This window comes from Lemur catta, chromosome 19 (genome assembly GCF_020740605.2).
Source record: "Lemur catta isolate mLemCat1 chromosome 19, mLemCat1.pri, whole genome shotgun sequence".
NCBI classification, from domain to species: domain Eukaryota; kingdom Metazoa; phylum Chordata; class Mammalia; order Primates; family Lemuridae; genus Lemur; species Lemur catta.
Genome location: NC_059146.1, coordinates 25854629 through 26407090, shown reverse-complemented (window position 1 = coordinate 26407090; position 552462 = coordinate 25854629). Strand labels below are relative to the sequence as shown.

Genomic DNA, 552462 nt, shown 5'->3' with positions numbered 1-552462 from the left:
GCCTCCCTGCACACCCCAGGCAGGGCGCCACCTCCTCCACCCCGCGGAGCCGCTCCCCACCTTGAAGGGGGGTCGCCCCAAGCCCGAGCGTTCTTGCTTTTCCTACCCCCACCCCCGGGCAGGCGCACCTGGTAAGGTTCATCCTGCATCCGGCGCAGTGCCAGGGCCTGAGCGCCCAGCGTGCCCACGATGCCATCCAGGGCCTCCGGGCTGCTCAGCCACTTCCGGCGCATCAGCTTGTTGAAGTGCGGCTGATGGGACAGAGCAGGGGGTCGTGGTTCTCCTCCCCCCACCCTCCCTCTTCACTTAGGAATAGGTTCCCAGAACTCTGCTCCATGCCGAACCAGGGCTGTGTGGTGCCAGGGACACATCAGGGATGACACAGCCCAGGCCCTGCCCTCCTGGAGCTCACAGTCCAGAGAGGGAGAGAGACCCGTCCCCAGGCAGTGATGACCCACAGCTGGCAGGGCTGGGACAGAGGAGCTTAGGGGTTTAGGAAGCCCAGAGGGGATTTCTGACTCAGCACAGAGAGTCAGGAGGGCTTCCTGGAGGAGGGGACACCAGAGCTGGGGCCCCGGTGATGACTGTCCTTAGGCAGGTGAGCAGTGGGGCAAAGTGTGGCTCAATGGGAGGGAAGAAGCAGTGTGAAGAAGGCTGAGTTTAGATCACAGGCTGGGCCAGTGGCTCACGCCTGTAATCCTACACTCTGGGAGGCTGAGGCGGGAGGATCGCTTGAGGTCAGGAGTTTAAGACCAGCCTGAGCAAGAACCAGACCCCGTCTCTACTAAAAATAGGAAAAATTAGCCAGGCGTGGTGTGCACCCATGGCTGAGGCAGAAGGATCACTTGAGCCCAGGAGCTAGTCTGATGGCACGTAGCCCAGAGGACAGAGTGAGATTCTGCCTCAAAAAAAAAAAAAAAAAAAAAAATCAGCATGCATGGAGGATTAGAGAAAAGGTCAGTGTGGCTGCCAAGGCTGTCTGTAATTTTCAGGGCCCAGTGCAAAATGAAAACGGGCGACCCGCATTCAAAAACTAACAACTTTAAGACATGTTTTTTTAATTCATTACCCAGCGGACAGCCCTTAAGCGGAGGACAGACTGATTCCACACTCCTCTTTCTGGATCTAGTCTAGGAAACACGTTTCCCATCTATGCTCTTAGGAAGGAGCATCGCCAGTGCCTCGCTTAATTGCACACTCCTTTTTGAAACGGGCCTTCTCTCCCCACCCTTGAGATCAGTACGTGAAGGAACTCGTGACCCTGTCTTGGTCCTCCTCTTTTCCCGGATGCACTACATATGTGACAGCGACTTTCAAGGAAATTTGTCTGCCTTTTGCTGACTTTGGGGGAAATTAATTTCTAACTTCTTTTACTGATAAATGAAAAGTATTGGACTTTTGAAATACACCAAATGGTGTATTTGCTTATAATTAAAAAAAATTTTTTCCCTATCCAAAGAAAAACTTTAAGACAGCTTTAAGGCCGGGCGCGGTGGCTCACACCTGTAATCCTAGCACTCTGGGAGGCTGAGGCAGGTGGATTGCTTGAAGTCAGGAGTTTGAGACCAGCCTGAGCAAGAGCGAGACCCCCTCTCTACTAAAAAAATAGAAATAAATTAGCTGTACAGCTAAAAATATATATATAAAAAATTAGCTGGGCATGGTGGCGTGTGCCTGTAGTCCCAGCTACTTGGGAGGCTGAGGCAGGAGGATTGCTTGAGCCCAGGAGTGAGGTTGCTGTGAGCTAGGCTGACGCCACAGCACTCTAGCCCGGGCAACAGACTGAGACTCTGTCTCAAAAAACAAAAAAAAAACAGCTTAAGAAAGCAACAGCAGAGCATTAAACTAAACTTGGGCCTTTCTAAGAGTGTGGCGGGGGAGGCCTGTGCTTGGCCTACTCCAGGCATGTGATGGGCAGTGGGGGGGACGGGGCTGCCCACGTGGGCAGGGCTGGGCTGTGTGAGAAGCCCCAGCTTTCTCCTGAGGGCGCTGGGAGCCAAGGTGGGTTTTGAGCATGGGAGGGAGAGGACCGAGTTTACCAAGATGGATGGGAGGAGGCCAGAAGGAGGGGAAAGTGGGGGCGAGAGGGTGTAGGGAGAAGCCAGGAGGGAAGATGGGTGAGAGACCCCCTGTCAGGGAGGGGAGGGAGGCGGGGGGGCAGTGGGTCTGTCCTCGAGATGGAGTCTGGAGGGGTGGGTGGGGCAATGCAGTCTGGGTGGACACAGGGAATGTGAGGTGCTGAGATGTCCAGGCTTGGTGTCCCTGGGGGCCTAAAGCAAGTCCCTGTTCCACTTGGCCCCAGCACCCACTTCCTGCTCTCTCATCCTGACAGCAGCCCAGTTTTCCGAACCTCCAAAAATGGGGCCTGTGGTCTTCTCTTGAACAGCAGGGCACAGCGAGTGCTTGGGACGTGTTTGCTATTGCTACTAAGCTTGTACATCTACAAAGACAGCCATGGCCAATGCCTGCAGGCTGGGCCCTGAGTTAAGCACTTTATGGCCAAAATCCCGTTGTTTCTTCAGAGCCATCTGCGAAGCTGGGAATTCCTGTGCCCATTTTCCAGATGTATAAACAGAGGCCCCAAGAGGACAAGCAAGTTGCCCAAGGTCTCTCTTACTTGGAGTTGTGCAGCCAAGCCCAGAAAAAAGGCTGCACCCTCTTCCCCCATTTACTCACTTTCTCTACATATTTATTCATTTAGTCACTCAAGAACCACTCTCTGAGCCCTTCCTGTGGGCCTGGGTAGATCACTAGGGACCCACTAGAAAATGCTAGGGACATAGCAGAGAATGAGACAAAGAAAACTCCATGCACAAGATAATCACCAGCCAGTCAGAGGACTCTGAATACTGGTCTGATATCTGACGATATTAAGGAATTATTGTTCCATTTGTTGGGTATGAAAATGACACTGTTGTCATATTTGTTTAAAAGGATTCCTCAGCTACTGGAGACACAGGCTGAAGTGCTGATGGCCGAAATAAGAGGATGTTGGGGATCTTTACAAGAATTCAGAGGTGGGTGGGGGACAAAATAGAATTGGCCAGAAGTTGACATTTGCTGGAGTTCAAGATGAGTCCAGAAGGGGTCATTCTGTCACGCTGCCTACTTGTGGGTCTGTATGTTTAAAATCTTCCGTAATAAAAAGTTATTTTAGAAACATTCCAATGAATTCCTGCCCTTGAGAAGCTACCGTTTCAGTGGGAGGAGGCAGGTAAAACAAAAAAACAAACAAACACAAAAGCAAAGGATAGGGCAGGTGGCAGCAAGTGCTTTGGAGACAAATACAGCAGGGAGTCAGGAGGGGGGTCTCCGGGCTTCACTGAGAAGGTGACATTTGAGTCAAGACTTGAAAAAAGTGAGAGAGGGAGCTATGTGGCTATCAGAGGGAGAGCATTCCAGGCAGAGGGAATTGCAAGTGCAAAGGCCCTGAGGCAGGAACGTGCCTGTTGTGTTAAGGGACAGCAGGGGGCTGGTGGCTGGAGTGGAGTAAGCAGGGGGAAAGTGGCCGGAGATGAGGTCTGGGAGGGAAGGGGCAGCCCGTGCAGCCCCGGGGGGCCACAATGAGGATTTGGGCTTTTGCTCTACGTGAGCTGGGAGCTATGGGAGGACTCTGAGCAGAGAAGGGACATGTGGACCACATGGGTTGAGCAACCCATGGGACACCAGGGACACACACCTGTCTCAGCCTCACTCTCAGTACCCCTGCTGCCCTCCCCACATTCTCTCACCCACCTTTGAACCTGGTGCCCTCAGGGTATGCACAGGGGCCCAGAGACGGGTGTATGGGCTCTGGGTTCTAGGATAGCCTGGGCAGGGGTTTGGGGGACCTCAGTGGGAAGGGGCTCCACCCAAACCCCAAGCCCCCTCCTGCTGGTGGCGCTGTTCTCTCCTTGGCCACATCCTCCCACCTCTTCCTTCCTGTACCCCGCTCTGCCCTCCCAAACACCCCTGGCATGGCCATAGCCCCCCACCCCTGCCTGCTTCCCCAAAACTGAGTCACGGGTTGAAGGAAACTGCGGGACAGGTGGTGGGGGAGGGTTCTTCCCTGTCCTGGCGTGGGCCCTGCCCAGCCCCCCGCCTCACTCACCTGCAGTTCCTGGAACAGCAGGTCGGCCAGGACACGATGGCAGAGCCGGGTCACGCGGTCCAGAGCGCTGGCCGAAGCTTCCCGGGCCGGCTCACTTTCAGGGGGCCCCACCCTGGCCAGGCGCTCGGCTAGAGCCCTTTGGGGATCAGTGGAACCGAAAGTCAAGGACCCCAACGTCTCAGCCCAACTGCCTAGACCTGTCTCCCCCACATCATGGGGTGGACCCCATTTTGTCAGGCACAGGGGATGGCCAGGGGCCCTGGGGTGGACCTGGGGGCTGAGGAATGTCAGGGGATGCTGAGGGGCTGGGGTGTCTGGGGCTGGGCGTGTCAGGGAGGATGTAAAATGTCTCAGGAATGGGGATGTTCAGGGACTCAGGGGTGTGTAGGGGGCTGGGGATGTCTGGGGGCTGGTGGATGCTGGGGTGAGGCTGGGGTATTTGAGGGAGCTGGAGTTGTCTGGGGAACTGAGGGGGTTGGGGTTGGGGGATGCCTGGAGGCTAAGAGATGTCTGGGGGTGTCTAGGGCATACAGGGGGGAGGGATGTGTCTCCCTGGGTCTCAGTTTCTCTTGGTGCTTTCTGGGTAAGACTGGGGAGACCTCTATTCTGAAAGTCTGTGAAATGTCTACGATTCTGAAATTCTACCCTTCTCACTGTCACCGTAGCAGTCCATGTTCCTTCACCGCTGAGGGGAAAGTGACCTGTTCGCAGACACTGGGCCTTGTGCCAGGGGACCCTTTCTAGGAAGGCACTGCTTAGAGGGTCTCATGGGAGATGACAGGTGTACAAGGTTCCTCCCTGGAAAAGCGGAACCACCGACCTTCCATGGGAGAACAATTAAACAAATGATGGGACAGCCAGGCAGTGGGACGTGGTCAGACATGAGCTCCTCACGCCCTAACAGGAGGCCTCCAGGCTGTCATGGGGGAAAGGGCAGAAGTGGGTACGATATTCTGCCATTTATTTGTACTTTTTTAAAAAAGGAAAGAGTATATACATGCAGAGTTAAATATAGTTACTTGTATTTGTATAAAATACGTACATGTGTTCATCTGCACATATACACTTACTTACACCCATTTCCTGGCAAGTGTATCCTGCAAGGACATGGAAGACACTAGCAATACTGGCTGCCCCAGAGCGAGGGGAGGATGTGGCAGGAATGAGACTTTTCACTGTATGCCCTTTTATCTTTTGAATTTAGAGTTCTATAATTCTAACACTCCGATTTTCCGATGACTCTAATTCCGATGCTCGGTGATGCTACGGTTGTTTCTGGAACTCCCAGATTTCGTGCTTCTAAGGTCCCATGCACATGTCCCCCGCCCCCAGGGGTCAGTTCTGTGATCTCCACCCACGGACCAGGCACCCCAGGCCAGCTGTCACCTGGGACTGGCCCTCCCATCCTCCCCCAACACACTGTGGGTTCTCTCACCTCAGGGGGGGCCCACAGTTGACCAGGGCGATGGTCCTGCTGATATAGGTGTCGGGTGGCAGCTCCCGGACTCCTGGGTTCTCGTGGAATCGCTCCACACGTTGCTGGAAGCTGGTGGCAGGAGAGGGGAGGGCGGTGGCAGAGAGAGGGGGCACCGCTGGGCTGGGTCAGAGCCCCTCGCTGGGCACTGAACCTACCAAGCCACCATCCCTGCTGCGGCACCCTGCCCGTCCTGTCCTTACTGACCCCATTTCATCTCTCCTCTCTCTGTTGGATCCCAGGTCCTGATGCCTCACCAGAGCTGCCCCCCACCCCTGGCCCCCGTACCTCTGCAGGAACTCGGCCAGCCCCCCCAGGCAGCAGTGGGCCATCCGCTCCCCGAACTCCTGGCTGATGCGGGGCGCTCGCTCTGTGTGCTCTTCCAGCAGCTGCGGGGGCTCAGGATGAGAAGAGGTGCAGGGGCCAGGTCCGGCCGATCCCTCGATCCGCCTGCATTGTCCCGCCCAACCCCCTGCCCCCTCCCTGCCTACCTCGCACACGTCCTGGGCCAGGCTGCTGGGCTGCTCCTCTGTGCTTCCCCAGCACTCCTCGTCCTCCTGCAGCACTCGGAGAAGGGCTGCCCGGGTCTGAGCCTGCAGTGGGGAGACGGAGACAGGCAGCAGTGGGGGCCGGGGTCTGCCTCGCTCCCTCTTTCTCTGCCAGGACCCCCTCGCCCTCAGCCCCAGCAGTTTTCGATTCTACCCTCAGCCTTGCCCAGGTGATGCTGGACAGAGAGGCTGAACCAGCAAACCTCCTCAGCCCTGCCATCCTGCTACGTCTATGGCTTAGAGCTTTATGTTACATTACAGAGTCTGTGGTTGTGAGCTTTCTCCATCTAATAGCCAACGGGCTTAAGGGTCTGTTTTTCATCGTTTGATGGCTGAAAGACTCTGCTCTCAGGTTCTGCCAAACAATTAGTTCGAGATCCTCAGATTCTGTGATTCAAGAATTCCAAAGTTCTGGGATCGAAGATAATTTACCCATCTGTGATTCTCTGGCCGAATGTGTTGTCTTCAATGGATCTAGACATGCTCGGTTCTATGATTCTAGCCCTCGGGTCACAAGGATTCTGATTGCTTTGCCTGGGAGAACTGGCACTGGGACAGCAAACACCATCGTGGCCAGGCAGGGCGTTCATGGCTGGGGCAGTCATTAACCTATTAACCGTTTACTGTCAGCCCTGCTTATGTGCAAAGATGCTTGGAGGCTGGACTTCTGTGAGTCCCTGGGCCCGTGAGCTGAGGTTCTGGGATTAAACTTTCTCTTGCCCTAAGATTTGAAGTATCTGAATGTACTGATTCTTCACCGAGTGTCTCTATGCTTGGCGGCTGGTGCTTGAACAAAGACGAAACGGTCAGTGTGGGTGTGTATGTCGATGGCTTATGGACAGAACTCAGAAGTTCACAGAGGGAAACGGGAGATGGACATAGTGAAAGGGGGAGGGGAGAGGGTCCCCAAAGCCACGGTGACCCCTCCCTCTCTGCAAAGCACCTCCCACTCCCAAATTGCCAAGTTCCAGGTACCTTAACATCTGTGACACATTCATCCTCCAAAACCCGCAGGGTGCCAGGGGACAGAAGGGGCCCCAGCTCCCCGTTCTCCAGGGCGACCATGTCCACCAGCCCTAGGACCTCTCTGGAGTTGGGGGAGAGAGACAGGGAGGTCTGTGAGAGGTGGGGCCAGGCAATCAGACCTGCCCCCCACTCACTGCATTTGTGACCCTGGGCCACTCCCTTCCTCTCTCTGAGCCAGCTCTGCTCATCCCTCAGAGGAAGTCTTTGGAACTGTTGCTCCCCTGGCTCCAGCTCTGAGTCAGCTCCCTGATAGATGATGTCCGGGCAAGATTTGCAGGGTCAAGTTCAGGCTTGGTGATCTGACATGCAAGGCCTCACCCATGATCACCTTCAGCCAACAGAAGCTCCCTTCCTCCTTTGCTCCTGGCCTTGGCAGCTTCCCCATCCAGCCTTCATTCCCCTCTTTCTACTCCCTTCCATGCCTCAAACTGTGCGTCCCTCCCACCTCCCCTCCCCACCACCCATACACACACCAGGCTCATGGCTTCCTCTCCATCAGAGAGACCATCTCCCTACAAATTGGACCCAACCCATGTCCCCCCACTCCAGGAAGCTTCCAGACTCCCTATCCTGCCTCCATGTCTCACAGGTGGCATGACAGCATCATTCACATGTATTCCCAAGTGAGATCATGTGGTTGATGTTGGTAACTGTTGCCTTCCCATTCTTCTGGTGACAGCATCCTGATTTTGTTGGATAACCAGCCACCCCTTTCACCCTCCAATGTGTGGCTGGGTGTGGCAAACTCCCTCTTCCCTGGAGTGGACAGGAGACCCAGTTGTAGCTATTCAAAAGATTTCATTCTCCAGCCACAAGAATGGGTACGTTTTAGGATTCAAAGTCTCAACAGTCATAAGATTCTAGGACCTGGGGGTGGGGGTCAAGGGTCTGGAGGTTCAGGATGTTACAATTATAGAACTGAAGGGGCCAACAGCACTCAAGTCCTAAAACTGGAAGGATAAACAGTGTCAGGGTTCTAAGATCCAAACGGGGTTGAGGCTAAGGTTTAGGATTGGAAGGCTCATTGGTGCTAAGGTTCTAAAGTCGAAAGAGTCATAAACCTAAAGTTTCAAGATTGGGAGAGTCAATGCCCTGGGATCTAAAGAGAGCAGTGTAAGATTTCTAGAATCAGCTGGGCGCGGTGGCTCACACCTGTAATCCTAGCACTCTGGGAGGCTGAGGCGGGAGGATCACTTGAGGTCAGGAGTTCGAGACCAGCCTGAGCAAGAGCGAGACCCCATCTCTACTAAAAATAGAAAGAAATGATTTGGACAGCTAAATATATATAGAAAAAAATTAGCCGGGCATGGTAGCGCATGCCTGTAGTCCCAGCTACTCTGGAGGCTGAGGCAGTAGGATCGCTTGAGCCCAGGAGTTTGAGGTTGCTGTGAGCTAGGCTGACGCAACGGTACTCTGGCCCGGGCAACAGAGTGAGACTCTGCCTCAAAAAAAAAAAAAAAAAAAAAAGAAGACTTCTAGAATCCTAAGAGTCAAGTGTGCTCAAGTTAAGCGTGGGTAGGGCTAAGGTTCTAGGACAGGAATGGTCGACAGTGCTGAAATTCTGGGACTGGGACGGTGGACAGTTGAGATCCTAGTAGTGTCAGTGTCAGTGATGCTGAGGTTCTTGGACGGGTGGGTCCACAGCTGAGCTCCTAGGACTGAAATGGTCAATGGTGCTAAGAAGTCAGAACTGGAAGAGTCGATGGTGCCAACAGGTTCCAGGCCTGAAAGGGCGGGCAGTCCTACGATTTTAAGGCCGGAAGGGTCAACGTCACTAAGACTCTGGGAGTGTAACTATAGATGACCGAAGGTTCTAGGTCCAGAAGGCTTAATGGTGGAAGGGTGGACAGTGCTGTGATCCCGGGTGTTAAGTGTTCACAGTGCTAAGGTTCTTGCACCAGAACAGCGCTGAGGCTCACGGTGCTGAGGTGCTGGGGCGGCAAGAGTGGACAGCACCGAGATTCTAGGATTGTAAATGTCACCAGTGCTGAGGGCTGGAAGGGGCAATGGTGTTAGGGTTAGAGGACGGAGGGGTGGGCTGTTCCAAGGTCTTTGGGATCGCAAGAGGCCAGTGCTGGGGGTGGGGCCGGGGTTCTGTGCGACTTTGGGGCAGCCTGAGCCGGTCCAGCTCACCTGGGGTACACCTGGTTGTGCCAGTGCAGCAGCGCGTAGCGGTCGGCCAGCGGCAACCTGCGGCGGGCGGAGGTCCCCAGCCACTCGGCCAGCGCGCAGTGGTAGCCGCGCAGGTAGACGCCAAAGGCGCCCAGGCCGGCGGGGTAGGCAGGCGCCAGGCGGCCCCGCACGACGGCCATGTCCTCCAGCAGCCGCGCCCGCAGCGCCTCCAGCTGCCCCGCCAGGCCCCCAGGCGCCCCGGGTGCCGCCGCCTCCAGGCGCTCCCGCGCCGCGCGCGCCACCGCCTCGGCCCAGCGGGCGCGCAGCTTGCGGGCCGCCCCGGGCCCCCGGCGCCCGTCGGCCGCCTCCTCCTGCACCAGCACCTGGCCCAGCTGCGCCACGGCGCCCGCCCCGGCGCCCGCGCCCGGCCCGGGGCCCGCCAGCGTCTCGCGCACCAGCGCCCACAGCTCGCGCTGCAGGGCCTCGTACAGCAGCGCCACGTCCCGCGCCCGGCGGCCCCCGGCTGCGCCCTCGGCCTTGGGCGGCCCCGGGGCGCCCCCCGACGACGCCAGCTCCTCGGCCTCCAGCTCCAGGATGTGCTCGTCGGCTCGCGCGAGCTCGCGCTGCTGGATCAGGCTCAGGATCTCCAGCACTGCGGGGGCAAGGCGGGGGGCAGGGCGCTGGGACGGGTGCCAGGCGAGGACAAGAGGGTTGGGGGGGGTGGGCGCTGAGAGAGGGGTCAGGGATGGGTCCTGAGGAGGGGAGGAGAGAAGGGCGTCAGGTGAGGGGAGTAGGGAGGGCGGGGAGTGGGGAGAGGTGGGAGCCAGGCGTGGAAGAGGAGGTCCAGGGAGGGGGCTGGAAAGAGTGGAGGGAGGGGGAAGGGGAGAGTGGAGTGAGGGGAGAGACGATGGGGGTGAGCGAGCGGGCCAGGCCTGGGGGCGGGGGCAGCAGGAGGTTGGGAAGGAAAGAGGATCTCTGGTGGAGGGGGGATCTGGATATGGGGTGGGGGCAGAAAAGCTAGAAGGCGCATGCGCGGAGATGGGGGAGAGGGTCTGTGGGGGAGGGAGAGGAATCAGGAAGTGAGGGGTGTGGGTGCGGGTGGGGGTTACAGTAGAGGGAAGGAGTTAGGGGCAGGAGTAAGGGGTCAGGGCAGTGGGTTAGGGAGGGGAGAGGGGTCAGGAAAGCTGAGGGGTTAGGGTAGGAAAAGTGCATGGGGCTGGAGGAAGGGACCAGAGGAAGTGGGTGGGGTAAGAAATGGAGGAGGAGGAGGAGGAGGAGGGGGCAGGACGGCAGAGCCTGGTACGCGGGACAGGGATGGAGACAGCCTGGAGGGCGGAGGACCGGGGCTTGGAGATGGGGAGAGGGTATGCGACCAGAGATGGGGTCTTTTGGGGAAGGCTGTGGGGGTGATCTGGCGCTCTGGTAAGTTCAGACTGTCCCGAGAGGGGGCGAGCCCGTTGGAAGCCCTGTGAGTGGCATAGGGAGGGTCCCAGCGGCCCAGGGTTCCCCTCAACACCTCCACTCCCCCCTCGGCTTCCTCCCTGGCAGAGAAACTATTTCCTGGCCAGAGCTATTTCTGCCCATCCGTTTCCAGAAGGCGGGGCTCCAGTCACCCCCTCCAGTCACCCCCTCCTCACCTCCCTGCAGTGCCCTCCCGGTCCCCTGGGAGCTGGGGCTGAAATAGCCTCTGCCCAGAGGTGGAGGGCATCAGAGGACAGAAAGGGCTCCTGGGGGCTCCATGGCCCGAGGGGGGCCCAAAAGCCTGGCTCCAGGAGTGGAGGGGAAGATGGGAGGGGGTATGGGGAGGGAGACATTAAGATGGAGTTGGGACAGGTTTGGGGATGGCACTGGGGATGAGGATGGCGTGCAGGTGGGGTCTGGAAGAGGGAGTTTGGGATTAGGATGAGGTTCTTGCTGGCTCTGCAGAGGGAATGGGAAAGGGACTCAGAATGTCACTGGGGCTTGGGTAGGGGTGCGGTGGGAGGTGTGGGGGGAGATGGGTTTAGAAGGAAGTTGAGGATGGAGGAAGGTGGAGACTGAGTCTGAAAATGAAGTCTGGCTGTGAGTTGGGACAGGGTAGGAGTGTGGGTGGAGGTGAAGATGGAGGCTGGGGAGGGGTCGGAATTGGGATGGGGGTGGGTTTGATGATGAAGAGGAGGTTGAGTCTGGGGCTGGGGTTGGAGTCTGGGGCTGGGAGGGACTGGGAATGGGACCGAATAAGGGGGTTGGGGAGGGGCGTGGGGTTGGAGGTGGCTGCTGAGAGGGGCTGGGGTTGGGCTTAGGAGTGAGACGGAAGAGGGGAAAGGGCCGAAACATGTTCAAACACGGGATGGGACTGGGGACGGGATGGGAGGAATGGGACACAAAATGGGGCCAGACCAGTTGGGGGCCGTCAGGTGTTGGGCGTGGAGATGAGGCTAAAAGATGGCGCTTGGAGAAAGCTATGGGTTGGGGACAAGCACAGGGATGTGTCTCAAGACAGAGATTGATGACAGGGTTGGAATAATTTGGAACAGAAAAGGCATGAATGGGACAGTGGGGGTGGGAATGGGGTTGAGGATGGAGATGGGTGGTGGTATGAGTTGAATTGTGTCCCTGTAAAAACAGTATGTGAAGTCCTAACCCCCAGTACCTCAGAATGTGACATTTGGAAATAGGGTCTTTACAGAGGTGATCAAGTTACGATGAAGTCTTTAGGGTGGGCTCCAGTCCAATATGACTGATGTCCTTAGAGAAGGGAAATTGGGACACAGAGACAGACACACACAGAGTGAATGTCTTCACACCGTGCGGAGGTGAAGATGGGATAGATGCTTTTCTGCTCAAGGCACGCCAGGGATCGCCAGCAACCCACTGGGAAGAGGCAAGGACGGCTTCCCCTGCAGGCTCCCAAGGGAGCATGGCCCTGCTGACACCCTGACCTCCTACTTTAGAACCATGATACAACACAGTTCTGTTGTCCTAAGCCGCCCAGTTCGTGGTACTTTGTCAAGGCAGCCCTGGGAAAGGAAGACAGGTGGTGACAGATTGAGGGGAGGCAGGTGGGGGTGAGGCGGAGGCTGGGCCTGGGGGTGAGTTAGAAGATAAAGTTTGCATGTGAGTTGAGATAGGGGTGAAGTTGACCGTGGAGGTTGGGTTGGGGGGTTTGGGATTAGGCTGGAGTTAGGGTTCGGGTTCAGCATGGGATGGAAAAGGAAAAGGGATTGGGGGTGGGGGAGGAGGGGCCAGGCTGGGGTGGGCATGGGGAGGGGTGGAGACTGGAGGTCAAGGGGCCATAAGGTTGAAAGTGGATGAGGTTGAGTTCAAGGTTGGGGGGAAGGGGGTTGACATTGGGAGTAGGGAGGAGATTGGAGGAGTTAGGACCAAAGTTGGAGCGATGGACTTAGAGGTGAGATTGAAGATGGCAGGTGGGGGGAAGGCTAGATTGGGGGTGGGTGGGAGGCTGGGATGGGTTTAAGAATGAAGACCAGGGCAACCAGGTTGGGGATGGAAACAGGCACCGTGGTTCTCCCCGGTCCAGGTCAGGGCTCCCGACTCACCTGACAATGGCTCCTTCATCTTTGGGGGCTCCGGGACCTTGGGTGGGGGTTCAGGAGCTGCCTCACCCGCAGGCACCACTCTCTCAGCCAGGGACACACGCCGGGGCTTGGGCCCGCGCCCCAGTCTCAGGAAGGCCAGTCTCCGGGCTGCCTCCCCGGCCGTCTCCTGGTCGCCATGGGCTCGGGTCCCCTGAAGCCGGGCCAGGAGGCCAAAGTCTGCTGAGCTCCTGCGTATCCCGGGTGGCAGCACTCGGCCCAAGAAAGAGCGGGGCTGCCCATCCCCAGGGCTGCCTGCCCGCCTGCCCGGGGCCCAGCCCAGCCGGAAGGGGGCCAGGCCTGCCAGCTTCTCCAGGGTGGCACGGCGACGGCAAGATGTTCCGTTGGGCAGGGTCCCCAGCTCCCCAGCCTCTTCTTCTTCCAGCCCTGAAACTTCTTCAAAGGGGTTCTGAGAGGACCTCAGGGGCAGGGTCCCCGCCCGGGGCACCTTAGGGTCTGCCACCCCTAGACTCTTCAGGATAGGCATTTTGACAGGTGGGGACCTGGAGGAAAAACAATGACCATCGATGGTGTTGGTGACAGTGGTGGTGCTGATGACAATGCCTCTGTGTATGGAGCACTTGCGGGTGTGTGTACCAGGCACTGATCTGAGCACTTAATAATTCCTTGAATCTGCACAATCCTATGAGATGGTGACTGTTATTATCCCCATTTTGCAGACGAGGAAATCGGGGCTCAGATGGGCAAAGGCGCTTGCCTAAGGTCCCACATGGACTTCAGGGACAGAGCCGGGATTTGCACCCGGGCCTATCTGACTGCAGAGCTCAGGTTCCCTCCCCTGAGCACCAACGTTCAGACCCTTTCCCTGCCTCTCTCTGGTCAGTCCTCCTGCTCCGCGAAGAAACAGGCTCAGAGCCAGGAAGGCTGTCTCCCAAGGCGGCACAGCCCGCCAAGGGCAGAGGCTGCATGAGGACCTAGGCTCACCGTCTCCCCAGACATCCGGGCCAGACTCCCAGGCACCTCCCTCAACCCTTCATCCCCTCATGTCCCCTGTCCGGTTAGGACCCCTGTCATCTCTGCCTCATTCATTCCTTCAGCAAAAACTTACTGGAAAACAGCTAGAATAGGCAAATCCTTAGAGACAGAGAGGAGAGTCGTGATGCCTAGGGCGGGGAGTGGCTGCTAATGGGGACAGGTTTCCTTCTGGGGTGACAAAGATGTTCTGGAACTAGACAGAGGTGATGGTTGCACAACGTTGTGAGTGTACTAAATGCCACTGAATTGTACACTTTAAAATGGCTTAAAAGGGCTGTGCGCAGTGGCTCATGCCTGTAAGCTTAGCACTTTGGGAGGCTGAGGTGGGAGGATCGCTTCAGGTGAGGAGTTCAAGACCAGCCTGAGCAACATAGCGAGATCTCATCTCTAAAAAAAAAAAAAAAATGGAAAAATTAGCCAGGTGTGGTGGTGCACACCTGTAGTCCCAGCTACTTGGGAGGCTGAGGCAGGAGGCTAGATTGAGCCCAGGAGTTTGAGGTCGCAGTGAGCTATGGTGGCGTCACTGCGCTCCAGCCTGGGCAACAGAGTGAGACCCTGCCTCCAAAAAATAAATAAATAAAATGGTTTAAAAGGGTGAGTTTTATGTTATGTGTATTTTACCACAATTAAAACAAAAAAACCCTTAAGTATTTATTTGCCATGGGCCCAGCCCCGTGCAGGCACTGGGAGCACAGCAGTGGCCAAAGCAGACCCAGTCCCTGCCAGGCAGGGCTCACGGCTTCCTGAGTCCTGCCCATCCCATCTTCTAAATCTCCTTCTCCAGTCCGTGGTCCCTCCTCTCACTCCCTTCCCACTGCCCACGTCCCCACCCCAGCCTCCTCCCTGGTCTCCAGCCTCTAGTCTTGCCAACTCCAGTCCACCTTTGAGGACCTTGATAAGTCACAAACCTGCCCCTCCCCTTCTCCTAACCCTTCCATGGCTCCCCAGTGCCCATGGGACAAAGCTCAGGCCCCTCACCAAAGCCTGCGTGGCCCAGCAGCTGCCCACGCCCTAGCGGAGCCCCATGTCCTCTCCTACTCCAAGCCCCCCTGGGTTCAGCGTCTGCTTCTCCTCCTCCATGGAAGCCTGTTCACCGAGTTCCATTCATGCTTCAGGACTCAGTCTCAACGTCCCCTCCCCCAGGAAGCCCTCCCTGATCCCCAGGCTCCCCTAGCCCGTGGGCTCCCTCATCCCACCCCTGCCTGTTCCGAGTCATCACTGTCTGGGGACAGATCTGTGTCCCCCCACTGGACTGTGAGCCCCAGGAGGGCAGGGCTGGGGGTGGGTGTCTCAGTCACCACTGTGTATGTTCCCAGCTCCCAGCACAGGACAGGCACTCGGGGAATGGGTGCTACACAGGAAACGAAGGAAGGAAGGAGGCAAGACAGTTCGTTCCTTGGGTAGGAAGGACGCGCGGTGAGTCGACCTGGGAGAGGTCAGGAGGGAGTTGGCCACACAGGGCCTTGAATGCCGTGACAAGGGATCTCGTCTTTCCCCCATGGGCCCTGGGGAGCCATGGAAGGGCGATTTTTAAAATGGTGAAACAATCCAAACATTCAGAAACGTACCGAAAACAAACTTAATATACACCCCTGTGCTTGCAATCTTAGCTACATCTAATGCAAACATTTGCTGTATTGGTTTGGGTTTGTTTTTTTTGAGACAGAGTCTCACTTTGTTGCCCAGGCTAGAGTGAGTGCCGTGGCATCAGCCTAGCTCACAGCAACCTCAAACTCCTGGGCTCAAGTGATCCTCCTGCCTCAGCCTCCCGAGTAGCTCGGACTACAGGCATGCGCCACCATGCCCAGCTAATTTTTTTCTCTCTATATTTTTAGTTGGCCAGATAATTTCTTTCTATTTTTAGTAGAGACAGGGTCTCGCGCAGGCTGGTCTTGAACTCCTAACCTCCAGCGATCCACCCACCGAGGCCTCCCAGAGGGCTAGGATTGCAGGCGTGAGCCACTGCGCCTGGCCTTCGGTTTGGGTTTTTTAGAGGAAAAATGCACTGCAGCCTCCCGCCATCTCTCATGGCCACACTCACTAGAGCCTTCTCCCAGGGAAACCAGCATTCGGAATGTGCTGTCCGTTGGTCCAAGCAGATTTTTATCCCATGCTACATAGACTTGTATCCAGAAATAACATATTGTTTTACATGGTTCCCAACTCTCTATAAATGGTGTCATACTATTTGGGTCCTGCCACGTGGTTTTATACATTGTTTTGCTCACATCATGAACTCATGAGCTTGATCCCTGTCTAGCCACATGGCTCTAGTTCATTTATTTTAAGTGCTACATAATATTCCACTGTATGACTAGGACAAAGTTGTGCAAAGAAAGTGCCAGATGTTCACTCTGAGCTTTTGCTTCTCAACCCTCCTGTTCCTGGAAACACCGTCCCCAACCTCCCTCCAGCCTCCATGTGTCCCTACCCCCAGGGAGGCAGCCCCCGTGGCTGCGTGCGATCAAAACCCCCCACGCACGCACACTGTCCCCACACTGATACCTCTGACTTTCACCTTCCAAACTGGCTGCCACGTGCCTCTTCCCAGAATGGCTCCATCATCTCCCCAAAACTGTCTCCACCTCCACCCCAAATTTGCAGGTTTCAATTTCCCTCCAACTGAAGACAACCTTGTCCAAACTCGGTCTGAGATGCTCCCACCTGCTCCAACATCCCCCCACCACTAAATTGGATCCAATACCCCCGAACTATTTCCAACACCCCCAAACCTGGCGACAACATTTTCCCAAAACTGGCCCCGACGTCTTTCCTCTTCCTGGCTACAACACCCCCTCTGCAAACTGGCTCTGACATCCTGCCCCTCCAACCCCTCGTCTGCCTCCCGGTGCCCGGCCCCTGACTCACTTCCGAGGCATCCCTCAAGCCCCCAGCCTCCCGCCCTGCAGGATGTCTTGGCCACCAGAGCTTCCCTCCTCCGGCCCCTCCTCCTCTTCCTCGCTGCCAGCCTTTCCCCAAAGCCCCAAACCCTCTGCGCAGAGGCCCTGATCTCTGTTTGCAGAATCTGTCACCTCCAGTCCCCACCAACTGCATTAGAGAACCATCCTTACACATTGTATGTCCCCAAGCCCAACCCCAACTGATACAAGCCCAGTCCAGTCCTCGCCCCCAGACACCATCCTGTCATGGTCCTGTCAGCGTGCCAGCCCCCTGCAAGCCCATCCACATCTCCGGTTCCAGCCTGTCCTGTCTTCCCACTGGGTCTCCAACCCAGCTCCTGCCACCGTCTCCCATGTCCGGGACCCCACCTCTTGGGATGGATTGGAGTAAGCACTCAATGCCTTCCTGGCCTCGGTCTTCCCACCTGCACTCAGAGGGCATCGGACCCAATGTCGTCTCATCTCCCTTCTCCCTTGGTGGTTCCAAGCTCTCCAAGGCTCCCTCAAGCCTCTCTGGGGTCCCAGTGTCCCCGGGGTCTGCCCTGCACCGTCCTCCTGCTCCAGCTCCTTTCTGTCCTCTCGCCGGCACCCTCCTGGGGTCAGACCCCGATTCTCTCTTTGCCCCCAGCCCCTCCTGGGTTCAAGACCCAGGTTCTCCTGAACTCCGGGCCAGTCCGACCCCGGGCAGCGTCTCTTCCCCAGAGGGACTCTCGGGGGTGTGAATCCTTCCCCAGCCCCCAGCACACTCACCTCTGTCCTTCGTGCCTGTCCCTGTGGCCCTGCTGCTGTCCTGTCTCCAGGCTACTTCTGCCAGGACTGCTGAGCGCTTGGATCTGAAGGTGGGGGGGCTCGGAGGAGGACAATTTCCTGTCAGGAAACCCCTCCCTCTCGGGGGCCAGGGGCGGGAAGGCCTCATTATCTGTCTGCCCTTTCAGGCCAGGCTGCGGTTGGGCTGGGGAGGACAAAGCCCATGGCCCCCCACCCCGCCTGCTCTTCACACCTCCCAACGTGACAACACCATCCTGGGCACCCCAGGAGACTCGCTGTGCTGGACTGGAGCCCAAAGCTGCTGTCCAGCCTGTGAGCCCTGGGGCCTTTGGACGAGAGGAGGGTGGGAGGGGCGTACCTGCTACGTGTGCCCCGAAGACCTTAAGGAAAGTTCTCCTGGGCCCAAAGGCTGGGGTTGGGGCCAGATGGGGGTGGCACCGGAACAGCTCTGGAATTCTAGTTCTCTTTGCCTCAAAGCCCCTGCCCCAGGTCTCTGCATGGTTCCCTCCTGATGTCTCAGCTCTGTCCCCCCTTCCTCGGCTCCCCTGGGTCCCCTGTCTCCCAGGGATGTCACTCTGATATGCCAATTCCTTTGTAGCCCCTTCCACAATCTGAAGCTATCAGAGGCATCTGTCTCCCTTGCAGATTCTCGGACTGTCCCTCCCACTGCAATGTAAATTCAGCAAGGGGACTTTGTGTCGCATCCTTAACTGCCTGCCTGGCCCACAGCAGGTGCAAAGTCGAGATTTGTGAAAGGATTGTTATCAGCGGGGACTGAGTGGTGGCGCTGAGGACAGGAGGTGGGTCTGGGGTCGGCTTTTGCTACAGTGTAAGTCCACACGGCAGGTGTAGTTGGGGCTGGGGCTGGGTCAGGCCTTGTGTGCGGTTGGATGTGGGAGTTAGGGTTACTTTTATTTAATTAATTAATTTATTTATTTTGAGACAGAGTCTCACTCTGTTGCCCGGGCTAGAGTGCCGTGGCATCAGCCTAGCTCACAGCAGCCTCAAACTCCTGGGCTCAAGCAGTCATTCTGCCTCAGCCTCCTGAGTAGCTGGGACTACAGGCATGTGCCACCATGCCTGGCTAATTTTTTCTATATATATTTTTAGCTGTCCAGCTAATTTCTTTCTATTTTTAGTAGAGACGGGGTCTAACTCTTGCTCAGGCTGGTCTCGAACTCCTGACCTAGAGTGATCCTCCCGCCTCAGCCTCCCAGAGTGCTAGGATTACAGGCGTGCACCACCATGCCCAGCCTAGGGTTACTTTTAAAGGCTGGGTTTTGGGTTTAGGCACAACCTGAGAGGGAGGAGGGATCACCGGCCTAGGCAAAGTTGGGGCTGGGGTCCAGTTGGGGCTGGGGTCCGCATTAGGATCACAGCTCCTCCACCAATCCCAGCAGCTGGGGAAGTGACCCAGGTTTAAGATTCAAAGGGCTGAAGGCCTCAGTTCAAGACTGAGTTCCCCAGATAATAGGCTGTGGGGGAGGGGCTGGTTAGGTGGCCAATAGGGGAGGGGGAGGAAGAGGCCTTGCCCCCCCATTTCCCTGTCTCCCCTCAACAGCCTTTGCAGCTTGGACCCGTGATCATCAGTGGCCTGTCACAGGCCGTGATGCATGTCAGACCTCCCCCCTTTTTTAATTTTTTTTTTAAGATGTAATTCACATGCCATAAAATTCACTCTTTGCAACCATACAGTCCAGTGGGTTTTAATATATTCATAAAGTTGTGGCGAGCATTGCCACTACCTAATTCCCAAACATTTTCATCACCCCAAAAAGAAACCCCCACACCATTAGCAGTCACTCCCCACTACTCCCCGCCCCCAGGCCCTGCAACCACTCGTCCCCTTCCTGTCTCTGTGGACCTGCCTGTTCTGGACGTTTCATGTAAATGGGATCATACACTCTGTGGCCTTTTGTGACTGGCTCCTATCACTTATAGCACAATGTTTTCAAGGTTCATCCATTTATAGCCACCCCCTCTGTAAGCCGCAGTCCCCTCATCTGGGAAATAGGGTGGGGACAGTGCTGGGGACAGGGGAGCAAGGGTGGGCCCCAAAGAGTGCCCTGTGTGGGGAACGTGCAGACGTGTGCAGGGAGGTGATCTGCTGCCCCCGTGTGACGCAGGGGGAACTGCAGGTCTCAGTGCTAAGGCTGGGACATGGTTGGAGGGTCTCAGCCCCTCCATCCCATCCCTCACCCTGCAGGGCCCCTGGGTGCTTCTAGAAAATTATTCCGAACTCCTCCTTCTCTGCTTCCATCCCTGAGACTCCTCAGGCCCCATTTGCTGTCCCTACATAGGAAGTTCTAATCTGACCCCCTGGGAAGTGCTTTACTTACATTTTCATTGATTGTCACAACCTGAGGTTGCTACTATTATTATTCAGGGACAAGAAACCACGGTGGTTAAAAGTCCAAGTTCTGGAGTTTGGGGGCACTTGGAGTTCAAATCCCAGCCCTGCCACTCACTAGCTGTGTGACCTTCAGGTGTGACTTTCCTTCCTTGGGCCTCATCTGCAAATGGAGTTGATAACGATGTGCCCCACCTTATGGGGTGGCAGGAAGGATAAAGTGCTCAGAGCCTGGCATCGGGGAAGCCTCCATCACTCTATGTAGGTGATAGTGTCAACCAGTTAACGTTTAACAACCAGCTCTCTGCGGGTGGGGGTTGGAGAGCCTTGATTTGCAGCTTTTGCCAATTTCCATGGTGTATATATTCCCATCATGGCTAATTCCAGGCTACCAAGGTGATGTCACTCAAAGCGTTTTTGGAGGAGAGATGCACAGTAGCTGACCATTATAAGGTAGTTTCACTATGCAGGTAAAATACATGTAAATAACCTCACAATCATAGATAATAGTAAATGTAGTCAAATAATTTGGACACGATGAGTATGTATTACCTGTACTATTAATACAATTTATTTAATTGTATGTTTGCATAATTTAATTTCTAATAATGGCTGTGGTTAACAACCAGTTCCAAAATTCCTGAGACTGTAACAATCAGCTTATTTGACAATCAGCTCGCCTGAGCCAGCGCCAGCGCACTCCTGTTACCAACACACCCATGCTTTAGAAAGGGAAACTGAGGCCCAAGAAGGTGGTCAGAGAGACCAGGGTGAGGGTGGGGCAGGGCACAGACCCCATCCCAGGACTGTATGATTCGGGGCCAGGACTACACAAGGCCCCTTTCTTTCATCCCACCCTGGTCTAGAGAACATGGGTGGTCCCCACAGCACCGTGTGGCTTCCGCGAGGTCTGTGTGCCCATCTGGAGAGCGGCTGTGTCCTGCAGGTGATACCCGCACAGGGTTCCTTTGCCCCTGCACCAGCCCTGCCGGGGAGTCCCATGGGGGTCCTTCTCCTCATTTTACAAACTGGAAAAGCGAGGCCCAGAAAGGGCAAGTTCCTGCCCCCAGGTGCCACAGCTGGACAGAGAGGGTTCTCAGACCCCAGCTGGGGTGCAGCGGAAGGGACACTGCAGCCCCGACCCTGGGGTCTGGGGCTCTGGGGCTGAGGCAGCATCACTAGGGAGGCCAGTCGGTCCCTGCAGTGGCCAGGCCCTCCGCTTCGCCCGGCCACCCCTCCGCACCCTTAGGCCTCCGTGCAGAGCTTCGTGGGCCCCACGACTGGGGAGAGGGTGGGCCGGGAGTGAGGGTGCGCGGCGCCTGGGTCCTGCCCCACAGATCTCTGCGTCTCTGTGTGTATCTCTTTGTCTCTTTCTGTCTCAGTCTTTGTTTGTCTCTGTCTCTGTATCTCTCGGTCTCTCTGCACCTCCCACACTCTGTCTTTTGCTCCCTGCATTTCCCTCTTTCTGTCCTTCGACTCTGTTCATCCTGCTGAGTCTCTGCCCTTCCCTCCGTCTCTCTCCGAGTCTCTCTGTCCCTTTGTATCCCGGTCTGTCTCTTTCTGTATGTGTCTCTCTCTCTCTACATCTCTCACTACTTTCTCTGCGTCTCTGGCGCTCTGCCCCGGCGTTGCTCTCCCCTTCTCTCTTCTCCGGTGAGTCGCCACCGTCCTGTGGGAACACGCTCCCCACCAGCGCGCCCGGACCTGCCTCCGCCCCCAGAGCCCGCGGCCAGCCCGGGCCTGCGCCTTTAAGGGCCGGCGGCGGGGGGCGGGGTCTCGGCGGCCCCGCCCTGGCCACCCCTCCCCCTGACGTCCCTTCCTCCCGGGCCCCTCCGCCGCCTCCCTCCGCCACCGCCCGGGCCGGCTCCGCGCCCCCTCCGCGGCCCCCACCAGCCCGCCAGCCCGACTGCCCGCCGCCCCCCATGGCGTCCGGGGCCCCAGCTGCGCGGGGCCACTAGGACCCTCGGCGTCCCCTCCCCTCCCCCGCCCTGCCCCCTCTCCCGCGGCGCGGATTCGGGCGTTCACGGCGCCCAGCTTTTGAGCTCGCGTCCCCAGGCCGGCGGGGGGGGGGGAGGGGAAGAGAGGGGACCCCAGGATCCCCGCCCCCCCCACCCGGCCGCCCCTGCCCCCCGGGACCCGGAGAAGATGTCTTCGCGGACGGCCCTGGCCCCGGGCAACGATCGGAACTCGGACACGGTGAGTGGGGCCCGGCCCCTTGGGGAGCCCTGGCTGGGTCCGGCCGCCAAACCCCTCGCCCCGCCGTGTCCCTCACCCCGCGAGCCCCTACTCGTGTTTCCCGGGCTCGACCCGGCTCGCCACCCCCCGACCCCCTCCCGGACTTCCGTGCCTCTCGGCCCTCCCCACCTCCTCAGCCCAGCCCGACCCCTGGGGGCGCCCCTCTCTCGGGACCCCTCTCGCGTCCCTGTGCAGACCGCTTCCGCCCGGGACGCTTCCCTCCAGGAAGCCCCCTCCCCTGCTTCCAGGAGCCCCTCCCTTCTCTGGCGTGTTCCGAGCCCTTTCTCCTCCAGGCCGTCTGCTTCCGACAACTCGCCTCCTCCCGGCTTTGCAGGGCCCCTGACCCCCCAAGGCCCAGCCCCGGCCCTCTCCCCGCAAGGCCTGGCCCAGTCCTGCCTCCGGCTCGGGCCTTCCTCGTCTGAGCCCGGGAGCCGGCCCCCCAGCACCCCCCTCCTCTGACTGCCAGCCCTCTGCCCCTCCAGGACCCACCCGACCCCTGTGGGCACCCTCCCAGGAACCTGGTTTCCACCTTTCCTGGGCCCAGGGCCTTTTCTGGCTTCTTCACGGTCTCTCCATTCCCAGGCCTGGTCCCCATCTTCCAAGCAGCCTTGTCCTCGGATCCCAGCACCCTGGGGTCCCCAGATGCCACCTGGACCCTCTCTGGTCTCTTCCTCTCCCAGGAAGCCTTGGCCTCCAACCTCCAGGCCCCCACCCAGCCCAGGCTCGGATTGCTAGGCCCTGGACCAGTCTGACTCCGGGCCTCATCCTCCCTGTGTCAACTCCTCAGCCTCAGGCAAGCCCCCTCCCCAAACCCCAACCTCCTGACCACCTTCCTAGGCTGAACCCAGGCCCCTTCCTCTTAGGCTGCCATCCTTTCTCCTGCCCCAGGGCCTCCCCCTTCCTTGCTGGGGGTCTGGCCTCCTGAGGAAGCCCCCTCCTCAGCTTCAGAGCCCTTCCTCAGCTCACAGGGCCTGGCCCCCACATCCTTCTTCCAGAAGACTCCTGGACTTGAAGTCTGTGGTCTTGCCCTGGCTTTAAGCCTCTTCTCTTGGGGTCAGTTTGTTGGAAGCCTTCTCCCCAAATTTCTAGACCTCTTGACTTCCCGTAAGGCTCAGCCCTTATTCCTTTAGGCTGCTCCTTGCCTAGGAAGCCCCTTCCCCCATGGTGCAGGCCCCCAGCCCCTTTTCTGGTTTTAAGGACTGCTCCCAGGATACCCTTCTCTGACTTCTAGGAGATTCCCCCCAAGTCCCAGGAATTCCTGGCCTCTGATTTCCACTGTCCCCTATGGCTTTGTCACTTCTACCATTCCTGGGCTCCCCTGCCCCTACACTGCAATCCGGACAATCCCAGGGAGACCCCCCTGCCCCCACGTCCCATGTTTCTGATCACTCTAAGTGCATCTAAAGACCTGCCCCCCAGCCATGCCCAGCCTCCTCTGCAGTGGAGGTTTTTGTCCCTTTTGCCCAGGCCTTCTGCCAGGTCCCTATCCCCTCCCCTGCCCCAGGTCCCCACCAGAGAGATTTATCTTTGCCCCTTCCTCATCTCACAAGACCCTCTCCCCCCATCACTGCTATGGGCCAGACTCCAGTTCGGAGTGTGGTGAAATGCCCACCCGCCTCCCTTCCCTGGTCACTACTGGAAGGTGTCAGGGAGTCCACAGTCCTGGGTTCAAATGCTGGCACTGCCGGCTGGTTTGCGTGTGTCCTCAGACAACTGGTTCTTCCTTTCCGAGCCTCAGTTTCCTGCTCTGGAAACTAGGGGTGAGCACTGGAGTTCCTCGGATGGTTACTCAGTTTGGGGGAAACCTGGCACATAGGAAGTGCTCCACATGGTCGCTGCTGTTGGGACTGTGGATATGAGTCACATGGCCCGTGGATTCGCAAGCCAGGGCTGTCATTAGTTGTTGAGTGAACTTGCAGATTCCCTCCCAGCTTGGAGCCTCAGTTTCCTTATCTCTAAGTGGGGTCGATGATGGCACCTCCCTGGCAGGGGTGTGTTCGGGAGCCAGCAGGATGATGTCAGTAAGGTGCACTGGGCCAGCATGTTGTAGCTGCTATTGTTGTCATTACTATTAGTCTAATTATTCAGGTGAACTTGGGTGAAGCCCAGTTTCTGTCTCTCCCTAGCTGTGTGACCTCAGGCAAGTGACCTCACCTCTCTGAGCCTTGGCTTCCTTGTCTGTAAAATGGGGCTCACATGGAGACTCGCTGTCCCTTTTTTGTTAAGAAGTGTGCCGGGAGGGGATTTGAGGATGGCTAATCCCTTCTCTGTCCTCCAACTCTAGTCAGGAAGACATGCTTGTCAGTCCTGGCAGGGTGTCGCCTGTCTGCCTCTGGAATCTGAGGTTGTAACCCCTACCCCTGCTGCCTGGTTCCTGTGGCCACAGCCACTTGGGGTCATGCTCCCCCACCCCAGGTTCCAGGGCCCCCCACCAGGGGGCCAGCCTCCCTAGGTTCCCTAGCAACAGGCCCCAGTGTTGGGGCGCCAGCCGGGCGGGAGGGAGCCAGGCCAGCTGGTGGTGCTGGCCAATTTTAGCTCCCGCCCCCAGCCCCTGGGGCCTTTGTCACCCACTGCCCCAGCTGCCCCTCGCAGGGGTCCAGCAGCCATGCTGCCTTCCGTGGACTGCCCTCCCATCTGTAGTTGGCTTCCCTGCTGCCACCTGACGGGGATTCTTCTCCAAGCCCTTATCTCGGGGATGGGGGGCCTTGTGCCCTGATCTCCACCCCCCCCAGCCTCCCCTGGGAGGAAGCCTGGGGTGCGCTGCCCGCCCGGTGGGATGTGGGAAAGAGCTCAGCGCTCAGGAGTAGTCGGCAGGCCCAGGTTCGAATCCCGGCACTCTGCTCCATCCTCCATCTGCCCTGTGACCTTGGCCAAGGTACTCCCCCTGCCTGAGCCCTGGGGTCCCTGTCCGGAGAGTGGGGATCATAGCTGGACCCACACTGGAGACCGTGGGCCGCGGGCGCGTGGTTGGAGCCCCAGCAGTGGTGCTTGGTACTGCCCAGCCGTCGGGGGATTGTCTTTCTGCCCCTTGGGAATGAGCTGTGTGACCTTCACAAGCCACCTTCTCTCTGAGGCTCGGTTTCTCTTCTTGGAGCTCGGAGGAGCAGGTTCCTCCGTCAGTGGGGATTGGATGTGGGGTGAGTTGGTCATCGCACAGGGCGTGGCCCTTAGCACGGGCTGCTTCACAGAAATGGATCGGGCACGTGCAGCATATAGCGGGGGAAAGTGAAGAGCTTCAACTCCGGGACAGACTGTCTGGGTTCAGATCCCGGCTCTGGGCCTCAGTTTCCCCCCCCGTATAATGGGAGTGATAATGTGGTATGTGGCATCATATTGCATAAGTGACCAACACTCATTAAATGTTGGTTGTCATCGCTGTTAAGTGGCCTGGCAGAGACTTCCTGCAAGGACCAGAGCCAGGCCCACTGGCCACCTGGCCTTCTTTCTTCCTGGGTTCCCTTTGTCCACGTGTTTCCCGCCCAGCCCTGGGATGGGCACGAGGGCAGCGCAGGCTCTGCGCAGAGCTGTCTTGTCTGGGGCCTCTGGCACCCTGGGCCCCAGCCCTGAAAGGGAGGCACAGTCCCTGGGGCTCGCAATCAGGCCAGGGCAGCTCGGAGCAGGCAGGTGACCTGCGGGGGAGAGAGGCCCGGGAGGGACAGGACAGCAGGAACAGAACGTCGGGGACAGGGACAGAGAGGAGCGATGGTGTGGGAGACAGCAGGTCAGGGCGGGGATCATGGGGCGGTGGAAGCAACAGTGTTTTTCACGGAAGGAAGGTAACAATGACTCAACCAGGACTTTAGGGCAAAATGAAAGACTTGCTTGCAATGTTTGGAGCCCAATCTGGGGCGACAATGATTGAAATAAAATGTTAGGGACAGTAAACCGGGAATAAAATGTTGACCTTTGGGTTTGGAGTGGAACTGGGGCTGGAGCAGAGACAGTGACCGATAAATAGAATGGCTGGCCCAGTGCTGGCGGTGGTGGAGCATTGATTAGGGTTGAAGGCTGCAGCATTCAGAATAAACTACTGTGGCGATGCCGGAGGCCCCCCGGGCAGGCGTACCGCCCTCACTTCGTTGCACGTCGCAGATAGTGCATTTTTTTACAGATCGAAGGTTTATGGCAACCCTCCCTCAAGCAAGTCTGTCGGCACCATTGTGCACCGCCATGTGCTCACTGTGTCCCTGTGTCACATCTTGGTAATTCTCACAATATTTCAAACTTTTTCGTTATCATTACGCTATGGTGATCTGTGACCAGTGATCTTTGATTATGACTCACTAAAAGTGCAGGTGATCGTTAGCATTTTTTAGCAATACAGTATTTTTTAATGAAGGTATGCTTGTTTTTTTTTTTAGACATAATGCTATTGCACACTCAAGAGACTACAGCATAGTGTAAACATAACTTACATGTGCACTAGGAAACCAAAAAAGTTCGTGTGGCTTGCTTTATTGCGATGCGATACTTTGTTGTGGTGGTCTGGAAGTGAACCTGCAGTGTCTCCGAGGTAGGCCTGTCACTAAAAAAGGAAGTTGGAGGTAGACAGTCTGCAGCGAGGGGTGAAGAAGAGGCCTGATGTCTGGGGACCCTGGGGCTTTTGTTCTCAGAGGCATCTTTTTGTAGAGAGAGGTGGAATATCCAAAGGCATCGTGGTTCTCTATGGCCTGAGTTTGAAAAGGGCCACAGAGGGGCTCGTGACCAGGGCTAGAGTTCGTTGCCCCAGCCCACGGGTGCCAGTGAAGGCAGGATTGGACAGCTCACACTCCGTCTCCCCCGCCCAGCATGGCACCTTGGGCAGTGGCCGCTCCTCAGACAAAGGACCGTCCTGGTCCAGCCGCTCCCTGGGGGCCCGCTGCCGGAACTCCATCGCCTCCTGTCCCGAGGAGCAGCCCCACGTGGGCAACTACCGCCTGCTGAGGACCATTGGGAAGGGCAACTTTGCCAAAGTCAAGCTGGCTCGGCACATCCTCACCGGTCGAGAGGTGAGTACGGGGATGGGGCAGGCTCAGGGCACGACCCCACAGGGCCAGAGCCTCGGGGGAGGTTGGTAGAGATCAGGGTTGACCCTCATTTGCTGGGACAGGTTATAATATCTCAGATTTTCCCAGGACAACCCCAGTGGGAAAAAGAGAAACAAATTTCAGGCACCCCTCAAATTATCTGTAGCACAGTCAGAGCCACGTGTTACATTTCTAAGGATGCACATGGCTTTTGTGCATAAACCTGGGGCTGTCTCGTGGTTTTAATGGTGGTTCCTTGAAATCTTCCAGTGATCTTGAGAACACACCAGGTTTATTCCTGTTGTGTTTCAGTTATACACAGCCTCACTCTCCCCACCTTCCCTTCCAGAGTGGGCATCTGTGCTGAGTATGGCAATACTATTGCAGAAAGGGCCCACCCAGACCTCGTAACCTAGATATGAAGCCTCTACCTCACACTGAAATGAAAAAAAAAGATGGTGGGTGGTTTCATGATTTCCTCTGCACTCCCCTTCAACTTTAGAGAAATGACTGGAGCAATTTTTTCTGCCCTGGATGGACTCTCCCCTGCCCTCATGCTGTTTCCACCATACGCACAAAAGACACCAGGCCCCGAGGGTTTTATGGGCAAATTCTAGCAAACATTCAAATGTTATGCCAATTTTTCCAGAGTCTAAAGAAAGAGGTTCCACTGCCCAGCTGATTTTTATATGGTAGCTTGGCCGTAAAAGCAAAAACAGACAAGAAACAAAATTACAGGCCAGTCTTACTCTCGAACAGAGATACAAATATCTTAAAATATTAACTAGAGTCTGGCAAATCAGTAAAAGAAAGCTGTGTGATGACAAAGCTGGGTTTATCTCAGGAATGCAAAGTTCTTTTTCATTTGACAATTTATTCATGTACTTCACCACATTCACAGACTAAAGGAGAGAAACCATATGATCGTCTCAATACTGGCATAAAAAGTGTTTGACAAATTTTTTAAAAACCCATTCGTGAGAATATGAGGGAAGCTGGGGACCCTCTCCCCCACACAGACTCAGCATTCTCCATATGTGGATCTCGCACAGGACTCCAGGGGTTTCTGAGAGCACCAGCTTCTGAGGGAACAAGGCCTCCCAGGGGAAGAGTTCTTTAATCCAGTAGATCTGGGGGGTTTGGGGACGTGGCCCCAAAAACCCTTTGGGCAAACTATATAGACCCAGGGCTAAATTAAGACTTTTGAAGGTCGTTCACTACTGAAAAACTTACAATGGTCTACCCCAATGTGTAATTCAAAGTAAAAACTTAACCAATAACATTCTGATTTTTTCCCCCGTGCTAGCTGAAAGCTCTTTGAAAATATATACATATTTTAAAATTTTAAGTGTTTAAGAGGTAGATTTTATCAGACCGCATAAGTTCAAATCCAGCCCACAACTTACTAGCCATGTAAACCTTGGCAAAGTGACTGAACCACTCTGTGCCTCAGTTTCCCCACTTATAAAATGGGAATAATCCTAGTGCTCATAGGGTTGTCCTGAGGGATTAAAAGAGTTCTCATTGATAAAGCATGTAGACCACATAGTGAGTGCTCAGTAAATGTTAGCTGGTTGGTTGTTACTCCACAGTTCATGTGTTCAGAACAAAGATATGATGGATAAATGATCTGAGATGCCCTAACAAAGGGATCCCTTCAAAATCTTGGTCACCCTAACACAGGCCTCTGGAGTAGCCTTGTCCCAGCCCTACAATGGAATAGGGGATATTTCGCCACAGAAGTAAGGGTAGCATTGGAGACGGTGGGAAGAGCATGTGCAAAAGCCCTGAGGCCCATGTACCCCCATCAACCAGGAATGGCCCAGATTGAGGGCTCTGGGAGAGAGGGCAAAAGAATGGTATCCCAGGGTGATCTGAGTTGGAGAACCTCCCCCACATCAAGGGCCCCTGTACCTTGACCTTCCCCTCTTCTTTCCTCCACTTCTAGGTTGCCATCAAGATCATTGACAAAACCCAGCTGAACCCCAGCAGCCTGCAGAAGGTGAGGCCCAGGGAGAGGCAGCAGAGTAGGGGCCAGGTTCTGGGGACAGCTGGGTGACCTGCCCAACCCCTCCCGCTTCGGCCTGGCAGGGGAGAGAATCCCCAAAACCACCTGCCCTCACTCTTCTCTGTCTTCCTTTCCGGCCGTGCCCAGCTGTTCCGAGAAGTCCGCATCATGAAGGGCTTAAACCACCCCAACATCGGTGAGGAGGGAAGGGAGCGGGATCAGAGGCAGGCCACCACCCAGAGCACTAGGGAAAGGACAGAATCGGGGTAGGGGGCCGTGGGCAGTGATTATAAAATAGTTAGAGAGACCTAGTTTCTCATAGTAGCATCACTGCTGTGTGATCTTGAGCAAGTCACTTAACCTCTCTGAGCCTCTCTTTCTCTTGCTGGAGTGGGGGTGATAAGAGGGCTTATTACAAGGTCACTGTGAGAACCGGATAAGATCGTGCATTGAAATGCTTAGTTCAGGCCTGAGCTACGGGAGCTGGTCTGGGCATTTTCATCAGTAGTGGCATTGTCATCACTGTCATCAGTCGGGGGGGGGGTCTTCACTGAGCGGAGCAGAGTTAAGCTGACGTGGCCGCGGCATTCGTTCATTCATTCATTGACCTCGGTAAATACTGGCCGAGCGGCTGCTGTGTGCCGGGCACGGGGCCCAAATCCCTGGCCTCGAGCTGGTGTTCTTGTGGGAGACCAAGTGGAAAAGGTGGCAGAGTGAGGCTGAGGAGTTTGGGAAATCTGGCCATCAGTAGGGAGCCATTGAGGGTTCCTGAGTAGGGGTAATATGGTTGGCCCATCCCGGTAGTTACTGAGTATAGGTGGGGGGGTCTCTTCCCTCCTAACCCCCCACTCCACCCCGCCTGTTGCAGTGAAGCTCTTCGAGGTGATCGAGACTGAGAAGACACTGTACCTGGTGATGGAATACGCAAGTGCCGGTGAGACCCCACCTCCCCTGCCTCCCTCCTCCCTTGACCACCGCACCCCTTCCCTGACCCTACCTGCCTCTGCCCCGCAGGAGAAGTGTTTGACTACCTCGTGTCGCACGGCCGCATGAAGGAGAAGGAAGCCCGAGCCAAGTTCCGACAGGTCAGGGGCAGGGCTGAGGCTGGGGGGGCGGTGGGGGTCCCTGGGGAGAGGGTCTGAGAGCTGGGTGTGGCCTGGGCTGGCCAGGGACCTGACGATGGGGCTTAAATCTGGGTGTCGCAGCCGCCCAGGTGTGGGGATGTGCAGGTGTAGGTGTGCGGGTGCCCAGCTGGGTGAGTGACAGGATGTTCAGGTGTGAAGGCACCTGGGTGTGCAGGTATTGCCTGTGTGGGCCTGAGGGTGTTCGCAGTGCGTGGGTGTGTGGCAAGACGATACGCAGGCGCCAGGGTGCCAGGTGTGTGGTCAGAGTGTGGATCAGATGATGCATGGGAAATAGTTATGCGGGTGCCCAGGAATGTAGGTGTGTGGGTAAGCGGGTGTGTGGCAGGCTGGGTAGATGGGGAAGTGGGGGCCCAGGTGGGGGTGTATAAGTTTGTAAGTAAGCAAAGGAGCATGCAGGTATGGGGGTTCCCAGGTGTGTGGGTAAGAGGATATGCAGGTGTGGGGGTTCCCAGGTGTTTGATGTGAGGGTGCCCAGGTGTGTGGGTGTTAGGGTGTCAGTTTGAGGCTAGGCAGCTGCCCTGACGCAGCTGTCCTGGGTATGAGGGCCTTGAGCCCTGGTGAGTCGGGGCCGCGTGTCCCCCTACAGGTGTATGATGTTCTCATGGGAGTTTCCAGGTGTGGAAGGCAGGAGGGGCTCATCCCCATGTCTTGGTTCTGATGTCTCTGGGTGTCCGGCTGTCCTGGTGGAGGTGTGTGTCTGTACAGGCTCCATGAGCACCTCTCCCTGTGACCAGCCGGGGGTGTGGGGCCCCAGGGTCTCAGCCTGTGCCTCAGAGCAGCCTGGGGTCCAGGGCCTCGGTTGTAAGTGGCTTCACAGGGCCACTGAGGGAGGCTGAGGGCGATGGGGGCCGCAAGTGACTGACCTTCCCCCCCTCCAGATTGTATCGGCTGTGCACTATTGTCACCAGAAAAACATTGTACACAGGGACCTGAAGGTAAGCCCCCCACCCCACGGTGACCTCAGGGACCCCAGATCAGCCCACAGGTACCCCCACTTCTCCCTGCCTCCATCCCCTGCATGGTTCCCCTGTACCCTCCCACAAATCCCCCACCCTCTTCTCCTCACACCCTCCCCCGGCACGTGGAGCCCCTCCACTCTTTCCCAGGCTTCTGCGGCAACAGGGGGACAGGAGGGGCAGGAGGAGTGAACCAGGGGGAAGAAACAAAGTGTCCCCGGACAGTCACGTGGGTGTGGGACAAGGACACTGCGATGCGATAAAGAGTTCATCACTCTCAGCGCCTTTGGGGCCTTGACATCTCTCAGACCTTAGAGCATTCTGGAATCCTCGAGAATGCAGACTGTAGAGCTCCAGAGTCACGCTGCCCGAGGGGCCTCACAATCACGGGAGATCTGAGGGCTTGAGAAGGGCCTTTGAGAGAGAAGTGGGGACTCGGAGGGGCAATGCCAGCCACCTGTCAGCTGAGCAGGGCAGCCCCCTCGTGTAGCTCCTTGTCCCCAGGGTCCCTGTCCCCTACCTGCCATGCTCGTCTGAGGACTTCTCCACTAAGACCAGATAGCTGAACATTTGTCTGGCTCGAATTGATTTGTCGTGAGCTGTCATGCTGAAGGCACCTACTGTGTGCTAAGTCGTGTGCTTGGTGCTTCCCAAATTCTCTGTGAGGAAGGACCAGGTTTGTTTTGTTGTTTTAAAAAACTTTCAAACTTCCACTTTTGTAAAATAGGATAAAAATGAATTGCAGTAAAAGTGAGGGGAAAAAAAAGATGTCAAAATGTAAGCCCCATTTTTAAAACTATTCTTAGATTCAAAAGACATAAATTTCCACGGTCAAATTGCTATAGAGGTTTCCGCGCTCTGAGTTTGCCCCGCAGGGTGCGATAGACGGTGACAAGTAAACTGGCGGTTGCGCGCCCCCTGGTGGAAGGTTGTGGAAATGCCTAAAATGAACTTCAGGGTCCTGTTAGCGAACCAGGGGTACCAACCGCTGGAACCGACCCAGATGTGGGGTTGGGTCTGGATCATGGAGCCTCGAATGCCAGGAAAGGAAGTGTAACCGTTAAACAAGGCAGATGCTGTTAGATCCAGGTTTGGGGCAGAGTTCTGTGACACATCTTTGTGGGCTTTGTCCCTTTGCTGGGGCAGGAGGTGACGCAGAAATAAACCAGGAGGTATGGGGGTCCAGTGGTGCTGGTGGCCAGCTGGCCTTGCCTGGATTCCAGCTCCACTGCTTTCTTGCTCTGGGCATGAGGTGTGGCCTCCTGAGCCTCAGTTTCCCCACCTGTGAAATGGCAATTATAAGACTACATGCCACAGAAAAGAGACAAAATTCTGTAACAATACAAAGCATTTATTCGGTGCTGACTGCATTCCAAATGGTGCTGTGTGAGCACTTTACGCTTAACCCCATAACCGCCTGTGAGGCGGGGGCTGTGATTACCTTCAGTTCACGCTCAGGGAAACTGAGGCACAGAGACTTTTGGTAACCCACCCAGAGTCACACAGTAGTGGGTGGTGGAGCTAGGATTTGAAGCTGGAATTCTCCAAGACTCTGTAGTCTTAACCCCACAGTAAGCAGCCACTCTTATAAATGACAGTCCACAAAGCCCGGCGCATAGTAAGCACGCAGCAAGCATTAGATTAAATTATTGTTCTCATTTGTATCGGTCTTGAGCAGTCAGGCCTCATGTTTCTTCTCCTGGGTAAACTGAAGCTTAGAGAGGGGGAGGAGATTGCCTGAAGACCCCTAGCTGTGCAGACCACGTGGGGTGGTAGCAACGTTACATAGCGCTCGCTGGGTATGAAATACTGGCCTTTTACATGGATTAGCTCATTTTCAAACTACCCTATATGGGGTCGTGACTATGATTATTCCCATTGTATGGATGAGGAGACTGAGGCCCAGAGATGTAAAGATGCTGTCCAGGGTCAGTCCCGAGGGTCAGTCCCGGGGAGCCGGCTCCAGAACCTGTGCTCTCGTTTGCCCCTCAGGGCTTTGGCCGCGAGTCCCACCCCCTGCCCTGTCCTCTCCTCCCAGGCGGAGAACCTCCTGCTGGATGCCGAGGCCAACATCAAGATCGCCGACTTCGGCTTCAGCAACGAGTTCACGCTGGGCTCGAAGCTGGACACGTTCTGCGGGAGCCCCCCGTACGCCGCCCCGGAGCTGTTCCAGGGCAAGAAGTATGACGGGCCGGAAGTGGACATCTGGAGCCTCGGCGTCATCCTGTACACCCTCGTCAGCGGCTCCCTGCCCTTCGACGGGCACAACCTCAAGGTGCCGGGGGCGGGGGGCTGGGCGCCTGGGCTCCTGCGCCCCACAGTTAGGACCCTGTCCCTTGTATATTTCCTCTGCAGAGGGCCAGAGTGGGGTGCTGGCCTGAGGTCACATGGCAAGACAGGAGGCAGGCAGGACTGAAGTCCCCATGGCCACGAGGCCACCCTAAGTTGCTGTGTTGGGGTTCAGGGCATGAGCTTTCAGCTGACAGGTTTGAGTTCAAATCCTGGCCCATCCACTTCCTCAGCAGCTATTTTTTGCCCACGTGTCAAAGTCAGCCTCTGTTTTAGGCTTTGCAAATATGACGTGAACCAGAGAAACAAAAACCGCTGCCCTTGTGCATGCCACACCATGGGAGAGCCTTGAAAACTGCGATAGGGGATAAAGCCAGTCACAAAAGGCCACAGAGTGTGTCCGTTTATACGAAATGTCCAGAACAGGCAGGTCCGTAGAGACAGAAAGTGGACTAGCGGTTGCCCGAGGCTGGGAGAGGGAGGCACTGGGGGCCGATTGCTAAAGGGTAAAGGCTACGGGATTTCTTCTGAGGTGATGGAAAATGTTCTAAAATTGATTGTGGTTAAATGAAGATTGTGCAACTCAGCGAAGATACTAGAAACCATTGAATTGTACACTTCAAACGAAAAAAACAAATTCCTGTCTTTGTGAACTAACATTCCAACAGCAGAGCCAGGCAGAAACAAAATCAATAGGCAACATAGATATCATATCAGATGCTGGCCGCTGCGGGGAGGGAAAATTCTGGAAGGGAGTGGGGAGTGTGGGCTGAGTTGTGGTTTGGTGGGGTTTTTTTTTCCCCCTTTGAACTTTTTAGTTTGAAACGTTGCCAATCTACAGAAAAGTTGCAAGAATAGAACAAAGAACACATGGTACCTTTCGGGAGGTTCACAATTGCTGGCATTTGGCCACATTTGCTATATCTGCACATGATGATGTTGCTGTCATCATCATTATTGATGGGCCATTGGACAATTAGTTGCAGACACTGTGTCCCTTTATCCCCAAAGGCTACAGCGGCTTATCTCCTGAGACCAGGGGTGTTTTCCTGCCGACAGTCACACACAGGAAACACGGCCTCGGTACAGTCCAGGCCTCTCCTGCGCGGTCCATACTCACGTATAATTTTGCTGAGCTGCAAGCGTGACGTTAAGAGACCTTTTCAAAGGGCAAGACCAGTGAATCACCTGCCCCAGGCCTCTGTCACTTCCTGCCGTCCTGGTTTCCCCAGCAGGTACCCCAGGCCTTGCTGGGCAAAGGAGGCACATAGCCAGGGACGGGTTCCAGCTCTGTCATTTCCTTTCTGAGTAACCTTGGATACGTCCGTTTCTGAACCTCAGTTTCCCCACCTGTAAGATGGGGACGTTAAGAATATCTACTTGGAGCCCGCCTGCGTATACAAAGCCCTTCTCTAGGGGTTGGTGTCTAGACACAGCGTCACCCTTGGGAGCCACTCTGGTGGTGGTAGCGGTGGCCCAGTACCGTCTCACCGTCACGTGACAGAGGCAATGGGGTGCAGTGTTCACAAGCACAGGTTCCAGGGCCCCACTGCCTGGGTTCGAACCCAGGCCCAGGGCAAGTGACCAGACCTCTCTATGAGCCTCAGTTTCCTCATCTGGAAAATGAATGTCATAACCACACTTTGTAGTGTTGCAAAAATAGATTTAATTTGCATAAAGAGCTTAGAAAACACTGCCTGGTGTGGGGTGAGTGCTCTGAAAGTGATCCGATCTGTATTAAATACCCACAACCCTTGGGGCTCTAATGACCTGCAGATCCAGGAAGCCCCCAGGCACATGGATCTTCCAGCCCTTTGAGAATGGACCCGCAGGCAGCTCCAACTCAGTCCCTGGCAGGGGGCTCCACCCCAAGGGACTCTGGTTCACACACCCCCATTCCCGCCCATTTTCTGCCTCCCCCCAGTTCTTTATTCAGATGGAAGGGATTTCCCCTGGTCCGCCAGGCCCTGGAGCCTCAAATGTATCTTATTTTTCACAGCCTTGGGAGGGCCCCTGGTGAAAGACCCTTAAACGTAAGCCGGGATGTGAATCCACGAACGTCCTTGGAGAATTGCAGCTCTGTGGAAAGCAGGCGTGGCTGGGGGTGCGGAGACGGGTCTGGACAGAGGAAGGCAGGGGTGGGAGGCAGCATCTCCCCTCCCCTTTAGTGAACCTAATATTTACATAGCGCTCTCCGGCTGGCGTGTGTTAAGCATTTCGAGGGTATTAATACCCTGGCAGCAGGCCTGCGAGGGCAGGTGAGGAGACAGGCCCCAGAGGCTGACTCACTCGCTCGTCTCCCTCTTATCTGGCTTGGAGAATTCACTTTCTCTGGAATATTTCTTCTGAATGAAAAGTTATTTAGCTTTTGAAAAAAGTTTTTAATTGCTGCATCCGTACAATGTTCCCATTTTGCAGATGGGAAACTGAGGTCAAGAGAGAGGAGTGAGGTTTTGCCCACCCTCTCCTGGCTGGGACTCGGAGCTTCTGTCACTTCCATCAGAGGGGTTGGGACAAAGATGAGAGTGTGTGTAACAGGTGGGGAATCGGGGCGGACCCCTCCCCCAGTAATCCCATCCCCCCAGGAGCTGCGAGAGCGTGTCCTCAGAGGGAAGTACCGGGTCCCTTTCTACATGTCAACAGACTGTGAGAGCATTCTGCGGAGATTTTTGGTGCTGAACCCAGCTAAACGCTGCACTCTCGAGGTGAGCCCCACAGACACTGGGCCCCCCTCCCGTCTCCTGACTTCCCCAAACGCTGCCTGCCCCCAACAGCCTCTGGCCACACTTTCCCTTCCTGTGCCCACCTGCCTGAGGGTCACTGCTGGCGGGTGGGGGTACACAGGCCAGGCAAAGGCTCACAGACCCGTCCTGACGCCACCCCCCAGCAGCCTCACCCACTCCCCGCCTTGCCAGTAATTAGCTAATGAGCTCCTAGGATGATTACAGGGTGCCAGGGGCCCAGATGATGCGGAGGAGGGTGAGTGGCGTCAGGAGGCTCTGGCAGAGGATGGGGTGGGGGAGGGGGAGCGGGTGCTAGCTCTTAGGGAGCCCGAGATCCTGGGTGTTAAGCATTGGGGGTTTGGGGCAGGTCAGGGAGCCCCACTTGGGGGCCCACCTAGGAGGTGGAAAAAGCTGAATTACTCCTGGTTCCTTCTGACACCCGTCTGCCCCACTCCTGTTCCCTGCAGCAAATCATGAAAGACAAGTGGATTAACATCGGCTATGAGGGTGAGGAGTTGAAGCCATACACAGAGCCCGAGGAGGACTTCGGGGACGCCAAGCGAATCGGTGAGGGTCAGGGAGAGCAGGTGCCCAGAGCCACAGAGCCAGGGCAGGAGCCCGCAAGCACCTGTCGCGTTGGTTAGTGCATCAGAGAAACGTGCAAGGCTCTCAGGGAGAGCGGTGAGGAGTCTGGGCTCCAGTCCCTACACTGCCACCTTCTAGCTGTGTGACCCTAGGCAAGCACCCCTCTCTGTGCTTCTGTTTCCTCATCTGCAAATGGGAATAATCACAGCACCTATCTCATAGAGTTATGAATATCAAATGAGGTAATCTGCATACAGCTCTTACATTAGTGCCTAGCGTGTGATAAGTGCACATGCATGTTAGCTTTGAGTATTAAGACACAAATCACAGACCACTTCTAGAAAGGTTTGAGCACAAGTCATTAGTGATCTGCATGTTTGGGGACAACCCCCACCTTGGCACATATCTCGTCTGCCACCCTTCTGTCCTGATCCCTCTAGCCTAGAATCTTAGAACTCTTGAACCCTAAACCATTAGCTCTGGAAGAACGCCTTAGAAACCATCCAGAACCCTCCATTCTACAGCCGAGGAAACTGAGGCCACCATCAGAGCCTGGCTGTATTAATCAGGACTTTCATGGTTGCAAGTAACAGAAATCCCAAGTCAATCTGGCTTAAACCAGATAATAATAACAACAGGTTGAACCAAAAAAAAAAAAAGTTTGAACCATATGAAATTGCCATTCTATAGGTCAAAAATGTCTATACTGGCAATTTTGTATGATCTAACCTAATAGTGATAATTTATTCATTCACATAACTGAAAAGGCCAGAGTAGGCAGCCTTCAGGCACAGTTGGATCCAGGTGCTCAGAGACAGTTGAGAATCTTCACCTTGGTAGCTTCTTTCCCAGGCAGCTCTCATGACACGGAGGCAAGCTGGTAACAGCATACCCTAGTAGCCTGGACACCCTATCAGGAAGAGAAGCTGCTTTCCTAATGTTCCAATAAAAATCCCTGGCTGGTGCCCATAGGCTATCCCTGAACCAATCAATGTGGCCTTGGAGATAGCGCACTCTAATTGGCCAGACTTGGGCCACGTGCCTGTCCTAAACCAATCAGTATAGCCTTAGGAATGGAACGCTCTGATTGGCCAGACCTGGGCCACAAGCCTGAACCAATCAGTGTGGCTTTGGGGATAGAACACTCTGATTGGCCAGACCTGGGTTTATGTGCCTGTGGGGGGGGGGGGGGGTGGAGCAGTCAGGAGTCAGCCCGATGATTGGAGAGAGGAAAGAATGTTCTTTCAAGGAAAATCAGGGTGACGCTGGCAGAAGAGAGAATGGACATGGGAAAGGTCAAAGAGCAGACATCGCTGAGTGGCACAGAGATGGGTGGAAGGATCGGGTCTGGGGAGACTGAACCTTTTCTCCACCCCCTTTCCCAGAGGTGATGGTGGGTATGGGCTACACACGGGAAGAAATCAAAGAGGCCTTGACCAGCCAGAAGTACAACGAAGTGACCGCCACCTACCTCCTGCTGGGCAGGAAGACTGAGGTCAGAGGGGGCCAGGGGCCCTCAGCAACGTGCAGTGCCTGGGGTGGAGGGACCTGGAGGGCAGGTGGGGCAGGGGCTGAGGCACCTCGTCTGTGTTTCTCTCTCAGGAGGGTGGGGACCGGGGTGCCCCAGGGCTGGCCCTGGCACGGGTGCGGGCGCCCAGCGACACCACCAATGGAACGAGCTCCAGCAAAGGCACCAGCCACAGCAAAGGGCAGCGGAGTTCCTCCTCCACCTACCACCGCCAGCGCAGGCATAGTGACTTCTGTGAGTATCGGCCCCCACACTCAGGTGCCATCTCCCAGCCCAAGGCTCAGACCTGCGCTGTGTCAGGGGTCTCCGACTGGCAAGCAGTCGAGACCCGCTGGACCCCACTGCAGCCATGGGAGGAATAGCTCAGAAAGATGCAGGGGCAGCCAGGCTCAGGAAGGGACTGAAACTGGAAAAGCGGCCAGACCCAGAGCAGACACTCTGTGTCTTGCTTCCTCTTGGCTTATCTATTTTTCTCCTTTGTCTCTTATCTCACCTTATCTTTTTCCTGATCTCTCAGCTCCTGAATTTCTTACATCTCAGTTTTAGGGACCAGCCCAAATAGTAGCTGGTATCTCTTTGGTCCACTAATCAGAGACGGAGCTCTGATATCAGAGTCCAGTTGGGATTAATCTACTGTGACTGAAGCACAGGAGGACATGTGGTACAAAGTGGCTGCTGAGAGCCTGCCCTCTCCTCCACACTGAAGTGAGGGAGGCCCTTCCTAGTGGAAGCGGGCTGGGCAGCCACCTGATTGTACCCCACATTCTGCAACTGACAGACATCTCATCTGCTGCAGAAAATGAATAGACACCACCACCACTTAGGCATGGAAACTTCTGAGGGGTCTCTTACCCAGACCCTCATCTAATGTTAATCCTTTGACTGTCTCATGAAGATAAAATTCACATAGCATACAACTTACCCATTTAAAGTGTACAATTTAGTAGCTTTAATATATTTACAGAGTTGTACATTCATCACCACAACCAATTTTAGAACATTGTCATTGCCCCGAAATGAAACTCCCCAAACCTTAACCATCAACTTACAACCCTCTATCCACCCCCACCCCCATCACACCTCCAGCCTCTAGCAACTATCAGTCTAATTTTATATCTATGGATTTGCCTATTCTAGACATTTCCGATAACTGGAATGATACAACATGTGGTCTTCTGTGACTGGTGTCTTTGATTTAGCATAATGTGTTCAAGGTCCATCCCTGAGGCGTGTATTGGTCCTTCATTCCTTTCTGTTGCTGAATGATGTTCCGTTGACAGACGTCCCACATTTTGTTTCTCCCTCCACCCGCTGATGAACACGCGGGTTGCTTCCCCTTTCTGGCTGTTGCGAGTGCTGCTGCTGGGAGCTTTCGTGGACGCGTTTCTGTGTGGATGTGCTGCCTTTGTTTTTTGTGGGCGCGTATGCAGGAGTGGAATTGCTGGGTCATCTTGTAGCTCTATGTTTAACAGCTTAGTATTCCCCAAGGTGTTATTTTTACAGCCCTACTTGTGTGCGGGGTGAAGTTCTTTACTGTGGGACAGACACTAGGGTGAGGAGGCGAGTGTCAGGGCAGCTCAGCGGGAGGCCCGAGCAGGAGATGCCGGTTCTGCCCAAGCTCCACCATTGCTAGGTGGTCAAACCGCTCCCCTTTCCCTGTCTATAAAATAACAAGATTGGCCCAGAAGGTCCCCAAGGAGCTTGCGACTCTGATATCATATGGTTAGAACATGGTAAACTTCAAAAATCCCCACACTGACACGTGGGTTGCAAGGATTGTTAGGGTGAAGGATTGCAATTGCTGATGGGTGCCCAGTGTCTGTCGTTGTTGGAGGGCTCCCGGCTTGTGGGTCTGGGACTTTGCACGTTAACGTTCTTGAGGATGTAACGTGTAGACGTTCTAACTTTCTGAAGCTTGTGAGCACTTGTCACCCCCTGGTTCTAAAACAGAGTCCTAAGATGTCCCAAGGGACCAGATTGGTTTTGCTTTGTTTTTGAAATAGTTAATACGGTCACATCCTCCAAAATTGTTGGTGCAAGAAACGTAGACGATGAAAAAGTCTTTGTCCAACCACATCCCCCAGCCCCCAGTTTCTCTTCTTAAAGGCAGCCATTGCAACTGCTTTTTGTATGAATTCTTCTGGGGGGATTTTAGTCCTATTCAAATATATAAAGAGAGATGGGAAGAGAGAGGAAAGAAGGAAGAAAAGGATATATAAAAACAAATATATTCTCCCCCTTAATACAAAGGATAGTCTTTTGGAGATATTCATACACAACACTTTTTTATCCAAATGATGGCACGCTGTAGACCCATCCGTTGCCTTCCTTTTCTATTCTACAGTCTGTCTTGAAGATCGTTCTATATTGGTATATAAAGTGCTTCCTCATTCTTTTTTATACCTGCTCAGTATTCCGTGGTGTGGAAATACCTTGATTTATTTAGTCATTCCCCTGTTAAGGGGCATTTAGGCTGCTCCCAGTCTTAAAAAAAAAATAAAACTGCTGCAATGAATGAGCTATATTTACATCATGTCATTTACTTGGAGTTTCGGGGTCGATTCTGGGTTTTCCCGGTGATGCCAGCTCTAACTGATGCCCCCTCCCCCAGGTGGCCCGTCCCCAGCACCCCTGCACCCCAAGCGCAGCCCGACGAGCACGGGGGAGACGGAGCTGAAGGAGGAGCGGCTGCCGGGCCGGAAGGCGAGCTGCAGCGCCGCGGGGAGCGGGAGCCGGGGGCTGCCCCCCTCCAGCCCCATGGTCAGCAGCGCCCACAACCCCAACAAGGCAGAGATCCCAGAGCGGCGGAAGGACAGCACTAGCACCCCTGTGAGTGGCCAGGGCTGGAGGGCAGGGCCGGGGGTGCTGCTACCTGTGGGCCAGCCGCACACACCACCGAGGTCACCTTCTGCATCCCATTCCCAGACCACCACACGGGACTCCTTTGTAAATCCGGTCATTCATTCATTCGGCCAACATTTACTGAGTGTTCCTTGCCTGAGCTAATGCTTGATGCTAGTGCATGAATTAACGGGTGGTGTCAGAAACAGAAAGAAGTGCGGTATGTGCTTTCGGCAGGAAGGATTTAACATGGGGAATTAAGTACTTTGAAAATCTAGAAGCAGAAGCTGCCTTCCCTGCCCCTTAGCTCACCTTGGGTCCGTCACGATCCCGGCCCCTCTGCTCTGAGCATGCACAGGAGCTGCCCGGTGTGGTCGTGCCCTTGACCGGTGGGTCATGTTTGGTTCCTGCCCCACACCGGTGCTGGTCTGAACTGGTTGTGGGCGTAAGCTTTTAAAAGCATGGGTCACCGCCCACACGGACACAAAATGCTTCTAGGGTTTTTTTGGGTTTTAGATGGGGTCTTGCTCTGTTGCCCAGGCTAGAGTGCAGGGGGTGATTATAGCTCACTACAACCTCACACTCCTGGGCTCAAGCAATGCTTGCCTCAGCCTCCCAAAGTGCTAGGATTACAGGCATGAGCCACTGCAGCCGGCCTAGTTGTTTCATTTTTAGCATAAGGTTTTGCTCTTTAACAAAGAAGTTATAAGAATTAAGTTTTTAAATACTAATCCTTCTTGTACATAGTTAGCAACATTCGTCATTTTAAATTTTTCCTAGTACCCTTGGTGCCACTGGTCACTTTGGGTTTATTTTGGTTCTAAAGACCCAAGGCAAAGCAAGGATGTGTGGCTGTTTGCTGGGTGGAGGTGTTTCTGCAGAGGTACCAGCCATCAGGAGGTACCCAGCCCAGCAGTGGTGACTGGCGGTGTCCAGCTTTGCCTGGTCTTGACTGGTAGTGACCCAATGACCAACAGTGTCCAGCCATTACTGGTCATGACTGGTGGTGACCTGCAGTGTCTGTCCATGACTGGCTTTGACTGACTGTGACCAGCTTTGACAGGCTCTGGCTGGCTTTGACCAGCCTTCATTGGCTTTGACCGGCCATGGCTGGCCTTAACTGGCAGTGAATGGCCATGATCAGCTTTGACCGGCTATGACCAGCCATGACTGGTGTGACTGGTGGTAACCTGTAGCAACAGGCGGTGGCCGGCCATGACTGGTGGTGTCAGGCAGGGACCCTGCAGCCACCTTTCAGGACTGACCACTTGCCCAGGTTCTGGGCCCAGGACTCCAGAGCTGTGCGGAGCTGGGGGACAGCAGGGGGAGAAGCCCCACGGGGAGTCGGGAGAAGGTGCCCCTGGGGACAGCTCCCTGGCCGACGTACACCAGAAGGGCCTTAGGGAAACAGGACGTGGATACTTGGTGATCTATAATCCAGAAAAAGGGTGGGAGTGGCAGGGCCAGAGAAGGAGAGAACAAAGTGGGAGTGTAGTATTAAAACAAAAGATGTTTCTTATGGCATAATGTTAGGGTGGGAAGAAAAGGAAAATGAAAACAAAATCAAATCCTAGGAAGGATCGGAGGAACAGACCACAGGCTGAACCTACAGGGACAACACTCACAGCCACACAGCAGAACTGACCCACCAAGGGAGCTGCCGCCTCTGAGGCTGCCCCAGCACTGGTGGATTCCGGAACACACGGTCATGACTGTCATCCAAGACTCAAAAGCCCTGTCCTCCACCAGAAGAGCCTCTTGACACCCAGCAGGCTGGACAGCAGCCACTGGGGCCTGCTGAAGCAAAGACCATCTTGTCACCCTTGCCTGTGTGAGCTGAAGTCAGAGGGGGCAGGAAAGCAGCTGCCATCCCATTTCCACCTTCCAGATCTTCATGAGTGCAAAGATTGGCAGAACCCAATTTATATCCAGAACCTGTGCTGCAAAGGGGTCTGGGAAATGTAGTATTTGGGGTTCCTGCGTCTGAGTTCGCTAGAACGGTATCGTGCAGGTCAAACGAACCAAATATCCTCAGCATAGGAATAAAAGAGTGGAGGCAACTGGGCGTGGTGGCGTGCACCTGTAGTCTCAGCTACTTGGGAGGTTGAGGCAGGAGGATCGCTTGAGCCAGGAGTTTGAGGCCAGCCTGGGCAACATAGCAAGACCCTGTCTCTAAAAGTATAGAGGCAGGTTGGGAAAGTGGTGGGGACTCCGAACCCACACAGACTAGCGTTGGAATTACAGCGATGAGCCGTGTGACCTTGGGCAGATGACTTCTCTCTGAACTTCAGTATTCCACTGTGTGAAATGGGCTCATTGAGGAACCTGGGTTGTTGCAAGGATGTTGTAAGATCTTATGCATCAAGCGCTTCACACAGCATCTGGCACAGGAAGCACCCGGTGAATGAGAGCTGTTGTTATTGTCAAACTAAACCTACATCTTGAGAAGCTAGAAAGGGAACAGCAAATTAACCCCAAAGAAAATAGAAGGGAGGAAGTATTAAAGACAAGAAAAGAAACCAGTGAAGGAGAAAGCAGAGATATGCTAGAGCAAATCAGCAAACCAAAAGTTGGTTCTTTGAATAGATTAATAAAATCAATGGACCACTAGCAGGACTAAGGAAAAAAAGACAGTCAACATGAATTACTAATATCCAACGTGAAAAGAAGAACTTTGTTCTAACGTGAAAAGATAGTAAGATGATTGCTGGGCACAGTGGGTACACACCTGTAGTCCCAGCTACTTGGGAGGCTGAGGCAGCAGGATTGTTTGAGCCCAGGAGTTCAAGGCAGCAGTGCACGATGATGGAGCCTGTGAATAGCCACTGCACTCCAGCCTGGGCAACACAGTGAGACCCCATCTCTAAAAAAGAAAAAGAAGATAGGCCAGGCACAGTGGCTTATGCCTGTAATCCTAGCACTCTGGGAGGCCAAGGCGGGAGGATCACTTGAGCTCAGGAGTTTGAGACCAGCCTGAGGAAGAGTGAAACCCCATCTCTACTAAAAATAGAAAAAAAATTAGCCAGACAATTAAAAATAGAAAACATTAGCCGGGCATGATGGCACATGCCTGTAGTCCCAGCTACTCGGGAGGCTGAGGCAGGAGGATTGCTTAAGCCAGGAGTTTGAGGTGGCTGTGAGCTAGGCTGACGCCACAGCACTCTAGCCTGGGCAACAGTGAGACTCCATCCCAAAAAAAAAAAAAAAAAAAATAGTGAAGTGATATTTTAGGAACTACTTTATGCCAGTAAATTTGAGACCACTTAGATGAAATGGGCTCTTTCCTAAAAAAAAATCACAACTTATCAAAACTGATACAAGAAGAAATAGAAAATTCTAACAATCTTAGATTTGTATTAAAGAAATTGAATCCGTAATTTAAAACCTTCTCCATAAAGAAATTTCTAGGCTCAGATGGCTCCCACTAGTGGAATTCTTCCAAACATTTAAAGAAGAAATAACACCAATCTTAGACAAACTTGCAGAGAATGGGAAAGGAGGGGTCTCTTCCCAACTCGTCTGCGAGGGAGGCGGCGGGGTCCTGATACTCCCAGAGCTCACAGTCCAGTGTGGGCTGGGGACACATGCGGGAGCAGATGTTGACAACACAGTGATGGGGGCCGCAGTGGGGAGCCCAAAGGAAGCACCTGACCCAGCCCGGGGGTGGGGGTGGGGTGTGTTGTGAACTGGCACCTGAACAACATGTAGGAGTGAGCTGGGGAAGAGGTAGGAGGAATGTTCTAACAGGTGAGGCAGCCAGTGAGTACAAAGGAGGGGAGACAAAGTGTGGCGTGAGCAAGTATGTTAACAAAAAGTTTGGTGCCTGCCAAGGGTGGGTATTGTTGGAGGAGGTGGGGGGGGGACAAGGATGCCCCCTGGGAACCTGCCCTGCCCTGCCCTGCCCTCCCTCAGTGTCCCCCTCTCCTGCTCGATCCAGTGGACTTGGCCTAGATGGCTGGGTTCACCTGTGAACATTTCATGTCTTGGGGACCTTTCAACCGTCTCCTGCTCACTCTCATTTCCCCCATGGGCCCCTGACTCATTCCTCGCGAGGGAGGGCAGAGACGGTGGGGCAGGGGCTGGGGGTCTCTTTACCTCCTCACCCACTTCCTGGCCGTGTCTCCCGCAGAACAACCTCCCTCCCAGCATGATGGCCCGCAGGAACACCTACGTGTGCACAGAGCGCCCGGGGGCTGAGCGCCCGTCACTGTTGCCAAATGGCAAAGAAAACAGGTATGGGGGGGCAGCAGCAGGCTGGTGGCGGGGGTGTGGGGAGGCGAGCAGGGCCCCCCCACATCCAAGGTGGTAGACGTTGAGGGTGGGGGCCGTGGGGCTGGAGGGTGTGTGTGTCTGCCCTTCCCTTGGCACAGTGACCCCGGTACCCCACCAAAACCGTCCCCACTTAATTAATTAGTCATCAGCAGCAGGAAAGCGGTCTGCCCTGCCTCTGCCCACGATCCCTGGGAACCTGAGTTGATTTTTTTGAATGATCCATTTTTAGAACTTGAGAGAAGCCCCAGAATGTCACAGCTTCAACATCATCTGGTTGGCTGGTTCTCAAACTCCTTATTTGCCTGAGTCTGTGAGGTCCCTTCCAGCTGGCAAGCGAGGGACCCAACCCGGGCTGGCTGGAGCATAAAAAGGGAATGAGCTGGTTCACACCACGGTTCAAGTCCAGAATGGGGCTGGCTTCAGGACAAGGACACTGCCGCCCACCAGGACCGTAGGGCACGTTAACGGCCGCCTCGGGTGTTCTTGTTTGCCATGGGCGGGGTGATGGAGCGGTCGTCGGCAGTCGTGATTCTGTGACTACTCAGTTCTGAGTTCTAATCTTGGCCTCTGCACTCACAGGGCTGGCAGGAAGGCTTTCGGCAAATCTCTGAGCCTCTGTTTCCTCCTCTGTAAAATGGGACTGATGCTGTCTGCCTCCAGGCCCCACTAGAGGGCTCCAGGAAAGACCACGTGTGTCGTGTACCTGGCACTGGGTCTGACACATAGTAGGCATTCAGGGACTGAGAGCTTGGGGGGTGGAGTTGTTAAATAAAAATAATAATAGTGAATATTAATCAAGCAGCAGCCTATGCCAGGCCTCCATGTATATCAGCTGGCTAATGCCCCTAACAGATCTGAGAGTTAGATCCTGGTATATCTCCATTTTACAGCTTGAGGAAATGAGGCACAGAGAGGTTAAGTAACTCGTCCAAAGCCACACAGCTATTAAGTCAAGGCATAAAGATTCCAGACTGACTCCAGAATCTGAATTTGTAACCACTTAAGAATACATGGCGTTCCAGTTCTGGTCAAGAGACAGTGGATCAGTCAGATTATAGACTCAGAGCTCCCAAGTTATAGCAGCCTCACTGAGATGGAGGTTTAGTCCTCTGTGATGTGACCATCCAGACCCCGGTCGATTCTGCCAGTCTCAGTGTGAAGCTCCAGCTTTGAGGCTGAGGCCACCGCACCAGCTGCTGCGATTTCCCAACCACGGAGAAGTGGGGGAAGAGAGTAGAGGGCAACCAGCGTTCTTTTTAAAGGCCTGACCCAGAAATGGTACAGAACACTCTGCTTACGTCCCATTGGCTGGAGCATAGTCATATAACTATCCTAGCTGCAAAGGGGTCTGGGAAATGTAGTCTCTGCCTGGGCGGCCATGTGCAGTGCTCAAATCAGGGGTTTGGTTACCAAGAGCAAAACAGGAAGATGGACTCTGCCACAATCAGGGTTTCCTCTCTGAGATCCAGGCTGGACCGGGGGTCCCTGGGAGGGTAAAAATTGGAGGTCTGGCCCTTCTGTCAGGACTAGGAGGGTCAGAGGGGCTGGAGGAGGGTCCCGGGATAGTGGGACCCACACAGCATTTTGAGAGAGTTAGAGAGAGGGTCCCTTCCTCTTTATTTTCATGTTTCAAAAAATTGTTATAATGAATGTGGTTATCCTTGATGGTTATATCTATTAATATTCGTTTCCCAAGTTTGGGTGATGGGAGTTCAGCTAGCAGAGTGTCTGCGGAGTTAATTTGGTTCCTGAGGTTTGGATGGCAGATAGCAAGGGAGGCATCCAAAAATTCATGTGAATCATCCAGTTGCTGAGTTTGTAGAAAGAACAGTTGGGATAGGGGACAGTTTGGTGAGAATAGAGTTTGAAAAAGGAACAGTTTGAAGGAGTGGTAACTTAGGAGGGGAGAGAGTCAGTAAAACAATGCTAGGGTTGTATAGTACACAACCTGCACAACTGTACATGGCAACCCTGTCTCTGAGCTCTGGGCTAGTTAGGATTTCTGATCTCAGGATAGGACAATGAAGAATCAGAGGGACTGGGGCCCTGGCCTGCCTTGGGGCCCTACCTTAACTTGTCCTTCTCTGTCCACAGCTCAGGCACCCCACGGGTGCCCCCCGCTTCCCCCTCCAGTCACAGCCTGGCTCCCCCATCAGGGGAGCGGAGCCGTCTGGCACGAGGCTCCACCATCCGCAGCACCTTCCATGGTGGCCAGGTCCGGGACCGACGGGCAGGGGGCGGGGGTGGCGGGGGTGTGCAGAATGGGCCACCTGCCTCTCCCACACTGGCCCACGAGGCCGCACCCCTGCCCGCTGGGCGGCCCCGCCCCACCACCAACCTCTTCACCAAGCTGACCTCCAAACTGACCCGAAGGTGAGCTCCACGGGATGGATGGCAGGGTGGGGCAGGGTGGGGACCGGTGGGGCCTAACCTGTCTTCTCTCTGCTCTGCCTCCTGCACCCTGATGTTTCTTTCTCCTCCTCTTCCTTCTCCTCCCCTGTCACCCCTCACCACCCTCCTCACGCTGCAGGGTTACCCTCGATCCCTCTAAACGGCAGAACTCTAACCGCTGTGTTTCGGGCGCCTCTCTGCCCCAGGGATCCAAGATCAGTAAGTCCTGTCCGTGCTCTGTTCTCTCTGGCCCTGCCTCCCTGACTGCATGTCTGACCTGTGTGTGCGGGCATCGGGGAGGGGGCCCTGTGGATGTGAGCCGGGTATGGGGTCTGGATGTGGGGTCTGATTGTTCATTTACTCACAGAGCCACGGCCTCTCGAGGTCCAGATCCCAGCTCTGCTGAGTGACCTCGAACAAGTCACTCAACCTCTCTGGGCCTCACTTTCCTCTTCTGTAAAATGGGGATAACAGTACCATCCCCTAGGGTTGTCGTGAGGACTAAACGAGGTGCTATATAGACTGAGCTTAGAATGTTGCCTTGGAAAATGCTTTACAAATGTATTATAAATAATTTGGTATTTTTATTAATTGCTGGTATTATTCATGGAGCACCTACTAGGTGCCTGGCACCACCCTGGGCCCTGAAGTAGAGAGTAAACAAAATGTATAAAGTCCTTGCCCTGGCAGAGCCGACATGCTACTAGGGGACCCAGACACTAATATATAGACTGTGAGGTAGCGACAAGTACTAGGAAGAATAATACAGAAGGGGTGGGGCCGGGGCTGTGGGGAAGGGAAGGGTGCAGCTTTCCGTGGGGCAAGTCTGACGAGGGAGGGTGTCATGAGAGCAAAGTCACAACGTGCATCTGAGTGAGTGTGTCTGTCCCTCTGTCTGCCCACTCTCCTCTCTTTCATTTTCCACATTCCTCAGTATCTGTCCTATAACCTCACTAACCATTTCAAAACAAGCACCTCAAATCCTGATTCCCGGCCCTCCCCAGCCCAGCTCCAGCCAGCAGGAGAGACTGAGGCTGAGGCAGTGGCTGCCGGGAGTCCCAGAGGCAGTGGGTTGGGGGAGGAGGGCTCCCCATGTCCAGATTAGACACTCTGTCCTCCTCCCCTCCACTAGGGTCGCAGACGAACCTGAGAGAATCGGGGGACCTGAGGTCACAAGGTGAGTGCGTGGGCCTACCTCTGACTGCCACACTGCCCCCCTCTATTTACCTCCTCAGACCACCCCCGCACTCCCCCCAGGGCCTTAGATGGACCGGGAGTGTCCCCGTGGCCCCTGTCCCCTCTGCCAGCCCCTCTTACCCCTGCTATGATTCCTCTCATTTCCACCCCATCTCTGAGCACCTTCCCTTGACCTTGAACTTCAGCCTCCTCCCATGTACAACCCAGCTCCTCTGCCTGCCAGCACCCCACCTCCTCTCACCTCTCATCCAGTAATGGCAGAGCGGTTGCCGGCAGCTCTGGGCCAGCAGGTGGCTAAAATTATCTGTACAGGCCCAGCTAGTCAGTATTTTAGGCTTTGAGAGCCAGGCAGTCTCTGTCACACCTGTTCCGTTCTGCTATTGTAGCACAAAAGCAGCCACGTTTAATACAAAACAATAGATGTGGCTGTGTTCCAACAAAACTTGTTTACAAATGCAGGCAACACTGTTGTTTGCCGAGCGCTGCTTTGGCTTGACAATCTGCCAGTTTACAGACCGCCCCTAGAAACAAGAGCCTTCCCAGTAGTTCCAACAGAATCCCAGGACTGACTCCGATTGGCTGGGACTCGGTCACATGGCCATGCCTAAACCAATGCCTGTGGCCTGAGGGGTAGAATACTCTGATTGGTCAGATCTGGTCATATGCCCATCCTTTAACCCAATCACAGTGTCCAGGAAGGTAGAGTGCTCTCATTGGCCAGAACTGAGTCATGTGCTCATCCTTGGCGCTGAGGGGCAGTCAGCCCCACCGGAAGCACAACTAGACTGGGCATGCTCCTGAGGAGGAACAGAGGGTGCTTTAGGCAGGATGTTTCTTTGTCATGCAGGGCCCTCTCGCACATTGTAGAACGTTTGTCATCCCTGACCCTTCCCTGCCCCCAACTTGATAAACACCAGCAGTACTCCCATTGTAAGACACGGTGACAATCAAGAAGCCCCCAGAAATTTCCCGATACCCCTCTGCATAGACAGACAGTGCTGCTTCTGGTTAAGAATCCTGGCCTACAGTGAGGGAGGTCGGTTCCCCCGGGGGAAAAGTGGTCGTCATTACCAGGGGGATGCGTTAGAAACGTGCTCAGCTGCTGTAACAAAGAGATCCCGAAGTACAGATGGAAATAAATTTCTGTCTTACACAAACCATGTGGCCAAGCCAGGCTGCTAGGGCCACCCTGTTCCGTGAGGTCATTCAGGTCCCCAGTTTCTTCCGTCCCCATGCTTTAGAGCCCTGTTGTCATCTTCACCATCGAGCCTTCACGATGCTGCTGAGCCCGGCTGGCAGGGGTGGGGTGGGAGAGCCCTGGATGTGGGTCTCCTTTCATGGAGGAGGTGATGTGGCCCCACACACCTCACTTCCACTCTCGTGCCACAGCTGAGAGACGGGGCATCCCTGGGAGTGAGGGAGGCTGGGAAATGAGGTCCCCAGCTGGACAGCTATATGCCCAGCTGAAACTCTTTTCCCTGGGGTAAAAGGCGGAGAATGGTTTTCGAGGGGATAGCTAGGAGTCTGTCCCAAAGTGGGAAGATCTGTCCCCTCAGTCCTCCACCCACCTTCCTCTTCTCCCCCATCTCTGACCTCTGATATCCTCCCACCTCAGTTGCCATCTACCTTGGGATCAAACGGAAACCGCCCCCCCGGCTGCTCCGATTCCCCTGGAGTGTGAAGCTGACCAGCTCGCGCCCTCCCGAGGCCCTGATGGCAGCTCTCCGCCAGGCCACGGCGGCCGCCCGCTGCCGCTGCCGCCAGCCACAGCCGTTCCTGCTGGCCTGCCTGCACGGGGGTGCGGGCGGGCCCGAGCCCCTGTCTCACTTCGAAGTGGAGGTCTGCCAGCTGCCCCGGCCGGGCCTGCGCGGAGTTCTCTTCCGCCGTGTGGCGGGCACCGCCCTGGCCTTCCGCACCCTCGTCACCCGCATCTCCAATGACCTCGAGCTCTGAGCCACCACGGCCTGGGTCCCTTCCTCTTCTCTCCCTTGTCCCCTTCACTTCTACAGGAGGGGAAAGGGGGCAGGGAGGGGATTCTCCCTTTGTCATCACCTCAGTTTCCCGGAATTAGATTTGGGGGGGCAGCGATTGTCCCGTCTGCTGTTTTTTGGAGCTGCTGGGCACTGGAGAAGGATAAGGAGACTTAGCAGGGGGAGCTGACACCTTCCTGGAGCCTCCAGCCAGTCCTGTCCCCCCTCACCCTGCCATGGGGGCACCTGAGGAGACTTTGGGGGCAGGGCAGGTGCAGGAAGAGAAACTGAGAAAATTCTTCCATTCCTCCCAACAGCTCAAGGATGAGGCCTTGGGCAGGGACAGGGAGAGCTGCTGAGCCTACGGACTGGAGAACTGGGGGGGCTGGGGTGGGGGTCAGAGAGGCAGATTCCTTCCCCTCCCCTCCCCTCATGCTCGAACCCCCTTCCTGCCCCAGGCTGGCGCGGGGCACTTTGTACAAATCCTTGTATATACCCCCACACCCTCCCCCATGCAGAGGTCTCTTGAGGAGCTGTCACCTCCGGTTTTTAAGTTATTACACCCCACCCTCCTGTCAGCCCCTCACCTGCAGCCTATTGCCCAATAAACTTAGGAGAGTCCCCCCACGCTGACCCTGGGGTTTTCCTTCCCTGCCCTCACCTGCAAGTGAGTTGAAGAGGAGGTGTGTGACTTTGGGCCAGTGGTTTCTCCTTTTTGAGCCTCATTTTTCCCATCCGCAGAATGGGAGTAGTGGGGGTGTGTGGGTCAAGGATGGTCGTGGCAGAGGGCGGGACAGAACTCGGCCTCATCCATTCCCGCCCGCCATGTTACACTGGACTCTAAACCACTTCTTACTCCAATAGTACCTTATTCAATAAACAGTCATTGACCAGTGCCTACTCTGCGCCAAGCCCAGTGCTGGACACGGAGACACGAGGAGCCCTGTCTGGGGGATGGGTTCTGACACAAACACTAGAGAAACCATTGTCTTGGGGAGCCTGGAAGGAAAAATGGGGGTGGGGGTGGGGAAGATGCTCCAGAGGAACTAATGCTGGAGTTGGGCTTTGAAGGATGAATAGGAGTTGACTAGGTATTGGGTATACCCTGGGGGGGGGGGGAAGCCCAGAAGTGGGAGTGCCTGCTATATCTTCAGAGAACTGTGGGTGATTTCACTGTGGCTGCTGTGTTGGGCATGTGTGGAGAATTAGCAAGAGAAATGCTGTATTAGGACTAAAAGCAAAAATATTTGTTGGTTTATATTCATAGCCCACTAGTGCCTGACTTCGGGTATGGTTGGAGCCAGGCATTAGGCCACCTCTTCTCTCTTTCAGTGTAAATTTAATTCCAGTAGTTTTATCTAGTAGGCACTCTTCTTGATGGCAAAGGGATCCCCAGCAGTTACAAGTGTCCCTCCAGCTTCGTTCCTGCAGCAGGAAGATCCTCATTGCTAACTTCCCAGTAAAAGTCCGAAGGCAGACTCTCATTGGCCCAGATAAGTCATGTGGTCACCGCTGAACCAATCACTGTAACTCTAGAGTGGCCAGGCTCATACCTAGAGTTGGAGGTAGATGGGTTTTCCCAGAGGAAAGTCAGGTGTCATGAGCAAGAGAAGGGACACAGGAGCTCAGCAGATGTAAGTGGTTGAAGGCTGTGCAGTTCAGAAGGGCAGGGCTTCTTCACATAGGGCCTTCAGGGCCAAGATGAGCAATCTGGGCTTTCCCCTAAGGTACTGGGGAGCCATAGAGGGTTTTGTGCAGGAAAGAAATCCCTGAGGGTGTCCTCTGTACTGGGAACTAGGTAGGAACCAAAACACCCACAGCCCACATGAAGCCCACGGTACAGTGGAGGAGGCAGAGCCGTCCTCAGAGACAATCCAGAGTGGGCAGGGCTGGAATAGGGAAGTCCAGAGGGCTACCTGCTCCAGCCAGGAAGGGCTTGCATGCAACAGCTGGAAAGCGAGAGGGAGTACAGGTCCTTCAGCAAATGGCATGTGGTTGAGGGTGAGTCACCGCGAGTGATGAGGCTACACATGTTGGCAGGACCTTGAAGATTATGGAGAGGGGCTTGGACTTCTGAGGACACTGGGGAGCCATGGTGAGGTTGTGAGCAGAGGAGAGAAAGAGGCAGACTTGTGCTGTGTGCAGGGTGGGTGGGAGGCAGGGAGGGCAGGTGACAGGTTAGGGAGGAGGTCGGAGAGGCACAGGTAGGTTGAGAAGGGATGCATTTAAGAGTCTTATGAGGCCAAATGGGCAGGATGTGGCAACTGACAGGTGCCTGGGCTGCTAATCCGGCTGGCTCAGACTGTCTCCACTGGAGTGTTTGCGGTCGGTGTGGCCTCTGGGTGTGAAGCTGGGATTATTGATGGCATCTCCAGTTGGGGCCAGGATTGTAAAGGGCATCCCAGCGTCTCACAGGTCCTGCATGCCTTGATCTGTGGGGTCTCTTGTAATCTTCCTGTTTTAGTAATCTCCCTGGGAACTCTTGGAGACATCTCTGGGCCTCAGTTTCCCCTCCTTAAAGCAGAGGGTGGTTCCGTTGAACTCTAAGGGCCCTCTTGAGATTTGAGAAGGTGCCTCTTCCAGGTTCCTGAGGGCTCTGTCTGCCATTTGCTCTGCCTCACAGTTTTTTCTGAACCCTTTGCCGCCTTTTGGGCCACTCACTATGTCCTTGCCAATGGGGACCTCGGCCTGTTTGGCTGAGTGGAGGTGATTGATGTGCCCAGCCCCCAACACGTGTTCAGATGTTTCTTGGCTTCTGTCACCTACTCCTCTCCCTCCCCCAGTTGCTCTCCCATGTCCCTTTCCTGTTCCTTGCTGGGACCAAGTTCTCCAACAGGCCTATCCCTAAAGACCATGGGGATGCTCTGACCCAGGCCCCAGACTGGAGAAGGAGACAGCTTGGGCAGACATTGAGGAGGGAATTGGAGGGTGTAAGCAGCCAAAAAAAAGTCAGAGAAGTGATGGAGAGAACTGGAAAGATGAACCTTCAGCAAATGGTATGTATTTCACTGTGACCTTGAAGAATCACAAACAATAGGATTTATTGCAATTAATTGCCCCAAGGAGATATGGGGAGCCATAGCAGGTTCTTGAGCAAAGTAAGGGAAGTTTGAAAGACTGGTGGCAGCTATAGAGGGATGAAGTGAGGCTGGACAGGAGGCCAGTGAGAAGCATAACAGAGGCAGATGTGATGTGATGCATGGGAGGTCTCAAACTGGAGGCCCGTGGGCTAAATTCAAGCCTCATTTTATTTGCCTTGCGCTTCTCTCCAGGGTGGACCCTGTTTGAGATCTGAGCATGACTGATGGGAACGGAGTTGGAAAGGAAGGGCCCCCGTGCTTGGCTATGTGACACTGGGCCACACTTCTTTGCGTCTCAGATTCCCTATAGAGCTTTAAAATTTTTGGATTAGACCCTGTCCCTTAACGTTGCCTCATTTTAGAGATGGTATAAAACATACTTAGTACATGCCCAGATAGGGCGAACCACTTCGAGGCCACACGGTGGCCAATTGCAAAAGCCCCTCCTCCTTTTCCCTCAGTAACTATCAGACACAAGGCTAAGGCCACCATTGCTTTTATTTATTGCTTTGCGCTGAGACAAAGCAGGAGCCCCGGGTGTTCTGGGAGCTCTCCGTCAGCCAGAGTTCCTGGTGGTGGCTGGAGCTCTGGAACCAGTAGGGGACCTTGTCAGGGAGGCTTTTCATTGGCCAGAACCCAGAGGGTGGAGTCCGTCGGAACTCTGGTCGCAACTGGAACTCCGAGAGGGGTGGATAGAACCCCCAGGTGACACAGCCATTATAGGTGGGACTCCGAGCAAAGGGGCGAGGCCAGAGGTGAAGGGGCAGCCTCCGGTGGGCGGGGTCCTCCCACTGGCTGCGGCTGCAGCAGTCGGTGGCGGGCGGGCAGCGCGCCTACTTCTGGGCGGGGATCATGTCGTCGATGGACTGGCCTTTCTCCAGCTTCTTCTCCATCTCCACCATGAGCTTCACACCGTCCACCACCAGCTGCACCTGCTCTACCTCGGATGAGCCCAGCCGGTCGGCGTTGGACACGTCGAACACGGAGCCCACGGCAGCTGTGTCCACACCGCCTGCGGGAGCAGGGGACAGGGGCGTGAGGAAAGAGCAGAGGCGCAGCGGCCTGGTCCCCGTGCCAAATGCAACAGCTGCATGTACTGAGCGCCTACTGTGTAACAGGTTACCTGCACACAGAGCTTCGTGGGCTCACGTCTCCGGCTTTAGGTACGGTACCTCACCCCCTCAACCATCCAACATGAAAATACAGCATAGTGGGCAAGAGAGCAGGCTCCGGAGCAGCGCTTCCTAGGGCCCAATCCTGACCACCCCCACTCTTCAAATGGGGAAACTGAGGCCCCGGGGGACTTCCGGGGGCATATGCAATGCATGTTATATAATCATGAAGATGTCAGACTGACTCCTATGAGATAGATGAGCTGACGCCCATTTTACAGAGGAAGAAACTGAGGCTCACGGAGGGGCAGTCCTTGCCGACCCCCAGAACTCACGGGGATGCCCCACCTCCCTTCCGCCGCCGTAAAGGGTCGGCCCCAGACGCCGCGGGGCAGGGGAGGGATGTGGGAGCCGCACCTGTGCCCCGCTTCTGCAGGCGCAGACGGGTGAGAATCTCCTCGAACTTGGGGTGCTTGCTCAGGTGCGCCAGCTTCACGTGCACGCCTCCGCGCAACCCAGTGCCCAGGTTGGACGGGCAGGTGAGCACGTAGCCCAGGTGCTCGTTCCACATGAAGGGGTGGCCGGCTTTCTTAAAGATCTCCTCGATCTGAAGTCAGGGGAAGAGGACCAGGGGTCAGCGCCAGCAGGTACCCCCAAATACACCTGGACAGGGCTCAAAGAGATAAAGCTCGGAGAGACAGGGCATGAGGACGTGAGTGGAGGCAGGGGTCCGAGGGGGCGGGGCTTGGGTGTAGAGGTGGAGCCGGGCCCAGGGCGGGGCCTTGGGAAGTGGGTGGGGCGGGCTCTGGGGGGCGGGGCTTGAGTGGGGAAGGGGCGGGGCGTTCAGCGTGGAGTCCAAAGCCAACAGCTAGGGGCAGACACCCACCTTCTGCAGCCCCACGCAGAAGCGGCGGAAAACCTCCTTCATGTTGCCCCCCTTCTCCATAGAGATGACCCGGAGGTGATCCTCCTCGTTCACCCACACCAGGAAGCTCTTGTTGTCGTTGTGCCTAGGGTGGGGTGCAGCAAAAGAGGCCAAAGTCAGCTCTGGGGGAACCCCACCCCTCCCCTCCCAAACACGTACCCCCCGCTGGGGGGAGGCGGCCTGAGGGGCGGGAGGTGGGTGGCATCTGCTTTCTCAAAACGCGGCGGCTTAAATCTGTAGACTGTAACGTCACAGGATCTGTTAAACCTCGAATCCTGGGATCAAAGACTTTCAGGGACTTAAGTCTTTGAACAACATTAAATTGTAGACTTTTGGAATCTCAGAATCTTTGCCAACCAGAAGCCTGGATAAATCTAGGAAATCCTACATCTGGTCTCCAGACCAGAGAATCTTCCCATCGCATTGGGATATCTCCCAATTCTAGCATCTCAGAAATAGGGTATTAAGACCATAACACATTAAGATCTGGAAATGTTTGAAATCATGGAGTCACAGAATTTGAAACTAGCAGAATTTTAAAACCTAAAAATGTTTAAAATGTTGAAATCTTACAATTATCCAACCTGTAGATCTTAGAACCCAAACTCCTCTAATCGTTTGAAACCTAAGTTCTCTAAACCTTTTGAAATCTTTTTCAGAATCAGGATTCAAAGATTCATAGCAAGTCTAACTAACAATAATAGTTTGTAATGAAGATAATGCTAATAGTCAAGATGTACCGAGCACTTACTGAATGCCAGGCGCTGCTTCATAAATTAGCTCATTTAATCCTCACAAGAACTCCAAGAGCTACAAATTATTGTGCCCCTCATCTTACAGATGGAGAAAAATTAAATAATTTGCCCAAGGTCACAAAGCTAGTCTATGGCAGAGCTGGAATTTGAACCCAGGGAGTAGAGTTCAAGTCTAAGTTCTTAGCTGCCACTTCTCTGGTCCAAGTTTCCCAAAATAGGACACGCAGAACACAGGATAGGCAGGGGTGGCGGCAAGATTACTTTCTGTGGCACCTGGAAGACCATAATTATTCTTATGGTCTTGACTTTGTTGGAGGCGTGAGGAAGGTCACGGGGGCCCTGGGGGAGGCTGGGGGAAGGGGAAGCCAAGGAGCAGGAGGGGCCTCACCAGATACCACGGGCATCAGGCCAGTCACGGGCCATGCCTGAGGCCAGCAGCAGCGGGGACACGGGCTTGTCGAACAGGAAGTGGTCATCGATGAGCTGTTGCTGCTCCTTCTCTGTCATGCTCTTCAGAGGGTAGTATTTCCCCTTGAACTCGCCTGTCAAGCTGTTGAGAGCTATGAGACCGCATGAAAGGGTAGTCAGCAGCCTGCCCCGCTTCAACCAGCGTTTGACGGCCCAGGGACCCCACACTGCTGGCCCTAACAGGCCTGGGCCTTGGCCCCCATGGATGGCCTCAAGGCACCTAAACACTGTGCCTAAACCCAAATTCATGACCCCTCCCCAAAATCTGTTCCTCCGCTGTCTGCCCAGGCCCCCAGGAACTGCCATACCACGAGCTCAAGCCAGAAAACAGACTCTCCCCTTCCCCTGAGGCACCCACACATCCAGTGCACCTGCAGGCCACAGTGCACTGGGACCCGCTCCCACTGGCTGGAAGCCAGCCAGCCAAAGTCTCAGGAACTGGGGGAGCTGTCAGGAGAAATTATGAAATAGCAGGTATGTTATCTGTATATATTCATATGTCTAAAAATGTGTGTATAATGAATATGTTTACATATATGTGATAAATATATATGATACATTCATTTATATACTTCACACATTATATATTTTATACATTATCTATATAATATAAAGGCATACTTCATTTTGTTGTACTTTGCAGATACTGCATTTTTTACAAATTGAGGGTCTGTGGAACCCGGTGTCCAGCACGTCTGTTGGTGCCATTTTTCCAAAAGCATGTGCTCGCTTCATGCCTCTGTGTCACATTTTGGTAATCCTCACAATATATCCAACTTTTTATTATTATTATATCTGTTATGGTGATCTGGGATCAGTGATCCTATTGTAATTCTTTTGGGGAACCCCAGACCACACTTGTGTAAGGTGGTGAACTATTTTTTTTTTTTTGAGCAGAGTCTCGCTCTGTTGCCCGGGCTAGAGTGCCGTGGCGTTAGCCTAGCTCACAGCAACCTCAAACTCCTGGGCTCAAGCGATCCTCCTGCCTCAGCCTCCCGAGTAGCTGGGACTACAGGCATGCGCCACCATACCCGGCTAATTTTATACATATATATTTTTTTTTCAGTTGTCCAGCTAATTTCTTTCTATTTTCTTAGTAGAGACGGGGGGCAGGGGGCGGTCCTCACTGTTGCTTAGGCTGGTCTCAAACTCCTGAGCTCAAACGATCTGCCCGCCTTGGCCTCCCAGAGAGCTAGGATTACAGGTGTGAGCCACCGCGCCCGGCCAGGTGGTGAACTTAGTTGATAAATGCTGTGTGTGTGTTCTGACAGCTCCACCAACCAGCAGCTCCCCGTCTCTCTCCCCACCCCCGCTTCCCTATTCCCTGAGACACAGCAGTATTGAAACTAGGCCAGTGAATAAGCCTACAGTGGCCTCTAAGTGTCCCAGTGAAAGGAAGAGTCACGCATCTCTCACTTTAAATCGAAAGCTAGAGATGATTAAGCTTAGCGAGGAAGGCATGTTGAAAGCAGAGACAGGCCCAAAGCTAGGCCTCTTCTGCCAAACAGCCAAGCTGTGAATGCAAAGGGAAAGTTCTTGAAGGACATTAAAAGTCTACTCCAGTGAACACACGAATGATATGAAAATGAAACAGCCTTATTGCTGATATGGAGAAAGTTACAGTGGTCTGGATAGAAGATTAAACCAGCCACAACGTTCCCTTGAGCCAAAGCCTAATCCAGAGCAAGGCCCTCACTCTTTTCAATTCCATGAAGGCTGAGAGAGGAGAGGGAGCTGCAGAAGAGAAGTTTGAAGCTAGCAGAGGGTGGTTCATGAGGTTTAAGGAAAGAAGCCGTCTCTGTAACATCAAAGTGCGAGGTGAAGCAGCAAGTGCTGATGGAGAAGCGGCAGCAAGTTATCCAGAAGATCTAGCTTAGACAGTTGATGAAGGTGGCCACACTAAGCAACAGATTTTCATTGCAAACCAAACAGCCTTCTATTGGAAAAAGATGCCATCTAGGACTTTGATAGAGAGAAAAAGACAATCCCTGGCTTCAAAGCATCAAAGGACAGGCTGACTCTCTTTTTAGGGGCTAATGTAGCTGGTGACTTTCAGTTGAAGCCAATGCCCATTTAACATTCTGAAAATCCTAGGGCCCTAAAGAATTATGCTAAATCAGCCAGGTGTGGTGGCTTACGCCTGTAATTCCAGCATTTTGGGAGGCCAAAGCGAAAGGATCACTTGAGGCCAGGAGTTCAAGACCAGCCTGGGCAACACAGCAAGACCCTGTCTCTACAAAAAATTTTAAAATGAGTTGGGTAGGGTGGTATGTGCCTGTAGTCCTAGCTATTCAGGAAGCTGAGGCAGGAGCATGACTTGAGCCCAAGAGGCTGCAGTGAGGTATGATCATGCCAGGCCACTGCACTCCAGCCTCAGCGACAGAGTGATACCCTGTCTTTTAAAAAAAAAGACAGGAAGAAAAAGGAATGAAAGAGAAGAAAAGAATGAATTATGCTAAATCTACTCTGCCACAGTAAATCCGTTTACAGCATGGTTTACTGAATATTTTAAGGCCATTGTTGAGACCTACTGCTCAGAAAAAAAGATCCCTTTCAAAACATTACTGCTCATTGACAATGCACCTGGTCACCCAAGAGCTCTGATGGAGGTGTACAAGGAATTATGTTGTTTTCATGCCTGCTAACACAACATCCACTCTGCAGCCCATGGATCAAGGAGAAATTTTGACTTTCAAGTCTTACTATTTAAGAAATACATTTCAAGCCAGGTGTGGTGGCACATGCCTGTAGTCCCAGCTACTCAGGAGGCTGAGGCAGGAGGATCGCTTGAGCCCAGGAGTTCAAGGCTGTAGTGTGCTATGATCACACCTGTGAATAGCCACTGCACCGCAGCCTGGGCAACATAGCGAGAACTTGTCTCAAAAACAAAACAAAACATAATTTTTTTAATTTAAAAAGAAATACCTTCTGTAAGACTACAACTGCCATTGATAGTGATTCCTCTGATAGATTTGGACAAAATTAATCGAAAACCTGCAATGGATTCACCATTCTAGATGCCAAGAGGAACATTCATGATTCATGGGAGGAGGTAAAAATATAAACATTAACAGGAGTTTGGAAGTTGATTCAAACCCTCATGGATAACTTTGAGGAGTTCAAGACTTCAGTGGAGGAAGGAACTGCAGAGGTGGTGGAAACCACAAGAGAACTAGGATTAAGAGTGGAGCCTGAAGAGGTGACTGAATTGCTGCAATCTCATGATCAAACTGAATGGATGAGCAAAGAAAGTGGTTTCTTGAGATGGAAACTACTCCTGGTGAGGATGCCGTGGACACTGTTGAAACGACAACAAAGGATTTAGAGTATTATATAAACTTAGTTGGTAGCGCAACAGCAGGGTGTGAGAGGATTGACTCCAATTTTAAAAGAAGTTCTACTGTGGTTAAAATGCTATGAAACAGCATTGCATTCTGCAGAGAAATCTTTCATGAAAAGAGAGTTGATGGACTCAGCAAATGTCACTGTTGTCTTATTTTAAGAAATTGCCACAGCCACCCCAACTTGCCACCACCACCACCCTGATCAATATCAAGACAAGACCCTCCACCAGCAAAAAGACTACAACTCACTGAAGACTCAGATGATCATTAGCATTTGTTAGCAATAAGATATATTTTAATTAAGGTATGTAACTGGTTCTTTAGACAGTGCTATTACATACTTAATAGACTACAGTATAGTGCAAACATAACTGTTATGTGCACTACAAAACCGAAAAGTTTGTGTCACTCATTTTATTGTGATAGTCGCTTTATTGTAGTGGTCTAGAATCAAACCCACAATATCTCCAAGGTATGCCTGTAATATGCTATACTATATTATGTATCATATACTACATCACGTATTGTTAAAATTAAATTATGCAAACTTACAATTAAATACATTATATTTAAAACAAAGATAATAAGTACTCAACTCGCTTCCTAATTATTTTACTGCATTTACTGTTATCTATGTTCTTGAAGTTATTTGCATGTATTGTATCTGTGTGGTGGAAATGCTACATAATGAGGTGCTTTCCCTTCTCCATGTGATGTCACATTGAGAGCTTAAAATTGGCCACGGGAGGAGAATTTACACCCTGGAAATTGGCAGTAGATGCAAATCAGGGCTTTTTTTTTTTTTTTTTTCCTGAGAGCCAGTTGTTAAACACTTACCAGCAGAACACCCTGCCTGAAAGCCCCGGCTGTTCTACCTGCAGAAGCTCCCCGCTTGATGTCCCATCCCGCTGCCTGTTCTTTGCCCCTCACTTGACTCATTTTGGTTGTCCCCTCATGGCCCCTCTGCTCCCACTTTTGCCTGCATGCTGCCCCCCCACACCTGTTCCCCACTCAGCAGCCGGAAAGAGCCACTTAAGCCTGGACCTTTGCCTCCTCTGCTCACCTCCCTCCCACGGAGTCAAAGCCAAGGCCCTGTATCCCACAAGCCTGCACAGTCAGGCCACCCTCACCTCTCCAACTTCCGCTACCCCTCTCTCCCTTGGCCACGCTGCTGCAGCCACACTGGTCTCACTATTCCTCCGACACTATTCCCCCTGCCTCAGGGCCTTTGCACCTGCTGTTCCAGCTGCCTGGAATCCTTCCCAGTCAGGTCTCAGCTCCCCCTTGCTAAGGTGACCCCCTCCCCCGGTCATTCTCTGCTACTCTTCTTGTTGCCGGCCTCATGGAATGACCTTGAGCATTTGTGGGCTTCTGTGTTCCCTCCCTTCCCCCACCAGGCTGAGAGCTCCGTGAGAGCAGTGACTTTGCCCACCTCATTCATCGTGGGACCCCAGCTCCCCGCGCGGGCCAAGAACAAGCAGAAATGTTTTCTGGGTGCTTGGATGACAGCAGCTGGGGCAGCCAGGTGTCTGCGTGGGTGTCCTCAGGGCCCCCCAGCCTTGACAGCCCCCCAAGACCCCCGACTCAAGTAAGGCAGATAGCCACCACCCGCCAAGCCCCTACGATTTACCAAGCTCCTCTCGTGTTTTGCAAAATGGGGGCCCAGGAGGGCCGGGGACCTGCCCGTGGAGGAGCAGAGCCAGAGCGGGTGACCCCAGCGGAGGGTGGGGTGGGGACACTCACCTTCCACAGAGAGCTTCTCCACGGCCCGGCGCTCGCCGCGGGAGCAGTGGGGGGGCAGGCTGTAGCCCTTGATGCTGCGGCCAGTGCGGACGCGGCTGCTGAGCACGTAGTTGGGGTCCAGGTCATCTCCACCCTGGAGGACAGCTTGGGGGGTCAGGACCCGATGGACACGCCCGGGGCACCGCCCCAGCCGCCCCTCTCCCTGGGTCTCCACCGCTCCCTTTGCCCCTCTGTCCCCTGGCTGGAGCTGAGCCTCCCTCGCCACAGACCCCACCCAGCTCCGTCTCTCCCATCTCTGTCCCATTGTCCCCAGCCCTGTCTCCCCCATCTCCTCACCGGCCCCTGTGTTCTCCACACCCCCCTCCCCACCTTTGCCCGCCATTGCTGTCGCTCTTCCTCCATCTGTCTCTGTGCCTTCCTCCTCGCGCTCCTCTGTCTCCTTGACTATCTCTGTCCCTCTCCATCTCTGTCCCTCTCCATCTGTCCCTCTCCATCTCTGTCCCCCTCCATCTCTGTCTCTCCCCATCTCTGTCCCCCTCCATCTCTGTCTCTCCCCATCTCTGTCCCCCTCCATCTGTGTCCCTCTCCATCTCTGTCCCTCTCCATCTGTCCCTCTCCATCTCTGTCCCTCTCCTCTCTCCCCATCCCCTCTCTGACCTCTCTCCTCCCCACCCCTCAGCCCTCCCCTCCCCTGGGGGCAGCCGACCTTGAGGTTCTCGTGGTTGAGGTCGGTCTTGTGCTTGTCGGTGGGCTTGTAGCCCCCATGACGATCATGGATGACGGGGTCGAAGAGCTCCTTGAAAACCTGGTAGGACTCCTCGTCACCGGCCACGCAGCCCACGGTCATGATGAAGGGGTGACCTGGGGGCGGGGGGTCAGGGTGAGGTGAGGTCAGAGGTGCTCATCCCCAGCCAGCAAGGCCTGGGCCCGTGGGCCCAGTGGGGACTGCACATGTGTGTGTATATGTGCATGTGTGTGCACATGTGTGCACATGTACATGTGTGTGCGTTTGCACGCATATGTGCATTATGTGTGTATACATGTGTGTGCATTCATGTGTATGTGTGTGCGTGTGCACGCATGTGTGCATTATGTGCATGCATGTGCATGTACGTGTGTCCGTGGGGGTACATTCAAGACCCCTAGGTCAGAAGTGAGAAGACTGAGCATTCGTGGGAACGGGGAGGGAAGGCTGGGAGAGGTCAAGGTGGCATTGGGGGTGAGGAAGGGATGCTAGGGGCAGGTGCAAAGGAGAAAGGGGAGCCTCAGGGGGCCAGGTATGAGGAACTAAAAACATAAGCACCTCAGAGTCCCCAAATCGTGGAATCTTGCTCTAAAATTTTTTTTAGAATCTCATACTATCAGCTTCCACAGAGGATCAGGATGATAAGAAACTTGAAAAACCCTCTTATTTCCCAGGTGGGAAAACAGGGGCCTGGAGGGAGAGGGCCCGACCCTCCACCGCATGATGAGTTGGGTGTTGGGTGAGACTAGCACCTCTGACACATGTTTCCACGACACGCGTGCCCATTTTTCAGGTGAGGAGACTGAGGTTCAGGGAGGTAAACTGACCTCCTGAGGGGTCTCGAACTGTAATTATGCACGTTTATGGAGCAGTTGCCCATGTGCCCGGCACTGTCCCAAGCCCTGTCCCAAGCCCTTCGCATGTAGTAACTCACTTGTTTCTCGCAACAGCCATGTAAGTATGGTCCCCATTTTGCAGATGAGAAAACCAAGGCCCCCTCAGGGGAGGTGGGACTGGGACCTGGCAGGCAGCCTCCAGAGCCCCCCACCAGTCGCTGTGGTGCTCCATCGGGGAGGCTCACCTGGGTTGTCCACACCTGTCTGGATGACGTCGTCCAGGGTGAAGCCAGATGGAGTCTCCTTGTCCCTCAGCTTCTTGTAGATGTCAAGGGTCAGCACCTTGGCCATGTGGTTGTTGTGCTTGGTGAGGTCGGGGTATTCCTCCTCACCCTTGTAGTTCAGCTTGAACTTGTTGTGGGTGTTGCCGAACGGCATGGTGGCGGCGTGGGGACCTGGCCAGCAGCGGAGCAGGGAGGGTTAGCTCGTGTCCAGCAGAGAGCAGCAAGGGAAGCGCGCGGGACTTTGCGTTCATTCAGGCAGGATTTGATACCAGAAGCATCAGGAGTCTTGAGTCAGGGTCCCAGCTTTGCCATGTCGTGGCCGAATGACCCTGAACTAGTACACTGGCTGGAGACTCAGTTTCTCCAGCTGGAAAATGGAGGGGGGACTCCCAGGCTGGAGAAGTATGGTGGCACGGTAAGAACGTAGGTTCTGGAATCAGCCTGGGTTTGAATCCCAGCTCTGCTACTTACAGCTAGCTGTGTGACTTTGGGCAAGTTGCTTGACCTCTCTGTGCCTCAGTTTACTCATCTTAAAATGAGGATCTTAACAGCACCCACCACATGAGAGGGTTCAAAGGATTAAACAGGTTAATGCATATCCAGCACTGGGAACAGTGCCTGGCACCCAATAAGCATTGTTTTACTTAGCTATTATTATTATTGTTGTTGTTGTTGTTGTTATTTTAAAGGTCCATGAGAGGAGCTGGTGACAAGGTGGAGGTGAGGGTGTTGCTGGGAATGATCATGTGCCCAGAGAAGGGACATTCTCTCCACGAAGGTTCTTGGATGTTCAATCAAAGCATGAGGGGCGGGGGGGAGGGGCGGCTGCCCCCACCTCTGCCTGCTGACAGCTCCCCCCCAGGCTCAGCTGGGAAGAAAAGCTCAGCCTCTGGGATTGACAGAGCTGGGTTCAAATCCCACCTATGCCACTTCCGTGCTGTGTGACCCCAGGCCAGTCACCAGGCCTCTCTGAGTCTCCATCTCCTGTGAACTGAGCCTTCCCCCTGGGTTGCCAGGAGGACTCTGAGCTCGGGCATGTAGCCAGCTGAGCACAGGCCCTGGCACGTAGTTAGGGCCTGGAAGCTTGGTGGCTGCTGTTACTGTTATTAGCACTTTTGTTGACTACAGCCAGAAAGGAGGAGGGACCCTCCAGCGGTGGGGGTGGGGGTGGGGGTGGGACGCTGGTGCCCAGCTCAGGGCAGGGAAGCAGGCAGGCGGGATTATGGGAGGGGAATCTACCGTGGTGAGCTGAGGGCTGGGGGAGGGGGAGAGGGGATCCGCCAAAAACTTTTGGAGCTGCTGTCCAGGGTGGTTATTTTTAGAATCTGGCAGCCGCCTGCTCCCCTGCCCCCACATTCCGGGGCTCGGCTTGCACCCTGTCAGCAGGCCCGAGACAGGTGGGCTGGGGTGGCCGGGAGGACATTCGTCCAGGCCCTGGGGCTCAAGGACATCCTAGGCTTCCAACCCGGGCCTCCTCCCTTCTGAGCGTGTCCCCGATCCCTGCCATAGACATCCCAGGAGAGAGCACCGAGGCAAGGAAGATGGCCCCAAGGGACACATCAGAAAGAGCCCCAGAGCCACACACCTACATCACCGCAGACTCCCCCAACCACACTGTAAACTGAGTCTCACGATCACACTTCCAAGCTCAGGGACATACCCAGGATAGAGGCCCTCATGTGGGTGCCACGGCAAATCAGACACCAGGTCACAGGGGCCCACCAGACAGCAAACACAGACCCCATAACACCCGCTCTTGCAGCCCCTGACAGGTGACACACAGACACCCTTCCCGCTGCTTGGGGCGCCCAGGTCTGGTAACAGACTGTAATGAACACAGGCCCGACACAACCGCCCCTTGCAGGGTGACAGTTGGCAGCTGTCAAGACCCGTTTTGTCTCTGGGATTTCCCCCCACGACCCAAGACTCATGCTGCAGAAATAACAAGTCACAACGGGGGTTCGGCGGGCTCACAGGTGGAGGAGACCCCGGATGCACAAGGTCAACCTGCCCACACGCTGAGCCGCCTTGTGTGCAGGAAGATGTGGGGAGTCGACAAGGCCCCTCCAGAGTCAGGTCAGCCTGAGACATCCATGGAGACCCCCCACTCTGGACCCCACCCAGATTCCCACCACGGGCAGTACCTGGCCGGGCTGTGCTGAAGGGGCTGTCTGGATCCTGGAGGCGACACTGACCCAAAGGAAGGGCCTGCAGCCCTGGCCTTATATAGGGGGACCTAGGCTGTGCCATTGGCTGGGAGGGGCTGTCCCCAGGGAGGAGGCCTGCAGGGCAGCTGAGCCTCTCACCTCGCCACCCAGGCACCGTGCCCACCCCGAACCCAGGCATGCCTTGCACCCAGCCCATGGCCTTGTATGGGCCGCCCCAGGGGCTGGGCCCAGCCCCCCCACCGAGCTGATACCCTGACCAAGTGCTGAGTCGAGCTGGCGGTGGGGACAGCTGGCCCCCCGCCGGGAACACGAGACAGTGGCTGGGAATGTCCAGGCACGTAGAAGCCACCCTCCCCTGGCCCCTGAGACTGCTCCAGCCACCAGCTCCCTCCTGTGACCCTCGTCCCCTCCTCAGTCCCCAACAGCCTTGACCGCAGCAGGTCATGGGCCCCCACCACTTGCTGAACACCAGCACCTGGGGACGCTCGCAATGACCCCTGGAGGGCCAGGTACCCAGTCAGCCAGAGGAGGAAATACAGGCCCAGAGAGGCTGTGTGACTTGCCTGCTGCCACCCAGCCATAGGGAGAAAATGACCAAAGCCCGGGCTGGAACCTAGAGCAGTCTAAACCCAGAACCCTGCCATTGGACCCTCCTTCCTCCTTGGGACTGAGTGGGAGGGAAACTGAGGCAGGCTGAGTTGGGAAGATTCAAATTCAGGGCTGGGGTTGGAGGCCGTGGTCGCCCTCCCTCCACACCCCGCCCCCAGCCCACCCCGTGCCACTGGGAGATTTCCGCCGTGGAGGGGACAGGGAGGGTCTCCGCAGCCAAGAAGAGTTATTTTTAGAGGACGCCTCGCTCTGTGAAGGCCGAGACCGGAGGCGCTGGGTATGGGGTGGGGGGTGTCGGGGGGCAGGTGCTCAGGGGAGGTGGGAAGTCGCCACGTGTCCGAGTTAATTATAACCAGGCATCTCGGGTGTCCCCAGGCCTCGCCTCCTTACAAGGGCAGCCGCAGGCCCTGGGAGGCCGCGCCCACGCCCGGGGGAAGGGGGCTGGGCAGCGACGTGGGCGGAGCTCGGGCGCCAGACTCGCTGCGGATCGCGGCCTGGGAGGAGCTCTCGGTGCCTCGGCTGTGACCAGGGACGTCAAGGTCTGAGAGGGGGATTCTGTGGAAGGAGGACGGCATACAGGAAGCTGCTTTCCTGGGAGGCGCCAAGATTGCGGACCCGTCGTGGCGCCTCCTCCAGGGAGCTCCCAGGATTGCACCGAAGAAGAGACAGTTCCTTCCCTCCGGGTTCCTCCCTCCTCCCGGGGTCGCCGCCTTTTCTGGCGTCTCCGTGGTCTCCCCCTGTTTCTTCCCAGGCAGGTGAGGATAGGCTTAGGGAAAGGGGAGCCCCTCTGCCTCTCCCGAGACCCCTGATCTGGGGCGAGGGAGTTGCTTAAAACACTTTTCCTTGGGGCCCAACCCCTTCCCGGCAAGGTCATGGTTAGGGAAACTGAGGCCCAGAGAACTAAAAGGAACTGGTCTAGAAACAATTGTCTATTGAGCACTTACTGAGGATACGGCAAAAAACAACCAAAATCCCTGACCTCATGGAGGTGACATTTCAATGAGAGTTTTGAAGGAGCATGAAAAAGGGTAACAGATGAGGGCGGTGGCACAGCAGGGGAAGCAGAGGAAGGCCTCTCTGGGGAGGTGACATCTGAGCAGAGACTTGAGAGGAGGAGGGAGCCAGCCATGTGGGGGGGTCTCAGGGGAAGAGCAGGTGCAGAGGCGCTGAGGTGGGCGTGGCTGGGCACATCTCAGGTGGGCGTGGCTAGCACTTAAGAGGTGGGCGTGACCGACACATCTCGGGTGGGCGTGGCTGGCACATCTCAGGTGGGCGTGGCCGGGCACATCTGAGCACAGGCGAGAGGCCAGGAGGCCGGAGCAGATGGGGTCAAGTAGAGAGTGGGAGGAAGAAGATGAGGTTGGGGCTTGGGGGGAGACAGGAGCAAACCCACAGGTCCTTCGGGCAGTGGGACGAGTTTCAATCCCTCTCTGAGTTGGGTGAGCGCCACTGAGGGTTATGAGCAGGGAAGAGGCAGCATCCCTGTCACACACCTGGCGGGTGGCACAGCTAAGCCACCCCTCATGGGAGCATTTGACATTCTTTTTAGCCACACGGTGCCGGAAGCCCTTTCTATGGGGAATTCCCACCCTAAGCCTTCCTACTTTGGCGATGCCAAAAATGCCAGAAACTCAGTTTCCCAGAATCCCTTGCAGCAATGGTCCAGTCATGTGACTTGGGCTGAGCCAATCAAATGCCCCAGCAGGACCTTGTGCCTTGAGCTCTACCAGCTTTATCTTGAGTCTCATAGAAACAATTGGCCTTGGGGAGCATTGTAATCCCCCATCATATATAATATCTTCATCCCACCCCTGCCTGAGCCCGTGGGTCTCCAAGGCCTATCCATCCCTCCTCCCCCTCCCCACTGCCCACCTAGCTCAAGACTCCCCCCACTGTCTCTCCTGCTCCAGCTTCCTCCCTGGACTCCTGTCCCAGCCTTTCCCACTCCCACCTACCCCCCTCCTGCTGACCTCCCCTGCTCAGAACTTGCCATGGCTCCCCAGTACCCTCAAGATAAATGAATATGTGTTGACTAACTAAATAATAGTAGGCATATCAGTAAATTGCAGGCGGCAGACACCACTCTACCCAGCTCAAACAGAAAGGATTTTGCTACCAGATATTAGACACTTACAAAAATCGTTGGAAAAGCTGAAGGAACACCTCTAGGGCCCCAGGACCACTTTCCCTCTGGAAAATCTAGTTTTTAGCTTTCTAGCCTCTTCACTGACAGAATGAGAGAGAAGGAGGTTAGCATGGATATTGAACGGCCACTCCACAGTCTCTACCCTGACAGTTCCGGTAACTTCTTGAGCACTTCTTTTGCTTTTTTGCCCGGGCTAGAGTGAGTGCCGTGGCATCAGCCTAGCTCACAACAACCTCAAACTCCTGGGCTTAAGCGATCCTACTGCCTCAGCCTCCCGAGTAGCTGGCACTACAGGCATGTGCCACCATGCCCAGCTAATTTTTTTCTCTCTATACATATACTTTTTTTAGTTGGCCAGATAATTTCTTTCTATTTTTAGTAGAGACAGGGGTCTCACTCTTGCTCAGGCTGGTCTCGAACTCCTGACCTCGAGCGATCCACCCACCTCGGCATCCCAGAGTGCTAGGATTACAGGCGTGAGCCACCGCGCCCAGCCCAACTTCTTGAGCACTTCTATAGTGAAGCACTGTGCTAAGTGTTTTACGTATATTAACTCATTTAACACTCACAACAAGAAGGCTCAGAGAGGTTAAGCGACTTGCCCAAGGTCACACAGCTGGGAAACGGCAGAACTGGGAATCAAATGGGCACAGGGCTGCCAAGAATGGGTTTAGGCTTTGGTGAGGATAATGTCCAGAACTCTCAGCAAGGTCAGACTATATTTTCAGCCAAGGGTCTCTTTCTAGGACATCAGGGCCTGATAATTTGTACCCAATTTCCCATCCCTCCAACACCACCCCAGCAGCCTGGCTTCAGGGTTCAAGCACTAGAGTGCTGGCCACGGTGGCTCACACCTGTAATCCTAGCACTCTGGGAGGCTGAGGCGGGAGGATCACTTGAGGCCAGGATTTCAAGACGAACCTGAGCAGGAGCAAGACCGCGTCTCTACTAAAAATAGAAAAATTAGCTGGTCGTGGTGGCTGGTCATGGTGGCACATGCCTGTAGTCACAGCTACTCGGGAGGCTGAGGCAGAAGGATCACTTGAGCCCAGGAGCTTGAGGTTGCTGTGAGCTATGACAATACCACTGCATTCTACGTAGGGTGACAGAGCAATACTCTGTCTTAAAAAAAAAAAAAAAGATAAGAACTATTTCCAGCACCCCAGAAAGGTCTCTCATGCCCCCTCCCAGTCAATGTCGCCTGTCTTCTCCAAGGGAACCACTATCCTGCTTTTTAACACCATGGATTAGCTTTGGCTGTTGTTGAACTTCATGTAAATAAAATCACACAGGATGTTCTCTTCTGTTGATTTCTTTTGCTCAACACTCTTTGAGATCCACCCCTATCATCTCATGCAGCAATAGATTGTTCTTTAGTGGGTTTTGTTACATGGTAGTTTGATTATCAGTCATGTCTAAATATTTTCTAATTACTGTTATGATTTCTTTGCCTTATGAATGTTTTTTAAAATATCTTTTTATTAGTAGATAAAAGATGAGACATCACCTCATGGAATACTCTGCAGCTGTTAAAAAGAACAAAGCTAACTTTTATACACTGCTTTGGAACAATTGCCAAGACAGATTGCTCAGTAGAAAACAAATAATAAAGATATACCTATCGTCACAAAAATGCATGAAACACACTTCCCCCAAATGCAATAGCTTTAAAATGGATGTGGGGTGGGCCGAGGGTTGGGGGATCCCAGCTAGGTTCAGCTGGGAAGCTGTGCTCACTATGTGGACATAGTGGGGTGCAGGCTGAAGGGGAGGAACCGCTCAGGGGAAGCCCCTCGATGCTGGGATGCGACAGGAAATGTGCAAGATCTCTTAAGGTCTAAGGTCAGAACTGGCACAACTGTCCCTGATGCCCCTCTGCCATTGGCCGAAGCAAGTCACATGGCCACGCCCACAGTTAAGACCAACCATTCTGTCTACCTCCACAGCTAAAGATTATTTCATTTGTGTTTTTCTTTAAATGGGCACACGTGCTGGTACATCCACACACGATCGACAGCCACAGAAAATCTCTGGAAGGATGTTGGAAACTGGTAATCATGGCTGTCCGTGGGAAGGGTGTCTGGGGATTGAGGAAGACAAGACCTACTTTTCACTCTGTAGTCTTTTATTCTCTGTCAACGTTTTTCTGACAGTGTGTTACTTTTTAAATTAAAAAACTGGCCAAGAGGTGAAACAAGCAAAGTTCCCAACCTATGCACCCATTTTCATGACATGGCAAACTGGGGCCTTAAGGAATAAGAGGGGATATTTGTTGAGTGCCTTCTTGGTTGTGGTCTTGGGCAAGCAATTTCTCCTCTCTGAGCCTCAATTTTCTCATCTTTACAATGGGCTGGTAATAGTGCCTACCTCAGGGGGCAGCTGTAAGGATTCAAGGTCTCTGCTACTCCTTGACTGTGTGACCTTGGACTACTCACGCAACCTCTCTGTGCCTCCTATTTTTCACCTGTAGAAAACTATAGTGGTGAGGATTAACCGAGTTAATCTGCATATAGGACTTGGCACAGGGCCTGTCCCAGGTAAGAACTCAGAAATGCCAGCCCTTGTGGGGTTGTGCGAAAGTGTTTGGAACGGGGCCAACCTAAAGAAATGTTTAGCTTAGCTAACAAGTTCTTCTTTCAATCTTTATCTCATTTGATCCTCATCACAATGATGTGTGGCGAGTGTGATCACCCCTGTTTTACAGAAGAGGAAACAGAGGCTTAGCAAGAGATCATTGTTGCCCCTGGTTACATGGAAAGAAAATGGCAAGACCAGGATTTAAACCCCGATCTGCATGGCGCCCAACCCCACCCCCTGCCCCTCCCCCCCAACACACACAGCATTTACCTTGTGCTACCCTGTCCTAAGCCTTTTATGGGGATTACTCATTAATCCTGACAACAGCCTCACAAAGTAGGGTACCCTGTGAGGCTCATTCTACAGACCAGCAGCCTCTGGGTCTATAACCCAGAGAGGTTACTTCCTGGCTCTGGGTCACACAGCGAGTACATGACCGAGCTGGGATGTGTACCTGGCCGCCCGGCTCCAGTCCTCACACTGCCTCACGGCAAGCGTGTGGCAGATCCAGAACCAACGTCCAGTGTCCCGAGGCCAAAACAACGCAGGGGAAGGGCTTGGCCACCCCCTTCAATCCTGTTCCCTAGAAATAGCTGGGGAAGTTAGAATGGGAGTTTGAGTTTTCTTCTCCATGATTCAATCAACACTCATTCTCCCAAGTGCCTTCTCTGTGTTGGGCCTGTGCTGAGTGGCACTGCGGACACAGTAGTGACTGGCATGACCCTGGCCCTGACCCTGTCCTTCCCTCCTGGGGCTCACAGTCCAGTGTGGGAGATAGATGCGTTCCCTGACAGTGATGATTCAGAGTTGACAGCGCTAGAATGCAGGAGCCCAAGAGACTGCCAGCCTGGTGGGGGGAGTCAGAGAGGGCTTCCTGGAGGAGGAAGTATCTGCACCAGGGCTCGGAGAACAGGGACCAGAAGGCAGGTTAGTGGCGTCTCTGAGTTGGGATGCAGAGCTACGCTGGAGTCCGGGGCCTGGTCCACGGGCCGGCAGCGCCCTCTGCTGGAAGCATCCCATAGTGCAGTGGCCGTGGTGCAGCCGGAGTTTGAAATAGCTCGAGTTGCACCAAGTTCTATTAAATATAATGCTAGAATTGTGTGCGCCCAGCTTTGGCCATCTTACGATTCTAGGACTTGGACTCATTAATTCAGTCACCCAACAGATATTTACTGAGCATCTACTTTGCGCCAGACTCTGTTCTAGTGCTAAAGATACAGTGCTGAAGGTTCAGAGCCCTGCCCTCAGAGCTGTCATTCTAGAAGAGGGGAAAAAGGAACCAATAACATAATATTATACAATCATTAGCTAACATTTACTAAGTGCTTTCTACGCACCAGGCCCTGATAAAAGTACTGTCCATATATTAATCATTCAACCCTGAAAGCCTTTTACTATTAGGAAACTGAGGCACAGAGAGGTTAAGTTACTTGCCCAAGGCCTACACAGCCATAAATGCTGGAATCACATTTGAACCCAGAGCCCAGTTCTTAGCCATTGAATTCCCTCGCCAATAATATAATATATGTTATATAATATAACACAGTGGTGAGAGACGATATGTTATGTAAAATAATTCTAGGCTCTGAAAAGTTTTGTGAACAAAATCAAGACGGGAAATGTGGTAATGTTTTGGTGGGAGGGTGCTATTTAGAAGGGGTAATCAGGGCCAGCTGGGTGGCTCATGACAGCAATCCCAGCACTTTGAGAGGCCCAGGCGGGAGGATCACTTGAGCCCAGGTGTTGGAGGTTGCAGTGAGTTATGATGACGCCACGTCACTCTGGCCCAGGCAACAGAGTGAAACCCTCTCTCAAAAAAAAAAAAAAAAAAAAAGACGAAGAAGAAGTGGCCAAGGAAGGTTCGTCGGAGGAGGCGGTCTTTGAAAAGAGACCTGACCAACGGCACGACCAAGGCAAAGGCTTCGCGACAGGCACCGCAGCAAAGCCATGGCTCTGGGATCCAAAGTTTCCGAGATTCCAAGTTCCAAGACTTTAGCTTCGTCAAGGCCGCCGTTTACGGGCCTCCAGCGCGCTGGAATCATCCTCAGGTTCGCCGTGTTCTAGAGGTTACGGGCTCCACGTGCGAGGTGCTGCGAGTCCCGCGGGGCGGGGGCCGCTGGGCTACACTGCCCGCGTGCGGTGGGCGGGGCCGGCTCACCTGCGGGGGCGTGGCTCCGGGCCGCCCCGCCCCTCGTAGGAGCCGCCCGCGGCCCGAGACCCGGGCGCGGCCGGGAGCGGCGAGGCTTTCCCGGCGTGCGGGACGCGACGGTGCGCAGCGCGGCGAAGCGGGTCCCGGAGTCGTCCGCGGCCAGGTGGGCGCCGGGAGTGGGGCGCGGGAGTCCCGGGGAGCCGCGAGGATGGGGGCAGGGGCGGGGGGTGAGGACCGGGCCCGGCGCGCCCCTGGGCGCCCTCGCCTGGCGCCCGGGACGGGCCTTGGGGCCCCTGGACGGCCCCTGCTCCTTCCTGGGGCTCCCCGGCGTCCGGAGGCCCCGCAGGGGCCGCGCCCCCTCCCCCGGGCGCAGGTAAACAGGAGCGAGGACGGGGCGGGGCCTAGGGGGAGGGAGGGGGCCCTTGTGACGGCTGGGAAACCCGGGTGCACCCGGCCGGGCTGGCCGGCCTGGGGTAAGGTGTGCGGTTTGTGGGTCTAGGCCGTGTGTGCGTGAGTGATAGTGTGTGAGGCTGTGGGGTGGGGGTGAAAGAGAGTCCGCCGTGTAACCCTGTGATGGGACGTAGAGCCTGTGCGAATGATGTGGGACCGTTTCAGTGATGCGAAAATGTGAGCCACCTGTGATTGTGTGTCTGTAACGCTGTGCGTGTGTTGAGAATCGGATTGTTTATAGTCCTTCGTGTATGTGACCGGGAGATTGTGTGACTGTGGTCAGCTTTCTGCCTGTGGCCGATATGTGTGTGCGGCTGTGTGGATGGCAGGGAGTTGGAAGTGTTCGGAGGACCAGGTGTGAGCGTTGACCAAGAGATTGTGTGGCTGTGGCCGTCCTTCTGTCTGTAGGATGGGGTATGTGTGTTTGTATGGCAGGGAAGTGGGCAGCGCGTGGGACTGGGTCGGTGACACGTGACAGTGGCTGACTTTGTGGGTGTGTGTCACTGCTGGTGCAGGGGGGCTGTGTGTGACTGTGTCCCGAAGCTGGGCTGCTTCGTGGGACGGCGTGTGTGGAACCATGGAGTTGGATGAGAGGCGTGGAGGGGTGTGAGGCTGTGCGTGAGGAGGGGGAGCGGGGGGAGTGGTCCACGTGGCTGCGGAGGGCTGGCCGTGGGGCTGTGTAAGAGTGGGACATGGGGGCGGGGAAGGGGGCGACTAAGGAACGTGTGGTTGGGTGACAGGGTGGAAGAGGGGTCTGCGTTGGGACCCATGTGTAGGCTGTGACTGATCATCGTTCTGTCAGCTGTGTGGTTGTGCACACGGGGCTCCGAGTGTGGGGGCCGGTGTGTCCGGGAGACACCCCAAGCGATGGATGACCGTGGTTGAGCTGTGACTGTTGCTGTGATTGTCATTCGGGCTGTGCGGTGGCGCATGTGAGGCTGTGTCTGAGACTGCGGTGGGACAAGACGTCGTTACTTTGGCAAAACTGTGTGAATATGGTTGTGGTTGTCAGGATGGCTCCTTCTTAATTTTTTGTGTCATCCTCGCGCAGGGGCCATGCTAATCTCTGTGTCGCTCCAGTTTTAGTTCACATGCTGCTGACGTGAGCACAAGGGTGGCTCTTGGTGAGGTGGTGTGGTTGTGAGTTTGGCCATTTACGTGGCCTGTGCATGAGGTGTGAGGCTTAGTATGGTGTGACACACACACATATGTGGAGAAACACTGATGTGTACACAAACACAAATACATACTTATATGTGGCGACGAGCATCTGTGGTGTGTAAAATGCACAGGTGCCCTTGCTGAAGGTGACTAGGAGCGTGCAAGCAGGTGCACAAACCGCTGGGCTGCACGTGGTGGACGCAGCATAATGCGTCCTGCAAGGGCGTGTGTGGGAACTGGAGCTCCCTCTGCGTGTGGCCACAGCTGTCTGTCCCCTGGGCACCCACTGCCGACAGCATAACCGGTCCGAGTTCAGGGGCCCTCTGCCCATGCGTGTTTGCGGATCTCTGTATCCACATGTGTGCGGTGTGGAGGCGCCTGAGTCCCTGCGGGCCAGGCCAGAAGGTGGAGGGGGTTGGAGGAAGTGGGGGAGCTGGGGGTGGCCCACAGTGAATCCCGGGAGCGTGCGGATTTTGAGGGGTGCTGGGCATGGAATGGGGAGGTGGCTGCTTGGGAGGCCATAGGAGAGAGCAAGTGTCATAGATAAGTGCAAGGGGACAGTCTGAGTGTGATCTGGAGGGTGGGAGAGACAGGGCAGAGTGTTTGCATATGTTGGCTTTTGTTTCTGTGTATTGGGTTGGATTTCCGAGGGGGGGTGTACACGTGATGTTTCTGAGAGAAGAGTGTGTGTTCGCGCCTGAGTTCGTCGTGTGTTGCATTTGGTTGTATTTCTGAAAGGAAGATGTAGGTGTGTGTGAGTGTGTATTGAGTTCTGTTTTTTTTTTTTTTTTTGAGACAGAGTCTCACTCTGTTGCCCAGGCTAGAGTGAGTGCCCAGGCGTCAGCCTAGCTCACAGCAACCTCAAACTCCTGGGCTTAAGCGATCCTCCTGCCTCAGCCTCCCGAGTAGCTGGGACTACAGGCATGTGCCACCATGCCGGGCTAATTTTTTCTATATATGTTTTTTTAGCTGTCTGTATAATTTCTTTCTATTTTTAGTAGAGACGGGGTCTCGCTCTTGCTCAGGCTGGTCTCGAACTCCTGACCTCCAAGCAATCCACCTGCCTCGGCCTCCCAGAGTGCTAGGATTACAGGCGTGAGCCACCGTGCCTGGCCTGAGTTCTGTTTTTAAGAGGAGAATGTGTGCGTGTGTTTTGTATTTCTAAGAGGAGAATGTGTATTAAGTTATGTTTCTAATGAGCGAATGTGCACGTGTCGAGCTGTATTTCTGAATGTGTCGTGTTGGATTTCAAAGAAGGGAGTGTGCAAGTGTATGTTGAATTGTATTTCTAAGAGAATGTGTGTGTTGCATCATAGTTTTAAGAAGGGAGTGTGTTTGTGTCTGTGTCTATGAGAACCCCAGAGACACAGCCAAGCGTCTGTGACCTTGTCACCCACATACAACCACATGAAGTCCCACACCATTATAAGCAGGGCTTCAGACTCTCAGCTGTCGCATGGCCAGTGTGACATCCATGGACCACTCCTGTCACACGTGTGTCCCAACAGGCCCTGGACTGGCTGAGCCTGTCTGTGATGCAGGGCGGAGCCCCTGTTCCCTCAGGGTCTGTCGGCCCAGGAACCAACACATGACCACCCTGCCCCCGTGGTCCCCCCCAACCTAGAGGCCTCGTCTGCTTCCAGGGCCCCAGCCCCTCAGCCCTCTCCTCCCGCCCCACCCCACCCCCAGTGGTCTGACTGGTTCCCAACAAAAACACCCTAAGAATGAGCTCATGGAGAGGCCGCCGCCTCCACATGCCCCGCCCCCCACGCCCAGCAGAGGAGGGCACCTCTGGTCCCAGGTCACACAGCCAACCAGGAGCTCTGGGCCAGGGTATCCAGGGTCCTTGGGGTGGGGAGGGCTGGCCAGGTGAGCTGAGGGCAGGTGGGGACCACAAGACCCAGCTGTTTGTCCTTTTGGTTAATTACATAGTAGGATTTTGGAGTTGTCCTTAGGGCGGAGCCCTGGGTCCTAGGACAGACAAAGGTAGACTAGAATGTTCCCAGATGAGGGCTGGCGGGATGGGTGGATAGGGAGATAGCCGGAATGGGGAGAGATTAGGGGGTCCTGCGGGCCAGGATGGGCGTGGAGGCTGGGGGCTGCGGTACTTGGCCCTGGTAATGATTCCCAAACCCCTGCCACCCCCAGGAGCAGCAATGTCTGTGCAGGTGGCAGCCCCCGGCAGCACAGGGCTGGGCCCAGAGCGCCTGAGCCCTGAGGAGCTGGTGCGGCAGACACGGCAGGTGGTGCAGGGGCTGGAGGCCCTGCGGGCGGAGCACCATGGCCTGGCCGGGCACCTGGCGGAGGCCCTGGCAGGACAGGGCCCTGTGGCCGGCTGGGAGCTGCTGGAAGAAAAGCAGCAGGTGGTGAGCCACTCGCTGGAGGCCATCGAGCTGGGGCTGGGCGAGGCCCAGGTATGAGGGGGCCGGCGGGAGCTTGGGGATGGGGCTCAGGTGCTGGGGGGCAGGCATGGGGTGCAGTTTACAGAGGGGGAGGTCCAGGGAAAGCAGGCCTTGGCGGGGAGGCTCCGGGCTAGAGAGGGGTCCCTGGGCAGTGTTAGGGTGTCTTTGTGTGTGACAAGGGTCCCTGAGCCAGATAGGGTCCTTCAGTAAGCCAGGGGTCCTGGGGAGACTTTGGGGGTTGCACAGGTGGAATATGAAGCGTCCCTGAGCACAATTTGTGCCTGGGTAAAATCACAGCAGCCCGTGGGAGCCTCTGAGAGTCACAGGAGCCACCGTGGCAGGGCCTCTGCGGAATCGGGGGTATCGTGGCTAGAAGGGGGCGCTCTGGCCTGACTGGAGGCCTGGGCTGGGTCAGGGGTATCTGGCTGGCAGGTAGGAACCAGCCCTCTGACTTGGGCCCCTGCCCGGGCAGGTGCTGCTGGCTCTGTCGGCGCACGTGGGCGCGCTGGAGGCCGAGAAGCAGCGGCTGCGAGCGCAGGCCCGGCGGCTGGCGCAGGAGAACGCGTGGCTGCGGGAGGAGCTGGAGGAGACACAGCGGCGGCTGCGGGCCAGCGAGGAGGCGGTGGCCCAGCTGGAGGAGGAGAAGAGCCACCTCGAGTTCCTGGGGCAGCTGCGGCAGTACGACCCGCCCACGGAGAGCCAGGTGCCGCGGGCCAGGGCGAGGCCGGGCCACTGGGCCCTTCACAGAACTCTGTCCCCCAGACCCTCTTAGAAGCCCACAGCCCTCCAGCCCTCTGTGGGGTCCCCCCAGCCCCAGACCCGCTGGAACTTCTGCAAAAGCCTCCCAGCGGCTCCACAGAGCTCCCCGATCCTCCCGAATCCCCCAGGAAGCCCCTGAAGCTCCTGGTCACCCTTCCCTCAAACCCTGAGATAGGCTCAGGGCCCTCGTCTGCGAAACAAGCCTCCAGCCCCCATGACTGCCACTCTCCTGTCCTCCCCACAGCAGCCCGAGTCGCCCCCTCGCCGAGACAGCCTGGCCTCCCTGTTCCCCAGCGAGGAGGAGAGAAGAGGTAGGTTTGGGGGCACAGCCACAGAGGGTGGAGGACGGCAGGCCCATGCTGGGGAAGGGACTTTGATCTACCGGACCCCAGGGTCTCTGAGCGGAGGATGGGGAAGTCAGGAAGATGAAGCAGGTGGCAGGCAGGCAGGCCGGCCACCATGGCCACAGCCCGGTGAGCCAGGCGGGCAGCCATGTTCATGTCCCCAGGCCAGAACTCGTCACACCAGCCAATTAGATGCCCAATCCCAATCTCGGAAGTCAGTGCAGGGGCCCACAGTTCCAGGGGCCAGCTGGGCAGCGTGGCTGGAGGGCCAGGAGGCCCACGGTGACCCGGAGCCCGCCTGCCCAGGTCCCGAGGCGGCAGGAGCGGCAGCGGCTCAGCAGGGCGGCTACGAGATCCCAGCCCGCCTTCGGACCCTGCACAACCTCGTGATCCAGTACGCGGGGCAGGGCCGCTACGAGGTTGCTGTGCCTCTGTGCCGGCAGGCCTTAGAGGACCTGGAGCGGAGCTCAGGCCACTGCCACCCTGACGTGGCCACCATGCTCAACATCCTGGCGCTGGTGTACCGGTGAGGGGGCAGGAAGGGCAGGGACCTGTTTTGGATGCACGTGGGAGGACCCTGGTGCCCCCTCTGCCAACATGGAGCACCGGGGTGGGGAGGGCCCACAACGGGAGAGGGAGGGAGGGTTCCTCCTGTGAGAGGACGGGAAACAGGGAGGGAGCAAGGGGGACAGAGATCGGGGAGGTCGCTGAGACCCAGGCAAAGAGGAATCAGAGCACGGGCACGAGAGACCCCGACAGAGTAGGATGAGAGGCTTGGCAGAGGTCTGGGGGTGCAGTGACCCAATGCTAATCTTGGGAGGGGTGGGGAGACCCAAAAAGTGCCCCTAAAGGGTGCCACCCATGCTTGGTTCACCCAGGCCCCTGGGCCTGCTGGGATCAGCCCAGCCCCTGTGGCCTCAGCTGTCCCAACCTCTCCAACCCCCTCCATCCCTGTGGCCACCCAACAGGGACCAAAACAAGTACAAAGAGGCCACGGACCTTCTCCACGATGCCCTGCAGATCCGGGAGCAGACGCTGGGCCCGGAGCACCCTGCGGTGAGTGGCCCCCAGGGAGGAAGGAGGCACCGTGGGGCTGTGCCTGCCTGTCCCTAACCCGGGGCCTCAATACCCCTGCAGGTGGCTGCCACCCTCAACAACCTGGCGGTCCTCTACGGGAAGCGTGGACGCTACCGGGAGGCAGAGCCCTTGTGCCAGCGCGCCCTGGAGATCCGTGAGAAGGTCCTGTCCCCCCTCCAAGCCCCCTTGTCCTGTGTGGCCCTTCCCATTGATCCTGGAGCACCTGCACTGCGACCCTGAGTCTCTGGTGCCCCTTGCACTTGATATTTTGACCCCCCAGTTTGAGTCTAGGTCACCAATCCCGTGACCCACCACCCTTGACCTTCTGTGAGCTCCCAGACTGATCCTGACTTGCCTCTTCTCTCATATGCCCCCCAACCCCACAAGGCCACCAGTGCGGTCCCCAAGCTTGATCTGGAGTCCTCACTTGACCCCATACCCCATGTTTCTGAACCATCATGACCTCTGACCCTGGTAACCCCCAGTCTGAGTATGCACTTTGTGCCCCCCAGCCCTCGGCCTCATGTAACCATTTCGACCCTCTAATCCCTAACTTGAGACACCCATCATGGCAGTGATGTCATGTGGCCCACCAATCCCGTATGACCTTGCTGACTTGTGACCCCTGACCCCCAGGTCCTGGGCGCTGACCACCCGGATGTGGCCAAGCAGCTCAACAACCTGGCCCTGCTCTGCCAGAACCAGGGCAAGTTCGAGGACGTGGAGCGGCACTACGCCCGGGCCCTGAGCATTTACGAGGCCCTGGGTGGGCCCCACGACCCCAACGTGGCCAAGACCAAGAACAACCTGGTGAGGCCCCCTGGGGCTGAGGGAGGGCTGACGGGGTCCTGGCCTGGGGAGGGTGTCCCATCATATGCCGCCTCCCGGCTGGGCCCTGGTTGAGGTCACTCAGCACAGAGGACGTGGAAGCACAAGTCAGTGGCGGCCAGATGGCAGCGTCAGCTATTTATTGAGCTCACGATGGCCGAGGCCCCACTTAGCCTTGTCCTGGGTCACCTACTTCTTACAACGACCCTGTGAGGTAGGAGCTACTGTCACCCCATTTTGCACAAGAAGAGACTGAGGCACAAAGAGGTTGTGTCACTGGCCCAAGGTAGAACAGGAAACAGGCTCAGGGCCAGGAAGTCAGAAGTGGGGCTGGGCTCCAAACCTACTCTGCTCCAGGGCAAGGTGTCACACAGGGAAGGGACTGTCAGCTGTGCACTTTAGAAAGGGGGACTAAGGGAACTCAGGGTCCTGAGAAGTTCCCAGCCTAGGGCCAAGGTCACCCAAGACGTGCCCTCCCCGCAGGCCTCGGCCTACCTGAAGCAGAACAAGTACCAGCAGGCGGAGGAGCTGTACAAAGAAATCCTCAGCAGGGAGGCCCTGCCCGCCCCTCTAGGTGAGCCCTGGCCCCTGCCCTCCCTCCTCGGTGGCTCCTCGGGGTCCCCACCTCACTGTCCCCCATTTGTTCTCCTAGGAGCCCCCAACAGAGCTGGTGATGCACAACAGCAGGTGACGATGGGCTTTGCCTCAGCTCCTGGGGTGGGGATGGGGACTGGACGGGCTCCTGAGGGACTGACCAGTGTCCCCGGCCCCCCTCCCCAGCCCCTTCGTCGTAGCAGCTCCTTCTCCAAGCTCCGTGAGTCTATCCGGCGTGGAAGTGAAAAGCTGGTCTCCCGTCTCCGAGGCGAAGGAGTGGCGGGCGCAGCCGGGTGAGTGTCGGATCCGGTCCGCAAAGAACCCTGACACCGGCAGGTTCCATAGCCCACCGCTCCCTGCCTTGGTCAAGAACCTTCCATGGCTCCCATCTCCCATGACACATACAGATCACACCCAGTGCTGGAAAGGTCCTTCCCAAAGTGGGAGCCTGACATTCCTGGGCTTCATTCCCCTCCTGCCACCCTCTTTTGCAGAATGAAGAGAGCCATGTCACTCAACATGCTGAACATGGATGGCCCAAGGGCTGCTGGGACTCAGGTGAGAGGGACACCTGGGGCGAGGATGGAGTGGGGGCCGTGTAGGCAGGCCCCGATATAAGAGAAAGGCAAGGTAGGCTGGAATATGGACCCCAGGACAGGATAACGGGTGGGTTTTACTTGGGGTAGAGGCAGGGGGATGACGTAGGGGGTGGTACCTGGGTCAGAGCTGTGTCTGCTCCTCACCTACCCGCCAACCCTCCCCAGTTTCCCAGCCAGCACCTGGGCGAGGCCCCGCGGACTCTCAGCACCAGCACCCAGGACCTGAGCCCCCACTAAAGCCGACTGGACCGGGCAGGCCACAGCTTCTCAGGAAGAGGAGGGGAGGGGCGGCCGGGGGGTGGGGGGGGTTCTCCTCTCCTTGACCCCCCTACCTCTGGGGGCACCCAGTGGAGTGGGCTTCCCGCCACCCTCTCCTGTGATTAAAGGCTGTAAGTTTGACGAGGAAGAACTGCCTGAGGTTTCCTGCGAAGACCCTCACAGGCCTTAGGTACCCTCCAAACCCCTGGGACCCAGAGCCAGGCACAACTCGGGAGTCACCAGGAACACTGTTTATGACCCTGCCTACCCCACGCTCACAGCTGCTGAGCGATCTGCTCTATCCTCCGCAGCGTCTCCTCCGACTGCAGCTGCTCCAGGCTGAGCAGGGACAGGCCCAGCTGATCCTCCTGGAGGGGACAGAGATAGGAAGGAGTCACGCAGGGGTGGGGGACCCAAGACAGCTGCTGTACTTTCCCTGGTGTTCCTGATGGGGACTCGAGGACCACGGGACAGGATGTTTCAATCTGGAAACGTCCATGTGATCCAGAGTGTGCTGTCCTTGTAAGGGGAAGACAAGTCTGAGGAGGGGAAGGAGCCAGAGTTGGGTCCAAGAAGGATTGGCTTTCCCAGGGCCAGCACAAGCCTCTCCAGCAAGTGCCCAATGCCTCCTCTGGGCCACCCAAGCAGCTATATGGTTAACTGGAGCCACCCAGCCCACTCCCAGAGCCTGGCTCATGGGTCCATAACGAACTTGCTGAGGACAGGCCGGGGAGGGGGGAGAAATCCCAGGGACCTTCCCCGAGGAGGACTGGGCCTGGGAGGGCAAGGGCGTGAGTGCGGGGCTCACCCGGTGGAATGGTTGTGCCATCTGCCGCAGGAAGTACTTGGCGACCTGGACCCCCTCATCGACAGTCAGGTTGAGATTGGCGTCCGTGAGGTGCTCCTGGATCCAGCGGGGCAGCTTCCCCCGCTTGTCCACGCGGGCAAAGCGCTTGGAGCAGAACAGGAGAGAGAGGGCGTTGGGACCCAGTCTGAGGGAGCCCGGGCTTCCCCCAACCCCTGCGACCCACCCCATCTGGGAAACAAACAGGTTAACAGCCTGGTTCTCAGAGGCTGGGGTGGGGGCCCAGGGAGCCCCTAAGCACACACCTTGTCAGCAAAGACCATAAGGCCGTAGTCCGTCTTGCCCCTGATGGCGCGACCCACGCACTGGGCCGCGTGGCGCATGGCGTCGAAGGTGAGGAAGTCATTCTCACGGATCTGGAACTGGTCCCGCAGGTATTCCAGCCGCGCCTGCAGGTGAGGGTCAGGGAGATGGGGGAGCCATCCTCTCCCTAGTGTGCCTGCCCCGTACCCCTCCGCGTTCTAGCGCCTTCCACAAACCATGCAAGCCCCAGCCCCCTAACTTCGCAGTCTGTTTCTGGGACTCTCCGTGAGCCAGGGCGCTGCTCACCTTGAGGATGCGGCTCTGCGTGTAGACGTAGGGGACACCAAACATGATGACGGCCCGCCCGTAGTGGTGCACTGGGTGGGCACAGCAGGGGGAGAGAGGGGTTACAAGCACGGCTGGTTGGAGTGGGAAGGCCGCTCATGCCCTAGGTCATGGACAGAGGGGAGGGGAAGCCCCTCTGCATGCCCAGGCTGTGGGTGGGTGGTCCCTGAGGGAGCGGACAGCATGGTGGGCAGCTGTTCCAGAGAGTTCCATGCAGGTGCTTGGGGAGGGGACAACCTGGTCCACTCACCAAAGTCGATTCCCTCGGACACTTTGCCCCGGGCCACTGAGAGCAGGATGGCCCCACGGCCGTTCTCACAGGCCTGGGGAGGGGAGGCCAAGACGTACACTGTGTCACTCAGAGCTGCCCCGTGAACCCCCTCCTCTCCGCGCTGGTCTCTCAGCAACCCCCACACCCACCTCCTGGTACTTCTCCAGGGCGACACTGGTCTCGGCCCCATCTTGGGTCTCGATAAAGAGCAGCTTGTTCCTCTGGATGTTTTCGAGGATGCCCTAGGGAAGGACCCGGGGAGATCAGGGTTAAGGGTAGGGCTGGCAGAAGGTAGATCCAGGGCATAACTGTCCTAGTTGCACAACTGTGCCGCAGACTCCTGCGTGACAGGAGTCACTCTCTAGGCCTCAGCTTGCCCTTCTGAGACCCGCAGGCCGGGGGGACTATTCAACCTCACTTCCTTTGGGAAACTTTGTGATCCAGGTGGTCATTGCCGGAAAAGTGGGGCAGGCATGTGGCCCAAGGTGGCCAATCAGGATATTCCATCCCCTGCCAGCGACGGGTGGAGGGGCTGACTGCCGGCAGGGACAGCCAGTCAGAGGCTGCCCTGAGATTTCACACGTGACAGTGAAACAGAAACAGTGTGGTACTGATATAAGGACAGACACACAGACCAGTGGGATAGAACGGAGGGTCCAGAAACACACCAGTCACCTGTGCAATTCAGTGGGGAGAGCTCTTTTCAATAAATGCTACTGGAGCAAGTAGATTTCCAAATGGGGAAGAAAAAAAAAAAAACAAACCTTGACCCCTACCTCACACTATGCACAAAGATGAATTTGAGGTACCTCGTAGACCTGAATGTGAAAACTAAAACCACAAACCTTCTAGAAAGAAACACGGGAACCTATCTTTGTGACCTTGGAGCAGGCAAGGGTTTCTTAAATAGGACATGCAAGGCACTCAGGACGTGAGGATCGGGTGGCCGGCAGCCATCTTTCCACCGTGTGGAGAAGGCCAATGTCTTGGCCGTGAGGGATGAGGTTCCCGCCCCCCACCCCACCATTCCCTGGTAACTTGGATTAGCCAAGTTCACTCATCTCTCCCCAGAGAAGTGCTGGCTTTAACCTGCCCCGGACAGAGAGCTGGGCTGTGCTCAGAAAGCACAGAGCAGACCCCTCTCCCACCCACATCCTACCGGTCACCCAGAGCCTGGCTGTGGCGAGCCCCATTTCCAGAATGCCCCATGACCTCTGCACCCACATCCCACAAGGGGCACCTGCAGACTCTTGAGGCTTTGCCCAGGTTCCAGTCCAGCCTTAATTCTCTAGAACCTTCCGCTAACAGCACAGCACCCAGCCAGAGTCACACCTGCTGCCCAGGGTCTCCCCACTGGTCCGTATGTGCTGCAGGGATACAGGGCTGGGGGAATAAGGAAGCCAGGAGGTGGGGGTGTGGTGATCTCTGCTGGGGGCACCTCCTTTGAGGGTGGGGCCCAGAGGCAGCCCATGTCTGAGTTCGTAACCTGATGTGGTGGGGACAGGGCACAGGGCTGCATGCTATTTATGCCACACGCTGCTCCGGTGTATTGGATACATTCTCCTGTCATGTGATACACGGCACCATTGCAAACACAGGAGGAATGAAGCCAACACACAGAGGTACCGTGCCAAGAGCTGAGAGGAAGCCTTTCGAGGGAGCGGGTGGCTGGGCGTACCTGCTCGTACCAGGAGGCCACGGTGCTCTCCATGTACTGGTAGCTGGTGAAGAAGGCCACGATGCCATCGGGGACCACTGCGGACATCTCCAGCAGGAGGTTTCCGTAGTTCCGGATCACAGCTGCACGGGGTCAGAGGTTGGACCCTCTCCTGCCCAGGTCCTCGTCCCCACTCCATCTTTAAGTTAGCGTTCCCAGAAAGCCCACTGAGGTCAGCTGGAGGACCGTTCACACATATCCCACCCTCTCCTCCGTCCCAGCCCGCGGGAGGACTGTCCCTCCCACCCCCCAAGGTCAGGCAAGGCGATGTGATTTGCTGTGGCCAATGGAATGAGTACAGAAGTGGCCATGGGCACAATTCACCACGATCTCTCCTGTCACGTCACGCTGCCTCTGATGTGCCAGTGGTGGAGGTGCCCAGAGTGAGGCCTCAACTCGCGATGGCCACGCACCGTGGGCAAGCAGTAACCTCTGGGTTAAGCCACTGAGATGTGGGATATTTGTGACGGCAGCACGACTTAGCATCTGACTCACAGGCCGCCCCCCTCGGAACCCATGGACACCAAGCCCACAGGCGGCATACCGATATCTTCCCGGCTCTCAAATTTGGAGCTGATGGCCACCTGGTCATTGCCACGGCCGATGATCTGAAGCAAGCAACAGGGGTCACAGTAAGCGTAACAAGCAAAGCAGCAGCAACGCTCCAACGCGTGAGTACCCATCACCTGCTAGTGCTGTTCTAAGCTTTTTATAGACACGGTGTCATTAACAAACCCTCCGCTACTCTGTTATCTGCGTTGCACGGACAAATGACCTAGGCTCAAAGGAGGTGAGTCGCCTGCCCAAGGTCACACAGCGAATCAACAGCAGAGAAGGACTTGAACCTGAGTCTGTCCGTACTTCTGACCAGCAGCTACACTCGGGCCCCAGCCTCCGGGCCAGTCAGTCGCAGGAGAACACCGCAACCCATGGCGGTGGCGCCCCCTGCAGCCCTCGCAAAACCACGTGCTCATTACCAGTCCACAACCTCCGAAGGGCATTTCCAAAAGCCAAAAAGCTCTGAAAGCTCCAAATTTCTTTTTTAGGTTTGGCACAAACTCATTAAGAAGCAAGACCTGCCCTGACCTGAGTCTACTCAAAGGCCTGACTTATCCCCTTGGTGTGACACTTTAAAACCTTTGGCTGCGGGCCGGGCGCGGTGGCTCACGCCTGTCATCCTAGCCCTCTGGGAGGCCAAGGCGGGTGGATCATTTGAGCTTAGGAGTTCGAGACCAGCCTGAGCAAGAGTGAGACCCCGTCTCTACTAAAAGTAGAAAGAAATTATATGGACAGCTAAAAATATATATAGAAAATATTAGCCGGGCATGGTGGCGCATGCCTGTAGTCCCTCCCAGCTACTTGGGAGGCTGAGGCAGAAGGATCCCTTGAGCCCAGGAGTTTGAGGTTGCTGTGAGCTAGGCTGATGCCACGGCACTCTAGCCTGGGCAATAGAGTGAGACTCTGTCTCAAAAAAAAAAAAAAACCTTTGGCTGCTGAAACAGAAGCAGTCTGCCTGCACAGAGCTGCCCAGATCCTGCGGGGGCTGCTAGACACCACGCAGCCTATGCCTCGTTTCTGAAGTCTGGAGAGTTCTGAATTCCAAAAACACATCAGCTCCAGGGCTTCAGGTTAAGGGACTGAGGCCCAGGTTAAGATGCCCATGTTAGAGAAGGGGATGGGCAGAGAGGAAGGCTCGCTACCCAGGTCACAGGCAGAAAATGTCCTGGGCACAGCACGGTGACTAAGTACCTACCTTGTGCCAGGCCCTGAGCTACGTAAGAGTTTTATATCTGTTATCTGTCGAAATCCGCCTCTAAACAGCCCTGGGAGATCAGGGAGGATCATTCTCATTTTGCAGATGAGAAAACTGAAGCTTGGGGAGTCATGCCCAGAACGCTGAACCCCAGCTCTTAGCTGTCAAGCCCTCCTGCCTGAGCAGGGGAGCAGGCGAGGGAGGGAGGGTGCCCCTACCACGCTGTCACTCACCATGGGGCAGAGGCAGACCCTGGCCAGCGTCATGGTGAAAGTTGCCATGGTGACGGGGTGGAAGTCCAGGATCTTGGGGTAGATGTCCAGTGGGGACAGTGTCTATAGCAGGGACAGCAGGAGGGACTTCAGCAGGCCTGAGCATGGACCAGGAGCCCAACGGCAGAGGGCTGGGGACTGGGAGGGGACGGGGAAGGGTCCTCACCCCCGACGTGATGATGACAGACTGGAAGCGCTCAAACACGGGTTTGATGGCCAGCGAGGCGTCCATGCAGCTGCCGAGGGAAGAGGGCAGTGAGGGCCGGGCAGGCTGGGGGCCCCGACCCGTGGTGTGTTCACCACCCCCCCCACCGGGGTAGGGTCCCACCTGAAGTGCAGGATGGGGTTGGCAATGGTCGGGGTCCTGTCGTCAAAGGGCTCAATGATGATGGTGAAGCCTATGGACACGGGGGTGGGCACAGGTGGTGAGAATCCCCCACCAGGCTCACACGGCAAGCACTCGGCTGTTCCCTCCCACCCCACAAGTGAATGGGACCAAAGATCAGCTGCTGGAGCCCAGAACCCTGGCATCCAAAACACACCCCAACTTGTCCACTTCTCCGCAGGGCCCACACTTGTGCAAACATTCACGGCGGATCCCAGGCAGAGAGCACCAAAGCTTCATCCCTCACACCCTCCCGGCGCCAAAGAGGCCCGCCCAGCACCCAGGACCACAGTCTCAAGCCTTCTCCGTGACGTTTCTCCCTAAGCCACCAGCAAGCCGGGCAGCTCTGCCTCTAAAGCCTACCTGCGATCTGACCACTTCACCCCACGGCTACCCGGGCCAGCCACCTCCTGCCTGGCCCCATGCCCTGCTCGCTGCACAGAATCCTGAGTCGGGTCACGTCCCTGCTGCTCAGAAGCCTCCTGAGGCCCCCGCTCCTCCCGGGGTCCCGAATCGCCTGTGGCACCAGTCTCCCAGACCCCACTTCCTCCCTGCTCAGTGGTCCCCCTGCCAGATCTCACTCCCCCAGGGCCTGTGCACTTGCTGGTCACATTGCCAGGAAAACTTCTGAAGGTGGCTCTATTTGGTCTTTTGAGACTTTGCTCAAAAGTCAGCACCTCAAAGGGACCTTCCCTGGCCACCTTTTCTACCAGTCACGTTCTAACACTGTAACATATTTTTTTCATGGTAACTATCCCTTTCTGGAATTATCTTCCTTGTTTGTTTGCACCTTTGGTACTGGTTTTCCCCCCAAGAACGTAAGCTGCAGCAGGTTAGGAACAAGGTCTTTTTTGGTTCCTGCTGTTTCCACAGTGCTGGGCCTAGCTTGTTTGTTGAACAAATAAATGAATGAATGATTTAATATATTCAGTTTCACTCAGGACAAAAAAATCAAGTCCTCTGTGCTGAGGACACAGTGGTGACCAAGACAGCCTGGTCCCTGCCCACATGGGCTCACAGTCCAGGAGAAACAGACCTGTCCCCAGACAGTGACGATTCAGAGTGGGCAGGGCTGGGACACAGAAGCCCAGAGGAGGGGCATGACCTAGCCTGGAGGTCAGGGAGGGCTTCCTGGAGGAGACATCTCTACTGAGCATAGAACTGAGGGCTGAGTGGGAGGTGGGGGGATAAGGAAGAAGAAGGAAGCTCCAGGTGAAAGAAGGGGAGGTGTTAGTAGACGGGGGAACTGGGAGGAGGGAGGGGTGATGGGACAGGACAGAGGGATGGACGCAGAAGCAGCACCCAGCAGGACTCGCTGCTCACCGGCCCTCGGGTGAGAGGGACCAGGGCTCTGTCCTGCCCAGGCCCAGCTGCAGGACATCAGGCCTGACCTGGTTTCCTGGCTAGAGCAGTAATCCCAGGGATCAGAAGAGCCCGGCCAGCTTAAGGCTGAGGAAGGGGCGGGACACCAACTGATAAAACCTCGGGAGCATGTCCCTCTCCCTGAGCTGGAAGCCTCAGTGCTGTCCCAGTTCCTCTCCCCCAGCACCACACTCCCCACATCCCAGCCTCCATCAAACCACCCCTTTCTCTGTCCCCACAGCCCTGCCTGGCCCAGGCTCCTCTCCTGCCCAGCTCCCTGACCCCTGCCTTGCCAGAAGCATCTTTCTTTCTTTTTTTTAATTTTTTGTAGAGATGGGTCTTGCTGTTGCCCAGGCTGGTCTCGAACTCCTGCCCTCAAGCGATCCTCCTGCCTCGGCCTCCCAAAGTGTTGGGATTGCAGGCGTGAGTCACCGCGGCTGGCCCAGCATCTTTCTAAAGCACAAACGTGACCTAGCACCTCCCTTGCTCAGAACCTGCCCTCCGAAAGCACAACAAGCAACTACTTACCATGCCCTGTCGCAGGAGCTGGCTCCACAGAACTTCTCCGGCCTCATCCCAGACCGCAACCCACCCCCATGTTCCCCACTCTGCAGCCAGAGGGAGCCTTTGAAGATACGAATCTGAGCACATGGCTCGCTCAGGAACTGTCTGCAGCTTGCTAGGGCCTTCAAAACAGAGCCCCAACGCCTCTGCCCAGCCTGTAAGTCCCTGCCCCCAGCCCTCCAGACTCTGCTGGGACCCTGATTCCGGCCGCCAGGGGGCCCAGCAGGGGCAGAAAGAGGTACACTTACCCTTGGCGTAGGTGCTGACAAGGGTGGCGAAGTTGGCCAGGAGGGTGAGGGGGGAGAAGTCGGCAAGGTCCGTGATCTCCAGGGTGTGCAGGAGGGAGCGCAGGCGCTCGGAGCAGAACCTGGCGGGGAGGAGAGGGGGTCAGGGGCAGCGGGAAGCACGAACAGGACCAGCAGCCCCTCCTCTGCCATCAGAGCATGCGGTCACACGTCTGCCCAGGTAAGCGGGTGCTCCCTGAGGGCACGGACTGGGTCTGCTTCCGAAACTTGTGTCCCCACATCGTATATGTGCACGTCACACAGAGCCACCACTGCATGATGGCACATACAGAGCAATAACCAAACACCCCACGGTCAAGTGGTCACTTGCACACACATCCTACAGTCTGACAGACACTGTGTCAGCGGCAGGCACGCACGTCAGGGCCACCCAGCCACAATCGTACACAGCCAGGCCTGAGGCTCTCACCCCTCAGGGACAGGGCCTGGAGCTTTGGAGCCAGGTGGGCAGCCAGACTGTAAAACCTGCCTCCCACGCATCGGTTCTTCTGGCCTGTCTTTAATGCCCAGGCTGGGACAGGTGCCCCTTTGGGGCTCCCTGGTCCCAGCCTGCCTACGCCGGGTCATTGCTATCTGGGGACGAGTCTGTCTCTTCCACTGGGCCATGGGCCCCAGGAGGGTAGCCCTGGGCTGTCTTGTGCACTTGTGTTGAGTGACTGAGTTCCTCTCTCTGCCCTCACAAGTCCCAAATGTGGGGGGAGATGGGCAAAGCCACCCCAAGGGCTACCCCACCCCTCAGAGGCAGAGCAGCCAGGGGTTTCAAGTCACAACCACCCGGCACTGTGCTGTGTGGCTCTGGGCAATGGCTTCCCCTCCTGGAGTCCCCATCTCCTCCTCTGCAGCTTCGGACACTATGCTGGGATGCAACTGAGGAATGGAACATAAAGGGCTTAGCTCTTCCTAAGCGCTCCGCTGCTTTCTAATTTAACCATCACAGAAACCTGTGACGTAAAGAAACAACTCCCTATGCATTTCACAAAGGAAGAAACTGTGGTTCAGAGAAGACCAATGACTTATCCAAAACAGCAATGGAAAAGTACAAGAAGCCCCACCGCCATGCCTAGGTCCATTCTCTGCCTACCTTGTGCCCCAGGAGACTGTACCCCCGCAAATGCACCCAGACTGCACCATGGGGACACCTCTGCCCTCAGGTGTGGACTGTGAGAAGCACAGGCAGAAGACATGTGGGGTGGGGCCAGCTCCCATCCTGCTCGGCCTGCGTCCTGGTCTCAGTTCCCCTGAGGAGCCTCTCTAGGCCATGCCCAGCCAACTCGCCACACCGCTCCCTTCTTGGCCCCTGTGGCCTGGGCTGGAAATAGTTGCAAGCTCTTCCCGTCCCCAGGGGCTCCCCACCCTCCTTGGCTCCTCGCCCAGCTTGCCCTCGCTGTAAACGGTCCCTCCACTGAACTCTCTCCAGGTAACGTCTGTGATCCAGCCCTGTGTGCCTGTCAGGCCCCTGCCCAGCACCTGGGCCCAGGACCGGCTCCAACCCGAGTCCCCCACCGTCTGGGGCCGCACCTGAGGGGCTTACGCTGGATGCACACGCGCTGGGCCAGGCCGCTCAGGAAGGCAGGGGGGCTCTCCTGCACCACGTGCTGCACACGCAGCCGCCACTTGACGTACTCCAGCAGCCGCCGCAGGAAGCCCAGGAAGTGCTCGGCAGTGCGGATGGAGCCGGGCACCGCCTCTGCGGAGAGAAGGGGTCAGCGGCCACGGGGAGGTGGGGCAGGGAGTGGGGGGCAGCCGGGGCAGCGGCTCACCCTTCAGCACCTCGTCGGGCAGCACGGGGTTGGCCAGGTGGGCGTCGGTCTCCCGGGCAACGCTGGCCTCCCGCAGTCCCTCCACCAGGCGCCGGTACTCCTCCCGCAGACGCTGCTCGTCTGTCTCCTTGATCCTGCGGGGAGGCCGGGTGGGGGCTGGGAGGGGGCTGGCATCCTGGGGGCAAGTCAGGCAGAGACCAGGGGCCCGGGAGAGGGACACGGCCAGCTGGGAGCAGGACAGGGACCAAGATCTACCAGCCGGCCCGCCCCCACCTGAGCACCGTCTTCTGCAGGGTCTCCAGGTTGCCCTGGCACCGGTCGAGGATCCGGCGGGTGAGGTTCACACTCATGGAGTCGATGCAGACGTTGTCTGGGGAAGAAGGGGGAGAGGGCCCGGCTGAGGCAGCCAGCGCGGGGGTCTGAGGGCTTGGTGTCCCTTTGGCGCCCTGGCTCCCTGCTCACCAATGTTGTGGGCCTCGTCGAAGACCACAACTGCCTTGCGGGCCAGCTCTTTGGACACCAGGTCCGCAATCTTGGGGTCCAGGAGGTAGTGGTAGCTGTACACCACCACGTTGGCGTGCAGGATCTAGGGGGTGAGGGGGGCAGGGTTACCCGGGCCCTGCCACCCCCAACCTGCCCCACACTGCCCCGCTGCCTCCTCACAGGCCCACAGAAGTGACAAAAGGACAGACAGACACAGGTAAGGTGCAAACATAAGCAAATGGACAGAGACTGGCAAACAGAGCTACTGGGCAGCAGGGAGATGCAGACAGACACCCAGCAGCAGCCAGCCCCGCCCAGGCGGGCAGAGACAGCAGGCAGCCCGTGCCCCTCCCTCACACCCCTCTGCCCGCCCCGCCTGCCTCCTCACCGAGTATCGGGCAAGAAAGTATGGGCACCAGCCCTGGCGTCGCCCCAGGGACTTCAGGTCATCCAGGTTGTAGATGCCAGCAGGGAGGGGCACTTGGCGCCCATGCGCATCAAATTCCTGGGGCGGGGAGACAGGTGCCAGGCAGTCAGGGAGGCTGGCTGCCCCAGGCGTCTCAGCCCTCCCTCCCTCGGCCCTGCATCCAAGGCACCTCATAGAAGCGGCAGTGGGGCAGGCTGGCATCCTGCTCATACTGTGCCCGCACGTAGGAGGCTGTGAGGCTGTGGCACTTCCCATCCACGTCCTTCCCAAAGCGCAGGGGTGTCACCTGAGGGGGCGGAGGGCATCATAGCACCAGGACAGGCTGGAAGCCTGACCACTCTTCAAACCTGGGCCTCCACACCTCACAGCTGGCTGGGATTTTTGGACAACGTGAACCTCAACTTGATTCATTAGCAGTTAAGATACCTGGGAACTCACTGCAGGGATGCAAGAGTGGTAAAATTATTACATTCTTAAACTATTAGTTTTAAAACTTTAAGCCTGGAAGGATCTTTAACATGTAGGTTGAGGATAACTACTTTAGCCTTTGAAATGCTAAAACAAATAGAACTATGGCACCATCTAAGAATCAGAAGAGGTTCTGATTGTACAATCTGAGAACCCAACTGCCCCTTGACGTGCTCTGTACCCTCTAAGGCTCCACTGGTGACACAGCCCAGGGCTGTCTTTCCAAAGAACAAAGTCTTTTCCTTCACCAGAGGGATGGATGGCTTCGAGGCTGCCTACGCTTCTCCCTTTCCCGTCTCATCCGTCGCCACGGCCTGTGCTACTTCTCTTTGTCATCATTATGTGTATTATTTCTTACATATTCTTTTTTTTTTGAGACAGAGTCTCACGGTCGCCCAGGCTAGAGTGCCGTGGCATCAGCCTGGCTCACAGCAACCTCAAACTCCTGGGTTCAAGCCATCCTCCTGCCTCAGCCTCCCGGGTAGCTGGGACTACAGGCATGCGTCGCCATGCCTGGCTAATTTTTCCTGTATATATTATTTTTAGCTGTCCATATAATTTCTTTCTATTTTTAGTAGAGATGCAGTCTCGCTCTTGCTCAGGCTGGTCTCGAACTCCTGAGCTCAAACTATCTGCCTGCCTCGGCCTCCCAGAGTGCTAGGATTACAGGCGTGAGCCACCGCGCGCAGCCTATTTCTTATATATTCTTACAGATAATGTGATATAATATATATTGAGTTACCAAATGTAAAGTGCTCGGAACAGTGCCTGGCACACAGCGAGCGCAATGGTTTTGTAATATAACTCAACAATGACAATTAATATCCTATGTGTTATATCTGTATAAATATCATGGTAATTTCTAATATTCTTTTAGCTCCTCATGCACGCTAGGGGCTTCAGCTGCATCATCTCACCCAATCTTATCATCAACAACCTCATGAGGCATGTGCTTAATTTTCCCCATTTTACGAAGGGAAGCCTGAGGCCCAGAAAACAGAAATCACCGGTCCAAAAGTACATAGCTTGTCAGTCTCAGAGCCAGGAAACCAGGTGTGCCAGATTCCAGGTGCTACCTTTTAAACTACCCCCAGGCCTGGGGAGAGTGGGAAGGCTCCCTGGAGGAGGTGTGCTTACCTGGGCCATGAAGGATGAATCAGAATTTGACAAGTGAGAAAAGAATTCTGTGTGTGGCCCCTGCATGCCTCTACAAGAGGTCTGGCCTCGGGATCTAAGACTCGTGGTTGGACAGAAGAGTTTCCTCAACCCTGGGGCTTAGGGCAAGGGGACAGGATGGGTACTCACCTCCGGGTGAATACACAGGTTTTTGCGGGAGCTCAGAGCCAGCCCCAAAAATGGCAGCTTCTCGCCCTCCTGCTTCTCGTAGAAGTTGAGCAATTTGCGAAGCTCTTCAATCACCTGCTCCAAAGTGGTGGGGTCGGGGTGAGGGGGAGCTTGTGCTCCTTGTTGGAAGCACAAGTCCCTGCCCTGCCAGGCCCCAGCCTCTCCCCCAGCTTCCTAAACATCCCCTAAGGCTGGTGAGGGTGATCACCAGTAGGACCAATGAGGCCTAGGGGAGAGTAGGGACGGAACACCAGGATCAGCCCCGCTCACCTTCTCGATCTCCGGCACAGTCCTCGAGCAGTAGATGAGTTTGGTCACCTCCAGCGGATACGCCTGCCAAGGACAAGGAGACTCAGCCCCTGTCCAACCCCTACTCGCTTTCCCCTTTATGGGCTCAGTGGGTCACTCACCCGCTGGTATGCTATGATCAAGGCCAACAGGGACACTGTCTTCCCAGTGCCTGAGGGCATCTCCAGGACTCCATGACCCTGCATGTTGGGGGCAGGAGGGACAAGACACAGGCTCTCAGAATCTTGGGAACACAAATTCTGGGGACTCCCTGCCCACACATGCCACCACCTGGGAAACAGTAGGACAACACAGCAGTTAATTCTGGGCCCCAGGAGCAGTGGGTTTGAATTCCACTTCTGCCACCTCCTTGCTGAGTGATCTTAGTCAAGTACCTTCAACTCTCTGGGCCACAGTATCCTCATCTCTACAGTGGTCCTAATAATAAGCCCTTCTCTATAACTAGGAGGACTAGTGAGAAATTGTGGGCTACACATTTAGCATAATATCTGGTATGTAGTGAACGCTTTTTAATTTAGCAAAAACTTTCACAGCACTTACGCTGTGCTTGGCAGTTTCTAAGTATTGTACATCAGGGTTTCTCATCCTCAGCTCTACTGATATTTGGGGCGGTTTGGTTGTGGGGGGCTGTCCTGTGTGCAGTAGGATGTTTTCCAGCAGCCCTGGCCTCTACCTACAAGATACCAGCAGCATCTCACCTCCACTGCTGTGACAACCAGGAATGTCTTCAGGCATTTCAACCCCCAAATGTCCTCTGGGGGTCGAAATTGTCCCCATTTGAGAACCACTGCCTTAAATGTATTAACTCATGTAACTCACACACGTATTAAGTAAGTACTATTACTGTTCCTATTTTATAGAGGCAGAAACTGTGGAACAGGGAGGCTAACTGATATGCCCAACGGCACACAGCTGGTAGCCTGTAGTTCAGGAGACCAACCCAGGTAGTAAACTCCAAAATCTATACATTCCTAATCACTGGGCAACTCAACCTTGCATAAATGTCAGCTGCTGCAATTATTAACTATTATTTGGGGAACAGAAGATTTTGGAGTCCTGGATTCCCAAGGACCTTGGATTTCTAAAATCTTGACGTCCCGCAACCTCAGTCTTACGCCCACGCGTGGCAGAAGGGGCAGCGGCGGGGCCGACCCGCCTACCCACCTTGGCGTCCAGCGTGCGTTTGAGCTCCCGCATGTAGGAGAACTGCTCCGGGTAGATGTAGTCGTACGGGAAGTACACCAGCAGCCCGTCCACGTTGAGCCTGGCGGCAGGGACGGCTGGGTCAGCGCCCCGTCCCCTCAGCCCCTCTCCAGCCTCCATGCTCCCGAGTCGGACCCAGAGGGGATACCCGCTGAGCACGGCCGGATATGCCCCAGGCCCCCAGGAGCCTCTGGGTCCCCTCTGTGTCTCCTCGTTACTATCCCCGTTACCGCCTCGCCGGTCCCCGCGGCTGTCCCCACCCCTTCCGCCACCTCTCGCCCCACAGGTCCTCCCATCTTCCAGACGCCTGCGTCCGCTCCCATGGAGCGACCCTAGACCCCCTTCTCACTTCATGGCGCCGGCCGCGGCGTGCAGCGGCGTCGACCCGCCTCCCTCATGAATATTCAGAGAGGCAAGGTCCTGGGCATCCTCAAGGGTCCGCTCCACCTTCGTCACAACACCATTGGCTAATCCCGCCCATCGCTCCGCAAGGGTGAAGCCAATCGGGATGCTGCGCGTGCGCATGGAGAAGCGAGGGCGGACTCCGGAGGGAGGCGGTGCTGAAGGCGTGGCTGAGGATCGCCGAGAGCCAACCGAGAACAAAACATGGAAGGAAGAAAGACGAGAGAATCGATCCCATTCATAAGGGCTCGGTCTTCTTACGTCTGCCCAGATTGTCTGAGCAGCGAATAGAGTCCAGCGGAGTGACAGGGAAAGTGGGGACACCTCCGGAGCCCACGAGTTAGGAATGGCCTCACCGCGCCAGACAAACATGCATTTATAAATTACCTGCTGTGTCCTAGAATTCTGTGGGATAAATAACTTATAAACAGCTCCTCCCATTTATTGAGCGCCTACTGTTTACCAGATACCGTGCTAGGCGTTTTAATCAGGAAGTAATGGAAAGGCAACTATGGTTCGGTGGCTAAAGTGTGAGCTCTGGAACCAGAATTCCTAGCCGCAAATCCTGGCTCCATTGTCTCTTAACTGTGTGATTTAACTTCTCTGGGGTTCCACTTTCTCATCTGCAAAGCAGTAACAATGAGACTATCTACAAGGTAGGTGACACTTTAAATTGACCCACACCAAAGCAATTAAAACTGCTTAGCACACACTAAGCACTCAATAAATGCCAGCTTTGTTGTTGTTGTTGTTGTTCAACAAATAGCTATGGGGCATCTACTATGTGCCTGACCCTGTAAACACAAAGGGGACCATCACAGTTCCAGTTCCTATCCTCAAAGAACAGATATTAAACAGACAAATAAAACTATGATTTCAAGTGTAACAAGTGCTGTGAAGGAAAATTCCAGGAAACCATACAGGCTTATAATAGGAAGCCTGCTGTCACGGTGGGATGTGAGTATCGGCCGAGTAGTCAGGTGAAGGCTTCCTGGAAGAAGCGAGGTTTGAGTAGAACTAGGAAGGATGAGAAGGAACTAGCCAGACAGAAGGGATGGATGAGAGAAGTGAGAAGGGCATTCCAGGGAGAGAGACCATTGTATGCGAAATCTCTAGGGCCAGAAGAAAGCTGAAGCCTGCAAGCTCTGAAAGGAAGCCTGTGTGGCTGGGGCTCAGAGCCCATGACAGAGAGTGGAGAGAGTGCAGCTGGAGGGGCAGGCAGGGCCAGATCCAAAATCTTTCTGGTGGCCAACAGAGTCCTCTCTAAATCGCTTGCCCGTTATCAGCCCCGGAGCCAACCCAACTTACCGCTCTCTGATCTCCTCCTCTCTCCCCCAGCTCATTCTGTGTCAGCCACACTGGCCTCCTTGCTGTTCCCCAAAACACCAGACACATCCCACCCCAGGGCCTTTGTACTTGCTGTTCCCTCTGCCCGGAATGTCTTTCCCCCGGTAGCTTTCTGGCTGCCTCACTAGCCTCCTTCAGGTCTTTGCTCAAATGTCACCTCAATAAGGCTTCCCTGACCAATGAATTAAACCAACCCCCCTAAACACACACACACACACACACACACACACACACACACACACACACACCATATCCTCCCACCTCAGCCTCCCAAGTAGCTAGGATTACAGGTGCACTTGCTAGACTCCATCTCACAAAAAGAAAAAAGAAAAAGAATTTGCATTTTGAGGTCTTAAGTCACTTAGGGTGCCCAGTGGTGCATGACTTGGAGGAACTAAGATGGACAAACAGAAGCCAGTTGGTAGCTAAGGCTAGGGTGGCAGAGAGAAGGATTATGTCTCTTAATCCTCATAACAGTCCTGTAAATTATATGTTTTAATTATGCCCATTTTACAGATGGAAAACATGCTCAAAACAATGAGGTAATTTGCCCAGAGCCCGTTTGACTCTAGCTCCTGTGCGTGCCTGTGTCTGTGTGCATGATGGTTTCTGGAGTTGATTTGGTCAGAGATGGAGGGTGGGGCTCTAATTCCTGTTTAGTAGGAGTTGGAGAAAAGAGCCTCCCTGATTCAACCACAGGGCTCAGCAGGAGTGACAGGAGGAAGGCAGGGGCAAGTGGGCCCCACCAAGGTGGTGGTTTCCATCATATCACCTCCCTTCATTCATTCATTTATTCATTCATTCATTTATTCATTCATTCATCATATACTTCCTGAACCCCTGCTCTGTGCCCTCCCTGTGCTGGATGGTAATGGGGACATAGTGGTGACTGAGACAGCCCCAGCCCTGCCTTTCTTGGAGGAGAGACTGTCCCATCCCCAGACTGTGAGGACCCAGAGGGGACACAACTGGGGGAGGGTGAGGGGAGCAGCCCCTGACCTAGCAGCAAGGTCTTGGGCAAGTTTATCTCTGAGATTCTGTTTCCTCGCCTTTAAGATGAGAATGATGCTACCTCTATTAACAAATGACCATTGATTATGCAATCACACAAATAAGACTATACTTCCCACATAAGATAGGGCCGGGGCGTGGTGGCTCATACCTGTAATCCCAGCACTTTGAAAGGCTGAGGTGTTAGGGTCACTTGAGGCCAGAAGTTCAAGACCAGCCTGGGCAACACAGCAAGACCTCATCTCTACAAAAATTTTAAAAAATTAGTGGGGTGTGGTGGCATGCACCTGTATTCCCAGCTGCTTGGGAGGCTGAGGCAGGAGGATCACCTGAGCCCAGGAGTTTGAGGCTGCGGTGAGCTATGATGGACACTCGGTGAGTAAAGCGACCTACACAGAGATGCTGCTCGTGGTAGCGTGTAGTACCAAGAGAACAAACTGGGAAGAACAAACACAGGTGATGTTGGCTGGCTCGGAGTAAGTCATGGTGACGCCTCCTGTTTCTAAGGAGTCTGTGCCCCCCATGCTTTATTCCAGGCCCAACAGATCACTTACTCCTCTGCCTCCTCCACTTCCTACTGGCCTCTAATGGTACCATCTTTGCCGGCAGCCTCCTCTCCCCAGCCCTGCCCTGCCTCCCTCCAACTCCCCCGCTTCAGCTCTCAAAGAGACACCCCCTCCTCCAGGAAGCCCTCTCTGATGCCCCAGGTGGGTCAGGCACCCTGTCTGGGCTCCCCTATCCCAGCCCTGGTTACTCTGCAGCAGAAAAGTAGGAGGACATCTTAAAACCGAGAATAAAATAGAATAAAATTGACTATGGTATTTACATGTGCCAGGCCCTGTGCTAGGCATCCTGTCACTCCCTGACATCGTCTTTCACTGTTCTCCCTCAAACCCACCCCTCCCAGCCACATGTAGCCTCCTCACTCTTCCATCTAGGCACCAGGCTGCATTAGTCGGCTATTTCTACGTAACAAATGATCCCCCCAAATGTAATGGTTAGAACAGCAGCATTTATTATCTCAGGGATCAGAACTCGGCTGCAGTCCTCTCAAGGCTCAACTAGGAAATGATCCACTGCCAAGCTCACCAGAGGGTTGCTGGCAGGATCCGGTTCCTCGCTGATCCCTGCCACGTGGGCCTCCGCGAGGGCAGCTGGCTTCATCTAAGCGACAAAGCAAGACGGAAGTTATTGTCTTTTATGATCTAATCTCAGAAGTAACAGTCCATTGCTTTTGCTGTTTTCTAGTTCTCAGAATATGTCACTACACGCAGCCCATGCTCAAGGGACAGGGATTACTCAGTTGCTTGAATACCAGCAGGCAGGGAGGCTTGGGAGCCACCTTGGAGTGGCTGACAACTGCCCACTCCTGGCCTTTGCGCTGGCTGTTCCCTCCGTCTGGAAGGCTCTTCCCTAGATTTTGGCCTGGCTCCCTCCCTCGCCTCCTTCAAGCCTTCCTCAAAAGTTGTCTTCTTAGAGAGGCCTTCCCAATGATGTGCCACACATCATTGGCACACCTCCGAAAAAGTAGTAATAATTGCTTGATACCATCAAAGGTCCAGATAGTGTTTGAATGTGAGAGCAGAGACTTCTGTCTCCTTGTCACTGCTGTGTCCCCAGTGCCCCATTCGGAGCCACCCTATTTAAATTGCAACACTCCCTGGGTAGGCTGAATCATCTTCTCCAAAGATATCTAGGTCCTGATCTCTGGAACCTCTGAACGTGACCTTATATGGCAAAGGGACTTTGCAGGGGTGATGAAGTTAAGGATCTTAAGATGGGAAGATTATCCTGGAGTTTCTGGGTGAGCCCTGAGTGTAATTACGAACGTTCTTGTAAGAAGGAGGTTGGACAGCAGGACAGAGATGGGAGCCATGTAACACTCAAGCAAGAGGCTGGGTCTGGGCTTTAAAGGTGGGGGAAGGGGCCAAGAGCCAAGGAATGCAAGGAATGCAAAGAATGTGGCTCTGGAAGCTGGAAAAGGCAAGAAATAATTCTCCCTCAGTCCTCCCCTGGGAGCACAGCCCTGCCAACACCTTGCTTTCAGCCCAGTGCCTCCGATTTCAGACTTCTGACCTTCAGAACTGTAAGGAAATAAACATGTGTTGTTTTGAGCCCCCGAGTTTGTGGTCATGTGTTAGAGCAGCCGCGGGAAACTCATACCCCTCCCAACCTGGCGGGACAGCACGGCCCTCCTGCTTTAGTCTTTTCTGTAACAGTGATCACCATGTGACATATTATGTATTTTGCTCATTATTTTGTTAATTGTCTGTCTCTTCCACTAGAATGTCAGCCCTGCAGAAGCAGTGACATTTTCCAACTGTGCATTATGGACAATTTCCAACAAACACAAACGTTGAGAGGAGAGTATAATGAAAGCACACATCCTCGTGCTAAATTTCACCAATTTTCAACTCGGGTTGATCTGGCTTTGTCTATGTCCCCCCCTTCCCCACCCCACCAACCACTTCCCTCCCACTAGTCAATTACGTTGAAGCATGCCCCAGATATCCTATCATTTCATCCAGAAGTATTTCAGCGTGTATCTCGAAAAGTAAAGACTCTTTGTGAAAACATAGCCACACATGGTTGGCACACATCAGAAAAAGTAGTGATAATTGCTTAATATCATCAAAGGTCCAGGTAGTGTTTGGATATGAGAGCAGAAACTTCTGTCTCCTTGTCACTGCTGTGTCCCCAGTGCCCCATTCAGAGCCTGGCACACAGTAGCTGCTCAACAAATAGGAATGAATGCAATACTCAGGGAAATTCATAAAATACTTTCCAGGAGCCATTTCTTTAAAACAGGGAAACTGAACCTGGAGAGCAGAGGACATTTCCTAAGATCCCCTAGTGGTAAATCTAGATCTTCTGCCACCCAGGGTAGAGTAGTGTCACCCAGAGACATGACAGGGTGCAGAGGTGGGGTTTAGCAGTTTGCTCAGGGTGGCTGCAGCCTCAGGCTGAGGGGCTGGTCGGGAAGTTGTAGCCAGACAGCCAGCCTGGTGGGGCTCAGTGCACATGGGGCCTTCTAGAAGTTTAAATATTCTCCTGAGAGCACTGGGGATGCAGAGATGCTTCTCACAAGAGTAAAGATCTACATTTTCGAAAGATGTTAGAGAAAAATGTACTTTGACTACACACAGTTTTCTCCTTGCCTGCTACTAACACGGCAATAAAGGAATAAACAGAGATTTTTTTTTTTTGAGACAGAGTCTCACTTTGTTGCCCAGGCTAGAGTGCTGTGGCATCAGCCTAGCTGACAGCAACCTCAAACTCCCAGGCTCAAGCAATCCTCCTGCCTCAGCCTCCCTAGTAGCTGGGACTACAGACATGCGCCACCATGCCCGGCTAATTTTTGCTATATATATTTTTAGTTGTCCAGATAATTTCTTTCTATTTTTAGTAGAGACGGGGGTCTCGTTCTTGCTCAGGCTGGTCTCGAACTCCTGACCTCAAGCAATCCTCCTGCCTCAGCCTTCCAGAGAGCTAGGATTACAGGCGTGAGCCACCACACCCGGCCTAAACAGAGAATTAAACCTACTTGGACAAAGAGAAAGAGGCAGCAGCGCTAGCAGAAGACAGCGTTCAGCAAATTGGTGGAAGACAAGAGGCAGGACAAGGGACGACTGTGCCACCTGTGGAAGGAGGGGGGAGGAGAGACTCCCCTGCAGGCAGCAGGTGCTGCAGAAGTGAGGCGAAGCGCTGCAAATGGGCTGTGTGGTTCAATACCCGAGCACCCCCCTCACCACCCCCTTCACTTCCATGGGAGACTAGAGGATCGTTCACTAGTCAAAATGAACGTTGGGAGGTCTGGCCTCTGGGCTCTGTGTGAAGCGTGGCCTGTGTTATGGGCTGAGTTGTGTCCCCAGAAAGACATGTTGAAGTCCTAACTCCCATTAGCTAAGAATGTGACATTACTTGCAAATAGTGTCTTTGCAGATTTTGCAGATGTCATCAAGTTAAGATGAGGTTCTACTGGAAAAGAGTGAGACCTTAATTCAGGAAGACTGGTGTCCCTTTTCTTTCTTTCTTCCTTTATTTTGTACAAAGGAGATCTTGCTATGTTGCTCAGGCTGGTTTTGAACTCCTGGCCTCAAGCCATCCTCCTGCTTTTGCCTCTCAAAGTGCTGGGCTTACAGGCATAAGCCACCATACCTGGCCAAGGTATTCCTTGGTTTTGGATCAATGTGACCCATTCAGATGTCTGACCTCCAGAACTGTAAGATAATACATTTGTATTGTTTAAGCCACCAAGTGTGTGACAATTTGTTAAAGCAGCAATGGGAAACTAACACAAACTTGGGTACTGGAAGCAGGGTGCTGCTGTAACAAATACCTAAAAAATGTGGAGGTGGAAGTGGATTTGGAATTGGGCAATGGGGCAGAAGCAGGAAGAATTTTAAGAAGATGATGGAAAAACTCAGATAGCCTTGAGCAGACTGTTAGTAGAAACAAAGATTTTAACAATTGCGCTAGTGAGGAGTCAGACTGAAGTAAAGAACAAGGTAGAGAAAATCCATGTCATCTTAAAGAATACCTAACTCATCATGAACAGACAGGTAGAAATGCTGGTAGACTCTAGAAACTGGAAAAGGCAAGGAAAAGGACTTTCCCATAGAGCCTCTAGAAGGAACATGGCCCTGACCTTGATTTTAGCCCAGTGAGACCCATTTCAGACTCCTTACCACCACCCCCAGAATTGTAAGATAATAAATTTGTGTTATTTAAGCCAGCAAGTTTGCAGTACTTTATTATAGCAGTAATAGGAAATGAGTATATCTTTGTTATGAAAATGGGAGATCAGACTAATATAAACACATACAAAATCAAAGAAACCCAGAAGAAGTAAATATAATACAGGAAACAGAAGAAAGACTCCAAACAAACACAAAAGTATCTATAACTAAAATGCTTTTTATGATACTTAGCAAGATAAGGGAAGATATCACATCTATAAAATAGGAACTGGAGATGATGAACAACAGATAATGAAAGAACAAGAAAAATTTCTTGGAGTTAAAAATATGAGATAAAATATAAATTTAGTAGAAAGATTAGAAGATAAAGTCAAGGAAATTTTCTATAAAGTAGGGGGAAATTGGCAATGGTATGGAAAATGGTAGTGAAAACATTAAAAAATTGAAGGACCAAACCAGAAGGTCCAACATCCAAATAATGCAACTTGCAGAAGAGAATGAGAAAATGTAGGGGAAGAAATTAACACAGAAATGTACAAGAAAATTTCCCAGAACCAAAGGACATGAGATTGAAAGGACAGCCCAAGGATCAGAACAATTAATGAATAAAGACCACAGTAAGGCATATTATCATGAAATTTCAGAACCAGAGAAAAAGATAAGATCTCAAAAGCTTCCAGGAAAAAAGCAAGTCAAACACAAGCTCAAAGGAAAGGGAGAAAGGAAACAATTCTGAGGAACCAGTGACAAGTATCCCTTGTTATCCAAACTTGCATTCCAACTCAGGAGGTGAATAGATTTGAATCACAAGGAATACTTAAATGTTCAAATTAGAATTTTATACCCAGCCAAACTGTCATAACATGGAGAGTAGAATGAAGATATATTTAGTTGGGCAAGCACTCAGAAATATTTACCTCCTGTTCATCCTTTTAAGGGAACAGCTAGAGGATGTCAACCAAGAAAGACAAAGACATAGGATTCAGGAAATACTATCCAACTCAGGAAAGTCCCAGAATAGCTTACAGGAGGCCTGGAGACCAAGTCCAGATAGTCCAGATGCAAGTAGAATACAGCACTTCAGGAAGGAGAAAAAAAAATCTTGAATGTACTATTAGGAGTATGGGAGATCCAATGGGACATTTAAACAATATTAAGTATATATGCACATAAAATTAAGCAAATGACAGAGGCAATTAACCATGCAAAAAATTGTATAGGAGAGAAAATTCTAGTAAATTACATGGCCGTGCAGTGAAAAATACTTAATCACAACATTATAAAAGCTATTGACTGAAAAAATATGATTTTGCTAAAAATAGTAACAGCAATAATGAGCATTTATTGAATTGGAATGGAATGAAAAGAGAAAAAAAGTCAATTTCTGTGCAAACTACCTTTATTTATAAAGAAAAATGTCCCCATTTTGTTATAAACATAAAACCAGCGCTGTGTGAAGGCACTTCATTGAGGAGAGGTGGGGCAGGGATCCTGGCAGAGACCAATGTGCCTTTTGTACCCCCAAGGCCGCTGGGAGGAGTGGGGTCAGAGGTGACTCCGAGGGAAATCAAGGGGGGATCACCAGTGGGTTGTGCTGCTGGGGCTGGGGGGAGTGGCACTAGGGGTGGGAGGCACTTTGGACGGGATCTGACGTGGCAAAAAGGAGGGGTGTCTCCTGCCCCAGTGATTCCCAGCCCCACCAGGACCTCCAAGGGCTAAGGCAGGTTCCTAAACTTAAGGCTGGGGTTCTCCTTCTGCCCTGGGCTTCGGGGAGAGCAGAGGACTGGTGGTAAGGGCTGCACCCCTGCAGGGCTGGGGGTGCAGGTAAAGGCAGCAGTAAATGGAGGAGGAGGTCTGGAGCCAAGGCAGGGCTGCCTGCTCCTGTCCCTCCGAAACATCCTTCTGTCCCGCTAGACTTTATTCCTCTGTGGCTTCACCCTAGGGAAGAGCTGAGGGGAGACAGATCTTCAGACACACGCCAGGAGCTCCCACCCTGTCATCCCACACTCAAATACATGGACGGTGTCCACCCTCCTCACCCCTTCCTAATGGGCTCTCTCAGCATCTCCCAAACTACCCCAGAATCCCTGAGTCCTGCGTCACCTCCAAGAACCTTTCCAATCAGAAGCCCCCATTGATGAAATGGGATATGGAGTCTCCCCATACTGCCTTCCAGCAGATGCCCACCTGTCTCTAACACCATGGCTGTTCACTTGGGTCCCACCTTCATCCACCCCCAAATTTAAAAAATCTTCTCTCCCAGGAATATAATGGAATCTTCCTGGTCTCCTGCCCCAGCCCTAGTAGAATCTTCCTCAGTTCTACTATAATTTTATTAACAGATTTTTCCTCACCCAGCCTCACGTGGTGTAATGAAAGCATCCTTTCCACCATGCCTGTAACGTACAATTCCTTAACTTCCCCCATCACTAAGATGAGACTCTTCATTGCTCCCTTGCTAAAATGGATTATTGTTATTATTATTATTTTTTTGAGACAGAGTCTCACTCTGTTGCCCGGGCTAGAGTGCTGTGGTTTCAGCCTAGCTCACAGCAACCTCAAACTCCTGGGCTCAAGCGATCCTCCTGCCTCAGCCTCCCGAGTAGCTGGGACTACAGGCATGCGCCACCATGCCTGGCTAATTTTTGCTATATATATTTTTAGTTGTCCATATAATTTCTTTCTATTTTTAGTAGAGACGGGGGTCACACTCTTGCTCAGGCTGGTCTCGAACTCCTGACCTCAAGTGATCCTCCCGCCTCGGCCTCCCAGAGTGTTAGGATTACAGGCTTGAGCCACTGCGCCCACCCCAATTGTTATTATTATTTTTTAGAGACAGGGGTCTCACTATGTTGCCCAGGCTGCTCTTAAACTCCTGGGCTCAAGTGACCCTCCCACTGCAGCCTCCCAAAGTGCTGGGATTACAGATGTGAGGCTGCCGGCGGCCTAAAATGGATTAGTCTTTAACCTCCCATCAATACAATCAGGGATGATGAAAATATTTGAGTATGAACCAAATAACCAGGAAGGCAGTACTGGAGAGCACCCCAAAAGTGGCAGCTCTGGAAAAGGCTCTTCCTCATCTACTCCCCCAACTATAAGGGACCCACCCTTCCCCCCTCTTCTGCAATGGACTTTTCCTTTAATGGTCTGTCCCTCTCACTCCCCCCCCCCTTGTTCCTGTGGAATCACCCTCTTCCCCAGACGAAGGTCAGGAGGTCCCCACGATATCTCCCCTGGGCTCACCCCGAAGTAGTTACGTGGCACGTAGCCCTCCTGGCCGTGCAGCGCAGCCCACCACCAGTCTGTCTCCTCCGGCCCGTCCCTCCGCAGCACGGTGACCGACTCGCCCTCGCGGAAGGACAGCTCGTCCCCGAACTCGGCGTTGTAGTCCCAGAGAGCGTACACCGCCCCGTTGTGCATCAGCCCCATACTCTGCTCCACGTCTGAAAAATGCCACGGCCAGGATCGTGAGAACCAAGCCCAGAGGGCCCAGGAACACAGGCTACGCTGGGGACAGGGACAGGGTCCCGGACTGGGCGCCTGCCCCAGCAGGAGGATGAGCCACCTGAAAAGTGTGCGCCCATGTCTGGGGGTGGGGGCCAGAGCTGGAGTCGGATGCCCGACTGGCAGTCTCTAACATTGGAGGACACGGGGACATCGAGTCGCTTACTCCCGAGGCAGGGTCAAAGGCCCCCATTCCCTACTTGTACATTGTTGAATCCCTGTTACCCCTAGAGGTGCAGCCTTACCCCCGCTGTGGGCCCCTGCTCCCCCTAAAGGCAGGCGTTACAGCCGGGTTCCTGTCACCCACGTTCTGCCAGCGGGGACACAGCCCGCCGTCGGGTAGCCTTTCAGATATGTAACCCTGCGTCCCACCTGCAGGTCCTAGGACGTGCCTCACTCCAACTGTGTGAGTTCCCTAACTCAAACCGAGGCCCAGCTTGCCGCTCCGGGTGCCTAGGAAAGACCCTATGTCCAATCCCCCTGGTACAGCCCGCCTTGCCCCTCCCTTCGGGGAACCAGGTGACGTAGCCTGCCCCCTGGAGAGACATCTACAGCCTCAAGTCTTATTGCAAGTGGAACAGTCCCCAAGCCCCTTCCCGGCAGCCGTGGCCGGCTCGCCTGCCAGGTGTGTACTAATGTCTCTCCCACAAGTGGCAAAACCACCTGCCCAGCCCTGCGCCAAGTAGATGGCATAGTTGGAAAGTCCAGCTCCCCACCCCACAGGTGAGGATGCAGATGGGCAGCACAGTCTCCACGACCACTGTCCTCCCCGAAGGTGTCTAGTTCGCAGGGCACATCCTCCATGTCCCTTCTCTCCCTCAAGGGGACACAGTCCCCCACCCCAGCTGGTGGCCCACCTCACGGCCCCCTCCTCCGCAATCCTGCCACGTGGTTGGTACAGCCCCCACGTCCTCCTCGCCCTGTTGGGGGGCAGTCTGCGCCCGCCCCCGCAACCCGCCCCGCCTGGGCACCCGGCAGGTGGGCGGTCCGATCCGCCCACCCAGATGTCGCAGCCCCACCTCGCACCTGCTAGGTAGGTGGCGCAGTCGGCATAACCCTCGCGGTAGGGGTCGCACTTCTCAATGGCCGTGGCGCCGTCACTGAGCGTGGTGGCGAAGATTGCGGCGCCGTGCTGCACCAGCGCCATGCAGATGGCCGTGTCGTTGCACGACGCTGCGCAGTGCAACGGGGTCCTAGGCGTGGGAGGGATGCGTGAGAGGCCGAGCGTGCGCTCCCGGGGGACCCAGCCCAACAGCGCCGTCGGGGGTCCGGTACCCGCACCGCGCCGGTCAGGGCTGGCGGGGTCAGGGCTCACCAGCCGTGGCTGTCGGGGGAGTTGACATTGGCGCCCGCGGCGATGAGGAAGTCCACGATGGGGTAGTTGGCGCCGCAGATGGCGTTGTGCAGGGCGGTGATGCCCTCCTCGTTGGGCTGGCTCGGGTCGTTCATCTGCGTGGGCCGGGGGAGGGGAAGACTCAGTCCCGCGGTCGTCCGGTCCCCTCCGCCCTGCCCACCTCGCGCTCAGCCGTCCTCACCTCCTTCACGGCCTGCTGCACCACCTCCAGCTCCCCGGTCAGGGCGGCGTCCAGCAGCAGCACAAGCGGGTTGAGGCGTGCACGGCGGGCCTTGCGCGGGGACCCCGCCTTCCGCAGCACCGAGCGCATTTCCTGGGGGACAAGGGGAGGATTTCAGCCACTTGGAGGGCTTGTTAGTATACCCATGACCCAGAGGGGGACAGCCCCCCTCACATCTAAACAGGGGTAGGGCTGGGATTCACACCCAGGGAGGTCAGAGACCCACCCAGTAGGAGGGGTGGGGACGCCTCAGTTCTCTAGAGCACCCCAGTTTCCTACAACCGTCAGGGAACCCTGTGATTTTGCAATCTTGGGCCCTAAAACCTGAGAGAAAGCTGAGAGGCCATTGAGTTGGTGGCAAAGTAATTCTATACCTGCAAGGCAATGATTATGGAAGCGACTTGTTCAATTCATACACAATCTCATTTCTTTTATAAAAAGCACACGTGACAAAATGTCACCAGGTGTTAATTCAGATGTTTGGAATCTGAATAGTTATCATTTATTCCTTGTGCTTTATTTTTAATTTTCCTCCTCCGAGATTCATCTATTCTGAGTGTGTGATTACACAGCATTTGTTATTCTGGTCTTTGCTGTCTCTGGAGTTTCAATGATTTCAAGATTTTGAAATTCAGAGATTCCCAAGAGCCACTGAATCCAGAACTCTCTCATGCTCAGTTATTTCAAGTTTCCGACATGCTGTGATTGCAGAAATGCTAAGTTGCACTATTTCAAATTGCTGAGGGCCCAGGAGATTCTATGACTGAGAAGTTTAATGTTTTATCATTAAAATTTCATTCCAAAAGACTAGAAGAACATACTCAAAATGTTAATCATGGTTCTCTATGAGTGCTGTGATCTCATCCCCTTCATTCTATTTTTATTTATTTTCCCCAAGTTTTCTACGGTGTTTGTGTATTCCTTTCATGTCAATTTAAAATATTATTCTGTATTATAAAATATTAGTGTACTAATTTGTGATTTTATAATTGAAATTATGAATGTCTTTAATTTTCAGCTTTGGTGACTTCAAGAATCAGTAATAATCAGAGTCCATGATACTAATTTTGTCATTCTAAGATCTTGTTCTTTAAACCTTTTGTGCTCTAGAATTTTAAAATTTTACTATTCTGACACTGTGATACCAGGGTTTAATTCTTGAATTCTGTGATTTTTTTTTTCCAAGTTTCTCTGTGGCCAGGACTTTGTAATTCTACAACAAGACAACTCTACCATTTCAAGATGTTGTCATTCTTCCTTTCTTGATTTCAAGACCCTGAGCCTCAACATTCTCTAGCTCTACCCGTAGAAGGGCCTAGAAATGGGCATTTAGGGTGTCCACTTGGCCCCCACTTCTCTGGAAATTGTTCTTCTTCCTCTGTCTACCCACACAGTGTTCACGACAGTTCCACGTGACTACAACCCTGCCCCCAGCCAAGATGCAGGGACCAAGATCAGCAGGTGACCATTCTCTGGTCCAATAATAACAACAATAAAATAGTTAACAGCTATGTGGCAGGCACTATTCTAAGCACTACATTAATACATTTCATCTTCACAGCAACCCTGTGAGGTGGGTACTGTTATTCTCACCCCCAGTTTATAGATGAGGAAACTCAGGCCCAGAGAGGCTAAGCGTCTTGCCCAGGGCTGCACAGCCGTTAAGTGGCAAGGAGCCGGGATTCGAACAAACCCGAGCAAGCCTAACTCTGCAGCGGGTACACTTAACCATGACACTCACAGCCTCAGGGCCCAGAGACTTGCTTTTTGTAAGAGAGAGGAAATCTCCAGAAAAAGCAGAAACAAGAGACTGCATGGGCTCCAGGTGGAGAGAGGGAGGGTGACTGCTTTGATTCAGGCAGGCTTTGCTGGTGCCAGAAAACACCCAGTGTTTTGCCAAGACTTAGCCATTTCCAGATGTAACACTGACATTGCTGAAGGAGCGAGGGGCGAGGCGCGGGCGCAGGTTATTGCAGAGAAGAGCAGAGAAAGTCTCCATGTGGCCACGACCCCTGGATGCCCCTCCATACACGCTGGCACACAGCTCTCCCTGGGTTAAAGACTACATTTCCCAGCCTCTCTTGCGGCTGGGCTCCTGGCTAGTGGGATGGGGCAAAGTGATGTGTGCAATCTCCAGGTTCTGTCCCCAAAGGGAAGCGGCACCTTCTCTTCCTCCTCCACTCCTGGCTGGAAGGCAGACTTGGTGAGAGCCACCTTGGACCGTGAGGGCAGGCCAAGCCCCAGTGGACGGCAGAGCCCCAGACAGAAGGAGATGGGTCCTGACTCCACCGAGCTGCCTACCAGCCCTGGACTGCTACTCGAAAGAGAAGGAAACGTCTATCTCATTTAAGCCACTGTATTTGGGGGCTCTCTGCCATATGCTAGCAAACAAACCCCACTTTCCTCCTCTGTTACTTACCATGCTCTGCAGCTGCTCTGGTGGGCTGCTCTGGGGCGGAGCCGGGGTTGGGATGGGAGCTGGTGGGGCAGGAGCAGGGGGCCCTGCCCTGGCCTCAGACCCCTCTGTGATGGGGCACAGCTCTGGTTCAGGGCCCCCAGGCCCCGGCCCGCCGTGACGATGGAAGAGGCGGCTGATGATCTGCTGGTACTGTTTCTTGTGGGTGGGGGGCAGGGCCACGGCGGGGCTCTGCTCCATGGAGCCCCTGCGTTTGAGGGGCCGAGGAATCTCCGCCAGCACCCGTGCCACCTCCTCCAGCTCGGGCACCGACTGCGCCTCAGGTGGCAGTGCAGGCTGCAGCCTTGTGGGGCTGAGGGGCCGGGTGACAGTGCCTTCATCTGTGTCGCCGGCCTCCAGCACTGGTGCCAGCAGCCCCTCTATCTCCGGTTCAGGCTCCAGCTCGGCAGGGGGTTTGGGGGTGCCTAACAGGAACAAGAGCCCCATCGGACGGTGGGTCCCCAAGAGACCCCCCAAGACACGCCTTCCCCATGACTTCCGGTACCTACAACCAGCACCTGATTTGCTGTGCGACCTCAGGGGAGTCCCTTGCCCTCTGTGGACTACACTGTCCCTGGGCTGGGAAGAACATGCAATTATGACACCTCCCATATGTGCAGGTAGCGTGTGCCTTTACATGCCTGTCGCACTGACTTCTCACCGCTGCCTTGTGAGGCAGATGGGCCACCACCTCTGTGCTATGGAAGAGGAATCTGAGTCTCAGAGAGGACAGGTCAGTCGCCCAAAGCCACATCGCTGGGCTCCGAACTCAGTTCTGACGCTAGAATCTGCACTCCTCCAAACCACGATGCTCGCGACTTCCTACAATCCTAAGAACGTCCTTCCCTAACATCTCACGCAGAAAACTCCCGCCAGGAGTAGAATCCTGGCGTTTAACGGTCGCGTCTCTCTGTCTGGCAGTGCTTCTAAAGCAGCTGACAATGATACAATCACACTATGCGTCATTTCATTGACTCCCCAGCACAGTCCTATAAGGGAGATGTTATTAATCTCCCATCACAGATGGGAAAACAGAGGCTCAGGCGGGTTAGGTAATTTATCCTCAGCTACACAGCAAGTCAGCAGCGCAGAGACGCTCAAGCCCACTCTGCTTAACTCCACTGATCTCCCATCAAAAAATATTAATAATTATGATAACTAATGTGATAGCTATTGAGAGTTCACTATGCATTAGGCCCTATTTTAAGGTCTTTCTGTGAATTCAATACCATATCCTAATAAGAAGATAGATTCTATCATTTGCTCAATGACACTGAGGCTCAGAGAGGTTAAGTGACTTGCCCAAGGTCACACAGTGTGAAACCAGGCAGTCCGGCTCCAGAGTCTATGCTTAACCACTGTGCTATCCCTGGCTCCGGGGCAAATTTCCAAGCTCAGCTGGCCTAGTTCTTGCAGGGACAATGCCTGGTCCCCTGCCATATGCGCTCCCTTCACCCAGCCTTCTGGGGTCCCCGCTGCTGACTCACCTTCATTCACAGGGGCCCATGTCTGTTGGGGAGGCTGGGGGGCTGGGGTAGGGGGTTGGGGTTGGGGCTGAGGGGGCAGCTGGGGCTGTGGTTGTGGCTGGGGCTGGGAGGGCGGCTGGGGCTGCGGGGGCAGCTGGGACTGGGGAGGCAGCTTAGGCGGGGGTGCTCGGGTGAAGATGGGGGACCCAGGGAACATGGCCCTGCTGGCCCCCTGCTCCCAGAAGGCATTCTGCAGCTTGAATATCATGCTGAGGGGGATGGGGCGCTGGCGCGGGGCGCTGCGGGGCTGGGGGCTGGAAGGAGGCATGGGGATACGGCTGACGGGCTGCCAGCTGCGGGGCAAGGTGCCTGACGGCCCCGCGGAGCCCAGCGAACGGCGGTAGCTGCCCACATCTGAACGCCTGTCGTTGGCCAGAGGGGAGACCTTGTAATTGCGCGGCAGGGTGGCGCTGGTGAGGTTGTCCTGGGAGGAGCGAAGGGAGAAGGGGCTCCAGTGGGAGAGGTAAAGGCGAAAGGTGGGAAGGGAGAGGAGGCGGCGAGGGAAGCCCAGGAAGAGAGGGAGAGGAAACGTCCAGGAAGGGGTGGAGTGCAGCATATTGAAGGAAGAGCGTGGGAAAGGCACGGAGACTGCGGGCACGGCCGGGGAGCGGGGTGAGACTGGCCCCGACCCCGCTCCCGACCTTGCCCAACCTCCCCCCACCGAGTCCTTGCCCCTCACCTTGCCAGTGGCTCCCAGCCCGTCCAGGCTGCTCTCCCTCCAGGGCAACAGCTGCAGGCCCGGAGAGGCAGGCCGCGCGAAGACGTCCAGGCCTGCGAGGCGGGAAATCATTAGGGTCTGGGGGGCGCCTGTCCTCCGGGTCCCCCACTCCCCTCCTTCCCTCCACCCCCCGGCTTCCAGCACTCACGTTCATAGCTCTGCGAAGACTTCTTCTCGTACGCCACGTCTAGGTCAGACTCATTCCAGGCTTTGGGGGGCCGCCGGCGCAGCGTCAGGTCGTCTGGGGAAACGTTTCCAGTGAAGATGGGAACGAGGGGGCCCCGCCCGCTTCTGCGCCCCGAGTTCCGGCCCCTGGTTCACCTTGTGCGCGCAGAGGCGGGGCAAAGGCGCTTCCGCCCGCGCCCAGCAGGGGGCTCCCAAACGCGGACTGCGCCTCGTAGGCGGAGGCAGGGGGGCGCGGCGAGGGCCCGCGCTCGGGGAAGAAGGCCTGGGGCCCCTCGGCCAGAGGGCTGCCACGCGGGGAGCCGGCGCGGCCCAGGAAGTCGAAGGGCGTGGGGGGACCCTGCTGGCGGAGCGGGCCTGGCCGCGGGGAGGGCGCGCGGCCGAGGGAGCCGCTTGCACCGTCGAAGGCGCGGGGCCGCGGCGAGGGTGCGCGCTCCAGGCTGCTGTAGGCGTCAGGCTGCAGGTAGAGCGGAGTGCGGGGAGACGACGGCCGGCCCTTGGGGGACAACGGGCTGTAGGGATGCAGGGCCGGGGCGCTCTCCGAGCGTGGGAATGACGTGTCCGTGCCGTCGGTGGCCGCCTTCCGGGGGGACCCTCGGCTGCCCATGGATTCCGGAACCGGGCTGGAGCTGTACCGGGACAGCTGTGGGGAAGCCAGGACGTTGAGGGGTCAAAGGAGACATTAAAGGAGGGATCGGTGGGGGCGGGGGCCGAGTCAAAAGAGGTAATTGAAGGTCAACCCAGAGAACTTGGACTAGCGGTGGAAATTCAGGCAGAGAGCCCAGGTGAGGAGTGTTGGGGAAAGACTCCTGAATTAGGAAGAGTCTAGCCCATTACTGTATGTCACTTTTGTGTGACTTAGGAAAGGCCCCTTTCCTTCCGAGGGTCCTGTTAGATGTACACCTCCACTGGTCCCTTCTTTGAGGTGACCTTGAATAGGCCACAACCTGCACAACCGTATGGGGCAACCTTGCCTGAAATCCAGGCCACTGGCCTGAGGTGTGGAGAAAAACTGGCTTTGGAGGTCAGGGTGGGGACCAGGCTCACCCTAGAAGGGGCTCCCGCCTGTGGGCCAGGAGGTGCCGGCGAGTCTGACCACAGCGACTCCAGCTGCTTGGTCAGTTCGTCCACCTTGGCTGCCGCCGTGTCCAGCTCCATCTGCTTCATGTGCTCCATGTGCTTCATGGCCAGCGCTGGGTGGGCGGGAGGGACAGTAAGGACCCAGGCTCCTGGCGGGGGCCCGCCTCTGCCCACCTCCTCGAGGGCCCGCCCCACCTGCCCCGCCCCCTACCCCAGCTCACACTGGAAGTTCAGGTCCAGAAGGTCCCGTGCATTCTGAAACGCCTCGCTGTCCATGGTGCCAGCTGGAGCGGGCGCCTGCGGGGTGAAGAGGGAGCCGTCTAAGACCCCGCCCCTCTAGACCCCGCCCTCAGGGAACGTGGGGCCCCGAGGAGCAGGACAGAGGAGCAGGACAGCGCCTTAACTCTGTTCCTTCCACTTCGCCAGCTGGGAAATCCCAACTCCTTCAAAGCCCAGTCCATACGCCACCTGGAAGTCCCAACCCGTTCTAGAAGGCTCCAGACAACTCACTCTCTTTATATGACTCCTTGTCCATCTCTTTGTCTCCACCCTAACAAGACTTGAATCATTCCCTCAACAACTGTCTATTGATCACCTACTAGGTACCAGTCAACATAGGATGAAATAATGTCTATCAACTACTGGATGCCTACTAGGGACCAGGAGGCACTGAGCTAGATGCCGGGGATATTTATTAAAAATAGTAATTGTGTTGCCTACTGAGAGCCAAAACCCATCCATGCCTATTGCTTGGGATGTAATGTAATAAAAACAATAACCATTAATTGAGGGGCCACTGCCTTCTAGAATTGTGCCAAGCACTGTGCACTCAATGCTTCATTCGATGGTAAAGCCCAGGCTAGCAGGTCAGACAGTACAGCTCAGAAACATTTGTTCAAGGTCATCCTCCAAGAAGTTGGTAGTACTGGGTTTCACACCCGGATCTAACTTGTCACTCTGGGTCATCTCCCCCAGACGGGAGGGATCCTAGAGGGCAGTGACTGCTCAGCTTCCTCTCCCAAGAGTCCCCATCCAGTGGAGGCCTGGCTCACACTAAGCCATTGTTAGCAGGAGGAACAGGGAGGTGGCCAGGGGCGGATGGGCAGCTGTGGTCACTGGCCCAGTGGGAGGGAACTAGGCTACCAGAAACCAGTCAGGCCAGCACTATCCCCAACCCCACGGTAGCCACCACGCCCGCCAGCTCTGCCACCTCCCTGTTGCACCAACCGCTTAGCTTTGGCGGCACAGGCGTGGGCGGTGGGGGCGGGCTGGGGCATGCTGGTACCAGCCTCTGTCTGGGAAGTAGAGGGAACAGAACTTGTTGAGACTGGTGGCTCATCTGGGTGTACTGGGAGTGTGTGACCTTGGTGGATGAGTCCCCTCCACTCCTTGAGCCTCAGTTTCCCCAGCGATGAAAGGAGAGGGCAAACCAGCTATTCCAAGAGGCCCGTTCAATCTCTGAGCCCTAGATTCTGATACTAGAAGGACCTTGAGACTGTAATTAAAGTTCTACAGAGTCTAAACCCCTCAGCTGGAGAGTCAAGTGTTGGAAAGTTCTGAGTCTGAGCTTCTATCTTTGGAACATTCTAGAATTCTCCAACTTGGCTAGCCCAGAATTCTGCCTTCCTGAACCAGGTTGTATCTATCCCAGGATTACACTGTCCTGGACGTCTAGACGGATGGTATAGTGGAGCCTGGTGGAGCTGATAAAAGCACAAGTAAGGAGGCCCACTCCAAGGATTTAAATCTGGCAGCACCACCCTGATGAGAGTGCCTCAGTTTCTTGATCTGTAAAATGGGGACAAATAACATTTCAGCTCACAGGACTACTGTGAAGATCCACCTAGTCAAAAGGTGCAGGAGGAATTCAGGGCTCTGAGAATTGAGGCCTGGGAAAATAGAGATGAGATGGCAGGAATGAAGCTCGGGGCTTTTAGAATCTGAGATACACAGGAAACACTTTGCAAGTGTCTGTTAAAGTATAAAAATGAACGAGTCTATGCAGCCTGCACTGCCAGCATTCCGGCAGTAAGCGGTTCTTGGGGATTTCATGATTCCCAGATTCCACGCTGACATCCTCGGCTCTAAGGAAATGCCAGCCCTGGGTGCGGGTGTCCCGGGGTCTGGTGCGGTCGGTGGGGGTGTCAGGGCCGCCAGGGGGCGCCCAGGTCACGGCCCGACCCCACCCGGGCGGGCGGACAGCGCCTGAGCTCAGGCCCCGGGAATGCGCGGCGGGCCCGGGCAGGTGCCACAACTCCCGCGGCAGGGGAGCCGGGCCGGGCGGGGTGCGAGGGCGGGGCGCGGGGGTGGCGCGGGCGGTGTCTGTGTTCCCAGGCCTCTGCCCTTGCCCTCCACCCCCGGGTCCTCTCCCCTGGGCTCCCCTCCAACCCCAGCTACTCCTCCCTGGGGCTCCCGTCCACTCCAGGTAACCTGCCCTGGGCTCATCTCCCCGCTCCACCCGAGCTCTCTTTCCCTGGCCGCCTCTGCACCCAGCCACGTTCTTTGGGGTTAAGGACGCCGCGGGCTTCCTGGAGGAGTCATCCTCAGTAGGAACCGGGTCAGAGCGCCAGGCTGGGCTGGGAACACCCAGGTTGGCATCCTACAGCCCTGTGGGGACAGACTGAGGCTAGGGGACGCTCCACCCTCTCTGGGACTTAGTTTCCTCCTCTGTGGAGGCAGGTGAAATGGGCTAGTGCCTTCCCCTGTCTAATCCTCTACCTTGGGCTAGTTATTTAGCTACTTGCGTCCCAATTTCCTCATGTGTACAAGGGGGAATTAACACCTTTGCCTCAAAGGGTGTGAGGATTGAGTAACAAAATTTATATGCAGTATTTAGAACACTGCAGTGCATGAAATAAAGTTCACATATACAGGATTCTTAAGTACCAGCCTTCCTTGCCTGTTCATTAAGATAAAACAGGATCTGGTGCAAAGGGAGGGCTCAAAACTTAAAGTAATTTTTACCCCCAAAAGGGCACCTTTCCACCCTTTCTGAGATTCTAAAAGCCCTGAGCTTTGATGTCCTGGGTCTCAACTTCCTGAGCCCTGGGATCTCAGAGCCCTAAATTCTCCCTGTACATTGATGAGTTCTGGCCAGTCCTCAGTGACTTAGGGACAGGTGCTCTGAGAACTCTGGGAGATTCCAGACAGAAGCTGGCAAAAGCCCAGGGTGTGGGTGGTGTCCACTCTCCAGCCTCAGTTTCCTCATTAGTAGGGAGAAGTCCTTACCTGGGTTCAGCAAATTTCATTCGGTGTGAGACCTCTGGGCAGTCGCCTGAGATTTCTCTAGACAATGGGAACTATCCTCTCTAATTGCCACGCCATGAGCCCTGTCGTCGCAATCTCGGGTATTATTTTTAATTTCATTTCAGGCTATCACCAAATGCCCTTCAAGCCCAGACATTAGGAAACACCCCTCTCTCATCAGATGCCCCTGCCTCCCCCATTCTGTTTTTAATCCTCCCGATGACACATGGGGGTGGGGAGAAGGGGGAGATAGGCAGAGGGAGGAGCCTGGCCCTGCCCTCCCCCAGCCTCAAGGACAGACACCTCCAGAATTAGCCTCTATCCCTCCCTTATCTCCCACAATACCTCAGGTCAGACTGATGACAGTGGAGGTGACATTTCTCACCTCAGGGTCAGGGCAGGGAGCCCTGGGAGGGAGAAGGTGAGTCAGAAAATCTGGTGGGAGTGGATGGAATCCCGTCCCCCACAGAGCTCCATAGGAAGGCGGAGGCCAAATCCTGACCCCCAGTCCTCCTGCCTGTGTGACCTCTTAGCCTCAGTTTACCTTTCCTCTCTGTGTAATGCGTACTTGCCCGGCAATGCAAGTCTCTCAGAATCCAACTCCGCGTTCTGGACTTCTGCCCTGGGTTCTAGAACGACCTCTGCAAACCCCATATATTTCCCACCCCCATGGGGCAATAGGAGGTCCCGCCTCCGCCAGGGGGCGCCCTGGGGCGGATGTCCCTTCTCTGGTTAGGCAGGTCTGACGCCCCGGTTAATGACATGTTGGGGTTCGCTCAGCGGCACAGAGGAGGTTGGAGAGCTGCCCCGGTTTTCTCTCCCCCCCCACCCCCATCCCAGAGCCGCAAAGTTGGGGGAGAGCCGGGACACAGCCTACGGAGGGACCTTGGGTACTTGTCCCGCTCCATTTCAGGGACCCAGCCTCCACTATCCCTGCCCCGCCCCTAATTCTGCTCCGAGACCTAGAGGTTCGGTCGAGAAGGCAGCTGGAGGGCCATAGGGGTGGTCACCCATTTCTAAGCCCCAGCAGTCTGAGCCTCCCACTTCTGCCCAGGACTCGAGGCTCCGAGACCCAAATACTACTCAATGATTCAGGCTTCCCAGAGCCCCCAGTTCGAGGGACTCAGGAATCCCAGCTACAACGTCTTCCCCGGACCAAGCCCTCCATTCCAAGAACTTTGGCACCCAAGCCCCCTTTCCTTCCGCCGAAAACTCAGGCATCCGAGTTCTCTCCTTCCAGGGGACCCAGGCGTCTGCGCACCCCAAATTCCCCCCTGGAACCAGGCGTTCAAGTCCCCTCCCAGTCCTCCCAGGAACGCGACTGTCGGGCTCTTCAAGGGCCTCTGGACCCCAGAAGGGTGGAACTCACGGATCCGGGGCAGATCCTGGCACCAGGGGGCTTCCTCCGGCTCCAGCTCCGGCTGCGGGGAGCGGGGGACGGGGCGGGGCAGGCGCCGGGAACAGGTTAGACGACGTGACTCGGGCTGGAGGGAGGCGGGTCCCGGAGGGGAGGGGGAGCCGAGGTCGCCTCGAGCACCTTGGGACTTGTAGTCCCGGAGGGCCAGGACGCAGCCCGAGATGTTCCCCTTCGGATTCACCCGGAGTCCATTTCACAGACAGGAAGGGCAAGGCCCAGAAGCCGAAAGCGACCTGGCCAGGCCAGGGAGATACAGAAAAGCTGACACGCCCACCGCGCTGCGGCCGCAAGACACGGACTTCTGAGCTCTTGCCCCACCCCTTCAGGCTCAGTTTCCCCTTTCCCGAGTGAACATTTGGACGTTACCAAAGGGGTAGAAGATTAGAGGCTGGGAAAGAGTCACATACCCAGCCCCTAAGGCGAGAAGAGAGCCCTGCTGAATCAGTATCCCCTCGGGTGTCTAAGCATCAGTGTCCCCGTCGGTAAAAAGGGGCGGGGGAGGGGGGCGGGTTGGATCTTTACAGCATTCTCAGCAAGAGCCTAAAGTTGGAGGCTGGACTACAATCTCCAGCAGCATCCGCGACCGATCGCTGGCACCTCCCCGCCTCGGGTCCTCTGGGAATTGTAGTCCTCGAGCCCGCAGGGGCGGCACCCGGGTGTCTCTCGCCCACGCGCGGGGAACAGTCTGGAGATCCCGGGCGGAGGAAATGTTTCCCCTTCCCTTTGACCCTCCCTGTGCTCTAGAAAGCCTCTCCCTCCTGGGGAAAAGGTGGGTGCCCCAATTCTGGAGTAAGATCCGAAATCTCGGCAGAGGGGGCGGGAAGCGGCGCTGACACACCGGCCAGGAATGCAGTCGGGTGACCCTGTCTAGCCGCCGTCCCGCGGCTCCAACTGCCGCCCCACGCGGTGCGGTCCCGGTGGGAAGAAACGTGGGCGCGTCTCCCAAATCTGCGTCCACGTGCCGCTGTTTACACGCGCCCTGGGGCAGGGAGGGGTTACCGATCAGGCCTTCTACCCCCTCTCCCTTCCTCAAAGCCATCGGGAATGTTTCCCACGCACTAGACTAAACCCTCGAAGGCATCTACAAGTCTCACTTAATCCGCACGCACCGCCCCGTAACCCGTACCGCCCCACGCGTGTGTCGCTCCGGGTTCGAGGCTCCGCCCCTGGATGCTCAGGCTCCTCCCCCTGTGTTTCCCGCTCCCTCGGAGTCCAGAAGCCCCGCCCCTGGCTGCTACTTCACGCCTTGGGGAGGGAATACCCCGATTCCTCCTTTTTCCCACCTCTCCCACTCAAGTTCTGAACTTCCAAGGCATCTGAGCCTCCCCAGAAGGGATTGTAACCCTGAAAGCACGGCCCTACTGTCCAGGATTCTTACCTGTCTCTTTAAGAATTTCAGACCAATCGACCTTCCTGTCTCTTTAAGAGTTAGGTCCTATCAGTGCCGCTGCCTCTTTAAGGCGGTGTTGGAACAAACCATGTCCCAGAGACTGTGGGGGAGACCTGTCGCGACCTGGCGAGGCTCTGGCTCCAACAAAACAGAGAATCGGCTGCTTTCCGGAGAAGATTTTCAGAAAAAGACCCCTCCTCTGTTGTCTGCTCTGCACAATGGAAATTTCCCCGAGTTCTGCCCGAAGAAAGAACAGCCGCCGAGCGGTGTCCCCCGCGCTCCCGGCCCCCTGGGCGCTCCCGGATGAGGTCCCACCCCTTGGGGTCCACGTGGTCTGCAGCGGCGTCCAAGTAGCCCCGGCTGATGGTGTGTGTGCGGCGCGGGGCCCGGGATGGAGGGGGCCCAGTCCAGCGGTGAGCGGGCGGATCGACGGGGTGCGGACGGTGAGCTGGTGGCCGGGGAAAGGGGCGTCCGGGAAAGTTTGGGCGGAAAAGGAAGCGGCCCTGGAGACCATATTTGCGGAGAGGGCGTATTTCCCAGTGGGGGGAATCGGAGATCCGACGGAGAGAGGGCATCTTTCAGGGGACTCCCGATCGAAAGGCGCCCCCAGGGGTTAGTTCGGTGGAGATGGGGACGCCCCAACAGTTGGGCAGAGAGGAGAGACCAGGAGAGGGCTTTGCACGAGGTTGGAACCAATGGACCGATAGGCGCCCTGGAAGATTGGACCGGCAGGGAAGTGTCAGTAGACCCCCTTTTCCTCTTCTCCCGCAGGTGCTGCTCGGTTCTCTTGTCCACTCAACTTTACCGTGACGCCCCCAGCCTCGGAGTCCCCTCGTTTCTCCTTGGAGGCTCTAACAGATCCAAATACGGAGCTGTGGCTTATCCAGGCCCCTGCAGACTTTGTCCCGGACTGGTGAGTGGTCCCATACCGTCCCCTGGGAATGCTCCCTACCCGAGAGGCTGAGCTTGAGGGAAATTTAGTGCGGCATTTCCGAGGAACCCCAAAATGCCACTTTTGACCTCCTTTCCCCTGTCCCACCAAAAGATCTAAGCTTCTGCCCTCCCACTTTCTCCCCTCAGCCTCAATGGGCGGCGCGTGCCTCTCTCTGGCTCCCAGATTGTGAAAGGCAAGTTGGCAGGCAAGCGGCACCGCTATCGGGTCCTCAGCAGCAGCAGCCCCCAGACTGGAGAAACAACCCTGCTGGCCCCCTCAGTGGAGGCGGGAGGTGGACTCACCTGTGCCCCAGTCCCCCAGGGCTGCCTAAGGATCATTGAGGGTCCCCAAGAATCCTTGTCCAGGGCCCCTCTGCAGCCCATTGCAGCAAGTCCCCCGCCACAGATCCCCCCTGGCCTGAAGCCTCGGTTCTGTGCCTTTGGAGGCAACCCACCGGTCACAGGGCCTGGGTCAGCCCTGGCACAGAACTCACCCACTTCGGGGAAGAGAAAAAAGAAGATGCAGATGCCAGAGGCTTCGGTCACTCGGGAGGCAGTGAATGGGCACGGGGCCCTGGAGGTGGACAAAGCTTTGGGGTCCCCAGAAACAGATGTGGAGAAGAAGAAGAAAAAGCAGCCGCTGAAAGAACCAGAGGTGACAGAGCCTGCGGTAACGGAGCCCACAGCTGAGACGCTCGAGGCTCTGGGAGTGCTGCTCCCGTCCACCACCAAGAAGAAGAAGAAGCACAAAGGGGCAGAATCATTGGAGCCAGATGAAAAGACAGTGGAGCTCAAACTCATTAAAACCGAACCTCTGGAAGAGACAGTCTTGTCCCCCACCAAGAAGAGAAAGAGGCCAAAGGAGACAAAAGGGATGGAGCCAGGGGAAGGGATGATAGTTGAGTCTCAGCTCCAGGTGAAGGTGGAGCCGCAGGAGGAAGCCATCTCACTGCCTCCCATGAAGAAAAGGAAAAAAGAGAAGTCACAGGACACAATGATAGAGCCAGGGACTGAGGCTGTGGAGCTGCAGGTGAAACCTCGGGAGCTCCCTGGGGACATGATGAAGCCGGAACTGCCAGATGACTCTGAGCCTCAGGTGGAGGCGGCTCTGGCTTCCAAAAAGAGGAAGAAAGAAAAGAGGCAAAATGCTGTGCCGGAGCCAGGGCCAGAGGTAGCAGAACCTGAGATGCCAGATGACCTTGAGCCTCAGGCAGATCTAGCATCTGCCAAGAGGAAGAAGAAGAAAGAGAGAGGTCACCAAATGACGGAGCCAAGGACTGAGATGATGGACCCACCAAGGGAGACGGTGGAGCCCGAGCTGCCGGGTGAGGGTGAGCCTGAGGTCCAGGCAGCTCCGGGATCCACCAAGAAGAGGAAGAAGCGGAGTCAGGAAGGCGGGGTGCCGGAGACGGCGTCCCCAGAGGACATGCCAGAGCCCCTGCCGAACCTACAGCCTGGGGAGGTGGCTCCCACAGAAGGACGGGAGAAGAAGCGGAAGAAGAAGCTGCAGCAGGATCTTGTGTAGTGTTCCTTGGGGAAACTGAGGCACTAATAAAAGCTGAAAGTGGGGACCCCTCCCCGGCGGCTGCACCAGCACACCCAACAGGACTGGAAAAATGCTTTTTTATTATGCCAGAGGTCTCCTTGGGTCACTGAGGCACTTTCAAGAAGGGCTCATGCAGGACATCAAACAGCCTCCGGGCCTAGTTGTGGGAGAGAAAAATGAGAAAGCAGTTATTAAAAGAGCCATTTGTTTGGTATATCTAGAGTGGGTTTTTGTTTCTTTTTCTCCCAGCTTGGAGGGGGGTCTGGGGGCTAGGAGAGAAATAGCCCCATGTGGATTTGATCCCAAACTAGGTGTGTGAGGTTGGACCGGTCCCTACGCTCTTATACCTCACTTTCCCCATCCGTAAGAGAGGCACTGTGAGCCTTCCAAACCTTAAAATTTTGGGATCTCAGGTCCTGTTCATTTGGAGCTCCCTCCTGCCCCTGACCCCTCAAGTTCATTCCCAGAGCGCTTACCTTCTGAGGGCCCAGGCCGGGGCACAAGGCCAGATCTTCCCTCGATGCAGCTATGAGCTGTTCCAGAGACTGAGGAACAGAAGTGAGGGCTCAGGGAGGTGAGCATAATAGCCTCCCTGCCCCAGCTGATGGGGGGCCTAAGATGTTCCTGGGGGGCGGTGGAGGCCTGTGAGAAGGCAGGAAGGGGCCAAGGGGTGGGCAGCGAGATGGAAGGAAAGGGGTAAGGGGCTTCCTAGAAGGGGGTGGAAATGCCTGGGGGGTAGGGGTTTCCTTACTCCAAAAGTAGCCAGGAGGGTCTGACTGTCTGTCTTGTTGACTGACTTCACGGTGGTCAGACATTCCGTCACCTGGAAGGGGAGGAGGCAGGAGTGTGTTAGGGGAGGAAAGGACAGCAAGACAGCCTGGGAGGGCAGTCCCAGACTGCCTCACAGGCAGGAGGCACTCAATAAATGCTTTTTAAAAAAACTGATTAAAAGCTCATCTCAGGCCGGGCGCGGTGGCTCACGCCTGTAATCCTAGCAGCCTGGGAGGCCGAGGCAGGAGGATCGCTCCAGGTCAGGAGTTTGAGACCAGCCTGAGCAAGAGTGAGACCCCCATCTCTACTAAAAATAGAAAGAAATTAGCTGAACAACTAAAAATATATAGAAAAAATTAGTTGGGCATGGTGGCGCATGCCTGTAGTCCCAGCTACTCGGGAGGCTGAGGCAGAAGGATCGCTTGAGCCCAGGAGTTTGAGGTTGCTGTGAGCTAGGCTGACGCCACGGCACTCTAGCCCGGGTAACAGAGTGAGACTCTGTCTCAAAAAAAAAAATTTAAAAAAAAGCTCATCTCAGAGCGATCGCCAACTAGCCGAGAGAGTACTGGTCATGTGATAACATAAATGCCTTTTTTTTTTTGAGATAGGGTCTCGCTCTATCACCCAGGCTAGAGTGCAGTGGCATCATCATAGTTCACTGCAACCTCACACTACTGGGCTGAAGGCGATTCTCCCACCGCAGCTTCCAGAGTAGCTGGGACTACAGGCACATGCCATCACGCCCGGCTAATTTTTCTATTTTTTGTGCAGACGGGGGTCTTGCTTGTTGCCCAGGCTATGTTCCTCTGGCAGGTTCCTCACCATGACTTGTTGGAACCCAGATTTGACAATTCATTCAGCAAACACTCTTTGAGTGCCCACCGAGTGCTGGGTGGTGCTGGAGACCAGCAGGCACCAGGACAGCTGCAGCCCTACCCTCCTTGGGCTCCCAGTCCAGTGGGGGGACAAGTCAGTTCCAGACAATGATGACCCAGATGGGTCTGGGATGGGATGGGGAGCCCAAAGGACTGTGGGAGGACGTGGTATCAGAGCTGAGAAGTGAAAGATGGAACGAGGCAGGTAATCAGGCAGAGGGAACAGAACGGGCAAGTGCTCTTTGGGAGGTGGAGGCAGGAGGATAGCTTGAGGCCAGAACTTGAGATCCCCCTGAGCAACATAGGGAGACCTCATCTCTACAAAAATTAGCTGGGCATGGTAGTGTGTGCCTGTAGTCCCAGCTACTCAGGAGGATCGCTTTAGCCCAGGAGTTTGAGGTTGCAGTGAGTTATGATTGCGCCACTGCATTCACTCTAGCCTGGGCAACAGAGCAAGATCCAGTATCAAAAAAAAAAAAAAAAAAAAGACTGGGCAGGTGGTCAGGGGAGGGAGCTAGTCCTGGGAGAAGTTCAGTAATGATGTAAGGGCAGTGCAGGGACAGGGTTGGGGAGCCAGATAGGGCCTTGCAGAGCATGGTGGGAAGGCTGGGCTTTTTCTCAGGGCACTGGGGAGCCATGGGAGGGTTTTGAGCTGGGGAAGGCAGGATCAGATTTGTGCTAAGGAAGACCCCTCTAGCTACAGTTTGGGCAGGAGGGGGTGGAGGAGAAGCGGGCAGGCGAGGGGAGGCCGGGAGAGGGATGGATGTGTCTTGAAATCAGAACCAAAGCTCAACCACCCAGGAGCTGGGGGGAGGCCCAGGCAGGGATGGGGGTATTGAGGAGAGAGGAGACGCAGCCTCACCCGGGAGACGAAGTCCTGCTCCAGCTTCTCCAGCAGGAGGTCTGCAGGCTTCTGCTCATAGGCCTTGTAGGTCTCCAGGTACCGCCCAGCTTCCTCGGGGCTGGGGTGACAGGACGCATGGGTCAGCCAGCAGGAGGGGTGCGAGGTTTTAGGTTTGCTTCGTGATGGTGGTAGTAATCACTGATGCTAATAATGAAAGTTCTCAGGGCCCCCTAAGTGACCCCTGGCAGTAACCCCTGCTGGGCACATGTTTACACATCTTTTCTGGCTAAGAGCCAGAGCTTGGGAGTCAGACCCCACTTCCCGCATGGGTGACCCTGGGCCAGTGATTTGATCTCCCTTGGGCTCGGTTTTACAATGCTCTGTAAGTGCTCAGAGCTGTGCCTGGCACTTAGAAGCCTGTTTAAGAAACATTAGCTATTTTGGAAGGGAAGTCGGCACATAGAGTTTACACTGCATTTTGGAGAAAGGAAAGAAAACCAGAAACACTGTTTATTTTCCCAACTGCAGCAGGAAGCCAACTTCATGAACTGTTCAGCTTCCCACCAAGAAAAATGGAGTTTTTGCTTTGTTTTGTTTTTGTTTTTTCTTTTTCTTTTCTATTTTTTTATGCCAAAAATGCCATTCAGAATTTTGTTTTGCTTTAGAGACAGGGTCTCACTCTGTCACCCAGGCTGGAGTGTGGTGGCACAATCGTAGCTCACTGCAGCTTTGAACTCCTGGGCTCAAGCGATCCTCCTGCCTCAGCCTCCCGAGTAGCTGGGACTACAGGCATGTGCCACCATGCCCAGCTAATTTTTTCTATATATATTTTTGGCTGTCCAAATAATTTCTTTCTATTTTTAGTAGAGACAGGGTCTCGCTCTTGCTCAGGCTGGTCTCGAACTCCTGACCTTGGGTGATCCACCCGCCTCAGCCTCCCAGAGTGTTAGGATTACAGGCGTGAGCCACCACGCCCGGCCTAACCACTGTTTTTTGACATGTAACTAACTGCTTAAAAAGCAGCTAAAACAAATGAGCATAATAAAGTAAGTCTATTAGCACCAGGAAATGCCAGCCTTTTTTCTCTTTGCAACTTAACTGTGAACTTGAGTGGAAGTGTTTGTCTTGAGGCATTTTCTTAGCCTTCAAAATATAGCTAGTAATCAATAGTTGTTGACTAAACATTGATTTATATTCTTGAAAGCAACATTCATCTTTCCAACTCTGTTTGACATTCTTTGTAGCTTTTCTCTCCCTGCAGAGAGTATTATTGTTACTGCTACTAATAATTTGGCACACACATAAGTTAGCACACTGTACATCTGGTTCTACAGTTTGCTTTTTTCCGTTCTACAATATAAGCAACACACCTTTCTATGTCACCAGACAGAACTTGATCTTGTCTATTTAATAGCTGCAGAAAATTCCATAGTTTGGATGTAAAGACATGGGGACTGTCCCTTCCCCATGTGGCACCTGACTGTGCCAGACACAGCACTAAGCCCTTTACGTTCAGAAGCTTCCAGACTCCCTGAGAGATCCTGTCAGGCAGTTATTCTTTTCAAACCATTACACAGGGGAAAACTGAGTCACTTGCCCAAGATTATACAGCTGTCCAGGAGGAGGGACAGTACCCGCAGCAGGTCTGTGACACACCCTAGGCTTTGAACATGATGTTGTGTTAATTCCCGTAATTTATGTTTGCTTTTTTAAAATGTAAAACTAATACATAAGTACATTTTGTCCAAATAGTCAAACTATATAGAGTTATACAGAGGGCACAGTGTTATTAATACATCTACCCTTTGGTCTAAAAACCCACTCCTGGGGTTCTGTCCTGCAGATATACGGGGCAGAAGTGGAAGTGTAGTTGGTAGCAAAAGATGAAACTACCCAAGTGTCCACCAATAGGGGGCTCTGACCAGTTCCACCTGCATGATAGAATACTACACACCTGTACAAAGGAACGTGGATCCGGACAATGAAATATTATTCAGCAGTAAAAGAAATGAGTTACTGAGTCATGAAAAGACACGGAGGAAGCTCAAATGCATATTGCTAAATGAAAGAAGCCAATCTGAAAAGGCTACGTACTCTATCATCCCAACGATAGGACATTCTGGAAAAGGCAGACTACTGAGACAGTAGAAAGATCAGTGGTTGCCAGGGGTTTGGTGGGAGGGAGGGAGGCATGAATAGGTAGAGCACAGGGATTTTTAGGGCACTGAACTTTATTCTGTCTGATGCAGTAAGGATGGATACATGTCATTATACCTTTGTCAAATCCCATAAAACGTACGACACAAACAATGAACATAGCCAGGTGCGGTGGCTCACACCTGTAATCCCAGCACTTTGGGAGGCCTAGGCAGGAGGATCACTTGAACCCGGGAGTTTGAGACCAGCCTGGGCAATAGATTGAGACCCTGTCTCTACAAAAAATAAAAAATTAGCTGGGTGTGGTGCCACATGCCTGTAGTCCCAGCTACATGGGAGGCTGAGGGAGAAGGATCACTTGAACCTGGGAGTTAGAGGCTACAAGAAGCTATGATCATGCCACCGCACTCCAGCCTGGGTGACAGAGTGAGACTCTGTCTCTTAAAAAAAAAAAAAAAAAAGAATGAATCCTAATATAGAATACAGACTTTAGGTAATAATGATGTATCCATATTGGTTTATCAGTTACAACAAACGTACCACACTAATTAACACAAGATGTATTAGTAGTGGAAACTGCAGGGGGAGAGGCAGGACATGGGCACACTCTGTACTTTGCAATCAGTTTTTCTGTAAGCCTAACACTAGTCTAAAAAAATAATTCCCTGCTCATGGGGTACAAGAAAAATAAATAAATATAAAAGTCTATTCATTTTTTAAAAAGAAAAATGTGGACACTCTATATGAGAATACTCCACAGCTATAAAAAAGGAATGAGGCTGCTGTCTAGAGTGAGCTAGAAAAGACCTCCAGATATTTAATTACATAAAAGCACAAGGCACAGAAGGGTGTAAGTACTATGCTTACTTCTGCCTAAGAAGGGAAGAAAACTAAGATGTATTGCCCTGTGCTTATATTTACATAAACACTGGAAGGAGGCCAGGTGTGGCGGCTCACGCCTGTAATCCTAGCACTTTGGAAGGCCGAGGTGGGAGGAGCGCTTGAGGCCAAGAGTTTGAGGTTGCAGTGAGCTATGGTGACACCACTGCCCTCTAGCCCAGGTGATGGAGCAAGACCCTGTCTCAAAAAAAAAAAAAAAAAAAAAACACCCCAAAACTCAAAAAACACTGGAAGGAAAAATCAGGACGCCAACCACGGTGGCAGTGAAACTGACACTCCCTAAGCTCCTACTGGGTGCCTGGCCAGTGCTGGCAGTACCAAGACCCAGCAGTGACTGAGACAGACCTGGCTCTGCCCCCTGGGGGTTCACAGTCTGATGATGGGGTGAGACACGTCCCCAGACAGTGAGGAAACGGGGTAGAAGGCAAGGGGTGGCAGACACTTCTCAGTATAAACAGTTTCTATATTGCTTTCGATTTTTTAACTATATGAACATGTTACCTGCTCTTTAACAAAAGAGAGTTTAACCATTAAATATTGCTACGAAAAATGAAAGTGCAGAAACTAAAAGTCCTCTCTCCTCACTGCCTGCTCCTTATACCTCCCCCGAGGTCATGACTGTCTAGGGTCTGGAGCCCCCACAGTCCCCTTTGGTTCACTGGCAGACACAGAGGTTCAGAAACAAGCTCAAGCTTCTTTCTTTTCTATATAAATAAAAATAAGACATTGTTTGGTTCTGCAGCTTCTCAACAGTTCTCACTGATGCTGCAGTGAAGGCCCGTGTAATTGTGGCTTTGCACACACAGACAACGATGAGCAAAGAGGGTAAATTCCAAGTAAAGGAATTTCCATGTTAAAAGACATGTCCCTTTTCTGCTTTTGTTTTGTTTTATTTTGTTTTGTTTGAAACAAGGTCTTGCTCTGTCTCCCTGGCTAGAGTGCAGAGACATCATCATAGCTCACTGCAACCTCAAACTCCTGGGCTCGAGCAATTGTCCTCCTGCCTTAGCCTCCCAAGTGGCTGGGACTACAGATGTGCGACATCATGACTGGCCACGCTTGGCTAACTTCTCATAGAGATGGGGTCTCATTCTTGCTCAGGCTGATCTCGAACTCCAGGCCTCAAGCCATCCTCCTGCCTTGGCCTCCCAAGGTGCTAGGATTACAGTTATAACACTTTTATTATAGTTTTTTTTAAGCTTAAAGCTATAATTTGTCAGGATTTAATTATGTTTATGGTGTGAGGAAGAGATGTCTTTTTTTCCCAAATGGAGAGCCAATCTAAATGGTCTTTAGAAACCTAGACATGGAATGAATTATTCACCCAGATTTTATATCTAACTCATAAGTGTCTAGCATAGTCCTGAGAATTTGATCTACATCACCTGTTTTCATGCCTACAATCCTACAAGAAAGATATTAAGACCCCATTTTACACATGAGGAAACTGAGGCCTAGAGAGAGGCAGTCCTGGGCAGGGTGGGATGGGGAGGGGAAACGAATCTCAGGATAGCACCTGAACCAGGCAGGGAGGAAGCTTCCATCTCACCTCCAGGCGAGGACCAGTGTGCAGTCGGCCAGGATGCACATCTTAGCCAGCTCCTTGAGGGCCTGCTGAGGATCTTTCTGGAAGAAAATCATCAGAATTAGAGACCTAGAAGAAAAGGAGGAATTATAGTCTGAAAGCACAATAGCTTAGGCTACCAAGAGCCTTTCAATCAGCTGACACTCTCTATGCTCCTACTGGGTGCCCCTCCTGTGCTGGGCAGTGCCAGAACCCAGCAGTGACAAAGACAGCCCCAGCTCTGCCTCCCAGGCTCAGTCTAACGAGTAGGAAAGACTTGTCCCCAGACAGTGATGACCTGGAATGGCCAGGACTGGGATAAGGAGTGCCTGAGCCTGCCTGGGGAGTCAGGGAGGGCTTCCTGGAGGAGGGGACATCTGAGCTAAGACTTGAAGGAGGATGAGGAGGAGTGAAGGCAGGAGAGCAGAAGAGGCAACTGCGGACACCGATAACAGCATGTGCAAAGGATGGGAGGGGAAAGAAGCCTGAGGAAGTGTAATCCACTCAGTATGGGAGGGAGGATGTGAAATGAAAGGGTGATTGCATGCAACTTACACATAAACCTGGAGAGCTGTGTGGAGGGCAAGTCAAGCAGGGCCTGATGGGCCATGGAAGGGAGCAGAAATTTCTCCCAGGGTACTGGGGAGCCATGGAGGAGTTTTGAGTAGGGGAGGGCTGCCATCAGATTTGTGCTTTTGGAATATCCATGTGGCCGCCATAAGGATAGGGAGGTTGAGACTGGAGGTCATGAGACCAGGAAGGAGGCTGGAGCAGGGACCCAGGCAGGAGAGAAGGGGACCTGGTGGGGCAGAAGCTGTGGGGACAGAAAGGCTGAAGCAGCTTCAAGAGATATTCAGACGGCAGAGGCTGGGACCAGTTGGAGGGGGGTCGGGGGAAGGAGGAGCCAGATAATTTGTCCTCCCTGCTCCTTGCCAACATAGGGTGCCTTCGTGACCCCTGCCAATCTCAGATGTGAAAACTGGTTCCTCAGTAAGGTTTTAACCTTCATTCTTCTCGGAAGGGATTCAACAGTTCAACGCACAACCTCCAGGCCCAACACTCCCCATTTCCCAGATGAGGACAGAGAGGCCAGCAGGGGAGTGACCCTGCTTACCACGTCCACCTGGATGAGCAGGACCCGCAGGGCGAAGTTCTTCCCCAGGCTCTGCAGCCGCTCATGGATGTAGTCCGGGTGGAGGTTGTGGTAGCGGAGGCTGGAGGGGGCGGAGAGATAAGGAGTCAGGAGGTCTCAGTGTCCTGGAGACCCAGGAATCCCTTCTGCATTTTCACTGGAATGTGGAGGGCTGGGGCGCCAGCAGCCACCACCACAGCACGGGCCGGGCGCCCTGCCTTGCCGGGAGCTGAGGCCCAAACAGGTTAAGTGACTTGCCCACAGTCATGCTTCCAAGGAGACATGCAGCGGGGACTGGCAGCGGGGACTGGCAGCGAGGGCTGCCTGGCTGTGGCTCCCCAAAGGTCGGGCCTCCGGCTTCTTCACGGAGGAAGGAACAGACTTGGGCTTCAGAGGGAGAACAGGGGCTGGGGGTCCTAGAGAGTGTGGCCCAGGGGATGCTGGTCATGGGAAACAGGATCCCTCCCCAGCCCCTCTGCTCTGGCCTCGGAGGGCACTGGCAGGGAGGGGACTGGGGGCCTCCTCCACCCGGGGACTGGGACCAGCTCTCACAGCCTGCAGGAGAGGACAGGAACTTAAAAGTTTCACTTCCTCTGTCTGGCCCTGTCTGCAGGGGGGAGTTCCTGGAGAGGAGGGAAAATTTGTTTAACTGCGGTGGAGGCTGGAGAAGTCCTGGCTCTTGCCAATTCAAGTCAGGGATGTCTGGGACATAAGTGACCCAGCCCCTCCTCCCCTAGACCCAGAGCTCCAGGCCCAGCCCATACTCCCTGAGACCCAGGGGTCCAGCCCCAGCCCCTCCTCCCTCAGACCCAGGGGTCCATGCCCAGCCCCCCCTCCCTCAGACCCGGTCTCCCAGCTCTTGTTGCTCTGGGCACCTCCAGGCCAAGACCCCTTCCTGCCCCACAGGGTCACACACAGGCCCAGCCAGAGCCAGCAGGGCTGTGCCCAGAGGTTTCCCATGGAATGGCCCAGAACCCGGCAACATGACCCTCCCAGGCCTCATGGGCCGCCCCTCCCGAAGGGTGAGGTAGCGCCCGGAGCTCACCTGAGGAAGAGGGCACAGGTGCTCTGGCCCAGCACGTAGTCAGGGATTACGTCGCCAAATTCCCAGGGCACATTGCGCACGAACTTCAGCACAGGGTTGCCCCTCTGGGGAGGGAGGAAGGGCACAAGCCATCAGCACGGATGACCCTTGGCCACCGCAGGGACCCCACACAAATACCTCTTCCCAACACCTCCCACCTCATGCCTGGGTCTCCTCCAGCTTCTCCTCCTCAGCTGGAACGTCCCTGGTGCTCTGACCCAGGCCCCTCCCCGCCTCCACGGCCAGGCCTTTCCCAATGGGTCCCAGGTCTGCCCCCGGCTCAGCCCTCGACCCCGGCCTCAACCTGTGTGTCCTGTGGTCCACGGGACACCTCCCCCTGGACGCGTCCACCTCACTGTGTCCAAACTGACCTCAGTATCGACCCCACCCCTGCTCCTCCTCCTGGCTCCGTCTCGGAGACAGCCCCACCGTCTGACGCAACTCTCCCTGTCCTCAGGTGGGACTTCACCTTCTAAATGTCCCTCAGAGATGTCTCCTGCCCCACTGCCACAGCCCCTGCCCGGGCCCCACTCGCTTCCTCCTGCACACCCTCCACACGGCAGCCACAGGGATCTTCCTACAGCACAAACCTGCCCTCGCTGCTCTAAGCCTTGCTGTGGCTACCCAGTGCCCTCAGCCTGCTCTGCCCAGCAGGCTCTTGTCTCTGAACCCCCCACACTCTACCCGGACAGGCTCTACAGCCTGAGACCGAAATCCTTTGAGGGAGGTAAGCAGCTCTAATCCCCTCAGTAAGTATTTATTGAGTACCTACTGTGTGTCTCAGTGCTGGGGATACAGCAGTGACCAAAGATCCTTTTGCTCACAGGGGACACAGACATTGTGATATTGTGTCAACATAAGAATTATATTTGGTTAGCCAGGCAGGGTGGTTCATACCTATAATCCCAGCACTTTGGGAAGCCGAGGATTGCTTGAGGCCAGGAGTTTAAGACCAGCCTGGGCAATATAGCAAGACCCCATCTCTTAAAAAAGAAAAAAAAAATTAGCCAGGCATGGTGGCATGCTCCTGTAGTCCCAGCTACTTGGGAGGCTGAGGCAGGAGAATTGCTTGAGCCCAGGAGTTGGAGGTTGCATTGAGCTATGATTGCACCACTGCACTCCAGCCTGGGCAACAAAGTGAGACCCTGTGTCTAACCAAAAAAAAAAAAAAAATCAGTCTCTGCCCCCAGTTCCTGACATAGGGCTTTTGAAACCCTTGGAGACAAGGGCGCTAGGAAAACTTTTTGTTCCAATAGTTGGTCTTTGACCTTGGGTTCCTGAGACAGAGCTTCTAGGCTTTGTCATTTCCTGAGTGATAACATCTGCCACAGAGCTCCCGAATCCCTTGGAATTTCCTGGGTGATAAGAGCTTGCCTTGTCTCATGAGGCAACTCTGGGGCTTCCGGACAGCCTCAGGACGGGGGCTGGTTGCCAGGGGAGCCAGCCACGTGATTAGAGGGTGGGACCGATCAGCCCCCACCACCTCACCCCCACCTCTGGGGAGGGCGGAGGGGCTCAAGGTTGAGTTATTTAATCACCAGTAGCCGGTGATGTAATCAGTCCTGCCTACGTCATGAAGTCCCAGAAAAACACAAAAGGACAGGGTGCAGAGAGCTTCCGGACAGCTGAACACTGGAGACTCCTGGAGGGTGGCACCTTGGAGAGGTCACGGAAGCTCCACGCCCCTTCCCCACTGGTCACCCTAGCATCTCTTCAACCGGCTGTTCATCTGTATCTTTTATCACACCCTTTATAATAAACCGGTAAACGTAAGCAAGCGTTTCTCCGAGCACTTTGAGCCACTCTAGCAAAGTAATCGAACTCGAGAATGGGGACATGGGAACCCCAACTGGCAGCCCATCAGCCAGAAGTATAGGTGACAACCTACTACTCCCAATTGGCATCTGAAGTGAGGGGCAGTCTTGTGGGACTGAGCCCGCAACCTACAGGACTTGACACCAATTCCGAGTAGCCAGTGTCATAACTGAATTGAATTAGAGGACACCCGGCTGGTGTCCGCTGGAGGACTGCATAGTGTGTGGGGAAAAATGCCCGCACATCTGGTGTCAGAAGCACCGTGTGCAGTGGTGTGTGAGAGTAGGAAACAAGTTTGTTTTCCCTTCAAAGACATTAAACAAAATAACCCCGAGATGAATGTATAGTTACTGAATCCCACAATTTCCCCAGTGACACTTAAACATCAGTCCTCTGAGTTCTCTCACTCCCAGACCCCTGCAGGAGCTCTGTTTTGCACAACTTCTGAAAAAGATGAATGAATGGAAAAGAGATGTACATCTCTCTTTCAAAATTGTTTTTTGAGAATCTGCTTTCACAGAGTTCCTGAGTAAACAGCAGAAGAACAAGCTACAGCCTCAACCATATCTTGAGGACAGAGTCACATCTCCTATGATAATTCTGTCTCCAAAGAAAGGCAGGAAACCAAGTCTCGGACTTTGGCATCCTTGCAGTTTTTGTTATCTACCTGCCGCCAAGAAGAAAGAAAGTAGCGGATGCAGCAGTTTCTCAACTATCCCCTGCCATTTTTATAACCCCCTTTCAAAAGCCCTGGGAGGCCGAGGCAGGAGGGCTGCTTGAGCTCAGGAGTTCGAGACCAGCCTGAGCAAGAGCGAGATCATCTCTACTAAAAATAGAAAATCAGCCAGGCGTGGTGGTGCACACCTGTAGTCGCAGCTACTTGGGAGGCTGAGGCAGGAGGATCGCTTGAGCCCAGGAGTTTGAGGTTGCTGTCAACTAGGCTGACGCCACAGCACTCCAGCCTGGGCGACAGAGCAAGACTCTTGTCTCAACAACAACAAAAAAAGCCTGGATAAATGATTTTCAGGGCCAGCATATTCTTCCTTTTTTCACTTCGTGCAGGTCCCTTTCTCTTCCCTCAGGGAAAAGTAAATAAACCTTTTCTTTCTGTCCTAATCTCTGTCTGGAGAAATCTTTCTCTAAACCCCTGTGTACAGGCATGGCCACCCTAATAGTTACCAAGTGAGGTGGAATTCAGTTCTGACAAGGGGGTGGGGAGTGGTAAGTGTAACGGAGGCAGGAAGAGTCTGCAGGGGACTGGAGTCCCACATGGCCCTGGGCCTTCTGACCTGAGGCTCCCAGGAGCCATGGAAGGGCTTCGAGCAAGGGAGGGGCAGGAACCAACTTTAACTTTTAAAGCATTACTTTCTCCACTCCACACTCACTAGAATGGCTAAAATCAAAAAGACAGACAATGGTAAGTGGTGAGCATATGGCAAGCTTGGAACCCTTATAACTGCTGCTGGAATGTAAAATGATACAGAATTTTGAAAAACAGTTTAGGAGTTCCTGAAAAAGTTAAACACAGAGTTACCATATAACACAAGCAAATTCACCCCTAGATATTTAGCCAAGAAACTTGAAAACACACATCCACACACAAACCTGTACACAAACGTTCCCAGCAGCGCTATTTATAATAACCGAAAAGTGGAACCAACTCAAATGTCCATCAACTGATGGATGGATAAAGTAGGCTACATCCGTACCAAGGACTCTTACTCTTCCATAAAAAGGAACGCAGCACTGGTACACGCTACAACATGGTGACCTTGAGGGCATTACTCTAAGTGAAAAGGGCCAGCCATCATCAGTCGACGGACATTTGGGATGTTTCCACTTTTTGGCTATTGTGAATTACTGCTGCTATGAATGACTGCGTACAGGTTTTTGAGTGGACATATATGTTTTCTCGTGAATATATACATGGAGGTGGAACTGCTGGGTCATATGGTCTCCAATTTTTGTTTGTTTGGTTGATTGGTTGGTTTTTTTGAGACAAGGTCTTGCTCTCTTGCTTGAGCTAGAGTGCAATGGCGCCATCATAGCTCACTGCAACCTCCAACTCCTGGGCTCAAGTGAACCTCCCACCTCAGCCTCCTGAGTAGCTAGGACTACAGGCGTGCACCACCCAGCCCAGCTAATTTTTCTACTTTTTGTACAGAGTCCCACTATCTTGCCCAGGCTGGTCTCAAATTCCTGGCTTCATGCAATCCTCCTGCCTCGGCCTCCCAAAGGGCTAGAATTCCAGGCGTGAGCCACCACACCGAGCCTCACTGCAGTTTTGATATGCACTTCTCTGATGGCTGACGATAAGCATTTTTCACATGCCTGGGTCCTATTATTTTTATTTAATTTAATTTATTACCATGCCCACCTAATATTTATTTTTGCTTTTTGTAGAGACAAGTTCTCACTATGCTGCCTAGGTTGGTCTTGAACTCCTGGTTTCAAGCGATCCTCCTGCCTCGGCCTCCCAAAGTGCAGGGATTACAAATGTGAGCCACGGTGCCCAACCCTGGGTTCAATTATTATCTTAGTATATTGCCATTCTCCCCCACTAGAATATTGGCTCTGTCAGTGGCAGAGACTTTATCTGCTTTCTTTCTGCCGTTCTGTCCCCAGAACCTAGAACAACATTTGGCACTATACATACATATTTGTGGACTAAATAAATAGATGAATCCCCATTTAAAGGCAAAAATGGGTTAAGTCACCTGCCCAAGATCACACAGCTACGGAGTGGCAGAACAGGGATTCAAACTCAGGCCCAAGTTCATTAAATACATTCTGAATAAACAAACAAACCTGGGATAGGGAAACAGGGCCACATGAACACAGTCACAGCCCTAGTAAGACAGAGCTGGGCACCCTCAACACACACACAGTTGTTGAATGAATGAATGAATGAATGAATGAACGAATGAATGGCACAGCCGAGGACAAAGCGGCTAGAACTCAGACGCCTTCTGCTACCCACCAGAGTCACCCCTGTGACAGTGTTTCCCACCAGAAACCCCAAAGCCCCACTTCTCTGTGTCCCTTCTCACCTGCCGGGGGCTCACAATGATGCTGTTGGATTTTGCCCCTGGTTTCGGGGCCTGGTTGGGGGTCTCTTCTGCCAGGGGCTCTGGCCCCCTGGGGCATGTGACTCCAGCACCTCCCAGAGGCCGTGAGATGGCATATTCGGCATAGGTTTGAGGGGCCACCTGGGCTGAAGTGTCCACGGTGGGAAGGCTCCGTGTGGACTTGAATAAGGGCTTGGCCTGTGGGGAGAAAGGAGCTGTGGAGGCGACCCCAAAGGGAACACATGAGCCCCTGTGAGTCTGTCCCCCATCCTCAGGTTGGCCCATACTCCTTCCTCCCGATGTCCCTTACAGAGGCAATGCCATAAGGGCTGGGAACTCTGAATCCAGCCCCTTCTCCCCACCTCTCGGCCTCCAACCCTGGTCTCAGCCACCATTCCCTCTCCCTTGGACCACTAAAGTCACCTCCTCACCAGCTCCCTGTCTACACCCTCGCCCCCCAACAGTCTGTGCCCTACACTGAGTCATCACATCCCTCCTCTACTCAGAGTCCTTGGGTAACTCCTGCCTCCAGGTAAAAGCCAAAGCTGTCACCACAGCCCATGAGGCTCTAGATTGGGCCCTGCCTCCTTGTCCCAGGGACCATGCCTCCTACCACTTCCCCTGCTGTCTCTACTCCCGCTCCACTGGCCTTCAAACTCATCAGCCCCTTTCTGATCGCAAGGCCTTTGCAGTCTGCTCCCTCTCCCTGCAGATGTCCGCAGGGCTCACTTCCTCACCTCTGTCACATCTTTGCCAAGATGTCACCCCCTTGGCAAGGCCTTCCCTTGACCCTCCTAAGGAAGCTCCTCTCCCTATGGCACTCTATATTCTTAGCCCACCTTCCTTTTCTTCACAGCACGTGGCAGCCAATACTCAGCACCAGTGGATTGTTTTTCTGTGGGAAGGAGATTTCAGTGTTGCCAGAACCTTCGATTTACCAAAAGATGTCAAAAGTGCAGACTTTTGTTTTTCTAACTGCAAAACCTTCCAATTCTTAAAGGTCAACAACAAATTCACGTCTTGAAAACTCAGAGTGCTGGACACATAAAACACATCTCGGGGCCACCCGTTGGTTGCCAGTTTGTGGCTCTTCCTTAGAAGGACGAGGCAGGTGATTCTTAGAACCACCCTCCCATTTTACAGACAGGGAAACAGACCTAGAGAGGACAAAGGGCGCTTTTCCCAAGGCGACTCTGACCCCAGCATGTCCTATTCCGCACTGTGGTCCCACAGGTTCCTTCCTGTCCCCTTACTCCCAACACCCCCAGCTCCTCCAGCTCCTCGTCCTACCCCTGCAGGAGGGACCTCATCCTCGTCCAGTGGTATGACAAATTTCTTCCTTGTGGGTGGCCCTGCAGGCTGCGGCACCCCCTCTCCGTCCTTCCCGGGGTCCATCAGGAGCCTGAGAAGAAAGACAGGGCGGCAGGAGCCAGTGAGACATCGGCATCTGCATTCCCATCCCCTCAGCAGCTACCCCCACTCACAGCCGTCCCCCCCCAAAATATGCCAGGGTTGCATGGCCTCAAGTCCCAAACACCCGGGCGCCTGAGGTTCTACAAAGCCCCGCCCCATTGAACCTCCACCTTCGGCTGGCCCCGCCCCTTGCTGGACCACACGCTCTTTCGCCCCGCCCCTCGCAGCCCCCAGGTGCTATTCGCTCCGCCCCCACCGATCCCCGCCTCCGGTTGTCCCGGCCCCCAAGGCTTGCACCTAGACGCCACCCCCACCCCCACGTCCCGGCTTGTCGGTAGCTCAGACACCGCAATGATTGGCTTCCCCGGCCGCCAATCGCCACTCTCCGCCTCCCACCCCTCTCGCCCGGGCCTCGCGGTCTCAGCACCGCGAAGACTCACCCGCTGGCCCTGACGCGACGAGGAAAAGACCGGAGGGGGAACGAGTCGTCCCACCCGCCAGCGCGGCCCCCAGGCTCGCCGCACTTCCGGCCTCTCTGGCTTTCGGGCCCGCCCTCACCGCTCCCTAGCGGGGTAGAGCATAGAGAGGGGCGGTCCACCCCAACCTCTCTATGGTCCTGGAGGACCGCGGAGGTTTCGGGAGGAGAGAGGCGTGGGCCCGAGTGCCCGGCTCCCAGGCGGCTCAGTTCCAAAGCCTTTATTGAGCCGCTGTGCGACCAAGCACGCGGCCCCGGCAGGGCTCAGTGAAGAGATGGCAGACGGTCAAACTCGTTCCCTCCTCTCAGTACGGAGAGACTTGGGGTTTGAATCCCACCTCTGCAATTGACCTGGCCTCAGTTTCCCCATTCATTCATTTATTCCACATCCATTGCCCAAGCGCCTCCTCTGTTCCTGGCACTGTGCCTGGCGGTGCTAGTGACACAGCAGTGACCAACGACAGCCCTGCGCTGTTCTCTCGGAGCTTACAGTCCAGTGAGAGAGACAGGCGCGTTCGCGTTTCCCAACAGTGACGACCCAGAACGGGCAGGGCTAGGATGGGAGACCTCGGAGGGCTGTGGGACTGGGGTCGGGGGAGCGCCTGACCCAGCTCAGGAGTCAGGAGGGGCTTCCTGGAGGAAGGGACATCTGAGCGGAGACCTGACTGATGAGTTAGTATTAGTCATTTCCTGAAGGGATAGTATCACGCTGTTCCAACTTGCAACTCTCTGATTACTAAGGAAATAGAACATTTTTTGTGAGTTTATTGGTTTTATATATTTTGTCTTCTGTGAATTGCTTATTCATATCCTTTGCCCATTTTTTAAATGGGTTCTATGCCTTTTTTAGTATTATTAATTTGTAGGGGTACTTTATGGATTCCAATTCTAGTTCTTAGTCAGTTACATACCAGTATGTTGCAAATACTTCCTCCTAATCTGTACTTCATGTTTTAACTCTAGTTATTTTGGTCACAGAAATGCTTAGTGTTTATTTGCACCTATTCCGTCCTGAGTTTTGCTTTTGGTGTGTTAAGAGCCCTGCTACAATGCAAGGTCATAAGTATATATTCTGTCATTTCTATTAATACTTTCTTAGTTTTGATTTTATGATCTGTCCTTAATCCGTGTAAGATTTATTTTTGAAAGTGCACCGAGGTAGGGATTTACGATGGATATAGCCAAGTGTCTCAAATAGACCTCCTATTTTGACATTCTAGCTCTATCGTGTACCAAATTCCCATATACACAGGTCTATTTCTGACATTTCTATCATCTTCAGTGATCTCTTTGTTCTCGCCTCCAGGTGGATGACCGTCTTCTCTGTCTCTTCACAACAGTCTTCCATCTGTGCATGTCTGTCGCTATGTCTAAATTTCCCCATTTTGGCCAGGCACGGTGGTTCATGCCTGTAATCCCACTCTGGGAGGCTGAGGTAGGAGGATCGCTTGAGGTCAGTTCAAGACCAGCCTGAGCAAGAGCGAGACCCCCTGTCTCTTACTAAAAAAATGGAAAAAAAGTTAGCCAGGCAACTAAAAATAGAAAAAATTAGCGGGGCATAGTTGCACACATCTGTAGTCCCAACTACTCAGGAGGCTGAGGCTGGAGGATCACGTGAGCCCAGGAGTTTGAGGTTGCAGAGAGCTAGGCTGACACCATAGGACTCTAGCCCAGGCAACAAAGCGAAACTGTCTCAAAAAAAATTTTTTTTTTAATTTCCCCATTTTATAAGGACGTCTGTCACACTGGGTTAGGGCCATCCTAATGACTTCACTTTAACTTGATTACATTTGTAAAGGCCCAATTTCCAAATGAAGTCACATTCTAAGATACCAGGATTAGGACTTCAATATCTCTTTGCAAGGGACATGATTCAACCCACAACAATTCTCTATTTGTTTTTACAGCCCTCTTCCTCCTGAATTCATTTTACTTCCTGCTGGAGTACCTTCTCCACTGATTCTGTGCGAGAACATCTGTGAATAGTAACTTTCTCAGTCTTGCTCATCTGAAAATGTCTTTTTTTTTTTTCACTCTCACTCACAATTGGAATCTGGAATTCTGGGTTCTTAGTTCTTTTTCTTGCAAAACCAGAAGATATTGCTCCTCTTTCTCCCTGATGACAAGTCTTTGGTCCACCTGATTCTTCCTCCTTCCCAGGCAGTCTGATCACTAGGTATAATTTTCCCCCAGGGTCACTTACTAAGCAGTGTGACCTTGAGCCAGCAACTTATTCTCTGTATGTGCCACTTTGCTCATCTCTAAAATGGGCGTAACAACAGTATAATTGTTAAGAGGATGAGTTAATATGTGTAAAGTACTTAGAAGTGTATTTGATACCCAGTAGAGGTACATCAGGGTTTGTCAAATAAATAAGTAGCCTTTGACCAAGTCCTGGGCAGGCAGGGGCTGGAGCTCTTGTGGCCACCACAGCATTACAGGGCCCCTGTTCACAGCCTGGCACCCAGAAGGGGCCACTGAACCATGTGTTGGGTGAATGAACAAAGAACAGGAGCTGAGCCCTAAGTCAAGCAACGTCACCACTGTGAGCCTCAGTTTCCCCATCTGCAACTGCAGAGGTCATGAGGATTCAATAAGACCTCAGACTCCTGTCTTGAGATGGACTCATTCACTCATTCCTTGAATAGCTAGCATATATTAAGCACCTACTATGTGCCAGGCTCTGTGCTAAGCGCTGGGGACATAGCTGTGAGCAAATGAGACCAGGTCCCTGCTCTGGGGAGCTGATCTCTTGGGAAAGAAAGACCATAAAGAAGGAAATACACAAATTAGAGTTTTGCAGCTGGGCACAGTGGCTCATTGTAATCCCAGTGACTTGGGAGGCTGAGGCAGGAGGATCACTTGAGGCCAGGAGTTCAAGACCAGCCTGGGCAACATAGCGAGACCCTTTCTCTAAAAAATTTAGTCTGCCGGAGTGGCACCAGTCTGTAGTCCCAGCTACTCCGCAGGCTGAGGCCAGGAGTTCAAGGCTGCAGGGAGCTATGATTGCACCACTGCACTCCAGCCTGGGGGACAGACGGAGAACCCGTCTCTAAAAAATATACACAGATAGCCATATATACTATGAAGAAGATAAAATACAGTGATGTGAAACAGGTGATGGGGGAGGGGAGCCACACAGTCACAGAAAGAGGGTCTATAAATAATACACCCATCAAACTCAAAATCGATTGCACACTCACTATTTCTAAGGCCTGGCAGTAACCCTCCACTTAGGTATCATTAGCCCATTTGACAGATGAGGGAACTGAGGCCCCAGCAAGGTAGAGAGGGACCATGGAAATATGTCTCTGCATCTAGGGGAAAAGAGCGCCTCTCCAGATAGAGGCCAACTGGGGTATAAGGGCGTGACTCAGTTCTCCCCTTGGGGAGTGGAATTGCCAGACTTAACCCTGCAACTCCTGCCTCTTCCGCCAGAGGGAGATGGTGCCCCACAAGAAGATTTGGAGGTGCGGGGGGCGCCGGGGCGCTCAGCCACAGTCCACACCCGGCAAGACCCCCGAGAAGGCGGCGGGCAGCCCCTTTCCCATCTCGGGACCCGTTTCCTCGCCGAAGAAGTGCGGAAAAGGGGCAGCTGTAACTGAGTCTGTCTAGTCATTAGTTAAGGGCGGGGGGAAAAGTTGCCCTCGGTCACTACATTATTTCCAAGTTTGATTTCTACGCTCACTTTCAAAATTGAACCTTTGAATCCCAGATTCGAATCTTCCCAGTTCCCAGAGTCGCGAGTTCGACTCCCGCTGTCCAAGCGCTCGGATGCCGCGTCTTTCTTCCAAACACCTCAAGTTCAAAATCCAGCCGTAACTCAAGTTGCCGGGTGACTCCTCGACTCCGGGCCCTGCTCCCGCCCCCAGCCTTCCCCTGATCCTAACTTCCAGCCAGTCTTTTCTGCGCCCCGGAATGGGTGCGGTGGGGATGGCGGATTTGGAGCCCCTGGCTGCTAATTCCGCCCGAGGGGCTCTGGGCGGAGGCGACGGAAAGTGGCCAGGGCGAAGGCTCTGGAAGCGGGGGCGCGGCCGGGGGGCGCAGTGACCAGGCTGGCGTCCCCACCCGCCTCTAAACTTAGCCGCGGTGACGCGCGGCCCGGCGATCGCGGCGGGGCCGGGGACGCAGGGGGGCCCGAATGGAGGGGGGCGGCTCGGCTTGGCGAACCTCTATTTATAGAGCCCGGAGACCGAAATAGAGCGGAGCGGAGCGGCCGGGATGACGCGGGAGCCGCCGGGGGCTGACTCACCCGGCCCCGAGCGGAGGCCCCCGGATGGGGGACAGTGGAGGCGCCTGGCCCGGACTCCGCGCCCTCCCGGCACCTCTTCTGCTGGGACATCCCAAGTCTCCACTGGTTTGGCCGTGGATAGGCAGCAAACGGGAAGGTCTGCAGCATGAGAGACTGAGGTTGGATCAGAGGTGGGACTTCCACCAAAGAGCCCAGAATGGAGGAACTCTTTATACAAAAAGAGTGGTTGGGAAAGAGGGGAGATGAACCAGACATACACACCTTTTTCTTACCAGCAACAAAACTGAGACGATTGGAGGCAGAGAAATGACCACAATGACGCAGGACAATTGCCATTCCAGCGCCTGTCCCCTTCTCCACTTGCCATGATTGCTTGCATGCTGTTCCCATTCCCTAGAATGCTCTTCCCTGCCTTCTCAGCCTCAAGAACTCTGTACCTTGGAGACGTGGTACCTAGCGCAAAACTCTGTGACCCAGTGAACTGGGAGCCCCAAGAGGGCACAGCCTGGGCCTTCTCAGTCATCACCACGTCCCCAGCACCGCTCAGCACTATACAGGCCTTAGGAGAGATTAATCGCATGAATAAAAGGTGTTGGTAATAAACTAAAATGATGTTTCCCAAATTACAATAGCAAATGTTTATTTTATGGTGTGTGCCAGGCATGATTCTGAGAGTTAGCTCCTATGGGACTTGCTACAGTTCCGCAAGGGATGTGCTTTTATTATTTTTATCATCATCACCCGTGTCAGAGATGAAGAAACCAAAGCTCAGAGAGGCTGTAAGTACTGATCTCGCTCTGCTTGTAGTCAGAGCTGTCTCAAACCTAGGTCACCCGGCTCCAAGGGTGTTCGCTTCCCAGCACACACACTGCTGGGCTCTATAGAACCCCAAACTAGGGAGTGATTCTCAAAGTGCAGCCCACAGAACCCTGGGGGACAGGCTCCCCGGCACCCTTGCAGGAGTCCTACAATGTCACAATTATTATTATAATAATATTAAGACACCCGCCTTTTTCACGTTCATTCTATCTCGAGGACACAGTGCAGCCGGCATGAACACAACAGACCCAACGCAGAAGCGGACCTGAGGACCCAGCTCGCTTCTGTTAAGCCCAGCATGAAGGCAATCTGCAAACATTAAAACAACTCCCCTCTTTCCACTACATTTTTGTTTTGGAGAATATGGTTATGGTTATTTTATATGATTTATGTTAGCACGAAATTGGTTATTTTATTTTTTATTTTTATTTTTTACATGTGTTGTTGTGTTGCCCAGGGTGGCCTCACACTCCTGGGCTCAAGTGATCCTCCACCCTCACCCTCACGAATAGCTGGGACTACAGGTGTGTGCCACTGCACCTGGCTACTTTTAATTTAATCAATAAACTTTTTTTTTTTTTTTTTTTTTTTTTTTTTGAGACAGAGTCTCACTCTGTTGTCTGGGCTAGAGTGCATTGGCGTCAGCCTAGCTCACAGCAACCTCAAACTCCTGGGCTTAAGCGATCCTCCTGCCTCAGCCTCCCAAGTAGCTGGGACTACAGGCATGCACCACCATGCCCGGCCAATTTTTTCCATATATATTTTTAGTTGTCCAGCTCATTTCTTTCTATTTTTAGTAGAGACGGGGGTCTCACTCTTGCTCAGGCTGGTCTCGAACTCCTGACCTTGAGCAATCCTCCCGCCTCAGCCTCCCAGAGTGCTAGGATTACAGGCGTGAGCCACCACGCCCGGCCAATAAACCTTTCTTAAATTTCTCAGTTGTGATTTTTTTGGGGTAAGGGCAGAGTCTTGCTCTGTCCCCCTGGCTAGAGTGCAGTAGTGTCATCGTAGATCACTGTGACCTCAAACTCTGGGGCTCAGGCGATCCTCTCCCCGCCAGCCTACCCAGTAGCTGGAACTACAGGTGCACGCCACTGCACCTGGCTAATTTTTTCTATTTTTAGTAGAGCCAGGGTCTTGCTCTTGCTTCATCTGGTCTTGAACTCCTGACCTCAAGCGATCCTCCTGCCTCGGCCTCCCAGAGTGTGAGGATTACAGGCGTGAGCCTGGCCAGTTTTGATTTCTAATACAGTAAATATCAATAGATATCTTCCACACCAACAAAAACTCTTTGGGGACCTCAAAAATTTTTAAGAGTGTAAGTGACCAAAAAGTTTAAGAATCACTGAACTAATAATCATACAAACCTGATAAGTACCATGAAGGACAAGAATTTGGGGACATCAGTTTAACTGTGGGGGGAAGAGGGGATGGGAGGACAGGAGGGGCTTCTCTGTCATAGGAGCATTTAGAAGACCTGGGGGCTGGGCACAGTGGTTCATGCCTGTAATCCCAGCAATTTGGGAGGCTGAGGCAGGAGGATCACTTGAGGCCAGGAATTCAAGACCAGCCTGGGCAACATAGCAAGATAAAATAAAAACAGAAAAAATTAGCCGGGCATGGTGGTTCATGCCTGTAGTCCCAGCTACCTGGGAGGCTGAGGCAGGAGGATTGCTTGAGCCCAGGAGTTTGAGGCTGCAGTGAGCTATGATTGTGCCACTGCACTGCAGCCTGAGTGACTGAGTGACACCTTGTCTCTTAAAAAAAAAAAAAAAAAAAAGACGATTGGGAATCTGCTAAGGGAAGGCAGGGAGAACTTTCAAGCAGGGGGAACAGCATATGCCAAGGCCCTGGGGCAGGAAATTGCTCGGTGAGTTTGAGAAACACAAAAAAGGTCCATGTGGCTGCAGCAGAGGGAGGGATAGGGTGGCAAGAAATGGACAATTAAGACACAGATCATGCAGGACCTTGAAGACTGGTGAGTATCTCGGATTTTATTCTGAAGGGAGAATGGACCATAGTCAGGGCAAGGTCGGAAGCAGGAAGCCCAGTGTGGAAGCCACTGGAGTCACCCAGGAGAGATTGGATGGTAGCCTGGACTAGAGTGGTGGGAAGTCAGGAAGAATTGCAGGTTCGAAGGTGGGGTGGAATGGCAAAAACATGCACCGGAAGAGCAGACTGCGGAGGAAGGGTGGGAATTCTCACTGAGCTTAGGGCTGGAGGAAACCTTGGGACAACCCGGTGGGAATGCCCAGTAGGCAGGAGGAGCTCCAGGCTCAAGACTGAAATCTGAGAGTCACAGGGTAGGTGCAGACGCTATTTTTCTGGTTTATTAACTCCTTTCTTTAGTATAATTTCTATCATAATCAGCGCTTAATAAATATTGTTGGTTGATCTCCTAACAGGCAACCTGGCCAGATCCTCATATTACAATAGTTTGTGGATTCTCTTACTTTTTCCCTGAAAATGATCCAAATGGTGGTTTTCTGCTTGCCTTCCAATCTTTCCAACTCGTTTTTTTCCCCTGTCTTATAGCATTTGCAAAGACTTCCAAGGACTGTGTTAAACAGTAAAGTGGATCGATTCTCAGTTACTCCACACCATGACCCTCTGAGCTGGCTTATCTCATCATTCCCATTTTATAGGGGGGAAAGCTGAGGCACAGAGAGGTTAGGCTCTTGTCCAAGATCACACAGCATGTAAGCAACCAAACCAGGACTCCAAGCAAAGCTGGTGTTCTCAACTCCTGCCTTGAAAGAAACTCAATAAACATTCTGTATTTTTTTCTTTTTTCTTTTTTGAGACAGAGTGTTACTTTGTTGCCCTGGCGTCAGCCTAGCTCACAGCAACCTCAAACTCCTGAGCTTAAGCAATCCTACTGCCTCAGCCTCCCGAGTAGCTGGGACTACAGGCATGCGCCACCATGCCCGGCTAATTTTTTCTATATATATTTTAGTTGGCCAGATAGTTTCTTTCTATTTTTAGTAGAGATGCGGTCTCGCTCTTGCTCAGGCTGGTCTCGAACTCCTGACCTCGAGCGATCCACCCGCCTCGGCCTCCCAGAGGGCTAGGATTACAGGCGTGAGCCACCGCGCCCGGCCTGTATTTTTTTCAAATAGGCAAAATACCCTGCAAGATTCCTCAGTGACCCCGGAGCTTAGATCAGGAGCTCCAAGCCTGAGGTCTGGTTCAGGCCCCGTCCTCTCTCTGAGCCTCAGTTTCCTTCTCTGTGAAGGAGGGTTGAAAGAAATGGTCCCTGAAAGCCACGGAAACTCTGCCTTTGGGGTGGAGAGGACAGGTCCCCAGATAGATTGTATTCAGTTCCTAACGGCTGCCATAAGAAATCCCCAACTTAGTGGTTTAAAACAACAGAAACTTATTCTTTCACAGTCCTGGAGGCTGAAAATCCAAGGTCAAGGTGTCAGCAGGTCACACTCCCTCCAAAGGTCCTGGGAGAGGATCCTTCCTTGCTTCTTCCAGCTCTGGTGGCTCTAGATGTTCCTTGGCTTATGGCTGCATCACGGGTCTCTGCCTCCCTGGCCACATGGCTTTCTCCTCTTCTGTCTCTTACAAGGACAGTCACTGCTGGATTTAAGACCCACCTAGATAATCCAAGATGACTCCATCTGAAATCCTTAACTTTTTTTTTTAATAGAGACAGGGTGTCACTCTTGCTCAGGCTGGTCTCGAACTCCTGAGCTCAAGGGATCCTCCTGCCTCGGCCTCCCAGAGTGCTGGGATTACAGGTGTGACCCACAGCGCTCCACTGAGATCCTTAACTTAATGACAGCTATGAAGACCCTTTTTGCCAATAACGTCACATTCACAAGCTCCAAGTGGACGTTGTTTGGTGGGGGTGGGGAGGGCAACATTCAACCCACTCCACAGATGAAAACAGAAACGTCAGGAAAATACGCAGCCAGGTTTGGACCAGGAGATGTGCAAACGTCTGTGATGGCCCAGCCCCGTGCCAGCCTGGGATGGCGGGGCATTTGTCCTTTAAAGGAGTGTCTCATTCTTCAACTGCTAATGTGAAGTCAAGAAATGTTCTCTCTCACTCCAAGTGATAATAAAACCTGACGCTCCTACAGCACTTAGTATGCACCAGGCCCTGTTCTAAGGGTTTAATATATATCAATTTATTTAATCCTCGAAAAACCCCTGTGAGGTATGTCTTGTTGGGTATCCCCTTTTATAAATGTGTAAACTGATGTGCAGAGAGGTTTGAAGTGGCTGCTTGTGAGTCAAACCCCCGAAGTCTAGCTCTGGAGCCTGTGGTCTTCACACTGCGTCCTGGCGGCACATTGTCACATGTTGTCACATCTGGACTTCAAGGAAGCCACACTGCAGATCCACGTTCAGGCCATTGCCCACTGCTGTGCTGTCGGAGATGGCAGCCACTGGCCACATGTGGCCCTTGAGCATTTGAAACATGGCTGGCCCAAAATGAGATGTGCCCGGAGTATAAAATCCACACTGGATTTCGAAGACTTACTGTGTTAAAGACTGTAAAATATTTCATTCATAACTGCTGCTGTTGAGTACACGTTGAAATAATACTGTGAATATATTCAGTTAAATACAATACATAAACAAAATCATTTCACCTGTCGCTTTATATATTTTTTAGCTTGTCTATTAGAACATTTAAAATTATACATGTGACAGTGGGCGTGCCTGTAGTCCCAGGCATTCAGGAAGCTGAAGCAGTAGGATCTCTTGAGATCGGTGGTTCGAAGCCAGCTGAGGAACATAGACTCTGTCTCTATAAAATAAAGCAAATAAATAATAAAAGTACACGTGTGGGTCCCGCGATCCCATTTCTTGGTATATACTCAAATGAATCGAAATCAGGATGCCAAAGAGATACCTGTACTCTCATGTTCACGGCAGCATTATTCAAAATAGACAAGATATGGAAGCAACCCAAGTGTTCATCAGGACACGAATCACTAAAGAAACCATGGCATATCTACATGATGGAATGCTACTCAGCCTTTAAATATACAGCCTTTGGGCTGGGCAAGTCAGCTCACGCCTGTAATCCTAGCACTTTGGGAGGCCGAGGCAGGAGGATCACTTGAAGTCCGCAGTTCGAGACCAGCCTGAGCAAGAGTGAGACCCGTCTCTACTAAAAACAGAAAAAATTAGCAGGGCGTGGTGACACATACCTGTAGTCCCAGCTACTCGGGAGGCTGAGGATCGCTTGAACCCAGGAGTTTGAGGTTGCTGTGAGCCAGGCTGATGCCACGGCACTCTCGCCCCAGCAACAGAGTAAGACTCTGTCTCAAAAAAAAAAAAAAAAAAAATTATTATTGGCCAGGCTCAATGGCTCACATGTGTGATCCCAGCACTTTGGGATGCTAAGGAGAGAGGAACACTAGAGGCCAGGAGTTCGAGACCAGCCTGGGCCATATAGCCAGAGGCTGTCTGTACAAAATAATTAAAAAATTCAGCTGGGCACAGTGGCACTGGCCTGTAGCCCTAGCTATTCAGGAGGTTCAGGAAAGAGGATGGCTTGAGCCCAGTGAGCTATGATCATGCTACTGCACTCCAGCCTGGGTGACAGAGCAAGATCTTGTCTCTAAAAAAAAGAAAAAAAGAAGTTATCGTTGACTATAGTCACCCTACAGTGCTGTAGAACACTAGACCTTATTCCTCTTGTCTAGCTGTAATTTTGTATACAGTAAACCCCCTCTCCTTACCTTCCCTGGCCTTCTTCCCCTTCTTAGCTTCTAGTAACCAGTTTTGCTAAAATAGATTTTTAACATTCTCACACACACAAAAAATGGCAAGATGGTGAGGTGATGGATATGTTAATGAGCTTGATTGCATAGTTCCATAATGTGTGCATAGATCAAACACTCACATTGTGCCCCATAAATATACACAATTATTATTTGTCAATAAAAATTTAAAAATAGGGCCAGGTACAGTGGCTCAGGCCTGTAATCCCAGTGCTTTGAGAGGCCAAGGTGGGAGGATCGCTTGAGGCCAGAAGTTCAAGGCTGTGGTGAGCTCTGATCATGCCACTGCACTCCAGGCTGGGCAACAAAGTGAGACTCTGTCCCTAAATAAATAAACAAATAAATTTTAAAAAGTGAAAAAATAGTTATACATATGGTTTGCATGTTATTTCTCGTGGACAGTGCTGGCTCGTGGAACTTACCTTCTTCATTTGGGCGGACATCGGGTGCTGGGGTGCCATTTTTTTCTGGGGCCATCGAACCTCATCGAGGTAACTCTACCAGCTAGGCTGCAGTGAGGTCCTGAATTCAAATCCTGTCTCTGGCCCCTCCCAGGCTATGATTCCTTCAATGAGTCACTTGCCCTCTCTGAGCCTCAGTTTCTTCATCCTGAAACTAGGAATGGTTGTTTCTGTCCCCTGGGGGTGTTAGGGGACAGAATGAGATCGTGCATGCAGAGGGCTTAGCACACTGCCCAGTGTGACTGGGGGAGTGACAGGGGCCCGGCCTAGGTGGAGGGAGTGATGGCAGGTTTCTCAGAGGAGGGGATGGTTGAGTTGGACCCTGAAGGACGGGCAGATGTTCACTAGGTGGGGAAGGGTATCCCGGGCAAAGGAAACAGAATATTTAAGGTTGGGAGGCATGGCAGGGCATACCCCCTTTGGGAAAAGGTGAGATGTCTGGGTGTTGTTCCAGAGTAGAGTGAATCTGTGTTTGGGGAAAGGCAGGGGGCAAGAGATGAGGTTGCAGAAGGCAGCTGTGTTCAGGCCACTCAGGGAAGCACTAGGGAGCCATGGCAGGCTTTGAGCAGGGGAGGGCCAGACCAAGGGGTGGGCTCGTGGTTTAGCAAGATCCCTCTGGAGGGAAGGGGGCAGGACTGGGGCAGGAGACAGAGAGGAGGCTGGAGCACTATGAATGGGGCTGGGGGGAACACATGAAATCTTTGAAAGACAGAATGGGGGGAAGCGATGGGCTGTGGGAGGGAGGAGGAGGAGGAAAGCACCTGGGACCGGCCCCGGCCTCTGATCCAGGTGACAGGGTTAACAGGCGGACGCTGTCTGCTCTGGGAACCCAGAGGGAGGAGGCATAGTTATGGCAGAACCTGAGTCTAGGTGCAGGACAATGGCGGGGCTGAGAGCGGGACGTCATCAGTGCTCAGACAGGGCCAGAATGGTGACAGCGGGAGAAGGCGGAGGGCATGGTTGGATAACTTCACTGCAATGGGCTAAAGTCATGTCCCCCCCGCAAAATCCATATGTAGAAATCCTAACCCCCAATGTGATGAGGACATGGCCCTCATTAATGGGATTAGTGCCCTTCTAAAAGGGACCATGGCAGTCTGCAATCCAGAGGAGAGCCCTTGCCATGCTGGCACCCCGATGAAGAGACTTCCTGCCTCCAGGACTGGCAGTGACATGATTCTGCTGTATCTGAGCCTCCCCGTCCCCGTAGTCTACGGTACTCCGTTACAGCACCCGAGTTAAGACCCTCACCAGCAGCCAGCAATGCCTGTGGAAAGGGCATCACCCAGGACAGCAGCCCCTGAGCCCAGGTTCTCTCTGGTTGTCATCTGGTCTATGCCTGGGGACACAGAGATAAGCAGGCCCAGAGCCCCCAGAGGCCAGCCAGCCCGAAGGGAGGGGGAGCTCGGAATCACACTGTAGGCGGCATGAAGAGTCCCCAGCAGCCCATTCCTCCCCAGGGTCACAGCATGTGACAAATGCAGTCCCCAGAGGACACAGTGATGTATCCCGAGGACTAGGAGCAGTGAGGAGCATCAGGATCAGTTCTTAGGTGGCTTGGAGAGAGACGGTAAATTAATCAGGAGTTTTTCAGCTTCACGTGCAAACTGGTTAAGGGAAATGTATTGGCTTACCAAAAAAGAAAAAAAAAAAAGCCAAGTGGTAATACCAGCTTAAGTCACAGCTTGATCCAAGGGCTCAACTGATGACATGATGTCTCTGTCCCATCTCTGGGTTCCATATTTCTTTTCTTTTTCTTTCTTTTTTTTTTTTTTGAGACAGAGTCTCACTCTGTTGCCCCGGCTAGAGTGAGTGTCATGGCATCATCCTAGCTCACAGCAACCTCAAAGTCCTGGACTCAAGCGATCCTCCTGCCTTAGCCTCCCGAGTAGCTGGGACTACAGGCATGCGCCACTATGCCCGGCTAATTTTTTCTATATATATTTTTAGCTGTCCATATAATTTCTTTCTATTTTTAGTACAGACGGGGTCTCGCTCTTGCTCAGGCTGGTCTCGAACTCCTGAGCTCAAACAATACACCTCCCTTGGCCTCCCAGAGCGCTAGGATTACAGGCCTGAGCCACCGCGCCCGGCCTGGGTTCCATATTTCTCTGTGATTTTTTTTCTTCAGGCAGACTCTTTTTGAGGTATCAAAGTTGGTCTCAGCAGTTCCAGGCTCACATGCCACCCTCTTAGCAATCCCCTAGGGAAGAAATGCTCCCTGCCTCATGGTTCCAGCAAAAATCCCAGGGCCACCATTCACTGGGTCACAAGCTCACCCCTGAACCAATCACTGTCATGAGAGGACAGAGGAACAGGAATGCTCTGATTGGCTGGGGCTGGGTCATGTGCTGTTCCCTGGAAGGGAAGGATGGGGTGAACCCCAAGACAAGCAGGTGAACTGAGATTTAGAAAGGGGTAGTTTCCCAAAGGACAAGCTAGATGTCATTGGCACAAGGCCAGCAAAGCCACAGATGCCCATGTGGCTGAGAGGTGGGAGGGGTGGGGAAACAGACTCCCTCATCTGTTACCGGGGGATGGTACTTTACCTCCTAGGGCTCGGGTGAGCATTCAGTGAAATAATGCAGGTGAGGCATTTAGCAGACTGCTTGGCAGAGAGTAGGTGCTGGATAAACGTTAGCTATTATTTTAAAAAGGGTAATCAATATTACTACTGCTAATGACCAGTGGTATCTATATGCTGGAAGGTAATGAGCTCCCAGGTCCAGGAAGCAACCAAGCTGGAGCTGAAAAATCACACAGTGGAAGCTCATGCTATCTACAATCTGCAAGCCCAGTCTCCAACCGGTTCCTCTTCAGGCTTCTGTCTCCAGATGTAGGAAATGGTTAAGGTGGTTGACTTAACCAAAGATATCATTCAGGTTGCAGTTAAGTGTCACTTCCTCAGAGAAAGTTCTTTCCTGATTACTCTTAGCAAAGCACCCCTTTTATTTTAATATGTCATCCTGTTTTATTTTCCTTACAGCGCTTACCACAATCTGAAATCATATTCATTCTCTGTCTCCTACATTAGAACATCAGCCCCATGAGGGCAGGGATCTCAGCTTGTTCACTGCTCTGTCCCCATTTGCCTAGCACAGTGCCTGGCACACAGCAGGTCCTTGATACATACGTAATGAATGACCAGAGAAATACTACTAATAAATACAAACAGTGCCCAGTTTTCTGAGAGGTAGTGAGTTTCCCATTAAGGGGGGTGTCCAAGCTGAAGCTGAACGATCTGTACTTTGCAATTGATGCTGCAAGGCCCCAGACTAGTTCCTCTCCGCACCTCGGTTTCCTCATTTACAAAATGAGTGTGGGTGACTCAAGAAGGTCAGATTTTTTAAAAAATGTAAAATAAATAAATACAACGGGCGTGGGGAGATGGACTCCTTGCCCCGCTCCCGCCTGCGACCCCCGCGGGGGCCACCAGGGGGCGCGGGGCCCCTGCCCAAAAGTCCGCGGTGGACGCGTCCCGATGTCCCCGGAACATCCTGCGTCCCGCCGGCTTCTGGGCGCTCGGGAACGCAGGAGGCGTGCGCGGACGCGGGGTGGCCAGGGCCGGCAGTCCGGGCGCCTCGCCGTGCGGGGGGCGGGAGGGAGGTGACTCAGACGCGCGCTCCCCGGCCCCCCAATTCTCGCGAGGGGGCGCGCACGGCCTCGGGAACCCGCGCGGCGCCGCGTCCATTTTTACCCGAGCGCGGCTAAAAATAGTCGCCGCGCTGGGAGCCGAGCCCGAAATAGCGGCCCCCAGATAAGGCAGGACGACTCAGCGCTTCCGGGGAGCGGAAGGCGGAGGGAGCCGGGGGGGGGGGGTGCTGGGCTCTGCCCGGCCGAGCGGGCTCCACCGTCCCCAGCGCACCCCACTCGGTCCTCGCCCCCAACTGCGACCCCATTCCTCATTCCCCCACCCTGCCACTAGCCTCGCTTCATCCCTGCGATCCCCCCGCCCCCCGCGTCCCCTACAGGGCAGCCTTCCTCTTGTCCCCCCCCCATCCTCAGCTTCACCTCCATCCCTCACCCCTGGCCATTCCCTGTCTTAATTTTCATTCCCAACCCTGCCCCCCAACTGTGTCCCAACTGGCATTCATCTTCATCCCCCAAACTGCCCCACTCCTGTCCCTAGTCTCCCTTCCCACCCATCCCAGCGATCTCCTGCCTTCATGAATCTGCCCCCTCGCACCGCCATCCTCCAGGCAACCTCTCTGGGGGCGGGGCGAGGTGGGGGGAGGTCACAGGAGCCAAGACCGCGAGCACAAGCCTGGGCCTGGGGGTCTGACTTTGGGGTTTGTTTCCGCAGTGGGCAGGGGTAGGTTTTGCTGGGTCTGGTGGGTGGTTGGGGGGACTAAGTCCGGGCTAGTCTCAGGACTGAGATGAGGCATGGCCGGCATCAGGGCTCATCCTGTGACCAGGGTCCAGATACAGATCCTCGGTCAGTCATCACGGTTGAAGTCACTGTGTCACCAGAGTCAGGGCCCAGCCTGGGACCCACTGCTTTGCTCACCCATCCGAACTCCACTAAGACTCCCTGGGAGTCAGTCATTGGACTGAACAGCTCCAGGCAGGGTCTGGAAACAGCCAGCCCCTGCGCTCCCTGGGTCTAGGTCTACCTCCCTTGCACTTGGATCTGCTATCCTGGGACTCTCGCAGTGCGTATTCCATTGATCTCGGGCCTCAAAGACCAACAATGCATTTTCTGGAGGTTCAAAGCCAACATTTGGCATCTTCCAGTCTCTGAAATATCACCGGGTAGAGGAACTGTTCTGTCCTGCATGGCCCCAGGGAGCAGGGTGTAGTAGACTTGTTGGTTCAGTGCAAATTTAGGCAGAACTGCTTGGCTGGGAATGGGAGGCAGCTTCAAGTGATGGTAAGGTCCTTGTCCCTGGAGGACACCAAACTCCAGCCAGGTGCCACTGATTTTGTTGTTTGGATGGCTGGGGAACTCAAGCACCAGCAAAGGGCTGGAGCTGGAGGATTGTTTAAGGCAAGAAGAATCCTATAGTTAGGATCAAGAGTTAGGAGGCTAGAAATGGCAGCAAGGACCCAACCAGGTAGGGCCTAGTGGGCCATGGTGAGGAGCCTGGACTTTTCCCCTAGGGCAGTGGGGAGCCATAGCAGGTTCTGGGCAGGGGGAGGGACTAGGGCATGTTTATGCTTTAGTAAGACCTTTCTGGCTACCTGTGTAGGTAGACTGAGGATGGGAGGGGGGATCAGAGGGGCCTGAACCTGGGGGGCTGGAGGGTGAAGAGAGAGGAGGAGGAGGAAGAAGAGAAGAGAGCAGATTTCAGAGACTGTCAGGAGGCAGGAAGGACCATATCTGGTGGCTGAGAGGCTGTGGGGGGAGGGAGACACCCTGGAATAAGGCCCAGGACCCCACCTAGGTGGCAGGGTGGATGGTGGTCATCCCTGACATGAGGCCTGGGAGGAGGAAGGAGCAGGTGTGAGATAAAGTTTCAGAGTCAGTGCAGAGATGGTAATTTTTGAGTAATTTCTAAAATATTTTGTAATCTTGAAAAATGGGTAAATACAAAAGGACGCACCATGAAAAAGTAAATTTCCCTCCTCCCTCTAATCCCCACTTCTCAATGTGAACTATTTCTTGGCCAGTAGGATTCATTGAGTGCTTGCCATATCCCATGTTAAGCCCATCATAGAAGAGAGCGAGCTCGAATCACTACCCAGTGAGTAGGCCAGGGACCATGCTATGCCCATTTAAAAAATGGGAAAACTGAGGCTTGGAGAGGTGCAGGGATGTGTGCTTTTGAGGGCCTGGCTTTGAAGGTTTTTTCGAAGTTGAATGAGATCAGAGAGGCAAAAGTCATGCCAGGGCATGGATCCGAGGGAGCTGGGGTAGGGGTGGGGGATTCAAGGAAGGCTGCCTGGAGGAGGAGTGAGAGTAACCAGGAAATCACCTTCCAGAACTTTCTGATGGAGGGCTTGGCTGGAAATAGAACACTCTCTGGGAGGCCGAGGTACCACCAGCAGCAGAGCAGTGCCCCTCCTCAGGCCCGCAGGCCACCAGAGGTATTGATAGGAGGAGAGGGTGAGGCTGCTTGGTGACATCTCAGGGACACATCTGTGATAGCACAGGCTGTTATGACGTCTGAGTGATTCGCCAGTTGCCTGATAGGACAAGCATCTCTAGTCATGTCCTGTGGGGGGGATGAGGATGGGAGGAAGTGACAGGCCATGAGGGATTGAGGGGGACGTAGGCATGCAGAGGCCAGGGACTCAGGACCCAGGGACTCAGGAGCTGAGGGATGTGTCTCTTGGAGGGCTGGGTGTGAGGGTCCATCTTTGTGGGCTGGGTCTAGTGGAGGAGGTCAGGCTTCAAGGAGGCGCCGCTGGGGTCAGTCACAGTCATTTTGGGGTGGGATCAGCCCAGAGGCTGCTGGGATCAAGGACTTCTGTTTTGTTCACTGCTGTGTCCCCATCACCTAGGGCAGTAACTGGGAGACACAATAGGTGCTCAGTACATCTTTGTTGAATGAATGAATGAATGAAATGAAAGGGGTCAGCACTCTGTGGGACTCAGTTTACCCTCTTGGCTAACAGCCGTGGCCATTGGGCTGCCTCAACCAAGGACGTCGCTAAGAATATTCCTCCCCACCCTGCGTCTCAGATCCCACATCGCGCTTCTCCACTGGGAGGGTGAGCAAGAAGGAGTTCGCGCCTTCGGTGGGCCCCGCCCACTTGTGACGTCACCTGCCGCTCGCTCCGGGATCCCGACCCTTGGCCATCCCTTGGGACGGGGTGGACAGGAACCCGGGAGTCCAGACTCGGGCCCTCCCCCGGGAGCAGGCGGCCCTGGCAGGATTACGCAACCGGTCGCCGCGTCCCGAGGGAGGTCGCCGGACGTCCTGGCCCGGCCGGGGACAATGGGCGAGGACTGCCCCTCCTGCAGGAGCTTGGAAGTGCCAAGGGCTCCCCGCTTCTGATTCACCCTTGTTTCCGGCCCGTTTCAGCCTCTTCCTTCTTCTCAGGGATCCTTATCTTCCCCGAAGTCTGTCCCCTCACTCCTCGCACCCCGCATAATTCAGCTCCTTCCCCGACCCTGCCAATCTCTCCTCTGCGCCCCGCACCCCCACTTTCAGACTTCCTACCTCCACCGACCCCCCACCAAATCCCCGCCCTCACACCCATGCCTTGTCATTCCTGAATGCCCTGATCTTCCAGTTTCCCTTGTCCCTCGGTCACTCAGCCTCCCGGGCCCCCTTCCAGCTCCCTCAAACTCCCCTCCCGCCCCCGCCCTCCCAGGCCTGTCCCTCGGCTCCCCCAAACTTTGCCGGGTGACTCTGCCCAAGCTCCTCCCCGCTCCCCTCAAACTGACCCGATACTCTTTCACGTCCCCTAATTCCAGCCTCCCGGCCCCTTTCTGTCTCCCCGAAACTGCCCCAGTGTCCCTACCTCGACCCCCCCAATCCTGACCTCCATTCCCTCCCTCCCCAAGCCAGCACCCCGTCCCCCGGCCGCTCCCCGTCCCCCCCACCCCCGGGCCCCAGCCGCCCGCGGCCCTCCCCGCCCGCTCCCACGCCGGGCGCGGGTTCCCAGGCCGCCCCCCCGCGGTGGCCCAGAGACCCAGTTTGCGGCGGCAAAACATTGGTCTCCGGGCAACAGGCCCCGCCCGCCCCGGGCGGCGAGCTGCGAGCCGGGCCGCGGGGGGCAGGGCGGCCGGCGGGGCGCCCGGCGGGGACTGAGCGCCCAGGTCGGCGCGCGGAACTCCCGGCCTTGGCCTCCAGAGCCCAGAGGCGCAGAGACCTGGAGACCGAGACACAGCAGCGCGGAAATGCGGAGATCGGGGCCCCGGAGCAAGAAACTCGAAGTGCCTGGAGGCTGAAGTCACAGGGAGCTAGCTGGTAGGACGCTGAGATAAGGAGAGACCACGCCACCGATCGCGCAGGAAAGAGGCCCAGAAGCATACACAGAGATAGTGCGATTAAACTCAGGCAACACTGAGACCCGCAGAGACGCCCCATCAGGGGCAGGAGAATCGGTCACTGGTCGTCAGGGCCTTTGCACTCTGTCCCAGGGACTTCCCCTGTCTGACTCTCAGTTTCCGTATTTGTAAAATGGCGACATTAATACGCAGCGCTTAACAAATAGGGCTGTGGTGACGATTCAGTAAATTCACACACCCAGGGCCTGTAGCACAATTCCTGGCACGTACTGTTCATAGTTCATTCGGTCAACAGATATTTATTGAGCATCTACTATATGCCAGGCACTGGTACACAGCAATGGGGGTACACAGCAATGAACAGGACAAAGATCTCTGTCCTCCTGAGCTTACTCTCTGGCAGTGGGGAGGCGGATGGCCAACAGTAAATAAACAAATAAGTAAATTATTTAGTCCATTGGAAAGTAGTAAGTCCTGGGGAATCAGACAGGGAGGACTAGGGATTGCCGTTTCAAAGGGAGTGGTCAGGGAAGACCTAAATGAGAGTGTGATGTTTGAGCAAAGGCCAGAATTTGGGGAGGTTGAAGCCATGCAGGTATCTGGGCTAAGAGCATCCCAATCAAAGGGAATGACAAGTGCTGAGGCCTTGAGGTGGGCACCTCTGGCAATGTCGGAGGAACAGGAAGGAGGCCAGTGTGGCTGGAGCAGAGAGAATGAAGAGAGGGGACTGGCAGCAGAGGTGGTCACAGAGACCGAGGACTGATCCTGCAGGGCCTTATGGCCAGAGTGAGACCTTTGACTTTTACTGAATGGGGAGCCGTGGGAGGGTTTTGAGTCAAAGAGGGACAAAAGCTGATTTAGATTTTAACAGGATCCCTCTGGCTGTATGTGGGGAATAGAATTAGGAGGACAAGGGTGGAGGCAGGGAGACCAGTCACTGCAGGGGTCCAGGCAAGAGGTGATGGTGACTTGGACTAGGAGGTCTCAGGGATCAGATTCAGGAAGTGTTTGAACTTAAGAACTTCAGAATTTGCCAACAAGCACATTCACAGCAAGTCCTCAACAGATGGCAGCACTTGCCATTATGTTAGGTGGCACTCACAACATCTCCATGGAAGTCATTATTATCCCCATTATACAGATGCAGAAACTGAGGCCCAAAGAGATCACTCACCTTGCCCAAGGACTCATGGCTCAGGCTAGCTCCAAAGATGGTACCTCTCTATTAGGGTGGCTATTGCCAAGTCCACACACATCCAGACATAACATCCGCAGTGTCTGGAGCTACATCCAAACTTATACTCACCCATGTGAGCCCCAGGACTCCTGGAGCTGTGCTCTCATCACCCACACCCAGCTGAAAGTGGGGGCCCGATGGGGAGAATGCTGCCTGACTAGTGTTTGGGTTGTCAGGCAGTCACCTATGCTGGCCTGGGACACTTGCTTAGAGGCAGGCAGGCACACGCAGAGAGGGTTCACCCAGAACCTCCCAGGCCAGCATCTGCCTCCCACACCCAATCACAGCACTAAGCCTAGCACACCCCAGAGCTGCCTGCAGCGACCTGTTAAACACAGTGACACACGCACACAGAGACGTGGCCGTTTTCCTCTGGAGGTGCATTTTCAGGCAGCGTGCAGAAAACACGCTGTCTCTATCACTTTATGTCTCTGTAGCTCTCTGTTTTCTTTTTCTGTTTTGCTTTGGTCTCTATCTCTGTCTTGCTGTCTCTGACCTTTGTCTCATTTTGACCCAGCTGTCTTTCACCCCCACCTCTGTCTCTCTCACTCCTCCAAACTCATGATCCTGTCCCAGCAGTGGAATGACTCTTGTCCCTGGCCATGTGTCTCTGTAGAACCTCACCTATTATGTGGCATCAGAACCTGGCACTGGGAAAAGCCAGGTCAGCAGTTCTGGCTGGTTGCTCCAACCCCCCTGGGGGGAACCTCACACAGCATAACCCCCACGGCTGGCCTCCTTCTCTAAGATTCTGACCCACAGCTTGTGGGGGTGGGACCAGAGAAATCCACCTTTTGAATGCTCCCCAGTGATTGGGAGCCCTGCGCACTTGCACTAGTTACTCCACTGAACTTTCCAGACAAGGAAGAGCAGGGGCCCAGAGTGCAGAGGGCTGGCCCCAGCAGCACAGCAGTCAGCTTTCAGGGGCTTAGTGCCGCTGAAATTCTCCTTGGAGTCCCTTTGGGAACAGGCTGATGGAAAGTTAAATTAAATAATAAAATAAAAGAGAATCAGAGACAGAAATGCAGAAAGAGACTTGGGAACAGAGGCAGAGAGTGACAGATATATAGAGATGGTGTGACAGGGACAGAGAGGTCAAAGGGATAGGGATCATAAAGATGCAGAGAGAGACAGAGACACATTAAGGGTCAGAGACTGAGAAAGACAGAAAGCTGTTTAGGGGTATAGAGAGACCCCCCAGGAGGGATGTATCTTCTCTTAAACGGGACAGTATATATGCAGCGCATGCTTTATAGACCCTACTTCCAGAAGCAGCCAGTGCCATAGTTTGGCAATCTTAGGCTTACCAAGCCAGGTCCCCTCCCCAGGCCTGATATGTAGGATGCACATTAAACCCGTTTATATAACCTGCCCTCTGTGCTGAATCTAGGAGCTTTACATAACCCAGCCCCGTGAGTCATGCTGCAGACATGGGGCACTGACCTGACATGCCCAGTGAGAGGGGACCCCTCGCCCAGGACCATTACCTGGAAGTGACTCTGTGAGGGATCATAGATTTCACTGAGAAGGAAGCAGAAGCTCTGAGAGGGTAAGGCACTTGCCTGGGGGCACACAGCCAGGATTCAGCAGAACAAGGATTCCAACCACATGTGCCAGTGCCTTATCACGTGCTCCTTTGTGGAGTGGAGAAAGTAATAATAAAAACACCACTAATAACACAACAGCCCCTGTGTACTGAGTTGCAGTAAGTAGTTTACAAACACCATGTCATTTATTCCAAAATCCAGTGAGGCAGGGACAGAACCCAGTTATTAAATAACATAATTAATTAAAACTGTTATATACGGAGCACTATAATAAGTGCCTTCTTTAAAGGATTTCTTACAGTCACAACTCTGGAGGTGGGAGATGTTATCACCCCCATTTCAGGAAGGAAAGAGGCTCAGAAGAAGTCACAGGTCAAGGTTAGGCGGCTTGTGTAATATTTAAATCCAGGTCTCTCCAGCCGCGTACCTCTGCCACCTACGCCCATGTGTACGTGCCCATAAGTGCGCCTGTGCACACGTGCAATCACTATTGCACTAACGTCTCAAATACTTTAGTTGAAATATCAACAGATCCCGCCTCATATTCTTTCTCTGCCTCGGGGTGCCTAACCCAGCCTCCAGTCCCCTAAACCTCCAGACGCCTGGGAAGCAACGCTCTTCTTTTCCTGCAACCCATGAGTCCCGCCCTGCAGCCCAGGTCGGCTCCTGTAAAATGCTCCTGCCCCTTTAAGACTGCGAACAGTCGGCCGGCGTTGCCTGGCAGCGCCGCGGTGGTTGCCGGGCAACGTCAACAAACTACGCGGCCTCCGTCTCTGTGCGCCCCCCCCCCCACGCCCGCGCAGACGCTGTGACGCGACGGACTGTGGAACGCCGTCGCCTAGCAACGCGAGGGCTGTTTGTCCCGGGCTAAGCGGCGCGGCCGCACTGGGCGCAGCCAGGGCCGGCCCCGGCGGACTGACGGGCCGGCTGGGAGCCCTGGGCGGGGGACTGCGGTGATGGAAGCGGGGGAGAACCGGGTCCCCAAATTGCCGGTTTCCCTTTAGACAGCCCGCCGTCTGTTGTCGCCCGCTCCTCCCGTCTGTCCCGGGACCGCCTCCGCTCGGGTATCTGTCAGGCTGCGCCCCCTCCTCCCCAGTATGTCTGTCTGTCCGGTGCCTCCCGCGCTGTGACTGTCTCATATTCCCCCAAACAATAACAACCAAAATAGAGACAGGCGCCCTTCTCTGGCCTGTCGCCTTTGCCTCAGACTCCTGGGTTTATGGGTGCGTTGCGGTTTGGGGTCCCAACCACTGGAGACAGATGCACGGTGAACAACCTGTACAAACACACACACACACACACACACACACACACACACACACACACACACAGGGAGCCACACAGCCCGAGAGCTTCCTCCCATTCCTTTCCCCAGTTCCCCTCGGGGTCTCTTGCCTCTTTCCTGAGCCTTTTTCATCAGACGGGCAGCCCGCGGCGCTTCTATCCTGTGTCCGGGAAGCTGTCCACAGCTGGGAGGTTTTAATAACTCATCCCCAACACACCCCCCCAACACCCTCCCCCCCATACAGTAGCTTCATGTGACCAGGGCTGGGACGAATCTCTGAACAGAGAAAAAAATCGAGTGTGTGACGGCGTGAATGCATGTGACTGTAGGTGAGTGACTGCTTGTGACAGTGCGCATATCTGATATTTCCTGTGTGAGAGCAACTGCCTGACCAAGCCAGTGGTTTCCATGGTTTGCATTTATGTATCTGAGTGTATGGAAATTTGTAGCCCTGCTGACTGTGTAGATGTGTCCATGTGTATGGTTGTGAGTGTCTATGTGGACATCTAGGTGAAACAATGAGTGTGTAAATACCTGTGGACGTGTATGGTTTTGCCTCTAGCCATGCATTTCTGGAGTTGTGTGTGTGTGTTTCCGGAGCTCTGTGTGTCACCATGCAGGTACTTCTGTTTGTGTGCAGATCATTTCTCAGAGTTTGCTCCACGACACTTATCACAATTTGTAATTACATATTAATATTTATTCCTTTATTTACTGTCTGTCTCCCCCACTGGCCTGTGTGCCCTGGGAGGTTAGGGCCCAGGGCCGCCGTGGTCACCACTAGGTCCCCAGCACTGCCCTGTGCACAGCAGGTGCTCAGTAATTCCTCGTTGAGTAAATGAATCAATGACTCACGTGTGCCCATGTCAAGTGCACACATCGGTGTAAGCGTGTGAGTGGTTCTGTGCTTCGGGGTGGTTGTCTTCTGGGTATACCTAGCAGCTTTGTGGGTCAGAGCACAGGAGGAGGGTCTCTGTAGCTGTGTCGGAGTGCGTAGCTCTAATTTTCAGTACCTACCACAGTATGCAACACACACAGGGCCTCAGTCAATATTCATGGACTTGAACTTTGGGGTCCTCTCTATAGGAGCATTAAGGCCTCAGATTTCTCACCTGTCAAATGGGGAGAATAATTATACCCACTCACAGGACTGTTGTGGGGGAATAAGTGAGTTCATATAGAAAGCATTTAGAAAGTGCCTCACACAAAACAAACATTTACAAAATACCAGTTTTGATAGTCATCAGTATTATTACTTCCTCTGTGTGTGCCCTTGAGTGCACGTGTCCCGAATCTAGAATTCTTGGCCCCAGTGTCCACAAGGCCCGATCTTGATCATCACCGTGGAGTTGGGTTTCGGGGAAGGCAAATTCAGGGGTGGGAGGGGTGGAATAGAAGTTCACATCACTCAGTGGGACTGGGAATGTGGAAAGTCAAAGAGCAAAGAAAGAGTACCTGCGGCAGCAGGCTGGCTGAGGGTCAGATTCCAGATAGGACTTCCTCCAAAGATTGTTTAGAGGCTGGGGATTGTAAGAACCTGGAGGTCTTTGGAGAGCTGAGTGGAGAAACAGAAACCAGCCAGTCTGGTGGAATTTGGGGAGGGGGTAATAATATCAATAAAAATGGTACACAATGTGCGGACTCTGAGAGGGGCTTTGTGAAGAATGTTTCTCTTCTTTCTTGCTCTGTCCCCAGCCCCTGGAGTGCCTGGCAGGGGGTGGGAGGGAGTGGGTGCTGATTAATTGTTTGAATGGCTGATTGAATGTCATCCCACAGCTACCTGTGAGCCTTGGTCATAGGGGAAGGAGGCGAAAGCTTGGTGGGCTGCCAGGCCTGGCACAGTGCCCTAGCCCTGGGGATCCCTCTCATGCCTGTCCCCCCAGCCCTCCTGTTCCCACAGCACTGGGCTAGGAAGGGCGGAGGGTGTGGAGGGGGCCGGGAAGGGAGAGTCCGGCGGGAGCTTGCGCCCGCCCTGGACAGATGCCCAGAGTGTCTGCAGAGGGAGAGGGTAGCTCAGAAGCCTGAGTCACCTCGGAGAAACCCCGGCCGCATACCTGGCCGCTGACATCACCCGGCCAGGGCACCCTGGGCGGCCTAGACAAGCGGACTGAATCACAGGCGGAATTCAGCCACCACCGGGCGGGCACGTGGCCCGCTGTGACCCTCACAACACCACTGGCGTGGCTGTCTGGCTGCGGGGGCCGGGCAGGCCACATAGGGGTCAGTGAGGGGGCATGAGGCCTGAGTCAGGGACAGGGTGGCTACAGCCAGAGACACCTAGCCACCGGTGTCCTCTTGGGGCAGGAAGGAGAAAGTTGGGGGAGGAGAGCCGGTGGGGAGGCCCCGGCGCAGAGGAAGCACGTGTGGGTGAGACGGGGAGGCTGTGGCTTGTGGGCAGCGGCCGGGTGACCCGCGGGGGTGGGACGGGGTCTGGCTGTTTGCGCAGAGAATCACCAAGTGGCAAGACCGCGGGGCAGAGAACAATGGAATCACCAGACAGTGCGCTCACAGGCGCACGCACTCAGAACCCAGCCAGGGGTGGCCGCGCCTCCCCAACCCTGGTACCCCAGAACCTCACTGCGCGCAAGCCTGCGGGTTGGGCAAGTTCCCTAAGGGTTCCAGGCCTCAGTTTCCTCATCTGTTGAGTGGGAGTAATAATATTATTCTTGTAATAGTTTACATGTAGGGGGCCATTCTTTCTGCCAGATACTGTCCTAGGCATTTTACATATTAACTCATTTGCTCCTCAAAACAACCCCAAGAGGGAGGAGCTGGGATTACCCCCACTTTACAGATGAGGAAACGGAAGCTCAGAGAAGCTGTTACTTGCCCAGGGTCACACGGCTAGTGCTCTCCTTATAATTGTATTGGGAGGGTTAAACAAGAAAATACAGTGGCTCACGTGCCACCTGTTACACACATGATTAGTTTTCTCTAAGGACTCTCAGTTATGGGTATTAATATTATTCATATTATTTTCATCCTTAAGTCCAGCTGGAAAGATCTCCAAAACAGTCACCTTCAGTGCCTTGCTCCGGTCCTACCTCTTAGCTCCCCACAGTCCTTCCTGCTGCCTCGTCTTTGGTCTTGCATGTCCACAGTAGGGGAAGAGTGCCCAGGCAGGGTGTGGGTGGCTCATGCCTGTAATCCCAGCACTTTGGGAGGCCAACTGGGGAGGATCACTTGAAGCCAGGAGTTCAAGACCAACCTGGGCAACATAGCAAGACCTGGTCTCTACAAAAATAAGAAATATTAGCCAGGCGTGGTGGCATGCGCCTATAGTCCCCGCTACTTGGGAGGCTGAGGCAGGACAATGGCTTGAGCCTAGGAGTTTGAGGTTGTGATGAGCTATGATTGTGCCACTAGACTCTAGCCCTGACAATGGAGAGAGACCCTGCTTAAAAAAAAAAAAATCTGGAAATTGGTGTATGTATTCTTCAGAGTGTGTGCATGTACATAGGTGTCTGTCTGTCTTTCTCCACGGTTTGGATTCTGTAAACTAAACCTCCTTCCTCCATCCTTGACAAGTGTGTATGGCCCTAGCCACCCAGGAAGACCCACAGACACCAGCATAGCTCAGTTCCTCCTTGGAGACGGGCATGAAGGACAGAGAGGTTGTTCAGTATGTACAGTCAGGCCTCAACACTGTTGTACAGCCTTCTTGCTTCACAGATGGTCTATAACATCTTCCCCCATTGACCAATGCAAAGGAACAGAGAAGCCCAGATATGTTTCTGTCTGAGCCTGTCAGAGTTTATGAATGAATAAATGAATGAATGGGGAAGATTTGTTGACTCAACAAATATTTATGAACCACCTACCCGGTGCCTGGCACTAGGCTGAGGACAAGTTCTCAGATCAGCCTTCATGGGGCTCACAGCTCAGTAGAGGAGACAGACTTGTCCCCAGACAGCAAAGAATCTAGACTGGCAGAGCTGAGAGGGGGAGGCCCTGGGAGAGGGGGACTGACCCATCATGGGGATCAGGGAGGGCTTCCTGGACGAGGGGGTATAGGAGCTGAGACCTGCAGGAAAAGAGTATGAGATAGAGGAAGCAAAGGGAAGAGCGCTCCAGGCAGGCAGAGGAAGAGCACATGCAAAAGCCTGAAGACAGAGAGAGAGAGGCCTGGGCACCTGTGACATGAAGGAGAGGAGGGAGAGTGGAGACTGGGGCAGGTGGCACCAGCAGGTCATGCAGGCCTCATGGGCCATGGTGAGGAGTTGGATGCAGAATGCAGGGGTGCTGGGAGAGCCAAGCTAAGAATCCCCTATCTGGGCCACTGTGCTTCCCTGAAACGCCATGGACACCTCCTCCAGGAGGCCTCCAGGATTGCTCATTGGGAGTCACCCCTGGCAGCCAGTAACACTCATTATTCAATGCTAGGCACTGAGGAGGCAGCAGTTACTAAGCTGGCCTGGGTCTGCCCTCACAGAGGTCACAGTCACAACAGAAGAGCACACACCTGCACATGCACACCCATGCACAGCCCCCTCCTCTCCCACCTGCCTCAGAAACGCTCCTAGACCTTGTTCTTCCCGGGGGGTCCCGTGGAGCCCCAGCTGCAGCCCAGACCGGGGCTTGTTGGGGATGCGAAAGACTATACCATATCAGACCCACCAGCTCTGCAGCGATCGTGCTCACCTTAAGAGTTGAGAAGCACTCTGCTCTCAGGCCTAACCTCCCCCTGCCTCAGTTTCTTTTTCTAGACAAGGAGATAACAACAGAACCTACCCAGCGGGCTGATGTGAAGACTAAAGAGGAGAACGCACGTGAAAGCGCTAAGCACAGCTCTCCAAGCCTTTGCTTTCAGCAGCTCGGCCTCCCCTTCCTCCTCCTTTGTTATTATTACATTTCAGAGACTGAAAGCACTTTCAGAGACCACCTGTCACCCAACCTGCTTGCTCTACAGATGGGGAAACCCAAGACCAGAGTAGCAGGGCTTTGGCCAAGGGAGGATCACAATGACTTGTCGAGGCTGGCCTTTGGCAACCTCTGCCCTGGGCTATTTACAGGATGCTCTGAGCAAGCCCACAGCAGGCATGGCCACCCCCAGCCAGCATGGGGCCAGAGCTGAGCCTTTTGGAGCCAGAGCATGGATCCTACTGTCTCCCCCATGCTCAAGTCCTCCTCCTCCTGGAAGCTCCCCAGGATTGAGCCCAGCAGGGAAGAACTTGACTTGTCGGCCCCAGGTGTGCATGTCACGTCTCTGAGTGTGTCTGAGAGTCTGTGCATGGGTGTGTGTGTGTGTGTGTGTGTGTGTGTGTGCAGGGTCAACTTCTCCCTTAGGCACAGAAGGCACAGTGCCTGGGGCCCATGATAAATTTAGGTGACCCATAGAAATGAAGGCATGTATAAAGGTCGGGGTGACCCTGTTTTAATAACAAAACAAGCATCTGCAATGTGTCAGGAGCTTTACGGAATCTGTCCAGCAGCCTCAAGAGCTGGGCACTATTCCTGTCCCCCACTCCCAGGTGAGGAAACTGAGGCTCCAGATGTCACTAGGTCAAGTTCACCAAGCTACTTAGTGGTAGGGCCTGAATGTAAGCCCAGGTCACCTAGCTTCTGGGTCCACATGGGTTGGGGGTCAATGCCCAGTGTCTGCATGAGTGTGACCATCTGTGTGTTAATATTAATGTATTGACATACATCAATTCATTTAATAATGGCCCAAAGCACAGGCTCTGAAGCCCGACACCCTGCACACTTATTCCAGCTCTGCCACTTGCTGTGTGACTTTGGGCAAATGAGTTCACCTCTTTGGGCCTTTGTTTCCTTGCCTGTACAATGATAGCTCTTACCTCATAGGATTGTTGTGAAAATTAAATAAGTTACTATAAGCTCTTGGGAAGAATTAGCTCTTGTTATTGTTGTGTGAAGAGGTACACACGTAGGTGCCTCTACAGGGTGTGTGGTTGTTGGTGTGTGTGTGTATGTGTGTGTCTGTTGTCTTGATCTCTGGGGGTTGTGAGGGAACGTATGTGCACATCGTGAACATATGTGCATCTGTAGTAAAGGGTTAGGGGTCTCTGGGTGTTTTGGGGTCTGTGCCTGTCCCCACCTGGCTGTACACCTGAACCTTACGTCTCTTTGTGTGTGTGTGTGTGTGTGTGTGTGTGTACATGTGTCATGTGTGTTGGTAACCATGCGACAGTGTGTGTTTCTACATGCAGATGTGTGCCTGTGAAGCTGTTTTTGTGTGGCCACGTGCTGCTGCTTGTGGGTGAATATCTGAGTGCCCACGTGTGACCCTGTGGGCCTGTGAGTAGATGGCAATGGCTGTGTAGATGTATATGCCACCTGTGTCGGGTGTGAAAGTCTTTTGGCAGCCAGGGTGGGTATTTATGTGTCTTCTTTACTCCGTGGAGGAGGAGATAAGGGGCTTGGATGGGACAGAAGAATGAGGGGTCACTCCCTGTCTGATGCTGGGACCGAGTCACTGCATCGGTGGTGGCTGTGTCATCTCCCAGTCCCTCCTGTCCCTCCTTCCCAACTGGTGCAGACAGAGGGGGCGTAGGAAAACGGCATAGAGGGCAGGCTTGAGGCTGGGTTTTTGTCTGGAAGCCTCCATTTCCCCTTATTGTCCCCATGTCCCTCCAACCTTCCACATTGCCCCACTATTGGGACTGGGAATCAAGACCTTCTTGGGAATTAGGAACCACCCCCTCCTCCTGCTCTGCCTCAGACTTGCTGTGTGACCTTGAGCCGGGCCCTTCCCCTCTCTGGGCCTGTGAGATTAAACAATTTTAGGCCAGGTGCGGTGGCTCACGCCTGTAATCCTAGCACTCTGGGAGACCAAGGCGGGTGGATCGCTCGAGGTCAGGAGTTCGAGACCAGCCTGAGCAAGAGTGAGACCCTGTCTCTACTAAAAATAGAAATAAATTATCTGGCCAATTAAAAATATATACACAAAAAATTAGCCGGGCATGGTGGCGCATGCCTGTAGTCCCAGCTACTCGGGAGGCTGAGGCAGTAGGATCGCTTAAGCCCAGGAGTTTGAGGTTGCTGTGAGCTAGGCTGACGCCATGGCACTCACTCTAGCCCGGGCAACAGAGCGAGACTCTGTCTCAAAAAAAAAAAAAAAAAAAAAAACAATTTTAAAGTGCACCTCCCTCTGTGCCCAGGATTGGGCCAGGCTGTGCACTGGCAGGGAAGTGCTGGGTTCTCTGAGGTTTATGAAGTAGCTGTCGGCACCCTTCCCAGTGAGTGCTTAAGAGTTGGGGGCTGTGGCATCAGAAATACCCAAGTTAGACTCTTGAATGTCACTTGCTAACTGGGCTGCCTCGGGTGAGCAGCTTTACCTCTCTGAGACTAGGTTACAACAGTACTCATTGGAAGCAGCTGGGTGGGATAGTAAAGCTTATTACTACCATTATCATTTAATCAATCCCCAGACACAGATTTTTTGAAATTCATCCAACCAGGCAGGTCTCAGAAATCAGGAAAGACATTGAATGAGGAGTTCTGGAGTATGACAGTTCTGGATTTGAATTTCTAGCAATGGGATCTTGGGCAAACCATTTAACTTCTCCGAATATCATTTTTCTCTTTTATAAAATGAAGATTTTTCTCTCTTAACTTTTCAAAGCTGTTTTACGGATTACAAATCTTGTATTGAAATGCTTAGCACAGGAGCTGGTACTTGGTAAGTGCTAAATACAAGGAATCTATTATTATTATTATTATTATCTCCCCCCCCACACACATACATTCTTTCTGTCTCCAGATAGGATTATAAAGCAGGAAGGAGAAGCCACCAACACCATCAGAAGGGAGGCTTTGCTCTTTCATTCTCCATCCTCTCCAAACTCGCATTCCTCCCAAGCGCCAGACCTGGGAGGCCAGTCCGGTCCAAGAGACACATCCTGTGCCCAGCTGGGAAAACTGGAGTTGAAGCTCAGAGAGGGAAAACATTTTCCAGACTCGCCCAGCGAGTCAGGGCAGAAGCTAGGACGAGCCTTGGGATTCCACTCCCACCTCCACTATCACCTGAAGCATCACAGTCCCTCCAGCCTCACTCGGGACTCAGTTTCCCCGCCTACGTGACCACGCCACACTAATCAGGGTCTCCTTTTGGAGATGCGCTCTTACTCTCGAGTGGGGCCGCTGCACCTGCGGGAGAATGGGGCGAGGCGGCGCTCCAGAAGTAAAGGAGACCCGCAAGTTGGGGGTCTTCCCGGCCCGGGTCAGCAGGGACCTTCCCCGGCTAGCCTAAGCGCCTATTAATACCAGTCCCCGGGGCGGCGTGGCACTGCGCAGGCGCGGGCGGGTTTCGCGGGGTGCGCGCGCGAGCGAGCGAGGGATTCCCTCTGACGTCATTGCTAGGATACCAAACAAACACTCGGCCGCGCCGGCCGAGCTCCTTATATGGCTAATTGCGTCACAGGAACTCCGGAGAGGAGGGGCCGGGATCCCCTCCCGCCGAGAGGCCTGGAATGCAGCTCCTGAGACCCCTGGGGCCGCGAGGGTCAAGCAGGTGACCAGAACGAGGTTAGGGAAGACCTCTGGCTGGACGGCGGGCGGCTGGGTTCAGCGGGGCGGGAGATTTTAGGAAGTTTGTGGAGAGCAGAGTCGTGACGTAAGCACGGGGGGCGGGTCCCGGGCGTATAAATACAGGCTGGCGGCTCTGTGCTTCATTCATAAGACTGAGAGCTACGGCCACGGCAGGGATACGCGGAGCCGGGACTTGGAAACTTGATTATTGTGATTCTTCTTGTTGAGGGCTGTGAAATTTGCTTTATTTTTTTTCCGGAGAGAAAGTTTTTGGAAGGATTCTTCTAGATACTTCTTCATTTTACTTTGGAGGAAGCGACTTTTTCGTCCTCTTTATTACTCCCCTCCCCCCGTGGGACCCGCCGGACGCGTGAAGACCGCACTGAAGCAGATTCTATATAACGGGACAGTGCTTTCTGTTCCTGGGGGAGCGATCCCCCCTCGCCCCCGAGTCCTAAGGAGCCTGGACTTTCAGGAGGCACAGCGGCATCCTCTGGGGGCCTGGGCACCGCCGAAGGACTACACTGAAACTTTGCCATTGTTGGAGCGGGACGCTGTCCCCTCCCAGAGCTTCCCCGGACAGCGCACTTTGGGGACTCACTCATCTCACTCCGGACTCGCACCTTACTTCCCCCACCCGGCCATAGCCTTGGCTTCCCGGCGACCTCAGCGTGGTCACAGGGCCCCCCCTGTGCCCAGGGAAATGTTTCAGGCTTTCCCCGGAGACTACGACTCCGGCTCCCGGTGCAGCTCCTCACCTTCTGCCGAGTCTCAGTATCTATCTTCGGTGGACTCCTTCGGCAGTCCACCCACCGCCGCCGCCTCCCAGGTAAGTTCTAGATAGTAAGGATGCTGTTTTGTAGGTTTTATTTTCTAAGTCAAGGGTGGAGAGAGCAACCCCAACCCCTCACATAAAGCCACGTCAAAACCCAAGATCCGAAGTGGAACAGGCTCACAGCGCACTTTGCAAACTGCAAAAAGTCGGGAGATGTTTGCAATTGGTTATGCGTGTGGTGCGCAGGGAGGGAACGCAGCTAGGTAGGCTTTGGGGCGGGAGCGGGGTGGGGATGCGCCGCTCAGTGCAACGTGTATGCGGTAACGGGGCTGGGAACTTTTAGCGGGCTCTGGGACTGCCCCCGACTCAGGTCCCCAACCTGAAGGTAGCGCAGTTAGGCAGGTGGGGGAAATCCGGGGATACCTTCCAGCAGCCTCCTTCCCTTTCCTCCTCCTTCGGGGCGCCGACTCCGGCGCCGGGTAGCCCTCCACCCATCGGCAAAGCTGGCCTCGAACCCTCGGCCGCACTGCCTCCGCCTCCAGCGCCGAGACGTAACGGGGGACCCGTGCGTAACGGCTGACGCGCTGGAATCCTCCGTCTGACGCGGGGCACGCACGGCGCGCAGCGCCCCCTTCGTCCGCCCCGCCCCTGACGTCCAGGGAGCGTTCTATTTTGGAACGCCGGGGCCACGTTGCTAAGGGAGGGGGCAGCCCGGCGTTCCGATTGGTCGCCGCGGCGCGGGCTTTGGCCAATCAACTTGCCCTTCCTATTTGTAGGGTGCAGTTTCCTTCCCCGTGTCAGTCCCCGGAACCCGTGGTGCCAGGGCGTTTGGGTCTCTTTTACCGGCCTGTAGAGGCCGAGCGAGGGGATTCCTATCGCGACAAGAGCGACTCTTTGCGACCCAATGGGTTCGCGAAGACTTTGCGGGGATCTGGTCCCTCCCCTTTCGGGAACAGCGGGTGTCTGTTTGTGTGCCGCCGTTTCTTGGAGAGCCATGGTGGCCGTCACCCTCTTCTCTAGGCACACACAGACACATCCCCACTCCCTCTGCTCCGGATTCCAGATCCCCCCGGTGTATCCGAAGACAGGACTAGAATCGCTAACCGGAGGGGAACAAGCCAGGTGGTCTCCAGGAGCCCCTCCCCCTCTGGGTTCTCAGGGCGCTGATTGGCCGGCGTGCCAGCCCGTCCCTCTCCACGCCCCTCGGGAGAGTAGTTAAGCCTTCAGAGCAGTTACAGGATTCCATTTGCGGGTGGGGGGAGATGAGTTCTGCCTGGGCTTGGGGGCTCAGGTCCTGCACTATTCCCCCTCTGGGACAATCTAAGGGAGCCCGGGTGGTGACTTTACCTGTCCGTTCATTCTAACCTGTCACTTGTCAGTCTTACTCTGGGGAGAGACAGTTACTTGAAACGTTGTTCTAAAGTCCTAGGCCCGTCCCCCAGCACCCTTTTAATTGGGACCCCCCGCCTCTCGCACTGAGGGGTGTGTGTATGTGTGTGAGTGTAGAGGAAGGCTTGGCCTAAGGCCTCTCCTTCTCCCTCCCCTTGCCTCTGGGGTGGGGGTGGGGTGTTGTGGCTGTGTGTGTGGCTGTGGCTCCGTCCCGGGGTTCTGTCACCCGGCTGTGTCCAGCCTCCTCTCCACCCCCCACACCTAAGAGTCACCAACCCGGGGTGTGATTCACCACCCGCTGGAACCGTGCAACCTTTCCCCGAGGAAGAAGGAGGAGGTAGAAGCCAGTTGAGCAGAAATCCTCTCATTAACCACTGCGTCACGGTGTAGTGGAAGGGTGGGTGTTGTGGTTTTTTCCCTGTGACACACACATCCACACTTGCTCACCCTGTGCTCACTCACGGGGTCGCTGTGTGTTATGTGTGTTGGGTGTGTGTGTGTCGGTGTCTTTGTTTGTGTGTCTACGCCTGTGTGTGTATGTGTCACCCCGTAGGAGTGCGCCGGTCTCGGGGAAATGCCCGGTTCCTTCGTGCCCACGGTCACCGCGATCACAACCAGCCAGGACCTCCAGTGGCTTGTGCAACCCACCCTCATCTCTTCCATGGCCCAGTCCCAGGGGCAGCCACTGGCCTCCCAGCCCCCAGTTGTCGACCCTTACGACATGCCAGGAACCAGCTACTCCACACCAGGCATGAGTGGCTACAGCAGTGGCGGAGCTAGTGGCAGTGGCGGGCCTTCCACCAGTGGAACCACCAGTGGACCTGGGCCTGCCCGCCCGGCGCGAGCCCGGCCTAGAAGACCCCGAGAGGAGACGGTGAGTAAGGGGCACCAGAGCTTGGCCCGAGGGGGTAGAAGCAAGAGAGGCCGCAACTTTCTCAGGGGGTGGGGGTTTATTAAGGCCTCAAAGCTGCAGAAACCCCATCATCCTTGCTACAGTCAGCGAGGACTACAGAGTCCTTTTGTGGCTCCTGGGGGTTCTGGAAGAAGTGGAGGTTCGGGGTGGATGGAGGAAGTGCTCTGTATCCCCAAACCTCATGGCCTCTGTCTCCCCTACTCAGCTTACCCCGGAGGAAGAGGAGAAGCGAAGGGTTCGCCGGGAACGGAACAAGCTGGCGGCAGCTAAGTGTAGGAACCGTCGAAGGGAGCTGACAGACCGACTCCAGGCGGTGAGGACAGTCCCCGGGGTGGGGTGAGGGTATGCTGAGGGGGCTCTCTCCCCATTCTCTGTCCCCCCTCCACCTGTGCCGTTATTCTGGGATGAGAACCAGAGGTTCCACAAACGGGACTAGGTATAGGTATGGCCAGATGGGGTAGCCCTGTGCACACACACAGACCCCCACATACTTTTGTGGACTCCTGGCTACTCCCTTTCCCAACTTATGCCCCTATGCCCCAGTCTCCTGGCCTTCACTTCATCCTGGGGTGACAAGTGGGGGACTCTAGGAGAAGGGGAGAGACAGTCCCCTCTCCCATTGGTCTTGGGCAAGTGATAACCCATTTTTGCCTTGGTTTCTCCATCTCTTCAACCCCTCATCTTATCTCCCAGGATGAGTAGTCCACTTTTAACATTAGGGAGAGTCTGTGAAATTAATTATTTGATCCTTTGTCGATTCCCCACCTCCTGGCCCAGCCACACTCAGTTCTTCAGAACTTGGGCTGGTGGCATCCACCGAAGCCCACTCCCCCTCTATGCCCTACCTTGGTCTGAGAGTTCCCTGCTTCATGCCTGCAGGCTGACCTGTTACCCCTCGAGGAAACCAGGGGAATTGTCGACTTTCCTGCTCTACTTTGTCCCTTCCCTGGGAGGCAGAGAGGGACGAGTAACAGAGGAGCACATTAAAAGCACATAACAATTTTTCATTCATTCAACAAACCTCTGAGTGCCTCCTGTACACCAGAGACTTCCATGTGCACCCGGCCCCTTCCCAACCATCCCGTGGACAGATGGAGAAACTGAGGCTCCTAGAATGCAAGACCCTTGGCCCAAGTTCCACTGCATACCAGGACTCCAGCTCAGGGGGTTTTTCCTCTCAGCCGGGAGCTGCCTTCCAGTCCTGGGCCTCAGCAGCATGTGTAGGGGAGCCATGACCGCCTCTTCTAGTGACTGACGGCCTTTTTCTCCTTCCTCCCTCTCTTCTATGACCTGGCCTCGCCGGCCTCAGGAGACAGATCAGCTGGAGGAAGAAAAGGCAGAGCTGGAGTCGGAGATCGCCGAGCTCCAAAAGGAGAAGGAGCGTCTGGAGTTTGTGCTGGTGGCCCACAAACCGGGCTGCAAGATCCCCTACGAAGAGGGGCCTGGGCCCGGCCCGCTGGCGGAGGTGAGAGAATTGCCGGGGTCAGCATCCGCTAAGGAAGATGGTTTCAGCTGGCTGCTGCCGCCCCCGCCACCACCGCCCCTGCCCTTCCAGACCAGCCAAGACGCAGCCCCCAACCTGACAGCTTCTCTCTTTACACACAGTGAAGTTCAAGTCCTCGGCGACCCCTTCCCCGTTGTTAACCCTTCGTACACTTCCTCGTTTGTCCTCACCTGCCCGGAGGTCTCCGCGTTCGCCAGCGCCCAACGCCCCAGCGGTAGTGACCAGCCTTCCGACCCCCTGAACTCGCCCTCCCTTCTTGCTCTGTGAACTCTTTAGAAACACAAAACAAACAAACACACAAGGGAGAGAGATTTGGAAGAGGAGGAGGAGGAGAGAGAGGGGAAGAGACAAAGTGGGTGTGTGGCCTCCCTGGCTCTTCTGTGTGACTCTGCCGCCGCCGCCGTGCCACTGCCATCGGACAGGAGGACTCCTTGCGTTTTGTGCTGCCTCTTGTTTCTGTGCCCCGGCAAGGCCGGAGAGCTGGTGACTTTGGGGACAAGGGGTGGGAAGGGGATGGGCACGCCCAGCTAGCTGCCTGTTGACCCTCTCACCTCAACCCAGCCTCTGGGGAAGGGTGGGTGGGGGGTGACGCCCACTTCTGGGCAGTCCTGTATGAGGGTGGAGGGGAAGGGTGCGGGGTGGGCCGTGGGGTGGGCCGGAGTCCTCTCCAGAGAGGTCCAACAAGGAAATGCCACCTCTCCGATGTCTCCCACGCCGACCCCTCGGCGGGTGACTAGGCTGGCTCCCCCTGCCCTCCCGACCTCAGCTTCTTTATCCCACACTTCCATGGGGTCAGATCCTCCTCTGGACAGAGTTGAGCCCCACCCCTTAGAGGGAAGTCGATGTCCCCCTATGATAATCTCCTCCCCCCGCCCAGACTTACTCTGAAATGTGAACTTCCTGCCCTGACCGTCCAGCCACTCCCTCCCGGAAAAACTGGCTCTGATTTGAATTTCGCCTCCTAAGGATCCCCAAGCCAGCAGCCCCTGCTCCCTGATTGCAGTGTTATCCTCCCTCCCGCCGCCCCCTCCGCCCCTCCTGGCCTTCCTTGTTGGGCCTTTCTGACTTCAGGCGGCAGGGGGCACCGTGGTGCCCGTCCTGCTGGGGTGTTTATACTGTGAAACGAGTTGGCCGGATTGTGGGGGTGCCGGGTGGACAGCGCCCTTCCGGGGGGGATTGTACCCCCCAACTCCCAAAGCCTTTCCTTGGTCTCCCCTCCCCGCCCATCTCCTCTTCCCTGCCCTCAATGGTGAGTGTCACCACAAGGGGGTGACAGAATCGAGAGGGGGTGACAGTTCTCCATCTCCGTGGCCTCTCTCTCTCTCTCCTCAGGACCCTCAGCCCCAAGCCCTGGCCTTTTCCTTTAAGGCCTGTCACTTGTCCCCAGCCTAGGACGCCAGCTTCTCCGTCCTCTCGGCCGCCCTGCAGCCCCTTTAGATAGGGACCGAGGGAGGCGCGACATTTTTCCGGAGAAGATTTCAGAGCTGAGGCTTTGCCCCCCAATCCCGAATATTTTTGGACTGGCAAACTCGACGGGGCTGGGCTCCCGACCCCAGCCTCCCGCCCCGACTCCCCCGGCCCGAGTCCTGGTCTCGGCTGTCCCTCCCCGCCTTCCCTGTGCTTCACCTCGTGACAATTTTATCATGAGGCAAATTTATATTTTTTAATATAGAGGGTGGGCAATGCCCCCTCCGTGCTGCATGGAAAACAGTCCGCGTGCCCCAGCCCAGACCCCTCCCCTAGCTATTTATCCCTTTCCTGGTTTCCGAAAGGCACTTATATCTATTATGTATAAATAAATATATTATATATGGGGGTGTGTGCGCGCGTGAGTGTGTGAGCGCTTCTGCAGCCTCAGCCTAGGTCACGTTGGCCCTAAAAGCGAGCCGTTGAATTGGAAACACTGCTTCTGGAAACTTCGAACCAACCTGTCTCTGGCTGTCTGTCTCCAGCTGTCCCTTTTCTGATTGTCTTGGGCGTCTCCTGAGCCTGTCTCTCTTCTGTCTTCTCTCTGCCTGTTTTCATCTGGGACCATTTCTACCTGTCTCCTATCTGACTGTCCCCGAGCCCCTAGCTGTCTTCTGACACCGGGTTCATTGGGGACATGAGATTTTATTTTTGTGAGTAAGCCTGAGGGATCATAGATTTTTACAATCTGTATCTTTGAGAATTCTGGGTGCCAGTGTGAGACTACGAGCAGGGCCTGCCCCTGCCGACCACAGTGATTGAATCCCCAACCCCCCACCCTGCTGTATTTGTGGTTCTCTTTTTGTATTTTGCACCTGACCCCGGGGGGCTGGGGCAGACTGGCCCTGGGCCGCTCTCCTCCCCCCTTGGTTCTGCACTGTCGCCAATAAAAAAGCTCTTAAAAACCCATGCACCAGGCTGAAGAGTCTATTTTCTTCTGATACGCATTAGCCGGCCTCCCTCCAGCAAGAGGGAGTGCAGTTAGATTGCTGGGGGGACGATAGGCACGCATGCACGCAGGAACTCCTACTAGTGAATCAGCCTACAGCAGGATAAAAGGAAGCTAGATAGTTCGGGGGACTTCCTGTACACACAGGCAGTGCCTCGTAATAGAAAAAGCAGAGGGGGCAGAATATTAGCTTCTAGGTGTGGGGTCTTAGAGGTTTCCTGGTGATGTGGTTTTTATATTCAATGGCTTAGAACAGAAACTAAGGAGGTAAACATTGCACAGTAGGAGTTGAAGAATCCTGCCAGCAAACCACGAAAGACCACACTTGGGCTAATAAAAAAAGAAAAGAAAAAGAGAAAAGAAAGAAAAAGAGAAAGAAGAAAGGAAGGAAGGAAGGGAAAGAAAGAAAGTTCTCGAGGTTATATGAACTACAAAAACTGAGGTCCCTTTTGCAGTGAAGATGTGTTTCCATTTGTTTTTGTCACGTGACCACTTCTTTGGGGCTATGAACATACTGGGGTCAACCTGAGACTGACCAAACTGAAAATAGTGCCATTTTTTCTGTTCAAAGATACAATGGTGCTGTCCCCATCGTAAAATCTAAGCTCTCTCTTATTTGCATAACAGCAAGCACCTTGGGAGTTGAGGTGATGTCCAGAGGTCACTTAGATGCCTCAGTAAATGAATAAGCAAGGGGAGCTATCATGGTAGAATGAATTAAATTATTAAATAATAAATGTGCTAAGCACCTACTGTGTGCCCACCCATGTGCTGGGCAGTGTTGGGGACAGCAGGGACTGAGAGCCCCAGGCCCTGCCTTCCTGGAGCTCATAGTCCAGTGGGGGACACAGACCTGTTCTCAGTCAGGGACAACCAAAAAGGGACAGGCTTAGGGGAGTCATGGGACTGGGGGAGCCCAGCAGGGGCGCTCAGCTTGGACTGGGAGTTAGAAAAGACCTCTGGAGGAGGGGACAGCTGAGCTGGTCCTAGAGCAGTAGTCCCCAACCTTTTTGGTCCCAGGGACTGGTTTCATGCAAGACAATTTTTCCACAGATGGGGAGCAGGGGCGGGGGTATGGTTTCAGGATGATTCAAGTGCATTACATTTATTGTGCAGTCAAACCTCGCTGCTAATGATAATCTGTATTTGCAGCCACTCCCCAGCACTAGCATCACCACCTCAGCTCCACCTCAGGTCATCAGGCATTAGATCCTCATAAGGAACTAGCAACCTAGGTCCCTCGCATGCCCAGTTTACAGTAGGGTTCGCTCTCCCATGTGAATCTAATGCTATCGCTGATCTGACAGAAGACGGAGCTCCGGCGGTGATGGCAGCGGTGCGGAGCGGCTGTAAATGCAGGTGAAGCTTCCCTTGCTCGCCCGCCACTCAGCTCCTGCTGTGCAGCCTGGTTCCTAACAGGACACTGACCAGTACAGCTCCACTGCCTGGGGGTTGGGGACCGCAGTCGGAGAGGATAATAGAGAGTACAGAAGGGAATAGAAGAAGGATGAGGCCAAGAAAATAGGAAGTGCAAAGAGGGCATGATATAGTGAAGGAGCTCCACGTTCATGGTGGCTTAAGCAATAGGTGTGGAGAGAGAGGTTAGCAGAGACCAGGTTCTGTGGGCGATTAAATTCCCAGGGTAAGCAGTTTAGATCTCCTCTTGAGGGCACTGGGGAGCCATGGCAGGTTTGAGCATGAGAGGGCAGAGGCAAGTTTGTGCTTTAAGAACACCCCTCTAGCCACCAGACTGAGGGTGACCGGGAGGTAAAGGAGCAAGACTGGGGCAGGAGAGCAGGGAGGAGGTTGGCTGGGGACCCTGGGGGTTGAGGAGGGGCCTGGAACAGGGCCAGGGCCTTGGGACAGAGAGGAGGAGAAGGATGCAAGAGACATTTAGGAGGCAGGACAGCAGGACGTGATGAGAAGCTAACTCAGGAATGGCAATAGAGGGCAGCACTAAATAGCATGTGCTGGGTAGTCTGAGAGCCTACCAAAGCTGGGTGACCTTGGACAAGAGACATTTCCCTGAGCCTCAGTTTCCTCATCTGCAGAATGGGGCTGCTGTGAGGAGTGTGAGCTTGTGCATGCTGGTGCTAGGCTCTGGGTGAGGGTGCAGTTATACCATCCCCACTGCCATTATTGGGGCCACCCTGATTTCCAAATATCCCAGAATATTCTCCCCTTCTGCTAGTTAAACCCTTCTCACCCTTCAAGGGCTTTTTTTTTTTTTTTTTTTTTTTGAGGCAGAGTCCTGCTCTGTCACCCTGGCTAGAGTGCCGAAGCGTCAGCCTGACTGACAGCAACCTCAAACTCCTGGGCTCAAGCAATCTTTCTGCCTTGTCCTCCCAAGTAGCTGGGACTACAGGCATGCGCCACCATGCCTGGCCAATTTTTTCTATATATTTTTAGTTGTCCAGATAATTTCTTTCTATTTTTAGTAGAGACGGGGTCTCACTCTTGCTCAGGCAGGTCTCGAACTCCTGACCTCGAGCGATCCTCCTTCTCGGCCTCCCAGAGTGCTAGGATTACAGGTGTGAGCCACCTCGCCCGGCCAAGGGCTTTAATTTTCCCCCGACACCCCAGAAGTTTCGGTCTCCTTATTAAATAGCCTCATATGTTCTTCTTTTTTTTTTTTTTGAGACAGGGTTTTGCTCTGTTGCCCAGGCTAAAGTGCCATGGCAGCCTAGCTCACAGCAGCCTCAAACTCTTGGGCTCAAGAGATCCTCCTGCCTCAGGCTCCTGAGTAGCTGGGACTACAGGCATGTGCCACCATGCCCGGCTAATTTTTTTCTATATATTTTTAGTTGTCCATATAATTTCTTTCTATTTTTAGTAGTGACGGGGTCTCGCTCTTGCTCAGGCTGGTCTCAAACTCCTGAGCTCAAACAATCCGCCCATCTCGGCCTCCCAGAGTGCTAGGATTACAGGCGTGAACCACCGTGCCCGGCCTCTTTTTTTTTTTAATTTTTATTTTTTATGTTTTAAAGAGATGGGGGTCTCGCTCATGCTCAGGCTGGTCTCGAACTCCTGACCTCGAGCGATCCTCCCGCCTTGGCCTCCCAGAGCGCTAGGATGACAGGCGTGAGCCACCGCGCACGGCCTGGCCTCATATGTTCGTACCTTTCGCTCCCAGCAGTTATCACCTTTATAGTTGTTAATTAAATGTGTAATTACATGATGGTTTAATGTTGGTCTCCCGCACTGGACTGAGTGCACCAATAGGCCAGGGCCAGGGTTATCATCCCCACTGTGTCCCCAGCGCTGCCCAGTGCAGGGCCAGGCGAGCAGATGCTTGTCGAATGAGTGAATGACAGAATGAACAAATGAGCAAATATTTGATTAGTAAGTGCATGCGTGATTAAATAAATGGGTGAGCAAATGACTAAATGAGTAAGCAAATGAAGGAGAGAAATCCAGGATAACTTCCAAACTGGAAATATCCTAGAACTGTGAACTGTGTAGATGAGTTTTTCTTCCCCGGGGATGGGGGTGGGATCGGTAGAAAAAAAAGTAACTACAGGCAGAAACCCCTGCAGCATAGGCTATAAATTGCGATGTGGGGGCTTTTTGATTCTTTCTTTTTTCTTCTTCTTATAAAAAAACAAAAGAAAACAAAAACACACACACACAAAAAGAGAAAAAAATTGCGATGTGGAAGGCCGCAGCGACCTCTCCAGGTGCAGGGTGGAGGAGCATTCCCGTGGTAAACCCGCAAGCTAAGGTTCGGCAAACCCGCATGCTAAGGTAAAGCAAAAAGGAAAGACTGTCCCCGCCCGGAAGGTGGAATTGAACCACTCTGTCGCTAGACAGCTACAGGTTTGAAGCCTGCACCCCAGACCACTGAGGATCATCCGGGCAGGATACACTAGCGCCCCTGAAGGTATATAAAGTTCGCAAACGCTTACCTTTTACAGTTATGGTCGTGAAATTTCGGAAGATGTACGATGGTTGATTTCCACATCTATAAATTCTTTCCATACCTTTATCACGGCAGATGTCCTTGCAAAATGTTGCCTCTGCCTGCATGGCATGAATCATTTGCACTCAGAAAACCGTGTCATTTACATAGCGCCACGCATTCTGGGAAGCAGCGCCCGGGGACCTGGCTAGCTGTTAAAGGGTTCCGGAGTCCCTTTTTCCAAAGTGAAAAGTCAGTTTTTTAAGAGGAGAGACTCATAATTCGGCATTCAGAAGCGCCTTCGCTGAATATTCTGAATTCTTCTCCTGCGGAGGAGTGAGTGGGTTCCTGCTAAAGTCTGATTTAGCCTGTCCCGCGAGACTCCGGGCAGGCGGTGGTGGGGCTGGTGCGCCACCTGCTGTTCTTTTGTGGAACTGCGGAGGCCTACGGAGCACTGTTTATTGAGCGTCTGCTGTGTCCCAGGCACTGTCCTAGGTGCTGGGGATCACAGACCTTATCATCCTCAGCACCTAGGACACTGAGTTTAGACACTAGATATAACCCCAGTTCACACAGTCCATCCACCTGGGGGACTTGAACCTGTAACGTCATCATTTTTATTACAAAAATGGTGATCCTTTAATACCCTAAGTCAGTGATCCTTTAACAACAGCATCATTCCCTCGCATCAAACTCTTCCATGACTTCCATCTCAGAGCAAAAGTAAAAATTCTCAATCCACTTTATCAACCCCTATAATCTAGCCTCTTTCACCCCTCTGACCCTATCTCATACTCCTTTTCCCTCATAGCCTTGGCTTTGGGCATCTTGCTGCCCACATCAGGCATGTCACCTCCTCAGGGCCTTCACATCTGCTGATCCCCAGCTTGGATCTCCGTTTCTCCACATGTTCACATGACCCGATGCCTCCCTTCTCTCTGTCCTCTGCTCAAATATCACCACTCAGTGAAGCCTTCCCTGACCACCCAGTTTAAAATAGCAAGCCCTGTCACTCTATCCCCTTACCCTGCTAGACTTTCCTCCATTGTCCTGGTCACTCCCTGCCATATTCTATTTGTTTATTGTATCTCTCCTCCCGCTAGAATATCAGCTCCACGAAACCATGGACTTTATTTTTGTTCATTGTCATATTCCTAAAATATACTTGAGGACATTGCAGATGTTCAGTAAATGTTTGTGGGATGAATGAAGGAATATTATCACTATCCTTCTTTCAGCCTCAGTTTCCACATCTGTGTAACAGGACAAGTGCAACTGATCTTACTGGAGGAATCGTAATGATGTAAAAGTCTGGCACTGGACCAGGCAACTGAGAGGCGCTCAGTAAAGGCTGTTTCAATCTTTAGTCTGTTTCCTGCCTCCAGCCAGGGTACCAAGGGTGGGCTTGGAGGCTTTAGCCATTCCTGGCCCCAGAATCTCAACCAGTTCCTCTCCCACCATTCTTTGAGATAGACAAATGGACATTTTGCCTTATGGAAAATGTGAATAAAAGCATGTTTAGAAAATTTTGCTATTTTTTATTTGAAAATTTAAAATATTGTCCCTGCTGGGCAAATCCAGATGCAATATAGGTCCCCTAAGCCCTCTTTGTTTTAGTTAGATAGTTGCTAGTAGGCACCTCTGTATGCAAATTCTGAGGCTGTAACTACTCCTCGGAATGTCATCATCTATCTCCTAATATGTGACATGTCTCGCTAGGGGCAAGTGAGATGATTTTAGGTGATTCATGAGCAAACATTTTAAATGTTAATATTTTTGTGTTTCTTTTTATTATCATCTATTTCTGGTGAGCAATACTGGCTTCTTTCAAGCTGGTGAAGTAACAGTTCTTTTTGAAAGACATTTGTTATATTTTTAAATAATAAACCAATTCAAAGGAAAATGTTCAGTGAATAGCAGAACAGGTGGTATAAAGATCATGAAGGTCATGAGGGAATGACTGAGGTTTGGGAAGCAATGTCATTACCATGATATACTACGTACCAGGCCCTGTGCCAGTGCCAAGGACTTTATATGTAGATACAGTTATGGGGACAGTTTCCATTTGCGGAAACTGAGGCTTTGAGAAGTGAAGTCACTTGCTCAAGGTCACAGCCAAGAGAGAGTGGATCTTAAGACTTCAGTCTCCTCCATCTCTCCCCCGCCCCTCCCTGTTTCCCCCTTCCCAGTTTATGGCTTTGGAGCCTGAGGCCCAGAGAGGCCATTGAGCCCTATACTTGGTCCCAAGGCAATTCAGATGGAGAGAAGTGGGTGGATGAGAGATGTTTATAAGGTAGAATAAACATGACTTCGTGACTGATTCGATGTGGGAGGTGAGGGAGTAGGAGGCCAGGGCCATATCTGGGTGTCTGGCCTGGTGACAATGCAGGCAGTGAGACATGCCTGAGTTGGAAATCAGGTAGGATGAGGAAGAGGTTTAGATATGTTTGGGGGTGGGGGGCATCCAGAGGCTGTATGACACATGGCTCTGGGCTCAGGTGAGGTGGTTGCACAGAGGCAGAGTGTGGGAGCGATTAGTGATGTCTGCCTTGAGCACAGGCACAGGCAGTGACTGTCAAGGCTTGGCCAGCCCTGGAATGAGTGGTCTCTTCCCTTCAATCATTTCATAACCTAATTAGATGGTAAAGGAGACTTCTTCGCCAGAGATAGGGAAGGTTCTTCCGGAGTGTCATTTAAGTGCTTTTCAGTGCAGGAGGGGTCTGGAAGTACAGGAGGCCTTGGGTTTTCCATAGGAGTCTTTATTACAGTGTAAATCCAAGCTCAGGCCTCCTTTGGGCCCCATGCAAAGCCCCAGCGTTGGGGCTAGTGGCGTCCAGGAGACACCAACCCCTCACGGCGCTTCCAGCGGCAGGGGTCACAGAAGTGCAGGGCGGTGCCCTGTCTAGTCGACTACAAGTCCCAGCAGGCGCCGCGGCCAAAGTGCCTCGCCTTTCCCGGACTCCTGGAGCAGAGCCTCTTGGGAGATGTAGTCCTGGCTGCTCAGGCAATTTGCGCAGATTCCCTAGTGAGTGATCCTGACACCCACCAGGAAATGGCTCGGGCCGAGAAGGGGAGAGGGTGGGGAGGGAAGGGAGAGGAAGGGGGGCAGAGGGTTGCTGGGAGTGGGGGCACAGGGACGCCCTTCTCATTCGGCTTTGGCTTTGGATCCGGAGACTGTGGCTGCTGCAGAGGCAAGGGCTCCGGTCCCTGGGATTTTAGCTCGGATCCTGAGGGAGAAACGGGTGACATCATGAAGTGGGGCAAGAGACTAGGTAGGCATCCGGGAACTAAGGGGAGAGCTGGGTGGGGGAACTGGCTGGGAGCCCAAAGCCTGCCCCTGCCCTCCACCTAATGGCCTGTGTTGGCATAGTTGCTCACCCTTCTCTGAGGAGGGGGCATTCAGCCCCAGGAGATTTGGGGTAAGGGTGTAGAAGACAAAGGTTCCCAAGCTCCTCCCACCACCACCCCCGCCCATCCGTCTTGGTCCCATGCCCTTACTTAGCTTTGATGTGGCTCAACTGACTGTTCACCAACCCCACGTACTGGTCGATCTGGGCCTGGGGAGACCAAGCAGGGGTGAACGAAGGCTACTTCTTCCCCCACCTCCAACTCAGGAGTTGTGGGGAGTGGCCCACCACTCCACCCTCAACTCTTTAATAAAATACTTTGGCAGTCAGAGATTCTAGCTGTAGGCTCAGTCGGTTGGGCCCTGCTCTGTGTCCGGTCCCTGAGTGGACTGACTTAAATACTAGTTTAATTCACAGTGCTAGTTGACTTTGAGAGTCTCAGTGACCACCCCCCCGCTGCAAGGGAGGGTGTTAGAACTATCTGGCAGGGCAAGTATCATCTGGCTCTCGGCTGTCCTGGGGAAGGGAGTGTCAGTCTGTCTGCCTGTCTCTGGATAGGATGGATGTCAGTTGGTACTGCTCATGTCAGTGTCCCAGCAACAGCCATCCCACCAGAATGTGACATGTGAGGCCCCTGGCTGTTTCAGGGGTCAGGGCATCAGTCTGCCTGTCTTTGGCTGCGACGGGTGTCAGACCCAGACTATGTGTGGGGATAGGCAGCATCAGTCTATTTGTCTCCAACTGGAATGTATGTTTATCAGTCCCTGGTGGTGTCAGGGACAGAAGACATTAATCTCTGCCTGTTTTCTGGCTGGGGTGGGTGTTGTTCAGCCTCAAGCTGTGTCACAGAGAGAAGACATCAGCCAGGCTGCCTCTCTCCGGCTAGGACATGCCAGTTGGATGGCATCCACCCTCAGATAGGAGCATCAGTTAGTCCACCTGCTGTGAGTTGGGCTATGTCAGTAGGGTTCCAGCTGTCAGGGGACATCAACGAAAATGCCTGTCTCCAGCTCTTGAAACATATTAGTTAGACTGTAGCTCTACTGAGGAGGGGCAGCAGCCAGAACACCTGTGTCTGGCTGGGACATCTGTGCATGGGACCTAGGTTCTGGAAGGGAGGCAGTCAGATTGCCTCTGTTTTGCTGGCCGGGGTGGGTGGGGACCTGAAGGCTTGCCACGCTCACCTGGTGCTGCCGGTACAGCAGAGGGACAGTGAATAAACCGATCACTCCTGTGGGGACAGAGATGGAGGTCAGGGTGCTCCCAGGAGATAAACAGCTCCATCTGGAGCCCTGTCTTCCACCAAACCCCAACACCCCCGCTCCCTACTTTGCCTCCACAGCCTTCCCAGCTCACCCAGAATGAGAAGGGTCAAACCATTGAAGACGGCACCCACGAAGGTCAAGATGTAGAACAGAAGGGCCAGCTGGGGGTGAGGGAGAGGGTGAGCAGACCCACAGGGCACTCCCAGCAATGGCCCTCCCACCCCGCAGGGGCACAGAGGTGAATGCTGGGAACCCGGGTGGGGGTGAGGGTTTCAGGGCACCTTGAGGGAGTCCATGAGGTCTTCTACCAGGAAGAAATGCCGCAGCTGCGAGGCCGTAGAGACCATGCGGGAGGCAATCTGCTGGGATAAACGTTCCGTCTGCTCCCGAGTCAGGGTTAGGTCCACATCCAGGTAGGCCCTGAGGGTACAAAAGGGTGTGGGGTGACTCAATGGCAATAAGCTCAGACTGGTGGTGGGACATGCGGTGGCTGAAATGGGCAAGAAATGTGGATTGCAGAGAAGACCAGAGTTAGGACTGAGGCACAAAGCAAAGGAAGTACGTGTAGAGGGCTGGGGTCAAGGTCAGGGTCGGGAAAAGGGCTCAAGGGTACAAAGTTAGGATCACAGATTAGGGTTGGTAGGAGGGTAGGTTAAAGGATCAGGATGAAAAAAGGATCAGATGGGTCAGGGCCAGGATGAGAGTTAGCGCCTGATTTATGGTCATGGGTCAGCGCTGGGGTGTGGACAGGGCTTAGGGTCAGGGGCCAGGGGTTCTCACTGGAAAGGGTTGGCGCCATCCCCCCGGTGCACGGCCTGCAGCACTTTGCGGTAAACCCTGAGAGAGATGGTGGCGCAGAGCAGCAACAGAGCCACGTGGGCGGCCACGGATACGATGCTAAAGTGCAGGAGGCAGAGGAGGGAGACCATGAGGCCTGTGAAGACCACTCCCGACGTCCTCGTGTCCTTCCAGTACAGCAGGTCGGCCACTGTGGAGGGGTGGGGGGCATCAGGCTGGGGCTTGTACCTGGACTGGCCGATCTCTTGACCTCCCTTTTCCTGTCCCACGGCTGAACCATGACTTCTTGACACACCTGTTTGAGCCTTAACCCTATTTCCAAATTTTTAGTGACCTCTTTTTTTCCATGCTTGTCTCCCTTAGTCTCCTGGAAAAGGAAAGTTAACCATCTAGCATGTCCCCTTAATCTTGCTCCTCCCCATATAATTATCTGTGGACACAGAAGTACAAACCAATGCTTCTTGGTCATTATTTATGACAATGGAATTGTAGATACACTTTTCTGCATCATGTACTTCTCACTCCACTTTTCCTCCTACAATTCCTTTCTCATCAACCAGAATGGCTCTTAATTCATTCTTTTTAAGAACTACATGGTACTCTGTAGTGTGGCTGTGCCATTGTTCATTTTATTCAGCCATGTACCTGTTGCTGGGTCAGTCACTGTTTCCTAACTCCTCCTCTGCAAAGAGTGCTGCAAGCAACACCGTTTCACAGGTATTCCTACCTCCTAGAGCTTCTATTTTCCACGGTTGGAAATGCGGGGTGGACTGGTTATGTATTTTTTAATGTCATAAATTTTGTCAGATTGCTTATTAGCAAGATGTCAGTAACAATTCTTATTTCCACAAACAGCATGAGAGTGATCTTTTCCCAGCATCCTGCCCAGCAATAGATATTATTGTTTTTTAACTTTTGCCAACCTGATAGGTGTAAAATGATATCCCTTTATACCCTTACCAACACATTTTTCTATGTCCTAAATGTATTAATAACACCATACTCCTTTCTAAGCTCTATCGCAAATTTCTGACCCCTTTCTAGACCCTAGGCTCATCTCCCAACTTCCAGGTCCAATCTGAACCCTGACCAGTGACCTCTGGACCCAAATGTTTCATCTCATCCATCTAAAGTTTTGGTTTTTTTTTTTCTTTTTTGACACATCTATGGTTGTAATAAACTTTGAAAATCTGCTCCCATTTGAGCCCTGATCCAGAAGCTCAATACCCTCCTATTTCTTTCCAGATCCTCTCCCTTCTCCCACCCTCACTCCAATCAAACTGACCCATCCCACTGGCCCCTCTCAGAGGCTGACCTCGCTCACTTCTGTACACACATACTCTCACTCTCATTCTAAATAGGGCAGCCCCCTCCCCTCCCCAAGGCCCGGCCCTTTAGGGCAGGCTCCCGGGAGCCCCGTGCCAGTGGGTGGGGGAGGAGCCAGGTCGCCTGAGGCGGGGTCTAAGTTTAGGCACGCTGGGGGGAGGGGGCCTCACCCCGCAGCTGTGCTGGCATGTCCAGCCTCTGAGTGACAGCGCCGCCTGGGCCCAAGGCTGGGGGAGGGGGCCTCCGTGTTCCTGGGCCCCAAAGCCTTGGCTCCCAGGAGAGGGGACCCCATGCTCCCTCCACACCCTCCCTAGACGCCCCCTCAATCCCCCAGCCCTAGCCTGCAGCGCTGGGGAATCAGACCAACAGGAAATATATCCCAAATCTGAGGGAGATAAGAGCGAATCTGGACCCCTTTCCACCATCCCCCAGCCCGGGTCCAGCCCGCCCCACAAGCCCACCTTTACTCCCCATCTCGGCTCCGAGTGAGAGGCCGCGGACACCGCTGCTTCTCGGGGATTTTGCCCACTTCAGTGGAACCCGAAGGAAGGGAGTAGGGAGGCGGGGCCCCTTTCTACCCAGCCAATGGCTGTCCATAGAGGTGGGGACAATTCCAAAATTGGAACTCTCTTGTAAACAGCGGAAAGCCCTGATGTCTACGACCAACCCTTGGCTGTCCCTGGAGGCGGAGCATATTTTTAAGGCTGGGTCTCTGTACAACTGGCCAACAGATGTAGTCAAGGAAAAGAAGAGTTTTAAAAAGGCATAGAGTTTGGCCAGGTACGGTGGCTCACGCCTGTAATCCTAGCACTCTGGGAGGCCAACGCGGGAGGATTACTTGAGGTCAGGAATTCGAGACCAGTCTGAGCAAAAGTGAGACCCCCGTCTCTATTTAAAAAATAAAAAGAAAAAAAAAATTAGCTGGGCAATTAAAAATAGAAAAAATTAGATGGACATGGTGGTAGGCGCCCAGCTACTTGGGAGGCTGAGGTAGGAGGATCGCTTGAGCCCGAATTTGAGGTTGCTGTGAGCTAGGCTGGCGCCACGGCACTCTAGCCTGGGCAACAGAGCAAAAAGGCATAGAGTTTACTTGTAAATGTCCCATGGCCACATCTAGGAGAGAGCTTTAGTTTTTCAGGGATTTGGCCTGTACAAAATCAACCTCTAGGGGGAGCACTCCAAAAGAGGGAGGACTATTTTATAGCAATCAGCCAATCCTAATGCTCGAAGAAGGACTAACTCTCAAGTGGGCGGGGAATCATATCTAAAGAGCCAATTATAATCTCAGATAACAGGAAAATTTTTAAAAGGCCAGTGTTTATGAAGTCTAGCCAATAGCAATACCTCTTGCCTGCTGCCACTAGCCTCTGTTCCTTTGTGAGGTTGGTCCCTTCAAATGCCAATCCTCACACTTTGCCTCCTTGTAGTCCAATGGAACACCTTCACATGCCGCTTACCTAGAAGGTGTGGCCCCAACGTGAATGCTGATTGGTCCGTGCTATCCAGGCACTGTCCCCTGATTGGCTCCCATTCCAGCTGGGGTTCTTCGGCTTCCAGTGAGCGCTCATCAGGACCAGAGTTCGAATCTCGGGATCCAGGTGGGGACGGCGTACCCACCTGGGGGGTCCCAGAGCCCGGACTGGGCTGGGGAGTCAAGACCTCTGGCGGTGAGGATTGAGCAAGTCGGAGTTGTAGGTCCAATGCTGGCGCAGCAGAGAGAGAAGGCTGTGAGCTTTCTCCTTGGAGGTTCCCTGAGGAGAGACCACCCACCCCTCTTGGCTTTGGTCCCAGCACCTCGGACATCTCACCTTCCCCAGCTTCTCCCACCTCCGATCCATCGGGTTCCTCATCTTCCAGTGGAGTGGAGCTACTGGTGGCAGAGTCCTCCCCGGATCCCGCTCCCTGGGGCGCCCATCCCAGCTGGTCCAGCCGGAGCCTCAGGTCCTCCAGGGGCCGCTCGGCCGGGGGAGCAGTGTCGGGATCACTACGGCGTCCGGGCTCTGGGGATTGGCTCAGGCTGGGGATGCTCTCCAAGCTGTCGCCCAGGCCGGGCTGAGGGTGCGGGTCTCGTGGTTCTGAGATTGAACGGCCCTGGGGCCGGGGGCGGCGGGCAGCTGAATCCCTGCGGCCCCCGGAGCCCACTATACCATCGAAGGCAATGTAGGAGAAGGTCAGCTCCCGGGGGGTGCCCCAGTCCTGCGAAGTAGTCTCCTCCTCCTCGTCCTCCGAGAATTCCCGTGCTGTGTGCAGCTCCCGAAAATCTGAGTCGTCGTTCCCTCCTACAGTGCGTGAATGAGAACCATGTGAGCTTCTCTGAGCAGGACCCTGACCTGCCTAGTAGTGAACCCCCTCACATCCTCCCCATCCACTTACCTTCTGTGGAATCAGGGGTAGAAGAGGCTGTAGACGGAGCTTCTTCTGCGAGAGGGAAAGAATCGAAGACTCTTAGAAGCTCAGACTGTCCGAATCACAGAAGTTTGCAAGTCTTGGAATCTTGGATGGTCCGAAATAAGGAATCTTATAATATGTGAATCATAGGACTTTTAGAACATTCTGCATACAGGCTGTAAACCTCATTGCCATCAGAGGCTCAGAGTCTTAGAAGTGCAAAGCTAGAACCTTAATCAAAGACTCTTCAAATTAGGAATCTTAGACAGTTTCAATTCATTGTTTCAACAGCCATTTATTGAGCACCTACTATGTGCCAGGCACTGTTCTAGCCCCTAGGGATACAGCTGTGAATAAAACAGACAAAATCCTTGCCCTCATAGAGCTAACACTCTGGAAGAGACAGACAATAAACAAGTGAATATATGATGCTGGGTGCGGATGAGTTCATGGAGTAAAATAATGCAAGGTACTCGTGAAAGTAAAGGGATGCTGTTTCAGACAGCATGGTCAGGAAGGCTTCTCTAATAAGATATTTGAGCAGAGACCTGAATGAAGTGAGGAAGCCATGCACATGTCTAGGGAAGAATCTTCCAGGTAGAGGGGAAAGGCAGTGCAAAGGCCCTGATGCAGGCATGATGCTTGGCATATTTGAGGAACAGAGGGTTGTGACAGGAGCAGAGCGACTTATGGGGACAGAGATGAGAGATGAGGGCAGAGGTAAGAGGGGGAGATCAGTAGGTCCTCCCTTTATAATCCAAAGTTAAGTACAAGATCTTAGAATGTTAGGATGATCCTCTAACATGTTGAAACCACAAATTCTTAGAATTTTGGCATCTGGACACTCAAGACATGCAAGTAGCTAGATTTGAGAGTGTTGAAATCCCCAGCTGTCAGATCCCTGAGTGTGGGACAGAGAATGGTTGACATGGACTCAGAGATCGTGGGGATCAGGCCAAGAGTTTTCAATTGGGAATCCAGCCCTTCAGAGCCAGCCTGGGGCTTTGCACCCAGGAGATGCTCAATACTGTTTGGAAATTGAAATTTGACGCCCCCCACCTCAGCTGAGGAATCAGAGGGCTGGAGCAGACTGGGTCTTCCCAAGGGTTACCACTAATCAGCGGTAAAGCCTGCTAAGGACCCATAAGTCCTTGCCCCAACCCAGGGGTGGCTGTTTTCCGGAGACAGGAGATTGGACAATTTGGGCGAGGTCGGGGGTGCCTCTTGGGCAGAATACAGGGGTAGGATTCAAAGATAAGTGATGGGGAGCCTGACCTCTCTTCTCCATCCTGGCTCTACCCCTCCATTCAACCCGTCCCCGCCAGCTGCGGCCAGCACCAGAGCCCGGGGACAGCTCCCTGCACGCGTCCTCATTCCCGGGCGGGGCCAGGCGATACATCCCAGAGTCCAGCGCACCCCTCGCCACATATCTCGGTGCCCCCTACCTCCACCCTATTTCACCCGGGTCCTCCGGGTCAGGCTGCCCCAGTCACCAGCCACAGCGCGGGGGGAGGGGAGAGCTTCCTTTGTCTCCTTCGCCTCCTCCCCCTATCCCAGCTCTCCCGCGGGCAGGCGCGGAAGGGATACCGGGGAGGACCCCCACCTGGGCCTCTGGGCCCCACACCAGGCCCAAGCCTCTCTGTACTTACTGCAGTGGGCGAAGACCGGCAGGACCTGCCCCATGGCCCCCCTCGGGCCTGCATCGGGACCCCCCGCCCACTCCGGCCGCGCCGCCCTGGGCCCGGGGCCGCTGGAGCTCATCTCCGCCGCGCCCAGGACGCCGCCGCCATCCTCGCCGCCTCCTCCTCCCCGGCCGCTCCAGCAGCCGCCGCCGCCGCCCTCTGCTCGGCTCGGCTCGGCGGGGGCGGGCGGGGCGGCGGTGGGAAGGCACTGCAGCGCGGGGCCGGGGGCGGGGCCAGAGCACAGGCCGGGCGGGACCTGAGGGAGGGCGAGGGGGCGGGGAAACAGCGTGGAGCTCGCGTGGGAGGGGCGGGGCTTTTTTACTAGAGGGGCGGAGCCAGGAGGGTAGGCGACTGGGCCGGGATGAAGTGGAAAGCGGCCTGGAGGGCGGGGTCTACACGCAACGGGGAGCCGCCTTTAGGGGAAAAGGGGCGGGGCCTAGTGTAGGTGAGGGGCCAGGGAAGAGAAAGGTGAAGGGGCATTGGCGAGAGGATGGGGGCCTGCATCTCAGAGTGGGCTGGGACGGAGCTAGTCATTGAGGAGGGGGTAGGAAAATTCTAAGGCTCCGAGGTTAGATCCGAATCTATTTTCGCAGAGGCAGTGGGAAAGGGGACGGGAGAAAACGACTCAAACTTTTGAGGCAAGGGCAGGAACTCAGACATGGGTGGGCCTTAAACCAATTTATAGTTATTCAAATAATTGGGCAAGGTCGGAGTTAGAAGCGATGCCAGGACTGCGAAAATTGGAAGGGTTTGAGGCTGTGTGCTTGAAGGGATGGGCGAGACTTGGAAGAGAAAGCAACAGAAGGCCCGAGGGTGGGGACCACAGGGGAGGGGTCGAACTAAAAAGTACGGTATTTAAAGGTTTTGAGTCTGGGGGGCTGCACCAATGAGGTAAGCGGAGCTTGGACTGAGCAGGGCTGGTACCTGAAACCATGCATGTTGTGTTGGGAACAGATTCTAGAGTTAATTTCCCTGTAAAACCGATTACTTCTTCTGTGACTCAGTTTCCTCTTCCCGTAAACTGGAGATGATGATGTATAATGGTGTGTGACCCATGGTAAGTGCTATATAATAGTTTGGTACTACAGTATTACCGTTTTTCCTAACCCAGATCCCAAATCCTCCTCTGAAGATGCGGAAGAGTGGAGAACCAGAAGTGCAGTTCCCTCTAGTGACCCGACTTAAGTGCAGGTCAAGGGACAGGAAGGAGATTTAGATAGTTTAAAATCTCACAGCGGAGGGGATTAATGGAGGGGGGGGGCAGGTGTGGAGGGTGGAGCCTTCCTGATCCCAGGGCTGAAGGATGGCGGCCTTTGCTCGCCTGCTGGAGCGTCTCCTCTGGCCTGCTCGCAAGGCAAAGAAGGAGGTGGAGGAAGAGGAGGAGGAGGGGGAGGCGGGGTGCAGGGCCCCCGACGGGCCTCAGTCTCTCCTGGCCGCGCCGCGATGCGCCCAGCAGCCACACGGGGGTGCCGCGGTGTCGTGGGGGCTGCGCTTTGGGGCCAGTGCAGCGCAGGGCTGGCGCGCGCGCATGGAGGACGCCCACTGCGCTTGGCTCGCGTTACCTGGGCTGCCCCCTGGCTGGGCTTTCTTCGCTGTCCTCGATGGCCACGGAGGGGCGCGAGCTGCTCGCTTCGGCGCGCGCCACTTGCCACGCCACGTGCTCGAGGCGCTGGGCCCCGCGCCTGGCGAGCCCGACGGCGTGCGCTGGGCGCTGCGCCGAGCCTTCTTGAATGCAGACGAGCGCCTGCGCTCGCTCTGGCCCCGCGGCGAACCGGGCGGCTCCACGGCGGTGGCATTGCTCGTCTCGCCGAGCTTTCTATACTTGGCGCACTGCGGTGACTCTCGCGCGGTGCTGAGCCGTGCCGGCGCCGTGGCCTTCAGCACCGAGGACCACCGGCCTCTCCGGCCCCGGGAACGGGAGCGAATCCACGACGCGGGCGGCACCATTTGCCGCCGGCGCATCGAGGGCTCTCTGGCTGTGTCGCGAGCACTGGGCGACTTTGCCTACAAGGAGGCTCCAGGGAGGCCCCCCGAGCTGCAGCTCGTTTCCGCTGAGCCTGAGGTGGCCGCACTGGCACGGCAGGCTGAGGACGAGTTCGTGGTCCTGGCCTCTGACGGCGTGTGGGACGCTATGTCTGGTGCTGACCTGGCAGGGCTGGTGGCTTCCCGCCTCCGCTTGGGCCTGGCCCCAGAGCTTCTCTGCGCGCAGCTGTTGGACACGTGTCTGTGCAAGGTCCTGCGGGTGGGACGTGGCATTATTGAAGCTTGGTGCACTACGGGGCAAGAACCTCCCGGGCTTTGAAGGAGAAGCTAGAATATAGCTAGAGAAGGAGGGAGTGGGGCTCAACCAAGGGGCGTGGTCTGTTGGAATGGGCGGGGCCAAAATATGGGTAGGGCGGGGCCTGAGGGCTTCGAGGCACAATGGGAGAGTAGTAGCGCCACATAGGTGAGTGGGAGGGATTTAAGAGAAGGGGCGCGGTCTTTTGGAATGGGACCGTTGTAAGCCTTAGGGCCAGGGCATGAGGTATGATTAGTGCCGGAAATGGAAGAGCAGGTAGACAGCAGAGTAGGCGGAACTCAGAGAAGGAGCGTAGTTATCTTTTAGCATTAAGTAGGACAAGCCTAGGACAAGGCGGGGGCATGATCTAAGGGATTGGGCCAAGTGCGAGAGGACTGGCAGGTGGGTGGGATCTGAGAGAAAGGGGCATAACCAGATTGAGGAGGGGGGACTTGGAGACCGGGACTGCTGGGGAAGCTCTGCCTTCAACTATCTCCCACTGGGCTCCATTTTCTTCACCCTCTTCAGGGCAGCCTGGACAACATGACCTGCATCCTGGTCTGCTTCCCTGGGGCTCCCAGGCCTTGCGAGGAGGCGATCAGGAGGGAGCTGGCACTGGACACAGCCCTGGGCCGCAGAGTCGCTGGTGAGCAGGCACACGCGGAGCAGGAGGGGCAGTAGGCAAGGAAGGACTGTCCCATAACTCTTGCCTTTTTCTCAGAGCTCTGTGCCTCTGCTCAGGAGCCCCCCAGCCTAAACACAGTTTTTACGACTCTGGCCTCAGAGGACATCCCAGATTTACCTCCTGGGGGAGGGCTGTACTGCAAGTGAGTTAAGGTGGGCTGGAGTGGGGTGGAATGGGGGGTGGGGCGGTAGGAGAACGGCCCCCTTCTAAGGGCCTTCCTCTGTTCTCCAGGGCCAACGTCATCGCTGAAGCTTATTCTCAGCTCTGCCAGGCCTCAGAAGAGTGCTGGGAGGTAAGGACCAGCACTCGAATGTTTCTCGAATGTTCTCGAATGTTTCTCTTAGGAGCATTTAATCCAGCCCCCCTACCCCTCTTAGTGGTGGGGAAATTAAAGCCAGTAAGGACAAGGGACTTGCTTGATACATTAATACATTCTCACTCCTAGCCCTGAAGCATTGTGCTGGGCATGATGGCAGGATGCGGAAAAGAAGAAACTGTGCTTCCCTTCCAAGAAATGTAGCCCCTGTAATGCTCTGTAAAGCCCCCCGTCCCAAGCACATCCCCACACCCAGGCAGAAAAATTCAGAGAATGTTAATGACCAATTCCAAGGCCCAGATGCACAGCAGATACCATCAGGACATCTCTCAGTGTGGTCCAGGTCTTGGACGAGAGAGGCTGTAATTGGGCTCAGATAACAGAGGGGAATTTGGAGATGTCCAAAGAGGTGGAGGTGCACCAAGGAGCGGGGTGGGGGTCAGGGAGGAAATGTGAGGGAGGAAGCTGGGCCCAGAGCCCCATGGCGTTCGCATGGCAGAAATGGAAGCCTGCTGAATATCATGTGAGTGACGGGGGACCGTTGATAATTTCCCAGCAGCACAAGGAGGTACTTGTCAGGATTCTTTGAGTGGTGAGTGACAAAGACCCAACTCAACCTGGGAAAGCAAAATGGAATTTACTGGACCATGTCATTGAAGAGTTCAGGGCCTTAAGGCATGGCTGCATGCAGTTGTCAGAATTTGTCATCAGGAACCATCTCTTAGTTTTATTTCGTCTGAGTTGGCTTCATTCCCTTGCAGGGTCTCTCACGGGGTAGTAGAGAGTTGCATTTCCAGGCACACATCCCACCAGCCTTTCATGCCCCAGTGGAGGGAGAGAGCTAGCCAATTTCCCAGCAGTTGCCGCCTTCGAGCTAGGGCTGCTTCTCATTGGCCACGTGGGGTCACGTGCCTGACCAGTCCCTGTGTCTCTGATTGGCCACGCTGGGTTCCCACGCCCAACCCTAGCATTTGGGGTTGGGGTGCACTCCACCCAAACCCGGATGGATTGAGAGATGGGCTGTGGTGGTCCCTCAGAGGAAAATAGTGCTGCTTCCAGAGGCAGGGGAGTAGGTGCTGAGAGGCAAGGAGGGGTTCTTATTCATTTTCTCCCACATTTTGTGTTACAGAAAGGGCGAGATGGGGCAGGGAAGCTCACCTGCACCCATTCGGGCTCCGTCTTGGACTTGGAGGCCTGACAGCTGTCCTCCTTTGGGGACCCTCCGCTCAACTGACACCTCAACAGAACTTAGGAAGAAAATTGCCCCCTTCCCCAGCTACATGGACCAGAGGAAGGAAGACAAGCGCTGGAGGAACCCCAGAATGCCTGTTTCCCCTTTTCCTACTTCCTCACAGAAAAGTCTTATGAGAGGGGAAATTCCACCACCATGCAGACCAGAATAAGAAAACAAAAAAATCCCAACGAAATGTTTTTGAAATATTTAGAGTGAACAGATTCTGAGAGATCACCCAGTTCAATAATCTCTTCCTATTTTTCATTTGTTTTCAAGGGGACATCAGGGAGAGTCTTTATTAAATTTTAATTACATAAGTGATTCCAAATACACTGTCTTGTAAAAACAAACATTAGTTGCCTAGTCAGTTAGCAAATATGTATTGGGCACCTGCTGTGTGCCAGGCCACGGTCACAGCCATGAACCAGGCCAGGCCACCAAGATCCTTGCCCTGTGGGGGTGGCCTCCTAAGTTGGCAGAGACAGCAAACAAGGGAACCAAGAAATGAAGTCATCTCAGACACAGACAACTGTCACAAAGAAAATAAAACAGAGAACATGATGAGAAAATGACTAGGGGAGCTACTTTCAGGGTATTTTTAATGTCAAATTTTTAATTTTTAAATTTTACTTAATTCTTAATTCATTTAGTTTGTGAATGGGTAATGAATTCGCTTGGTTTGAAATGCAAAGGGTACAGGATGGTGTACAATGAAAAGTCTTTCTCCATCCTCTGCCCTTTGGCCACTCAGTTTTCCATCTTGGGGTGGCTGCTTTAAACAGGGGGATCAGGCCAGGTGTGCGGTGGCTCATGCCTGTAATCCTAGCACTCTGGGAGGCCGAGGCGGGAGGATCGCTGGAGGTCAGGAGTTCGAGACCAGCCTGAGCAAGAGTGAGACCCCGTCTCTACTAAAAATAGAAAGAAATCAGCTGGACAACTAAAAATATATAGAAAAAATTAGCCAGGCATGGTGGCACATGCCTGTAGTCCCAGCTACCCAAGAAGCTGAGGGAGGAGGAATGCTTGAGCCCAGGAGTTTGAGGTTGCTGTGAGCTAGGCTGATGCCACGGCACTCTAGCCTGGGCAACAGAGTGAGACTCTGTCTCAAAAAATCAAAATAAATAAATAAATAAATAAACAGGGGGATCAGAGAAGATCTCTGAGAAGGGGACAATTGAGCAGAGAACTTCCTGACAGCCATACAAATACCCCAGAGAAGAACATGTTAAGGCATAGTATGGAACAGCCAGTGCAAAGGCCTAGAAGCAGGATTGAATTTGGCATTTTTAAGATGAGCCTTGGGATCTCTGTGACCACCAAATTCCCTACAATCCCACTCCCCATCCCATTGGCAACCCCTGCAATGAATTTGGAATGGACTTTTCTAGACCTTTTACTCTGTGTGTGCACACATGTATATGGTACCTTAGGTGTTTCATTGATTTTTTTTCATACCTCATGTATCATTAAGCAACTTGGGTTTTTTTCTACCCCGTAATACATTGAAAACTCCTTCATGTCATTTACATGTCTCATTCTTTTTAGATGCTGCCCCACACTTCTGACAAGGGATGTGCAAGGGTTTCACTCTTTCCTCCTCTTGATGGACAGTTTTAAGTTATTTCCAATTTCTTGCTCTCACAACACTGCTGCCATAAAGATCCTTGTTCAGGCTCCTTGTGCACATGTTGGAGAGCTCTCTAACGCAGGGGTCTTGCTATCCGTCTTGTATGGCATTAGAGCCAAGAATGGTTTGCACATTTTTAAACAGTTATAAGAAAAAATGTGGGAACCAAACCCTATGTCTAATATGCCTAAAATATGTACCATTTTCACCTTTGTGGAAAAAGTGTGCTGATTCCTGCTGTAGTACAGATAGCACTCAGAAGCGCCACCCCTCCTATTTCACAGATGGGAAAGCTGAGAACCAGAGAGGAGAAAGGACTTGCCCAAGGTCACACAGAACTGGGGTTCTCATTCAGTTGGCTAAATGTTTGTTGAGCTGCATTCTGGGTCTGGCTGGGTTGGGTGAGCTCCCGAAATCAATTAAGTCTACTCTTGCCCTTGAAGAACTCACAGCCTGAAGAGACACACAGAGAAACAGTTATAACCTAGGTGGCTCTCAGGGTTCAAGTTCTCCCAGAGTCGGGTGGAGAGGGGAGAGGGTCACTCAAGTCTTCAGAGAAGAATTAATGTCAGAGTTTGGCCTAGAAGGATGAAGCATTCCCCAGGTGAAGGCCAGCAGGACAGCATCCAAGCAGAGGACCGGGCTGGGACAAAGGCTGGAAAGGTTGATTTTCTCACCTAGTCAGCTGGCTGGGCCCTGAGAATTGCTGGTTTTACACTCATACCTTCGCTTTTGGGGTTCTGGGAGCTCAGGTAAGAGGGCCATAGGCCAGATTTATTCCTTTCCTCCAGGCCTCAGTTTACCCATTTGTAAACGTGGAACTGAAGATTTCCCAGGGCTAGGGCACCTCACCCAGGCCAGGTGGCGCTCTGTGGAAGGGGCGCGACCGCGCGAGTGACGTCACCTGGGGCGGGGCCTGCTAGACCCGCTGCGGAAGCCTTGGAGGGCGTCTGGGCTCAGCCCCTAGCTGGCCTGTGGGGGAAGGGGCTCCCGGGAGCCGGCACCTGGGAGGGTCTCCCAACCTCTCCGCCCTTCGGATCGCTGGGACGATCCCGCCGTCCTCCGCCAGCGAAACTGAGTCATAGCGGGGCATGCGGAGGCAGGGGGTCAGGGGCTTCGTCCACACAGGATCCTGGCGTCCCATCTCCACCCCGGGCCAGCGCCGGACCCTCCTCCCCTGCCCTCCCCGCCTATCCCCACCCCCACCCCACCCCCGACCCTGCGGCTGTGAGTCAGCGGCCGACCGCGCCCCCTCGGCCCACTTCCTCCTCACCTTCCCGGGGCGGGCGGGGGGCAGCGAGAGGGGTGGGGCCCTCCCCACCCTCCCCCTCCTGCGCGGGGGAAGGGGCTCACCCCTTAGTAACCCCACATAAATTAAGAGAGAAGACAGACGTTGGGGATTCCAAAGGAGGAATTTAAGGGAGAAAATTTGAGACCACTTGCTTAACCAGAGGGTCCTTCTCGCCCCCCAAAATTGAGCAGAAGATTAAGAAATGGAGAAGTCACTGGGAAAGTAGGACGGGAGGGATCCCGCCATTGAGATTCCCCCAAGAATTCCCACAGTGGGAGAGAACTAGGGATCAAGGGAGGACCCCTTCCCCTCCACCAAACTTGCCCCCCCAGTTTGAGGGTGACGCCCAGGGTGCACCCCTATGCAGTAACGCTAGGGAAAGAGGGAAATTGCGGAAGTCGAGAGTTCCGAGTTGCCCTTTTAAGCGCCCTCCATCCCCCGCCTAGAGGTGTTCGCGGCCCCTTTAAGGCGCGGGGCATTGTGGGTGCGGGGAGTGGAATTTTGGAACGAAATGTAGCGAAGAGAAGTACAGTAGTAAGAGTAACATTGTAGCCGCCGCCGGCCGAGGGGGTGCGCCGGGTAGGGGACGCCGCACCCCCTTTCTGCCGCAGGGGTCCCCCCATCAAAGCATCAGCGGGAGGAGGCGCCTCAGGACCTGTCCCGGCCGGGTTCACGTTCCCCTCCAGGAAGCCGGACTCTATGGGGCGGGACCCTGGGGGAGACTGAGCAGAACCTGGAGCCAGCCCCGAACCCCTGAACCTCGAGCCAGGGGCGCCCCGGGAGCACCCACCCCGTGGGCGCGCCGCCCGCCCGCCGAGCAGCCATGAGGTGAGCCCCCGCACGGCTTCCTGACCCTTCCCCGCCCCGCGCGGGCTCCCCGCCCCGCCTTTGTCCCCCTCCCCCCAGCTCGCTCCCGGCTGGAATTTGGGGACAGGCAACTGGGACCCTCAGATTTGGGTTGAATCTCCTTGGACGGGCTCCAGATATTGATCACCTCCCCACGACTCCCAAGGCTCGGGGTGGTGCCTGTAGGGCTCTCCTGGGAGCTCTCAGATTTGGGGGGCGCTCTGAGGACTCCCGAATTTTAAAGACTTTTTCTGAGGACCTTCAAGTTGGCAGCTACTCCCCGCAGGGATGCCAGGATTTAGGTAGGGCTCAGACTCCCCCTAAACTTCAACTTGAGGTCCAGGAGGGATTGTGGGGGGCCAGTTTGGGGGAGCCTGGGACCTAGAAGGGAGACTGAGACGCAGACCCTGTTTGCAGGGTCCCCGTTTACGTGGCGCTGGAAAAAGTCTCCCCAAGTGGGACCGCCCTCCTTAACTTCGGGGGTACTTCTTAACCCCCTAAATTTTGGGGGGCACTTAGATCCTTCTGTGGAGGAGGTTGGTGTGAACCGACCCACGGACCCAGACTCAGCCTCCAGGGTCTGGTTGGGCTCCCCTCCCCCGTCGCTCCACACACACAATCTGCTTAAAACGGGCCATGCCTAGGAGCTAGCGAGCGCTCAGCGCCGAGGGCGGCGCCCAGGCCCTGGGCCAGAAGGGCGGCCTCTCTCCCCACCTGTGCGGCCCTGGGGAGGGAGGGGGCGCGGCAGCTGGGGGAAGGGGGGCCTTTGTCTTCCTGACTCACCTGTCGAGACAGCTGGTGTGGGGCGGGGTGGGCTAGGAGCACTGTGGGCCGGCTGCTTTCCTCACCATCCCCCGCAGCCATCCAGAGCCCTGGGGTTGGAGAAGGGGTGCTGGAAGGCTTCAAGGTCATAGCCCTCTTCCCCAGAGACCCAGGCTTCCCAGATAGTTCCAGCTGTCTTCCCAGGAATTTAATCCTGGGGGTGGAGGGACCCAAGGGACCCAGGGATTATGTCTCACCCGGCCTCCCCTGAACTCCTGGGCTCACCTGAGGGCGGGGCCGGTACAGGCTGGGGGACCCAACTAAGCCCCCTCCATTCTCCCCTCCCTTGGCCCCCATAATCTCTCCCTTGGGGCCAGAGCCTGACAATACTATCTCCTTTCCTCCACTCTCTCTGGGACTTCCTGCCCCAAAGCCCCCAGCCTGAGGGGGAGGCCCCTGGGGACGACTGGGGATTAACCCCTTGATGCCCACTTCCTCCCACTTCCTCCACGTTTCCCACACCCTTGCCCTCTGACATCTGGGTGGCATTCCTTTTTATGACCATTAGAGAACCCTCCTTCCGTATTTGTTCCTTCTGATGTGAAAGCAGTTGTTGGAAAATTGGGAGCAAGGGGGACACCCACAGACACCTCAAGACTTCCTTTCCCCATTATACCAACATCCCTTCAAGGTCTGCCCTGGAGAGGGGGCAGTTTGCGGGAGCGGGGCTCTTTTCCTTCACCCTCTTCCTCGGGGACTCTTCTCTCCCGCCGCCCCCAGCCCCGCCCCTCGCCCCCACCCCCTGCGTTTCCGGTCCCAGGCACCGTGGAAGGCGGATGGCGGATGTCCGAGTTAGTGCTGCCTCACTCGCTGTGAGACCGTAAAAGGGCAGGAGCAGTGTCTGGGCCGGCCTCCTGCCTTCCCCACCAGCACCAGCGCTGGAGGCCCTGGCCCTCCCACGGGGCCCCCCTCTTGCTGTGGCCTGGCCAAACCTTCCGCGCCCTGGGGGGTGGGCAGAAGTTGAGCAGATGCCTGTCCTCCCAGAGGCTTACTCCCACCTTCTGAGGGGCCTCGTGGGCCGGGGTCACACCCGACTTCCTGGGCTGTGTCCCTTCTCCAAGGACAGCTAGGATTCAAAACGCCCCACGCCCCTATTCCAAGCTGAGGAAACTGAGGCTCAAAGACAGAAAGGTCTGGGCAGTATCCCTCAGAAATTCTTAGGCAATGCTGGGGGATGGGGAGGAGGCTGGGATCGGCTAATTTCTGGCTGGTTTGGCTGGGGACAGCCCTGGGGGCAGTTGGAAGAGAGGATGTTAAGATGGAAAATTACAAGATATAGCTCTTTTTCTCCCAGTTTGACCAATATTTATTGAGTGTCTGCTGAGTCCGGGACTCAGAGTTGGGATTCTTGGAAGGTGGGGAAGCGGGGCAGAGGTCTGAGAACCTCAGGGCAGAAGGGACTCAGGAAGAATTTCAGTCCATTTCTTTCCTCTTCCAATAGTGGTTATTACTGTTCTTATTTTGTTTTTAAAAAACGGTAAGAGACCATTTGATCAAGCATCTACTTTGTGCCAGGCACTGTATTAGGTGCCTGATTCAATTTAATCCTCACAACCATCATAACAATGATACTATTGCAGTCTCTTGCCCCCTCCCCACTCTACAGAAGGGAAAACTGAGGTACAGAGAAGTTAAGCAAATTGCCTAACAAACTTTTTTTTGTTTGTTTTTGTTTTTTTGGTGAAACAAAATTTATTGAGGAAGGACAAGATAGGTTTACAGAGCAAGATCAAGATAGGTTCACCACAGAATGGCGAATGGGCCTCTTGTCGTAACGAAAACGCCAAAGTCAAGCATTTTGCAAGTGGCCAAGCTTGGATTTGAAGTTGGCCTGTGTCCAAACTATTATGCTATTAAAGAAAAATGAACATAAAACCTATATTTAAAAAAAAATTACAAATAACATGCTTTTCACTGTAAAAACACTTAAGGTAATTCATGTAAGCAAAAAGAAACCCAAATAGGAGCCTTTACCCTCCTGTTCACTTACGGGAAACTGAAGCCCACCAGGGAAGAGGGACTAGAGTGAGTCCGTAAGGGACCCGTAGACCCTAGATCTGGTTCCCTACCTAGGGCTGCTCAAAGATGATTTGTAGTTTGGGAAGGTTGTATGTGTGTGTCACAAGTTTTATGTTATAAGGAGGCTACGGGGTAAGTCTTAGGGGTGAGGGAGTGAAGGGAAGGAAGGGCAAGTCCAGTCTGGAAGGTTTATGTAAACTGTTGTCACTGTGCTTGATTACCTCCAGTGATGGGAAGCTCTCTCCCTCCTGCTTTGACTGTCAGCTCCCACATGTGGAGTGTGTGCCAAGTTATACATCCTGAGGTTAGGGATTTTTCATTTGTTATCTCTTTTAATCCTGACAACAAACCAGTGACTGATGGTTTCCGGGGCTGGAAACTGAGGCTTAGAGAGGTGAAGCCACACAGCAAGGAAATGACTTGAACCCTCTTTCATCCATCGTGTGCCAGAATTTTCTAAAGCGAGGGGACTTGCGCAGAGGGGTGGGTCATAAGCTGGCTGGGATTAAGGCTCTTTCATGTCAAATGCAGGGTCCCCCAGGGGACCACTGGACTCAGGTGAACCCACTTTCAATTTCACCCCCCCACACTCCCTGGCTGTGGGATTTCCAATTCCAGCTTTTGCCTAGTTTATAGTTTTTTGAACTTAAGTAACGAATTCAGCTTTTACAAGTAATTCCAGCCCATTATACAAAGGAAAAGTTGACATGTAAGGGAGAGCTAAGGGGAAAAAACAAAAAGGAAAAGAAATAATGAAGCAGTTCAAAAAGGTAAACAAGCCTGAGTACAGTGGCTCACACCTGTAGTCCGAGCACTTCAGGAGGCTGAGGCAGGAGGATTGCTTGAGGCCAAGAATTCAAGACTAGCCTGGGCAACATAGTGAGATCCTGTCTCTACCAAAAATTTAAGAATTAGCCAGGCATGGTGCTACACACCTGTAGTCCCAGGTACTCAGGAGGCTGAGGCAGGAGGATTGCTTGAGCCCAGGAGTTCGAGGCTACAGTGAGCTATGATGATGCCACGGCACTCTAGCCTGGGCAGCAGAGCGGGACTCTGTCTCAAAAAAAAAAAAAAAAAAAAAGATAAACAGTGCAAATGTCTGTTTCCTCCCTCCCCAGTCCCCAAGTTCCCAACTAATTGTGGAGGCAGCCACAATTAGTCTCTTGAGAAGCAGCCTGTGTGCACGTATCACCACTCTGTGCAGATGTATTTATATCCTCCCCACCTTTTTAAAAAAAAAACCTCTGACCCACGCTACTTTGTACCTTGCCTTTAAAAAACTTCAGCTTAGCCCTTTCTTCATCATTAAATGAGGTTAAGAACATGGGTGGTCTCAGGTTCAAATATGAGACCCTCCATTTACTTGCTGTGTGACCTGGAGCAGGTGTCTTCACCTCTCTGTGCCTGCAGTTTCTCATCCGTCTCAAGGATAAGCTTCAGAGTCTATTGGAGCCCAGCACCTAGAACAGTGTCTGGGACCCAGGCTGACTAAGAAATGTCAGCTGCCGTTGGTAAGAGTTTGTCTTCTTTACAGATGTTTGATAACTACTGAGTACCTGCTATGTGCTGGACACCATTCTAGGTTCTGGGGACACCGCAGTGAACAAGACAGACACAAGTCCCTGCCCTCGTGGACCTGATGTTTTGGTAGTGGAGACAGATAATAAATCAATATTGTGTCGGGCAGGGATCACTGCTGTGAAGTGGGCAGCAGGGGATGCGAGGGACAGGAGCTTTTCCAGATCGGGTAGTCAGGGAGGGCTTCTCAGAAGAAGCAACATGTAAGCAGAGACCGGAAGGAGGTGAGCATCTGGGCTCCAGGAAGAGCAAGTGCACAGGCCTGAGTCGGTTGAAAGAGCAGCTGGGGGGCCTGGGGACTGTAACATGGGGGCGGGGGAAGAAATGAGACCAGAGATCACACGTAGCAGGCAGGCCATGGAGAGAACTTGGTTTTGATTCTGCAAGAGCTGGGAGTTTCTGAAAAAGGAGGGACATTCTCTGCCTTGTGTTTTAACAGGATCCTTCTTCTATAATGGGGACATTGGATCCTGGGAAGGCAGGACTGGCCCAGGGTCACCCCAGAGGGCACCCAGCTCTCCAGCCAGGCCAGAGCCTCAGCAGGGCAGGGCCGCCTGGGAGAGCAAAGTGCAGCCAGGGTGGGGCAGCGGCAGCCCTGGGCACCTGGCCAGAGTCTGCCCTGGGTGTGGGTGGCAGGTGTGGGTGAGGCCTTAGCCCTGCTCTGCCAGGGCCAGTGAGAGCCAGAAACAGCCCCCGAGGCTGCGCTTGTCTGGAAAGGGCACCTGGAAGTTTGGGTAGGGCCCGCGCAGCCCCTGGTGGTTAAGACTGTGGACGTGGGAGCCAGGTGGCCTGGATTCAGATCCTCACCCTGCCCCTCAGTAGCTGTGTGAGTGTGGGCAAGTCACTCAACCTCTCTGGGCCTCTGTTTATAGTTCTCATCTGTAAAATGAGAACGAAATAGTGTCCGTCTTGAAGGGCTGCAGGGAAAATCAAATGAGTGACTCTGGGGGAGGGACTTGGGGTGCCTGGTAAGAGAAAGATGCCACAATGATGTAAACTTGGGGTGCTAGGCTCACCCCGCTTTATGGACCTAGAACTGGGTCTGAGGGGCTTCCCCTGCCCTGACTTCGACAGCGTCAGCATCATGCCCAACCCCCCAGTCCTGGTAGGGGCAGCCTTTGCGGGGGTTATAATTTCTCTCCCCTGAAACCTCTGACCACCAACTTCCTCTTTTCAGGAAAGAGCCCGGTGGGGGTGGGGCAGGGCAGAGACCATTGCTTCCCCTCCTGTGTGTGACCTTGGGCAAGTCACTTCCCCTCTGAGTTCCTGTCTGAGGCTGAGTTTCCTCATTGGGGGAGGGGAGATTGAACCTCCCAGAAGGGTCCCAAGGGACGTAGCTGTCCAAGGGCCCCTTTGGTGCCTGTTAAGGGTGCTGGTGAGATGGATACAGGCACTGAGTGCTCAGTATGTGCCAGGTGCTGTACCAAGTGCTTGCAGTGCCCAGACTCATTTACTCCTGCCCACTGCCTTGGGAGGGGGGACTGTCATTTTCCCAGTTCGCTGGCGAGCAAGATGAGTTCTTAAGTGGGCAGTTGACTTCCCTGAGTCACATGGAGTAGGCGGCTCAGTAGGGATTTGAACCCAGGGCCGTGGATGTCAGATCCTGAACTCTGAACCAGTTTGCGGATGCCTGCCCGCCAAGGCTGAGCTGAGTCACACAGTGTTCCTCCAGGAAGTCCTCCCTGACTCGCCAGGTTGGGGCAGGTGCTCCTTGGTCCTAGTCCCGGGTTGTCACTGTCTGGGAAGGAGTCTGTCTCCTGCGCTGGACTGTGAACCCCGGGAGGGTGGTGTTAGGGCTGTCTGGGTCACTGCTGTGTCCTCATCCCCAGCCCCACCCAGCATGGGCGTGACACAGAGCCGTGAGTGTCTGCTAAGTATCTGCCGAATGGCTGTTAGTGCCCTGGGGAGCTGGGTGGATGGGTGGGCGGCAGGGGCTCCTTCTGGGGGAAGAGCCCGGGGTCCAGGATCAGTTCCCAACTTGCTGCAGGCCTCACACCCTTCCCCTCCCTGAGCCTCAGCTTCCTCCTCCCACCTGAGCGGAGCCGTGTTGGGGTGGATATCCAGGCACTCTGGTAGAGATAGGGAAACTGAGGCCAGGCAGGAGCTGTTCTGTAGTAGAGCTCTGGGCTCCTGCCACCTCCCGCCTCACTCCGTGCTTACCTGCATGTCCCTCCCCAGTGCTGGCCTAGGTCCCCTTCCATCTCCCCTTCTCCCTCTGCCTGTCTCTCCCTCGATCTCTTGTTCTACGTCTGTCTCTTCCTCTGAGGCCCCTGCCCGGCCGTCTCTTCTCCCTCACTACCACATCTGTCTGGGTGTCTGTCTCAGTCTGTCTCTCTCCCGTTTGCCCATCTGACTCTCCCTTTCTCCCCATCTGTCTGTCTCACGTCCCCTGCTTGTGTGCCAGCCTCTCTCTCCTGATCGCTGTTTCTTTCCTAATCTATCAGGGTCTCCCTCCCTCTCCCTGTCCGATTGTCTCCCTCTGCCTCTCTGTGTGTGTCTCTCTCGATCCCACAGTCTTTGTCCCTTCCAGTGTCTCAGGGAGACCCAGATGAGAAGGTGACCGGCCCCTCTCCCTTTGTGTCACCCTTCCCGCAGTGAGACAGCCGTCTGTTCTAGCCGGGCCACTGTGATGCTTTACGATGATGGCAACAAGCGATGGCTGCCCGCCGGCACCGGTCCCCAGGCCTTCAGCCGCGTCCAGATCTACCACAACCCCACGGCCAACTCCTTCCGGGTCGTGGGCCGGAAGATGCAGCCCGACCAGCAGGTGCCACCTCCCTCCGTCCCCCCCTCTCTGTGGGCTGAGCCCCCACCCCTGCACCTGCCCCCTCTCACCCCCACTCCCCTCCTGCCAGGTGGTCATCAACTGTGCCATCGTCCGGGGGGTCAAGTATAATCAAGCCACCCCCACCTTCCATCAGTGGCGCGACGCCCGCCAGGTCTGGGGCCTCAACTTCGGCAGCAAGGAGGATGCGGCACAGTTTGCCGCCGGCATGGCCAGTGCCATAGAGGCCTTGGAAGGTTAGAAACAGCCGGTGGGCGTGGGGCAGGCAGAGGGCCCCACTGCATGCTGCTGCTCAGGCTGCCCCTTCACCACTCTGGGTCTCAGTCTAGTCATCTGTAAAATGGAGCTAATTCATTGCTATGGCGGGAAACTATCATGAGGATTCTGGGGGGCTCCTGTGTGCTCCGTGAGCACCTATGTATGCAACGTACGATTCCCTAAGGGTACGGTACACTCCGTGAATTTTACACAGGCACACTCCTGTGGGCCCACCTCCTAGATCAAGACATACTTTGCAGTCCCCAGAAGGCTCTGTGTGTCCTTTCCCCGGGTACCCATTGACAAAGTCTACAGTTGCTATTTCTTAAACCTTAACATGTAGACGAATCATCCCGGGGTGTGCTTAGGGTGAAGCCTCTGGCGCAGGCGGGCTGGGTTGGGGTGAGACCGAGTTTCTAGCAAGGGCCCTGGCGATGCCGGGGCTGCGGGTCCACAGACAGGACTGTGAGCAGCAAGGCTTAGGTGACCGCTGTGCACCTGGGGTCTGGAGTCACTGCTGTAGAACTGAACATCAGATGGCGGAGGCGTTTGCCTCCGGGGCAGACTTCAGCGCTAGTGGGGAAGGGGCTTGCTCGTCTAGGGGCACACAGGAAAGTACAGTGGGCAGTTCAGGTACCAGGGGCCCAGACGCCAGGGGTTAGGTGGGCAAGGGTCTCGGGTAGGGGTCCAAGCAGCTGTAAAAGTCTGGATGAGTGTTAACTCTTAACAGCGGTTAAGAGTCTGGATGGTGCAATCAGCCTGAATTTAAGTCATGTTCCTGAAAATTCCATCCTGCAGAACTTCGGGGCCAGTGACTGCCCCGTGGGCCTTAGCTTTCCCACCTGCCACTGGGGCATCATAACAGCACCCACCTCCTGGCAGCTCGGGCAAGGGAAGCTGGTGCTGCCCCCACCTGGGCCCAGGGTGTCAGGGTCTCAGGAAGAAGGAAGTGAGCGCCTCTGGGCCGGGTTCCCCGGAGGCTGGGGGAGCTGACTCATCCCCTTTCTGCTCTCACCTTCCAGGAGGGGGGCCTCCTCCGCCCCCAGCACCTCCCACCTGGTCTGTCCAGAACGGCCCCTCCCCGGAGGAGGTGGAGCAGCAGAGAAGGTGGGGCCGGGCCCTGGGCGGGGAACTTTAACCACCAAGAGTTCTAGATGTTCCAGAATCCCTGACTCCTCTAGTTCAGAATCGCTCCAACTTTCAGCTTCCAGAATGATCAGCTCCCAAGAGATTAGAAGTTGACAGCTTTCAGAAACCCCCACCTCCTGGAGTTCAAGAAACTCCTGACACTCAGAGCTGTAGAACCTAATGGCCCCCAATCCTGGTCTCCCAGATTCCTCGTCCTTGGTCCCCATCTCACCCCGCCTTTACTCGGGCCCCTGGGGAAGGAAGGCTTGGGCAGGGGTTAGGAGCTGGCCTCATGGGAGACCTCTGAGAGAGAGGCCAGGAGGTTCCAGAGCCCTTCACTGGCCACCCTTGGGGCCCTGATTGATGGCAGCTCTATCACCTCCCCTCCCCCTGCCCCACAGGCAGCAGTCTGGCCAGCCGGAGCTGGAGCGCAGGGTCTCCAATGCAGGTGATTGCGGGAGGGGCCTTGGGACTTCCTGGAGGAAGGGGTGGGTCTCCCTGGGGTTAGGGGTGGCCATCTGGAACATGAAGAAAGAGGCTACTCTCTCAGCAACCCCTGTTTTCTGTTTGTTCCAGGAGGCCCACCTGCTCCCCCAGCTGGGGGCCCACCCCCACCGCCAGGACCTCCTCCTCCTCCGGGTCCCCCCCCCACCTCCGGGTCTGCCCCCCTCTGGGGTCTCAGCTGCAGGGCATGGAGCAGGGGGAGGCCCACCCCCTGCACCCCCTCTCCCGGCAGCACAGGGCTCCAGTGGTGGTGGGACTGGGGCCCCAGGCCTGGCTGCAGCCATTGCTGGAGCCAAACTCAGGAAAGTCAGCAAGGTGAGGGGGGTCAGGAGTGGCAGGGTGTGGGGTGACTGGGGCCCTGATGCAATAATGGGATGAGGCCGGGGTTCCCTGGAGATGTCAGAAGGACTGGGAGGCCGGGAGACCTGCCCCTAAAGCCCCTCCCCTTTTTAATTTCTGCAGCAGGAGGAGGCCTCAGGGGGGCCCTTGGCCCCCAAAGCTGAGAGCGGCCGAAGCGCAGGTGGGGGGCTCATGGAAGAGATGAACGCCATGCTGGCCCGCAGGTGAGCCGGAGCCTGCACCCCCGAATCACCTGCAGAGTCCAGTTCAGGAGGGCCAGATTGGGGGAGGGCTCTAATTCCTGTTTTGGTCGTTTCTTTTGGTGAAAGTTCCCCCTTTCATAGCCAGATTAGGGCTATAATGCTGGGGATTGTCACCTCCTGAGATGGCTGAGGTTTGCAACCACCTAGGTAGCCTGTAGAATGCTTTAAAACCCAGAATTCTGGAAACACAGATTCCTAGAATCTTGGCATTCGAATCCGGAGCCCCTCCACCCTTAGAATTTATGATCCCAAATGTAAGAACCATAGAACCTGCCAGCCTAATTCTAGAACAGGAATCTCTTGAGCTTCTAAAACAGTTTCCTCAGCTTCCCGAGTTCTAACTCAACACCCTAGAATCCACATTTCTAGAACTCTGGGAAGGGGGATCACTGGGTGGCTGGGGGAGGACTGGAGCCTGTTTTTGCCTTTCCCTCCTGCAGAAGGAAAGCCACGCAGGTTGGGGAGAAACCCCCCAAGGATGACTCTGCCAATGTAAGTCAGGGGCTCTTCTTGGCCAGCACACCATGAGGGTAGGGATATTGGGGGGCGGGGGAGATAGGGCAGGGCTGCCTTTGAACCTGGAAGAGGAAATTGGCAGAGGTGTGGCAGGGGCTGGTTCATGGCAGTTTTATTTCCCACCAGCAGGAGGAACCAGAGGCCAGAGTCCCAGCCCAGAGTGGTGAGTGAGCGCCCAGTCAAGAAACTACACAGAAACTACAAATCCCAGGATGCCCTGTTCTCACACATACAGCGCCCTCATGGGAGAGTCTGTGCAAATAGTGCTGGGGATTGTATTCTCCTGAGATGGGTCTTTGACCTTGGGCCGATGAGGCTGGGGGAGAAAGATTGAATGGGGGCAGTCTTTTGCCCTGCTCTTTCTGATTTGTTACCTGTCCCCCAGAATCTGTGCGGAGACCCTGGGAGAAGAACAGCACAACCTTGCCAAGGTGGGCCATCGATACTGGGGCCCCACCCCCCAAAATAGTTGGACTTGCCCAATTTACAGGGAGGAGTGCTGTGACCCCTGAAATGGGTGGCAGGGGAGGGAGGTCCTCTCTCTAACCTCATTTCTGTCCCAAACCACACCAACTCTCTTAGGATGAAGTCATCTTCGGCGCTCACTTCTGAGGCCCACCCCTGTACGCCTAGCTCCAGTGATGAGTCAGACCTTGAGAGGGTGAAACAGGTAGCCTGGGGAGGAGGGTGGAGGTGAGGTTGGGAGCTAGAAAGGGGCCACAGGAGAGAGGAGACTGGGATCCAGACCCTGCCACTGGCGTGCAGAGTGATTCTAGAAAAGGTCTCAGAAACCTCCATTTTCCAGTCTAAGAAATGGAGAGATTGGGTCAGGTTAGGGATGACTCCGATGACACCACACCCTCTTTCCCAGTGCTTGGGACAGACCTTACTAATCTACCATCACACGCATTCCCCATGAGTACCTCGAATCCATTCAGCACACTGACCCCAGCCATCCATCACCAACGGGACTTGGCAGGAGACCAGAATGGATCTGCCAGCCCTGGTACTGGATGTTCTCCAGTACTTTTCTTATGGCTCCAGGGATCCAGAATTCTCCCCTGGAATCCTCCAGTCACTCTGTGACCTTGGCAGCGATGTTCTGGTGTGGGGTGGTAGGGGTGGGTCTCAAACCTGCTTCCTTGGGCCTTTCAGTCAATATAGGAAGGGGGGATTTGTTTCTACAAGTCCAGGTACCCCTCTTGATTGCTTATACCCCATTATTTTCAGGAGCTTCTGGAAGAGGTGAGGAAGGAATTGCAGAAAGTGAAAGAGGAAATAATTGAAGGTGAGGTGGTTTGGTTTGGTTTGGTTCTTAAACATTTATTTTGGAGGCATCATGTCCCTGGGAAAAAGCCCTATTTTGGAAGGGAAGGGGGAAGAGACTCTGGCCCTGACCTCTGCCCCTTGTTTCCTTCCAGCCTTTGTCCAGGAGCTGAGGAAGCGGGGTTCTCCCTGACCACAGGGACCCAGAAGACCCATTTCTCCCTTCTGCACACCCCGCCTATCACCTTGCTTTCCCTGCCTCGACTTGACTTGGAATTGGCTGAAGACTACACAGGAATGCATCTCCCCCATTCCCCATCCCACTTGGCAAATTCCAAGGGGGTGTGGCTTCCCTGGCACCCTGCCTACACCCATACTGGCTGCTGATTGGCTGGGGAGGCCCCCACCCTTTCTTCTCTTTGGTCCTTCCCCTCTGCCATCCCCTTGGGGCTGGTTCCTCTGCTGGGGATGTACCAGTTAACCCCGCAGTGAGGGGGAAGGAAGGAGGGAATTTCACATTCCCTTGTTCTAGATTCACTTTAAAGCTTAATGCCTTCGAATTTTTGTTTTTTAAAGAAAATATATATATATATTTGGGTTTCGGGGGGAAAGGGAAATTTTTTTTTCTCTTTGGTTTTGATAAAATGGGGTGTGGGAGTTTTTAAATGCTATAGCCCCAGGCTTGCCCCATTTGGGGCAGCTATTTAAGGGGGGGATGTCCCACCAGGCTGGGCGAACCTCCTCCCACCCCAGGGACTTACCTCCCCCCTGGCTCCTTCCCCTTTTCTATGAGGAATTAAGATGCTGTAACTTTTTGGAACCTCAGTTTTTTGGTTTTTTTATTTGGGTAGGTTTGGGGGTCCAGGCCATTTTTACCCCATGGAGAAAAAAATGATGAGGGAGAGAGGAAAGGGGGAGGATACTTCTCCTCTCTCACCTTCACCTTGAGCTTCTTGAAAATGGGCCCCTGCAGAATAAATCTGCTGGTTTTTATAAACGCTAAGATCTCTAGAGTGATTTGAAGGGCTGTTCTGCTGAGGAGGGAGGAGCTCCCCACCCTTGGTGCCCCTTCCAGAAAGAACGCTGAGAACCGCTGCCTCCCATGATCCTGATTCCTGCTGTCTTCCTCCTTCCCACCCACACTCCACCCGCTCCAGTTCCCTCAGGCCCCTGCAGCCAGGTGATCTCTGCCCCTTCTCCACCTCCCTCCCCATGCCCCTCACCAGGCTGTCCCCCTTCCTACCCTGCCCTTCACCACCCCTGGAGGAGGCCAGAGCCTCCCCTCTCTGACTGTGTGGCCTGGGGCAAGTCCATTTGCTTACCCTGGGCCTCAGTTTCTCCATTTGGAAAAGGGCTCAGGGGATGACTCCTGCCGCTCCACCCTAACTCCCCCAGCTTCTTTCCTAATTTTGAAGACACTTTACTCATTTTGGAGATGCATATCAGGGTTCGCAGAAACATTCCTAAGATGACTTCTTTACCCCAGAGGTCGTTTAATTATAAAACAGTTACAGTCTAAAATACTGGCACTCAGAAGTCACAGAACTCATACACAGACCCTTCAGTGGCTGGGTGGGTGGGGCGGGTAATGCGGCCTGGTGGGATATTCCATTAGGACGGGGACCTCAGGGCTGAGGGACAGGTAGTCCCACTGGAGGAGGCCTTTGCATGAAGAAGGGTGGAGGGGGCCAGAGGCCCATCCAAAGGCAGGAACGGAGACCCTGAGTACTCTGAGGAACAGATTTGGATGGAAGGTGGGGGATGTGATAGTGACTCATGTAGCAGGGGGGCAGGGTGGGTCTCTATGAGAGGCTACTGAAGAGGACGGTGGGAAAGTACAGTAGTAGGTCTAGGACAGGGACTGAGACCGAAAGCCAGAATGAATTAGCCCTAGTCAGGACCAATCTTTCCTCCCCAAAAGGCTACGTCCTGCTGGAACTAGGGATGGCAGGTCTGGGAGGCATTGCCCAGGGAGACCCAGCACAGCCAGACCAGGGGACTGTGCCACAGACCAAAGGAAGGGCGGGGGTCGGGGTTCTGTTGGAAGAGAGGACCCCAGTTAAAGGCACTAAGGATGGATTAAAGGCCAGAGCCACAGGGTGACTCAATGAAGCTAATTCAGTCCAAGACCCACCCTGCCTCCTCTTCCTCCAGAGTGAGGTAGCTGGAGGGAGGCAGGGCTCGGAAGTTCATTGGAACTTTCTGCCTTTTCTTTACAATGGTCTGTACCAATGAGGAAGAGGTAGGGGGTGTTCGGTGCGGCGGGGGGAGAGTCCCAGGTGAAAGGTCCATTTCCTCAGGTAGGTGGGGGTGTGAGCGACGGAATGAGAGGTTGGCTAAATCTGTGCGCAGGATACAATTTCATTTTGCCAGGAGGAGTTCTGCTGGCCCACCTGGTGGTGGGTAGGTGGGGTCCCATAAAAGACGCTGTCTTTCTTAAGTGCTAAGCCAATGCGCTCGTGGGGACGAGGGGGAGGGAGGGGTCCCCATTGGAACATTCCAACAGTGGGAGGGGGAGTCCTAGTGGAAAGTACCACTGGGCAGGTTAGTGGGGAGGCGACCCAACCGGTGTCCGGTTGGATCAGCTCCAGCCCACGATCCCTTCTGTACCCAAAAGGACCTGGTGGTGTCAGCTGGGCCGGTTCAGGAAGGGACAGTGCGGGGAGCGGGCCATGTCAGAGACTTCGCAGCCCAGACAGCAGTCACGTCCAAGACCAGCCCTGCGGCCTCCTATTCCTCTGACCCCGGCGCAGCCGTGGGCGCGGGAGGCGGGCCCCGGATGCAGAGCTGGGCGCGCACCTCCTGCAATTGCGCGCGCAGCTCGTCCAGGGTGCTCTGCGAGGGCGTCGCCTGCACCTGCGCCTGCAGAGCCTCGAGCGCCAGCGCCAGGTGGCCTACCTCGTCCTGCAGGGCGCCCCAGGAAGCGTGCTGCGCCTTTTCCTTGCGGTGATGCTGCGACTGCTGGCGCCAGTACTCCAGCAGCAGGCAGCTGCCGGCTGTGACAAAGATGATGGCTTCGCCCAGCAGCTGCGCGCCCAGCTCGGCAGCCGCCTCCTCGTTCAGTGGCTTGACGGCGTCGGCGCTGAAGCCCATGATGCGCATCTTGGTCCTTATCTCCACCCAGTGGTACACTGCGGGGAAAGACGGGCGTCAGGGATCTTTTGCCGGGGAGGCGCCTGCAAGCCACATCCCTCCGCGCCTCCGTATCCCCGTTGGAGCAATGGGGACGTGGTAACCAGAATCACCGGCGCTGGGGAATGGGCGCCTTAAAGAAAAAAAATGCCGGGCCTCACACGTGGAACGCTCTAGGGGAGCGGTCCCCAAGCTTTTTGGCACCAGGGACAGGTTTCATGGAAGACAATTTTTCCACGGACGGAGGGGGTGGAGGCGGAGCTCAGGCGGTGATGCGCGGCCCCGTTCCTAGCAGGACACGGACCATACTGGCCGCGGCCCAGGGGTTGGGGACAGGGGACCACAGCTCTAGGGGAAACTCCTTCCTCACCTAATAACTTATTCATGTGAACATGGACTGTCAGCCTTTGCATCGTTATAGACACAGCATAATAGAGCTGATGCTGAACTCTAACTCCGGCAAGAATTGATATTCATCCATGGACTCATGAACCGATTGGACAAAGCCAGCCGCCTCCTGCTACCTTAAGCGATAAATTTCTGGCGGGGCACGGTGGCTCACGCCTGTAATATCCCAGCACTTTGGGAGTCCGAGGTGGGAGGATCGCTTGAGGCCAGGAGTTGAAGACCAGCCCAGGCACCATAAGGGGACCCCTATTTCTACTAAGAGAAAAATTAGCCGGGCATGGTGGCACACGCCTGTAGTCCCAGCTACTCTGGAGGCTGAGGCAGGAGGATCGCTTGAGCCCAGGAGTTTGAGGTTGCTGTGAGCTAGGCTGACGCCCACGGCACTCTAGCCCAGGCAACAGAGTGAGACTCTGTCTCAAAAATAAATAAATAAAATAAAAATAAATTAAAGCACCTCCTAAGGTGCTCCAAAGGGAGGTACTTAATGCATAGGCGGCATCAGGTGACTGGCAGTGATTAGCATGCAGAAGCCTGTAAACTGTCTTCCCCAGGGGCTGTGGTCTCTGGAACAGGCACCAACCAGCCACAGAGCTCCGTAGGGGATGGGTGCCCCCAGGGCAGCTGAGGCAGGCCAGGGCCCAGGGCCCAGGGCCGACTGAGCTGGTCTGAGCTGGTCAGGGCCTCCCCCAGCTGCCCTTCCAAGCCACGCTTCCCCCTCCCCATACCTCTCTCTCCCTGCTCTATTCCTCTTGCTGCCCCACTTGTGCAGAGATGGATGGCCCTGACATCCCTCCAAAAGTGAGCATGGGGCTTGGGGGCAGGGTGTCTGACCCCAGGGAGGCTGGGAAGTGGAGAGGGGCAGAGGATAGACAGGGCTTTCTGGGGACGTCTGAGAGGCAAATGTCAAATACCAGCCAGTGAAACCGGGACAGTGAGCAGCGAGCTGAGCCTCCACTTCTGGAGGTGCTGAGAGCCTGGGCAGAGTCCGGGGGCGGGGGGAGGGGGGGGGAGGTTCCAGCTCCCTCAGAAGCACAGACTGCCATCCCTGAGGGGAAGCATGTAAAGATCAGAGTGATCAAAGTTCACACGTGCTCGGGCAGCGAACACCATGAAAACAGAAGTAACAGAGGGACCCACCTGAAAAGGGACAAAATGTATTATGAGGTGTCTCTTTAAAACCTCCCCCACTCTTTTTGGGAATTAAAACCTGCAGCCCTGTCCCGGGCCAGTGGCCAGGAGGAGCAGGGGAATATCCTTTGTTCTTTGTATAACACAAGATGGCTCAAAGGAACTGTCTGGACAGAAGTCACGAGATGGGATTGATCAGAACCATCAACTGTAGCTAAACAACAATACCCTGAAGCTGAAAACCCTCCCTTTAAAAGCTCTGTATTTCTGCTTATCAATGGGAAATTGGTACTTTAAGACTTCAGTCTGCCTTTTTCCTCATTTGCTGGCAAATTCATAAACCTCCCTTTCCTTCTCCTCAAACCACTTGTCCCCATTCTTCTGATGCGGCCTCAGGGACAGGTGCTGAACTTTCGATAACAGACAGGGTCCATCCCTTGGGGACTTTGCGAACTGGGATTATGCAAACCTCAAACCAAAACAATAAAGGAGAGTCCCTAGGACAGAGCTGCTGCCTTGGGGGTGCCACCCCTCAACGGGGGGTGGGGGGAAGCCTGGAGCCTGTACAGTGAGGGCAGCTGGTACTGGGGGGGGGTTGAGTGGAGCCTGAGGGGACGTTGGGGAAAGAGTGAGGGGCCATGGACCAGCAGGGGTGGGGAACGGGCAGAACCACCACCTCTAGGCGCCTGCTCAGTTGATGTGTCAGCCTGGGGTTCCGGAGTGGCCTCTGCGAGGATCCCACATGCTCAAGGTGGGTGCCTGGGTGCGGAGCACTTCTCAGAAATGGGCCATCTGCTGGGCCCAGCGAGAGAGGGGAGAGATCTATGAGCCTAGAGCCCACCCCCACCACAGGCCAGGAAGGTTGAAACTTTTCTGTTAAAGTTTCCTCAATTCAACCCCACTTGGCACCAACTGCTTGACAGCCACTTTCAGTCTGGGTGACACCCCTATAAAAAGAAAATCAAAGTCTCAGGGCCGCCCCCTCAACTGGTTATGCAAAAAAGAAGGTAAAAGCTTCAGGCACCAGTGAAGAACTGGCCCCACAGATCATTCATTAAGGAAATTCCTTGTTAATCTCCCATAAGCAAGAACATGCAAATTGTACCTGTGTCTGGCACCTAAAACAAGCCTATCTGATTCCACACTAAGGATGAATCACAAGTTTATCTTTACAAGTAACAGAACTGACAAGACACAATCAGACATCCTTCCACCTACCCAGGGACATCTACATAATTGATGCTGTCTTCACTCCCTTCTCCCTCCTCACATTCTCCTTATTTTATGCAGAATGTTGATTTCCTGAGCCTCACTCACAAGAATGTAACCACTTTAACCACTCTGCCTCCTCAGCTCCCCCCACCCCCTTGTTCCTTCTCTCTGTTGCCTTTAAAATGCTGAAGGCTCCAACTTCCCCATCAGAACAACAGCCACAGCTCGTCTGCGGTTCATGTTTTTCCTGGGCACATCCTCAAAATCTTGGCTGAATAAACCTCCATTGATTGAGATTTTTGCTTCAGTCATTTACTTAGGTCAACACCCCCATGAGGCAGAAAATCCCGTTTCAGAGGTGGGAAAAGTACAGCTAGGAAGAGGGAAGTTAGTTGCCTGAGCCTCCAGGCAGGTGAGGGGGAGGATGGGCTTGAACCCTCCCCTGCCGGCTTCCTCTCCCCTACTTTTCTAAGCAAACTCCTGCCACTATGTGACATTACTTTCGCCTGGGAGAGGGTGTGAGGCAGGAGGGGGTGCAGAGGCCAGGGAAGCTCAGCGCCTGTCCCCACAGTGCACGGCTTTGCCTGTTGCAAGACCCCTCCACTCACTCCCCACCCCCTCAGCCCTCTGCCCACCATCAACTTGGTCATTTTGGACCTTCCGATGTAGACAGGGCCATCTCTCCGTCCCATTCTCATTCTGTAATCTGAGTGAGGTTGACCATTGCTTTGTATGGCCACTGGCTGACTGCACTTCTTTGGCTGTGACCTGCCAGGGTGAGTGGGACCCATGAGGTCAGGGGCCCACCGAGTGCCTGAGGGCTCAGTGCAGATGCCACCCATGGCCCAGAAGGAAGGCGGATGAAAAAGGAGGTGGTCAGGGGAAAAGGGGCAGGACTGCCTGGGGACAAAGGCCACCTGGATATTGGACCCAGGTGCTGGGTAAAAAGATGAATGAACACAAGGAGATAGGAAGCAAAACCACAGTGAATGGCTGTGATCACAAAGTCATATAATGACAAGTGTCATTGAGGACATGGAAAATGTGCCCCTGAACACTGCTGGTGGGAAGGGACAATGGCACAGCCACTGTGGAAAACAGTCTGGCAGTTCCTGAACCAGTTAAACATAGCACCGCCATATTCTAGCCACATCTACTCAACAGTTTCTCTCCTAAGTGTACCCAAGAGAAATGGAAACATAAGTTCACACAAAAACTTCTCCGCCAATGTTTGTAGCAGCATCATTCCCAACAGTTGAAAGGTGGGGACACCCTGAGTCTCCAACAACTGATAAATGGGTCAGTAAAACATGGCTGTCCATACAATGGAGTATTATTGGGCCATAAAAAGGAAAGAAGCGCTGACACATGCTACATCTTGGATGAACCTTGAAAGTCTTACGTGTGACACCATGCCCTGCTAATTTTTTCTATTTTTAGTACAGATGGGGTCTCGCTCTTGCTGAGCCTGGTCTTGAACTCCTGAGCTCAAGCGATCCTCCCGCCTCGGCCTCCCAGAATGCTAGGATTACAGGCGTGAGCCACCGCACCCGGCCCCCAATAATTCTTTATATGGACAGGCCTGCCTGATTTGGCCCCGGGAGCTTAGCTAACCCCACACTTGCATTAGGGTTCTCATAGATGCTCATAGCCGGCCCTCTCTCCCTCGAAACTCTGCCCACCTGATCTACAGCAGCTGTCCCATGAGTTCTGGACCCCCCTGCTGCTCCTTCTTGGCCCTCATCTTCTGACACTGGGCTCTTACTCCATTACTGATGCTCTCCCGCACCAGAATGCACCAGAACGCCAGCTCCATGATGGCGGGGGTCTCCTCTTGTTGCTGGGTGATTCTTGGCTACCAGAGTGGGGCCCAGCGTGCAGTCGGTGCTCAGTAAATGTGTCTAATGAGGAGGTGGGTGACACCCACCCCAATCCTCCTTTGGACATGCTTCACGGAGGACAGTCCTCTGTCCATGCCGACTCCAGCCCCAAGTCATTGCCCCTGGGGGATCCAAGCCAGGCCACTCAGCGTCACAGTGACCAGCACAGGGATGGCCTCGTGAGCTCTTACATCAGGCTGAGGCCTACATAAAATCCATTTTCTCCCAGGGTGGCTCTCAGCCATCTTGGCCCTCTCCCAGGCAAGGGATTCATGATCAGGAAACCAACACAGGGGACAACAGGTCCTTCCAAAAGGTGGGAGAGGACGCGGTCTGAGGGTTTTGTGACCCAGTTCGAAGGGGTTCTTCTTCTTTACACCCTGAAGTCCTGAGTCACTCAGGAGGGGAGAAAGAGTCTGATTAAGCCCAGCCCCTTCTTCCTAAATATTAACAACTCCAGTTAACACTGGGAGAGAAATGCCTGTCTGTGCATCTGTCCCACACTGGACTGTAGCCCCACGAGGGCAGGGTTGGGGCTGTCTCAGTCACTGCTGTGACCCCAGCACAGCACAGGGCGGGGCACACAGCGTGCAACCCAGTTGAGTTTTTTGTATGAAAGAATAAACAAAGGATTTTTTTTAAAAGGTGAACAGGGATTTTTTTAAAACATGAAAAAAGAATGCAACGACTTGAAGGCAACCAGCTTCATTTACAAATTTATTCTGACCCCTCTCCCCACATCACAAAGTATACAAAATTTTAGCCAGCAGGAAACCAGAGCAATGAAACTTCCTCTGGCCTCGTGCATTTTGCGAGGGGGTTCTTTCCCTTCCACACACCCTGCCCAACCCCTGCCCCTCGCCACCACAGTGGGTGAAGCTGACGACAAGGACTGGCCACTGGCAAGGACGTGCCAGAGCTGAGCTTGAAGTCTCCGAGTTGAGTGGGCAGCGCTCCCTCAGGGCCAGGGCGTTGCTGCGGTTGAGAACAGGGGCTGTGGCCCAACTTCACATCCCGCCTCTGGCTCTTCCCTGCCTGTGTGACCCGGAGCAGATGACCTTCCCTCTCTGTGCCTGTTTGCTCACCAGTGAAATGGAGCACACGACGCAGTGGGGATTGTGCAAAGCCCTTAGAATAGTGCTGGCATCTAACCAGAGCTCGACCAACCTCATCTGTTACAACGATGACTACTGATCACCTGTGGATATGCTGGGTGGGGGCAGTGGCAGTCCCTGGCCTCTGGAGAGATGTGTCAGTACCACAGTGGACCCCCGAGGGGTAACCATGGAGACCAGGTTCACTGGTGAAGGTCCATCAGTCCATCGCCCCTCCATGCAGCAGTGTCTGTCCATGGCCTTCTTGCCCTCACTAGGACCCACTTGCTCAGTTCCCTGTACTCCAGCTTCGCCCCCTCTTCTGGGAGGAATTGAGATGCTGTTTCAGAACGGGCTCTTGGTCTTTCTGGGTAGGTCTTGTGTTCAGGTCATTGTTACCCCCTGGGGCAGTGAGGCGAGGGGGAAGGCCCTGGTCCTCCCAACCTTCACCTGCAGCTTCATGGGATGAATCTGCCCCGTGTACTGCACACTAAGACCCCTCACTGGCTGTGGCAACTCGGGCAAGTGCCTTTGCTGCCCTGCAGCCTCAGTTTCCCCAGCTCATAAGATGACTCTTGGCCCCCTCCCCACCAAAACCCTCCCAGCTTCTCTCCTGATTTTATTAAGACTTGTACCCATTTTGGAGATCCGTATCATGGTGCTCAGATACATCCTCAAGATACCTTCCTCTCCCTGGGGCCCCTTTAATCAGGAAACAGCTGCAGCCTACAGCATGGGATGCAGCCTGGCGGGGCCACACCCCTCCCCACTTCAGCGGTGAATCCTGGAAGAGGAACCAGGTGGGGAACGCGGAACGGCCCACGGGGGTGGCAGGAGTCCCAGCATACCCCTGGGGGTGGGGAGGTACAGTGGGTTGAACGGTGGACCCTCAAAAGATATGTCCACATTCCAACCCCTAGAACCTGTGAATGTGGGCTTATTTGGAAAAAGGGTTTTTGTAGATGTAATAAGTTAAGGATCTTGAAGTAAGATCACCCTGGATTTAGGATGGGCCCTAATTTCAACGACAGGTACCCCTACAAGAAACAAAAGAGAAGGAGGCCATTTGAAGATGGAGGCAGAGCCAAGGAAGGCCCAGAGTCAGCGTCACCAGAGATGGAAGAAGGGGAGTGGCCCTGCCCACATCTTGATTTCAGACTTCCGGCCTCCAGAACTGTGAGAATGAACTTCTGTTGTTTTAAGCCATCAAGTTCGTGGTAATCTGTTATGGTGGACCCAGAAAAGAAGTTAGGGCCAACTGGTGGCCTAGTCCAATGGGACGGAGGTGGGACTTGGGGCTATGGAGGCAGGAGGGTACCGCTACATGAAGGGTACATGAAGCGGGGCTCTCGGAACAGCCCAGAGCCCCAAGGGGAAGGAAGCAAGAACACAGAGCTCTATAGATTTGGATGGAAGATGGACGACATGACAATCTAATCCACGGGCCAGCAGGTCCCTGAGAAAGGCCACTGACGATGGTGGGGAAGGTAGGAAAAGATGTACCACACAGTGCAAGGCCCAGGGACTTTGAGGACAGGTAAACAGGGGCTGAGGCCGAAAGACAGGCTGGATTAGCCCTAGTTAGGACCAAAATTTCTACTCCAGGAGTGGGGAGGGGGGTCTGGTGGCCTTTGCCCAGAAAAGACCCTGCATGGCCATGCCAGTGAGTTGTGCCAAAGACTAAAAGATGAGGGGGTTCTGCTGGAATATTGCACTTGGGGTCTCAGAGGAAGGTACCACGAAAGGGGGAAGAGATGGTTCGGGGGATCAATTGCAGGCCAGGATCTTTCTTTTTCCCCCATTAAAGAGAGCAGCGCTGCCCAGCTAGAGCTGACCTTAGAATGTGAGGGGGACAAAAGGTTTTTGAAAGACACGGCATTTCCTCAGGATGGTCTGACCAGCTGATGAAAGGAAGGGGTGTCCCAGTGTAAGGGATGAGCACCCCAGGGAAAGGTACCACTTACCAAGTAAACCTGCTAGGGGGTGGGGGTAGTACAATGGCAAATAGATTCGGCTCAAGCCCAGGTTCCATTCTTTCTTTTTCTAGAGTGCCTGCGATGTCCTGCTGGCTGGGACCTTGCAGGTCCTCCTGGTTTGCAGCTGGGGTGAGGGATGACGGAGGGGGCGATGATGGAGGGGGCTATGTTGGAACACTTCACCAGCTGGTCCCAGTGGCGGGTACCACTGGTCTCAACAGTAGAGGGTAACCGAATGCCAAGTTGCATCAAGATCCTGGTGGTTTCTGCTGGGCCAGTGCAGGAAGGGGTGGTGGGGGGAAGGCTATGTCAGGCACACAGGGCGACGTCCAAGTTCAGGCTTCAGCAGTCTTCTATTTCTTGGACGACGCAGACACTGCCTGGGATGCAGATGCAGCCTTGGACGCTGCCTGTGGGTCCGGGGCGCAGAGCTGGGCGCGCATATCCTGCAGCTGCGCATGCAGCTCCTCCAGGGCGTCCTGCCGCGGCACCTCCTGCACCTGCGCCTGCAGTGTCTCCAGCGCCAGCGCCAGGTGGCCCACCTCGTCCCGCAGCGCGTCCCAGGCAGCTCGCTGCTCTTCCTCCTTGTGGCGCTGCTGCGTCTGGTGGCGCCAGTACTCCAGCACCAGGCACCCGCCGCCTACGATGAAGATGGTGGCTTCACCCAGCAGCTCCGCACCCAGCTCGGCAGCCGCTTCCTCATTCAGCGGCTTGATGACTGTGCCCCGGAAGCCCATGATGCGCATCTTGGTCCGCATCTCCACCCAGTGGTACACTGCGGGGGAAGACAGGGGTCAGGCCATGCTCTGGGAGTCCCCTGCAAACCCCACCCTTCCAGGCTTTGGTGTCCCAGTGTCCCAGTCGGAACAAGGGGGTTGAGGCTTTAAACAAGATCTGTGCCCAGACTCACCCACAGAATGCAAAGTCACCGGCCTGGGTGACTTTAAAAGCACTAGAAAATTCTGGCAAGCAGCTGGGGAAGAGAAACACTGTCTCAGAGGGGAGTTCCTCAGACTGGGGCGCACTCCTGGACGGTCACCAGGAGCTCCCAGGCCAAAGTTCATGTAAGGTGTAAAGAAAGGTTCAACTGCCAGATGCTTAGCTCCTTCTGCTCGTCCCTGAAGTCCAGCCAGCCAGGCCATCCTCCACTGGCATTGTCACCTTACCACTTCCCAGGAGAAAGATCAATCCTCTTTCTTTCCTTTTTTTCCCAAAAGGGAAAGCATTGCTGAAATGATTGAGTTTGTTTTTAGATTCTTTGCTTCTTTGTGTATACAGTCATACCATCTATCAATAATCAGTTTTACTTCTTTTTCAATTTTTATGCTATTATTTATTTGCCTTATTGCACTGGCTACAACTTCTAATACCATGTTGACTAGAAAAGGTGCTCTGTCTTATTCCCAACATTGGAAGAAATGCTCATTTTAACCTTTAAGTATAAATATGATGTTAGCTGAACCTTTTTGGTAAGGTATCCTTTGTCCGATTACAGAGGTTTCCTTTTATTCCTAATTTGTAGCAGGCTTTTATCATGAACAGGCATTGAATTTTATCAACTGCTTTTCCTATATAGTATGTTTTTTCTCCTTCATACTATTCCTGTAGTGAATTATATTAATGTTCAAATGTTAAACGAACCTTGCAGTCATAGAATAAATTCCTTAAGTTCCACTAGATCATGATATATTATCATTCTTATGTAATGCTGGATTCGGTGTGCTAATATTTTTGTTTAGGATACTTGAACCCATCTTCATGAGAGATCTTGGCCTATAACAGAGGTAAGGGCTGAATATGGGTAGAAAGAGACAGTTTTACGAGCTGTCTCTTTAAAATTCCCCCACTCTTTTTTGGGAATTAAAACCTGCATCCCTGCCCAAGGCCAGTCATCAGAGGGGCAGGGGACTGTTCTTTGTACCACAGAAGATGGCTCAGTGGAATTGTCCCCGCACAGGGCAGAGGTCATGAGATTATCTTCACTGGAGATGCTATAGTTAAACAGCAACAGCCAGAAGCTGAAAATTCCCTTTAAAAGCTCTGTATTTCTGTTTAAAGGGAGGACGATGTTACTTTAAGATGAGAGTCTGCCATCCTCCTCATTTGCTGGCAAATTAATAAACTTCTCTTTCCTTTTCCTCAAACCGCTTGTCCTCTTTGTTTGGCTGTGGGGACAAGTACTGAACTTTGATATGACAAGTATCGAACTTTTGAAATGACTGTCAGGTTTTGGCATCAGTATTCTATTAAACTCATAAAACAAATAAGGAAGTGTTCTCACTTTCTCTATTACTTAAAAGAGTTTGGGTAATGGTATTATTTCTTTCTCAAATGTTTGGAGGAATTTGCCAGTAAAGCCATTTGGGCCTGTAGTTTTCTTTGCGGGAAGGTTTTTAATTATGGATTTGATGTCTGTAACAAATATAGGACTATTTAGATTTTGTTTCTTCTTGTGTCAATATTGTTAAGTTCTGTTTTTGAAGGAAGCTGTCCATTTTCTCTACGTTGCCAAATTTATTGGCCAAAGTTGTTTATAATATCCTCGTTATCCTATAGTTAAGATCTGTAGTAATGTCTTATTTTCATTCCTTTTAATGGAAATTTGTGGGGGTCCCCCCCCTTGATTTGTATTAGTCATTTCAAAAACTCTTTTTTTGATTTTATTCATTTTCTCTACTACAGATCACTAAAACCCACTTGTCCTTCAGGATGCGGTTCAGCTGTTTCCTTCTCCAGGAAGCTCTCCCAGACTTCCCCACACTGGGTCAGATGCCCTCTGGGCTCCCACATCCCAGCCTTGACCAATCCTGGGTATCACTGGTGACAGATCTCTCTCTCCCACTGGACCATAAGCTTTTGGAAGGGCTGGGCCCAGGGCTGTTTTGCTCACCCTTTCATGTCATACCTAGTTTCATCTCTTACAGGGATACTGTTCCTCCATTTCTCTTTTGTCCCTTCCTCCAGAAAGCCCTTCCTGAGACCTAGGCTGGGTCAGACACACCCTCAAGGTTCCCAAACCTCCCTGGGCTTCCTTTAACACATTGTGTATTTGGGGTTGAATTTTCTTTTTTTTTTTTGAGACAGAGTCTAGCTCTGTCACCCCGGGTAGATTACAGTGGTGTCACTGTAGCTTGCTGCAACCTCAAACTCCTGGGCTCAAGTGATCCTCCTGCCTCAGCCTCCTGAGTAGCTGGGACTGCAGGCACACACCACCACGCCCAGCTAATTTTTCTATTTTTAGTCTTGCTCAGGCTGGTCTGAAACTCCTGAGCTCAAGTGATCCTCCCACCTGGGCCTGCGAGAGTGCTGGGATTACAGGCGTGAGCCACTGTGCTCGGCCTGGGTTGAATTATTTTTTAAATATGGATCCAGAGTCTCCCTTGTTTCTAAAATGGTTATAGAAATACGTTTCAACTACTTTGTGTGCCTTCTCAGCCAGAAAGCTGGTGCTACTGCTTTGTTTTTTCACTTCAGCAGTTGGTAATGAAAGTGGGATATAAGATTACTGTATTCCTGCATCTTCTCAACTGCTTCTTCCCTGTATATGCCCTTTTCCTTTTGTACTTGGCGAGATTTGGCTTTCAGTTCAAGGATCTTTTTCGGTCTTTATCTGGTTCAAGCCTAGCGATAACCACCTTGCTGGGGTGATCGCCCATAGGGACAGTTATGCCATGAGCCTTTTCCTGCTGCACCCGTTCAAGGTAGACGACATCTTTCTTTCTGTAAACCTGGACTATTGTGCCAACGTGTTGAGCTTTACTGTAGCTCCACACAAACTGAGCTTCAACATCCTTCCGGATGGGCATGGACTGAACACTGCACTTCTGTCTCAGCTCTCTGGAAAGAGGAAGACATGACCTTCCTGAGAATGTGGGAAGGTGCACTGAAATGCCTTGGGACTGAACTTCATTTTGGCCACTGCTGCTTCGCTGATGGCCGCAAGAGGGAAGAGCTGGTTTCACTGTTTTCAAGTTTCTTGAGGCTTCCTTGGCAAATGCTCCCTGCTCTATGGGTAGCTCTTTTGTCACTGCCTGGAAAACAGACTGGGAGCTCTGTAAGGGCAGGTTCCCAGAAATGCTTAGCTCAGGGCCAGGCATTGAGGAGGCACTCAGGGAATTCTTAATGACTGAATGGCTCATATTTCCTTTAAGTTTCTTCAAATATACGGTAATTAATGCTATTATATGTGTCGAAATTTTGTCAAAACATTCCTGACTTTTACTAATTTGACATCTTTCCTGTTTGATGTTTACAGTTCCTCTGAAGAATCAAAAAATACTGCTTTTCCCAAGCGAGTGAGAATTTAATAGATTGCTTTAGCCATGGAAAAGGCAGTACCCGCCTAGGCTGTTCATCCACCCTTTGGTCACTCTGCTGGTACTTCTCTTGTCACATCTTGTCACACCTTGTCACACCTTGCTACCTTCACTTCTTCCCTGTGCACCTGAGAAGCCACATAGGCCATGAGTCCAAGCTGGGCCACTGGGCTGTGGGCAAGCGACTGCTCTTCATCTTCAAAATGAGGACCCTCCCGCCTACATGACAGTATTGTTGCAAGGACTAGATGAATCATGCAAAAACCTTAGAATAAGTCCTTGCCACCATTTATTAGGCCTGGGCCTTTCAGATCACAGCTGGTTTGTTCCTTCCTCCAGGAAGCCCTCCCTGAACCCTAGCCTGGGTCAGACACTTCCTCAAGACAACAGGGAGTGGAACAGGGTACCTGGGGGAAGAGAGGTAGAGGGAGATTTTTCCCTGTATACGCTTCTGAACCTTAAATCATGTGAACTTACTATATATTTTTTAGTAAAATGACAGATAATTAAAACTTTTTTTCAAAAAAATCCAACAAACCACCCTGGCCCCGAGGATTTTTGGTTAAGCCTATTGACTGAACACTCACACACTGCCCTCTCTCAGGTCTCACTAAAATGGCAGTGGGGGTGACAAGATGCCAGAAGTCACAAGAACAAAGGGAACAGGGACCAGTAGACTGAATCAACTCAAGGCTAGAGGCAGGAAGCAGATGGCGGAGAGGAACTGAGCCAGCAGGAAGGCTGAGACCTAGGCACCCACAGTGGTGGGAGCAGGGCAAGAAACAGAATGAACTGAGAGACTAGGACCGCATGCGCCACGTGACTCTGAGAGTGGGGCTCAGCTGAGAACACCCAGGACCCCTCCCTGACTTATGGGACACCATAGAGGGTAAATTTAGGGACTCTAGGAACAGCTGAGGGGGTAGGTACCATGCTGAAAACAAGCCTGTTCCTCTGGCATGGGGCTGGTGGCCAACCCACGGAGGTCAAGAGTCCGCTTAAGTCTTAGCCTTGAACCCCAGTGACCATGCCTGGAGTCACTGGGGGTGAAACCACACCTCACCCTGAAGTACAGAAAGAAGTTCTGCTTAGCTGTGAGCCTCCCTCATGGGGGCATGGGAGGATGGGAAAGATCTGAAGCAAAGGCATCCCAGGGACATCCCTACTCCCCTCTTCAGAAACATGCAGACCCCTCCTCTCTCTCCCTCTAAAACCACTTAAAAATACACCAGGCCAGGCATAGTGGCTCATGTCCATAATCCCAGCACTTTGGGAGGCCAAACCAGGAAGATGGTTTGAGGCCAGGAGTTTGAGACCAGCCTAGACAATATAACAAGACCCCATCTCTACAAAAAATAAAACAATTAGACCGGTATGGTGGTGTGCCCCTGAGGTTGAGCCAGGAGGATCACTTGAGCCCAGGAGTTTGAGGCTGCAGTGAGCTATGATGGTGCCACTGCACTCCAGCCTGGGCGATTTACTACTTAGTATCACCTAATACATAACATATGTGGTTTTTTGCAAACTAAAAGATGGCTGTTTGAAATATACTATATTGATAAACCACTAGCAGGACTGGTAACTAAGAAAAAAGAAAACACAAATCACCAATACCAGGAATGAAAGAAGGGACACGACCATAGATCCTATAAATATTAAAAGGATACCAAAGGAATATTATGAACAACTTTATGGCAATAAATTCAAAACCTTAAATGCAATGACATGTACCTTAAAAAAACAGATTTATGAAAACTGACAAGAGAAGAAATAGAAAAATCTGAATAGGTATATAACCACCAAAGGAATTGAATCTATTATTAAAAGCTTTCCCTCAAAGGAAAGTACAAGCCTAGATGGACACGTACATAAATAATTAAGGAAAAAATGATCCCAATTTTACACAAAATCTTGTGGAAAACAGAGAATGAGGGAACATTTTCTCAACTTGTTTTATGATGTTGGCAAAACCACGATATAAAAACCTGACGAAGATTTACAAGAGAATAAAATTACATAATATGTCATTCAAGACCATAGATATAAAAGTCTTTAGGCCAGGCGTGGTGGCTCATGCCTGTAATCCTAGCACTCTGGGAGGCCAAGGCGGGCAGATCCTTTGAACTCAGGAGTTTGAGATCAGCCTGAGCAAGAGCGACACCCCTGTCTCTACTAAAAAAAAATATATATATATATATATACACACACACACACATATAGATATATAAATATATCAGCTGGATAACTAAAAATATATATAGAAAAAATTAGCCAGGCATGGTGGCGCATGCCTGTAGTCCCAGCTATTCAGAAGGCTGAAGCAGGAGAATCGCTTGAGCCCAGGAGTTTGAGGTTGCTGTGAGCTAGGCTGACGCCACTGCACTCTACCTCGGGCAACAGAGTGAGACTCTGTCTCAAAAATAAATAAATAAATAAATAAATAAATAAAGTCTTCAGGAAAATATTAGCAAACCAAAGCCAGCAAAATATAAAAAAATATAATACATCATGACCAAGTGGGGTTTATCCTGGAATACAAGATTGGCTTAATATTCCAAAAAAAAAAATCAATAATTTAATTCATAGTAGTGATAGAATTGTGGTGGCCAGTCTCCAAGATGGCTCCAACAATCCCTATCTCCCGGTGTCTACAGCCCTACACAGTCCCTTCCCACATGTAGCAGGGCTGGTCCGTATGGCAGAAGTGGCAGTATATCACTTCCAAAATTATTAAGATACTGCCTCTGCAGTCTTGGTCACTTTCACTCTTAGATCACTCTCTGGGGGAGCCAGCTGCCAGGTCCTTAGTAGCCAGGTCATTAGCAGCCGTAAGAAGAGGTCCTCAGGGACAGCCACAGAGCCAGCAGCCAGCTGAGAACTGAGACCTTCTACCAACAATCATGTGAGGAAATCACCTTGGGAGTGGATCCTCCAGCCCCAGGCAAGACTTGGGTTTGACAGACCCTCAGCCAGAGCCACCCAGCTATGCCCCTTCTAAATTCCTGATTCTCAGGAGCTCTGTGACATAATAAATGTTTATTTATTATTACATGAAAAAGTACTCAATATCACCATTCATCAAAGAAAAGCAAGTAAGTTGCCATTTATACCAACCAGAAGGGATAAAATTAAATTGTGAAAACATTCAATATTGCAAGGATGTGGGGCAAGTGGAACCACATGGCAAAACTCTTTGATAGTTTCTTGCAAAATTAAACAGACCCTTACCACATAACCCCAAGATTTTACATCTAGGCAATATTGGGGTGAATTCCATTTCTCCCAAGAAAAATGAAAATGTCCATATAAAGGCCTGTAGACAAATGTTCACAGAAGCTTTACTTGTTTTTTTGTTTTTGTTTTTTGGAAACAAAGTCTGGCTCTGTCGCCTGGGCTAGAGTGCCATGGTGTCAGCCTAGCTCACAGCAACCTCAAACTCCTGGGCTCAAGCAATCCTCCTGCCTCACCCTCCCAAGTAGCTGGGACTACAGGTGAGCACCAAGACATCCGGCTAATTTTTCTATTATTAGTAGAGACGGCCCCATAACATGCTGAAATAGAAATTTAAAAAAAGAATAATAGAAAAAAAAATTAGGAAGTTGCCTGGGTATTGTGAATCCTCTTCCCTTTTAACTTTGAAAATAAAGGGCTCCTTGAAGTGAAAAAAAAAAAAAGTAGAGACGGGGGTCTCACTCTTGCTCAGGCTGGTCTCAAACTCCTGACCTCAAGCAATCCTCCCGCCTCAGCCTCCCAGAGTGCTAGGATTACAGGTGTGAGCTACCACACCCGGCCCAGCTTTACTTGTAATACTAAAATTCTGGAAACCACCCAAATGTCCATCATTAGGACAGTGATTAAACAAAGTATGGCATATTCATATATTAGAATAAAAGAAACGAATACAAACTAAAAGCAATAAATGAACGATTGACACAGGCAGTGACAAATATCTCAAAAGCATCATGTGAACAAAAGCTAGATACAAAGTGCATACTGAATGATTCCATTTGCATGAAATTTAACAACAGGCAGAACTAATCAATAGTGAGAGAAGCTGGGTAGGGTGATAGAGCAAGTGAGAAGGGAACTTTCTGGAGTGATGAAAATGTTTTATATCTTGGATACTTATTCATGAATACATGCACTTATCAATCCTCATTGAATTGTACACTTTATTTTTTTATTTTTATTTATTTATTTTTTTTGAGACAGCGTCTCGCTCTGTTGCCCTGGCTAGAGTGAGTACCCTGGTGTCAGCCTAGCTCACAGCAACCTCAAACTCTTGGGCTTCAGTGATCCTCCTGCCTCAGCCTCCCGAGCAGCTGGGACTACAGGCATGCGCCACCATGCCCGGCTAATTTTTTCTATATATATTTTTAGTTGGCCAGATAATTTCTTTCTATTTTTTAGTAGAGACGGGGGTCTCACTCTTGCTCAGGCTGGTCTCGAACTCCTGACCTCGAGCGATCCACCTGCCTTGGCCTCCCAGAGTGCTAGGATTACAGGCGTGAGCCACCGCGCCCGGCCAAATTGTACACTTTAGAACTGTACATTGTATCGTATAAATATTGATCTCAATGAAGGGTATATAAAAATCAAATATTAATAACTAAATATAATAGCAGGAGTTTGGGAGCCAGTGGGATTTGATTTCTTATCCTGTGTTGCCTCAGGGAACTTGTTTCTCTATTTCCTCACTCATAAAAGCAGGACAGTCATAAACTCCCTAAAAAGGTGGCTTGTTGAGGCCAGTGCAGTGGCTCACACCTGTAACCCCAGCACTTTGGGAGACTGAGGGAGGAGGATCGCTTGAGGCCAGGAGTATGAGACCAGCCTGGACAACATAGCAAGATACCATCTTGACAAAAAATTTTTTTTTAATTAAAAAAGAAAGATAATTTGTTGAGATAGTAGAAAGCATATTAAAGGAAAGCTGGTATATCAGTTAATAAAATGTTATTCAGGGTAAACAAAGCTTCAGGTCAGTCCTTGCCCTGCTTGCCCTTCCCTGGATGTGTTCCAGCCAGTTTAAAGCTTGCCTTGACAGCACACCAAGTGTTAACAGAATTGTTCTGGCCACTAGAGCAGGCTGGGAGCTTCCTCCTACAGACCTGGGCAGATCTCTCTATTACAGCATCCAGAGACAGCAACGAAACACGGTGCACCAGTCACTAGAGGGGACGCGACTGGTTCTGCCTGCCTAGGATCTTGGGGAATCCTATCTCCCCAACTTTTGGTCCAGGGGATTCAGGAAGGGCTAGCCCCACTCATCAGCCTGGCCAATTAGAGCATTCCATTCCCTGGGCCACAGAGAATGGTGCAGGTATGGGGATGTGACCCAAGCTGAACCACAGAGATTCAGCCTGGGAATCTGGCGGGAAATACTGGGAAGAAGTGCCTCTCTGTACCCTGGGGTCGCTAGGCAGGTGACTCATACCTCCAATGTAAGCTCCATGACAGCAGGGATTTTTGTCTGTTTTGTTGACTACTGAGTTAGTCATACCTCCTAGAACAGTTCCTGGCCCACAGCAGGCACTAAATAAAGATTTGTTGAGTGACACAGCCTCCCAAAGTACTGAAGCATGGCCACACCCCAGAAAATGATCCCCACCCCTACTCTCCACCCAGACCTGGAGCGATCAACTCAACTTAGTACAGGGGACATTTAGGAGTTTATAAGGCTCAGAGGAAGCAGTTAACACAGAGGCTAAGAGCTTAGTGTGCTCTGGAGTTGGGTGGTCCAGGCATCAAGTCCTGGCTCTGCCACTTACTGTGTGACCACAGGCAAGTTTCAAAACCAACTCTGCACCCCCATATCTTCTTTTGCAAAATGGGGACCATAATCCTTGGCTCGTAGGGATGTTGGCTCATTCAAGGACTGCACGTGAACTGATTATGTCTGGTGGGAGACTTAGCACGCCTGCCTGCAGGGACTGAGCCATAGAGTACACAGGTTAAGGACGCAAACTGGAGCCAGATGCCCTGGACTGGAATGTACACCCACCTCAGACCACCTGCGTGCCTTCTGCACGTTACCTAATGGCTCTGCTCGGTTTCCTCACCGTAAGGTAGAGGTAATGACAGCAACGTGACTTGTGGGGCACAGGGAAAGCAAATCAATACAGGTAAAGACTTACAACTGTCTTAGTGCTTCTGAATATCAGTGCTGCTTTACTCCACTGTCTTATTAATTCCACCCGCCCCTGCCTCCCTTAGAGTTGGGAAGCAGATACTCACGACCCTGACAGCCCATACATCAATGGGTGGTGTGTGACTCAGTTTTGGTAAAGTGGCCACTTGCCACACACACTCCCTCCCTTTGGAAGTATAAAGGCACAATGCCTAGAGCTCCAGCAGCCCTTTCGAGGCCTTGAGGAGAACGACCTAAACACGAAGACGGCAGAGACAGAAAGGTTCCTAATTACACCACCGAGCCACCACACCAACCGCAAAGCTGCCCTGCTAGGGCTTACTGTAAACACCCTTTTGATTTAAGGTTTAAGATTTACTGGCTGGTTTTCAATTCATACACATGAGCACAAACTGAGATAGAGCTGCACCGGGTCAACTAAAGAGAAGGCCCCTGGTGCTCTCTCAGCCGGCAGGTGCCGTCGCCGGGGAGCGGGACCCAGTCGCCGAAGGGCTGACGCGGGCGCCCTCTCCTGTCCGCTCGGCACACTGCCTGCGGCTGGCCGAGCAGAGTCCCTGGGACGTTCCCAGGTTGCAGATGGACCAGCCCTCACAGCAGGGGCTTCTTTAAAAGACTCCTGCTGGGAAACCAGGGACTGAAGATTCAACGATGAGCGCATGAGCAAATTCCAACAAATGCGTGTGCATAGTGAAGGGTGGGCCTAAAAATGAGCCGGCCAACCGCACGCTTCTTCCATTTAGATCTTCATACTTTAGGTCTTTCCCTGCTGTGACAGCCAGAAACAGCGAATGTGAAAACTAGACTCTCACAGGGGGTTACACCAAGAGTTTCCAAATTCATTTAACAATGTCTGCGTAAGAAAATATTTTTAGTGAGAGTGAAGATATTTGGGGGGAGAGCCATGAATAAATAAATTAAAATTTTTATTTTAAAAATTTAAAAATGTTAATTTCATCCCTCTAATTTTTGTGCTTTTTTTTTTTTTGGAGACAGAGTCTCACTCTTTTGCCCATGCTAGAGTGAGTGTTGTGGCGTCAGCCTAGCTCACAGCAACCTCAAACTCCTGGGCTTAAGCGATCCTCCTGCCTCAGCCTCCCGAGTAGCTGGGACTACAGGCATGTGCCACCATGCCCGGCTAATTTTTTCTATATATTTTAGTTGTCCAGATAATTTCTTTCTATTTTTTAGTAGAGACGGGGTCTCACTCTTGCTCAGGCTGGTCTCGAACTCCTGACCTCGAGCAATCCTCCCACCTCAATCTCCCAGAGTGCTAGGATTGCAGGCGGGAGCCACCGCACCCAGCCTGTGTATGTTTTTAAATGCATACAACATAGCCCTACTATCATATGTTAGCGCTATACATGACTGCTAAATAATTTTATATATGTATATGTATACACACACACACACACATATACTAGGGGAGAACGCTCAGAAATGTTTCCTTAAGGGAACATAATAAAAAAGCTTGGAGGTCACCAGCAGCAGCCTAGCTGTCATGTAGCCTAACTGATGTGACACTCTGGTGATTATAAATAGACTCCAGGGAAGTGATTTTTCAAATGCTGGTGCACGTGAAAATACACTCGGGAGATTTTTAAAAAATGAAAACGTCCACCCCTTCCCCAGGCCGACTGAATCAGAACCTGCAGGTGGCACTCCTGGGCACCCAAGGGGAGTACTCTACAAGGCTCACTGTTTTCCCTCCAGATTGTCTATCTTTCAGTTTACCATCCTCTTGGCAGCTGTGCTTAATATGGTGTTTAGACCTTCTATGGAGCTCTGAGCATCTGTATCTGTCATTTCTAGAAGTTCTATTTGGTTCTTTTCCCAATTTCCTGGCAAGTTTTTATTTCTCTGGTGTTTTAATATCCCTCTCTCTTTTATTCTTTTTTTTTTTTTTTTTTTGAGACAGGGTCCCGCTCTGTCACCTGGGCTAGACTGCAGTGGTGTCACCATAGCTCACTGCAACCTCAAACTCCTGGGCTCAAGTGATCCTCCTGCCTCAATTTACTGAGTAGGTGGGACTAGAAGCACACCACCATGCCTGGCTAATTTGTTTATTTTTTGTAGAGATGGGGTCTTCCTATGTTGCTCAGGCTGGTCTTGAACTCCTGGCCTCAAGCAATCCTTTTGCCTTGACCTCCCAAAGTGATAGGATCACAGACAACTTTCCCAGCCATATAACTTAGGCATTCTATATCCACATCTGATAATTTCGTAATGTTTGCAGGTCTTGGCCTGCCATGTTTTGTTTCTGCTGACTCTCGCTCATGGTGCCAGCTTCTTTGTACAGTACATAATTTTTTACTGTGAGCCCACACGTGCCGGAACTCTCCAAGGCCTTGGCAGAGGGAGCACTCCTCCAGGGAGGGTTTATGTTCGTCCTTGCCAGGTACTCAGGGCACAACTAAGCACCCCTAGAAGTTCACTCTCAGCCTACTATTTCCAGAACCTTTCAAAAAGTATAATTTAGGGCCCAAACCCACATGAGGGACAGTCAGTGGCTGCAAGTTCTCAGAGAAGGATTTATCATCCCTCCTTCACAGGGCGGGTTTTTTCTAGCTCACCGGTACCTTGCCCAAGACCTGGTCTTATACAAGGTGGTCCCCAGCCCCAGACCACGTGAACCTGTAAATATCTCCTGAGTATTAGGCAGCTTCGACATTCAGTCCTCTGCTTGGCTCTTTGCTCCTGCTTTCTCCTTGCTCTGGGAGCGTTCTTCCTTTCCTCCTTACAGTAACAACCATTCATTTCTAAAGATGCCTTCAATATTTGATGAAGCATTAGATGTTATGTAGTCGAAGGCTGTCTACTCAGCCATATTGCCCTGTTCGACTTTCTCACTTTTCTGGACTCAAAGATCTAACTCCAAGCCCAGCTCCTGATCACAGCAATGGAATCACTGCCACCAGGCTAGTTGGGAATGATTCACTCTAAAGCCCAGACCCTTCTGCCCATGGTAAGCCTATGAGGACTGACTGAGCAGGAGGGACCCAGGCCATGCAGAGGCTTAAAGTGCTGGCTGTTGGCTATGACAGGCAGTCCAGGAGAGCACGATGAAAGGAACAGCACTAGAGGCTTAGAATTAAGATAATGATGATGATGATGGAAACAATAATGGTACCTGACAATTTGATCCATCCAATGAACATTTACACAGCACTTAAGGGCCAGGCTCTGTTCCATGCTTTATGGATGGAATCCACATAATAACCCAATTTACAGACCACAAAACAGACCCAGAGAGGTTAAGTAACTTGCCCAGGTCACACAGAAAGTGACAGAGTTGGGACAGATATGCAGGCAACCCAGCTCCAGAGGCTGGGCTTTTGGCCACACTGTTTACGGAACTTAGAATGTGCCAGACCCTGTGCTAGGGGTATTCGTGCATCAAACCTATGAGGTGAGTGCTAATACGGTACAAAGAGCCAGAGTGACTTGCCCAGGACGCACACCGAGTAAACGGCACATCAGGGACCTGAGTGCAGGAGGAGTGCAAGAAGCCTTTACCCAGAAGCAGAGGTTTTAACCTCTGGGCAGGAATGCCCATCTCTGATGAGAACAGATTCTATGTGTAATTCCAGGCAGAACTAACAACCAGCTACTCATGCTCCGGGCTAGGGCCTTGGTATCCATTGTCCTGCTGCATCCTCACAAGACTCCCAGGAGATGAGTACTATTATTACCCTCATTTGTTAAGTATGGAAATGGAGGCTCAGAGAGGTCAAGCTGCTTGCCCAAAGGCACACAGCTAATAAGTGGTGGTGGCAAGATCCAAACCGAAGAGTGTCTACCCTGTGGCAGACTATGCCGTTAGTGACCCCTCTGTGCTACCCTCTGTGCAGTCCCCTCCCACACTCACTCTAGTCTACACCAAAGTGGCTGCTTCGGCCAACAGAGTGGTGCAAATGACACTGTGCAGTTCCAGACCTTTCCTTCACATGGCCTGTAGCTTCTGCTTCTTCCCTCATGGAAATCTGGCTTTTAGGGAGCTCTGACCAACCATGTGACAAATTCAGCTACCTCGCTGGAAAGACCACGTGGAGAAGAGAGGCCCTGAGACTACAATGACAGAGAGAGAGGGACCCATGTCCCAGCCCAGTCTCCTGATGACCCAGCCCCAGACAGCTCTGACTGCAACCCCGTGCCAAGCAGGGCCAGCAGAGGAACAGCCCAGCTGAGCCCAGGCAAGCCACAAAACTGACACAAAATAAAAGGGTTACTATTTTAAGCCATGAAGCTTTGGGTTGGATTGCTATGTAGCAAAAGAAAACAAACCAAATCCAAGGCCTAAACTCTTAAGAATGACCACCGAGAACTGAGCACTTCTGGAAAAAAACCACCTCAGCAACCTGAATGAATTATCATGATGCCTCAGTTTCCTCTTGCTGTTATAACAAACTCCCACAAATGTAGTGGACTAAAGCAACACAAATTTCTTATCTTACAGTTCTAGATGTCAGAAGTCCAAAATGGGTCTTACTAGGCTAAACTCCAGGGATCAGCAGGAGTGTGGTAATTTCTAGAGTCTCCAGGGGATTTCCTTGGCTTTTCCAGCTTCTAGAAGCACCCACATTCCTTGGCCCATGGCTCCTTTCCTCAGTCTTCAAGGCCAGTAGAGCAGCATCGTCAAATCACTTCCTCTCCTGTCTCCCCCTTCCCTCACGAAGACCCTGTGATTACATCAGCCCCACCTGGATAATCCAAGCTACTCTCCCCATCCCAAATTCCTTGATTTTATCAAATCTGCAAAGTCTCCTTTGCCATGTACAGTAACATATTCAACAAGTTCTTGGGATTAGGATGTGGACACCTTTGTGGGACCATTATTCTGCCAACCATGTGCGGGCAACTAGAAAAATGACCAGTGCACTCCAAAGCGGAAAGAAGAAATAAGCTAGAATTTTCCCACTGCCCAGAGACATCCCATAGCTTCCCTGGAAGCGTCAGAAGTGCTCTTTGCAGGAATGGCTCCAACCTGCCTGGCATCACCAACCTCTATTATTTTTTCTCCCCGAGGAATTCTTTGTTTGAAGAGATCTTTGCCTCCCCAGCCTAGTGCACCATGGATGATCCATGCTTCTCGCACTTACTGTTCTTCCCTCAGGCAGCCGCAGCTATTGCTCCAGCCTCTCCTGTGAGGGGACAGTCAGGCCCAGCCTGCTGAGTCTCAGCCAAAGGTACAGATGCTGGATAATGTCACTGGATGTGTTGGTCAGCTCAGGAGTCCTGACCCGGGAGAACACACAGATGCCACTGACTCTGGGAAATGCCAATGACCTTAGCTAGAGGTCACAGCCAAGGGCAATTAGCAGTGCGGAGATGATAATGACATCATAAAAAAGGAGAAAAATATAAAAACTCAGTACACTCCAGTAGCTAGTAGCATCTCCAACTCAACCTGTCCCAAACTGAGCTCCTGGTCCTTCCTGTCCAATCTGCCCCTCCTCCAGTCTGCCATTTCACACCCAATCCACAGGAAATCCTGCCAGCTCGCCCACCCAACCAAATCTACTGGTTATTCATTACTAAGAGGAAAAGGAAAGGTTTTTGCTGTGGTAACACCTTAACCAAGGGATCCAAGTTACCATCACAAATGACGGAACAAACAGACATCAGAGGCCCCCTGAAGGCATGTCCTTAAGACACACTGTCACATCTGTGGTGTTCCTGCCAAAGATGCTCAATGTGAATCCAATCAGAGGAAACAATCAGAAAACTCCAGGCTGTGCTGTGCAACACACTACGGGAGGGTCAATGTCACGAAAAACAAGAAAGGACAGAGATACTGTTCTAGAGCAGGGTCAGCAAACATTTTTTGAAAAGGCCCAGAGAGTAAGTATTTTAGAGTCTGTAGGCCATACAAAGTCAACTGTGGAGCCACAGACAATATGTAAACAAATGGGTGTGGCTGTGTTACCAGAAAACTTTATTCACAGACAGGCAGAAGGCCATATTGCCGGCTCCTTTTGAAGATGAAAGGATATTAAGGAGGCATGATAATCAAACGCAGTGCATGATTCCTGAGTGGACCCCAGATTATTAATAATGATAATAAACAGCTAAAAAGGACATCTGGGCTCTATATTAAATAATATTGTTATCAACATTTTGTTATCAATGTTAAATTACTCAGGTGTGATATTGGTACCATGTTATTAATATATGGGACAATGTCTTTGTTCTTAGGAGATACAGGTTGAAATATTTAGGAGTGAAGTGTCATGTTCACAGTTTATTTTTAAATAGTTGAGAAAAAAAGTGTGTATACACACACATACACATACAAATAAGAGTGGAAACAAAGGAAATTTGTTGAAGGTTAACAACTGATGGGTATTCACCTTTTGCTTCTAACAAAAACAAAAAAGAAAGAAAAAGAAAAAATAACCGATGGAATAGGTGGTAAAGGGTATATAAGGGATAACTATATGATTCTTTCAACTTTTCTGAGAGCTTGAATATTTAAAAAGAAGCTTGGGAAAAAATATCTCCAGAATCTGACACCTTCTCCCCAGTCACTTCCTGTCTGGACTACAACAGCCGCCTCCTGCTTGCATCCACCCTCACCCTATGATCCAAAAGAATCCTGTTATTAGCTAAAATATAACTCAGACCCTTTCCCTTTTATGTACAGAAGCCTCCAGTCAGCCTTGTTCAACTCAGAGTAAGGCCAAAGCATTTGCAGTGGCCCAGATCCTGCAGATGCGCCTCCCTTTCCCAGCACCATGAATGTCAGGTCAAATGTGCATCCTACCTCAGGGCCTTTGCATATGCAGATCATTTGGGCTGGCATGCTCTTCCCCCAGACACCAACACTGCTTGTTGCCTCCCCTCCTTGGCATGTTGTCAATAAGGTCTCCTTGATAATTCTGTCTAAATTTACAAGCTTCCCCCAAATACTCCTCATTCTGCATCCCTGATTTTTTGTCCAGAGTAATTATTGCCATCTAATATACTTTATATTTTAACTATTTATTTTATTTGTCTGGCTTCCCCATGAGAATCCAAGGCAAGATTTTTTGCTTTTTCCTCTCTGTTGTATCCATAACATCTACACAATAGCCATGACTCATTGCCAAGCACTGACTTAACATTTTATATCCATTTAATCCTCACATTGACACAATAAGTATTATTTATAACATCAATTCATATATGGTCTATATATAAAATGAGAATAATAATAGTATCGATTTCATAATAATTTGTGAGGATTCAGTGTCATAAGGGCTGGGAGGTACTTAGCACATGGCCCGGCACAATGTAAGAGCCCAATTAATGCTGCTATTATATATACCCATTGTACAAAAGAGGAAACTGAGGCTGAGGGGTTAAATGACAAGCCCAAAGTCATCAGCTTGGGCAGGGGTTGGGCCAGGATTTGAACCCTTGTCAGTCAGACTCCAGAAGCTATTTTCTAAACCATAATGCTAAGATACGTCACATTGTTTGGAAGAATGGCAGTGGCAGGAAACTGACTATGTGTAGGAGTCCAGAGTCCAAGTCCTGCCTCTAACACAAACCCCATCAGCAATTCACTTCTGACTTCAAGGCTTCAGTTTTCCCTTCTGTAAACTGGAGGAAGTCATTCTCCTTTCCTGACATGGGGACAAAACAGTTGTGAGGGTCAAATGAGATAGCTGACATGAAAGCATGTTGGTAACTGAAATCCAGTACTTTTCCACTCTAAGATCTTCAGCCCTGGAAAAGGCCCCACCAAGCACCAAAGGACCAAGAATTCTAGGCCCTGAAGAGCAAACTCTAAGCACTCAAAGTTACAGGGGGGAAAAAGATGCACATGCTCCTCCCTTTGCTGCAATACCATCCCTGTCCCCATGTTGTCTGGTGAGATTCTCCTCATACTGGAGGTCCCAGTGCAGATGTCTCCTCTACCAGGAAGCCCTCTCTGAACCCCATGCCAGGTCAGGTGCCCAGGGGGAGCTCCCATCCCAGCTCTGCCCACTGTGGGTAGTCACTATTGGGTGACAGGTGTGTCCCCACTGGACTATGAATTCCTTGAGGACACAGATTGGGGTTGGTTTGGTCCCTGCTGTTTCACCAGCACTGCGAGCACAAAGCCTGGCACAGATCAGATGTTCTCAAAATACTAGCTAAATGAAGTAATGGATGGATGGTTCCCTGACCGAGCAAATTACGTTAAATTCCCTTATTTTATGTTCCCACAGGTCTACAGCACATAGATCACCTTTTAAAAGTAGCTGATATTTTGAGCATTTACTATGCCCTTTAGACCTCAACTCGGGCAGCCCCCCTCTAGGCAGTCCCTGGGTCAGCCAGCTCCTCTGAACTCGAGCTCCCACTGCCCTGACCACTCTGGGTTGACAGTGATAGTGTCTCCCAGTGCCCCGCAAAAAGCTTGCAGTCTGTCTAGGAAATGGACGGTGTATGAGTTCATTAATGAATATATAGACGAATGTCCACTTTGCTGAAAATTCCCCTTTGGCTTTATTCTCAGGCCACGCCCCCAGACCCCAGCCTTCACCCCCGAACCATGCCCCTGACCCAGGCCTATTACCCAGGTAAAACTGAGGCACACCGATGTCCTAAACGGATGATACACAAACACCTCCCACCGCCCAGGGCAGGAGGGAAATTGAAGCACAGGGTAGAGTTTGGAAGTGAAGTCGCCCTAGAATGGCCTGGCAAAGGACCCGGTCCGGTCCCTCAGCCCCGCCCCCAGCTAGTCTCCGTCCTGGAAAGCCTCGCCCAAATTTCTCCCGTCCGCCACACTATTGGCTTGCCAGGACGTCAGTCTCCACGCACTCTCTTCCTCTATTGGATGGTATTCCAAACTCGCGCGTTGGCGCCCTGCCCTGCCCCTTACCCCACGCCCCATCCTCACTATTGGGCTACCCGCATGCCCCTCTCCCAGGAGCTCTCCCTATTGGCTACAGGACTTTGCCGGTTCGGGCTCTGATTGGTCGTAGACAGAAGTCCGTCCCCTAAGCAACCACCTGAGAGGGGTTGGAGAAAGGAAAGGTTGGGGTCAGACTCACGCTGAGCCGGCGGGAGGCAGATATAGGTCTTGAAGAACTCGCTTCGGCGGGCGGCCTCCTTAATGCGGTTGGCAAGCGGCTTGCTGACCTGCCGGATGCCCAAGTATAGCAGCTTCGCCATAGGGAACGCGCCCACCACCATCTTGGCAGTCGCACGGGGCACGCGCAACCTTGCTGACTGGGCGGGGCGCCTCGGACCTCGCCTCTCCTCCCCCGCCTGCTCGTGGCCGTGCGTGCGTACGTACGGACGCACGCTTGGGAGGAACTGCAGAGGCGCTCCCTGACGTCACCACGTCGAAGCTGGCGTCCCGCGTCCGTTTGCTGAATATGCAAATGAAACGCGGATGTGAGGCGGTCAGGGGGCGGTGCAGTTAAACGGCTGCTCTCTCGAGTGGGGACGGATTCCCACGCCCGCCTCGTCCGATGTCACAGCTCCTTAGTGATGTCACGTACCGAGTCGGCTTCCCCACCCAAAGCAGGCTCTTAATTAGTCCTAATTAGGTCTAATGAGTCCCAGGTACACCTTCCTGCGCAGGCTAGCGCCCTCTCTTGAGAGTAAGGGCAAACTGGCTGCGTACTCATACCGCCCCGGGTTGGAATCCCAGCTCCGCCGTTTACTCGCTGGGTGATGTTAGACGAGTGACTTCACCTCTCTGGCCTTCAGTATTATTATCTACAAAAGGAGACTCGTAATAGCATCGCCTTACTGGGTTGTTGTGAAGTCTGCACGCGAATTTTGAGTGTAAAACATAATGAGTGAACGATGTTAAGTGCTTAGAATGGTGCCAATCGCATAGTAAGCCTGCAATAAACGGCCCTTATACGGTATTAGCATTGTTATTGCTAGCTCCAGCGTAAGGGTGCATTTCATCCCCAGGAACAGCTAATCCAACCCTTTCCCAAGTCACTGATAAGGAGGCTGAGGCCCAGAGAGGGACAGCGGGCAGGCACCAGGTTCCTCAGCCTGCAGAGATTGCTAGTCCAACGTCCTGGCTAATAAAACTATACCCGTTCTCAAGCAGCCCCACTTCCTCCATTGGTGGGTAGGGTCCCCAGGGAGCTGGCTCAGGAAGGAGTTTAAGGACATGTCCCAGACTGTCCTCTCTTACCCAGCAGGGAGCAAAATCGTATAAACAATGTTAGGAAGAGGTTAGGAGAAATTCCTGGATGATGGCGTGCTAGTGGGTAACTGAGAGATTCTAGGAGAGGTGGAAGGACAGGAGAAGACAGGGGCAGAGGAATGGTGTGTAGGAGGAAACATACATTCAGGACACAGAGTCAGGGGACCCTGGACTTTCCTTAGCAACCACTCTGACTCTCTGAGTGTCCTTTGTCAAGTGTCTGGCACCAAGGGACCGAGTTTCTTCATCTGTAATGATGGTGCTAGTGTGTGTATACCCAGATATTCTAAATCACTAAGAATGCCAAGATTCCATAAAAACAACCCCTTCCCAGGTCCCTTCTGGGTTGAAGGTGTGAGATAATCCGGGCCTGTTTAAGGTCCATAATCCACTTGGGACCAATCCTGTTCCCATTTTACAGACAGGCCAAGTGAGGCCAGAGGATGAAAAGGATTTGCCCAAAGTTCCAGAGGCAATTAGGGTGGAGCTGAGGCTGGGATTTCTTGAGTCCCAGGCCAGGGCCTCCTCCTGATCCTTAAGGAGAGCCTGGAGCCCAAGGACCTACTGTGGGGCTGAGGGCCCCCATCAGGGGTTTAGGAAACTTCCAAACTTGTGCGTGATTTTTTTCTGTATAATCCACTGCTATTTCCTCAGCTTTTAGAACAATGCCTGACACACAGTAGGTGCTCAATATGTATTGAATGAATGGGAATGAGCATTTGGTGGGAGGGGGTAGTGTCCAGGCTTTCATCTGATTCTCCAAGGGAACTATGTTCAAAACATTTCTGGCCCCTCCATCTCCATCCCAGCAGCTTTATAGCAGTCGGTCAGGGTACCAGGCCTCCCTCCCTTCTCCAGTCCCCAACACCAAAGCCCAGACTTCCTGCATCTCAGCACTCCCTCCACCTCCTACGCCCCCCGAAGAAATCATTTTCCTCATTAAGTGCATTTTTTCCCATTTCTTTCCTCCCTCCTCTTCCTTTCTCTGAGAAAGATTTCCAGGAGCCTCTTCTGGGAACTTCTGAAGCGTGTGTGTGTGTGTGTGTGTGTGTGTGTGTTTGTAAGAGGATCTGCACATCTCAGGAGCCTGTTTACACACAGGGAGGAAGAAAGGAGGAGGAGACTTTCCCGGAGGGACGAGGTCTGTCCAGAGCGGGGTGCTTCCCCCTGCCCTCCAGCCCGGTTATGGAATGATGGCCATTCCTGGTGACCCCTGTGGCCAGGGGAGGGAGGGGAAGCCATCAGCCAGAGCAGGCAGCCCTGGCCACGCAGGGGCGTGGGAACAGAGGCAGAGATGGGGAGGGGAGAGGGAGCCCAGGATGGCCCAAGTGCTGACTCATTGGCCATGCGACCTTGGACTAGTCGCTTGGCCTCTCTGGTGACCGGCTTGGACTAGTGCCTGGGATCCTTCCCAGAGGCTCTTTCTGCAGGCCCCCTGGTCACCCTTTTCCCAGAATGGGCAAGGGGCTTATGTTACATAGTCCCACAGGCCCCCATCAAAGTATTCCTTCAAAATAAACCGTAAAGCTGACCACGGATCCATGCTCAAGCCACCAGCACCACCCACCTCACCCACCCACCGGCACCTCCTGCCTGGACTCCTGCAGTCATCGCCTCACTGGGCTCCTGGCTTCTGCCTTTATCTCCCATGTTCTCTTCCTCACTCAACAGCTGGCAGGATCCTGTTAATATTTAAGTCAAATTACATCCATCCTCTGTTGAGCTCCCATTTATCTTGGAGAAGAAGGCAAAGTCCTCAGTGGGCCTTGCGTGGCCCCCCACAATCTGCCTCTGTGCCCTCCCCAGTCTCATCTCCCAGCCCTCTCGTCCTCCCCGCCTCCGCCCCAGCCACACTGCTTCACCTGCTGTCCCTCAAAATCCAGACACTCTCTTATCCCAGGGCTTTCACACCTGCTTGTTCCCTCTGCCCGAAATGCTCTTCCTGCGACAGCCACAGGGCTGACCACCTCACCTCCTTCAGGTCTTTGCTGGAAAGCCACCTCAGGGAGGCCTTCCCCCGTCCTTATTTAGATGAGACTCCAAGTCACCCTCTATCCCCTCAACTGGCTTTATTTTGTCCCTTTACATTTAGCAATTCCAAACATTATGTCTATTTTTACTTATTTGTTTATCATGAGCCCTGGGCCAGGGCTGTCTTGGCCATTGCTGTGTCCCCAGCCCCACCCAGCACAGAGGCAGGCATAAATCTGTGTGGAATGAATGAATAAATACCTACCCTTCTTCTTGTCCAGAGCCTCTTTCCCAAGCCTGCTGGACTTGCACCTCCTCTAGGCAGTCTGCCTGATTGCCCGTCACTTGGGTTCTGACATTCTCCCTCTTCGTCTTCAGTCCTGACTTGGAGAATGCTGTTTTTCTAGAACCTTAGAATTCCCCTGTCTTATACTCTCTCCCCAGTATGACCTGGGGCCTTCCCAATGGTAAACATAACGACTTTGATCCAGTGAATTTCTCCTTCCACCTTCCCTTTGAGTCACAGACTTCTGCCCGCTTGTTGGAAAAATTCTAATCTTCTTCTGTTTTTATCTTTACCTTCCGGAAACCACATATTTCACTTAATTTACTCATCCCCTCCTCCAAGAAGCCCTCCATGACTCCCAGACTGTGATGGGGTCTGGGAGCCTATGAGAGCAGGGCCAGGGCTGTCGTTCATCACACTGTGTCACCAGCACCACAGGGTTAGGCACAGTTGCACTGAATTGTTAGGGGGTCATGGTGGAGGATGATGGCTGACCAGTGACACACTAACCTCACTCTTTTCCTATGTTTTTGTAATCTTATGAATATTAACAGAGCCTTATTTACATACAATCTGCATACATCAGACCAGGAGACAAGGGACTGTGGGATGAGACTGGAGGATTGGGGGCTCTGCACCAGTCGGGGTTCACTGTGCCGGTGGCAGCATCTTTAGCTGCACCTGGTCCCCCTGGGAGGACGGAGCCGCCGCCCAGCCAGCAGCCAAGGCTTTGGCCGTGCTGTTCCTCTTGGAAGTGAGTGGGGTCTCCAGGGTGAGCGAGGCGTTGGCCATCTCCTGGGGCTTGTCACTGGCCAGGAAGCGGAGCAGGTTGTGCAGGGCCTTGGCCACATCGCTGCGGGCGCCCTCGTTGACGAGGCAGTAGAGAATGGGGTCAGCCACACAGTTGAGGCTGGTGAAGGCCAGCGAGCTGTGGTAGGCCGAGAAGACGCGCTCCTCGAAGCCGCAGTCCCAGGGGCGGCCCAGGTAGACGGCGCTGCGTGACAGCAGCAGCACGTGGTAGGGGGCGAAGCACACCAGCACGATGGCGATGAGGCTGAGGGCCAGCCGCTTGATCTTGGCCTTCTCCTGGCGCTCGGTGGACACGCTGCCCCTCACGGCCCGCAGGATGCCACGGTACGACAGCAGCATGAGAGCCCACGGGAACAGGAAGCCCACAAAGACCCGGTAGAGGTTCATCCAGGCCACCCAGCCTTCCATGGGGAACTTCTCAAAGCAGAAGGTGTGGTTGTAGCGGTCTCGGAAGAGCTCATCGTGGAACAGGGGTGCCGAGTTGGCGCCCAGCTCGGTGGCCCAGACCACGGAGCTGATGGCCACGGCCGTCTTGACGCGGCGCAGGCGGGCAAAGCGCAGTGGGTGGGCCACGGCCAGGTAGCGGTCCACCGAGATGCAGCACAGGAAGGCGATGCTGATGTAGATGTTGGTATAGAAGATGAACCCAAAGAGCTTGCACGAGCCGGGGCCGTGGATCCAGTTGTCGTGGTGCAGGAAGTAGTCGACCCACAGCGGCAGCGTGCAGATGTACAGCAGGTCCGCGATGCTGAGGTTCATCAGGTAGACCCCCAGCTCGTTGCGTTGCCGCACCTGGCGGTAGGCCGCCCACAGGGCCAGGCAGTTGGTAGGCAGCCCCACGCCAATGACAAAGATGTAGAGGGACGGTGGGAAGAGGTGGTCCACACGCGAGTCCACGTGGCAGCCCTCCCACGTGCGGTTGCCCATCCTCGGCACTGGGGCTTTCTAGGCAATTCCCCTGGCCCGCGGGGGCTGTGGGGCCACGGGGAGCGGGAGGCCATGGGGCCCCCTGAGCCCCTTCCTTGGAGGCTCAGGGGAACATGGTAGGAGGCAGCCCTCAGGGAAGAGAGGAGCTTGACGGTGAATCGAGGGGCAGGCTGGGCAGGGAAGGGTAGCGCCTGAGAGGGGAAGGCTGGAGGAGGGATAGAGTTACAACAGGAGGGAGATTTGGACGGTGGATTAATAAAGAGCTTTGTCAAGGGGGTGTTTATAGACCCAAGCAGGGCACAAATGGGGGGTTGGCACAAAAATTGGCCAAGGACAGTGTTTATAGTATAGATGAAAGCACCAGTGGGCAGTGGTGAGAAGAAGATGTTGGTAGAGGAGCAAGGAAGTAAGTGTGGTAGGTGTTGAAGTAATGGCAGGGGGAGTGGAATGTTCTAGAAGGCACAGGAAATATACAAGACAGTGTTGAGACAGGACAGACTACAGTTAGGGAGTGTTGAGAGGACCAGGCAACGCAGGTGGGAGTACTGGTGTTTCCTAGGACATCAGTGGGATAAAAGGAAATGAGTAAAGTACCCAAGGAGTTGATTATGGAACAGGAGGTGCCCTGCAGGGGGTGGACAGAGAGGAAAGACTCAGTCTGGGGACTGTGGGAAGGGATTTTAGGAAACAGGAAGGAGGTGAGTAAAGGCTAGATCAGAGGAGGGTTTTGGATGGAAGGGGGAATTTGAGGGGGCAGGGGAGGAACTTGGCTGGGTCCTGGTGGGGTCTGAGGGGCTGGGATGACGTAGCCCCACCTCACAGCTGACTGCAGTGCCTGTGGGGAGAGAGGACAGCAGTGAGGGGAGTCACAGACATCCCTGCCCTCTTCTCCCTACATCCATCCCCTCACCCCATGTTCCTGTGGACCACAGAGGGTGGACACCCCAACAATGCCCCCTTGAGTCCCATCCTAAGCAGCAGATCTCTGGGCACACAGATTTGAGGTGCCAGGCATATTTTTCCCTGATATATGTTAAAATAAAGACCCAACTCATATTTTAGAACTTTCTTCCAGAAACTATAAAACAAGTGCAAATATGCTTCAGGAAATGTCAGACTAGTCTAACCCTATGAATTCACAGGGAGCGGAAGGGGCCCAGAGAGGCTGGGCCACCTCAAAGATGCAGAACAGCACAGAGATGGGATCAGGGCTGGGACCAGCCTCCCACTCCCAACCCAGCATGTCCCGTTCTTGACAATGATGATGATAACAGCTAAGCCCTTCAGCCCTAAGTTCTTGAGCCCTACCACGTAGCAGAGCCAACCCTAAGCACGTTTATGGGCATTGTGCCATTGGCAGTTTCAATAACCCTTTGAGGAAAGTAGTTATTCTCCCTGTTTGACCAACTGAGGCACAGGGCTGTTCTGAGACCTGTCCAAGGTCCTGATGACTGGAGACAAAATCTCCGCCCTCAGCCTTTTTCTCCAGCCTGGGCTGCAGTTCCCACCCGAGGATAACCGGACAGAAAAGGGCCCTGGGCTACAGCGGGGACTGGGAGTCATAGCTACAGAAAGCTAAAGGGAAGCCCAGAGAGCAGGAGATGATGGTTCAAGGTCAGGGAGCAAGGGGAATCCCTGGGGTCAACGCCAGCAGTCCCCCACCTTGGGGACCACTCCTTTCACTGCCTCTTCCCTCTCCCTTCCAATTTTCCTGAGTGAGAGCCTTGGGCCTGTTGCCCTCCTCGGTTCTGGGAATGTCCACACGCACAGGGTAGAGGGCAGTCATGAACTCAGCCCCAGAGAGGACAGCAAAGTCCTGCATCCCAGGCACCTTCTGGAGCCATTGCAGCAAGGATTTAATTTTTTTGGATGTGAAACTTTTTTTTTTAAAACAAGATCTTAACTGGAAACCGAACCTGAGACAATGCAAAGGAGATGCTGCCCTGTGCTCTGGGTGAATCGCAGTGGGGGCGGGGAGGCCACCTCTGAAGAATGCCCAGGGCACACTTTGGAAACCACTAGTTGAGTCTATTGGACAGACGTGGAAACCGAGGCCAAGAGAGGGTAAGAGAACAGCTAGCTCAAAGTCACACAACAGGCCCATGGGAACCTTCCAGATGCCTGAGCCTCTGTCCATGGGAAAGTCCTCTCAGCTCCACCTCCGCAGTGAATCCCGTGTCCGTGCATGTCTCTCTAAAACCCTGCCACTGTCTGCTCTGCGTCACCATAGCCACTTGCTCAGACTATTGCAGTAGCATCATCACTGCTTTTCCCGGCTGCCACGCTGGCTTCCTTCAACTAACTCACTTCCCACATGGCAGCTGGAAAGATCTTTCTAACATGGAGATCAGCTGTTGTTGCTTCTCTGCTTGAAACGCTCCAGTGGCTTCCAAATGGGCTTGCAGTAAAGTCCAAACTCCTTGCCCAGGTGAAAAGGCTCTGCCTGTGTGGTCAGGGCAGCCCAGCTGACCCTGCCCACCTCTCCTCCCCACCTCGGCAGGCTCAACGCCAGTGACCTTTCCAGCCTCAAAACCTTCGCTTTGGCTGGGCGCGGTGGCTCACGCCTGTAATCCTAGCACTCTGGGAGGCCGAGACGGGTGGATCGCTCGAGGTCAGGAGTTCGAGACCAGCCTGAGCAAGAGTGAGACCCCCGTCTCTACCAAAAATAGAAAGAAATGATTTGGACAGCTAAAAATATATATGGAAAAAATTAGCCAGGCATGGTGGCGCATGCCTGTAGTCCCAGCTACTCAGGAGGCTGAGGCAGGAGGATCACTTGAGCCCAGGAGTTTGAGGTTGCTGTGAGCTAGGCTGACGCCCCGGCACTCTAGCCCGGGCAACAAAGTGAGACTCTGTCTCAAAAAAAAAAAAAAAAAAACCTTTGCACTTACTGTTCCATCCGTCTGGAACATTCTTCCTTCACATCTTAAGACTAGCCCGCTCAGCTCCGTCGCTTCCCCAGGGAGCCCCTGTCCACCCAAAGTCCTGCCCACCTCCCCTGCAGGAGCCTCTCCTCGCATCACCTTGTATCTTGTCTGTCTGCGTCTGTCTCTCTGTCTAGAATGGTGTCCCAGCAGGGCAGGGACTTTGTGTGTCTCGTTGACTGCCGTATCCTCAGCACCCGGGACAGGCCCAGAGTACAGGAGGTGCTCAATAAATGACTGCACACGGAAGTCATTCCAGAAGCTTTCCAGAGGCCAGAGGCAGGGAGGAGAAACACGCTCTCTCCGCGTGAGGCGGCGCCACCTCCAGCTCCAGCTCCGACGGGGTGGGAGGGACCCAGGGGAAGAGGCGGCCGGGGAGAGATGAAAAGCCCAGATCTGTGCTTCATAATTGACTTTGAAAGGTCAGGGCTGAGTCCTGCTTGGTAAGTCCTGCCCCCTGTGGAGTCCCCCACCCCAGCCTCACCATGGGCAGAGGCTTCTGGGTCCTGTGGAGGCAGGATGGGTGGGGGCTTGCTCCTGGTGCGATCCCTTCAAATGGAAACGTCCCACTGGGACACAGTCACTGAAAACACCTCCCCTCTCCTCCGTCCTCTTTCTCCTCCTCTCTCTGCCCCTCAGTCTCTCCCTCCTTCCTCCTGTGACATTGAGGAAATTACATTTCCTTCCAGAGCCTCAGTTTCCCCTTCTGTAAAAGGGAACACAACCTTCATACTAATCGCATCACAGATATGAAAATCTTTGGTAGAATGTGATATCTATATAATGTGCGGTATTTGAATAATTCTTATAATTCCGTGGGCACTGGAGAGCTGGGACAAGAAATGAGCCAGTTCTTAATGGGGGGAGGCAGCCACCGAGAGCTGGGTCCCCTCTGCCCCACCTTCTGTCGACCCCGGTGGCTCAGCTGAGGCTGGAGCTGGTACATAAGCTGGAGACATTTCCGGCAGCCAGAGGAAATACACTTCCCATTGCTAATTTCCTCAAGGGGGACCGAGTCAGGCACTCCCCCTCCCTCCTCTGCCCCTCCTCCCCAACCCACCTGTGTCTTGGGGATGCTGCGCCTGGGGGAGGGGTTCTCAGACCACCCCCTCTTCTCCCCCACCTGAGATCTGCCAGCCATCAACCCCCCAAAAGTCAGCATGGAACCTCAGATTCTTGGAATACCACAATGCAATGGGCCTATGTGTGGCAAATGGGGGCACAAGGCAATTCCTGACCCCTTCCTGGTACAGATGGGGAAACTGAGGCCCAGACCAGGGAGGCAGTCTTCTAAGTCGTGTGATGTGTCAAGACCGGGCAGACCTCCTGTCACCCTTAGCTGAACAGCTTCCCCTTCCCTGAATGTGTTTTCTCCCTGCCCCCTGTACTCTACAGTTTTTCTTAAGTCCTTATAGGGGGTCTCAGACCCCTTTGAGCATCTGCTGGAAGATACAAACCTTCTCACCACAAAAAAAGGAGGTGACCTTCCATACCTGGTTCTCTCGTCCAGCTCCGCCACCCGACCCTGCATCAAGACCCTCTCTGGTGGGGATCTAAGTTGTGACCCTGACTCTGGCTCTGTTGGGGGGCTGAACTCCCAAATCTCACAACCGACCAGAATCTCCCTGTCCCACAGGCCCCCCTGTTGGATCTCTGCTGGCCCCTTGCAGAGGGTCAGGGAAGAGAAATAAGGGCAGAGGGACAGTAGGGGACAGGAAAGACTAGTGGACCCAGCCCCCCCTTTCAGGCCTCAGCTGCTCTGGCCAGATAAGTCCCTGGGCCCCACCAGCCACCCCCAAATCCAGCAAGGTTAAAGGACCTGGAGGGTTGAGAGGACAAGAGAGAGGAGTGATACAGCCCCCTGCCACCCCTCGGCCCACTCACCAGTCTTGTCCCCAAGCCACCAGGCTGCCTCCCCCTTCCTCTGTGGGCTCCAGCTTTCCTCCTCCCCCTGTCATCCCCAGGGGACCGGCCAGCTCCGGTCTGCTCATTAGGGACGAAATGTGATCACCGTGCCTCGCTCCCCACCTGGTGCCCTGGCAGCCAGGCGGAAACCAGGGGGCAGTCAGGCCACCCTGACCGCCTCACTGGGCCTCAGTTTCCCCATTTCTACCGAGGGGGTCTCTTTCCGGTCCCCACGTCTACACTGCCCAGAAGAGAAACTAAAGTCCTCAGAGTCTACCTCTCTGATGTTCTAGATACCCAGGGTTTCAAACCCTCGATTTCTGTCGTTGGTTCAGTTCACAGTTTAACGTTCTATTATAACATTCTAGAGCTTTACTCTTCTCCCATTCTATTATTATTATCACTGTGGCTTTGTTAGCACTTACCCTTCTAAGGTTCCAATATTCTAGGAGTCTCACATTCCAAGATTTGAAAGTTCTATTGTTAGAACGCTCTATGATTTTTTTTTAACATTGTATGACTTTCATAATCTATTATTAAACTCTTGGTGATTTTTATCTTTCCCCAGCAAACACGAATATATATTTCCCTTTTCTTTTTTACAGAAATGGGAACAGACTCTAAATACAGTGAGCCCCACTTCCTATTTTCCCCTATCTATTCTGTTTTTTAACACGCCAGCAGCCTGCCTTCTAAGATTGCACAGAATTCTAAGATACTATGGATTCACAGGGGCCGGTGGGGGACAGGGGGTGGGGGAGGGCAGTTAGTCACCACCTCTACCTGTCCCCTAAATTCTCACTGCCCAGGGGGACACCCGGAGCCAGGCTGCCTCTCTGCCCCTCGCCTAGCGAGCCCTGTCTCATCCCTCCCTGCTCACACCAGCTGAGTTATTATTTGTCTAGACACAAACCAAATTATAGGCCCTGTCCCGAGGGAACAGTGGGCTTCGTGGGGAGGGTCTGGAGACACAGGCGGGAGTTAATCCCGGCTCCCCCCACCTCTCTCCCTCTCTTCCCTCCTTCTCTGAAACTCCACCCCTTCCACCCAAACCAACGCTTGCCCCTTCTCCCTCCCCACCACCATGGTTTTAGAAATATTTTCTCTTCTCTGCTTCTACACCCTCCCTTCTGGATTCCAGCCATCCGTACTCACCCTGGCATCTCTCCCTCCTCACTGTGAAGACCTCAGACCTCGTTGCCCAAGTTAATCCGACTTAGTGGTAACGAAAGAAGCCAGCTCTCAGAATTTGGGCTTCAGTTGAACTGGAGTCCCAACCCCCCAGCCTGGCACTGACTCACTGCTGGGACTTGGCTGTTGGGCCTCAGTTTCCCCATCTGTAAAATGGGGTAGGGGGCCTTGGCCTAGATGACTTTCTGCAAGACCTTTGGAGCTCTCAGCTGTGAACACCGGAAAGTGCCAAGATTTCAACACTACTCTTTTTGGATTGAAGGATTTGAATATCCCAAGGATCTTGGATCTGACGGATCTCAGATGCCTAGTCCGCTCTCATCATTCTTACATCTGGGTCCCTCCATTCAAAGATGTTCGCATTGGAGGGTTCTTGATTATATGATCCTCAGAGTTCCAGGAGTCCCCCCTTAGTTCTGTCACTCTCTCTTGCTGGGATTCCCCTCCCCCAGAAGGGAGAACTCCCCCATTCTCACCCCAAACCTGAAGTCAAGTTCATCCACAGAGACAGAGCTGGGTAGGGGCCCCTCTTGGCGGGTTCAGGAGGAGTAGCGTTGGTGGTGGGCCCTGGAGGGGGCATTGGGGTTTGCGGCCCCATCCTCTCCACCTGTGCCCCCAAACAAATCCCGCAATGTGTAATGCATGTCCCGCTTAGTGTGTACACACACACACACACACACACACACACACCCATCCCACAGCCATACTTCCCAGAAATTCTAGAGCTGTCCCTCACCCAGGTTGTGGGGATGGGGAAATGTCCAGTTCAGGGAGTAAGGGAATGAGGCCAAAGTAGGAAAGAGTTAATGGTGACCCAGCCAAATCCTGGAAGGGAGGAAGTGGGGGAGGAAGTCCACCCCCCCCAGCCAGAAATTCCTGAAATTGAGGGTGGGGTGGGCGCGACCTCAGGAGCAGTGGGGTGACTCTGCAAAGGGGGCGCTGGGGTCACAGTGTCACTTGGAGTCGCTTTCCCCAGGTCACAATCCTACTGCTCCCTACCCCACTGCCAAGCAGCTCCCCAGCCCAGAGGAAAGTTCCGGGATGCTGAGGATTCGGAAGGAGACGACGATGGGGCTGAAGGTGCCAAAACAGGGTCTAAGATACCCAGAGGCAGAGACACAGCGATAGAGAGAGAGAGATGACAGACAGAGAGACAGGAAGGGAAAGGGCAAAGAGACGCACAGAGACCAGGAGAGACCGAGACAGAGGCGGAGAGATCCGCAGAGACTGAGGGTCCCACAGGAGACGGGGGAGAGGCAAACAGACAGGGGGACAAGGGACAGAGAGGCAGAGAGAAAGAAATAGACACAGGGACATCCAGAGACATAGAAGGGGAGACACGTCCAGAGGCAGAGGGACCACAGACACAGGGAGACGTCGCAGACATCAGGCGGAGAGATGGAGACAGACCCAGAGACACGAAGTCAGCCGCCAGGACACCAGGAGAGCCGGCACCAGAGGGGGCGGGCACCGGGACTGCGCGGGAGACTGAGGCAGCCGAGGAGGGGACGGAAAGCCCCCGAGGGGGCCGAGAGGAGCGGCCCCGCGGCGCGGAGACGGGGGCCGAGGGCGGCGGGCCGAGCGGCGCCTACCTGCGCGGCGGCTGGACGGGGCGGGCGGCGGCGCCTCTCTCGCGACTGGACCCGGGCTCGACGGCGGCGCGGGGACCCGGCGGGCGCCCCCGCGGGGCAGGACGGAGGCGACTCCTCCCGGCCCCTGGCTGGAGCCGCTAGCCAAGGCCCCGCCCCGGCCAGGCCCGCCCCCATTAACCCCTCCTCTGCCGCTCCCCCCTTAACCCCTTTAGGCCTTCCCCCCACTAAAGGCTTCCGGTCCTGGGTAAAGCTGACCAGCTGCTGGAACACCCCCCCACTCCGTCGAAGTCCCCAGCTGCAAGGCCCCCCTCCTTCATCCCCTTGCTTACCCTCCCTGCAGCCACACATGGGGGTTTCCCTCTCCAACCCTCCCTGGGCAGGGCCGTTTCCTCCCTTAGAGACCTCAGGCCTAAGTCATTAACCTCCTGGGCATCAACGTTCTTCATTGCGAGGGGGGCGTAGCTGCAGCCTGTCCCTTGGTCAGATCTTAAGCTAGCGACCTCTCGGTGCCTTAGTTTCCTCACTGGGCCAAGGCTGTCACTCAAGGTCCATTTCTCATGGGGGTATCATTTCACTGGCATCAATACAAACGAATCTGTAAAACACAACACCGAAATGCGAGACACTTTCTATCCTCTCTGCTTCACTTTCCACCCTAGAAGTTGTCCCCATCTAACATTCTATATTTCACTTTTTTTCTTTTTCCTAATTATCTGCCTTCTGCCTAGGAGGGGCATCATGTTTTTGTGTCTGGTTTGTCTACTGCTGTGTGTCGGTTGCCGAGAAGACCGCGGGGCACATGCTAGGTGTGAAATAGTTTTCAGGGAGTGGAGAAGTGAATGGTAAGTGCTCCAAAAACGGTGGCTTATTTTTTTGTTATTATCATAATAATCACATCCTTCATAAATTTGTCATGAGGATTCATTATTGGCCAAAGGGCTTTGGATAGATCCGGCATATAGCACTCAAAAAATGCCAGCTATTAGGTTCACAAATTCTTTTTTGTTTATAATTAGTTAAAATTAAAATACCCAGATCTTAAGGGAATGGTACAATGAGTGGTGACAAATGGATACACCGTGTAACTAAACACCTAAATCAAGACATGGAACATTTCCATCATCTCAGAACATTGTTTTGTGTCCCTTTTCCAGGCCATACACCCTACTTCACCCCCAGAAGCAACTCTGTTCTTTCCTTTTTCACCAGAGAGTACTTCTGTTCTAAAATTTCACAGAAATGAAGTCGTACAGTTCAAAACAAACAAACAAGAAAAGGTAGCTATTATTATAATCATTCGCTGCGTGGCCTTGGACTGGTGACTTCACCTCTCTGGACCATATTACCCCCTTCCTCTAAGGGATCTTGAGAGAGAGCAAGTGAGAAGGTTAACTGAGGACCCACACAACACACCCGGGAATAAAGGTTATTTTCCTTGCACCCTTTCTCAAGCCAGCCGTCAAGGGAGGGGTCATGAAGGCTTTAGCCCCTCCCCCAAATGACCCCGTATAAATCCAACAGCTTCAAGACAAGCCCCCCACACCCCTCCTGTCAGCCCCTTGGTCAACACAAAGTCCTAAAGAGAAATTCCGAGTGCCCGTTGGTGGGCTCAGGGTCCCCTTCTCTCCCCACCTAAGCTTACGCTGCCATAAAGTCAGGGTCCTGGCAGGAAACAGGTACCCACTCAAAGAGTTTAACTGCAAGTATTTATGAAGGGACAGTTTGTAGAGGGCTGGGCACAGTGGGGGCACCGATGGAGTATGGGGTGGCACCAGGGATCCACCACAGTGAAAGCCAAGCATTGCCACCGTGGGGGCGGAAGAGACAGGGAGGGAACGTGTTACCAGTTTCCAGGGACAGCTTGAGTAAGGAGAGAAGCCATCGTTCTGAATAGGGGACAGGTGTCACTGGAGGATGCAGGAGGAGACCGGGAAATAAATTCCCTGAGGTCTCTCCGCCGACCTTGTGGATGGAGTCCGCACAGGGCAGTCTCCCAGGACCCAGAGCAGAGGGGAAAAGGCTGAAAGTGACCCTGGGGGGGCCCACGTGAAGAATCACCAGCACTTTCCCAGTAGAACTTTCTAGGCACATTTTTCCATGCAGGTCCGAGGTTAGCCACGAGAGGGCGAAAAGGCACCAAGAGCCCCGGTGAAAGGGACGCTTCAATAGCGCTGGGCAACCTCCCCAGAAATGGGACCACAGGGAAAGGTTAAAAGGTGGGGGTGGGAAAAGAGGCTCTGACGCAAGAGCGGCAGAAAACTGGCTTCTAGAACCTGGCGGCTGTGCAGTCGAGTGATATGATTGCTGTTGGGTGCTGGCTGAACAGGAGTTCCCCAAGTGGACAAGCTTAGAAAGGGTGGGTGTGTGGGAGAGGGCAGAGGGAACAGCATGTGCAGAGGCTCAGAGGCATGAAATGTCACAGGGAGGGGGAAATACTGGTGGTCCAAATGGCTGGAGCATGGTAGGATGTGACTGAAGATATGCAGGCTAAGCAAGTAAAAGATCAGCCAGGCACGGTAATCCCAGCACATGGGGAGGTAGAGGCAGGAGGATTGCTTGAAGCCCATAGTTTGAGACCATCCTGGGCAACATAGCAAGACCCCCATACCTACAAAAAATTTTTAAAAGTTACCCAGGTGTGGTGTCATGCACCTGTAGTCCCAGCGACTGGGAAGGCTGAGGAAGGAGGATTGCTTGAGCCCAGCAGTTCGATGTTGCAGTGAGCTATGATCACGCCTCTGCACTCCAGCCTGGGTGACAGAGTGAGACCCTGTCTCTAAAATAATTAATTAATTAATTAAAATTAAAATAAACAAAGAGTAAAGGACCAAAAATGATTGAAAAATGAGGATGGGTACCGTTTAATGACCATTTACCACATTGCAGACACTATTCTAATAACTCATTTAATCCTCGAGATAACTTTATGGGGAGGTATCATTTTACAAATGAGGACACTGAGGGACAGATGAGGAAGTGAAAATATTTGAATCCCAAAAGTCAGGTATGAGAGCACAGCCTTCACCACTCTTATGCCACCTCTCAGGGTGAGAAATGGGAGATTGAGGAGTTTGAATTTTGATTTCTTTCATATAAGACACTTTCAACTATTCCATATACACACACGCTCTAATATTCATTCAGCAAACACTCCCAGAACCCCTGCTTCTGTACCTGGTCCTGTACTAGGCAGGGTTGGGGACACAGCAGTGACTACAATAGCCCTCAGCTCGCAATCAGTGAGGGGGAGACAGATCTGTCTCCAACAGTGACAACCCAGAGCGGTCAAGGCTGGGACAGACCCAGTGGGTTGCTGGAGCCCAGAGGGGACTTTGTCCCAATTTTCAGGGGGAGTAAGAGGAGGGAGGGAGGAGATACCTATCAGAATTTCCACCTAGAACACTTCCCCCACTTTACCTGGTTCATTTCTTACTCAGCCTTCGATGTTCAGGTCTGTCATCCCCTCCAGGAAGCCCTCGGTGATGCTCCCTTGGTCTCCCTCTGTCCACTCAAGTTTGTTACAATCTGAGGACAGGTCTGCCTCTCCCAGTGAACCATAAGTCCTATGAGGGCAGGGCTCGGGCTGTCTTGGTTGCTCCTGTGCCCAAGCACTGCCTAACTCAGGGAATGGCCTAGAATAAAAAGCTCCATACATATATTGATTGAATAAACGAGTTCATTAATCAATGCATGTATTTGTTAAGCATTTACTGCATGCGAGACACTGTGTGCTAGGCAGTGTGGATACAGATATGCTTACAATTTTTTTATTTTTATTTTTTTGAGACACAGTCTCATTTTGTCACCGTGGCTAGAGTGCAGTGGGGTCATCATAGCTCACTGCAACCTCAAACTCAAGCCCAGGCTCAAGCGATCCTCCTGCCTCAGCCCCCCCCCCCCCCCCCCCCCGCATAGCTGGGACTATAGGCCCGCGCCACGGAGACTGGTTTGGGGGCTGTCTTTTCTGAAGAGTATTGACATTTGGAGAGTTATAGCTTAGGCAGCTGCTTCTGGGGACCCATGGAAAATCCTCCTTGCAGGCCAAAGGGGTGTTTGCGGGTTTCTCCTGCAATAATTTTTCTGTCTCTTCGGAAGAGATGGGTTTGATACGTTGTTGCGCTGAAATGGCAAGGCTCTGAGCTTTTCCTTCCAAGATTTCATCTGTGCAGTTGAGACAAGGAAAGGAAACACAAGAATGCAATGTTCTGCAAAATTCTTATGTATTGTTCCATCCAGAAAATTCCTACGTTTGCTACCTTATCACATTTCTATGAGAGCAGTGGTTCTCAAAGTGTGGTCCTTACACTGGGAACTTTTTTTTGGAAATACAGATTCTCAGGCCCCACCCAGATAGACTGAATTAGAAACCGTGGACAGATGGGGTGGGGCAGTATTCTCATGGTGGCAAGCCCTGCAGATGCTCCTTCAGATTTGAGAACCGGCTGGGCGCAGTGGCTCATGCCTGTAATCCTAGCAGTCTGGGAGGCTGAGGCGGGAGGATCGCTTGAGGTCAGGAGTTCGAGACCAGCCTGAGCAAGAGGGAGACCCCGTCTCTCCTAAAGATAGAAAGAAATTAGCTGGGCAATTAAAAATAGAAAAAAAATTAGCCGGGCATGGTGGTGTGCACCTGTAGTCCCAGCTACTCGGGAGGCTGAGGCAGGAGGATTGCTTGAGCCCAGGAGTTTGAGGTTGCTGTGAGCTAGGCTGACACCATGGCACTCTACCCAGGGCAACAGAGCGAGACTCTGTCTCAAAACAAACAAACAAACAAACAAAAAAACCAAAAAACAAATTTGAGAACTGCTGAACTAGAGAATAGAAAAAACTCATCTCTCAGTGCCTCACATGTACAAAAAATCTGTAATTGGATATCAGCGCTAAATTATCTTGGCTACAGAAGACAAGAGAATGAAAACAACTCAATGCCACCCCTCCCTGGACACAGTCATGGTTGCTAGGCAGCTGGTTTGCACCGACAGGGCTGGATAGGTTGTTAATATATCGACGTAGTTCCGTAACAGGGTGTACACAGTCACAAGTGCAGACTTATCTTCTTTATCTTAGGGCAATTTTGCAGCTGCAAAACTTGAAGCTTCTTCTGAGCTAGTTCTAGACTCCAGGCTTGACTTCATCCTTCCTCATGCAGTGTGGACATCACCACTGTCTGAACACACACAACTCTTGCGGCCAGTTGGTCAGCCTCCTCTGAGATCCAGTCACTCTCGCCCTCTCACATTGACTGCTGGGACGCCCTGGAACCCCGAATCCTGCTGCTCTCCTGCCCACCCCGCCCCCAAAGGAGGGGAACCTCAGGATTGTCTTAACTCATTTGGGGAACTTTCTGGACCTCTCTCAGGTTTATTGGAGACCCCCATTAAGAACCCTGACCTAATATTTTTTGTTGTTGATGCATCATAATTCAAAACCAAAATTGGACGTTATCAAGCAGGATACACTACCACTAATTTAAGGTCTCCTTTAGGATATAGGCATCTACCTGAGGGAAAGTCAGCCCCTAGGACAGAACTTCCTACGCTTACTAGGGCTTGCCAGCTAGCCAAGGACCAGAGAGCAAACACACATGCAGCCAGTGCGGACGCTTTTGGAATAATACATGACTTTGCAACGCTCTGGGAACAAAGCAGGTTTCTAGCCTCTTCGAATCCCTGTCAAAAATGAGCAAGTCTGGCCAGGCGTGGTAGCTCATGTCTGTAATCCTAGCATTTTGGGAGGCTGAGGTGGGAGGATCGCTTGAGGCTAGGAATTCAAAACCAGCCTGGGCAATAGGGAGACACTGTCTCTACTAATAATAGATAATGAGATTAATATTTATTTATTTGGAGACAGGGTCTCACTTTGTCACCCAGGCTACAGTCCAGTGCTGTCATCACAGCTCACTACAGCCTGGAACTCCTGGGCTCAAGTGATCCTCCTGCCTCAGCCTCCCTAGTAGCTGGGACTGCAGGCATATATCACCACACCTGGCTAATTTTTCTATTTTTCATCGAGACGGGGTCTCACTACGTTGCTCAGGCTGGTCTTGAACTCCTGACCTCAAGTGATTCTCCCTCCTTGTCCCCCCAACATGCTAAGATTACAGGCATGAGCCACCGTGCGAGGCCCAAGATTAACATTTAAGTTGGTGGATTGTGAGTAAAGCAGATCGCCCTCCATGAGGTGGGTGGGCCTCATCCGATCAGTTGAAGGCCTTAAGAGAACAAAGACTGACCTCCTCCCAGCAAAAAGGAATCCCACCAGCAGATGGCCTTCAAACTTGCACTGCAACATGGGCTCTTCCTGTCTCTCCACCCCACTGACCTATCCTGCAAATTTTGGACCTGACAGCAACCATAATCATGTTAGCTGATTCCTTCAAATGAACCTCTGTCTTCCTCCTGGCTAAGGACAGTTGGCAAAAAAAGAAGAAAAAAAAAAAGGAAAAAAGAAAAAGAAAACATTTTGGTGAAAGAACTGATGGGAAATGAAAAAGAAAACAATAAAACAAATAAAAATAAAAATAAAAAAAGAAAAAGAAAACAGGGAGGAAAAACATTTTTAAAAGAAAAGAAAAAAAAAATGAATCCCTCCCAAGCTCTGTATGTGTGTATATGAATAAAACATATAGGTAATATATAACATATAGTGTAGAACATACAATATAACATATATAATTCTACTTCTCTGGAGAAACAATATGTTGAATTAATGTATATCACGTGTATTATATATATTTATACAACCTACAAATATATATGGTGTGTGTATACACACACACACACACACACACACACACACACAACCTATTAATTCTGTTTCTCCAGAGAACCATGACTAATACACTATTCATGGACAAATTGGTAACTATCTTAAGCCAACATTGATAGAGAAACCTTATAATGACAGCTGAGTTGTTTTCAGCTCAGGTGTCACCTGTCGATCACATAGTCCTAGAAAAGCCGTGGGGGTGGGACGTGGCCAGGAACCTATGCCCTTTGAACACCTTCAGAAGGATGCTATCCTGCCTCCACCCCCATGGGATTTAACATGTTTTCATTATTGCATGTCTGTTGTCAGGGTGGATTGAAGCATTTCCTTGGCAAAAAGCCACAACTCTTAACATTTGCTATAGAGCAGCTTGGTTTTGTGTTTCCAACCTGGGGTGTAACAATTTCTATATCAAGTGAGCAAGCCACACACTTTGTGGGAAGCATGATGAAAGAACTCTATAAGATATTACTGCTTACTCAAAAACTATACTCCTTAGATTCCTATTGCTATTGTACTAATTACTATAAACATGGTGGCTTAAAATGACACAGGTTTATTATCTTGCAATTCTGAGGTCATAGGTCCTAACTGGGTCTCACTGGGCTAAGATCAAGGTGTCAGCAGGGCTGCGTTCCTTCTAGAGGCTTTAAGGGACAATCTGTTTGCTCGCCTTTTCTGGCTACTAGCGATGCCTGTGTTCCTTGGCTTGTGGCCCCTTTCTCCATCTTCAAAGCCACCAGTGGCTACTTTGAGTCTTTCTCACATCATATCACACTGTCACTGCTTCCATGCTCACATCTCTGACCTGCCTGCCTTCCGTCCCACTTGTAATACTCTCGTGATTATAATACATGGGGCCCACCCAGCTAATCCAGGATAAGCTCCTCATTTCATGATTGGTATTAATAACTTAATCACATCTGCAAAATCCCCTTTGCCGTGTGAGGACATAGTCACAAGTTCCAAAGTTTAGGACACGAACATCTCTGGAGGGGCCATTATTCTGCCCACCACACTGCCCTTACCACCCACGATCTCCCGAAAAGTTTGAAAGAACCAATGGCATCTTGGTTAATGGCATTGATTAAAATCAATAAGACTTTCAGAAACCTTTGTGCTCCCTTAGCCAAAGGTACTCCTGCCAGCCATTACGGCTATACGGTCCACTCCCTTGGGGGCATACCAGTTGCTGACTATGAACTGCTTATTGGGAGGCCTTTGGAGTTGAGGGTTTCACCTCTAACACTATTCCAGGCCATGCTATGGGTGGACATGACACAGGGGTACTAGGAACCTATGTGCTACACCCAGTCCTATCATGAGCAGGGTAAGGACGTCCCACAACGCCATCTTCCTAAACAGCCTCTACATGATCTTCAATCAGCAGAATTGGGGTATTGGAAGATATGTCAGAGAAAAACTGCTGTCTTCAACCTCATTGAAAGGGATCTTATTAGGAATGATTAACAAGAAATACAGCAGTGGCCGGGCGTGGTGGCTCACGCCTGTAATCCTAGCACTTTGGGAGGCCGAGGCTGGAGGATCCCTTGAGCTTAAGAGTTCGAGACCAGCTGAGCAAGAGCGAGATCCTGTCTCTATTTAAACAAAAAAAAAACCCAAAAAACAAAAAAAAGACTTCTCTCTAATTCTTGTTTTGCTTTTCATCTGCTTGCTTATAATTATCACTCACATTTTATGCAGGTTGTTGTCCATCCATAATGGCCCTTTTTTCCTCTTCTTTCATCTTCAAGACAATTTTTAAGTCAGAACACGTTCATTCCAACATCATACTTAGAATATCCCAAACAGTACTCACTGTCCTCAGTTTTAGCGACTGATAGATATGCCACCACCAGACCCCCTTGGTAAAAACCATTTAGCAATTCCATTCTCATCAAATGAGACCACAGGCGATCATAGCTGATGGCATTTCCACTTGTACTTACATGGACAAGTGACCTTACACAAATCAACTGATGACTTTGTTAGTGTCCTTTCTTCCAGAAAAAGAACTAATGTGGAGAATTGATTGATCAGACCCTAAATAATTTTAAATTTGAATTCATATACACACACTCATAGACACATTACAATCTGTGCACACACCAAACAAATATGCAAATCCTGATACCACACCTCAGTGCATGTGTCTTTATTTCTGGATGATATAAAAAAAAAAAAACTTAAAAAACACCCAAAACCAAACACTGATGGCTCACCAAAGCAATGTGACCCCTCTTCCCACCCCGATAAATAGAGACTTCTGTCTGTCTGCCCTCCCACCCCCCATAACCCCCTCTGCTATAGACATACTCTGGGTATATATTATGCTACGCGGCAATAGACATCTCCCGAAAATAGAATTCCAGCCCTGCCACCTGATTCTATCTACCCTAGACACTTCAGACCACCCGCCACTGCAGCACACTGGTGTCCTTGCCCCCTGTGGTCAGGGCCATGCTGTCATCCCACAAGAAGGCCACATTTGTCACATGGCTGCTGTGTCCACCATATTTGTGGCTGAGGGCCTGTTACAGGGAAAGAAGTAAAGAAAGGTCAGAGACGGCAATGCCACCCATGGTCTTGTCCCAACCCCCTTCTTCTCTGCTTAATAAGCCTCTCCTTTAAGAACAAGCGGGCATCTTAACTGGTGTCTTCAACAAATTAATGGTGGCTAGACATGGTGGCTCATGCCTGTAATCCTAGCACTTTGGGAGGCTGAGGCAGGAGGATCACTTGAGGTAAGGAGTTTGAGACCAGCTTAAGCAATATAGTGAGACCCCCTCTCTACAGAAAAAAAGAGAAAAATTAGCCAGGCGAGGTGGTGCATGCCTGTAGTCTCAGCTACTTGGGAGGCTGAGGCAGGAGGATTGCTTGAGCCCAGGAGTTTGAGGATGCAGTGAGTTATGATGATGCCACTGCACTCTAGCCTGGGCTGGAGTTTATTTATTTAAAAATTAGAAGAGTTCACATTAAAATCCTGGTTTCTTTTTTTTTGTCACCCAGGCTGGAGTGCGGTGGCTCACTCATAGCTCACAGCAGCCTTGAACTCCTGGGCTCAAGGGATCCTCCCACCTCAGCCTCAGAAGCAGCTCACTACAGGCATGCGCCATCACTCTTAGCTAATTTTTTTTATTTTCTGTAGAGACAGGTTCTCACTATGTTGCCCAGGCTGGTCTCAAACTCCTGGCCTACAGTGATCCAAGCAATCCTCCCACCTTGCCCTCCCAAAGTGCTGGGATTAAAAGTGTTGGCCATGGCACCCAGCCAAAAATCCCGATTATTTTTGGATTGTCTTGGTTGGTGAGAAAAAAAAAAAACCTCATGATTTCTGGCCTGTGTTAAAAACTTGCAAGATCTGACTGTATCTCTTGTACCCAAGCACACAGTAGGTGCTCGATAAATATCTGCTGAGTTAACAAAGACAAAAGAACCAAAGATCTCAGAATTGCAGATGCTCTGAACTTCTGAAAGTCACATCTTCAGCACTACAGACTCTGAAATTCAGGTTCTTGCAGGTTTAAAGGGCCCTCGGGATCAATCTTGTCCCTACCCCTGCTCGTTGCCCCCTGCCCCACCATGCCCCTTAGGGACTCACTCGAGGCTGACTGCAGGGGTAGCTAAACAGGTGGACTTTGCCAAAGTCATCAGCGGAAGCCAGCAACTTCCCATCGTGGGAGCGGGCCACAGCGTTGATATCAGTGCCATCCGTCCCCTCGGACCAGATCCCTGTGCGCAAGATGGGGACAGTGGTAAGATGTCAGCTGGGGCCAGGGACCCCCTATAGCAGCAGGCCCCCACCCCAGCCTCCCTGCCTTCTTCCCACCTAGCCTATAGCTTTCCAAGGACAGGAGTCAGAATGATCTTTTGAAAATGTGAATCTGATCTGTCCCTGCACTGCTCAAAACCCTTCCATGGCTCCCCAGTGTCCTCAGGAGAAAGACTATGACCTTCAAGGCTCAGTGGGCCCCACCCACTGTTTCAGCCTCACCCTTCACAGTGCTCCCCTTAAACCCAGCAGTGATGTAGCCATCCTGTCTTCTTGCATTTCTCCAAATGCCACGTGCTATGTCACCTCTCGGCTTTTGCACATGCTATTGCCTTTCCCTGGAGACTGCTCTTCTTCACTGCCCTGGAAAGTCCTTCCTCGTCCTCCGAGTTCTAGCTCAGATGTCTTTTCCTCCAAGAACCCCTCCCAGATTCCCTCCCAGAGGAAGGGTGCCCTCCGCCCCCTCGGCTTCCCTGTCCCAGCCCTCCCCACTTTGGGTCGTGGGCTGGGGCTGGGGCTGTTGTGGTCATTGCCCTGCCTGGGTTGGGGGGACACAAAAGTGCTCAGGGAGTATGTGTTGACTGCATTCGTGCCTGCATCAGCTGTGTGGGGCATCAGCTGTGAGGATCATCTCTCTGGGCCAGTTGCCACCATCCATCTAGTTTCATTTCATTACAGCTCTAAGCAGTCATCTCACTCTACCCTTTCCTCTTCCACAAAATACAGCCCACACGCAGTAGAGGAGTGAGTTCCCTGCCCTGGAGAACCAATCAGAGATTGTAAAAACTACCAGTCAGGGATATCTCTTGGAACTCCTGCCCTCAGTGGGACTTCCTCCTTCTAGAACTTACCAAACACCCCAAAGCCCAAGACACAAGTAGCTGTGGCCCATTCCATGTTCCTCATGGCATCTGCACTGGTGATCTGCTTACAGGTGGCTGGGTCCCCTGGGGCAGAAAATCGGGAGAGGTATTCAGAGCTGGAGGAACTCCTGGCTAAACCCATCCATTTCACAGACAGGGGGCACTGCGGTCCGAGACACAAGAGGCTAAGGTCCCAGGGCTGCTTCCGCCTCTCCGTACTGGCTGAGAAGGCTGGATCCTGGGTCCTGACACCCACAGCCGGAGCTATGTCCCCATCCAACCAGAAAGAGGAGAAATTGGTTAAAAGCAGGTTACCCTGGGGAATTCTGAATCAGCCCTTGAATACCAAGAGCCAGGGGACAGAGGGACTGGAAGCCCCTGCCTCCCTTCCAGATCTCAGGGGAGTCCATGCAAACCACACATGCAAGTGAGACTGAGGGAGGAATGCCTTTGGGTCTTGGAGAACTCACAGTACAGAATCTCATAGTCCCCGGAGTTGGTGACAAAGCAGCTGTTGTCCTGGGCCCAATCCAGGTGGGTGATAAAACTGGAATGGCCCTGGGGAGGGAAGGGGAGGAGTTAGAGCTGCAGAGGGCAGAACCAAGGAGAGGGCAGGATTAAATCAGGAAGGTGGAAAGCAAAATACAGAGGTGGGGTGAGAACACAATGGGTCTGAAAGGAGGATACACAGGCCTTTGGAGTGTGGGGGCCGGGCCAGACTACCATGGGCGGGGCCAGACTATGATGGGCGGGGCTAGACAGAAACCACTTAGGACACAGGGGGGATTTAGGACATGTGGTTAGAGTTAGACACAGAGGGACCAGCTGTGAATGCAAGGGGCGGGGCTACACGGAGGGGTGTGCTCAGAATGTGAGGGGCGGGGCTACACAGAGGGAGCATCTTGGAACGTGAGGGGCGGGGCTACACGAGGGGCGGGACTAGAACACAGGAGGTGGTAAATGTGTGGGCGGGGCCAAGACTCCCGGATGTGATCAGAGCAGTCAGTTGAGTATTGAAGCTGTGCTCCCTTGAGGTACAAAAGTGGTTAATTCTGCATTCCCTGTGCGGGTGGTGGCGCGGGCTGGGGGCCACTGCCCACTCACCGAGCACTTGCCCAGGCGGCTGACCTTGCGGCCGCCCTGGTCCACCGTGTACACGTACACCAAGTTGTCGTGGGAGCCCACGGCCAGGTACGCCCCGTCTGGGGGAGGGGGAGGGGGCTATGAGGAGGCACCCAGGCTCCGCCCCCTCCTCACCCAGATTCAGCCCCCTCAGCAGTCCCAAACCCCACCCTGCTGTAGTCCCTCCCAGGCCTTGCTGCACCGGCTCCATCCCCTTCTCCTGCTAGTAGCCTTGGTCCCCAGGCCCTGCCTCTCCCTGTCCCAGGCCTGCCCCTTACCTGGGGAGAAGCTGACCACGGAGATCTGCTCATTGCCATCTGTGTGGATAGCCACCAGGTCGTGGGTCTCCGTGTCCAGCAGCAGCCATCTTTGAGGAGAAGGCACGGTGGGGGGAGGAGGGGTAAGCTGAGCTGACAGAGAGGGCCACCAAGCTGTGGGGCCCGAGGAAGGGATCAGAGGGACCCCAGGAGAGATTTGGGAGGGGCTGACTCCAAAGGAATATGGAGCAATCAGGGCCTGGTAAACAGTGGGCTTCTGGGTGGTAGGGAAGTGGGGAGAGAGGGGCCAGTTCTCCAGGGAGCGGAGACGCCCTCCCCAAACGCCCTCCTCAATTTACCTGCCAGTCACTGTGCCCACAGCCAGGACAGAGCCACTGGGGTGGAAGCCAGCAGAGCGGGCAGGGTCCTGAGAAGGGAGAGAGAGGCAAAGCTAAGAGCTGGGATCCCATGTCCCTCTGGCCGTTCTCCTGCCTCAGAGCCAACTCTCAGCCTGGCAGGAGGGCTCTCCCCTCCCTCTGCTGCCCTCCAGGAACCTCCCACCCCTGACTCCCAGGAAACCATTTTAACATGTTAGCCTGAACAGAAAACATTCCTCCTGTCACTGCTGTCTCTGGAGCCTTTTTTACTCCTGCTCTAAATTTCTACAGGTTTATTTATCCAAGATGACTTCCTTAGCTAATTTCCCAGATGTAGGAATGTTGGGACAAAGGGTATCCATAATTTTAAAACTTTTTTTCTTTTTTTTTTTGAGACAGAGTCTCGCTCTGTAGCCTGGGCTAGAATGCCGTGGCGTCAGCCTAGCTCACAGCAACCTCAAACTCCTGGGCTCAAGCAATCCTCCTGCCTCAGCCTCCCGAGTAGCTGGGACTACAGGCATGTGCCACCATGCCCGGCTAATTTTTTCTATATATTTTTAGTTGTCCAGATAATTTCTTTCTATTTTCAGTAGAGATGGGGTCTCGTTCTTGCTCAGGCTGGTCTCAAACTCCTGAGCTCAAATGATCTGCCCGCCTTGGCCTCCCAGGGAGCTAGGATTACAGGCGTGAGCCACTGTGCCAGGCCTAAAACTTTTGATACATAATGCCATTTGCTTTCCACAAAAGTATATCAACTTATCACTAGTTTTGTCTGAGGGCCTGTTTCCCCACATCTTTATCAGCACTGGGTATTATTATTTTTTAGTTTGGTGGGCATTTGTTTGGTTTGCAGGCATTACAGCACCATGGAGTCAGATCTGGGTTCAAACTGAGGCTCCGATACTTTCTAGTTATGTGAGTAACATCAAATAACCTTCCCTGTCCAAGCCTTGATTGCCTCATCTGGCAAATCGAGATCTTCAAGATACTTCCCAAGATCATTATAAGCAAGATGTAAACTCTTTAGTAAGCTAGTACGATAGTAAGCTATGTAAACTCTTTTTTTTTTTTTTTTTTTTTTTTTTTTGAGACAGAGTCTCACTTTGTTGCCCGGGCTAGAGTGAGTGCCGTGGCATCAGCCTAGCTCACAGCAACCTCAGACTCCTGGGCTTAAGCGATCCTACTGCCTCAGCCTCCCGAGTAGCTGGGACTACAGGCATGAGCCACCATGCCCGGCTAATTTTTTTGTATATATATATTTTTAGTTGGCCAGATAATTTCTTTCTATTTTTGGTAGAGACGGGGTCTCACTCTTGCTCAGGCTGGTCTCGAACTCCTGACCTCGAGCGATCCACCCGCCTCGGCCTCCCAGAGCTAGGATTACAGGCGTGAGCCACCGCGCCCGGCCTATGTAAACTCTTTGGTAAGCTAGTACGATGGTCCACAGAAAGCACTCAGTAAAAGTTAGATGTGACAACAACTACACTGTGACACAGAGCACGGGATTTCACCTTTCTGAGCCTGTTTCCAAGTGGGGATCCGACATCCCCACTACCTTGTAGAGTTTGCAGGAGGAGTCAAAAAAATAGTGCAAGCAAAGAGCTGAGCCAATTTCTCCTGGCACGGTCCACAGACCACCTGAATCAGAATAACCTGAGGGAGCTTGTTAAAAACTGCATATTTCTGGTCCCAAACTCAGACCTCCTGAATCAGATTCTCTGTGGATAGAGCTCTTGTTTCTAGCAACTTCCCAGGAGATCTGATGCCCTTGGCAACCTAGAGAACTGCTGTGCTGAGCACAGGGCCTGTCATATAGCAGGTGCTCAATCAAGACAGCCAGGATGAGGATTATAATACATGTCCCCAACAATTTCCAGGACACACTATGTGGATTCACAGAAGTTCAAAGGCCATAAAGTAGTCCAGGGTCAAAGGTAACCCTGAAGGGATTCCTGGAGCAAAGCCTCAAATGATGGTGTGGAGGATACAATGAGTTGACCACCTTTCTTCTCACGTGTTTCCCACACTGTATAGGCAGGGTTGCATAAAAATTACATCTACCGGAATCCTTTGCAGGATGCCGCTGTGATTTAGATCCTAAGATCAGATGCACTTTTGTGGCTCTGGAGGGCAGAAGGTGGAGGCTGGCTCCTGCCACTCCTACGGACCAGCTGGGTTGTAAAAGCAACAGGATCTGCTATGCTGGCACACCACGTGCAGTCACTAGCCTCGTGTGTGTTGAAAGGCAATGGCGCAGAATGTCTGTTTTGACCAGTGTACAGCTAGCCAGCATCGAGTAGCTCTGAAGCAAGACAGTCTAACAGAACCTTCTGTGATGATAGAGATATTCTACATCTGCGCTTTCTAGAATGGTAGCCGCTCGCTGCATGTAGCAATGGAGCCCTTGGAATGTGCCCAATACAAAGAACTGAGTATTTCATTCTATTTACATTTTAATTCAGTTTGAATAGCCATGTGTGGCCAGTAGTTTTCACATGGGACAGGGTAGCTCTAGACGCAACAGTTGCAGCGGCTGCAGCTTCCTGGTTCCTGGACGGCAGTTCTCACAGCATGTTCTGGAACTCAGTGGTCCCTGACTCCCCACCTCCTGCCTGCGGCAGAGGCTCCCTGGTGGGTCAGTTCTGTGGTGGTGTTTTGTCAAGACAACCCACTCCTTCAGCCCGACCAAGAGAGCTTATAGGAACCCAATCCCTGTATTAAATCCTCGTATGCTTAAAAAGACCTTGTGTGGTTTTCCGTCTATGCGCCAGGCCCCAGCATGGAGAGAAGTCGTTCTGCTAGAACGGTGTGGCCACCCCCCTTCCCCTTACCTCGATGCTCCGGCTCCACAGGGGCTGGTGGGACTCTGAGCTCCACAGATGCACCAGCTTATCCTGCCCACACGTCACAAATTGTGCCCGGCTGGGGTGTGTGGCCAGGCCCCACAGCTCTTCCACATGGCCCTGGAGGAAAGGGAGGATGGCAGGGTAGAGACTTGCAACTCTAGCCTTCCCCATCCAACCCTGATGCCAGAAAGAGGTGCTGGACTAGCCCAAGCAATGCACCCTATCCCCGTGCGACCCAGGGAAGACCTTTCCCCAACGCATCCGAAGGGGGCTGTGATCTGCAAGCCCTGCCCCAGTGTGTGGCTCGAGGCAAATCCTGTGCCTTCCCCCAGGGCCTCTGCTTTCTTCTTGGCACAATGGAAGCAGGAGGGCAGGTGGCTCAGAGCTTTAGCTCAGGAGTAAGGCAGGCTGCATGCACCCTGGGCACACCTCCAGGTCTCCAGCTCCAGGGACCCAGGAAGGCCTCCTGGACTCAGCCTGGAGTCAGACAGAGCTCAGAAGTCTGTGGGGTCTCGTGGGCTCTTTCTTACTATGGGCAGCCAGTTACTAGACAGGTGACTTCTCCCTGGAGCCCCAGTTTAATCTTCTGTAAAATGAGAACAATCAATGTGTGTGCCTCATAGCATTCTTGTGCTCATTCAAATTATGGATGGGAATATTAAACATAAGGCTAATTCAGAGAAGGTGCTCACAAAAATAGAAGTGGCTAATTATTATTATTATTTATGATGTAAAATATTAATATACTATTAACAGTATTCACAAAAAATCAATAATTAACAATAATCATAATGGGCCAGGCGTGGTGGTTCACGCCTATAGTCCCAGCACTCTGGGAGGCCGAGGCAGGAGAAATCACTTGAGGTCAGGAGTTCGAGACCAGTCTAAGCAAGAGTGAGACCCCGTCTCTAATAAAAATAGGAAAAATTAGCCAGGCATGGTGGCGCATGCCTGTAGTCCCAGCTACTAGGGAGGCTGAGGCAGGAGGATTGCTTGAGTCCAGGAGTTTGAGGTTGCTGTGAGCTAGGCTGATGCCACGGCACTCTAGCCTGGGTAACAGAGCGAAACTCTGTCTCAATAAAAAAAAAAAAAAAATCATATAATGACATTATAATATGATTATATCACAATATCGACATCATTATGATTAATATTAACATAATTATAATAGTATAACCATATATTAAAATAAATCAATATAACAGATATTATATGAGTTATTAGAGCTATTAATTATGTCAGCATACTATGTTAATATAATTTATAATTATTAATGTTATGCCATTATTATAATATTATTACTAGAGGTCTCTAAGGTCCCTTTTGGCCTCAAGACAATTAGAAAATCCCTCTAGCTTTTGTTTTCTTTCATCTTCTTACGGAAACCAGAACCAGAGGGGCATCTTAATGCAGCAGCACAGATTGCAGCTAGACTATCAGAGGGAAAATGTGGGGAATGGGGGAAGGAAGGGGAACTACCGAATAAGGAGTAATTTTGGACAAGACTTTGTGAGCACCTACTCTGAACCAGGTACCATATAAATGCTGTGTCTGAATTGACTCACAGAATCCTCTAAAAACCCATGTGATCGGTTCTGTTACTTTCCCTGTTTCACAGAGACACAGAGAGGTTGCTCACTTGTCCTATGTCACACAGCTAGTGATTCAAACCCAGGCAGCCATGCCCCCAAATTCATATTGCTAACTACTATACTATAGTGCCTCCTGGTAGGTGGGTTTTTTAACGGGGTGGGAGGTAGGGGCATGGCACAGCAGGAAGGGAGGAGTGGGCATGTGAGTTGTAAGAAGAAATGCAGGCAGACTCCAGGAGGGCCTTCCCAGAGCCTTAGAGCTGGAGACCTGGGAGGCATGGTGTGGCCAGGGTACATGCAGCCCTGGCATGAAGGATGCTACCCCAATCAGAGGGGCAAGAGGCGGCATAGCTGGAGCAGGGGCCTGGGGACCCTCTGCTGTGCTCGCATGGGGAGGTCTGGAGAGGCCCTGGGTCAGGGCCAGGCCAGGGAAGGGATGGAGCAGGGAGGTGAAGAGAAATAGCTGGAGAGAGGGCGGGTACAGAAGAGAGCTGCTCACCTGGACAAGCAGCGAAAAGCCCGTGTGGACGGAGCCCTGCAGGATGCAGTTGCGGGTAGTCCCCACGTACAGTGTGTCCCCCTGGCCCTCTGCCACGGTGCGCACAGGGCCAAAGTCCTCGGGGACCTGGGTGGGCAGATGAGAGAGGACAGATGAGCGTAGGACACATGTAGGGGTGGGGCTTGACATGCTGGGGGGAGAAGGGTGTGGTGTTGGGAGCCCTGGTGGGGTGCGGGGCCTCTCCGCCCTCATGAGCCCACTCTCCCCCTCACCTCCACCTCCTGCAGCTTGCTGTAGTCAGGACCCCAGAGGACCACCCGCCGATCGCGGCCCCCTCCGGACACCAGCGTCCCGTCCCGCAGGGCGCAGAGCCCAAACACACCGCCATCGTGGGCACCCAGCACTGCCTGTGTGATGCGATTCCCACCTGTAGGGTGGCCAGGGAAAGGGGTCAGCGTGGGGAAGCTGCCCCTGTACTGACCCCTGAAAGCACCTTGTCCATTCATCCACCCACCTCTCCACCCTTCCATCTGCCCTTCTGCCCACCCACCCACTCACCCACCATCCACCTTCTCAAATACCTTACCATCCACGCATTAAACCATCTGAACTAACATCTGTCCATCCACCCTTTGACCCATCCATCCAACCATCCATCCATTCATCCACTCACCTATCTACTGGTCTGTCCACGCATCTACCTACCCACTCATCCACTCATTCATCCATCCCTCCACCACTCTGTCTATCCATCCACCCACCCATCCATCCAACCATCCATTCATCCACTCACCTATCCACTGGTCTGTCCACGCATCTACCTACCCACTCATTCATTCATTGATCCACCCCTCCACCATTCTGTCTATCCATCCACCCACCCATTCATCCAACCATCCATTCATCCACCCACCTATCTACTGGTCTGTCCATGCATCTACCTACCCACTCATCCATTCATTCATCCATCCATCCACCACTCTGTCTATCCATCCACCCACCCATCCATCCACCCATCCATTCATCCACTCACCTATCCACTGGTCTGTCCACGCATCTACCTACCCACTCATCCATTCGTTCATCCATCCATCCATCCACCACTCTGTCTATCCATCTACCCACCCATCTATTCACCCACCCTTCTACTGATCCATCCATCTATCCACCTTTCCATCCTTCCATCCATCGATCCCCTTCTCATCCATTCATTTGCCCTCTCTTTCATCTAACTACCCATTCGCCAGGCAATCCATCCTTCCATCCAAACATTCACCCATTTTCTATTTTCCCACCCAACTACCCATTCACCATTCACCCATCTGTCCAACCATCTGTCAGTCTACCTATCCATTCATTCATTCATTAACCCATTTAATCAGCAATTCTTTAACCAATATTTACTCTGGGCCCAGCCTCATACTGGGGACACAGTGGTGACCAAGATAACTTCGGGTCATACCCTTCCAGGACTCACAGCCCAGTGGCAGAAACAGACTCATCAGAAGTCAGTGATGACTCAAGGTGGTTTAGGCCCAGAATGGGGAAACCCAGGAGACTGTGAGATCCCATAGAAGGCACCCAGGCTGGTGGGTCAGGGAGGGCTTCCTGGAGGAGGGGACAGCTGATCAAGGATCTGAAGGTGGCATAGGAGTCGGCCCTTAGGGACCAAGTGCCCTGAGTCCACCTAGCTTGGCCTTGTGCTGGGTCACTCCCTTCTCTGAGCCCAATGTTTTTCATCTGTGAAATGGGAATAATATTCAGTATAGCCTTGAATAAGGAGTATAACGTATGTAAAAGCAACAGTATCCAGGCCAAAAAAGTCATTCATTTGTTCACAGCTGGGATAATCCAGTTATTCTTTTATTCACACATTCACCAAAAGGCCGAGACAAAGTTTTCACTCTTTTATCCTTGGCTGGGATTAATATATATATATACATATATATATATATTTTTAGAAACAAGTCTCACTCTGTCGCTCAGGCTGGAATGAAGTGGTGCAATCACAGCTCACTGCAACCTCCAACTCTTGAGCTCAAGCTATCTTCCTGCCTTAGCCTCCTGAGTAGCTGTATTTTGTTTTTTATAGAGACAGGGTCTTGCTATGTTGCCCAGACTGGTCTTGAACTCCTGGCCTCAAGTGATCCTCTTATCTCAGCCTCCCAAAGTGCTGGGATTACAAGCATGATCCACTGTGCCCAGCCAAAATCCATTAATTTATTAATAAAGTCATCCACTGGTTTGAACAACCATTTTTTCAACTATTCATCCATCATTGGCTAGGACAGTCAACTCATTTACTCATTCAATCATCAGTCTACTTCCTGGAACAATCTATTCTTCGTGACATTAATCCATTGGTTAAAACAACCATTCATTTGTTCACTCATTCATTCATTGCTCTATAGATCCACTGACTGGGACAAGACCTATTCATTCATTAACATAATTATCCGTTAATAGTGATAACCACTCATTTAATTGTTCATTCATCTAATCACCCACCCAATAAGGAGGATGACACATTTGTTTACTCTTTCTTCCATCCATTGACTAAGATGACACCATTCATTCATTCCTTTACTCATTCATTCATTCATTGAGCCACAGGCTGGGACAATCCACGTGTCCAGCCATTCATCCACCCATCCTTCCTTCCTTCCATCTAACCATCCATCCATCAGCCCACAACTGAGTTAACCCATTCATTTGTTGTCCAGACTTGAGCCCTAACATGGGATATGCCAAGGACAAGGCTTGGGGGAATAAAGGTTTCATGGAGATGGGGACATTTGGGCTGAGCCCTGATGGGGGTGTGGGAACTGGACAGGTGAGGATTTAATCCAGTTTATCATCCATTGCACACGAGCAGCACTAGAGGAAGGGAGGCACAGCCAGGGGTGTTTGGGGAGACTGGGCTGGGGCTAAACAGTTGGGGTGACACTGACCTTTGCCCCAGATGTAGAGGTTCCCCCCAGAGTCCCCAGTGACCACGTCGCCACCCTCCAGAAAGGTCACACAGAGCACATACTTCGGTTTCTCATGTTTCTAAGGTGGGGAAGGAGAGGAAGGTGTCAGAGCATTGCTAAAGCAGGGTGGTCTCCCAGATGTCACCTGTCACCCAGGACCATGGTCCAGAGGATCCCCTCTATGCTTTTGCATGTGAGGCCCCGTATGGAGCAACCCCATCTCCAACCTGCCTCCAACCTGGGGTGCTCAGGTGGCCCAGAATTTCTGACCCCAACTGTCTCCCTTCCCCACCCCTGAGCCCAACTCCTGCCCTCCCCATCTTCAGACTGTCTCTCCGGGTCCCTTCCCCTGCCTCAGCCTCCTTCTCAGTATCTGCGTCTCATCTCCACCTGTGCCCGCTGTTCTTGGGGCCTGCCTTTTGGAGGCGAAAGCCCCAACTGTCACCAAAGGCAGAGAGCCCTGTCAGAGGTGCCCCTGTGTCTTCCCTCCCAGCCCTCTGCTCCCTGCTCAGTCTGTCTTAGCTCGTGTCTCTCTCAGCCAGTCACCTCTGAGCTCTCTGTGATCACCCATATTATTGACAACCACAGCACCCATTTCTTGAGCACTTACTATCTGCTAGGAGCTGCTGTACTCTTTATCCCTTTGACTCCTCCCGACTTCAAAGGAGCATCACCCACATGGTATGGAGAAGGAGACTGAGGCCCCGGCAGGCAACCTCTCAGCATCCCTGTAATCCCAAACCTTTGCCACCCTCTCATGTGTGTGTTGCTGCTTCCCTGAGTGTTCCTGACTACCTCTCTCAGGGCCAGCCTGTCCCCGAACCCCTGGCACTTACCTCAAAGAGGCCCTGCCGCTTGCTCAAGCTGCTTCCCTCCAGGGTCCAGAAGTAGATGTGGGATTTCCCACAGGTGATGAGCACTGCGGGGTCTGTGGGGTGGAAGGTGGCCACCAGCACGGCCTCATTGGAGCACTTTGAGGGGTGGAGGAGATTCTGAATGAGGACCTCAAAGCCACCAGGGCTGCCACGCCCACCCCACATAAGACTGCCCTATACAGCTGTGTGGGTTGTGCACTGCACAATCTACTTGCCTGTACCTTTCCTATACTAAACTACAGGAGGCAGGACTAGTCCATGAAAAAGTATTATAGTCTTCTGCATCACCAACATAATGGCAGACCCTTTGAGAGCCCTTATTCTGCACTAAGCACTGTGCTAAGTAAGCACTTATACAGTCTCACAACACCCTGGGGAGGTAAGACCTATTAGTGCTCCCTCATTACAGATAAAGACGTGAGGATCAGAGACGGCAATCCCCTTGCCTGAGCCACACAGCTAGGTAAGAGTCATGTCTGGAATCCAACTGACCTAGGTCTGACTGCAGAGCCTGCCTCTCAACCATTTCTCCTTCCCCAGGCAGTGGACCCCAGTGGATCAGGATCCTAGGTTTCCTGCCCCCAGCCCAGGACAGGTGTGTGACCTTGGGCGAGTATCTTTCCCCACTACTACACCTCATCTGTGAAGTAGGCCACTGCCCAGAGAGGCAAATTAAGGTTCATCTTGGACACGACAGGACTGTGTAGTCAGCAGCCACCTCATACCAACCCCTTCTGCTGGGCCTGGTCCACCCTTCCCATATCCTAACATCCTCACCAAGGCCCTGCAAGGAAGATGCCACCATCATCTCCATTTTACAGATGGGTCAACTGAGGCTTGGAGAGGGCAAGCCACTTGATCAAAGTCCCATAGCCAGCAAGTGGCAAAGCCAGGAATTACACATGGGTCTATTCGATTCTAGACTCCTAACCACTGAGATCCGGAAAATCCCACAGGGGTACCCCAGAGGGAGGGGATGAGAACGATGACCCCACCTTGACATCTACCACCTTGGCCTCCTTGGCCCAGTCCCACACAGAGAGCACATGATCGTTGGACTCGTCCACTGCACACAGCAGGTTGCCCCCATTCTACAGAGGAGAGAGGCAAAGTGAGTCAGATCCCCCTCCCCCTCCCCAAAACCAAGGGGCGTTCGCCAACAGGCCTGTTTTAAGACCTTCAAAGGCCCTGGCCCCTGTCATACAAAACACATTAAAATACACCCCCCATCTAGGGGCTGCAAAGAAAGACACCTTAAAGGGTTTTGATAACTTGCCTTTTGAAAAGACTCATCCCTACGAAACTCATCTGATTTACCCTCTGCTGCGATTTCCCTGCTGCAAGCACACAAATTCTTGCTGACATCATCTCATTTGCATTTTTATATGGAATGACTTTTATGTACACGTAATTCAACAATTAATAAAGTTGCTATAATGTTGGGTTTTAGTTAAACACAGGTTACTTTTGACTTGGCAGGGTTTTTTTTTCTTCCCCGCTCTTTGGTAACAATATAGCTTTCCCTCCCCTCTCCAAGCTCTCAAATGTCTCTTTAGGTCTCAGAAAACCTGTGAGGCTCTAATCCAGCGCTTCTTAAACTGCCTGTGAAGAGGATTGATTGTCTTTTACTTCCAGATCCATTGCAAACCAATGATTTTGTAAAATACAATAAAAATGTAAAATATGATTAAAAAAAAAAAAAAAGCCCACCACACCCTCCTCACGCACTTGCGTGTTGTGGGAATGTCAAACTGCTCTACAAATTCTTCAAGTCTTACTCTCGATTTCTGCCCGGACGTGCCAACACCTGTCTGGGACCGCACAAGCAGCAGCTGGGCCCTAGACACTGGGCTTAAAATCCCTACGGGATAAGGATCCTTCCAGAGTGGGGGGCGGGGGGCGAAAATTAGCGCAACAAGCATTAACTGATCTGCAAGGGAACGCTTGGAGTTGGGGACAAATCAGGACGCATGGTGCCCCTCACTATCGCAAGCAGCAGGTCTCCGAGGGCATAAAGATTGGGGCGCAGCCTGGTCCAATTCTGCAGGAGGCGTGGCCCGCCTCTGTGACGTCACCATAAGGGCGTGGCCTCCAGCCCGAAGGGGCGGGTGAAGACGTGAGCGCACTTGCCCTGCTTTTGGAGGGGAGGTGGCCGTCGAGGGTGCGTGAAGGACTTACAGATTTGGAGAAGCCCACACAGCACACGGCTCTGTCGAACACCCCCAGGCCCAGCACGTGTAACGTGGAGAGGGAAACTGAGTCCCAGATGCGCACGTGGGGTGGCAGCGGCTGCAGGAAAGAGAAGGCTTGTTACCTGGTGGACCCAGCCGCCCGCTCCCCCCAACTCCGGTCCTGCCCTCTTTTCGGCATGTCCCCTCCTCCCATTACCTTCCCCTCCTTAGTGGTGCCGGCCACCTGTCCTGTAGCGATGGTGACCATATCTGGGTGGACAGCCAGGCTGAGGAGAGAGGAGACAGACGGCCAGGGCTCAGCGGTAGGGAAGGGGCTCTAGGCGGCTCACTGACACAATGCCAGGTTATTCGTTCCACAAACTGGTTGATTTGAGTTATTTAGTCAATAAACATTTATTTAGTCCTTCAATAGTGCTAAGTGGACCCCCTCTGGGCATGCTGGCTCAGAAGCTGGACTTAGGCCTGGGGTCTCTAACTCAAAGGCCATCAGGACTCAGGCCTGTACCTGGAACAGTGGCCCAGGGAACACACCAATTTTTAAGGGACCGCCCCCCGCTCAACTCCCCGACTCTCTGGAGTGCCAGTGCAGAGTTTTCAAAGGAAGGAAAAGATCCAGGCATTGAGTGAATTCACCAACATTGGAAATACTGATAACCAATCCACATCTTCCCACTGAATTCAGCCTGGGGACAGCTGGTGGCTTTGGAGATGAAGCAAAGGCTTGGCCCCACCCCACACTTCACACACCACGGTGGCAGCGACCATGTGGAACTAGGCCTAGCAGGGGCAGGGGCTGACGTTGACCAACAACTCCCTCCTGTCCGCTCCCTCTCATGCCTCACCATTTGATGTCATCGTTGTGTCCTAGGTAGTGTCGTTGCCTCTGCTCTTCCACGCTGTACAGCACAGCCACAGAGGCCACAAAATACACAATCTCCCCGGTGGGCAGCAGGTAAAGGTTGGCGCGACAGTCTCGGCCACGGTAGCCGTAGCTGGAGTCGCCCAGGGGCCGGTTAAGGAGCCTGTTTTGCGTTGCATCGGAATGCGGTTCTCCTGTTTCTACTCTTTCCCCTGCAGTGAGTTGAATGATGGTCCCCCTCCAAACAAATGTCCATGTCCTATCCCCCAGCACCCGTGGATGTGACCTTATATAGAACATGGGTCTTTGCAGATGCAATTATGGACCTCAAGATGAGATCATCTTGGAATGGGCCCTAAATCCAGGCACAGGGTGGGGGTTGGGGGACAGAGGCCACGTGAAGACAGAGATTGGAGTGATACATCTACAAGCCAAGGAGCCCCAAGGATTGCTGGCAGCCACCAAAAATTAGGAGCCAGGCAGGGAACAAACTCTCCCCCAGAGCCTCTGGAGGGAGCGTGGCCCTGAAGCCTCCCTGATTGTGGACTTCTGGCCTCTGGAACTCTCAGAGAAAAATTTTCTGTTGTTTTAAGCTGCCAAGTTTGCGGTAATTGTTACAGCAGCCACAGGAAACTACAACACCCCCTATTTCCCCCAGGGAGGCCAGAGGGATCCTGTTCAAACCCGTTAACATTGAAGTCAGCTCATATCCTTCCCCTGGCTGCCACCTCACTCAGATCAAAGGCAAAGTCCTCCAAAAAGCCCAGGGCTGGCTGATCTGGGCCCCCAGCGCTCCCCTCATAGCTGCTCAGCTCCCGACATATTCACCTCCTCCCTGTTGTCACCTCAGGGCCTTTGCACTTGCTGTTCCCGCCACCTGAATACTCTTCCCCTTCACCTCTCCATGGTCTCTCGCCTCCTTCAGGTCTCTGCCCAACTATCAGCTTCTTGGAGAGGCCTTCCCTGCCCATTCTATTTAAAACTGCAAACCCAGCCCTCCCTGCCCACACCCCTTCCCTACAGTATTTCTCCAACGCACTCATTGGCATCCCATATGTTACCTACTGAACGTATTGTCTGTCTCTGTGACTAGAGTGACCACTCCAGGAGGGCAGGGATCTTTGTCTGTTTTGTTCACTGCTATACCCCTTGTGCCCAGATCAGGGCCTGGCATACAACAGACATTATGAGTTCAATATCTGTTGAAGGAATGGCTGTCCCTTCCCTGTTCAGAACTTTCGAGGCTCTCCGGTGCTCCCAGGAGAAAGTCCAAACCCCTCTTAACTGGCCTGATTGGCCCCTCCCTGGCCTTAGTGGGGCTCTTGTCCTCCCCTGCTCTCTGATCTTGGAGTTCCTTAAACTGCCAATGTCATTACCACCACCCCAGGCCTTGGCATTAACCTTTCCCTTTGCCTAGTACACTCCCCCAACACCCTTCTCAGCTCTCACCTCCTCAGAGCAGCTCTCAGGCTCATTTCCTCCACTGGACTTAGCCACTCAGTAATTATCTCACTGATGCGTTAATTATATCTACCCATATTCCCCAAGGAGACTGCCAGTTCCACGGTAGCTGAGACTGTTCTTCCCACTTCTGTATCTCCTCCTCCAGGAAGCCCTTCCTGACCCCAGCCTGGCTCAGCTGCCCCCACGTGGGTTCCCCCATCCTGGCGTCCCACAGGTTGTCACTGTCACTGAGTCTGATTCCCTGCTAGACTATAAACCACAGGAGGGCAGGTGAACGCTGTCATGGTCACCGCTGGGTCCCTAGCCCTCTGTCCCAGATGTTCTGAAAATATTTGAATGCATGTCAACATGTATACCCTGACCCCATAGAAACTTCTCGGCCCTGCAGAGATGAACAATCTGAGGCCCACACTAACTTTTGCCGTCACAGCCTCATCTCCCCAGGTGATTATCATGCGCTACCTGGCAGGACAGTCGGGAAAGATACCTCTGAATATTTCCAGCTGCCTCGAGAAGACTCTGGGCTCCCAGAAGGCCAAGCCATTTCACCAACCTCCCTGCCTCCTCCAGAGAGGAGGCCAAGGCCCCTAGAGAAGCAGACAGGGACTGGATTCCTGGGGCATGGACTCCAAGCCCAGTGGGCTTTCTGGAAAAAGTATGAGTCCCAGAGTTAAGCTTCTTGTTTCAGATCTGCTCTGACTCCCTACAACAGGACTCAGTCCCCTCTTGTGGGGTCAGTTTCCTCATCTGGAAAGTGAGGGTAAGAATTCCAAACCTGCAGGCCTCAGAGGCCCTCGGAGGCCGTTGGTTGTAAAAATACATTCTCAGTGCTGCAGAAGAGAGGGATCATATTATTCAACATATTTGTACATGGAAGAACTTAGAATAGTGCCTGTCACAGAGTAAGTGCTCAATAAAGATTAGTTGTCATTTTATCAGTCCCTGTATATGGGGCACATACTATGAGCTCAGCACCTTTACACCTTATTTCACAGTCTTATGAATCTGAGATCATGAGACCCATTTTTTCAGAGAAAACAATCGAGGCACAGGGTCAAGGTGACTTACTGAAGGTCACACCGCCAGAGGCTGAGCTGGGGTTTGAACTCATTTCAGTCAGGCTCCAAATTCAGGGCTGCTAACCATTCTCAACTTCTTCTGTTACTCCAATACCCCAAACAATCTCCGGCCACAAAATACTTGTACCTGCTGTGACCTCTTTCTGGAATGGTCTCCTTCTGGGTCTTTCTACCCTGGCTCCTAATTATGCAGTTCTTAGTGCAAACGTCCCCTCCTTGGAGAAACCTAGTTGCTCCCCTCCCCTGACCTTAGGTTCCAGTATTTCCCGCATTTATTCCTAACTGAAATGATCTTGCTTATTTAATCCCTGGCTCCTGTGTTGTCACCCCTTTAGAAGGTGAGCTCTGTGAACACAGCTCACGTGTAGAGGAGAATCTGCCATGTGGAAGGCACTCAGTAAACATTTGCATTAATGAATAAAAGGTCATTTCAGCTAACCCGATAAGCCATGGGCTTCCTGACCCCTCAGCTAGAGAGGCCTGGGAAGTCCCACTTTCAGTGCAAAGTCCCTTCCCTCCTGCTGAGTCCAGACGGTCTCAGCTCCTCCGGAAGGAGCGAGGGTGCAGCGTGAGATTTGAGCAAAAGGATACACCCAGTCCAGCTTGAGCCGGCAGGAAGGCAGCTCTGAGCGTGTGTCCAAGCTGTAGGTGGGTTCCAGCTCCTCAGGGATCAGCATGGGCACAGGGCGGCCCCTCAGGAACATTTTCACGGAGCCCTCCTCTGCCAGGACACCCCCAGAGGTCAGGCACTGACACCAGCCCCCACCCCTATTCCCGCTCCTCTTCAGGCTTCATTTAAAAAATAAATAACTAAATAAACAGGTGGGGAAACTGAGGCCAGAGAGGCAAAGGCCCACTAGCCAGGTCTCATGACCTCCAGCTCTGGCCTGTCACCCCAGAAAGCCTCCACCAAGCTCTTCTCCCCTCCCCACTCACCTATGCTGAAGATAACTTCTTTGGTTTTGCTGTCAAGAAAGGATGCAGAAAAAAAAAAAGTCTTAGTAGGCAGGTCAGAAAAGGGGAGAAACCACTCCCCACCCCAGCACTCCCCGAGGTCTCCGATGAATCTCCGGGCTGAGTAAGGAGCGGAGCGCTGCCTCTCTGCAGGCCGTGTGCTTTGCTCGGTTGATCTTGCAGAGCCTAAGACACAGGCCCAGAGAGGCAGTGATCGCCAAAGATCACACAGCACGAAGTGGCAGGGACGCGATCCTGGAAGAAGGGAGTCACCAGGGACCCCTCCCTCCTAATCAGCACGGTGCTCCCCAACGCTCCCCACCCGCAGTCGCCCAGCGCCCCAAACTTCAAGCAGCGGGTGGAGCGGTGAAAGTTTTAGGGAAGGGGCGTGTCTCCACATTCTTTTCACCGGCCGAAAGGGGTGAGGCTCCCCGGCCTGGGCCCCAGGGGATGGGGGAGGCCTGGGATCCAGGCCCCGAGAGCGCGGGGAGGAGGGGGTCTGCGAAAGGGTCTCACCCAGCTCCAAAGCTACTCATGGCGGCGGCTGGCGGAGCTCCGGGGCCGGGGGTGGAGCCGGGGCCAGCTCGGCAGCTTCCGGCCCTGGGAGGTGCCCGCGCCGGCGCGCCCTGCCCCGCCCTCCGCGCCGACCCCTGGAGCGGGCGGGTCCCACCGAGTCCCACATCCCGGGCTGTGGAGTCCTGATACCAGGCTCTTTTGGGGGTGGGTGGGGGAGAGTGGTTGAAAACATAGACTCACTCGGGAGCGCGCCTGCCTGAGTTCAAACCCCAGTTCTGCCTGCAGTTCCCTGCAGGGTAGACAAGTTCCCCAACTTCTGCCTCAGTTTTCTTATTTTAAAAGTGGGCATAATAAGGGTACCCACGCTTCCCGGAGTGGTTGCGAGGTTGAAATTGGCTCATTTATGTGAAGTGCCTGGAGTCGTGCCTGACACATGACACTATTACTGGAGTGGAGTTGAAATGTGTGACTTTTTTTTTTTCGTACAGTGTCACTCTGTCGCCCTTGCTAGAGTAAAGTGGCATCATCAGGGCTCGCTGCAACCTCAAATTCCTGGGCTCAAGCGATGATCCTGCCTCAGCCTCTCCAGTAGCTGGGACTACAGGCAGGCGCCACCACGCCGGGCTGATTTTTCTATTTTTTGTAGAAACTGGTGTCTCGCTCTTGTTCAGGCTGGCCTCAAACTCCTGACCTCAAGTGATCCTCCCGCCTCGGCCTCCCAGAGTGCTAGGATTACAGATGTGAGCCACTGTCCCCAGCCTGAAATGTGCGGCTTTGACCAAGGTCTGACCTTAGCTCGGCCTCCAAGCCCTGGCCACTCCCACTGCACCTAGACACCCCCCCCCCGCAGATCTCCGGCATGGCCCGGCCTCTGGGGGGTCTACCGCGCCTAACATTCCGATCACACCACCTCCTCCTTCTAACTCTGTCACTGAGTTACTAACCATGTCAGTTAGAGTAATAATTGATTGCCACCCCTTCCTCTGAACTCTCCTCCTCCAGCTCCGCCACTTGTTCTGACCACGTCCACTTTCACGTGACCCAGTGCCTGAGTTGAGTCTCTTCAAGGCTTCCAAGTTGGCTCCGCCTCTTGAGATTTGACCACTGCCACCAATGGCCCCGCCCCACCTCCAAGCCACACCCGTTACCCCCCTGACTCAGCTCTATCAGCGCTTCAGGAATCTGACACTCTCCCACCTGGTCTCAGCCTCTGTGACTCTTCCGGCTCCAGGTTCTGATTCCGCCCAGATTTAACACTCTAGCCACACCCCTTCCTCGGATTTCCTGCAAAGTCCGAGGCTTCTGCCCTGACTGCATCCCTGCGACTCAGTGGGGACTCTCGTTTACCTTAATAGCAGCGCGCATAGCCTGGCTCCTCCCTGACTTCCTCCTGGGCCCACCCTGTAACCCCGACCATGCGCCTTCTGTGTTCTAGTCCCGCGCCTTAAACCTGGCCCCGCCCCTCAATATCGGCCCCGCCCCTCCAAGCCTGGGATGCCACCTCAATACTGGTCGCTCCAAGCTTCAGGCACTGTCCCCGCATTCCGAGCTAGCTGACCCTACTCTAGGTTACGACCACGTGGCCTGGGGCGTGACTCCAAGTTCCCCATCCATTCCCCTGCCTATCTGGAGTCCTGGCCCCACCCTCTGTGACATGACCCCACCCGGATCCTTACCCTTCCTTTTTGGCGCTGCAATTGCTGCTGGAGGATGTGGTACGGCTGCGGGGGTCCTCGCGGCGCACAGAGGCAAGGCGCTCTGGCGACAAGTAGCGGCGGCCACTGCAAAAAGAGAGCACAGCTGGGGGCAGAGCCTTCCAGGCCAGCAGGAGAAGTGCCGTGGGCGAGCAAGATCCTGCCTGCATCCTTGTTGATGGAGCTCGGGCACATGAGTCCCTCCTCCATACAAACAGCCTCCGTCTCCCACAAGGTCCTGGAAGAGGCCTACCTGCGCCCGGAGGTCGCCTCCTTCTTGGGGGAGGATGGGGACGTGGCATAGCCGCCCACACGCCGCGGGGGTCCCGAGCCATTGAGGGGCGTCCTGGTGGGAAGGCCTTTCAAGAGCTGACACACTGGAGAGATGAGGTTAGAGGGCCGAAGAGAGTGAGTATGAGGTCCGGGCCCTGGGCCCTCCCCATTTCACCCCTCCAATCTAGCAGGGATACCTGAGGCGGTGGTGCCTAAGCGTGGAGGAGCCCGGCCCTTGGGGGTGCCCCGCGCGCGCAGCGCTGCGCCCTGTTCTTCGCACGCCCGCAGACGACGCAGTGCATCTGCCAGCGCCGCCTTTAGGACCGCCAGCTCGTCTTCCTGCAGCTGCAGCCGCTGCTCCAGCGCCGACACGCGGTCGTCCACCTCCATGCCGCTGGTGCCCGACAAATTGTCATCTGGAAGGCGGGGGAGCGCTGGCTGCAGGGGCCACCCGGGGGCTCCAAAGCCTAGAGGCATCCCCCGGCGGTCCCGGGCCTAAGCGGGGCCAGCCACGCCCCCTTCCTTTCAGCTACCGGGGACTGGGACGCTTGGAGATGGGCCACCGAAAATGGCTCCGAAGGGGGAAGGAAATCCCCACCGCTCTCCAGCGCTTCCCCACAGTCCTCTGCCGCAGCGCCCTGGCCGTGTGACCTTGGGGAAGTCCCTTGCTCTCACCTTCTAAAATTCTGTGACTCCAGAAGCCTCTCATTCTGTCTTTAAGACTGTATGACTAAGATGCTAAACGTCTAGGTGAGACATCAACATTTTAGAGATGACACCAACCTACTCCTAAAGACACTAACATTCTAGAATGGACCCCAACATTTCCCGACGAATATTCTATCATGGATACTAACGTTTCTTCGCTGTTCCTAGACTTTCCAAGCCAAAAGGCCATGCCGAGTTCCGCCCCTTCCCCAGCTCTGCTCACCGCGGGGTTCTACCCTAGAGCCGACTGCAAGGACAGAGCTTCTGCGCCTCCTGGCGGCAGAATTGGGAGTTGCAGGCAGCGCATCGCAGACCCAGGAGACCCAAGGACCAGAGATGCGGGCGGGGGTGACACCCAAACTCTTTCCCAGCAGGGGTTCCTTTCTTCTGTTATGCTTCTTTATTTCGCTTCGGCACCCCCACGCCTCATATTTGGCTCTGCCCCTTCTCTCTAGCTCATGGGTGCAGCCAAAATGACTCCCCCATCGCCCCCCCACCCCGCCCATTTTCCCGAAGTGGGAGGGGCCCAGGACCAAGGAGGACCCCTTCCCCTCTTCCCCCCAAAACACTCATACCCAGACTCATTTCTGGCCACAACCAAGGAGGTCCTGGCTCCCAGCCCGGTAGAAGTAAAGGTGGTAGCGTAAACAGGGAGGAGGCGTGGAGGTCGCACCTGCCATCCCGCGTCCATAGGCCGCCCAGCCTGCCTGCTGGGCTCTGCAGTGCAGCCGCGGGGGCCCTCCCTTCCCTCCCTGACCCTCCCCACCACCCCGCGGCCCAATCGCCTGCCGAGCTTTGCCCGCCCTGCCCCCCACCCAGCACCTCCCAAGTCCGGTGCTTGGACCTGCAGAGGAAGGTGGGGGCCTCTGAGGTCAGAAGAGAGAGCTCTCAGGACTTGGAACTCCTAACAGGGGGAATCTCGGGGTCCTGTTGGCATCATGTTTTGCAACCGAGGAAACTGAGGTGCAGAGACAGCCAAAGGTCACACAGCCAGTAAGTGGGTGCAAGGGGACCCAATCACCTCGTTATGCTGAGCCTTCTCCTACGTACCATTAATAACATTAACCAAAAAAAAAAAAAAAGGTAGCTGTTACTGTGAGTTTACATGTGCCAGGCACTGCTCACACAAAACACTTAGCACACTTCCTGGTTCATTGTACGTGCTCAATAAATCCAGAATAGAATTAACTGTTTTTATGGTACCTAATGCTTTCGGCAATTCTAGTAGTTGTAGTATTATAATCCATTTTAGGAGGAAAGGGGGAGGAAGGAGACTGAAGCCCAGAGAGGTGAAGTTACTTGTGCATGGACACACAGCATTTCAGTGGAAGAACCTGTACTCAACCCAGGCTTAGGCATCCAGTCCTCCTGCCTCTTAGAGGGACAGAAGAGGACAAAATGAGAGCATTCTGGGTCCTCTGCTAAGTCCAGTTGTCCCTGGCACCAGGGTGTGTGTCCAGGGGAGTGAGGCTCCATACTGAATGCTGGTCCCTTCTCAGGGTCCCCCTGAGTGGAATGGAGACACTTTTACCTTGATCCTTCTGTCCCCACCCAGAGAGGCCAGCTGCATTCAGAGGCCTTGGCCTGCCCATCCCACCCCAACAACTCAGCCCTCTGCCCCTCTGCCCCCCAAGACCATTCCCCTGCCCTCTGCCCTTTTGCCCAAAGACCAGGCCCCACTTCCCGCTTCTCCTCCTGTCTCCTCCTCTACCCCCAGCTCCCTCCTGTGGGCCTGACACTCATAATGGCCCTTTGGGTGTCACATCCACTTGTCTAGGGAGAAGGGATGGGTCCTAATGGGTGGGAGGGGCAGGGCTTGAGGGCCTGTATCACTATATTTGGGGGATATAGTGAAGGCAAAGTCCTCTGGCTGTCCTACCTGATCCCATAGCCTGCCCTCAGCTCAACACCAAATACCACCCCCACCCTCCTCTAATCTGTCTGTCCCTCTGCTATGGAGACAGGGGAGGGTCCCAGAGGATTCAGAGGAGACAGAGAGAGAGAGGGCAGAGTTCCAGGCCCAGTCGACCCCCAAGTCCTCCCCGCTTCCAATCCCAGGTTCCTTGGGATTCTGCCCCCTTCTGTCTGTCTAGTCACCTCGGGGACAGGGGAAGATCAAAGAGGGTGGCCGCTTGATCTGGGCTTTGGGGACCATGCTCTTGGGTCAGGATCCTGTTGAGGGGAAGGAAAGGGAATCTTCAGCAAGGGAGGGGGATGGGGACTTGGAAGGAGAAGGTTGGGGCAGGAAGAGATGAGTCCAGCCCTGGGCGGGGCCAAGGTCGGAACTGAGGAGGGGTCTCACCGTTGCAGTATTGCAGCAGCGAGGAGGTGTCGTAGAGGCCGCAGAAGGCCGGGCCGCGCTCCGCCATCGCCCCGCCACAGCCACCACCGGCCCCCCTGGCCCCAGCCCGGGCCCGGTCCCCCCCCCAGGCCCTGCCTCCCGTTGCCATAGCAACGCCCTTCGTTCCAGCATCCCCGGCTCAGCCTGCCTGGCATCAGGCGGCCGGCGCTGGGCCTGGCACTGGGGTCATCACCCAGGATGCCCAGAAACGGGGGTCGGGACACCCCCAGCCAAGCCCCCAACACAATCCTAGGGCCAGGATTGGCTGCGCCGGGATCCCCCTAGGTACCGTCTGGTCCCGCCCACAAGTGTTTTCTCTCTAGACCCCCTCCTCTCCTGTTCAGAACCAATGAGAGCCTGTCGCTCAGGCCCCTCCACCAATAGGAATGCAGAGGGATTGCAAGGGGCAGGGCCTTCCCCGCTTTTCAGCTTGCGGCGTAGCCCCCAGCTCTGGGAGGAGGATGAGGTGGAGGAAGGCATCCTCTGCGCCCAACACCTTCTCCACCTTATTGGGTTTTCCAAAAGCCACTCTCCCCTCCCCGCCCCCCGCAAGACCAGGGCCTGACATTGGAGCCCCAAATCGGCCAGGTAGCTCTTGTTTATTAGATCAAGACCCACCCCCAGGGCTCTTAGCCCCACCCCCAGAATCTTGCGGGTGCTAAAGTTTTATTCCCGCCCCCCAACCCTTAGCACCGCCCCCCGAACGTCCGAAGGTTTTTATTATAGCACTTTGCCCAGAGCTCTTGACCCGACCTTCTTAGAGGATTAGCTTTGCCCTCGGAATGTAGACACCCCCCCACCCCGAGTGCGTTAGTCCCTCCCTAACCTTCCCTTCCACCTTCCCGTCTGCGGCCCCGGGCACTTAGCCCCGCCCCTAGAGCCCTGGTCTCCCACAGCCTTATTGTCCAGTCCGGGTTTTGACAAAGGCCCAGCTGTGTGGCCTGGGCCAGCTCGCGTGTCAGACAGAGATGGCTCGGAAGTTATGGGGGAAGAGGAGAGGGTAGAAAGCCTGACAATGGAGTTAAAGAATAGTGGACCGCCTTCCCCAAGTCTCCATTGACGGTCAACCCCCTCCCCATCATGTTTCATAGGCAAGAGAAGTGAAGTCAGGAGCGGAAAGAGATTTGCCTCTGGACACACGGGCAGATATTGGAAGCTTTGGAACCAGATTGACTTGGGTTTGAATCCTAACGCCACCACTTTCTGGTTGTGTGACCCTGAGGCTCAATGTCTGCACCTGGAAAGTGGAGGATCATATGCATGCCTACCTCTTTCATTCAGTCAGAAATGTTTACTGAGCACCTACTGTGTGCCAGGCTCTGTTCTAGGTGCTGAAGTTTCAGGAGGGACCGAGGCAGCCTCAGAGTTTACTCTCATGGGTCGTTCAGTTTATTGGACTATGTAAACCACCATACACAAAACAAATAACACTAGCTAGCATTTATTGAGCACTTACTATGTGCCAAACACTCAGTTACCCCAGTTATCCTCACCAAAAGCCCTATTTTCATCACAACTTTACAGATGAGGAAACAGGCACAGAGCTGGTAAGATCATTCCAGAGCTGGTAAGTAGTATGAAGATGATAAAAAAAAATATGATCAGGAAGGATGGGAGTGTGAGGCTAATTTAGAGACAGTAGAGCCAGGGAAGTTCTCTCTGAGGAAGTGACATTTGAGCTGAGATGTGAATGACAAGAAGGAAGCAATCATGCCTAGAGTTGGGGTGGGAGGAAGCTTTCCAGACAGAGGAAACAGCTGGTCCAAAGGTCCTGAGGTAGGTTTGAGTTTGGCATATACCTGGGGCAACAAGAAGAGTGATGAGGATGGAGCCTCAGAGGAAGAAGGGAATGGAAGAATATAAGGTCAGGGAAATGATGGCCCTTGAAGATCTTGAAGGCTGTGGGAAGACTTTTGCAGTTTGTCGCTGTACCCTCCCTGAGTCCCAGTGAGGCCACATATGTAAGTCACACATTAGTACAGTGCCTGGCACACACTAAATGACAGCAACCCCTATGAATTTCCCAGTGAACACTTACTATGTGGGACATCAAAATCAATGATGGGGCCGGGCACGATGGCTCACGCCTGTAATCCCGGCACTCTGGGAGGCTGAGGCGGGAGGATAGTTTGAACTCAGGAGTTCGAGACCAGCCTGAGCAAGAGCGAGACCCCGTCTCTACTAAAAATAGAAAGAAATTATATGGATAACTAAAAGTATATATAGAAAAAATTAGCCAGGCGTGGTGGCGTGCGCCTGTAGTCCCAGCTACTCAGGAGGCTGAGGCAGGAGGATTGCTTGAGCCCAGGAGTTTGAGGTTGCTGTGAGCTAGGCTGATGCCATGGCAGTCTAGCCTGGGCAACAGAGTGAGACTCTGTCTCAAAAAAAAAAAAAAAAAAAAAATCAATGATGGGTTCAAAGTGAGGACCAAAATAGCCATGGGGCCTTATCATGCTGGGATCACAGCTAACTGTGTTGCTGACAAAAGCAAAGCAGAAACTGGGGTGTTCTGCTGCCCAAACTCCCACTTCTCCCACCCCACATTCCCCATGAGCTCAGATTCTAGGAGAGGGGATGTCAGATTCCCTCATTCATGCTTCTGAAGTGGGCTGCAAAGTGTTGAGGGCTGTGATGAGGGTGTCCCCAGAGGACTATGGGAGCCCAGGGGAGTTCAGATGCTGGGGCTCCACGTGGTGGGGGAAGGGAGTAGAGTCAGGGTGTGGCTGAAAGAACAACAGGGGAGGAATTCAGCCTGACAGGTAATGGGAGGGGGATGACACACAATGAGTCAGACCCAGCCCTTAGCCTGGAGAGGCTCCCAGCCTCAGTGTGGGACCTGACACTGTCAGGACCCACGTGGGCCAAGGTCACCTGGCCAGTGGCTTGGCTTTTCCTCCTCCGCAAAATGGGAGTCATCCACTTCCCAGGGGAGAAGAGCAGGTTCAATGAGCTCATGCTTGCCAAGTGTTCGGCACGCTGGCTTCTGGGTACAGTTAATGGAGCTAGTTTGATTAGGAGTGCTTGCGCAGGGAGCCGTCAAGGGCCTGAAAGACAGGCGTGGGGAGGGGGCGGCTCCGCTGGAGGAAAGGGGCGGGGCAGGCAGGGCTCACAGACTCTCTTTGTCTTTTCTCTCTGCCTCTAGGTTTCCTTCCCCCGAAACTCTCTCATCCCTGTCTCTGTCTTCCTCTATGTCTCTGTCTGGAAAATGGATTGCAAAGTTGGACATCCTGGGTCCTTGTTTCCTCACTATGAGTGATGTCACCTTGGGCAAGTTACTACCCCTCTCTGAGCCTCAGTTTCCTCATCTGGAAGCTGGGGCTAATACCTCTGCTACAGGTCTGTTATGAGGAGTAAGTGAGATACATACATGTAAAATGCCCAGTATCTGGTACCCATTATTGTTGATATTATTACTGATACTTAGCTCTGACTGTTTTTCTCTCCACCTCTCTTCCTCACCCCAGGCTGTCTTTCTGACTCTCTCTTTGTTTCTCGTCCTACCTCTCCTTCCATCAGTCTGTCTCCTTCTATGGGTCTGTGCTTGAGCTGGGAGCTTCATGAAGCCAGAGCGAGAGCTGTCTGTGCCCATCACCACGGCTTTCCCCATTGCCAAGGTCATACCCTGCTACATAAGAAGTACTCAGTAAAATGAATTGAACCCTGATCTCTGCTGAACCAGTGTTGGGCATTGCTGGGGACACAGCAGTGACTGAGACAGCCCCAGCCCTGCCCTCACAGGGCTCATAGTCCAAGAGAGGAAAAAACTAAGAAATGTTTGTTGAGTGAATAAATAAGCTAACTTGACATGGCCTTAGAAAACTTGACAAAAATTGCGGGGAGGGGCAGTTAGGCAGAGAAAACAGCTAGAACAAAGGCAAGGGGTGCTGGGAAAACTTGAAGCAGTAGGAAGTCATGGAGGCAAGGCTGGAGAACTCAGCAAGGACCTTGAAAGCCACGCAGGGGAGCCTGAGCTTTCTCCCGAGGGCACTGGGGGGCCTTGGCAGCTTCTGAGCAGGGGAGGGACAGGATCAGGTTTGTGCACTAGCGTGACCCATCTGGCTGCCTGGCTGCGCTATTGGGGGTTGAGGTTGGAGATAGGACCAAGTTCTAGAAGCCTCGAGGAAAATGCCTGGGCCAGCCTGCTCTCCTGGGCGCTTGGAAAGGGCTTCAGGGCTCGCCTTGCACCACCAGGGGGCAGCCAGGGACTCCTACGGCTTCCAGTCTCTGCGGATCATCCCAGGGTGGGATGTTTGCTCCAGGATTTGGAGGTGGGGGAGGCTGGAGCTGTCTTTGGGGCCCCAGCTGAGAGCCCCTCTGCTCTCCCGCCCCCCCATCCTGGCCTCTGGGCCCCTGGAGCCCCCACCCCAGCCCGGCATGAGACTATGTCAACACCGCCCTGCTTCTGGCCAGGACAATATTTGCCCTCAGGATCTGGGGAGGTCACTATGGAGACAGCACCACCCCTACTGCCCGGAAGAGACCTAGGGGAGCTGCGTGTCTGTGCCTCATCTCTGTCTGATTGCATCTTTGAGAGAGTCTACCCCTGTCTTTATCTTTCTGGGCTCAAAGTTCCTCTCTCTGTCTCTGTCTCTCTCTTTCTATCTTTGTCTCTCTCTCTCTGCAGCCACGAATCTCAGGGGGCCTCACATTCCTGGCCTCAATCCCCACAGGGCACCCCCGCTCCCCATCTCTCTCTGCCTCATTTCTCCCGCACCATCTGCCCACACCCCAGGCCCCCGCCTGCTGCCCCAGAGGCTCTGCTTGGCCAGGCAGCCCCATGGGGGGAGACACAGGCCTTCCAGCTTCCTCCCCACCATGGTGCCCTGGGCGGGGGCACTGCCTGCTCATTGCCATCGTGAGGACTGGGGGACAAGCACCAGGAGACGCAGAATCAGGGGCAATGCATAAAGGGAAGCAGACAGGCGGACACCCAGAAACAAGACAGACAGACTCCCAGAAAGAAGACAGCAAGAAAGAAAGGAGAAAGTTTAAAGACAGGCAAAAAGAGACTGACCCAAGGGAAGACAGAGACCTACAGAACCGAGCAGAGAGGCAGAATGGAACAGTTAGGAGAGAAAAGACCGCCCCGCAGGCAGTGGGGAAAGACAGACACGCTGAGTGTGGCTTCGAGAAATGGAGAAAGGAGAGATTTGGATCAAAGAGAGGGAGAAGGCAGGACAGAGAGAGACAGACAGATAGCAGAGAGGGAAAGGCAGGGGGAGAGAGGAAGGGCGTGAGAGGGAGGGAGAGACTTGCAGAGGCAGAAGAGGGGTGGGGGCAGAGAGCATGCTAAATTTAGAGCCAGGAACAGAGAAGGGAAATAGAGATCCAACCCCCAGAGTGTTGAAAGGCTGGGAATGAGGCTCGTCTCTTTCTGGGTCCCCTGGGGTAGGGGTGGGGCATGGCACTTGGCTGCCAGGGAGGGGCTGGGTATGGAGGAGGAGGAGGAGGGGGAGGGGGAGAAGGGCTCAGGATGCTGCTCTGCCTGAAGTTTCCAGAAGCCCTGAGCATGGCAGCTAGAGAGGCCCTATGTGGCTACCCCCATGGCCCAGCTACCCCCATCCATCCTAGACCCCTGGAGCCTGCAGAGGATCCAGGAGGGCTGGGACACTGCAGGAAGCCAGACAGGGACCCCAGGCATCTACCTGCCCCTGCCTCCCCTTCCAGTCTTCCAGGCCCACCCCTGTGTCCCCCCAGAGGGGGTATGAGGGAGGGGTGAGGAGTCAACACTCTCCTCTGGGCCCATCTCTCACGCTTTCCCCTTCACCCCTCATTGCCATCTCTCAATCTGTCCCTGTCAACTCTCAGTTTGTATCTATTATCTCTTTCCTCTCCTCCCCCCTTCCCCTTTATCTGTATATCTCCTTGTCTGTCTGTCTATTTCTCTCTATTTCTTTCTCTCTGCCTCTCTTGGTCTGTTTCTCTCTTCTCCCTCTCCCTCCCTGTCTTTCTCTGTTGGCCTCTCTCCTTCTTGGTCCATGGTTTCTTTTCCGGTCTCCCACTGCCTCACTCCTCTCCCCTGCTTCTCCCTCCCAGCTCCCCAGCCTCTCTCCTCCCCACTCCTCCCTCCTCTCTCCCTTCCTCAGGGGAATGACCCCTGGGCCCTCTGGGGGCCAAGGAGAGACTCCCTCCCAACTCCAGCCTCTGCCAGAGGTACCCGCAACCTCAGATGTCTTCCCCACCCCATTCCCCACCCCATTCCTTGAACCGAGCCTTTCCCAGGACCCAGAGGGCACCAGGAATGTGGGGCAGAGAGCAGGGAGGCCAGCTAGAGGCTGGGAAGCTGGGACCCCCACCTCCCCCCACACTGGTTCCCTTCCAGCCTCTACTGGGGACCCCACACCACCACTTACTCCCTACGCCTCCTGGGGCCTCAATTTCTCCTCTGCAAAATGGGCAGACTCTCCTCTGTCCCACTTATCTTACAGTCCCAGGGGAGTGTGTGCTCATGAATGTTAATAGTGTGATTAATGTGCATGAATCAATGGTTTGTGTTAAGGGAGACGAGGCGCTGGGAACTGGGACTGGGTGCTAAGCCTTCCCTGTCACGTACAGACGTTCCCATATTTAGGGCAGAGGAAGAGCCTGGAAGTAGAGATTGTAAGCGTGTGTGTGACCCAGTGGTGCCTGACCATGAGACCACTCGAGGCTACGGTTTAGTGTGTGATTGTGGGACGATGGTGTGTGCGCCTGTGTGACTGTGTGTGACCGTGGGAGATGGGATTGTGTGTGCGACACATGTCCGAGTGTATGCAACTTGTGAGCGTGGGTGGGACCGTGAGGAGAGTTGTCTGTAGACCACTCACTGGGTGTGACTGTGGGAGTGAGGGTGACAGAATGTGTCTCAGGGACAGTTGGGGAATGTGTGTTGGAACGTGACTGTGGACTCTGGGTGAATATGTGAAGTGTGTGAGTGTGTAAGAGTGTTAATGGGTGTGTTTGCATAACGCTGTGTGCGACTTTCAGTTTGTGTCATGAAAGGATTGTGTGACTGCAGGAACAACCACGTAACTGTGTACACGTATTTCATTGACAATCATTCCTTCAGCCTGTGCTCTGGACAGTGCCAGGGACCCAGTGGTGGCCGAGATGCCCTGGCTCTGTCCTCCCCAGGGCACACAGGCCAGCGGGGAAACAGTGTTTGTGGCATGACCTAGTGATTGTGTAAATGTGTGTGTGTGGTTGATAGTGTTGTAGGGACTATGGGAAGCTGCGATTGTGTTACTGTGTGCGTGTAGGAGCACACGACCCCGGGTATGTGGCTGTGTGTCACTGTGGATGACTGCCAACCTGTGGGTTAGAGACTGTAGCTGTCTGGGTGTGATTGTGGGATTGTACAACTGTGATTGAACGTGTGACGCAGTGAGTAACAGTGTGTGAGATTCTGTGACTGTGCCTGTCTGGGGCTCAGCGTGTGGGATTGTGCGTAGCACTGCGTGAATGACTGAGTGGCTGAGGCTCTGTGTGTGAGTGGCTAGGTGGCACAGAGCCGTCTGTGACCGGGGGCTGCGGGTGGGACAGCTTGAGAGATTGTGCACACTTGGTGGGGGGGGTCCATGACTGCTCTCCCACCTGAGTGACTGTGATATTCACAGGACTGCCCCCTTGCTCTGCTCCGGCTCTGCCCCCAGCTCCCCCCAGCTGTTCCCTGGCCCGCCCTGGCCCCGCCCCCTCCCACCACCCAGGCTGCCAGCGCCTGTCACCTCTCCCAGAGCCCAGACGAGGCAGTGGAAGCAGCGGAGGCAGGGGCGGCAGGAGTAAGTGATCGGGAGCAGGACTGGGGACAGGTGAGGGCCCCCACATCCCTGCCCCCTCCCCTTCACGTCTCTGACGCTCTGTCACTCTGTTTCTCAGCCTGTGCTTTCCCCGCTTTCTGTCCCTCTGTGCCCACGGCGTATTCTCTTCTCTGTCTGTCTCTTGGTGTCTCTGTCTCCATGTCTCAATCTTCATTTAGCTGCTAGATCACTTCTACCTCTCTCCCCCCGCCCCCCCCATCTCTGTGCTGCTATCTCCTCTTTGTCTCCTAGCCCACATTTCTGTCTCTGTCTTTCTCTGCCCTTTGGGGTCTGGTCTCTTGCTGTGTGTCTCGTTCTGTCGCTCAGTCTCTGTACTTCGGTCTCCTGTGTCTCTGACTTCGTGTCTGCCCTTCTGGGCCTTGGTCTGACCCTCCCTGCTCCTGCTTCCCTCTTTCTCTACATGATGCCCAGGGGACGGGCGTGGGGTAGGGTGCGGATTCGATGGATTTCCAGGCATCTGGGGCTGTGCACACCTCCACCCGGGGTCTGGAGCCTCTCTAGTCCCCACATATTCGAATGCTGGGAGAGGGCTGTCCCACTGACTCTGGGCTTTATCCACAGCGGGGAAAGTTTTATAAGGTCCGGTTCCTATTTGCACTTTGAAAACCCTTTGGCCTCAGAGAGTGGGAACTCAGATGTGCGTTTCAAGCTTCCCTCCCGGCTAGGCTGATGGTTTCTACTCCTTCCTCTCAAAGGCGGTTCCCAGGTTCCCCGGACTCTAGGTCTCAGTGTCACACTCCGGGTGTGCGCAGCTCTAGGGCAACCGCCCGCTCAGCAAACACCCCCCCCACTTCACCGCTGCTGCCCCAGCAACAACTGGGGGGGCGGGAAGCACGCAGCTGATCTCGGCCCCACCCACCCCGGAGGCCCCGCCCACTCCTCACACCTCCCCCTACTTCCCCCCCAGCCCCAAATAATCACTCGTGGGGGCAGTGGGGGCATTGGGTTGGAGTCGCAGGGAGGACACAGGTGCTGATGCTGACTCTGCCCTGGGACCCCCCCCCCCAGGCCCTACTGCCCCTGCGGGACCAGAGCCTTCGCAGCCCCCACGATGCCGAGCTCTCCGCCCCTGCGGCTGCTGCTGCTGCGGCTGCTGTCGCTGTCCGGGCTGCTGCTCCGGAGGGCGGAGGTGAGGATTCCAGGAGCCACAGGAGTTCAAGGCCTGGAGGGAGGTCTGGGGACGGTTTTAAGTCTCCCCTCATCTCAAAGAGAGTTTTAAGACTGCCCCGCGTGCCCAGATTCAAGTTTTAATGGTTATTCCCCGTCCTTCTTTCCCGCACAAATCTTCCTGACTTCCAGCCACGCCCTCCCCAATCTTCCTGAGGGTTTTCACTCCCTCATAGCAACTCCCTTGGTGGCTTCTAGGCACCCCCCAAGACTTCGAAGAGGTTTCCAAGACTCCCGAGCAAAAAGGGACAGCTCCTCGAAGTCTCCCTGGGGTGTTTCTGGCCCACACGAACCCAGCCGCCTGGGGGCGGGGGTCGGTCTGGGGGTCCTCCCTTCTGTCTTATCCTAGGCAGGCTCTGAGGGGCACACGGCCGGGGAGCTGTACCAGCGCTGGGAACGGTACCGCAGGGAGTGCCGGGAGACCTTAGAGGCCGCGGAGCCACCCTCAGGTGTGACCAGGCGGGCGGGGGCCGAGGGGGAGGAGTTGCGGCTGAGAGGGGCGGGGGCGGGGCCTGAGTGAGGCGGATCTGTGGTTGATGTGCCCTGGATCGGAGAGACCCTGGGGGGTTGGGGGCTTGGCCTCCGTGGGAAGGGCCTAGAGCTGAGCGTGGCAGGAATTGGGATAGAACCACGATTAGTGGGAGAGGCCTGGGAAGAAGCTGGAAATGGGAGAAGACTGGGCGGGGCCTGCATGGAGCTGACCATGAAGGGGCGGGGTTTGGGGTGGAGTCTGGGAAGAGCCTCTCTGGACGGGAAGAATCAGGGGCCCGGACCTGCCGGTGGGAGGAGCCCAGAGTGGGGTTGGAGGGGATGGGCGGGGCCTTGAGGGCTGGTGGGAGGAGCTTGTGGCAGAGCCAGGACGGGACCCTCCCCTGGTGGGCGGGGCCAGAGCAGGGCTGGCGTGTGGGAGGTGGGGAGGCGCTGGGCCCGCGTCTCGGTAGGTCCACTCGGTGTCTGGCCCCATGCACACCCGCAGGCCTGGCCTGTAACGGATCCTTCGATATGTACGTCTGCTGGGACTCTGCTACACCCAATGCCACTGCCCGTGCCTCCTGCCCCTGGTACCTGCCCTGGCACCGCCACGGTGAGGTGCTCCCTGGACCCCAAGTCCTCCCCAGACACAAACAGCTCCTAACTTTTGTCCCCAGACACCACTCCCCCTACAGCTCACCTACACCCCTCTCCTGCTCCTCTTTGTCCCCTGCTTCGTTCTATCAGGCTGGGTTTCTCTGTCCGTCTGTCCGTCCGTCTGTCCGTCCGTCCAACCTTGGCTCTCAAATAATGCTGTTTCTCTGTCTCCGTTTCTCTCTGTGGGACCAGGGGGTCTTATTTTCTCTCCTTTTCCTGAGTCTGTCTCTAGATGTCTGGGTCTTCTTGGTCTAACTAGCTATGTAGTCTTGGACAGTTTATTTAACTTCTTTGTGCTTCAATTTTCCCATCTGTAGGCCTGTATGAATGTTAAATTAATGAATATATGTAAACTGCTTTATAAGGGCTTATCATTACCATCATAGTCATCACTTTGGCTCTCTCTCTGCCTTTGTCTCACAGTTTGTCTTTCTGTCTTCCGCTGTCTCTCTGTGCCTCTGATCCCCTCCCTCCCTTGTTTCCCCACAGTGGCTGCAGGCTTCGTCCTCCGCCAGTGTGGCAGTGATGGCCAGTGGGGACCTTGGAGAGACCATACCCAGTGTGAGAACCCAGAGAAGAATGGGTCCTTTCAGGTAAGAAGAGGTGAGGGATTCAGGTTAGGATGTCCAGGCAGAGGTGAAAAGGCAGCAACCTCAGGCTGAGCCTGCTTAGGACTCTGGGTTGCATAAACCCAACTCAGCCTTGCTTGCAGAAGGAAAAAAGAGTAATGTATTGGCTTGTTTGATTGAAAATATAAGGCAACAGCCGAGGCAGGATCACTTGAGGTCAGGAGTTCGAGACCAGTCTGAGCAAGAGCGATACCCCGTCTCTACTAAAAATAGAAAAATTAGCCGAGTATTGTGGCACACGCCTATAGTCCCAGCTACTCAGGAGGCTGAGGCAGGAGGATCACTTGAGCCCAGGAGTTTGAGGTTGCTGTGAGCTATGCTGATGCCGTAGCACTCTAGCCAGGGCGACAGAGCAAGACTCTGTCTCAACAAAAAAAAAAAAAAAAAGAAAGTATAAGGCAACAGCTTCAGCTTCAGGTATAGGGAGATCTAGGTGCTCAAATGATGTGGTCAGGAATCTCTCTCTATCTGTCACCATGCTGTGCCTCTGTTTTCTCTGCACTGGTCTCATCTTTTCTGTGGGGTAGAAAAGGTGGTCTTCATTGGCATCATGCTCACATCCTACCAACCACCCATCATTGTGGAAGACTGATCTTTGTTCTCAATAACTCTCCCATAATGTCCCAGGATTGATGTGTGGGGGTGGGGTGGGGGGTGTTAGGTAGTATGCTCTGGTTGGCTGGTCATAGGCCTAGCTCTGGAGCTCGAGGGTGGAGTCAGCCGCACTCAAACAAAGGGGGGTGGTTCCCAAGAGAAAATTAGGGTGCTGGGCAGAATCAAGGAGCAGGTGTCCCTCCAGCCTTTCTCTGGGCCTGGGGGAAGAGCTGAGTCTTGTTCCCATGCCCTCCTTGCCCCCACCAGGACCAAAAGCTGATCTTGGAGCGGCTACAGGTGGTGTATACCGTCGGCTACTCCCTGTCCCTTGCCACGCTGCTGCTAGCCCTGCTCATCTTGAGTTTCTTCAGGTGGGACCCCCAGTCCTGAGTGGTGGCAGCAGAGACATGGGCCTCAGTTACTTGTCCAATAAGATGGGGTGGTCACCTACTCCAAGCATCCACTGGTGCTTCTGTGGGAAGGGCTGGAGAGAGCTAAAGGGGCCCTGTGTGGCTGAGGACAGCTCTCTGGAGGTCCCCAGACTGCCTCTCAAATCTCCCAGGCGGCTACGCTGCACTCGAAACTACATCCACATCAACCTGTTCACGTCTTTCATGCTGCGGGCGGCAGCCATCCTCACTCGAGACCGTCTGCTACCTCCACCTGGCCCCTACCCTGGGGACCAGGCCCCTACCCTGTGGAACCAGGTGTACATCCTCCTTCTGTCCCGAAACTAACTAGTGGGGGTGGGGAGGAATGTGGTAGGTAGCAATTCGTTACTGGGAGACAGGGCAGGAGAGACAAGCAGCTGGCAGCAAAAGTGGGAAGAACTATCTGGCTGCAAGTTGGGCCATACCAATTGTTAAGAAGTCAGGGGGTGGGAGAGTCCATAGGCTGGCAGGAGAGTTCAGTTCTTACAAGGAGCTGGGGTGGCAGAGGCCATATTTTGGGGGCCTAGGGGGAACTCTGATGGCATGATAGAAGATACAAACTGTAAAGGGGGTCAGGGTGGGAGAATCCATATAGGGAAAGAGAAAGGGTGAAAGAAAGCAACCACAGATCCCATGCCCTGGAGACACAGATGTGGGAGAACATTCCACGGCAAGAGATAGGGACGAAGGGGTGTCAGGTAGGGGAAGGCTTGGGGACACCCCAGCGGCCCTGACTGCCCCCTCCTTCTGTCTGGCCCTCCCTAGGCCCTAGCTGCCTGCCGCACAGCCCAGATCGTGACCCAGTACTGTGTGGGTGCCAACTACACGTGGCTGCTGGTGGAGGGTGTCTACCTGCACAGCCTCCTGGTGCTCATGGGAAGCTCCGAGGAGGACCACTTCCGCTGCTACCTGCTCCTTGGTTGGGGTGAGCCCCGACCCCGTCCCCCACCCAGCCCAGCGCGCCTCGGCTCCCCCAGCTGCCCTGCTGCTGTTCTACCTCAGGGGGTCTCCTCCACCCTCTAGGCTTCTGCCTCCCCACCCCGACAGAGGAATTCCGCGGGTCTTGGGCCTGGCGGGGCCCGTGCGCGCGCTGACAGCTGCGGCGGGGTGGGGGGGCGGGGGTCGGGGTCTGCACAGGGGCCCCCACGCTTTTCGTCATTCCCTGGGTGATCGTCAGGTACCTGCACGAGAACACGCAGTGAGTTGCAGGGTCTGGGGCGGGGCCTGGGAGGTGGGCGGAGCTTTGAGGGACTTGGGCGGGTTGTGATGGAAACGCGGGCAGGGTCTGATGGCAACTCACGGATTGGGGGGAATGTGGGCGGGGTCTAAAGGAATGAGGAGTTTGAAAAGGTGTTGGAGAACGACTGGCAAGGGGGATGGGGTGGGGCCTTGCTAGTAACGAATGGGCGGGGCTTTAAGAAATGTGGGTGTGGTCTTAAGGAAAGTGGGCGGAGCCTGGCGAGTTAATATGCATGATCCAGTGAGTCTAGCGGTTTTCTGTCTCTTAGCCCTATCCCGCCCCCCACAGGTGCTGGGAGCGAAACGAAGTCAAGGCCATTTGGTGGATCATACGCACCCCCATTCTCACGACCATCTTGGTAGGGTCGGCCCTGCCTCCTCCAGGCTGTCCTCAGGGATTTTCCATTCTGGGAAGCGGGGGTACCATCTCCTGCCCTCCCCCACCAGAATGGGAGCTGCTGGTTCAACTTCTGTCTCTCCCCGTAGATTAACTTCCTCATCTTTATCCGCATTCTTGGCATCCTTTTGTCTAAGCTGAGGACACAGCAGATGCGCTGCCCAGACTACAGGCTGAGGTGAGGGCCGGCAGTGGGGACAGAGGGGAAAGGCCAGGTGCGAGTTGGAGGATCCAGGACTGCAGGTCCATTGCTGCCCTCTCTCCCCAGGTTGGCTCGCTCAACGCTGACGCTGGTGCCCCTGCTGGGTGTCCACGAGGTGGTGTTTGCTCCGTTGACAGAGGAACAGGCTCGGGGTGCCCTGCGTTTTGCCAAGATCGGCTTTGAGATCTTCCTAAGTTCCTTCCAGGTGCTCAGGCAGGGTGCAGGGGATACACCTTCCACGTGGGGCCCTCCTTCCCCCCTCCCCCAGTCATGAGGGCTACTGTCATCCTCTGGCACAGCCACTGAATGGGGTGTGAAGATGGGGTTCTCTTCGTGTCACACACAATACTGAGCGAGGGCTGTCCTGGGCTGGGGAAGCAGCAGGGAGCAGGAGGGAGACTGGGTAACCGAGGAGTACTGCCTCCTGAACAGTGACGTTTTGATGCTGCACACAGCTGGGGCCAAATTCAGATTCTGTCACTTGCCAGCGGTGTGGCTGTCACCTCAGGCTTGGGGCTAGGGAGAGGCAAATGAGATGCCTAAGGTGCAGAATTTAAGGAGGTGCTCATTCCCTGCACTTGCTTGCCTTACCCTGGTCCCCACCCTGCTTCACCTTGCTGGGCCTCAGTTTCCTCATCTCTAAAGTGGGGACAATACCAGTCTCACCTTACAAGCCCATTCATTCATTAAATTCAGCAAAAAAAAATTACTGAGCGTGTACATGTACTAAGTACTCTTCCAGACTTATCGTGGGGATATGGCCAAGAGGCAAACGGCCCCTCCACTCTAGCAGGAGAGACAGACACTCAACCCACTAATAAGTGAAACATGCAGAACATCAGATGGTGAGATGAGCCTAGAGGGGGGAGAAAGCGAGAAAAGAGAGGTGAGTGGTGTCCAAGGAAGGGTGGGGTTGCTGTTTTAGACAGGGGGTTAGGGAAGGCCACCCTGAGAAGGACACACCGGAGCACAGACCTGAGGAAGGTGAGGGGATATGCCAGGCACAAGTTTGGGGAAAATGTTCCAGGAAGAGAAACACCAAGTGCAAGATCCCTGAGGCAGAAGAGTAGCCTGTGATGAAGGCCAGCGTGCCTGAGCATACAGGTCAGTAGGGGGGTATGGGGGGGCGAGGACAGAGAGCTGAGGGGCCTCAGGGACCAGGTGAGGACTTCACCTTTTTCTCTGTTCCAAGCAGGAGCCATGGGAAGGTTCTGGGCAGAGGGATGTGATCTGAGTTAGATTTGAGCAGCATCATGGAAAATAATACTAAGATTAGTGTCTATAATAGTACATATACGTAATTGATTTCTATTAATTAATTAATTATGAAATAGAAATACATTTTATATTTGTTTAAAATTAGATGTAGAACATATATAAATTTATGCAGATATAAGCACTACAGCTTCTTGCATGTTCAATTCTCAATTCTCACAACCACCGTATTACTGCTGCATTTTTCAGATGAAGAAACTGAGGCACAGAGGGGTTAAGCAGCTTGCCCAAGTGGGAAAGTGGGGAGGCGGTCCTACCTGCCGGCCCGGTGTTTAAACCGTCCCCCCCTCCCCGACGACCCCCGCCTGTGCGGCGATCGCAATAGTCTGGGACCAAGGTGGCGGCAGCTTACGTGTTTTGGGGCCTGGCGAGGGTTCGAGCTCATTAAGGGTGTGGTTACAATCCTGCCCTCACCCGGATTGAACCCCCGCGCCTCCTCTGGCAGGGCTTCCTGGTCAGCGTCCTCTACTGCTTCATCAACAAGGAGGTAGGAAGAGCTCTGGCCCGCCGCCCGCGCCCTCTGGCGGCCGCGCGGGGAACGGCGTCGCCTCTGAGCGCCATCCTGTTGCAGGTGCAGTCGGAGATCCGCCGCGCCTGGCACCACTGCCGCCTGCGCCACAGCCTTGGCGAGAAGCAGCGCCAGCTCCCGGAGCGTGCCTCCCGGGCCCTGCCCTCGGGCTCCGGCCCAGGCGAGGTCCCCACTGGCCGCGCCTTGTCCTCAGGGATCCTCCCAGGGCATGGGGATGAGGCCAGCCGGGTGTTGGAAAGTTACTGCTAGGTAGCGGGATTCCTGAGTCCGTTCCCCCGTTAGCATGTATTTATTGAGTGCCTACTGTGTGCCAGGCCCAGTGTAGGGAACTCTGGGGAAATGGGGGAGAAGGAAACAGGAAAACAAGGTTCCTGCCCCCCTGGAGATCACAATGGGGGCGGGGGAACAGATGACCACAAACATCAAGTTACACACATGCTGTGGAATGGCTTATGAAGGGAAATTGGAAGGGGGGCTAGGGTGGTCTGGGAGGCCATCTCTCAGGAGGTGACATTTAAACCATGCCTGAAAGAGGTGAAAGAGACAACTTTGGTAAGAATTGGAGGATAAGATTCTAGGCAGAAGAAATAGTATATGCAAAGGCCCTGGGGCAGGAAAGAGCTTGGCCTTGGCTGGACTGGGATAAGTCAAAGCCAATAGAGAGAGAGAGAGAAGTAGGCAGACGCACAAGAGTTGGGATTTAATTCCAGATGCACTGAAGATTCTTAGCAGGAAGGTCTCTGGCTAATGTTTTAAACAGATGCATCTGCCTGTCCCATAAAGCTGTGGTCCCCAGCCCCTGCTCCCAGCCACCCCCCAGCAGGAGGTGAGTGGGCAGCTGAGTGAGGAAAGCTTCATCTGTATTTACAGCCATTCCTCATCATTCACCATCCCCCCAACTCCACCCCCAGTCCATGGAAAAATTGTCTTCCGTGAAACCTGTCCCCAGTGCCAAAAAGTTTGGGGACTGCTGCTGTAGGGGAACAGATTACTAGAGGCAGCAGTAGAAGCTGGGAGCCCAGTAAGGAGGGGGCTGCAGGCAGGAAGTGACAGTGGCTGAACCAGGATGGAGGGCACCAGGGGTGTGAAGTAGTTGGATTCTGGAGATACTTTAAATTTAAAGGTAGAGATGCCAGGATTTTGCTATGAATTGCATGAAGAACGTGCCGCAAAGAGAGAAGTCAAGGAAGCCTCCTTGGTTTGGAATGGTGCAGAAAGATGGGGATATTGGGCTCAGGGTTGGGAGAACCAAGAGTTCTCTTTGGACAGTTAAGCTGCCAGTGCCTGTAGGATACCCAAGGGAGCTGGGTAAAAGGGTCTGCAGTTCTTGCGAGAGGTGAGAGCTGCAGCTAGAAATGCGAGAGTCACTGGGATCCAGAGACAGGGACTTGGCATGTAGATAGAACCACAGGCGTCTCAAGGCAGGCCCTGGAGCTGAAACCTTCCATCCGGAGTAGCCAGGACCACTACTAACTGGGGAGTGAGGACGCAGGTCTCCTAAGATGGGTGGCCCCCAGGAACGGGGAGAATTAGGGGGGAGGCTGATAGCCCCATTGTGGCTGGACCACTGGTACACACACAAGACCCTCACTCCTAAATCCTTCCCCCACATAAACACACACAGACTCAGTTAGTACCTGGGTGTCATCAAGTATTTTCCCTGGGCAGATGTGCCCATAGCTGAACTCAGCCTTTCCAAGCTTGGGGCCCTACTCCCACCCACCACCTTGTGGGTTCTGGTGGGTTGGGGGCCTTAGGGCAGGGCCCTTGTAAATAAAGCATGAGAAACACTTGCTTTTTTTCTTTCTGGAGTGGGAGAATCTTCTTGGCCAGGCCACAATAGGAAATGACGGGGTGGGGACTTGTGGGGGCCTTGCTCAACTCCAGCCATGTGTTGCCACAAGAAAACAGGGACACCATGCTGCCACTGTCCACCCCCCCACCTCCGCCTAAGAGAATTCCCAATTGGCAATGTTACATGTAAAATTACAAGCCTGTGTGTGTGCAGGTATGCACACCTGCCAAACTTTTTGAAGGCTGCTTCTCTAGAAAGGTAGCATAGGAATAGTAGAGTAGGAACCAGCCTGGATCTTATCTTAGTATGAACTAAGCTCAACTAACTTGAACTAAGTTTGGCTACTTACTAGCTGTGTGAATTGGGGAACATTCCCAACTCCTCCACAAATAAAAACCATTTGGGGCTGTGGGGTGGGCGAAGAGATGAGAAAGGAAATCAGACCATGCCAGGACTCAAATCTTTGATACCAACCTGCAAGGCAGGGAAACCAATTTCCATTTCCCAGTCAACAACCAGAAGGCAGGACAGGATTCGAACCCAGGACTGTGACTCTCGTCCTCCTAAGGACTGTTTCCACTCCTGCCTAAGAACCAAATCCCAGGGGTGACCTCCTGTGGCAGCACCACTGCCCCGACTTTACAGATGAGACTATTATACCTCCACCCTGCTCCCCGACAATAAAGACTGTTCATGAGGACCTGGCTCCCTGGGTTTGGTCGCAGCTCCATTGTTCCTAACTGCATGACCCTGGGCAAATCACTTAGCCTCTCTGGGCCTCAGATGTCTCATCTATAAAATGGGATAGCTCTATTATCTGCCCAACGGGTGGTTATTCCAAGTAGACATGGTAAACACATACATTTATAACCCCACAGCCACCACCCTGTGTGTGTCAGGCCTTCTCCCTACTGCAGGGTCCCAGCCCTGCCACTAATAGGCTTATAGAATAACTCAGGCCGTGCCTTTCCCAGCTCAGAGTCTGAACGTCTCATTAAGTTCACAGGCCTGCCACCCACATGTGCCTGGTGTTTGGCTATATCCAGAGGGCAGAGATACAGGCAGTAACAAAGAGACAAGGGGGGGAAGGTCAGTGTACATGTCAGAATAAGACAGGGATACTTAACCCACCCACAATACACAAGGCCTCCCTTTCCTACCTCAATCTCGCTGCATTTGTCAGAGAATTCCTCTCAAGGGTAATTAAGCTGAATTTGAGGGGCAGCAGAACTAGGGGTTAAGCCACACGCTCAGGAGAGGGTGGGTTTGGATCACAGCATCACCACTTCCTGGCTGGGTGCCCCTGGGAAGTGACATTACCTCTGTGTGCCTCAGTTTCTTCTTCTGGAAAATGGAGGTAATAAATTAACAGGCCTGCCTCAGAGATGTCAGGAGGATGTCTGAAGTGTTGAGTCTGGCACCTGAAGAGCTCAGGTGTTAGCCACGATCGCTAGCAGTATTTGGGTACTGACTGTTTTCAGTGCTTATCTACTCCTGTCCATGAGCGCAGGTCAGGGGCTCTCTTGGGCGTGCTTGTGCCCCAGCATTGCAACACAGGGCTGGGCGCAGAGGAGGCACTTGGAGGATGCATGCTGATGGAAAAAATAATTAAGATAGAAAATAGCTGATACCTCCTCCAGCATCACAAATGACAGATCATTTCAGCCCAACCTATTCACTATGCAGATGGGGAAAGGGAGGCCTGGATGGGGCAGAGCTGGGGCCTCTTCACCTGCTCGGGGGTCCTGGTCCCAGTGTTCAGCCCTACACCCAGCTGCCTTCCCTCCTTCCTGAGTCCGCCCCACTCACGAGGCCCTGGGAACAGGCAGATTTCACTAGAAAAAAACACAGCTTTATTATTGCCATCACAACGAGCAGGTCTTCACAAGACAGGGGACCAAGATGTCGGCAGGAAGGTAGTCCTACTTGCCAGCAATAAGCGGGTTCCGCAGGACCACAATGACCGAGTCCCCGCGCAGGAACATCTTGGAGATGTAGCGGTCCTTGTTGACTGGCTTGGACTTCTTCTTCCCCTTGCCGCTCTTGGGGACCTCAGTCCACATCTCCTTCACATTCTCCAGCACCATGTTGCAGTGCCTGGGGGGGAAGGAGGCAGGAAGGCCCCGGGAGTGAGGGAGAGACTTCTGCCTGCCTCTTCTCTGCCCAGTACTACTGTCCCCCTCCACAGCACAGGCTGGGGAAGGGTGCGGGCCCTGGGCCAGGAGGGCCAGGCTTCCAATGCCACCTCTGCAAGTCCTTAGTTAAGGCTTGGGCAAAGGATTTCACCCCTCTGTGCCTCAGTTTCCTCCTTTCTAAAAGGGAGACTATCATGGTACCTCCCCCATAGGGTTGTTGTGAAGATTAAATGAATTAATACAACATTTTGGTAAAGTACTCAGAACACAGCACAGGGTAAAGGCAAACAGAACGGTTCCGCTTGTGCCTTTTAATGCTAAGTGTTTAGGGAGGTGGCAGCAAAGGAACTGCTTCTCTCTGGAGACCCAGGGGCTCCTGGGGTGCTGGGAGCTTCAGGTGGCACTTGACGCCTCCACTCCTGCTTAGTTCCTGTCCTAAGGTGCCAGGTGGGCACGTGTGATGACAGTATGCATGAGCTCATTCAACAAACACTAGCAGGCCGGGTGTGGTGGCTCACGCCTGTAATCCTAGCACTCTGGGAGGCTGAGGCAGAAGGATCGCTCAAGGTCAGGAGTTCGAGACCAGTCTGAGCAAGAGCAAGACCCCGTCTCTACTGAAAATAGAAAAGAAATGATCTGGACAGCTAAAAATATATATAGAAAAAAAAATTAGCCGGGCATGGTGGCACATGCCTGTAGTCCCAGCTACTCCGGAGGCTGAGGCAGGAGGATTGCTTGAACCCAGGAGTTTGAGGTTGCTGACAAATGCTTGCAGAGCATCTACTGTTAATACATGAATACTACAGATACAGTAACAATAAAACAGACAACATCCCTGCCAACCTCATGGGTTTGCAACCTAGCAAGGGGACAAAAAGAAACAAGTAAACAGAGATCTACGATATACTGTCAGCAGTGCTGATAACTGCTATGAAGAAAAATTAAAGCAGGGTCAAGGGATAGTAGATGGAGGAAAGAGGTGAAAGGCGATGAGAAAGGGATAGAAAGAGATGAGGACGGTGTGGAAGGGTTGGGAGGAAAGGGAGATGAAGAAGGGATGGGAAGAGATGCGGGACATGCAGCTGTTAGAGGCTGCTGGTTTGACCAAGCCAAAGTGCATACACCTGATAGAAATATTACTGCACAGTAAGAAAAAATGAAAGGAATAAGGAAGCTCTCTATGTTTTGCTATGGAGTAACCTCCAGGAGATTCTGTGAGGCAAAAGGTAGAAAAGTATGTATGGAAAGTCATGTTTATTTTATTTATTTATTTATTTATTTTTATATAGAGACGGGGTCTTGCTCTTGCTCAGGCTGGTCTTGAACTCCTGAGCTCAAGTGATCCTCCCACCTCGACCTCCCAGAGTGCTAGGATGACAGGCGTGAGCCACCACCCCAGCCAGGAAAGTCATGTTTAGAAGGGAACAAAGGCGATAGGAGAATCATATACACTGCCCATTTGCTCCTACAGTACAGAATCTTTGAAAGATACCTGCAAAGTGGTGGCAGGAGGCTGGCCTAGGTAAACTGGGGACAGGCCTGATGGAAATTTTTCACTAGACTATTATTAGTGTTTTGGGACTCATGTGAATATGTTACGAGTTCAGGGAAAAAAGTTATAAAAAGAAGTGGCACACCAATATGGAAACATTTCCAAATTATATTGTTAAGTGAAAAACACCAAGGTCTAAAACTGTGTGGCATGCCATCAGCAGTGATTAAAAAGGATCCCCTGGGACGGGTACAGTGGCTCACGCCTATAATCCTAGCACTTTTAGAGGCCAAGGCGGGAGGATCGCTTGAGGCCAGGAGTTCAAGACCAGTTCAAGAAAGAGAGACCACATCTCTACAAAAAATAGAAAAAATTAGCCAGGCATGGTGGTGCGCATCTGTAGGCCCAGCTATTCAGGAGGCTGAGGCAGGAGGATCGCTTGAGCCCAGGAGTTTGAGGTTGTAGTGAGCTATGATGACACCACGGCACTATAGCCTGGACAACAGAGCAAGACCCTGTCTCCAAAAACAGACAAACAAACAAACAACAACAACAAAAAAAACCAAATAGGTATTATGATGCACATTTTTCAGATAAGGAAACTGAAACCGAGGGATGAAAAATCACTCGCTGTTTGTTCATTCTGGCTGAAACACACAGATCCTAGCTTGCTCCTTCATCTTATTCAGGTCTGTTCACTGTTGCCTCTTCAGATAAAGCCTCTCTGATTGACTACTGCCAGTGTACAAACAAGACAGTCACTCGCTGAAGGTCACCTGGCTGCTAAGAGGCACAGGTGGGACATGAACTCAGGTGGACTGGCTCGCCCAAGTACATGTCTATAACCACTACACTGCACAGCTGGACGGGCAATGAGAGACAGTCACATTTGGGATTTTAAAATGCTTACATCCCAGGCTTCTGGAGCTGGGGCTGCTTCTCCAGGCCTGGATAAAACACCTCCTGAGACCCAGCACTCACCTATCAAAGGCCTTCACACGGCCCAGGAGTTTCTTGTTATTGCGACAATTGATAAGCACTTGAGTGTTGTTCTTGACGGACTGTGTGAGTACAGAGAGTGGACCAGTGTTAAATTCTTCTTCCTCCCGCTTTTGCAGCTCTTCTGGGGTCATTTCACTCTTGGGCTTGTTGAGGAGACTCCTGAATGGGCAAGTATGGAACCCTTAGGTTAGAGGGGCTGGAGCTGGGAGCATGGGTGACCAGGGCCTCACCCCCAGTGTCTCCCCAACCTTGCTGAACACACGCATCCTCCTGCTCAGTCTCCTCTCTTGGCATCACCGCCTGGGAGCCTAACAGACATTTTCAACTTCGCACGTCCCAGGCTGAGCTCCAGGTCGCTCAATCTACCCTATCAAGTTTCCCCATTTCCATTGATAGTTCTCTGGGCAAACACTCTGTCAACTTGACTTCTCTCTCTCTTACATCCTGTATCAAATCTGTCAGCAAATGGCCATTTCTTACTATGGCCTAAGCCTCCATCATCTCTCTCCTGGAGTCTTACTGATCTCCTTGCCTCCACCCATGTTCCCTGACAATCTGTTCTCCACAGAAATGTATGAAGAGCTGTGCTAAAACCTAAATCATATCAGGTCACTCTTCAAAACACTTCCATGGCTCCCATCTCAGTGTAAAAGGTAAAACCCAAAGTTTTTGCAATGCCCTACATCTGCCCTCTCTCTCACTCTGCTCCAGCCACAGTGGCCTCCTGGATCGTCCTTGAAAATGTGAGGCAAACTTTCACCTTAGAGCTTCTGCGTTTGCTTTTCCTTCTGCCTGGAAGTGCCAGATATCTGCATGGTTCACTTTCTTCAGGTCTTTGCTAAAATGATGCCTTCCCTATGTGTCCTTCTGTGCTAGTTATTAAGTTATTACCATTTCCCATTGTTTTCGCCCTGCTTAACTGCTTCTTTAGTCACAGCCCTGATCACCTAACACACCATATACTTTATTTATTATTCTATTTATTGCCTGTTTTCTCTCCCTCCCATAAGCTGTAGCATAAGATTTTTTTTCTAGGGGCGGATAGGCCTCATTCATTGATGTATCGTGCCTGATACATGAACAATCAATGTATTAATAATAATTTGCTGAAGGCATAAGTACGCAAAATCTTGCCAGTGACTCGTCATCCGTAAAAGTCGCGAATTAGGTCGAAAAGACACCCGTTTCCCGCTCTAATTATCTTGATAAATCTCCTACCTCATTATTCCTAAAAGTCCGTACTGCCCCCCTGCCAGGTTCTTTATCGTAAAATCGCTTCCCTTTAACAATCATTTCAACGGGACTAATTATCTAGGAAAGTCCTCAGCCCGTTATCTGATAAAGCCGTCCAGTCTCCTGAACTCATGATCCGTCAAAGGCCCCATGCTGGTTCCCAAACTCCTCAGGAGATGGGTACACCACTTTATCCCTAAAATCCCCGCCTCCGTCCCCAGCTCTGCTCACCCTCCTCCACCGTTAATCGGCTAAATTTACACCCTGAACCCCACTCCCGCCGCCTAAGTCCAGCCCAAACTCACATGGTGATGGCTGTACTCTCAGGTCAACTCCTTTCTCCGCGTTGCTTTTCTGCTTCTGAGGAAAGAGAGCGCGAGACAGGCGGGACTTCCGGTTCTTGAGGCCCACTTCCGTAGGCGCCTGCGCAAACCTACCAGCAGGTGGGGGCGTGACCTGTTGCCATAGTGATCCCCGCCCCCTGAGAACAATGATGGGATAAAAGCCTCGAATAGTGGTTCTAGGCCATTCAGGACCATACGAGGCACATGTCCACGACAATAGAGAGAAAAGGAGACGGGGTTTGATTCAAACCATTTCGTTACAGAACGGTATAAGTCAAAGGAGGAAAATGACACGCCATTTCCAAATGCCCGCCGACCCTGCCTTCGGAGGCGCGGCTTCCGCGAAGCCAATCCGCTCCTCGCTTCTGCGATAGGCACCGCCCCTTTTCCACCCCGGGGACCGTTCATTGACGTGTCTATTGATCTTTCCGACCCCGCGCAACCAATCCCTTGCCTACATCCGGGAGGGGCATAGACCTGCGCCCAAGAGGTCGAATGTTTTCCACGATCACACGTTGCTCATTGGCTTTCCCTCCACCACGAAGGCGGAGCCTACCCCGCTCGCGCTCCCCTTTTGGGGCGGGGGAGGGGGGTGCAATCCTCAGGGGAACAACCCTAAAACCCCAGGGAGGTTGGGGGCGTGTCCTCAAGATCATAGTTCCCATTGGTTTCACTGCTCGCTAGGGGGTGGGACGGTGCCGTCGCTCTTGCTGTTCATTGGTCCACTGATTCCATGGGGTGGAACTTGGCCGGGCCTAAACTCAATCCGCGGTGCCGAGCGGTTTCAGGGCAGAGCTGCCATGCGTTCCGGGGGCCGCGGGCGGCCCCGGCTGCGACCCGGGGAACGTGGCCTCGCGGGGGCACTCTCACCACCGAAACGCCGCCTGCTACCGCGGGGGCAGCTTTTGCCCCTGCTGCTGCTGGCGCTGGCCGTGGGCTCGGCGTTCTACACCATCTGGAGCGGCTGGCAGCGCAGGACTGAGGAGCTGCCGCCGGGCAGGGAGCTGCGGGTGAGGTCGGGCAGGGACCCAGGCATCGCGGGGACCCTCATTCCTTCCTCTTCCCCGACGTCTGGGGTTGACGTGGCTTTATCGCACGGCCCTAGCCGCAGGTGCCACTATCTCTGTCATTTGAGCGCATGACCCTTACCAACGGAATAAGGCTTCGGGCTTGTTCTGTAATAGCAGCTCTTCCTCAAGAGGAGGGGTCTGGAATAGTAAGACTGGGAGTTCAGGGTTCTAGCCTTAAGTCAGCTATTTGAAAGAGTCCCTTCTCTCTCCTCACTTTAACTGGGCCCCAATATCCCCATCACGGTTGAGGTAGGCTGGACCAGATGGGCTTGGAGGGACCTTTCCTGAGTCTAGGAATTATCCTAGAAGCCTCCGATGCTGGAGGCCACAGATTACGAAGAGGAACCGGGGCTCCTTGGGGAGATGGCGCCCAAGGTAGGGTCGGAATGGAGTTGCTCTCATTCTTCTCTTCCCCATCCCATCTTCCTCCCAAGGCCCCGTTAATCGGAAGCCTCCCCGAAGCCCGGTTGCGGAAGGTGGTGGGACAACTGGACCCGCAGCGTCTCTGGGGCGCTTATCTGCGCCCCCTGCTGGTTGTGCGAACCCCAGGCAGCCCCGGCAATCTCCAAGTCAGAAAGGTAAGAGCCCTACCTCCAATCCCTGACACCCCCAGCTCACTAGGGAATGGGAGAGGCCCCTGCCAGTAACAAACCACCAGGCTGTACTGCCCACCTTACTACCCCCGCCAAAAGCTTACTATGTGCTAGCTGCAAGCAGCAAACAGTCCTATGAGGTGGGTACCAATATGATCTTCATTATGCAGTTGGGGAAACCAAGGCCCAGAGAGGTTATACACATTCCAAATCCTACAGCTAATATAAATGGTAGACCTGGGGGTTGAACCTAAGCAGGTTGGCTCCAGAGCTGGTGCTATAATGTTTCTATATTATATTACCTCCCTGAAACCAATGAGTCATTTAAATACTGCCTGATTTCCAATCCTACCTCATCCTCTTAGATTGTGACCTTGGACTAGTTTCTTTCCTTTTTTTTTTTTTGTTTTGAGACAGGGTCTCTTTTGTCACCTGGGCTAGACTCACTTTTGCACAGGCTGGTCTCGCACTCCTGACTTCAAGTGATCCCCCTGCCTTGGCCTCCCAAAGTGTTTAGGATTACAGGCATAAGCCACGATGCCCAGCCCTGAACTAGTTTCTTAATCTCTCTGGGGCTCAGTTTCCTCATCTGCAAAATGGGGTCATCATCCATTGACAGTCCTTACCCTGTAGGGTCCCTAAAACAGAGCTTGGCACATAATAGGAGCTATTTAAGAGTAAACTGTGATTAGTGTTCTTGGCATCGAGGCAATATCTGGCACCCAGTAGGTACTCAGCAGAAGTGTGTCAAGGGAATGATTTAAACTGGAGTGGGACTTGCGAGTCTACCGGACCACTCTGCATGGCTCAGATCACGTGGCCCTTTTCCCCACCTCCTCCCCAGTCCCTGTCCACCCTCCCACCTCTCTCTTGCCACTAGTTCCTGGAGGCCACACTGCGGGCCCTGCCAGCAGGCTGGCATGTGGAGCTGGATCCCTTCACAGCCTCAACACCCCTGGGGCCATTGGACTTTGGCAACGTGGTGGCCACACTGGACCCAGGGGCTGCCCGTCACCTTACCCTCGCCTGCCATTATGACTCGAAGCTCTTCCCACCCCAGTCGGCCCCCTTTGTGGGGGCCACGGATTCAGCTGTGCCCTGCGCCCTGCTACTGGAGCTGGCCCAGGCCCTGGACCCAGAGCTGAGCAGGGCCAAGGAGCAGGTGAGGAGCAGGGGTGGGGGAAGGGGCGGTGGGCCACCTCTACCTTTTTTTAAGCCACAGCCCTCCTTTGCCTGGGCATTTGTCATCCTTTTTGTCTTCCCACCTCCACTCCATGCACAGAGTCACAGCAGTTTTTCTACCTCCCAAATATCAAATATTGTCAGATCCTGTCCTTCTGCCCAAAACCCTCCCATGGCTCCCCCTTCATTCCAAGCATAAGCCAGAGTCCTTATACGGGCCCATGAGGTATGTCTTGTTACCTCTCTCTTCTCCCACTCCTCACCCCTGGCTCACTCCACTCTAGCCACATCAACCTCCCAGTGTCCTGAAACCCACAAGGTTCACTCCTGCCTCAGGGCATTGGCACTTGCTGCTTGCTCTGCATAGAATGTGCTTTTCTCAGATATCTTCTTAGCTGGTTCCTGTCCTTCATTCAGGTGTCTACTCCAATGTCACCTCTTCAAAGAGGCCTTCCCAGCCACCCTAAAATAGCTCCTTGTCACCATCCCTTGCTGTATGGTACATTCTGTTGATTTGTTTGCCTGTCTCCCAAACCAGAATAAGTTCCATGAAGGCAGAGACTTTTGTTTCCTGCTATATTCCCTGGACTCAGAATATTGCTTGGTATAAAGTAGGATGTCTATAAAAATTTGTGGAATGAATGAAGGAAAACACACGTCTAATCATGCTCCTGCCCTGCTCAAACCCCCTCAATGGCTCCCCAGGGGCAAACCCAAACTCCTTGGCCCATGCCAAGCCCTCTGGTCTCCTCTCAAACCTCTCTGGCCCCTTCTCTGGCCCCAGCCTTGGTCTGTGCTGTTCCCTTGGCTGGGAATACTTTTTCTTCTGCCCCACGTTTGCCAGGCCAGCTCCCAGGCACCCTCCATGCAAACATCCCTTCCCAACAGATCCAACGCCCTCCCCAGGCCAGGTCATTCCCCAGCCCCTTCCTCTGCTCTCTCAGGACTCCGCAGCCCTTGGAAGCATTTGTCCCAACTGCCTTTCACTGTTTGCATAATTATTCATTTGTGGCTCTGTCTCTTTTGCCAAACTGAACTTGAGGAATAATAATCAGAGCTAACCCTTAGTTAGTTATCATATGCCAGGCACTGTTTGAAGACCTGGATTCAAATCCTACCCTAAGAATAGAATCATTATTAACTCCATTTATAGATAACAAAACTGGTGCTTTGAGAAGTTAGATTTCCCACATCTGCTCGGCTATGAAGCAGCTGAATGTGGGTTTGATCCCAGGCAGTTTGGCTGCAAGTCTGTGCCATTGGCCACCATGTTCTGAGTGAGGACACCTACTTTGTCGTATTTGGTTGTGCAAGAAGGCAGGAAATGTGGGTGGGTTAAGGCTGAGGGCTGGGCCTGGGCTGGCCCTGGCCACCTGCTGCTCCCACAGGCAGCTCCGGTGACCCTGCAACTGCTCTTCTTGGATGGCGAAGAGGCGCTGAAGGAGTGGGGACCCAAGGACTCCCTTTACGGCTCCCGGCACCTGGCCCAGCTCATGGAATCCATGCCCCACAGTCCGGGCCCCACCAGGATCCAGGCTATTGTAAGATCAGGGTCCCACTGGGTCCTGGCAAGGGAGGGAGAAGGCAAAGCGGGGTCAGCAGTATCCCGCTGGCCCCCTTCAGTCCTAGCCTCTCCCCCTAGGAGCTCTTTATGCTTCTCGATCTCCTGGGAGCCGCCAACCCGACCTTCTACAGTCACTTCCCTCGCACGCTCCGCTGGTTCCATCGGCTGAGGAGCATCGGTAAGGGTGGAGGCAGAGGCGGGCTCCAGCCTGGGATGCGGGAAGGGAGAACGGGATGGGCCAGGCCCTCCTTCCACAGGCTCATCCAGCCTTCCCTCCACCTTCCTAGTCTCCCTACGGAACTAGAGCAGAAGCAAACTGATCCCACCACCGTCAAGTATAGTGATTACTACACAGGGGCTCTGTGGTGACACAGCCCTGGTCCCAAGTCCTGGCTCTGCCTCTTACCAGCTTTGTGACTTTTGACGAGTGGCTTCATCTCTCTGAGCCTCAACTTCCTATGTGTAAAATGAGCATGATGGTAATAACAGGGGCATCTACCTCCTAGACTCAGGGGGATTGAGTGAGACCAGCAACATAGTAAGGCCACAGTGGGGAGTAACTGGCATTAATTCCTGCTGGGGTGACCACAGACCCTCCTCTGATTTGTGAACAGGGGACCTTAGGCTGTTGAGGACTAACCCTTGCTCTCTAATCCCCACCACCTCCAGAGAGGCGTCTCCACCGTTTGAACCTGCTGCAGTCTCATCCCCAGGAAGTGATGTACTTCCAACCCGGGGAGCCCCCTGGCTCTGTGGAAGATGACCACATCCCCTTCCTCCGTAGAGGTACCTACTGCAGGGAGGGTTGGAGGGTGGAGGTCCAAGGAAGCCACAAATTTGACTTGGCCCTGGCCCCTTCCCAGGGCTGGGGACTGGTGGTCAGTTGCTTAATCTCTTTGTGCCTTGATTTTTTTTATCTGTAAAATGGGACAATAGCTCTTATCTTAGAGTACTGTTGAGGGGATTATATACCCTAATACATATAAAGACCTTGGCTGGGTGCAGTGGCTCACACCTGTGGTTCCAGCACTTTGGGAGGCCAAGGCAAGAGGATTGCTTGAGCCCAGGACCTTGAATCCAGCCTGGGCAACATGGTGAGACCCCATCTCTAAAGAAAGAAAATAAAGAAAAAAAACTTTGTCATTTGTAACCAACAGGAAAAAAAAATGACCAAAAAAGGGGGAAAAAAAGAAAAAAATTAATTAAAAAAAAGTCAAAGAATATTTAAAAAACAACAAAAGAAAAATGCCCAATCATATTTTAGGCTTTCTGAACCCAATTTTGAGCCTCTGCCTGATTTTTACAAAGCTGCCACGATTTTGACATACAGCCAGGGTTGAAAACATCTGGGAGAGGGATTAAGAATGTAGTTTTTAGACCGAGAGAGGTCTGGGTTCTAGTATCTGCAGTTTGCCACTGGCTGACCTAATTACTTGGCAAATCACTTAGCCTCTCTGAGCCCCGTTTCTTCTGGAAAATGAAGATATCTATACATATAACCTTCATAATTGCAGGTTTGTGATTATGAGATCAGGTCTATAAAATGCCTACTTACACAGTCCTTGGCATACAGTAAGCGTTAAAAGCTGCTTTTAAAATTTGTACTCTATAATTTAGTCATTCAACAAATAGGCATTCCTTACAATGCCTTCTTTATTGATCACTCTGCCTGCCTCTCTGTGCCTCAGTTTCTACATCTGTAAATGGGGGGGGGTAAATAAGTATCCCTTTACCTACTTTAAAGGATTTATTGTCAGGATAAAATGGGGTGTGTGTGTGTGTGTGTGGCCAGCCCTAGATTAGGGCCTGGAATACAGCAAGTACTGCAACAAGGGCAATTATTAAAGAGAAAAAGGGGCTAATGTACCTTGCAAGGAGGGTCAGGGACTCAGGGACATCTTTCTCATCTTCTGGTCTCTCCACGATCCATTAAGTTTTGAGTGTCTCTAATTTATGTAATGAAAACAATAGATATATTGCATTTTTTGCTAAACTAACATATACCCTCACACACTTAAAATTAGTGTTCAGAGTTCTTAAAGTGCCAAAACAGAGCATGTAACCCCAGCATATGCAGGTGGAGCGAGGTTACCCAGATCCTGGGCCTGGGCTCCTGGGTCAGTGGTGGGGCCGCAGCGGGCCTGACGGAGTCTCCTCTCTCACCTTCAGGGGTCCCTGTGCTCCATCTCATCTCCACACCCTTCCCCTCTGTCTGGCACACGCCTGCGGACACTGAGGCCAATCTCCACCCGCCCACGGTATACAACCTGAGCCGCATCCTCGCCGTGTTCCTGGCTGAATACCTGGGGCTCTAGCCTGCTGGCCCGATGTCCAGGGGATGTTATTCTGAAGGAGAAGCACCCAGCAGGGGACATGCCAAGGGCACCTGCAGCCACAGGAGCTCAGGCTGGCTCGCCCCTTGTGTGCTGGCTTGGCTTTTCCTACCTTTGGCTCCTGCTTGTGCTATGATTGAAGACTCTTTCCTTTGACTATCTCAGGAGGCCACTGTGGGAACAGATCCAAAGGAATAAGAACTTGGCCCCTGCCCTGCTGTAAACACTTGGTCTGAAGGTCTACAGGAGCTAAATGCTGTTCTTCTGGTCAGCAAACCATGGATGAATGTCTGGAGCAGCAACCATCCAACTAAATGAATCCTCTGTGGCTTAAGTTTTTTTGTGTCAGTTCGTTTTACAGAACAGCAGCCTTGATACTGCACCGGTCCTAACCTAACTCTCGTGTGGGCCCACAGAGGATGTGCTCGTAAACAGAAACAGAGGGGATGGAAGGTCACACTTAGCAATCCCAGATTTTGCCAGACCCAATGGGCAATAAACCAGTGTTTCTGCAAAACATATTTTGCGTAAGCTGGGCGTGGTGGTGCACTCCTGTTGTCCCAGTGATTAGGGAGGCTGAGGTAAGAGGATCACTTAAGCCCAGGAGTTCGAATACAACCTGAGCAATATAGCAAGGTCTCCTCTCAAAAACAAAACAAAAGAAAACAAAACACCCACCATACTCTGGAAACTAGTAAATAGGTATTGCATGAAAAAGGGGGTCAGAAATCAAAGAAGCAGGTGTGACATTAAATGAGTTTCCTCACTGCACAATGTGAATTTTCAAGAGAAGGTGGAGAATGCAGGGGTTCCAAAAGTATTTCACTATGGAACCCCTTTACTGGGAAGCACTTCATAGAACTAGGGTACATCAGAAGATACTTTGGGAAACACTGGGTTTCAAAAGTTTGAGGACATTTATGATAGAAATGGTTAAGACAGATCTAGATTTACTACAAAGTAGTTAGACCATGCCATCTTTCTCTGTGCATACAGCAGTGTGAGGTGGTGGATATAACCAGTGAGGAAATATTTCCCAACCCTACCTAATTTTCAGACTCATCTAGGGTGCTCATTAAAAGATGTAGACTCCCAGGTTCCACAGTTCCACCCCAAACCTCCTGAACCAGAACGCTAGGGAGCAGCTGGGACTCTAACAAATACCCGATGGAGTCTCATGGTCAACAGAGTTTGGGACACTCTGTCCTTAAAGATACACTTTGACACATACACAGCTGCCTAGCAAACTTAAAAGAATCCATTTTTTTTTTAATTAAAAAGTATTTGCAAATCATACATCTGTTTTTTTTTTTTTTTTTTGAGGCAGAGTCTCGCTCTGTTGCCCAACCTAGAATGCGGTGGCGTCAGCCCAGCTCACAGCAACCTCAAACTCCTGGGCTCAAGTGATCCTTCTGCCTCAGCCTCCTGAGTAGCTGGGACTACAAGTGTGTGCCACCATGCCCGGCTAATTTTTTCTACTTTTAGTAGAGACAGGGTGTCACTCTTGCTCAGGCTGGTCTCAAACTCCTGAGCTCAAGGGGGTCCTCCCACCTCGGCCTCCCAGGGTGCTAGGATTACAGGCGTGAGCCACCACGCCCAGCCTAAAAGAATCCCAAGATGGAGGGAGTCTAGAAGCAGAGTCCTGTCCCAGGCTCTGTGTCTGCTGCTTTTGTGACTTTGAAGGAGACTTGGTAGGCGGCAGGGATGCCAGGCCAGGATGGAGGTTATTAAATAGGGAAGGTGAGCACTGGCCTTCCAGGCTGAAGCTCTGGGCATCAGATGAGAGAGGATAAACAGAAGGTCCTCAATTCAGGTTCTTCCGTAGTCGCTGACATTTTTTCGGTGTGTGCTATGTGCCAGGCACACTTTACATATATCAACTCATTTAGTCTCCCCGCAAATCTGGAGGTAGGCGACAACTTCAGTTCTCATTCTGCAGGGCATGTGGCTGAGACCTCTGTGGGAGCCAGTTGTTTCCAGAGCCCAGATTCTTACCCACAGCTGTGCTCCCAACCTCATGTCCTACCTCCCTTCCAAAAAAACACCTGTGCTGGTGAATAGTTTATTGACAAAAAGTAGCTTGAAGCTTCTAATTGGCTCATGCACATTTTTGGCTTGAATCTGGAGTAAGGGTTTTTAGACCCATTTTACAGATGAGGCTACAGGTGCCTGGCAAACTGATATTTCCCCGGGTCCCAAAGTCAGCAGGCCTCACAGTTCTTATTCATACTCCAAACCTGGGCTCCCCCAGCTTCACACTGGGAAGGGGCTATCAGTGTATTCAGTAAATAACAATTGTCAAGCATGTCTTACCTATGAATCTTCTGAAGAACTGTTAGTACTCTTTTTGCAAATTAAGAAACTGAGCTTCAGAGAAATCAAGTGCTTAGGATCACATAGCTGGGCACCTGCCCCTCAATGTGTCTACATGTACATTTCTTTTTATTTACCCTGCTTAGAACTCATTGGGCTTATTGGTCAATAAAAAATCAAACAACCCCATTAAAAAGTGGTGTCTTTTATCAGTTTGGAATTTTTATCCATCATGTCTTTAAATATCGTCTTTGTACCATTCTTGCTTCTCATTCTGGGATGCCAATGAAATGTATGTCAGATCTTACCCTAGCCTCCAAAACCTTTCATATTTTGTTTTCATTTCTGTGCTATTTTTCTGACCCAGCTCTAGTTCAACAAATCTTTCTTTAGCTGTGTCTAATTTGCTATTTAACCCAGCCTTCGAGCTTTCAGTTTTAGTTATTGTATTTTCCATTTCTAGACTTTATTGGTGGGTTTTTTTCTTTCCCATCTGCTAGGCCATTTTTTTTTTCTTTTTTACAATGTTGAGTTCCCTACTTATAATTCCAAGCTTTTCTTTTAAAATTTTTAAACATGGTTTAAAATAAATGTTGTATTATAATCTGTGATTGACAGTTTCCCCACCTGAAGCCTTTGTGTTCTTGTTCTTATTGCTTTGTACCCATGTTTGCGTATTACCCATTGCCTGACAAATTATTTGTGGGGCTTCTAGATGACAGTTCCTTCCACCAGAAGATTTGTGTCTATTTCTGCCAGACGTCTCGGAAGTACCCTGCATCACACAGGTGATATGAACCTGGCTGCAAACCTGCACCAAGGGCCAGCCTATAACCAAAATTCTCAGGGTCCATTTTCTTTTCTATCCTTTGATCTCTTGCACCCATCAGCATTTTGAACATCTCTGGAATCTTCTGGATCATCCTTACTTGAGCTCATAGTTCTCTGGGACCCCAACTCCTATGAGATTCCCCACCTTGGGCAGCTTTACGGCCTGCTTGTTTCAACACAGCTGCCAAATAGGAAATCCATGTTTGTCCACATAAGCAAATGCTCTCAGCGCAAAAACGGCTTCAGGGCCCCCTGTACATTGCCCTTAAATTTTTGCCTTCGTGAGTCTTTACTGTATTTCATTGGCTATTTGATGGTTTTAAGATTTTTGTTTGTTTGTTTCAATTGTTTTCAGCAGGAAGGTCCAAATAATCTAACCCAGCTTCGGCAGGAAACTGAAATTCCACAAAACCAAAACCAAGATTCAAACCCAGGTCTCTTTGACTATAAAATCTAAGCATTGAATAACTACTAAATTACATCCTAGTCTCTTTGTAAATTCTGATTCCCTGATCAGAATGTCAGAGGCTCCAGTCCTCTGTGACTGAGAATGAGAGGAAAAAAAATTAAAAAAAAAAAAAAAATTAAAATTAAAAAAAAAAAAAGAATGTCAGAGGCTAGCTGCCTCTCAATATCCATTTCTCTTTTTATATGTAAATTTAAAAGATATCTTTTTTCACAAATATTCATGTGGAATAAAAGATATCTTAATTCCCTTTTTATTTCACAAATTAAGTGAATATTTTAAAACATTAATGACAGAGGATTTTTGGTAAAGGGGGTTTGTTGGGCATACTGCATGTCCTAGACTCCCTTGTGGCCATTCTGTCTGGCTGAGTTCTGACCACTGAGAAGTATATGGAAGTAGAGTACAGCACTTCTGGGAGGAAGGGGGCTTCCCTTCCAGCAAAATGGTAACATTAGGAGATCTAGCCGTCACCCTGGACCATGAGGACAAGGGCCATAGCCAAAGCATGATGGAACAGTCAGCTAGGAGGAGCCAGGGCTCCTGATGACTTCAGGGCCATCATCCTTGCCCAATACTGGATTTTTAAAGAAATAAAAATGATCTTGTTCAAGCTACTACTATTTTGAGATTTTCAAATCCAAACTGACACAGACGAGCAGAGTCGAAAATAATCTCTGGCTAAGGGACTTGGCGAAGCAGCCTTTCTCCCGCTACTTCTCCCATCCCACCACGCGCGGGCCCACGAACTACTCCCTTCTCTCCCCAACCCCCTTCCCTTAACAACACACAAACCAGTCTGGGCCCAGCCTTATAAATATTGATTTTATAGAAAGGACCAATTCAAAACTGGTCAGATGCCACGCGCTAGAAGCTTCCAGATCCACGATGATGAAAAAACAAAAAGAACCCCAAACAGAACAAACAAAACTACCCCAGACCAAACTGCCTGAAAATCAAGGTCCCAGTTGACCCAAAGATTCTAAAGAAACACAAGTGGCCGGGGGTGAGGAGACCCCAGGGCCTGAACAAGGACCCAGAGTGGAAGGAAAAACAACTCAGAAATTCAAACCCACAGTCCCTGCCCACTGGCCCCCCACGCTGTCAAGAGCGAGGCAAAGGGCTTCACAGCTTTATTGGGGGGTGGGGAGGAGTGATGGCGATAGCTTAAATAATAGAAGGAGGGGGATTCTTATACTTCAATAATTTTTTTTGTCTCTTCCCCTATAGAGGAAGAGGAAAGACTGGTAGCTTGAGGTCAATGATTTTTTACTTCTTTAATGGGGAAAACTTTAAATGGCAGGCCATTATGAAAAAGTGCCACATTCAACCTATGACCTGATGGCTCCCAATTCCTAAAGAGGAGGTGAGCCCTGGTGTGGAAGGTTCGGAGAGGTACCAAGCTTGGGTGCTGCAGCCTCTTGGGAGCAAACAGCTCCAAGGATTGGGGAAGGGTGTGGGGGGGGGGCCAGAATGGGGGAACCCTTAAGTGGTACCAAAATTAGCTGCCGTCTGCTCCCTGCTGGTGGGTCCCTGGGGTGTAGAGGGTGGCAGGGAGGGAGTTGAGGCTGAATGAAGAAGAAATTGAGATGCTGATAAAAAACACCCTACTTGAGGGTCCACGGCCCTGGGTCTGAAGAGTAGGAAGCCAACAGGGGTCACTCCGAGTGCTTTCTCAGGGTATCCCCCTGAATCCCCGCTTAGTTCTTGGGGGGCATCAATGCTGCCTGGACTGGGGTATGGGCTGGTGGCCCAGTCTTGGCCCTTGGCTCCCAGGGAAGGGGGGAGGGACAGGCATGGTGGGCTCTCCCCCCCCTCCCCCGGGTTCACCTCCCCTCCTCCCGGCCCACCCGGCCCCCGCCCGGCCCATTGCAGGGCAGCACCCAGTTGTTATCGTGCAGGCCCAGGCGGCAGCCGGGCGTCTCGCGGTCGGCTCGGCGGCAGCACATCCAGTAGGAACGTCCATAAGGCAGGTCGTGGTGGTAGGGCTTGGGGTGCCAGCGGCAGAGCGACACATCGCCCTTCTCGTATCTCTTGCGGCACTGCTTGCAAGGGTCATCGCGGTAGAGCGGGTCTCGGCTCCAGCGTGAGTCTGTGGCCCGCACACCAAATGCCTCAATGATGCCCTTGAAGTGGTGACAGGTGCACTTGAGGGCTGCCAGGGCCCGCGTGGGCAGGAAACTGAAGATCTTGACCAGCACGTGCTCGGGCAGCAGCAGCATGTACTGTCGCGGCTCCAGCAGCCGCTGGATCTTGAAGCGGATCTCCAGGAAGTCATGTGACACGTGCCGGTACAGGCGGCACAGGGAGGTGTCCACCGTCCCCTCAGCATCGTCCGGACCTGGTGCGGTGGCTGGCGAGTCAGCTGCGGGTGGCTCAGGGGGCCCGTCTGGCCCACGGGACTGGAGGAAGAAGAGCTGGCCAGGTGGGGGCGGCTCCTCGGGGCTGACCGTCAGACACACTGTCTCCTCCTTCACGTTCTTGGTGCCGTCCTTGCCAAAGAAGATGCACTCGTCCACCACACCGGTCACCACCACATCCACATGGAAGCCTGATGCTCCGCAGTCCCGGGCAGGGGGTGGAGGGGGGGCCGGAGGCGTGTCCTCGGGCCTGGCCGGGGCTGGGCTCTCACCCTCGCTGGCTTCATCTGCTCTGGCCAGCAGGAACTCAACATTGCTGGGGAGGGCATCCCGAGAGGGGCTGATGAGCTGGTACAAGTCACAGGTGATCTTGTCCTTGGCTCGGGCTCCAGGACCTGGGCTGCCAGGGTAGGCACAACCAGGCCGGCCCCCAGCCCCATTGGGCAAGCTGCCGTCTGGCGCCCTGGGCTCCCGGCCGTTGGAGATGCGGAAGGCAATGCGAACCTCACCAGGGCCCGGGCCGGGCCGCTCCTCCTTACGGAGGCCCTTGGTGGGAGGGCTGTCCCGCTGGGCCTCGAAGTGGGCCACTGCCTCGGCTACACGGCTGCAGTCCCCACCACCGGACCGCCGTTCAGACCCCAGCCCCTTGGCTGGTCCGCCCTGCTCAGCAGACACAAAGACCACAGGTGCTGGGGTGGCGGGGCGCGGGTAGCTCTGCAGGGCCAGGGCAGCCCGCTGTTCTACCAAGGCCACCATTTCAGCCACGGAGAGCAGGTCTTCACCAGCTGAGGCGGGGCCCTCCTCAGGAGCAAGGGGCCCCTCCTGGCCCCCTGGGTCTGGAGGAGCCTTAGTAGGCTCTAGACAACGCCTCCTCCGCTTGGCCTTGGAGCTGTCACTGCCCCAGTGCCCCTTGACCTTCATGGAGCTGGCCCGGCTGCCCCCACCACACTGGTGGGCCACAAAGAAGGCCACTTTCTCCTTTGTATTCCCGGGCTTGATAACATACCACGTGTCCAGTAGGACTCGACCCTCGTCGCCAGCAGCTGCTGCTGAGAGGAGTGGAGCAGGCTGGGAGGCGGGGGCCTCGGTGGCCAAGGCAGGTGGTGTGTTCTCGGAGTGGGCAGGCCCGTGGTCTGGCTCAGCCCCACCGCTAGGCTCAGGGCACGCTGATGGCTTGAGGGTCGCAGAAGGTGGGCGTGGCTGGTTCTGTGAGTAGGTGCCAAAGGGCCGGGGACACCACAGCTGGAAGGGCAGGAGGCTGCTGCGGTCCATTCTGGGGGATGATGGCAGACAGGCCGGGTTCACTGCATCTCAGGACCTAGATGGTGGTGGGAGGCTCCATATGCCACCTAGAGACAGGGAAGAGGAGGTTGGGAGCTAGGGGAGCAGCCTTCTTCCCAAGACCACCCAACCTCAACCTCTCCTGGGGGACAGACCAGATTAGACCATCAAGAACTCTATCCGGCCGGGCGCGGTGGCTCACGCCTGTAATCCTAGCACTCTGGGAGGCCGAGGTGGGTGGATAGCTCAAGGTCAGGAGTTCGAGACCAGCCTGAGCAAGAGCGAGACCCCGTCTCTGCTAAAAAAATAGAAACTATCTGGCCAACTAAAATATATATATATATATATACATATATATATATATAAAAATTAGCTGGGCATGGTGGCGCATGCCTGTAGTCCCAGCTACTCGGGAGGCTGAGGCAGTAGGATTGCTTAAGCCCAGGAGTTTGAGGTTGCTGTGAGCTAGGCTGATGCCACGGCACTCACTCTAGCCTGGGCAACAGAGCAAGACTCTGTCTCAAAAAAAAAGAACTCTATCCCGGCCGGGTGTGGTGGCTCACACCTGTAATCCTAGCACTCTGGGAGGCCGAGGCAGGTGGATCACTCGAGGTCAGGAGTTCAATACCAGCCTGAGCAAGAGCGAGAGACCCTGTCTCTACTAAAAATAGAAAGAAATTAGCGGGCCAACTAAAAATATATAGAAAAAATTAGCCGGGCAGGGTGGCGCATGCCTGTAGTCCCACTTACTCGGGAGGCTGAGGCAGAAGGATTGCTTAAGCCCAGGAATTTGAGGTTGCTGTGAGCTAGGTTGACGCCATGGCACTCTACTCTGGGCAACGGAGTGAGACTCTGTCTCAAAAAAAAAAAAAAACAAACAACAACTCTATTCCCACCACTCTGCTCAAGTAAGCAAACATCGCTGCAGAGGAAATGAGAGCTGCTCTTTTAACACACAGCGACCCTAGCTTGCCAGGTTGCTCGGACCCTACAGATCCTACGCCACTGCCCAGCTCTTCCCTCACAATCCAGAGGCCTCCTGCTGCCATAATCTCTAAACTTAAGTGAAAGTACCGATTGACAGACAATCTTCCCCTTTCCTTTCTGCTCTCCCAGCAGCTCCTTCCCGAAAAGACAGGAATTTCCAGCCCCACCTACAGCCATGGCTGCTTAAGCCCACAGAGGGAACAGTGTGGGCTGGGTGAGGCGAGAAAATCTAAGGTCAGAGCCAGACAGGCTCTTAAGAAATCAGCTCTTCATTTTTTGGGGTCATGGGGCTCTTTGAGATCTCTTTTTTTGGAGATAGAGTCTTGCTCTGTTGCCCCAGCTTGAGTGCAGTGGCATCATTGTAGCTCACTGCAACATCCAACTCCTGGGCTCCAGCGATCCTACTGCCTCAGCCTCCCTACTAGCTGGGACTGCAGGTGCACGCCACCACAATGAGCTAATTTTTCTGTTTTTTGTAGAGATGGGGTCTCGTTCTTGCTCAGGCTGGTCTCAAACTCCAGAGCTCAAGCAATCCTCCTACCTCGGCCTCTCAGGGTACTAGAATTACAGGCTTGAGGTACCATACCTGGCTGAGAACCTCTTAAAATTGTGTATCCTCACCCAGAAAAATGCACATCTTTGCAAAGACTGTGCAGGTAATTCCCTGAAGCACAGCCATAGATCCCTGGGAAAAGAGGGCCTACTCTAGTCTAGCTCCCTCCTCAAGTTGCACACAGATAAACTGAGGCTCAGAGTGGTGAAGAGTTATGTAGCTAAGATACAATGGGTCCAGAGCAAAAATAAGCTCTCATACTTGGTTTCTGAACTCTTTCATTCGGGGCTCTCTTTTTTTTTTCTTTGAGACAAGGTCTCACACTCTGTCACCTGGGCTAGAGTACAGTGGCATCATCATAGCTCACTGCAGCCTCAAGTTCTTAGGCTCAAGTAATCTTCCCGCCTTGGCCTCCCAAAGTCCTAGGATTACAGGCGTGAGCCACCTCTTAATAATGAGTATTTTATATTGCAGTGACTTTATGTGAATGATCTAATCTGGAGGCGATTTTGGTCATGAGTCCAAAATGGCCACTTTCCATTGCACTTTCTACCTACTAATAAGTAGCATATGTCTCAATCTTTTTCTAGCCCATCTTCCTCCAGACATCTTGAACCTTCCACGTGCCTATAGACCTAATAAGCCAGAAAACTATAACCCACAGGCCAAATCCAGCTCACTGCCTGTCTTTGTATAAAGTTTTATTGATACACACTTACTAGTTTATGGCTGCTTTCATGCTACAACAGCAGAGTCAAATAGCTGCAACAAAGACCATATGGCTTGCAAAGCCTAAAATATTCACTGTCTGGTCCTTTATGGAAAAAGTTTGCTGATTCCTACAGTATAGACTGTCCCTCTAAATTCAAGTGATTCCACAGACACTCCATTCATTTCATGGTCCTGTAGACACCATTCAAAATCCAGACAGCTTCCAAACACTCACAGACACGAGTTACAAAGAGAATTCCAATCTTTAGAATCTTTATATCCCCATAATCCCTAATCCCACCTACCCCTCAAATACTTACAGGCCCTGCTGAAATCCCAGCTCATTGCTAAAAATATCACCACACAGCTTCCAAAACCTATAGCTAGCTAAGTTTATCAACTGACAATTCAGATAGAGGTTGAGCATCCCAAATCTGAAAATCCAAAATGCTAGAAAATTCAAAACATTTTGAGTGCCAACATGATGCTCATAGGATATGCTCATTGGAGCATTTCAGATTTTTGGATTTGGGATGCTCAACTGGTAAGTATAATGAAATGCTCCAAAATCTGAAAAAATCTGAAATCTCAAACACTTCAGGTCCCAAGCATTTCAGGTAAGATATACTTAACCTGTACATGTAAATGCTCAGGGGAAGAAGCTGACACAAAAAAGGCCATTCTCTACAGAGGATACCCCTCTACAACTTGGCCACCTGCTAAAATCCCCTAAACCTTATCTGCAGAATCTCAATGCCCTCCTGCAAAATCCGGAACCTTTCAAATCCTACTTTAAATCTCCAAACCTAAAAATATCCTCTCCAGCACAAAAGGGCCCAATCTCAATGAACCTCTCACAGATCCCAGCAAATGCAGCAATTTCCCAACCTCACAGATTGACTCAAACGACCAGCCTCCTGGAATCCCTATACTCACCTCCCCCACCAATTATCTCCTAATTCAGAAGCCCTCCAACTGCAAAGGAACTAAAACACAAACTCCCTAACACTTAAGACTAATCCAAAACCATATAAATAGTTCATAAAGCCCAAAGAATCCCCAAAGAAACCTCACAAATACTACAACAGCAGACGTGTGCTTACTGCACATTCACTGCGAGCTTGCCAGGTATTGTTCTAACAAGTCCTGTGAATCCTCCCCAGTCCCTAGGAAGCAGGTGGTGTTATTAGGTCCTGTTTCCACATGAGGCACAGAAAGGTTAAATCGTCCCGGGTCAGACAGGCAGGGAAGAAGTCAAGACGCAAGCTCAGGCATTCTGGCTCCAGAACTGGTACTCCTGGGATCTTTGCTTCTAAGTCTCGCCGGAGCTCCCCAAATCCTATACCCACCGAACACCCCAAGCCACACGGGAGGCCCCTAAAACACAACCCAACCTTCTACATTAAAAATAAACCCAAACCCCAAGACGTCCCTTAAGATCAAGAGAATCCCAAAGTATCTCCTACATCCACACAAAAACTTTCCCAAGCCCCCCAAAATTGCTTAAATGCAAAAGGACCCCCCAAATCTTGTAACCGCCTCCAAAAGAATCTTTCAAACCCCTCAAATGACCCTCAAAACCTGTACACGCCCCCAGAGCACCCTCACCCGCGGCCCCCCCCAGACGGCTGGAGCGGGTGGCAGCACACACGCATGCGCGCGAAAAGGGCGCGGGCCCGCCCCCTCACTCCTTCCCTCCGACCACCGCGCGGGCTGGCGAGCAACTAGCTTCCCTCCGCCCCTTTGTTGACAGACGCGCGCGTGACGCCCCCAGCCAATGAGCGGCCGCCGTTCGGGGCCGTGCCCATATAAGGAAGGCCCTGGCGAAGGGGCCCAACTTCGAAATAGGGAGGAGTAGGCGAGAGGTGCCGGGAGGGGGCGGTGGGGTAGAAACAGCAGGATGTAAGGGAGCGTGAAACAATTACCAACGTCCAGCTAAACGGAGGAACAAGACCAGGGCACAGGCCACGGCACTCAAGAGGAGGCTTATTGTACGACGTTCCCTCTAAACAGAAGCCCTGATTGACAGTTGAGATTTAAAGGGCCAGGCAACCCCAGGATTGCAAACTCCAGGGCGGAAGGAAGCGGGCGGAGAGATCTGAGAGTGCTCAGCTTCGGTTGGGAAGCGCGGGGGCCGAGGTTTTCCGCTGGGGAAACTGAGCACTGGGATCACCTCACCCTGAGAAACAAACGGGCAGAACCCTAGACGGCTACGGCGGCACTGAGTCTAAGCCTCTGGGCCTGGCATTCAAGGCTCTGGACACGGCCCTGTGGGTTCAGCGTTTTCAGCCTTTCCAACCGAGTGGCCCAAACTGGCTCACACTTAGTACAAGAAAACAACAGGAAATAAGCCCATAATGACTTTTAAGTATTGATTACCTGTTAATTTAAAATTACACATACGTGTCCATGCCAAGACTGGGACTAAAAAGAAAAAGAAAAAATAAATAAAACTACACAATAGGGCTCGCATATTTCTATTGAACAACGCTGGTCTAGGTAGGGCCTTTCAATGGCAGGCCGATTCAAGAGACACCCAAAGGTGGCTCCTAGCAGGCCGTTGTCCTGGTGTCTTCTGTCTGCCTACAACCCTGCGCCAGCTTTGCCAGCTTCCAACAATCCCTGGACATGACTGCCAGAGGGCAACCAGAAGCGTCTTGTTAAAGCATGAACCTATAAACCTGACCCTGTCCCTACCCTGCTCAGAACCTGCCATGACTCTCCAAGGCCCTCCAGAAAAAGCCCAGGTACCCTACCTCTCCAGTCTCATCCACTCTTCTACCCCCACATTCCACATCCCCCGTGGACCTTGATGGGCACCCCATCTGGCACACAGAGTAGTTAGAATATTCAGGCCCTGTGTGACCCTCTGTAGGAGGTATTATCCTCTCCACTGTATGGATGAACAAACTGAAGCAGGGCAGGTTGCCTCCCAGCCCAAGGTCACACAGAGCAGGGATATGAAGCCAGGGAATCTGATTCCAGAGTCACTGTACTCTACTGTTTTACTCTATAACCTCTGCAGTCTCAGCTCATCCATCCCCTTCATCAGGAAGCTGACCCCTTATCCCCGCCCCCAACCCTCCCCACGCCCCCACCCCCGCTGGGTCAGGCTCCAACTCAGATGCCCACACTGGCCTCCTGGCTATCTATTCCTCAAAGTCTCCAAGCTCTTCCCTTCCCCAGTGACTGCACTGGCTGTTTCTGTCAACTGCAGTGTATTCCCCCAGACCTCTACAAGGCTCATTCCTTATTTCATCCAGGTCTTTGCTCAAATGCAGTTTTAACAGAGGGGCCTTCCTGAAACTCCCTTCCTGGAAACCACTCACCTGCCCATAGGGGAACCTCTGGGTTCCCTCATCCCAGCCCTCCCCACTCTCCTGCCCACTCCTTGTGTGGGAATGGGTCTGTCTCCCCCACTGGACTGTAAACCCCCCAGGACAGCAGGAGGGGAGAAGGGTCACAGGCAGGATTTTCTAACTCCCCACACACTGAGCCCAGCACAAGTCCCCACACTAAGTCAGCCTTCAGAGACTTCTCCACGAAGATCCATCCACAGTAAAACATCATGACCCAGAAAGAGGGACAATAAAAAGGTGGAAAAAGACTGACCAGCCAAATACAAACCAAGAGACAAGCAGAGGAGTGATATTACCATTAAAAAAATAAATAAATAAAAGCCAGGCATGATGGCATACACTTGTACTCCTGCCTACTCAGGAGGCTGAGGTGGGAGGATCACTTGAGCCCTGGAGTTCAAGGCTGCAGTGAGTTACGATGGCACCACTACACTCCAGCCTGGTAGACAGAGTGAGATTCCATCTCAAAAATAAAACAAAACAACAACAAAATGACAAAAGAGAATTGGCAAATCCAGAGTTGTAATGGGAAACCTTAATATATCTCTGAGGAGAGATCACTTGAGAAAATAAATTCAGTGCTCCCGCACAGGGGTGTATGCCTGTAATTCCAGCTACTGAGGAGGCTGAGGCAGGAGGGTTTCATGAGCTCAGAAATTTGAACACAGCCTGGGCAACATAGGGAGACCCCATCTCTTAATTAATTAATTAGTTAACGAATTAAATAAATAAATAAAATTAGTAGGACCTGAACCACACAATCTATACCCTTAGTATAGATTGCCCTCAAATGCCACCAACAATTATGGTCAACATTTTAAAAAATGTTTTCGCCAGGCTGGAGTATGATGGCACTATCACAGCTCCCTGCAGCCTCAAACTCCTGGGCTCAAGTGATTCTCCTGCCTCAACCTGGTGAATAGCTAGCTGGGACTACAGGCACAGGCAACAACACCTGGCTAATCTTTTTAAAAAAATTTTTTTGGGGGGGGGTATCTCACTATGTTACCCAGGCTGGTCCTGAACTCCTGGCTTTAAGCAATCCTCCCACCTCAGCTCCTGAAGTGCTGGGATTACAGGCGTGAGCCACCAAGCCTGGCCAACAGTCAACATTTTTGTATCCCTAGCATACATGGAGCATTGGCAAAGACTTATCTCTGACATTCACTGAGGTCCTCCTGCATGCTCGCCCTGGATTGGGTGCTGGGGACAAATAGGTGACAATAAGCTCACCAGGAATAGCTCATGGGAAAGGGGCCGTACATCCAAATAAACAATCATAACCAATATGGAATATATTAGAAAATGATGATCACAGCAGCAGTTAATACTTGAGCACTCACTGTGAGCCAGACTTTGCTCTGAGCACTTTATAAAGAGTAACTCATTTAATTCTCAAATCTTCTTACTATTTTTAATCTCCTGTCAAAGATCAGGAAACTGAGGCACAGAATGGCTAAGTAATTGTCCTCATTTACAGCTTTGTGGCAGAACTTTGAATCAAAGTTTGGCTGACTCCAGAGTTCAAGGTCTAAACTACAATACAAACGTCATCCTAATAAAGGTGATGAGGGCAGCTTCATTTATTGAGCATTCTGAGCACTCTGTATGGGCTGTCTTGATCAATCTTTGAGGTCTTTGCACTCACTATTCCTCCTGCCTAAAATGCTCTTCCCCAGATGCCCACAGGGCTCAGCCCCTTGGCTCCTAAGGTCTGATCAGAAATCACCTCTGTGAAACCTTCTACCCGACAGACGTAGATTCTCATTCCCCTTCCCTGATTTTTCTCCTTAGCATGTATTACAATCTCATATGTTAATACTATAAATGTTGCTTATAAAGTCTGTCTCCCCTTCCTAATATGAAAACTCCTCCAGGATTGGCATTTTTGTCTGTTTTTTTCACTGCTGTATCTTGGCTTTTGGAACAGTGCCAAGCACTTGGCTACTCTAAGTGTGGGCCTCAGAGCAGCAGCCACATGGCATCCCCTGGGAGTTTCAGAAATGCAGACTCTCAGGCCCTCCCCTAGACCTGAGGAATCAGAATATGCACATCAACAAGCTCTCTAGCAGATCTGTATGTACATTCAAGTTTGAGAAACAACGCCCTAGCATATCATAGGTGTGCAACATGCATTTGTTTGAGTGAATGAACAAGCTCCTAGCACAGCCACACTGTCCAGCTTCTGCACATTTGCGACCAGGGACCTCTCTATGAAAAGTCGGCTGGTTCTTTCTGCCATACCCCCTGCAGAAATTCTGTTCCCAGGACTGAGGCAGGATGCCACCTCCCCTAGGGACTGCCCTGGTACCTTCTAAAGCTATGAAGGATCCCTTCCTCCCAAGGCTTCCTCTTGTAGCACCTATCTCCTAAGATTGCTGAATGACAGTGTCCTGGGTAAGGGCCTGTCTCCCCTCCAGCATGTGAGTTTCTGGAAGGCTGGGACCTCTCCTCAAAGGTGCAGCTGTTGCAGCCTCTGCACTTGCTTCATTGGCCTAGTGCAGCTCTTCCTGCTCCATCCTTTCCACGAGAGCCAGAGGGATCTTTCCAAACACAAATCAGACCATACCACTCCCCTGCTTAAAACCCTTCCATGAGAGATGCAAGTTCTCAAAAAAAAAAAAAAATACATATATATATATATATATATATATATATGTCCCATGAACCCTTTCTCAGGAGTCAGCTGGAGGATTTGCTTCACCAAAATGAAGGCGTAAACCAAGACAAGGAAGATATCAGATCAAGGAAATAAGATCTAGCCCGGAAGAGAGGTAAAAGGAATCTCTGGATGGAGGTACAGGGAGATCCTAAGACGCCCGTGCAGCTGGTCTCAGGAGAACCCGTCTCCATAATCACACAACAGAGAAAGGAGAAAGGCTAAAAATTAACAAGCTCGGCATCTGACTTAAGAAGTTGAAGGGGAAAAAAATACAACAGAATAAACCAAAGAAAGAAGGAAAACTAATGATAAATGATAAAGAGCAGATGCTTGACCCTCTCCCCTCATCCCAGGGTTGGGACTGTCAGGGTCACATCCAGCACAGGCTGGGCACTGAGCAGGTGACCATGGAATGCACTTGCCCAGTCACACAGGAACTGGTAGCAGGATACCAGAGCTATGTTCCTGGTCCTGCTCTTTCTATGCCCCACCTCTGCCACCACCCCTCTGTCCATGATCCTGACCCATCCATACCTCAACCCTGGCTTTTTGGCCTCAGGGTCTGCTGCTTCTCTCCCTCTTAACTTCTCCTTTCTGCCTAATAGCTCCTTGGAGGTAGAAACCATCCACACCCTGGGATCTAGAGTTCCTGGAAGCCGACAGGACCCAGGCAGGGCCTGCTGGATCCCAGCTTTCCTACTCCTGGGGGTGTGACCTCAGGCTTAGCTCTACGTGCCTCCGTTTCCTCCATTGTAAACTGGAGATAATGACAGATCCGCCCATGAGCTGGCTAATGACTCACAGAGATCAACCCAGGAGAGTACCTGGTGCCAGCCTGGCACCAAGAAGAGACTCCAAATCCAGGTGTCGGGATTATTAAGAAAAAGTGAGGCTTAAGAAGAGTTTGAAAATCACTGACTGAGCCAAAGACTTCTTCCCTCTTTATTTCACATTCAGAAACTAAACTGGGCTGGCGCAGTGGCTCACACCTGTAATCCTAGCACTCTGGGAGGCTGAGGCGGGAGGATTGCTTGAGGCCAGGTGTTCAAGGTGAGCAAGAGTGAGACCTCACCTCCACAAAAAAATAGAAAAATTAGCTGGGTATGGTGGCACCCGCCTGTAGTCCCAGCTACGTGGGAGGCTGAGGAAGGAGGATCGCTTGAGCCCAGGAGTTGGAGGTTGCAGTGAGCTATGATGCCACTGCACTCTAGCCTGGGTGACAGAGCAAGACCTTGTCACAAAAAAAATAAAATAAAAGCAAAGAAATTAAACTGATCCCAAAGACTCACTCACAAACACCTAAATATGGCCACTCCTTTGTTACTCTCACTTATTCACTGAGCTGATATTCACAGGGCACCTATTTTGTGTCAGACACAGTTCTGGGCAGCAGGGACAGAGAGAACAGGAGACAGAAATCCTCATCCTCAAGGGGTTGACATACTAATCGGAGAAAGGGACACTAGGCACACGGTAAGTTCCAAGGTGGCAGGCACTACAAAGAAACAAATATAGCAGCTAAGTGGGGATCGAGGGTATATGGGAGGGGGAAGTTATGATTCTAAACTGAGGGGCCAGGGACGGCATCACCAAGCAGGTGCCCCAAGCCAGACCTTTTAGAAACCTGTGCTTTTAGGAATAAGACAGCTTTACCACAGTAGCTAGAAATATAGCATTAAAAATGGTAAAAATATCATTTTGTATGAGTAAGCTTCAGACAAGCACAGACTGAAAACAAATTTAAGATTTTAAGAAAAAGGCAAAATAACTTGGAAAGCAGACAAATTTTCTAAGACAAACAAATGAAGACAAGGAAAAAAAAAATGTCACATTACCCCAGAGCACCCAGATGTGACATACAGGAACAGGGACAAGTGAGAGATTGGCAACTTTCCCCCAAACCAATAGGTTTTCAGATAATTCATTGAGAGCTGGAGACAGGATGTCAAAAATCATGAAAGCAATGACAAGCAGGCAAAGCTGACATAAGGGGCTGAAAATGAATAAGGAATAGAGAAACCCAAACCTGAAAAATGAGCACAAATGCCACCGGAGCTGCAGATCTGCCCCAGCGTTATGACAATAGTGAGCACTGTTGCCTGCCTGCTCCAAGGGCAGGGTGGAGTCTGCACCCAGGATAGGCCCTGGCACATAGTAGGTGCTCTATTTAATATTTGTCAACTACTTAAAGAATGAACCCCTATTTTCCAGAAGAGGAAACTGAGGTCCAAAGGGGTTAAATGACTTGCCCAAGGTCACAGAGCTGGTAAGACAGGGAGCCAGGATGCAAACCCAGGTGCTCTGGCTCCAGAGTTCGTGCTCATTTTTCTTGAAAGAATAAAAATCACGGCCGGGCGCGGTGGCTCACACCTGTAATCCTAGCACTCTGGGAGGCCGAGGCGGGCGGATTGTTTGAGCTCAGGAGTTCGAGACCAACCTGAGCAAGAGCGAGACCCCATCTCTACTAAAAATAGAAAGAAATTATATGGACAGCTAAAAATATATAGAAAAATTAACCGGGCATGGTGGCACATGCCTGTAGTCCCAGCTACTCGGGAGGCTGAGGCAGAGGGATTGCTTGAGCCCAGGAGTTTGAGGTTGCTGTGAGCTAGGCTGACACCACGGCACTCTAGCCTGGGCAACAGAGCGAGACTCTGTCTCAAAAAAAAAAAGAATAAAACTCACATAAGGACCGTACACTTACTGAGAGCTTAATACACACCAGGCATGTTACCTCATCAACTCCTTAGAACCTCATGATTTGAATGTAGTCCCGTTTTACATATGACAAAACTGAGGCCCAGAGTGGGAATGCAGCTTGGTCAAGGACAAACAGCAACAGAGGCAGGGACTTGAACCTGGGCCTATCTGACAGCCAGTGCTTTTAACAATAGGCTTTACTATCAGAGTCACTGAACTTAACATTTACACAATGAACTCCTGAAGGCTCACTGCAAATGAACCAAACTGTTTCAAGGTAAATTACAAAGTTGCCAAACTGCCCAGTGAGGGCCAAAGTTTAGAACAAAAGCAAAAGAACCCAATTAGAAATATATGCTATTCATTGAAACACCTGGAGTTAGGCCAGGCTGGGCTTTAGCAAATGAATTATTTATATCTGGCTGGAGTCAGGAATGGGGGACAGACTGAGTTTCTAAGCACCCTCTTGGGGAGTCACAGTTGGACTTAGGAGCCCAGGGGTTGAAGGTAGGGAACAAGAAGGGCCAGGATATGGGGGCAACGTGGAAGAGGAGGAACAAGAGACAGCCTGGCACCTGGCTGATGCTTCTCTCACTGGTCCCTCTCTACTGCCTTCTCGCAGTTTCCCATCCATGTTCAAAACCCACAACCAACATGTACTGAGCACTTCCTCCAAGCACTTTATAAGAACTATCTCCCTGAAGCTTCTGAACTTTTTAGGGTTACCGATTCCATTTTACAGGTGAGGAGAGGGCAAAAGACTTGACCAAGGTCATACAGCAAGTAAATGGCAGAATTAAAATTTTAACTAAAGACTGCTTTGGTCTTTGTCCCTACCCAACACGTTGTACTTCAGTACAAGAAGAGGAGACTAGATGACAGTGGTGCAAGCACAGATACCGAGCCAAGCTGCCAGGATTGGAGTCTCTACCACTTAATGCTGGATGACCTTGGGAAAGTTGCTTAACTTCTCTGTGCCTCTGCTTGCTTTCTGTAAAATGAAGATAATAGCAGCACCTACACCTTAGGGGTGTCTTCAGGATTAAATGAGTTGATATGCACAAAAAGCTAAGAATAGGGCCAGGCATTTTGTAAAACATTAAGTGTTAGCTGTAATCCACTGTGGGGAGCCCCTACATGCTTCTGAGCTGGGGGTGCCCAGATCAGCGCCAGGTTTTGAGAAAACACCCCTGGAGCTGGACTGAAAAGGAGGGAATCCATTAGCACCCATAACCCAGTCACATTCCTAGGGTGGGGTACTTCCCATCAACAGCTCTGAGACTGACACTTGGCAGCCTGGCTCTCCCAATAACAGTAACAATTTTCTTTTTTCGTTTTTGAGACAGACTTTGTCACCCAGGCTAGAGTGCAATGGTGTCATCATAGCTCACTGCAACCTCAAACTCCTGGGCTCAAGTGATCATCCTGCCTCAGCCTCCCCAGTACCTGGGATGACAAGCGAGCACCACCACACGCAGCTAATTTTTTCTATATTTAGTAGAGATGGGGGGGTGTCTCACTCTTGCTCAGGCTGGTCTTCAACTCCTGACCTCAAGCAGGCCAATAGTAACAATTTTAATGAGCCTCCCTTCAGCTCTCTTCTCAGCAATTTGCTTGTTGTTCCCACACTACAGATAAGGGCACTGAGGCTCAGAGAGAGGAGACTTGCCCAGGTCACAAAGGAGTGGCAGAATAAGGGATCTGAATGCTGTACTGTTCATACAGATAAACCACTACACTCTTCTAAATTCCAGTGGGGAAGTAAAGATGCAAAAGGTTGTCTCTATGGCCCTTTCTGGCCACATTACTACAGTTCTGTGACTTTCCAGCTTATCGGGAGTCTCCGGCTGGACTAGGCAAACTATCTCTACATCCAGGACTCTCATTTCATGCTCCTCACCTCACCCTCAGTCTTGGAACCTAACCCATACCCTATCCTACCATCAATTTCTCTCTCTCACCTCCTCAACTTGATTTCCTGTCCCCAATGCGATCCAGAGGCCCCAACTCATCGCATCCACGGCTGGCCTATCCCTTGGAGCCTAGAGACCCCCTCACTCATCTAGCCTTGACCCCAGTATCTTTCCACATCCCCCAGGCTAAATCCCTCGAAAATTGACCCCTTCAGAGCCTCTGCCTGGACGTCCAGCCTCGTCTCCAACTCGGGGTCCTCTTCCCCTGCTCTGACCTGCTTAGAATTCCCAAAGCTCGACTCCCTCCCCACCTACAATACCCCTCCCCAGCCCCCATTCTACTACTACCTCCGGCTCCCATTCCTTCCAATCGCCACCCCCAGCCGATCTCCCCTCGCCCAGCCCCTTCTTTAGCCCCCGTCTCTTCCCTCTCTTCACCCGGTCCCGAACCCCTGTCCCGACACGCAAGCGCCCCCCGCCCCCGCCTGGGGCTCTCACCATCGCCCCGCGCTGCACCTCCCTCGGCTGCGCGGGTTTCCCCCACTCGCTCCTCTCCAGCCGCCCCTTCCGGGTTCTCGCACCGAGGCCCGCTGGGAATTGAAGTCCGAAGGGCCATGGACTACATCTCCCAGAAGGCATCGCGGTCAAACCTTGGCGACGAGGTAGGAAGCAAAGTAGGCGGACTGAAGAAAAGAATGACTCTAACTCCCAGGAGGCAACGTGGACACTTGCCGGCGCAGGCGCAGAGAGCTCCCCCGCGAGGCGCGCTGGGAGATGGAGTCCAGCCTCCTCCATTTTGGCCTGGGGCCCTTGTGAGGGAAATTGAGAAAATTGCAAAGGGGCGTTGGTGAGGGGTGGAGTGTTGGGGAAGAGCAACTATATTGATTTATTTATGCCGATTAACACAATAGTTAACAGTGCCTATACTTTACCAAACACTTTCCCATCCATTCCTTTTATCCCTCTTCTTACCTTCTACTACCTCCTAATTTACAAATGAAGATATTAAGCCTTGGGAGGGAGGAAAGCCCACGTACAAGGAGCTAGTCCACATCATAATCAGAATTGAAGCTCCATGAAGAAAGGGGTCTTTGTGTATGCTCCTTGTTCCAAGACCTAGAACAGTGTAAATATGGCTTGAGTATTCATTGCATGGGAGCCATATATATGCCAGACACCCTGTAGACAACCGTAGCAAGAATTATCAACCCAAATTTATAAGGCAGAAAGAGATTAAGCCTCTTGTCCATGGCAACACAGCCAAGAAAGTGATTTGAACCAAAATGTGTTGGACTCCAGGTCTTCTACTCTTGGCTACGTCATTAGATCACCTCCCCTTAAGATATATTTTCCAGTTCATCCTCCTCATAGGCTATGAGAATGAGCTTTCCAAAATGTACAGTTTGCTTACATCTTAAGGAACTTACATCTTCCTGAGAAGAACTGCTACTAAGGTTCAATTCAAATGGCCCTTGTTTTTGAGTCCTTTCCCAATTTATTGTAAGTTCTCTGCATTAATGTAGCTCCTGACTCATTAGATTTGCATGGTGAGCCTTCTGGACTGCACTGGGAAGACAGTGGCTAAGTTCCCAGCGTCCAGCATGGTGCTTGGCACACAGTAGGCCTTCATTAAATACGCACTGAAGAGAAAATGTGAAAATGGGGTACCCGGGGGCCAGAAGGGAGACAGGCGAGCTCTCCCTTTCTTCCTGGGAGTTGGCAGTTGGAGTGACCCCGCCTCCTTCTCAAGACCCCGGAGGTCTGGACCTGGGAGTCTCAGGGGGCCTATAAGCGGGGGGAGTGGTCAGCTAAAAAGGCGGGTAGCTGAGCGAGCGCTGATTGGTCGGCACTTTGGCGCGCGCCAGCCACGGCCGTGTCAGCAGGCGCGAGGCTCAGCTCCCGCTATGTAAGAGGACAGGGCTGTTTCCAGGCGCGCGTGCGCACGGCCACATGCACCCTGCCCTTTCAACCCCTTCCAGTCTCACGTCTAGCACACTTTGACTGGAACTAGTGGGGGCGTGGCGTGGCTTCCAGAACGCGCTCTTGCTCGGCTCCTCAGGCCTCACAGCAGGATCCTCGCGCCCAGAGGATTCCCATCCACACCAAGCCCGGGTTGGGAACGTGGCAGCCAAGGTGGCCTGGAGCTCACGCGGGCTGCCGGCTTCCCGGGACCCGCGCGAGGCGCTGTCTGATCAGTGTGGGGCTGGCGCGAAACTAGAAGGGGGGCCACCCCACGACGTTTTGCACGTCCTGAGGCGCGTGCTAGAGTATGAGGGGAATGAGGCAGGGGACTCCCCCAGCACCAGCTGGCCTGAGGAGACCCTGGAGTCCCCACAAAAGTGGCACTTTGCGGCCGCGGCCTCCCTCGGGGGGTTAGGGGGGACAGGAGGGCGAACACGCTCTGGGTGCGGGCCGCGTGTGAGGCAGGGCCTGTGTGGCAGGGCCTGGGCAGCAGGGTTGGAGTTTGGGTTTGAGGCTGGGCCTTGGTTTGGGGATCCAGACTAAAGTTTGGCGTATTGGGCATCTGGGTTCTCAAGTTACCACCTGGGGTCCCCCGATCTGTGTCTGTAGGTAACTAGTTTTGGAATCTGAAGGTCTTGGGTTTTCTGACTGGAAGCTTTCCTCTTAGAATCCAGAGATCCTAATTTGGGGATTTGGAAGTCTTAGTTCTGAGTTCTGGAGTATCATTTTGGAGGTCTGGGTCTGATTTGAGGGAATTGAAGCCTCAGTATAGATTTAGGGCCTAAAATCCCAATGTAAAGTATAAGGTATGAGATTTAGGGTCTGGAGTCACAGTTTGGGTCTTTGAGAATTAAGTTTTAGGGCCTGGAGTCCCCACATTGAGTAAGGGGTCTTCAATCTTAGGGTCTGGGGAATCAGAATGGGACTCACCTGTGAGATCTCAGGTTTAGGGTTGGGTTCACAATTTCAGGGTCTGAAGGAACAGTTTAGGGGTCTAGAAGTCTTTATTTTAGGATCTAAGGTCAATTTTGGGAACGGAGGTTTGCTTTGGAGGGGCCTGGATTTCTTACTTTAGGATTTGGGTTCTCAGTGTTAAGTTTTGTGGTCTGTGACCTTATTAGCAGGATTGGGGTCATATTTAGGGATCAGAAGTTGACTGTCTGGGGGTCTAGGATATCTCAGTATTAGAGTTTAGGCTTTGTAGATTTGGGAGAGCTCCTTTTTGGGTTCTAGGTCCTCACTTTAGGAATTTAAAGTCATAGTTTTAGTGTTTTAATATCATGGTCTAGGGGTCTCAATCTACAGTTTTCAGGCCTGTAAATCTTCATTTCAAAGTCTCCCTATTGGGAAAGTCTCAGTTTTGAAGTCAAAGTTTGGGGATTTACTGGTTTTTGTTTTAGGTCTGGATCATAATGTAGGGGCTCAAAATTAAAATCTGGGATTTATAGACTTCAGTTTAGAGGTTTGGGGTTTTAATTGGGGTGTCTGGGCCTGTATTTGAGGAGATGGAGACTCTATTTGTGTTGGATCTCTGGGTGCTCAAAGGAGCATCATGGGGAAAATGAAGGGTGCCTATCATGCTGCCCATTCTTCTGGAATCCCAGAGGTCACTAATCATTTTTCCCCTATTTGCAGATGTGGGGTTCCAGCAGAGACTTGTGTTCCCCTGAACAGCCCAGAGCCAGTTCACTGAGTCCCAATGACAGGTAAGGACTCCTCCTATCTCCCTTATAGCTCCAGCCATTCTGATTGAATAATAATATAACAATATTACTAGACTCTTTGCTAAACCCTTTGTTTGTATATCTGTTATTCCTTACAACAACCCCAGGAGGAAGTGGGTATGAATAGTCTCACCATTTTCCAGATGAGAGAACTCTGAGGTGATTGGTAAAGATCATTTCTAAGGTCCTTGCAGGCTTTGACATTCTGAGTTTGTTAAATTCCCTTTCTTTCTTTTATTCACTCATTCATTCATCCATCAAGCACCTATCAAGTGTCAGGAATCTTAACAGAGGGGATTTTCAGACAGATTGAGGGTTGGATCTGATTTCTTCCTCCCTCTAAAGTCTGGATAAATAAAAAAAAAATAGCCAGAGATCATCTTTTCTCCTACCATTTCCCCCAATGGCTTTGCATCCAGACATCTTTAACATTAACTCTAAAATTAAGCAACTACAGGTGTTCCTCGACTTATGATGGGTTTCCGTCCTGATAAACACATCATCATAAGTTGAAAATATGGTAAATCAAAAATACATGGCTGACTGAGAGCTGTGGCTTGCTGTCGCTGCCCAGTATCATGAAAGAAGTACAGTTTCTATTGAATTTGTATTTTGACTTGCTTTCACACCACTGTAAAGTCGAAAAATTGTAAACTGGACCAGTGTAAGTGGAACCATTCTAAGTTGGAGACTGTCTGTACTTTGTTCAGGTTGTCTACTTAGGTACTGTGCTCAGAATGAACACCAAGAAGGAAATGAAGAATGTTGGTGCTGCTGCCCATTCCTCCTAGGATCCCAGAGGTCACCAACAATTTGTCATTCCCCCCTTTCTAGATATGAAGGTCCTTGTATTAATAAAGACTCTTAGTTACAATTAATGGAAACCTAGCTAAAACTGGCTTAAGCATAAAAGGGTATTTATTGGAACATTTAAACAAAAAAACTCAGGGGTGTCAAATTGGTTCCAGGGTGGGAGTTAAATGATGTTGCTAAGAATCTGCCTCTCTTAGCTCTGCTGTTGTCTGTGTTGGCTTCCTTTCTAAGCAGGTTCTCCCTTGGGGAGGGTAAGAAGGCTCCCAGCAGCTCCAGGTCCATATCCTGCAAGCTTGACACCCCCAGGAGAAAGAGCTTCTAAGATTGATTGACTCTGATTGGCCAAACCCGGAGTTAACACCCCAGCCTTGAAGCAATTACTGTGACTATTCTTGGCTGGACCTTGGTTCCGTGTTCCTAGTGGAGGGGAAAGATGGGGTCAGCCTTTCTGAGGCATACGGACTGAGAGTGAAGTGGTTGCCCAAAGGAAAATCTAGGTGCTATTATCAAAAAAAGGGGGAATTGGATGTTGGTCAAACAAAAACAACAGTTATCAACCATAGTCATTCAATACTATACTTCTACCCCATTGTCCAATATTTCTTACCCCTAAATAATCCTGACAAATGACTGTCCACCCTCAGTCTTTAACTAACATTTCATGAAAACTTCCTATGTACCAGGTACTATGCTAAACACCCTCCACACAAGATCAAATTTTTCCAGCCACCTCCGTTTTACAAATGAGGAAAAAAAACAGGCACAGAGAGATGAAAGCACTTGTCCAAAGTCACACAGCAAGTAGCAGAGCCAGGATTTGTTATTTTAATTTTATTTTTTGAGACAGAGTCTCACTCTGTTGCCTGGAGTAGAGTGCTGTGGCAGCATCATAGCTCACAGCAACCTCAAACCCCTGGGCTCAGCCTCCTGAGGAGCTGGGACTATAGGCATGCGCCATGATGTCCGGCTAATTTTTTCTAGATATATTTTTAGTTGTCCAACTAATTTCTTTCTATTTTTAGTAGAGTTGGGGGTCTCGCTCTTGCTCAGGCTGGTCTCAAACTCCTGACCTCGAGCGATCCTCCCATCTCAGCCTCCCAAAGTGCTAGGATTACAGGTGTGAGCCACTGCATCCACCCAGTTTTTCCATATCTAATATGAGAATTTAAACTGGCTCTTGGGAATGAGAAATTTAAACAGGGCTCCTTTCCAGCTCCTGTAAAATAAAGTAGCTAGGATGTGTTCAGGCTGCTTAGCTCAGGGAAGAGGAACCTCAGGAATTAGATTAATTTGCCACTTCGAAAGGCTGAGAGGCCATTGCAACACAGAAGCAGCATTCATTAATTCAACAGTTTTTTATTGAGTACCTACTAAGTGCCAGGCATTATTCTAGGAATTAGGGACATATCCAGGGCTGCATTCTAGGCAATTTTTTCTTCTTGATCCCCTTCCCCAACAACAACAAAAAAAATCAAAAATTGTAGTTTATGATAGCAGGATATAAAGACAAGTATAATAAAGATTGAATTATACTCATTTTTTCCTTATAATTTAAACGAAATTAAACATTTTTATGAGCCTCTAAAAGTATCACGGGTCTGAGGCACTGCACCTTATGGACAAGTCAGCCTGAGATATAGCAGTAAATAAAGACAAAAATCCTTGCCCTCGTAGGGTTTATAATAAACAATTAAAGAAATAAGATTTCAGATGCTGATAAATGATTTCAGATGCTGATAAAAGAATGTGCTTATTTAGATTAGATGGTTTAGATTACATTTAAGCTAAATGCTGAATGGCAAACAGGAAACTAGCCATGCAAAAATCAAGGTGAGAGAACATTCCAGGCAGAGGGAATAGTAAAGGCCCTAAGGCAGAAATAAACTTGGCAGTTTAGAGAAACAGCAAGAGGACCCATGCAGCTGAAGCTTGACCTATTCCTTGCAGACCAGAAGGCAGAGCTGGGATTAGTGGGTGGAAATTATAGACTGTGAGGAAAGAAATTAGCTAAAACCAGAACCATCCAGCAAGGAAAGAGGCAGCCGTGGGAGGGAGGACCTCGCTCCTGGAGGACCCTGAGAGCGGAGCCCAGGTTGCACCTCTTCAGGACTGCTGCCCAGGAGGGTGCCAAGATTTGGGGATTTCTAGTCACTCTTTTGCTCCCTCCAGATTTTTTTTTTTTTTTTTCTGGCTTCTGTGTTTGCCCAGAAGGCTCTCCTGGTGCTTTGCAAATCCCAGAGTAAATACCCAGGGACTACAGTTGATATGAAACCATCTTAGATATGGTCAAATAACACCTTGAACTTTATAAATAGACCTGGATGCTTTTTTCCCTTGATTCTCGTGTTCCTCATTGAGGCTTCTAAGGGCCCCTCTAGAACAGAAGGAAAGTGCTGTGCAAAAGATAAATATCAGGGCTAGACAGGACTCTAGAGGTCAGCCTACTCAATTTTTCTCCAAGGATAGAATCCCATCACCCCTTCCCCTCATAGTTATGGTTTCTACCAGAAGGTAATTGGAAACCAAGTGGTTATTTTTTTTCTTTCATTCCTTCATTGAGTTGCCTAATATGTATGGTCTCCTGTGTTCATAAAGGTTTTGAGGGGGCAAACTAATGTGTAAAGCCCTTTAATGGCTTCCCATTGGTCAAGATAAAGGCAAAATGCCTATGTACTATGGGCCTATGAGGCCTTGCCCCATCTGGGCCCCGTATCCTTCTCCGGCCTTGTCTAACCCCACAGCGCTCCTTGCTTTCTGTGCTCCAGACACTCCAGTTTTATTTCCTTTGAATGCTCCATGTTCCCTCATGCCACAGGGCCTTTGCATGTGTTGCCTCTATCTAGAATGTTCTCTTTCCCTCTTCATCTATACATTTCCATTCATCATTCTGAACACGTTCTGGGCAGATTTACTTCCTCAGGAAAGACCTCATTGATTATGTCAAAGCCCCCCATAACAAGCTTCTATAACATCAAGCAACTCCTTTGCCCTCATCAGGGCCAACTTCATGGACATGTGACCTGTGCTGTCACTCAGTGCCCTTTGCTTAGAAGGGTCCAATGCTTGGTTTAATGCTCTGTTCTTGCCATCTTGAAATTCTTAATTTTCAAAGAAGAAAATTAAGATTTCTTCATTTTCATTTATAATGCCCCCTTAGCCCAGCAAATTATGTAGCTTGTTCTGCCCTTAGTTGCAGTTTTATGTTTGTTTGTGTGATGGTTTGATGAATGACTTTATCCCAACTGTCAGCTCCAGAAGAAGGGGCTATATTTATTCTTTTTTTTTTTTTAAGACAGTGTCTTACTCTATTGCCCAGGCTAGAGTGCAGTGGCATCATCATAGCTCACTGCATTCTCAAGGGTCTAGGCTTAAGCAATCCTCCTGCCTCAGCCTCCTGACTAGCTGGGATTACATGCATGGCTAATTTTTCTATTTTTTGTAGAGACAGGGTCTTGCTATGTTGTTCAGGCTGGTCTTGAACTGGCCTCAAGCGATCCTCCCACCTCAGCCTTCCAAAGTGCTAGGATTACAGGTCTGAGGCACCATGCCCAGCCCTTGTTTTTTGTACTTTTATCCCTATTGCCTATCACAGTTCCTGGCACATAGTAGATGGTCCATAAATAATTGCTGGCCAGGCACGGTGGCTCAAGCCTATAATCCTAGAATTCTGGGAGGCCAAGGCAGGAGGATTCCTTGAGCTCAGGAGTTCAAGACCAGCCTGAGCAAAAGCAAGACTCTGTCTCTACTAAAAATAGAAAAATAAGCTGGGCATCGTGGCATGTGCCTATAGTCCCAGCTACTTGGGAGGCTGAGGCAGGAGAATCACTTGAGCCTAGGAGTCTGAGGTTGCTGTAAGTTACAATGATGCCACTGCACTCTACCCAGGATGATAGAATGAGACTCTGTCTCAAAAAAAAAAAAAAAAAAAGTCATTGCTGAATGAATGAGAAAGATTCATTTAAGAATTTAGAGTTTGGTTAGGGCCATAAGTGTGTCTCCCATACTGCACCCCCATCTCCCCAAGGGCAGTGACTGAGTGATTTTTCTCCCTTTCTGAGGTGTCTAGCACAGGGCTTGGCAAAGAGGAGGTACCAGTTCATGGGCGTGAGTCAGAACTAAACATACATCTGTAATCAAGGGAGTGCTTTTGGCTTGACCGTGCTGCAGGTGACACAAAGTGTTGTAGACATTTAGAGTGGGGAAGGAAGGCAAGGGAGATGGCAATTGAACTGGGCCCTGAAGGAAAGTGGGTCAAGAATTGGTGGCAGTAGAGGTGTTTAGGCATTCCCAAAGGAATCGCATGAGCAGTGGTAGTGGTGTGTAATTTGGAAGAAACACTCAGTATCTTTGTGTCTCCATCTGTCAGGAGAGAGGGGTGGAAGGGTGTGTGCCTGGGTATATTATGAATTATGAATTCAGAGATTAGGCCCTGTCAACTCTGCAGCTGCCCAGGAGTCAACTTCTTTCATGCCTTATTTATTCATTCATTTAGCAAATACACAGTGAGTTCCTGTAACGTGTAACCCTGGTCTAGATGCTAGAAGTACAATGGTTCCCCGTACCCAGCTGACACTCCAGCACAGGGATCAGAGACATGTGTAAGCACAGGGGCTGGGGGACCTTAGCAGAGGTACATCACCCATCCTATGGAATGAGGGTCAGTTGACGAGAAAGTCAAAGGAAGTAAGAAACGAGGCCAGAATGGTCAGCTGGGCCAGGCCATGAAGGGTCTTATGGGCCATATTAAGGGTTTAAACTTGATCCTTAACTATGGGATGGCATTGAGAGGTTTGAAACAAGGGAGTGACGTGGTCACATTTGTGTTTCAGAAAAATCACCCTGACTCTACTAGAGAGTATGGATAGGGGAGGCCAGATTGGGAATGGTGGTGCTGGGAGACCCGGGAGGATATTAAGACATTGACTAGGGCAGGGGCTGTGGGGAGGAAGAGAATGGGACAGAGGAGGAATGGGCAACATTTGGTGACTGATTGGTCAAGGGGGTAAGGGAGAGTGACAAGTCCAGCTGATGGCTGGGATTCTATCTTGGGTGCCCCAGGGTGGCGGGCAGGGAGTGGGCACCCCTGAGATAGGGAACCCTGAGGCAGGAGGTTTGGGGTCAAGTGCTGAATTCAATTTTGGATGTCCTAACCAAAACCAGCTCTTGTCCCCAAACAGGAAGCAAAGGAAAAACCACACCAGCCAACTGCAAGAGCTGGCATTGCTGCTACCCGTGGCCCTGAAGACTGGCAACAAGAAGCTCACCAAGGTATGGGGACTGAAGGAGGGAGGCAGATTTAGGAGGCAGGTTTTTGAATAGTAGCAGGCGGGTAAACCTGTTCTGGGAAACTTAGACAGACCCTTTCAGTGTTATCATTGGTCCTGCTCTGAACAGGAGTTTCTGGGAGTCTGTGGTCCTATGACTAGAAGCCTCAGGGACTCTTTCTTGCAAAGGAAGCAGGGGGAACTGGGAGGGGGAGAATAGACAAGGCACAGGGTAAGGATCATCACTTTAGGAGTCAAACAGCCGTGAATTTCAGCCGCTGTCTTCACAGCTGCAGAACCCTGGGCAGGTTCCTCAGGCTACCCAGCTTCTCCAAGCCTCAGGTTTCTCAACTGTAAAACAAGGAAAAATAACTCCTGCTATGAGAAATATTGTGAGACCAAAATGACATAGCTGTGACAGGCCCAGCACATAGCGTGTCCTGAATAAATGACGGTTCCCTTTCCGAGTACCTGCTAAGCTAACACCTTGCTCGCAGTGGGAATAACTTAATATGGAACTCGGATCCTGAAGGCTCGGTGTGATGTTATCTTGCTCTATTTCCTCTCATTTATTCGTTTACTCATTCATTCATCAGCCACTTATGGAAAGATTCTTGGATGCCAGAAGCTGTTCTGGTTGCAACAAGGGGAGGCAAAGAAATTTGGGACCCAGTCCTCATCCCCTGGAAACTAAGGGTCTGGTCAGGAAGATCAAGATTTGAACACAGGAAAAGCTAATCCCAGCTGGAATGTGCCACTTGCCTTTAGAGAGCTCGAGAGGAGTAGGTTTTTGGGACAGATTTGCTGGACCCTGATTCTGATCTTTTCCCTGCCTACCACATTCCACCAACCACCAGATCATGTTAATTCTCGCTCCTAAATATCCCTCAAGAGTAGGTGCTTGTATGAGTTTCCTATAGCTGCTGTAACAAATCACCACAAACTTCGTGGCTTAAAACAACACAAATTTATTTCCTTATGGCTCTGTGCGTCAGAAGTCCAAAATCAGTTTCACTGGACTAAAGTCAAGGTGTCGGCAGGGCTGGTTCCTCGTAAAGGCTCGAGGCGAGAATTCATCCCCGTTTCATTTGCCAACTTCTCGAGGCCGCCTGCGTTCCTTGCCTCATGATGGCCCCTTTGAAGCCAGCACTGTAGCATCTTCAGATCTCTCCTCTCCTGCTTCTGTTGTCACATTGTCTTTGACACTCCTGCCTCCCTCTTATAAAGACCCTTGTGATTACATTTGGTTCCACCTGGATAGTCCGTAATCATCACCCCATCCTTGACTCAGTCACAGCTGCAAAGTCCCCTTTGTCACATAAGGCAACATATTCATAGGTCTGGGGACTAAGACATAGACATCTTTAGGGGGAGGCATGATGCAGCCCACCATGGTGCTAAAAAATAGTTGAGAAATTTGAGATTTGGTGTGCATAGGTGCTGTCATAGGTTCTTGGGGAGCCAGAGATGACCAGGACACAGCCCCTGCCCTCGAAGAATGGCAGTCTAGTCAGGGGACAGGCAATGTTTCATAACTGACCAGAGGACCACATCTGTTGGAATTCTCCCTGGGTCTCAGCCTGCTTTCTTTACCATTTATCCTCTGTTGCCTTAAGGACCCCTCTTCTTCCCCCTCTTCATCTTTCTCTGCAGTCAGTTGTGGGCCCCTCTCCACATACTACCTGCGTCCCAGTCTGTGCTTAGCCTCCCACCTGCCCCATCTCTGCCTAGAGAGCATCATGACAGTCAGTCTCAGGGCTGTGTGACAAGCTCAGTCTGGTGCTCAGTGAACTAATGGCAGCTATGCTGTTGCTGCTGTGTGTTTGAGACCTGGGATACACCTTAGGTTCGTGGCGCTCTTCCTCACCACTCTGGCTGATTAATTGCCCCTGCCCCATATAACTCTGTGGCTTCTCCCTCTGACCGTCAAAGCCCCCAGTGTATTACTGTGATTGTTTCCTTGTTTCTCACCCTCTTTAAGAGCCTCATGCTCTACCGACTGAGCTAGCTGGGCCCTGACCCCCTTCAGATGGAGCATTCTGTGAGAGCAAGGACCATCAAGGATAAATCTCTGTCCCCCTTGACCACAGGACCTAGCACAGAGCAGATAACAATAACAATGGCTCCCAACTTATTAAGCATTCTGTGTGTCCAACCCTGAGTGCTACGTGTCTTACATACATTTTCTCATTTAATCTTCCCACAAGGCTTGTGAAAGATGTATGGGTATCCTCATTTTTTAATTTGAAGACACTGAAGTGCACAGGGGTCACATTGCCCAGAGGAACACAGCTGGGTAATGGCAGTGAGAAAAAGAGTCAGATGTGTCTTACTCCAAAAGCCTGGGCCTTCAACCACTCTGTCTCTCAGTGCTCAGTAGACGTTTGTTGAATGACTGAATGAAGTCTCTCTGTTGAGACAGGTGTAGGATCTGCCAATCTTACCTTCAAAAGGTCTCTGGGATTTGAACTTCTGATGTAGCTCCCAAGCTAACCTTCCTGAAGTTGCAATGACTGAGCCTTCTGTCCTGCAGTCTGGGACGATGCCCAGTTGTCTTCTGCATAAAACCTTTATACTAGTGAATAAAAAGTGACATTCATATACTTCACGGTTTACACGTGCCACCCCTCGTATTGGGGATACTAAACAAAAAAGACAGTATTTGCTCTTGAAAAACCATGGTCTAGCTATACTTTTTCTCATTTAATTGCTTGAGAATTAAATGGTGAAGAATTAAATTGGTGAGAATTAAATTGGTGAAGGTGGGCTCATTCAATCATTGACACAGCATTTATTCAACAACTAATGTATCAGACTCTGTGCTAGGTGATTTCACACATACTAATATATTCAGTTCTAATGATAATTCTCTGAGCCTGATGGGTATCCTCATTCCCATCACACAGATGAGAAAACTGAGGCTCGAAGAAGTAAAATGACCTGCTGCCAATACTCAGCCAGTAAGTGGCAGGTTGGATCCAGGTTCTTCAAAACCAGTGTCCTCTTGGCTGTGTTACACATGTTTCTTAGGTTACAGAGTTAGACTATAGCTTCCTCCCATGGATCATGCTAAATCATTCCAGTGACTGTGTCATCTTTTATGGAAGTTTCACCTAAGTCCCTTCATAAGACCATTTTTACTGATTCAGGGTTTGGAAGATCATTGCTGTTGTATTGTTACTCTAGGGATTCAAAAAAGTACTTCCTAGTGATCTTTCCTCACCTATTCCCCAGGCTAACTCCTTCCACACCAGGTCCCAGTTCCTTTCTCAGAAAGGCCTTTCCAGACACTAATTTTGGAATCCTTTGTTAGAGTCTTTTATTCATAGTGCTTATCGCACAGTCGATACTGTTGCATGATTTGTGAGTTTATTAATGCTGGATTATAAGCTCCATGAAGGCAAACAAAAGCACATCTCCTTTGCCCCTGCACACCTGCCTCTTAGTGAGTAGTAGTTGTTTTTAGCTTCCTGTCTCCAGTACCAGCGCAGGTGGTATTCAGTGGCTGCATGCATGATGCCTGCTGGGTAAGAGGCCTCGTGCTTGGTGCTGTGGGGCAGGTTCATTCCTTGACAGTCCCTGGCTGAGTGAACTCTCAATGCTATGTGCTTGGGATACAAAAGGCAATTAGCTACAGTCTCACCCTCAACTAGTTCAAGGTCAGTGGAAGAGACCAACGTGTAAACAGATAATTATAAAACAGTGCAGCCTGTGCCTTGGGGGAGATAGGCCAAGGGTGTTACAAGAGTGCTGAGGAGGGAACAGCTGAGCCAGCCTGGGAGAGAGGGGTGAGGGAGGCGGGCATGCTTCTGGAACGGGAGACTTCTATGCCAAGGCTCCCAGGAGAAGCCAGGTGAGGGAGTTTCTGGGGAGAAGAGGAGGGCTTTGCAGATAGAGAATACAGCATGAGCAAAGGGCGAAGGGTGAGAAGCTGAGCAGTGTGTGCTGAGAAACTAGACCAGGAGGCCGGCAGACCTGGGTTCACACTCCAGCTCTGTCACTTCATCTCTGTGGCCTTAGCAAGTCCCTTTAGCACTCTGAGCCTCAGTTGCTTTAGCTATAACCCTTGTCACACTGGGCCGTGGTGAGAACTAAATAGCAGAACTGGAAGGCCTCTGCCAACGGACGCATTGTTGAGGATGGGGTGGGGAATGGGGTCCTGGAGGCTCTCTGTCTCTGGCCCCAGCAGTCTCGAGTCCTGGCTCTTGTGCTCAACCTTGTCTTTCTTCTGCGGGGCAGAAGGAGATTCTGCTGCATGTCCTGCACTACATTCAGTACCTCCAGAGAAGCATCGATGTGGCCAAGGCCCTGCTCAAATTCCATACCAGTGCCAGAGAAGATGGACTTGGGGGTGAGTAGTTCAGCTGACATTTCCTGGTGCCTGCTATGTGCCAAATCTTGTTCTGGCCATTGTGGACACTGAGTGACTTGGACAAGTCCAGGCCCTCCTGAATCTCAAGGCCTGGCGGAGGGGACAAAGTCAGAGAGGTATGCAAGGTGCTGTGGGAACTTAGAGGATAGGGGCCTTGGAGCTACATGTTAAGAACAGTAGGTGCCGGGCGCGGTGGCTCATGCCTGTAATCCTAGCACTCTGGGAGGCCCATGTGGGCGGATCATTTGAGCTCAGGAGTGCGAGACCAGCCTGAGCAAGAGCGAGACCTCATCTCAAAAAAAGAAAAAAAAAAAAAAAGAACAGTAGGAGAAGGGGCGATCCCCACCAGGCAGAAGAAACAATATAAGCAAGAACGTGCAGCCATGAGAAGACACTTGTGGAGTGTTTGGGGACAGGCAAGGAGTTGGGTGTGATTGGAGGGACTGTAGCATCGGAATGACGTGTGTGAGCTCCTGAGCTAGATCCTGACTCAGGCACGTCTTTGTGACCTTAACCTCTCTGTGCTTCAGTTCCATCATCTGTAAAACACTATCATTTCCCTTCTGTGTTTGTCGTGAGGATTAAATGAGTGAATACGTATAAACATAACACAGTGCCTGGCACATACGAGTCACCCAATACTGGATGTGCCGAGTGTTGTCATTGTTACTGGAGTGTGAAATTCACAGGCAGAATGATAGGAGAGGAGGCTGGAGTGGTTCAGCAGGGCCAAGGATGGCAGGGTCGAGATCCTGAAGGGCTTCTAGTGCCTGGCTATGGAGGGAGATGAAGAAGATGAGAATAACTGAAGGATTTTATGCCAGGAAAAAGTCATGATCAGATTTGTCATTTTTAGAACAAGGTCCCTAACATCTAGCATAGAGAATTGGTTATGAGATTATGAGAAACTGAAGTCAGGGAGATCAGAGAAGATACTTTTGGCAGTGATCTGGATAGGAGACAGTAAGGCCCAATCTAGCTCTGTAGCTGAGAACAAGGACAGAAGTGGGTAAATATGGGAGGTGTTAAGGAGGAAGAATGGGGAGGCCAGAGGGAGAGGCCCAGGGCAACCCCCGAGTGGGCAGGGTGCCCTCGCTGTGCTGAGGAAGGTAGGAGGAGGAGCCGGTTTGAGGTGGGGAAGAGGGTGAAGCATCTCGGAAGGGTTGAATCTGTTCTCCCTCTCCACCGAGGCCCAGAACAGCCCAGGAGAAATCTTAGTTTTCATCCTATACTTCTGCCTCCTGGCTCTGCAACCTTGGACAAGTCTGATCTCCTCCCATGGCCCCAGTTTCCACATTTGTAAAGTCAGCCTGGGGACCCTCCCTGCCCTAGGATTGGGAAGCATTGTCTGGAAGGCAGAAGATGAAATTGGGTGAGGACAGGGGTGGGGATCTGACCTATCTCCTTCTCCATCCACCCAGGGCTGGGTCGGAACCCAGCCAGGCGGAGACACTCTACTCCTTCTAGCTCCCCGTGCTGTCGAAAGTCCCATCTTCGGGGGGCCTGCCAGAAACCTCGGAAGAAGAAACTGACCAGAGTACCAGGTACAAGCCATGAGTGGAAGAAGCAGGGTTCCTTCTCCAGGGATGCTGTTGCTCTGGGGGGCCTACTTGGCACTCTCTGCCTGGGACCAACTCCTAGCTCCTCCCTGGACTAGAATGGAAGCCTCACACCCAGAAAGTCAGGTTTCATTGGACTGGGGTAGAACCTGGGTACCAGTATTTTTTTTAGAGTTCACAAGTTGATTCTAACATGTGGACAGGGGTTGCACTAAGTGGCATCTAATTGAGGATGTGGACATACCCAGAAGGGCTGGTGAGTGACCAGGCCAGGCAAAGCTTTGAAACAGATTGTCAGACCCACAGCAAAGAAGGCCCCCACCTGAACCATACTCTAGTGACATTCTGGCAGCCGCCAGACCCCTCTGACACCCAACTCTCTGCTCCTTCAGAACGCCAGACTTGGACCCAGAAGCCTCGCCGCTCTCTGGCCCTGGACAAGCCTGAGAAGCTGGTGACCCCAGACCAGAAAGGAGGAAACATGGGGGGGACCGCCCCCCCTCCAAGATCCCCTCACTCCTGCAGTCACCATAAGGCTGCATCGTCCTTGTCTCAAGGTGGTAGAAATGGAGGACAGTCCCACCTGACGTTCCTGGATATGGCTGAGAGCATTGTCCACTGTGACATCTTAAGTTGGTCTCTTTACTCACTGTTAATGTTAACTTAGTCTTTCATTTAAATGCTGCTTTTTCAGCACCGCTGTGTCCCAGATACAGTGTTAGTAGCAGGGGATACAACCGTGAACAAGATAGAGACCGTCTCTCACTTTGCAGACGTTATGGTCTCGTGCCCAGTGTTCTTTTTTATTTCAGGCTGTATCATGAGGGTAAGGGTGGGACAAGATCAGATCACCCTCATGCAGGGCTTCAGGTCACAGAACTGGGGATAAGGGCAGGGCCTCCTCCTCAGGCTTCACTTGAAGCAGCCAGACTCTCTCTCGTGACTCCTGTCACTGCACCAGCTTGGAAGAGGTGTGATGACGCATCCCGCACAGAGCTGGGTGGGTGGGGGAGGTCTGGATGCAAGACTGGAGACCTCAAATCTGCTTATTCCTGCATTTGTTCATTCAGCCCTTACTCCCTGAGCACCTCCTGTGTGCCAGGCCATGTGTGGGCTGCTGGTGACAGATCAGTGACCAAGTTCTCAGTCCAATGATGGAGTCACCCACATCACCAGATACTGATAGTCCTGGGCTTGCACAGGAGGCTGGGGCCCCAGAGGAGGCATCTGACCCAGCCTGGGGATCAGGGAGGGCTTCTCAGATCTTCCTGCTAGCTGTGTGACCTTGGGCAAGTTACTTGAGCTCTCAGTGCCTCAGTTTACTTGCCTGTAAAACGGGTATAATAACAGTACTCTTTGGGAAAGGGTTACTATATAGTATGCAAAATACTTAAAACAGTGCTGGCCAGAGTAAGCACCAATACTTGTGTGCTATCCTCGCTGTTGTCGCCAGCATTCCACTTAAGGATGTCGTCTTTGTTGCAGCTTCTGATAGGGATGTGGGATTCAATAAACCTGGGCATGATTTGGGGCTCCCCTGAGCCTCATGCAAAGGCTCTGCAACCTGAGGTTCTGCTAGGATTGGGAAGCAAGAGGCAGCACGGCAGGACCTGGCACCTTTCCGTCCCCTGCGTGCGGGAGTCCTGGGATTTGGCCCAGTCCGCACCAGGGGTCATCCTGATTTGCCCCCTTAGGCTGCTGTTGCGGAAACAGTATCCATGACGATGGGCCTTATCCTCCTCTTGGGGAACAGGAAGGTGCTGAGAGCATCCATTTTCTCACCAAGACACAGCCCTGTTCCGGGTAAGGGATCCCCAAGGGCTTTGAGTGGGTGGTGCTGAGGTGTTTGGTCTGGTGTGGTCGAGGGGGGTAGTGAGCGAGTGAAATGAGGTCGATTCACGTCCCCTGCTGGGGCCCTGTGAGCACCAGTGGGGGTCTAGCTTTGTGCGGACCGTGAGCTCACAGGGAAGCCTGGCTTCCCATCTCCTGGATGTGGCTGCAGCCTCCTCACTGGCCCCTCTGCCTTCCCTGTCACCCCTCCAGCCCATCCTTGCTTGACTAAGTGGCTTTTCTAACACACAGACCTTGACCACGTCAGCCCTTTCTCAGTGCCTGTAGGGTAGAGCCCAGATAGTTTAACTGGCTCTAATCTTAATTTGAGACCTTCTGTTGCCCCCAGTTCACTTGTCAGCCCTCTCTCCTGCCCTTCACTCATGAATCTCACACTTAACACCAAATATTTGCCATTCCCCACCAAGCCATGCCTGGCCCCCACTGGGCTTCTCACACCTGGTCCCTCGTCCTGGAGAGCCTGTGCCCTGTCCACCTGCAAAACTTCCCAGTCTTCAGGCCAAGATCACTGCACTCCCGCTGCCTCGTCCTCCTTGAAGCCCCTGGGTCACAGCATCCCCATGTTGTCAGGGTCTGTTTACCAACTGGTCTCTCCTGCCACGACTTGAAACTCCTTGAGGGCAGGAGCCCGAGCCGGTTGAGCTTTCTGTCGCCAGCATCCCCCAGGGGCCAGCAAAGAGCTGAGCCACGTCTTTACAGATGGCCACACTGAGACACCCAAAGGGGTCACACAGCAGCTTCCAGCCCAGGGCTGTGTGTCTGCCTCTTAAATTCCATTCCTTGCAGGCAGAAGCTGTTGCTCTACAATTCCGGTGAGGAGGTGGATAAGAAGTCTCTTGAAGCTGACCCTTGGCTTCCTGTCTGGACCCTACAGGACAGTCCCCATGGTGACTGAAACCCTGTGTCTCATAGGCTGCTGTGGGGCCTTCTTGTACTTTCATTCTGAGGATTTCTATAGAAGGGGGGAGAGTGGGAAAGGGAATGGAGGTTCACTAAGCACAGGGATGGCAAATGCAGTGTGCCTACTATCTCTCTGCCATCGGTTGCCATGGCAGACATTGCTAATTGATCATCACTCTTTCCTTTGAGCCCAGACACTGCCTCAGAATCTTTCTTAACACAGAGCTACAGGTAGCTACAGTCAGTCTATCAGATCTGGCACATTATAATATTGATTTTTTTTTTTTTTGCCATCCGGGACATAATGCCAAGTGTTGTACCTCTTAATTGCCTCTACCAATGACTCAAAATGAGAAATTGACAGAGTCACCCTTCCCCAGCGTCTGGCACCATGTCCTCAAAGCTGGCTGCTGTGTTGGGGCAGAGGTCAATCTCTGGGCTGATGTGTTCTTTTCAGGGAGCCCGCTGCCCTTGGGGCCTCCGAAGATTGATACCTGGAGTGTGATGGGCAACCCGATTGAGATCCTAGGACTCAGCCCTTCCCTCTTCAGCTCCCCGGGCAAACTGCTGCCAGAACAGATCTTGGAGGATGGCGCTGAGTATCTGACTGAAGGTGAGCATCCAGGGCCTGCCACTTGGTCCGTTCAGGAGACACATGGTGATGCCACCGTAAGCTTCAGCCTGTGCCAGGCCACGCTGGGTACCAAGAGGTGAATCCCACCCAGGCCCTGCCTCAAGGAGCCCACAGCCTAGCGAGGGAACAACCACAGGCCAGTGTGGCGAGTGGAAGGCTCTAGGAGCCCCTTGCTCTGCCTCAGGGTTGGAGGTCCCCAGCGGAGCAGGCCTGTGAGCTGGGTTTGGGCAGAGCGTTATAAATCCCACAGGGGAAAGCCCGAGGAGATGCCAGCTCGTGGGGACAGCAGGGCTGAGGCACAGCGCTGTGAGAGAAGCATTTCTGCTCTAGCAACCCCTCTGTTCTCCCTCCCCGGCAGATCTCTTCGAGGAAGTGTACTTATATCCTGAGTCTCCAGCTTCTGCCTGCATGCCTGAGGCATCCCAGAAGGTAGGCATCTTCCACCTGTCTGACCATGGACTCATCATCCATTTTCCACACACCTTGTTTACAGCCGGATTCACTGGTCCCTCCCCTGTCCCTTGCAGCGGCTCCCCCACCCACCAGCTCACTTGTCCATCCAGTCCTGCTTCTCATCCTTGCAAAAGCTCACCCCCCCACTGTGTGCTCACTACCCAGCCTTGGAGCACTCACTGTGCTGGGCGCTTGGAACGAATGAAACAAAAAAGATAAAAGCCGAAAGCTGCTGGTGCTCCTAAAAGACCCCACGTAATTTTACAGCTACTCTATGAATCAGGGTCTCTTGTGGCCCCATTTTACAGATGAGGAACCAGAAATCAGAAGTGATCTCAAGAATCATCAGCTGGGGCCGGGCACGGTGGCTCAGGCCTGTAATCCTAGCACTCTGGGAGGACGAGGCGGGTGGATCGCTCGAGGTCAGGAGTTCGAGACCAGCCTGAGCAAGAGCGAGACCTCGTCTCTACTAAAAAAATAGAAAACAATTATCTGGCCAACTAAAAATATATATAGGAAAAAATTAGCCGGGCATGGTGGCACGTGCCTGTAGTCCCAGCTACTCGGGAGGCTGAGGCAGTAGGATCACTGAAGCCCAGGAGTTTGAGGTTGCTGTGAGCTAGGCTGACGCCACAGCACTCACTCTAGCTGGGCAACAGAGTGAGACTCTGTCTCAAGAAAAAACAAAAAACAAAAACAGAATCCTCAGCTGGAATAGAGTCCAAAACCCAGGACTTCCCCCTCCCAGGCCTCTGGGCTAAGCTGTGTAGCCACCATCTGCTCCAGGAGGTCGCTGTCTGACGGAGACTCAGCCCCCCAGCTCTAGTCCCCGGCTGATTCTTCCTCCAGGGTCGCCTCAATGAGTAGCTGAACTGGCAGCAGAAACAAAAACACACACCAATAGCAGAGCTTTTAGTCAGTGCCAGGCACTATGTGAAGTGCTTCTCAACCCCTCGAGGCACATATTGTGACTCAGATTTTGTAGATGAAATCCATGTTCATGGAAGTTAAGACTTTCCCAAGGCGTCACAGCTGCTGAGCGCGTAGCAAACTGGCGGGTTTAAGAAGGTATTGCCAGCCAGGCGCAGTGGCTCACACCTGTAATCCTAGCACCCTGGGAGGCCGAGGCTGGTGGATCGTTTGAGCTCAGGAGTTCGAGACCAGCCTGAGCAAGAGTGAGACCTCTGTCTCTACTAAAAAAAAAATAGAAAGAAATTATCTGGACAACTAAAAATATATAGAAAAAATTAGCCGGGCATGGTGGCACACGCCTATAGTCCCAGCTACTCGGGAGGCTGAGGCAGGAGGATTGCTTGAGCCCAGGAGTTTGAGGTTGCTGTGAGCTAGGCTGACGCCACAGCACTCTAGCCCAGGCAACAGAGTGAGACTTTGTCTCAAAAAAAAAAGGTTTTGCCCCAGAGGAGGTAGGCACCCCAAGCCCAGTGCAGCCCCTCTCCGACCCCTGTGGGAACTTTGGAAGATTTGCTTGAATGTCTAAGGGGTGTTGAGACGAGCTTGTCTTTAATCCAAGCTGCTTCCAATGTTCATGTTACATCCTAGAAAAGCAGTGATGGGGGGCGGGTGAAAGGGCACCGCCCAACCCTCCTCCCATCATTCTCCTTCATCATGGCCCAGGACATACCATCTGAGGCTCTGGAAGACCCTCCTGACTCCCACAGCCTGTGCCAGTCCTTGATCTCGGTAGACCACTGCTACCTCTCTCTGAGTGAGAACAGCAAGGTGCCGTCCAGCTCTAGCTCAGAGGACAGCGACACAGAGTCCATGTGGACGCAGCAAGAGGTGAGAGAGGTGGCCGTCTGCCAAAGCCAGTCAGGCATCTCTTGCCCTCTCTCATCTCCCTGTCTCCCCCACCCAGGACATGTGCGCCAACCCCCAGGGCTTGCAGACCTCCAGTGATGAGGATGGAGACTATACGTGGACCCCCACCCGGCAGGCCTCAACCCTGTCTGCAGCCGGGAGAAAGGCCAGGAATGGCCGAGCAGGCAGGGGCCCTGTGAAGCCCAAGGAGAGCAAGAAAGCCTCCTGCCCCACCCAGACGAAGAAAAAGTGTGTCAACGGTTTCATCATGTTTTGCAGGATGAACCGGAAGCAATACATCCGGTGGGTGGGGGGTCCTCTTTGGTGCTACCTGCACTGTCTGCTCACCCCCCTAGACCATGTGGCTCCCCACTGCCATCTGACACATTTGCCCCTTCCTCGAACTCATTAACCCTTCCTCAACCACAGTCCTCCCCCAGAATTTAACCTGGACCCCTCGCATTGGTCAGGACCTATCAGTTGTAAGCAATGATTTCAGACTTAAGAAAGAAAGGAAATGAATTGGCTTATTATAACCTATAAAAAAGGGCAGGGATAGTTGCCTTCAGATGTGGTTGGTTTGAGGGCTCAAACAACACTGTCCAGAATCTTTGTCCCTCTCTCTCAACTCCTCTGTCCTCTGGGCTGGCTTCATTCTCCAGCATGCTGGGCTATGTTGGAGGCACCCAGGAGGTGCATGTTTGTGTCCTTTCTACCGCCCTAGCAATTTTGGTGGGAGGAGTGCTCCTATCTCTAAGGGTTCAAGCAAAAGTCCTGAGTCTAAGTAACTTCGATAGATCAGCTGCCCAACCCTGAACCAGTCGCTGCCAGGCCTGAAGCCAGGGGAGGGGGAGGCCCCCCTGCTACAGTGCAAAAGAGCTGGTTCCTTTACAGGAAGATCCAGGTGCTAGTGCCAGGAGCAGTGGCTACAGGTCCCCTATACTCTCCTGGGACATGGGGTGCCCCCTTGTGAACAACCATTTAATCCCTCTCCCTTCTTTGACTCCTCGGCTCCAGAGGGTACATAATGGGGGCCTCACAGGCCAAAGGGATAGGAAAGATCTGAGTTTTCAGATGGAAAACTGAGGCCCTGAGAGGGCAAGGGCCCCCCGTGTGGCCATAGCGATGGCCTCTGCCCGAGTCAAGGTGCCCCGCAGGCTTCTCCTTACCTCCCCGACTTCCTCCTTCTTCCTGTCCCAGAGCCTGCCCTGGGACCGCATCCACGGCTGCCACCAAGGAGCTGGCCCAGCTGTGGCGTGTGATGACCCAGCAGGAGCGGAGACCGTATTGGTGAGAAGCCCCTGCCCAGGAGACCTGGTGGTGGGTAGAGGGGCCTCCCGGATCCTAATCCTGCTCCGATCTGCAGAGCCTTAAGCTTCATGGTATTGGAAACAGGTTGGGAGTTTACTGAGCTGGGGAACTGGTGTGCACCAATTTTCAATTAGCAGAGAGGTAGCTGAGCAGGGCAAGTAGCCTAAGCGGGGATTTGGACCCTGCTGCCTCAGTTGCTTTTGCCTTCTCGGCCACGTGGAGTTTCTCAGAGCATGGTTTTATTTTCCTGTCACTTGGCTTCTGTCTTTCCTGCTCTTCGTCGACCCCCCCTTCCTGAAACCTTGTCCTTTCCACCAACCTCGAAGAGCTGCCAGCTGCCCGTTTCTGAATTGGCCCCTGAAACACTCACATCTGTGCACAATTTTTAAGAGATCCTCAAAGGAGCGTGGGACTCCTGCAAAGAGCCCTTGGCAGAGTCCCGTCTTCCCAGTAGGGCTAAGACACTGGCCTCCCTCTCAGCCAGGCCCTGGTCACTTCTGGGCCCAGAGCATTAGGGGTGGGACAGAGATGCCCAGGAGGTGAGTGAGGAACCCCTGATCATCCTGCCACCGTCTCCCCACAGCATCAAGGCTCGAAGATTCAGCCGCCAGCACAACCGCATCGTGAAGCAGGACAACTCCAGCAGTGATGAGGACGATGACTGGGAGATGCCCAAGCCCTTCTACCAGCTGCTGGCTGAGAAGGCTCGCTGTGCCTCAGACACGGCCTCACTGCCACCCCCCTCACCATGGGTGAGAGAGGGTAACCCCCTCGCTCTCCTCCCTTGCAGCTCTCGCTTGAAGCCAGGAGAGCTTGTCCCCTCCTGGGCATTGAGCCCAGCGATGGCGATGCAGGTCTGCGTGGCCAGTTCCCACAGGGCCTGCAGAGGGATGTAGTTACTGCTCTGCCGCTGCCCTGCTCAGGCAGAGCTGCCCCCTCATAGCACTTCTACCCTGTGCCCACCAGAGGAACCTCAGGGCGGGAGGGAGGAAACCTTAAATGAAATGCAGGGAGGTGAAGTTTACAGGCAGGGGCTGCCCTCTGCCCTTCCTTTCCCCACCCCAGAACCAAATGGTTTCAACCCTCTTCATTCTCACCTCTCCCCGCTCCTCCCTCCCCTGTTCTATTTATAAATTATTTATTGTTTTAAACAAAATAAAGCAAGTGCAACCCTTGTCACCAGCAAGGGTGACAAGGGGAGGCTCTCCTGCATCTCCTCACGCCCTGCCCTGGGGTGCCCCAAATCCGGAGGCCTGCAGCGTGAAAGAAACCTCACTGCCCACACCCTCCCAAGCCCCCCCACAAATCTGAACACAAACCCCTCTTCCCCCTTCAGGAAGTAGCGATCAGAAAGCCACAATCTCAAGTGGGGCTTTCTGTCATTCAGGTTTGCTTTGGGCAAGTCATTTGGAAGGAAACTCAAACCCCTAGTAGTTCTCTTGTCTGGTAACTTTAATTGAAATGGAGGCATAACATGTCCTAGAAAAATAAAGATTTAGGATACAAACTGGACACAGGGGTCAGGGTTGCCCCCAGGGATGAGGGGATCTTTGGTCTGGGGCTGGACGTGGTAACGACGGCTTGAGTCTGGGGGAGCTAGTGGAGCAGCCCCCGCCCTGCCCACACCGGGCGTCCCTTTTCAGCAGGAAGGGCCAGGCTAGGGGAGGGTCTGTCAGCCTCGGGGCACTGCCTGTCCCCCATCCTTGGATTCCAAGCAGTTGTGAGAACACTGGGTATCAGTGGAGCTATTAATAGTGTTTCAGGGAGTGACAGGGAGAGGGATCGTGGGGGTTGGAAAGCCAGCCATGTGGCCGGGTTTTCAGCTCACAGCCAGTACCAGGTGGAGGGGGCAGAGTCCTGGGTCAGGACGTCCCAGATGGCCCCACGTATATGGCAGGGCAGGGCAAGGAGAGGCCTGTAACAGAGGAGGCCTCCCATCCAGAAAGGGACAGTGCCCTGGACAGGAAGAGGACAGGGGCAAGTCCCCCAGGCATCTCCAGGGCTTGGAGAGGTTAACTGGGCCAGAAGGACGTAGTGTGTGTGGAATCTTCAGACTGCAGCAACTGTGTTTCTGAGAGGTTCCCTCCTCCCAGGTCCAGTCCCTGCATCTTGAGCACCATTGTCAGGAGAGCAGTCGGCCCAGGCTGGGTCACAGTTCCAAGGGTTCTTCCACAGGCACCGACTGTAGCTGGGTCAGGACCTTGGCCTCAGCTTCCAGCCCCTCATCAACCTCACCCCCTGCTGTGGCCCCCAGGAGCAGCCCCTCAGGGTCAGGGTCCTGCAGCCTCAGCACGGTGTGAGGGGCCTGTGTCTCCAGCCCCTTTTCAGCTTCTAACAGCCCCTCTGTTCCTGTGCTCAATTCCAGCCCTGCTGGCCAGATGGGTACAGCCGCAGGTGACAGCATCAGCCCCTCCGGTGGGGGTGCTGGGAAGCTGGGCAGGAGGCCAGGGGAATCTGGGGAGAAGGGCAGGCTGGCACCAGAGGTGGCGGCAGGGGTGGGTGGTGGCTGCTGCACAGAAATGGTGCCCAGGGCATGCGCCTCCGGGAGAGCAGGGCTGGGGGCCACTGGGAGGGCTCCTTCAGGCACTGAGATGGCCGCCTCTGGCTTCAGGGGCAGGGCCAGGCTGGGGGCTGGAGGCAGGACCTGGGAGACCAGCATGCTGGTAGGGAAGGTGGCCGTGAGGATGATCTTGCCCTGCTGCACAGCCACGCCCGTCACGATTGGGCTGCCAGACACAGGGTTGGCCAGGAGGAAGTTTCCTGTGGGGAGAAGAGATGGGCCAAGCACAAGGTTAGAGCCAGAAGCAGCTGGCAGAACAGAGGGGGAGATGCTACTGGGCGGCAGGTGGCCAAGCCCCGTCCAGGCAGAGCCAAGCCCGTGTGGCTGCAGCCAGGGCACTAGCCCTAGCACAGAAGGGCACTGGGACTTGCCAGGGGTGAGATGCCCCCTGAAGCCCATTGACAGCCCCCTCCCTCCCTAAGTACTGCAATCCCCTCTCCCAGCTCTCACTCAGGCCTGCGAGAGGCAGAAGCGGGTACCTGGAGCAGTGGCCGAAGGCAGCTGCAGGGCTGTCACGCCCACCCCAGAGTTTATCAGGTGCACGTTGGCAGGGCCTGCTGCAGCTGCCACCTTCACGGGGCTGCCTGGCCCAGCTGCCAACAGCTGCAGTGGCCCCACAGCCTGGGGCAGGGTCACCACCTGCGAGGTGGGCACGACCTGGGGCAAGTTCAACAGCGGGGAGGTGGGGCCCAGGCCCGTTGGGTACCCAGGGGGTGGGGAGATTGGCACCACTTGTGGAGCAGCCACAGCAGGCACTGTTCCTGGGGTCAGAGGAAAGGTGGCAGCTGGTGGGGGGCCAGGCACTACTTGGGGCAGGGTTCCTGGGACCTCCTCTCCGGCTGGCCCTGAAGCAATGACCTGGGCCCCCTTGGTCTCAGGGGCCTCAGGCTGAGCCTCCTCCAGCCGAACCTCCCCAGTCTGAGGGTCCAGGACCAGGGAGGTCTTGGCCTCGCTGGCGCCCTGGGGACTAGGCTGCGCAGGAGGGGCAGCACCACCCCCTGTGAGTAGCAAGGGGCCCAGGCTGGAGGCCTCGCCCAGGGCCAGGCTGTTGATGATGACAGGGCTGCCATTGAGGAGCACGGCTGGAGAGCTGCTGGCGGCCAGGAAGCTCCCATTCACCAGGATGGAGGAGGAGGTGGGGCACGGTGAAGAAGGGGTGGCTCCCGCCAAGAATATGGAGCCCTGGGCAGTGGCCTCCACCGACACTGGGGCCACCCCCCTCTCCAGGTCCTCGGGACTTCGGCTGGACTCATCCTCAGTAGTGGGATTCCCATCAGACTCGCTGTCGGGAGAAATGATCGTTAAGTTGTGGTCCGTTAGCCAGCTGGGCTCCTGCACAGTGCCAGGGGCAAGCTGCTCTACCAGAGCACAGCCTGCCCACTGCCCCCCCACGGTTCCCCAGCCCAAGCTTCTGTGGACCATTTCTGGGGTCATGAAATCTCTGTAGGACCATCCCAAGACCCCAGGGCCCTCTGCAAGCCCTGCATTGACGCCATCGCAGAAAAGCTAAGGCTGGACAGGATGGGGAGGGAAGAGGCCCTGCTCTCCCACTGCCTTGGCCACGGCGTCGCAGAGGCAGAGCACCCAGGCTGCCCTGAAGTTTCCTGGGGTAGGCGGAGAGTAGACAAGCCCGCGAGTGTCCCGGAGTGAGGAGCAGGCGTGTCCCGGAGTGAGGAGCAGGCGCCAGCTCAGCTCCCTGTGCCCTCCCCGCGGGGCGTCAGAGAAGGGAGTGAGAGGCCGAGAGGCCGGGCCCACAGGGTGGGAGGGGAAGGGCTTGGGTTACAGGGAAACCGGAGCTGGGGAGGGTTCACGTTTCACAACAAAGACGGACGACAGGCCATGCTGTTTGGGCCCTGGGGGGTGTGGGAGTGGGTGGGGAAGAGTAACGGTCAGGGGAAGGCCAGGCTGCAAAGGGGACCTGAAAGGAACCCCTAGATAGGCTGCGGTGGGCAAAAGCCCTTCCTGCTTCTCCGCAGCCCCCACAGAGCCCCCTATTTTCTCACGGCCTCCCCCCAGTGAAGTCCTGAGCACGGACTGGGGCCTGGATGGAACAGCGCGAAGAGGTCTCTGAGCCTCCGCGTGAGCAGTGACGCCCGGGCAGGGGGCCCAGGCGTGTGCATGTCCCATCCTCGCTTAGTTCCTGCGCTTCACAGACGCCTGAGGGTGTGAGCGGGAGGTGCCCGAGGAGTTCGGCGCGCTGACCCCAGCAGCAGGCACCCGGGAAGAGGGCTGGTAGATAGAATGTCGCCGGGAAAGCGAGACTTGCCCCGCACGAGTCCCCTCACCTCTTGCAGGGCGCGCCGCCGCCGGCCCCGGTCCGGTCGCGCTGTCGCCGGTTCTTGAACCAGTTGCTGACCTGCGTGAGCGAGAGGCCGGTGAGCGTGGCCAGGCGGCGCTTCTCGTCCGGCGTGGGGTAGCGGTTGCCGCGGTAGCAGGCCTTGAGCGCGGCGCGGGAGCGCTCCTTGAAGCAGTAGACGGTCTCCTCGCCGTCCCAGATGGTCTTGGGCAGCGGGAACTTCTTGCGGAGGCGGTACTTGTCCACTGCGCCCAGCGCACGGCCACGGGCCCGCTCGGCCTCGTGGTAGCGCGCGCGCAGGTAGAGATCCTGCAGGAAGGCGTGGTGGGCGGCGGGGAAGGGGCGGCTCTCGAGTAGCCGGTAGAGCTCAGCGTACTCGCCCCGCTGAAAGGCCACCAGGGCCCGCGCGCGCAGCACCGGGTCGCTGCCACGTAGGCGCTCGGCTGGGGGCAGTGCGCCCAGGAAGCGGCTCAAGCGGCCGGCGTGGCCAGCCTGTAGCAGCGCCTCGCAAACGCACGCCACCTGCTCGGGCGAGAAGCGGAGGCCGGTGGGCGGCTCGGCAGTGGCCTCGGGGGACGACTCGGGGACGCCCGGGGACCCCGGGTCCTCCGCTCCCGCCGCCGCTTCGCCCGCCCCGGCCCCGGCCGCCGCCGCCGCCTCACCCTCGGCCGCCTGCAAAGTCTGCAAGAGCTGGCGCGCTTCCTCCTCCTCCTCTTCGGTCGCCGCCGCCGCAGCCGCCTCCCCCCCGACCGCCGGCCCCGCGCTCGGCTCCGCAGGCAAGGTAGCCATGTTTTGCAACTTTGGGAAGTTCCTCCCTCCTTCTCCTCCTCCCTCGGGCTTTCCCCAGCCCCTTCCCCCGCCTGTCCCCCCTCTTCGCCCCCACCCCCGAGCTTCCCGAGCTTCTCCCCTGGTAGACCCTGAGGCCCTCCCCCGTCCCGAATGCGAGACTCAGCTCTCCACTCGGGTCTCTGTCCCTGTGTGTGTCCGTCCCCCTCCTCGTCTTTCCGTGATTCTCCCTTTGTTTTCCCTCCGCCTCTGGCCGCGCTTTCTGCCTCCCCCCGCGTGTGCCTCAGGCTCAGGGCCTCAGTTTCCCCATCGGGACAACGGAGAAGGTAACGGGCCGTCCAGGAGGGCTAAGGGCGCGAAACCACCTCCACCCCGGGACTGAGCTTCTGCACGCCTCCGTCTCCAGGGTCCTCTGCTGGCCCCCCCATTCCCCATCTCGGCCTGCGCTCCGCCCCTCGGAATTCCCGGCTCCGCAGGGGGGCGGGTCTGGCCGGGAGGAGGGGCGGGAGAAGCGAGCTAGAAAGTTTGCAGCAACTTTTCTGAGCCTACGTTCCAGGAGCGGATACGCGTGGCTTGCGCAGGCGCAGTGGGAAGACGATGGCCGCGCGCGCTGCCGGCCCAGCCCCCTTCTCCACGCGCGGTGGCACAGCTGGGCCACAGCTGGGCAGGGGGGCGGTGCCTCCGGGGTGGCCGGACGCCGAAGCCCCGCCCCTCAGTTTTCCCTCTCCCCATCCCTGATTCGTCAGCCTTGAGTCCCGCGAGCTCCCCGCCAGGTCATTGGCCGCCTCCACTCGCCTTCCGATTGGCCAGTGAGCAGCCTCCCCACAACGCAAACAGAGCGGACACCTAGGAGTCCGGAGGTTTAGGCAGTGGGGAGGGCCTTTTATTCGCGAGGGTCGGGCGTGGGGTACTAGGTGGGGAGAGACAATAAATACCGAGGAATGTCGGGGGTCTCAGTGCATCCAAAACGTGGATTGGGGTGTTGGGGTCCTGGAGCCTGTCAGCGAGTCGGAGGACAAGACAAGATCAATAAATATCCAAACCTCTGAGGCGGCAGGAGCCAGCTGTGGCTCCGAGTAGCGCATGTGAGCAGGGGGCGCGGGAGTCCCCGAAAAAGCGGGGCTGGCAAAAGAAAGCGGACAGAGGTCGCGCCGAACCTTCGCCACGGAAATAAAACGTTCCCCGGCGAGCAGGGCCGCATGCACAAGGAGGATTTGCGAACTGACGGCGGGTGGGAGTGCGTGGAGAGTGAAAAATGGATGGCCAAGCCTGGCCTGCTGCCTGCTCAGGACCGCAGTTTACTCATCCACGTCAGGGCCTCAGCCCGGCCGGAGGGAAGAAGTGGTCTGCGATCCCACCCTGCAGCAGCAGCAGCAGCAGCGGCATTCCCGGGTACAAAGCCCCCACGAGCCCCATTTGCCGGCCGCGGACCCGGCTCCTCCCTCCCCGGCCGCCAGGGGGCGGGCCCGGATCATAGGGTAGGAGCTGGAGCGAAGACCCACGCACGCGGGTGTGGACGGGGCTGCGGTGGGGAGCAGCTTCTGTGTAGTGTCCGGGCCACCCAACCCTTCAACGGGCCCCGAGTGGAGGGCAGTCTGGGGCTCTAGGGTTCAGGGGGCGAAGGCGACTCCCGGGCAGCGCCAGGGCGGGGCGAGATAGCCGGCGTAGGCCGCCAACCCAGCGCAGCCCAAGGCGGCGGCAAGAGCCAGAGCAGCGGCGAACAGGAGCAGGGAAAGCGCCTCCGATAGGCCAGGCCTAGGGACCTGCGGGCGAGAGGGCGGGATCAGCACCCGGTGACGTGGGCCTCTGATTGGCTCCAGGACTCGCCCCGCCTACACCCAAAAGTGGATCCACAATCCTCCCTGCACCCCGCCCCCGGCCCAGGCCCCAGCAGCCGGCAACTGTGGTTGGTTTGCTCTCAAGCCTCAAATCCTGTACGAACTCGCCGTTGGCTGCTCCCTAGCGGCCTCTGTTGATTGGCTGCCCGAGCTTTCTCCCTCCCCGCGGTGGGCGGAGCCCGACAGAGCTGCCTCAAAGCAGTGACGGCGCGGGGTGGGTGGAGCGAGGCGGGCGGGCGTGCGTGGGCAGCCGGACGTACCCTGGCAGGGAACAGCAGGTGGCGGCGGTGCATGGGGCCTGGCCCCACCAGCGGGCACTGGCCCAGAGCCACGGCCGTGGGGCCATCTAGCTGGAGAGAGAAGGGACAGGTGACCCGATCGGAGCCCAGCCCAGCCCTTGGCAGGGCGCGAGAGACAGTAAGGGGAGTCTAGGCCCGGGAGGGCATCTAGGGAGATCCCGGAGGGGATGTGGTGAGAGACCTCGACCGAGAGAGATCTGGGGCTGAATGAAGGGCTTCTGCCCTCTGGAGCCACAAAGAGGTAGGCCGATCCCTAAATATGGACAGGGAGACGGGAAGGGGATCCGCAGAGGGGGCAGCAGGCCTGAGACAGGGGAAAGAGAGGGGTCTTACATGGGAAGGTGGATCCGTGGCCCGGGGACTGGGGACCCCCGTGACAGCTGGAAGGAGAAGAGAGAGGCGTAGGGCGCGTGGAGGGGCGGAAGAGGGCGGTGGCGCGGCATGCCCCAGCCTGGGCCCCTCCCCTCCCCAGGTGTCCACACCCCCGCCGAACAGCTGGCCCACCTCCTCCTGGTGCCCTCGGGGACGGGGGCGGAAGAAGGACTCGCCTGCGGCTCCCTGGGCCTGAAGCAACTCCATCTGCTCCTGCAGCTGCCGGACGTGTGCCTCCAGGTCACGGTTCCGGGCCTCGGCTTCCCGTAGTTGACTGCAGGGAGGTAAGCACGGTGAGCCTGTCTGAGTCCCGGCGAGAGGGCCAGCAGAGGGTTGCCAAGGGCCCCCGCGCCCCGACCCCGACCTGGCGAAGTTCTGGTTGGCCGTGCGGATGGCCTCCAGCTCCCGGCTCAGGCTCTGCCGGGTGAGCACCTCCTCCTCCAGGGCCTCCTGGAGCTCCCGCAGCGTTACCTCGGCCTCGGCCTCGGCCTCTGCCTCAGGAATAGCTTCTGGAACTGCCACTTCAGCCTGTGTATGAGGACCGAGCTTAGGGCTACCTGTGGCTCCCACAGGATTTGGGAGCCAGGCCTGGGATCCTCGCTTGTCCTTTACTCCCCCACCCCCTGAAATTTCTGGAATCCCCATAGCTCCTGCAATGATCCGAGCCTCCTCCTTCTCTACCTCCAGCCCCCTCCGTGGTCTCCAGCCTTTAGTCTGGTCCTCTCCTACCCACACAGGAACCGAAGGGCTAGTCCTAGAACACTAACTCAACTTGACCATGTCCCTCCACTGCTCAAAATCCCGCCAGCCTCCTAGTGCCCTGGTGACAAAGCTTGCCTCCCCTCCCCTTCTCATGTACAATTCAGCCATACCACCCTCCTGTCACTTTCAAGAGCTACCTGGTGTTTCCACCTCAGGGCTTTGGCCCTTGAGGTTCTCTCTACTGACCGGTTGGCACTGTTCTTTCCATGATTGGCTCCTCCTTTGCCAGTGCTCAGCTCAAAGATAAACTCCTCAGAGAGCCCCCCCCCAACACACACACACACACACGAATGTGCACATGCACACTGAATGCTCTGCTGTAATTTCTTCCTAGGGACTGTCTCCCAACTGCTGTAAGCTCATCTCTACAGGTTTTCTGTCCGCTTCTGTCCAGCAAGCTCCCAGAGGCCAATGGCACATGCCAGCCTGGAAGCCCTCACCTTCCTTCATCCCTGACCGACCCTCTCCTCCATCAACTTACTGTTTCCTCTCGTGGGGACACCGTGGGCTCCAGGCTGGGCGCTTGCGCATGTGGCTCAGGCAACTGCTCGGCCTCCAGTTCCATGGGTGTAGGGCCTGGGAGGACTTCCCTGTCCCTGGGGAGAGGAAGAGGACACGGGGAGGGAGAGAGGCTGCCATCCCCAGGTTGAAAACCAGGACTCCCTAGCCTGTGGGCAAGGGGCAGCTGGCCCTGAAGACCCCCTGGTTTGAGGAGGGGAAGGGGCAGAGTGAAGAGAGAAGTACCCTCTTCTGGTTAGGAGAAGCCTGCCCATCCCATGGCCTTGGGCCCCTGGGAGCTGCTGCCCTTTCTAAACCTTCCGCAGAGACCTGGAGTCCAGACACCCATTCTAGGGTCTGCTGTCTCTTCCCTTTGCAGGACAGGGAGAGGGACCCTATGAGGGAGACTGCCTAGTTCTGGCCACCCTCCAAAACTGTGATCTTAAGACTAGGCGTGAGATCCCAAGAGTGTGACTCCAGATATCAGCACACCCCCTTACACTCAGCTACTGGGAAAAGGACAGACCCTCCCTAGGAATATGAAGAGGATGTCCCCTCTGACCCAGCAATCCTTCCTGTGGGACTGTGTCTCAAGGACCTATCTATCCTGGACCTGGACCTGGGATGTAACAGAGGATGAGTTAAATCCTGACCTGCCATTAGGCAGGACACCACACAGTGGTTCAGAATCATGTTGTTGTTCATTAATGATAAGGAATGGTGTTTGTCACACATTGTCCCGTAACAAAAGCTGATGGGAAAACCACCTGTTCTCCCAGTTGTTGAATATGTGTCTGTGCATGTGTGAGCCAGGGACTGCTGCTGGGCAGTGCCTTTTTTGTTTCATTTTTTTATTTTTAGAGACAAGGTCTCGCTCTATCACTCAGGCCTGGGGTGCAGTAGCACCATGATAGTGCACTGTAATCTTGGACTCCTGGGTTCAAGTGATCCTCCCACCTCAGCCTCCTAAGTAGCTAGGACTACAGGTGTGCACCACTGCACCTGGCTAATTTTTCTATTTTTATTTTTTTGTGGAGACAGGGTCTTGCTATGTTGCCTGGGCTGGTCTCAAACTCCTGGCCTCAAGTGATCCTCCTGCCCTGGCCTCCCAAAGTGCTGACATTATAGGCATGAACCACCAAACCTGGCTCCTGACCCGTATTTTCTAATTTACTTGTGATAAGCAATACATTATTTATATAATTAATATTTTTAAAGGCCTTAGTGTTATACGACTGACTCAATGTGTTTGTGTTCTTTTGAAATTGATTGTAAAATTCTCAACTTATTATTTTCTAAGATTCTGAGGCCCCATGACTCTGTACTAGAAATGTCAAAGTCAACAGTTGCAAGGTTCTGGAAGGCCAAGTCTTTGGCTCTGAGGTTTTACAACTGAATTTAAAATTTTAAAGTCCTATGGTCTGAGACTTTAAAATTCCACAACTCTGGGCTCCTAAGAGTTCTCGGTCCCAAGATTGATTTGTGCAAATCCACTGTCTGACGACAAGCTAGAAAACTGGAAGCCCAAGCAGCCTCCAAGGCATCTGGTGGCCTTGCAGGGCAGAGCTTACCTGAGGGCCATGCAGGAGTAGGAGTAGCCCACGAAAGGCAGGTGGACCCCCAGCGGCACGCCTTCCTGCATGTCTGACAGTGTCTCCTACACAAGAGACCCGCGGATGTGACCAGCAGTTGTCAGAGCTGGCCTCTCACCCCTTTCTGGTCTTGGCCTACATGTTCCCCCCAAACCAACCCTAACTCGGGGCTTATCTAAAGTGGCCATCATTTTTTCTTATATTCTTTTACCTCCCTTCAGGGCATTTGCCACACTACATGAAAATATATACTTGTCTAGACTTCAAGTAGATGAGAGTAGGGAGCAAGGGTGATTTGGTCAGTGCTGTGTCCCCAGAATGCCCAGCAGAAGGGCACCCGGAGCTGAGCAAGCATTCTAGGACAGCTTGCTAAATACACAGTGGAGAGAGAGATGGCCTAAGGAAGGAACAGTCCTCTCCTGCCTCCCCCCCATCCCTCCAGGTCTCAGCTTAGATACACACCGCGCCCCCCCCACCCCAAGCCCTCCAGGACCTTCCATGCTGGGCCAGGAGCTTCCCCTACCCCCACACTCTCCCATCTCAGCCCTGATCACTCAGGGGCCTCCTTGTCTGGGGACTTGTCTGTGTCCCATCACTGACTGTAGGCCTAGGTCACACACTGGGTGGGCACAGCAGGTGCTCTGGGGAATGAATGATTCAGGACTCCAGCAGGTAGGCACTGTCATTATTCCAACTTTATGCAGCGGGGATGGGCAGGTTCCCTCAGCCGAGCAGGCCAGCAGGCGCTGTGGGTACCTACCCCGCCCCCGCTCACCATGGCAGTGAGCCCGTCCTCCACCACATCAAAATTGCACGTGTCAGTGGCACCCTGGAAGTCTGGAGTAAAAGGGGGAACGCTGTCGCGGAGACCATCCCAGTCAAGGCCAAAGAAGAAAGGATGCTTCTGGAAATCGCCTGCTCCATCCCGGCCCAGCCTTGTCTCCGGGGGACACAGCAGCCGCTGGATGAGGTCTCGAGCCTCCTCAGGGACCCCTGTGTCCTCCAGTGGCAGAGACAGGTGCTCCTGCACACAGGGAAAGGGAAAGAGGGACGTGAGCTGGGAGCAAGTACAGAGAGTTCAGGGGCTCCTTGGGGCTGCGCTCACCTTGTAGTGGACAATCTTGCCGTAGGTCTCGGCTGTGGAGTCGGCGTAGAAGGGCGTCTGCCCGTAGAACATTTCATAGGCGAACACGCCCAGCGCCCACCAGTCACATTCCGGCCCGTAGCTGCCTGGCCCAGGCCCACCGCCCACAGCCTGCAGGATCTCGGGGGACAAGTAGTCTGGCGTGCCCACAGCCACCAGCGATCGCACCTGCGCCAACAGGGCCAGAGCTGGGCTGGGTCCTACGCCTCTGGGCTCCGGCCCCCTTCTAACCATGCCCCAAATGCTGCCGCCCTCCCTCTGCCTGGTCTAAACCTTCCCTGCACAAGGCACAGCGAACTTAGGCCTGGTCGCCTCCTCCTTCCTCCTCCAAATCCAGTCCCGCTCCTACCCCAGCTTCGACCCTGTGCCCCAGCCCCGCACTCCGCTCCTCCCTCCCCCTCACTGGCGGCGAGTTGCCCCACGGCGGGCGCACCCGCTCACCGTTCCGTCTGCCCGCAGCTTGAGGCAGGAGCCGAAGTCAGCCAGACGGATGTGGCCGCAGCGGTCCAAGAGGATGTTGTCCGGTTTGATGTCCCTGCGCGGAGGGATAAGTGCGCATCCTTTATTCCTCCCACCGTCCCGCAAGGCTCCGCCTCCCACCCTCCCCAGCAGCGCCATCTCGGGCCCCACCGCCTCAGGTTTAGCCCCGTGAGGATTCTACAATTCGGGACCCCAGGCCCCACCCTCAGTGGGCCCCAACCAAGGAGGTCCCTCTCCTAAGCCTTGTCCCTTCTGAGTTCCAACCTTCGAGGTATGCTATCCCTCTCCGGACCCCGCCCCTCAGGCGCTGCCACGCCCACCTGTGCACATAGCCCAGCCGGTGAACCGAGTCTATGGCCATGACTATCTCGGCCAGGTAGAAGCGCGCCATCTCGGCCGGGATCCGCTCCCCAAACTTGCTCAGCAGCGTTAGCAGGTCCCCGCCCACGTAGTACTCCATGATCAGGTACTGGTGGAGGCGTGTCATGAGTGGTCGGCAATCCCCCTAGGCGCCGAGCACTGATCTCCCAGGACAAAGACTCCCGAAGACACCCTATCCCTGGACAGAGACCCCACAGCCCCAGCCCTGAGAGAACCCCAGAGATCTCCCAGGCCAAATCGGACAGCATCCCCCTGCCCCCGGCCAAAAAAACCCCCACCTCTCCCAGGATGTCACTGGACAGAGATTCACTCCCTCTGAGACGTTCAGGGAAAAAGAGACCTCCCAACGCCGAGTACAGGTCCCAGATACTCCCTGCCCCGTCAGTGCTCCCAGACAGAGTTGCTGGAGAGCTGTCCCATTCCAGGTAAGAGACTCCCCCAACAGAGGCATCTTTATACAAGAGTCCCCCACAATCAGCCCAGGAAAAGAACAGTAAGGGACATCATCTCCCTTCCCAGGTTCCCAGGTAAAGAGGCTCCTCTTCTACCTGAGACAAGTTCCTACCACATACAGAGACGGCCCCGCGGCATTTCGGGGCAGCTCTCCCAACCCCAGAGCTTCCTCTCCCCACCGCCGCCCGTTAACTGACAGCGTGGGCGTCTGTCTCTCTTCCTGGCCACGCTGGCCTGGGGCTCACCAGGTAGTTCTCATCCTGGAAGGCAAAGTGCAGCTGCGTGATCCATCGCCGGTCCCCATTCACCAACACGTCCCTCTCTTCACGGAAGCACGAGACCTGCAGGGCACCCCGAGGAGCTGCAGCGGGTGCCGGGGGCAGACCCTCCGGGTCCCCACACCACCCCTGCCCCTCACCTCGCCTCTCTTCAGCATGTCCCACTTATTCATGATCTTCATGGCGTACACCTGGCCCGTCTGCTTCATCTTCACCACCGCTACCTGAAGGCCGAAACAAGGTGACAGGGGCGGAGGTGGCGGAGAAAACAGAAGGGCTCCCAAACAAGACTCCACCCCCAGCTCCACCCAGCTGTGGCCCCGCCCCCGAAGCACCACACCCACCGGTCCCAAGCCCCGCCCCCAGCCCAGCCCTAGGTTCTAAAGTTCAGTCATTCATCAATTTCTAAGGCCCCGCCCCGAACTCCTATGCCCCGCCCACCACAAGTAAAGCCCGAATCTCCGCGGGCAGAGTTCCCGCCGCCACTCAGGGCTCACCTCGCTGAACGCCCCGCGTCCGATCACTTTCAGAATCTCGAAGTCATCCCTCTGCAGTCGGACCTCCTTAAGCTTCTCCACGATGGGCTCCGCTGGGGTGTGGGGGAGAAGAACCCAGGGTCACTAGGATGGACACTGGAGACTACGGGGAAGTCGCACCCTCTGTCTCTCAGTCTCTCTTCTCTCTGCCTCTCAGCTTCACCTTAGGACTGTCTCCCAAGGACATCCCCACATAAACACTGTGAGGTTTGGGGGACCCAAAACTGCCCTCCCTTAGAGGTGAGATGCCTGGGAACCCCTTTTTGGGACAGGGCATTGGGCCACAGGGCTCCAGTGGCGGCAGAGTGGAGGGGGTGGGTTAACAAATGTCTGCAGAAGGGGAGACCCTGAAGAACAGGGAGAGGAAATAAGACCCTGTTCTTAGACCCCCTGGGCTTCAGGCCCTTCCCAACTCCAGGTGATGGCTCCCCAGGCCCCACCCCAAGGCTCTCATTTTAGTATGTCCTAGGCTATGCCCCAGAATCTGCAGTTGTAACCAGTATCTCCAGGTTCAGATGCAGTGGGCTCTTGGACCACACTTTAGGAAACCCTGGATTTGGGGCTGGGGGAAGGAATAGGAGGGGACAAAGCCCTCTGGATACCCATCCTGGACTCAAGAGCTCCCACCAAGTCCAGGAGGACTTTAGTACTACCCCTTAGTCACAGATGGCGATCAGGGGTCCGAGGCTAAGGTCCTGTACAACTAGGAACATTAAACAGGGCAGTTTGGGAGGAGGACAGGCCAGGGTGGACGCCAGAGACTCAGGGACTGTGGGGAGAGAAGCCTGGACTCCTAGGGGGTGGGATAAGTGGAGGCAGGATGGAGAGAGGGATGGGTGTGAGCAGGAAAGAGGGGAGACAGGGTGAGTTACAGAGGAGGGGGGCCGTGGGGTTCTGGGGTTTCAGGGAGAGTGGGCCGGCAGGGAAGAACCAGCCAGGGCTAAGGACGGGGGAGGGAGGGAGCGCCAAGACATTGAGCCCTTTTAAGGCAGCGGGAACCCAGGCCCCCTCCCCCGCCCGGGAGGCCTGGCAGGGGAGGGGCCGCAGGATGCAGCTCACGCCACAAAAGGAGTGCTCCTCACAGGACAGCCAGACCCCTACCCCCACCCCAGGTCTCAGTTTACCCTCCCAGCCCGACTTCATCCTCTGCATGAGGGAGGCTGGGAGAGTCATAAAGGCTGGGAGGCAGTGGGGGAAGGTTCTTGCAGAGGCGGAGTGGCCTGGCCCCGGGCCTCCACCTTCTCATCTGTGAAATGGGGGAGGAGAGAGAGGAGCAGGGCCTGGGTCAAAAGAGATGCACACAAGACAAGAGGGAGCAGCAGAAGGTGGACAGACAGTGACACACACAGGCAGAAGACCAAGAGCAAGCCACTGAGGGCCAGGCATGTGGAGGGCCAGAGTGGCAGGGAGTTAGCGGTGACAGGAATGTAAGCCGAGTCCTGGACGGAAGGGTGGGGAGGGGGCAGGCAAGGCAGGAAGCTGAAGGTGAGGCACCTTCCCTCTGGACCTGTCCCCAGGCCCTGGAAAGATCTCAAAAGAAGGGACTTTGTGGGACAACTAGGAGCTTGGAGGTCTTGAACCAGAACTACAAGACGTGGGGAGCCGTAGGGAATGGCGGGCTAACCCATGCAGGCTAGTAGGGACCAAGACCTTGAGGATAGGCCGTAGGACCTACAGAGAAAAGAGGCACACCCGGAGGAACCTGAAGTCGGTCCTCCTCAATCCAGGGGATGGAAGGAGTGCTGGTGGCGCCTGTCTGCAGAGCTGGTTCTCCCCCAGGGCCCGTGTGAGTCACCGCACCCTCCCAATGCCTGGGCACCTGTTGGGGCAGCTGGAGAGGCTGGCGCCGAACACCTGCCCGTCAGCCGCACCCTTGGCAGCTGCCACATGCTGTCCCTCCTGGCGTGCCCATGTTGTGGGAAACCGGGGGTGAGGACCACAGGGCCCATATTGGCGGGGAGGGTCCCTAGGCCTAGACTCAGGGAGGGGGTGCAGGAGACCATGGGAGGCTGTGCCCAGCCCAGTCTGCTGTGACTCCCAAGCTGTAGTTGAGTCATGGCTGTCCTGGCCTCTGCCGACCTTACTCTGCCCCCAGGGTGACACGGGGTAGGGGCATGTTGCCCCAGGACCCAAGTCTAAGCTCTAGGCCCTGGAATGGGAGGATCTCCCCATGTCCATCCTGCCCCCAGCGGCCAGGCCCCTGCACCCAGCCCCATCTCCTGCCTCTGCCTCTCCACCCAATCTGGGGGAGCCCGTGCAGGCAGGCACTCACCCCACTGCAAGAAGTCGGCCACGTACTTGTCCTGGGTCAGGTCGGAGGCGCCCAGCTCTTGGTGGACGCCCAGGAGGAGGTCGAGCAGGGGCTCCAGCCCCAGGAAGCCGGGGTCCAGCACCAGCTGCCGGAGCTGACTTAGCCGCACCTCGGCTGACATGTCAGCCAGGTAGCACCATGGCCCCCTCCCCAGGCCAGGGGCTCGGGGTCCTCCTGTCACGGGGCTTGGCAGCCCCTGCCCAGGCCCCTGAGCCCTGGCCGCATGTCTGCCTGTCCCTGGCTGTCCCCCGGGCCTCTCTGGCCACTTCTCTCTGCTGCCTCCTCCTCTCTCCCCACCCCTTGGTCCAGCCCCCCTCCCGCCTCCCGGCCTTAACCCCTCACAAGCCAGCCCCCACTTCCTTCCAGGGCCCGCAGAACCCTCAGTGCCAGACTGGGGGTTAGAACTGACCAACAATGGAGAATCTCACCCCTCACACTGCCCCCTCCAACGAAGAGGCAGGGCATAGAAGAGAGCTACAGGTGTGAGATTCCAAAACAAGTCCCCCCCATTGCCTAGAGGGGCCAATCGAGGCCCAGAGTGATCCGGTACCCACCCCCACTTGCTCTCACCAAGCCCCAGAGCTGGGGGGAGAAGGGGTTGAAGCCTGGGAAGGGGGGCAGGAGGCAGGGCAGCTTCTTGGTGACTCAGCGATGGATTCCGACTTTGGGACAGTTAAATTTAGCCCTTGGGCCCTCTGTTTTACTCTTTTTTTGGCAGGAGGTGGGGAAGGGAGGGTGAGGAGAGGATTGGGAGGGGACACCCACAGGAGCCAGAACCAGGGGTGACCCGCTGCCCAAAGCCTGGGGGAGGCAAGCGGTAGAGCAGGCCCTCCCCAGGCAAAGGAGACCCCAAAATAGCTTCTTGGCCCCTGGCCGGGCAGCCACATTCCTGCCCGGGCTGGGATTAGAAACAGAAACATTTCAGGGGGAGCGGAGGGTGGAGCAGGAAGATACCACTCCCCGCTCGGAGCACCAGCCAGGAGGGATTTTAGCTTTTCTTTTCTGGGTGGACAGTTCTCCCGAGTAGAAATCATGGCCTCTAGCTGGCACCGGGCGCCTGGGCCTTGGCAGGGACAGGCCTGAGGCACCAGCATGCAAAGACTGGGACCCCCCACAGGCCCCTGGAGAAGAGGATTTGGACAGTTTTGACATGACTCTGAAGGGGGGACCTGGCTGCCCTCTCCTCTGAAGACAATGGGGACAGGGATGCTCTTCTCCTTCCCAAGAGCCCCCTGGCACTCGGTCACCAGCTTTGTGCCTTGCCCTTGTCCCTTCCGTCCCCTCCCCGGGCTTCAACTTTTCCTGCTATTAAAAGGGGGTAGGAGGCGCCAGGCCGGGGAGGCAGCCTGCCCTCTTCCTTTTGTTAAAGTGGACTCATTATGGGACAGCAAAGCACACACACGTCCTCTACGCCACCTCCAAAGGGAACAGAGCGCTGTGAAAACAGGGAACTTTAGTATAAATAAGAGGTCCTGGGGGACAGGGAGGGTCCTGAGGGGCTTCCATAATTTAACACTCTTCAAAAGCACAGACAATAGCAAGGGACGGGGGGTGGGGGGGCCAGGTGAGGGTCGGGCCACCCCCTGCCCTGCCCTCTCAACTGAGGGCACACTGCAGAGCTGGGGCTCTCGCGGGTGGGGAGGTTCCCCGCTAGGAGTGACCAGTCACATGCTGGGGACAGGGATGAGGGTAACACTGACGTTTCAGAGGAAGGGGTCATTGTACTTGGCAGTGGGTGGGGACAAGGCTGAGGCCACAAGGGCCATTACATCCCCCCAGTGTCTTGGTGAGTCTGGGGGACCCCCAAAATTTGCACAGGGCAGGGGACCGGAGCAGTCCATCAGTCATGGTTAGTCTTGTTAATACGATGATCCGTGAGGTCGGCGGGGAGGGTTATGGCTAGAAGGCGGGGGGCATGGAGTGGGGGACCCCAACATCCAGGGCTTCACACCACTGTGCCGCTTGGGGAGTTGCCTGGTTGGGAGGAGATGCCCTGGGGAAGATGAGAGGGAGAGACAGGACGGGTTAGAGACCACCGGGGCTTCTACCAGTGCCGTGGGGAAGGGGCCGGCCTAGAGTCCCCAAGGCTGCTGCCATCCTGGCCTTGCCCCTAAGTCCACCCCAGACCCCTCAAGGCCGCTGCTCTAGGCTGGGGAACTCGCATCTCAGCTAGCTTCCCTGACCTGGCAGTCGGCCCTTGTACACAGTGATCACAGTCCTTGGGAGATCCTGGCCGGACAGTGGGATGGGGTGGGATTGGGGAGGAGAGGGAGAAACTGGGATCCCCTTCTGACTTCCGGGGGGATCCTGAGATGCTGGGGGAAAGAACTCAGGGGCAGTCCTACCTCTACCACTGACTTGCTGGGTGACCTGGGCCAACTTCCTTCCCCTGTCTGGGCCTCGGTCTCCTCGTCTGTGAACTAGGGAGATAGAGGGTCTTTCAAGACTCATCCCGACTCCCCCAGTCCCAACAGCCTTGCCTCTGAGGCTCTGACACTGTGCTCTTGAGCTCTAGGGACTCAGGCCTCTAAGATTCCAAAACCAAGAATCCCAGGAGCAGAGCTGCAGCCCTCACATCTGGGCACCTGAGCCCAACCCTAAGGGATGGAGACATCTGAGACAAACTTTGCACTTACAAGGTGCCAGGCCTGTACTGTGCCTACTGTGACCTTCCGAACCTCACAGCCACCCGGGAGGCAGGCACATCCACCCACTGCCCATCTTAAAGGCTCTCTGTTGTAAGAGGTGAGGACTAGTCCGAGATCAGAGAGGGGTGGTGACTTGCCCTAGGTCACACAGCAGGTGGGAGGAACCCAGGCCTCTGATTTCCAGCTGGGCCTCAGCAGCAGGCTTGGACCCTGAGGGCTTCGAGCCCCAGGCTGGAAGCCACGCCCACAGGCTCAACACTAGAGTTGCTCCCAAGGCTTTGGCCTGAAGTGCTCAAAAAAGCTTCACCATTTAAAAGCCAGATTTTGCAGAGAATAGATTCTGCTTCAAGTGACAGGCGCTAAGATGTGGCCCTGCTGGGCCTGTTGGCCGCCCTTCAGATCGCTGGCCTGGGGCCCCACCATGGCAGCTGGCAGCTGTCGCTTACACCCAACCCTCTCTCTGCTGACTGCGCCCTTACTCTAAGATGTGAGAGGTCCCATTCTGGGACGCTAAGATCTCCGTGACTTCCCCTCATCCCACAGAGCCAGAGGCTGTGACAGTGACAACGCCCTCTCTCTGCCAATGCCTGCCTCTTCCCACCAAGCGTCCTGCTGGGCCCCGGGCAAGCCGATGTGGGGAACTCACCGCCTTGCCCGGCCGGGCCCAGGTGCAGATGAGGCCCTCCTGGCAGGCGGTGATGATGCAGTCCTCCAGGAAGAGGAGGACCGTGAGACGCTCCTGGGCAATCTTCTTGCACACGAGGGGCTCCAGCAGTGGCACCTCGTGGATGCGCGGGCATAGTGCGGTGCCAAGCACCTTGGTGGGGTCCAGGCGGCTGCGGGGGGCCGGGCCGCTGGGCTTGTCCCCACCGCCACCGCTCCCACTGCTGCCCCGGCTGATGTTGCCCAGGCTGTGGTAGCGCTTGTGCTCCTTCTCGGTCCCCCGGTCCCGCCGCTCCTGCAGCGTGAGCGTGGCAAAGCGGCCGATGCTGAACGGTGTACCTGGCTCCGTGGCCACACCGGGGCCACCTGCCTTGCCACCGCCTGCCGGGTGTGGGAGGCTGTTAGAGCGGGACAGTGAGCGGGGCAGGGGGCCTGGGCCAGGCTCGGCGCCCCTCGAGCTGCTGGCAGCTGGCGGTGTGGTGCCAGGCGTGCCAGGGAGGGTGCGGGTGCGGGCCAGGGGCGGGTGTGGGTGCAGCACATCTTCAGTGAGGTCCCACAGGCAGAACTGCGTGTCCTGGCCTGCCGAGCCAAAGCGGTAGGTGATGGAGCCGGCCTTGGGCAGTGGGGAGAGTGGGACACCCCCGCCTGAGCCTGTGCCCGTAGCCTCAGGCTCTTCCTCCTCCTCGCCGCTCCGCTCTGCGTCACCGTTGGCTGCTGCTGTCGCCTCCTCTGCCCGAGTCGTGTAGGGGTCAAAAGCCACAGCGTTGACCCAAGACTTGTGGCCATGGCCCCGGGCCACCACGCGGCCCTCCGTGAAGGACCACACAGTGACCAGGTCATCTTCACCACCTGTCACCACATAGCGGCCATCAGGGCTCCAGCACACACAGAGCAGGCCCCCAAAGTAGCTCTTCATGAGCCCACGCAGGAGCATGGAGTCGAAGTGGAAGACACGCAGGCAGCCGTCCTGGCTGACGCAGGCCAGGTGCCGGCCGTCAGGCGAGAAGGCAAACTCGTTGAGGGGGCCCTCACCCACCGCCCACTTGGCCAGTGGGTTGCGGGGCGCCTTGCTCTTGGCAGCATACACGGAGAAGCCCTCGCCTTGCTTCAGGAGGCTGTACTGGGGCGGGGCTGAGGCGCAGGGGTGGCTGACGTTGTATAGGTACAGGTGGCCACTAGCATGCGATGCCAGGAACAGGCTCTCCGACTCAGGCAGCCACTTCAGATACGTCACCTTGGTCTTGTCGATCAGCCGCTGTCGGGGGAGACAGGGTGGGGTTGGGACATGGCAACAAACCCCGGGCAGACGTCCTCCGTATCCCGGCTCCCCTGGGAGGCCTTCAGACAGGGCCGTGTCACACAGCTGGTGCCAAGCCAGGCCCAGCCCCTCCTCGGAGAGAAGCTCCCAAACCGAGGGAGATGGATACCAGGCCATGGGAACACACGGGAATGAGAGCTGCTTGCGAGGTGGCCACAGGAAGCCCCAAGAAGCCTTGATGTCCCATCTTAGGTGACAGGACAGTCCTGCCTGCCACACAACTGTCCTCTACCTGTCTAACCTTTCTCCCATCTTCACCATGTCGGGCTTAAGGCAAGAAGTTTATTCCCGCAATGTCAGCTCCTGCAGGGAGTGTCGCCGTCTGTTTGGTCCCCTGTCCTATGAAGCGGTGCACAGAGGAGGCACCTTAAAGGAATTTTCTGGACAAACGAATGAAAACTTCATCCTGCCAGGTGCTTATATCAAAAACCTAGGTGTCTCTGTCCCTCTTTTCCTCACAACTCACATTCAATCTCTCAACAAATCCTGTGGGTTCGACCTTCAAAATATACCCAGAACCTGACCTCTTCTCACCACCCTGGTACAGCCACCCCAGGCGCCATCGAGCCTGCAATGCCGCCGAACAGGCCTCCAGGCCGCCCCTCCCGGGGGCCTGCTTATTCTCTGCAGTTGCCAGAGAGATGCTGTTAAGTATCAGCCAGCACCTGGCCCTGTCCTGCTCTGAGCATGGCGCAGCCTCTCACCCAGGGCTCCTGAGAGCACAGCCCTAGCGCCCTCGGGCAGCCACTGCCCATCATCAATGAACTCCTCTCCCCAGGATCCACGCTGCCTCCCATTCTCCAGAAAACTCAGCAAACAATCACTTGAATCATTTCTGCCCTCTGTGGGTCTGGTGAGCTCTGGCTGAGAAAGGCAAGGTCTTATTCATGGGCTTCCAGACTCTGCACGAGCCGGCCCCTCCGTTATGGTGTGCAACTCATCTACTATCCTCTCTCCCTCAATCGCTGCTCTGGCCACACAGCCTTTCTGCGGTCCTGCTTCGGGGAGTTTGTACTAGCTGTCCCCTCCATTCAGTGGCCCTCCCCAGGTAACTTTTCTCACCTCCTTCAGGTCTTTATTTCCTGATCACCTCCCAGTGAGGCCTTTCCTGACCAGTCTATCAAACTCACCAAGCACCCCTCAGCCCCTTTCCCTGACGCATTTTGCCCCACGGGCCGTAACACCTGCTGGCATCCAGTACACTGAACTTGATGACTGTCTCCCCAGCAAGACTGAAAGCTCCACAGGAGCAGGGCCTTCTGTCCCTCAGTCCCCTGAAATGTGATCTCCCTAGTGCCAGGAACAGTGCCTGGCATGGAACGGATGCTCAATAACTAGTTGCTAATGAATTTTTAATCCATTCATGGTTCTACTCACTTTCTGCAGCCGTTCGCTTATTCTGAGAATATTTATGGAATACCTCTTCGGGACCAGAGAGAACTAGATACAGGACAAAAGCAGTCCCAGGTGGCGGATAAGGTTGTTCACTGGCATTTCCTCATGTGCCAAGTTGGCCCAGGACTGAGAAATCTCCATGTATGATTTTACAGCAGCAGTCTCGTGAGGTAGGGATGAGAATCCCACTTTGCAGAAGAGGAAAAGTGAGGCTTAGAGAACAGTCACCTTCTCAAAGTCACATGGTGAGTAAATGGTGCAGCAGGGTTTCAATCTGAAGCTCACAGAGCCCAGGATTTGAAAAGCAAGGGCATCAGATAAGTCCCAATCAGTTACTAGCCTCAGTTCTCTAATCTGCAAAATGGGAATCACAACTCCTTACCCATTGGTTGAGGAAAACTCAAGGACTGACGTGTTCGGCACAGAGCTAACATAGCACAGGGCCAGGGCACAGCAGGAGCAGCTGTCATTACTAGTTGCTGTCGCCCCATTCTCCATCTCTCCTTCATCCTGCCCTTCTGAGGCCTGTGTTGCTCCCCTGGCAACTGCAGCCTAATGGCAAACAGTGTGTGGGTGGGAAAGGGGAGCAGTTCTGGGCTCTGGGGGCTGCAATCACCTCCTCATTGAACAGCTTGCTGGTGTCCTTCTTGATGAGATCCAGGTACTGCACCTGGCCAGCCGAGAAGCCCACCAACAAGGAGATGGTCTCCGTGGCAGCAGTGAACTGGTTGAAGTCATGGCAGGTGGGCTGGGTGCCCTTGTAGATCCGCTTGTCAATTGGCTTGTTGAGGTCGATAGACTTGAGTGGCGGGAGAAAAGGAGTTAATGGCATATACCACTGAGAGGAAGGAAGAGGGTGCTGAGGTTGGGCAAAACCACTAAGAGGAAGCAGAGTCAAATCCCCAAGGGAAGTGGGTAGGAGGACAGGTGGGTGGGGAGAGAGGGGACAACCACAGACAGGAAAGGGATCCAAATCACAGACAAAGTAGGAGAAAAAGACTATAAGGGGACCCCCCCCCCCAAAGACCACAGTACTTCCCCAGAGTTGGACCCCCCAACCCACACTTCACGGGCACCCTTGCCCACAGCATCAGGGTTCAGGGTCCTCACGGTCCCTGAGCTCCCCGATTCCTTTCCAGTCCCACCCCCATAACCTCAGCAACTCCCTTGGGACTTAGTACCAAAATATCCCAAGACCCCAAGACCTTGGGGTCACCCAAATCCCCAGGGCTCTAAAGCCCAACATCGCAGGATTCCCCTCCCTTTGCAGTCCCTAAACCCCAGGACCCTCATCACCATTCAGGGGCCCGTCAAACCTCATGATCCCCCACATTTTAGGTACACTCATCACTTCTCAGCTCTTAGGATCCCCATTCCTCTGGGGACCACCATAAACTCCAGGGGGTCTCACCCTTCTGGGACACACATCAGTTTAAAGGCACCCATCACACCTGAGGATTTCCCCTACCAGGGCCTCTCACCCGCTTCAGCAATCCCATCAGCTTAGAGATTCTCATTTCCCCCAGGACTCTGATTACCTCCAGGCCTCTATTTTTTTCTAGGATCCCATTCAACTCCTGCATCCCTATTACCTCTAAGGCCTCCATCACTTCCAGAATTCCCCTCATGTCTGGGCTGCCCAGGTCTCAAGACCCCCCCCAACACCTCCACGCTGCAATAATTCTGGGTTCTCCATCACCTCCAAGCCTGCATCAGCTCGGGATTCCCCATCACCTGCAGAGAGCTCGCCACCCCAAAATCTGAGGGGTACCACCACATCGTCTCAGAGGCACCATCACATCCAGAACACTCTCCATCCCAAAACCCCTACGCATAACGGGGAGGAGGATTCCCCCATCAGCTCCAGGATGCCCAGCGCCCCGGAGGCCTCCCATCACCTTTCGGAATCCTGCATTACCTCCAAGAATCCTGTCCTCCTGGGAAGTCCATCACATCTAGGATGCCTATCTCAGGGCCTCATGTGAATTCGGGGACCCTCCTATCACTCCTCTGGGACCCCCATCCTCTCAGCACCCAAGGCCCCACGATGTAGGCCGCTCACCCGTTGGCTTCCGCGGCGACAGCAGCCCGGGTAGAAATAGAGCTCCCGGCCCAAGTTGAAGCAGACGCGGTCTCCCCCCGCGCCCAGCCCCGCGGGCGTGGCGGGTGGCTCCCCGGCCCCCGCGCTGTCCGGCTCCCCAAGGCGCACGAGACTGAGGCGCACGGCGGGCAGCGCGGGCCCGGGCCCAGGGCCCGCGGGCGGTGGGGACGAGGCTGGGCCCGCAGCGCCGGGGCCGGAGGCGGAGGGAGGGCCGGGCGGGGGCTGCGGCGGCTGGGGCGGCGCCGGGGTCTGGGCAGAAGCAGGACCCGACCTGCGAGCGGCGCCGTCGCCGGGGAGCAGCTTGTAGAAACCCTCGCGGGTGCGGAACTGCGACTTGATTTCCGCGCAGTCCCCCATGGCGGCGCCGGGGCCCGAGCCACCCTCTGCGCCGCCCGCCGCCATCTTGGGCGCCCCCCGGGCCCCGCCGCTGCCTGACCGCCGCCCGCCGCCAGGCCCCCTGCCGGAAGCCGCGGACCCGCACCGGAAAAGGTGGGGACGTTGCCCGGGCGACGCCTCTTCGATTGGCACCCGGGGCCGAAGGCGGGACGAACTCTTGCCGTTGCTCGGGTAGGGGGTTCTGGAGCTGTGGGCGGGGCAAGAAAGTGGGCGCGGCCTTCGCGGCCTCGACCGACTTGTGGTTGGCTGCAGGGGCGGGACCCGCTGTGGAAAGGGGCGCAGCCAATGGGAAAGCTCAAGTCCCTAGCAACCGGGCCCTGGGAACGGTTTGCCTAGCAACGGAAGGACCCGCAAGAAAAAGCCTCAGCCATATTTCAGCCTTACCATGAGGTCACAGCTGACCCCAGGTGACCCTAATGTCTCCTTAGACTCCCAATATATACCCTTCTGACCTCCTATGTTTCCCACTGACATCTTAAAGTCCCCAACTGACCACAGCATCTCTAACCATTCCTCCTCATCCTTGATAATCAGCCAATCCCCCCGAGGACCCCAATGTTTCCACAAAACTCCAAGGGCTGCATCTGACCTACAACTGATTAAGGCTAACCCCAAACATCCTCCATATTTTCCACCAACCTCCAAGATATATCTCCATGACTTTACTATCTTCAACAACCTCACTCATTCTCCAAAACCTACCTCTGATTCCAAAATTTCATTGATCCTCACAATGCCCCCAGTGTCCCAGTGATCCGCTAGTAACCCAAAATCTTCCCCTGACCCCAACAGCCCCCATTCCAGACTCACTTACTCAGTGGCCTCCCAGATTTCTCACTGGAATGTCCCAGAGGCATTTCACACTCAACAAATTCTACAGTGAACTTGACATCTTACTCCAAATCCTGTTCCTCTCCTGTGTCCTGGTCTTAGGGCCAGCCCTGCCATCCACTTAGTCAACCAGGCCACAGAGCTGGGTGTCTTCCTAGATTTGTATCATTTCTCTTCACCTCACCTCCCACGACCCCACTTCCAGTCCCCAAGTCTTTTGCACTCTGCCATTAGAATTCCTCTTTCCCACCTTCGTCCTCTCTACGGATCTGGTCCAAACTCCTCTTCTACCCAAGACACCACCCCCCAATAAGCTTTGTCTCTGGTCTCCCAAACTACTGTCTTACCCCTCCTATCCACCTTTCACTTGGCATCTACAGGGGTCTTTCTAAAGTACGAACATGATCAGGGCCCTCACCTGCTCAAAACCCATCTGTAGCTCCTTAGTGCTCTCAGAGTCAAGTTAGGTCCTGAGTGATCTGGCCCATGCCAACCTCTCTTTTCAATCTCATTTCTCACCACAATCACTCACAGTATGTGCCACCTAACATGAGGTTTGGGAAAATACCCCAACAGATCACACTCTCTCTTGCCTTTGGGTCTTTGCACATGCTCTTCTCTATGCTTGGAATGCCCTTCCCATTCTTTTGTTGACACTTTAAGAGTTGGCTCAGGAGCTCTGTTAGTCCTTTAGGCTCCCCCATCGGGGTTGTCACTGTCTGGGGGAGAGTCTGTCTTCCCTATGGCCTATGAGCCCCAGGAAGGCAGGGCAGGGGCTGCTTGGACATCTCTGTGTCCCCAGCACAGGGCTGGGCTCCTAGGAGGTACTTCAGTATTTGTTCAATGGATTGATGAATGAATAAGTGAAACAGGTGGGAGAGACTCTGCCAGGCAATATCTGTGCCCCGCAAAGGGACCAACAGCCCCGGATTGGAGTCCATGTCAAAAAAAAGTGACAAACAAGTGAATAAATGACTTGGCCATAACACCATGGGGAAGTTTTATTTGGAGCAGTTGCCTTCCTCTTCTACTCCTGCCCCCCAGGGGCAGGAAGCAAACCAACAATGAAAATATAATCCATACGAACTATGTGTAAGGGACAGGCAGCTATCCACCTGCTTGCGGGGAGTGGCCAGAGGCCTCAGTCATCCTGGTCCTCGTCCTCATCTTCCTCCTCATCCTCCTCTTCCTCCTCCGCTGCCGCCAGGGCCTGCTCCTGGGCAGCCTTGAGGGCCTGCTCCTCTTCCACCGTGGGGTCGCTCATCTCCATGATCTCCGGGGCACTGGGGTACTCATGCTGAATGGGGGCTGGCAGGGCCGGGTTGAAGTTGTCAGGGCTGTACTTGTGGCCCCAGCCGATGTAGATGTTCTCAAACTTTCTGGAAGGGCAATGAGATGCTGTCACATTCTCCCTCAAAGGCCCCAGTCTGGACTTTAAGGGTGGGACGCATAGGCATAGCATGACTGCAAAGTTGTGGGTGGTAGAGTGAGATTTGCCCACTGGCTTTCTCAGTTCACTTGTTCATTCAACAAACATTTACTGAGCACCTACCCTGTGCCAGGCCGTGTCTATTTCCCTTGTGATTTCTCCCTTGATCCATTAGTTATTCAGAAGTATGTTGCTTCCTTTTGACATGTTTGTGAATTTCCCAGATTTCCCTCTGTTACTGATTCGAATTTCATTCCAGTGTGGTCAGAGAACATACTCTGTACGATTTCAACCCTTTTAACTTTATTGAGATTTGTTTTATGCCTCAGCATATGGTCTATCCTGGAGAATGTTCCATGTGTACTTGCGAAGAATGTGTATTCTGCTAGTGCTGGGTGCAGTGAATTTTACTTAATTTTAATTAGTTTCAACTTTTTTTTTTTTTTTGAGACAGAGTCTCACTCTGTTGCCCAGCTAGAGTGAGTGCCGTGGCGTCAGCCTAGCTCACAGCAACCTCAAACTCCTGGGCTTAAGCGATCCTAGTGCCTCAGCCTCCCGAGTAGCTGGGACTACAGGCATGCGCCACCATGCCCGGCTAATTTTTGCTATATATATTTTTAGTTGGCCAGATAATTTCTTTCTATTTTTAGTAGAGACGGGGGTCTCGCTCTTGCTCAGGCTGGTCTCGAACTCCTGACCTCGAGCGATCCACCCGCCTCGGCCTCCCAGAGTGCTAGGATTACAGGGGTGAGCCACCGCACCCGGCTGCGGTTTCAACTTAAATAATAAAACTGATACTCAATTCAGTTATTGAAAAACTTCTAAGTATGTCTGGAACAACTTGGGTACGTGAATCTACTTTTTCAACTGTAAATGTTGTGAAGTCTGAATACAGGTTCATTTCTAATGCAAACTTAACATCCAAACTGGGACGTACTGTACACGCCAGATTCTCAGAACTCAGTATGAAACAAAGAAGGTAAGATAGCTCATTAATAAGTTTTACATTATGATTTCACATTGTAATTATAATATTTTAGATATCTGGGATAAAATATGTTATGAAGATTAATTTTGCCTGTTTAGTTTTACTTTTTTTTTTGAAACAGGGTCTCACTCTGTTGCCTGTGTAGAGTGCAGTGGCATCATCATAGCTTGTCCCGAGCCTTGAGGCCCGGCTACAGCATTGCCTCTGACGCCTGAGCTCACTAGTTTTCCACTTCACAAGCAGCAGCACAGTCAGTTCCACTGTGGGAGGAGCTGACACTTCCCACCTTGCTTAATGGCCGCTTTGCGGTTTGGCCTTACCCCGCCCTTTTCCTTTCCCGCCTTGCTGACCTATATAACCTGCTATTCAGCGTACAATACATGAGACTTGATCAGACTCCTGTCTTGTCTCCACTTCTCTCGTCTCTTGTCCCCCCAATTCCCACTCCCTCTTCCAGGGTTTGCGTGGACAGTCCTGCAGGTCGGGACAAGTGGCGCCCAACGTGGGGCCTGGGCAGGAGGGTCGAACGTGAGGAACAGACGCAAAGAAAGGCCGGCGATACAAGTGAGCAGAGCGTCCTTCAGTCGCCGCGGGAACCTGCCACGTTGGAACCGAAGGTAAGTGAAAGCATCTGAACATGGGACAAGAATTAAGTCAGCATCAGCTTTACGTGAAACAATTGAAGGAGGCTTTAAAGGTGCGAGAAGTAAAGGTTAAAAGTTATGACTTGCTTAAATTTTTTGATTTCATACAAGACACCTGTCCTTGGTTCCCCCAAGAAGGGACCATTGATATAAAAAGATGGAAAAGAGTAGGAGATGCCTTACAAGATTACTACAGAACTTTTGGGCCTGAAAAGGTTCCCATTACTGCATTTTCATATTGGAACTTGATTAAGGAATTAATAGACAAAAGGGAGGACTATCCACAAATAGTGGCGGCTATCACCCAAACGGAAGACTTATTAAGACAATCCTGTTCAAAACCTGATCTCCGAGAACCCCCGCCGGAGAGATAGATCTTATTTCCTTAGAAAGTGATGATGAAGGAGCCAAGGCTCCTCCGGCAAAGGGCACCCAGGAGGTTCCTTTGGCACAAAATAAAGAGGAGGAGGGGGCCAAATGTTCCTCTGTAAGGAGGAAGAGTTTGCAGTGCAGTACAAAGCCTAAAAGGTTCCCAGTGAGCAGGGAACTGCAAAAACATGATAATGAAAATAATCTTGATCCCTCGGAGGTGGACTGGGACGAAATAGAAGAGGAGGCAGCAAAATATAATCCTGACTGGCCTCCGTCTGTCTCATACCCTCCTCCCTATAACATGGCTTCCGCACTCACGGTGATGGCAGCCATAGACCCTAAAGAGTAACTCAAAGAAAAAATTGTGAGGCTTGAGGAACAGATAAAACTCGAAGAGCTGCATCAGTCCTTAATTGCTAGGTTGCAAAAGATAAGAAGGGGGAATGAGAGCGTGGCAGATCTGGGGAATGACCAAGGAAATGTCCGCCCACCTCAGCGGCCTGGGCAGCATGTCCCAAAAGGGAAAAAATATATATCTAAGGGAGAGGATGCTTCCCTTTTGGACGCTTTTCCAGTAACTGAAACTACCGATGCACAGGGACAGGCTTGGAGACATCACAATGGGTTTGATTTTACCGTTATAAAGGAACTAAAAACAGCTGTCTCGCAATACGGGGCTACTGCCCCATATACTATGGCCATCTTAGAATCTGTGGCTGAACAATAGCTCACTCCTGTAGACTGGAACACCCTGGTCAGAGCAGCCCTTTCAGGAGGGGATCATCTGCTCTGAAAATCAGAATACTATGAAAACTGCAGAGAGACGGCCAAAAGAAATTTCCAGGCGGGAAATGGCTGGGATTTTGACATGTTAACCGGCTCCGGTAACTATGCGAGCACGGACGCTCAAATGCAGTTCGATCCCAGACTGTTTGCACAAATTCAGGCAGCTGCTACCAAAGCTTGGAGAAAGCTCCCCGTTAAAGGGGACCCAGGAGCTTCGCTCACTGGAGTCAAACAAGGGCCTGACGAACCATTTGCGGAGTTTGTCCACAGGCTCATGACCACAGCCGGAAGGATTTTTGGTAATGTTGAGGCTGGTGTAGATTATGTTAAACAACTAGCTTTCAAAAATCCCAATCCGGCCTGTCAGGCAGCAATTCGACCATATAGAAAAAAGACAGATCTGACAGGGTATATCCGCCTCTGTTCGGATATCGGCCCCTCATATCAACAGGGCCTAGCAATGGCAGCAGCCTTTAGTGGACAAACAGTAAAAGATTTCCTCAATAATAGAGATAAAAATAAAAGGGGCTGTTTTAAATGTGGCAAGTCGGGGCACTTCACAAAGGACTGCCAGGGGGGCCCCCAACAAGAACGCTGACACAAAAACTCCGGATCTCTGTCCTAGGTGCAAAAGAGGAAAACATTGGGCCAATGAATGTTGGTCCAAAACCGATAGTCAGGGAAACTCTCTGCCACCCCAGCAGGGAAATGGGATGAGGGGCCAGCCCCAGGCCCCGACACAAGCATTTGGGGCAGTAAGCTTTGTCCTGCCCAGCAGCAACAATCCATTTCAGACCTTAGTAGAGCAACCCCAGGGAGTGCAGGACTGGACCTCTGTTCCACCTCCCACACAGTATTAACTCCTGAGATGGGAGCCCAGGCTCTGGGCACTGGGGTCCATGGTCCCCTGCCCCCAGATACTTTTGGATTGATCCTTGGAAGAAGTAGTGTCACTATGAAGGGTCTACAAATCTACCCAGGGGTAATTGATAGTGACTACACTGGGGAAATTAAGCTTATGGCCAAAGCCGTCAACAACATCATCACCATTCCCCAGGGAGAAAGAATAGCACAGCTAATATTACTGCCATTAGTCAGTACTGATAATAAAAGCCAACACCCTACAAGAGGGGCTGAGGGCTTCGGGTCTTCAAATGTGTATTGGGTGCAGCCCATTACTGACCAAAAACCCACCCTAACCTTATGGTTGGACGGTAAGTCATTTACCGGATTGATAGACACAGGAGCTGATGTGACCATTATTAGGCAGGAGGATTGGCCCCCTAATTGGCCCACTTCAGAGACTATGACTAATCTAAGAGGAATTGGACAGAGTAATAACCCTAGACAAAGTTCTAAATATCTCACCTGGAGAGATAAAGAAAATAACTCAGGCCTCATTAAGCCGTTTATCATACCTCAATTACCAGTTAACCTCTGGGGCAGGGATCTCCTCTCCCAAATGAAAATCATGATGTGCAGTCCTAATGATATAGTTACTGCACAGATGTTAGCTCAGGGCTATAGCCCTGGAAAAGGGTTGGGGAAAAAGGAAGACGGCATCTTGCAGCCGATCTCAGCTTTGGGACAGTTAGACAGAAAGGGCCTTGGAAATTTTTGATTTCGGCCATTGACATACCTGCACCCCGTAGGCACGCTGATCCCATAACTTAGAAATCAGACGAACCTGTCTGGGTTGATCAATGGCCCCTGAGTACTGACAAACTGATGGCTGCCCAACAGTTAGTGCAGGAACAGTTAAAAGCAGGGTATATAACAGAAAGCACTTCCCCCTGGAACACCCCTATATTTGTCATTAAGAAAAAATCTGGCAAATGGAGGCTATTACAGGATTTGAGAGCTGTAAATGCCACCATGGTGCTCATGGGGGCGCTACAGCCGGGGCTACCTTCCCCTGTGGCAATCTCTCAGGGATACTTCAAAATTATTATAGATCTTAAGGACTGCTTTTTTATGATTCCTTTGCACCCTGCAGATCAAAAAAGATTTGCTTTCAGTATACCATCCACAAATTTTAGGGAGCCCATGAAGAGATATCATTGGAAAATGTTGCCCCAGGGAATGGCCAACAGTCCAACATTGTGTCAAAAATATGTAGCTGAAGCAATACAGCCAGTCAGAGACCTCTGGAAGGAAATGTATATTATACACTATATGGATGATATCTTGATTGCAGGGTAAATAGGAGAACAAGTCTTACAATGCTTTGCCCAGCTCAAACAAGAGTTGGCAATGGCCGGGCTACAAATAGCCCCCGAAAAGGTACAGTTACAAGACCCATACACCTATCTGGGCTTCCAGATTAATGGACCAAAAATCATTAACCAAAAGGCTGTCATTCGTAGGGACCAATTAAAGACACTCAATGATTTTCAAAAGCTTCTAGGAGATATAAATTGGCTCCGACCTTATTTAAAAATAACCACAGGTGAACTAAAGCTCCTATTTGATATTTTAAAAGGGGACCCCAATCCTAGGTCTCCCAGGTCAATCTCTAAGAAAGCACAGAGCGCGCTCAAGCGGGTGGAGGATGCCATTGCTGCTCAATTTGTCACTAATATAAATTATTCGCAGCCCTTGACACTTATTCTTTTCAATACAGCACTGACACCCACTGGCCTATTCTGGCAAGATGATCCCATTATGTGGATCCATTTGCCCTCCTCTCCCAAAAAGGTCTTGCTACCCTATTACGATGCTGTGGCAGAGCTGATTATTCTAGGAAGGGAAAATAGCCGTAAATACTTTGGCATAGAGCCCTCAAAAATTATACAGCCCTACTCCCGGCCACAGATTCATTGGCTCTTGCAAAATTCTGTGGCATGGCCAATAGCCTGTGCCTCCTATGCTGGTGAGATAGACAACCATTACCCGCCAAACAAAATTGTCCAATTTTGCAAGCTGCACGCTTTCGTGTTCCCCCATATTGTTAGTACAGAACCTCTGAAAGATGCATTACTGGTATTCACTGATGGGTCATCTACGGGGATCGCTGCCTACACCTTTGCAGACAAGACAGTTAAATTCCAGACCAAATTTACCTCGGCTCAATTGATAGAACTGCACGCCATAATCGCTGTCCTATCAGCTTTTCCAGACCAAGCGCTCAATGTTTATACAGATAGTGCTTATCTTGCTCATTCAGGGCCTCTCCTAGAGACTGTGGCCCAAATCAACCATGTATCAGAGACTGCTGCTTTATTTTTACACTGCCAAAGACTCATTCAAAAGAGAACAGCCCCCTTTTTCCTAGGACACATTAGAGCCCATTGAGGCCTACCCAGACCCCTAGCCCAAGGCAATGAGATAGCCGATACAGCCACAAAAACTGCGGCCACAGTCGTGTCGCAAGGCCTGCAACAGGCCCAAACCGCTCATGCTTTACATCATTTAAATGCTCAATCTCTAAGACTAATGTATAAAATAACTAGGGAGCAAGCTCGTCAAATTGTTAAACAGTGTGTCACTTGTGTGACGCACTCGCCAGTCCCCCACCTGGGAGTCAACCCTAAAGGCCTTGTCCCCAACCTGATTTGGCAGATGGACATCACTCACTATACAGAGTTTGGCAACTTAAAATTCATCCATGTATGTATAGACACATACAGTGGATTTATATGTGCAACCCTTCAGACAGGAGAGGCCACCAAACACATCATAGCACATCTCTTACACTGTTTTTCTGTCTTAGGAATTCCCAGCCAAGTCAAAACGGACAATGGTCCTGGCTATACAGCAAAGGCCTTTCAAGAATTTTGTTCCAAATTACAAATAAAACACGTCATGGGAATTCTGTACAACCCGCAGGGCCAAGGAATGGTCGAACGGGCTCACCTGTCCTTAAAAACCACCATTGAAAAAATAAAAAAGGGGGAATGGTACCCCACAAAAGGCTTCCCTAGAAACATTCTGAGTCATGCTCTCTTTATTCTAAATTTTTTAAAATTGGATGTCCATGGAAAATCCGCTGCAGACCGCTTCTGGCATCCTGAGTCTCAAAAACAATTCGCCATGGTTAAGTGGAGAGATCCATTGGATAATACGTGGCATGGCCCGGACCCAGTACTGGTTTGGGGTAGGGGCTCGGCCTGCATTTTTTCTCGGGAGCATGACGTGGCCCAATGGTTGCCGGAACGGCTGGTAAGACAAGTTGACTATAACAAACAATCCAGGGACGAAGCCTCTCCCTGAGAATATCCTTTCTCTCTTATTCCAGAGATGATTCCTGTCAGGATGCTCCTGTGCCTTACAATCCTGCATTACCCCATGCCCAGAATCCATGCTGGTTTCGATGACCCTAGAGCTGCTCAAAAACTGCGACAGAAACTTGGTAAGCCTTGTGATTGCACTAGAGGGTATGTGTTCTCCCCACCTACCACTGTCATCTCCACTGTGGCTTGTGGCACTCATACTGCCTATCAGTCCACCTCTCCCGGGTGGGAGTGTGTTCGAACACCAACACCTCTCCCCTCCGACAGTGGGCGTCCTGGACTGTGCCCCGCAGAGTGCACGTCCTTCCATGAGGCTATGCACAGTTCCTGTTATTCCTCATATCAGGAATGCACCTCGGGTAACAAAACATACTTCACTACCACCCTAGAGAGAGAATATTCAGGGACCTTTGGAGGTGATTGGGGGACCGGGTCCCAGGTCCTAGGGACTATGAACAAGTATGCACAGGCCTCTTGTTCCAGTAAAGTAGGAAAACCTGTGTGTTGGCACAGAACGCCGCCCGTTCATGTCTCCGATGGCCCATAGGACTTGGTTAGGGAGATCATAGTACAAAAGAAAATTGAGGAATTACGTAAAAGTTCTTATCCTGAACTCCATTATCACCCTCTGGCTTTGCCTAAGGCCAGGGGCAACGTGGGGCTTGACCCTCGGACCTTTGAGATACTTGTAACCACTTATGCCTGGCTTAATGCTTCAAATTCTTCCTATGCTCAGGGCTGCTGGCTTTGTGTGTGACAGACGTACCCCATTCCCCTCGCTGTACCTTACAACAACTATTCTTCATTTCCCTCAGATTACCATTCGGAAAACAGGTCTTGCTTACCGATTTCCCCCCTGCAGGTTCAGCCCGTACAGTTCTCCGGCTTCCCCTGTGTCTATTCCCCATCCGTCAACAGCACTGATGAGGTATGGCCGGCTTTGCCAACTGCAGCGAAGCGTTTAATGCTACGGGTCCTTTATGTGCTCCAAATGGTACAGTTTTTGTCTGCGGTAGCAATAGGGCTTACACCCTATTGCCTGGGAACTGGACAGGCAGGTGTGCGGTCACTTACCTCTTTCCAGACATAGACATCATCCCTGGAGATGAACCTGTTCCCATTCCTACCGTAGATCACATCATAGGAAGGTCCAAAAGAGCAGTGCAGCTAATCCCGCTGCTTGTAGGTTTGGGAGTAACTACCGCCGTAGCATCTGGAGCTACAGGCCTGGGCGTCTCCCTCACCCAATACACCAAACTATCCAGACAGCTAATCTCAGATGTTCAGATCCTTTCAGACACTATCCAGGACCTACAGGACCAGATGGACTCCTTGGCTGAGGTAGTGCTACAAAATAGAAGGGGCTTAGACCTACCTACAGCAGAGCAGGGAGGCATCTGTTTGGCTTTACAGGAGAAATGTTGCTTCTATGCAAACAAATCTGGAGTCGTCACAGACAAGATTAAACAACTACAAGATGACCTAGAACGGTGAAGAAAGGAGATGGCGGCCAACCCATTCTGGACCGGATTAAATGGACTCTTACCCTACCTCTTACCGTTTTGGGGTCCCCTCATTACCCTGCTGCTCCTCCTTACACTGGCACCTTTGTTGCTTAACAAGCTCATGGCATTCATTAAACAACAGGTTGAGGCCATTCAGGCTAAGCCTATACGGGTCCATTATCATCGCCTTGAGATGAACGAACAGGGTGGCTCATGCTTGTCGTGAAATAAGATATGACACATTGTCGGCCACCTCCCTGCAAGCTGGACTGGACAGCCAAAGACGGGTAAGATTGGGTCTAAACCACAGCAACCTAAGACAGGTCTTAGTCGCTCTGAGGACTATCGACCGATGACGGGTACGGGTGGTTTCCTAAGACTCGACAACCTAAGACAGGCACAGTCCCCGAGGGGAACCCTCTCGGCATTAAAAATAATAAAAAAGGGGGACCTGTCCGGAGCCTTGAGGCCCGGCTACAGCATTGCCTCTGACGCCTGAGCTCACTAGTTTTCCACTCCACAAGCAGCAGCACAGTCAGTTCCACTGTGGGAGAAGCTGACACTTCCCACCTTGCTTAATGGCCGCTTTGCGGTTTGGCCTTACCCCGCCCTTTTCCTTTCCCGCCTTGCTGACCTATATAACCTGCTATTCAGCGTACAATAAATGAGACTTGATCAGACTCCTGTCTTGTCTCCACTTCTCGCGTCTCTTGTCCCCCCAATTCCCACTCCCTCTTCCAGGGTTCGCGTTGACAGTCCTGTGGGTCGGGACAATAGCTCACTGTAACCTCAAACTCCCAGGCTCAAGCGATCCTTCTGCCACAGCCTCCTGAGTAGCTGAGACCACAGGCGCACACCACCACACTCAGCTAATTTTTCTATTTTTAGTACAGATGGGGGGTCTCACTATGTTGCTCAGGCTAGTCTTGAACTCCTGGCCTCAAGCGATCCTCCCGCCTCGGCCTCCCAGATTGCTAGGATTACAGGCGTGAGCACCCATGCCTGGCCTAGTTTTACTTTTTGAACAGGAAAATTACTACTGCTATTATTACTACTAGAAAATTTAAAATTACATATGTGGCTCATACTTTATTTATGTTGGACATAAATAACGTGGTCCCGGTGCTGGGGACACAACAGTAAGCAAATTAGACCAAAATGCCTGCAGTGGTGCCTGTTTGTAACAGGACGTTTGGCCAGAGGGGTGGGGGGAGTGCTATAAGATTAATGCCTGTGCTTCCTCAGTCTGCTCCAGGGACAAGATCCATACTTGTCTTCAGCAAAGGGCCTGGGGCAGCACACAGAGCCGGTAAATAGTGACATTCAAGAGTCTTTTATAAAGAAAAAAAATAGAGGGATGGATGGATGATTGGTGGATGGATGGGCGACTGGGTGGTGGACGGGAGGGTAGCTGGGTGGGTGAGTGGATGGATAGGTGGGTACGTGGATAGACAGGTAGGTGGGGGAGGTGGAGGATGGATAGGTGAGTGGAGCTCCAAGTTTGGGTCTTTTTCAGAGGGATGTTGGCCAATTAGGATATGGTCATAAGAAGGGAGTTGGCAAAAGCAAACGTGCCTCTTCCCAGCTTCCAGAGAAGAAAAAAAATAATCATCAAGAATGTGTTAAAATAGAAAGAAATTATATGGACAGTTAAAAAAAAAAATATATATATATATAGAAAAATTAGCCGGGCATGGTGGCGCATGCCTGTAGTCCCAGCTACCCGGGAGGCTGAGGCAGGAGGATCGCTTGAGCCCAGGAGTTTGAGGTTGCTGTGAGCTGGGCTGACGCCACGGTACTCGAGCTTGGGCAACAGAGCAAGACTCTGACTCAAAAAAAAAAAAAAAAAAAAAAAAGAATGTGCTAAAGTATCAAGATTACATAAAATCCCACTACGACTGTGACTGTGAATCATATAGGAGGCAGCCCGGGTTCTCATTGAGATTAAAAAGGAGCCTATCTATGGCTATACCACCCTGAACGCACCCCTATCTCCTCTGATCTTGGACGCTAAGCAGGGTCGGGCCTGGTTAGTATTTGCATGCGAGGTGGAAAAGGAGACTCTATGAAATATCGTCGCGCCATCTGGTGGACAGAGCTGGTAAGTGCACCCATCGCCAGGCTCCAGACGAGCTCTCAGGACGCCCAGCGACCCAGGTTGCAGAGGGACTGTGGGGAGTGTGTAGCGGGGGCGGGAGGCAGGCAGGGTGACTGCGGCTTGCCATCCTCTTTGGAGCAACTGGTGGGGCATCCTGATGGGGAAGATTTCTGTCCCATAGAAAGAAGACTCTTCAAATTGGAAGAATTTTCCAGAGACTAGACTCTTGTCCCTGTAGTCAGGGGGCAGAAGATCCAGGTTTGAATGCCACAAGAGCTGTGTGACCCTGGGCCAGTCATTTCCCCTCTCTGATCCTCCATTCTCTCATCCAAGGGGCTCACATCCTTGGTCTGGGATTTCTCATTTTAGTCCCTGTGGAACCCCTGGGAGCTGAGTGAGGGATCAGTCCTGGGGGCTTCCTGAAGGGGGTCCCTGCCTACCCTAGGGGTGCCCAGCCCGACCAGACTCTGAAGAAGTCCTAACAGACTGCCTGCTGGGAGCGACTGGGAGAAGACCTACTTGCCGCTGGCATAGGTGTAGGCCCCCGGCCAGAGGTTGGAGCGCACGATGGCCACGGAGTACTGTGGGCAGAGGGTGCAGGACAGGCGGGCGGTCCACGCTGACATGTGCATGATTTCTGCAGTGGGGGGACGAGAGGGGCAGCAAGGTCAGAGGGTCCCCATGCCCTGCACAGCCCCTGAGGGAAGGGAGGGAGCAAAGAGGGAAGGGGGCACGAAGACAACTGCAACGACTAATAACATGGGCTTCAGTGTTTGAACCCTGGCTCCGTACCACCGTCTCCCCGTGTGCCCCCGGGCAAACCACTTCCCTGTCTGAGCCTCAGGGACTGCACCCAGGACATGGGGATATTCATCTCACCTCCCTGGCAGGGTGGCAGTGAGGCCTGGTGACAATGTCTGCAGCACACCTGCTGCAGTGCTGGGTACCCAGCCTCTCTGTTTTATCCCAGCCCTCACCTGGCAGGTGTGCAAGATGAGGAGGACCCTTACCTGCATCCTCTGACAGCGGCGTCAGCAGTGGGGGCCCCACCTCCTGCTCCACCTCCTCCAACCCCTCATCTGCCTTCTCTTCCTCCTCTCCCAGCTCCTCCTCCTCCTCTGTCTTCTGCAAAGGGTTCACCCAGGTGCAGCGGCCCTGAGGGTGGGGGGGAAGGTCAGGTGGTACCCCCAGGGGACAGAGCCCAGCCTGCACCCTGGGAGAAGAAGGGCCAGGCAGGACACTGGAGTACTGGCCCTGTCCCCAGGGACCCAGGTATGGGCAGGAGAGTAGGGTTAGTCACACAGGTAAGAGGCGAGAGCTGTTGCACTGAGGTGGGGACCCCTGCCTCCCACTGACTGTGTGACCCCACTCACATGTTCATTCACTCATTGATTTATTCATCACATATTTAATGAGCACCTACCATATGCAGGCACTGCTCTAGGTGCTGGGGATACACCCTTGAGAAAAGAGACCCCCAAATCCCTGCCCTTGTACAGCTATATTTGCAGCCCATGTGATCCTCTGTTTGCTCATCTGTGAAATGGGGGCATCGTGGGTGCCTCTCTCACTGGATTTTTTTTTTTTTTGAGACAGAGTCTCACTCTGTTGCCCTGAGTAGAGTGCTGTGGCGTTAGCCTAGCTCACAGAAACCTCAAACTCTTGGGCTCAAGCGATCCTCCTGCCTCAGCCTCCCGCGTAGCTAGGACTACAGGCAGGCGCCACCACGCCTGGCTAGTTTTTCTATTTTTAGTAGAGACGGGGTCTCGCTCTTGCTCAGGCTGGTCTCACACTCCCGACCTCAAGCGGTCCTCCCGCCTTGGCCTCCCAGAGTGCTAGGATTATAGGCGTGAGCCACCTTGCCTGGCCTCCCATTGGATTGTTGTTGGGTTACATAAGATACTCAAATGCCAATGTTTGTTGAATGAATGAATGGGCGTAAGTTCACCACATACAACAAACCTCCATTTTATCAACTATGAAATGGGCATGATGGTTGTAGTAATTTCAAAAGGAGTTATTTGGACTCAATAAAACATTGTAGAGTCAATAACCATTGAATGAATGAATGGGGAGTTCGTAGCACACAGCAGGTGCTTCTTTGAGTGAATAACTATATGACTATAAATATATGACCAGGGTGCATCCAGGTCCCTCATTAGGACACACTAAGCACTTAATCAAGGCAGGTCCATAATCTCTTTTCTAACAATTTGAAAATCCCAAAAGCTTTGAAAACCCAAAGTTTTTTCTGAAGTCATTTGGCAGCACCCGGACCTGAGCCGCTGAGAGCTTACTCAGTTTTGCCGCAGAAATGGTGACGCGTTGGACACCGGCAGCAGCCGCTGCCCTTGCTGGAGGTGTCACGCACTGTATGGGACGTGCACCAAGCCACCTTTTTAAAACCTGAATAACTGTGAGCTCCAAAATGCATCTGGCCCCAAAGGTTTCTGAGAGGACTATGTGCCCATGTCTGCGGAATGAAGGAAGGAAGGCATGGGTGGATGGATGGCGAATACGTATTATTCAGGCCAATGCCTGGCAGAAGGTAAGAGATTGATACGGTTCTTGCCGGGCCACACCCCAGCCTCGTCCTCACCTGCGGCAGGATGTGCTGCGTGTGGTGCACCCAGTTGGCCATGGAGTCCACCAGCTCCAGCACCGGGATACCCTCAAAGTCGGGGTTCTCCTCGTAGGAGTCGCGCCCGGCGCCGCCCTCCTCCTCCTCATCACCTTCCTCCTCGCCAAACTGGTAGAAGCCGAGCGGGCTGATCTGCGTGGCGGCCGAGATGCGGGCGATCTGGGCCCGCAGGTAGTTGGCCTCGTTGCCCGGGAAGGGCGGGTAGCTGATGACCGGCGCGTCCAGGTGGCCGGTGAGGAACTTCTTGATCTTTCGGGCGTGCACGATCTGGGCCGGAGTGACGTGGGGCAGCCGCGTCCACGGCCGGCCCGGCTCGTTGCACACGAAGTACAGGTACTTGTTGGTGCCCGAGCGGGTCTCCTTGGGGATGACGGGCGGCGGCTTCCACGTGGGCTTGGGGACCATGTCGGCGACCTTCTCCTCGTCCTCCTCGCCCTCCTCCTCCAGGTGCGCCTCCATGGCCTCACCGCCCTCCATCATCTCCTCCCCCTCCTCCTCCCCCTCCTCCTCCTCGCCCTCCCGGAATTCCACCTCGGCCACCAGGTAGTTGCGGCTGAGCCCCAGGACCTTGCCCCAGAAGCGGCACGTGTGGATGGGCTGCTGGTCCACCAGCTGCTTCAGGGCCAGGAAGACGCGGAAGCTCTCGTCCGAGCTCAGGCCCACGCCCGCCTGTTGGAAGTAGAAGGCCGCCTCCATGACGTTGGGCACCGCCGTCTCCGCCTGCCGAGGGTGGGTGGGACGGAGGGAGGAAGGCTGAAGCCCTGCTCTCCAGCCTGGCCCCTGTAGACTGTTCTAGAGTCAAGAGACCTAAAACGCTCTGAAACTCAGTTCTGGCACGAGAGATGTAGGGGAAGTCCTTGGGGACAATGTTCCTTGATGGAAAAGAAAAGGCAAAACCACACAAGGAGAAGATGTTTTGCCCTTCATCATTCCCTCTTCTTCCTGCCTGGAACGGGGATGTGAGACCTAAAGCCACAGCAGCTGTTTTGGGGCCATGAGGCAACGCATGGGAGACAAACTCCTACACCCTGATGGTGGGGAAGCTGAAAGGTGAAAGCTGCTTGGTCCCTGGGGCATTGTTGGGTTGCCTTACCTATGGTGCCTGCCACCACGCCCAGCTAATTTTTTACTTTTTTTTTTGAGACAGAGTCTGGCTCTGTTGCCCAGCTAGAGTGAGTGCCGTGGCGTCAGCCTAGCTCACAGCAACCTCAAACTCCTGGGCTTAAGCGATCCTACTGCCTCAGCCTCCCAAGTAGCTGGGACTACAAGCATGCACCACCATGCCCGGCTAATTTTTTTCTATATATATTTTTAGTTGGCCAGATAATTTCTTTCTATTTTTAGTAGAGACAGGGTCTCGTTCTTGCTCAGGCTGGTCTGGAACTCCTGACCTCGAGCGATCCACCCGCCTCGGCCTCCCAGAGTGCCAAGATTATAGGCCTGAGCCACTGCTCTCGGCCTCCAGCTAGGCGTTTTAAGAGGGTGGCCTCCAGGGACTAGGCTTCCTAAGGGGGCGGAGCTCCCAAGGCATGGAATTTCAACAGGGCGGGGCTTTTGAGGGGATGTGTTCTAAGTGGGCGGGACCATCAAGGACTTGGCTTTGGTGGGGATGCATTTCCAAGGGGGTGGGACTGTTGAAGGTGAAAATGGCGGTCTGAAATTTAAATGTAAAAAGCCGTCCTTTTGCTCACATGACTATCGGCTCACCCAAGGACCCATTCATTTGTCATATTGTGGCTCCTGCATTCTCCCACTATCCCATCCCACTGTTGCTAGAATCTCGGCAGCATAGAGGCAAGCACAGAGCGACATCAGCACCTGCATATGGGGTAGAGGTTACAGCACCGGCTTTGGAAGTCATGGTCCTGCCTTCCTAGTCCTGTCCGCGGCACTTCCTAGCGTCGTGCCCTCTGAGCCTCAGTTTCTTCCTCCATAAAATGGGAATCACGTACAGCACTTGCCTTATAGGGTTGTTTCAGGGATGAAAGGAGACAGCGCTCCTAAAGCTCTTAGCAGGGGCCTTAGGAGGCGTCAGAATTATTATGAAGAGTACACAACAAACATTTGTTGAGCGAGCGAAAGAACACTTCCCCCAAATTTTATGCATGGTCCAATTCTGGAAACATGGGATCGTGACATTAAGTCCCCAACTTACGATGGTTGGACTTCTGATTTCCGACTTTAAGGATGGGATTATCCGGGTATCAAACGCGTTTTTGACCTATGGTAGTTTCAACTTTTGTTGGGCTTATGGGGACTTGAGCCCCCGGTAAGCCAAAAAGTACCCGTATTGTGAGGATGGTACAACGTTCGTGAGCCATGGGTGGAGGAGTTCTTAGCGGATCTCAACTTATACATGGGGAAACTGAGGCCGGGGGAAAGGGAGCGATTTGATTCAAGTGCTGAGAGACTCCAGGGGGCAGTGGGTTTCATAGAAAACATCTGCAGGGCAGAATTATTACCAGGAGGGAGGAGTCCAGGGGTGGGAGGAGAGACCAGCCTTCACCCCCACGTGGCAGCCGAAGTCCGCTTTCTAAAAAGCAGAGCTGACCCGCCCGTCCTCTGCTTCAAACACTTCCAGGGGCTCCAAGGCCTCAGGAGAAACCCCGAGCCCCTTTGCTGGCCTCCCGGCCCTCGGCCACCTGGCCCCACCCCCTTCGCAGGGCTGAAGCCGCGCTCGTGCCCCGGTCGTGGGTTGCTGCCCTTCACCTCCAGGCCCCAGGGCAGGCTGTGTGCCCGCCTGTCCCCGCTGGCTCACTCACCACCTCCTCCTCCATCTCCTGTTCGCCCTCGGCACCGCCTCCGCTGCGCACGAACAGCGCCTTCTGCTTCTCCGCCATCTCGTAGGTGGGCTGCATCTCGGGGTCATCCCGCAGCGTGTCCAGCTTGGGGTGGAACCACTCCCACTGCGTGGTGCGGTTCAGCGACTCCAGGATGGACAAGGGGTCCTCGGGCCGCTGGTTCAGGATCTTGGTCAGCAGGTTCACCAGGTGCTCATACCTGCCTCCCGCGGAGGGAGTGGGAGGTGGGGGACATCACTCAGTTCAGGGAGCCCTGTGCCTGGTGTGGGGGACACAGTAGGACACAGAAAAGGCCCCTGCCCTGAGGGAGCTCACCGGGGATGGAGACGGACATTAATTAAACATGCAAGATACAAAGTGTGTCAGGCATGGGGTGGTAATTTCTAGGGAGACAAAGCAGGGCTTGGGGACTGGCAGTGTCAGGGGTGGGAGAAGGTGTGCGATTTTAAATAGGGAGGCCAGGGAAGCCCTCACCAAGGTGATATTTAAGCTGGGATCTGAATCAAATGAAGGGACACACCATGCAGCTTGGAGGAGGAACAGTGACTCAGTCAGAGGAACAGCAGGTGCATAGGTCCCAAGACATTATATGAGTCTAACATAATCTTGATACCAAAACTCAAAGACACTAGGAGAAAGGAAAACTGCAGGCCAATCTCATTTAGGAATATGGATGCTGAAATCCTAAGCAAAATATTAGCAAGTGGCCCCCAGCAATTTCTAAAAAGGATGACACAGCATGATTAAATTGGGCTAATAATAGGAATGCAGGACTGGATTGACAGAATAATTCATCAGGTTTAACATGTTAATGTTAAAGGAAATCACTTCAGCTGCAGAGAAATTGATAATGTCCAACTAGCAATTTAAAAAATTTACAAATACTGTTAAAAATACTTGTAACAAACTAGGAATAGAAGGTAATTTTTAAGTAGTCTTATAAAAGGTAGCCACAAGTAACCTACAGCACACACCAAACATAACAGGGAAATACTGAATAAATTCCCCTATGAGTCTGGGAACAAGGACGCCTGCTTTCACCACTTCTATTTAGTACTGTACTGGCGGTCACAGCCAATGCAATAAAGCATGAAAAAGAAATAAAAGATATACGGATTGGAAAGGAACCAGGGAAATTGTCACGGTTTGCAGATGACACAACTGGAAATGTGCAAAGGCCTTGGGAAGGGAGTGTGCCTGGCATATTGGAGGAACACAGAGAAGGTTCAGTGTGGCTGGAGTGGAGTGAGGGAGGGGAATTGCACAGGAAAAAAGGCCAGAGTGATAATATAATCGCAATGGTTTCCATGCACCTAAGCCAGGCACCAAGCCGGGTACTTGAGAGTAATGTTGAATCCTCCCCACAACCACACATCAGAGGAACAATTATGATCACCACTCTCCAGAGGAGGAAACTGAGCTTAGAAAAGTTAAGGTCATGAGGTCACACAATGCTAGCATAGTCAGCATGTGAAACCAGGTTAGGAAACCTCTTTATCACTGTAGTTGAGAAGGGTAAGAAGAGGTGAGGCTTTGGAGAGGGCTTTTCCAGAAGAGACCTTGAAGGTCCCAAGAGCTGGAACTTGTTGAGGAACAGCAAGTGCTTAATTCTGATCTAAGGAAAGAGCAGGTAGTGACTATAAATGACGTTTGCACAGTGGGCAGGGCTGAACGATACAGGATCTTGAAGGCTGTGGTGAGGAGCTTGAACTTCCTCCTGAGGGCAATGGGGAGCCACAGCAGGCTCTGAGCATTGGAGGGACGGGGTCAGCTTTGTGCTTTGGCAAAACCCATTGCTTAATCAACCTCATTTCCTTCCACTCTCCCTCTCTCCACCTTGGTTCCAGACATATCAGCCTCTCCTCATTGTTTCTCAAACACAGCCAGCCTCGCAGCCTTTGCATGTGCTGTGCCCTACGCCAGGATCATTCTTCGTCCAGCTGCAAGGTGCCCTACCTCACATCCTTCAGGCTCCGATCAAATGTCACCTCCTCAGAGGCCTTCCCTGACCTTCCGCTATTTAACATGCTCTCCCTATCCCTCTTACTCTGCCTTATTTTCACCTTAGCCCTAACCTTCACCCTACGCTTTTATGTTTCTTGTCCATTCTCCTACAACGTGGGCTTCAAGAATACCTAATGCAGGCTGAGAGTAGTGCATTGTGACTCCAGCTAAGAGGCTTTGGCAAGTAGCTTCCTCAAGCAGGAAACTTTAGTGGGTAAGAAGAGGGCCTCAAGCCAAATCACTTGTTCTTCCGTCCTGACTCGGCCACATCCTAGCTAGCTGTGTAGTCTTGGATAAGCGACCTAACGTCTTTGTGTCTCGGTCTGCTTCTCTGTAAAATAGGGACAGTGGATGTGCTAATCTCAGCTGCGAGAATTAGGTGTCAGTGTATGAAGTGCTGGCACGTGTCTGGTAAGTAAATGCTAGTATTATTAGTGTTTATGCCCGGTGTCCTAGCTGAGTTAGATGCCCAGAGCAGTCACTGGTTTTCCGTAAGGGGCAATCCCTTGTCTGGCTAAGGCAGGGCCTGGGTCCCCCACACTCCCCCCTCTCCACCCCATCTCACAGGCTGAGGGGGCAGCTGGCGCTGGTCTGCAGCAGGTAGGCCTTTGCGTTCTGCACGGCCAGCTGCCGAGGCTCTGGCTCGGGCACCTCTGTACTGTAGGGCGGGAAGCCCAGCTCAGAGGGTGTGAAGTGCAGGCCAGGCTCGTCCCTTATGTATGGCCCGTGCTGGTAGCCTTCATATAAGTGCTGGGCATCTCTCTGGTAGAAGTGGTCCAAGAAGTTGCCCCGGGGGTCCTGGTAGGCAGACTCCAGTTGCTGGAAGAGGTTGCCTTGGTCCTGCTGTAGCTGCTGCAGTATTAGGCTGGTTTCGTCGGCGCCCTGGATCCTGCTTCCATCCATATAAGGCAGGGTCTGGAACTCCCGGGGGAAGCCCATGTTCATGGGTGAGTACTCCATGTCGCCCACCCGGGCTGCGTCGGGCGGGAACATCGGCATGTTCTCCTGTTGGGGTAGGCTGCCCCACTGTGACCAGCCCGGGAAGTTGGCCTGGCCCATCAGGGAACCCTGACGGATCTGGACGTCGAGCGGCGTCTGAGGCACCCCCTCCTGGGGGACGGCTGCCGGGAGCTGAATCTGCTCCCGGCTAGACTCGGAGACCTGGGAACCCCTCCGGGTCGCGGGTTCCTGGGAAGGGGGCTCAGGGTGGGGCGGTGGGTCCCCCATGGTTCGAAAGCGGGCGCAGACTTCTGGCAGGAAGGCTTGCAGACAGGCACACGCCCGGCAGCCGCCGCGCTAGCGTTGCCGGTTTCTAAGGACCGCGGGGGGGCGGGCCGCTACCAGGGGCGGCGCACGGGGACGCAGCACCGGGGGTGGGGATGGGGGTCGTTTCTGCGCAGGCGCAGCCCCGCGCCCGGGGGCTTCCAGCCGGCTCCCGGGCGCGCTCTGGGCAGATCCCGCGCGGCCCACAGCGGAAGCGGCGGCAGAGACGACACGGCCCTCACGCCCTAGACCCACCATCTCTTTAATTTTTTTTTTTTTTAAGGCAAAGCACCCGCTGGTCAAGCCCCACCGCATCCCCCACCTGCAGCTCCCACCCGACTCCCCTTCCCCGCTGAGCCCCGTCAGCTGTTCCCCTTGGTCTCGGCTTCCCCCGCTTCCTCGGCGGCCGGGCTGGGGGTCTTCACGGCGTCTTCTCCGGCAGGGGCGAGGGGCTGGGGGCTCCGCTCTTCCTTTGAGGCCAACCCGCCCGCCGCCGCCTCCTGTGACAGAAGGAAAGGGGCAGCGGGTCAGAGGGCGTGGCCCTGCCCAGCCGCGCCCCCCAGTTCATGTCACCTGGAGCTGTCGTCCCTACCTTAGGGAGGGGCCCCTCCAGGCTGGAGTCCAGGAGCGCGGCCTCCGTCAGCCCCGAGTCGTCATCCATGCTGATGAAGATGGCCGGGGTCTCGCACTCAGGCCCCTCCTCCCGGAAATCCATGGCTTCCTCCGACGCTGGGGGGCCGGGCCGGGCAGAAGAAGAGGAGGGAGACGAGGAGGAAGAGGAAGGGGCTCCCACTACTCCGGGCTTCAGCTTCTGTTCCTCCTCCAGCTGCCGCTTTAAGGCCTTTTCCTGGGCCAGCCGCAGGCCGATGAGGTCCTGAGGGGGCCGGGGCGCTGGGGCCGGACCCAGGACCAGGGGCTCCAGGTCGTCCTGGGGGCGGGAGGGCACACAGCAGCTCAGGGATGGGTGCCCTCAGAGGACGGTGGGGGAGAAGACACAGAGACCATTCTGAGGCAGAAAGCTGGGGGCAGCAAAGGGACAGCAGCTCTTGATTGTGGGCAGGGGGAGGAGGGGGCAGTTGTCCCCCCCCCACTCCCTTTCAGCAGGAGCATCTGCTCTGAGACAGGTGGCTCAGAGGCAGGTGGCTGGGGTCGGGAGGAGGATGTGGTGGGGCCCTGCTGGCTTGGGGTGTGAAGGTGGGGGGCTGGGGAATCCAGATGGGTGGGCTGCAAGGGCCCTCACCTCTTCCAGGGACCCTGCAGGTGCCTCCTTGGCCTCCGGCTCCTGCTTGCCGCTGGCCTCCAAGATGGTCATGATGGAGCTGGGGATGTGTGCTTGCTAGGTGAAGAGCAGCAAGGGGCGCTGGGGACAGCTCTGGCCAGGAGATCCCTCTTGGACACCCCAGATCCTGGATCCCTGACCCTCCAGAGCCCCTGGCCTTCCATGGCAGTGCAGGGTTCCCCTCTGCCTGCCCCCATCCAAGTCCCCAGGGGCCATCCTCCCCACACCCTGGGGTACCTGGTGAGGGGTGAAGGAGCGGACATGGGCCAGCAGGGGCTCCCGGAGCTCGGGGCACTTGTCAAAGACGGCTCCCAGCTGCTGGGGCGGCAGCTGCAGGATGACCTGGAAGCTCTGGGGCTTGGTGCGCTGGCAGCACTTGATGAAGCCCTCCCACACCTTGGGATACTTCCACACCTGGACCGGGCAGGGAGGGAGCGGTCGGGAGAGGCATGCGGGCAGTCACCCCAGCCCCAGACCTCACCAAGATATGCCCAAATCCCACCACCCAGACATTCCTCTGGGCTACGTACAGCCCTGACTTCCCTCTGGAAGACAGACTGTCTTCCCGATCCAGGGAGCTGGAACATGAGGGCAGCTTGGGAAAGGTGTAGAAGAAAACCGAGAGCCACCCTTTCTTTCCCAGAGTTCTCCCTGGGCCAGCCCAGGCTCAGTGCTGCGGGAGCACCATCTCCTTCCGTCCTCATGCCAGCCTCCTGCTAAACAGATGAGGCCCAGGGAGGTGCGGAGACTTGTCTAGGGTCACACAAGGACAAAGGGGCACATTTCAACCCAGGTCTGTCCGAGTCCACTTTTAACATCTCAGCCAGATGTTGTGAAGTGGCCACCTATCGGCTGAATCCAGTCTGGGGCTTGCAAATGGGGTTTGCTTTTTTTTTCATCAAGGTATTTCTAAAAGCTCAAATTTCTAGCATCTCTTAAAAAAACTGGACCATCTTTCAGCTCCAGGATGCATCCTGGCTGGGTGCACAGTGGTGGGGGATGACGGGCAGCCATGGCCCTCCTGGGGTGCACACCCCCTGAAGTCTACCTCCGTCTGCACCGCCCAGTGGCCCTCCCTCGTCACCCTGGAGCACTGCATTTTCCTGGCAGGAGGCAGGGCACAGGGGTCACAGTAGAGCCTGCTCCCCCGCCGGGCTCGCTCTGTGGGGAAGAACGGAGAAGAGGGGGCGGGCAGGCGAGAAGCTCTCGGGCTCTGCCTCAAGCCAGCCTTCAGCGGGCCCTGCTGCAATCAGCTGCCGGGGGCGGGGTGGCAGGGGCAGGTTACCTGCTTCATGATGAGGCGGGAAAGGATGTTCATGACGAAGCCCCCCAGGCGGGGGTACATGGTCAGGGACTGGATGACGGTCCTCATGAGCAGCATGGGCAGGGGGCTCTGCTCCATCAGCTGCTGCATCACCACGGCCAGCACCTCCGACGTGTACACGTTCCGCTCCGCAAAGCACAGGTTGGTGGCTGTGAGGAGGCGGAGAGCGCGCCTGTCCTCTTTGCCCAGCTGGCCCGGGAGGTGGAAGCCCCACCACCCTTCCATAGCCTAAGCCCTGCCGTCTGTCCGTGCGAGGGGAAGAGCCAGCCCTGGCTTCCTGAAGCTCCCAGGGAGACAGGAAGCCTCCCCCACCCAGCAGAAGGCCCCTTCCCAGGGCACACTGTGGCCCAACCCTTGGAAAACCTGCGGGCTTGACCCAAGGGAGGAGACATGTCCAACTCCTGGAAGCCCCACACCGGGCGGAATGGAGAGACCTTGTCCTCTTGAGGACAATCCTGGGAAAGGCTGAGACAGGAAAGATGTGTTGCCAACCCGTGGGGACCCACTCTGGCTTGACAGGGGTGGCAGGGCACCCTCACCCCTGCTGGAGAGGGAAGGCAGCCACTGACGTCCATCAGCCCTCCCAGAGAGGACAGGAGAGGCCCCAGTCCAGCTCCACCAGAAGCCTGGCCAAAGGACTGCCCACCCACCCTGCCCAGGACACAGGGCTTGTGCTGGTGCTGGGGTGACGGGGGTACCAGGCCTAGGGTTGTGTGGAGGATACAGGGACACAGTCAGTAGAGTAATAGGGAGGGAGGGACAAGAGGATGGGGCCAGGGCATACAATGAGCCCCCCAGCTCAACACCCAGTGCCAGAAGGACCCAGAGGGTGGGCACAACAAGAGCACCTACGAGGGCAGGCCTTGGGGCCTCTTCCCTGAGTGGGTGGCAGTGCCCCAAGTCATTGTGCTAACGGGGAGACCCCAGGAGCTGCTTCTGAAGCCCTTCTTCCCCAAACACCACTTGCCATGTGAGTGTGTCAACCAGGAAGTCTTTATTGAGCTAGAAGAGAGGCCCCCCAATCCCTGAGAGGCTAATGGAGAACAGGGGTGGGGGCTCAAAGGGGGAGGATGGCAGCGTTACAGGGGGACAGGCAGGAAGGAGGCTGAGTGGGCAGAGACAGTGCAGGAGGCAAGGCCCTGTCAGAGATCGAGGCAGCAGCCCCACTCCGTCCCCCATGGCCAGGCCGTCACTGGGTCCTGTCTGCTCTACTCCCTAAAGGCCTCTGGCATCGACCCCTTCCCTCCCTTCCCCATCAGCCCTGCCCCAGTCTCCTCCTGGGCCTCCCACCCAGCCCTCACCCATTCTCCCTCCACACAGCAGCCTGAGGGGATCTCTGGAAAGCTCTAACCTGACTCCTTCCCTCCCAGAGGCTCTCAAGAGATCAAGGCCAAATTCTACGCTGAGAGCCCCTGTGGGTGGGCCCTGGGAATAGTTTCCTCAATGGTTACAGCCTGACTCCCTCTCCTGACCAGGCCTCCCCCCTCAACCCTAAGGCCCAGCCTGGCTCAGTTCTTCGGTTCCAGAACCAGGCCCGCCTCTATAAACATTCTTCCTTTCGCTGCTGGTGTCTCCCCCACCGCTACCTCGCTCCCAACTCATCTTTGCCTGGTCTCAGCTCGGGTGTTCTCTCCTTCGGGAAGCCCTCCCGGTGACCCAGCCCGGGCTGCCCTCCCCTGAGTCTTTACTGTGCAAGGACAGCTGGTCTCCCGCCCTGGACTGTGAGCCCTGGGAGGACAGGGCTGAGGCCGTCCCTGCTGTGTCCCCAGCACCACCCAGGATATGGCTGAGAAGAGGTGCTCGGGCAGTTTCCTTAATTGCTGGGACAGATCCCTCAGGGTGGGTCTAGTTACAGAAAAGCTGGCCAGAGACAGAGGGTGGTTTATGGGCAGAGCAAGAGCCAGGAACGACTGCTCACACTCCCAGGCACTGGGGAGTCCAACCATGCACAGAAAAGGACTGGACTTTTCAATCTGGAGCAGGGTTGCTCATGCAGCCAGGAAGACCACTGGTGCCCAGGCAGGAGAGGAATGTGCTCTGGGAACTGGCTGGACTGGGAGGTAGGGACAGCTGGAGGGGAGACCATGTGGAAGGCTGCCAAGAGCCTTGCAGGAATGCAGGCTGTGTGCGGCCCGGGTGTGCCAGAAGAAAACGGGGGTCAACAAGGTAGGCCCGGCCCGGCGCGGTGGCTCACGCCTGTAATCCTAGCACTCTGGGAGGCCAAAGCAGGAGGATCACTCGAGGTCAAGAGTTCGAGACCACCCTGAGCAAGAGCGAGACCCTGTCTCTACTAAAAAAATAGAAAGAAATGATCTGAACAGCTTAAAGTATATATATTATAAAAATTTAATATTTTTAAATAAAAAAATAAAAAAAAAAAGGTAGGCCCTGCTGACTTCCCCCCAAGAGCCCTGGCTACTGGCTGCCCATGTGACCTCCGGCAAGGCCCCTTCTCTTCCTGGGCCTGGGTTCCTCCATCTGACACACGGGCCCGGGCCGATCGGGGCCTCTAGTCTGGGTCCACGAATGGCCTTAGCGGGGGTGGTGGTGTGTGCGAACCCCCTCAAATTATACACAATCCACATGAGCATACTGTCCTTGGGAATGGGCCAGAACTTCCTCAGGTCACCAAAAGGGTCAGGGAGTGCTAAGGCCACACTCCCGGACTATGACTTTCAAGATCCTTTCCTCCCTACTCTTCTCCCACTAGAGGCCTTAGCGCCTGCTCAGTTTTAATATGGGTTTTGTATGTTCATTAAGCTCCTCTCTTGACCTCAAAAGTTTCTGAGAGAACCTGCTGAGGAAGACAGGAAATGAGTCACCGAAGAAGCTACTTCAAGCTGCAACATGAAACTAAGTGGCACAAAGAGGAAGCACCTTCCCCCTCTGAAGGTGAGAAGAGTAATCAAAGGACAGTTGTCTTCTGAGTAGAGAGGGCGACAGTCGCTTCCACTTCTGCGGGACAGGACGGCTCCTGGCCCAGGAACCTCCCAGGGCAGGAGCAGAGGGGAGCTCTCAGGGAAGGTGGTCCTCAGACCAGGGAACTGGTAGGGCTGGGATTCCAACTCGGGTCCATTTTACTTCCGATTCTGTGTCTTTTCCACTACACGACTTAGCTTCTGTGTGGCCCCGAGCAAGTTACTTAACCTCTCTGGAACCTCCATTTCCTTGTCTACAAAATGGAAGCCGGCATACTTACCAGGTAAGCATAAGGAGGGTTGGCAGGAGCACGTAGGGAGAGCCTGGCTCAGTGAGTGCTCATGAGCAGTGACCAGTGCAAGCTGGCCAGTTTGTCACCAACCTCCCTGCCACGGAGGCAGGCCCTCCTGCCTCAGCTCGGGCCTGGCATCTACCCCAGGTCCAGCAAGCGCCCTGGTGCCCTAGCCTGCTCTGCCGCTGTGCCTGTGACCACCGCTCCCTGTGCCTCTGCCTCCTTGGGGCCAGAAGTGAGTGGCTCCCCCTCACTTCTTTAGGACCAGTCTGTGCCAGTGCACAGTAGGTACATGAGTGACATGAGTGCCTTAGACAGAGGCAGAAAAAGGCAGGGCTGTAAAAGGTAAGACCTGGGAGGTCGGAAGGAGGAAGAGGAGAGGGAGGAAAGGAATGAGGGCAGGTCTCCGGAGCTCTGAGGTGGGGCTGTGGGTGGCACAATCTTCAACTTGGCAGATTCCAGAGGGGGCATGTGGGTGACTGAGGTTCTGCCCCCCTGGTCCGCAGGGGCCAGGCCACTGAAGAGCGGGGAGCACCTCACCTTTGATGATGGACTTCATGTCACACTTCACTGAGTCAATGTTGTGTAATGCGATCAGGAGCTCTCCGGGGTTCAGGGGGGACAAGGCCGAGTTCCCTTCACCTGCAGCGGGTGGGAGTGGGGTGGGGGAGACAGTACGGAGGCCTCAGTGAAGAGAGGGGTCTCAGGGAGCAGTGAATGAAGACAAGACGTCTTCGGCTTCAAGGGGATTAGGGGGACAGAGGGCTAGAGCGGGAGAAGCAACTGACAACACAAAAACAGGGCAGTGAATGAAGCAGCAGCCCTCTGAGTCCACACGCTCCTCTCCCACCCACAGCAGAGCGCGCTGGGCTGGCTCCCCGCTTCCAGCCCTGCACTTCCGAGGGCAGGGCCAGGGCCAGCTCATTGCCTGGTCCCCAGGCACAGTCCCCCACAGCACATGCCTAGGGGCATCTGCAGGACAGGGCAGGATGGGGCCAGGCAATGGACTTGCAGAAAGCGGCTGGAGCCTCCCACTGCGCAGGGGGCTGCGGGAGTGGCAGGGAGGAGGCCGGGAGGCGGCCCTCTGCTGGTGCCATTTTGATGGTCCCAGACCCTTCTCTGTCTTGTTTAAACCATCAGATTCCTCTGCTTTCCCTAGCTCTGCCACCAGCTGAGGGGCAAGGAACGCATTCTACATTACTCGGTGGTTCTTCTAACTTGCAAGTTTTATTTTTGTTTCTTTTTGACCATGTCAAATAAAATGCCCCTTGGCCCCCCCCCGGAGGGACTCAGGCAAGATGTGAGGAGGGGCCAGAGTGCAGCCTGTGCCCGAGAGGCTGGAGAGTGGCTGCATCCTAGAAGGGAAGACACTTCTAGAGGGTCAGCCCCCAGCTCCACAGATGGTGGCCTGGGAGTGCTAGGACACGCTGAGACATCAAGTCCCACTGGCACCCCAGGGTGATGGATGAACCCTCGCTCCTTGAAGGCGGCACCACGCAGCTCCCCCACCCCTGGCACTCTGCACCTCACCCCCTGCCTGGCCAGCTGGGGTGGGGCCTCCTGAGGGAAACAGGGCCAGGGCGCAGCGGCCCGGGGCGGGGGACGCATCACCTACCGTGCTGGGTGCCCAGCAGGCGGTTGAAGACCTCCTTCACCACGATGGGGTTGAGCTTGATGAGTTTAGGCAGCGCCTGGATCACCTCTTTCTATGGGAGTAGGTGGGGGTGAGTCAGATACACCCTGACCCCCACTTCCAGGCTCACCAAGTCCTTCCCACATCCCCTTCCCTCATCGCCCTTCTGCTCCCTCAGGGCGGAGCTGTCTCCCCAGCTCACTCCCCTCGCACGGCGCGAGCTCCCTGGGCCAGCGCACAGGACAGTGTGCAAGGGGACAGTGTGCAAGGGGACAGTGTCATCCCCTGCTACAGGCGAGCAAATGGAGGCTCACTCAAGGTCCCATGGGTCACTAGGGGCAAGACCCCGTCAGGGGGCACAGACGGTTTGGGGGTGGGGTTCCGACATGTTGGGCACGGTGCTACCTCTGCGGCTGCTGTGCAGCCTCGGCCCCGCCGCGTGTGTGCACGCCTGCGCACCAGAGGGCTCACTGTGCTCCTCGTTTGACAGGTGAGGAAAGTGAGGACCAAAGAAGGGAGATGACCTGCTTGATGTCAGGGGAGGAGGAGGCAGAGCCGAGACTGCTCCCTCGTGTGACGAGCCCAGGAACATGCTCCTAAGCGGGCACCTGGGTGTCTGTGGCTTTTAAGGTTTCTGACCCAGGCGAGATATGCTCCTACCTTCTCTTCTTTGCCTCTGGCTCAACTACTGCTGAGGGGAGCTTTCTCTGTCCTCCCCCACGGCACACCATGTCCCAGCAGTGGGGCAGACGGGCATCCCGCTCCATACCTTCTCCAGCCCATTGAGCACGGGGATGAGGAAGCGGACGTCTGGTAGCCGCTTGTGGTAGAGATCGCGGACCCGCTTCACCAGCTCTGGGGACGGCGGGACTGCAAGTGGAAGCAGCAGAAAAAACCATGTTGGGGGCTGAGGGGAGGACGCGGGAGGATGAGCACCAAGGAAAGAGAATCAGGAGAGCGTATGTGGCGGGCAAGGGGTGACTCAGTTTCAGAGCAGGAATCCTTGGCCCTAGTTGGCATTGCATTGTTCCAGACGGATAAACTGAGGCACAAGGATGGGGAGACCCACAAGAGGGGAAACCATCTGGGGACCCAGCAGCTCTGATCCCCAGGGACTGGGAAGAAGTGGGGAAGGCCCAGGAGAGGAAAAGATGAAAGGTGGAGGTCCCTGGGGGGCACCTTTGTCTGTGAGGCTGTGTAGACATCGGGTGACCAGCGTTTCTGCTCCCTTGGGACAGTTTTCCACCAGGAGCAGCAGCTCTGGGGAGTTCATGCCCATTCCTCGGATCTAGAGGCAGAGAAGGGGATGACCGGACTCAGGGGAGAGCTCAGGAGAGGCAGTGTGGAGGGTGCTGGGACTCGGGGGAACAACTGGTGACAGGGTCAGAGAATGGGCATCTGCGGCAGGCGGGAGAGGTCCGGGTCAGAACTTTGGTGACTCCCCCAGACTAGCTCCAGCTCTTCAGCCTGTGCCAGCACTGTCCTCCCTGCAGGCTGTTCCTTTCGCCGTCCGGGACCCAACCTGTGCTTCAACCCCTCAGTGAAGCCCACACAGGCTCCTGCCTGCTGCTTCTGTGACTGCCACGGGCCCAGCCTGGCTGTATGCCCAGATCAAGGCTCAACCTGCTGCTGCCTCTGGAGCCTGTCCCACTGTGAGCACCCAACACGGGGCCCCGGGGGCCGGGCTTCACTTTGGCCCAACAAACATCTACAACTGTGACTGAAACTGACAGTCTTTGCTCTCAAGGAGCTTTCAGTCCAGTGGGATCACTTTTCTGGAAACCACAGTTTTGGCCCACCTTGAAAATGAGGACACAAATTGCTTCCTCCTGACAATAAAGCCTATCATCCCCATTTTACAGGTAAGGACACCAGTGAATCTGGACGGTAGGTATGTGGGGACTGACGTATGATTCTCTGTTTATGCTGGAAATTTTGCATAATAAAAAAATGTCAAGAACAGAGATATCAAAAAGTGGTTGCAAATCCAGTTGCAAATTCGAAGGGCAGACAGTCTGCCTCTCGGGTGCCAGTTTGCTACCGAATTGCTTCTTTCGTGGGCAACCCTGTGGCTCCAGAGAGAGGAGCAGGAGGGACTTATTTTTATCCAATGACAGCTAAAGATTCCTATTAGCCACACAGGGGAGGGCCAGCTATAAGTAATGATAGTGACACAGGTGTTTATGTGCTCGAGTTCACGGATGTCTTGCAGCAGCTTGGGGGGACGGGAATATCTTCCCCACTGTTACAGAAGGGCCCAAGGTCGCGGTGAGAAAGTGGGCAGCAGAACATCACCCCAGGTCTGGGCCACCCCGTTGTCTTCTCATGAACTGACAGGCGATGTGTGGACCACCCGAGAGCTACAGAGCTGTCGGCCAGGGGTGACGACCCTTCATGCTTAGCACATGTGGAGGTGGAGATGCTGGGGGAACAGGTGAACTTGGGGACTCAGCCCTGCCCACGGGTGGGGGGGCAGCACCCGGTGGGCTCAGGGGCCTCACCGGCTGCTCGATCACTCTCAGCACCGTCCGCTTGATGTCAGCAATGGCCTCAGTGTACACGGCCGCCAGCTCGTGGATCAGCTTGTGGTTCTGAGGCAGAAGGGCCAGGTAGAGGTACAGACACTGCTTCACCGTCTCCTCGGTCCAGGGCGCTGCCACCTCTGACAGGGCAGGGGCCGGGCATCAGGCTCACTCGTACCCTCCTCCCAACCCCGCCCACGCCCAGCATCTGTCCCTTGCCGGCAGAGGGGGGAGGGCAGAGAAGGGAGCTGGACTAGGAAGCAAGTTGTTCTAGGGCAGGGAAGTGGGGGGAGACCAGACTTCTCATCTCTATCCTCCCCTGACCACCAACCCACACCGCAGCCAGAGGAGCTTTCCAAGGTGTGATTCTGACCCTGTCCTTTTCTTGCTCAAAGTCCTGTCACGACTGCCCCGTGGCCTCAGGATAAAGCCCCAACTCTTCCCTTTGCATTGTTTACCAGGCACTATATGGGGTGGACCCAGCCCGCTGCCAGCTGCCCTCTTTGCTGGTCATATGCCCCTTCCCCTTCCTATAGTCCTGAGGGCCCTGTGCGCCTGTGCCTGCCATCCCTTTGCTGGGACCATCACTCCCCAGCTCCTTTCTTCACACCTGCTCAGCCTCTCGGCCTCATGCAGACTGTGCCTCTCCCGGGAAGCCTTCCCAGCACCCAGGCTAGCCCGGGTCTCGTGTTTCCCCACTGTGGCCCCAAACCTTCCCATTTAGTGGTCCATTTACTTGGGGCCTGGGTCTGCCTGTCTGAATGCTGGGGACCTGGGGCTGTGCTGAGGGAACTGGCCTGGTCCTTCCTGGAGCCCCACCGCTGGGTAGCTCTCCTTATCCTCTGGGTCTTTCCCCGACCTCTTGGGCTGGACGAGGCGCCCCCCACCCCAGCTCCCACGGTGCCCTGCCCATTCCGCCATTACTGCCAGGTGGTCTTCCCCCAGGATGCAGCGAGTGCTCAATACACATCTGATGAACCTGCACCAAACCTGTGTCCTTGTCGGCTCCGAACAGTACAGACGGTGGGTTGGGGTGGACCAAGAGCTGCAGGTAGTTGAGGGCAAATTTCTCCACGTACTCTCGTAGTTGCTCCTTTTCGTACATGCGTTTGATGAAAAGCAAGGCCTGGGAACGCACCTGGGGAAAGAGTGGGGGCAAGATGGGAAGAGCGCAGGGGAGGGGAAGGATGGCTGTTGTTCCACGCTTGCCGGCACATGCGTGAAAACAAGCCCAAGCCTGAGACAGGCCCAGCGCAGCTGTTACCTGTGCCCAGGGCCGGTCACCAGCTCAGGAGGGAGGCATCCTGGCCCAAGGAGGGCCCAGCACCATCGCCTCGCCGTCTGCCTCCCAGCCCCATCTCTTACCACTGCCTGCCTTGCTCCTTACGCTCCAAGAAGAGTGAGCTTTCCTCAGTTCCTCAAAAGTGACACTCCCTGCCAAGGCTCCTTGGCTTTGAAACTTGGCACAGAAGACCAAGAATCCCTAGAATGGCTATCACTGGCTAAATCCTGTTTCATGCAGGTATCATCTGCTGGGAGACATGGGGGCAGGGACTGGTCTTGGGCACTGCTTTGTCCCCAAGAGCACCACAGGGCCAGGGCCAGAGGTGTACAATGAAGGTCTGCTGAATGAATGAACGAACACATGCTGCCAGGTCTGGTGAAAGGCTGGAGCAGGGACAGGCCAATGGCCCCTCTCAACATAGCACATACACATTTGTCCCTTCTGTCTAGAGCATACCCACCTACTAATATTTCAGGCCTCAGCTCACACATTCCTTCTTCCAGGAAGTCTTCCTTGAGATACCTCCCTTGCCCAGCCCCCCAACTAGATGGGTGAGGCCCCTCCCTGGGGCTCCCGTAGCCATACACTGCTTTGCTCAAGGCACTGAGCATGCTGTGCCCTGGCTGCTCCCTGAGAAGTCACACTGGCTTCTCACCGTTCAGTGCCCCCAGGTTCCAGCGTGGAGGTAGACCATCGAAAAAAAATAAATAAATAAAACGAAACAACCCAACAACAACCAATAAACTGTTGCATGACAGGCATTAGGCCCAGGGAGAAACTTTCAGGTGGATGCAGAAGAGGCTGGGCCGGTAACTTAGGACGGAGGAAGGCCTTTGCAAACTGCTGGCTGGGTGGAGCCCTGCAGTCACACATGTGGCAGCGGGGCATCACCTTGTCCTTCTCATGGGAGCTGAGGTCTAGGAGGACGTGCAGATACTGGAACTGGCGGGACGGGCGCTTAAAGATCAGGTCTCGAAGCGTGGACATGCCCAGGTAGGTGCGACTCTGCAGCAAGAGGGAGGGAACCAGAGCTCAGCCCACCTGCAGTGCGCCTTTGGGATTTGTCTCTTTTGCTTCCCTCAGATCAGGTACCTGGACAAAAGGGCCTGGTCCCTTGTGAAAGCCCCTGCCACAAGGTTGTGTGCCCTTCAGACCAAGGCAGGCCCCATCCCCACCACAGGCTGCAGTGACCCAAATCTGCAGCCCTGCCTACCCCACCTACCCCGCAGCCACCTGTCCTCACCTCGTCCTCGCAGTACTTGCGAATCACCTCCAGGGCACTCTCAGTGATGAGCGGAGCCTCCAACACCACCTTGGTGAAGATCCTGCCGGAGACCGAGGGAGAAGGGACAGCTGCAGAAAGGCCACCTGGCTGCTGCACCACAGGAGCTCGGAGCTGGCAGGCCCTCCCCAGAGACAGCTTATTCACCCCATGGTTACAGAGCTTCAGAGGTCAACAGACCAGAGTTCAAAAGCTGCCAGCTGGGAGATTTGGGCAGAGACTATTTCTCTGAAATTGAGTTTCTCCCTTTGCTCAAATGGGTATCCCTAACTTCATCTAATGCAGCAATGGGAGGGAATGATGCGGGTGGAGGAGGGTGCTGGTTATTTTAGATATGGTGGCCACAAAAGGCTGCTTTGAGGTAACATCTGGGTCAACACTGGTGGATGAGGAGCAAGCTATGCGAAGAGTGGGGCAGAGAGCATTCCAGGTAAAGAGAACGTATGTGCCAAGGCCCTGAACGTGGCACATATAGGCACAGATAGAACGTGGCACAGATAGGAGGTCGATGTGGCTAAAGTTTGGGGGGTGAGGGGCAGAAAAAAAGAGGCTAAGGAGGTTAGTAGGGGTTGGGCCACACAAGGCCTCACTGGCCAGAGTAAGGAGGCTGTACTTTATGCTAAGAGCAATGGGGAACCATGGAAGGTTCTAAGTGGGGAAACAACAAGAGGATTTACACAATCAAGTCCCCAGAGCTGTTGTCTGGAGGACGGATGGGCAAGCTGGAGGCCAAGCACAGGGAGGAAACTATAGAACCAAATCAGGTAAGAGAGGGGGTAGTTACAGATGGGAAAGCCATCTGCAAAACCAGCCCAGGAGCTGGGTAGGGTAGTTAGTTACAGATGGGAAAACAGGTGCTGAGGGTAAGTGACACAGGCCACTCAGAGCAAGTGGCAGAGCAGGGCAGCAAGCCCAGAGAGTGTGACCCAGAGTCCGCACTCTAAACTACAAACTTGTACGTGCTTCCACAGAGTAGGGAAGGAAGAGGGGTGGCTTGGGAAGGGCACATGGAACACTGACCCAGTGGTGATAAAGAGGAAGGTGGTGAAAACCAGAGAGGAAGGGTAGGACACAGGAGGGGGACTCTCAGGGACAGGGAAGTGTGGGCCCATCCCCTCACCCATCCTTCTGGTCCGGTTTCTCCTGCAGGCCAGACAGCAGGCGGATGAGGCAGTCCTCATACTTGTCCAGGGTGCCCGAGGCCCCGGCTGCCAGGTAGGCATTGTACTCCTGGTAGAGCCAGGCAAAGGCCAGGTCCAGGCGCACCCGCACATCCTCTAGGATGAAGGACAGGACCTCGGCCTTTAGGCCCGAGTCGAACTGCGTCACCAGGCAGGCCAGGATCTTTATGCGCACCTGGCGGGGGAACAAGCCAGCATGTTGGTGTCAGGATGGGCAATTCTGGGGATCCCACAGTCCTGCCCTTCAACTCCTCCTGCCTGGGCTAAAGAAGCCCCGGTGGAGACAGGGAGGGTCCTGTTTGTGTGGCATGGGGAGAGGGGATCGATCATCACAGAATAAAACTGAGTTTCTAGGAGTAGTATCTACATACTTAAGTGCAAAGAAAAAGATCTTGAAAGATTCCCCTAATTTGTACATTGGTCACCTCTGATGAGGGGGACAGGATGCAGGTGATGGGCAAGGAAGGCTGTATCATATCTATATTGCCTGGAGATATTTTTTATCTTTAATTTTTTAGAGATGGGATCTCACTATGTTGTCCAGGCTGGTCTCAAGCAATCTTCCCATTTCAGCCTCTCGAGTAGTTGAGATTGCAGGTATGAGCCACTGCGCCTGGCTGTAAGTATTTTCTAACAGAGTGTGTTCATGTACTACTGGTTAATTAAAAATTAACTTTAAAAAATGAGGAGAAAAAGTCGCCTAAGGTTAACAACAGCAGCCAAGTGGCAGAATCAGGATTTAAAACCAGGTATGTGTGAATCTAGATAACAAGAATAAAGCTAACCGCGCAGAACAAGACCCGAGGAGCAGCCCTCACTTGCAGAGCACTTCCTGCCCCTGCCCTGTGCTGATGAACGCACGCGTGCGTTTGCACACTGCTTCCTCATCACTGCTGCTACTGTCTCTGCTTTATGGAGGCCCTGCTTCTTGGCTGGGATGTGAGGCAAGCTCTTGGGGAGAGGGACTGGAAGGATGGGCTGCTGGGGGGACAGGGCACACCTGGGCTGCCCCGCTGCAGGCCACAGCCTTCTCAGCCCGCAGGATCCGCTTCACAGCACCTAGCTTCATGGCCTCAACCTGGGCATCAGTCAGGGGCTTCAGCACGTCGCTGAGACGGAAGATTTTCTTGCGCCCACCAGCACCTGCCAACCTGCGTGGGAGAGTACAGACAGGGACACAGCGATTTACAGCATCCTTTCTGCAGCCCAGGCCCACCCACCCAGGGGGTGACTCTCCCCACCTCAGGGACTAGGCAGGCCACACAGAGACACAGCCTCCCCACGTGCTGCCTCTCTAACCCCGCTGTGACTCTGAGGCACAGCAGGGGTAGGAGTCAGGGAGAAGATGCTATTTTGGTTTTGCATAAGGGGTCTCAGGGAAGGCTTCTGTAAGGAGTTAACATGGGAGTGGAGATCTGAATGAAGGGAGGGAGCAGGACATAGAAATGTCTAACGGACAAGCATTCCAGGCTGACAGAATAGAAAAGGCAAAAGTCTTAAGTGGGGATCTGCTTGTGGGGTGGCTGGAGGAGGGAGTGGGGGGGAGCAGGGAGCTTGGTGGGTAGCAGGGCATGCTCAGCTGTGTTAGTGAGACTTGGGTGGGGCCAGGGTCAGGGCTGGGACTGGCTGGGTTTTGTGGTATCTAAGGGAGGTAATAATGAGGGCAATGATGGTGACAAGTAGCACTTACTACACATCAAGAACCACGCAAAATGCTTCACCATCACAATCACTTTTAACTCAAGAACTATCTAATTTAGTTATCTAACCATCCCCGTGAACTATTAATCATTTAATTCTTCCTTGATCTTTAAGAGAAACATACTATCATTATACCCATTTTAGACATAAGAAAGGGGGTGTTTTTACAGAAAAGAAAACAACAGCGGCTGAGTGGGTATGGCACCGACTCAGGAGTCGGAGAGAACCTGGTCTAGACCTTCTTCTGTCCCGCACTCACTTGCATATGCAGGGAAACCAAGAAGCGGACCCTCAGGGCAGGGCTCCTGTCTTGCCCAGCACCTGGAAGGGGACTCACCGGGGCTGGGTGACAGGAATGATGGGCTCCGGCCTCCTCTTGGCCTGGGGCGCCTCCTCCTCCAGAGGGGACATGGAGCTCAGGGAGCCCACCACCGAGATGGCCTGGCCCTGGGCTGGCAGGCGCCGCTTGATCAGGACGCTCTCGGGCTTCACCACCTTCTCCTCCTTGGGCTCCTCCTTGCACTGCTTGGTTTGCTCCACGCCTGAGAGGGAGGCAGCAAACGGGCACTCGGCACATCAGACCCACCCGCTCCCTTCTGAGGACCTCTTGTGTACCCAGCTGCCCAGCTCTGAGCCTTTACACACGAAACCTGGTTGAAGTCTGCACAGTACCTTCCTGGAGCGGGTACTCCCTTTATCCTCATTTTGCAGTACAACAACTGAGGCTCAAACTAGAAATGCCATTCATTGCTGGTGAGAGTAGCAAACGGTACAGCCACTTTGGAAACATGATGAGCAGTTTCTAACAGCATTGATCACACCCTGACCTATGACCCAACAATTCCCCTCCTCGGTATATACTCAAGATAGGTGAGGGCACATGGGCATCGAAAGACTTGGATACAAATGTTCACGGCAGCTTTATTCTCAAATGTTGTATATTCTACATATAAGGGAGTACTACTGAGCAGTAAAAGATAAGCTACTCGTTCACATGACAACGGGGATGAATCTCAAAAACTTATGGTGAGCAAAAGAGGCCAGACTCTTTGTGATCCCATTTATACGAAGTTCAAGAATATGGAGGCAGACCAGCCTGAGCAAGAGCGAGACCCCGTCGCTACTAAAAAATAGAAAGAAATTAACCGGACAACTAAAAATATGTAGAAAAAATTAGCCGGGCATGGTGGCGCATGCCTGTAGTCCCAGCTACTCAGGAGGCTGAGGCAGGAGGATTGCTTGAACCCAGGAGTTTGAGGTTGCTGTGAGCTAGGCTGATGCCACGGCACTTGCCCGGGCAACAGAGTGAGACTCTGTCTCAAAAAAAAAAAAAAAGAATATGGAGGCAAAAATCAGAACAGTGGTTATGTCCGGAGTTGGGATGCCCTGAATGCTGAATGGAAAGGAGCAAAGAAGAACTTTGTATAGTGGTGGAAATGGTCTATATAGGTTAAGCATCCCTGATCTGAAAATCTGAAATCCAAAATGCTCCAAAATCTGAAACTCGAGTGTCAACATGATGCCGTAAGTGGGAAATTCCACATGTCACCTCATGTGACAGGCTGCGGTCAAAACACAGTCAAAACTTTGTTTCAGGCCAGGCACAGTAGCTCACACCTGTAATCCTAGCACTCTGGGAGGAAGAGGCGGCAGGATTGCTTGACATCAAGAGTTCAAGACCAGCCTGAGCAAGACTGAGACCCTGTCCCGTCTCTGCTTAAAATAGAAAAAATTAGCCAGGCATGGTGGCATTCGCCTGTAGTCCCAGCTACTCAGGAGTCTGAGGCAGGAGGATCGTGTGAGCCCAGGAGTTTGAGGTTGCTGTGAGCTAGGCTGACACCACAGCACTTGCCCGGGCAACAGAGTGAGACTCTGTCTCAAAAAAACAGCAAAACAACACACACACAAAAAACCCCAAAATAACAAAAAAACAAAAAACAAACTTTGTTTCAAGCCGGGTGTGATGGCTCACGCCTGTAATCACAGCACTTTGGGAGGCCGAGGAGGGAGGATCACTTGAGGCCAGGAGTTTAAGATCAGCCTGAGCAACACAGAGAGACCTCGTCTCTACTAAAAGTAGAAAAATTAGCTGGGTGTGGTGGTGTGCACCTGTAGTTCCAGCAACTTGGGAGGCTGAGGCAGGAGAATCGCTTGAGCCCAAGAGTATGAGGTTGCAGTCAGCTATGATGATGCCACTGCACTCTAGCCCAGGTGACAGAGTGAGACCCTGTCTCAAAAAATGAAAACAAACCAACTTTGTTCATGCATAAAAGAACTAAAAATATGTAAGTTTACCTTCAGGCTATATGTAAGAAGTACATAAGAAACAAATGGGCCGGGCGCGGTGGCTCACGCCTGTAATCCTAGCACTCTGGGAGGCCGAGGCCGGTGGATCGCTCGAGGTCAGGAGTTCGAGACCAGCCTGAGCGAGACCCTGTTTCTACTAAAAATAGAAAGAAATTATCTGGACAACTAAAAATGTATACAGAAAAAATTAGCCGGGCGTGGTGGCGCATGCCTGTAGTCCCAGCTACTCGGGAGGCTGACGCAGTAGGATCGCTTAAGCCCAGGAGTTTGAGGTTGCTGCGAGCTAGGCTGATGCCACGGCACTCACTCTAGCCAGGGCAACAAAGCGACACTCTGTCTCAAAAAAAAAAAAAAAAGAAAAAAAAAGAAAGAAACAAATGAATTCTGTGTTTAGAGGTGGGTCCCATCCCCAAGATATCTCATTATGTATATACAAATATTCCAATATCCAAAGTCTGAAACACATCTGGTCCCAAGCATTTTGGTTAAGGGATACCCAACCTGTATCTGGATCTGGGTGGTGGTTATACTGGTGTGTTCACTTTGCAAAAATTCACTAAGGTGTACTCTAAGAGTTGTGTATTGAAGTATATTATACCTCAGTAGTACTGTTAAAATGGGGAAAAACTCTGAGGCTCAGAGAGGTTAAGTAACTTGTCCAAGGCCACACAGCTCTTAAGATGATGATGCAGTCTGGTTCAACTCAGACCTCAAACTCAGGTGTGCTGGATTTCAAAGCAAGGACCTGAAAATACTGAGCACTCAATCTATCTATGGGACCCATAATTATTTACATGTTAGCTCTCACGTGATTTTCAACTGCACCACCCCAAGGAGGTTCTCTTCCAGTAAGGAGAACCCAGTAGCCACAAGTGCCACCACTGGCCCAAATCGACTCCAGGAGACACTGACCTGGCCCTAGTCCTGCGGCCGTCATCTGTGTGGCCATGAGCCGAGCCAGGTGCTTGATCTGGGCTTCGGTGCCTGCGGACTCCACGGGCGTGTAGATGGCTTGGAAGGAGGCAGGCATGGCCTCAGGCAGGTACACCATGCTGATGAGAACCTGTGGGATGCCCAGGAAGAGGAGCCTCTCCTTAATCATTAAGTCAGCAAGCGTGTGTTCCATGCCCAGGCCAACGTTGGGGAAATGGCAGTGACTAGGACTGACCTGGGCCCACTCTCCTGGAGATCAGCCTCTTGGGGAAGTCAGAGAGAAAATGAATAATCATACAGTGCGGTGATTGAGAGGGAAGTGAAGGGTGCTATGAGCTGCGTCAGGAGGGCAGGCAGGGCTCTGGCTCTCTGGGGAGGTGGCACTTGGGTTGAGAACTGAGGGGAGGGCAGGAATCAGCCTGGCATAGGAAGGTCTTACAGTGGGGGTGGTGGGGGTGTATTCCAGGTTCAGGAACAGCATGGGAGAAGGCTAAGAGGCAGCAGAGTTGGTACCCTGTCCAGAGAGTGGAAAGAGATTCAACGGAGAGTATATAAACTAGGAACTGACTTAAAAAGACAAGCAAATAAAAAAACCCAGTATCCTAACAGAGAGCATCCATGGATGTTAGGAATTGGTAACAAGAGATAATCTCAAACTCCCTACACATTTGGACCTTTAAATGTACACTCTAAATAAAAAAATAATTAGAACAGAAAGATAATGAAACTACTACAAATCAAAATGTGTGGAATGCAGCTAAGATGGTACTTAGATGGAAAATCAAATTCTTAAATGATTACATTGGAAAAGACGACTGAAAATTAATGAGCCAACCATTTAACTTAAAACTTTGGAGAAAAATATTCAAAGAAAGTAGCAAGAAATAAATAAAGGCAACGGAAATAAAACAAAAGGTTCTAAAAGAATAGCAACAGGGCTGGTTGCGGTGGTGCACACCTGTAGTCCCAGCTGCTAAGGAGGCCGAGACTGGAGGATCACTTGAGCCCAGGAGTTTGAGACCAGCCTGGGTAACATAGCAAAGAGCCAGTTCTTTGAAATAACTAAAAACAAGCATATCTGTGGCAAGATTGGACACAGTACCAAGAACAAAAAGGGGCACATTACTATAGAGACAGCAGGTATTTTTATACATGTAAAAGAATACTATGAACAACTTCATGGCAATAAATTTGAAAAGGACAATTTCCTCAACTGATGATAGAAAAGGTTGAACAAGTTAACAGAAGCCAGATCAGAGAGGGCCTACTAAGGCAGGCCGAATTTAATCTATTTAAATTTTATTTAAATAGAAAGCCACGGCAGGGATTTGGGCAGGGGAGTACCATGATTTGTGCTTTAGAAAGCTACGTCTCCAAGCTGCCACATGAAGAGTGGGTTGAAGGAGGCCAGTGCCAGGTAGCAAGCGGGTGTTATGCTCCAGGGGAAGAGGATGGACGGACAGGCACGGACAGACAGGGTGGAGGAGGGGGGAAGGACTAGGAACAGAAGGAAAAGAGGTTACTTCCAGGTTTCTGGGCTGAGAACTGGGAAGCTGATGCGTCAAGGAGAACACAGGAGGGGCCGTGGGCCCACAGAGGAGCATGGGGAGAAATTTGAAAACTGTAGTTTTGACGTGTTGAGTTTGAGGCAGCTGTGGGACAACTGAGGGGAGGAAAATCAGGAGATGGCTGCATATTCAGGCCTGAAGCACACCGAAGAGACTGGAGATGGAGAGAAAACTCCTTCTCACCACCATCATGACAAAATTTCCACTCCATTCACACCAAAACTAAGCCCTTTGGAGCCTTCAGGCAGAGGGAAGGGAAGGCTGCCGTTGAGCATGGGAAGAGGCATTCATGCCCCTTGAGCACCCAGTGGGAAGGTCTGGATGCTGCTGCAGCCAGAGGACTAATGTGAGACCCAATCAACTCAAGCAAGTGGTTCCTTTGCTTTGGAGCTGGAAATCTTTGAGAATCTAAGGAACACACTGGCCATCCCGCCCCACTCATGCCCATTCCCACACTACTCAGCAAACAATTCATGGGGTTTGTGACCCCCCCCAACTCTCCAGTGAATAGACCTTCCCTTCAAAGGTGAGAAGGGAGAGTGAGAGTGAATGAGTTTATATTAGATGGGGACTTAGACCACCCAAAGAGGGTCCATTGGGCAGTGGTGACAAGTGACCTCCTGAAAGAGTAAGGATCAGAGGAGAGGTCCATCCAAAGTTAGGAGGGACCTCTGGACCAGCCCTGCAAGGGACTGATGTCACCTGGAGGAGGTGGAAAGTGTACAGTAGAGGTAGGGGAATGGATGAGGAGATCCTTCTCCTTGCCCAGAGGGGAACCAGTCCCCACCCATCCTTACCAGATTGGCCACGTTGTCCGGTGTCAGCAGAGGCTGTAAGAACTCGGCTGTGATATCTGTGTCTGACTGGCCTGAGATCTGGGCTGAGGCCTTCGAGGTGCCCGATGGGCCTGGCTCCAAGTCCTTGTCCTCATCGTCTTCCCCCAGGTTGGGCTCTGAGAAGGGAAGAACAAGATGCTGGCTCTAAAGAGGGCAGCAGGCCCTCTCTCTTCCCAGGAATCCCACGTGGTCACTGCCTCCAGCAGGCCTCAGCAATCGGGAGCAGCAGAGGGGATGCAGATCTAACCTGCAGCCCTGCTTCTGCCGTCCAAGTGCTGTATGACCCTGGGTGACTGACTGACCACCTGCCTCTTTCTGGGCCTCAGTTCTTATCCGGGAAATGGGATTAAGCCATAACATTCCAGCTGATCACAGTAAGTTCCAAGAAAACAATATTATTAACAAAAAAGATCAATGAATAATTTCATAGAACTTTATTATTTAAAAATTTCTATCTTTGGCCAAGTGCGGTGGCTCACGCCTATAATCCTAGCACTTTGGGAGGCTGAGGCGGGTGGATTGTTTGAGCTCAGGAGCTCGAGACCAGCCTGAGCAAGAGCAAGACCCCATCTCTACTAAAAATAGAAAGAAATTATATGAACAGCTAAAAATATATATAGAAAACTTAGCCGGGCATGGTGGCACATGCCTGTAGTCCCAGCTACTTGGAAGGCTGAGGCAGGATTGCTTGAGCCCAGGAGTTTGAGGTTGCTGTGAGCTAAGCTGATGCCACGGCACTCTAGCCCAGGCAACAGAGTGAGACTCTGTCTCAAAAAAAAAAAAAAAAATTCTATCTTTAAAATAGTGCTCAACTTTACTAGAAATCAGGGAAATGCAAAAAACCAAAACAAAAAAACCCAAAACAAAATAAGACTGCATTTTTGGCCTGTATTATTTAAAAAAAAAAAAAAAGTTAGTACTAACAGTTATTAGTAGGGGTGTAGAGTGTGGAAATGTAAATTTGAAGAGGAACAGGTATTTTACATAGTTTCAAATATCTCCCCAAGTTTATTATTTCCAAATGGAAAAATGGCAGTTTACACTAGAGAAACCTGGCGGACACCACCTTAACTGAGTGAGCAAGTTAACATCACCAGTAATGTGACAAACTGATGTCACGTGGCTCCTGATCCCATGTACTGAGGCGGCCAGGGCGTCAGTTCCGTAGTACGCCTGCCAAAAGTGCATAACCTGAATCTGATCAAGACGCAAGAGCAGACAAACCCAGAAGGAAGCACATTCTACCAAACAACTGTCCTGGAGTCCTCAAAATGTCATGGAACACAAAGGAAGGCTAAGGACCTGATTCGAAAGACTAAAGGGACATGCCAACTAAATGCCATGTGTGATAATGCCTCGTGAAGAGCACACAGTTTTCAGTACTATTTTTGTAACTAGTTTCTAAGTTCAAAATAAAACATAAAATTGGTAGGCAAAAAGTAACTTTCAATGTGCAAACCCTTTGCCCCAGCAATCCCATTAGGGAATTTGTCCTATGATTAGACATACACAAGACAGTTATACTATAGCGATCTTTATACTTTTAACAAGGAGACTGGTTGAAGTCTCCATGTGCACTACAGATTATTAGGCCATCATTAAAAAGGATGCAGCAGATTTCTATGTGCAGATATAAAAAGAACTCCAAGATGAAACTAAATGAAAACAAATCAAGCTACAGAACACTCTGCTTAGTATAGTTAATTATGGAAAAATATAGTTAGATCCCTCATTCCTTATACCAAAATAAATTTGTTTTTTAGAATGAAAAAATGAATTTTTCATAAATGTTCTAGAAACAAACATGTGATGGTGATTTTTAAAAAAAATTTTGGAGCTAAGGAAGGTTACCATAGTTGACACTATTGGTAATTAATATAACCATTAAAAAATTACTTCAGAAAGAAAATCTACTTATAAATAAAACAAAAGAAAGCAAGGAGAGCTCTACACATATAAAGCACTTTTGGAAGAAAACATAAAGAAGTGGCCGGGCACGGTGGCTGATGCCTGTAATCCTAGTACTCTGGGAGGCCAAGGCAGGAGGATCGCTTGAGGTCAGGAGTCCGAAACCAGCCTCAGCAAGAGTGAGACCCCGTCTCCACTAAAAATAGAAAGATATTAGGTGGACAACTAAAAATAGAAAAAACTAGCTGGGCATGGTGGCGCATGCCTGTGGGCCCAGCTACTCGGGAGGCTGAGGCAGGAAGATTGCCTGAGCCCAGGAGTTTGAGGTTGCTGTGAGCTAGGCTGACACAAGAGCACTCTAGCCCAGGTGACAGAGTGAAATTCTGTCTCAAAAAAAAAAAAAAAAGGAAGTGTTCATACTTGGGGAGAGGTTACTTTTGGAGAGGGATAAGAGGAAGACTATTTTCATTTTATTCCTTTCTATATAATTTAAACAATTCATAATTACTTATGAAATGTACTATATACTTTAATAATTCTACTTTGATACCATTTACTATGTGTCATATTATAAAGTTTATGATATAATACTAATACAAATTCAGCATATAGTTTAAGGTAAATAATTAAAGGTTTTAAGCACATGCAGCCTCTACCTCACCCCCTGCCAGGCCCCACACTCAGCCCCTCAGCTCACCTAGCTTCATCTTCTTGAGTGTGGAATCTGAGTCATCTCGGGGCCGCTTGCGGGCATCCTTGCTGCTGGGCATGTTGCGGGCAATCTCGGCCTGAGGTGTGCCCAGGTCCACCAGCAGGGTGGTGATCTGGGCCTGAAATTCCAAGGAGGCGGGGTGCTTCAGCACACTCAACAGGTGCAGCTTGAGGTTCTTACGCACGCTGCTCACCTGCGATTTGGCCAGCGTCGGGGGGAGGTTGGCTGTGAGGAAAGCAGCAGGAGGTTAGTGCTACAGACAGATTTCATGGCATCCTGCCAGTCTTAATTCCCAGCCCCAAACTTGGGCAGTGGTCTTGTAGGCATCTGCTAGAAAAGCTCCTTCGCCCCCAGATCCAATGTGTGTGGCATTCCGCCTCATGAGCTGATGTTTGAAACTTTTGAAAGGTCTCCATCACTATTAGTCAACCCTTAAAGAGAAAAACTCTCCCTTTTATTAAATATAAAGTCTCATCTCCCTCCATCTCCAGTCCGGAAATTCCAATACGCTTCCCCTGAGAAGGGTTATAATCACTACCTTCACCTCCAGAAATTCCCAACTGAACTGCTGCAACAGCTCACGGCTGGTCTCCTGCCACTCCCTGACGTAAGAATGACTTTCTACTGCCTAACAGTCACCTTGATGAGTGAGCCTTCCCTGTTCCACAGCAAAATAGGATGCCTGTAATTTTGCCTGCCTAGCATCCAATGCCCCTTTTCCTCAGCCAACAACATTCCCATTCTCCTTTGAGGGAACCACCCCGTCTCCATTCTCGGTCCCAGTGGACACGAGACCCAGGGCCAGTGAGAACACCGCATTCCCTTGGCCGCTGTAATTGGTCAAAGATAGGCTCGTAACCTCTGCTCAGCCAATCAGAAACAATGGGCATCAGCCCTTGGAGTTTTGCTGGAATGATCGGGAAGGAGACACTCTCTTTCCCCTTGGTTGCTAAGTTGGTGGAATGTAAGCCTAGAGCTATGGGGGCCATCTTTGTCACCCCAAGGAAAGAGCCAAGATGTAGAAAATAGGAGCCAAGAGATGAAGAAAAACAGAGCTATGACCTGCACAGACTCATGCCTCAACCCCAGACTTCTCAGTTTTCATACGTGCACAAAAGCAGAGAAAACAGTATGAGTTTCCATGTATCCATCAATATTTTTCTAATCTTGGAACACCTATCCTCCCCCTTTTTTTGGTGAGGGAGCGGCAGGAGATGTTGGAATATTTTAAAGTGTTTCAGGCCGGGCACGATGGCTCACGCCTCTACTCCTAGCACTCTGAGAGGCTAAGGCGGGTGGATTGTTTGAGCTCAGGAGTTCAAGACCAGCTTAAGCAAGAGCGAGACCCTGTCTCTACTAAAAATAGAAAGAAATTATCTGGACAACTAAAAATATATAGAAAAAATTAGCCGGGCATGGTGGCGTATGCCTGTAGTCCCAGCTACTCGGGAGGCTGAGGCAGAAGGATTACTTGAGCCCAGGAGTTTGAGGTTGCTGTGAGCTACGCTGACACCACAGCACTCTAGCCGAGGCCATAGAGACTCTGTCTCAAAAAAAATAAAAATAAAATAAAAGTGTTTCATAGACATCATGTCATTTTACCCCCACACACCTCAATATTAAAGCCACTTTTGAAATAGGTTTTGAAACATGCCAAAAGATTCCCATCTAATCTAGAGAATCCCACGGTCTGCTAGATTGATGACTAGCACTCAGGGGTCACCACCCAGCTCACATGTCTCAAGAGAATGGCCAGTGGAGAGGGGAAGGGGAGGGAATCAACCTACCATGCAGGGTTTCATAGGCCTGGATCACCTCGGACATGAACATGGGTCTCTGGCGGGCGATATTGGCGAGGGCACCCAGTGCTGTGGTCAGGTTGATGGAGGAGATGGCGGGGTGCACCATGAACTTGAGCAGCTGCTCCAGGGCTGCCTTTCCCTCTTCCCACAGCATGTCTAACGAGAGACAAAAGAGAACCGGTCAGTGGGGTCCTCTCTCCCAGGCCTCTGGTAAGAGTAGCTTTTGAGGCCAAATAGAAGGATGGACTCTGGTACTTAGATGTCTGTGAATGGCTAGAAAACCAGAAAATTTAGTGGTTGATGATTCCTATGCAACAGACTATTAATGAGTATAAAAATTTAGTAATGAAGATGTTCAAAACATGGGCTTGCAATAGTGAAAGACAAGAAATAATTTCCTTCCTTCCTTTCTTTTTTTTTTAGTGGGAACTTCAAATGCTGGACACAAGAAATAAGTTTAAATATCTAACTATTGGAAACAGACTACATCAACCATGTTGATGTAAAACTTTGAATATCTACCTATGCGTATATACACAGACAAAGAACTCAAAGTCCCTTGTAGTACCACTCCTCTCAATCTGGTCCCCAAAAGATATCCACTTTGGTGGATATCTTTCCAGAAATTTTCTATACAAAAACATACTGAATGGCACCTTATCTGAAATAGTGAATAAAAAACAAACTAATGTCCATCAACAGAGAATTGCTTAATAGAATGGATGTAACCATACTGTGGAATACTGAATAGCAGCTGAACGTGCCTCTCATAGGGAAAAGATGTCAGTGATATTATTGTTAAGTCAAACAATATATAAGAATAGATAAATAATATTTATGGAATGCTTACTATGCCGACCACAGTAATTCACTAAATGCTCACACCTACATCCTAAAGTTGATGCCATAATAACGATCCCCCATTTCCCAGTGAGGAAATAGGCGGAGAGACGGAGAATAAGTTACCTGTCCAACAGCAGAGCTGAGTTTCAAACACAAGCCACTACACTCTAATTTAATCTCTCGGCTGAAAATATAAAGCATGGTCTCATTTTTGTAAACAGAAAAGCAAATAAACGCAGACACTATGAATATATACATAGAAATGTCTACATATGCACAGAAAAGGTCTGGAAGGAAACATTTATCTCTAGGAAGCAGAACTGAAGGAAGGGTATTATTCCTTATATCTCTCCACATTGCTTGACACTGAAATAGGTGCCTGTACTACTTTTATAACTCGCAGCGAAGAAAACCATAAATCTAGCTAGCATTTATCAACTCGCACTCTCATGGAGCCACACTACAAATCTGTGAAAGGGCTACTATGATCATCTCCATTTTACAAAAAAGAAAATAAAGTTCAGAAAAAAGTAACTTAGCTGGGTGAGGTAGCTCACACCTGTAATCCTAGCACTCTGGGAGGCCAAGGCGGGAGGATCGCTTGAGCTCATGAGTTTGAGGTTGCTGTGAGCTAGGCTGACACCATGGCACTCTAGCCTGGGCAACAGAGTGAGACTCTAGTTCAAAAAAAAAAAAAAAAACTTCCTTCAGTTCATAATGAGTAAGCAGTGAAGGTGGGATTTGAACCTAGCATCAGGGCTCTTAATCACTGTGTCCAGAAATTAAAAACCAAAAAAGACAAAGGAGAGGGAGGGAGGGAAGTGAAGGAGTAGAGGAGGAAGGGAGCCAGGGCAGCGCTGACAAACGGTACCAGCGGATGGGAGGTACTCACTGTACTGGATGTAGGGGTGGTCCCGAGGGATACGGTCCAAGCTGATGTCGTGCTCCTGGCGTCGGGGTATCTCTGAGTCAGCCACGCGGGGTGACAGGGTGACAATGAGGCCCTCCACAAACTTGATGGCATGGGTGCGGATGCCATCGTTGTCAGAGTCCAACAGCAGGATGATGTCCCCAGCCATGGCAGACACCATGTCCCAGCAGGCCTCCTGGAGCTCGCTGATGACCCGCGACTTCACCATCCACTGCCAGTGGGCCGGGGAGGGATGGGAGAGACAGAGATGAAGACAACACTTCGATCACCAACACCCTCCAACACTACCCAGAGATCCATAAATGATGATGAATACATCCATTTGGTTAACAGTTACTAAGTTTCATCTCTGTCCCCAGCCCAGTGTGCTAGGTGATGCTGGGGACAGGACACAGTGGTGGCCAGGACAGGTCTGGCCCTGCTCTCATGGGGCTCACAGACAGTGACAACCTAGAGTGACGAAGGCTCAAATCTTAAGGAAGGCAAAGGAATAACAATGCTGGCCTCACAGGCGGTGGTGATTAAATGGATTCCCTCATTTCATTATTGCCAATGAACATCACACCATAGTGCGTTCTTTCCCTAGCACAGTCTATAATCAATATTTATGCAACTCTTTAATTATCGTTTGTCTCCTTCAATGGGTTATGAGCACCATGAAGGCAGGACCTGAACTGTCTTGGTCACTGCAATGTCCCCAGCATCACCTAGCACAGGGCTGGGCACAGAGGAAGTGCTCAGGGGATGTATATTGAATGAATAAATGAATGGACTGATGGAAGAAAGGATGGTTAATGGCAATTTCATGAGCCAGGAGACAACATTAGATCCCTCTGATGTCTGTTCCCACAGACCAACAGCACGTTTTGCTCATAAAGAATGTCTGACCCTGGTTTTGAACCCCAACAGATTAGTCTGTAAATGAGACCCTGAGTGGGATGCCCTCAGGTGGGGAAGGATCCCTCACCTGCAGGGCCACCTTGTAGAGCTGGGTCATGGTGAGGATGGCCTTCTTCACCACGTTCACATTCTCATCCCTCAGGAGCATGTTGAGGTTTGCAATCAGTTTCAGTAGTAACTCAATGTCTCGCTTGCTGGGGGAGGGAGAAAAAGGGGCAAGGTCAGGATGGTCTTAGGGTAGCTGGTAGGAGCCTAGGGACCAAGAGGAAAGGGAAATCAGGGCCCACGTCTCAGGGGACTGGAACGGAAGTGGCAGAGTCAGGGACTATACCTGCCTTGCTTGCCAGCACATTGGCAAGATGGGAACAATGCTTGGCACCTCCAGACTGAGCTGCCTCTGAACCCTCTATCTAGGCTGGTCCTGCAACCTCCACTCCTTTGCTTGATGCCATAACAATGATCCTGTTCACATTTTAGCAGGATCACTCCCCGCCACGTGAGCAAGTGTAGAAGTGGGGAATGAGCAACATCTCTTTAGGGGATGAAAATGCTTTGGAACTAGATTGTGAATGTGCTCAATGCCACTGAATTGTTCACTTTAAAGTAGCTAATTTTTTTTTTTTTTTTTTTTTGAGACAGAGTCACACTTTGTTGCCCGGGCTAGAGTGAGTGCCGTGGCTTCAGCCTAGCTCACAGCAACCTCAAACTCCTGGACTTAAGCGATCCTACTGCCTCAGCCTCCCAAGTAGCTGGGACTACAGGCATGCGCCACCATGCCCGGCTAATTTTTTTTTTTTATATATATATTTTTAGTTGGCCAGATAATTTCTTTCTATTTTTAGTAGAGACGGGGTCTCGCTCTTGCTCAGGCTGGTCTTGAACTCCTGACCTCGAGTGATCCACCCGCCTCAGCCTCCCAAAGTGCTAGGATTACAGGCGTGAGCTACTGTGCCTGGCCTAAAGTAGCTAATTTTTACATATGAATTTCACTTCAATTTAAGAAGAGTGGAAGCAGAAGAGCCAGAGAAAAGGCCCACAGACATCATCCAAGGAGGATGGCTTGGATCAGCAGAGCAGTAGACAAAGTGGTTGAAATATGGTCACCCTTTTTATCCCAGCACTTTCGGAGGCTAAGGCAGAAGAAACAGCAAGACCTCATCTCTACAAAAAATAAAAAAGATTAACTGGGAGTGGTGGCAGCTAATAGTCCTAGCTATTCAGGAGGCTTAGGAGGGAAGATCACTTGAGCCCAGGAGTTCAAAGTTATATGAGCTACAGGCCGGGCGTGGTGGCTCACGCCTGTAATCCTAGCACTCTGGGAGACCGAGGCGGGTGGATCACTTGAGCTCAGGAGTTCGAGACCAGCCTGAGCAAGAGCGAGACCCCCGTCTCTACCAAAAATAGAAAGAAATTATCTGGCCAACTAAAAATATATATAGAAAAAATTAGCCGGGCATGGTGGCGCATGCCTGTAGTCCCAGCTACTCGGGAGGCTGAGGCAGTAGGATCGCTTAAGCCCAGGAGTTTGAGGTTGCTGTGAGCTAGGCTGATGCCACGGCACTCACTCTAGCCCGGGCAACAGAGCGAGACTCTGTCTCAAAAAAAAAAAAAAAAAAAAAACAAAGTTATATGAGCTATGATCACACCACTGCACTCCACCCTGGGTCACACAGTGAGACCCCCTGTCAATCAATCAATCAAAGGTCACATGCTGTATATATCCTGAAAGTAGAGCCAACAGTCCTCACTGATGATGTAGACGTGAAGTATGGAAAAAGCAGAGGAATCACGGATAACCCCAGGCTTTCAGCTGTATTAAGCATTTGCTGGGAATCAGTGTATAAGATAGAGAACGGGGCCAGGAAGCGGACGGCAGGATCTCAGGGGCAGTCTCTGGGCCAGGCCAGGAGCTGAAGAGACTGATTCCACTGGGGCTGCTCCCCGGCTCCCGCGCCACCCCATACCATGCCTCCTCAATGAAGCCGATGACAAATTTTCGCACTTCGATCGATTTGTCTGCCTGGAAAGCGATGATCTCCTGCCAATGTCAGAGAGAGGTAGGTCAGGGCTACACCAGGATCCATCTCCTTCCCCCTATAGCCAGACTCCTTTCCCTTCTGTCACTCACATCCAGGAAGTTGTCCAGTAGTGTGGGGTCTTTGTTGATGATCAGCTCCTGGACCTGGAAGGGGATTGGGGTGGGAAGGAGGAACGCATATAAAATCGGGATCCAATCAATGCAGACAGGAGAACAGAGGGGAAAACGGCATGGGGCTAGGCAGCTGATCATTTTAATGCCTGCCTCTGCCACGCCCTAGCAAGGGCCCTGGGCACGGTCTCTGAACCCCACTCTGCTCTTCTATAAAATGGGACTCTTCAACGACAACTCACAGGGCTGTCAGGAGGCTTCAGTGAGATCTTACAACTGGTAGATAGTAAGGACGTGATACGTCAGGGGGCTAACAAACAAAAAGAGGGCAATGCCCCAGGCCTCCTACCTTCCTGAGGCTTGTCCTGCCTTCACCTGTCCATCAGTTCTCCCCAATCTCCGTCTGCTTCTGCTCCCCATTTCACACTGCCACAATTCAGCAAGCATCTTATGACAGTGAGGACTTGTTTCCTGAGGCCCTTGAACCTGCCAGGCTCTTTGGAACGAGCCCTTCCTTTGGACATCCTCCTAAAAGCCCAGAGTTGGCATGGGACCTGGCTCCTACAACTCAAGCCACTGTTGCTGAATGGCCCTCAGAAGCACCCCACGAAGGGGGCACTGTTAGCACCTACTCCACTGCAGAAGTGGAGCTGGCTCCCCAAGCCCACACACTGAGCAAGTAGCAGAACTGGGGTTCTTACACAGGTAACCTGGCCCCACAATTTCTGATCTCCAACTGCCTCCTGTTCTGAACCATGCCCAGCCCCTCCCCCCCCCATCCTCTTCTGCCTTTGTATACACTTTTGTGCACTTTGCTTGAGATGCTCTCCCTCTCTCATTTGGTATGCTTTTCTCTTTTTATCTCCAGGGCTTGGCTCAAATGTCCCCACTTCCAGAAAGTCCTCCCTGACTCCCCATCCCTAGTCCAGGTCAGGAGCTCCCTCCAGCCTCCCACAGCCCCCTAGACTTCTTCATTCCAGCTCTGCCCATTCTGGGTCATCACTGTCTGGTGATAGTCGTGTTTTCCCCACCAGACTGGACCCTGGCAGAGAGGAAATGCAATGATGAAGAGCACAGGACCTGGAGTCAGAATCTAGGATCCAAGTTCTAGTTCAGCCAGCTCCTGGCAGAATGACCTTGGACTAACTATTTAAGCTCTGAGGTCAGCTTCTTTCTGTATAAATAGGGTTGAAATTACCCTGCCTTGTGGAGCTTTTCTGAGAATCAGATGAGAGCATGTCTGCACAATACTGAGCTCCATGGTGGGCACATACTAAGTACTTAAGTGTGGACACTAGTGTTATTACCAGTGTCTTCTTTCTCAGGTTCCCATCCCCCACCCCTTGTCCTGCTCAGCCCAGGACCACCCCCATGCCCTCATCACCTGTCTGAGCACTGTGATCTTTGAGTCATTGGTGATCAGCGCTGCCTGGTTGAGGAGATCCACCACCTATAAGGAAGGGCAGAGGCGGGTGACAGTGCTAGCCTTGCCACCCCAGTCCAGCCCCCTCAGCACTCTCAGGGCTCTGCCACCTGGGGGTGGATTATCCAAAGACAGGGGCTACACCTCCCCACTCCACGCCCTTCTGGCCACACCTACCCTCTCTGAGGTGGTCATGCCATCAATGCCTGGCCCCTCTTCTTGAGTGAAAAACTGTGATGCCACACTCCGGCGGGTGACACTGTCCCCACTGCTGTTTGCCATGGCTGCCGTCAGGTGCTCCCTGGAAAACAGAGGGGATGGATCAAGCTCGGGGTCCCTATGGATGGGCTGGCCTGGACTATCACCTTAACACCCACAAAGGGATCAACCCTTCTTCCCAGGCTGTGCTTTCCCTGAGTAGCCTTCTGAAGCCCCTCTCCCCTCCAAAGTCTGTCTCTAGCTTACGTACGTGTGCTTGGAGGTTGTAATTTAGAGGAGACTATTGTCTCCCAGGTCAGAGGCAGCACTCTAAGCCTCACCCCAAACATCTGCTGAACGACTGACCAAATAAATGCACAGCAGCCACCTCGCTGGTCTCTGTGCCTCCTGTCTCTCAATCTGGGCTGTACTCAGCACTGGGCCCCAGAGCAAACTTTCTAAATCACAGCTCTAAGGAACACCAGTCACAGAGCCCTGCATACGAGGCCTGCTTAAATATTATTTCAGCCATTCTCTGGAATACTATAGAGCTATTTTTAAAAAGGAGGGAGGGGGACTTTTGAGCATCTATCACTGGCAAAATTATGAAATGATTAATGCAGAAGGATATCATTTACAGCACGATTTATAGCTGTATGATAGCAAAAGACTAGAAGCAACTCAAGTGTTCTCAAATAGGGAGACTGGCTGAAAAAGACACACAATAAAAGACTATGCAACTGTAAAAAGGAATGAGGGAGAAAAGAAGAGGGAATGAGGAAAATCTCAATACACTGATAAAGAGTGCAAATAAGCAAAGTAGAAGGCAATGTTTACTATATGCTAGCTTTTTATAAAACAGAAATATGTTAAAAAAGAAAAAATTCAAAGATATACCAAATGGCAGACGAACAGGGTAACAGGGTAAAAGAAAACATTGGTGGATCTTAATGTATTATCGTGAAAAGATGTCCATGATAGCCCGTGTGGCATCACAGAATAATACATACAATTCAACTCATTTTTGTCAAGTGTCTGTGTACATATTGTATACAGAATGACATCTGCATATACAGAATGACCTGAGGCGAGAAACTTAACTTCTCTGGGTCTCAGTTTCCTCTTCTGCATATGGGATTGTACTGTGCCCCGTCTACCTCCTAGGACGATTCTGAGGATTAAATGAGTTAGTACACAAAGTAAACATTAGATAAGTATAACTATTGTTTTTATGTACATGAGAAAATATGCGAAGGATCTTAACTGTTAATATTAACTCTTAATATTAATTACAATAATTAACAATAATTTGAGGAGGGCAAAAAAGATATTTTTAAAAAGGAACAAGATCGATTGTACAAAGCACCACATGTACTCACCATCAAATCACTGATCATCACCTAAGAGCACATTTAGGAATTACATTGATCGGGTGTCAGGCAGATATGGGTGGGAGAGGGGATGGGTGCATACATACATAATAAGTGTGATGCGCACTGTCTAGGTGATGGACACGTTTGAAGCTCTGACTCAGGGGGGCGGTAGGGGGGCAAGGGCAATATAAGTAACCTAAACTTTTGTACCCCCTCAATATGCTGAAATAAGAATAAAAAAAAAAAGATCGATTGTACAAAGCAACTCTTTACAATAGTATCACACAGTAGGTGTCTGCTGAATGAATGACTATCCAATAACCTCCTCCCTAGTTTCCTGCTGCCTATCGCCCCCACGTTATGCTCAGAGTCAGCCAAAATCCTCACCAAAGCCTACCAGCCCTTAGAGAACCTGGCCTCTTCTACCTCTGTCCTTTCCTCCTCCTCAGTTCTCTGCTCCAGCCACTCTGGCCTCCTTGCTCTCCTGTCAACATGCCAAGCACTCCCCTTCCTCAAAACCTTTGTGCTCCTCCTCCCAGTATCAACACAACTGCCTCCTTCCCCCTTCAGGTCTCCACTCAAAAGTTTCTACAGGGAGGGCTTCCCTGACTACCCTATTTCAAATTTCAACTCCCTCTCCCTCCCCATCTGTGCTATTTTATTTTTCTCCATGGCATTTATCTTATAAGCTCTGTGGGGACAGAGATTTTTTGGTGTTTATTTACTTTCTATATCCCCAGCATAGAACAGTGCTTGGCATCTAGTAGGTGCTCAATAAATATCTGCTGAACCAATCAACACCCCTGCCAAAGGGCTTTTCCAATCATTGGGCTCAGTCAGAATCCCTGACCTTTCACTCTAGAATGCTTAAAAAATAACAGCTAGTATATGCTGAACTCATTAAGTATTATTTTCCATGTCTATTTTACGGCTGAGGAAAGACCAGGGAGGTAAAGTCACTTGACCAAAGGCACACAGCTTGTAAGAGGTAGAAACAGCAGTATGGTTGCAGAATCTATCTTCCTTACCACTGTTCTATACTGTCTTTCTGAAAGGAATTGTTTTTCCACCCAGTTCTGTTCATGTAAGCCAAGAAGCACAGCCACTTGACAACCAGCATACTGGGGTCCCTGACGAAAGCATAATAAACCTTTCTAATTTTTTCATGATGACAATGCATCAAGATCACCAAAATTTTTTACCGTGTTTCCTTCCTCTCTGGTTTTTTCATTTATGCTTTCAGTTGCTTTTTGTTCCTTTTTTTCAATACCATATGCCTTTCCACCCATACAGTTGTTTTTTGAAAACATATATACATATTTCCTTTTCTTTTGCAAAAAGGGAGCACACAATAAACATTATCTTCTGCTTTACCTGTTTTCACTTAATATGCTAAGTGGTAGATTAGTATACAGAGTGGAAGCCACTCTATCAATGTATAGAGATTACCTTCATTCTCTTCTCCTTTCTCCCTCATTCCTTTTTACAGCTGCATAGTATTTTATTACGTGCATGTATTATAGTTTTTTCAAGCCTGTGTTCCAATTTCAGAACATCTGTGATGCTCGCAGTCCTTTGCTCTAATGAACGATGTCATTGTTTCCCCCTCAGTCCCCGTGTACTCCCTGTGCAGTACCCTGGCCACTCCCACCTGGGAATATGACCATTCCCCTGTTTTATCCCACAGAGTGGCTCTAGGAGTGTCTTTCATTCATTCAACGAACAGTAACTGGGCATCTCCAGTGTGATGGGCGCTGTGCTGGGAACACAGCGGTGACCAAGACACACCCAGTTCCCACCCTCGTGGAACTCACGGTCACAGACATAATCAAAGAGTACACAGATAAAGGTCTAATAACAAACTAGACCACATGGGACATGAAGGAAAGAACGGGCGAATTTCAGGATGGAGGGCAGGAAAGGAGGGCTTCGCAGAGGAAGTGACGTTCGCGCCAAGCCCCGAAGGATGAATGGGAGCTAGCCAGGCAGGAGTAAGAGGATGTTGCGGGCAGAGGGTGCAGACTGTGCAAAAACACTGACGCGGGAAGGCGCATGGCAAGTTTGAGGAACCGAAAGGCCAATGCAGCTGTACGAGGCGGGGAAGGAGCAAAGAGGCACACTCCAGACCCGCGAGGTCTGCGGGGCGGACACTCCTGGAGGGCCACGTTGGACCTTTGCCCTGCGGGCACTAGGGAGCCAAGGAAGGGTCCTGAGCAAGGGGAAGAAACTGGGGTCCCGAACGTCACTGCTCCCCTCTCCTCGCAGCGGCCCTCCCCTCGCCTGCGCCCCTGCCTCTTCAGGGCTCCTCCTCCCTTAGTCCCCGGGCTCTCACGCCGCCTCCCGCTCACCACGGCTCCGGCCTCCGTCCCCCTCGCGCCCCCTCGGCAGCGCCTCTTCACCTACGCTGCCGCCGCCGCCGCCATCTTCCGTTCGCCGCCAGGAACATTGCGCACGCGCCACACGCGCAGGGCCGCCGGTAAATGGAGTCCAGACCGCGACCCGCCCCTGTCCTCGCCTCCGGCTGCGCGAGCCTCTTTCCGCCCTCCCCGAGACTCCGCCGGGCGGCCCTTTGCTTCCGGCCTTCCATCACCATGCCTTGTGGGAAATGTAGTCCCCCTCGACAGAGGCACCGGGCTGAAGGGCGCTCGAGGATTCTGGGAAATGCAGTTCTCGGTGGTTCTGCGTCCCTGGACGGCTGGCTGGTGTTAGACAGTGGAGAGTCCCGACGGCGAAGCTGCTAGGTCTTGGAGCTGGTCTTTTGCCTTAGTGGGATCTGAGCAGAGGCTCCGATCATCTCCACCTTTGGTCCTGACCCTTTACATAGTCTGAAGTATTTCCGGCCGTCGGAAGCCCCAGTCTTTCCCTCCGTGCAATGGGAATGGGATTTTGAGAGTTTCTTGTGGGTCCTTATAGTGAGTGGCATGTAGGTACCCCTGGAGTCCACGGCGCTCTGAGCCCCCTTCCTTCGCGGCGCTCATGCCGAGCTCTGCCTTTTCGCCCTCTCAAGTCGAGGTGATGAAACCTCCTGGGATAGAAAGTCCCCAGACTTCTGTTCTCTGGGCCTGTAGTATCCCCGCTGTCTCCCACCTGTGGCTCGCTCCTGTTCAGCCATCTCCACCTCTCCCGTCCCGGGGCTGCGGCTCCCGGCGCCTGAGGTCTGTCTTCTCACAATCCCGCAGGGGGCGCCCCAGTCCGAGCGCGCCGCCCTCGGGGAGGCGGGAGGGGAGCCCGGGGCGGGCGAAGGCGGGGTGGGGTGGGGGGGGGTGGTGTCCCGGCTATAAAGCGTGGCCGCCTCCCGCGGCGCCCGGGACAGCTGGACCCCGGGGCAGTCGGACGGGCGGGCGCCGGTCGAGCTCGGACCGTGCCCGCTGCCGGAGCCGAAGCACTCCGCTCCCCCGGGGCCAGAGCGGGGCGGCTGGGGGCGCAGGCCCGGGGGATGCTGGGCTCGGTGAAGATGGAGGCTCATGACCTGGCCGAGTGGAGCTACTACCCGGAGGCGGGCGAGGTGTGTCCTCGGGGATGGCGGAGCGGGAAGTGGGCGGCAGGTATCGCGGTGTGGGTTTAAATGGAGCGGGGGCCGTGGTTGGGGCTCAAATGGGGGCCAAGACACCTAGTTGGGGAGCCTAGGAACTAGGGACATGGAGACCAGGTGTGGGAGTCAGGGACGGGGACGAGCCATGGGAGCGCGGGGTAGGCAGGCTACTCGCGGCCAAAGGGGAGTCAGGAAAATTTAGGTCACACCTTAAATATGAGAGCCGGGTGTTGGGGCCCCAAAATGCTAGGGATTAAAATTAACAAACCAAAGGTAGGAATGAGAGCTTCAGGGTGGAGGACAGAGTTTAGGGGTTTCAGGAAATGGGGTTCAAAGTTGGGGGGAGAGATGAAGACTAAGAGACGGAGATCACCATTAAGGCAAGTCTGCGGTGGGAGCTCAGGGATAGAACATAGTGTTAAAGATGGGGGCTGTGGGAGAAGAAATCAAAATTGAGGTTCAAGGATAAGGATTGGCTGGTGATCTAAGACAGGGTCAGAAACGGGTTGGTTAGTGCTCAGGGGTAAGAGATGGAGGGAGGCGCTCAAAAGTGAAGCTTCATTTTGGGAGTCTGAAATAACAGGTGGCTTAGAGTTGGGGCTTGGATAGATGGGGGCTCAGATGGGGTCAGTTGGGGACCTGAGAGTAGGAGATGTGGACGTCAACATTGGCATCCCTGCCCACGACCCTCAGCAGGGACTCCCCAAGTCAGAGGCTGCAGGGTTTCAGATTGTGTGTCTCCCCACACCCCCATCCAGCAACCTTTAGCAATTGCTGAAGTCCTCATCGAGTCTCACCTCAGACAAGGCTGTCCTGGGTTGAGGGATAGGGGTTAAGGGTGTATCCTAATTCCTGCACCCCAGCAGACACAAAGTCCTTCCTCAAATCTAGCTCCATTCCTCTTGTTGCAAGGATTGCTGCTCCATAACTCACTTGCTGTATAATCAACATTATGAGGTTGGAGGGGTGGGGATCTGGGGTCCCAATCTGAGAGTTATGCGGGTCTAGACACTTGGATTCCTAATCTGGAAGGGAACTGTAGGCTTGAGGGGGAGGCGTGGGGCTGGGATGACTGGGTTCGCCAGGGAGGCAAGACCTGGTAGTTATAGGGGCCCTAGTGTGCCCAAGTCTTGGGTCTGGGGCTTGAAGCTGTAGTATGGGGATTCTCGGATCCCCAGGCTTTTGGGGCTTGGCCAGGTGCCCGGGAGGGGCCAGTCCTGGGTGTGGGGAGGTGTGAGGTGCACGTGGAGTGGGGCAAGGCCAACTGGGGAAGGGATTGGGAGTGTTGAGAGGTGGAGGTGGGGCGGCTGGAGGTATGAGTTGTAGAATGAGGAAGGCAGAGACCAGGGTGGGAGGTGGAGGCTCCCAGGTAGTGATGGGATCCCTGCTGGCCCCCTGGAGAGTTCTTGAGTCATGATTTAAGGGAACCAACTACAAATCACTATCTCAGGGGCACATCTTAAGAAGTAAATTGTGGGGGTCTAGGCAGGAAGAGTCAAAATTTGGGGCACAGTCCAGATGGATCGAAGTTTTGGGGACAATTTGTATGGAAATTGTGTGAGAAAGGAAGGGACAGTCTGGCATATTGAGGACAGACTGGCATATTGTGGAAGAGTAGATATATGGAGGGCTAGAAACCGATTGGGGGATTCTGTCTGAGGGTCTCCCCAGTCTTCCCATCAGGTGAGCCCACCTCTTCCCCTTGGGTCAGAACAATGGGGAGAGAAATATCTGTATTCAACCGGCAACTGAGAATCAAGAGGGTCCCCAAACCGCCGCCTCTTGCCTACAGCACCCGCCTGCTGAGGTGATGTTGACACCCGGAGGCTGGCTCCCTGTCTGAAAGGAGCTTGAGAAATTACCACCCTGGGCATCCCCGCTGGCCTCAGGTTCTTGCAGATGAGCTGACCCAGCTGCTCCCCCACTTTTAGAGATAGAAAATCTGAAGCCCGGAAGAGTGTCGGGGTCGTGGGTTGAGTCTGGGACTAGAAACGAGGCTTCTGGCTTCACACTGCCTTTCTCTGCTCCCTGTCACACCCTTCTCCAGAGACAATAAGGAAATGAAAGAGGAGAAATTCTAGCCTCCTAATGTAGGGGTGCAGGTCCCCTGAGGGCTTTCCCCCCAATCTCAGCCCCACCCTGGCGGGGGAGATCCGGTTCAGACCCGGACACCAGGGCTTCATCCCAGCCCCTGGGCGTGGGAAAGCCTAGGGTGGATTAGGGCAGCTGGAGTGCTTGAGGTCAGACCTCAAGGAGGACTTCCGGGAGGGTGGGGAGCCAGAAAAGGGAGGCCCTGGGGTCCCAATCTGTCTTACTCTGAGATACTGGAGAGCCCGCCTGGGTTGGAGAAGGGGGGTGGGGGTCATAAGGATTTAGGAACTCTCTGTGGACCCCCTTGAATCCATCACCTTCTCCCCTCACCTCTTTCCTTATCCTGGGGAGGGGGTAGAAGCCACCAACCAGTGGGGAGACCAGGGCATGGGGGGAGGGGAGAGCTGTGGCTCCAATTTCACTTTGAGACTTCTGGGGAGCTGCAGACACTGAGGAAGAGGGACAGAGAGATACAAAGATGTGCGGAACGGGGTGCAGGCAGGAGGGGAGAGGGGTGCAGACAGAGGGGTAGACGGGGGAGAGACAGTGCCACAGAGGGGAGAAAGAGACAAAGGGGAAAGAGAGATGGGGGAGGGGAAAGAGTGTAGAGGTACTGAGACAGGGACAGAGAGGGACAGATAAACACAGAGACAGAAACAGCCAACAGAGACATTCAAAGGGATGAGAAAAAAGAGCTACCTGGAGAGACATTTGAAGTAGAGAGGGCAGAGTTTCTTCACTGAGACCTGGGGTTGGTTGCCACCTGTTCCTGGCTCCCTAAGTGACCCTGGTAAGAACCTTTCCTTTCTGGACCTTGGGATCAGCAGACGCTTACAGTGGCAGGGGACTAGACAGTATCCACTAACCCACAGCCACCGTGGCTCTGGCCAGAGCTATGTATAGCAGCACCCTCAGTGCCATGAGACCCCAGGTGCGGAGGGGACAGGGCAGAAGGGGGCAGACGGGGGCAGACGAGGGGATGAAGGAGAGAGGGTGGGAGACCGTGGGTGAGAGGAGCAGATACAGACAGAAAGAGAGAAACCATGTCCGGCATGCTTTTTGTTTTCCTTGTTTATCCTGTTCACTGTCATCTTCCTGCTAGACTGTCACCTCCCTGAGGGCAGGCATTTCTGTCTGTCTCGTTTACTGCCCTGATAGCATGATCTGAAACACAGGTCTGGAGCCAGACCGCCTTGGATGCAGAATCCCAGTTCTACTCCTTCCTTGCTGTGTGACCCCAACAACCTCTCTGGGCCTCGGCTCATTCAGCTGTAAAATGGGCATCATAATAACGCCTCCCACCATGGCAAGGTTGTAAAGATTAAAGGAGACCGTTCCCATGCGGTGCTTGGAGCAGTGCCTGGCAGAGTAGCTGGCCGATAAATACTTGTTGAATGGATGACAGATTATAGAGGGTTATTTAGCGAGACATAACAATGCCTACCTTGTTTCATTGAGCTAAGATGTACCTCCCCCCCCATTTAAACATTTCCAAAAATGAGATGCATTTACAGTCAATGGTGTCTAATGATTTTAACAGAGTGTTTTTTCCTATTTGTATATAAAATAACGCTGCAACTTATAGTGAAGTCTTAGGTTTGAAGATATATAGTAAATAGATAAATAATATGTATTAGGTTGAAATGTGTGATTTCTGATATTCAAGCATTTTGATCTATATATAAAAGCTTATAATCTAAAACATTGATGGAGAGCTACAGATATACATTAGATTGTTAGAGAGTTATAATAACTACTTAAGATTATTAAAATTATTAAAATCTTTTTGGTCTCAGGATCTCTTCACCCTCTTAAAAATTATTGAGGACCCCAAACACTTTCTGTTGACATGGGTTGTGTATATCAATATTTACCATGTGTGAAATTAAAACTGAGAAATTTTAAAAATATGTATTAATATTTACATGTAATATGTATATGTAATATTAATATGTAATAATAATTTTGCCATTTTAAAATGGCAATAATTTGTTAGTATAAATCCAAAGTATTTTTATTAAAATAACTATATTTCAAAAAAAAATTTAGCGAGAACAGCAGCACTGCTTCATTTTTGCAAATCAAGTCTGGCTCAATAGAAGAAAGCCATATTCTCATAGCTGCTTCTATTGCAATGTCAGGTGTCACTCATGAGAAAGAGAGTGAAAAAGACTAATGATATCTTAGTATCTTAGTGTTATTTTGGAAATAGTTTTGACTTTGTGGATGCCCTAAAAGGGTTTCAAAGAATCCCCAGGGTGTGCCAGACCCTGGAGAACCACTCAAAGTGTGACCTTGAGTATATGGGGGCAGGGGTGGGGTGGGGTGGGGGTGGGATGGGGGAGGGGAGGGGCCAGAGGGGGGGTGCACTGGGAGGGGGAGGAGACTTCGAGAGATGGCTGTCTACAGAGAGGTAAAGATGCCAGGTTCCTGTACAGGAGGCAGGACAGACAGACGGACACACAGTGGGTCCTGCGATCCTTTGCTGACCAGCAGAGTGGAGCCCCACTGACCCCTCCGCATCTCTCTTTCTCTCCCTGCAGGTCTACTCTCCAGTGACCCCGGTGCCCACCATGGCCCCCCTCAACTCCTACATGACCCTGAACCCCCTAAGCTCTCCCTACCCTCCCGGGGGGCTCCCCGCCTCCCCACTGCCCTCAGGCCCCCTGGCGCCCCCAGCTCCCGCAGCGCCCCTGGGGCCCACCTTCCCGGGCCTGGGAGCCAGCAGCGGTGGAGGCAGCAGCTCTGGGTACGGGGCCCCGGGCCCTGGGCTGGTGCACGGGAAGGAGATGCCGAAAGGGTACCGGCGGCCCCTGGCGCACGCCAAGCCGCCGTATTCCTACATCTCGCTCATCACCATGGCAATCCAGCAGGCGCCGGGCAAGATGCTGACGCTGAGCGAGATCTACCAGTGGATCATGGACCTCTTCCCCTACTACCGGGAGAACCAGCAGCGCTGGCAGAACTCCATCCGCCACTCGCTGTCTTTTAACGACTGCTTTGTCAAGGTGGCGCGCTCCCCAGACAAGCCGGGCAAGGGCTCCTACTGGGCCCTGCACCCCAGCTCAGGGAACATGTTTGAGAACGGCTGCTACCTGCGCCGCCAGAAACGCTTCAAGCTGGAGGAGAAGGTGAAAAAAGGCGGCAGTGGGGCGACCGCCGCCAGGAACGGGACAGGGGCTGCGGCGGCGACCAGCACCCCGGCTGCCACAGTGGCCTCCCCGCCCCAGCCCCCGCCTCCAGCTCCCGAGCCTGAGGCTCAGGGCGGGGAAGATGTGGGGGCTCTGGACTGTGGCTCACCCCCTCCCTCCACACCCTATTTCACTGGCCTGGAGCTCCCAGGGGAGCTGAAGCTGGACGCACCCTACAACTTCAACCACCCTTTCTCCATCAACAACTTGATGTCGGAACAGACGCCAGCGCCTCCCAAACTGGACGTGGGGTTTGGGGGCTATGGGGCTGAAAGTGGGGAGCCGGGGGTCTACTACCAGGGCCTCTATTCCCGCTCCCTGCTTAATGCATCCTAGCGGGGGAGCGGGGACACGGTGGTGGGGTATGGCTGTAGCTCACACCATCAGGCTCTTGGGGCCTGAGCCTTCTGGTGACACTTTGCTTGTCTCATTGGTTAACATCTTGGTCAGTCTGTTCCTTACTGTGATGATTGCTGTCTCTGCGGACATCATTTTGATCTACCGGGTACTGTGATAACCACCATGGGCATCTTGGTGGGCCCACTGGGTACCTCAAAGACTGCCATGTTGATTGGTGTTATTGGGTGATCCACTGAGTGCTTCGATGGCCGCCATCTGGGATGCCATCTCGGTGGGCCCTCTGGATGCTATGACGGACATCTCCTGACTGACCCGTTGGGTGTGGTGGTGATAGCATTTCATCTCTTTTGGCCCATTGGGTGCTGAGGTCAATTCTTTCCCAGTGGACTTCTTGGCACAGCATGTGCCGAGTTGGCCACCATCCTGTATAACATCTTTTTGGCCCATTGAGTGCTTTGATGGCCACCCTACTGGCTGGGTGACATTATCAGTGGGCCATTGTGCCCTGTGATAGCCATCACAGCCTCATGTTGGCTGAGCAGTCACCGTCTCTTTGGTGTGGGTTGGGTGAGGGGTTGGAGGTGAGAATACACCTTAGTTTTCTCTGAAGCCCATCCATGCACTCTGGTCCAAGGGAACCCGAAAGGGCTGGTTAGGGTGTGGGGAATGTCTACTGAGGTCTGGTTCTTGCCTGGGAAGCGGGACACTGGCTCTGTTTGACCATTAAAGGCACCATTGCCACCTCTTATGAATGTCTCTTTTCCTTCGTGGGTGAGCCCTGTGGGCCGAACACCCGAATTTCTGTTCCCCCGGCCCCTCTCCTTCCTTGCCCTAGAGCTGGCTGCCTCTGGGGGAGGGGCTGAGGGAGGTATCGACCTGACCTTTGGCTCTTTGCTGTCCCTGACCCCAAGGACAGTTTGTTCACAGATAGCAGCCCCCGCAGCAGTGGGGCCAGGGCAGCAGGGGGAGGTGGCTCTGCGGTGACCAAGGCCATCTCCCTACCCCCACTTCCCAGACACATACACCCACCCCTCCAGCTCTGAGGCTCAGGCAGCCTAGGGGCTGCTCAATTTTTGGCGAAGCTGGGGAGGAGGAAAAGGACAGAAGAGGTGTTAATTGAAGGACTGGAGATGGTGTGTGTATGTGTGTGCACACGTGCGCTGGGGATTATGGGGTACCACTATGCCTGTTGGGGTCCCCGTGGTCTACCGCAGGGTGTTACCTATTGTCTGTGTCCCTCAGTTGTGTGGCTTTGTGTGTCTGTTCATACTCTGGGCGTGTGCTTACCGTGGGCGTCTTGTGTGTGTGTCGTTATTGTTTTGTGTGTGTGGTTCTCTTTGTAGACCTACCCCCAGGTCCCCCTGGGTCAGGTGTGTCTGCTTGTCACTTTGCCTGCCTACCCACTGCCTCAGAGAGTGTGCATGTGTGAAGACATCCACGTGGCAGGTCTGCCTGTCATGGTCATTTATGTGTATCTCTGTGAGTCAACATGTGTCTGCATGTTTAAAAGAAAGTATGTGTGTTTGTGTGTGATGCCTGTCACTGTTGTGTTTGCGTGTGAGCATGTGTGGAGAGTCTGCCAGTCCTGGTGTGTCTGTCACTTTTGTGGCTGTGTGGGGAAGGAGCTGGGTCCTCCTTTGGCGGCTGTGGGCCTCTGGGTTTGGGATCTGGGTGTCTGTCCCTCCAGGTCTCTCCTGAGGCTCTGAGTCCACCTGTCTGCACTCAGAGTGGCTCTCTCGGTAACACGATGGTGCACTTCGCACCCCTCCTTTCAGGGTGGAAACTGAGGCCGGGAATGGGAAGAGACTGGGCCAAGGTCACTCAGCAGTGGAGCAGGTGGGCAGGACCAGTCTGATAATGTCTTTTCCTCCCGTTGTATTTGCCGGTCCCAGTTGTTGGCTCTCTGGTCGCCCATTCATTTATTCGGGTCAGCCAGCCAGCCAGCCATTCATTCATTCGAACACCAAAGACTTCGCCAGTGTATTCACCTGTGTGTGCGTGTGTGCCCACACACACAAGCGCCTGTGTGATGTGTCTCCCTGTGTGCGTGTCCACCTTTCCCCTTGTCTCTTAATGTCATCTCTTTCTGTGCCACTTTGTCCCTGACCCTTCCTCTCTGTTTTTGTCTGTCTCTTGGTTTCTTTGAAATGCTGGCTCACTCCCTGCCCGTCTGTCTCTCATATGGTCTGCCCTGCTCTCTCTCTCTCTCCTTTCTCTCTATTGCTTCGACTCGGTCCTGCCCTCTCTCTGGGTCTCCGGGTCTCTCCCTGCTTCTCTCAGGGACTCTGACTTCCTTTCTTGGGGTCTGTCTCCCTCATTCCTTTTCTTGATCTCTCGATTCCCTTCTTCTCTGGCCTCCCTCCCTCTCCCGGCTCCCTGAGTTTCCGCCTCTACCTGCCACCTCGCAGGCCAGGCCCTCTATTTCTGTCGCTGTGCCCGCCTTGCCAGCTGCGTGTCACCCCCCGCCCCCTGCCGTGCTGGCTCCCCTGTCCAGTCCCACCAGCCTCGCTGTCCTGGGCAGGCTGGGGAATTCCTCCTGGTTCCTGGAAAAAACAACTGGGGCCGAGAGAAAGGCCCTCAGTCTCCCCGGGCACCCGCCCCCCTCCCTCGGGCCTGGGGGTCTCTCCCTGAGTCGGCCAGCCCGAGGCAGGAAGCCCTGCGGTTTCTGGCTTCTCCCAGGCGGCCTCCGGATCTGGCCCCCGCCCCCCCGGCCAACAGCCCAAATATTATTCCGCGGGAGGAGTCGGTGGTGGCGGGAGGAGGCCCAGGCTGAAAGAGGCTTTCAGGGCGGCCAGGCCTGGGGCTTCCTGTCCCCAGGCTCGGGCCTCAGGCCGCCCCAGTGGGGACCTCAGGTGGCCGGAGGGGCGGGGTGTTGTTGTAGGGTCCTTGGGGGAGGGTGGGGCCATCCGTCAGGGTGTCTGGTGGCCACTGGCTCTGCTGGCGTGGGCAGGTGTGACCCCCACCCCAGGGACAGCCGGCTGATGTCCAGCGTGGAAAAGTACCACTGTCAGACGTGGGACGCATGGACAGACATGGGTTTGCCAGGGACCAGGGATGGGGGTGGCCATGGGGACATTGGTGGCCCTGGGCTGTCGGCCTGAAGTGACATGGTCCAAGGAAGGGGCCCGTGGATAGGGAAGCAGGGGCCGTGGAAGGGTCCCAGCTGTGGGCAGAGGGTTGTCTGCGCTGGGAGGCATGAGATGACGATGATGATGATGACAATTGTTAAAAGCTGCTAGGGTTTACCGTGTGTCTGGCGCTGTGTGAACACCTTATAAAACTGATTGACTCAATCCCTCCTGCTCCCCTCAACTTTATTGTTGGTGAAACAGGCTCAGAGAGGTGAAGTGACTTGCCCAGGGTCACACAGATCATGACTAGGGTGCCAGGGCTTGCACCCAGGCAGTCTGGCCCCCAACCACCACGGTGCTCTGGGCATGTGGGGGAACAGCCACTCAGCAGAGTCCTGGGCCAGGCCCTCCCTGGCAGGCACCCCACTTCCCACCACACCTGCCATGGGAGGAGATGGGGGCACCCCCAGAAGCCACACACACACTCGTAACCAGACAATTTACAAGGATGTGTACGTGCAAGTCGGTGTGTTCAGTGTCATGTACCTGTGCGCTTCCATGTCACTCCGGGATGTGCCTGTTCCATGTTAGCGTGTGTGCTTATGGCTGTGTCTGTCACTGCGCTTGTGTAGGTGCCTGTGTATCACTGTGTACATGTGCATGTCACTGTTCTGTGATTTTCTTTGTGTCTGTTCATCACTGTGTATTTTGTCACTGTGTCTCTGTGCCTGACGCCACTGTTTTGCCTGTCACTGTGTTTTCTATGTGTATCACTGTGTGTCTGTCATTATGTTTGGCCTGTGTGTATCTGTCACTGTGTGCTATGGTGGGTCTCTGTGACTGTTTATGTCTCTGTCACTCTGTCACTCTGGACTTGTCGCTGTGGCTCTGCCTATATCCGTCACTGTTTGTCACTGTGTCTGTCCCTCTATGTGTCACCATCTACCCAGGTGTCACCGTGTGTGTTACTCACTGCCCAGGCCACAGGTGGGTGTGTCAGGCCCACGAGTGCCAGGGCTGGAGCCCAGCCCATCCCACCCTTGCTGGGCGCCTGTTTGCAAGGCCTGCCCCAGGCAAACACCAAGATCCGGAACCCAAGGGCCACCTCCCTCACCTCTGCTCCCTGCCCCTCAGCCTGCTCTGGGCTGGGCTAGATCAGAGCCCCCCAGACTGGAGATGTGCCCTGCTCTCCCCCCCGCCCTCGGGCACCAGTCTGCCCAAGCCCCCAGCCTTGGCCTTGGCTCTGTCTGTCTCTCTGTCTGTGTCCCTCTGTGCGTGTCTCCTGACCGCTGTGTTTCTTTCTGTCCCTGCTTCCTCTCACCTGGGTTCGTCTGTGCTCTGCCTTTCTCTGCCATGACCCTTGTCTTCGTCCTGTCCCTGTCCCTGTCCCTCTGACTTCTGTCTCTCTTCAGAGGAGCTCCAGCCCTCTGCCTGCTTTGTGGCCGCATCCCATTTGTATCACCCTGTTCCCTGCCACTTGCTGTCCCGCTCTGGGTCTCTCTTGGCAAGTCTCTGTAAGTTTCTCTCTCTCTCCTCTCTGTCACTGTGTGTCTCTTAGCCCGAGCCTGCTAGTCTTGGGCATGATCTGTGGGTCCCTGAGCCCCCAACCCCCACAGGAGCCGACTCTGCCATGCCCGGGCCCTTAGGAGAGCGCTGTCCCCAGCCACTGGTATATATATAAAGGTATATGGACATATTATTTATATCTGTACCCGGGGCAGGAGGGGCAGACACTGGGGCCTTTGTGTAGCTGCTGCCCGCTGCCCGCCTGCCTGCCACTCCTCTCCCTTCGTCCCTGCCGCCCGCCCGCCCCCACTCCCCCCGCACAGAAAGGTTCCTGTGGGGCCTGCCAGCTTCCTCTGCCTGAGGTGTGAGTGGGCACGCCACGAGCGAGGCGGGCAGGGCCTGGGGGGTTTTTCCAGCCCCAGGGAGCTTTCCAGATGGGAGGGCTCTGGAAGGAATGGGACTTCTCAGCCGAGCTGCTGTCTGTCTGTCTGCATCTGCTGTCCCTGGGTGTCCCCGGGTCCTTAGCCGGCCTCTCCTTGGGGGTCTCTGAGTCCATCCATCCATCTAGATGTTGTTCTGACTTCTTCTCTCTTGGTGTGGGGTCTCACTCACACATGCGCACACCATTGGTGGGCGTTTGCGCTAGGCCCTCTGTTGAGCACTGGACACACAGATCCATGCCTGTCCCCGCTGATTCTGTGTCCTTTCTGTCTCATTTGCTCCATCCCTTCACCCCCTGCTTGAAAGCTTCCACCTGTTCCTATTAAAACAAAATCCAAAGTTCTTGTCACAGCCGACGGGCCCCCCTGTCACTCCCCTACTGTCCCTCCGACTTCATTTCCTACAACTTCCTACCTTGTCATAGCTGCACTGGCCACCTGGCTGCTTCTGGGACAAACCAAGCAGGCTCCTCCCACCTCAGGACCTTTGCACATAGTGTTCATCCAGATTTCCCCGGGTTCACTCCCTTGCCTTTTTTTTTTTTTTTTTGGTAGAGATGGGGTCTCGCTATGTTGCCCAGGCTGGTCTCAAACTCCTGGCCTCAGGTGATGCTCCTGCCTCTGCCTCCCAAAGCACTGGGATTACAGGTGTGAGCCACTGTGCCTGGCCCTTCACCTCCTTCAGTTTTCAGTGTCATCTCCTCAGTGAGCCCTTCCCTACATCCATCTCTAAAACAGCAACCTTCATTGCTCTCTACCCGCTTCCCTGCTTTATTTTGTCTTCTTAGGAGAAATACGACAGCTCCATGGCTGTCATATTTTATGGTCCTATCTGTATCTCCCACCTGAATGTCAGCTCCACCAGAGTAGGGGGTGAATTCTGTTCCCTGCTCTATCCACAGCATCCACCCCAGTTCTTGTCACACGGTAGATGCTCTGTTGAGGGAGAGAGGAAGCCCATTAATCTGTCTATCCCTTAAACCAACCCTGTGCTGGGTGATGCTACAGACACAGTAGTGACCAAGACAGCCCTGGCCCTGCCCTTAGGGGCTCACAGTCCAGCTGCCAGACAGTGATGACCCAGAACACGCAGGGCTGGGATTGGGGGAGCACTGGGGGACCTGGGAGCCCAGAAATGGCACCTGATACAGCCTTGGGGTCAGGGAGGGCTTCCTGGAGGAAGTGTCAGCTGAGCTGCCACCTAGAAGATGAGCAGGAGTGAGCCAGGCCCTATTCTGATCCCTGGGGACCAAAGGACCAAAACAGACCCAGCCATGCCCTTCTCCACGGAGCTCCCACTCTCTGCCTCTGTCTCATAGTACTTTAGAGTTTGAAGATGTTTTAACTCTAGTTCGCACCTGTGCTTTCCCCATCTCAGCCTCTCACCTGCTCTTCTTTCCCTTCCCTCTGCACCCCTGTCTCCCTCCGTCTGTCTCTGTTGCTGGCATCTCACCTGTGCATCCCAGGCTCTCCCTACTTCTCTGGCTAGTTCTCCATTTATTTAGTTTTCTTTTCTGAACACCTGTCTCTCCCTGTCTGTTTCTGCCTCATCTCCCTTGGACTCTGGCTCTAGTGTCCCCTTGTCTTCCGTGAGCTGGTGTCTCTTTGCATCTCCCCCTCCCCACCTCTGTTGTGTCCCATGGCTCCCCAGGTCTCTCTCTCTGGCTCCTCTGTTCCCAAGTCTCTTCACCTACTCGCTGATTCCCAAATAAATCCAGAACCCCTCCACCCCAGCCCCACCCTGGCACTGGGGGAAGGGGGACTGATCCAGCCCCCCACACCCACACAGGTCAAGCCTTCTGCTCTGTTAATGGTTAACCCAACCTCTATCTAGAATACACACCAGCCAGGCTGGGGGTGACTCCCCTGCCCCCCACCCACCTACCAGCTGTTCTTAAAGGACCAGGTGTCCTCCACAGCTCGTCAGCTGCCACTGAGGCACAGGAACCAGGTGTCTGGAGGCCACAAGCCCTGAGGATTTGGGGGAGGGGAGGTACCCAGTGCTTGGGTCTGCAGAGCGGGGTCAGGGGAAGCCACAGGCTTGGGAGGCGAGCCCAGGCATGGGGCGCCAAGCAGCTTCTCCCTTGCCCCAGGCTTATCGCCTGGTGTATTTAATCAGGGGTGGTTTTCCAAGCCCTGCCCAGAGCCCAGACTGGCAGTGCCAGGGGTGACAGAACACCTGAGAGCTGATGGGGGGCAGGGAATGGGACCCTTCAGTCCAAGAACTGAGGATGAAGCCCCAGAGTCCTTAATATTTGCGAGTTAAGACACGTGGGTCTGCAAGTACGAGTGGGACACCTGGGTGACCCAGAAGATGGGTCAGGACGTCAGGATCCTCCAGATTTAGCTGATGAAACACCTGGGTTCCTGAGTGAGATCTGGGGGCAACCTTGGGTCTGAGATCTGGGGGCAGCCGGGTGCTGCGCAGTGGCAGGACACAGTCGCTCCCCATCTCTCCGTCCATCTGCTGGCTTTTGCGCCCAGCATTCTCCCTTCCAGGAATCTCCACCTCAGGGTCGCGGAGGAGGCCATAGAAGTGGCGGCTGGGCTCCTGGGGCCGCCCCCTCCCCTTAACCCCTGCTTTGCCGCGACCCGCTCAAGCCCCGCCCCGTGACGCCAGCAAGCAGGAAGTCCTGGTTAATGATCAGCCACCCCGACAGGTGCGGGACAAGGCCGCGCACATCAGAGGCAGCCGCGGGGGAGTGCCTTTTACCCTCCTTGTCACAGTGTTCCAGGGTGGCCGCCGAAGGGGCTTGTCTCCCGAGATGAGGGTGGGGAGGCTAGTTAAGGCTTCCCAGAGGCGAGAAGTGGCCACCTTGTTTCCAGGTATCCTGTTAGCTTACCCCGTAAATTTCCTCTTTCCTTGGACAGTCCCTCTAGCAGTCTAGCCTCGACTTTCGCCCTGCCCAGCAAGAACCCAGTGCCCGTTTCTCTGTAGGAAGCCTCCCACTGCCTCTTTCCCCTCCCCTCGTGGGCGCTGAGTCCTCCACATTCTGGGCAAATATAGGGGGTGGGCCAGCTACGTAAGGGTAACCTATTCCCGAGCTTGTCTGTGGCTCCCACGCAAGAGCCACCCCCTCTCTGAACCTCAGTTCTGTCATCTGGGAAACAGGCGACAGCTAAAACGTCTGACCAGTGGATAGCACTTGTAAAAAAGCAGCTGGAGGGACCGCCTGGGCGAAGGGCGCCACCTGGAGGTTACAGCGCAACGTCCTAGTCGTTGCAGGATCAGTTCTGTCCCAAGGGGGGCGCAGCATCTCGCACAACTAAGGGACCAAGAAGGGGGGAAAAAAAAAAAAAAACAACCCATCTTTCAGTTTATTGAAGGAGGAAGAGGGGGCAGGAGAGGGGGGCCACAAATTGCTTTTGCCTCATTTATAAAGAGCGAGTTTTTAGGAGGCCCCTTCTCAAGGAGGAGGGGGGACCTCTCCCCCAACTACAAGCAGCAGCAAAGCCAAGCCAAGGAGGGGAGAGGGAAACTGGAGGGGCCAAGGGACTCCAAACACTCCCTCAGACAGGAGCCACAAGCTTTCTCCCCCCACCCACAATGCATCGACCCCAGGGGACCCATTTGGGTGGAGGAAGGGGGTATGTACACAGGTAGGGGTGGCACTGGGCTGGGCGGGGGAGGGAATAATTTATCCGCAGAAGCGGAGGTGGCAAGGGAGCAAGGGGCAGTAGCCTGGAGGCAGTGATGGCCTAGGGGTCCCGTTCTTTCTTAACCTTGATGTCTCCCGCAAGGATGGTGGCGATCTCGCCCTGCATGAAGGCCCAGGGGACGGAGGAGCCCACCAGCGGACACTTGTCTCCACTTGGGCAGTACACCTCCCCGGCAGGGCCCTGTGCCTTGATGAACTCCCGTGAGCAGGGAAAGCAGAACTTGTGTCCGGGCACCGAGGGGCACTGGACGAAGTGGGTGTCTTCCAGCCGCTCCCGGCACAGGGTACAACACAGAGGGGCCCCAGGGGTCGCCCCAGTGCCGCTACCACCCCCACTGACAGCTTCGGCCCCCGCTGTGGGACTGACTTCTGCCTCACCGTTGCGGGCCACTAGGCGATGCTGGGTTGGAGGCTGGGCCGTCGAGGAGGCTGCAGGGCTGGCGCCTCCCGCTCGCACAGGGCCCCCACCCCCGCCAGGGTCCTTGGGTGAGTGGCCCAAAGCCTCAGCCACATTCTTCAGGGCGGCAATGGGTGAGGGCACACCAGGGGTCTCAGCGGAGAATGGGCCACCGGGTGCCACCCAGTGCCGTTGCTGCTGCTCCTCGGTGGTCATCTTCCCGGTTGCCTCTCCCTCAGGCTCAGGGGATGCCTTGCGACGGCGCGGGGTGGGTGCCAGGTTCCGGGATGGGGCGCGCGGGGGTGGGCCACACAGAGCAGCAGGCGCTGGCTCTGGGTACTGCTGTGGCAGGGCCTCTGCAGGGGCCGGCTCGCGGAAGCTGCGGACACCATCGGTGAGCAGCTCCCCCAGCTGGCGCCACTCTCCCGAGCCGTGCCGGCGTTCATATTCGAGGTACTTGAAGCCAGATGAGGCCAGTGCCTTGCCTGGCTCCCGCAGAGCATCGTGGAACATCTGGCGAGCCACAGCCAGGACCCCTGCGTACACATTGCCGGAACCACAGGGGTATTCGGTGAAGAGCTTCAGCTCGAACTCATAGCCCGGAGGGCGGGCAGTAGCATCAAAGGCGAACACGCGCCCCACCAGCCCGTGATCCTTCTTGAAGCGGACATTGAAGGGGGCACAAGCGGACAGCGCCAGTAGCTGTTCCCGCACAGCCTTGGGGCGCCCGTGCCACTCCTCTGCTCGGCCGCGCATGGCCTCATTCAGTTCTGCCAGACAGTCCGCATTCCTCTGCTGCTTCTCCTTCTCGAAATCGGAGCCGAAGATTGGACGGGCAGGACTCAAGCCGGGTGCCAGCGTCAGGCCTCGGCTTCCTAGGCCAGACACCGCAGCTGCCAGCAGCCCAGGGGGCATCAAGCCAGGCATGGAGCCAAGCAAGGCCCTTCGCGCCCCCTCCGCCACGGCCTCCTCGCGGCCCAGTCCATTGGCCAGGCGGGACCCCAGAGTGTACTCCAGGGCGGGTGAGGGCAGGGGGAGGCGGCCTGACGATGTGGCCCTGTCATAGCGGTCCTGGCCCGAGACGCCACCGCCAGTCCCGGACGGCTGGGGCTGGGCCTGCGGGGGCGGCAGCTGGGGCCCCTGTGCGGCGGCCGCAGCCAGGTCCTTGGTGGCCGGGTGCTTGAGGGCAGGGGGCCCAGGCGAGCGGCCCTCGGGGAGCACGTGGCTGCGCTTAAGCTGGCGGGCAGCATCGATGAGCAGCTCAATGCGGTCCGCGCCCTCGAAGTTCACGCAGCCGCGGCACACGGCCTCGCTGAAGTCCCACACCATGGCCCACGGCATCTTGGGCAGGTCGCACAGGTAGCACCACTGGCGGCGGGACGCCTGCACAGACGCCATGGTCCCCGCGCGCGCGCTGCCCGGCCCCCGCGTTCCACCCGCCGCTGACGTTCGCTCCTCGTTGCCGATGTTCGATTCGCCTCCCCGGGACGGCACGAGCCACGGTCCGGCCTCCGACTCGGCCTCCCCGCCGGATCCAGGCCCGGCCCCCCTTCCCCGCCCCCTGGGCCCTGAGCCTTTTTCCTCACTCCCGCCTCCCTTGCAAAGGCAGGCTGAAGCACGTCGGCGCCCCCGCCCGGTCCGGGCTCCGAGCCGAGGCGCACAGCTCGGGCCCCGCGATGGGCCGCGGGCGCCGCCGCCTCGGGCTCCCGCCGCCGCCGCCGCCGCCGCCGCCGCCGCCGCCGCAACTGCAACGGCCGCCGCCGCCTCCACCTCCTTCTGTCCCAGAGGCCGCTTCGCAGGGAAAGTTACATAACGCGCCGGCAAAGCCTTCTGGGAAACGTAGTCCCGCCGGGGCTGGCTCTTAAAGGGAACGGCGGGCAGCCGGGGCGGGAGAGAGGGTCGTCGCCTCTCCGCGCGAAACCCTCACTGCTCCTTGTCACCTGGCCAGGAATTTGGCGCGCTCCGAGGAGCTCAGGCACAAGGGTGGGGGCAGGGCTGCGGTACGAATGATTAGAGTTACTACGGATTCAGAAATTGTGGGAGGTGGACAGGCTGCGGGGAATCCAACTTCTGCTCTGACTTGCTGTGCAGCTTTGGGCAAAGAGTCTTGCTCTCTCTGAGCCTCAGTTTGCCCGCCCATCAAAGGTGGGCCAATGACGGGTCAGGAAGGCAGCAACTCCTGGGGCGGGGCGGAGAGGCCTTGATTGGATAGTTTCAGGGCTGGGGACGGGACGATGGCAACTGAGGGCGGGGGGAGTGTTGTCTACTTGGCACTTCATCCTCCCCAAGAATCCTAGATATCAGCCTCTGGGGCCGACCACAGCCAGAGAAAGGAGAGGACTGAGGGCTTCCAGGCCAGATCGCTGCCTCAGTTCTCTCATCTTCTAAAGGAGGGGCGTGACCGAGCGCCCTCCGACTCTGCTCCAACCTCGCCGGCGCGCTCCGGTCTCCAAAGGGTTACATCATCTGCTTCTCCGCCCCCCGGCTCACTACAATTCCCCAAATGCTCTGCGGGCGGACAGACTGACGCACTTCCGCTGTCTGGGAGGTTGGGGGAGGCCTTCTCGATTCCCGCTGTCTGCCCCCCCCCACCAATTTTGGGGTAGCATTTTTCCCGTGCTTTCAGAGCACTGGGGGGCCCTTGCCCGTTGTTGCGTCCCAATTTGGGGTAAAGGAAGGGGACCACGAGATGACAAGCAAAAGGAGGGGATTGCTGGGGGAGGGCAAGCGCCAGACCACCTTTCCCCAACCTTGAATTCTCGCTACCTGGTAGGCCCAACCAGGCTTTGGTTACCCTCAAGTCCTCTTTCCCAGACGTCGGGAACAGGACGAGGCAGTCTTTGGGAGGGCGCAGGCGGCGGATCTACAGGTTCTAACTCACATCAACCCCTTCCTCTTTCTAGGCCTGGGTCCCTGTTAGGCGCTCAAAAATATTTGAATGACTAGCCAGTTTGCACTGGGTGGTTCTCTCCTCCCATCCCACTGCAACCCCAGCAGCTCTGATTTCATGTCCCCCCAACTTAAATCTCAGTTTCATAATTTTATCTATCACCTGCATTAAACATTTTTTCCTTGAAATAAAGATTTATCTACTTTTGCCTCATCCTAGGCAACATTATGTTTGTAATCATGGGTTTCGTGTACTGGCTACATAAAAAAAGTTAAAACCATAGAACCATTAAAAATGCCACTCATGTGTCACCTAAAATTGCCTCTGTGCTATTATTTAGTAAACACCAGTGGGAGTTATGCGTTCTGGCCAGATTCAGGCTTCAGGTGGACTGGACTGGCCTCTGATCATGGCCTCTGGCAAGTCCCTAAATTTCTCCAGAAAAATGGAGACCACCCTGAGAGCATCTTCTTTCTTGGGTACCTTCAGATAGAAATGTAAACAGACATATAAATGCTTAGCTTGGTGCTTGGCACAGAAAAGAAGGGCCATAAATGGAAGTTGTTTTTAAGCTGTTGCAATTATTCAAACATTCAACCCCTCTTCTGTGCTGGGCAATGCTGGGGATACAACAGTGACCCAGGCTTATGTCTTGCCCCTGACAGGGCTCAGCCTGGGGATACAGGCAGACGTTAAATTTAAATTTGCTCAGATGATTAACATTTTTGGCAAGTGCTATGGGGAGCATGTATCAGGACAAGCTTTCCTAAGGAAGCAATATTTGAGCCGAGGATGAACAGAATCTAATGTAGGAAGTAAAGACACCTAAATCTTTATGCCCATTTTACAGATGAGGAAAATGGAGGCCCATGGTTACACTGCTGACCAGGGTTTGAGCCAGATCTGACTCCAAGGTGGTGGTTATCTATTTGGCTACCAGGCCCAGCAGCAGGTGTGGGAGTAAAAGAGAACCAGTTCCTGCCTTCATGAAATGATGAAGGAAACATGCCTTAAACAGATACAGGCACATGTTCATCTAGAGACACCATGAAAAAGAACCACAGGCACTGAGAGAGAACCTAAGAGGCAGACCCATCTTAGCCTGGGGGAGGGAATCCAGGACATTCTCCTGGAGGTGACATTTAGGCTGGTGTCTGAAGGGTAAGTAGGAGTAAGATTTCATTTGAACACAGGACTTGATGGCTTTAACAAAAAAAAAAACAGGCTGGAAAACCATCAGCCTCCAACTTCAAGGGGGTGTTGCCTGCCCGTGGAGGGGGTGAGGCAGATGTAGGTGCTGGTCTCCCAGGCCTGTCTCAGACAGAGCCTCGAGTAATTGTATTAAAAATAAGTTTATTGATATCTTGTCACCACTGGGGAGAAAGGAGGGAGCCGAGCTCTGCAAGTGAGATGGCATTGGGAGGCAGAGGACCCAACCTACACCTCCCCAATAAGAACTCCACCGGCCTTCTCCCCAGGGTATAGACCGTTAATCCTCTTCTTCCATATTGATTTGTCTCGCAACTCCCACCCGCCTTCCAAAGTCTGGGTTGCGGAGGCTCCACGGGTCAATTGTCTTCAAGTCAAGAACAGGAATTGTTAGGGAAGGGGGTGTGTGCAGACCCGAGAGGTTCCCTCCGCACCCTACACAGGGCAATAATAAATAACATAAAACTGATGGCTTAGAAGTCAGGGTCAAGGGAGGCAGCCAGGCAGACAGCACTGTACCAGAGAAAGGGGCTGGGGGCGCCCATCCATGAGGCCCCCCAGAGAATCAGGCACTAACTAGCACAGGGAGTGGGGTGCTCACGCCCCTGGAGCAGGGTGCCAGGGTGCAGCTGGGATGGGCAAGGAGCGTCGCCCCCCTCGACTGCGCCAAGCTGAGGGGGTGCAGGCAGAAGGAGCGTAGACAGTAGATTTCATGGAGATTTCCATCGGCCCCGCCTCTTCCGTGTAGGGAAACCTTTTCTCCTCTTGTGTGGGGGTGAGTCGTGGGGAGGGAGTGGGGCTGGAGGTGGACGGGATGCCCCCTCCTCACTCCTAGGGGAGATGATCACCCCCCTGGCTGCCACCACAGCCCCATCCACAACAGTAGCCACCACAGACACAGGCTCTGGGGTGATCTCCATCTTGGGAGCAGGTGAGGGCAGGACTGGCCTGGGAAGTGGGGGGGGAGGTGGGGGTGGGGGCAGAGGTGGGGGCAGAGGGTCAACTGGGGTTCCTGGCAGAAGGGGCAGCAGGGCGCTGAGGGCCTCGCTCAGTTTGGCCAGTCCCTGTCGAAGGGTGCCAGCCAGCTCCCGGATGGCGTTGGCAGTCTCCTGCTGGGCTCGCAGGAAGTCCAGGGAGGGGTCTGGGGCTGAGAGCGTGGGCAGAGGCCGAGGAGGGGGCGGGGGGCTGGGGGGTGAGGGTGCCACTTGGGCCAGCGGTGGAGGTGGTGGGGGTGGAGGTGGAGGGGCTGGGGGTGGTGGAGACAAGGCCAGGCGGGGCAGCTGGACCGTCTGCAGGGCTGCAGGGGGCGGGGACTCACGCTCCTTGGACCGTGGGCAGCCCCCTTCCTGGGGATTGCAGGAGGGCCGCGCCCAGGATTCCGGGCTGCTGGAGCCCCCCTTGCTGTGGGCTGGTGTATCTGTACAGAGAGAGAGAGAGATGCACTTAAGGTGTAGTGACCTCAAAACGCTGTCTTGATTTTCCCTTTCCCCCTCCATTCTCCCATTCTCCTCCCCCCTACCCTAGCCCTGGAGCGATCCTTTTAAAACCTAAGTCAGATCTCGCCTTGGAACAGAAGTTGCATGACAGGTCAGTCTTTGCACCCAGAGGAGCAAGTCAATATATTTAACCTGGAGGCCTGTGCCAGCTTTAATGGAAACAGAGTCCTGGAAGCTTCCTGCTGGGCTAGGCAGCTCCCGTCTCTCCCAGAGTAAGAGCCAATGTTCTGCAAGGCTCTGAACCACCTGGACCCTGGCCTGCACTACTGGATCCTGGGGAGGGGGGCAGCTGGCAGAGAGGTGGGACGGCCAGGGCACTAGGGGGCTCTCTCCACCCAGGACAACATTTTCCAGTGGAAGCCCCAGCCTGGTGGGTTTCCTCCGTCTCCACTCACCTGGGGGCTCATTCATACTCATGGACTTGGTGGACACAGTTTGCAAACAGAGGCTCCCAGATTCCCCGGCCCAGCCTGAACCTCTCTGCTGAGCTCCAGACTCCTGTCTCCCACTGTGCACCTTTCACTGTCTAGTGACGCCTCAAACTCACTTGCTCACAGCTGAGCTTCCGGTTGTCCCTCAGCCACCCCATCTCAGGCGATGGCAGCGCCATCCTTCCAGCTGCTCCGGTTAAACACCTTCAGTCTTCTTTTTCTTTCCCAAGACACCATCCATGTGCAAATGCCACTGGCTCTGCCTTCAAATTATTAATCAATACAACATCCAACCTTCTCTCTACCTTCACAGCCCCACCCTGGTCCAGCCACCTGCATCTTCCACCTGGACGACTGCAGTTGCTGCCTCGCTGAGCTCTCGGCTCCACCCCCGCCCCGACAGTTTCTTCTCCAGCCAGAGAGCCAACAAGTCAGGTCAATTAGGCTGCAGGAAAGAAGCTAGTCACATAGGACTACTTACCATCCAAGCAATTTATGTGAAATGTCCTAAACAGGCAAATCTATACAGATAGTAGATAGATGAGTGGTTGCCAGGGGCTGGGGGGGAGTTGGGGCAGTTTGGGGGGGGGGGCGGGTAGCTAAGAGGTACAGAATTTCTTTCTGGAGTAATGGAGATGTTCTAAAATTGTGGTGAGGGTTTACGCAACTCTGTGAATACACAAAAAGCCATTGAGTTGTACACTTTAAATGGGTAGATTGTATGGTATAGGGATTGTATCTCAATAAAGCTGTTTTAAAAAATACAAGTTAGAGGCCGGGCACAGTGGCTTATGCCTATAATCCTAGCACTTTGGGAGGCTGAGGCAAGAGGATCGCTTAAGCCCAGAAGTTCAAGACCAGCCTGAGCAAGAGCGAGACCTTGTCTCTACAAAAATAGAAAAATTAGCCAGGAATGGTGGCGTGTGCAGATGGTCCCAGCTACTCAGGAGGCTGAGACAGGAGAATCGCTTAAGCCCAGGAGTTTGGGGTTGCGGTGAGCTATGATGATGCCACTGTACACTTGCCCAGGTGACAGAGTGAGATCTCAAAAAAAGAAAAAAAAATCAAGTCAGATATTATACATTCTCTGCTCTAACCCTCCTGTAGCTTCCACCCCACTCAGGGTAAAAGCAAAGTCCTGGAGGCCCCCACTGCCTCCCTAACCTCAGCTCCTACCCCTCTCTCTCTTGGTTTGGCTCCAGCCAGAGTTCCTCAGACACACACTGGGGCTGCTTCTGCCTCAGGGCTTTGCAGTTGCACTTTGCACTTTCCCCAGACACCAGCCTGGCTCCCACCTTCAGGCTTCTGTTCAAATGCTTCCCTGAAGACCTTCCCTGACCTTCATCTAAAGCAGCTCCCATCCCTTCCTCTTCTCTCCTCTAACCCTACCTGTGTGCTCTTACAGCACTTATTGCACCTGGCAAGGTACCGATCTGTGTTTTGTCTGTCGCCTCCTCCTGATGCCAGCTCCATCAGGCAGGGCTTTGTTTTGTTCACTGCTGTTTACCCAGCGCCTAGAACAATGTACAGCACAAATTTTTTTAATGATAAAAGAACTATGGCTTCCAGAGAGTCAGCGCTGATTGGGCCCCAGGCCCCAGGCCCCAGAGCTCCCCAGCACCCCCAGAAGATGGTCCAGCCTATTCCCATGGCTACAAGGTCTCAGCTCTTGCCCTCACCTTCTCCTTTCTGTCCCTCTTCCCAGTCTCAGGGCCGGTGCATGTGCCGTTCCCAGACCACGATCACACTCCCCCTTGCACCGGCTCAGATGTTCCTTCCTGGGGGGAGCCTGCCTCCCCTTCCTTGGCCAAATCAGAAGACCCTGTCTTCTTTCATAAACAGCCAGCCACCTCTTGCCTTGAATACTGGGGGTCCAGCCTCTGGGCCAGCCATCGTTGGGGAGGCAGGTGGGGAGACTGGGAGAGAGAGGACAGCCATAGCTAAGAGTTACAGGACACTTTTCCCAGCAGCCCCTAGGCTAAGCTTTCCTCCTCCATTGTCTCACCGAGTCCTCCCAGCCATTCTCTGGGACAGGTGCCATCATGATCATCACCCCACTTTACAGATGAGGTGACCTGAGGCCCAGAGAGAGGTGTCATAGAGGTGATAAACAGTAGAAAAGGGACTGGAACCCAGGCTGGCTCCAGAGCCCAAGCATTTAACCACTCCTTGGGCAGGGGCTGTGGGCCTGGGGTGCAGGTGTGGGTGGCAAGTCTCCCTTATAAGGGGTGTGGGAATTACAGCCACTTGGAAATGTGGCTTTTCTAGTCTAGTGAGTAAAAAAGGGACAGAAAGTGGCCCAGCCCCCACACCCACAAGGCTCACAGGATTCACAGGAGGGCCACTACGAGAGTTAATGTATTTATTTGCAACCTTTGGACCTCAGTTTCCCCACCTGTAAATGCGTATGTGTGTGTGGACTGAATGGCCCAATAACAGAACATCTCCCTGAGGGCCATGAGAGGGATGAATTGAGTCACTACAGGTACAGGGTTCAGGACTGTGCCCGGCACAGATTAAGTTCTCAATGTTGTTAATGTTATTATTCTCTGAAATGTTAGGTCAGAGATAAATGGTCCTTAGCTCTTTCTCCAGTGTCAACAAAGATGCGCCAGGGTGCCCCAGGCACTGTTCCTGTCCTTTAGTCAGAGCAGTTCGTCTTTTATGAGTTTCACCCAGTGGGTAATCTGCACTGAGATTCTCATCAAGGATGCTATAAGCATGGCCCTGCCTCAGGGCCTTTGCACAAGCTGTCTCCTGTAGCTGGAGGGCTCTTCTCCCAATAGGCTCAATCTCTTCATTCAGGTCTTGCTCGAACTCCTCAGAGAAGCCCTTCCTGAATCCTGTCTATACAGCCCCTTTCTATTACTTGATCATCTTCTTAATATGCTTTACTCCTCATCTTAGTACTTATTACCTCCTGCTGTATAATCTGTTTTGGTGGTTACTTGTTTGGGGTCTGTTTCCTTCTACTACAATGTCGGCTCCATAAGGAAAGGGAATTTGTCTTTCTCTCCATAGTATTTCCAGCACCTACCATAGTGCCTGCCTTGGAAGAGGCTCTCAATAAGTATTTGTTGAACAAATGAATAAATGAAGTGGTTGCACAGCTTCTGAAAAAATGTTTGCCATCTCTGATCCGGTTCAATGGGCCCATCTCCCCATAGATAGACACACTGAGGTTTGACTCAAATTAAGATCAAGGGTCCCAAGTGACTGTGTCTCTTTCCTGCTTCAGACATTTTCATGCCTCCCAAATGCCCTCAAGATGAAGTCCAAAGTCTTGACCTTGACTTACAAACTACATGTAATCTACTTCTGGCATACCCATGAACTTTTAGTCACTATTAACTGTTGTTATTGCTGGACGATCTCGCCTAATGGTTAGGTTAAGTGCATGGACTCTACTATTTACTTCCTGTGTGACCTTGGGTGGGCAAATGAACCTCTCTGAACTGCCTTGTCTGGTCATGTCCATGTTCTTACCTTGCCTTGTCTGGTCATGTCCATGTTCTTACCTTTTTCAAAACCTTTCAGTGGCTTCTCATAGTACTTAGGCTAAAACCCAAACTCCTCACCTTAGCCTAAAGGCCCAGTATGGCCTGGCCTTTGCTGACCTCATCTCAAAACATTTCTCTTCTTCCATCCTTCCATCCCCACCAATTTCTTTTAGTTTCCCCAACTGGCCAAGCTTTCTTGCCTCCGAGCCATTGCACATGCTGTTCCCTCTGTAAGAAACACTTTTCCAGCTCTTCTTCATTCTTACTCTTTGTGTCTCAGCTCTGATGTCCCCTCCTCCAGGAAGCCCTACTCCATACCCTCCACTCCACCCTCCAGTCAGGCTCCCGTTCTGGGCTTCCTCACCCCAGCCCTGCTTGCTCTGAGTCACTGCTGCATCCCCCACTGGACTGTCTCAGTCACCGATGTGTCCCCAACACCACCCAGCGCTGGGGGAACAGCTGTAGAAGAAATAATTCCCAGTCAAGGCTAAGCAGAAAGTCTCTGTAGTCAGCTCTCCACATCTCCTCTTTCTGCTCCAGGCATGACCTTGGGAAAGTTACCAAATGTCTCTGAATATTTGATTTATAAAATGGTGAAATAGTACCTACCTCATAACACTGACAATTCTATCAAGAACTAACAGTGAGCGTTCAGGACACGCTGGACTAAGCAATTCACCCATATTAACTCACTTAATCTGTACAACCCTTTGAGTGGGGACTGTTTTTAGCTCCATTTTACAGATGCAGAAACTGACACGAAGTAACTTACTGAGGTGACAAGAGAGTGGTAAAGTTGTGATCGGAGCCCAGACAGTCTTCCTCTAGAGTCACTACCCTACCGTGCATTTAAGGAAATCCTGCATGTTCTGAGGATCCCAGGCGTGGACTCGAGCCAGGCCTCCTAGGTCTGCCATTTCTGACTCTGACAGTCACTAGCTGTAGCACCTGACACAAGTCATTTCATTTTTCTGAACTTCGGTTTCCCCAGCTGTAAAATGGGAGTAACAACAGCGCCCACCTCACAGGGTTGTAGTGAGGATTTGATGAGCCACATAAAGGATTTGGAAAATCGTGGGGCCCACAGGAGACATTGTGAATGTTTGCTCTTGCTAAGGCGATGGTGAAGGAACTCACCTGCACGGCGGTCCTCCCTGCGGTCCTCAGACAACACATAGCGCTGAGTGCAGGCGCTTGGAGCTGGTGGCTGTGAGGAGGGGGCCGCAGGGGGCTCCTCGGCCCCAGCACCAGCCCCTGGCCCCGACACACCCGGCCCCAGGATGGCAAAAATTGTCTCCTCTTCCGCGGAGAAGGCGTCCTCGGCAGTGAGCCCGGTGCCCTGCGTGGAGTGCGGCACGCGGGCTAGCTTCTCCTTGGTGCGGCGCTTGAAGTCGTTCCAGCGCTTCTGCACCTCCTGGCCCGTGCGCTTCCAGCTGGTGATGCCGTTGATCTTGGCGGCGATGCCGTCCCACACACGCCGCCGCTCTGCCACGCTCACCCGACGGCTCTGCGCGCCGTAGAGCTGCGGGTAGTGGGCGCGCACCTCCCGGATCAGGATTTGGTTCTCTTCGAACGAGAAGCGCGGCTTGCGCAGCCGGGTGGTTTCCTCCGCTTCGCCCGCCGCCGCCGAGGCCATGGCGCCCCCCAACGCCGCCGTCCGGCCACCTGGCGCATGGGGGGCGCCGGCGCTGCGGGCAAAGGGCGCACGACTCTGGCGGGGGCTCGGCGTCCCCGCGCCGCAGCCCCGACCCGGCCGCTCGGACACCGGCTCCTACATCCCTGGGGCAGGGGTGGGGACAGGGCACGGGGCCTGGAGCGGGCGATGGGCTGCTGGGGACAGTCGGAAGAGCCTAAGAATAGCTGACAGCGGCTGAGTGCTCATCTTGCGCTGTGCGCGGCGCGGCGCAAAGTGCCACGCCAAGGAGTTGATGGAAATTGGGGGAGGGTCTGGAAGGATGGAGGGAAATGAGGAAAAGTGGAAGAGGAGGAGGTGTCTGCAGGAGTTAGACGAGAATAGGGGCTTAGGAGAGTAGGAAATGGAAGGAGAACGGGTGTGTCTCGGGAGCCCAAGCGGCATGGGGTAAGGAGATCTTGAAGGGGCAATGCAGCAAGAAGAGGGGATCTGGAGTAGAGGGGCGCTCTGGGGGTTCCGGGGGCAACGGGGCGTCTGGAAGACCGAAGGGCCGTGAAAAGGGACGTCCAGGAATAATGCTGAGGTGGGAGCTCCTGGGTTAGTGGAAGAGCTGGGACGGTAAAATATTAGCGATCAGGGTCCGCGGGGATTGTGGGGGCTCTGGGGATAACGCAGGTCCGGGATCAGGAAACAACGAAGGCTACGGAGGGACTCCAGGAAGAGTGAGGGTCGCAGAGGGTGGGGACCGAGTCGGGCCACGGATCACTCACCGGCGCCGCCGCAGCCGCCGGGGGGTCAGGGCTCCGGCTTCTGCGGCCTCTTCCCTCCCCCTTGCCTCTCTCCCTCCCCTCTTTGGGCCCCGCCTCCGGCCGCCCAGCTCGCCAAGGCGCACGCGCGCCTGGCGCCCGTCCGCCCCGGCGCCCTCACCGCCGGGGTTTCCTTCCCGCCTCCCCCAGCAGGGCGCAAGCGCAGTAGCCCTCCGCCGGGCTCTCCCCCAGGCTGCAGCTGCGCAGCCGCACGATTTGCGAGGCGCTTGAGCTCTTGTCCCCGGTGCCACCACGGCGCACGCGCAAAACTCTGTCGCGCGCAGGAACGTCCCTCGCTCCCGGCTGGTCGTAGTACCCGGGCCTCGGTCCCCGCGCAGGCGTAGCAATCCTCGGAGGAGGCGGGAGAGATGCTCCAGAGCGCGCTAGGACCGAGCGGCGTCCCGGCCCCTCCCAGAGTCTTCTAGACCACCCCGCCTTCTAACTACGCTCTTGTCTCTTTCTTTTAGAGTAAGGGGAGGAAGGCAGCGCTTTAGGGAAGCGCTTCGTGTCCATGGCAACTGCGTGGGTGGGGGGGGGGCGTAAGATAACAGCGTCGTCTCGTGTCATCCCCGCCCCTGCGCTAGGCCACCCGAGAACTGTTAACTACCTCTTACCCGCAGAGGCGGGGCGCCCTGGGGCTATCCTGCCCTAGGCGGATGCAGTAACCATAGCAACCCAGCAACCTTCCAATCAAGCCTGGGTGGGGCCCCCTCAGTCCACACCTTTACTTCGTGGCGCGGGGAGGGAGATCAGAAGGGAGAGTTTCTTGGGTAGGGAGGGTGATCCTGGCTCTGGCACGACTTTAAGCAGATGTGAAGAACACCGGCTGGGTGAGCTGGATAGGAGGACGATGGAGTTAAGTCTGGCTGAAAAATTTGTTGTTTAGCATCCTCCCAGAGTCCTCAAGGTTATTCGACAAAAAATGCTTCATTCATCTATTCAACAGATATTTATGAACGCTTACACAGTTCCCGGTGCAATGAACGTAAAAGGCAAAAATCCCGAGCCTCATAGAGCTCATTTTTTAGTTGTGAAAAACAGACAAAAAACAAAATAAATAAGATGTGTACATGAGAAATTGATAAGTATCATAAAGAAAATGGAAGTAGGCAAGGGAGTTGAGGATGGAAGAGTGTGTGTGTGTGCGTGTATGTGTGTGCAGCTAATGTTAAAATAAGGGGCCAGCAGAGGAGGCCTCCCTGAGCAAGTGCAGCCAGAGATGGGGCTGGGCCTGCTGTGTTCCAGCAACAGCCAGGAGGCCAGTGGGGCTGGAGGGGAGGGTGCTGGGGAGAGTAGGAGCCAGATGGTGCAGGGCCTTTTGGGTCACTGTCAAGACTTTGACCTGTACTCTTTGTGAGGTGAGAGCCACAGGGGCCATGGGAGAGCCCTAAGCAGAGGAGGGGTGTGATCTGACTTTGGTTTTAGTGGGGTGCTGACTTTAGGGAGTGAGGGTGGAAGCTGGGTGCCCAGTGAGGAGGAGACTACCGGGGTTCAGGTGAGAGGTGAGTTGAAATGGAATTGGATGTGGGATGTGAGAAAAAGGGAGGAGTTGAGGATGACTCCAGTGTGTTTGACGTGAGTAACAGGAATGGAACTGCCTGAATTGAAGCTGCAGGAGGATCTTGAGTTCAAGTTTGCCCAAACTTGAGATGCCCATCACTTAACCAAGTACACATGTTGGTAGGCATTTGGATGTTTGAGCCTGGACTTCAGGACAGAGGTCCAGTCTTGAGATATAAATTTGGGAGTTGTCAGTGCATAAATGACATTTAAATCCATACGACTAGGAGAGGTTACAAAGGGGAGCAGATGTAGATAGGAAAGCAGTTCATGAGGCTGGGTGCAATGGCTCATGCCTGTAATCCCAGCATTTTGGGAGGCTGAGGTGGGAGGATCATTTGAGGCCAGGAGTTCAAGACCAGCCTGAATAACATAGTGAGATCCTGTCTCTACAAAAAATTAAAAAATTAGCTGGGCATGGTGATGCACTCCTGTAGTTTACACCCAGCTACTTGGGAGGCTGAGGCAGGGGGATCGCTTGAGCCTAGGAGTTCAAGGTTGCAGTGAGCTATGATTGTGACACTGCACTCTAGTCTGGGTGACAGAGTGAGACTCTGTCTCTTAAAAAAAAAAAAAAAAGAAAAGAAACGAAAAGAAAAGAAGTCCATGGTTCCAGCCTGGGGCACTCCAATATAGAGGGCTGGGGCAGGAATCAGCAAAGGAGACTGAGCAAGAGCAGTCAGGGAAGTGGGAAGAGAACCGGGGCTGTGTGCTGGCCTGGAGGCCAACTGAAGGGTGTCACCAAGGGGGAGGGAAAGACCAATGGTGCCAAATGCTGCCTAGAGGCCAAGTTCAATGAAGACGAAGAACTGATCACTGGGGCTAACCATACGGAAGTTATCAGTAATCTTGCAAAGAGCAGTTTTCCTCCCAAACATGTCTATATTGGGGGGAAACAATTCAACCCATATCACCCATTGAGCACCTTGTACTCACCTTATCCTAGCTGACCCTCTACCCCACCTGGGACCAGGCACAGAGACCTGGATGTCACTGAGACATCTCCCTTCCCAGGGGCGTCCGGGGGCAGGGGGCATCCAGGATGCTGCTGGCTGCATGGGAGTCTGGGCTGAGGGGGCCTTGGGTCTCCATGTGTTCTGGAGGTCGTGAGAAGGCTGGGGGTGGGGACCCCAGGCAGACGCATACGGAGCTCTGCATCTGTGACATTAAGAAAAAAGTAGGCCGGGCGCGGTGGCTCACGCCTGTAATCCTAGCACTCTGGGAGGCCGAGGCGGGTGGATTGCTCGAGGTCAGGAGTTCGAGACCAGCCTGAGCAAGAGCGAGACTTTGTCTCTACTAAAAAATAGAAAGAAATTATCTGGCCAACTAAAATATATATATAAAAAAATTAGCCGGGCATGGTGGCACATGCCTGTAGTCCCAGCTACTTGGGAGGCTGAGGCAGTAGGATCACTTAAGCCCAGGAGTTTGAGGTTGCTGTGAGCTAGGCTGATGCCACGGCACTCACTTTACCCCGAGCAACAAAGTGAGACTCTGTCTCAAAAAAAAAAAAAAAAGAAAAAAGTAATACTACTTGACAACCACCATTTGTCTTCTCCAGACCTCTCCTCTGGACCCAGATCCAGGTGTTCAGCAGCCTCCTGGTTGCTCCACCTTGGATGGCCCCAGGCTCTAGACATCCTTCACATCCCAGACTGACCTCAACATCTTCCCAGTCTTGCTTTTTCAGGCCTAAAGCTGCCTCCAGCCCCATTGTAATCCTCCTGGGTGCCGAAGACACTGCCCTGTTGCTCTCCATGCACTGCCCACACCTCGTGAGAGCTCTGTCCCTTCAGTGCACTCCTCGCCATCTCGGGGGCAGAGAAAGAGGCCACTTCCTGCCTCCTGCAGCCCCTTGCTGGGATTATAAAGGGGCGATCCTCCCTCCAGGCGGACAGGGCGGCACACAGGAGATTCTGGCCCCCATGTGCTCTTGGGCTCAGCCTGCCCCGCGGCACACCACAGCTCTGGGTGTTTTTTTCTACTGGACGGTTTAACTTGGGAGTCTCTGTTGTGGGCAGAGCTGCATTTTGGGAAAAGGAACTTGTAAGCAAGGTCTTTGGTTCTCTATGTACCTAACGTGAGTATGAGGGGAGTCCATGGGTGGATTTTGGAGTCTGAGAACACATAATAAAGGTCAAGTTCTCGCCAAGGTCTGCAACATGCTGAACTGTCTGCCCGCCCGGTCTGCCTCTCTGATTTTCTCTCTTACTCAACTGGACTCCAGCTTATTCTGCGAACCCGCCAGGGCCTTTGAACTTGCTCTTGCCACTGCCTGTGATGCCCTTCCTCCAGATCCTCCAGGGTTTTCCCATTCCTTCTGGACTCTGCTCCAGTGTCACCGCCACCTGACCATGCTGTATAAAACAGCGTCTCCATAGGGCTCATACTTGACAACATATATTGATCGATCAATTGTCAGTCCCCCCTGCCACTAGAATGTCTGCTCTGTGAGGGCAGGGACCACTGTACCCCCAGTGCCTAAAATAATGCCTTGCACAAAGTAGGTGTTTGATAAATCTTTGTGCAACAATGGAATAAAAGAAATCCGGATATTATGTGCAACATTTAGTGCATCTAAGTGTTTCCCTGGGTTGGGGACCATATTTTCAACACCTCCCCAATGGGGTCCGGGAGTCCAGAGTTTAAGAACTACCAAAAAATCAGTCCTGGGAGACCCGTGGCCCACGAGGGCAGGAGAAGAACACATCCCCACTCCCAACAGGGTAAGAAAAGGGAATCTGGGCCGGGCGAGGTGGCTCACGCCTGTAATCCTAGCACTCTGGGAGGCCGAGGTGGGAGGATCACTGGAGGTCAGGAGTTCGAGACCAGCCTGAGCAAGAGCGAGTCCCCGTCTCTGCTAAAAATAGAAGGAAATGATCTGGACAGCGAAAAATATATAAAATTAGCTGGGCATGGTGGCGCATGCCTATAGTCCCAGCTACTTGGGGGGCTGAGGCAGACGGATCGCTTGAGCCCAGGAGTTTGAGGTTGCTTTGAGCTGGGCTGACACCATGGCACTCTAGCCTGGGCAACAGAGTGAGACTCTGTCTCAAAAAAAAAAAAAAAAAAGAAAAGAAAAAGAAAAGGGCATCTGGGGCCAAGGCGGAGGCTGGGGGAGCACTTGGGAACCAGCCCACAAGCTGGAGGATGTACGGGAGCAGGTTGGGAGAGGAATCCAGGGCCCCTTCTTCCCCCCCCCTCTTCCTGTGAGTTAGGGCAAACACAGCTCCGGCTCCCTCCCGGGGGCTCCTAGGTCAAAGCCGCGTGAGAAGGCAAAAACAGACACAGTGATTGCAAACACAACTAGAAACGCTCTTTATTTACCAGAGCTCAACACCGGGGCCCCCCAACCCTGAGCCCAAAACCGAATAACTTAAAATCTGACTGGGGCTTTTCTTTTCTTTGCCCCTTAAATAAAATCTAGGCCATGGCCACTCCCCTTGGGGCACTCAAACCCCTTTCCTGTGGGAGCTTCATCAACTTAAATGTTAGAGGATAAAAAACACAGGAGGAAAAAAAAACGACCTTTAGCCAACTATCATGATTTGGGGGTGGGTGGATGGGAGGCTGCGAAGAGATGGGCACCTCTCGCCGGGGGAAAGGACTCATGGGTGCTTTGGGGTTGGGGGCAGGAGCAGAGTGCAATGGGCTGAACCTTGGGAAGAACGAGCTGCGGGCGTTGGAAGGTGTCAGCTCACAGCTCAGCCCCAGGTCTCCATCGCAGCTGAGCCTGCAAAGATTTGGTGCCCTCCACTGCACCCCGCACCCCACTCCTGATGGTTGGGGTGCTGAGGGCAGGGAAGGAAGGAGCCAGTGTGGTCCACGATCACGCTGTGGGTCTGCAGGTGGGTGAAGAGGGTGGAGAATCTCAAGTGGGCATCCCATCTTGAAGTTCTGCAGGCAGGTCTGAGCCAGCCTTGCTCCAAATTCTGAGGGCTGGCTTGGGACAGCACCATGGGGTCCCAGAAGTCCAAGGATCCAAGGAATGGAGAAGTCAAAAGGGCAGTGCCACTGTCCCCAGCAGGCCCTGGAAGTACTAAAGATCCATGAACCGTGGCCCTGAGGGTGCCACAGGGCTGTGCAGTTAAAGGGGCAGGGCTCCCACTGCACCAAGGATCCACGACACCCACAGCCCCGACTCCACGGGCTGAGAGGTCCAAGAGGCAGGGTGGGCCTGGCTCCCAGCAGCCTTCACCATCTCAGGATCCAGCAAGGATGGAGCTCTGGGAGCCAGAAATTCCAAAGGGCTGGGTGAGTCAGGGAGAGGGTTTAGGGACATGCCAGGGACTGAGCCAGGAGGGGCAGGTGTGTGGGGGTGGCTGGCACCTCACGGTCCTCAGCGCTTGACCTTGCGTCCGGCCGAGTTGCGCCCGCTGCGGCGGTACAGAGACTGCTGGCCACCGTTGAGCGGGCAGTACTTGAGCGTGTGGGCCTGGCCACCGGTGGCCCCGCACACGGGACACACGTAGTGCCTCAGGATGGGACACACCACCACGCCCTCAGGTGTCTTCAGCTGGTGCGAGGAGTAGACGTGGCGGGACTCCCCGTTGTGCTTGCAGAAGTTGCACAGGGTGGCTGGGCCCCCGCGGGCCCCCGGGCCTCCGAGCCCCTGATCTTGCTCCAGCTGGGGTCTGGGACTTGGTTCCCCAATCTCTTGGGCTTCCAGCCTTTGCCTCCGACTCTGGATCAGCATCAGGACCACCTGGCTCAGGTTGAAGTAGTCCCTCCACATGTCAAAGGGGGGCAGCTGCATGGCACCAAGGCGGGGGTGCCGGGCGGCTGCAGAGGGGCTGGGGCTGGGGGCCGGGGGCAAGAGCAGCAGACATTTGCTGGAGCAGAAAGGAGCTGCACCCCCTCTTTTATATTCCCCAGAGACTCTTCTAAGCAAAGGTGGAGCTTAGAATTTAAAGGGCCCACTCCCTGCCCTTGACCCCCATCTGATTCTAGCCATCTACTAGAAATGGAAAGAGGTCACCCCTTGGTCTCTGATCCCTGCTCTGCCTCCATGGTGCTCTGTGTCTTCCAGAAAGACTCTTCCACTCTCTGGGCCTCAGTTTCCCTATCTGTTCAAGAAGGTCAATGTCTACAAATATCCCCCACACTAGGCTGGAGGGGCTGCTCTCTTCATATACTCTAGAGATTTCTAATAATAATAACAGCAAGGGTACTATGAGCCAGACTCTGTGCTGCACAGGTACCTGCATGATCTGATTTAATCCTCACAATAGCTCCATGACAGAAACACAGTTATGGTCCCATTTCATAGATGAGTAACTGAGGCTCAAAGAAGGAAGCCCATGGGCCCGGAGTCACATAGCATGGAAGTAGCAGAACTGGGTCTGTGGGACTCTAAAACAAGTGTTCCTTCTATCTCGTTTGGATCAAAACTTTCTATTTCATCACATCCTAAACTAGGAGCTCCTTATTCAATAAATTTTTGGGGGGTGCATACTATGGTGCTCAGTGTTTTATAAACCTGATTTCTTTGAACTTCATACTCACTCAAGGAGGTGGATACTATAATTTCCATTTTACAGAGGACTACATGAGGCTCAGAGAGGCTAAGGAATGTACTCAAGGTCACACAGCAGAGAAATGGCAGAGCCGGGTTTCATACCCATTCTGGGAACTGAAAATGGAAGTTAGAAGCAGTATAGGACCTTGGCATGGGACAGTCTCCCTTAGAATGCCCTCCCTTGGCCCCATCCATTGTCCCAAATCCTTCCTGGCCTTTGGGACCAAGCAAAAGCCTTTCCTCCAGCCCACTCCACCTCCAGGGATGCTTCCTCCACCCATGGTCTACACTGGTTGCCTTGATACTCAACACATAGCCATTGAGGTCCCATGCTGGGTGCTGGAAATTCAGCTATGATCCAGGCTATCTCCTGCCGGCTTCCTTAGCAATGAGTCCAGTGTGAAAACCCTAGAGCTCAAAGACTTGATTACCTGTGAACAAGGTGTTCTGGGCGTGGCTTGGCTGGGGAATGTGACCTGGAAGCTAAGACCATAAAGAAAACCTTCTAGGAAGAGGAACACAAGATATGGAGACCCTGAAGTTTGGGAACACAAAGGGGCTGGAGCGGCCACAACTCGGAGTCAGCGTCCTACTATGAGGCCAGCATGGTTTGCAGGGGCTGGGTACCATCAGACGGTGGCTTTCCCTTTGGGTGCGTTTTGGAGTTGGTGGAGGTGCTTTGAGTTTGTCACAGTGACTGGGGGTGTGACTAGATCTGGTTGGCAGTGTCAGATATCTCAGCAGTCCACACGGTAACCAAAACCTGTCCTGGGCCCCACTTAACTTACCAATGTCCCACACACTGGACACGCGTGTAGGTAGAAAAACCCATTTATGATTATCTGAATCCAGAACCTAGCTGTGTTTTACATGGAAACACTAAGTGCCTTTTGCAATATTTTAAGATAACACTAACTTTTCCTGGAATGCAATCACTGTGTTCATGGTGGCCTGCAGGTTCTTGAGTTGGGGGGAACTTTATCTAGTAATTCAACATTTCTAGAAGCCGCAACCCTCAGACAATGCTGATTGTGGTATGTTTCCCCAAACAACGCACCGTTTGTTCCTGTGCCATTCTTGGTGAATCTACACAGACAGGCTAGTGTCTGCCTCATGAGATGATTTTTGGAGTGGCCGGGCCTGAGCATTTATATACTAAAATAGATGTTATTTTATTATCAATTGCTGTCTTTTTATTTTTCCTTTGTAGTTAAGACACAATGTTCATTTTTTTATTATTTTTAATTATTTTTAATTTTAGTTGTCCAGCTAATTTCTTGCTATTTTTTTAGTAGAGACAGGATCTCACTCTTGCTCAGGGTGGTCTCGAACTCCTGAGCTCAAACGATCCACCTGCCTCGGCCTCCCAGTGCTAGGATTAAAGGCGCAAGCCACCACGCCTGGCCCCGATGTTAATTTTTTTTTTTTTTTTGAGACAGAGTCTCGCTCTGTTGCCTGGGCTAGAGTGAGTGCTATGGCGTCAGCCTAGCTCACAGCAACCTCAAACTCCTGGGCTCAAGTGATCCTCCTGCCTCAGCCTCCCGAGCAGCTGGGACTACAGACATGCGCCACCATGCCCAGCTAATTTTTTTCTATATATATTTTTAGCTGTCCAGATCATTTCTTTCTAGTTTTAGTAGAGACGAGGTCTCACTCTTGCTCCGGCTGGTCTCAAACTCCCGACCTCGAGCGATCCTCCCGCCTTGGCCTCCCAGAGTGCTAGGATTGCAGGCGTGAGCCACTGCGCCCGGCCACCAATGTTAATTTTTGAGAATCAAATTTGTGTGTTGGTGGGCCGGTTACCTATGAGTTTAATTGCAAGGTCCCAAACGGGCATTTCAAAATGGTGTCTAAAGTGGGTGTTGGGTCTTATGGGGTGAAGATGTAGGCCAAGGTCAGCTTGTTGCTCTTTACCTTTAGAGCAAAAGGGAGCCACTGAAGGGTTTAAGCAGGGGAGGGACATAATGGGAACCGTGTTTTAGGAAGGTCCTCTGGCTGCTGTTGATGGAATGGGGACACTGCGTCTGTCTCCCCATCTCACGCTGTCACTGTTTGGTCAGGGAGCAAACTGTTGAGAACTCCCTGATGGCAAAGGCCATGTCCTGCTTCCAGAAAGGGCTTGATAAATGCTCACTGGGTGAATGCATTTGTCCATGTGGATGGGCTCATGCTTGTGAGGTGACAAAAGGAGGAATTTGTAAATGTCCCTGGGAAGATCTCCTTGTGATGTGACTTCTCAGCTTTCTGTAATTTCCTTGTGCATTAGTCATTTGGATAATGACTTGTTCGATGTCTGCCTTCCCTGCTGATCTGCAAGCCCCCAGAGGTCAGGGCCAGGGCTGTCTTGGTCACTGATGTGTCCCCAGCATTGCCCAGCATAGGGGTGGGCACAGACTAGGGGACGTTAGCAGAACGAGTGAATGGAGAAGGGTAACTTGACTCTCCAGACAATGTGAAATCTCCTTGTTCTAAATGCCCACAGGCCAATAACACATCTTTCATGTGGGTGATTTCTGTGTCTTGAATGCTTACGATGTTCTTCACTGCTTAGCTCCAATGTCGTCTCCTCCTCCAGGAAGCCCTCCCTGACTCCCAGGCTGGGCTAGCTGACTTCTCTGTGATTCCATCCCAGCCTTGCTCACTCTGACTCATCACTGACTCAGGACAGGTCTGTTCAGTGTGAGCCCATGAGGGCAGGGCCTGGGCTGTTCTCACAAGGTCCTTTGTGTGCCTCGTGTCATTTGTCCCTCCCTGCTTCCTGGAGTTAAGTACAGTAAGTCCTATGTCTCTTTGGGTTCCACATCCACAGATTCAAGCAACCATGGATTGAAGATGTAGTTAGGCCTAGGATGGTTGTGTCTGTACTGGACATACACAGACTTTTCTTTTTCTTGTCATCATTTCCTAAGTGATACAGTATAGCAACTATTTACATAGCATTGACACTGTATTAGGTATCACGAGTAATTGAGAGATGCCTTAAAGTTTATGGGAGGATGTGCATAGGTTATATGCAAATACTACACCATTTTTAAAATTTATTTTAATTTTTGGAGATAGAGTCTCTCTCTGTCACCCAGGCTGGAGTGCAGTGGCATGTAATCATAGCTCACTGCAGCCTCAAACTCCTGTGCTCAAGCCATCCTCCTGCCTCAGCCTCCTGAGTCTTGGGACCACAGGTGCGTGCCACTACGCCTGGCTAACATTTTGTTTTTAGAGAAGGAGTCTCACTATGCTGCTCAGGCTAGTCTAGAACTGGCCTCAAGCGATCCTACTACTTTAGCCTCTGGAGTAGCTGGAATTACAGGCACAAGCCACTGTGCCCCGCTAAGAGTCCCATTTTACAGATGATCAAAGGGACACTCAGAGAAGTTCAAGGCCTTGTCCAGTGACATGGACAGGAAGTGGGAGTCTGGATATCAAACCCAGGGCTGTGTGACCCAGACTCAGGACATCCTCCCACCCCCTGTGAGCCAAAGGCCTGCCTCAGTGGTCAACAGAAAACAGCAGCGCATGGGAGGACTTGCTAGATATAGGGACAAACTGAGGTGGGAAACCAGAGAGGAAGTGGGTATCTGAGTCACACAGCTTTTCACGGAGGGAACAGATGACACCTATTGGCCCATGAGGACATACTTAGAGGCAGAAGATGGTGGTGGTAAGTGCTTTCTACGAAGTCACAGATGTGACCTCAGCGTGGGCAGTGTGCATCCCCGGTGCGCAGCAGGGCCTGGGCCTGGCGACCTAGTGGCTGCAGCTATGGCGCCTGCGGGACGTCTGAGAGTGATGTAAGGGACAGGTGGAGTTTCCAGGTTCCATGACTCCCCTTAACAATTGCACGTACTGTTTGGAGAATCCCAGATTCTGTCCCTTGTGAGTCTGTTTTTTCTCTTTATCATTTATTTTTACTCCTAATTGTTTTCTTCTAGGACTCTTGTTATTTCGGCCATGGCTCCCTTCCTCCCCCCTCGGGTTCTATTGGATGAGTCAGTTGCAGGACACCCCTCTTCCGATGAGCCCCCTTTCTGGCTGTGGTTGCTGCTATGGGAAAGGCGAGGAAGATACTGACAAGAAATTCATCAGCCCTGGTGTTTACTCCACCATAACTTCCACCCCCACCCCAAGGCAGGGACCCCTGTCTGCTAACGAGATTCCAAGGTGCCCTGTTTACTTGTGAGTTTCCCTCTCAGACCAATGGCAGCCAGAAAACAGCTCATGGTGGGGTCCAGAGAGGGGTGGGGAGGGGCATGGGTTAGAAACCCTTGGAAGATGGGGGAGAGGCCTGTAGAGAGGCAAGGAGGACTTCCAGAGAGACAGAGGGATCCATTCGTGTAGAGGCCGAGACTGGGGAGATGAAGACCAGGGGAGAGACAGACCCCCGGGGCCAGCAAGGCCATGGTCATTGCCCTTGTGGTCTCTATTTGTGTGCTCACCTAAGCAGTCTCATTACATTTTCATGACAACCTTGTCCAGTATCTTGTAATAGCCCCAGTTTACAGAGCAGGAAACTGAGGCCCAGAGAAGTGACATCTCTCACTGATGTGCAGTTGGCCTGGACTCAGACTCAGGTCTGCAGAGAGAGAGAACAGGGACAAGCTCACATTCATAGCTATCTAAGGAGACAGAGGCTACGGGAGAGAGAAAACAAGAATATGGTGACATGTGGTACAGAGCTTGTACCACATGGCCACTGCAGCCAAAGGGCTTGGTTCAAATCCTTGCTCTGCCGCTTCCAGCTGTGTGGCTTTCAGCATGTGAGGTCACCTCTCTGGGCCTCTCTTCCCCCTATTTCACAAAAGGGAGATCATTTCAGACCCTCCCTTTTGAGGACGTTTTGATGACTCTTTTGAGGATGACAGCTGATAATACAAGTGGAGCTATTTAGAATAGGTACACAGCAACCATCGGCCATTATTTTTAATTTTATTCCTTGGAGATTTCCTGAAAAGCGCTAGGCAGAGAGATGGCAACCGTGGGGCACAGAGATGGAAAAATATTTGCTCATTTGTTCGACAAGTATGTCCCGAATGCCTGCTGTGCCTGGCTCTGTTCTAGGTGCTGAAGATACAAAGACGAACAAAACACAAAAATCCCCGCCCTCCTGGAGCTGAAATTTTAGACATATAGCAAATAAGATAGACAGGTGAAGTGCAATATGTCACGTTGGGTTACATGCTATCAAGAAAAAATAAAGGGGGATAGGGAGATAGAGTGGTCAGGAGAGGCCTTTTGGACGAGGTAACGTTTGAGAAGAATCTGGAAGGATGTGCACGAGAGGGAGGCTTGTGGGTATGTGGGGAACAGCAACCCAGACAGAGGGAACAGCCAGTGCAAAGACCCTGAGGTCAGAATGTGACTGGTGTGTTCAGGGAACATTTAGGAGGCCAGAGTGGTTCTGGTGGATTGAGAGAGAGAATGGGAGGAGGTGAGAGACATTGCAGGACCCCGTGGGCCACTGGAAGGGATTTGGGTTGTGCTCTGAGTAAGTGGTAGCCATGGAGGGCTTTGAGCAGAGGAGGGGAATGATTTGACACAGATCTGACAGGGTCCCTCTGTCTGCCCTGTGGAGGAACAGAGAGTGGGAGCTGAGGGCAGAAGCTGGGAGCCCAATGAGGTCAATGTGGGAGGTGACGGTGGCTCGGCCAGGGAGGCACAGAGAGGAAATGTTGAGAAGTGGCTGGATGTTGACTGTTCCGGAGCAGCAGAATGAGATTTCTAAAATATCAATCGGATCATGTCACTCCTCTTGCTTAAAACCTTCTCTGATTCTCTATTAACCTCAGAATAAATCCCAAAACTTTACCATAGCCTGCAGTTCCCTAGGGAATGTCTGTCCCCCACCCTACTTCCCTGTGATCTCGGATCTCATCTGTCACTCCCCCCTCCCCCAATTGCTCACTCATCTCTGGCCATCCAGGTGTCCTTTCTGACCCTCAAATATGCCTCAGGGCCTTTGCACTTGCTGTCTCCTTTCCCTGAACCTGTCTTCTCTCCTTGTTTGTTTTTTTTTTTAATTTTATTGTGTATGTTTGAGGTTTACAACATGATGTTATGGGATACATATAGATAGTAAAATGGTTACTATAGTGAAGCAGATTAACATATCTATCATCTCACAAAGTTATTTTTTTGTGACAAGAGCCGCTAAAGTCTACTTAACAAAACGCCCTAATACAATACAATTTTATTAGTTAGTCTTTTAGTTAGTCCTCATGTTGTACGTTCCAGATTTGTTCATCCTACATATCTGCTACTCTGTATCCTCTGCCATACGTCTCCCCATCTTCTCCCCTCCCTCGGTAACCACTGTGTCACTCTCTATTTCTGTGTATTTAACCACTTTTAATAAACACACCCCACATATAACTGAGATCATGCAGGATTTTTCTTCTGTGTCTTATTTCACTTAGCATAATGTCCTCCAGGTCCACCCATGGTGTGGCAGATGGCAGGATCTCCTGTTTTATAAAGGCTGAATAATATTCCATTGTGTGTGTGGACACACACACACCCCAGTTTCTTTATCCGTTCGTCCACTGATGGACAGCTGGGTTGTTTCCATATCTTGGCTATTGTGAACGATGCTGCAATGAACATGGGAGTGTGGATATCTTTTTGAGACGGTGATTTCATCTCCTTTGGGTAGATACCCAGAGTGGGGTTGCTGAGTCCTATGGTACTTTTTTTTTTTTTTTTTGAGACAGAGTCTCACTCTGTTGCCCGGGCTAGAGTGAGTGTCGTGGCGTCAGCCTAGCTCACAGCAACCTCAGACTCCTGGGGTCAAGCGATCCTTCTGCCTCAGCCTCCCAAGTAGCTGGGACTACAGGCATGTGCCACCATGCCGGGCTAATTTTTTCTATATATATATTTAGTTGTCTAGCTAATTTCTTTCTATTTTTTTATTAGAGACAGGGGTCTCACTCTTGCTCAGGCTGGTCTCAAACTCCTGAGCTCAAACGATCTGCTCGCCTCCGCCTCCCAGAGTGCTAGGATTACAGGCGTGAGCCACCGCGCCCGGCCGGGAGTTCTATTTTTAATGTCTTCAGGAACCTCCATGCTGTTTTCTGTAATGACCGGACCAATTCACAGTCCCACCAGCAGTGCACTAGGCTACCCTTTCCTCCACATCTCCTTGTTTATTTGTAAGGTTGGTTCCTAAGCACCACGTAAGTCTCGGCCCCAGGGCCACATCCGCTTTCTTGGCCACCCTCTCTGAGATTGCCCTTCCCACGCCGGGTCCTCTGTCCCACCTCTGTCTGTGTCCTCATTCTGCACTGACACTGCTTGCGCATCAGCTTGTTCAGTAGACCCTGAGCTGCACAGGGCAATGTCAGGCTTGTTCCCTGCTGTATGCGCAGCCTGGACATACGGCAGACGGACAGATGTATGGATTCTTGTTGGCAGGGCTGAGGCCAGCTGGGGATGGGAGCTCCATGAAGGAGCCTGGTGGGACCACTCCAAAGCAGTGACGATGGAGTCAGACAGACAGACAGACAAACAGACCTGGGCTCTTCCCCAGTTCAGCTGCTCACTGACTGCCACCCTGGGCACATTGACCTTCCCTCTCTGAGCCTCAGTTTCCCTCCCTGGAAAATGGGCTGAATAACTGGATCACCACACAGGGGTTTAATCAAATGCACACATAATCCTAGAGTCCAGGCTCCCTTAAGTTCCTGAATCCCTTCTATTTGCTGTTGTTCCTCATTACCCCATGAGAAAAAAATGTAAAGACCAAAATCATTTTAATATTTGTTGAGCACCAGCTACGTGTCAGACACTGATCTAAGCAGCTATTAATTCTGATTAGCACGTGTTAACTCCTGTAATCCTCACAACGTCCCCAAGAGGCGGTGCCTTTCCTCATTCCCCGCCAAGGCACAGCCAGGTGGCAGAACTGACAGCATTCGCAGTCAGTAAGACAGCCAGGGCCAGGCGCGGTGGCTCACGCCTGTAATCCTAGCACTCTGGGAGGCCAGGAGGGTGGATCGTTTGAGCTCAGGAGTTCAAGACTAGCCGGAGCAAGAGCGAGGCCCCGTCTCTACTAAAAAAAGAAAGAAATTATCTGGCCAACTAAAAATACAAATAGAAAAAATTAGCCGGGCATGGTGACACATGCCTCTAGTCCCAGCTACTCGGGAGGTTGAGGCAGAAGGATCCCTTGAGCCTAGGAGTTTGAGGTTGCTGTGAACTAGGCTGACGCCATGGCACTCACTCTAGCCCGGGCAACAGACTGAGACTCTCTCTCAAAAAAAAAAAAAAAAAAAGTAAGACAGCCAGGATTCAGACCTGTTACTCTGGACCTCCTGCCACTGCTCTGTTGGCTCCCAAGGAAGAGGTGACAGTGGGGACTTGTGAGGATTCCCTGCATTCACTCACTCATTCATGCATATACAAGTGGCTCCTCTGTGCTAAGTGCTGGATACCCATCAGTGAAGCTGATACTAAACCAGTTCTCACACTAACAAACATTTCGTTAGAAAAGCTGACCCAGGAAGAGGAGAATTACCTCTATTTTCCAGAAGAGGAAACTGAGGCTTGGAGAGGTGACATCTCCTGGCCCAAGTCAGACAGGGTCATCAGACTACAAACTGGAGTTTATTTGTTTTATTTTTTTATTTTAATTTTTTGAGACAGAGTCTTGCTCTGTTGCCTGGGCTAGAGTGCTATGGCGTCAGCCTAGCTCACAGCAACCTCCAACTCCTGGGGTCAAGCGATCCCTGTGCCTCAGCCTCCCGAGTAGCTGGGACTACAGGCATGCGCCACCATGCCTGGCTAATTTTTTCTATATATTTTTAGTTGTCCAGCTAATTTCTTTCTATTTTTTAGTAGAGATGGGGTCTCGCTCTTGCTCAGGCTGGTCTCGAACTCCTGAGCTCAAATGATCCACTGGCCTCGGCCTCCCAGAGTGCTAGGATTACAGGCATGAGCCACCTCGCCCAGCCTCTGTTGAGTTTTAAACTTCAGTGATTTTTTTTTTTCATTTCTAGAAGTTCTGTTTGGTTCTTTGGCAAAATGATGTCACCTTTCTAATTCCCTATTTCCAGCAGGTGTTTTCAAGTTTGTCACGTCTTTACTTCAACATGGGAAGCCGAACTGTTTTAAAATTGGTGTCTGATCATTTCAGCATCTGAAGTCTGAGGATACCTTTTCTGTTCTTTTGGTCTTTTGGCCCTTGTCGGTGTCCTATTTCTTTGTCACTTGCTTATCTTGGCCTGATGATCACTGACCTTTACATTTAACTGTGCAGTTTCCCTGGGCCTGATAGGGACTCATCATCTCCATAGGCTGTTTGCTCTGGCTGGGCTCCCTGGAGACATTTCAAGTCCAAGTCTCCTCAGACCTCATTCGGGTTTGATGTTCCTTGACTCGCCCAGTTCTGGGCTCATTCTGAGACCACAGTTTCTCAGGGACTTCTTTTTTTTTTCCCTTCTCCTATTCTGCTCAGTGTTGAGACTGCAGCTGGGGCAGGGAGAGGTTTAGATCTGGCTGGCCGTCATGCAGAGGGGAAAGCACTTTGGGGTCCCAGCTTAATGTGGGGAGGGTCTTTGTTTGCACTTCCTGTCTTGGCCAGGCCCTGGGCTTTGACCCCAGAGACCACAATACTGAAATCCAGTCATGCACTCCCAGCAAACACCCCGAGGATACAAGCACCTTTTGTATATTCTTCTGGCCTCTCTGTTGACACTGTAAACTCTACAGGCGTTTTCTCCTGTCTTTTTCTTTTATCAGTTTTTTTTGAGACAAAGTCTCACTCTGTTGCCAGGGCTAGAGTGCCCTGGCATCAGCCTAGCTCATAGCAACCTCAAACTCCTGGGCTCGAGCAATCCTCCTGCCTCAGCCTCCCGAGTAGCTGGAACTACAGGCATGTACCACCATGCCCGGCTAATTTTTTCTATATATATATGTTTTTAGCTGTCCATATAATGTCTTTTTCTATTTTTAGTAGAGACGGGGTCTCGCTCTTGCTCAGGCTGGTCTCGAACTCCTGAGCTCAAACAATCCGCCCGCCTTGGCCTCCCAGAGTGCTAGGATTACAGGCGTGAGCCCGGCCCAGTTTTTTCTTTTAATTAAACTTTTTATTTGGACAGAATTGTAGAGTCACATGTAGTCATAAGAAATAATAGACAGATCCTGTGTGCCCTTTTGCTTAGTTTCTCTTGATAACAGCATTTAACAAAACCATAGCACATCCCCACAACCAGACATTGATGCCACCCACTGAGCTTGTTCAGAGTTTACTTACTTGTACTGATTTGTTGTGTGTGTGTGTGTATTTAGTTCTATGCATTTTTATCACATGGACGGTTGTGTAGCTACTGCCACAGTCAAGATACTGAACACGTCCATCACCCCAAGGATCACGTATGTGACTCTTAGTACCACAGCCACTTCCCTCCTGGCCCTACCTTCTCCTTAATCCCTGGCAACCACTAATCAATTTCCCATTTCTATAGTTTTGTCATTTCAAGAATTTTACAGAAGTAAAATATAGTATGCAACCTTTTGGAGTTGCCTTTTTTCAACAGCATTAATTCTTTTTTTTTTTTTTTGAGACAGTCTCACTCTGTTGCCTGGGGATAGAGTGCCCTGGCGTTAGCCTGGCTCACAGCAACCTCAAACTCCTGGGCTCAAGCGATCCTCCTGCCTCAGTCTCCCGAGTAGCTGGGACTACAGGTAGGGGCCACCATGCCCGGCTAATTTTTTCTGTACATATTTTTAGTTGTCCATGTAATTTCTTTCTATTTTTAGTAGAGACGCGGTCTCACTCTTGCTCAGGCTGGTCTCAAATTCCTGAGCTCAAAGGATCCACCCGCCTTGGCCTCCCAGAGTACTAGGATTATAGGCGTGAGCCACCGCATCCGGACAGAATTAATTCTTGGGATGTTCATCCAAGTTGCTGTACCTACCAACACTTCATCCCTTCTTATTGCTGAATAGTATTCCAATGCTACGCACACAGTTTGTTTAACCAGTCACCTGTTGACCTGTTGAAAGACATCTGGTTTGTTTTCAGTGTCTTGGCTATTTGAATAAAGCTGCTGTGAATATTCACGTGTCGCCCCTCCCCTCCCCTCCCCTCCCCTCCCCTTCCCTTCCTTCCCTTCTTCTTTTCTTTTCTTGAGGGAGGGTCTTACTATATTGCCCAACCTGGTTTCGAACTCTTGGGCTCAAGTGATCCTCCCATCTTGGCCTCCTGAGTAGCTGGGACTACAGGTGTGCACCACTGTGCCCCACTCATGTACCACTTCTGTGTGTATATTTTTATTTCTCTGGGAAGGTGCCTGAGTGCAATTGCTGAATCGTATGATAATTGCCTGTTTAGCGTTATAAGAAACTGTCAAATTGTTTTCTCCTCAGTGCTTCTGACATTAAAAAAAACTATCCAGGCCGGGCGGGTGGCTCACGCCTGTAATCCTAGCACTCTGGGAGGCCGAGGCGGGTGGATCGCTGGAGGTCAGGAGTTCGAGACCAGCCTGAGCGAGACCCCGTCTCTACTAAAAATAGAAATAAATTATCTGGACAACTAAAAGTATATATAGAAAAAAAAAATTAGCTGGGCATGGTGGCGCATGCCTGTAGTCCCAGCTACTCGGGAGGCTGAGGCAGGAGGATCGCTTGAGCCCAGGAGTTTGAGGTTGCTGTGAGCTAGGCTGACGCCACGGCACACACTCTAGCCTGGGCAACAAAATGAGACTCTGTCTCAAAAAAAAAAACAAGCTATCCAGCATCCTCGTTGTGTTCAGTGGGGGTCGTTCAGAATAACTCAGCTCGCCATTACTCGAAGCCTGAAATGCTGAATGAAAATTTCCAATTGCCCAAATATATCCTATTTGAGAAGATGCCCGGACCGTAACTTCTGCAGGTTAAAAGCTTCTCCTAGGCATCCAGCCGAGGTTTTCATTCACATTTCCCAGGTTATCTGAGGTGACAGCGTTTCTCATGTTAATTAGTCATTTGAACTCTCCAGTGTGACCTCTTGGCTACCTTTTTTGATTAGTCATTTGAAGAGTCTAGTGTGGCTTCTAGGTTACTTCCAGGAATCCCTGAGGGAAGCTTTTTAGAAGGTCAGTAAGGGTGATAAAGAGAAAAACCAGAGGAAGTTCTGAGAGGGGATCGGGAGGTTGAAAGGGGAGTGGCTCCCGGGAAGCAATTCCCCATCCTGGCCACCAGCCTAACTTAGGGGGTCTCCCTATTTAATGACACACGTAAATATGACATCCTGAGAGTATCCTGCCCCTAGCGTCCCTGCTTGGGAGCTTCTGTTTGCCCGTAAAAATTGTGAACAAAATTTGTATGAAAAGGAATTTGGAGGAAAGACACTTTATTCTAGTGAACAATGTATTCCAGAGAACAAAGAGAGGGTTCTGGTTTTTGTTTGTTTTGAGACAGGGTCTCTCTCCGTTGCCTGGGCAGTGGTGTCACCATGGCTCACTGCAACCTCAAACTCCTGGCCTCAAAGAAACCTTCCTGCCCTAAGCTGCTACGATTAGAGTTGAGCTACCAAACCACCGTGCCAGCCACGGGTTCCAGTTTTATAGCAAAAGTTTCTCCCCCAGGTTCCCAATCAGGTCCATTTATGGAAATGAAGGCTTGGAATTTGCTTAGTTCTGATTGGTTGATGCAGCTGAGTTCTGATTCGTCAATACAGGTGAGTCCTGATTGGTTGATTCAGGTGCGCTCTGAAAGTCCCCCAAGTTAAAACAGAAGTGTTTTCAGGAAACTCAGGAGGACTTGAGTGTGACCTCTACTCAACAAAAGGTTGGTTGACTCTATTTTAAATTTAAATTTAGGCTCATTTAGCCGCCCTGGATCCATCTCGAAGGATTGACTCTCTCAGGTTCACATTTGTTCACAGGTTCCATTTTTGCCTTTTTCTGTAGAGATTGCATCAACAGGGTCCGGCTTGCTGTGGGCTTCAGCCAATGCCCCCCCCCGCCCCCCACAACCCCTGGAGGTCAAGGGATTGGTGTGTTTTATTTTATTTTATTTTTTGAGACAGAGTTTCAGTCTTACGCCTGAGCTAGAGTGCCATGGCATCAGCCTCAAACTCCTGGGCTCAAGTGATCCTCCTGCCTCAGCCTCCCCAGTAGCTGGGACTAAAGGCATGTGCCACCGCACCCGGCTCATTTTTTCTATTTTTGATAGAGACAGGGTCTCGCTCTTGCTCAGGCTGGTCTTGAACTCCTAAGCTCAAGCGATCCTCCTGCCTCAGCCGCCCAGAGTGCTAGGATCACAGGTGTGAGCCACTGCGCCTGGCCCTTGCTTTCCTATAATTGCTTACTATTCAGGAGTCATATAGCTGATAGTCATAAAGATTCTAAGCTTTCTTCATTGCTCCCCTAGATAACATCACCCTTGTGAAACCTAAGGCTAGTTTTTGAGATATCTTCCAGGCCCTGGATTCCAGTGGATTGGCTGAGCCACCCAAGCCAGTGGCCCAGCCCAAGGAACTAACTCAGCTAGTCTTGTGACACCCACCCAAGAACTGACTCAGAACAAGAAGACAATTTCTACACCCCTGTGATCCCACCCCAAACCCAGCCAATAAGCAGACCTGACTGCCTGGCCCTTTGCCTGCCAAGCTATCATTAAAAACCCTTTCTCTCAAATTCTCAGGAAGAGATTTGAGAATTTCCTCCCCTCTCCTCGCGTGGCATCTAGGATATTATTTCCTCCACTGTAACACCTGTTGTCACAGTGTATTGGCTTCCTCTTGAGCGGCCAGTAAAGAGTCTGGTTTGGCTGTAACAGTTTGGTCAACACCTCTCAGACAGGTAGACTGAGACTTACAGCTGGTAATAATAACTAGAACCTACAGAGCACCCGATCTGTGTCAGGCTCTCTACTGAGTGCTTACAAGCAGATAACTCAGTCTTCACAACAGCTCAAAAATGATCCCCATTATACAGACAGGAAAACAGAATTGGAGAGAATAGTTACCTTTCTCATGATCACACTGGGAGCCAGTGACAAAGATGGGGTGACAAACGTGGAGTCTCTGTTCTTAGCCATCAGACCAGGACTTTCTCCAAGTTAACTCAATCTCAGGAGGAAAAGACTCCCTAACGCCCACCCTGGGTCTTCCTAGGGGTCTTGAGGGTCAGTGGCTAGAAGCTGTGGCCAGTTAACTTGCCAGGAAACGTGGGCAAAGCGGTGGAGGTCACTGTGGGGTCAGGTGAGGATCCCAGGCTTGGGGGGTACTGGGTTGGGGTCTCACAGTTGGCAAGGTAGGTGTGGGGAGAGGATCATCCAGTCAGGGTGTGTGTCTTCCTCTGCACAGTGTGCATTTGTCACTTGTCATCTTGTGTCTGCTCCTGGTTTCCATGGGAGTATTTAAGTCTTAAATCAGAGCATAGGGTCGGAAGGAAGTTGCATGGCTTCAACCCCTGTAACTGGCTCCATGAACCCCTATATGCTTTTTGTAATCGTCTCCCCTAACTAACTACTTGACCCTGTAGTTGTTTCCCAGAAATGATGGACTCAAACTCCTGGCCTCAAGTGATTCTCTCACTTTAGCCTCTCTACCTGTTGGGATTAAAGGCGTGAGCTATCACACTCAGCCTAAAATGATGGATTTTCTCTAAAAAGGAGTTGAGATTCTGAAGGCCCCAGGGCAGACTTCCTGATGCCAAAATTCACCATCCCCCACAACTTTCCCCCAATCCTTGTAGCCCCTTATGAGCTACACTGTGACCTGCACCAAGACATGGGGCCCCTCCTTTAAAAGGCCATGATATCCCTTGGTTAGAGATGGAGAGATGGATTTGGATTTGAGGTAGCTTCTCCAGTTCTCCTGGCAAGACATCTGTCATATTAAAATTTCCTTTTTTCCTTGGCAATCCTCGTTGGCTCAATAATCGGATTTTTGTGCAACAAGCAACTGGAACTAGACCGAACCCCCCCTTGCGATTTTGATAACACCCCTAGCTCATGTCTCACTAGCTGTGTGACTTTGGGGGAAGTTACTTAGTGTCTCTGTGCTTCCTGTCCTTGTCTGTAAACTGGAGATAATCACAGTTTCTATCTTATAGGGCACCGTGAGGATTCGGAGAGACGGTGCACATTAGGTGCTAGGCATAGAGCCCAGCAAGTAATGGGGGCTTATTAAGGGGCTTATAGTATTTAATGTGTCATTCACAGTGCGTGCTGCGTGAGATTCCATCAGCTTCATTGTATGTATTATACATCGGGTGTGTGTTTGCCATCCTGAGCGCTTGGAGGAGCCACCTGGGTGGATACTTCCCGGATCTTCCACTCCCAGGACTAGATACAAGATTATCCCTCTGCATCCTCTGTCCCACCCCTGCTGGCACCTCTGCCTGGGTTCCTAACCATGTCCTCTCCCTAGCCCTCCAATCCTAGAGCTAAAGAGCATTGGGTACTTGCTCTGTCCGGAAAGCCTGCTTTTCTAAGCCACGCCCACGCGCCCTGTGTCCACGCCCCCCCAGCCCTCCAATCCCCGGCATAAGGACGTTAAGCCACGCCTCCCCGTCAATTCCAGGGCTGGGTCCGCCCGGATCTGTCGGCAGAACGCCACGCCTCCTCTCCGCCCAGGGCTAGCCCCGGCCCGCGGTGTAACGCCCCACCCTGCCGCCTCAGTGCCCCAGGTGTTGGACGGTCACTAAATTGTGGAGGCATGTCGGTCCTGGAGAATTTTTTTTTTTTTTTTTTTTTTGAGACAGAGTGTCACTTTGTTGCCCTGGCTAGAGTGAGTGCCGTGGCGTCAGCCTAGCTCACAGCAACCTCAAACTCCTGGGCTCAAGCGATCCTACTGCCTCAGCCTCCCGAGTAGCTGGGACTACAGGCATGCGCCACCATGCCCGGCTAATTTTTTCTATATATATTTTTAGTTGTCCAGATAATTTTTATTTCTATTTTTAGTAGAGACGGGGTCTCGCTCAGGCTGGTCTCCAACTCCTGACGTCGAGCGATCCACCCGCCTCAACCTCCCAGAGGGCTAGGATTACAGGCGTGAGCCAGTGCACCCGGCCGGTCCTGGAGATTTTATGTGCTCCCAGAAAGGTCTTCCCGTGGGGGGCATTGGTGAGGTATATCCCGTCCCAGGGCCACGTGAATCTCGGGGCGGGGGTTGGGAAAGGTGGGCAGAAGCCGCGAGGGTCACGTGACTCAGAGACATCTGCCCGTTCCCACCCGCTTTATCCATAAGTGATCTCTTTCGCAAGCATGTCCAGGGATGGACCCTCTGGTGGAGGAGAAAAGAGCCGAGGCCCCTGGGGCAGTGTGTGCTACTCCTCACCAAGGGCCACTTGCCTGCTACCTTCGTCCTCAGAGCTCTGCTCAGCCCCTGGGATCTGTAGCAAGAGAGGAAAGGGCTAGGTTTCGTGTCTTTTTTAATGAGGCGTAGTTTGGAGTTGGATAGGCGCCCCCCTCCCCTTGTCTTTAGGATACAAAACATAAAAAGAAAAAAAATTAAAGAGGACAAGAAAGAAAATGACATTTATCTATTAACAACAAAAAATGGACTACATTCAGGTATTACTGATAACCACCCAGGGGGTGGGGCAGGGCTCACTAAGTGATGAGAGAAGGGAAGGATGACTCAGGGTGGGGGCGAGGAGGGGGCTTCTGGGCTGCGCCTTCAGCCTCCCCTCCCTGGGTTTCTCTAGTATTGGTTCACTTTTTCTCTCCCTTTGGGACTCTGTCTCCCAGCCCTCCGGGTATCTACCCTCCCTGTTGTTGTCTGTCCCCCCTCTCCTGGGTCTCTGTTCTCCCTCTCTTGGTCTGTTTCCCTCCCTCTCTGTGGTTCTCAGGCCACCCCCTTGGACTCTGACCTCCTTCTCTCTTGGTCTCCCTGTCCCCCTCTGTCTGGGTCTGAATTGCTGATGCCAACAATAAAATTTCGGAACCTTCTCTCATATCTGTCTCCAAACTACATTAGTACTGACTAAATCACAACCTTAACCCAACCCACACCCTGTCAAAAGCCAGGTCAACACTTAAAGGTCATCTTACCCCAATCCTAGTCTGTCTTTCTTTTCTTTTTTTTTTTGAGACAGTCTCTCTCTGTTGCCCGAGCTAGAGGGCTGTGGTGTCAGCCTAGCTTACAGCAACCTCAAACTCGTGGGCTCAAGCAATTCTCCTGCCTCAGCCTCCCGAGTAGCTGGGACTACAGGTGTGTGCCACCATGCCCAGCTAAATTTTTTTTATATATTTTTAGTTGTCCAGCTAATTTCTTTCTATTTTTTAGTAGAGACGGGGTCTCGCTCTTGTTCAGGCTGGTCTCGAACTCCTGAGCTCAAAGGATCCACTTGCCTCGGCCTCCCAGAATGCTGGGATTACAGGCGTGAGCCACTGCACCTGGTCCCCAATTCTAGTCCTAACTCTACCTTTGGCCTAACCTGACTCTGATCTTAGCTATATCCCTAACTGGACCGCTGTTATAAATCTAACTCTGACGTTGTCCTTAACCCCAACACTGCCCCTAGCCCTAAACCTATGGCCCGTTCTTACCCATGATTCCAATCTTGAGCTAATTGTATCTCTAATGACCCTGACCCTGATGCTGCCCTTGACAGTAAGTCTGATGATAATAACCTAGTTATACCCCAAACCTAAACCTTAATTCTGGCCCTGTTCATAGATTCACCCTGACCTTGATCCCAGCTATAATCCCAATTCAGTCCTGAGTCCAAACCTAGCCTTGACTTTAGCCATAATCCTAGCCTTGATTTTGATTCTGGCTATAACCAGAGTCTTAACTCTACACCTAATCTTTGCCGTGATCTCACAATTGACCCTAACCTTAACCATGGCCAAAACCCAAACATCAAGGCTAGTTGTCATCTTTACCTGAATCTTAACCCTGTCCTGAACCCAGTGCCAAAGTCTCTATAGATACTGATTGCTACTGATCCTTAACTTTAGCCCTAGGCTTAGTCTTTTTTTTTTTTTTTTTTTTTGAGACAAAGTCTCACTTTGTTGCCTGGGCTAGAGTGAGTGCCGTGGCGTCAGCCTAGCTCACAGCAACCTCAAACTCCTGGGCTCCAGCGATCCTCCTGCCTCAGCCTCCCGAGTAGCTGGGACTACAGGCATGCATCACCATGCCCGGCTAATTTTTTCTATATATATTTTTAGCTGTCTAGCTAATTTCTTTCTATTTTTAGTAGAGACGGGGTCTCGCTCTTGCTCAGGCTGGTCTCGAACTCCTGAGCTCAAGCAATCCACCCGCTTCGGCCTCCCAGAGTGCTAGGATTACAGGCGTGTGTCACCGCGCCCGGCCTAGGCTTATTCTTAATTTCTAATCCTAATTGGAACCAAAATCCAGTGTTAAGAGTTCCATCTTTGATTGTCCTCCTTCTCTCACTCCCCACATCCAGTCTGCCAGTGAATTGTCAGCGGCACCTTCAAACTCTATCAGAATCTGGTTTCAAACTCTATCAGAATCTGGTCTTTCCTCTCCCTCCACAGCCCCCTCTCTGGTCCAGCCACTATCATCTTCTGCCTGGAACGCTGCCTTCACCGTCTCACTGGGCTCGCCCTGTCCCCTACAGACCACTCCCCACACCGTGGTCAGAGGAATCCTGCTACAACTTGAGTCAGCTCATGTCCCTCTGCTCAGAATCCTCCCATGGCTCCTGCCTCGGAGTACAATTCAAAGTCCCACGTTGGCCCCCAGGCCCTAAATAATCGGGCCCCCTTTGTCCCCTCTCTGACCTCATTTTCTCCCATCTCCTCTTTGTCCCTTTGCTCCAACCTATTTTGCCTCCTTGCTGTCGCACACATGCTTCGGGCACATCCTACCTCAGGGTCTTTGCACTTGCTGTTCCCTCTACCTGGACTGCTTTTTCCCCAGAGAGCCACATTGTCACTCCCATCTTTTCTTCAGGGCTTTACTCACAGGGCACATTTTCAATGAAGCCTTTCCTGTCCACTATATTGAAAATTGCAATGCCCCTCTCTTCCAGCACTCTCTATTTCCCTTCTCTGCCTCATTTTCCTTCATAACATGTATTTTCATCTAGTCTACTATATAACTGATTCATTTGTTTTGTTTATGGTTTATTTCCCACAGGAGAGTGTAAGTTCTCCGGCATAGGGAAATTTGTTGTCTCTTTTATTCCCTGATGCACCCTCAGTGTCTAGAATAGTGCCTGGCACATAGTAGGTGCCTAATAAATATTTTTGAATGACTAGGTACTTCCTGAGAAGGGTGCATCTCCAAACCCAAACCATAATCCACCCCTGTGGCCACTCCAGCTCTAGCCAGGAACTCACCAGGCCCTCCTGTGTATGTTGCCTACCTGCAGGTGCAGGATCTTCCCAACCTGGCTGTGAAAGGCCAAAGCTTGTCTGCGGAACCAGGGGGCGCCCATGCCTTCCACCTCCCTCTTCTCCTCCTTCGGTTCAGCTGAGAATGGCGAGGGTCGAGAGGGAGACTCACCTCAACAGTGGAGCTGGAACTGAGGATGTGTAAAGGTGAGGCAGGGGACTATGAGGACTGGCGCTGGGCATACCGCCAGTGACCAAGAAAAAGGACAGAGAAGGCCATAGAGAGGGAAGAACTGAAATAAAACCGGAGAGTGAAAAAGGGGTAAAAAAAAAAAAACAAAAACCCAAGGAGACAGACACACAGAGAGGGAAAGACCAAAAGTGAGCAATGAAATAGGGATGGACAGAGAGAGAGAGCGTGCAACAATGGGACCCCTCAAGGTCTGTTCCACTCTCCTAGGGCACCTTCCTGCGCCTGCAGAAGCTGAAAGGCTAGAAACTACATTTCCCAGAATGCCTTGTAGCCAGGGTTCTGGACAGAGGGTAGGTCCCACCAATCAGATGTCTTCGCGGGAAGCTTGAATTTCTAACCAAAGTAAGCGGGGAGAGAGGCAGCCCCGAGACAGCCCATCTGCCCGTGCTGTCCCCACGGCGGCGCGGTGCGGTCGTGGAGCCGGCGGCCGCCTTCCTGATCGCGCAGGGGGAGCAGCAGTTCTTTCCGGGAGCTGGATGTGGGGGTGCCCTGGAGGCTTAACCTAGAGACTGTTTCTTCCGAGAGGCTCTGTGTCCCTTAATAAGTCCCTTTCGGCTTACACTGTCCTGAGCGGATTCCGTTCGCTGCCATTGAGCGATGGTGGGTGCACAGACAGGGAGAAAGAAATGCAGACAGGGGTCGAGACAGGGAAAGTGATTTAGGGAGGCACGCAGAGACCCCATGCCCCAGGAGAGACAAGGAGAGAGACAACCTTGCAGAGATACAATGGGATGGACGTGCAGGGAAAAAAAGTGACGCGTGGAGGAAGACGTGGTAAGGCAGACACCCAGAGAAACACAGAAGGTAAACCAAGGCAGAGAGGAATGAGAGGCAAGGGCAGGGGCCAGAAACTGACACAGAGACCTCAGAATGCTGGCATGGGGGTGTCGGTAGAGAGGACCCTTTAGAGACTAAACTTCTATGGAAAGCACAGCAGTTGAAGTTAGGAGAATGCAGGCGACTTTGGAGAAGTCCCTGATTTGCCAAAGTCACCATGATGGAGCATTCTTGCGGCATAATGTCTCTTTTTCCCAACGCCTACTGCCTGCCCCAAGCTTCAGCAGCTCTGACTGAGGAGCGGGTAGTGTCCCCCCATGCACCTCCTACTCTCCATTCACTTGCCCCTCAGGCCTTGCCGCCCCAAGCCAGCCCCCCCCCTTGATGACTCGGGAGGGGTGAGAACAGTGACTGCTCAACCCCTCTTGATGTCTGAGGCAGATTCCAAGGGTAGCGGAAGATTGAGGAAGAGGAGTGAGGGGGACAGAGGGACTGCCAAGAGGGAGACTGAGGGCAAAAGAGGGGGACCTTAGGGACAGAGAGAGAGGAGAGGGTGAGGCAGAGAGAGGGGAGACCAAGGGACATGGAAAAAGGAGGAGCAGAGAGAGGGACAGAGAGGAGCTTTGGAAGGGCAGAGTCGGGGCTGTGAGCCAGGCTTGCCCGAGTTAGGGCTCCAGATGGTGGCCTCCATGTCCTGGCTCGTCTGACCGGTGCTCCCGGCTATGTTGTCGCCCTCAGATTTCCTTTTGTTCTCCCCAGTCTAGGGTTCCAGATAAAGCACAGGACACCCAGTGGCATTTGAGTTTTAGATAAGCAGCGACTATTGCACGGGACGTGCTTATACTTTAAAAACATTTCTTTTTTAATCTGAAATTCACATTTTACTGGGCATACAGTATTTTAATTTGCTAAATCTTGGCAACCTTGTCTCCATCACTTTCCTGTTTCTGCCTCTTTTCCATTTCCTGTTTGTGCTTGTTTTTCCCTCTTTTCTGGTCCATTTCTTTTTTTCTTTTTTTTTTTGAGACAAGAGTCTCACTCTGTTGCCCTGGTTAGAGTGCAGAGGCGCTCATCGCAGCCTCCAACTCCCGGGCTCAAGCGATCCTCCAGCCTCAGCCTCCCGAGGAGCTGGGACTACAGGCACACTCCAGGACGCCCAGCTAATATTTCTATTTTTTTTGTAGAGACGGGGTCTCACTGTTGCTCAGGCTGGTCTTGAACTCCTGACCTTGAGCGATCCTCCCGCCTTGGCCTCCCAGAGTGCTAGGATTACAGGCGTGAGCCACCGCGCCCGGCCTGGTGCATTTCTTCTTTCCCTATTCTCTTCCCTCTCTTAATGACCTGGCTCCAATGTGCAGAGAGACTCTGAGACCCCCAGGTCCCCACCTCCCTTCTTCCCCCTTCCTCGTGCTGTTTCTAAGTTTTTTCTCTCCTCCAGGCAACTTCTCTGTCTCCTTTCTTCATCTCTTTTCTCATGGAGGCCCTCACCCTTGCAATGCCCTTCACATCCCACCCCCTGCCCAAGGGCAAGGTTTGGGGGCTTCCAGGGAGCCACCAATTTCCCACTACTCACCTTCATCCTGACCTCATCTCCTTTCCTTTCCATCTCCTGGGCCAGAGAGGTCATGAAAGTTTCCCAAAGTCACACAGCGGAACAGAAACTAACTCCACCCTCACCCCCCAAATCCCTTACAGGTCCCCAGTTTCCCGGTGGAAAATTCCTCCACTCTTTGTAAAAGTGGCCTGGCTTGGCCATATTTCTGAATACCGGGCAATACACAGGACAGGACCGGTGCTGCCTGTGGTTCACAGGATGGCAGACTTCGGAGCACCTGCTGTGTACTGAGAGTGGGGGATATGGCTTGGGAACTGTAAATATGAGAACAGTGACTTGGCGTAGCTGTCACCATATCCCTAGGCCCCAGAACACAGCAGGTGCTCAATAAATGTCTGTCAAATGAATGAATGAGGGAATAAATGAATAAACACACCCCAAGCAGTTGGGGACTCATCTCCATGTTGGCCCTTCTCTTCATCCCCCTGCTGTCTCTTTGTCACTTTCTCCTGGCCTCAGTCCCTTTTCTCCTCCCATGTCCCTCTCTTTGTTTCTGTCCTCCTTTAGAGTCGTGTCATTGTTCCTGTTCAGCTGGACAGGTCTCTGGTGACCACCATCTGCTGAGCATTCCCTCTATAGCAGGTACTGATGGGGCAATTTGAATATTCCAGAAGTTTTGTAGGGTGTTTTCCAGATATGGAGATTGAGACCCTGAGAGAGGAAGCGAGGTGCCCTCGGTCACATTAGAATCAGACCGTCTAGCCCCACCCCACCCAGCTTTTGTCTCTTCCTCTGGACCATCCTTCCTTCTACTTGGTTTCTACTCCACTCACCCAGCCACATCTCTGACACTTCCAAGATATGAGGCTATTAGTTTTAAACATTTACTCAGGGGCTGCAAACGCTAACATGCCCAGGGGCAGGCACGTACCACCAATGAGCAGTGCAGGGTGGGAAGGGGCTGAGGCTGCCTGGCCTGGGTGAGGGTTGGTGGCTGCCTCATGCCAGCCCATTATGGCCAGGAGGCAATTGCAACCAAAGATGTCACACGGCACTTCTCAAGAGGGTCTCAAAACCCATGTTTTCAGAAGTCTCCCAATGTTTAAATACTGGTGACAAATTCACACAAAACACAGTTTGGGTCAGATGAAATTATATGTCTCAGACCCATCTGCAGGCCGATGGTGTGCCACCTCTGAATTGTTTTTAGTCACATGTGGAAGGCTCTGGGCTAAGAAGAATTTCCAGATTCCAGTAGAATGTGTGCTTCATAAAGGCAGAGATACTTGGGTCTGTTTTTTTCATTGCTTTTATCTTTAGCACCTAGAATAGAGCCTTACACAGAGTAGGTGCTCAATACTCTTTTTTTTTTTTTTTAAAGTGAATAGTGTATTGAATCTAAGCATAAACCATGGGATGGAGAAATACCATTTTTTAAAACTCCTCATTTTACAGATGGAGAGATGGAGGCTCAGAAGGGCGAAGTCCCAGGGTAATATAGCAGCTCCGGGATCTAAACCTGGGTCTCACCTGACTCAAAAACCTTAACCCTGGGCCATCCTGATTCTACCTGGGGTTGCGAATTTGCAGTGCTGCGTGGGGCTGTGTTCACATGTGTGCGGTGGTGGCGGTGGTGGTTCTCTTGGTTGGACACTGAGGCCCTGGGAGGGAAACCTTGAGCGCTTGCTCCCCTCTGCCATGTTTCCTGTGGGTGCTCACCCAGTCCACAGAGAACAATCCACCTCTGCCCTCCTCCCCGATCCGGGACCATCCTCGGGGTCCCCCCACCCTCCTCCCCTAAGTGCCCAGAACCCGGGGGGAAAGGGAGAAAGAATTTAGGATGAGGGTGGAGGTGCAGGGAGGAGGGAGAGGGAAGGGGATGGGTTAAGAAGGAGTGTGTGATGTCAAGCAAAAAAGACAACATTAGACACAGATGCTGAGATGGCGTTTATCGCGGCAAAAAAAGGTGAAGTCGCCGAGGGAGAAGGGGTGGGGGAAGGGGGTGTGGTGGGGGCTGGAGTGGGGGCCATGGAAGCTAATACATGGTGCACTAGGTCACACAACGGACACTGGGGGTGGGTGAGTGGGTGGGGTGGGCGCGGCCCAGGCATGGCAATGGGGGGAGGGGGGAGGAGACGGCAGTGGCCCCAGCCAGGAGCTTCTGGAGGTGGTGGGAGGAGGTGGGCGGCGTCTCTGGTCGCAGAGGATGGAAGGAATCAGTTAGAGGGGGTTGAATGGAGGCACTGGAGGCATGGCCACATTCCAAGACATGGAATGCTGGAGCATCATAGGACAGGCAGGAGCCAGCCTGGGGCTTGGGGAGAACCAAGGTACCTTAGAGGTCCTCCAAGTCTCCCCATTTTCCAAGAGAAACAAGCCTGGGGAGAGGCTAACTTAAGGTCCTAAGGACTTAGCAATCATTTCTCCAGAGACAGCCCTACAGCCTCCCCCACTCCCTTTCTTCTCCTACCCTGCCTGTCTCCAGCAGAGAAAGGGGGAAGAGAGATTCTAACTCCTTTGACTTCACCATTATCTCACTGAGGCTCCTCAGGGAACCTGGAGGATTAACCCATTTCACAGATGGGGATAACTGAGGCATTCTCTCAGACTACACCTTACCACGCCTCTCCCACCTCCCTGCCAGGGGATCTGTGCACCCCGTCCCTCTAGGAGTAATACTGATATCTTGAAATCCTTAGCACTGGGGGCAAGTGAGGGGACACGCTTTGGGACTCTCTCAAAGCGAACCGGGGTGTGGGCCATGCCTCCAGTGGCCTGAGATGCCAACACAAAGGAAAAAAAAATGACTCCCCACGTCCCCTGGCTCAAATCCAGTAGAAAAGTGACTATTTACAGTGAAGGCGTGGGGAGCATGTGGGGGGCACAGGAAGGAGTGGGGCCAGAGTGGGCGGCTCCATGTGAGGGAGGCCACGCCCCTGGACCCGCCTTTTAAAGGGACCAAGCCAAACAGCATAGATATTTATAGAGGATCTCTATCCCCAGGGCTGGGCAGCCCCTAGGGGGGAGGGAGGGGGTGGGGCATGGGATGGGGGCGGGTAGGGAGGCATGGGCGGTGGGAGGAGATGGAGGAAAGGCAGCAACTGCCCCTAGCCTCCCCCCTCCCCCCTGCCGGACACACAGTTTTCCGTGGGATGAACACAGAAAGGGTTAATCAAAAAGAGTTCGATGAGCGAGTCTGACGGTCGAGTGGGGCGGGCTGGAGCAATGAGGCCGCAGGTCCTGGTGGCCGGTGGTGATGGAGTCACTTAGAAGATGAGAGGTTGGTGGTTTTGGGGGGGTAGGGTGGGTAAGAGGGGTGGGGGAGGGGGGTTAGGCAGTCCCCCCCCAATTATCTCTGGGAGACAAGAGTGTCCTGGACTGGCTGAGAAGGGATTAAGAACCAGCAACCTTCACCACCACTACCCCCAACAGATTCTTCTCGCATTTCCCACCCTGCCACCCAGCAGTCCCCAACGCAACTGGACCGGCGAGGGGAGCACCGAGACGGACCATACACACCAGCAGCGGCGCCAAGGACAGAAGCCCCCTCCCCATGGCCTCGAGACCAGACCACTGACTGCAGTGGAATAGGATCGTGATAGCAGGCCTGGGTGTTGCGACTCCAGTAAACCGGTGTCTCCAGCCTGCCGTGCCCCAACTTGGGCATCACGGCCCCATTCGCCCCACGGCGACATCCAGTTTTCAGGCTTTCACGACAGCCAGCCTCGGTTCTGGACGGCCGGGCACGTGCGTGGCAAACAGTGAAGGCCCACCTGGCTGCCAGGACAGGTGTGCACCCAGTCAGCAGCCTGGACACCCAGATTGCCATCCTCATCGCCACCCTCGTTAACATTTTTGCCACATCTCAGTCTATCACAACCTCTAATCCTGGTCTTGAAACAGCAATGATCAACACAGGGGAACCCTTCTCATTTTCCAAACGGGTGGCCACCAACCAAAAACAAAGTAAACAGGAGGGTGTGGGACGGAGGAATAGGCAGGAGAAACAGAACAGGGGATATTAAGGGGTTTGGTGGTCAAGAGGGGAGAAGAAATACCACTGGGACATAAGTGGTACCATATTGTTCCAAGCATAGGTCCCCAACCATCTGTAAATCAGCTCTTGCAAAGCTCCGTTTGGGAAGCCCAGAATTCCCACCCACAAGTCCAGGGCAGGCGTTAGGGCAGATAGAAAGATGGCAAACTTGTTGCCTTCTGATCCCCGCCCCTCCTAATTATTGCAGTGAAGCCGCCTTGCCCAAGTTCAGATGGCTGGGACAGGGCAGAAGGTGGCTGGGCAGATTGGCTCAGAGCCCCCTGGGATGGGGGATGAAGGAGGTGAATTTGGCACATTGAACCCCTTCTTCTCATAAGTGCTTTTGAGGTCCTCTCGCATCCAGTTAGTACTACCGCTTGGCCCAGCAGCGGGGGGTTTGAGCTCGTCTCCCCCTCACCAATTTCCATAGATTTGCCTGAAAGAAAGCAAGTGGGGCTCTTTCCGGCTGGTGGAATTTGGGGGGGTTCCAAAAGGGTAGGGGTTAGCTGAAAAGGAGAGTTTTTTTTCTGTCTTTTTTTTTTTTTCTTACAAAGATTCTAAGAAAAACTCAGGGCTGGAGGGTTGAGGAAGGGGGACCCAATTTAGCTCAATGTCCACAGACTTTTTTCAATGCCTCTAGGGGCCTCCTCAAGGAGAGATGGTCCCGGTTCCTCCCCTCTGTCCAAGGTCCTCTCTCCCCAGAGCGGCTCAGTTCCAAGGAAGTTTGGCACTTTTTTTTTTTTTTTTTTAACGGGGAAATTGGGGAGAGAGCGTTGAGACAGCTGAGGAGAGGAGGAAGACAGACATAGACAAAGATTGAGACAGGACACGTAACAGCGGGCACCATGGAGAAAAAAAATAGAAAGCCATTGGGAACCAGAAAAAGTGAAAAACACATGGGGAAGGTATGGAAGCTGGAGGGCAAATGGGAAGGGACAGGGAGACAATTGAATGCAGCAAACACTTATTAAGCACCTACTGGGTGCTGAAAAGCAGGGTGCAAGGAGACCACTCAGAGTCTCTGAGATCTGACTGGCTAACAGGGAGAGAGGGGGGAAAAAAGAGGCGATGGGTTTTTCAATAATCCCCATCCCTGGCCTCACATCTATGTCCCTTCTGGACAAACTGCAGCACAAAAGATTGAGGTCAGATTGCAGAAGGGACTTCCAAGGTATGTCGAAGATGATGGAGTGAGTTTCCCAGGGGAAAATGGGGAAAGGTGTGTGACTCTTCACTCACCAACATGGTGAGTGAACTTTTTCAGATAGCCCTGGCTGGCGGGGTAGGGGGTCCCCGAGAAATGCGAATAGGGAAGGGTTGTCACACAGACCCCCGAAGGGAACACTTTTCAGGAGGCCCAGCCTCCAGAGAGGTGTCTGTGTGAGAGGAGTCCTGGACCCGGCTGATTGGGACCCAGACTCCAGGAAGGCGCCAACAGAAAGCTGGACAGCGCTGCAAGCGGAGGATGCAAATGATATGCGAATGACATCTCTCATACCCCCCTCCGGCTCCCAGACCCTACCGCACCTCTCCCTGGCTCCTTCCCCGCCTCATGGGGGCCTGGGAGGTGGCAGGGGGATATTCCAGCTAGATACTGTAATACCCACTTGTGGGCAGAAATACTGGGAAATACTGTAAGATCTTTTGAGAGGTGGAGGGGAGCAACGGCTCACACAGCCGCTCCCACCTCCAACCCCCGGAGCCCCCAACTGTGGAAGATATGTACAAAGTTACATCAAGAATTGTTTTGGCACTCAGATCTCCAGCTGGGTTCAGTCTGGAGATTAGGGGTGGGGGCAGCAGCAATGGGAGGTGGGGAACGGGAGAGGGGGAGATGGGGCCTGCCCTGCACCCTGGAGATGACGACGGCATGGAAAAAGTCACCCCAGTGCCCAAGCTACAGGCTCCCATTGGGTGGAAGGGCTGGGGTGGGAAATTCAGTGCAAGGTACCTCGAAGGCTATTGCTTTCTAGGGATTTTCACATTTTGATTTGGGGGTGTCTCTCTAGCAAGGGGTAGGGGTCTCCCAGGCTTTAGGGGTAGGAATTGTCTCTGTGGCTTTTCTTCCCTCCTTATTTAGGAGAGAGACAAGGGGGCTGGATTCCCCAAAGCCATGGAGAAGAGAAGGGTCTGGAAGACCTAGGAGGGGGACAAATGGGGGAGAGGGTGGGCATGGGGTGCCCCTCCCCCAGAGATGCTGATGATGGAACCAGGGCACTGGGGGCCCTGCTTTGGGTTGGAGAGAGTGGAGGTGGTCTCCAACGGGGAGGGGGTGATGGATGGGGTAGAGGTGCGTCTCAGCTATCCTAGTCTACAGGGTTGTCAGGCCCTGAAATCTCTGTCATGAGGTCCTTACAGCTAACCACAGTCACAGTGCTCAGGGAGCCACTCCCAAACCAACTCTCAGGGCTGCCTGGCTTGTCAGACTTCATCAGAACATTCTAGTGCTTCAGAGCCCACAGTGAGTGCACCAAAGCTTTCTGATCCATCAGACACCACCGAAGTATGCCAGCTTGCCAGATGCCACCAAGCCTAGAATCTAATCTATCAGAGCACACGAAGCATACCAGCCCAAGGGACCCAACCATGGCTCACTGAACTCTACACTGGGCCACTCTGGCCTGACAGAGCCACCACACATCTGGCTCACTGATTCAATGGAACAAAGCCACGCAGACACAGGCATGCACACAAAAGGTGGGGATGGGTATGAGGGGGGTCTTAACTTAAACAGTAATTTTCACTAACTCCATCTCCGCCCCCTCCCTGCCAGGGCAAGTGCACAGACTTGGCGTGTTTGGATGGAGATGACCCTGCGAGTACTGGGTTCTTCCCCATAGAGTCCTCCAGATTGGATCCAAGTCCTGACCTTTATCCTTTTCCTGGGAAGACCCCCACCAAAGAGGGGAGGGGGTGGAGAAGGAGAGTCAAGGGGCTGGGCACGTCCAATACAGGAAATACACACTTCGTCCTAATGACATCACAGGAAGTGACTTCGAGGCACCTCAGGAAGTACATGTCCCCATGATATCACCAAAGTGACCTTCAAGGAAAGGCTCATTGAGACATCATAGGAAGTACCTGTTTGTCTTATAATCACAGGAAGTGACTTCTGGGGAACTGCTTCCTGTGACATCATAAGGAGTGCCCAGAAGCACCCCAGAAAGTCTTGATTCAGTGATATCACAACAGGGACCCTCATTCCCATTCTCTAGGAAACGCCACAGGCGATGCCACAGCAAGTTGCTCCAACCTCTCACAAGAGTCTTGCCCATGGGACTGGCCCGATCCCAGAGCTGGCCTCATTCCCAGCAGAACCAGCCCTGCCCCCATACAACCTGACAACAAAAGAGCAAAACTTCCCACCTAGGAGGGACAATGCTGGTGGGGGGAGAGTAGCTGAGAAAATCTGGGCACTGTGGGGTCCCTGCTCCCAATGCCCCATTTCAGCTCAGACTCCTCTGCTACCTCCACTCCCACTGCTTCCCTTGGATCTCGAACTGAAAGCAGAGAGGTGGGGTGTTGTGTTTTGGGGAGGCCCCTCTTTCCGGGTGACCCTGAGGCTCCCTCCCCTCCTCCCATATGGAAACAAAAACTTATAAAGGGGGGAAAAATCCTTACCCAAAAAAAATGGAGGGAAAGAAAGAGAAAATAACGCTTTGTTTTCTATTAAAATCAACAAAATGCAATATATACAGATATCACACAGACCTGGGCCCTGGGAGAGGAGGGTCAGGCCCAGCCAAGCACAGGGCGGGAGGAAGGAGGGGTCAGTTCAAGGCTGGGGAGGGGGCTTCTGAGCCCCGTCCCCAACCATCACTCAATCCTGCCTATGACTACCAAGAGGGGAGGGTGCAGTCAGGCCTACCCCAGCCCCATCCCAAGAGCAGCAGGACTACACCAAGCTGAGGTCAGGAGTTGGGGGCAGGAGGAGGAGGAGGAGGAGGTGGGAGGAGGAAGAGGGACAGGGGTGGGAGCACACACCACAGGCCTCATCCCACTTTCTGGGGGTTTGAGGCCCTCACTCCCTGCTCGTAGGTGACCCGCTGGCTGATGAGGTATTGAGCGGCTTGCGTGGCCGCGGGGCTGCCCGTGATGGTGACCCGCCGGTTCCGCGTGCCTGGCAGGAACTCGCCCTTCTTGGAGATCTGGATGCGGGCGCCTGTCAGCTCCTGGTACTCCACCAACGTCTTGCCCCCCTTGCCCAGGATGGCTCCCACCAGGTTCTCAGGCACCGCAATCTCCACCAGCTCCTTGGCACTCTCGGCTGCCAACTTCTCCGCCGTCAAGAAGCCCCCAGCCGCCCCCGCCGCGGCTGCAGCGGCCACCAGCGGGCCGCCCCCTCCGCCAGCCCCGCCCCCGGCGCCTGCCCCGAGGTAGCCGTTGGCGGCTGCAGCCAACGCAAAGGAGCCCAGGGCTCCGGGGGGCGGCGGTGGCGGCGGGGCGGCCCCTCCGGCTGGCCCGGCGCCCGCGTCCCCCGCGTAGGAGGCCAGGAGGTTGGCCGCGGCGGCGGCGGCGGGGTTGGCCCCGGCGGCCACGGCGGCCAGGACGCCGGAGGCGGCGGCCGAGTTGAGGCCCAGGCCCAGGGAGTTGGTGTTGTAGCCGTAACTGGCCAGCGTGTTAAGCGCCGTGCTGATGGCCAGCAGGTCGGTGCCCGAGAAGGCAGGCAGGGCGGCGGGGAAGGCTCCCACGCCCGCCAACCCGGCGGGGCCCAGCAGGCCCGAGGCGGCGGCGGCCGAGGCGGCGGCCGCGGCGGGCAGCACGTCGGCTGGGCTGGCGTACGGCGAGCCGGTGGGGTTGGAGTTGGCCACGGGGCCAGCCACGTTGGCGTAGCTGATGTTGAGGCAGCTGCTGCTCTGGGGGTCTTCCTGTACCTTCTGCACGATGGCGCTCACGGCCTTGTGCACCTGCTCGGGCTCCCCGCTGACCGTCACCACGCGCTCCTGCAGGTTGATGCCCTCTGGCTTCTGGGACAGCTGCACCCACGCGCCTGACTGTTCCATCACGGCTTTCACCGTTGCGCCCCCCTTGCCGATGATCAAGCCCGCCGTGCTGTTGGGCACGATCAGCTTGGCCTGCGTGGGGAGCGAGAGGGAGGGTCTTTAGGGTGGCTGGAGACCGCGCAGGCTCAAGTCATTCCCCGCCCCTCCTCTCCAGCGTCCTAAACCGAGCCCAGCATGCCCCCTTGGTATGCGCCTGCGTGGTCCCATTGGTGGTTAAAAATATTGAAATATTTCCTCAATGGAAAATGAATAGCCACTGTTCCAGGTCCCCTCAGGAGCTCCTCAGCCACCCTCTCCCATGTCCCTGGGACTGCCAGTACCTCCCCTGCAGCCAGCACCTCCCCTGCAGCCAGCACCTAAAGGCTTAATGGCTGATCAGTGGGGGCCGCCAGGATCCTGCTCCAAGCTTGCACTGGTGCCCATGCACACCTGCTAGCATTAGATGCTCTGACTTCAGCCCTGGAAAAGGCTTCATGAATCTTACTTTACAGATAAGCTGCTTGGGGCCTAAGAGGTGAAGGGACTTGCCCCAAGGTCCCTCCCAGAGTGAAGGAGCTGAAATCTAGGCTCCAACCTGATCCATTATGCTCTCCACTCTGTGACATTGTCTTTTTTTTTTTTTTAATTGAGAAAGGGTCTCACTCTGTCACCTGGGCCAGAGTGCAGTGGCATCATCAAAGCTCACAGCAACCTCAAACTCCTGGGCTCAAGCGCTCCTCCTGTCTCAGCCTCCAGAGTAGCTGGGACCACAGGTATGAGCCACGACACACAGCTGATTTTTCTATTATTAGTAGAGACCACCTCTTGCTATGTTGTCTAGGCTGGTCTTGAACTCCTGAGCTCAAGTGATCCTCCCGCCTTGGCTTCCCAGAGTGCTAGGATCACAGGTGTGAGCCACGGCACCCGGCCTGTCTCCTCCTTTAACCTCTTTGTCATTATGGGCGGAATTGTGTCCCCCTCAAATTCATATGTTGAAATCCTAACCCCCAGCACCTCAGAATATGACTGTATTTGGAGACAGGGTCTTTAAAGAGGTAATTAAGGTAAAGTGAGGTCATTAGTGTTGGCTCTGATTTACTATGACTGGTGTCCTTATAAGAAGAGGAGATGAGGTCACAGACACACACAGAGGGAAGACCACGTGAAGGCACAGTGAGAAGATGGCTGCCTGCAAGCCAAGGGGAGACATCTTCAGAAGAAAGCAGTCCTGAGCTGGACACAGTGGCATGCCTGTAGTTCCAGCTACTCAAGAGGCTGAACTGGGAGAGTCACTTGAGCCCAGGATTTTAAGGCTGCAGTGTGATGTGGTCGTGTCTGTGAATAGCCACTACACTCCAGCCTAGGCAACATAGTGAGACCCTATATCTAAAAAAAGAAAAGAAAGAAAAAGGAAAGAAAAGAAAAGGAAGGAAAGGAAAGGAAAGGAAAAGAGAAGAAAAGAAAAAAAAGGCACCTTGATCTTGGACTTCTGGCCTGCAAATTGTAAGAAAATAAATATCTACTGTTTGTTATGGCAGCCCTAGCAGACTAATTCAGTTGTCTTATCTGCAAAATGAGGATAATAAGAAGCCTATGTCTGAGAAGGCAGGGAGTTAGATGAGACCTCTCCAGGATGAGGAAATTGGTCATTTGAATGTGGCGGTTCCCTTCTCGGTTGCAATCACCCACCCGTCTAAGCATCCGCAAGTCTGATCAATCTTAATTCCAGTGGAGAGATTTCAAAACCAATCCTTTTGCATCTCCAAGAGCATTTCTGCATATAAATCCCTCCTCAAAAATCCTTCCCACATCCCCTTAGACCTGTAGATTCTACGCCCTGGAGCTTGAACCTCTTCCTCTCCTATCCATCCTTTCCACGTTTGGGAAACTTGTGGGGGTGGTTTTGGTTGTTGTAAGGACTGGGGGCAGATGTGGACATTCAGTGGGCAGGGCCATGGGTGTCTGCGTGCCACAACTGTGTTCCTTACAAAGAAGAACTGTCCCAAGTCCTATATGACTTTCGAATGTCCCACTGGACATTCATGCTGATGAAAAGCCTATTTATGAATCTCTGAGCCCAGAACCCAACCCTGTGATACATGTAAGTACCAAGGTTTTATTTATTTATTTTTGGAGGGGGGATGATTTCAAGAGCTACTGAAATTTCCAGGAATGCAACTACCAGTACATCAAGAGAAGATTGTACTTCATTTTGTTTTGAACTTTACCAAGAATTGTGCACCATTTTAGAAAACCTAGCATCAAGTAGTAACACCATTCACATCATTTAAGTCTCCAATACTACACTCTGGATCACTTTGCATTCATAGCTATCTCACTTAGGTACGTTCAGGTGTGAGCAGCTGACTAATTCATTATTTCTTCTACTGTGGTTCAGGCTGAATATTTACATATTGAAATTCATCTTGTTTTCTAACAAATCACCTTCCTTTTATTTCTCCTTTATTTAAAAAATCTCATAGGATAAAGAAAATATGGTATATCCATACATAGAATATTATTTGGCAATAAATTTAAACGAACAAAGTATTGATACATTCTACAGCATGCATGACGCTAGAGAACATTATGCTAAGTGAAAGAAGCCAACCATAAAAGTCTACATATGATTCCATTTACATGAATGTCCAGAATATGCAAATCCACAGAGGAAAAAAATAGATTAGTGGTTGCCAGGGGATGGGAGGAAGGGGATTGGCGGTGACTGCTAACAGGTATGGGGGTTCTTTGGGGAATGATGGAAATATTCTGGAATTAGATGGTGGTGATGGTTGACCACATCTTGTATGGTTCCATTAATATGAATGTCTAGAATAGGAAAATTCATAGATATAGAAAGCAGATTTGTGATGGCTTAGGGTCAGGGAGGGGGTGAGCTGGGGTGGGAGACTGAGGGGTGATAGCTAAATGGATCAAGATGTATTTTGGAGATAATGCAAATGTTCTAAAATTGATTGTGGTGATGGGTGCACTGAGCCATTGAGCTGTATATTTTAAATGGGCCAATTGTATGTATGTGAATTATATCTCAGTAAAACTGTTAAAAAGTCTTATGGGTATAGTTATGTTTGTATATATATATATATATATATGATATGAATGGTATTTTTGAGAATAAAGTGGGCATGGCAAAATATTTGTAGGGGAAAAGGGGCACTGGTGTGGCAGGGCTGGGAGGGGTAGCTCTCCATGCTCTGTTCTTTGTTGGTCTCCCTGACTTCAACTCTTCCCTCCCTACCCCTTGCTCACTCCACTGCAGACACACTGGACTCCTTGCTGTTCCTCCAATTTGCCAAAGTTGGTCCAGACCCAAGGCCTTTGCACCCTCACCTGGAGCACTCTTTCCCAGTAGAGGAGGCTCATGTCCCCCCACCAAGCCCCACCTCCATGCAGAGGCCTTCCCTGACCACACAACTACCACAGCCTGTTTACTGGCCTATTTTATGTCCCCGGCATGGATACCTCTAGATTCATATCCAACTGCTAACCTCACATCAACATCCTATGATGCCAAATGGACATCTGAAACTTGAAGTCCAAAACAGCCTTCTCAAATATGTTTCCACCATGGTCTTCCTCCTTTCAGTACATGGACTATGTATCCTTCTAGTACTCAGACCCAAGAATTAGGAGTCTTCTTTTTCCCTCACACTCAAAATCTAATCAGAAATTCTGTTGGCTCTGTCTTCAAAATATATCCTAGATCATTCTAGAATAAAAGAGACTTATTGAGGTATAACAACCAACTGCAATGCATGAATGTTGACTGAATCTTGGATAGAAAAATCTTCTATAGCTACAAAAGATATTTTAAGGCAATTCGAATATGGAATTTTTATTAAATAATATGTAGGAGACTTGCAAGATATATGTTAAAGAATATAGGGGTATCCTAACAGTCACAGTTGAATAATAATAAAAAAAAAGTATGTAGGGGTAAAAGAGCCATGAGGTCTACGATTTATTTTCAAATGGATCATCAAAATAAAACAAGACAAAAACTGTGTGTGTGTGTGTGTGTTGTGTGTGTGTTTGTGTGTAAGGAGACAAAGCAAATGTTAACAACTGATGAATCTAAGTGCAGTGTATAGGGACTATTCTTTAAGCATTTTCAAAATAAAAAGGAGAAAAAAACCTATGCCCCAACATTCCCTTCCCTTCTTCTCTGCTTTATTTTTCTTCATAGTACTTTTTACTCTGAAATCCTATATATTTTACTTATTTACTTGTTTAATTTTTGTTTCTCTGTGAAAGAATTTAAAATCCAGGTGGGTAGGCAGCTTTTGTCTGGATCGTTCCTACTGGGTTCTCAGTGTCTAGCGAAGTGCCTGGTACACAGTAGGTGTCAACAAAGGGAGGGTAAATGAACAGCTGAATGAGGGATGACAAGCCCACGGGACAAAGTAGGAATAGGACTGGCTGGAGGCAGTCAGTGTATCTCACCTGGAGAAGGGTGTGTGTCGTAGAGCGCTGTGCATTTGGGTAGCCAAACTCAGCCAAATTCAGCCTGATCAGAGTTTTCTAGATTAATTGTAAATGGTGATTTGTAAAATGTGAAGCATCCTAGTTTTAAATGTTGGCAACCTCTTCACAATGTCTGAGAACCACTGTGAAGTGTAAACAATGCAGTGTGCTAGCCAGACTACCCATTTGCAGTCTGGGCATACAAATCCCTGAAAAGCTGCCTTGGACTCCAGAGTCACCTGCTTAGGTTTAAATCCTGGCTCCACCACTGATGCTGGGCAGGGGACCTAACCTCTTTGAGACTCAGTTTTCTCATCTGTAAAATGGGGATAGTCACACCTTCTCCACAGGATTCTTAGGAGGCTTAACTGAGATCAAGCATGCTTGAAATCCAGGTTTGGTCACAAGTAGCTGGAACTGAGTGTGACTGCCCATCAGTTGACTCACAGCTCCCACCACTGGCAAGTTACACCTCAGTCCCCTCAGTTATATTTCTGCTTGACCCCCGTGGGCATGTCATTGTCCATTCATTCAAACAAGCAACATGTGCTGAGCACCTACTATGTGCCAAATATAGAGTACCATGTAAGTATGCAATTAATATGTGCCCACTGAGGTGCTATAACAAGAAATTATTGTCATTGTTGCCTGTACTCCTAGCACTCTGGGAGGGCAAGGCAGGAGGATTGCTTGAGGTCAGGAGTTCGAGACCAGCCTGAGCAAGAGCGAGACCCCGTCTCTACTAAAAATAGAAAGAAATTATATGGACAACTAAAAATATACATAGAAAAAATTAGCCGGGCATAGTGGCACATGCCTGTAGTCCCAGCTACTCAGGAGGCTGAGGCAGGAGGATTGCTTGAGCCCAGGAGTTTGAGGTTGTTGTGAGCTAGGCTGACACCATGGCACTCTAGCCTGGGCAACAGAGTGAGACTCTGTCTCCAAAAAAATAAAAAGATAAAATAAAAAAAGAAAAAGAAATTATTGTCATTGTTATCCCCATGGACAGACCTGGACTTAAATCCCACATCTGTGCTACAGCTATTTTGGAAAACAGTCTGGAAGTTCTTCAAAAAGTGGAACATAGATTTATTATATGTTCCAGCAATTCCACCCTGGGTATCTATCCAAGAGAACTGAAAACATATGTTCACACAAAAACTTGCACATGAATGTTCATAGCAGTATTATTCATAATAGCTAAAAAGCAGAAAGAACCCAAATGTCCATCGACTGGTGAACAGACAAACACAATGTGGTATATCCAAAGAAATATTATTTGGCCATAAAAAGGAATAAAGTTTGGACACATGCTACATGGATAAACCTTGGAAGCATTATGTTAAATGAAAAAAGCCAGACACAAAAGGCCACATACTATAGGATTCCATTTATATAAAACATCAAGAATAGGCAAACCCACAGAGGCCAAAAGCAGATTAGTGGCTGGCAGGGGGGCAGGGGGAATGAAGAGTGACTGCTAATGTACACAGAGTTCCTTTCTGGCATGATGAAAATGTTCTGGATTTAGATGGTAATTGATGCATAACTCTGTGACTATACAAAAAAAAAAAATCCTGAATCCTATACTTCTAAACAGTGAGGTTTACAGTATGGGAATTATGTCTCAACACAACTGTTATTTATAAAAGGAATCACCAGGAAAAACAAACAGCCTGACAAGGGAATGGAACAGCATGTATACAACCAGACCTAGGAGTAAAGAAATACCTAGTCTGTGATACAGAATTTCAAAGTAGTGAGGGAAGGATGGATCAGCCAAAAAAAGTTTGAGGTTTGAAGACAAGTGGCTAATCATATGGGAAAAATTAAATTAGGTTAAAAAATTCCCACCTCTGCCACCTCCTAGCTGGTGGCCTAGGAAAGTCCCTTTACTTCTCAGAGCTTCTTTTTCCACATCTATAAGATGGGTGTATCATTCCTGAGCCATACAGTTTGGGCAAGGATTCAGTGAGACACTGGTGACCTCTTCCATAGTAATCACTCATCCAATGTTAGCTGTGATCAGAACTACTGCTGGCAGCAGGGTTTCTGTTTTTACAACAGAGCAAGTTCCAAATCTTAGTTTGCTGTTTAGTAACTGTGTGACCTTAGGCAAATGCCTTTACTTCTCTGTCCCTCAGTTTCCTCATCTCCAGTATTAGCATAACCACATCTACCCTATATAATTATTGGGAAGATTCAATGACTGAAGTGACTGCTCAGTGCCTGGCACATGGGAAGCCCTAAGAAAATGGCAGTAGCTTTCATAATGCATCCAGAACTGCAGAAGCACAACATCCTAGAGAGATCCTCAGGTGCAGACCCATAGAATCTTGGAGTCCCAGAATATTAGAACAGTAGAATCTTAGATAATATATGCCTAGAATCATGGAATCACAGAGCCATGGAATTTTAGAAGTTTTAGAGGCAGAAAGACCTCAGAGACCATCCTCCCCAGTGATTTGCAAGCCCATGGAAATTTTCAAATACTACTACTACTAGCAACAACAACAACAACAAAAACAGCAGCAGCAGCAACAGCTAACACAGGGCTTATCATTTGCCAGGCACTTTTCTGGACAGTTTCCAATAGTAACTTATTTAGGCTTCAAAACAACCGTATATGATGGGTGCCACTATGATCACATTTTCTAGATTGGGAAAAGGAGGCCCAGAGAAAGAACTTGTGCAAGGTCACAAAGGTAGTGAGTAATAGAGTCAGGATGTGATCCCAGGCCAGAGTCCATGCTCAGATTCCCAGGCTTTACCCGAAATTCTGACTCAGTGGTTCTGGAGTGGGACCCAGGTATCTGCACTTTAGACTACCCAGATGACTCCAGCTAGGGCCGAGAGCCACGGGTCTAGTTCAGAGGTGGCAAACTGGTGATCCTCAGCCCACCCCCAGCCTACAGCCATATTTTCTTTGACCTTCATAGTGTTTTAAAAACAGAGCCAACCTTTCAAATGAGTTGATTTCAAAAATTTATGGCTTCTTTTGAAAAACCGGGAAGATGTGGCAACACTATGTCCATGTTCCCAAAGGACAACTGGGTGGAATTGAGTAGCAGCTGCCTCCTTTAAGGATGGCATATTGTCTCCAGAGGGCCACAGTCCTCAACTCTTTATGTTCCCTTTCTGAATCCTGGAGTCATTTTGATTTGTAATCCCTGGTTTGGCCCAGGGATTTCAGAGTAGTGAGGGAAGGATGGATTAGCCAAAAAAAAGTTTGAGGTTTGAAGACAAGTGGTTAATCGTATGGGAAACATTAAATTAGATTTAAAAAAATTCCCACGTCTGCCACCTCCCAGTTGGCGGCCTAGGAAAGTCCCTTTACTTCTCAGAGCCTCTTTTCCCACATCTGTAAGATGGGGGTATCATTCCTCAGCCATACAGTTTGGGCAAATATTGTCCAAACAATACTTTACAGTGTCACATTGTAAAGAAAGAGAAACTGAGGGCTACAGAAGAGAAGGGGCCCTGAGTAACACAGCAAATTCAAGGCACAAAGCGAGTAGAGCTGTCTCCTGACTAAAAAATCCCATAATGACAATAACAGCAGCTATCATTTTTTGAGAACTTTCTATGCATTATGCATACAAGCTAAGTGATTTTCAAACACCAATGAACACTAACCATCACCCTTAAGTAGGCACCATAATGAATCTCATTTGACAGATGAGAAAAATAAGGCGTGTAGAAATCAAATCACTCGCCCAAGGTCACACAGGTAGGAAGTAAGCACAGAGTGTTCACCTCAACAACTGACCCCAGAGCCTAGGCCTTCAGCCATTATTTCTCTCAGTCTTTGGAACCCCTGAGTAATAAGGCAGAAGATAAATCTTGGTTTTATAACCTTTTGGTTGCACTGTCTCTGAGTTCCTGTGGATTAGAAAGGAGGAGGCGGTAGAAGGCTCAGGCACAGATGGTGCTGACCCCATTTCCCCTGCAACGTTCATAAACTCCTGATGAACCCTGAGTCCCCTGTGGCCACAACCAAGGCGGAGGGAAGAGGCTGCCCTCGCTTCTCTGTAAACTGTGGGTAAGCTGTGTTCTGCCGGTGGGAAGGAATTCGGGAGAGGCCTGGCGGGGCGCGAAGAGCAGAGTCGCTTCAGCACCAAGGACAGCGGCCACGCTCCACGCCCCAAGCCCGCGCGGTCTTTTTGGGGAGCGATCCACTCTCCACCCGGCAGCGCTCCTCCAGGGCTCTTAGCCTACCATCTCCCCACGAACTTGGAGGAACTCAGATCCATGGTCTGCCCCATCTCAAGGCAACGGCAGGATCCAAGAATTCCAGATTCCTTTTACGGAGGCCCTCCCTCCTGTCTTGGCCTCTAGGCAGACGTTAAGGAACCCTCGCAAGTGGCCAGCCCGCCAGCCCAGGGCTTCTCGCCCCTTTCGTATCGAGTACGCATGTGTATGGGAGTGGGGAGCGGAGGAAAAACGGGGAGCACGCGCAGCCAGTCCCGCGTTCCCACCCCTTTTACCCCCGCCCAGGTCCGGACCACGCCGCCGGGGGTTTTGCTGCAAGCCCACCTGCCCAGTGCACACCATCGTCATGGCAACCGGAGAGGCTCGGGAAGCGATTGGTCCACTCCCTGCCACGCCCCTACGCCACCGCTTCCCCGTAACTGAGGCAACGGAGGAGCGTTGCCCCCCCACTTCCTAGGGAGGGCTGTGTAGGAGAGGGACACACCCCCTCTCTCGCTGATGAAACATCGTCTCTACCCCTATACGGTTATCACCGGGGGAGGTAGAATGAGCCTCCATTTCTAAACTATTCTGGATGTGGCTGGGCTGTCACTGAGGTCACTTCCTGTCAGAACAGGAAGTGGGAGGCAGGTTACTCAGGAGACAATGGGATGAAGTGGAAGGGAGAAGAGGATGCAGAGGATCCCAGGAAGGAAGCTTAAGTAGAGTGTCAGGTCACATTCGCCCAGACTTTCACTCCCTTTCTGAATCAAGCCCACTCCAAAGGGTCTGGAGTCCTTTCTATACTACTAGGGCTGACTCCCTAGTGACAATACTAACCACTGCCATGTGGTATTTGACTGATAAACTTTTTATGAGCTTTGTCCCATTGAACCTCCACAGTAATGCAGTGAGGTAGGAGGAGTGTCCCTTTATGAACATCACCAGCTTTACAGCAACCCAGTCTCTGCCCCTGCTGACCTGCTTGGCTCTGTCGGGGTTCATCGTGGTTTGGGGCTGAAGGATGTTGACCACCTCAGGCTTGGTCATCGCTTGTGGGATTTCTCGGACCTTCTCGGCAATAAAGCTGTGCACAGCATTCAAGGCCTCTGCTGTGCCCTGTACTAGGCATACCCGCTCTGTGGTTCCTGTTGAGCAATGGAGAGAGAGGGCACACTCATCAGACAGGAATGGGGACATTCCTGAGAGACAGGCCCCATTTAATGGAAGGGGAAAACTGATGTCCAAAGAGTGGACCTGGCTGACCTAGGCCACATGGTGAGCCCGGGCAATCTCGCATGGGCTCTCAGGCCATGATGGGTAGCTGGGAGAATGAAATTCTTGTTTTATAATCTGCACTCTCTTAAAACAACCTCTGGCGATGTAAGAATGATGCTTAAGTGCTTTGTGATGCCCACAGCAGCCCTGGCCAGGAGAGACAGGGCTCAGCTGCCTCTTCCCAGTTCTTGTGGGCTCCCGGGTTGCTTTGGCAACCATTCACTCACACACACCCCCCCTTCTAGAAGCGGAGAGCTCAGGCCTGCAACGGTTGCCACAGTAACTGGAACCCCCTTATCGGTCTAGCTGGCCGGGTCCTCAGCCCACCCCCAGGGGGACGAGGGATGAGGCCCCGTTGCCATGGCAACCTCTGAAAGCCTGCAGCGTCGGCCTCTGGGCTTTTGGAGAGGATGGGGAAGGGCTGGGGGATGGGGGAGGCAGAGAAGAGGCCTGAGTGCCTGCCTGGACCCACCACATGGAGGGCTGAGGGGTGGGGGAGGGCAGGGGTGTGGATAAGGGAGAGCAGAGTGGGTCAAAGACAACTCACGGAGGAGTGGGGACCGAGGGACTGGGAAAGAAGGGTGGGTGCCTTTGCTGTACGTTCTCCAGATACTGGCTGCAGATCTGACCTGGGCATCCTTCTCACTTCTGTATGTGTGTGCCGGGGTGGGGGGGAGAGAGAAACCGGGTAGTGTTGGGCTATACGTGTGTGAGACTCTGGGTGACACTGTGACCAGTGTGTGTATTTGTGAGGCTGTTTGGATGAGTGGGCTGTGTGTGTGTGAGTGTGTGTACTTGGGCGGACTGGCTAGATTATCGTCATCTGTGTTTGTGTGTATAAGAGAAACAGCACAAAGACTGTGATGTAGACAGACTTCGTGACCTAGTGATTCCGGCAAAGATATCTGTGTGTGCCCCTGTGTGTGGCAATGACTTCGGTGTCACTGTGATGATCGAGGTTATGTGTACTATTTGCGAGACTGAGCTGAGGGTGCATAAGAGTTTGAGAGAAAAAAACAAAGAATCTCAGGAAGTGGCACGGAGGCTGTGCGATCAAAGTCTACCACTCTGAGACTGTGGCAGCGTGTCTGCGTGTGTGTAAGTGAAGGACACAGGTCTCTGCGTGTTCCTAAGACTGTGTGGTATGTATATATATTGACAGGAGACAGGCAAGACCCTATGACTGGTGTCTGAGCGTGAGGAGGAGAGAGAGAAAAAGACAGGCAGACTCAGGTGACAGTATGTAAGACTGGATGACTGATGTGTGTGTGTGTGTGTGTGTAGGGAGACAAAGACGACTCGACCATGGCTGGTTTGTGTGAGAATGTCTGTACCTGGGTTAGCCTGGGCGTGTGTGATGTGTGGAGTGTGAGTATGTTTCTCTCCCTGGGTGGGACTCTGTCCCTGGGAACATGAAAGACTTGAGTGTGTGCCAGGCTCAGTGTGACTGTGTGTCTGGGACACCCGGGGGTCAGTGTCAGTGTCCTGTGAGCATTTCAGCGCGCTGGAGCGACAGCCCTGACCCTTTGCTTGCCATCGCTCAGCCTGGGACGCCAGCCTCGCCATGTGTCTGGGTGTCCCTGTCTGGGGGTCACTTGTGTAGTTGACGTCCCTCACTCTTACTACCCCCCAGCCCAGAACAATGGCTTGGTCTGAGCCAAGGGTGAGTCAGCGTACAGGCTGCCTCCGTCTGGGTGTAAATAGGAAAGGGTGTGGGTCGGGGTGGGGGAGGGGGAAGCCCCTGGGAGAGCCTGGCTGGGTGGCCGGGTTCTCCGTCTCCGGCTCTGAGGGCTCCGTCCAGCTCAGGAAGTCTTTGACCTCCCGCCCCCTTGCAGTTCTTAACCCCCGGTCTGCAGGGGCTTTTGGGGGGACTCAGATAAACCCTGAAAAAGTGTCCAATAATAACTGATGCTTATGTAACACTAAGCGCCAGGCACCATTCTGAGCACTTTTTATATTTTTCTTCACTTAATATATGAGGTAGGCAATATTATTATCCCTGATTTCCTGCTAAGGACACTGAGACACAGAGAGGGCTGGGGATTTGTTCAAGTTCACTTATTACAGACAGTAGTACATGATCAAGGCTTTGATGTCAGCAATCTAACTTCAGAGTCTGTGATTTTTTTTGTAATTTTAGAGATGGGATCTTGCTATGCTGCCCAGGCTGGCCTTGAACTCCTAGGCTCAAGCGATCCTCTTGCCTCAGCCTCCTGAGTAGCTGGGACGACAGGTGCACACTACCGCACCTGGCTCAGTCTGTGCTCTTAACCGCTATACCACCCTGTGCTGAATTTGGGGCACGTGGGGTGAGTAGCTCTATGTGTATGTGTTGGAGAGAGTCACAACATGACTGCAATTTTGTGTCTGTATTTTTGATATTTAAAAAGAATATGAATTTATTAAATAGTGACTTAAGAGTTTGCACTTTGGTGCAAGTATGTTATAAATCTCTAAGTTTTTCTTTAAAGGGTGTGTGCCTGTGCTAGTCTTCTGGAGGGAGGGTCCAGAGCTTCATACCGAAGCTCAAAATCAGGAGTTTTAGAATCACCAGGGTGATCCGGGCTGGTACACGGTAGCCTGTGTCGCCTTGGGCAGGTACCTGCCTTTTTCGGGGTCTCAGTTTCTCCATGTGTAACCCGGAAGGAGTGAATCTAGGGCATTGGCACCATCCCCAAGGAGGAGATGCCCTTTGTGTGTTCTTCCCCTCCCTGGGGCTTATTTCAGGTGGTAGACACACACGTGCAGTGTCTGCGTGTTGTCCCCCCATCTGACTTATTAGCATTATACACGTCTGTGTGTTTGTGTGTGAACCTACTAGGACCAGAGGACCCTTGCATTTCTCCCTTGTCATTTCTCACCTGTTCTCTCTGCTTCAGCCACATTGAACAAACTACTCCACAGCCCTTGAGAATGTGGTTTTGTCTTCCTGGCGTACCTGCCCTGTTCTGTACCTAGCTCATTCTTACTTGTTGTTCTGGGCTTCTCCTCCAGGAAGCACTTCCTGACCTCTCTAGGCTGGGTCGTGTGCCCTCCCTGGGCTCCCACCATCCTCTGGACTTCCCCATCCCAGCCCTGACTGTTCTGGGTCGTCAGTGGTGTGGGGTTTGTCTCCGTGACTGGGCTGTGAGACCCAAGGGAGCCAGGCCGGGACATTTCAGTCACTGCCACACACCCGTCTCTGTCCGGCACAGGGATGGCATAGAGGAGGCACTCAGAGAATCTGTGTTGAATAAATGAATGAAGCGGTGTCACCGAGAAGCAGAGGGAAATGTTCTCTGTCTCTGGCAGTGGCATCTCCATTTCTTGTGTTCCTGCGGGTCCTAGGAAGTCCTCGGGACAGGAATAGGATGTGCGGGGCTGTGTCCTGCATCTCGGAGCCAGGAGCTGCTCCTTCTGTGTGGCCTGCAAGGTCTACGTCAGGAGTCGGGGGGCTGGCTGCCTGTCTAGGGGCTGCGGAGAGACACTAGCTCACGTTGTTTGTCTGAACAGTGTTTGACTAGGAGAACCAACGACTGTGCCACCTTCTGGGTTTCTCAGCTGCCCGGCCTGTGAGGTGTGTCATTGAGTTGGGAGGGGAGGACATGCCTCCTGGCACAGAATGTGATCCAGTGGCAAGGAACCAAGTGTCCTCGAATGAATGTCCCAAACAGAGATCTCATCCATATCGTGTGGGCTAGAGGGGTGCGGGGAAAACTGGGCCCGGGTGGAAGGGAAAAGGAGGAGGAGGTGCGCCCAGTTCACTAGATTTTTCTCTAAACCCCCTGGCAAAGCTGCTTAGTGGGATGGGATGCCAGGGTTGGAGGGGGCAGGGGAGAGAGAGAGAGAGAAAGAGGAGAGAGAGAGAGAGAGAGAGAGAGAGAGAGAGAGAGAGACAGAGAGAGAGAGAGAGAGAGAGAGAGAGAAATGAATGTGTCCTGACCCTGGGCTCTAGCTCTGGTGTTTGACCTAAAAAAATCAAGAGGATTAAGGATGAACTAGAACCAGTGCTGGACCAAAGATACGATTCAGGCGGCCTTCCCTGGATCCCTAGATGTCGAAGCTCAGGCCTTGGTCTTGGGAGGGAGATAAGGAGGGTGAGAGATATTGAGAGGGTACGGAGAGAGTGGAGGGGCCTTGGAAATTTTATGGCTGGGGGAGAGAGATGGAGCCAGAGGAGGGGCGGAAAAGGGGCTGGGTTTGGAGGGAGGAAAACAAAAAAATAGGAGGGAGCTGAGACTTAGGAGAAAGAGAGAGGCACTCAAGGAGAGCCAGGCAAGCGGAAGCAGAAAGCATTGGGGGGCAACACTGCAGAGAAGACCCCACGGAGGGGCCACTGCACACTGGCTGAATCGGTGATTGAATTGAGTTCAGAGAGGGAGAGAAAGAAAAAGATGAGACTATGAGAGGTGGAGGGAAAGATAAGATAGGGAGAGAGGGGAAGACAGAAAGGGAGGGAAAGTAGAGGGGAGGGAGAGGGAAGCAGACAGAGGACAGACAAGAGGGAAAGAGATGAAGACATCCAAACAGAACCAGAGAGACAGAGGCAGAGAGAGGGGCAGAAAGAGGGGCAGGAGGGGACAGACGGAGGCCAAGGGGAATGGAGACTGAGGGAACAAGAGACAGTAAAGTCAGAAACAGAAGGAGAGAGAGAGACACATAAAGAATGACACCAAGACAGAGAAAACCAGTGAGACTGAGCAAGATGGGGCGACGGAAATCCAAAAAGAAAAGGGGGGCATGTGTGTACACCATGGATGGCTGGCCCCTGACCCCCGAGGGACACCCTGACACCTGCCTCCCTCCCTACCCTCGCTCCTCCAACTGACCAGAGGGGGCAGGTGTGTGGGAAGAGACACATCTGCTAGCACATCATGCAAATAAGCTCATGAATATGCAGCAGGCCCATTGTCTTTCCCTGCCCCCACCCCCATCTGCTCGGCCAGGCCCGCCAGGCCCCTGGGTTGGGGGCAGCTCTGTCCCCTTAGGGGGAGAGGAGGCCCTCTCCAACTATCACTGCCCCTGGGGCAGCCCTTCCCACTCATCTGGGGCCCAGGTGGGAGGGAAGGAGGAAGGGGAGGGTTACGGCAGAGAACTGGGTCTGGGCTCACCGGGATAGAAGTCTTTGGACTTGGAGAGCTTGATGGTGGCTCCAGTCTCCTTCTGCAGCTGCACGATGGTCTGCCCGCCCTTGCCAATGATGGAGCCCGCTGCGTAGCTGGGGATCAGCACCTTCAGGAAGTATTCGCCTTCCTCTGCAGGGGCACACAGGGCGGAGGGGAATCAGAGCAGGGAGGGGTCTTCACCTTTGTAAGGCACCTCCAGGGAGGCGCCCAGAGGGGGGGCGGGCAGAGGAAACCACAGGGATCACAGTAGCACATAGGAGCGATGACCAGGAACATAGCAGTAAGGACAATACTACAAATAATGACCTTCGTTCACTCATTCATTCATCAACCAACAGTTGCTGAGCACCTGCTACGTGCCTGGCACTGGTCTAGGGAAACAACCAAGAGGAAAACAGACAATGTTCCCTGATTTCACAGGCGAATCAGGCAAACGAGGCCAACAGAGTTTTAGTGATTCAGCCAAGAGCTCATAGCTACGTTCTTCTAGAGTGGGGAGACAGACAAGGTAGTTCATGTCAGATGGTGGTAAGTACTATGAACACAAAAGGAGGCTGGAAGAGGGCATGAGGGTGTGTAGAGGGCTGCAGTGTCAGATGGGAGGCCAGGGAAGTTCTTCCCAACAGTGTGGCGTTCTTTGTCCATGACACACTTCTACAGCACCCCACGTGCGCTGGACTCTGTTCCAGGTTCTCTACAAATACCAGTCGTTTTCATTTTCACACTGGTCCTGCGATGAAGGTACCGTTCAAAAACCCCTTCTGCAGGTGAGGAAACAGAGGTGAAGGAATCACCCAAGTTCACACAACTAGTAGGTGGCAGAGCTGAGACTCCAGAGGGCACGCTCCGGACCGGGACTGTGATGCTAACCAGGTGGCGGAGGAAGAAAAGGAAGATGTGGCTCTGCGAGGGATAAGTGAGTGCAAAGGCCCTGGGGTAGGACTGTGCCTGGCTGTTCCGGGGAGAGGGAGGAGGCCAGTGTGTCTGGGAGGAGACGAGGGCAGAGGAGGGTGCTTGCTGGTGGGGGATGTTGAGGCTTGTGGGCTGCGGAGAGCCTTGGCCTTTACTCCAGGTGAGATGGGAGCCATGGGATGGATGTGACCTGAGCCAGGTTTTAAGAAGACTCCTGTGATGCCCATGAGGGGAGCAGACTGCGAGAAGCAAAGGTGGAAGAGCTGGGGGGCCCAGTGAGGAGGTGACCGCGATGAGGATGGCGTTCTGACCGGTGGAAGCGGTGAGGGCAGAGGCGGAAGAGGGCTGGACACTGGAGATGTTGTGGACACTCACTTTTGACCAGGCGCTGTGCTGAGTGCTTTGCAAGCTTGATCTCGTCCATTCCTCACAACCTCCCGGTGAGGCGGGCAGAATGAGCTCCATTTTTACACAAGAGGAAACTGAGGCACAGAGGGGCACAGAGAAGTGAAGGCACCAGCCCATGGTCACCAGCCCAAGGGCACTAAGACAGTCGCTGGGTTGAGAATCAAATCCAATTCTGAGCAGTCTCCCCCCAATTCTTGCTCAACACCCTCCACTGCTGGTAGCTGGAGACCAGCATGCTGAGGGACAGCCTCAGGGACCTGGGGACAGCGTCAAGGGAGGTTTGTGGGGCTTCGGCCACTCTTTGTAATAGACCAGTTTTCTGGGCCATGCATAAAGCGCTTTGTTAATGCAGCCTCAAGGCAGGTCCCTAACCTCTCTTACCTAATCTCTTCTAACCAAACTGCTGCCCCTATGTGCTCCCAGGGTAGAAATTCCAGACCCTTCTCAGTCTAAGACCCTTTGTGATTTGGCTCCACCCACCTTTCTGGCTTCACTTTCTTATCTTCTTCTAGCAGCACCAGACTCACCGTCCTTTCTTTCCCTCAAACATCCCCTGCTCCCTCCCACCCCAGGGCCTTTGCACAGTCTCCCTGCCCGACACTTCCCTCCCCCCAGTAATTCCTCTTGTCCTTTAAGTCCCCGCTCAAATGTTGCTTCTTCTTGGAAGCTTTCCTCGAACCTGAGGATGGGATGGTTGCCCCCGTTTCATGGCTTCAGAGCAATTGATCACAGGAGTCCACTGTGGACCACATCCACGGAGCTCACCCCTGCGTCCCAGGGACTTGCGCAGTGGTCACGCACACAGCAGGTATGCAGTGAACACTGGGAAAGGGAAGGGGGCAGTCAGGCCGTTCTGCTTCCAAAACCTAAGGTCTTCCACCATCCCCCAATGGTGTTTCAACTTTTTCTTTTAAGCAAAGAAAGCGTATTTTCAATGTCTCCCATGAAACCCCAACACAGAGCAGATGAAAGAGAAAGTGCTCCAGTGAAAGTGGGGGCAGGGCGGGGGGCTGGGAGTCCTGCCCATCTCTGCCTGGTCTCTTAAGATGGAAGGTTCTGGGTTGCCTGATGTATTTAAGATGGGGGTGTGAGGAAGAGGGACTGGATGTTGCCTTGCAGGCGTGGGGAGGGGTCCAGAACTGAGGGGTTTCCCTGAGCCCAAGGCAATCCTCTTAAACTGGCCTAATCAGACCATTAAGCCTATTAGGTAATTAACCCCCCTAGGGTGCCTTGCCATCAATCATCCCGACCCTCCTGAAGTCCCTTTCTTCCTGGGCTGGCAGGAAGGAGGGCTCCCAGACTCTCCCTCCCACTCTCATCCCTAAACCTGTCACAGGGATGGAGTTCTTTATCTCCGGAAGGCTCAGAAAGATGGGGAGGGAATTCTCACTAATCCTTGGGACTCCATCCACTCTCTCCTTCAATGTCACTGTCCATCCTCCACCCAGACAGGGCTTCGTCCCAGCTCCCCTCTGGAAGGTGGAAGGTACTGTACTCATCTTCTCTAAAGAAAACTGGGGTCGCCCCCTCCCCACTTTATGCCCCCTCTGTCTTATGAAACAGCAGAAACAACCCTAGATGAAGTGTGAATTTTGTCAACAACAGGCTGTAGGGCCTTGAGCAAGTTGCCTCATCCCTTTGGGCCTCAGTTTCCCAATCTATAAAATGGGGGTCATGATACCATCACCTCACAGGGTTATTGCGATTAACGAAAGGACAACATGTCAAGTACTTAGGATGGTCCTGGGCACACAGGCACTTGAGAAATGTTGGATACCATTGTCACGACTAGTATTAGCTGCATCATGAACACAAGTGAAGCGCTTATTGCAGTGTCTGGCACATGGTAAATGCTCTACAAATGGGGTTTGCGGTTTTCGCTGGGAGGGAGGAGAAGGAGGGTAGACCCCACTGCCTTCATCCATGCCCCTGGGGGCTGCCCCAAGCTTTCCCTCGATTCTTGGAGCAGGAATGTCATCTCACGGATATAAATGAGACCCTGGCCCCATTCTGTCACCTCAGCATCTAACTCTTTTCTTTCTCATGCTACCTTCTAGAATCATGCCTGCTTTGTCCCTCTATACAGGTGCTATTTCTTCTCTTCTTCTGTCCCTCTTCCCCCACTTCCTCCAAACCAATCCTTCCTGAGCACCACTATGTGCTGGTCCTTGTCTTAGGTGCTGAGGATATGGCAAGAGACTTGACAGACAAGGTCCACCTGCCTTAAATTCCTTTTAAAATTTAAATGCATTTATTTAAAGAAGAAATTTACAAATTGTTTCTGGGCTGGGCACAGCGGCTCACACCTATAATCCCAGCACTTTGGGAGGCCAAGGCGGGAGGATCACTTGAGGCCAGGTGTCTGAGACCAGCCTGGGCAACATAGTGAGATCCTGTTTCTAAAGAAACTAAGGCCGGGCGCAGTGGCTGAAGCCTGTAATCCTAGCACTCTGGGAGGCCGAGGCGGGTGGATCGCTCGAGGTCAGGAGTTCAAGACCAGCCTGAGCAAGAGTGAGACCCTGTCTCTACCAAAAATATAAAGAAATGACTTGGACAGCTAAAAATCTATATAGAAAAAATTAGCTGGGCATGGTGGTGCATGCCTGTAGTCCCAGCTACTCGGGAGGCTGAGGCAGTAGGATCGCTTAAGCCCAGGAGTCTGAGGTTGCTGTGAGCTAGACTGATGCCACGGCATTCTAGCCCAGGCAACAGAGTGAGACTCTGTCTCAAAAAAAAAAAAAAAAAACTAAAAAAGTTAGCCAAGTGTGGTGGCATGCACCTGTACTCCCAGCTACTCACTCAGGAGGCTGAGGCAGGAGGATCACTTGAGCCCAGGAGTTTGGAGCTGCAGTGAGCTATGACTGTGCCACTGAACTCTAGCCTGGGCAACAGAGTGAGATCCTGTCTCTTAAAAAAAATAATTGGGGCCGGGCAAGGTGGCTCACGACTGTCATCCTAGCACTCTGGGAGGCCGAGGCGGGTGGATTGCTTGAGCTCAGGAGTTCGAGACCAGCCTGAGGAAGAGTGAGACCCCATTTCTACTAAAAACAGAAAGAAATTAGTCAGACAACTAAAAATATATAGAAAAAATTAGCCAGGCATGGTGGCGCATGCCTGTAGTCCCAGCGACTAGGGAGGCTGAGGCAGAGGACTGCTTAAGTCCAGGAGTTTGAGGTTGCTGTGAGCTAGGTTGACACCACAGCACTCTAGGCCAGGCAAGAGAGTGAGCCTCTGTCTCAAAAAAAAAAAGAAAAAAAGAAAAAAGAAAAAAGAAAAAAAAATAATTGGAGTTTAAAGGGTTAGTTATGTTCCCCCCAAAAGTACATTAATATAAACATATAATGGTCAAAAAAGAAAAAAAGTGTGTCCTTGGACCACCTTAAACCACCTTGTGGTGGCTTGGTGGTCCCTGTATCAGACTAGTGGCCATCTGGCTCCTGGGGTCCCCGCCTCATGTGAGTCTCCTATGGGGAGTGACAGGCTGTAGAAGCTCAAAACTCTAAGTCCCAGGATCCCCACCCTGGCCATCAGTCTGCTCTGGTCCTTTCCAGAATCTTTCCCACCATGTGAGTCCCACCTCCCCCCAGAAAGATGCCAGGCCTGTATTTCCCAGCCTCCTTTGCGGCAGGGGCAGACACCTGCCCTCAGCTGAACAGGAGCCCTCAGACATCACGCTCTCCCACCCTGCTTCGACCACCAAGGCTCCGCCTGTGAGAAACTTCTTCCTTCCACTGAAGCGGAACCTACGTGCCAGAACTCTGCACCCACCCACCCACTCCCGCCCGCCTTTTAGCTCTTCCCCTGGAGGTCCACGCAGCGTCCTTTACCCAATGACAGAGTCTGAAGAACTGAAGGCGACAACTTCAGCTCTCCCGATTAACCCGTCTCCCTCTTGCTGCAATTTCGAGCATTTCCACCTTGGGAAGGAGCTGTCTTTCCTTTTCTCGTCACTGAGTCTCCTCTTTTTGTACCCACTCCCTTCAGGGATGCTTCTGGAGGCTTCCAGAAATCAACGAATCCTCCCTTTCCCCTTCCTTAAATAATGTTTGCCTTATCCAAGCAATTTAGGGTGTTGCAGTAAGAGTGGCCCATTTTAGTGTCAAGAGAGTTGGCCCTGTAAGGTGCCTTTGACAAAGCAAAGCCTAAGGGGTGTATGCTGTGGAGGTGGCTGTTCTGGGTGACAGTGTGTCTGCAGAAAACCAATGTTGCGGTGCTGTCCTCACAGCACCTGTTCTTGTTTGGAGTTTGGGGACAGGAGAGTTGGCATGTTCTATGGAGGCAGGAGGAGGCTGGGCTGTGACAACGGTACTGTCATTGGGAGTGTGTGGCGATGCTGCTGGTAAAACATGGTGAGGGTGTGGTGTGGGAACGGTTCCGCCGAAGAGCGCTGGGACATCAGAAGTGTGATGTCTTTCTGTGAATGATGGCGTTGTCTGTTTGGGTGAGAAATGAAATACAACCGGAGTGTGCTTCTGTAGGGATGAGATGCTGAAAGGTGTGATGCTGTCTTTGAGCTGTGACTGTCTCTGAGTGAGAGAAAGGCGGATGGGGTATGACTTCCTTGGGGTGAATCACCACTGGATGGTGGAAAAGGAAAAAGGAAGATGACATTCTCAGTGGTACCGATAATAATAATAACCATAGTTATTGTTTACTGAGTGCTTATCATCTACCAGGCCTTACGCGACATGCTTTACCTATGCAATCTCATCTAACGCACGCACCAACCCAGAGAGGTAGATTTTACTGTGCCCATTTTCCAGACAAGGAGACTGAGGCTCAGAGCAGTGAAATAACTTGCCTGAAGATTCCAGGCCAAGCCCATGACGTGACGAGATATGAATCCTGAAAGATCTCATTCTAGAGCTCTTAACCCTGGTGACATTGTCTTTGATCAAGGGCTGTTAGGAGCAAGACCCGGCGAGTGGAAGCTATGTTTGGGGTGTGAGACGTGTCTGTGTCTATATATATATATGTTTTTGCTTCCTCTATATTTTGGGGGGTGACAGAGGTAGGAATACAGTTAGGAGTATGGGGGCCATTATAGTCGCAGCTTAAGAGTTACAATCTACACTCAGGGAGGATATAACTCTTTGTCATTGTCCCACTAGACTGCGGTCATTTATTTCTCTAATGAGTCTTTGACTGGGATTTCCACCCAACCTCTTCACCCAAGGCCTCCTGCCCTTAGTGCCTCATCTCCCTCCCAATGGCATCTGCCAGCCAGTCACAGTGCCCAGAAGCCACTGTGAACAGCCACCATCTCTTCTATTGCTCCCATCTGCTCCCAGGAACAAGCAGGAGGGGCAGGCTGGGCAGGAGGGGCAGGCAAGAGCCTGATCTGTCCAGTCTGCCACAACTTGCTGTGATACTCTGGAAAAAGCCCTTCACCCTTCTGAGCCCCAGTTTCCTCCCCTGAAAATGGGGTTCACTACAGTGTCTACCCACACAATGAGGCCAGCCTCCTGAGGTCAAATCATGGCTCTGCCTCTTACTAGCTGATTGACCTTGGGCAAGTTACTCAACCCCTCTGTGCCTCAAGTTTTCATTTGTAACATGGGTGACATAATAGAATTGCTATAAGGATTAAGTGACTGATCAATGCCAAGCACTTTCCATAATACTTCCTGACATATTGTAGTACCATAAGTGTTAGCCATTATTATAATTTATTATTATTATTATTACATCATAGAGTGTTGGGAAAGTTATATGAAATTGCATGTCAGGCATTAAACAATATTGGTCGATATTATTACTGTGATCATTGTGGTTATTGTTATGTCGCATTTGGCAGATGGGGTCACTGAGGCTCAGAAGAGGGGAAGAGTTGACCCAGCGTCCTACAGCCATGGAGGCATAGTATCGAAAGAAACGCTCAGTTTTGAGATCAAAGTCCTGGACCCTTGCTCAGCCCTGCCCCTGAGTGTTTCTGTCAACCGAGGCCTTTGCATTTCCTGGCCTCAGTTTCCCCAGGGGTAAACAGGAGTGGGGGTGGGGAAAAGTCTGGAGGAGATGGTCCCTAAAGGCTCGTCCTAGTTTCCCCATGGCTGAGGGGGGCAGGATAGTACAGTGGTTAAGCACATGAGCTCTGGAACCAGGCAGCCCGGATTGGATAAATTCTAGCTCTACCACTTAGGAACTAGTGACCTTGGACAAGTGGTTTTATTTTGCTGAGCCTCAGTTTTCCTCATCTGTAAGAAGCAGCTCAAATCATCTCCCCCAAGGGTTGTACTGGGAAATTAACCCACATCTCAGAGCCAGGCTCATAGTAGGTGCCAAGCAGGTGACTGTTAGCAGCAGCTGCAACATCATGACTGTTACGTTGTGTGGCTGAATGATCAGATTTTGAGCATCTCAGCCCCTGTAAGACAAGGGTGGGAACACCACCCACCAGGGGGCGGGGCAGTGGAGGGCTGGACAGCCAGGCTGGGCTCAGGGACCTCCTGGGTCCCTGACCCTCTCCAGGACTGGGAATGGTAGTGGGGCAGGAAGGAGGGAAGGAAGTCAGGGACATATTCATGTGTGTGCTCAGGGTGGGGGAGCAGGAAGAAGGACAGGAAACTCCCTCCCACCCCTCCTCCAACTTCCCTTTCCTCCAATTTCTGCTGAACACCCTCTAGGCATCCAGGGGGGTCCCTGATTCCTGACCCACCTGGATGGGGGGTGCTGGGACAGGAGGGAGAAACTCAGCTTCTATTCATCTGGGGGGAGGAGGTGGGAGGCCCCCACCCCACCCACTACCGTGCCTGGCAGAGAGGGAAGGGTGCACTCTACACGAGGCCATCATTCTCCCATCCGGAGGAAAAGGCCAGAGGAAGTGGAGGTTTTGGCAAGGTGACCGTGGGGAGGGGCATGTCTGCTCTGGGGTCTTCCTCCTTCTAGGGCGCTAGTGGGCTGCACTATGAGGACAACAACAAACCCTGCCTCTTCCCTGATCCCCCTACCACGGCAGGGCAGAAACCTGGAGTCCCCAGCTTGGCTTTTCTTCTCTGGTACGCACACCTCTTCGGGTCACACACACAGGGAGGGCCCTTCTTGACTCACACACACACACCTGCTATGGTGTCAAACATTCAGCAATCTCACACACACACACACACACACACACACACTCACGCCCTCCCTTGTCATACACATGCAGAATCACCCCCACATCTCTGGTGGCACACACTCAGCCATTTCACACACACACCTCTCCTTGTTACACATACACACGCACTTGGGTGTCATACGCACACGTTCCCTGTCACACGGGGACCCGTCCTTCCTTTTCCTTATCACACACCCTCAGGCATTTCACCCACAAGCCCCAGCCTCTCCCTCGTCATACACCCCCCGTCCCCTGTTGCACACACCCCCTCTGATGTCACCGTTGCACACCTCCATGTGTCACACCCAGCCCCAGCCTCTGTGGAGTCACACCCACACCCTTTTCTTGTCACAGCCCCTCACCAGCTTCTCCTGATCCCAGGCTGCCCCAGCCACGCCTGTGTCACACACACTGAACCCCTTTCCTCTGATCCACACAGTCTCTCCTGGCCCACACCCAGGGCCAGCCCATTCGGCATCCCCCACACACCCCCTTGCATGTCACACACACCCTCTTGCTTGTGTATCACACTCTGCCACAGCCCCCTCTGGGGTGACAAGCACACACCTTCCCTCGTCACACATACCCCCTTGAGGGTCTCAAACATGGAGCCCAGCCCCTCTCCTCTCACCTTATCTCCCTCACACACACCCCCTCTATGCTGTCACATTCCTGATCCCTAATGTCACAGATCCAGGCCTTACAGGGCACACACACACACACACACACACCTGTCCTAGCCTCACAGTCTCCCCGCTAGCTTTACACACCCACCCACCCTTTCCTCCATGTCACCCAACACACCCACCCGGCCTGTCCCCACGCACGATCCCGCCCATGGCCCACACAAGCCTCCCTCTGGGACAACCCTTGCTCAGGACATCCCCAGGGAGGGAGGCTGGGAAGCTCCAGGTCCACAGGCCTCTACTCCCTCCCCTCCCCCTGCCAGGGCAGGCAAGCCCAGGGGAACACCCCTGTCCCAAAAGGGTCACATCACACACCCCTCAAGGACACACAGACACTCGCCCAGAGGGACCCACGCCCCCATCCTCTACGGCCCCCCCCTCAAGGACACTTATCACCCCCTCCCCCCCAACCCCTCTCAGACAAAGCTCCCAGCCTCGGGCCTCGGCAAGAGGAGGAGGGGGTCCGGCCCCCTCCCCAACTTCCCCTTCTGTCCCCCGCCTCGGGGAGGGCTGCCCCTCCCCTCTCCAGATCCCCTGCACCTGCCATGGGAGGGGGGGAGGATGGAGAAAGGCGAGGCCCCCTGCCTGTTCCCCCACACCGAACCGCAGCCCTTTCTCACCTCCCGTGTTGCTGCGCTTGGTGCAGACCACCTCGGGGGGCGTTTCGAGGGGCCTCTTGCGGGAATCCGGGGCCTCGGGCTCCATGGGGGGGGCCTGGGGCGGCGGCTGCTGCTGCTGCGGCGGCTGCGGCGGCGGCGGCGGCGGCTGCTGTGGCGGCGGCGACGGCTGCTGGGGAGGCTGGGGTTGCGGCGGCGGCGGCGGCGGGGGCGGCGGCGGCTGCGGGGCCGCGGAGGCCGTGAAGAGGCCGTGCACCGCGCCGGCGGCCATCATCCTCATGGTGGGGGGGGCGGGGGGCGGAGGAGGGGGAGGGAAGGGGATGTGGGAGGGGGAGGGGGCGGCGGAGGGATGGGGGAGGGGGAACCCCCGGAGAGGGAAGGAGGGAGGGAGCCGGTTCTCGGGGGGCTGACAGAGCCTGAAGAGCGGATGTGAGCAGGAGGGCAGAGGGGGTCTCCGATTCGGCCTGGAGAGAACTGAGGGGTGGGGTCTCTCTCAGGATCACAGAGGCCGGGGACTGGCCGCGCCACTGGGGGGACGGGATCCCCTTTCTTTGCTCCCCGGAGCAGAGGGCCGAGCCCCCCAGACCCTGCTCGGGGCGGGGGGCCGGAGGAGCGTGGCCGGAGGTAGAAGGCGGAGGCGGCCGCTAGTGGGGGCCAGGGGGGGTGGCAGGCGCGGGCGGCAGCGGCTACAGGGCTGGCGGTGGCTGCTGGCCCGAGCATCTTCTTCCCGGAGGCTCCCACAGCGGCCTGGCCCCTCCCACTCGCGCAAGGTCACGCCCATGCCGGTCAGAACCACGCCCCTCGGAGCCCCCATTGGTCCACCCTTGAAGCCGGGCCCGTGGCCCTCCGGGTTGGCCACGCCCCTCCCAGCCACAGAGAGAAGGACCGCACTCACGCAGGCTACAATGAGGACCCTGGGCTCCTCCCAGTCTTCCTCACTTCTCACCTTTAAGAAACGTTTATTTAGTACTTACTTTGTGCCAGGGTCTGTTCTAACCAAGCCCTTCACAGACCTTACCGCACTTAAAGCCCTAGAGTGACCAAGTCTTTCTTATTACCCTCACTTTACAGATGAGGAAACGGCCTCAGGGACCTGACATCACTTGGTAGAGATAAGAAATCTCACTTTAAGTGTCTTCCAACCCTGACAGTCGGGAAGTTCCCCTTCAAATCTTTCATCTATCCTTTGAAGTATCACACAGGGTTGCTGCAAGGGCTCAAGGGATTGAATTCAATGAGCACCTGAGTTGAAGCATGTAGCACAGAGCCTGGCACACACTGGCTCTCCATTCAATCAGCAGGACTTAGAGCCCACCTACTAAATCCCAGGCACTGTCCAGATGCTGGGATACACCAGGGGACAAAACAGTCTTGGCCTTTGTAAGGGATTACTATTCATGTCATTAAGAAAACCTGATTTTCAGATGTCAAAGCAGAGGCCTGGGAATGTCATATGGCTTGTCCAAGGGCACACAGCTTGAGAGAGGGAAGCTGGAATTTGAACACAGGACAAGTCTAATTGCAGGGCCTGAAGTCACTGGAAGTAGGGGGCCCTTTCTTGGAGTGGATCATTCCTAAGATTCTGTGTTCTCTGATACATGAGTTTTCTTTTCCCTGGGTTCCTGGTCTCCAGGGATTCTTTCCTTCCTAGGTCAGCTGGAGGCAAGATTCGGTCAGGAGGGGGTCTGGAGGGGGGTAATTGTGGTCTCTGGGAGATCTGCTGCTGTGGGATTTGCTCCACCCTGCTCCCTGCCCCTCCTTTGCCATGCTCTCAGGTCCCCAGGATGGGGGTAGCAGATGGCCTGGGGTGGATGGGGTAGCTGCCCATCTGTCCCCTCCCCCCATTGTCCCCAGAGCCAAGGGGGACTGGAGGGGGTTGTGGTCCACTGCAGTCTGGATCCTCCCCCTCCATCTTCCTGGAGGGAGCTGAGGAGCTGGTTGCCATGGAGACAGGGAAGAGGCAGAGGGATGCAGGGAGAAGCTGGGGTCAGGATGAGATCCATACCTTCCTAGACCCTTTGAGTCACATAGACTCACACCACACAGGTATATATCCCAACATCCATGAAGTTGGGTGTGAAATTTCTCCCTCGCACACAGACACAGCCATACAAGTCCTGCTGCAGCTAAACAGGTGCACGGACTCAACACAGTTTCACACAAGCACACTCACAGGGGCTAGGCATGCGCGCGTGCGCGTGCGCGCACACACACACACACACACACACACACACACAATCTCACCCATAATGCACATTCAGTTGTGTGAACTCTAAGTCCCAGCATAGGCTCTCTTACACAAATAGACACACATCTAATATCCAGGTAATCACATCTAATATCCAAGTATGTCCCAGGTGCACATATTCAGAGCCTCAAGAACTCCACACTTGGACCCACACACTCTGAGAAGTTACAGATATATGATCAAAGCCACAGGACATACATAGTTTATGTTATATAAGACATACTTATCAGTGACATATGATATATAGATTGAAGAACAGACTCAGTCATGCCTTGCTCACAAATTGAGTAAACACACATATTTAGATATACGGCCCACATAGTCTAACACACACAATGACGGGACCTCATGGGCCACTCAGTGACACATGCAACACACATGGAATGCTGTGTGCTGCTCAGCCCCCACCCCCGAGTCATGCCTGCAGCCCTAACTCCACATTCCCCCCACAACCCTCCCGTTTGGACACACACAACAGCACGGTCGGTCACGCACTCACACTCACACACAAACACAAACCTCCTGCTAGATATTTTTAAACTCAGGCTAGTTCTGCTGCCATGGCAACCGCCCCAAACCCATCGCCATAGCAACCCAACGTCAGCTTTCCAAGCAACAAATCCTGGGGGATTGCAGGGCCCCAATCAGAGGCTGGTGGAGGGGGCTGCTATACCCTCTGCCATCATCCGTGCCACCCTTGTGCCCCCACTCCAGAGCTTTCAGGGGAGTGGCTATCCCAGGCTGGACAGGGGCCAGAGTCAGGGACACCAGAGACCCAGACCAAGCTGGGGCAGTCCCGAACCTGCTCTTTCCTTCCACCCTGGCAGAGCTGTATGGAGGGCTCATTGGAGTGAAGGTCAACCCACACCTGGACACACACAGCCTGGGTTTGAATTCTGGTTCTGCCATCTACATGCTGTGTGACTTGGGTGTGTCCTTACCCTCTCTGAGTCTCACATTCCTTAATTTGGAAAATGTTGCTGGTGTTGCTATTGATACCATACCCCTTTAAAGGACGGTTGTGACTTGGTGGTTAAAAGTCCAGGCAGATCTGCATCCAAATTCTGACTTTCCCACTTCCCAGCTGTGTGAACTCAGGCAAGGGCCTTTCCCTCTCTGTGACAAAGCTGGGGGACAAATAGTAATCCAGTTACATAGGGTTGTTGGGAAGATTCCCTAACCAAGAGGTGCGGCGAGTGTTCTAAGAACTTTGCATGTATTCTCACTTATTTGTCTTAAGCACGGCCTTATGGGTAGGTTACTATTATTATCCCCATTTTGCAGAAAAAGAAAACTGAGGCCCAGAGAGCTTGCCTGGGGGGCAACATACCTACAAAGTTTTGAAGGATGGGATTTGAACTCAGGCAGTCAAGGTCATGTCCTTAGCCATTTCTCTCTCCTACCTCTCAAAGAGGGGAGTTCAGAGAAGGGCAATAGAATGGTAGATTCTTGGGAATTCTTTCTAGCTTTTGTTTTCTGGGATGAAAGACCTCAGATTTCTAGCCTGCAGAATTGAGTTGAAATGCTACTGCTGGCCGGGGTGTTGGGAGGGTTGATGAGGCAGCTTGCACCTGTGGGGCTTTGAGGAGGGGCTGGCACACCTGAGTGCTCTGTGCAGGTGGAGAGCCGATCAGGAAAGGCAGGGCAAGTGAGCCAAGGGAGCAGGCTTTCCATGTGCAGGAGGGAGGCTGGCTGGGGCTCAAGCCTCAGCCTTCCCAGCCTGGTGACCTTAGGCACCAGCTTTCTCTAGTCTAAGTCTCAGTCTCACCATATATCAAATGTGAATCAGGACCATACTCAGGATGTAGAGTGAGAAGTCCATGAACAAAAGCAGGTAAAACCACTTGGCCTGGGTCTTGGCAAAGAGATGAGTCTGAGCTGCTATTAATATCATCCATCCACTCAGTACATGGGATTTGGGAGAGACAGGACGGTGCAGTACAGCGTTTTGCAAACTTTTTTGACTCACAGTAAGAAATACACTTACATCATGATGTGAGGCATATAAAACTGAAACAGAAGTTTCCTGAAACCGTACTTCACCTATACCTTAGTCTACGTTATGTCTATGCTATGTGCACAGAGTCTGATCTATTCTATTCTATTCTACTCTATTCAATTCAAACATGCTGGTTGATGTCACAGCCCACTAACCAGTTGTGACTGACAGTATGGAAAACCCTGGTGTGGCGGTTACGAAGTGGAATCCTTGAGTCACTGGGGGATTTTAAGCAGGGAAGTGACATGAGCATCAAAGGGGCGATGGAGGGGGTTGGCCAGACTGGGGCCTGGGATGGAGCCAGAACAGACTCCAGCGGGGAGGGCTTCCTTGCTTGGACCCCCGGGCAGGGGCAGGGGGGATGGAGAGATGGGATTGGACGTCAACACATAAAGCAGTTATCTCAGTGCGCTGCACAAAAAAGACTCTGAGGCAGATACTCATCTACCCAGCAAGGACTTACTGAGCACTCAGCACGTGTTGGGCACCATTCTAGGCAACGGGGATACAGCAGTGGACAAAACAGACACAAGATCCTGACTTCATGAGCTCACGTTGGGAGGCAGACAAGACATGAGCAAAAGAAGTAAGACATACACTATGTTAGGTGACAGTCAGCACCGGGGAGGAAAATATAGCAGGGAAGGAGGAGGAGGGGCAGGGTATAGGGTGGGAGTGGCTGCAGTTTTAAATAGGGTGGACAGAGGAGGCTTCCCTGAGGAGGTGACATATGAGTAGAGATCTGAAGGAGGCTGGGAGTGGGCCACATGGGTCTGTGGGGGAAGAGCTCAGGCAGAGGGAACAGCAGAGGCAAAGGCCCTGAAGTGGGAACGCACCTGGCTCACTGGAAGAAGAGCAAGAAGCCCAGGGAAGCTGGAGGAGGACAGTGTGGGAGGGGAGAGTGGGCACGACAAGGCCACAGCATTAGGCAGGGAGCAGACGATGCAGGGTTTCGAGGACCACTATAAAGACGCCAATTTGACTCCAGCTAAAGTGGGAGCCATGGGAGGGTTCGGAGCAGAGGAAGAATGTGAGCTGACTTAGCTTTTATCACAAGATCCTTCTGACTGCACGTGAAGAACACAGTGTCAGAAGCAGGGCTAGAAGTAAGGAGCCCAGTGAGGAGGTGACTTGGACCATCCAGGTCCGAGGTGCTAGCGGTTGGACCAGGATGACAGATAGCTGTGCACCTGGGGAGACATCTTGGAGTCCCAGTCCCCTGCTGTGACTCTGAGGAAGTCATTTCACCTCTCCACTGCAGCCTCCAACAGTCCAGAGACTGTTTCCCTATTTGGAAATGAGGATGATCATCAGGGATCCACCTCTCAGGGCTCTTGTGTGGTCTCAGTGTCACTGAGCATGGATAACTCTTGGCACAGAATGACAGTACAAATACTGCCTGCCATTGTCACTGATAGTATCCTCCAGGTTCTCAAACCAGGGCACTTGTGCGTGCTGTCCAGGGATGCAAGGGAGAGTTTGAGGAGGGGGATGAGGAGAGGAGGTTTAATCTTGCGTGCTGATTGTGTGTTTATCGGATCCTGGGGATATTTGAGTCAGAGTCTTTTATTCCTAACAGTGTCTTTGTAGGATGGCAAAATTAAGGTCCACAAGGGGCTTTCGCTTGTCCGAGAGCCCATCATGAGTTGGGGGCTGAGCCAGGGCTAGAATCCATCCCTGTCTCTTGATCTCAGGCCCAAGTTCCTGGTCCTCACTGCCACCTTGGTGATTTGGGCATCTGACCAAGTCCCCTCCCCTCCTCCAGCCTCAATATCTTCCTCTGACTCCCTGCTGCCGCTGGGATAAATTCCAAACTTTTCTGGTTGCTCAGGCCAAAAACCTTGCAGTTGCCCTTGACACCTCTTTTTCCCTCACACCAACATCCACTCCATCAGCAAATCCTTTCTGCTGTAACTTTAGGTTCCAAATCCGACCCCATCTCACCCCCTCCGTTGCCTCCACTGGGGGCCCCCCATCCACTCCCACCTGGACTCTCCAAGGAGCCTCCTCCCTCGGCCCCCCACTTCCACCCTTGCCCAGCCTCTCCCACCAGCAGCCAGAGTCGTCCTTTTCAAAGGTGAGTCAGATCATACCCTGAGTCGTATCCAAAAGAAATAAAAATGGGATTTCTGTAGGAACACTGAGGAGCAATCTATATTGCTGTATTGCTTGCCTTAGGTTGCGGAAGAAGGAGCTTTCTGTGCATCTCTCCACGGGGTGTGACTTTACAAATAGCATGGATGGGAAAACCAAGGCTCAGCGACGCTAAATCTCTTGTTAACAAGTGGGACTGTCACAGAGCTGGGCTCTGAAACCTGGTGGCCTTGCAGCCTGGCTACAGGGGCTTCCCCACACTGCCTGCCTTTCTCATGGGCCCCTCTCCCTCAGCCCTGGCACCTCCCCAGCCCGTGGTCTTCTCCTTCCCTGGGGATCCAGATGCTTTCCTGGCTTAAAACCACGAGTGCGTAGACTTGTGCTGATTCTATGCAATCATCTTTGGTTGAATTTAATTTTAGTAATTCCACCCCTTCATCTGCCCCCCACAGGCACCCACTCTTGTGTGCTTAATTTTTGGCCTTCCAATTCTTTTTCCATTCTTTTATCAAGATCCATGTGTATCCTTAAAGTCGGTGTTGCTGTATGTATGTTTTAAATTTGTAAAAATGCTCTTGAGTGACAAACCTCATTATCTTTCTTTGTTGTTTTTGAGAGCTCTCTAGGTGGCTACGCTTATTTCTAGCTCAAGATGAGTGCGGTTTATAGACCCCGGAGAGGCTGCCTGGGTTCAAGTGCCATCCTCACTTCTCACTAGCTGAACGACCTTGGCCAAGTTACTTAACCTCTCTGGGCTTCAGTTTTTCCATGTGTAAAATAGGAGTTGTTAAGGAATGGCACTATTCTCATAGGATTGCTGCAAACTGGCAGCTTAAAGCATTTAGCAGTGGACATTTACTGAGCACTGCACTGACATTAGCTTCTCCCTCATTTACCTTGCTGTGTAGTATTCCACTGTGTGTTCCTATTCCACTTCTCCAGCTCTAATGATGGACATCTAGTTCCTTCCAACTCCTTGCTACCTAAACCGAATTTCAATGCATATTCTCACACATACCTCATTTATGTGCCTGGCATTGGGCCATCAGACATCCTCATATTTAATTTGGTTTTTTTTTTTTTTTTTTTTGAGACAGAGTCCTGCTTTGTTGCCCGGGCTAGAGTGAGTGCCGTGGCTTCAGCCTAACTCACAGCAACCTCAAACTCCTGGGCTTAAGTGATCCTACTGCCTCAGTCTCCCGAGTAGCTGGGATTACAGGCATGCACCACCATGCCCAGCTAATTTTTTTCTATATATATATATATTTTAGTTGGCCAGATAATTTCTTTCTATTTTTAGGAGAGACGGGTCTCGCTCTTGCTCAGGCTGGTCTCGAACTCCTGACCTCGAGCGATCCACCTGCCTCGACCTCCCAGAGTGCTAGGATTACAGGCGTGAGCCACTACGCCCGGCCTAATTTCTTAAAGTATTGTTATATTGTTCTCCAGAAAGGATGTACCTATTTGGCCTCCCCCCATCAACTCGGAATGACCCACCCTTCCATATACTCCACCAGAACTTGGTGTTCTTAAACTATCTAATTGTTGCCAATCTGATAGACGTGTAGGAATGTAGGAATGTATTGCTTTATGTACTTTCTTGTGTAGATCAGTTTAGCTTCTCTGGGCTTCTTTAGTTTTCATGCCCACCCAGAGCTACCACAAACTAACAGATGTGTGTGTGTATGTGTGTCTGTGTGTGTGAGGCTTTGGATACTGACACTTTAATATTTTAATCCTTGTTGCAGTAGAAAAGGGATCATAACAGTACCGTCCTCCCAGACTGTTATGAGGATTCAATGAGACATTAACAGCCACCAGTTATTACGTGTTTGCTACATGCACGGCAGGTGCTGGGCTAAGCATTGGTCATGTTTACTCATTTATTCCTCACAACCCCCCCAGTAGGCACCTGCTGCTGCCATCACCCTTATGTTACAGCTGAGAAAACTGACACATGTACAAGTTGATTATAAGAAGCAGAGCTGGGATTCGAACCCAGGCAGAGAGGCTCATTAACCGTCTCACTGTCTCGCAATGAGATGATGCAAGAGAGCACCTAGGGCTTCATGAATGTTTTGTATTATCACAGCTGCAATAATCAGAAAGGGCAACCCAGAGGGGTTTGGGGAATGTTTGCTGATTGCCTCAGCAAATTTCAAAATGGGTTGAGCTATGGGGACATTTTACATGCATATTAATAACAGCACCTTAGATTTGAAAAAAAAAATCATGTTAGAGTATATAAAACCCAGAAGGGACCTCACCTGGGCCATCTTCCTATCTGGGAAGGGAGAGGGTTGCATAAGACCCATGGGCTCTCTCTTTTCCGGAGTCCCTCTGTGTCCCCAGATCAAAGCGTTCATAACTGTCACAGCAACCCTCTTTGCAGCAGTCACCAGGTACCATGTCTTGTTTCCAGGTTTTCATGTGGATCCCAGACAGCAGCTCTTCTGTGGGGCACACAGTTCTCATCCAACTCTTGCCTACTCTGCACCTGCACCCACTGAACATGGCTGGAGAAAAACACACAAGACAGAGACTGGGCTCGCCACAATTTCACAATGGGTTGCCTGGGTGGGAGCACTGCCAGGCAACCTTTGTCTGTTCACTCTCCCCCCTCCTCTTGGAAGTCCATTTCACACCTGTGCCTCCTTCCTCCCATCTCTTCTGCCTCCTCTCCAACCTCACTCTCACTCTTGACCCTGCTACTAGTTCCTGGGTAGAAGTGAAGCCATCAGAAGAGATCTCTCCCGGGTTCCCAACACATCCACCCACCTACCTGTGATCCATTGCTTGCCTTCCTCCTGTTTGCTACGGAAACACCCTCAGCCAAGGCCAACTGCTACATGTGTGCACTAGACCCCATCCTCTCTTGCCTACGCAGGGACTTCAGTCAAGCAAGTCCCCCCTCTCTCTCCTGGACCATTCCCATGGGCAACAAAACACATTCCAATGCAAACATGCCCCTCTAGTGCTTCTCGTTCAACATTCCAGCTCCAATGTTCTGTTGCCCTTTACAACAAAACCCCAAAAAAGGGGTATCTGTACTCAGGTCTCTGATCCTGCTCCTCCCAATCCTTCTTGAACCACTACAGTTAGGCTGTGGCTCTGCCACATGGCCAAATCAGCTCTTAGTGAGGTTACTAGTGACCTCCATGGGATGCAGTTGGGTGATTCAGTGACCTGTTGAGCAATTTCGTCACACTGATCGTCGCACCATGCTCCATGGTGTATTTTCTCCCTTGGCTTCTAAGACAGCCCTCTATCCTGACTTCCCTCTAGCTCAGTGGTGCATCTCTGCTGTTTTCTCCTCGTCCCTGGGCTCTTTAAACATTGGAGGGTCTTGGGGCTCAGTCCTGGGTCCTCTTCTCTTTTCTCTCCTTACTCCTTGGGTGATGGACTCCCAAGTAACTATCTATTAATATCTGTCTATCTCTCTATATCTATCAATCAAGGTTGGACCTCATCCCTGATTCAGACTCATGTATTCACCTATCTCTAAACATTTCCACTTGGGAGTCTATTAGGTACATCAACATGTCCTAAAACAAATTCCTAATCCTCATTCCTGCAATGCATCTAATCTCAGTAAATGGAAACTTCGTCTTGGCATCTTTCTCAGATCAAAAACCTTGCAATCATTCTGACTCCTTTCTCTCCCTCCCAACACTCAATCTGACAGCAGATTCTGTCAGCTCTACCTTTAGAATGTATGCAGATTCTAACCACCTCTCACCACCTCCACTGCTACCACCCTCGGAAAAGCCACCATCACCTCCCACTTGAATTATTTTTTTAATCGTTTGCTTAAAATTTCTTTTGATTGAGGTGAAATTCACATGAACATAAAATTAACCATTTTCAAGTTGAACAATTCAGTGGCATTCAGCACATTCACAATGTTGTATAATTATCACCTTTTATCCCTCCAAAGGAGACCCCACACCCATTAAACAGTGACTCCTCATTCCCTCCTCCCCCCAATCCCTGACATCATGAGGCCATTTTCTGTCTCTATGGACTTGGCTATTCTAGACTCATATAAATGAATCATACAACGTGTGACCTTTTGTGTCTGGCTTCTTTCACGTAGCATGATGTCTTCAAGGTTCATTCATGTCATAACACGTATGAGTACATCATTCCTTTTTCTGGCAGAATATTATTCCATTGTACAGATATGCTATATTTGGTTTAACCGTTCATTGATTTATGGACATTTGGGTAGTTTCTACATTTTGGCTACTGTGAACAAAGCTGCTATGAACATTCATATACAAGTATTTGTTCGAACACCAGTTCTCAATTCCCTTGGGGACTGGAAGTGCTGGGTCACGTGGTAATTCTATGTTTAACTTTTTGAGGAACCAGCAAACTGTTTCTCATACCAAAATTATTTTAACAGCCTATTCTTAACGCAGTCACCATCATGATCATTTAAGACATGAGTAAAATTATGTCTCCTGTGCCTAACACCTTCAGTGGCTCCCATCTCACTCAGAGTGAAAGCAAAAGACCTCACAATGGCCTATAAGACCCCATACTACCTGTTTTTTGGCCCCCTCCCAGACATCATCTTCCAACGCATTCGCACTCACTCACTACTGACTTTTTTGCTGTTTCTTAAGCGCATCAGGCATGTTCCCACCACAGGGCTTTTGTACTCACTGTTTCCTCTTTTTCTTTTTGAGACAGGGTCTCACTCTGTCACCCAGGGTAGAGTGCAGTGACGTCATCATAGCTCATTGCAACCTCAAACTCCTGGGCTCAAGTGATCCTCCTGCCTCAGCCTCCTGAGTAGCTGGGACTACAGGTGCAGGCCACCACGCTTGGCTAATTCTTTCATTTTCTGTAGAGACAGTGTCTTGATGTGTTGCCCAGGCTGGTCTCAAACTCCTTGGCTTCAAGCGATGCTCCTGCCTTGGCCTTCCAAAGTGTTGGAATTACAGGCGTGAGCCACCATGCCTGGCCACTGAGTGAATGTGTTCTTTAGTGGCTCACTCTACAAGCATCTGTGTGATGCAGGTATCAGGTATTGAAAGGACTGAGTTAGAAGTTAGTCCATGGAAACATTTTCCAAATCATATAGTTAACATATGAATGAAACTTCTTGAGTTTTCCCAAATTTCCAGAAGATTTAGATAATATCACCAATAGTGACTTGTGAAGCCAAAATTTGTTCTAAATTATAATGAATAAAAAAATTTTTCATCAAACATGCTAGAGGAAAGATAATTTACTTTTCTCTTTTCTCTGTAGATAAGGATGTTATGAAATGTGTATGCAGCCCAAAAAGTAGGAAACATATCACAGAGGTGTGTCAGCCAGTAAATTAATAAAAACATTAGGTTACTTTTTGGGATTTTGAAATGTTTGTGGTAAATGTCAGCTCTTTTAAATATGTAATTTGTTATTATTTCATAGGCTAAGTGAATTTTCATGTTCATATCCAATTTTGTTTGTGATTTTGCTTTTTCTTTGCTTAAAGAGGGCACGCCCATTCAATTCCTTAAGCTGGATCCGCCCTATTGATGACGCATTTGCTCAAAGTAGGGGTCGTTCATAGCTGTGTGATCCCAGCCTAGTGGCTACACCTCTCTGAGCCTGTTTCCTTAGTGGCAAAGTGGAGATCATAATAGCGTCTACTTTGCAAGGTTATTATGAACTTTAAATAACCCAAGGCCTGCAAAGTGCTTCGTGTAGCCTCGGAATGCCTTGACCGATGATACATCTCAACCTGTCTTCATGTTTAGAACATCCCCGCAGCTTCCGGACCCGCCGCCAAGACTTTCCTGTGCGCATGCACGCCCAACTCTCTCCTCCAGCCCCTCCCCTCCACGTGGGTGCGGCCTACCCTACAGCAGGGGGTGGTGGGCGGGGTCAATGGGCTACTTCCGAGATTATCTCCCTCCCACTTCGGGGAACAACCCTCTGGTATGACTGGCAGTATTGTTGGCCAGTAAGGATTGGAGAAGAGACCAACGATAGGGTCCTTCCCAACCCTTTTTGGAACACCTCTCCCAAATTGACCAATTGCAAGCTTTGGAGGGCGGGTTCTCCTCTGGGGCGGGACAGAGTGACGGACGTCTGCTTTGACTAATGGAAACTCGGTTGCGGGTTTGCCTGGACCGATGAGGAGCGAGAAGGCCGGATCCTGGGGCGGGGCTGGAGCTTCGGCAGTTGAACGGCTCGCGACGAGGGCTGTCCGTGGAGAAGGTGAGAGGCGGCGGGAGCGGCGGGTGCGCGGGCCCGGGCGGCGGGCCCGGGGGGAGGGGTCCTCTCGGGGAGAGTGGGCTGCGGCTGGCAGCTGACCCAGGAAGGGTGGGAATCGGGGGGGGAGGGTGCCCTTTAACACGGGTGGGCGCCTGAGTGCGTGTTGTGAGGCAGAGAGAGGTTTGTGAGTCGGGGATGTTCTGTATTCGTGGGAGGGTCTTTAATGGGGAAAGTTGTAAGGCAGGAGACAGCAGATGGCAAAATAAAGAGATGCCCTTGCGTAGCGTTGCAATTTAATAGAAGGTTTTAAGGCCGAGGTTATTACAGCGCAGTACCGAGGAGCAGAGGTCCCTGCGATGAGCTAGCTATAAGCTCTGACTTAGGAGGAAGGCAAGTGAGGAAGCGGTAGCGAGGAGGGAGGCAGAGAGACCTCCAGGAATGAGGCTGTGCTTTCCTGAAATGCGAGGGACTATCATACATGTAGCGTTTACTACGTGCCAGGCACCTACCAGTGTTTTTCGTGGATTAACTCTTAAACTTACCCAACCCGGGGTTAAGAGCGTGGGCTCTGGGGTCGAGTTGCCTGAGTTTGAATCCTGGCTCTGCCACTGGCCCTACCGCTAAACATTACTGTGGCTTTGGGCGAGTTGATTAACCCTTCTGTGCTTCAGTTTTGTTATCAATAGAATGACCTTATCTCTTACATCACTTACTAGCTTCACTATCTTTATATATAACTCCCAGGTGTCTGTTTCCAGCTTGGATCTCTGCCCTGAACTCCATACTCATATACCCAATGGCCGACTCTTCTCTACTTGGAATTTCAGCTGACATCCAGACTTAATCTTGTCTCAAACCAAACTTGTGGTTTCCCTTCTTCAACCTCCAGACCCAGTTGATGGCAAGTCCATCCTTCCAGATACTTGGGACAAACACCTTGGAGCATCCACGGGTCTCTCCATCAGCTAATCCCATTAGCTCTGCCTCTACAACATCTGAAGTCCAACCATGTCTCATGACCTCCCTTGCCACCACTCTGGTTCAAGTCATCTCCTCTTACCTGGTGTTTTGCAGTGGCCTCCTTACTGGGCCCCCTGCCTCTGCCCTTGACCCCCACAGTCAGGAGAAGCCTGTTAAAACAAAAGTCAGATCATGTTGCTCCTTTGTTCAAACTCTCTCCTGGCCTTGCATCTCACTCAGCAAGTTTTTACCATGCCCACAAGGCCCCATCCATTCCAACTTGCTCCACTCACCTCTCCCCAGTCCTCCTTGCTCACACTGCTGCAGCCATCCTGGCCTCCTTGCTGTCCATGGAACATAGCAAGTACATTGCCACCTCAGGGTCTTTGTACTCGCTGTCCTCTCCTTCTGGATCTGGCATCTCCCTCACCTCTTTCAGGTTTTGTTCAGATGTCAACTTCACAGACCCTTGCCGCCCACCCAAGCTAAAATAGCTCCTGTCACTGCCTGGCCCCTTACCTACCTTTATTTTTCTTCATAACATTTACTACTTCTTGACATAGATTATTGTTTATTTATATCCACTAAACTTCTCAGACCTCCCTGCCAGAGTGTTTGCCTCCATGTGCATGTGGAAGTCAGCACCTAAAAGAGCACATAGGTGCTTGAAACGTGTTACTTCTTCTATACCATGCTCACCACCCTTCAGGGTCTCCCTGTGGTGTGGGGCAGGGTTGCTGAGCTGGGAGGGTCTTGGGTGGTGAGGTTAGGTGGGGTAATAACCTGGGAAGATTGTGGTGCCCAAAGACAGAGGGTCTCAACTTTAGTGTCTGAAGGAGCTTGTAGGAAATGCAGATTCCTGGGCCCACCTGCAGAGATTCTGTTTGTGTACGTTTGGGACCAGGCCTAGGAAGCTGCATTTTCACAAGGACCATAGTGATGCTGATGTTCCTTGGCCCTCACTTTGAGAAACACTGTTGGGCTTATTGAGAACTTGGGCTGGAAGGAAACAACTGTTATCATCAAGCTCCTTTCCTGTAGCCAGTCCTCTGCTGAGTAGTGCTGGGGTCACTGTGGTGATTGAGACCTAGTCAGGGAGGGCTTCCTGCAGGAGGTGGCATCCTCCAGCTGAGACCTGGAGGACAACAAGGAGTGAGCTGAAGGGAAAAGACCTTGGCTGAATCCCTCTTGCCTGAAACCCCATAATCTGGCATCTCCCATTAAATTCACAAGTGGTCCTTGATCTATGCCAGGCCAGGGAACTGAGGATACAAGAATGATCAAAATGGCTCTGCCCTCATGGGCTCCTGATCTGTCAACTAATCATCAATGAATCACACAGATGGTAACAGAGAGTGCCAGGCACTATTCAAAGCATCTTATATGTATTAATTAATTCGTACAACAATCCCATGAGGTAGCTCTTTTATAAACACTTTTTAAAATTTAATTTTATTTTTCTTCTCTAGCAGCAGAATAAGCTTCAGGGTAGGAGCTCTTATTGCCCCATTTTACTCATGAGGAAAGTGATTTGCCCAAGGTCACACCATGGATAAGTGGTGGAGCTGAGATCTGAACCCTGGAGTCCCCAGCCTGCAGATGTGCCATGCTTAAGGTGTAAGGCCACATTTGGGTTAGTGCTGGGAGGAAGCGGAAAGTGGTCAGGGAAGGGCAGCTGGCTAATGAGTAGGGGGATGAATGTTCCTGTCCTCTGTGGGATCCTACGCAAGCCTCAGTTTCATCCTCTGTAAAACGGGATGGTTGTACCTTCCAGAGAGCAGATTTAAGGGTGAGTCATTGGGTTGATAAGTGTGCATGGTCCTTATCTAAGGCAAAAAGCGTTTGTGGGATAGTGGGAGGGTGGCGGGGTCTGGACACTGGAGGTCTGTATTGTGTGGTGCCCTAAAGGGCTTTTGTGTCTATACATTCCATGGGGACAATGTTAAAAGCTTTGGTTTGTATTCCGGAGGATCCTGTCCAGCTCAAATTCCCCTACATGGTGGGGAGGTGAGCTTAGAACGGGGACAGGAGAGTCATCCAGGCCAGGCATATATGTGTGCGCGCGCGTGTGTGTGTGTGTGTGTGTGTGTGTGTGTGTGTGTGTGTCTGATGGGGGCTCCTGCGTTGGAGAGCCCAGCTAGGTCATGGCTGGGCTGGAGTATGTGGTGGTGGCGGAGGGGGCTGCAGAGTGAGAAAACAGCCATCAGGTGGGGGCTGGCAGGGGTGGTGATTTGCCCATGTGGGGTGTGGGAGGTGGTGATGTGGATTTGTCTTTGGGGAGCCGAGCGTGGAGCGTTTGCAGCTCTGGCCTTGGGGTGTGAAATCTGAGCTATCCGGGAGAGCAATTTTGGAGGAGGAGGAGCCAGGGGCGGTGATGTAACAGTGGAAAGGAGAAGGGGTCACCGTGGTGAACGATGAGAGGGACACAGCTGGGGGCTGGAAAATTGGGAGTTCGTGTGCTGGAGCCATGGTGTCGTGAAGCCCGAGAACTGGGGTCAGGTGTGTGGGCCGGAATGGGGCGCTGGGGTGTCCACACAGCGCGTGCAGGGTTGGGGTGGTGACGTCACGGGTTGTCGGGCGCGGGGCCTTGAAGGCACCGCCGGGATGGGATGCGGGGTCAGGAGGCTGAGGCCGAGAAGAGGAGCTAGGAGGAAGTTGGCACTGGAATGAAATCGGCGACCAGGATGGGCCACTGGTCACAAAGCGAGGAGGGAGGCTGCAGGTAGAGGGACAGGGTTGGCGGTGGGAGGGGAGGGGGGAAGCTCAGGGCCCGGGAATCCCAGAAGTGGTGAAGGGGGTTGTTCAGGGAGGGCTCTCAAAAGGGAAGAGAGGTGGAAAATGTGTGTGCGGGTCGGCTGGGGGGGGGGGGGCGGTTTACATACAATTTGGGAGGGAACGGAATCCAGGTGAACTGTAGGGGTGATGGAATGCAGGCTGAAAGTGGGGTGTGTGGAGTAGAATCTTGAGCAAATTCGTGGGCAGAATGCAGGCGGATTAGGGGGGCGCAGAATTGAGGTTGAACATGGAACCCGAGGAGAACATGGGTGGCTGGTGTAGGTAAGAGGAGAGTGTAGCTGCCCCCTTCCCAATCTGGGGGAGCTGCATGGAATTTAGGGACTTTGAGGAGGGGTGGGGACTGGTTTCTGGGGAAGGGCTGGATTATGGAGGGAGGGAGGTTCTGCAGAGAGGAGGGGAAGGGGAGCCCAGAGTCCCTTGGGGGTCTGGAGAGATGAGTGTTGGGGAGCTGGGT

General features: G+C 53.1%; 32 protein-coding genes, 2 long non-coding RNA genes and 2 other non-coding genes across 66 annotated transcripts in view; 13 read left to right on the top strand and 23 right to left on the bottom strand.

The window, feature by feature from the left end:
* The window catches only part of EXOC3L2 (exocyst complex component 3 like 2), a 21778-nt gene extending 4250 nt beyond the window's left edge, over positions 1 to 17528 (bottom strand). Inside the window, exons 1-9 of the mRNA XM_045531439.1 lie at positions 17472 to 17528; positions 12790 to 13328; positions 9272 to 9902; positions 7088 to 7199; positions 6056 to 6157; positions 5853 to 5953; positions 5526 to 5636; positions 4091 to 4226; positions 129 to 251 (exon numbers count right to left, since the gene is read on the bottom strand). Coding sequence (XP_045387395.1) covers positions 129 to 251; positions 4091 to 4226; positions 5526 to 5636; positions 5853 to 5953; positions 6056 to 6157; positions 7088 to 7199; positions 9272 to 9902; positions 12790 to 13312 — 1839 coding nt within the window. The 5' untranslated portion in view covers positions 13313 to 13328; positions 17472 to 17528. The remainder of the gene's footprint in view (positions 1 to 128; positions 252 to 4090; positions 4227 to 5525; positions 5637 to 5852; positions 5954 to 6055; positions 6158 to 7087; positions 7200 to 9271; positions 9903 to 12789; positions 13329 to 17471) is intronic.
* Positions 17529 to 21868: 4340 nt separating this feature from the next.
* On the top strand, positions 21869 to 51881 carry MARK4 (microtubule affinity regulating kinase 4). Its single transcript, XM_045531437.1, is given in 18 exon segments — positions 21869 to 22035; positions 26862 to 27062; positions 29029 to 29082; positions 29236 to 29284; positions 29957 to 30022; positions 30103 to 30173; positions 31112 to 31168; positions 33228 to 33464; positions 36064 to 36183; positions 36669 to 36768; positions 38172 to 38281; positions 38389 to 38548; positions 40926 to 41143; positions 45285 to 45388; positions 47522 to 47800; positions 48951 to 48995; positions 50631 to 50664; positions 50666 to 51881. Coding segments are annotated over 18 exon segments (2259 nt in total). The 5' UTR covers positions 21869 to 21984; the 3' UTR covers positions 50969 to 51881.
* Positions 51882 to 54545: 2664 nt separating this feature from the next.
* Positions 54546 to 66571, bottom strand: CKM (creatine kinase, M-type). Its single transcript, XM_045531436.1, has 8 exons — positions 66422 to 66571; positions 64239 to 64448; positions 63119 to 63273; positions 62413 to 62545; positions 57246 to 57417; positions 56064 to 56187; positions 55595 to 55784; positions 54546 to 55077 (listed from the first exon to the last, which is right to left on the bottom strand). The coding sequence occupies exons 1-8, from the start codon at positions 66525 to 66527 to the stop codon at positions 54899 to 54901; spliced, it is 1269 nt and encodes a 422-aa protein (XP_045387392.1). The 5' UTR covers positions 66528 to 66571; the 3' UTR covers positions 54546 to 54898.
* A 7411-nt stretch (positions 66572 to 73982) lies between these two features.
* On the top strand, positions 73983 to 82437 carry KLC3 (kinesin light chain 3). Of its 4 annotated transcripts, XM_045531435.1 has the most exons (13): positions 73983 to 74089; positions 77686 to 77951; positions 78412 to 78642; positions 78943 to 79009; positions 79349 to 79568; positions 80011 to 80098; positions 80180 to 80281; positions 80756 to 80929; positions 81431 to 81521; positions 81600 to 81634; positions 81728 to 81834; positions 82036 to 82099; positions 82306 to 82436. In XM_045531435.1, the coding sequence occupies exons 2-13, from the start codon at positions 77694 to 77696 to the stop codon at positions 82375 to 82377; spliced, it is 1509 nt and encodes a 502-aa protein (XP_045387391.1). In that variant the 5' UTR covers positions 73983 to 74089; positions 77686 to 77693; the 3' UTR covers positions 82378 to 82436. The 4 variants fall into 4 exon arrangements, with proteins under 4 accessions (XP_045387391.1, XP_045387390.1, XP_045387388.1 ...); XM_045531432.1 differs by having other exon boundaries at positions 74007 to 74089; positions 81600 to 81834; XM_045531433.1 differs by having other exon boundaries at positions 74007 to 74089; positions 81431 to 81634.
* Positions 75383 to 75486, bottom strand: LOC123624882. Its single transcript, XR_006730247.1, has one exon. It is a non-coding gene; the product is annotated as a U6 spliceosomal RNA (small nuclear RNA).
* A 197-nt stretch (positions 82438 to 82634) lies between the features above and the next one.
* ERCC2 (ERCC excision repair 2, TFIIH core complex helicase subunit) lies at positions 82635 to 96905 on the bottom strand. Of its 3 annotated transcripts, none has more exons than XM_045531428.1 (23): positions 96824 to 96905; positions 96436 to 96535; positions 95373 to 95450; positions 95233 to 95295; positions 94924 to 95037; positions 93320 to 93436; positions 93112 to 93228; positions 92703 to 92826; positions 92514 to 92610; positions 92241 to 92374; positions 91999 to 92167; positions 90424 to 90542; positions 88193 to 88262; positions 88031 to 88100; positions 87826 to 87927; positions 86384 to 86447; positions 85801 to 85922; positions 84272 to 84364; positions 84102 to 84174; positions 83813 to 83883; positions 83509 to 83652; positions 83207 to 83350; positions 82635 to 82766 (listed from the first exon to the last, which is right to left on the bottom strand). In XM_045531428.1, the coding sequence occupies exons 1-23, from the start codon at positions 96826 to 96828 to the stop codon at positions 82674 to 82676; spliced, it is 2283 nt and encodes a 760-aa protein (XP_045387384.1). In that variant the 5' UTR covers positions 96829 to 96905; the 3' UTR covers positions 82635 to 82673. The 3 variants fall into 3 exon arrangements, with proteins under 3 accessions (XP_045387384.1, XP_045387386.1, XP_045387387.1); XM_045531430.1 differs by lacking the exon at positions 96824 to 96905 and adding an exon at positions 96735 to 96798; XM_045531431.1 differs by lacking the exon at positions 82635 to 82766 and having other exon boundaries at positions 83212 to 83350; positions 85811 to 85922.
* An 8406-nt stretch (positions 96906 to 105311) lies between these two features.
* On the bottom strand, positions 105312 to 121073 carry PPP1R13L (protein phosphatase 1 regulatory subunit 13 like). 4 transcript variants are annotated; one of them, XM_045531425.1, is made up of 13 exons: positions 121019 to 121073; positions 115199 to 115274; positions 114945 to 115090; positions 114036 to 114540; positions 113863 to 113955; positions 113676 to 113767; positions 112958 to 113420; positions 111435 to 111895; positions 108977 to 109108; positions 108757 to 108890; positions 108468 to 108634; positions 107181 to 107380; positions 105312 to 105883 (listed from the first exon to the last, which is right to left on the bottom strand). In XM_045531425.1, the coding sequence occupies exons 2-13, from the start codon at positions 115251 to 115253 to the stop codon at positions 105845 to 105847; spliced, it is 2487 nt and encodes an 828-aa protein (XP_045387381.1). In that variant the 5' UTR covers positions 115254 to 115274; positions 121019 to 121073; the 3' UTR covers positions 105312 to 105844. The 4 variants fall into 4 exon arrangements, with proteins under 4 accessions (XP_045387381.1, XP_045387380.1, XP_045387382.1 ...); XM_045531424.1 differs by lacking the exon at positions 121019 to 121073 and adding an exon at positions 119593 to 119679; XM_045531426.1 differs by lacking the exon at positions 121019 to 121073 and adding an exon at positions 118206 to 118340.
* Positions 121074 to 121266: 193 nt separating this feature from the next.
* Positions 121267 to 123723, top strand: POLR1G (RNA polymerase I subunit G). 3 transcript variants are annotated; one of them, XM_045531422.1, is made up of 3 exons: positions 121267 to 121443; positions 121802 to 121943; positions 122111 to 123723. In XM_045531422.1, exons 1-3 carry the CDS (start codon positions 121422 to 121424, stop codon positions 123486 to 123488), a joined length of 1542 nt encoding a protein of 513 aa, XP_045387378.1. In that variant the 5' UTR covers positions 121267 to 121421; the 3' UTR covers positions 123489 to 123723. The 3 variants fall into 3 exon arrangements, with proteins under 3 accessions (XP_045387378.1, XP_045387376.1, XP_045387377.1); XM_045531420.1 differs by having other exon boundaries at positions 121349 to 121473; XM_045531421.1 differs by having other exon boundaries at positions 121374 to 121464.
* Positions 123573 to 139683, bottom strand: ERCC1 (ERCC excision repair 1, endonuclease non-catalytic subunit). Its single transcript, XM_045531423.1, has 10 exons — positions 139573 to 139683; positions 139010 to 139121; positions 137702 to 137917; positions 132798 to 132901; positions 131735 to 131834; positions 130606 to 130682; positions 126018 to 126117; positions 124261 to 124332; positions 123986 to 124054; positions 123573 to 123666 (listed from the first exon to the last, which is right to left on the bottom strand). The coding sequence occupies exons 2-10, from the start codon at positions 139112 to 139114 to the stop codon at positions 123613 to 123615; spliced, it is 897 nt and encodes a 298-aa protein (XP_045387379.1). The 5' UTR covers positions 139115 to 139121; positions 139573 to 139683; the 3' UTR covers positions 123573 to 123612.
* Positions 139684 to 171490: 31807 nt separating this feature from the next.
* FOSB (FosB proto-oncogene, AP-1 transcription factor subunit) lies at positions 171491 to 176505 on the top strand. The gene is made up of 4 exons (XM_045531418.1): positions 171491 to 172174; positions 174063 to 174383; positions 174628 to 174735; positions 175732 to 176505. The coding sequence occupies exons 1-4, from the start codon at positions 172049 to 172051 to the stop codon at positions 176191 to 176193; spliced, it is 1017 nt and encodes a 338-aa protein (XP_045387374.1). The 5' UTR covers positions 171491 to 172048; the 3' UTR covers positions 176194 to 176505.
* A 5607-nt stretch (positions 176506 to 182112) lies between these two features.
* Positions 182113 to 182199, bottom strand: TRNASTOP-UCA. Its single transcript has one exon. It is a non-coding gene; the product is annotated as a tRNA-Sec (tRNA).
* A 2784-nt stretch (positions 182200 to 184983) lies between these two features.
* RTN2 (reticulon 2) lies at positions 184984 to 193258 on the bottom strand. Its single transcript, XM_045531416.1, has 10 exons — positions 193014 to 193258; positions 191350 to 191394; positions 190785 to 191255; positions 190434 to 190679; positions 187633 to 187840; positions 187134 to 187272; positions 186944 to 187013; positions 186772 to 186818; positions 185739 to 185797; positions 184984 to 185467 (listed from the first exon to the last, which is right to left on the bottom strand). The coding sequence occupies exons 1-10, from the start codon at positions 193123 to 193125 to the stop codon at positions 185386 to 185388; spliced, it is 1479 nt and encodes a 492-aa protein (XP_045387372.1). The 5' UTR covers positions 193126 to 193258; the 3' UTR covers positions 184984 to 185385.
* Positions 193259 to 194349: 1091 nt separating this feature from the next.
* Positions 194350 to 197734, top strand: PPM1N (protein phosphatase, Mg2+/Mn2+ dependent 1N (putative)). The gene is made up of 5 exons (XM_045531417.1): positions 194350 to 195279; positions 195853 to 195970; positions 196046 to 196151; positions 196241 to 196301; positions 197455 to 197734. Exons 1-5 carry the CDS (start codon positions 194350 to 194352, stop codon positions 197521 to 197523), a joined length of 1284 nt encoding a protein of 427 aa, XP_045387373.1. The 3' UTR covers positions 197524 to 197734.
* Positions 197735 to 200911: 3177 nt separating this feature from the next.
* On the top strand, positions 200912 to 213804 carry LOC123623950 (vasodilator stimulated phosphoprotein). Its single transcript, XM_045531413.1, is given in 14 exon segments — positions 200912 to 201305; positions 208338 to 208509; positions 208598 to 208763; positions 209808 to 209892; positions 210315 to 210361; positions 210490 to 210554; positions 210556 to 210732; positions 210880 to 210980; positions 211460 to 211511; positions 211662 to 211698; positions 211921 to 211966; positions 212118 to 212205; positions 212766 to 212823; positions 212957 to 213804. Coding segments are annotated over 14 exon segments (1137 nt in total). The 5' UTR covers positions 200912 to 201300; the 3' UTR covers positions 212995 to 213804.
* Positions 213805 to 214827: 1023 nt separating this feature from the next.
* On the bottom strand, positions 214828 to 243356 carry OPA3 (outer mitochondrial membrane lipid metabolism regulator OPA3). Of its 2 annotated transcripts, none has more exons than XM_045531415.1 (2): positions 243122 to 243356; positions 214828 to 215932 (listed from the first exon to the last, which is right to left on the bottom strand). In XM_045531415.1, exons 1-2 carry the CDS (start codon positions 243261 to 243263, stop codon positions 215532 to 215534), a joined length of 543 nt encoding a protein of 180 aa, XP_045387371.1. In that variant the 5' UTR covers positions 243264 to 243356; the 3' UTR covers positions 214828 to 215531. The 2 variants fall into 2 exon arrangements, with proteins under 2 accessions (XP_045387371.1, XP_045387370.1); XM_045531414.1 differs by lacking the exon at positions 214828 to 215932 and adding an exon at positions 221266 to 224406.
* Positions 243357 to 247009: 3653 nt separating this feature from the next.
* Positions 247010 to 255911, bottom strand: GPR4 (G protein-coupled receptor 4). Its single transcript, XM_045531412.1, has 2 exons — positions 255849 to 255911; positions 247010 to 249071 (listed from the first exon to the last, which is right to left on the bottom strand). The coding sequence occupies exon 2, from the start codon at positions 248234 to 248236 to the stop codon at positions 247148 to 247150; it is 1089 nt and encodes a 362-aa protein (XP_045387368.1). The 5' UTR covers positions 248237 to 249071; positions 255849 to 255911; the 3' UTR covers positions 247010 to 247147.
* An 8842-nt stretch (positions 255912 to 264753) lies between these two features.
* On the bottom strand, positions 264754 to 284919 carry LOC123623947 (echinoderm microtubule-associated protein-like 2). Its single transcript, XM_045531409.1, has 19 exons — positions 284853 to 284919; positions 284319 to 284347; positions 283974 to 284103; positions 280823 to 280972; positions 280177 to 280246; positions 279967 to 280077; positions 278784 to 278879; positions 277750 to 277884; positions 276893 to 276992; positions 274214 to 274368; positions 273942 to 274067; positions 271836 to 271967; positions 268987 to 269054; positions 268649 to 268737; positions 268353 to 268450; positions 267719 to 267806; positions 267237 to 267332; positions 266215 to 266345; positions 264754 to 265144 (listed from the first exon to the last, which is right to left on the bottom strand). Exons 1-19 carry the CDS (start codon positions 284870 to 284872, stop codon positions 265019 to 265021), a joined length of 1950 nt encoding a protein of 649 aa, XP_045387365.1. The 5' UTR covers positions 284873 to 284919; the 3' UTR covers positions 264754 to 265018.
* A 1609-nt stretch (positions 284920 to 286528) lies between these two features.
* On the bottom strand, positions 286529 to 287551 carry LOC123623948 (echinoderm microtubule-associated protein-like 1). The gene is made up of 2 exons (XM_045531410.1): positions 286800 to 287551; positions 286529 to 286633 (listed from the first exon to the last, which is right to left on the bottom strand). The coding sequence occupies exon 1, from the start codon at positions 287294 to 287296 to the stop codon at positions 286991 to 286993; it is 306 nt and encodes a 101-aa protein (XP_045387366.1). The 5' UTR covers positions 287297 to 287551; the 3' UTR covers positions 286529 to 286633; positions 286800 to 286990.
* A 10020-nt stretch (positions 287552 to 297571) lies between these two features.
* Positions 297572 to 307028, top strand: GIPR (gastric inhibitory polypeptide receptor). 5 transcript variants are annotated; one of them, XM_045531406.1, is made up of 14 exons: positions 297572 to 297655; positions 298673 to 298793; positions 299181 to 299280; positions 299808 to 299915; positions 300449 to 300552; positions 301450 to 301553; positions 301745 to 301889; positions 302379 to 302538; positions 302751 to 302811; positions 303142 to 303211; positions 303339 to 303427; positions 303518 to 303656; positions 305172 to 305213; positions 305298 to 307028. In XM_045531406.1, the coding sequence occupies exons 2-14, from the start codon at positions 298716 to 298718 to the stop codon at positions 305502 to 305504; spliced, it is 1407 nt and encodes a 468-aa protein (XP_045387362.1). In that variant the 5' UTR covers positions 297572 to 297655; positions 298673 to 298715; the 3' UTR covers positions 305505 to 307028. The 5 variants fall into 5 exon arrangements, with proteins under 5 accessions (XP_045387362.1, XP_045387360.1, XP_045387363.1 ...); XM_045531404.1 differs by having other exon boundaries at positions 305172 to 307028; XM_045531407.1 differs by lacking the exons at positions 305172 to 305213; positions 305298 to 307028 and adding an exon at positions 304916 to 305026.
* A 1852-nt stretch (positions 307029 to 308880) lies between these two features.
* Positions 308881 to 313320, bottom strand: SNRPD2 (small nuclear ribonucleoprotein D2 polypeptide). Its single transcript, XM_045531403.1, has 3 exons — positions 313218 to 313320; positions 311659 to 311838; positions 308881 to 309147 (listed from the first exon to the last, which is right to left on the bottom strand). Coding segments are annotated over exons 1-3 (357 nt in total). The 5' UTR covers positions 313220 to 313320; the 3' UTR covers positions 308881 to 308972.
* Positions 313321 to 314019: 699 nt separating this feature from the next.
* QPCTL (glutaminyl-peptide cyclotransferase like) lies at positions 314020 to 320598 on the top strand. Of its 2 annotated transcripts, none has more exons than XM_045531400.1 (7): positions 314020 to 314266; positions 314761 to 314904; positions 315800 to 316081; positions 317490 to 317642; positions 317744 to 317843; positions 318335 to 318451; positions 319835 to 320598. In XM_045531400.1, exons 1-7 carry the CDS (start codon positions 314057 to 314059, stop codon positions 319978 to 319980), a joined length of 1152 nt encoding a protein of 383 aa, XP_045387356.1. In that variant the 5' UTR covers positions 314020 to 314056; the 3' UTR covers positions 319981 to 320598. The 2 variants fall into 2 exon arrangements, with proteins under 2 accessions (XP_045387356.1, XP_045387357.1); XM_045531401.1 differs by having other exon boundaries at positions 314040 to 314266; positions 315980 to 316081.
* Positions 320599 to 324413: 3815 nt separating this feature from the next.
* FBXO46 (F-box protein 46) lies at positions 324414 to 340703 on the bottom strand. The gene is made up of 2 exons (XM_045531399.1): positions 340633 to 340703; positions 324414 to 327317 (listed from the first exon to the last, which is right to left on the bottom strand). The coding sequence occupies exon 2, from the start codon at positions 327238 to 327240 to the stop codon at positions 325435 to 325437; it is 1806 nt and encodes a 601-aa protein (XP_045387355.1). The 5' UTR covers positions 327241 to 327317; positions 340633 to 340703; the 3' UTR covers positions 324414 to 325434.
* A 3028-nt stretch (positions 340704 to 343731) lies between these two features.
* On the top strand, positions 343732 to 363738 carry MEIOSIN (meiosis initiator). Its single transcript, XM_045531851.1, has 16 exons — positions 343732 to 343802; positions 344511 to 344533; positions 345055 to 345130; positions 349757 to 349901; positions 354137 to 354248; positions 355691 to 355813; positions 356221 to 356460; positions 357523 to 357631; positions 358466 to 358566; positions 359037 to 359192; positions 359572 to 359642; positions 361302 to 361466; positions 361543 to 361787; positions 362685 to 362774; positions 363379 to 363547; positions 363586 to 363738. The coding sequence occupies exons 1-16, from the start codon at positions 343732 to 343734 to the stop codon at positions 363736 to 363738; spliced, it is 2049 nt and encodes a 682-aa protein (XP_045387807.1).
* A 491-nt stretch (positions 363739 to 364229) lies between these two features.
* Positions 364230 to 369012, bottom strand: SIX5 (SIX homeobox 5). The gene is made up of 3 exons (XM_045531391.1): positions 367641 to 369012; positions 365835 to 366637; positions 364230 to 365555 (listed from the first exon to the last, which is right to left on the bottom strand). Exons 1-3 carry the CDS (start codon positions 368438 to 368440, stop codon positions 364945 to 364947), a joined length of 2214 nt encoding a protein of 737 aa, XP_045387347.1. The 5' UTR covers positions 368441 to 369012; the 3' UTR covers positions 364230 to 364944.
* Positions 368191 to 373446, top strand: LOC123623942. Of its 2 annotated transcripts, none has more exons than XR_006730044.1 (4): positions 368191 to 368432; positions 368725 to 370815; positions 371047 to 371230; positions 373248 to 373446. It is a non-coding gene; the product is annotated as an uncharacterized LOC123623942 (long non-coding RNA). The 2 variants fall into 2 exon arrangements; XR_006730045.1 differs by having other exon boundaries at positions 373244 to 373255.
* Positions 369299 to 379665, bottom strand: DMPK (DM1 protein kinase). Of its 4 annotated transcripts, none has more exons than XM_045531396.1 (15): positions 379343 to 379665; positions 377032 to 377123; positions 376675 to 376758; positions 376502 to 376597; positions 375743 to 375891; positions 375384 to 375477; positions 374904 to 375110; positions 374559 to 374822; positions 373778 to 373863; positions 372190 to 372304; positions 371311 to 371474; positions 371123 to 371220; positions 370908 to 370954; positions 370536 to 370625; positions 369299 to 370200 (listed from the first exon to the last, which is right to left on the bottom strand). In XM_045531396.1, the coding sequence occupies exons 1-15, from the start codon at positions 379500 to 379502 to the stop codon at positions 370048 to 370050; spliced, it is 1899 nt and encodes a 632-aa protein (XP_045387352.1). In that variant the 5' UTR covers positions 379503 to 379665; the 3' UTR covers positions 369299 to 370047. The 4 variants fall into 4 exon arrangements, with proteins under 4 accessions (XP_045387352.1, XP_045387351.1, XP_045387353.1 ...); XM_045531395.1 differs by having other exon boundaries at positions 370536 to 370621; XM_045531397.1 differs by having other exon boundaries at positions 370536 to 370621; positions 379369 to 379438.
* A 1150-nt stretch (positions 379666 to 380815) lies between these two features.
* On the bottom strand, positions 380816 to 387997 carry DMWD (DM1 locus, WD repeat containing). Of its 2 annotated transcripts, XM_045531392.1 has the most exons (5): positions 387468 to 387997; positions 386022 to 386204; positions 382676 to 383947; positions 381727 to 381801; positions 380816 to 381374 (listed from the first exon to the last, which is right to left on the bottom strand). In XM_045531392.1, exons 1-5 carry the CDS (start codon positions 387906 to 387908, stop codon positions 381327 to 381329), a joined length of 2019 nt encoding a protein of 672 aa, XP_045387348.1. In that variant the 5' UTR covers positions 387909 to 387997; the 3' UTR covers positions 380816 to 381326. The 2 variants fall into 2 exon arrangements, with proteins under 2 accessions (XP_045387348.1, XP_045387349.1); XM_045531393.1 differs by lacking the exon at positions 381727 to 381801 and having other exon boundaries at positions 387468 to 387950.
* Positions 387998 to 389721: 1724 nt separating this feature from the next.
* Positions 389722 to 409460, bottom strand: RSPH6A (radial spoke head 6 homolog A). The gene is made up of 6 exons (XM_045531390.1): positions 408799 to 409460; positions 406191 to 406428; positions 403387 to 404148; positions 401798 to 401942; positions 401307 to 401424; positions 389722 to 390112 (listed from the first exon to the last, which is right to left on the bottom strand). Exons 1-6 carry the CDS (start codon positions 409458 to 409460, stop codon positions 389875 to 389877), a joined length of 2163 nt encoding a protein of 720 aa, XP_045387346.1. The 3' UTR covers positions 389722 to 389874.
* On the top strand, positions 391531 to 399369 carry LOC123623938. The gene is made up of 3 exons (XR_006730043.1): positions 391531 to 391767; positions 397190 to 397303; positions 398047 to 399369. It is a non-coding gene; the product is annotated as an uncharacterized LOC123623938 (long non-coding RNA).
* Positions 409461 to 409742: 282 nt separating the features above from the next.
* On the bottom strand, positions 409743 to 445226 carry SYMPK (symplekin scaffold protein). 5 transcript variants are annotated; one of them, XM_045531385.1, is made up of 27 exons: positions 445146 to 445226; positions 441404 to 441527; positions 441188 to 441253; positions 439783 to 439836; positions 439619 to 439692; positions 437722 to 437848; positions 436716 to 436965; positions 434966 to 435136; positions 433164 to 433403; positions 430520 to 430674; positions 428134 to 428284; positions 425252 to 425456; positions 424214 to 424364; positions 423153 to 423388; positions 421994 to 422075; positions 421642 to 421755; positions 420456 to 420603; positions 419445 to 419605; positions 418123 to 418231; positions 417713 to 417813; positions 416926 to 417016; positions 415851 to 415952; positions 412061 to 412248; positions 411013 to 411189; positions 410737 to 410832; positions 410089 to 410424; positions 409743 to 409996 (listed from the first exon to the last, which is right to left on the bottom strand). In XM_045531385.1, exons 2-27 carry the CDS (start codon positions 441506 to 441508, stop codon positions 409859 to 409861), a joined length of 3828 nt encoding a protein of 1275 aa, XP_045387341.1. In that variant the 5' UTR covers positions 441509 to 441527; positions 445146 to 445226; the 3' UTR covers positions 409743 to 409858. The 5 variants fall into 5 exon arrangements, with proteins under 5 accessions (XP_045387341.1, XP_045387343.1, XP_045387340.1 ...); XM_045531387.1 differs by lacking the exon at positions 445146 to 445226 and adding an exon at positions 442526 to 442543; XM_045531384.1 differs by lacking the exon at positions 445146 to 445226 and having other exon boundaries at positions 433164 to 433296; positions 433372 to 433403.
* An 839-nt stretch (positions 445227 to 446065) lies between these two features.
* FOXA3 (forkhead box A3) lies at positions 446066 to 452719 on the top strand. The gene is made up of 2 exons (XM_045531383.1): positions 446066 to 446302; positions 450964 to 452719. Exons 1-2 carry the CDS (start codon positions 446234 to 446236, stop codon positions 451945 to 451947), a joined length of 1053 nt encoding a protein of 350 aa, XP_045387339.1. The 5' UTR covers positions 446066 to 446233; the 3' UTR covers positions 451948 to 452719.
* Positions 452720 to 460291: 7572 nt separating this feature from the next.
* Positions 460292 to 462847, bottom strand: IRF2BP1 (interferon regulatory factor 2 binding protein 1). Its single transcript, XM_045531382.1, has one exon. It carries the CDS (start codon positions 462440 to 462442, stop codon positions 460688 to 460690), a length of 1755 nt encoding a protein of 584 aa, XP_045387338.1. The 5' UTR covers positions 462443 to 462847; the 3' UTR covers positions 460292 to 460687.
* Positions 462848 to 465270: 2423 nt separating this feature from the next.
* Positions 465271 to 473033, bottom strand: LOC123623933 (Myb related transcription factor, partner of profilin). The gene is made up of 2 exons (XM_045531381.1): positions 471708 to 473033; positions 465271 to 466560 (listed from the first exon to the last, which is right to left on the bottom strand). The coding sequence occupies exons 1-2, from the start codon at positions 472204 to 472206 to the stop codon at positions 465854 to 465856; spliced, it is 1206 nt and encodes a 401-aa protein (XP_045387337.1). The 5' UTR covers positions 472207 to 473033; the 3' UTR covers positions 465271 to 465853.
* Positions 473034 to 478908: 5875 nt separating this feature from the next.
* On the bottom strand, positions 478909 to 479325 carry NANOS2 (nanos C2HC-type zinc finger 2). The gene has a single exon (XM_045531380.1). The coding sequence runs from the start codon at positions 479323 to 479325 to the stop codon at positions 478909 to 478911; it is 417 nt and encodes a 138-aa protein (XP_045387336.1).
* Positions 479326 to 509579: 30254 nt separating this feature from the next.
* On the bottom strand, positions 509580 to 536386 carry NOVA2 (NOVA alternative splicing regulator 2). Of its 3 annotated transcripts, none has more exons than XM_045531379.1 (5): positions 535699 to 535805; positions 525965 to 526108; positions 520578 to 520744; positions 510305 to 511013; positions 509580 to 510253 (listed from the first exon to the last, which is right to left on the bottom strand). In XM_045531379.1, the coding sequence occupies exons 1-5, from the start codon at positions 535781 to 535783 to the stop codon at positions 509931 to 509933; spliced, it is 1428 nt and encodes a 475-aa protein (XP_045387335.1). In that variant the 5' UTR covers positions 535784 to 535805; the 3' UTR covers positions 509580 to 509930. The 3 variants fall into 3 exon arrangements, with proteins under 3 accessions (XP_045387335.1, XP_045387333.1, XP_045387332.1); XM_045531377.1 differs by adding an exon at positions 527267 to 527373 and having other exon boundaries at positions 509580 to 511013; positions 535699 to 535747; XM_045531376.1 differs by having other exon boundaries at positions 509580 to 511013; positions 535699 to 536386.
* An 11824-nt stretch (positions 536387 to 548210) lies between these two features.
* CCDC61 (coiled-coil domain containing 61) overlaps positions 548211 to 552462 on the top strand; it is an 18773-nt gene continuing 14521 nt past the window's right edge. Inside the window, exons 1-2 of one of the 4 annotated variants that reach the window (XM_045531371.1) lie at positions 548234 to 548255; positions 548997 to 549572. In XM_045531371.1, the coding sequence (XP_045387327.1) occupies positions 549563 to 549572 (10 nt within the window). In that variant the 5' untranslated portion in view covers positions 548234 to 548255; positions 548997 to 549562. The other 3 variants (XM_045531372.1, XM_045531374.1, XM_045531370.1) reach the window with 3 other exon arrangements.

What these genes read in the sequence shown, in the direction of transcription:
- CKM (XM_045531436.1), bottom strand. Translation starts at nt 66,527, where the DNA reads ATGGCACAGCCTAGGTCCCCCTATATAAGGCCAGGGCTGCAGGCCCTT. An exon ending in GACAGGTGTGGACAACCCAG is followed by an intron (nt 63,274 to 64,238) that starts GTGAGCCTCCCC and finishes CCCCGCCCCCAG; the next exon opens with GTCACCCCTTCATCATGACC. An exon ending in TCTGCGTGGGGCTGCAGAAG is followed by an intron (nt 55,785 to 56,063) that starts GTGGGTGTCTGC and finishes CCCTGACTTCAG; the next exon opens with ATCGAGGAGATCTTTAAGAA.
- KLC3 (XM_045531434.1), top strand. Translation starts at nt 77,694, where the DNA reads ATGTCTGTGCAGGTGGCAGCCCCCGGCAGCACAGGGCTGGGCCCAGAG. An exon ending in ACCCGCCCACGGAGAGCCAG is followed by an intron (nt 78,643 to 78,942) that starts GTGCCGCGGGCC and finishes TCCTCCCCACAG; the next exon opens with CAGCCCGAGTCGCCCCCTCG. An exon ending in ATCCTGGCGCTGGTGTACCG is followed by an intron (nt 79,569 to 80,010) that starts GTGAGGGGGCAG and finishes GCCACCCAACAG; the next exon opens with GGACCAAAACAAGTACAAAG.
- ERCC2 (XM_045531428.1), bottom strand. An exon ending in ACTTTCTTGCCCGATACTCG is followed by an intron (nt 92,827 to 93,111) that starts GTGAGGAGGCAG and finishes CTCACCCCCTAG; the next exon opens with ATCCTGCACGCCAACGTGGT. An exon ending in TGGCACAACCATTCCACCGG is followed by an intron (nt 82,767 to 83,206) that starts GTGAGCCCCGCA and finishes TGTCCCCTCCAG; the next exon opens with GAGGATCAGCTGGGCCTGTC.
- PPP1R13L (XM_045531425.1), bottom strand. Translation starts at nt 115,253, where the DNA reads ATGGACAGCGAGGCGTTTCAGAATGCACGGGACCTTCTGGACCTGAAC. An exon ending in AGGCGGGAGCCCCTTCTAGG is followed by an intron (nt 114,541 to 114,944) that starts GTGAGCCTGGTC and finishes GCTTCCCCACAG; the next exon opens with CTGTCCCGGTACAGCTCCAG. An exon ending in TGCAGCAGGCCGTGAAGGAG is followed by an intron (nt 108,891 to 108,976) that starts GTGAGGACGGCT and finishes CGGCCCACGCAG; the next exon opens with ATGAACGACCCGAGCCAGCC.
- POLR1G (XM_045531420.1), top strand. Translation starts at nt 121,422, where the DNA reads ATGGAGGGGGCCCAGTCCAGCGGTGAGCGGGCGGATCGACGGGGTGCG. An exon ending in GGATCGACGGGGTGCGGACG is followed by an intron (nt 121,474 to 121,801) that starts GTGAGCTGGTGG and finishes CTTCTCCCGCAG; the next exon opens with GTGCTGCTCGGTTCTCTTGT. An exon ending in GCAGACTTTGTCCCGGACTG is followed by an intron (nt 121,944 to 122,110) that starts GTGAGTGGTCCC and finishes TTCTCCCCTCAG; the next exon opens with CCTCAATGGGCGGCGCGTGC.
- ERCC1 (XM_045531423.1), bottom strand. Translation starts at nt 139,114, where the DNA reads ATGGACCCCGGGAAGGACGGAGAGGGGGTGCCGCAGCCTGCAGGGCCA. An exon ending in AGCAGGACTTCGTCTCCCGG is followed by an intron (nt 124,333 to 126,017) that starts GTGAGGCTGCGT and finishes CTCCCCTTCCAG; the next exon opens with GTGACGGAATGTCTGACCAC. An exon ending in CCCTCCTGGCTACTTTTGGA is followed by an intron (nt 124,055 to 124,260) that starts GTAAGGAAACCC and finishes TCTGTTCCTCAG; the next exon opens with TCTCTGGAACAGCTCATAGC.
- FOSB (XM_045531418.1), top strand. Translation starts at nt 172,049, where the DNA reads ATGTTTCAGGCTTTCCCCGGAGACTACGACTCCGGCTCCCGGTGCAGC. An exon ending in CCACCGCCGCCGCCTCCCAG is followed by an intron (nt 172,175 to 174,062) that starts GTAAGTTCTAGA and finishes GTCACCCCGTAG; the next exon opens with GAGTGCGCCGGTCTCGGGGA. An exon ending in TGACAGACCGACTCCAGGCG is followed by an intron (nt 174,736 to 175,731) that starts GTGAGGACAGTC and finishes CGCCGGCCTCAG; the next exon opens with GAGACAGATCAGCTGGAGGA.
- RTN2 (XM_045531416.1), bottom strand. Translation starts at nt 193,125, where the DNA reads ATGAGCTCCAGCGGCCCCGGGCCCAGGGCGGCGCGGCCGGAGTGGGCG. An exon ending in TACCCCTGATTCCACAGAAG is followed by an intron (nt 191,256 to 191,349) that starts GTAAGTGGATGG and finishes CACGCACTGTAG; the next exon opens with GAGGGAACGACGACTCAGAT. An exon ending in GATGGCGCCAACCCTTTCCA is followed by an intron (nt 187,273 to 187,632) that starts GTGAGAACCCCT and finishes TTGTACCCTCAG; the next exon opens with GGCCTACCTGGATGTGGACC.
- PPM1N (XM_045531417.1), top strand. Translation starts at nt 194,350, where the DNA reads ATGGCGGCCTTTGCTCGCCTGCTGGAGCGTCTCCTCTGGCCTGCTCGC. An exon ending in TGGACACGTGTCTGTGCAAG is followed by an intron (nt 195,280 to 195,852) that starts GTCCTGCGGGTG and finishes CACCCTCTTCAG; the next exon opens with GGCAGCCTGGACAACATGAC. An exon ending in CCTCAGAAGAGTGCTGGGAG is followed by an intron (nt 196,302 to 197,454) that starts GTAAGGACCAGC and finishes TTTGTGTTACAG; the next exon opens with AAAGGGCGAGATGGGGCAGG.
- OPA3 (XM_045531414.1), bottom strand. Translation starts at nt 243,263, where the DNA reads ATGGTGGTGGGCGCGTTCCCTATGGCGAAGCTGCTATACTTGGGCATC. An exon ending in CTGCCTCCCGCCGGCTCAGC is followed by an intron (nt 224,407 to 243,121) that starts GTGAGTCTGACC and finishes CTTCCCCCGCAG; the next exon opens with TGTACCACTGGGTGGAGATG.
- GPR4 (XM_045531412.1), bottom strand. Translation starts at nt 248,236, where the DNA reads ATGGGCAACCGCACGTGGGAGGGCTGCCACGTGGACTCGCGTGTGGAC.
- LOC123623947 (XM_045531409.1), bottom strand. Translation starts at nt 284,872, where the DNA reads ATGAGTAGCTTTGGAGCTGG. An exon ending in GCAAGCTGCAGGAGGTGGAG is followed by an intron (nt 274,068 to 274,213) that starts GTGAGGGGGAGA and finishes CTGCCCACCCAG; the next exon opens with GTCCCCGAGGACTTTGGCCC. An exon ending in GCTTTTCGCTGCTTGTCCAG is followed by an intron (nt 271,968 to 273,941) that starts GTGAGCAGCTCT and finishes CCTTTCCTCCAG; the next exon opens with GGCCATGTGGAAGAGCTGTG.
- LOC123623948 (XM_045531410.1), bottom strand. Translation starts at nt 287,296, where the DNA reads ATGCCTCTAGGCTTTGGAGCCCCCGGGTGGCCCCTGCAGCCAGCGCTC.
- GIPR (XM_045531404.1), top strand. Translation starts at nt 298,716, where the DNA reads ATGCCGAGCTCTCCGCCCCTGCGGCTGCTGCTGCTGCGGCTGCTGTCG. An exon ending in CTCATCTTGAGTTTCTTCAG is followed by an intron (nt 301,554 to 301,744) that starts GTGGGACCCCCA and finishes CAAATCTCCCAG; the next exon opens with GCGGCTACGCTGCACTCGAA. An exon ending in TGCCCAGACTACAGGCTGAG is followed by an intron (nt 303,428 to 303,517) that starts GTGAGGGCCGGC and finishes CTCTCTCCCCAG; the next exon opens with GTTGGCTCGCTCAACGCTGA.
- SNRPD2 (XM_045531403.1), bottom strand. An exon ending in CGTGTGAAGGCCTTTGATAG is followed by an intron (nt 309,148 to 311,658) that starts GTGAGTGCTGGG and finishes CTTCCCCCCCAG; the next exon opens with GCACTGCAACATGGTGCTGG.
- QPCTL (XM_045531400.1), top strand. Translation starts at nt 314,057, where the DNA reads ATGCGTTCCGGGGGCCGCGGGCGGCCCCGGCTGCGACCCGGGGAACGT. An exon ending in TGAGCAGGGCCAAGGAGCAG is followed by an intron (nt 316,082 to 317,489) that starts GTGAGGAGCAGG and finishes CTGCTCCCACAG; the next exon opens with GCAGCTCCGGTGACCCTGCA. An exon ending in CCACCAGGATCCAGGCTATT is followed by an intron (nt 317,643 to 317,743) that starts GTAAGATCAGGG and finishes CTCTCCCCCTAG; the next exon opens with GAGCTCTTTATGCTTCTCGA.
- FBXO46 (XM_045531399.1), bottom strand. Translation starts at nt 327,240, where the DNA reads ATGGACCGCAGCAGCCTCCTGCCCTTCCAGCTGTGGTGTCCCCGGCCC.
- MEIOSIN (XM_045531851.1), top strand. Translation starts at nt 343,732, where the DNA reads ATGTGGGGTTCCAGCAGAGACTTGTGTTCCCCTGAACAGCCCAGAGCC. An exon ending in GTCTGTACTTTGTTCAGGTT is followed by an intron (nt 344,534 to 345,054) that starts GTCTACTTAGGT and finishes CCGTGTTCCTAG; the next exon opens with TGGAGGGGAAAGATGGGGTC. An exon ending in CCATGTGGACGCAGCAAGAG is followed by an intron (nt 361,467 to 361,542) that starts GTGAGAGAGGTG and finishes TCCCCCACCCAG; the next exon opens with GACATGTGCGCCAACCCCCA.
- SIX5 (XM_045531391.1), bottom strand. Translation starts at nt 368,440, where the DNA reads ATGGCTACCTTGCCTGCGGAGCCGAGCGCGGGGCCGGCGGTCGGGGGG. An exon ending in GGCGGCGCGCCCTGCAAGAG is followed by an intron (nt 366,638 to 367,640) that starts GTGAGGGGACTC and finishes TTCTCCCGACAG; the next exon opens with CGAGTCTGATGGGAATCCCA. An exon ending in GCCTTCGGCCACTGCTCCAG is followed by an intron (nt 365,556 to 365,834) that starts GTACCCGCTTCT and finishes TTCTCCCCACAG; the next exon opens with GAAACTTCCTCCTGGCCAAC.
- DMPK (XM_045531395.1), bottom strand. Translation starts at nt 379,502, where the DNA reads ATGTCAGCCGAGGTGCGGCTAAGTCAGCTCCGGCAGCTGGTGCTGGAC. An exon ending in ACATGCTGAAGAGAGGCGAG is followed by an intron (nt 376,598 to 376,674) that starts GTGAGGGGCAGG and finishes GGTGCCCTGCAG; the next exon opens with GTCTCGTGCTTCCGTGAAGA. An exon ending in CGGCTGGGCTATGTGCACAG is followed by an intron (nt 375,478 to 375,742) that starts GTGGGCGTGGCA and finishes CCCTCCGCGCAG; the next exon opens with GGACATCAAACCGGACAACA.
- DMWD (XM_045531392.1), bottom strand. Translation starts at nt 387,908, where the DNA reads ATGGCGGCGGGCGGCGCAGAGGGTGGCTCGGGCCCCGGCGCCGCCATG. An exon ending in GTCGCCGCGGAAGCCAACGG is followed by an intron (nt 386,205 to 387,467) that starts GTGAGCGGCCTA and finishes CCGCCACTCAAG; the next exon opens with TCTATCGACCTCAACAAGCC. An exon ending in CCAGCAAGTCAGTGGTAGAG is followed by an intron (nt 381,375 to 381,726) that starts GTAGGACTGCCC and finishes CATCTTCCCCAG; the next exon opens with GGCATCTCCTCCCAACCAGG.
- RSPH6A (XM_045531390.1), bottom strand. Translation starts at nt 409,460, where the DNA reads ATGGGGGACCCACCGCCCCACCCTGAGCCCCCTTCCCAGGAACCCGCG. An exon ending in AGGAGATGGAGGAGGAGGTG is followed by an intron (nt 404,149 to 406,190) that starts GTGAGTGAGCCA and finishes CACCCTCGGCAG; the next exon opens with GCGGAGACGGCGGTGCCCAA. An exon ending in GCCGCTGTCAGAGGATGCAG is followed by an intron (nt 401,425 to 401,797) that starts GTAAGGGTCCTC and finishes CCCCCACTGCAG; the next exon opens with AAATCATGCACATGTCAGCG.
- SYMPK (XM_045531385.1), bottom strand. Translation starts at nt 441,508, where the DNA reads ATGGCAAACAGCAGTGGGGACAGTGTCACCCGCCGGAGTGTGGCATCA. An exon ending in CGGACAACGTGGCCAATCTG is followed by an intron (nt 428,285 to 430,519) that starts GTAAGGATGGGT and finishes GGCATCCCACAG; the next exon opens with GTTCTCATCAGCATGGTGTA. An exon ending in CCCGCCTCATCATGAAGCAG is followed by an intron (nt 411,190 to 412,060) that starts GTAACCTGCCCC and finishes TGCCCGGTCCAG; the next exon opens with GTGTGGAAGTATCCCAAGGT.
- FOXA3 (XM_045531383.1), top strand. Translation starts at nt 446,234, where the DNA reads ATGCTGGGCTCGGTGAAGATGGAGGCTCATGACCTGGCCGAGTGGAGC. An exon ending in ACTACCCGGAGGCGGGCGAG is followed by an intron (nt 446,303 to 450,963) that starts GTGTGTCCTCGG and finishes CTCTCCCTGCAG; the next exon opens with GTCTACTCTCCAGTGACCCC.
- IRF2BP1 (XM_045531382.1), bottom strand. Translation starts at nt 462,442, where the DNA reads ATGGCGTCTGTGCAGGCGTCCCGCCGCCAGTGGTGCTACCTGTGCGAC.
- LOC123623933 (XM_045531381.1), bottom strand. Translation starts at nt 472,206, where the DNA reads ATGGCCTCGGCGGCGGCGGGCGAAGCGGAGGAAACCACCCGGCTGCGC. An exon ending in CAGGGAGGACCGCCGTGCAG is followed by an intron (nt 466,561 to 471,707) that starts GTGAGTTCCTTC and finishes CTCTCTGTACAG; the next exon opens with ATACACCAGCCCACAGCAAG.
- NANOS2 (XM_045531380.1), bottom strand. Translation starts at nt 479,325, where the DNA reads ATGCAGCTGCCCCCCTTTGACATGTGGAGGGACTACTTCAACCTGAGC.
- NOVA2 (XM_045531376.1), bottom strand. Translation starts at nt 535,975, where the DNA reads ATGAGGATGATGGCCGCCGGCGCGGTGCACGGCCTCTTCACGGCCTCC. An exon ending in GTCCAAAGACTTCTATCCCG is followed by an intron (nt 520,745 to 525,964) that starts GTGAGCCCAGAC and finishes ATTGCTCAACAG; the next exon opens with GAACCACAGAGCGGGTATGC. An exon ending in ACCCCGACAGAGCCAAGCAG is followed by an intron (nt 511,014 to 520,577) that starts GTCAGCAGGGGC and finishes CTCCCCACGCAG; the next exon opens with GCCAAGCTGATCGTGCCCAA.